We start from the raw sequence: 576,716 nt of genomic DNA, 5'->3' as shown, positions 1-576,716 counted from the left end.
ACCACTCATCAAGCCATGCTGTGGTGGTGACCCACATACAAAATAGAGGAAGACTGGCACGAATGTTAGCTCAGTGCTAATCTTCATCAAGCAAAAAAAGAGTAAGATTGGCAACAGATATTAGCTCAGAGTGAATCTTCCTCACCAAAAAAAAAAAAAAGAAAGAAAAGAAAGCAACTTTCCTATAACAACAACAACAAAAAGTCAGCTCTCTGAACTGACAAGAACACAGACTCTTCCGCAGATACAAATAATAAAGTGAAAGAAATGATGTTGACATCAAATCTTTATCACAGAGCACGTGCAGGAGCACACAAGATAGATATTGCAAAGGACATCAGAGACGTCTCAGATGTAGTCCTGCGTTGTTCTGGAGGGAAGACAAATCTCATGCAATTGGCCCAACACCCTTCTGTGGAAATCACCAATAAACATCATGCGCATGCTCCCACCTCCAGGAGGGAGGGACATCAGGCTCAGGTTACTGAATTATTTATTGGAGTTCTAATTTAAAAGAATGAAACCAGTTTAAAAAAATTAAAAGAGCAGTGTAGGAGAGTAGGCAAGGACTGGCTGAAAGAAAAGAACAGGCTGTTATTTACAAAGGACACACACACAGCACACACACAGGTGTGGACCTGTAATGTGATCAGAGAGGCAGCGTATCAGCAAATTAAGCAATAGTCTTTAGCAAAGATCAAAACCAGGAGTACTTGCTGACGGCAGGCCCAGGTACTACACCGCTGAGCCAGCTGTGCCGGCTTCTGTTGACACAGAACTGACCCATGGAAAGATCTTTGAAATGCTGGGTCAGACAAGTCTGTCCTCTCAAACTGAGACTCATACCTTGAATTGCCCAGGTTTGAGAACCCTTCACTGAATTAAAACCCTCCAAGGAGTCGCTTTACATAAGAGGGAAATGTCCTGGAGTTGGAATTAGGGATACGTCGTGAACACAGGAGATTGAGCACTTGGTATCTGGAAAATAAAGCAGGGTTCCTTGGCCCCGTATGAGAGAAACAGATCAAGTTAACAGCTTAGCAATTCGGCTACCCGCGGAGAGAACCCAAGAAGCTACTCGACACCTGTAAGTGCCCTGCTCGGTGTGGATTTCAGGGATCTCAGGACCTTTGATTCTCGTGTGGTCATTCTTTTCAATAAGGTAGGGGAGTACAAGCTCTGAGGTGGCTGAAATAGCGTAGACAGAAAGTTCAGAGGACCTTGCGCTTGGAGCTGGGAGTTGGATAATGGCAGGATGCACAGAACAAACATATCTTCCTTCCCCCTCCCTCCTGTTTCCTTTAACTCCAAAAAGTGGCCTCAGCCACAGTGCTGGGGCATTGCTGTGACACTATCTGAGACACATGCAGGGCAGGATTATAAGTGACAAGGAGGTGTAGACAAAACCCCAGTGAAGGGGAGAAACCTTTTGTGGATGTGAAAGGTGGAGGCCGTACTGCCCACCCGGACCTGTGAGATGTTATTGCAGCTCTTGCCTTGAGATCCCAGTGACATAACCGGGGACATAAACACACATTAGGAAGCCAGTGCATGGAAGGAAATCCTCGGGGAGATGAGAAGAAGGGAGGGAAATACATTTGACAGCTTGTCGCTGCCACAGCTTCTCTAGCAAGGATCAGATCAGAATTGGATTTAAAAAGAGAGAAATCCTAGTATCCACCCAACATGTTTGCTCTTATTGTATTTAATCTGTTGGCAGGAGCAAGGAAGAAGTTATTTGTGGGTAAACACTGCTTAAAGTAGTAGCCAGTCCTTGCAGAGCAAGTCTGTAAACTGGATACTGAAAATGAACCAAGAAAAATGAGCACATCCTTGGCAGTACGCCCTTTGCAGGGGCTTCAGCTGTGTTTCTTAGAAACACAGACCATCTCTGTCAACAGAGCTTTAACACCCACTCAGAGAGGGTGGTCAGAGAGCAGAAGGTGTAACTGGTCGTCACACTCCAATTCCTTAGAAAAGCGACAGGCAGATCCTTCCCGGAGAGCCGCTCAGTCAGTTTTGCTAAACAGAATTGCAAACTTGATGGTTTAAAATGTAGAATAAATAGTCTTAAGTTAAAGTGGTTTACAGAAAAAAATTTGTGATTGCTCCTAAAAGCTAGCTGGCTGCTCAATGGAATCACTCACGGAGTCTGGGACCCACTCTGGACTAGTGAAATCTGAATCTCTACAAAGTGGGCAGGTCATTGGCCTTGTTTAAAAAGCCTTCCAGGTGGTTTCAATAGGGACACAGGGTAAGAAATAGTGGTGCAGTGCTTTTCAAACTTTAATGGGCATACGAATAACCTGGGGATGTCCTTAAACTTCAGAGTTGAATTCAGGCAGGTCTGGGGAGAGCCTGCATTTCTAAGGAGCTTCAGGGCAGGCTGATGCTGTGATCCAGGGGCTACACTTAGGATAACGAGGGTCTCTAGGGCAAGCTCTTTAATTATGGGGGTTGGAACCAAGGATTCTCACCAGTCAAGTACAATTCAAAGCCGGTGATAAACCTTTTCATCACTTTGGTCAAAAAAATCTTTCTTATCATGAGTTCATCTTATCATCTTATTCAACCATTGAATTGTACACTTTAAATGGGTAAATAAAGATGTTAAAAAAAACTCCTGGAATGAGCCAGCCCTGAGGGCCTAGTGGTTCAAGTTCAGTGCTCTCCCCGCTTCAGCAGTCCAGGTTTGTTTTCTGGGTATGGAACCACACCACCTGTCTGTCAGTTGCCATGTTGTGGCAGTGGCTCACATAGAAGAACTAGAAGGACTTATACCTAGGATATACAACCATGCACTGGGGCTTTGGGGAGGAAAAAAAAAAAGGAAGATTGGCAACAGATGAAACAAAACAAAACTAACCCCTGGAAGAAGAGCTTTGCAGAGCATATAAGCCACCAAACATATAAAGAATATATAATATTCTTTATGTATTATATATACAATATACATTATATTCTTTATATACTATCTTTATATATTCTATATATATTATGTATAGAATGTATAATATAAAATATAAAGATTATATAAAGACTTGTTGGAACAAGTCCATTTAAAAAAAAAAAAGGCAAATAACCCAGCAGGAAAACAGACAGCAGAGACACACAGACAATTCACAAAAGAGGAAACCGGGGAGGGCCAATGTGCACATGGAAAGAGGCTCGACCTCTTTGGAAATCATGGAAATAAACATTAAATATCAACCAGATACCATTTCAGACCCATCAGATTGGCAAAAAAACTACAAAAAATAATATGACAACACTAAGTGATGCCAAAGATGGAGAAATGAGAATTCTCATATTTTGCTAGTGGGAGAGTAGATTGGTCCAAAGTCTTTGGAAAGCAATTTAGGAATAGTTCAGTTAATTTGGCGTGTGTATACCCCATGACTTGCTAGTATAGACATGTGAGAAAGTCTCATCTATGTATACAGGAGGCATGCACCGAAATATTTTTCCATTATTTTCTGTATTAGTACAAAACTGCAAACAACCTATATGCCATCAATAGGGAAATGGATAACTATATTGGGGCTTATTCATATAATGGAAAATTAGACAACAGTTAAAAATAAATGAATTTGAGCTACTTACAAGTAATAAAAATATTTACAATATGATTCACATTATCCCCTAGAAATGAGACTAAAGAGAGCAAAGGTACAGGAGACAGTCAAGTTGACAAATATACTGCTTGGACCTGGCACACCATCACTTCTGGCACATTGCATGGCAAAGCAAGTCACAAAGCTGAGTCCTGATTCAAGGGGCTGGGACATAGGGTGTCTGTAAAGTCTCATGGCAAAGGACACGCATTCAGGGAGGGGTGAATATTGGGGCCATGGTGGAAATCTACCACATCGCCATGTCCTTGTGCCATCTCATCATTATTGCTAGACAGGAACCAACTGCAAGGGTGCACCTCCTAGATGTCAGCTCTGGGCCAGATACTGGGGACACTCTGAGGTATCAGCAGAGAGAACATAAGCACAAAAAGGTCAATAACATTCAACTTGAAGAGAGAACGGACCCATGCACTGAAGGAAAGGTAGGGCTTAGTGGCCAGAGGAGAAAAGGACGTTCTGGGAAGGAGAGGAGGCTTGAACAAAGATTGGTAGTCACCGTGTCTCTGTGCCTTTGTAAAATGGGACTAATGCCACTTCTCATGAAATGATATGTTATAGGAAAGTGTCTGGCAGATAATAGCCTCTGAATAAATGTTAACAGTCTAGAAACTTAGCTCTAAACCTCATTTCCCTTCACATCCCACTCACTCCTTCAATTGCTACCACACTGTGTTCCCTACTCACTAGGGCCTCTGCCATTGCAGAGCCTTAGCACATGCTGTTCCCTTTACTTGGAACACTTCTCCCCTTCCCTGTTTAATTCTACTGCATCCTGATATATGGTTCAAGAGTCACTTCCTCAGGAAAGCCCTCCCTGACTTCCCAGCCTAGGCCAATGCCCTAGTTGCAAGCTCCCTTAGCACACTATACGCCCTCACTCTCTGTTGAATCAGTGTTGTTGGCTGAATAACCCTTGTGCTGTGCTGCCCTCAAGTGATTACTCTGGGCATTGCAACAAGTGATTGTAAACTGACTCCCTACGGCTTTCACGCTTTTGTGACGGCAAGATCAGCGAGAACAGGGACCAACAGGAACATGAAACGGTGCCCAACCCCACCAGGCATCAAGGAAATGCAAACACAAACCACAGTGAGATATCACCCCACACTTACTGGGATGGCTATTATCAAAAAGAAAAGAGAGAAGTGTTGACGGGGATGTGGAGAAAAGGGAACCCCCGTGCATCGTTGGCGGGAATGTAAATTGGTGCAGCCAATTTTTTGAGGAAAACATTAAAAATAGAACTCAAAAAATTAAAAACAGAGCTATCATATGATCCAGCAATTCCACTTCTGGGTATACATCCATAGGAAATGAAATCAGTATCTCAAAGAGATATCTGTACTCCATGTTCATTGCAGCATTATCCACAAGAGCAAAGATATGGAAACAACCTGAGTGTCTGCTGATGGATGAATGGATAAGAAGATGTGGTATATATACTAATCATAAAAAAAAAAAAGGAAATCTTGCAATTTGAGACAACATGGATGAACCTAGAGGACATTATGCTAAATGAAATAAGCCAGACAGAGAAAGACAAATACCACATGATCTCATTTATATTTGGTATCCGAAAGAGTCAAACTCACAGAAGCAGAGTGGAACAGTGGTTGCCAGGGGCTGTGGGTGCAGGAAATGGCAAGATGTTGGTCAAAGGGTATGAACTTTCAGTTATAAGATGAATAAGTCATAGGGATGTAATGTACTGCATAGTGACTATAGTTAATAATACTGTATTGTATACTTGAAAGTTGCTAAGAGAGTAGATCTTAAGTGTTCTCACCACGACCACCACAACAAAAAGGTAAATATGTGAGTTATGAATATGTTAATTAGCTTAATTGTGGTAATCATTTCACAGTGTATACATATATCAAATCATCATGTATACCTTAAAATGCACAATTTTTGTCAATTATATCTCAATAAAGCTGGAAAGAAAATGAGAACAGGGCCCTGAATGAATAATCCTGAGGAATGGGGTGTGAGATTTATAAATTCCCCAAAGAAACAAAATGTGAACTTCTGTGCAGGTGTTACCCTGGACACTTCAGTCTTATCTTACTTACTGTTCCTGGCACTGGACTCCCCCTTCTCCTTCCCATGCCTCACAGAGACCTCCTGCACACTACTCTGAGTTCATAACCGCCTCATCCAAACACCCTCTCTGCTCCTCATTCCCTTTTGATCTGTAGTCCAGAATGTTCTCTTGCCTTCTAGACATCTCCCTATGGAAGGCCCCAAGCAACTCAAACCAAATATAGATTTGTCTTTTTCTCCCAGGTTCTTTCCATCTTGAAGTTCCCTAATGTGTTTAGGGAACCGTGAAAAGCAAATTACATACTTTCTGACTTCTCAAGAAACATGACACTATTTATAGACAAGAAAACTGAAGCCTAGAGAGGTTAAGTAACTTGTCCAAAGTCACACAGGTCCAAAATTTGAATCTCCACCTGATGACAAAGTCCTGAAGCTATAGGTGTGGACTTGTTTTAAGGGGCTAGAAGCTTTTACAACTTGAGGGTTGGGAGCATGGGGAGTGGGGGGAGGACACTCTTCAAGAAAAAGAATACAAATTCAACAAAGTTAGGTACAGAACCTTAGAAGAGACTTGTACAAAAAAGGGTCTTGAAGTTTAAATTTCATTAGCTTCATGATAAAATGGCCTCTAAATGAAAATCACACCATCTCCAAAGACAACAGACAGGCAAACCAGAGGGAAGATTAGGATGTGGAGAGGTTTTTGCTTTCAATGATGACCATCCTCCCTGCTGAAACTTCTTTAAAACATGGACAGTCCAACCCTTAGAAGTATTTCCTGGAGTCTTTCCTGAGAGCAAAAAGCAGGAAGCAGGTGTTTTTGCTTTTGTCAGAACAAGAGAGAGAAGACAGAAATGTAACCAAGACAGGCCTAAGCAGGTGTCCAACATCAAGGAAGGGAAAGAGATCCAGAAGCAACAAAATCCAGTCAGATGTCTAAGTGGACACAGGCCAGAGTGAAAGTAAACTGCTGTACATCAAAATTTGTGGTCAGTTTTGAGTTAAAAGTCAAAAGGAAACCTAAACACTGAACGACTGCCTGGCACAAACTCAGCTTAGCTCATAAGAAATGTGTGGCCTCCTAAAAACGTGAAGAGAATGTCACATGAACAATGATGCTATTTTTTGCAGGCTGCCAACCACCTAGGGAGAAGCCATTCCCAAAGAGTGACCTCTAGTGGACAGGGGGGGGTCATAGTTCACTGGAACCTGGAATTTCCTCAAACATCTTATCCCATTTCAGCTTGTTTTTTATAAAAGCCTAATGGGATTTTGCCTAAACAGTGAATTTGTGGTTGGTATTATTATTATTATCACTATTATTATTATTAATGTTTCTTGTGTCAACATTCCTTGTAAATAGCTCACTTACACGATCCATTCTGTGCCTATATAAACTTGCAGCACCACCAACTATTACAACTATCAGTGAGGCGGATGTTTTAACAAAATTGTAGTGGCGAATAAGAAAATTTTACTTTTTTTTTTTTTATAATGTATATTCTTTTTTTAAAAAAAGATTTATTTATTTTTTTCCCCCAAAGCCCCAGTAGATAGTTGTATGTCATAGCTGCACATTCTTCTAGTTGCTGTATGTGGGACGTGGCCTCAGCATGGCCAGAGAAGGGGTGTGTCGGTGCGCGCCTGGGATCCGAACCCGGGCCGCCAGCAGCAGAGCACACACACTTAACTGCTAAGCCACGGGGCCGGCCCCAAAATTTTACTTTTTACAGTGTAACTGGTAGGAGAGACTTCTAACTTCTTGATAAAGACAAAATTTCACACATCTTGGATTTATTGGTTCAATTTAGGTCTCTATTATAAAGGAATCCCTAACAGAGGTTAAGGAAGTAATTAGGAAAAGAAAGTGAGCTCAAAAGCGTAAATTGCAGCCAGCCTTTTGCAGGTTAATTTGGAGATATCTGTTAACATATAAAACACACATACCTTTGAGCCAGCAATTCCACTTCTAGGATTTTATCCTCTAGATTTACTCATATAGGCAAGCAGAGATGCATGTGCAAATGTGTTCAGTGCAGCAATTATTGTAATAAGAGAAATACAGAAAACAACCTGACTATTCACCTGTAATAAATTATGGAATAGTTATATAATGCAGTATGATGCAGATATTTAAAAGGATATGGGAGATCCATGTGTTGATGTGAAAGCTCGTCACTATTTAGACTATATAACAAAGTTTTAGAACAGTATGATGTTTTAAAATATAATACATGCATGAAATAGTACATGTATGCAAGTTTGCAGAAAGAACTGTTAAGAGTAATTGCATCTTCTCCCATTCCAATCATTGATTTTGTTTAACTATGAACAGCCATTACTCAAAGGAAGTAATGTAGCCTAAAAGTTAAGAACACAGACTCTTGGGCCAAATTTCCCTGAGTTCAAATCCTGGCTTTATCAGTTACTATCTCTGTGATTTGGGCAAGTTCTTTAACCTCTTTGTGCCTTAGTTTCCCATCTGTATATGGGGATGATAAATTTTGAGGATAAAATAAATTCATATATGCAAAGCACTAAGGTAGTACTAAAAGTGCTTTATTACTAGCTGTTGATATATTCAGGGAAATTGGGTGAAGGGGACACAAAATCTCTCTGTACTACCTTTGCAGCCTCCTGTGAATCTATAATTATTTCAAAATAAGTTTAAAAAAAACACAATTGTTAAAAACAAGCAACCAATATGAAAGACGAAAACAATGTTAAGTGAAAAAAAAGCAAGATGCAGAACAATGCGTATAGTAAGCTCTACTGTGTGCAGAGAAATGAGGAAGGGAATAAGAATATGTATTTGCTTATGTAAAATAAAATTCTAGACGAGCACGTTAGAAACTAATAACTGGCTACTTGGGAAATGGGCTTTATCTTCGAACCAAGTGACTGTTAACCATTCAAAAATTATTTAGAAATAAATAAGAACAATAACAAAAAAGAACCACAAATAACACTTCTATCACAGCATAAGAGCATTTCCATTTGCAACAAGTCAAATAACACCAACTTGACAAATTACAGGGTGCAGTAAGTTCAGTGATAAGGTACTTTTCCAATGGTTCTATTTCACTCACAATGTGTAAAATTCAGAGATGTTTCATCCCTTAGTTTTGGGTGGACAGCTAAAGAACCACTCCTTTGGGCTTCAGCCAGACATGGTTTTCAGAGATGACAGCTGGCATGAGGATTTATCTAAAATCGAATGACATTTCTAATTAAAAGCTTTTGAAACGAGGAAGACATCTTAATGATGTTCTAGGGTTAAAGAAGCACATGTTATAAATCTTGGACCTTACTGACATTAATTCTGGAGAAGGAGGGACAATTATATACACAAAATCTGGACTTAGCCAGAGTTAGTCCCGGAGAGGAGAGAAACAGACAGACATGCCAGCAGGTACACCCACCCACATTCCAACACAGCCTCCTGTGTCCAAATGAGGAACGCCAAAATAGACACTACAAGGCTGTGGTGACCAGTGGATAAATTTCCCCAAATCTCTTGACACCTCTGCAAGTTCCATCTCTTGTCTTAACTCCTCACACATCTTAGGGTAAGTTATGCTAGCTGCTGTAACAAATAACCCTTAATTCTCAGTGGCATAATACAGTAATGATTTTTTTTCGTACCTATCACAGTAATGTGACTGAGGGTGGGGGAACTTTCTCCATGTAGTCATATAGGAATCCAGGCTGAAAGAGGCTCTACCAACTTCAACATACGGGCTTCCAGATCATTCTGGGAATTCATATCCAATCAGCACACACAAGAGAGAATGAAGTATCCAACAGAACACAGACCCTGGAAGTGACATTTTTTCTTCCCTATGTCATTGGTGAGAACTCAATCACCTAACTGCTGGGGAGGATGAGAAATGAAGTTTAACTGCGTATCTCAGAAAATAATCTAAATAATTTAGCGAACCCGACGCACCGCTTCTCTGGCCATGCTGGGGCCGCGTCCCACATGCAGCAACTGGAAGGATGTGCAGCTATGACATACAACTATCTACTGGGGCTTTGGGGGAGAAAAATAAAGAAATAAAAATTAAAAAAAATAAAATAATTTAGCGAACATAGCATTGTCTCCGCCACAAGCAGCTATTAATATGAGGATTTTTCTCCTTTAATATGTTAAGATTTCCTGCTTTTTCACTGACCTTTATAGTAATCCTATGAGCTAGACTGCATAGATATTATTCCCACTTATCATGAGGAAAAGGAACTTCAAGGAGGAGTTAACTGACAACTAAACGTTGAAGCAGGAGCTGGAAGCCAAGTGTGCCCTCAGTACTACACCTCCCACCCAAACCAAAGGTAACATGGCTTGCTTGCTTCAGTAACGTGAATCAATCTTAACTTCAGTAAATTAGTAGAATATTATGCTTATAAATTCCTCATACAACTTGTTTCCTCAAAAAAAAATTCGCCACTGACCTAGTTTATATGCAGTCATAAAAAGTTACAAAGATTATGTGGTAAAATTTTAATGGAAATATATTATGGAAAATAATATAGAATTGATTGCATAGAATTAATTCTGGACAGATGTCAGCCTTTAAAAAAAAAAAACTGCCTCTCTTCTCTCTTCTGGAACCCCTATCAGGTATATGTTGAATCTTCTTATCCTATCCTCTACTTACCTCTTAAGTTCTCAGATATTTTCTTTGCTACTTTCTGTTAATGTCTTCACATCTATTTTGCAGTTTGCTAATTCCATCTCCAATTCTGTCAAACCTACTCTTTAATCTGTCCAATGACATAATTTAAATTATATTCATTTCTAGATATTCTAATAGGTTTTCAAGTCTGCTTGGCTGGAGTTTTCTTTTTTTTTTTCCATAGTAATTTGTCCTTAATACTTGAATCTTCCTTTTATGGCTTTATTTTTTAAAATATCTTTCAAAGCCTCTATCATATTGCTCAATTATCTGAAACACTGGGCATCTCATTCTTCTGTTTACAAAGAAAAAAATCTGTTAACTTTCACTTATAATGAATTATTTTGTAATTTTTTTAAGTGCATATTCAGCAGGGCCTTTCATATGGGAAGCCTGTGTAGCCTAGATCCAAAGTGGATTTCTGCAGTGTTTTTGTGTTTGCTTCTCCAGCTGTCTACTGGTATTACTGGCCCAAGTTCCAATATTTATGCTAACTTTTTGCTTGTGGTTTCCTGGATATAAAAATTCAAACCCAAAATGTGTTTGTGGTGCTGGACTCATGATCACAAATTTTCAGAAGAGACATTTTTCTCCACCTGGAGCCTGGCTTCCTTGTTTGTTCCTCTACATGGTTTTTTTTACCCTATTTTTTCTCCAACAGTGTAGCCCTTGGAGGGCTCTAGCACCCAAACCCTTAGATAGTAGAGAGCATCCCTACTCTCTGGCGGCCACAGAGCACCTCCTGGCCTTACCACTCTGGCTGTCAGCCCCCTATTTGTTTCAGGCTCCTGGGAATTTCCCTCACATTTTTGTGACATCAGCCCTGCATACAAAAGGACACTGGTTATATTTTCCTAGCTTTCCTTCGAGGTGGGGGAGGGAAGGTTTCAAGTTCATTAGTCCACTGGCTGGCTGGAACTGGAAGGCCTCCATCCTACAATTATGATTATATTAAAAAAATCAGCAAGCAATGGAAAGGAACACAGGCAAATGGAAACAGATGTGTTGAGGACTGGGATCAGAGATGAAGCCCTTCTTTTAAAAATTACCTTTTTATTACTGTTAATGCAACACAAGTCAGCAGAAAAAAAAAAAAAGAGCTGACCTAAACAAATAAAACTATTAACTAAGCTGATTAAAAAAAAGATAGGATCAGTAGCACAGGTTTGGGGGGGGGTTACATGTTTATTAAACCAAGCTTTTAAATTATATTCACCTACAATCTGTAAACAAATATAGTACACATGTAAATAAAAGGCTCTTAGAGTAGAACTAGTGGAAAAACGAAAGATCCCTTTGTGCACTGGCACCTCACCACTCCTCGGGCCGATGCCACGGGGCCACGTTATAGTTAGGAGTTAAATGAAAAACCAGAAGGAGTTTAGCTCAACTCCACCTGCTAGGATGGATTTCAAGACAGATATTTGTTCCACATTATAGTAGTCTGGGCTATAGCAAGGCAACAGTGTAGTTTTTACATTCACAGATTGGCTGAAATCACACAAATTAAGCTTCTCTTAGACATCTCTCACCCTATTATCATAATAGTAAGAAATGTGAATTAAAATAAATGATGGCCCACAGGTGTTACAAAAATAGATAACTCATAGAGCAATAAATATCTACAATTAGCAGAGCATAAACTTATAAAATTTGCCTTTTTCTGTAATGTGCAGAATATTATAAGTATGTTCAAGAGGTACAGTCGGCAGACTTCAGAGTGCTAAGAGAGGATTTGTAAAGAAAAAACACTCAAGTACAAAACCCAGAGTAGGAAGCTGGAGGCAGATGAGAATATACAGAAGACAAAATCCTAATTCCTCACATCTAATTATCCTACGTAATAGACACCACAGTTAGCTTACAGCCCTTTATGTATCTTAAAAAGTAACACTTTGTTAACTATGTACAAACTTTAAAAAAGATAAATCATGAGACAAGCAAAAACTAATCAGCTTAACAGTGGCACTAAAATCAATGAAACTCATAGCCATTTCGTGTGCTTTCAATATACTTCTATGTATGGGGATTTAAAATGCCCCCAAAATGTTTTGGATAGAGTTTTTAAAATTCCCACAAAAATCTATTCTACAATCATTTCAGGTATAGAAGGAAACAAGTCCCGAACTGGAAAATAAAAAAGATCAGAATCTTACAAAGTGACTGAAAATCCATGAATATATAAGTGACATTCATATGTTCCCTTAACAGTTATCAAGTGCTATGAAAGGTAACCGTAATGCTATTCAGAAACCCATCTTAGTTAAGAAGATACAGTAATTCCCATTCTAATTCTGGAATTAAAAGCACTTATTCCACATAATGTGCGTTTCAGCGAGGTTGACATCTACTTGGTTATACCTGACAGTGTCACCTTAAAGCTTCATCAAAGATTCAAGGCAGACCTGAACTGTAAGAGCTCAGAACAACAATACCACAGGTAGTTATTCACCCTAATTTCTTGCCAGAAGTGAAGAATATATTTGAGCCGCCCCAAGGTCATCTCAGCCTAGAACAGTGTTCCCTGGAAACTTTAGCAAGTTACCTTGCCAAAAAAATCTCCATAATTTAATGTGTTTGGGACTTGCTAGGTTACATAAACAGGTTCCCCTGACACACTGACATACATTCTACACCTTCAGGAGGGGTGTACAGACACAGCCTTTCCCAAATTCACTTGCCCTTGCCAGGGAACACCCAGAACAACCACTAGATCTCAGGATACTTGTTTCCTATGGAACACGGTTGGAGAAATGCCTATCTAAAGAAAATTTTCTTAAGTAGTGGTTCTCAAACCGTAGTGAGCATCAGAAACACATGGAAGGCATGTTAAAGCATAGATACCACACCCCACTTCAGAGAGCTGGGGCGGGACGTGGGAACCTGCATTTCTAAGAGACTCCAAGTGAAGCTGATGGAGTGAGGACCACACTCGGAGTGGCATCTGTCTAGACAACAACCCACACAAATCTCAGCTGCAGGGAGCCCCCCTATGGCCTCAGGAAAGGCTGCATATGGCATTTGCCACAACCAATTAGCAGAAGGTCAAATCAGCCCAGTGACGTCTTAGAAGGTTCCGGCACCTTGGTGGGGTAGAGGCGCACTGGACTTGACTCTTGCCTCTGCCCCTACTCGCCAGGTCACCAGGCACAGTGACTGCATCTTAAAAGAGAAATAATAGCAGCCCCCTCGCAGGGGATCTGTGAGGCTTAAAGGAAATGAAGTACTACCTAACAAAAAGCATCATACGAGTGTCGTTAATCAGAACAAAGTGTCAATCACAGCAGGAAAATCCCAGTTGAGTTTTCTGTCTTCCGCCACTGCTGGGCCTTTGTGAAAGCACATTCTGGCAGCTAATGAAGAGAAAAGAGGCTAAAAATGCAGAAAACTGCAGTGAGAGGAAGATACATCAGCAGATCACCTAATTAAAAATATCTAATTGTTAAAAAAAAAAAATCAATCCACAATTGAAGTAGTACATTATGCTGGCTTTGAAATCTTGTTTAAAAGTTACAGTATGTTGATCTTTGAACACACTCATTCCTCCACTCTACCATGTTACTGCTGGTTACATTTTAACATCAATAGAATGAGAAAAAAATTCCTTCACTCAAATACATATGAATTAGATCTAAAAAGTTTAGTTGAGATACTTCCAATCTTATAAGCTACTACAGTGGGAAAATTTCAAAAGTAATTTTTAAAATGGACCTTTAATTTTGGTTCATAGAAACATCCACAGAATGAGAAATGAACACGCACTCACACGTTCACAGGTGTGTCTAGGTGTTGACCAGTACATTTTAGCCAGTGAACTGCTTCTCACAATTCAAAAACAAACCTGTAAAAATTCGTACATATCCATGATGGGATTACAGTCAAGCAAACATCTTGTTGCCAAGTCCTGGTTTCCATTTGAACCCAAAAGACTGATGGGAAAAGCAGAACCTTCCCTGACATGTTGCGTGATTCTCTTTATCTATGCTCTGGATGGCTCTGGAGACACGACAACATCTCTTGAATGGGTTTGCCTTCATAGCAGATCTGGTACACTGCAGTAAACAATGGAAACCTAGTTGGGGGGAAATGTGAAAAGACAAGTTAGGCCATCTGGTTTACCTCATAGAACAAATTAGTTTTTCTGTCCTACCTGACAGATTGCAGATCAGTATGCTACTTTTGGAAAACAAGGTGACCTTCTACATTCCTTTATTATTTGGTCTGCAGAGAGCCTCTGCACCGCGGCTGTAAGATCTTGGTACAACCTAAACCATCCTCTGTGTGACTGTTTGGAGTGCACTGTCTACAAACAAGTCACACAGCAACCCTTACAGGGTAACCTGTGGTCATTTACATGAAGAGTGTGGCTCAGGCTCTTGGTCAAACCTGGAATGAGTCTAAGTTTCTGTCACTATTTTAAAAGATCGGAGAATAAATTTTACATTGCAGGGAGGTATTGTTCTCCCTTCTCCAAAAAGGACCACCCAAGGATGAAGATGAGGCAGCCCACAGATCACCATAAATAATGCAGGCCTAGAACATGCCTGCAAGAACGAACGTGGGGATCCACAATTAGCCAAGCACTGATTTCATGTTGGAAGCTGGATTTATTTTGCCTTTTCTTCCAAGATGTGAACACAGGTATAAATGAAAGTTTGAAATGGATGAGGGTACAAAGGAGCGGGCTAACAGTTCACTGTAAGAAAAGATAACATTATCGCAAGGTGCAGCTCGCTCAGCAAGTATTTTCTCATGGTAGGAATCACTAAGGAAATAACTAAGTTACTTTCAATCAGGCATTTACACACACGTGCAGACACACACACACAGCCCAAATTGAGCTTGACAGAATCAATAGAGTCTTAAAGGCCATTCTGAAAATTATCTAGTTAGAATCCTATAATGACAACTTAATTTAAGAATAGCAAATAGTACTGATAGGTCACATGTCTTCATGATATTCTATCATTGTGGGTTTTTTAAGGTCCAGAATGTTCTGTTATTTTTTGGAGTCAGGTAGACTTAATCAAATCTGACTCCACAGCCTATTAACTCTGGGCAAATTCACAACCCCTCTGACCCTGTTTGCTCATCTGTGAAATGGAGCTGGTCACTAAGGACTGTTATATTAATTGACTTACACGTAAAGTGGACAGTACAACACTTGGCATATGGGGGGTGTGCAATAAATGACAGCTAAAAAACACAGCCACAAGATGGCCACTGGGTCCTGGACTGTAAGCTCCGGAGGACAAGACCTAAGTCTGTTTTGTTCACCTCTGCATCCCTGGGGCCTGGCACAGGGTGCAGCAAGCAGCAAGTGGCTCAGTGAGTATTTGCTGAATGAATTCTTGTGAATGGGATTTAGAGCCTGGAGATTTCAGCCCTTTCCCTTGCCCTTCCATAGCTTAGTTCTCCTGTTCCTAAGATAAGAACAACTTTGTGCGTGTCCCTAAAGGAGGGTGGCAGGTGATGAGTGGGCACCCATAGCCACTCCCAACCCCCTTCTCTCCTTATCAAGATTGGAACTAGCCTAATGCTCACTTTCCCAGCCTTCTTTCACCTAGAATTAGCCAAGTAAGCAAGTCCTAGCCAGCAAGACACAATATATCAGCTGAGGATTTCTGGGAAAGATATCTCTCTCCTTGAAAGGCACTGGAGAAAAAATCTGCTCCCCTAGACTGCTCTTGCTCCCTGCCACTAAGTGCAATTGTGTGAGTTTGTGATGTCTGGAGCTGCTGCAGCCATGTTGAGGCTTTGAGGGAGGGTAACAGGACCACTGAGATTCTAACCCAGAGGCAAGGAGCCAACACCAATAATGGCTACCTCCAGGCTCCTTGTTATATGAGAAAAATAACCCTGTTGTTCAAGGCATTTTTAACTGGGCATTGTTGTCACAGACAAAAGTCGCCCCAACTTTCACGACCATTTCCAAAATGTATTCTGTAGATGGGATGTTAACAAGAGATACAGAGTGTAGGGGGAAGGAGGGATTTCTTTTTTTTTTAATAATTTTACTTATTTATTTTTTCCCCCAAAGCCCCAGCAGATAGTTGCAGGTCATAGCTGCACATCCTTCTAGTTGCTGTATGTGGGACACGGCCTCAGCATGGCCGGAGAAGCAGTGCGTCGGTGCACGCCTGGGATCGAACCCGGGCCACCAGCAGCGGAGTGCGCGCACTTAACCGCTAAGCCACGGGGCCGGCCCAGGAGGGATTTCTATGGACAAGTAACTTGTTTAACCCTCATAACCACCCTATGGGGTAGATAATAATATTATCCCTATTCTATAGATGAGGAAACTGAGGCACAGTTTCTGACTCTGGAGCCAACACCCAACCACTAGGCCATACTGCCCATCTACATACTATTTTCTATAACATAAAATGCCACAAGGCCAATTAGATCACTTTGGGGAACTATCTAAATAAGGCTAGAGGTGACAGGAGGACAAAAGACATATTTCATAGACAAATATTGACACAAACCAGTCATCACCCATCCCACAATGGACACTGAGGACTTAAGATGTGTCAGGCTTCAACCAGGTGCAGGGACGTGCAGTGTCATAAATAAGGCCCCAGCCCTTGAGGAGCTTACAACACTGTTATGGGCTGAACTGTGTCCCACCCACCCAAATCCTAACCCCCAGGACCTCAGCATGTGACTGCATTTGGAGATAGGGCCCTGAAGGAGGTAATTAAGTTAAAATGAGGTCATTAGGATGGGCCCTAAACCAATAGGACTGGCGTCCTTATGAAAAAAGGAGATTAGGACTCAGACATGTACAGAAGGAAGACCATGTGAAGACACAGGGAGAAGACGGCCATCTACAAGCCAAAGAAAGAGGCCTCAGAAGTCAGCCCTGCTGACACCTTGATCTTAAGACTTCCAGCCTCCAGAACTGTGAGAAATAAGTTTCTGTTGTGTAAGCCACTCAGTCTTTGGTGTTTGTATCACGGCAGCTTTAGCAAACTAATATAAACACTTTATACTCAAACATGTCCATAAAGACACAAGTACAAGGAAATTTAATAAAGCAAATTTTCTAAGAGCAGAAAAACCGAGACAACTTTAATATCTATCAAGAGGAGACTGGTTAAATAAACTGTGGTTCTCCCAGACAGAGGAATGTTCTGCAGGAATGAGATCTCTTCACTTATATGTGGAATCTAAAAAAACAAACAAAAAAAAACAACCCTACAACAACAAACCTGAACTCATAAATACAGAGAACAGATAGCTGGTTGCCAGAGGCTGGGGTTGGGGGTGAGGGGTGGGCAAAATGGGTGAAGGGGGTCAAAAGGTACAAACTTCCAGCTACAAAATAAATAAGTCATGGGGATGTAATACACAGCATGATGACTATAGTTAATAATACTGTATTGCATATTTGAACGTTGCTAAGAGAGTAGATCTTAAAAGTTCTCATCGTAAGAGAAAAAAACTGTAACTATGTACGGTGATGGACGTTAACTAGACTTACTGTGGTGATCATTTCACAACATATACAACTACCGAATCATTATGTTGTGCACCAAAACTAATACAATGTTATACGTCAATTACACCTCTACTGAAAAAAAAAGGATGAGATCTCTAGGCGCAGATGTGGAATGATCTTCAAAAACATCCTAAGGTGAAGAAAAGCCAGGGCAGAGCGGAACGTGGGGTCCAGGACCCATTACACGAACGACAAGGCTCAGTGGAAAGGGTCACTAAACACTGGGAGAGCTGCCTACGTCTGGGGGGATCAAGACTCACTTTTCACTGTGTGACTTTCTGTATAATTTGAATTTTTTTTTACCAAAAGCACATGCTCCCCCTCCAAATATGGAGATTAAAGTAAAATTGTATATTTATGTAATAAGTCCATAGCACATGAGCCGTAATATTGTCTAGGGGTCAGAAAACCCCAGGCTAAGAAGCAGATAAGGCCTGTGACCTGTTTCTGTACTGCCTGCAAGCTAAGAATGAGTTTTACATCTTTAAAGGGCTCTAAAAGGAGAAAAAGAAGACAACTATACGACAGAGACCTGTATGTGGCCTACAAAGACTAATATGTAGTTCCTTACAGAAAAAGTTTGCTGACCACTGTTCTGAACAATAAGTTCCAAGCAGGGAAAGTTTTTTGTGGCTGGAGGACATGAAAGAAGGCTTCTCTGAGGACAGATCCAGCTCCCTTTATGGTGATGAGAGTTGAGATGCACATCAAGAGGGCGTCCAGGCAAACAGCAGGAGGACAGAGGCATACGTGAGTCTGAGAAGGAGGTGTTCCACTGAAGAAGGTGTTGTAGGGGTAACAGGACATGAGGTTAGAAAGTTAAGTTGGTCCTGGACTGAGAGGGCTGCCTGAATGCCAACCTAAGGACTGTGGACCTCATTGTGCAGGAGCAGGAGGCCCCTGAGTTACAACACTCAATGTGGAAGGGACCATGGCAATCATCTGGTCTACCAGTTTCATTTTGTGGATAAAGAGACTGGGGCACAGAATAGCTACAAGTATGACCTGCTCGAGACCTCATGGCTAGTAAGCCAAAGGTGGCCTTAAATGCTGCCCTCCTGCTTGTGCTCTTTCTATAGCAATGGAGAAGGGACAAGAAGGGAGAAGCAAACAGAGGAAGACCAGAGCAGTGATGGAGGGAATGAAAGAGTAAAAAATCAAGGTACGAGGTGGTGGGAAGGGAGAATGGAGAACTCGGCTCTGCCTGTGCAGCTCTGGGAGCAGGCGAGGGGAAGGGAGAGTCCCACAGGACTCTGCGCCCTGGCCTGGGAGAAGGGTGGAGCCCCCTCCCTCTGGCAGCACCCTCGTTAAGCACAGGCACAGCCTGTTCAATTTCTAATCAGAAGAAAGAAAATGGGACATGGCCGAGGAGAGGCGTCAGCTCAGAGCCGAGTTTCACTTGCTTGATCACACCTGCTTTTGAAAACAGGCAAGTGTGAGCCCAGAATGCCAGTTCCAGTCCATATCCTCTGGGAGTGCAACGACGAATACAGACTAACACCCGGCCAACTGGTCAATTCACAGAATTCTATCAAAGGCATGCCTTGGGAGCACATGGATGCCACATTAAAACTGTGATCAGGAGATACTCACCATCACCAAACACCCAGGTATTTTTTAAGACTTTTAAAAATTCCTGATAATGACTTGCTGTCATTAAAGTACCCCAACCACACACAAACACATCACTGTCTGCTGTTAAGTACGTAAGGACAACCATGCATGTCAGACGTGTTTTCCTTTTAGTCACAATTTAAAGGTAATTCTCCTCCTCTGGAGGCTTGTTTATGACTTCCATCTCTGCCTGGCCAGTTTCAAAAGCCATTTCGGAAAAATAAAATGCAAATTAAAGAAGGAAGACAAATGCCCTGTCCTCCCTCATTTTCAACTTCCAATAGGGAACTCTACGGCTGATCAATCTGTACTGGGGAAAAGGAGAAGAGTTGGGCGCAGGGTGAGGTAAGATGTGTGGCCGGGACCAGCAGACATCTGGACTGACCTGCAGAGAATGAAGGGGACACAAGCAGAGAGCCCAGCAGATGCCGTCCACACCCCACCTCCTAGCTCAGAGGGAAGTGCGTGCTCTGGATCAGCCACACTGGCAGCATCAATTCAGATGCCCAGCTCCCTACTCTCCCAGGCAACCAAACTTTCCTTCTCCTGAAGAGCGTTACCAGAGAGTGAAGGACACACAGAATATGCTGCATAAACATTTATGAGGCGGTGTACTTTCCATCATGATTATGGGAAAAGGCTCAGCAAATTGACAAGATAAAGGGCTGAGGGGCAGGTAGGGCCCGGGAGCAGCCTCAGAGAGGTTGAGCAGCTTTTGTGGTGCCATAGGGCTTACTCCTCAATCAGGTGACAAACCAAGTTGACCAAGCCCACCTGTAACATGGGACTGGCCTGGAAAGGCAGTGGAGGCTGGATGCACCCATCCATCCACACGATGGAGGGACTGCAAGGCTGCTCACCAAATCTCAACACAGGTCACTTCTGGGGTAGAATTCTGGGGTGATTTGTCCTTCCTTCTTTTCTGAGTTGTTTGACATTAACAAGACTGTATCTTTCTTTTTCAGGGCCAGCCCCGTGGCTTAGCGGTTAAGTGAGCACGCTCCGCTACTGGCGGCCTGAGTTCGGATTCCAGGTGCACACCGACACACCACTTCTCCAGCCATGCTGAGGTGGCGTCCCACATACAGCAACTAGAACGATGTGCAACTATGACATACAACTATCTACTGGGGCTTTGGGGAGAAAAAGGGAAAAAAAATGAGGAGGATTGGCAATAGATGTTAGCTCAGGGCCGGTCTTCCTCAGCAAAAAGAGGAGGATTGGCATGGATGTTAGCTCAGGGCTGATCTTCCTCACACACACAAAAAAAGACTGTATCTTTTTATAAAAATAACAAAGTAATCTTTTTTTTTTTTTTATTTTAAAACTTATGACATGTTTTACCAAACACCCTGCAGGACAAACCAGAATCTCAAACTTCATATTCTATAACATGCTTTATAGGACTGAGCTCCTCCACTGTGATAGAGGCTGGTTTTGTGTTCTGCGTAAACACTCCTGGTTCAGGGTAAACAGATGTTTCCTGCCACAGAGGTTCACATCACACAAAGGACAAAACTAATCCAGTAAAGTCCTGCCCACACTTGTCAAAAGCTGTGCTTATGTGCACTGGGCTGGTGTCATGAAGGGGATGAAGAGTGGGATAGTGACTGTTTTTCTGGTCTCATGGACAATGGGGAGACTTACTTGTCCACCAGCCCCTTCTGTTTGAGGATGCGGTACACTTCAGCAGAAGTCTGTGGTCCTTGGAGCTTCTGCCCATTCAGCATCTCCTTCTCCAATTCTTCAATGGTCTTAAAAACAAAGGATGAAAAAAATCTACTGTAAAGACTAGAGAACCACTTATTTTGAGAGGAGAGTGGGAGAGGGGAGCCGCAATCCTCTGCTGCAAGCCAAGGAAAGACAAAGTCATACAAGATACAGAACGTAAGACAAGTACTTTTTTTTTTTATTTTTTTATAATTTTACTTATTTTTTCCCCCAAAGCCCCAGTAGATAGTTGTATGTCATAGCTGCACTTCCTTCTAGTTGCTGTACGTGGGACGCGGCCCCAGCATGGCCGGAGAAGCAATGCATCGGTGCACGCCCGGGATCCGAACCCGGGCTGCCAGCAGCGGAGCGCACGCACTTAACCGCTAAGCCACGGGGCCGGCCCAAGACTTAAGTACTTTTAAGTGAAAGCAGACAGGCAAACACAACAACCCCGGCAAACAACGAATGCCGGCCTCCATCTCTGCTGGGCAGCCGCCCACCCCAGCCCAGGAGTCTCCAGTGAGGAAGGAGGCGGGTGTGGAGGGCAGGCCAGGGACTACCTTTCCAGTATTGGCAAACGCCTCAGCCACCCTGCGGTTCCGGCCTCCGTAGCAGGTGGTGATGAGGTCGGCCACGCCACAGCTCTCCAGGAAGGTGGCTGTGGACACCTGGCCCTTGCAGAAGATCTTGGCGAAGGCGATCATTTCCATGAGCCCCAGGCGGATGACGGCAGCTTTGGTGTTGTCTCCACAGCGAAGTCCGTCGCAGAACCCAGCTCCCACACCTACAATGTTCTGTGGAGGAGACAAGGAAGCCAGGGACGGGTCACACACATGGCGGGTAAGGATGCGGGGAATGTGCGGGGACCACTGGCTCTACCCTCAAAGTGCTCCCCTGGTTCCCGCACAAGCCTGGGTCCCACTCTTGCACCGTGAGTGGGAGAGATGAAAGAAGGGCCCAGGCTTCCAGATGCCCATTTACAGGGCAAAGAGCCCAGATCTGAGCTCAGGAGGAGACAGCAGTTGGGGAGCATCAGCCAGAGAATTAGAATGGTGGGTGGTCTCTGGTTAAAATTGTTTGGACAAACTGCTTTTTTTTTAATCAAATGCTTTACTCAACTATAACATTCATACAGAAAAGTACACAAATCATGAGTATACAGCTTGATGACCTGTCACAAACCGAACACACCCACATAACCAGCACCCTGATCAGGAAACAGAACATAACCAGTGCCCCAGAAAGCCCCCCTGGGACCCCCTTCCAGACACCCCCCACCAAAGGTAACCACTCTCCAGACTTCTAACAGCACAGATTTGCTTTACCTGTCTTTACACTTTACATGAACAGAATCCCACAGTATGTCATCTTTTGTGTCTGTCTTCTTTGTCTCAATTCAACATCATGTTTGTGAGAGTCAACCATATTTTTACAAGTAGCATATTTATTTTTATTGCTGCATTGTATTCCATTATGTGAACAGAGTGCAATTTATTTATCCCTTCTCTGTTGGCTGGCATGGGGACAGATTCCACTTTGGGGCCATTACAAATGGTGCTGCTGTGGACACCCTGGTGCATATCCTTGGGGACCACGTGCAGGCATTTGTTGGGTGCGCACCTAGGACGGGAACCGCTGGGTCACTACGTCTGCATGTGTGTAGCTCAGTTTCAGCCTTTTGTTTCATTTAATCCACAAACAAGCATTTATGGAGCACTCGCTGTTTGGATGGCACTCTGCTAGACACAAGGCAGACTGGACACAGACCTGTCTCTTCAGAAGCTGATGGTCTGGTTCAGGAGACGGCAAACTAAGGGCCAACTGCCTGTTTTTGTGAATCACCTTGTATTGGAACCCAGGCACCCCCGCTCATCTACCTATTGCCCAGGGTTGCCTTTGTGCTGCAAGAGCAGATCTGAAGAGTGGCGACAGAGACCATAAGGTCCACAAGACCCACGACATTTTCTATCTGAACCTTATGGAAAAAGTTTTCCGACCCATGATCTAATAGGAAAATAAAACAAACGTGTGCAAATAATTGTATGCTCAGCAGAAAGCGATATTCTGTAAGAGGGACTGAAAATCTGATTTCCTTTCAACCCATGGGTACTGAGCAGGCACTGTGTGGGACGCCCTACACTGGGCCCTGGAGGGACAGGGCGGGGCTGGGGGGAGGTGGGGGCTGAGGGTGCCCCCACGGAGGAGCTGCAAAGATAGAACTAGACACAGAGCTTGTCCTCAAGGGGTTGACAATCGAGTTGGGAAAAGAGACACAACAAGGCACATCAGGAGACACAAGGAAGAGAGTGTGCTGAGAAGTGATGGAAGCCACAAACTTCATTTCCAAGCATGGAAGGCTGCACAGAGGAGGTGGCATATGAGCTGGGCCTCAATCTCATGTAAAATCAGATCCACTATGACAAGTAACGCCTGCATGGCAGCACGGATGGCAGTCATTTGGGATGTCAGTCGAGCCCCCAGGTTCCTGGCCCTTTCTGCTTTACCAGCTCCTTCACCAAGAACACCTGACACCAGGAAACATGCGAGTATTTTGACTCTGTCTAACCACACTAGCATTTTTCCATAATACCTGGATTACGGATTTGTGCCTTGAGAGATCTTAAAACATGAAGCTAGTTGGTGACAAATGGGAACTCAGTTAAAATAAGATGAGGTTTTCTCTCGGAAAAAAAAAAAAGATTTATTAATGAAAGACAGAACATGTCATAAAACATCAGGCCTATAAAATCTGAAGGACGAGGTGAAAAACGGAATGAACTGGGAAAGAAAAATGTCTTCTCTGGTTGATACGCAGTTTTTGATAAAACGCATCAAACACAGCATCCATGCGGCCGGGCTCACCCTGAGAAACAGATCTGGCCATTTAGACACGGCTATCGGGAGACGGAGGCCACAAAGCCCCTTCAGATGAAAAAAAAATCCAATGAGCCTCCTGAGGCTTTTGTCTATTTCCAACAGATGACAGAACAGGACCGTCCCCTCCCCACGTCCTGGGTGACGGCAGAATGACGAGGACTGGGGAACAAGGGAACAGAACGGAAAGGCCCCTAAGTGCATCCTCTTCTCTTCCTCAGGAAGAACACTGGGCTTACTCTGGCTGCTGACTATTCCTCTCGCCGCTATCAATACAACATGATACAAAATGATCGGAAAGCTGACATCAACATGTGCAGGTTTTAGACAAATTCACACCACTTCTGTGCTCTAGATGGTCTCCCCGTGAGGTTATGAGCTCTACCAGACCGATGAAATAAACAGCTTCCAAGTCCATCACTCTCCACTACAAAGGCCGGACTCTGTTTAGACCCTGTTCCTACAGCTACAGGTACGCTGATGATGACTCAGCTCTTCAGAATTAACAGGCTGACCAGGGAGCTTAAGTTTTCATAAGGTACTATCGTCTGCCTGTACCTTCCCAACCCCTTCCCGCCACACAGGCAATGCAGACTGCAGGTTCCATCAGCCCCCTGACAGCAATCATCCACCCCCAGCCACCTGCTGCGTGTGCACAGTGATGGAGGATGTGGGCAGTTCCTGGCTCGGTGCACTTAGTGTCTGGCGGCATCGTGTGAAGAGGAGGGGAGAGGCAGTATGGAAGGAGCCTGGAGAGATGCTGAGGGGTGAGGTGGATCCTGTTTCTGCAGCTCTGCTCCAGAGGGGACGAGCTGCCGAGTCGGGATAGAACACCCAGACCTTTTAGATAGGGCCCTGTACAGAGACTAGGAACCAGGGACCATAAGAACACCCAGGGCTGGGTCCAACCAGGCCCAGACAACCCTCCTGGCATGGAAGCCACAGGGAGACACAAGAGGCACAAGCACTGACATCCAGAGGGCCTCTGGTTCTAACTCTGGCTGTGTGACCTCGGGACAATTACTCTACCTCTCTGGGCCTTCTTTGCCTCAGGCATAAAATTCATGGCTTGGACGAGATTTTTCAAGGCCCTCTGGTGGTGACATTCCTCTAGGGAAGTTGGTGCAGTTGTGGGCTGCCCTGGGGCTGTGGACAGCGGGACAGTATTGGGGCAACAGAGTGACACCTGGGGACATGCAGGGGGACTCACCACAGAGACCATGAGGCCAACTGCTGGGTGAGCTCGCCAAATGGTTTTATTGAAGTTACCATGGCAATGTGCGGAGGCCTAGGATCCAAAAGGTGAGACTGCTGAAACTGCTCTCTGATGCCTCTGGACTGTGTCCTTCATCACGATGTGACCTATTCTGGAGGTTACTTGACAAACCAACCCCAGTAACTGTCTACAGACTAAATGGGAGATAATAGGGACTTCCGGTCAACAAGGGGCTCCTTTACACGGAGGAGGGGAGAGAGATTGTTCATTAAGTGCCTACAGGGAGCCACAGCAGGCCCATTGCACCCAGCGTCTCATTGGAATTCTCATGACAACCCTGGCAAGTGTGCATCTCTCCTCAGAGAGGTGCAGTGGCCTGTCGAGAACACCTTGCTGGTGAGGGACGCACTCAGGACAGGCTCCTGGTGCCTGGCTCCAAGCCCCACTCTGTCCCCTGTTCCTTGCTGTTCCCAGAGAGTGGCAAATTTGGCCTGGCCACCCCCCCAACTCCCTGGGTCAGAGACCTTCCTGAACCCTCTGCAGTGAGATGTCAAAGAGGAGTACCTCCCGGACTACATGGAAAATAGATTCATAGGGGAAAATAATAAAAATAACAACAGCAGTTAACTTTATCGAACTGTTCTAAGTGCCTCATATCTTATTAACTCGTTTAATCTTCCCCACATTCCTACAAGGCAGGTCCTATTATTATGCACAGTGAGAGGCGAGGAAACTCAGACAACTGGGTAAGTAGCTTGCCCAAGGTCGCACAGTCAGGAGCTGCAGAGCCGGGTTTCAAACCCAGGCAGCCTGGCTCCCGAGTCCTCTCCAGGGAGGTCACACCATGCTGCTCTAGGGCCAGGAGTGAAAGGCAGAGAGGGGCCATGTCACAGTGAAGATAAGCACTTTCTAACAGGAGGAGCTGACCCCACCCAACTGAAAAAACTTAGAGGCAAAGGAGTGAGCTCTCCGTCACTGGAAGCATCCAAGCAGGAGCTGTATGGCTGAGCCCTGAGCCCCACAGCAGTGCTTCTGACCTTCGTGTCACTGCAGTCAGAGAAAAGGGAGATGAGGATACCCATGGCCTTGGGGCTCCAGCGCCCTCTCAGCTCCTTCACCACAGGGCACACAGGGCGGGACCACCTCACAGTTTCCACTAGATGTCTGACCTCCCCTCTGGAGGAGCAGGGGGCCACTGCAGGGTAAACGTCTCCCTTCTAGGGGACCCTGGGCCCCAATCCAGTTTAATCTCCTTATGATGGATCTTGAAGTCCCCACTCTCTCCCTCCACCACTTATCACTATCAAAAGAAAAATGAACACACAGAGCCAGTCAGCCCGTGTTTGAACAGCATCCGTGCAGATGTTCTCCGAGATGGCTCAGCTGTGAAAGTTATCATTATCCGCTGTGCATTTAAATCTGTTGTAAACTATTCTGGAGCTAAAAATATCATGGTTTTCAGAGGACGTGCTTAAGCCCTTCCCCATTTCCTGGGTTCATCCACCCAAAGTGCCATCTTCGCAATTCTGTATCGGGGCGGGTTGGACGGAACTCAGTTCCTTCCACTCCCACAAAAACAATAAAAAACGGGAGAAGCAGTCCATGCTACCTGCAGGTTATGCAAACTCTCACCACCTGGCTCGAATGGCTCCACTGAAACCAAGTCAGTATTCACTATCTTCTGCAAGTCCAACCATCCATCTGACTCCTCCTGAGGCCAGCTGCTAGTGCATTTGACCTAAGAGGAAGCTGCCTTCAGAGTGTGGGTTTACTATAGGTAAAGGACCACGTACAGTTTGTAGGTTGGCCCTGCAGAAGGCAGCCTGGTGGAGATGACAAGGAGGGCTGAGGTCAAGCCTCGACCCGGCCCACCAGGCCGGGCACCCTGATAAGAAGCTGCCTTACCTGGAGCAGCACTGTCTAGGAGAAGTTTCTGCAATGATGTAAATGTTTTATATCTGCTCATCCAACAGAGGAGCCACCACCCACTGAGACTCACTAAAGACTTACGTGGCTACTGAGCCTCTGAAATGGGGCTATTATCATTCACAAACTGAATTTTTAACTTTTTAAAAGTTGTAATTAATTTGAACGCAATGCTAATAGCCACATCTGGCAGTGGCCCTGGCTAGAGACTAGGCACAAGGCTGTGCATCACGGCATGGTTTATCACAGCAAAGCCCTGGAGGACACCTACATGCCCAGCAGTTGGGAGGGTTCACCTCACTACAGAACAGCCCTACAAAGGAACGTCATGCATCTGTGGCACAGCTCATGGGTTTATCCCCCAATCTACTCTCCTCTTCTTCCAGAGTCATGGAGTCCCTGATTTTCATGCAAGTATATGGTTACCCAGGGGAAAAAAAACTATTTCCCTACCTCCCTTGCAGCAAGGTATAGTCACACAATTAAGTACTGCCCACTGAGATGAAGCCAAAGTGTCACATTGTGACTTCCCAGAACCTGCCTTAAAAGACAGCTGCCACATGCCCTTTATCCTTTTTTTTTTTTTTACCCTGCTGCCTGGAATAGATGTGATGGTTGCAGCTCTGGTCACCATTTTAGAACATGAGGACAAGGACCATATTCTCATGAGCCAGAAGCAGCCTGGGTTCCTGAGAATTCTATGGAATGCAGTTTATGGATTTAGGATTTTTACACAGAAAGACATAAACTTCTATCTTTTTCAGTCACTATTATTTTGGGCCTCTGTTAATGAAACAAACTTGATAAAGCATATATTAAAAATGATAATGTAAGTTGAGCTGTACACTTACATGGTTTTCTTTGAGTTATTCTGCTGAGGAAGATTCACCCTGAGCTAACATCTGTTGCTAATCTTGCTCTTTCTGTATGTGAGCTGCCACCACAGCATGGCCACTGCCAGACGAGTGGTGTAGGTCCACGCCCGGGAACCGAACCCAGGTGGCCAAAGTGGAGTGCACTGAACATAACCACTAGGCCACCGGGGCTGGTCCACTCTTATGTTTTTTGTACTTTTCTGTATGAAGTGCCTCTTAAAATTTACAGTAAAACACACAAAAATACACCCCCAGTGAAAGAAGTCAGATAGAGAAGAGTACATACTGTACAACTCCATTATAAAAATTCTAGAAAATGCAGACTATGGTATACAAAAGCAGATCAGTGGCTGCCTGGCTGCAGCAGGCTACAAAGGGACATATGGAATTGTTTGGGGATGATGGAAATGTTCTGTATTATGGTGGTGGTTTTCAGGGTGTATGTACACAACTGTTAAAACCCATTGTATATATACTTTAAATGGATGTGGTGTAATGTACATGAATTATGCTTAAATCAAGCTGATACTTAAAAAAGAGTATTCCATTACTCATTAAGAGATTAACATAGCTAAGAGGTGCAAGACATTCTGAAGGCAGTAAGATGCACTAGTACAAAATGATTTTGCATAAGTTTTTTGAATTTTATTTTTATTTTTACCCTTGTAATGATCTGTTTTCTTTCTTTCTTTTGAATTTTATTTTTATTTTTACCCTTGTAATGATCTGTTTTCTTTCTTTCTTTTGAATTTTATTTTTATTTTTACTCTTGTAATGATCTGTTTTCTTTCTTTTCCTTCCTTCCTTCCTTCCTCCCTCCCTTCCTCCCTTCCCTTCTTTCTTTTTTGGTAACTGAAATGCCCTCATGTTTTTGAGCACAAAAAAAAATAGTGCACATTTTTTTATTTGCTAGTATGGAGAAGATTACTAAAGGTTGTTAATGTGAAAGAGAAAACATGTCAAACTATATGAACAGTAAGATCTAGTTTTTGTTTTAAAAAGGAGGCATACAGGGGCTGGCCTGCTGGCGCAGCAGTTAAGTGGCGTGCTCCGCTTTGACAGCCCGGGGTTCGCAGGTTCGGATCCCAGGTGCATACCGACGCACCGCTTGTCAAGCCATGCTGTGGCAGCGTCCCATATAAAGTAGAGGAAGATGGGCATGGGGATGTTAGCTCAGGGCTGATCTTCCTCACAAAAAAAATAAAATAAAATAAAAATAAAAATGAGGCATACACAAACGTACACTCACTAAAAAGACTGGAAGGGTATACAAAAAACATTCATGGTGGTTATTTCAGGATGTGGGGATTATCAGCAATTTTCACTTTCTTTTGTACATCCTTCTGTTGTGGGAAACACAATGAATATGCACTGCTTTTATAATCAGGAAAAAACAACTACTAATTATATGATAAAAGAAACATATGTCCATTTGTCCTTAGAGGTAGGCCCTGACAGGGAGGGCTTCATTTTATTCGAGGGCCCGGACACAAACCAGAAAAGTCAGCCTGTACACAGTAATCAAAGAACACCAGACTAAGATTCATGACACCCGCATTCACGCTCTGACTGTGCCATATTTTCTAATCTGAGTCACTGACTGTCTTTGGATCTCCATCTCCTTACCTGTACAACAGAATGGTTAGACTGAATTACTGCCAAAGTGCCTGTTTCTCAGTTTTTAAAAATCCCAGCTCTGACGCAAGCCAACAGGAACAGTGGTAACTGACCCTGTTTCAAAGGACAACCAGGGGAAGGATGATGCAAGGTCCTCAACCCCCCATCTGCCTCGGCCCCCAATGAACCACCCTCTGTCATGGAAGCAGGCACAAATCCACTGGCTGCCTTCCTGCCAACGAAAATGAAAAGCCATTCTAAGTTCAGACACAAGACCAGCGTGGGGTCCCATTAGCAGCAGCTTTTCCAGAGCCCTCAATCTAGAATCTTTCTTCTCCCCCAGCACCCTCTGTTCTGGGCAGGATCTCACAGCTTCTCCACCCACCACCAAAAATATCCAGTCAAAAACAGTTTTGGAGCGACACAGAGTGGTGCTGAGCAATTAGGCATTCACGAAGCCCCTGCTGTCGAGTGGTCATTAGTTTAATGAAGGGCTATCAAAAACACATAAAAATCTCAACCATCAAAAATAAACAAAGCCGCCAAAACCAGCGTCTTAAATGTACAACACAGTCTGCACGTGAGGTAAAGAATGCCCCACACAAGCATTTAGAAATACGGAAGTGTGCTGCGTGGGTGCCCAAAACTTTCACTGGCTTTAATTCTTAAAATTCTCATTGTATAGGGACATGTGACCACACATATACACAGTACCTTAATTCTAAAAAGCAGTTTTAAATTCAGACTAGAAAAAAGATATATCATTTAGGGAAGGCGTGGGAAGGCATTCTTTGGACTTGGGTCTCCTCAGCGGTCTTTTAATCTTTGCGATTCTCACCTGACAGAGCGAGGTGAAGGCCAGATTGCCTAACTCTCCCCAGATGCTCAAATTCCTGAAAAGCAGCTTTTGCTGCAAAAGAAATGACTCAAAAGGGGAAATCATTCACACTGAAACTCTTTATTTTTCCTTTTTCTTTTTGAAATGGCAGCTAAAGCAGCTCTGATTCAAGGAGAGGACAGAAGTTGCCCCTCAGCTCCCTGCTGGCTGTGTCCCATAGTCAGGATAGAGAGAGGGACCGAGACCAAGACTTGTAAAGGCAGAGGGGAATAAGGCGGGAGCCCAAGTGCAGACACTTCCCTTCACCCTCCCAAGCCACCAGCCAGCAGAAGCTGCTGCTTTAATCTGATCTTTTCCCTGTACAGGCAAAGATAAAGCTATACTCAGAACAACCTGTCAGCAGCCAACCATTTTTTCCGTTAAAAAGAACCACCAAACAAACCATCAAACCAATCGAGAAGCATAATTCAGAGGGAACAAGTTCCACTTCCTGCTCAAGATAATATGTAGGAGAAACACATAAACATATGAATTAATAGAAGACTTTGCTCCCAGGTAAAAGCCTATGACATTCAAGGTACCCTTGAACAATATCACTACTGCCAGTTTCCCAAAGAACAAAACACCACAAGTCTCCCAGATTTACAAATAAAAGCAAACCAGGCGTGAGAGAGGAACTTGAACCACCCAGGAAAGGCTGGGGCAGAGCAGGAAATGATAAACAAGGCTCCTGATTCACTATTCTTCGCTGCAGTGAGTGCAGAGAACACAGAGCCCATTCTTCAGGATTAGACTCAATAATGCCAATAGTGGCCCTGCAGGGTTCACTCCTCTCCCGGAGCAGAAACATGAGGCTGACTTTACCTTAAGAGCACCACAAAGTTCAACCGTGTCTGCATCGTCAACCACAGTTATTCGAAAATTGGGAGTCTGAAGGAGTTCTTTGAAGAGAAGGCCATTCTCCATTACTTTGCTGCCTATGGAAAGGTTAGGAAAAAGGAAATTAATAACAGTCTCTAATCTTACTTTTCACATCTAACACAGTTTAAAATAACTTTTTTATTACAAAAGTAACATATGTTCATTACAGAAAATTTGGAAAATTCACAGGAGTACAAATAGAAGATAAAAATATTCCATAATGCCACCACAGATGATCATTAACGATTTGGCATACATCTTTAACTTACTGAAATATGAATATACATAGTTTTTCTCAAAATTGGGAACATAATGTCTATGTGGTTTCATAATCTGCTTTCCCCCATCTTATGGCATGAATAATTTCCAAATCATGTATTTTCTACATCATTTTAAATGGCTGCTTTGTATTTTACTGTGTACTTGTATTATATTTTATCTAAGTAGCTTTCTATTGTTCAGTATCTAAAATTGTTGCAACTTTTTGCTACCACAAACATTTATAAGGTCAACAATAACAGATTATTGTTTAAGACCGTTCACCCTCTCGTTTCCACAGGGAGAGTGCATCCCTTTCTACCGATGTCAGGCTTGACCACTCGACGTGTTTGGACTCACAGCAAGCGGGGCATACTTCCCCACCCTGTGACTTTGGGCTCAGTCATGTGACTTGCTTCGGTCAATGAGACATTGATAGACATGATGCAGCAGAAGCTTGAAGCCCACTGTGCAGTAGTGGAGCTGGTTCCCTGGTACCTCTGCCTTCACTGTGAGAAGGACATGCCCTGGCTAGCCTACTGGGCCCAGCAGGAAGATCGAGACCCATGGAGCAGACCACCCAGCCGAGCTGTCCCCGCCAAGATCAGCTGACCCCCAGTGGACCCACAGATGTGTCAGCTGTGCTTATTTTCTAGGCCACTGAGATTCTGTGATTGTTTGTAACACAGCATCACTACGGCAACGGAGAACTGATACAACATCAACAAACTTTCAATGACTAAATTGCGGAAGATGGAAATGCATTCAAAGAGTACTTGTTTTTGCTGCTGCTATATACCCTCCCTTGGGACAATGCCTGGAATGAGATGGATGCTCAGTAGTCTTCACACAAAGACAAAACTTTACACATGAAGCCTGATGTGAAATCTGCTCTGGTTGGTGGGGTGGGTGTGGGGCTCAGCTCTGGAAATCAGGATGATAAAACTTAACAGCCAAGTCCTAGCTCCCAAGGCAATGTCTCCAATAGAGACAGCAGAAAGCTCACTCAGGACTACAGTACCCGGGCTCTGGCCGCTCTAGGTTCCCAAGCTTGTTCCCAAGCTTCTGCACATTACAATCACCTGGGGATCTTTAAAAATACCGAAGCCCTGGCCACTTCCCAGACAATTAAATCACCGTCTCCGAGATGGAGCAGGCATCAGTAATTTTTGAAGCTCCTCAGGTAATTCCACTGGGGAAACAAGTTTGCAAACCTCTAATTTAACCTCCTCCAGCCTCAGCGTCCTCATGAGGAAAACACTATGGCACTCGCAGGACTGTGGCGAGGCTAAATAAGAACCAGATATGAAAACAGCCTATTAGTCTTAACGAGCACTCAAAGGTTCTATAGAATAATGATAGGGCTAGTCGACACTTACATGGTTGTGACTAAGCTTTTGCCCATTTACAGACAGGAGGCCCAGAGACGTTTACCAGCTCGCCCACGGTCACACAGCTAGGAGGAAGCAGAGCCCAAATTCTAAGCCAGGTGCTCTGGCTCCAGGACCCATGTTCTGACTCTCTATGCTATGCTGCCTCTTGGGGGTAGAAAAAGAGTAGATAAACCAGCAAAAACCAAACAAACATCACAATTAGAGCTATATTCTTCCAAAGCAGAAAAAAAGATGATTGTCAACAATTAAAATTACACTCAGAAGTAATATCAAGTCAAAGTAACCGAGTGGAGAGAGGGTGGGGCTACAGATGAAATAAGACTGTTCAGAAGGGAATCATTACTAAAGACAGGCGATGGGTACCTGGGGTTCAAGACACTGTTCTTCCTACTTTTGTTTAAAGAAATTTTACATAATAAAATGTTTAAAATATCTACACCCACTACTTAGAAACACATTTTCTATTCTATGGGCATTGCTATTATCTATTGTTTAGCTGAGTTCTCCTTTTTTCCAAATATTAGAACTGGGTCGGTTTGAGTAAACTGTCTTCTTCCTTTTTTAAACAGTCCACCAAACCATCTGGGTGATCCTGTGCAACAACTGTTTCATCACCTGGGTTGGGTTAACTAGCCCCCAGCCTCTACATCATGACATCATTACTGTCTTTCTCCTCTGTCCCTCACTATGGCCCACTGCTCAGTGCCTCCAACATGAAGGATGCTCATGAGCATCACAAACCCCTCACTCAGCCACTTTAGTCCAGTTGTCTGCAGCTAGAAACTTGAGTTGCTGTGAGCAATCTGACAGAAAGCCATTCTCCATTTGCCACCGATACAAGGTGGGGTCTGTCAGTTCCTCTGCGGCTGCATATTACACAGTGTGCATCAGAGAAGTGGGCTTGATTTACAGCAATCTCACTTTTTCTCAAATGTACTTTTCAAAAATTATTATTTTAAATCACAGATAAGAAAGCACTAACTGTATTATTATTACCAGTCATAAGCAGTGATGTGGCAAGCAGGGACCCAGACCATCTGGTACAGAACAGGTAACGCCCAACAGCTATGTGGAAGGGCTGCCCCAAACTCAATATGAACCAAAAGACAGGAAAATCCCCCTTCTCTGTCATGCCAAGTTTTAGAGATAATCAACCTATTTAACAAGGCTCCTTCAAAACCCTCATTTCAGTGTGTGATTCCGTATTTGTTTGTGTGCTTGGAAGCTTCACAAGGAGCATAAGTATCCTCGACATTTAGCGCCATGCCCGATACACAATAGGCTTTGAAAAATATTCGTGGGATGGCAAAGTCTCCGATTCTGTGAAGTCAGTCCCAAGAATGAAGGGAACTCTCACCACAAGGGGGCACCATAGTTCATGATGCCGTTTAGTATTTTTACCAGATACTGAAAACAATGCCAGTTTTTCTTCTTTCTCCACAAAGACTCAAGTGGGCTAAGATTCCTGAATCTACCATAATTAAAAATGAGTTGGTTGCCAATGTCATCAAGAAAGGAGATCTGGATAACCACAGTACAACTATCAAATACATGAAATTTAATGTGGTACAATACACTTATCTAACATACAACCCATATACCAACCTCACCAATTATAGCAATGTTGTCTTCCATGGCAACCTTCCCTCCCCCGACCCAGGATCCTGCACTTCATTTAGTGGTTATGTCTCTTGAGTCTTTTTTAACTGGGACACTGTCTTAGCCTTTCATGACATTGACATTTTTGAAGAGTGTGGGCCAGTTGTTTTGTAACATGTCCTTCACATTCAGTTTGTCTGATATTTCTTCATGATTAGATTCAGGTTATATAAGACAATTTAGAAAATATCACCGTGTTCTATCTTACTTTCAATGTTTTACTTAATTTAATCCAGGTCACTCTTGCCAACTATGGTCCAACCCACAGAGAACGCAGGGGAAGCATTGGGTAAACAGAAGCCAGAGGGAAAGTGATGTAATTTCTCTGCATTTGTCTGTCCTTACAAACAAAAAAAGACTAATGCACACACCCGACTGGAAACTTTCCTAAACAAACAGGGCTAGAGGCAGGTAAAAATCCTAGCCAAAATCTACAGGTAGATACAAGTTTAAATCAAGGATTAGAGATGAAATCTCAGCCTTACACAATGATTGGGGTAACTAGTCATCTCCAACCAACTGACTGGCAAAACTGATTGCCAATTGATTACTGGCAAATAGGACTGAGTTGGAACAAGCATTTAATGTTTTTTTTTAAAAAAAAATGTAATTACACAACAATTTCACAGGCTACATTAAAATCACAGATGGATAAAAGAATTAACTGTGAAACAATAAAAAAAACCTATATATAGACTTGTATACATATCTAAATGTTTCTTTTGGAAGGACACTTAGAAACTGCTAACAGTGATTCCCTTTGGGAAGAGAGAGCAGGTGGGAAATTACAATCTTAATTCTAATTGTACACCTTCTCATACTGTTTGAATTTTCTTACCTGTGTCTATATCACTTTTGTAAATATCAACCTGGGTAATGGTGTTATAGGCCATTTTGTTTTCTTCTTTATATTATTTGTGATATCTCTCCTCTCCAAAAATATTATTTCTCAAAAAAAAAGTTTTAAGTGCCCAGATATAGAGGATTGTTGGTGAACTACTATGCAGCTATGAATATGAATGTTGATAGCCTTTGAAGCTGTTATATATTAAGTAAATAAAGCAATTATAAAATAGTATATAACTTAACTACAAACATAAAGTTTGCACAAACGGAAGAAATAATGAAAATTAAATGAAATAAAAATGGTTTTCTTTTGATTATCTATTTTCCACAAAAATAAAGTAACATCTATGCAATTAAAAATAAAGGAGAAAAAAGCAAAAAAAAGTAAAAATGTCCTAACTCGCAGGCATGTATAAGAATCAGGAGCTCCCTTTTTCTGTGCATCCCATCTTACTCAAGAGAGCCTGACCACTGTCACAGCTTCCTTTTTACAAAGCTGCCAAGGAGAAAAGATTCATGTTGCTGGTGTGTTTGACAAGGGCGGAAGTAAGTTCTGGAGTGGGCAGATAAACTTATAAACTTTTGCAAAGCATCCACAAATATAACAATACAATTCTTCTATGAGTCCTTGAATATGATACACGGGCACTCGAGAATTCCAAAGCCCTTTCTAAAATAAACAAACATTTTCACAACAACAATGCTGTGTAAAAGCTTTCTATTTCAGGAAGCTGGAGACCCAAGCTGATGCCTGGGTTCTAAATTAGTTCTGACCTTGGGGCAGGTAACTTAATCTCTGAGTCTTGGCTTATTCACCTGAAAACAGAGATCCTTCCCACCAATTTTTAGATCTCATTGGAAACCAATGAGGACCCAGATACTGGCATTTGTGAGTAAAGAAAAGCTGAGTTTCTAAGGCCAGGGGAGCCCCACCAAGGATGTAACCACCTGCTTTCTGGTACAAGCAACCTTGATAATTCATTATTCGATCATGGTGGGTCAAAATGGTCTCCTCGGCTTTACTTTCCTTCTGGAGGTTGTTGAAACACTTTAGTTTCAACAGAATGGCCTCCTTACATAAAATCCCCACCCCACTGAATATCCACCTCAGGAATGTTAGTTAAGGGGGCAGGGGAGAGTCCACTACAGAAAATACCAGAAATGGAAAATGTACATGTTAAAACACCAAATGTCCAGGCTCCCGAGACCCCTTCCCTAGCCAGCCCTCACCGATGGTGGTCTCACAGAACTTCCCCGCAGCCACCTCACTGGCAATGTTGGCTCCCATCAGCACACTGATGTCAATGCCCATCTTCTCTCGGATGATGTCGGAAATGAGTTTCAGCCCCTCAGGGCCCTTGTCTATGCCCTATAAGGATATCAACAAGTTAGGGGAAAACAAACCACCAAATAAAAGAGGCATGAGATAGCTGCTTTATAAGTCATCTAGATTCGGACATCCAATGGCATAGGCAACTTGAAAAATCTCTTATGAGAGAAAACATATATACTTTGTATGTACTGTTTAAAGAACAACAATAAAATGAAAAGAAAATGAACATGTAACCACCCAGGTGAGGAAACAAAACATGACCAACACCACAGAAGGCCCATGTCTCTCCCCCAGTTCATTCTCTTGCTCACCACTGGTCCCCTGCCCCCGCCGCGGTGAACCACCATCCTGAATGTTGTATGCACTGCTCCCTGGCCTTTCTTGATCATTTTGCCATATAAAGTGTCCCTAAATAATATGCCATTACACCTATTTTTGAAAGCATATAAATGAAATTGTACTGTTCATCTGTGATGTGCTGTTTTGTGCTACATTATTATTTTAGAGATTCACCCACGTGGCTGCATGAATGTTCTGGTTCATTCTTGTTCACTACTATGTAGTATTCCAAAATGAATAGTCCACCATTCATTTATCCATTCTATTACTGACATTTGAGCTGTTCCAGTTTGCTTTCATAAATATTCATCTATGAACTCTCTGGAACAGAGTCTCTCTAGCAGGTACTTAACCTTTTTTATGATGTGGACCCCACGCCTGGCAGTCTGGTGAAGTTTACGGACTCATTCTCAGAATTTCATATGCATAAAGCAAAATATATATGATTACCCAGGAAGCCAATTATATTGAAAAATAGTTATAAAATGTTAAAAAACACAAATTTGTGACAATATATGTGCTGTTTTGTTAATGCAATTAGAAAAAGATGTCATGGCAGGTCTAATAATTACCACAATTTCAAAGTAGTGATAAGCCTAAATGATACCTTGAGATACCTGAAGCCACTGTAAGGTGATATGAAAGTACCTGTGGTTTCTATTGACAACAGGGTCACAGGTCCTGCTAACACCACTGTTACTGAAACTCTGGCCTGTGGCCTACATTCACAAATGAAGGAAAGGCTCATTTCAGTTAGAGGTTAAAATGAATAAAAATGCAATTTCTTCCCCACACTTAAGTTCACGAACCTTCTGAATTCTTTCTATGGACCTTTGGGGGTGGTTTGTGGACTTCTGGTCGAAAACTCCCTCTTCAGAGAATATACACAGGCGTGGGAACTAATGATGATTAATTTTCCAGCTAAGGCAAACCACTGGTCATTTCCAAAACAGATGCTGAGACCCAAGTACTGATTGGGAAGTTTCCTTCTGATGGCAAGGCTCATCAGGAGGAACCTATGTGACAGAAAGCATGACCACTGCTATGATAGAAAGCAGCCCCCTCCTAAATTTGAGCTAAGCTAGGCTCGTGGGATGTGTGTTTTTGATTATCTTCCAGGCATCTTGAAAAAAACCAAAAAATTGCCATAACCTCCCCTTCAGCTCCTGTCTCCCACAGATGACAGTGAGAGGAAATGAAATTTCCCAGTAACCAACATCTAGCAGGTAACCAACATCAGCTGAGTTACCTTGATGAGGGTGATTCCCAGTGCTTTCTTGGGCACTCTCCCAGTGATCTCGTCGCAGATTCTGTGAATGAACTGGTGGGGAATGACAAACACCAGCAAGTCTGCGTCCTGCACGGCTTCACTGAGGTTTGAGACGGCAACCTGTGATGGTGAGGAGGAAATGATTACTCCTGGACCAAAATAGGCCCATCCAAATGGTTTCATTGACTGACTCTTTCTCAGATGCCTACTATGTGCAGAGCACTGTGCAGACAGACAGTAAACCCCAGTGTAGTGTGTGCTCTGCCTTCCCCATTCAGGACGTGCATCTTAAGCCGGGGGGGCCCTGCCTCTGCCGCTTAGCAGCTGGGCAAGTGACTCAGCCTCTCCATGTCTCAGCTTCCTCACCCATAACGGGAGCCATGATACGACTGTGTGGCTTGTTCTCTGCTGCTCTCCCAACCCCCCAATCCATTTTCCACCCTTCTTTGCCCCACTCTGTTCCCCAGGAGGCTGCTTTACGTGGACTGTTTCGCCTGGACACCCTTGCTCTCTGCCTTCCAGGTGGCTTCGGCCAAAGGTGGACACTGTCAGGAGATCCGAGGTAGGAGAACAGACATGTCAGGGTGTTGATCAGCCTCCTGGGGCCCGTCCTGCCCAGGCTCAGCAGGAGTGCAGGCTTGGTTTCACTCCACAGTTACAGCTTGTCACAGGCAGCCCCTCTTCCGTGTCTCTAAGCTCTGGTCAGGCTGGTATGGCAATACCAACCTGTCCCCTTGCCCTTTCAGGAGTGCTCATGGCTTCCTGCTGTTGCTAATCTCTGAGCACTTCACCAAGCCCTTTCGGTTCCCCTGACTCTGCCCACACCTCTGTAGATAGTCCCACACTAAACTCTCCTTGGTTAATAAGCACTCTGAGAGTGCTGTTGTGAAGAATAAATGATATAGAACAGTGGCTGGCACCTGGTATGCACTCATACATGTCAGCTATTATGGTGATGTCTTTCCTTCAGATAAGTACAAAGATGGGTTTTAAAATTTAACATGGGCAGAGAAACACACACACACACACACACACACACACACACACACACACGGGCAGAGGCGAGGGCATCTAGTGAGGACACGGGGGCACACACTCTCTAGCAGAGACTGCTCGCTGTTGCCCAATGTCTGCTCTCCCCTCTTCCTCAGCAGGAGAATCCCCAGTTTGGGGCGAGGCTCATAAATACCAGGAAAGACAGCTACACTTCCCAGCCTCCCTTGCAGTGGGGTGCCCCATGTGATTAAGTTCTGACCAATGGGGTGTAAATGGAAATATCTTGTGTGGCTTCTGGGAAACGCCCTTGAAGGCCTTTTTGCCTCCTTTCCCAGAGAGAAGGTGAAGAGATGGCTGGAGTTCAGATAGTCGTCTTGGACTATGAGGAGGAAACCAAATGCTGAGATGGCAGAACAGAGGATAAAAAGAATTCTCGACACCATGATGCATTGTTAATATGATGAACATCTTTTACATAGAGGGGGAAAAAAAGCGCAAACATTTACTTTGCTTAGGTCAATTTTAGTTCAGGTTTTCTGTCATATATCCCTGAACCAAACTGTAACTGATACAGTTTCATTAAGCATTCCTGGTTCCCAAAATGAAGGGTCTCGGATGAGGATTCTTTTTGTTTTGTTTTGTTTTGTTGTGAGGAAGATCAGCCCTGAGCTAACATCCATGCCAATCCTCCTCTTTTTGCTGAGGAAGACTGGCCCTGGGCTACCATCCGTGCCCATCTTCCTCCACTTTACACGGGATGCCGCCTCAGCATGGCCTGACAAGCGGTGCGACGGTGCGCGCCTGGGATCTGAAGCGGGGCCGCCAGCAGCGGAGCGCGCGCACTTAACCGCTAAGCCACGGGGCCGGCCCATTAGTCTATTCTCTTAACTAATACATGTACTAAGAGTTGCTCCCTCACTCAAAGAAGTCCCCAAGGAAATCTATCTGGAACTATTTCATTCCCTTATCTCTTTGGTTGGTATGGAAGACTTCTGTAATTTACCACCCAGCCTCCATTCTCCTTTCTTCTAGCAAAAAGCGCCCCTAAATTTCATTTCAAAAGCTACTGCTTCCCATTTTAACCATGCAATTTGGGTGGAATTGGCCCCTCCCCTGCCCCATGGATGGTCCTTAACTCGTTCAAGCCAATGGGCACACAAAACAATCAGAGCCAAGATGTTTTCTGGGGCCTCTAGGGGACAGCTGCTTCCTTACTCTTCTGCAGTAGCTATTGGGTCTTTCCTTGAACAGTGTGGGATGATGGTGTGAGGTCTGGAACAGCTGTAACCATTTTACAAATGTGAAGGGAGAACATAGACCTACTAAGGGGCTCTGATGGGAATGAAGCCAACTTTGTGGAAGGCAGATCAGAGAAACAGAGGAAAACACAGGGCCTTGCTGACATCATTTAAGCTACTGGTTCTGGCTGCACCTGAAACCAGCCCTACCTGGATTTTTAATCATATGAACCAAAACATTCTCTATCTTAGCTTAAGCTGATTTGAATGGCAACATAGAGAGTCATTCCCCATACAGCAGATCATAAGCCAAAGCTCAGCACTTCTCCCTCTGTATTCACGTCTCCAAAGGCAGGGGAAAACCTGTTTTCCTCTTCAGAGGGGTTTCTCCAGATTGGTAATCTAGGCTGGGTAGCCACAGGTGGCAAGGATTCATCACCAAAATCTACCTGCTTATTAGTTCCCTGGCATCTGGAGATTCTACTTCCTCCAAAAAAGCAATTTCTTATTCTATTCCATTAGCCTCCCAATGCCAACCTACAATTGCTGTTTGTCCTTTATTTGCAAAGCTCATTATGCTCTTATATATTTGTCTGTGGTCCCATCCAATCCCCCCGTAGCCTTACCAGGAACTCTGACCCCTCGCTCCCCCTTGGGTTACCAGTTTTACTTAGGTAGGGATTCTGCTCTCTACACTCTTTTTCATATAGAGCCTGGCAGCCTGAATTTTAATTAAAACCTTTCTTCTTCTCTGGACCTATTGTTTCTCCTCTTCCCCATCCATCTCCAACACACACACACACACACACACAAACACACTCACACCCCTACCTTTTCAGGGTACTTCCCAACATGGTGAAATGGAAAAGACACCAGAACCAAAGAGAAAAGATGGAAAACATGAACACAACTGATCAGCTGTGTGACCTTGGACAAGTGACTTATCCTCACTGACCTTGGTCATCCCACACATAGAATGGGATAAAAATCACCTTTCTTACCCAGCTACTTCACAGAGCACTTTCAAATTAAGTAATATAAATAACAGTGCTTTGAAATGATATGAAACAAATGAAAGAGATTATTCATCAGAAAAATCTACATGCCTCCTATAAATTCTTAACTTTTAAGGAATCAGCCCATCCCCATGTCCCTTGTTAAAAAATATTTGCAAGGAGGCTGCCAGCTGATCCAGGTTTCTTCCTGTCTCTTACATTTCCTTCTTCAATAAATCAAATAAAATTTCCTTCTGCAATAAATCAAAGAGGATTCTCCTCGGCAGAGTGCTTAGGGTTTAACCCACAGAAACAAAATGTAATATGAGCTGCATCTGTATACTGCACATGGTCCATTCACAGAACATTATTCCTCAGTACACATTACACAGCATCAGAATGAGCTCTCCTCAACTAACATGGAAATTTTAACACCCTGTTTCAGAATAAAACCTTTAGCTAAGCCTCTATCCTATCTTTTACTCCGAACAAAATCAAGACACTGCTTAGGAAATGCTGACCTATTTCACGGGCCTCCTGCCAAAATCTTTCTGAGGGTGTCCACATTAAAGATCCCGAAATCTGTTGGGAAAGACAACTCAGAACAAAAGGGCTTGCCCGTCATTAGCAAGGAGGACAAATAATCAAATCAGAACTAAGGCACCATGGTTGGTCCACTTAATGTCCAGACTTTCAGGAATCCAGGGCTCTTGGTCCAAGTTAATAAAAAACAATAATAAATAAAATCACTTAAAACAGTGCCAATAAAGTCTGTGTGGACAAGACTGAAGGTTACTTTGGATAACTAAACCCCCTGGATTAGTTATCACTGCGCAGTGTGTGGGCATCTTGGGCTCTATGACCAGTTAGCCAACGAACTGGGCACTGTGGGCAACTCACCTACATTCTGGAAGAAATGAGTATTTAGATTAAACACAACAGCATGAGTAACACACATAGCAAAGCAGTAGCTGGCACACAGTAGAGGCTCAAAAATATTGTGGTTCCCTGATTCTCCTAACCTCAATTTCAGCCAACATTACAGGTAAAACTCACATCCTTGGCTCTACATTCAGAAAAATGATCCTCAGATACAGAGAACTTTTTCTTTTTTTTTTTTTTTTTTTAAAGATTTTATTTATTCATTTCTCCCCCAACGCCCCAGTAGATAGTTGCCCGTCACAGCTGCACATCCCTCCAGCCGCTGCATGCGGGACACGGCCTCAGCGTGGCCGGAGAAGCGGTGCGTCGGTGCGATCCCGGGATCCGAACCCGGGCCGCCAGCAGCGGAGCGCGCGCACTCAACCGCCAAGCCACGGGGCCGGCCCCAGAGAACTTTTTCTGATGATTCTTACATTAATATGCCACTGTTGGTAAGTGAGGTTGCTTCTGGAAAAAAACACCTGTTAACTGCCTGGATACTGCCTGGATTCCCCAATACTGCACCAGAAATATAAATTTATTATGTAGATCAGTGGTGCCCAAAGTGTGTGGTTCCTGAGCCAACAGCATCACCATCACCTGGGAACTTGTTAGAAATGCAAATGCACGGGCCTCACCTGAGACCTAATGAATCAGAAACCCTCAGGGCGGATCCAGTGATCCCTGGTAAGCTCTCCAAGTGATTCTGAGACTTAAATTTGAGACGCTCTGGTGAAGATTACTCCTCTAAAGAAAATCAAAAAGCTAAACGCAGGGAGGAAAGAGTTAACACTGAGGCTTCCCACTGAACTGATATTCTAATTTTCAGAAGACATTCAGCCAAAATTAACAGATTACCGCAACCCTATTACCTAAAACTAAATGTCATTTTTTTTTTTTAATTGTCTTGGCCTAACCTTATATCCCATAGGACACCACCAAAGCACTGAAACAAAACTCTTGACCCTGGTTTGTTCCTCCTCCCCACTTCCACTATCCTGGCATTCATTCAGACCACAAGTGACGCCAGTCACCATTCTAGGTGCTGAGGAATCATCAGTGAGAGCAGCCCATGCAAGAAACCAAATGAAAAGAGTCAGTAAGAAAGAAAAATATATAAATTGGATATCAAAATTAAAAACTTTTATACTTCAAAGGATACCATGGAGAAAGTGAAAACCCACAGCACGGGAGAAAATACTTCTGAATTGTGTATCTGAAAACAGACTTGTATCTAGTAGATATAAAGAACTCTTACAACTCAATAATAAAAAGACAAATAACCCAATTTTTTAAATGGGCAATGGATCTGAATACACATTTCTCCAAGGTAGATATACAAATGTCCAATAAGCACATGACAAGATGCTCAACATTGTTAGCCATCAGGCAAATGAAAATCAAAACCACAATGAAATACCACTTCAAACCACTAGGATGGCTAGGATCAAAAAGTTAGATAATAACAAGTGTTGGTAAGGATGTGGAGAAATTGGAACCCTCATACACTGCTGGTGGAAATGTTTAATGGTGCAGCCACTTTGGAAAATGGTCTGGCAGTTCTTCAAAAAGTTAGACAGTTACTATATACCTAGCAATTGCACTCCTAGGTATACACTCCAAAGAACTGAAAATGTGTTCACACGGAACATCACACACAAACGTTCACAGCAGTATTATTCACAATAGCCAAAAAGTGAAAATGACTCAAATGTCCACCAACTGATGAGTGGATCAACAAAATATGATAGGTACATCCATAAAATAGAATATCATTCAACCGTAAAAAGGAATGAAGTACTGATAACACGACACAACATGCATGAACGTTATGCTAAGTCAAAGAAGCCAGTCACGAAGACTACATGTTACATGGTGCCATTTACATGAAATGTCCAGAATAGGCAAATCTATAGAGACAGAAAGTAGATTAGTGGTTGCTTAGGGCTGGGATGGGGGGGAATTGGAGGTGACTGCTAAAGGGTAGGAGATTTCTCTTTAAGGTGATGAAATGATCTAAAATTGATTGCAGCGATGGTTGCACAACTTTGTGAATATGCTAAAAATCACTGAGTTGTATACTTTAATGGGTGAATTGTACAGTCTGTAAATTATATCTCAGTAAAGCTGTTTTAAAAAAAGAGGTGACGGGGCCGGCCCTGTGGCTTGGTGGTTAAGTGCGCGCGCTGCAATGCTGGCGGCCCGGGTTCGGATCCCGGGTGCGCATCGAGGCACCACTTCTCCGTCCATCCTGAGGCCGAGTCCCACATGCCGCAACTAGAAGGATGTGCAGCTATGACATACAACTATCTGCTGGAGCTTTGGGGGGAATAAATAAAAAATCTTAAAAAAAAAAAAAAAAAAAAAAAAAGAGGTGGCAAGGCTTAGAAGACAAGGATGAGAGGCAGTGACAACTGTATTTCATAGAAGATGCTGCAGTCGTAAATTCTGGCGTCACACTGAGGTTGGTTAAAACTGGAGCGAGAAGGCAGAAGAGCTCTCTGCCTGGATGAGCTCTAAACACAGGCCCTGGACAGACAGCTATAAAACAGGATCAGCAATTTTTATCTTGCGGTGGCAGGAAATCAGAAGTGTTCTTTCCACTCAGGTCTAAGAGGAAACCACAACCCCAGACTGTCCCAGCTTTTTAGTGAGCATGTGATGACACAGTGACATTATTGTTACAAAAGGATGCCATTTGGAGGGAGTCATGTGATGAGCAGGGACCTGGAGAAGGGTCCGGGGCAGCGTGGGGGCCCCAAGCAAGAAAGACTCACAGTCTCAAGTCAGCACACCAACTGACATCATAAATGACAATCCCATGTTGAAGGAAATGTAATAAGTCTCTCCTGCTTGAATTTCCAAGACAAAAATGATTACAGCTAGCTTTTTAGCTCCAGATCCACATTTGCTCTAGGTGAGTCAATTACTTCTATGTCTGATTTTTTATCTTAAAAAATGGTAACAATATCGATCTTGTCTAACACTAGTTAACTTTTTAAATGATCAAATGAGATATCTGAAAAACTCTGAAATAAATATATAAAACTAAAAAAACCAACAACAAAAATAAAACCCTATCTTTTAACAAACGCTTAACACTAAACAATTTATGTGGATCATCTCATTTACTCCTCACAAAACCCCTACGGGTAAGGCACTAATAACGGCCCATCCTGGGGGGAGGGGGCTGCCCAGGCTCACTCAGTGAGCTTTCACATCTGGGTCCCCTGACTCTAAGCGTGTGTCCTTCATCACTGCACTTCACCATCACTCAACTTTTTAAATTATACATTATGTGACATTTCACATGTGACATTTCAATTCAGAATACAGAAAGTATAAAGAAAAATAAAAACCCAGGCCGGCCCCGTGGCTTAGCGGTTAAGTGCATGCGCTCCGCTGCTGGCGGTGAGGGTTCGATCCCGGGCGCGCACCAACGCACCGCTTCTCCGGCCACGCTGAGGCCGCGTCCCACATACAGCAACTAGAAGGATGTGCAGCTATGACGTACAACTATCTACTGGGGCTTTGGGGGAAAAAATAAATAAATAAAATTTAAAAAATAATAAAAAATAAAAATAAAAAAAAAATAAAAACCCGCGTACCTTCCACCAGCTTAATAAATAAAACTTTCCAATATCCTCTGTATCCTCCTGGGAAGGATGTGCATTTTCAAACACAGTGGTGTAATCTGGTAAAATTACAGATGTGCACTCCCTGTGACCCTACGATTCCACCCCTAGGACATGTACAAGGCCATTTCTAGGAGCACTGTCCATAACAGTGAACAACCGGGAGTCATGCAAATGTCCATTCCAGAGAACGTATCCCTTCAGTTTCATGAACCTACAAGGCTTTAGACACCAACAGAGTCCTGGGAGTGGACAGTTCCTCCCTTCTCTCCCTCTCTGTCCATACCCGGGGACCTGGGGCGGGTGGTGGAGTCAATCACTGTGGGGGCTGGGCTCTGAGTGACGATGGTTCTCTGACTCTTGTCAATTCCTTCCTTCCTCCTTCCCTCCGGCTGCCCTATTCATAGCACAGGCTTTAGCTTCATAGAACCACTCGGCAGATTCACCTCCCCCAACATCCCTGGAGCACTGCGCTAGGAAGTGTGGGAGATCAAAAAACCAGAAAGTCAGGTTCACACACTTCAGGTGGGGGTGGGGGTGTAAACAGATAGGTACATAAAGGACTCGCACAAAGCAGAGTGGAAGGAACATACTAATGAAGCATGTGGTTTACAGAAGGGAATGAGAGATGTGAAGCTCAGAGCAATTTTCTACTCCAAGCATGGATTAGAGATGACCCCAGAGGACTTTCACTGTGATGGGAATAGCTGCTCCCTTATTCTTTCCATCGGATATTTGGACAACTTAACTTCCAAGCTCAGAACCCTAGGGATCCTTTCTCTCCCCACCAACAGCACCAAGATTAACGGTGGGGAAATGCAGCCTGGCCCTATCTCAGTGACACAGAGGAGGAAGTCATCATTTTTTAGAAGGCAATGGATTTAGCAGGTTCAGGAATGAGTCCACCAGGAATCAAATTCCAATCCTAGCCTCTAGCTATGTGACCCTGGGCAAGTTCATTAACCTCTCTGAGCCTTGGTTTCTTCCCCTGTAAAAATCAGAATCACCATTATACTAGGAAAACAAATATTATCAATGAGACAATATTCGTAAACTACTTAGCACACTTCTTGATACTGATGAACACTGTAACCAAAAGCCAAACAAAAACCTTTAGTCAGCAAGGTCTTTGCATCTCCAAACCTCCTGGCATTTATCAGTTTACAAATCTGTCTCCCCTGCTGGACTCCTGGAGGAAAGCAACGAACTCTTATTCCCCTTTCTGTCTCAAGCACCCAACACTCTGCTTTGCATGCACAGTGCGTGCTCATAAAGGCTTGGTGAGTGAATATATGTAGTGATGGGTATTTCATTAACAAAGGAGATGAGTTTCTCCGGTTAACCATAGGAATCAGGCAGCCACAACGGTCTGGTTTTCAAACAGACTATTACAGAAAGCCTGGTGGTAAGGCTGAATCTGGCAACAGAAGTTCATCAGTTCCACTCACACAAGGTATATCTTTTTCGTCCCTCATGCTCATTTCTTCCTTTCCTCAGAAAGTCACTGGATTGAGGCCAGGCAATAACCTGTATTTTTTTTCTCCCAGATCCAATAAGCTTGATTTTAAACTGTCAGTCTTATAATTTTCTATTTTCTCTGATCTCCTTCTGTAATTTAGGCCTTGACCCTGATCTTAATTACAGACCAGTGCAGTAGCTGTTCTAGTGAGAGATCAGAGTCCACGCTTAGAAAGGGTAGATTTCCCTTTCTCTTAGAGGGTAACTCCTTAGAAAGGAGTTACCGGGGGACACGAGCTGCTGAAGGCAAGGTCGTTAGTCCCAGCTTTGATGTGACTAGCACTTTGAATGCCAAGAAATTAGCCTGTTATGGGCTGAACTGTGTCCCCTCAAAATGCCCAGGTTGAAGTCCTAACCCTAGTATCCCAGAATGTGACTGTATTTGGAAACAGGGTCTTTATAGAGGTAATTAAGTTAAAATAAGGTCCTAATATATATAAATGTTTTTTTATATATATATATACAAAATATAATATATAAAATGAGGGCCCTAATATAACATGACTGGTGTCCTTATAAGAAGAGATTAGGACACAGACACACAGAAGGAAGACCATGTGAAGACACAGGAAGAAGATAACCATCTACAAGTTAAGGAGAGAGCCTCAGAAGAAACCAACCAACACCTTAATCTTGGACTGGAAGCCTCTGGAATCGAGAGAAAATAAATTTCTGTTGTTTAAGCCACTTGGTCTATTATACTTTGTTATGGCAGCCCTAGCAAACTAATACAAAGCCCCTTTTCAGAGTCAGGAAAACCAAAACTGACCAAGCAAAGAACTTGGTCATAGAAATGAACAGGGGAAGAGGGAAGCAGCTTTCCCATTTCCTCAAGTCCCAAGTGCTAACTCAGCTGAGCGTAACTTTCAGAATTAATCAAATGTACTTCTCATCCCAAAGTCTTACCACATTTTCTGGCAGCTTGTGTCCAGGAAGATATTTTACATTTTCGTGGTCATTATTTATGATGTCTGTCAGTTTTCTCCCATTAACCGTTTCTTCAAAGACCCACATCTTGACCGTGGAGGCAAACTTTTGAAGTTTCTTGACATTATTACCAATTATTTTTGCAACAGCTGAACCCCTACAAAAGAAACAGCAGAAAAGAAAAAAATTAAACTCACTTGGGCAGAAGAGAAAAAGCATTAGATTATAATTCAGAAGACTCGCGTCCGGCACTGAGCCTATAACTCAAGATGTGATGTTGTATCAGCCACATGTCATTTAAAACTTAGCGTTGTTTTTTTTTTTTTTGCTGAGGAAGATTTACTCTGAGCTAACATCTGTTGCCAATCTTCCTCTTTTGACTTGAAGAAGATGCGCCCTGAGCTAACATCTGTGCCAATCTTCCTCTATTTTGTATGTGGGTCACCACCACAGCATGGTCGTCAACCAGTGGTGTAGGTCTGTGCCTGGGAACCGAACCCGGGCCACTGAAGCAGAGTGTGCTGAACTTAACCACTAGGCCACCGGGCCAGCCCCCAAACTTAGTTGTTTTTACCTGGAAATACCACCCTCTGTGATCAACAAACCCCCAGAATTTGGTACAAGGTCGAAAAGCACCATCTCTTGAAACTAGTAAGCATCAACCTAACTTGGAAAAGCCTATCACAGACAGAAGAGAAATCCACCTAAAATATCACATAAAAATAACACTTAGAGGGTTCCCTAGGCCTCCGAGGCAAGAGGCTGTATTTCAAATCTATTAAGGAGGTTAAAGTGTAGCTACACTTTACAGAATACACTGTGTTCTGGTGAACTGCGACAGGCCCAAGATGCAGTCATAAAGGAAAGACAAGAGCCTGAGTGGATTCCAGAAAAGGAGCAGAGCAAGGACACAGGGCCCGGCTGCCTGAGTGGTCCCCCCTGCAGACATCCAGCCAGCCTCTAGCCCACTAAGCTCCCTTCTTTCTGCATCTCTAGTCCCCAAACATATTGTGGTAATGAATGTCTTCCATAGGCTTTCCGACAGGGGAAAAGAAGGCTCTCCAACTAGTTGACGCCAGTCCTCTGGACAAGGGCTGTGGGTCTGCAGCTGGTTGCCACAGCAGAGGTGTTCGTGGTCAGCCAGGCACCTGTGCCCACCTCATAGTCATGCTGAGCGTACAGTGGGCCACAGGCCACAGAGAGGGCAGTGATTGGGCCGGGGCGGGTACCTGATCTCGGCTGAGCCAATCAGCTTCTCCTGCAGGACTTTAAATGGAGAAATTGTTTGTTTCTTGGCCAACTTTCCTGATGCGCGGGACAAATGAAAGGTAAAGAGCACCTTGCAAATTCACGCATTAGGGCATTCATTATTTTTTCTAACAATTATTGCCAAAACAATTTGGTGAGATGGAATAAGGGGTGATAAAAGAAAGGGGGCAGGACCAAGCTGATGCAGAGGAACATACTGGAGACGTTTATCCTTACTCTCCAATACAGTTGTTATTCTAACGCAACTCTAATGCATCCCAGCATATAAACCTTTGTGCTTTAACAACCAGGAAAATCCAAATAATTATAACCTATATTAGAATTATTTTTCCTTTCCTAAGATAGTGGTTCTCAACTTTGGCTGCACATTAGAATTGGGAGATTTGGGGCCGGCCCCATGGCTTAGCAGCTAAGTGCACGCGTTCTGCTACTGGCGGCCCGGGTTCGGATCCCGGGTGTGCACTGACGCACCACTTGTCCGGCCATGCTGAGGCCGCGTCCCACATACAGCAACTAGAAGGATGTGCAACTACAACATACAACTATCTACTGGGGCTTTGGGGAGAAAAAGGGAAAAAAAGGAGGAGGACTGGAAATAGACATTAGCTTAGGGCCGGTCTTCCTCAGCAAAAAGAGGAGTGGCACGGATGTTAGCTCAGGGCTGATCTTCCTCACAAAAAAAAAAAAAAAAAAGAATTGGGAGATTTAAAAATCCAGCGTCCCAGGCCACACCTCAAACCACTGAAATTGGTACCTCTGGAGTGAGATCAGGCATCAAGAGTTTTTCAAGCTCCCCAGGGACTGATGTGCAGCAGGGTTGAGAACAGCTGCAAAGATCAAAGCTCTGTGGCTTTACCCATGAAATTCTTATTCTACGCCAGCAGGACAGTTTACTAGCTAAATACCCATTAATCCAATTCTCCTCCTGACATGTTGTAGAAAAGAGGCCAAGAATCTCCCCACCATCACTATCATCTTTACTCTAGTCTTGGAAACAGCTGCTCAGGTACTCACAGGGAGACAACAGCCCAGGCTCACAGTGTTCCCTGGCATCAAGTAACTCACACAAGGTCAAAGAGAGAAGTGTGATTCTGGGGAACTGAGCAAACCGCAGGGGGTTCTACAAGACACTAGGAATCCAAGTCTAGTAAACCAAGTGGGAAAACAAAGCAGAACCACAAGACCCCTCCCCATGATCCTACTAGAATACACTTGCCTCTCCCTTTCCAGCCGTTTCTTGGGGAAGCCAAGCATTTGCAACCAGAGGCAAATCTGTGGTGTTTGCTAAAATGAATTAGTTAAGGAAATTTAAACAAAAATTGAAATTGTTAAGAACTAAGACCACCAGACCATGTCTGTACATCCTTTGGGATTCAATGGGGCTTCAAATGACAGGACAGAAATAAGGGAAACTCCAGTAATATTATTTACTTATGTGACATCATCAGGACCTCATTCTGCCTCCTCCCTGGTTTCATCAATCATTTCATTCAATCATTCATTCACTCATTTACCTGTCATCAAATTTTTTGTGTGTGTGTGAGGAAGATTAGCCCTAAGCTAACATCTGTTGCCAATCCTCCTCTTTTTGCTGAGGAAGATTGGCCCTGGGCTAACATCTGTGCCCATCTTCCTCTACTTTATATGTGGGACGCCTGCCACAGCATGGCTTGATAAGCAGTGCATAAGGATCCGAACATGCGAACCCTGGGCCGCCAAAGCGGAGCATGGGAACTTAACCACTACACCACCGGGCTGGCCCCTGTTATCAAATATTTACTGAGCACCTACTATATTGGGCTAGAAGCTGGTGATAGAACAGAGAGAAAGCAATGCATTCTTTGCTGTCAAAAGCTTACCACCCACTCAGAGAGATGAACAAGGTGAAAGAAATTCACAATTCTATGTGCGACAAAAGGTGAAGAAAAATGGAGGGACGTGTGATCAGAAGGGTAAACTGCGACTACACAAAGGACTCAACCGTAATCCATGAGAAGTCTCCCATGCTCGACCTTCTGTGGAAGAACCACATACAGGGTGCAGCTGGGGTACAGAGAGAAGACACGGGAATGGTGCTGAGGAAGACCATACCTCTGCTGAGAAGCAAAAAAGGCTTCATAAGTTAGGGATAGGAAGAGCAGGCAAAGCAGAGCTTCCACCCAATACTCAGATAACAGCAGACACATGAGTGAGCCCCGTCAAGCCGAGAACTACCCAGCTGATCCACAGACTCATAAGTAACAATAAATGCTTGTCATTTTAAGCAGCTGAGTTGGGAGAGGGTTGGCTTTTGCAGCAATAGCTAAGGGATGCACCAAATACAGCAACTTGAACGCAACTAGAGGTAACTCCAGGTAATTGTGGGCCAAGCTGCCGGATCTGCCACTCAGGGACTGGGTGGGGGAGCACGGTGGGGAGGGCGATCAGGGTTGAGGGAAGAAGTGTGGAATTTAATTTAAGGACAAATCAAGCAAGGAGAGGAACAAAAAGATTCTAGTGCCTATAAGGCCTAGTCTTATTCTTTCTAAATAACTTATACAACAATCTTTTTTCTGGAGATCAGGACTTAAAACACTATGTTTTGTTTTGTTTTCTTTTAATGTCTTTTACAATCTAGTACAATCTCCATGTGGAAGCAAATATTTTCTTTGCTGTCCAGCTTTTTCTGTCATTTATAAAACCCCAAAACGTATAATCCACCTCAACATAATAAAGCCCATATGTGACAAACCCACAGCTAACATCATACTGAGAGTTCTTACCACCAAAAATGGGGGGACAGGGGCAGGAGGAAGCTTGGAGGTGATGGATGTTTATTACCTTGATTGCTGTGATGGTTTTACAAGTATATTCATATCTCCAAACCCATCAAATTGTATACATTAAATATGTCCAACATTTTTTTGTATATCAATTATACCTCAACAAAGCTGTTTTTTAAAAAAGTATAATCCACACCCAAAACCCCTTTGTGGCTCTGAAATGGTACCAGATGTGTGCATTACATATGTGTTACTGCTCCTGACCAATGTGAAGGAAAAGGATCAAATAGAGCAAAGGGAGTGTTTTGGAGGAATCTGAGTGTTTTGAAGGGACCAGAGTCTACTTATAAGTGACATACCCTGTTCTAAAAAAAAAAAAGTGACTGACTTACACAGGGCCAGTACAACAACATGCACAGATATATTAGAACTGAGCTTAAAATAAAAGTACTGACTACAGTCCACGAAGGCAGTTTGTGTGTGGCATGGGCATGGTTGTGTTCGTGGTCGTGGCTGGGGTCTCATGACCACGTTGGTGGAGTTCTCCACGTTTCAGGGGTTGCTCTGCCACTGCACAGCACAGACAGACATGGATCTCACACTGCTGGTCAAGGGCACGAGCAGCCATTTCTACACTTGGCCTGTCACCATCTACTAAATGACAGGTGGGGCCAATGACCTTTAAGATCCCTTCTAGGTCTATGATCAAGCCCAGCGTTTTCCAAGTGAGGAATGAGTAGCAGGGGTCCCGTGGCCCCCATGGCTGAGTGCTACCCACACACAGCACCAAATGACACTGACTCACCTGTGCCCTTTTCAACTCCTATGGTCTTTCCGAGAGAGCAGAGAATGTCTCATTTGAGTGCTATTATTGTTACCATCTCTCCAGCATGTGCTAATTTCCCTCCTTCACAAAGTATGAGGAGGCCTCAGACCCTGAGCCTTGGCAGGGAGTAGTATCTGGCAAGATTCTGTAACACTGTTGTTTTCATTCTACTGGTGGTGGTTGTTACCTTCTACTTAGGATATTTACAGTAGCAATATAAAGTTTTCTTTTAAAAGTTAACTTTTAAAGGAAGTATAACAAGCAAATAATAGTAGAGGCATGACATAGACAGAGCCAAAGCCATATGGGCGGAGGCTGCACGATGGAGGTTTAATCCGATCCAAACTCTCCACCTTGCAGATTAAGACACATGAGGCTCAGAGTCACTCTGACCTTGTGTCACGCAACCAGGTAGTGGCAGACCTGGGAGAGGGACTCAGGTCTGCTGATGACCAGTCCTGGGTCTTTACATAGATGTATAAAATCGCATTTCCCAGGAAATCATGAATTATCTTAAGTCTCGGGCCTCAAAATGTAGACTAATTCACAAGCCCTACAATGCTGTGCAAATGAAATTTAGAAGGGACTTGGGTGGAAAATAATGTTCCAGTGCCAGCTACGTACTGGGTACTTGATATAAGATCTCATTTAATCTTTACAGCAGCCACAAGAGAGCGTCACATTATCCCCACTTTACAGATGAAGAAGTTGAGGCTCAGAGAGTAAATAAGTTACCCAAAGTCACACTGTCCATCTGGAGCCAAGAGTTCTAACTCGGATCTGTTTCCAAAGCCCACACTTTCTGCTATTTTATACTTGCCCTGGCATAGGGCAGAACCATTCGTTGAGAAGACAGGTTGAGCACCTGTGAACTGCAGACACTGTGCTGGGCATAGGAAATACAGGGAATAAAGCAGACAAGTCCTTGTCGTCATGGAGCTTGGAGACTGGTAAACAGAGACTGATGCTGCTTCAGGAAGCACACAAAGAAATGTAACTATACCACAGTGTCCAAAGTGGCTAAGCAAGTGACCCAGTGACACTCGGTGGACATCAGGGAGGTCAAGGAGAGCTGGGAGGAAGTGCAGCTAGGGCTGAACTCCCAACTCTGAAGACTGAGGCCCCTCCCTGGGGGAGGGCGTGGGGAGCGGTCCAGGCAGATGGAAGGGCCCCTGGAGCAAAGGTGCAGGAACAGGAGGGACATGGAGATTATCTCTCGCTTTTACCTAAAGCCAACACTGGTAGGGAGAGAGAGAGGAAAGGGAAGGAAGAGGGGATGGGAGAAGGGGGAAGGCGAGGTTAAGGGAAGGAGAGGGAGAGAGAGGGAGGAGACAGTCAAGGAGGAGAAGGGGGGTTCAGAGGAAGTAAGGAAAGCAAGAGAAAGGGGAAGGAGAGGATGGCACCGCATGGGGAGATACAAGAAGGTGAAAGGGGCAAGGATGGGACAAGAGGTGAGAAAAGAGCAGGGATGGGCAGAAACAATTAGCATTGATTTGCTGCCTACCAGGCATCAGGCACTGTTTGTTGTTGTTGTTGTTGTTACTGAAATATAACATTGTGTAAGTTTAAGGTGTACCACTGTGGATTTGATACATTTATATCCTGCATTATGATTACCATCTTAGCACTGTTTTAAATATCTGACCCCATTTATCTGCTTTAAGCTTCAGCAACCCTCTGAGGCAAGTACTATATTGTTCCCATTTTTTACATGAAGAAACTGAGGCCCAGAGATCACATAGGTGGTTAATGGCAGAACAGAGATTTGCACCCCAGGCCGTGTCTTCAACACTCTGCTCTCCCTCTCTGGTCCTGGCTGGATGGACACCCACCTACTGGAGGTCCTAACCTCCAGCTTGGCAACCACCCGCCCCCACGGCATTCACTCTGTCCATGGCCCTCTAGCCCCTTCCTCTCTAAAAAGGTGTAATATTTTAATCAGGCTGGGGATACACTGCATCAGCCAATGAATGGCCGCCTATCAAGTCAGGCCCGAATCTGACAGAATTCTGGTGGCCCATGTTCCTTCACAGGGTACAGGATATGTTTGGGCCAGAAAGGACCCTACAGTCCATCCCTTTTTTTACTAAGGAAGAAACTGAAGCCCAGGGAGGATAATTAGCAAGAGATCAGCCAGATTCTGCACATTCCATGCCCCAGTCTCTCCCAGAGCCGATCCTGACTGTGGATCCAAGGGAAGAGGGTGGTCAATTTGGTTTAAATAACATCTACTTTTTTACTCATTAAAGCAATACATGAAAGAAGAAAAAACAATTATGAATAATCTCACCACCCAAGGAGAACCAGTGTTAACATTTTGTGTAATTCTTTGCAGTTAAAGGACTTTTAATAAAAGTATTAGATGCAAATGTGAAAAATGAAGTATTTTTTTAATAGATTCAACTTGGTGAACGTTTATTTGATCTCTGGATAGAAAGCTTTCTAAGCTTAAAATCAAAGAAAGAAACCACAGAGGAAAAAAGATCAATGTGAACAACTTCACATAAAGGAGGGGTAGAAGGAGATGAAAAAAGCCTTTCTATCTATCAAAATTCAAACTGCTGAGGAAAACGCTTAAGATAGAATGTGACATTTAACAAGGAACAGGATGCAGAATTGTACATGCCATATGATCACATGCAATTAACAAAATACATGCCATCTCACACCCGTTAGGATGGCTACTATCTCACACACACACACACACAAAACAGAAAATAAGACGTGTTAGCGAGGATTGCAGAAATTGGAATCCTTGTGCATTGCTGATGGGAATGTAAAATGGTGTAACTGCTATGGAAAACAATACAGTGGTTCCTCAAAAAACTAAAAATAGAATTACCATATGATCCTACAATTCCACTTGGGGATATGGATCCAAAAGAAATGAAAGCAGGGACTTGAACAGATATCCGTACACCTGTGTTCATAGGAGCATTGTTCACAATAGCCAAAAGGTGGAAGCAACCCAAGTGTCCATTGACAGATCAATGGATAAATAACGTGCTATATATATATATACACAATGGAATAATATTCAGCCTTAAAAAGGAAGGAAACTCTGACGCATGCTACAACACAGATGAATCTTGAGGACGTTATACTAAGTGAAATAAGCCAGTAACAAAAAGACAAATACTGTATGATTCCACTTATGAGCTACTTATATGAGCTCTCTCTTGCTGTTGTTGGAATCCAGCCACCATATGGAGAAGCCCAAGCTAGCCTGCTGAAGAATGAGAGACACGTAGCCCAGTCACTCCTGTCAACCTGACCGAAGCCTGCTCACTGCCAGACACGTGAAGGAGGTCATCTAGGACCAAGAGTCCCAGCCAACCCACTACTTGACCACAGCTTTACAAGTGAGCCCAGGCTAGACCAGCAAAAGACCCTCCCAGTTTAGTCAGCCTAACTGTTGACCCCCAGAATCATGAGCTAATAAATGATTACTGTCTGAAGTCATTACGTTTTAGGGGAGATGGTTAGGTAGCAACAGATAATTGACTCAGTTCCCAACTGTGGAAGTAACTGACTCCCAAAGAAGGATGATGGCAAAGTGCCACTAGTATAACCTTAAGGGAGCCCAGAAGACTTCTGGATTGCTGAGCTTAGTTCTTGACATCACCAAGCATGAGGGCAAGGGATGAAAGGAAGAAGAAAGGGAGAGAAGGGTGACCTGGATGGTGAGGACCCAGAAACCACTTCCCACCAGCAACCACTGGGAGACTTGGGCTGCCACAGAGAAGATTCAGTGGACATTTGACTTTTCTATCCAAAGAGACACGTCTTAGAAGAGTGGGCTCACCCAGGCATTACTCGGAGAATAAGGGGTATAAGTTGGACGTGAAAGGCTTTTCACTCAACATTTTTCTAACAATTAATCTGCTAGATTAATTTTAAGATCAGTTGCCTTAAAAATAGTAAACTATGGGGGCTGGCCCAGTGGCATAGTGGTTAAGTTCATGCACTCTGCTTCGGCAGCCCAGGGTTCACAGGTTCAGATCCTGGGCACGGACCTACACACCGCTCATCAAGCCATGCTGTGGCAGCATCCCACATACAAAAATAGAGGAAGATTGGCACGGATGTCAGGGACAATCTTCCTCAAGCAAAAAGAGGAAGATTGGCAACAGATGTTAACTCAGGGCCAGTCTTTTTCACCAAAAAAAAAACAGTAAACTATGATCATCTGTCATGTCTACAAGAGAGGGGACGCCTGCTTTGGAGGGAAACTGAACATGATAATTTTTAAGGCCTCATTTCAATTTGATTTTTCTTAAGTGGAATATTATTATACTAGACTCTTGTTGGGAGGGTAAGATACTCAATAGTTTTACAACAATGAGGTTTGTCCTCAGGTAATAGCATGCTTCTCACTGAAAATGATAAGAATTTACAGAAACATGGACATTGGACTTAGAAGGATCTGGGTTTCAACTCCACCTTATTAACCACTGACCTTGAATAGTTTTCTCTAAACTTCAGTTTTGTCATCTAAAATAGGGATAATAACAAGCGTAGGCTTGTTATGAGATCTAAATGCAATAGTGTATGTACCTGACACAGAAAATGGCAGTAAGTGGTAACATTATTGTCACCCACTAGGGGCCTAGAGAAACTCAAAGGTGGGTTTGGAAGCAATTAATTGTTTTTCCAAGTTGTTTCTTTTCCTTTTGTAAGTTAAGGAGATGTAACCAGCAGCCATCCTGAAACTGACCAAGCAAGGCACTCAAGGGAGAGGTAACCACCAGCCATCCTGAAACTGACCAAGCTTCACCAGAAGAGCTATGCCCATTACCTTTGCCTTATCTTTAAACCAAAGATCTCTCCAGGAGGAGCTTAGGCTTCATTATGTGGAAGCATGTTCTCCAACTGAGCCTGTGCAAGCAAATACCCTTCTCTCCCTTTTGAATATTCATTCCCCAACCAAATAAAAGTTCCTGCCTTCCTCTGTTCAGGGGCGCCATGACTTTGGAAATGATTCCTCACGGCCTCCTATTTGCTGCAAATACACTTTACTTTGTGAGACAACTTCCACTGGTGTAGAGTCTTATTTAACTCACCAGAAGGCGAGCCCACTTGGTTCGGTATCATTATGATTCTCTCTCTTAAGGGAGCAGAGGAAGCGGAAAAGAAGAATGATAAAAGAGGTGAGAGAGTGTTAAGAGGTGAAAGGTTAAGGTATGAAAATCAGGAGGTCCTGACTCATCCCTAGAATAGAAGTAGTGATTTTTATACTGAACAGGCAGGGGAGTGAGGGAAATAGGTGATTAAGTATCAGGGTTTTATTTGTTTTGTTTTTTTTTTAGTAGTACAAACTTTCTCATCCAGGCTCACAAGGAACACTGGATCTTTTCCCAGTTCAGCTAGAATTCATCCTATTATTAAACTCTCCCTCCAGCTTCCAAAGCAGGGTTGTGTCAGTGCTGCCTGTCGACGGGGAAGGGACTATTTCTGACTGCAGAAGAGCTAATTTACAGATGCTCAAACTGTTTACAGGGCTCTCCCTGGCGGAGTGGAGGGAGAATCATGACAGAAACTGAGGAGTACAGAGGGGGACAAAGAGCTGCAGCGCTGCGTTCTAGATGATTCCAGCAGACAAAAAAAAACAGAGTCACACACGTCCGGCTTCGGTCACCAGTGCAAAAAGTAGGCCCAAGCTCTCCATGACCTTCAGTCTCAGGGGTCACGCTGTGGAGCGATGGTGAAAACAGGAGCAAGAGATAAACAACAACTCCAGCTGCACATCAGTTATGCTCTTTGCTTTTATGTTCTCTCCTTTCTCTGTCTCTACTCTTTGGCCAAACTCCAAGTGGGTCCATTTTGTGACTTAATGATGCTGCTCGTCAAGGATGATGAAACTAATAATGATAATGGTAGCTGACATTACTGAGTGCTCGTGACCTTGCCCTCTCCCCGGATCATCTCATTTAATCCTAATCATAATCCTAGACAGCAGGTACCAATATTATAAGCAATGATTGTTGGAGGGAAGCAGTTTGCTCAAGGCCTCAGAGCTGCCAAGAGAGAAACCTGGGGAGCTGGAATCTGGAGCCCTCCTTCCACCACTGCGCTACCCTGCCTCCAAAGGAGGTTTGGGACATATGCTCCCTAGCACAGAGGTTTGGCTGTAAATACAGCCCTGAAGTTTTAGTTCCAGAACTGGATCTTGCACTATGTCTGGGTGATCTTCCCAAAGTTCTAGGGAAGAAACTTTGTTTCATCTTTGGAGGAATTTAAGAAGCTTCTGGTTTTTTGTCTGTTTTCTTTTTGTTGTTTTTCTGAGTCACCTCTCTGCAGCCCCAGGAGTGTGCAGCACAGCAGGGCTTGGCTGGATGCATGAGGGCCCCCTCTGGCCTCCCCTCTCTGACCTGTCTAGAGGAAAGGACGTGGCACAGGACAGGACAAGGGCACATTATATAACCCATTTACTTTCCCTCGAAAGTCATTTCTGGTTGCAGCTCCCTGGCAAGTCAGCTAGATTCAGTCTTCTGGTCTCTCTACTGCAATTGATGACCATTACATGGGGGAAGCACTCAGTGTGAGGATTATAGCCACTTTTTAGCTATGAGCTTAGATGTGACAACACCTTTATTTACATAAGCATTTTGAGCTACTTCAAAGTCCCAAGTGTAAACATTGCTTAAGCAACTTCCCATTCCTCAGAATGGGATGGGTAGATCCATCTCTTGGTAATCTGTTTCAAAATTAGTGAAAGGCTAAAGGTCTCTTAGGGAAAAAAATCTGTCCCACCTTCAGAGAATATGATTCTGCAAGTCTAGCTTCAGCGTTGTAATTCTGATGCAAGTAGTCTCTGGACCACATTTTTAGAAACACTATTTAAAATGTAACATCTAAACTTGTGACAGATATTTCACTCCACTTTGTTTCTTTTGAACTTATCTTCCAAGTCCTTATCTATCTCCAAGCTGATGGTAAATTCTTTCAAGGCAGGGATTGTGTCCAGTTGTGTCTGTATCCCTGGAAAGGCCACTATATCTACACGGGGCCAACACTCCAATGTCTACCGGCCAGAGCTGAATGCCCAACCGGCCCCTATGGAGCCTCTTCATGTTGTTTTCAGTTCTTAAGTTCCTGAATGTCTGGGGAGGTCATGCTCCTCTCTCTATGACTGTAGTGCTCTCCACCCAGGGCAGTTGCAGGGAAGCCAACAACTGTTCCCTTCTGATCCCATAATTAATGGAGCCAGGCAGCCAGCCCAAACCATCGGCACGGCACATTTCTCAATTGCTCTGCTCCAGCGTCACTAGCCAAGTTCTACTCCATTTCCAAGGGCTGGAGTGGGCCAAGAAAAGTCAAGTACATCAGAGTGAAGCAGTGGGAAGGCAGCCAAACCCCAGTAGAGGGGACAAGAAGTTCACTTCACTACTCTAGCTCCAGGCCTCGATCCATCGTGGCAAAGCTGTGCTATCTCTACCGCACCTTGCAAATCAGGAAAAGGCGCTGTCGTCTGTGGTTCTGTGTCCTCTTACAGAAGAGGAAAACTAACGTTAAAAGAACACGTGCTAAGTGGGTGCTGTTCCAGTCCCATGGCCAACAGGGCAGCTGACATCTCCCTCAAGTGACCTTGGGATCAAAGCTGGCCAACACAAGCTGAAAGTCCAAATGAAGCTCTGCAGTGGATAGGTACCAGCTCCATTAAATGTTGAGAAGAACAGTTCATTTTTGGTCAAAAAAAAAAGTTTACAGAAAAGTGCATATCATCCTAGTATTTGTAGGGCAGAGAGGGAAAGAAATATGTGTAAACATTCTCTTGTATCTGATGGAATTTCTCCAGAAAGGACAGAAGAAACTGATAACACTGGCTTTCCTCCAGGAGGCACCTTGGGGGACAAGCGTGGGTGGAGATATTCCACTGTTTTTTGTGATTTTTTGGTACCTTTTAGTTTTTAAACAATAGAATATATTACCTGATCAAATATAATTACATTTTAAAAAGTTAGTTTTCAGACACTCATTTAGTATATACTTAGCCTATGACAGGCACTATGGTAGAGGCTGTTCTCAAGAGCTGGGTGGGGAGGAGCAGAAACAGATAATCAAGTAAATCATTACCTTGCAGTGACAGACGTCAGCAACAGGGACACAGGGAGAGGCCACTGGCCTAGGTGGGATGGAAAACCAGATAAAGTTTCCTCCAAGAAGTATTTTCTGGGCCAAGTTTTAAAGAGTAAGACCAAGTAGCTAGTACCAACGGCTGCAGCGTTCCTAGAAGCCTGAACTGTGAGGAGTGTCAAGCCACACAAAACCAGAAGCACTGAAAGGGCATCACGGTGAACTATTCTGTACCAGCCCCTGGGATGTGGGGAAAACAGCGCACAGCAACGGAAAAAAGATTGGAAGTATCATATGCTATACTGTATTCTGCCTCCTACACTTTCCTCTATATTCACCCAAACACCAGAGAATCTTACACAGTGGGAACTGACCAGTTGGTAAAAGGAACTAAAAGAGCTGACATTTATAAAGGGCTCAGAAGAGCACCGTGCACAAAGTTTAATAAATGTTCAAGTTAAATAGAGCCTAGTGGAGACCTGAAGCTTCACAAACATCTCCCCAGAGGAGAATTTCCAACGCCCCTGGACTACTCTGGGAGCAAGGCCTGGTGCAACTTGGAATTTCTTCCCGATAGAACGTTACAAAGATGCTGGACTATCCGAAGCGGGACGAGACGCACACTTGGATGTGTGCGCGGACCCCGCCCACATCCTGGGTAGCAAGCGCCCCTTAGCCCTCTCTGCGTCGGTTTCCTCAATACCAAAACCACATAAGAATACTCGAGCCCCCTTCAATCCCTCGATCCGGGCGATCTGCCCAGGGGAATGGAGACCGCCCTTAGGATGTTGCGCAAAACACCCAGGCGTGGCGAGCAGGTGGCCTCCGTGCGTCCGCCGCGCGGTGACGAGAGCGCAGACAGGTGCCCGCGGGCGCGCAGGACGCTCTCTCCGCGCCGCCCCCGGGCCTCGGCGCGGCCTCCCCGGGCGCGCGGTGCCCAGCCCGGCCCCCAGGCCGCCCGCCCCGCCTCCCTGCGCGCGGTGCCGGGTGCTCACGCCGCGACGGGGACCCCAGCCCTAGCCCGCCCGGGAGAGGAGCTTCCTGGAGGCGGAGCCCGCGCCGCTGGCCCGCAGCCGCTCACCAGTTCCCCGAGCCCACGATGCACACTTTGAGGGGCGCCGCTGCCATGGCCAGGCCGGAACGCAACAGCCCGGACCGTGCCTCCCCGGCCGGCCGCCTGCCTCCGCCTGCTCAGCTTCGGCTGCAGCGGCTCGCGGCGGCCCCGCCTCTCCCGCCTCTCCGCCAATGGCAGCGACCACCCCCGCCCGGGCGCCCCAGGCCACAGATGACAGCCACGGAGGACCCGCCTCGCCACTCCCAAGAACCACTGCGCACGCCTGGGCCTGGCTGCCCTCCTGGCCGGGCTTCGGCGCCGCCCCGCCCCTCCCCGAGGCATGCCGGGACTTGTAGTCCGCACCCCTGCCGCCGAGCGCTCCTGGACAGCTGCTAGCGCAGCGCCACGTGCAGCCCGGGGTAGTTCTGCAGAGGCTCGCGCTTCCAGCGCTGGAGGCTGCGCCACGCTCCCCGCAGGGCAGGTCTAGGGCGGCTCGCCATGGTGCCTCCTCACTCAAGCCCTTATCTTCACGCGCCAAGAGCTGCCACACTGCAGTTTGCAGGCGTGAGAAGATCCCAGTTGGACTCTAAAGTCGACCAGACGTGGGTCAGAGCTCAAAGTGTCCACACCTGCCTTTTCAGCCTCTGCCTCCCTAGTAGAAGCAAGACACAGTCTGGCGCTCCTGAACTTCTTAGTGACCTATCTTCTGAGGCCTTCGGGACTTGGCTGGACAGTACCTGCGCTTCCATGTGGACATTCCTTCTAGTGCGAGTCAAGAGAGAGACGTGGACGCGGGCTGCATCGCCATCACCCACTTGCTTGGCAGGACTTGCCTCTTTGCCCCAGCGCACTAGGAGGGTTGTGGTTCTGAGACTACGCTTCTCTCCTTGAAAAACAGAACACTATTTATTCATGCTGAGCGTCACTTTCCAGCAGGCACCGTGCTGGACACGGTGGGAGGAGGATAAAGTGGCTTAAAGCAGTGGTTCTCACACTCACAGAATATTAGAGTCTTTGGAGCTTTTAAAAATCCCTGTGCCCAGGCACCACTCCAGACCAATCGCATCAGAATCACCGAGAATGAGATACAAACGTCAGAATTTTTTAAAATTCGAGGGGTGATTACAACAGCCAGTCAAGATTGAGAACCAGAGGACTGAAATATTAATGGAGACTGGCTGAAGAAACAAATACTCTAGTACTTGGAAAAATACTAGGCCTATTAGTTTCATGCCCAGAGGATTAACTCTTATTTTTGTTTTCATCTCTACATTGTAAGAAAGATTTACCTATATTGCTTATGATATTTACTCAAGGAAATACTTAAAGAGAGCAGGTGAGACAGAACCTTCTCTCCACTCTCTCATTGATGGTTTGTTCTCGATTATTTGAAAAAATGGAAAGATACCTAAGCAGGGATGATGCGAAAGATGGACTATTTAAACTTTATTCATTTTTTTCTTGCATTTGTGTTACAAAATGGATTTGTCAGATTAAGTAATGAACTCATATACTTGAGGTGTATACATGCATTGCAAAGAATGACACCAAGAGATTGGTTCATTTTTAGCTTTTGCCTAAAGGATTTATACCTCATATGGAAACTCCTCTTCCCCGGTGTTGCCACTACACTTGCATAAAAATGAGCTGCCTAGCTATTCTGTGGACATATCCTGCACAGCATCGTCATATGGTGTTTATCCACCACCTGATATGCACAACACATCATGCCAGAATAGGCATAGTAAGTAGTCATTTGTTTTATAGACTGGTTACTAAGATTAAGACAAAGACCAAATAGGTGAAGCCCATGAACATAATGTTGAAAGAATAAAGCAAGTCGCAAGAGAATGCATACAGTACGATTCCATTTCTGTTAGTTCAGAAACAAGCAAAATTAAACATGTCACTAGGGATACTTACATACCTAGTAAAACTGTAAAGGAAAACGAGGGAATGATAAAACACGAAATGCAGGATTGTAGTTGTGGTGGAGAGGAGGGTTGGTTATTCTTTACACCTTTGCATATATTTTAAATATGTTTGTATATCTATGTAATGAAAATCATGGGGGAGGGGAGAAGCTACAGTACAGCAGAGCAAGGGGAGCCAATTGTGAGATAGCCAGTCTTCTGCCAGTCCCACTCCTGGTCACCTAAGATGGCAGTGCTGACAGTGTTGGCCTTCTGTGTGCCACCTTCCCCAAGAGGGTTGAGCAACCTGGAAGACAGAGTTAGCCAGTCTTATTGTGACAATGCGAACTCTTTGGGGACCTGGAGAAACCATAGGGGGTATACAATTCGGTGCATGGAGACAGTGTCACTGACAACATGACTGTGTATGCATGTATCATGGTAAAAATTCACTGGGCAGCTGGAAGAGGCCAGGCAGCACTTAGAAACTCAGCCCAGAAATCTCCTTAGCTAGGTGGCTGAGTTCATGAAGTATATTTTTAATTTTCCACATTACAGAAGGCAATGGCAGGAGTATCGTCAAACTTTCCTGCATAACTAGAGCCTCCTTTCCTCTAGCTCCAGATAACATTTTCTTTAGCTCTCTTGAGCCCTCACCACCAACCTCCTACCCTGTCACTAACACCCTCTTGATATAATAAGGAGTTCATGAGAGAAGAATGATGAGCTCAGTTCTGGACTTGTGAAGTTTGAGGAGTCCATTTGGTATCCAAGTTCAGATTTCAGGGCGGCGGTTGGATATGTGGGTCTGAGATAGATATGTTTGCAGTTCGTCAGCAGGTGCTTGGAAATTCCAAGTGGTCAGTGCTGAGAACAATGCCTGGCACAGAGTGGGCACTCAAGAAATGTTCGTTGAATGAAAGTGATTGAGATTACTCAGAGAGAGGAGTCAGGTAACAAAGGAAGATAAACCAGGACACTGACATGGACTTAGTACTTAAGAGAAGTGCCAAAGAAGAGGAGCCTGAGAGGATGAGAAAGGAGCAGCAAGAATGTCGACTATGTTATTGTAGCTGCCAAAGAAGACAGCCTTTCAAGGAGGGATGGTCACAGGGGAGCTTGAGGGTGGTCAAGTAAGATGAGACTAGAATGTGTCTTTCAAGCTAGTGGAAAAAAGGCTGCTGACAGAGCCCTCAAGTGTGGTTGTGCAGGTAGTACACTGCACAATGCTGGTGGGCACTAGGCACATTGTGGACATTGCAGATTGATATGTTTAAGATGACCATTTTCTAACAGGTGGAAGCAAGTGTCTCGAAGGAGGGGCACCTTCTTCCGGTCCACACAAAGGTATTGTATGGGCTAACCACGGCCCTGGTTGTTGTTGACCTTGGTGAGAACAGTTCAGTTTCAGTTTGGGGGCAGAGCATAAACTCAGCTTGCAGTCAGTGGAGGTGTAAATGGAAGGCAAAGACGTGGAGCTTGAGAAAGTGTAGACAATGCTCTCTATAAGTTGGGCTGGCAGCAGAAGATGAGGGACTAGGGACATGCAAGGAGGGAAAGGCAAAACTAAAGAAGGAAGGGAAGAATTCTTAGGTTTTGGGGTTTTTTTTAAATCATGTGGAAGAGGTTAGAAAATGTTTAAATACTCCTAGGAAGGAGCCAGTAGAGAGGGAGAGGTTGAAAACACAGGAGAGGGAATGAGAGGGAGAGTAAGAGAGTGAAAGAGGGATTAGCCTTAAATTAGATGAGATGGTGAGAGAAGGACTCAGGAGGGGACACCTGAAGAAATCAAAGGAGCCAGCCCTGGGAAGATGGGGAGAAGAGCACTCCAGGGAGAGGAAACAGCCAGTGCAAAGGCCCCGGGGCAGTGAAGAGCCTGTGTGTTTTAAGAACAGAAAGCTATAATAGAGTGAACAAGTGTGAGTGAGGAGAGAGTATCAGTCAGAGATGCAGCAGGCCATATTAAATGGTAGGGCCTTATGGTTCATGGTTTAAAAAGAAAAAGAATTTCCCACTAGCCACATCTGAGTCAACATAAGCATCAAAATAAGTAATAATAGTAATTCATTTAAACTCTTTGAGTAAAACAAAATAAAAATTCCTGAGTCTATGATGAGTTAAAGAAATAAGTAAACAAATAAATGAAGCAGAAGGGAAAGCTCTTCCTTACGATAGAATGCTAACTAATAAGTGGAGAAGAAATGATGGCACTACAAAATTTTATCAATGGGTGCTAAAAATAGTGGGGAAAGTTTGATGAGGGATGGGATATTTACCTGGCCTCAAAGGCTCCGCATAAATTACTTACAAAGATTAAAAGAGTAACTTTACAGTAGAAAAAACTGGCTGACGCCACCTTAACCAAGTGGTTGAAGTCAACGTTACCAGTGATGGGGCAAACCAACACGTGACTTCCTTAGCTGGAATGAGATGCGTTTAGATAATATTGGCTTGTTAAAAAAATATTTTGGAATAGTTCCCAGACCTTAGGATTTTATAGATTAAACATATTTTCACTTGTTTTGAAGCCTGACATAGAATTGCCAATTTTTTTTAATTTTTCCAAATAAGGACATAAACTATTACCATATTCTATTCCCATTTCATCTTATTTTATTTTAATTAATCTTATTCATTTTAATTTAATTAATTTATTTTTGAATCATTGATGCATTTACACGATTCAAAATTCAAAGGGATCAAAAGAGTATGTAGTGAAATCCTCTCTCCCTCCCTTTTCCTGCAGCCTCCCAGTTCCCTCCTTTGAGAAAACCCTTGTTACCAGTTTCTTGTGTACACGTATTGTCCTGTTACTTGCTTCCCCACCTAACGTTATTGCATAATAGAAGGGTCAGTCAACACCAAAAAATTGAATGCACAATAATGAAAACTTAAAATGAAAAATGAAAAGAATAAATTTAGCTTTTTAGAAAACTCTCTCCACAAGGTCTTTATTTTTCTCATCTCTCTTTGGCACTGAAAACTTTTCCACAGGCTGGTATTGGTTGAATTCATTCCTCTAATTGCAAGTAAGACACATACTTGGGCTGCCGTAGAGAAACATTTTATCTACTCTATCCTCCAGTACATATGTCACCGCTTTGCTTCCTCGTTACACATTGTACAATCCCTGGTGGTGACATTTGTTCTTGGTACAACTGGCTTCAAAAAAATTGCCCATCTTCAATATTGCTATTGACAGTCTAATGAGAAATTACAGATTTTTGGCTGAAGAAAACAATGCCTCATTCTGGAAATTTATATGGGCTTTTACCTCACTTCCTTGGAGAATAGAGACATAATAGATGAAAGGCAGATCTGGCTGCTTGCAAGAACCAAACAGAGCCCCAGACACTTAGTGGTAGCAGGTGTCAGTTGTAATCTCTTGATATGAAAGTTTATTAAATTATCAAAGGGATCTGTGCACTAGGTTTTATTAACCAACTGCACCTTTTCACCAGTCCCTTAGATTGGGACGGTGAGGGGATCTGTTGTTTCTTGTAAAGATTACACTACTGTGACCCACCTTTAGTTTAGGAGCCAGCTCTTAGCCAAGCACTGGGTATTATTACTGATTGCCTCTACCAGCCAGCTTGGATCACTTGGAGAACTTGGGAGTTTTAAATATGAAATTACCAGACTCAGCATTGTGCCTTCCCAGAGAAAAGCAGAGATATTTATTCAGTTTCTACTTGATTAAAAATCAAATATCGGGACCTGCCCTGTGGCGGAGCGGTTAAGTGCACGCGCTCTGCTGCAGCGGCCCAGGGTTTGCGGGTTCAGATCCCGGGCGTGCACCAATGCACCGCTTGTCAGGCCATGCTGTGGTGGCGTCCCATATAAAGTGGAGGAAGATGGGCACGGATGTTAGCCCAGGGCCAGTCTTCCTCAGCAAAAAGAGGAGGATTGGCATGGATGTTAGCTCAGGGCTGATCTTCCTCACACACACACACACACAAAAATCAAATATCAGCCTAGATTTGATTCTAGATTTGAATTCGTTCATTCGCTTATTCAACAGATATTCACTGAACTCCTATCCGGTGCCAGGAGCTGAGGATACAATGTTAAAGAAAAGAGACAAAGTTGACAGTCTGGAAAGGAGGTCAGATAAAGAAAGAAACAAGTATCTTCCATAGAGTCCAGCCTCATGTTGCTCTGATAAGAGACAGGGAACTCTGGGAACAGATGGGCACTCCCATCCATACCCACCTGGACCTGGGGTGCCAAGTAAGACATTCTGGAAGAAGGATGTCTGAACTGAAGGATAAGTAGGAATTAAATGGGAGAAGAGTGTTTGAGGCAGAGAGAACAGCACGTATGAATGCTTGGAGGCAAAAGAAAAATAGTCATTGGTTCCTGTGAGAACTGAAAGTTCAGGAAGCTGGCAGAGAGAGCAAGAACTAAAGACAGGTGACACAAACAGGTGGACAGGGGCCAGATAACAGAGGGTTGTTGTAGAGGTTGGGATTTTATTTGGAAGGGAGTGGGGGAACAGTGAAGTGTTTAGGCTGATAAGTGACGTGGCCATATTTGTCTAGTAAAAAATCACTCTGGTTGCAGCAAAGAGGATGTTCTGGAAGGGGCAAAACTGGAAGCAACAAGAACAGTGAGCTAAGAAGCTGTTGCAGTGATCCATGCAGCAGAGATGGAGAGAGGTGGACCAGTTAAAAGTAGAACCCATAGGATCTGGCATGTGAAGGAACGTGGGGTAAGAGAAAAGCAGAGTTCAGGATGACTTCCAGATTTCTGACTTGGACAGTTGGGTAGGTGGTGGTGGTGGACAGGGAGTGTTTTGAAGCAGAAGTTGCTTTTCTTGGCAAAAGCAAAAGTATCTGTTGCTTTTCTAGTTTTCCTCTTTTCTAGACTATGAAATCAGATACCAATCCCTTGTTACATTTCATGCCAAACAGTATTCAAGATTGGTTGCAGTTTTCCATCAAGTGTAAGAGATGTGATTCAATTCGTAAAAGATTGGCACTTTGGAGGAATTCAAAAATTTCCATTCTTTGTTACTGCCCAATGCAAGAGAGAGTTGGATAAAGCTTAGCCCTCATAATATCACATCACAAGACACTATCTTGGTCACTCACCATGGTTTTTTTCTTTTTTTTTTTTTTAAGATTTTATTTATTTTACTTTTTCCCCCCAAAGCCCCAGTAGATAGTTGTATGTCATAGCTGCACATCCTTCTAGTTGCTGTATGCGGGACTCGGCCTCAGGATGGACGGAGAAGTGGTGCCTCGATGCGCACCCGGGATCTGAACCCGGGCCACCAGCATTGCAGCGCGCGCACTTAACCACCAAGCCACAGGGCCGGCCCACCATGGTTTTTTTCTAAGTTTTAAAAATCAAAGTAATACATACACATAGTTTTAAAATGGTATTGTACTAAATGCAAAGTGATAATCATCTCCCTAGATTCCACTCCCTAAGAATAACCACTTGCAACTACTTTTATTTGATCTGATATTTACTTCCATATTTCTAAACAATGTTCTTAGGCTATTATTTCTTTTTCAATGAAAGTTTTTGAATAAGTCATACGTTCATATGGTTCTAAAATAAGACATGTGGAAAGATATGCAGTAAAGAGTATCTCTCGTGGGCCGGCCCCGTGGCTTGGCGGTTAGGAGCACGCGCTCCACTACTGGCGGCCCGGGTTCGGATCCTGGGCACGCGCCAACGCACCGCTTCTCCGGCCATGCCGAGGCCGCATCCCACATACAGCAACTAGAAGGATGTGCAGCTATGACATACAACTATCTACTGGGGCTTTGGGGGGGAAATAAATAAATAAATAAAATCTTTGTAAGAGTATCTCTCCTGCTCCTGTCTCCCACCATCTAGTTCCTACCCCACCCACTTTCCTCAGGAACCACTGTTAGTTTTCTGTGTATACTTATATACAAGAAAATAACATTATATATTTACTTTGTCTGCCTTTTTTTTTTTTTTTTACCCAAAAGTATCCTGAATCAACCATGATAAGGTAGGATATGTTGCATTAACAAACACTCCAAACATCTTAGTGTCTTCTTTCTCACCCACGCACCACGTCCGTCCTGGGTTGTTTTCCGTTTTTCTCATGCGGGGTTGCAAACCAGCAGAATCTCTACCATCTGGAGTGTCATGCTTGCAATGGCAAGGGACAGGGACTATGGCAAATTGCTCCCTGGCCCCTAAAGGCTTCCTCCCAGAGGTGACACATGGCATTTCTGCTTCCATTCATTGACCAAAGCCTGTCATGTGGACCTGACAGTTTAAAAGGGGCAGAGAAGTGCAAACTTATCACGTGCCCAGGAGTCAGAGAACCAGACATGCTGGTGAACTGCACTGATGATTACCTCATATATGCACCGTTCTGCACCTTGCTTTTTTCAGCTAAGAAAAAGTTAATCATGCCGTTTCAGTAAATAGAGCATCCTTACTCTTTTTTTAAAGCAGATGGACATTTGCATTATTTCTAATATTTGCTTTACAAAAAATGCTGCTGTGAATATTCAGATGTTATTTTGCACATGTGAATAAATGTCTAAGATAAATTCTCATAAGTGGCATTGCTAGTCCAAAGGGTACATACACTTGTAATTTTGATAGGTATGGCTAAATTGTCCTCTACAGAAGTTTGGCCAGTTTATACTCTTCCCAGCAGTATATGACAGTGCCTGCTTCCCCAGAGCCTTCCCAAGGGAGTGTATTACCGAACTTTTGGGATTTCACCAGTCTGATAGACAAAAATATTCTCATTTTATTTTTACATTGCATTTCTCTTATTATGAATAAAGTTTTCTGCCACTTCTTCATTTTTATAACATAGACGTCCTATAATAGTAAATGAGGATTTACTTCATTAACACTACTCCCACCCACACACATGCACATACTTTCTCCCCAACATCCTCTCTGTTCCATAGTTGAGTCACAGTTTTGTGTCAACTCAGTAATCAGTTTGCCTTATTATGACATGTAAACATATTTAACCATTGCTCCAAGAAGAGTATTATAATAAGATTTCCTCTCATGTACTCTTTCTTCCCCCCCCCGGACTTAATAATTGCTTTGGTTTTTTTAATGTTCTTTTTTTTTTTTTTAGATTTTTTTTTTTTTTTTTAAGATTTTATTTATTTTATTTTTCCCAAAGCCCCAGTGGATAGTTGTATGTCATAGCTGCACATCCTTCTAGTTGTTGTATGTGGGACTCGGCCTCAGGATGAACGGAGAAGTGGTGCCTCGATGCGCACCCGGGATCCGAACCCGGGCCACCAGCATCGCAGCGCGCGCACTTAACCACCAAGCCACAGGGCCGGCCCATTTTTTTTAGATTTTATTTATTCATTTTTTTCCCCCCAAAGCCCCAGTAGACAGTTGCATGTCATAGGTTCACATCCCTCTAGTTGCTGTACGTGGGACTCGCCTCGCGTTGGACGGAGAAGTGGTGCCTCGGGGCGCGCCCGGGAGCCGAACCTGGGCCGCCAGCATCAGAGTGCGCGCACTCAACCGCTAAGCCACGGAGCCGGCCCAAGCTTTGGTTTTTTTACTCACTTATTTTCCTTCTACAAATCCTTATAGTTTTCTCATTTGCTCCATTGGATCGAGTATGTTCTTTATTTTTTTATTTTTTGTTATTTTTGTGAGGAAGATTAGTCCTGAGCTAACATCTGTTGCCAATCTTCCTCTTTTTGCTGAGGAAGATTGGCCCCAGGCTAACATCCATGCCCATCTTCCTCCACTTTATATGGGACGCCGCCACAGCATGGCTTGACAAGCGGTGCTTAGGTCCGCGCCCAGGATCCAAACTTGTGAACCCAGAGCCACCAAAGTGGAGCACGGGAACTTAACCACTATGCCACCAGGCTGGCCCCTGATCAAGTATATTCTTATCAGTAGTTTTTCCCAAATGATCAAATGTATTAGATAATTTATTGATTCCATTTTTTCCTGGAGATTTTTTTCCCAGAGCCATCTGTCTTTTACACCATCCTGCACTACTTGCTCTCCAAGCCTGCTTCTTGGATCCCTTGTCGTTCTTTTTCTTGGATTGCACCTTAAAACTTCCATAAAATTCTGTTTTTAGGTATTTTAATGCCTTTATTCTAACCTCACCTTTAATATTGGACTAGTGTGAGATCCTAGGCTAAGGATCATTTTCTCTCCAAATTATGGAGACATTATTCTGTTGGTTACTGGAATCCAGTGATGTTCTGAAGAAATACGATTCAATTCTGATTCTGTTTGGGGTACAGGCTTCTATTTGTCCTCCAGTTTCCATTCTTCCTTTTTCCTTTCCAAAATAATGTCTACCTTTTGCCTAGCTGGAGATTACATTTCCTAGCCTTCCTTGCTGTGCCTTCTGGACAGTTGACTAAGTTCTGGCCAGTAGAGTGTGAGTTGAAATTGTGTTTTCCTCTTCAGGTTGTAACCTGGAAGGACTCGGCATCCAGACACCTTTCACCTTTCCCTCTTGCCGGTGGTGGGATGTAGACGTGATGGGGGCACCTAGGCTGCCCCCTTGAACTCTGAATTAGAAGCTGGATGAGGAGGATTCCTGAGCTGCCCTTGCAGCCCTGCCCTCTACCTCTGAGCTATGATGTGAGTTAGGAATTCATTCCTATTTTGATTATGCCACTCCATTTTTTATATCTCTGTGTTAAAGCAACTTAGATTCTTCCTAATACACTGTTCCTCTCTGTCTGGCCTGTTTTTCTTCCCCTGTCTCTCTCTGAAAGTTTTAGGATCCTCTTTTTATCCCTGGTGTCCTGAAATTTCATGATTATAGCCCTGTCATGGGCCTTTCTAAATTCAGTGGTGCACTTTCAATCAGAATTATTGTGTTTTTCAATTCTGTGAAATCTTCTCCTGTCTTTTCTTCAAGAATTAGCTCCTTTCCATTTTCTCTGTAGTTTCTGTCTGAAACTTTTATCATTTAGCATTTGTCTTCTTCTGTGAAGTCATTTCTTCTTCATTTCTGTTTGCTTACCCCTGCCCCCACTTTCTGGATTTTATCTTTCAACTCTTTTGGTGCATTTTTCTTTTAAAGGCTGTGTTGTTTTCAGTTTCCAAGAGTTCTTTCTCATTATTCTTTTTATCTGTTTGAAGATATTAAGTATAGGATTTTTCCTTCGATTTTTTGTTGTTGTTTTGCTTTACCTTGCTTGTGCTGTCTCTCATGTTAGAGGCTTTCTCAAATGTTGGTGATGTGTGGTTGTGTGTTTGTATTTAAAAGTGAGGCAGCTGTGAGGGAATTGGCAGAGCTGGTCGACAGAGGATGACCGGGGGGCAAACAAGTCTTTTTTGTGAGGCGCTCCCAAATGTCAGTATCCGCACAACTTTTCTCCAGGGCAGATTAACTTCTTAAGAGGAGAGTTCTACAGTTTCCTGGAAGTGGGGGACATATGCCTCACCTTCAGAGTTGGGGGCAGGAGGGATACCACACAAAGACTCCAAACTAGCTTTCATTTGTAAAGATATTATTGATTCACTTCAGCGAGTCAAGGACTATAACATATGTGTGCTATAACACATGAATGTTTATTCATTTAACAAATATTTATGAGTCCCTCAGCGTGTGCGTGTGTGTGTGTGTGTGTGTGAGAGAGAGATACTGAGAAGACAAAATTGAGGAAAACCACGTCTCTGCTTTGGCTTGTGGCAGACGTGGTCAGAATGTATGTCCAGGTAGTGACCGCTGTAACGGGCGTAGCGTAGAGGCACCGGCAATGCCAGGCAGGGAGTTCATCTGCATTTTTCAGAACAGAGGGGAGGGAGAAGGGAAGAGGGACTCTATTCTTTTCCACTCATTTCAGAGATACAGTTTCCCTTCCTGCTTGTCTCCTAGCTCCCAAAACAGATCTACCAGTTATATATTTGTAGACCAATATGCTAAGAGGAAACCTTGGACATCCCAATATTCCCGAGAAAATGAAAGCCTGCCAGTCATTCATACCTTGGTATTAATTACATTTACCAGGTAAATGTAAACTTAATGAAGCCATGGGATATTAAATGGTAAGAAGAAAAGATAATTAAATGTCAGTCTATGAGAAGGCTGAATGTATTTTCTGGCCTGAAAAGGAAGAGCTAAATCATTCAGGTCAGAGTTCAGTGCGTCTCAGAGCAGAAATCAAAGGGGCTAAATATGGAGCAAAAAAGGAGCAAGCCACAAGGAAGGTGGTCTGCTGAGCTCAGTTCTCGGGGGTGCACCAGGAGGGCTGTGACCTATTCTCTGTGAATGGTCACTTTCCTTTCAACTGTCACGTCACTGATTCTGGGAATCTTGGATTCAAACAAGTCCAGGAGGGGTTCTATAAGATTCTGGTGGGCCCAGAACAGGATTCAGCAGACAGGAGTGTCTGAAGATGGTTGAAACTTAGCAGGATTTTGTTGTTTTGTTTTTTTAAACAGGGACCAAGTGTTACCATTACAGAAGTGAGGAATGGACGAGGTAATCTTACAGGCCGCTTGGAGATCTTTCAGGTGAGACATTCCTGAGTTAGGTAGCACATTAAGGAGGTCTGAAATAAAGAAGGAGGCCTCTGACCGTGTTAGAGGGATGTAGACAGGGGAAGTATGTCTGTTTGGAAGAGGAACTTAACATACTTTGCTGCTCTATCTCGGTTCTTAGAGACACCCCCTCCCCCATTTCTGATGATCATCTCTGATTGGTCTTGGTACCCCTCCATGCAATAATGAGTAAGTTGGAAAGTTGATCAACATTTAGATGAATCAAAATCAAATCTAAATGAATAGGCCTATCCATTTAGACACCCTCTTGCTCTCCATATGGTCTCTTTTTGTTGCCCTTCTCTGCCTTGGGTCTTTGTTCTCTTCATCCTTTCCCACATTTCTCTCCCTACTTATTCGGGTTTTTTTTTTTTTTTTGTGAGGAAGATCAGCCCTGAGCTAACATACATGCTAACCCTCCTCTTTTTGCTGAGGAAGACCGGCTCTGAGCTAACATCTATTGCCAATCCTCCTCCTTTTTTTCTTCCCCAAAGCCCCAGTAGATAGTTGTACATCATAGTTGCACATCCTTCTAGTTGCCGTATGTGGGACACAGCCTCAGCATGGCCGGAGAAGCGGTGCATCGGTGTGCACCTGGGATCCAAACCCGGGCTGCCAGTAGCAGAACGCATGCACTTAACCGCTAAGCCACGGGGCCGGCCCCTCTCCCTACTTATTCTTAAGTTTCAATTCCCCCATGCTGCCCAAGATCCACCTCTGTGGACATTTCCTGAGCTGTACCTTTCCTTTATTACCACAGAGTCCAAATCTTTCACCTCCATTGTCTGTTAAACTTCAGTAAATTTTATAAAATGTGGAACAGGGACTGGCCCAGTGGTGTAGTGGTTGGGTTCACGTGCTCCGTTTCGGTGGCCTGGGGTTTGCGGGTTCGAATCCTGGGCGTGGACCAACACACCACTCATCAAGCCATGCTGTGGTGGTGTCCCACATGCAAAGTGGAGGAAGATGGGCATGGATGTTAGCTCAGGGCTGGTCTTCCTCAGCAAAGGGAAGAGGATTGGCAACAGATGTTAGGTTAGCATCAATCTTCCTCACCAAAAAGAAAAAATGTGGAACAGAACAATGATGAATATCCTAATATATAAAGAGCCCTGATAACTTATTAGAGAGAAAACTGAATATCCTAGTAGAAAAATGAGCTCAGGAGTGATGTCAGCATCATGGCCGAGTGAGTTGTTCACTTAGTCTCTCCCCTTTAAGTTACAACTGAATGGACATTCATCAACCAGCAGAGAATTCCCTGCACAGCACAACAGAACTTTGAGAGATCCATGCAGCTATACATCTGAAGGTGGGTGGACTGGATCCCTGAGAGGCAGTGGAACTAGGTGAGCACACCCTTCCCCCTCCCCGGAGGCAGTGAGCCAGGTCACAGATCCTCACACAGCAGCTGGTGCAACTGTAAGAGGAGGCAGGGACAGCCTGGCCTGTACAAACGCTTTTGGAGTGGGAAAGCTCTACACCGAGTGGCAGTGGCTCAGCCCCTGCAAAGGTGCCTGCCCACTGAGCACAGCATAGGCGAGAAGGTGCCCCATCCACTCAGAAGATGCCCCCACCCACAGAGCACAGCAACTCGTGAGACCTACCAAGTGGCAGATTAGTCCCCATGTGGGTGCCCCTAGTGTGCGGTAGCTCAGCCCATCCCCTGCTGAGCAGAGAGACACTGCCTACGATGCCAACCCACCTGCCCAGTGTAGAGGCCCTACCCGTGTGAGCACCACCTGCAGAACGGCTGTGGCCAGCCTGGGCAAACTCAGAGTAGCCTTACCCAGAAAACTTCCAGCAGATGGGATGGGATCAGAAAAGACAGCTCCTGCTCCCCCCTACCCAGTAGTGGCAGGTAGAATCTGCAACCTGATACTACCACTAATGCACTGGCAAAGGATCACATCATCACACACCATGAGGAACTACATTAACACTTCAGAGCAGAAGGAAAATTACAAGTCTCTAGAAACCAATCCTGAACTCACAGAAATTTACAATCTAAATGACAGAGAATTCAAAGTAGTTATCATAAAGAAATTCAATGAGTTACAGGAAAACTCAGAAAGACAGTTCAATGAGCTCATGAATAAAATTAATGAGCAGAAGGAATACTTCACCAAAGAGATTGAAACTCTAAAAAAAAAAAAAAACAAATTCTGATATGAAGAACACAATTAATGAGATAAAAAATAATCTAGAAACCATAAAATATAGAGCTGACCTTATGGAGGACAGAATTGGTGATTCGGAGGATAGAAATACAGAAATGCTGCAGGTGGAGGAGGAGAGACAACTAAGATTTTGAAAAAATGATGAAATTCTTTGAGAAATATCCAGTTTAATTAGGAAAAGCAACATAAGGATTATAGGTATTCCAGAGGGAGAAGAGAGGGAGAAAGGAGCAGAGAGCTTGTTCAGAGAAATAATAGCTGAGAACTTCCCAAACCTGGGGAAGGAACTAGACTTACAAGTACCTGAAGCCAATAGCACTCCTAATTACATCAGTGCAAAAAGATCTCCAAGGCATATAGAATTAAAACTAGCAAAAGTTAATGACAGGGCTGGCCCCATGGCTCAGCGGTTAAGTGCATGCGCTCCACTGCTGGCGGCCCGGGTTTGGACCCTGGGTGCATACCAATGCACCGCTTCTCTGGCCATGCTGAGGCTGCTTCCCATATACAGCAACTAGAAGGATGTGCAGCTATGACATACAACTATCTACTGGGGCTTTGGGGGGAAAAAATAAATAAATAAATAAATAATTAATTTAAAAAAAAAGTTAATGACAAAAAAAAATATTAAGGGCACCAACGCAGAAGAAAATAACCTACAAAGGGACCCTATCAGGCTTTCAGCAGATTTCTGGGCAGAAACCTTACAGGCTAGGAGAGAGTGGAATGATATATTCAAAACAAAAAGTTTCAGCCAAGAATACTCTATAGTGAAACTATCCTTCAGATATGATGGAGAAATAAAAGCTTTCCCAGATAAACAAAAGCTGAAGGAGTTCATCACCACTAGACCTGCCTTATGAGAAATGTTGAAAGGAGCCCTCCCATCTGAAACTAAAAAGCAAAGGTTTACAAAAGCTTGCGCAAGGAGATAAATAGACAGATAGAATCAGAAAACTGCAGCTCTATATAAGAATAGGTCAGTAAACACTTAATTATAACATAAAAGACAAAGGGAAGGAAAGCATCAACAATAACTATAAACACTTCAATTTAGTCACAAACTCACAACAGGAAAGAACAATTTGTGACAAGAATAACTCAGCAGGGGAAGAGGAGGGGATGGAACCTACTTAGGCTAATGGAGATAAGAGGCTACCAGAAAATGCACTATCTCATCTATGAGATCTTTTATACAAACCTCATGGTAACCACTAAACAAAAAGTCAGAGCAGAGCCACAAATCCTAAATAAAGAGGAAACTGAGAAAATCATCACAGAAAACCATCAAACTGAAATGGCAGTCAGAAATAAAAAGGAAGAGAAACAGTGAAAATATAGAACAACTGGAAAACAAGAGACAAAATGGCAGTATTAAGCCCTCATATGTCAATAACCACTCCAAATGGAAATGGATTGAATTCTCTAATCAAAAGACACAGAGTGGCTTGATGGATTAAAAAACAAGACTGAACAATAATATGCTGCCTCCAGGAAACACATCTCAGGTCTAAAGATAAACAGAGGCTCAGGGTGAAGGGATGGAAGATGATACTCCAAGCAAATGGCAAGCAAAAGAAAACAGGTGTTACCATACTTATGTCAGACAAAGCAGATTTGAAGATAAAAAAGACCATGAGAGACAAGGAGGGGCAGTATATAATGATAAAAGGGACATTCCACCAAGAGGACATAACAGTTATGAATATATATGCACCTAACACAGGAGCATCAAAGTATATAAAGAAAATACTAACAGACCTAAAGGGAGAAATCGATAACAACACAATAATGGTAGAGGGTCTCAGCACCCCACTTACATCAATGGATAGATCATCCAGACAGAAAGTCAACAAGGAAACAGTGGCCTTAAATGAAATACTAGACCAGAGGGACCTAATAGATATATATACAACGTCCCATCCACAACTAGCAGAATACACGTTCTTAAGTACACATGGAACATTCTCAAAGATAGACCATATATTGGGAAACAAGGTAAGCCTCAATAAATTTAAGAAGATTGAAACCACTTCGAGCATCTTTTCTGACCACAATGCTATTAAACTAGAAATCAACTACAAGAAAAAGGCTGGGAAAGTCACAAATATGTGGAGGCTAAACAACATGCTACTGAACAACCATTGGAGCAATTAAGAAATCAAAGGGGGGGAATTGGCCTGGTGGCGTAGCGGTTAAGTTCGCGTGTTCTGCTTCGGCGGCCCAGGGTTTACTGGTTCAGATCCTGGGTGCAGACCTACTCACCACTCATCAAGCCATGCTGAGGCAGTGTCCCACATAGAAGAACTAGAAGAACCTACAGCTAGGATAGACAACTATCTACGGGGGCTTTGGGGAGAAAAAAGAAAAAGAGGAAGGTTGGCAACAGATGTTAGCCGTCTTCCTCAAAAAAATAAATAAATAAATAAAAGAAATGAAAGGAGAAATAAAAAAATACCTGGAGACAAATGAAAATGAAAACACAACATACCAACACTTGTAGGATGCAGCAAAAGTAGTGCTGAGAGGGAAATTTATAGCAATGCAGGCCTACCTCAACAAAGAAGAAAAATCTCAAATAAGTAATCTTAAACTACACCTAACAGAACTAGAAGAAGAATAACAAACAAAGCCCAAAGTCAGCAGAAAGAGGTAAATAATAAAACATTAGAGCAGAAATAAATGAAATATAAACTAAAAAAAAAAATAGAGAGGATCAATGAAACTAAGAGCTGATTTTTTGAGAAAATAAATAAAATTGACAAACCCTTAGCCAGCCTCACTAAGAAAAAAGAGAGAAGGCTCAAATAAATAAAATTAAAAATTAAAAAGGAGAAATAACAACAGATACCACAGAAATACAAAGGATTGTAAGAGAATACTATGAAAAACGATATGCCAGCAAATTGGACTACCTAGAAGAAATGGATAAATTCTTAGACTCGTACAACCATACTCATAAAACTGAATCAACAACTCATACTCATAAAACTGAATCAAGAAGAAATAGAGAATCTGAATAGACCAAACACAAGTTAAGAGATTGAAACAGTAATCAGAAACCTCCCAAAAAACAGAAGTCCAGGACCAGATGGCTTCTCTGGAGAATTCTACCAAACATTCAAAGAAGATTTAATACCTATCCTTTTCAAACTATTCCAAAAAATTGAAGAAGATGGAATGCTTACTAACTTATTCTATGGGGCCAACATTACCCTGATACCAAAATCAGACGAAAACAACACAAAGAAGGAAAATTACGGGCCAATATCACTGATTAACCTAGATGCAAAAATCCTCAACAAAATATTGACAAATCAAATGCAGCAATACATTAAAAGGATCATATACCATGATCAAGTGGGATTTATACCAGGGATGCAGGGGTGGTTCAACATACACAAATCAACCAATGTGATACGCCACATTAACAAAACGAAAAATAAAAATCACATGATCAGGGGCTGGCCTAGTGGCGTAGTGGTTAAGTTTGCACACTCTGCTTTGGCAGTCTGGGGTTTGCAGGTTTGGATCCTGGGCATGGACTGACATACCACTTATCAAGCCACACTGCGGCAGGTGTCCCACATATAAAGTAGAGGAAGATGGGCACGGATGTTAGCCCAGGGCCAATCCTCCTCAGCAAAAAAGAGGAGGATTGGCAACATATGTTAGCTCAGGGCTAATCTTCTTCACCAAAAATAAATAAATAAGTAAAAATCACATGATCATCTCAATAGATGCATAGAAAGCATTTGACAAGATCTAACACCCATTTATGATAAAAATCCTCAATAACATGGGTATAGAAGGAAAGTACCTCAACATAATAAAGGCCATATATGGCAGACCCACAGCCAACATCTTACTTAATGGTGAAAAACTGAAAGCCATCCCTCTGAGAACAGGAACAAGACAAGGGTGCCCATTCTCGCCACTCCTATTCAACATAGTACTGGAGATTTTGGCCTCCGGTACAAGAAAAAGAAATAAAAGATATCCAAATTGGAAAGGGAGTGAAACTCTTGTTTGTGGACAAAATGAATCCTATATATGGAAAACCCTGAAGAATCCACCAGAAAGCTATTAGAAATAATCAACAACTACAGCAAAGTTGCAGGGTACAAAATCAACTTACAAAAATCAGTTGCATTTCTATGCTCTAATAACGAACTAACAGAAAGAGAACTCAAGAATACAATCCCATTTACAATTGCAACAAAAAGAATAAAATATCTAAGAATAAATTTAACCAAGAAAGTGAAAGAACTGTACTGAAGTATAGTTCTTCAATATGTCTTTTGAAGACATAAAGAAATGGAAAGATATTCCATGCTCATGGAATGGAAGAATAAACATAGTTAAAATGTCCATATTACCTAAAGCAATCTATAGATTCAATGCAATCTCAATCAGAATCCCAATGACATTCTTCACAGAAATAGAACAAAGAATTATAAAATTGGGCCGGCCCCGTGGCTTAGCGGTTAAATGCACGTGCTCCACTGCTGGCGGCCCGGGTTCGGATCCCGGGCGCGCACCGACGCATCGCTTGTCTGGCCATGCTGAGGCCGTGTCCCACATACAGCAACTAGAAGGATGTGCAGCTATGACATACAACTATCTACTGGGGCTTTGGAGGAAAAATAAATAAATAAAATTAAAAAAAAAAAAAAGAATTGTAAAATTTATATGGAATAACAAAAGACCCTGAATAGCCAAAGCAATCCTGGGAAAAAAGAACAAAGCTGGAGGCATCATAATCCCTGACTTCAAAATATATTACAAAGCTACAGTAATCAAAACAGCATTGTGCTGGCACAAAAACAGACACACAGATCAATGGAACAGAATTGAAAGTCCAGAAATAAAACCATACATCTATGGACAGCTAATCTTTGACAAAGGAGCCAAGAACATACAATGGAGAAAGGAAAGTCTCTTCAATAAATGGTGTTGGGAAAACTGGATAGCCACATGCAAAAGAATGAAAGTAGACCATTATCTTATACCATACACAAAAATTAAGTCAAAATGGATTAAAAACTTGAATGTAAGACCTGAAACCATAAAAATCATAGAAGAAAATACAGGCAGTACACTGTTTGTCATCAGTCTTAGCAGCCTCTTTTCAAATACCATGTCTATTGAAGCAAGGGAAACAAAAGAAAAAATAAACAAATGAGACTACATCAGACTGAAAAGCCTCTGCAAGGCAAAGGAAACCATGAACAAAACGAACAAACAACCCACCAACTGGGAGAAACTATTAGCAAATCATATATCCAATGAGGGGTTAATTTCCAAAATATATAAAGAACCAATACAACTTAACAACAAAAAAACAAACAACGTAATCAAAAAATGGGCAGAGGATCTGAACAGACATTTTTCCAAAGAAGATATACAGATGGCCAACAGGCATATGAAAAGATGTTCAACATCACTAATTATTAGGGAAATGCAAATCAAAACTACAATGAGGTATCACCTTACACCTGTCAGAATGGCTATAATTACCAAGGCCAAAAAAATAACAAATGTTGGAGAGGATGTGGAGAAAAGGGAACCCTCATACATTGCAAATGGGAATGCAAACTGGTGCAACCACTATGGAAAACAGTATGGAGATTCCTCAAAAAATTAAAAATAGAAATACCATACAATCCAGCTATCTCACTACTAAGTACTTATCCAAGAACATGAAATCAACAATTCAAAGAGATTTATGAACCCCTATGTTCATTGCAGCATTATTCACAATAGCCCAGACATGGAAGCAATCCAAGGGCCCATCAACTGATGAATGGATAAAAAAGATGTGGTATACGTGTACAGTGGAGTACTACTCAGCTATAAAAAAAAAAGACAAAATCATCCCATTTGCAACAACATGGATGGACCTTGAGGGTATTATGTTAAGCAAAATAAGCTAGAGAAAGACAAACACTATGATTTCACTTGTATCTGGAAGATAAACAGATAGATAAGGAGAACAGATTAGTGGTTACCAGAGGGGAAGAGAGTGGAGGGTTGGACCAAAAGGTAAAAGGGCACATATGTATGGTGATGGATAAAAATTAGACTATTGATGGTGAGCACGATGCAGTCTATACAGAAACTGATATATAATAAAGCACACCTGAAATTATGCAATGTTATAAACCAATATGACTTCCAAAAAATAATTGAAATAAAATGAGCACAGAGTGTGAAAAGACAATTTGTACCAGCAGAAACACAAATGACCAATAAACACATAAAAATGTTCAGGATCAGAGGTAATTCAAACACTGCAAGAGGAAACAACACTGAGGTTCAATTTCTTGTCTAATAGTTGGCATAAAGGTTAAAAGTATATGCTAATACCCAATATTTATGAAGATAGGGGAAAGGGGCCCTGGTGTACTCTGCAGATGGGCACATAAAAGTCGCATAATTTTCTAAGACCATAAATTGGCTTTATTCCACTTGTGTTGAAGCATCTTAAAGGTGGACAAAGAGAGATAATAGTATATTATACATATATTTAATTATGTACATAAATAAAAAATTAATATCAATATATAATATTTAAAAATTAGGAACAACCTAAGTGTCCAACAATAGGTAAATTATGTAGTTTTATACTATACAACCATTAAAATGATGTTATGGAGAATAATTAATGATATTAAAATAATCAAGATATATTAAATTTAAAAAGTTTACAAAATGATGTGTTATATATATATATGTAGGTGTATTGTCAAATGACAAAACTAAAACAACTTAGTAACCAGTTTGATGTCCTTTATTCAAGGAAAGCAATGCATGGATTGGGGAGCACAGTGCCTCAGGAGCAGAGAGCTCTCTTCCCCAGGGATTTTTGGACAGGAGCGAGTTTTTTTTTTTATAATTTTATTTATTTATTTTTTCCCCCAAAGCCCCAGAGGATAGTTGTATGTCATAGCTGCACGTCCTTCTAGTCGCTGTATGTGGGACGCGGCCTCAGCATGGCCAGAGAAGCAGTGCCTCGGTGCGCGCCCAGGATCCGAACCCAGGCCGCCGACATCGCAGTGCGCACACGTAACCGCTAAGCCATGGGGCCGGCCCCAGGAGCGAGTTTTATAGAGCATTAGCAGAGGCAGCGTGGAAACAGGCCATGGTTGGTTCAGAGATCCAGGATTTCCTCACAAGGCCAGCAGGTCCATTTTCTAGGGTAAGGTAAACTAGGTAAAGCTGAGTTGGAGGATTGTGATTGGTGTATTTTAGTTCTCTTTCACAGGTGTTTCCGGTAAGTGCAGGCTGACTTGGGTTTAGATTTGTGACGTGCGCCAGGCCACTGGGGCGGCCTCCATTTTGTGGGTCCCCGTAATAGGAATTAACTTTATTAGTATACACACGCACATTCTTGCATGTTAATGGAATAACAATCGAAAAATTGAGTATCAAAGTATTCAAAATATTAAGTGGCTATATTTAGGTGATGGAGAACAGACGACTTTTTAAAATTTCTCTCTTCTAAATTTTCTGTAACGAATATGTGCTATTTCTATAACAAATGAACAATAAAATATTTTGAAACCAACTGGAATTCAAGTCTTGCTTGGTTCATCTTGGCAATTGTCTGTAAAGAGTGGAACAAGCTTTATACATTCTTGTTCAAAAATCATTTGCATTTGAAGAGGGGTCCCCAGACCTTAACACAAAAGAGGGAACAAATATATTATCTTTTTTTTGGTTTCATTAGATACAGAATCTCTATTCCCAAAGGGCAGAAAATACAGAATCTCTGTTCCCAAAAGGTGGCGGGAATTCTCGATTCCATTCTATTTGAAGGAGATAAAGAGATTACCGAGCAGGCACCTGTCTCTGACATTTTAAATTATGCTTTGTGGGCAGCTGCCTTCAGATAGAGCTGATAAGGACACAGGGCTGATGATTTCCTTGTCAGGTGATCTCTGGAAGAGAAACCAGTCTTTGGGTGAATTTCCAGAGGCAGGACTACAATTTGTGTGGAGAAGGCACAGGGAGAGAGCACAGCAGACATAGAATGGCCCCATAGGAAGGGGGGGCAGTCTTAGCACAGGAGGTCTCACAGCAGAGCCTAGATCACTATTTGTCAGGGGACCTGCTAGAGGATCCTAGCCCTTGGTGGACCAGACGCCTTATGGATGTTTTTGTAATACTTAGATTCTATGATTCTATTTGTCTGCACACCCCGCTGAATAGCACCAACATGACCAATTGAAAAGGCAAAGCTGAGTTTATCCCTCACTGCGGTAGAGCGAACACCACCTACACAGAGCTTTGGCAGCACCGGGAGGAGGAAGGCAAGGTTGAAATTGATTTAGAATTGGGAATTTGGCTTATGGTGGGTCTTTCACTGTGGGAGTCGTGATTGGCATTGGGTAAGGATCAGGATACAGCCATCCAGGATTGGTGAGGATTTTGAGGCGAGGGATTCAAAGAATCTTAGGGTGCAAACTGCCTGTTGATGGTTTCCATTGAAGGGGTGATGGATATTTCAGCAGGTTCCTGTCATGAACAACCTAGCCATTTGTCTGGGCAGAGTCTTCTGGAATAGTAAAGTCATGCTAATGAGGGCAGTGGAATACTGAAGTTGAGCTAAGATGTAAAGTATGTGAGGGGCAGTCCTCAGTGCCCAAGCTGTGTGTGTAGGGAGATGGTTTCCATTCTCATATTTAACTTTGAGTCGAAGAGAAGAGTGCTCACTTTTATACATTTTCACTCACCTTGCTTTCCCAGGTTGGCTGCTTTACTGGGAAGAGAATACATCGACTGCCAACCGGTTCACCTGCCATTTAGATCTTCTACCTTAGGTGAACTCTCGTACAAATCAGCCCTGTGTTGTTATTAATATTTACCATTTATTGGGTGCTATGTGTTCGGCCAGTCCCAAGCTCTTTATGTAAACCATTCAATCAACAAATTTTCATTAAGTATTTACCATGAGTCAGGCTCTGTGCTAAGCATTTTACATTCATGATTCGGTTATTTATTCATTCAACAATTTTTCAATGAACACCTGTTTAGTATCAAGCAGAGTGCTAGGTGCCAAATATACAATTGTAAACAGGACGCAGCTCCTGTTCTCAGGTAGATCTAATCTGCATAATCCCAGGGGATGGGGCCGGCCCAGTGGTGTAGTGATTAAGTTAGTGTGCTCTGCTTCAGGCAGCCTGGGGTTTGCCGGTTTGGATCCTGGGCGTGGACCTACGCACCACTCATCAAAACATGCTGTGGCAGGTGTCCTGCTTATAAAATAGAGGAAGAAGGGCCCAGTTGTTAGCTCAGGGCCAATCTTCCTCAGCAAAAAAAAAAAAAAAAAACCAAGGGATACATTGTGTTAATGTTCTTTATGGAGGAGGGGGCAGGGGTGCAGAGTGCTCAAATGACTTGTCCTTGTCTTCTGAGTAGCATGTGGTAATTTTGTAGGAACCCTGGTTAATCTGACTCTGAAGACTCTGCTCTTAACCTCTAGTGTTGATCTATTTATCCTGGGCCTGGTCATTCTGTTATGTTAAGGCCCAAAGCTCCTGAGCTGTGGAGCTGAGAGCCTGAACCTTTACTTAGTGGTCTTCCTAGTCTTCAGCATGTGGCTCTGTAACTGCGGGCCCCCCAGGACCAGTTCACCTGACCCCATCTCTTGTCAACAGAGTAATTAATAATCATCTTTCAGAAAATGTGCAAAGTCACATAGCCAGAGTAGGCGCAGAAGAAAAAATCTTGACCTGAAATGACTGCAGAACCAAAGATCCTCCTCCCCACAGAACCCAAGTACCAGGACCTGACCAGAACCTGAAAGTTGGACTCTTATCAGAAGCGAGGGGTCCATCATTCAGGAAGATCTGGTGTTAAAATTCCTTCCCCACCTCATCATAAATGTTTAGAACACTGTCATAAATTTTTAAAACCTTATCATAAATGCTTGAAGCCCACCAATCAAAACCTGTCCCACCAGCATTTCTGCATGCCAGCCTGTTCTCCCTAAGCTCTTAAATTTCACTCCAAATCCTGAATTGGAGAGGCAGATCTGAGGCCACATGCCTCCTGTCTCCCTGCAGATCGATCTCACAGAATAAAGCTGATTTCTCCCCCAAAAGCTGATGCTGTAATTGATTGGTTTTTTTATGTGCATCGGGCAGGAGAACCCCAATTTTGTGCAGTAACAGCTCCAAACCCCCTGCTCCCTCATTATCCTCCCGTCCCACTGCATAATTAAATGGGGAACTGGTCACTTTCCTGGTGCTAAAAATAGTTAGCAGCCACCTCTTCCCTAGAGAAGTAGTTTAGTATCACGTCTAGCTTCCTCCGGAGGGAAAATGCAATGTTCTGTTATTCTGCTCTTGAAATATGCCTAAGTTGATTCAGTGACCAAGAGACAGGGTTGAAACTAGAATGATTCAGGGCTACAATTCAAATTTTATTACATTCCACTGCAAGGTTTTTGAAAGATCACTATTGTGCTCATCAAGACCAGGAAATACATAAATATTTTTAGTACATAAACTACTGTGAATTGAGGTTATCCAAGATACATGACTAATATCAGGATTTGTGCTCTGGCCGTATATTCAAGGTAAAAAGTACTGGAAAAAGGAAGACTTTTTATTTGAAAAGATTGATTATCTTGCATGCTTCTGAAACAGCTCGTAAAAATAGACCGGACAGCCTTTATTTTAAAATTTTAAATATTTGCAAAACATGTTTGGGAATAAAAACAGGAGATTAATGATTTGAGAATTGACAAATGTTGCTGTCATGTTTGTCTGGAAGTCCATAATACATCCACAAGCTTTTGCTAGAAGTAAAGTATGTAAGTAAGTGGTAATGCCAGGCTGTCGGCCACAGGAACACTAAGTCCAGGTCTGTGCAGGAAGCCCACACCCCACCCTTGCTCTCTCCTTTTGAGCTCTGTGTCCTTGGGCAAGCTTCCATATCTGCATTCAGAGTTTTTGTCTGGACCAGCATGAAAGAACTTTCTAAATCCTAAAAACAATTTACATTATACAAATGTCAGCTATTGTGATTGAAAACACAACTGAAATCCCATAGGGAAATTAGCACCAGCTAAAAACATACTTTAGATTAGAGAGCCTTATAAGAAAGGAACTATTTACCTAACGTGAGGATTGTTAAATGCTTAGTAGAGATCATTAACATTAAAGGGTTTAATTCATCCAAGTGGTCTTTCATTTTGTCTTTTGAGAAAAGTGTTGTCATTGACCAGTAGCATTTACAAAAGTTCTGAACTATTAGTAAATGTGATCGATGTTAAACCCCTCATTTCACAAATGGAGAAATTGAGACCCAGTGACACTAAGTGGTTTGACTAAGGCTCCACAGCAAGTTAGTTTCAGGGCTAGGTCAAGAATCCAGGCCTCCCCACTAGGCCAGTGTTCTTCATGTAGCTCCTTTGGTCTTTGTTTGCATTGCCTCCCTCCGTGTTTCTTATTTGGGGCATCAGGAGCACCTCAGATTTCTGCCTTGTTTCCCTTAGATTATAAATTTCCTCCAGGGTCACTCCTGCTCACTTCCCTTTCTCTTCTCCCAACACTATTCGTGTTCTTCCCTTTGCCATTCCAAGTTGGCAACCAGCCAGGCATGTGTTTGGCACACGGAATTGATTCTCCTTCCTTCTCTTCCTCTACTTTCTCTTGTCTCTTCTGATCAGAAACCATTAAACTTTTTTCTCAAAAATACCCCCAAACTAGCTGCCTACCCTCTCTCTAAGCAGGCTAAGTTGCTCTCTCAGTTGCTAAATCCAGCAGCTTGTACAAGACCTGCACCCTCCCTTGGTATGGAGGGGCAAAATTTGACAATTGAAGGGGGAATGCATTCATTAAAAGGGTTTTAGAGCAAACCTCAAGGTTTGCTCCCAAGGACTTCATCTTGGATAGTGCCCGCTATGCAACAGGTTATGATAAATAAGTAATTTTAATTTTACTCTGGATAATTTTAAAAGCATTTATTCATCCCATCACTCATTAATGATTTCACTTATGTAACAAATATTTATTGTGCTCCTACTGTGTGCCAGGCTTGGGGCTGAGTACTGGAAATATAGTGGTTCAAGAGCAGAGACCATCCTTGTGCTCACAGTACTTATAATTTATCCGGAAAACAGACACTAAGCAATTACAATAAGGTCTGGTGACTGTTCTGAGAGGAGATATATGGGTGCCCAGGGGACAGAGCAGGAGGACCTACCTTGGTATGGGCCTCCACAAAGGCCTTCTTGAGGAAGTGTCTGAGGATGAACAGGAATTGTTCATATGGAGAGGAGAGAAGAGGGATGTGGGAGGTTTGGGATGGAAGACTGAGTGAGGCTCATGCGAGGAACTGAGAAGGGTCTGTGTGTCTGAAGGACAGAGCGGAGCAGGAGAATGCTCCGAGGTGAGGGGAAGAGGTAAGCAGGATCAGCTCAAGGGCGCCCAAGATTCCCATGGAGATGGGAATCTTGCCAAAAAGTTTGGGCTTTGTCCCAAGGGCAAGGGGAAGCCACTGAAGCGTTTTTTAAGCTGGGAAGAGATGTGGTCAAATTTGCCTTTTTGAACGTTAATTCTGGCTGCAATTGAAGAGAATGATTGGAGACCAATGGAGACAAGAAGTGAGGCTGTCATTACTCCAGGAGAATAATGCCCTTGGCTAAGGTAGAAGTGGAAATCACTGGTAGATTTGGGATATGTATAAATGGTAAAACCAATATTCTTTGATAGAGGATAGATTTGTGCAGGGTAAGAAACGGGGAGGAATTGAGAATGATGGTGTCCGGCCTGGCATGTGATGGATAGAGAAACAGAGAGAGATGATGAGCTCTTTGGAAGCGCATTAAATTAACCTATAGAATATGTGTGGGACGTGGGAGCAGTGAAGTGCAAATTCGAGCAGAGGAGGCCAGATCTCGCCTGCAGAGGTATTCGGCCAGCATTTATTTAGTTAGTTAGTTAGTTAGTTAGTTATTTTAGGACATACATATTTTGTGTAACATCCCCTGTCAGTACATATAAATTTATAGCTCTCTCATTATCTTTTTGTAAGTTTTATTGGTGTAGAAGGCATATACAGAAAAGTATATATAATGTAAATATATATATAGCTCTTTGAATTTTCACAAAGATAATTTTACACGTGTGTAACCACCACCCAGATCACAGAACGCTACCAGAACTCCCAAAATCCCCCTCACACACCTTCTAGTCACTACCCCCACTATTGTGGCTTTTAGAACCCTAGACTAATTTTGCCTGTTTTAAAAATTTATATTGGGGCCCGGCCCCATGGCTTAGCGGTTAAGTGCGGGCACTCCACTGCTGGTGGCCCGGGTTCAGATCCCAGGCACGCACTGATGCACTGCTTCTCCGGCCATGCTGAGGCCACATCCCACATACAGCAACTAGAAGGATGTGCAACTATGACATACAACTATCTACTAGGGCTTTGGGGGAAAAATAAATTAATTAAAAAAAAATTTATATGAATGGAATAATACAGTGTGTAATCTTTTGTATTGCCTCATCCTTTTAAATGACTATGTGTTATTCATCATGTGGATGTATTATAATTTATTGAATTATAGGGAGGAATAAATTTTCCTCTACCCTTCTAGGTTCTTCTGGCTGGTCTAAGAATTAAATTGACACGAGACAGAATAACAGGAGAAAATCAAACAAGTTTAATAACATGGGAGAAACCCAGGAAAACTGAGTAACTCGCCAAAATGGCCAAAACTACCACCTTGAATACCATTTTCAGCTAAAGACAAAAAAGGATGTTGAGGGGAGTGGTTTGGGACTTCAAAGGGGAGGAAAGCGATTCCCATGGAGATGGAAAAGCAAATGTTTGATAACAAATGTTTGCCAGGCCTTGTAGAGAGAATGGGACATGGAGAGGACTTTGATCAAATGGGCCTTGCTAGATTCCTGCCTGTCTACCACACCTAGTTTATATTATATTATAGTTATCTATGGTGATAGCTCTTTCCTGGGACAGGCCTTCTAAAAGTCTTTTAGGCAATTAGGGAGAATGTCAAAGTTTCTTCCTGAGTCTTTTGTTCTTTAAAATAATCAAGCTGAAGAGATATGTTTTAGAGTAGCAAATTTTGCTCACTTATAGAACAAATCCCCTCCGGGTGGTATTTAGGTTGTCTTCCATCATTTGCTATCACAAACAATGCTGCAATATATTCTTCATAAATAACCTTAAAATAGTACCGGTATATCAGCGATGTTTTTCAGCTGCATCTAACTAAAAGCTGCCTAAACAGTAAGGACATTTGTTATCTCACTTAGAAGTCTGGAAGTAAGCAGTTCAGCACTGATTAAGGTAGTGGCCCAATGCCTTTATCAAGGGCGTTTGCTCCCCTCTGTCTCCTCTGCTGTCCACAGGATGCCGCCTTTATCCTCTGGGCTGGCTACCCTCATGGTCTCAAGCTAGCTGCCGTTTGTATTCCTTGTCCTGTGAATTTTCTGTTCATATATTTTGTCCACTTTTCTATTGAGTTGTTAGCTTTTAAAGAAAATTTTTAACTTCTTAAACTGTTTCGTTATTGACTTCTTTCTTTCCAGCATCCATGGGCTGTTCCAAGTCATTTTCTTATCATCTGGTCACATCTGTTCCACATTAAACTCAGTGGCTATTTTATTCAGACCAGTGTTCTTTTTAATATGTTTCACACTACTTTATAATGTCCTTGATTTACTCTTACTCTCAGTGTCACCTTATTTCAGAAATGTCTTTCTTTCCTCTTTGCCTTTAACGTCTCTGAGCTATGTGCTTGTTCATTTTTTTAAGGTGCCAGACTGAGCAGGTATCATGTGACCTGAAGTGGGAACTATGTGACTAGGGTATAATGTTATAATCAAATGGCCCAATGAGTTCATTTCATGTATGCTTGTTGATTCAGATCAGTTAAAATATATACAAGTAGTCAAGACTCCAAAAAGACCATATTTTCTATAGTCACAATACATTTTTAGTGTTTTTTCTTCTCAATTTGATAGTTATCTATAATCATATTTGTGTCAATGTTTTTGTCTCAACATTTCATTATGAATATTTTCAAACATAAAGAGTTGAAGAATTTATACAGAGAATACCCATATACCCACAGACTAAATTCTATAATTGACAACATTTTGCTGAAGTTGCTTTATCACATATCTATCCATTTAGTCATCACCACTTTCTTATTTTCTTACACATTTCAAAGTGGCAGACATTGGGACATCTCATCTCTAAACATGTCCACATGCATGTCATTAACTAGAGTTCAAAGTTTGTTTACAGACTTTGATTTGAGGTAAAATATATATGCAGTGAAATGCACAGATCTTAACAGCACAATTAGATGAGTTTTGAATGTTAATGGTTGTTATTTCCTGATAACATCATGAATTATCAATTCTTTGAATTTTTCGTATCATCATACCCGTACAAGTCTATGCAGTAAAAGATCAATGTCCTTCTTGCTACAGACTAGTTCCTTTACACAGGTTACCCTTCCTCAGGCTCCAGATCTAGCTATATGTGTCTCAGCTGTGTAATGCTACCTCCTGGTCCTCTCCTGGGCTCATCCCCCTACCTGGGGCTCCATGTTTCCCTTCACCTCCATGGTGGGTCTAGAAGGTCTGAGATGGTAAACACCGTGGAGCAGATATTACCTATCCCAGGGGCAACAGCATGATTGGTTGGCAGTGGGATGGGGGTTTAGGAGGTGTGGAGAAAAGAGCCCGGCTGGTGTCCAGGAGAGAAAACAGTGTGTGGAAATGGGTTCTGGATCTTTGAAGTCTTGGATATTTGGAGCAGAGAGATGGGAGGGGGAGTTATCAGGATTGAGGAGAAGGGAAAGGAAAGTAAGGAAAATTGATAGGAACTGCCCAGTGCAGTGGTTAGAGAAGCAGATGTAGGGTCAGACTGCCTAGGTCCATGTCCCTGTTCTGCCACTTATTACCTGTACATTTGTTTTAACTGAGCTCTCTGTGCCTCAATTTACCCATCTGTAAAATGGAGACAATAGTACCCACTCCATGAGATTCTTGTGAGGAACACATGAAATCATGTAAATGAGAGTGAATATTCTTTTTCCTGGTTGGTAGATGGCAAATATTTGCTGAATGGATGGATGGGTAGTTGGTTGTCTTAGTTTTGGGGCCAGTCTTAGACATTTACAATTTAGAACAAAGAAGGCCCCTTGCTTCTCTCACTCAGCTCCTGCCATCCTCATCACTTTCCCATTTGCCTGCTGCGGCAGAAACATTATTTTAATAGGAAATAGAACCACTCATTTTGCAAAAAGAGTCTTTAAATTGCAGATGCCTGGGAGAGTCATTATATTAGTGTAAGTGAATTTCATTTAAAGTGCAGATGGTGATCTCCGATCTTTTTTTTGTTTTGATAAGGAAAAGTAGAGAGAATTAGAAGTCTAAAAGTGGGAGAACTGAAGTCACTGGGGGTGGGAGATAAGCAAAAGGAATAGATAAGTACACCTAAAACAGATTTTGCTGATTGTCAATTTTTTTAAAGCAAGCAGTGCTTTTATACGTGGAGGACCCCATTTTTGCAATGCAAAAATATTCTGTACTATGACTAAGAAATAAGAAACCACAGGAAAGTGGGTTCAAGATAAACAGTAGAGCTGAGATTCTGGTTTTTTTAAAAGTTGAATAATCACATATATTTATTCTTAGACTTTATTTGCTCACACCTGCTACACACCTATATAAATTTCTTCCTGCATTTTTCTTTTTTGCTGCTGAGTCAGCCCCATGGGATGAGAGAGAAGGGGAGGAAGCTTAGCTTCACTTTGTTACCCAACCCCCACAAGTTTCACTTCTAGGAAGATTTTGTGGGAAATCTGAGAGCTTGACATTGTTTTCAAGTTGCAGGGCCGGTACTGCCTTTAAAAATGCTTGTCAATTCAGATTCAAGGTTAAATGCTGTCAGTTTGGAACTCCCTCAGGTAGAAAGCCATGCTGATAGCCATTCCATTATTGATCTTGTCTTTATTTCCTGATGTCTTTCACTGTGTACACAAAGCTTCACCTTTTATTCCCTCTCTCAGGCTCTTTCCCAACAGTCTTTGCGGTCTTTTTGCAGATTGATCTGTTAGCATAAACTCAATTATCAGTTTACTCTCATCATAATCACCAAAACAGCTGCTATAAAATTTACTTTTGCAATAGACATTAGGGTAATCTGGCTCCTAGCGGCTCACAAGTGTTTTCTTGCATCTGTGAGAAGCCCAGTCAAAGCTACATTCAAAGGAAGTTGGAATGTTCTCTGGCAGAACGCCTGCACCATATGAGAACCATACTCTGAACTGCCTTTAAAAAACCACTCTGTGCTCCATCCAGACTGTTTCTCATTCACAATAGCTCACGGCCCCACCCGCTATGTTATCTTAAAGGCAAGTCTTCTTTTATTTTGAAAACTTGCGCATACAAAATGCGGGTTAAGCAAAATTAAATACTATAGGTTATCTCACACTGCAGATTAGTTTTAATAGGAAGACACAACTGAGTTATTCTGGAGCCTTTCAAAGCAGGGCATACATTTGGAAGTAGGCCTAGTTTGCCCTCTAAAATCGTGTTCCCTTCCCTGCGAATTTCAAGTAGAGGCTGCACTGAATTACTCTTTCCAATAAATTTGGGGAATAAGATTCTTTCAGCAAGTAATTTTTGAGTTCCTACTGTGTGCAGGGCTCCCCACTAACTGCAGTGCACACCACGTGCTGGCTTTGGAGAAGAGAGAGCAAAGCAGTGTGCAACTAAGTGCAGCAGTCTGACTGGGGGATCGATCCTGACCCTGGAGCGGAGGGAGGGGCTTCAGAGAGGGGCCGATGCTTTTACCTTTAAAGTTGAATAAGACTTTGACCCCTCAAAACGGAGAAGGGCATGTTCCAGTTACTACTACTGCATAATAAACTGCCCTTAACCTTCGTAGCCCAAAACAACCAGTTTATTATGCTCACAGATTCTGTGGGTCAGGAGTTCAGCATGGGTGCAATGAGGCAGCATGTCTCTGCTCCACAACATCTGGGCCCCTCAGCTAGGAAGACTTCAGGGCCAGGGGTGACCTCACAGCTGGCTGAAATTATCTGGAAGCATCTTCACTCATGTGTCTGGTGCTTGATACTGGCTATTAGATAGCACCTCAGCTGGGTCTGTCAGCAGAAATACCTAACCGAGGCCCTTCCGTGTGGCCTGGGCTTCCTCACAGCATGGTGGCTGCCAGATGGTCAGATTTCTAACTTGGCAGCTCAGGGCTCCAAAAGTGACTATTCTCAGAGAACCAGGCATAAGCTGCGTGGAATTTTCTGACCTCGCTTCAGAGGTTACATGGTATCACTTCCACCACATTCTATTGGTTAAAAAGAAGCACCAAGGTTAGCTCAGATTCAATAGGAAAGGACTTAGACCTCCACCTCTTAAGGAGAGGCATATGGCTAGTTGAAAAATTGTCACAGGTATGCTGAGGAAGCATGAGAGCTGGATACGTGGGCTGTATCCAGCTGTTGGGGAGTCTGGGGCTGCTGGAATTTCGGGTGTGGGGTAGAAAGTGGCAGAAGATGGGACCATAAATGTAAACTGGGGCTACAGTGTGAAAAATCTTGACCACCTGTGTGGCGGCACTGTATCTCAAGCCACACATCATGGGAGAAATAAAGCTTTGTTTTCCTATGAGTCAATCTACTTTTTCTTTTGAGAAATTCCATCAGAGCGTGAGAACTTAATCTCACTCGGTTCTGGGTAATGTCTGCCATCCTGGGTGGCCTGAGTTCAACCCTCTCTCCTCCTTTTGCTGGGGTGTATGCAGTGGGGAGGGAGGCCATTGTGTGCTAATTTCTGTCTAAGCTGGCATCTGCCCAGATGTGCCTGCACCCATTTTGCCCTGGGGGGTTGGTGATTCCAGCAGGTCACCACTGTGTTGTCCCTCATGGCAAGACTTCTTTTTTTTTTTTTTTTTTTTTTAATATTTAAAAAGTATAAACAATTATAATATGCCATTTTATTTATAAGCGGGATAGTAAGTGAAAGAGAGTATTACAGGGATTTTTACACAGAGAAATAGTTACCACAGCCCTTAAGGTGATATGAGGAGTCACCACAGGGAAGGAAATTGGAAAAAAATCTTATTCCTACAGCTCTGAGAATGCTTGGGTGGGACCTGCGGAGGCAGGAGGTGGCTGTGGAGACTGGAAGACAGACTGTGGAGGTGCACCGTGCCCTGTTGCTGCCATCTTGTTTTGGTCTTGTTAGGATCCAGGCTCATTTTCCTTTATGAGGCATGCACACATTGTTAACAACTCCAAGATATATTTCTTGGAGTCTCTTGGTTTACTGGTTTCTTTTAAAAGCTAAAGGTCAGTCTTTTTCTTCCTTTTTTTAAATTAAATCTGTCAGTTCACTGAAGAAGAGTTGGTTACCATCAACAGCCAGATGGAAGCGATGCATGAGGCAAGCTATGGGAAAGGGCACGGAGCTTCCATGCTCTCTCCTAGTGAGCCACTCTCCCAAATCTCCATGTGTTCACCAACCTAGAAGCTCCTGCTGGGCTTCTTGAGGCCTGGCTCTATTTCAGCTAAAACTGTCCCCTTCACTGGGACACACAGAAAATTTGGCTGCTCTCCTGCACCTCTCTGGGGCTGCAGGGAACTCCATGAGGTTCTTTGGGTTCTTCTCTGTCCACCTACTGGTTTCACTCCTGTGCCAGGCCATCTGCACAGAGACATTTGTAAGGCTCCAGACCTCCCATGGCTCAACACAGGTGGTGACCATCAGGCCCCTTCCCCTCTAGAACCTCCAAATCTACCTGGCATCTCTCTTTCACCATCTAAAATCAGGTTCCCTTCCCTGAAAGTTACAAGTAGAGGCTGCTCAAAATTCCTATTTCAAATAAGAGGAGAAGATTCTCTCAGCAAATAATTTTACCGCTCTCCTTCGCTCCCTCTTCCCCTCCAGGCATAGGACTCCTTAAGATCAAACCCAACCATTAACCCCTAGTGCTGGGAGAGTGACTCTGACCACACCCTTCCAAAATCTTTTGTGTTAAAGCCAAGAGGACCTCCCCTTTTGAAACTTAAAGACAAAAGTGTGGACTTTCCTGAATCATCCCTTCCCTGATGCCGTGCAGATGGAAGGACACAACTCCTTGGGTTGGAGAAGGTCCATGGGGTAAGAGTGAACAGGGAGAGGGATGATCACCTCATATATTGAAAAAAATATCATCACAAGGTAAAGCAGACAGAGGTGCACCACTCAGATGCCCCTTCAAGGAAGGGCTGGCTGCCCAGCTCTGAGAAGTACAGTTGTCTGACAGCTTCTAGCCTTAGGTTCTTCAGAATCTGCCTCAGCGTTTTTGTTCTTCTGGTAAAATAAACGTAACATAAAATTTACTATTGGTGACATTTAGTACATTCACAATATTGTGCAACCATCACAACTATCTAGTTCTGGAAAATTTCATCACCACAAAAGGAAACCCCATATCTATTAAGCAGTCGATCCCCTTTTGCCTCCTCCCCACAGTGTCCCTGGCAACCTCCAATCTGCTTTCCATCTCTATGGATTTGCCTACTCTGGATATTTCATATAAATGGAATATATGGCCTTTTGTATCTGGCTTCTTTCACTTAGCGTGTTTTCAGGGTTCATCCATTGACTATTGTGAACGGTTTGCTATGAACATTTTGTAAAAGTTTTTGCTTGAACACCTGTTTTCATTCTTTTGGGTATATTAACTTAGGAATGGAATTGCAGGGTCATATGGTAATTTTATATTTAACTTATTGAGGAACCACCAAACTGTTTTCTACACTGGCTGCACCATTTTACGTTTCCACAAGCAATGTATAAGGGTCCCAATTTTTCTGCATCCTCACCAGCGCTTATTATCTGACATTTTGATTATAGCCATCCTAGTGGGTGTGAAGTGGTATCTTATTGTGGTTTTGATTTGCGTTTCCCTAATAACTAATGACATTGAACATTTTTTCATTTGCATTGGCCATTTGTGTATCTTTGGAGAAATATCTATGCAAGTCCATTGCTCATTTTTGAATTGGATTATTTTCTTGTTGTTGAGTTGTAAGAGTTCTTTATATCTTCTGAAGACCTGCCTCAGCTTTTAAGTTGAGATTTCCTCTTCTGGGGCATCCCCTGGCCTATGACCAGATAAGACAGCAGTAGAAGGTCCCGGCCATTTCTGTCCTATGAAGGACTCCTCTACAGGCAGAAACTTTGTCAGGCCTGCATCACAGTCAGTCTGAGATCACTCCCTGCCCAATTCTGTTTCCGCCCCTTCTTTATTTTGCTATTTTCACTCCCCAGTAAATCTTTTGCATGCCTAACTTCATCTCAGCATCTGCTTCCCCAAGAACACAACCTGCGACAACCTGGCTGAAAAGTTGGCTTTTATTCTGAACACAAAGATGATGCTTAAAGGGTTTGTAGTGGAGAAGGACATGATGTGCTTTTTTTTTTTTTTTATAATTTTTTAATTTTATTTATTTATTTTCCCCCCCAAAGCCCCAGTAGATAGTTGTATGTCATAGCTGCACATCCTTCTAGTTGCTGTATGTGGGACGCGGCCTCAGCGTGGCCGGAGAAGCGGTGCATCGGTGCGCGCCCGGGATCCGAACCTGGGCCGCCAGTAGTGGAGCGCGCACACTTAACCGCTAAGCCATGGGGCCGGCCCGACATGACGTGCTTTTAAAAGGTTACCATCAGCAGAGTGTAGTCAGGAATGTAGAAGAGAGCCTGATTAGTCAGGGGTTGCAAAAACTGCGGTGAGATATGATAATGAGCAACTGAATTAGGGAGATGGAAAATGGTGGGAGCGGGGTCACTTTGTCCCCGGCCCTTAAAACACAAAGCTAGTCCCGGTCTTTCTTGGTCAAGATCCATCATTCTTTTACTGTACCCTTGAATTTGATCTGCTAGGGTTTTATTGAGGATTTTCACTTTGATATCCATAAGTGAGACAGGTCTGTGTGTCTTTTGTGTGCAGTCTTTCCAGGCTTTGGTAAAAGAATTATGTCATCTTCATACATTGAGTAGTTTCCCACTTTCTTCTATACTCTAAACACTATATTTTATGGAAATAGTCTCTTTCTCCAAAGTTAAAAAATACTTAATACTAATATAAGAGCATTTTGAGTTATAACTTGAAATATTTTTCAATTATCCTTTTTTGTTATTTCTTCTTAAAACAATCTGGATAGTTTATATTTTCTAGAATATCATCCATTTCATTGAAATGTTCAAATTAATTACCTTATAAATACACATAAATATAATAATATTTTATAATCAAAATTGTGTTGCTATAGGAAATTTGGAAAAGTCAAGAGAAAATAAAAGCACTTATAATCAGTTTTCTCCTGAAAATGTATGCCTTGGTTTATCTTTTAACATCTCCTTTAGAATTTCTACTTTCTTTTCCTCCTTTTTTTTTTTAATTATTATTTTTATTTTTTTATTATTATTTTTTTTTGTGAGGAGATCAGCCCTGTGCTAACATCTGCTCATCCTCCTCTTTTTTTGCTGAGAAAGACTGGCCCTGGGCTAACATCTGTGCCCATCTTCCTCCACTTTATATGGGACGCCGCCATAGCATGGCTTGCCAAGCAGTGCGTCAGTGTGCGCCGGGGATCCGAACCAGCGAACCCCGGACCGCCGCAGCGGAGCACGCACACTTAACCGCTTGCGCCACCGGGCCGGCCCCCTCTTTTCCTCCTTTTTTAAACTGTGTTTTCAGAAGTTTGTCTTTTTATAAATTCTTTAATAGCTCCTAAATTTTTTATATTAATCTGACTATTTTTCCAGTTTGTCAATGATAATTTTTTATCTTGTCTTTGTAGTTTACTTGGGGTAGTCTTTTAGTCTATCTGCACTTGTAGATAAAAGCGTTTTGTCATTTATTTTATTTATCTTGTCTAGGATTTGTTTTTTTGAATAGCTTTACTGAGTTATAATTTAGCTGCTATAAAATTCATTCATGGTTAAGTGTACAATTAAATGATTTTTAGTAAATGTACGTAGTTGTGCAAACATCACTGTTAGCACACAAAAATGAAGTTTTCCTACCTGATGTGCATAAACAAGCCAATTAATTACAGCATCAGCTTTTGGGAAGAGAAATCAGCTTTAGCCTGCAACATTGAGCTACATGGAGATGGGGGTGTGTGCCCTCAGATCTGGGCACATGTTTCCCCATTTCAGGATTTGGGGTGAAATTTAAGAGGTTAGGGACAACAGGCTGGCACGTGGAAATGCTGGTGGGACAGGTTTTGATTGGTGGGCTTCAAGCATTTATGGTAAGGTTCTAAACATTTATGGTAAGGCTTCAAGCGTTTATGGTAAGGTTCTAAACATTTATGGTAAGGCTCTAAACATTTATGGTAAGACTCTAAACATTTATGATGAGGTTCTAAACATTTATGGTAAGGTGGGGAGGGAATTTTAACATCGAATCTTCCTGAATGACGGACCCCTCGCTTCTGATAACAGTCTGACGTTTAAGTTCCAGTCGTGTCCCAGTCCTTTGGTTCCGTGGGGAGGAGAATCTTCGGTTCTGCGGTCATTTCAGGTCAAGATTTCTTCCTCTGTGCATGTCCTACCTCCATGACTTTGCAAATTTTCTGAAAAACAATTCTTAATCACTCTGTTGATAAGAGATGGGATCTGTTTGAACTGGATCTAAATGAGCCCATGGTTACATCACCACAATCCAGTTTTAGTACATTTCTATCAGGTAAAAAGATCAGTCATGCCTCTCTGTTGTCAATCATCATTCCCACCTCCAGCCCCAGGCAACTACTGGTCTGCTTTCTGTGTTCGTGGGTTTGCTTTTTCTGGATATTTCATGTAATGGAATCATATAATATGTGGTCTTTTGTGCCTGGCTTCTTTCCCTGAGCATAATGTTTTTTAAGGCCCATCTATCTTTCAACATTTCTGTTTTTTTAGATATGTTCATCTACTCCTTTCTGGTGGTTTTCCCCTCAATTCAGGTAACTTTCTCTTGTGCACACAGAAATCAGCACTTTGCCAAAGACTCGAGAGGACTCTGCAGATCTCTGGAACTCTCTCTCAGTGCAACTCTGTTATCTCTGGTACATTACTCCATAAATTTTAGATATTTTATAAACAATTTTTTCGCTCTTACGTGAAAACATTTTCCCAGCAATGTTTTTTCTGAGTCCTCAGGACAATGCTCCCTTTCCTTTAAAAGCTGCAGAACCTTTTCCTAGGATACACAAATTCTCTTCTCTGTGAATGGGGAGACATCTGTTAAGGCCTGGAGATTGTCACTGGGTGGATGACCACACTGTTCTTATCCTTTTTCATTGAAGTGGAGGTGTGAGAGTTCTCCTCCCAGGATGACAGAGAACTGGACTGCACTGTCTTCCAAGAACAATTTCCGGTGCCTGTCAGGCTTTCTTCTGACAGAAGCAAAACTTTTTTTTCTGCTCACATTCTAGGATTTTCTGATTGCAGAATGAGTCCAAGAAGCTGTCTAGCAGAGTGACAGCCTCAGCAGTGGGTAGTGGAGTAACAGGACTGTTTGCCTCCTGCTTGTTCAGCCCAGCTGTCCTAGGGAGCCAGAAGTTTGCATTCTGTCTGTCAAATGGGTACATGGGAGACCCTTTCTTCCCGCATTTCCTGTTCCAGGGGGACTCCTGAGAGGACCCTCATCTCCCAAGATGCAGTGGGTGATGCAGTAGGTATGTCAAGTAATGGCACTTGCTGTCTTGAATTGTTACAGAAGGAGAGGAGCTGATGCTGGCAGGTGGGGGTGCAGGGTAGTGAGGCACAACTCTGGTTTAGATCAGTTTAGATTAAGCTATCTTGCTATACTAGTAGGACTTCTGCCTAGTTGTTTAGTCAGAACAAGGATAGGTCACCTTCTTTGTGGCTGCCCATGGTTCAGAGCCTAGTGGGTATCGTTAGGAATGTGTTTTACAATTAGTGTCCAAACACATTGCATTTAGCGGGAATATCTATTTGACTTTGGTGTGTGGTCTTTATCTTTCACGGTCTATGTTTGTCATTCTGTGGAGCAGCATCTCAATGAGTTGGGAGGGCGCTGGTGGTTTACCCCGTGTTAGCCTTGAGGCAGTCTGAAGATTTTGGGTTTGGTTCTGTAAGAATTAGAAAACCCTTGACGATTTCAGAGTGGAAGTGGAGAGTTGAGGGAGTCACAGGTCAGAGTTGTGACGCAGGGAGGGAGACCAGCTGTGAGGTTGCTGCCGTCATCTACGTAAGATAAAATGGTGGCCTGGCCAGGGCAGTGCAGTTGGAATGGAAAGGATTGAATAGTTTCTTATTTTCTCCTTAAAAAGATTTTTTATTGTGGTAAAATATTTATAACATAATGGTGTACCTAGAGTAGTCAAATTCATAGAGACAGAAAGTAGAATGGTGGTTACCGGAGGCTGGGGGGAGGGGAGAATGGGGAGTTACCGTTGAATGGGTACAGAGTTTCAATTTTGGAAGATGAAAAAAGTTCTGGAGATGGATGGTAGTGATGGTTGCACGACAGTGTAAATGTATGCAATGTCACGGGACCATCCACTTAAAAATGGTTAAAATGGTAAATTATATAACAAACTTTTAACCTCTATTCTACTTTGTGTTTCTGTGAGTTTTATTTTTTGCTTTTTAAATCTGTGAAGATAGTTTAAGTTCTTTTCTTGCCAGACGATTGGGGGATAGAATGAATGGATATTCTCTTAAGGTCTCTTCCAAACATTATTTTCTTCAAGATTTTATTTAAAAAGAACATTAGGGGCTGGCCCCGTGGCTTAGCGGTTAAGTGCAAGCGCTCCGCTGCGGCGGCCCGGGGTTCGCCGGTTCGGATCCTGGGAGCGCACCGACGCACCGCTTCTCCGGCCATGCTGAGGCCTCGTCCCACATACAGCAACTAGAAGGATGTGCAACTATGACATACAACTATCTACTGGGGCTTTGGGGAAAAAAAGGAGAAGGATTGGCGATAGACGTTAGCTCAGAGCCGGTCTTCCTCAGCAAAAAGAGGATTAGCATGGATGTTAGCTCAGGGCTGATCTTCCTCACCAAAAAAAAAAAAAAAGAGCATTAGTATCTGATTCTTACAAATGACACTTCTGATTCCTTTAGAGTTGTTTTTATTTTAACATATTTTTTGTATAAAATATGTTTATGCTATTTCCTGCCTCCCCACTTTCCTATCTCCAAATTCTCTCTGGTATGGCTAACTGTCTTTCTGATGAGAATGTCTGCATGTAGACGTTGTTGCTTCTGCAAAACAACTTCAGTAACAGTTAGGAGAAAACCTGATGATCATGTATTAAAATTCTTCACAGTTACCAGCTTTATCACTCTGTGAATGTAATATATGATGACTTCTTTTCTTAGACTCTGGAATAGCTGTATACCCTATATTTATTTTGATGTATTTTATAGTTTTAAATTGACTTACCATACACTGGTGAAGTCTGATTCTCATAGCAACTCTCTGACATCATATGGATAAATATAAATTTAACAACATTGAATTCACTAACTGATCCTGAAATTGTTACCTACTGGCAAATATATAACTTGACCAAGATTAACTGAATGATTGTAGTATACTGGGTACTATGTTGGAGACAGATTTGAGTCTCCCACTGTGTGGACCCAGAGCAGTAAAGTTATTTGTTTTCTCAGACAGCACTATAATGAGCATCATCCTCTTCAGTTTGGGGAAATTTTGGTGTTAATTCTTCTTCAGTTCCAGAGCTTGTGATTGATTGGACTATTTAATTATTGATTACTTTTCTTCCAGGAAGCCTCAGAACTTTTGGAGAGGAGGGCATTATGATTGATAGAAATTCTTAATTTCTCACCTTTTCTCTCCTCTCTCTTTGCGCCAAAGACAGGGTGGAAAATCCAGTAATAACAATGGCTCTTATTGCCTTACTGTCTTGAGGGCAACTAATCTTCTCACTCTGGGCTAAATGTCCTATAAAACCTCTCGTAAACAGTGTGAATAGCTTTAATGGAATCTTGTCCTTTTGTTTTACAGTATGTGTGGAAGTTGATGTCACTTGTAGCTACAATGAAATGCAAATCTGAATATTCTTAGGTATTTTCTAAGACAGCATTCATTGGCTGCAATTCAGAATTATATCACCCTTTTATTAGCAAGAAGGTACCCCTCTGCCCCATTCACTCCTTCAACAAATATTCTTTGAGTGCCTTTTAGGTGCCAAATACTTTATAATTAAATTCCTAACTTTAAGACTGGTGTCCATGGTTTGCCAGATTTTAAATTCTACTGGATCATGTAAGTTCAAGTTAATTAATTCTAGGTACTAAAAAATAAGACTTCCTGTTAAGATGAAAGTTAATCTTACAAGATTAATATAGATATTTGAAAGCCTCCTTGTAATTGAAACAGCTCTTAAGATCTTCAAATTTTGACAAGTTGGACCAAAATGATTCTACAAAAAAAACTCCCATTGAGCTTCAATATACATTTCAAATTGTTTTATGGTATTGGAAATTACAGGGGAAGTGTTCAGTAACACACCAATTTGTAAAATCTAAGTACATTTTTAAGGAAATTCATCAAATTGTGGTTTGACAAGCCCCTAAATATGACTACTGACCACAGGCATTAATAATTCAGATGACTGTTTTTTATGTCATTAGTAATAGTTACATGAGATATTTTTGAGTAAAACATGAATTTTCTTTCAGAGGAACTCCGCCAGCAACAAATCTTTTTTTATAAAATTCTGTGTTGATGAAGAGTTCATTTGGGAGTGTGCCAGAGATAATTTTTCCTATTGGTTTCCTGTTCTGTTAACAAGAATCTGAAACATACCTCTATCGAATTGAAGGCTAACATGCAATTCTCTACTAAGACATTAAAGAGATGGAGATTGATAGTGTTATCAACTTGAGTCAGCTGTTCAATAAAATTAAAAATCGGAGACAGTAAATCTTGTATTCTTGTTTCTTTTCATATTCACAAGAGAAATAGTGTCCTGTTTAGATGGCATTTAAATTTAAAGAAACTAAAATTTAATCATTCTCCTTCTCCTGCTTTTCCTTGTTTTGCAGCGAGGGAGGAATATCGTGCAAGAAGGAACTTCTCCTTCAATGAAAACAAAATATATGGATTGCCTTAATACGAGCAATTCTCAAAATGATTCATCATTCCCTTATATCTGCATTGGATTCTGAAATATTCTAAGATTTCTGACTGATTTTTCTGTTGTATTTGTATTTCCTATTTCTCACTGTTTGCTTTTATTTATGGAGAAATGCATTTACTATGTCAGTTTTTTCTCTTGAGTCTATCTCCAAATATTCCTTTACAAGTTACTAACATCAGAATTTTATGGATTTTTTCAGTATATTTAAAGTCTTTCAGATTAAATAATTGAAGACAATCTAAACATTTTTTTTGCAAGAAGTGGGCTTCTGGCCCAAATCACATCTTTTAAAAAAACTATGTCAATATATGAAAATAAAAAAGTTCAAACTACCAGCGACTTTGGCTTCATCTATGAGCTTAAGACAAACCCAGTTGCTCTCCCTGAAATTATAAAATTGTGAAGTATTTTACTTTTTTTTTTGGTAGGTGAAGTTCACTTAAGTTCTCCTTGATTATTTTCAATCTTTCTGTTTCCCTGGTTAAAATATTTCATGTTATCACTCCCTTGAGATGAGACTTACCGTTAGACAGAATGTGATTCCAACCGGAGAATATTTTATATAACTTAAGGGTTGTGCTTAGTAAAATTTTATTACTTGCTTCCTTAAGAAAATTTAGATACTATAAATTTAGCCTCTAACCTTCTTCGACATAATCCTCATTCTCATTTTATGACACAGCCTCTTCTGTTTTATTTAATGGTTTAATAGAGTCGTGTTTGAAACTGGCTAGAAAGCAATTTCAAGAAATGGTTTATAGGCTACTTTTAATGGGCAGTGTTAGAGTATTTATTGCTCTCAGCTATAACATTATTATTATTATTAAAAATTATTTGTTGATTGCTGGTAGTTGCACTTGGAGCTATGTGAGACATAAAGAAGCCGTGATCACTGCCCTATGCCCCATTATCTGACAAATGAAAACAATATGTCTCTATATGGTTTCTCTGGCTCTACCTCAGATATTTTCTCCTTTAGGAAATGGACACTGCTTAGAGTGAGATGATGCATTTTCACCTGATTTTTATTGGCTCTCTTCCCACAAGTATTAGATTCCTTGGCAGTCAAGTTGAACTCCCGAAGAGGAAGCACTAGAGTAGTAAGGTATACCGATGACCTTTGCAGGCACATAACATTGATTCATGATTCCAGGGCCTGCAGCAGGTTGGCATTGCTTATATCTGTAAGTAAGTGTTGGAAATAACCTTAGAGGTTAGAGTTATTCAAAGCACTGGAAGAGAAATTTCCCCACAGGAATGAGATAAAGGGATTTCTACTCTGACATTGGCAAGGACACTTGACAAACTCTGCTTGTGCCCCAGTTGATAAACATTGCCTTTCTTTCGCTTGCTCAGGCCCACTGTACACTTTTATTCTCTGGAGCTAGTTTACTGGACCATCGAAAGGCAGGTGCCGTGGCGGGTGCTCTCTATACAAAATGCCCTGCCTCTTTTGTACCCAATTCCAGCTGAAAGCAGTTTCTAATATTCCTGTTCTCTCTCTCCTTTTTTTTTTTTTTTTTTTTTGCTGAGGAAGATTCACCGGGGGCTAACATCCACTGCCAATCTTTTGTACATGAGCTGCTACCACAGCATGGCCACTGACAGATGAGTGGTGTAGGTCCATGCCTGGCAACTGAACCCAGGCTGCTGAATTGGAGCACGCCAAACTTAACCATTAGGCCACCAGGGCTGGCCCCTGTTCTCTAAGGAAGAAAGGAAGGAAGAATGGAGGGAAGGAAGAAAGGAGAGATGGAAGGAAGGAGGGAAAAAAGAAGAGAGTTGAAATTAGGCAGTCACTCAGAAGACTTTTTCTAAGGGACTGTGCTAGGTTATTTGGTGGTGGAAGGAGGTGGGAGGGGGGAGAACATCGAGGTAAAATATAGAAGGAACCTTCCTCAACCAGGGTACAGATAATTAGGGAGGGTAAATCATGTGTTCCAATAACTGAAACACAAGGTCAAAAGTCCTAAGTGCCATAGGGGGTCTAGATGGAGTGCTGTGGAAATCCAGAGGGGAGAGCAGACAGCCAGTTGGTTCTCACACCTATCAATAAGGAAACAACAAACCGAAAATGTACCATACCTTCCATGTTCTCCCTTTCCTCCTACCTATCATCAATTATTCCTCACAAAAGGAGAGATTTCTTAGCAGTAGAAAAGGAAAGCCAACAGAATGTGGAGGATACCAAAGATTTAGAAATAGAAAAGAACAAAGAAAGAATCTACGAGCTCCAGATGTTGCCAGGCTCCTTCAAGAGGATAAAATATAAAAACCACCTCTTGGCGCCAGCCCAGTGGTGTAGTAGTTAAGTTCATGCACTCCGCTTCAGCGTCCCACGGTTCCCATGCCCGGGTCCCAGGCACAGACCTACGAACCACTTATCAAGCCATGCTGTGGCGGCCTCCCACATCTAAAGTAGAGGAAGATGGGCACAGATGTTAGCCCAGGGCCAATCTTCCTCAACAAAAAGAGGAGGATTGGCAACAGATGTTAGCTCATGGCTAATCTTCCTCACCAATAAATAAATAAATAAATACCACCTCTTTGTAACTTTCTCCCTCTTCAGGGAAAGAGAAGAAATACATTTTATGTTGCAATTCAGTGTGCATATTATGTGTGTGGGTGTGGGTGTGTGTATGTGTCCAAAACACAAATTTTACCAACCAAACTTATGATGCAAGTATTATTTGTTATCTATTCTATAACTAATGGCTGGGATGTAGAGGGTGAGGGAAGAGAACCAAGACGACTTCTGGTCTTTAGTTTAAGCAATTGGGTTGGATGGTGGTATCATTTACTGAGATGGGGAAAATGGGGGAGGGAAATTTTTAGAAGTTTAAAAAGAAGAAAGTGATGAAATAAAGATTTGTGATTTGACCATGTTATATTTGAATTGCTTAGTATACTGTGGCTCTCAGACATTTTGACCGTGACCCACAGCTAGAAATACATTTGACATCAAGACCGAGTTGACCCTCCCCACATTTACATACATGAGTGTGTGTGTGTGAGACAGAGTGTGTCTATATGTCCTCCTCCCTGGGCACAAGCCCCGTAAGCTCTGGGCTGAGAAATGGGTTGAAAGATACCACCTAAAGAGAGGACCCAATGAAGTGGTAGGGCCGTCATGAATAGAGACGCTTCTCAGTGTTTTCTTTATTCCCAGGCTGTGCCCACTTCCAGAACCCAGTGGCTAGTTATTTTCAAATGACCAAGGTGGCTAATGGATCAAAGACAGCTATTCCATTCTCTCCATTGCTCCATCAGGAAAAGAACAGGAAGGAAGAAGCTCAAGGTCTTATCTTGCTGTGAGAAAAAGCTAAATTGTGAAATCTGAAGGGGCATCTCCATTTCTTGCAGAAATGTCTCTTGCTTAGAATCTGAACACATCGATTTTTGATTAGTTTAATTTTTTTTGAGCTAAACATACTTAAAAATATATAGAAAAATTGAGCAAATACTCCCATTTCCAACATCAAGAATTAATAACTGTTAACATCTGCCTTATTTGCTTCTAGTCTTTTCATTAACGAATATAAAACATTACAGATGAAGCCAATGTCCCCTTTAATCACCACTCCAATCCCATTTCTCTCCCTCTCTGTGCCTTCACTTCAGTTAGCACTGAAGAGTTTGAGCTGTATCTTTTAATTCATATTTTGTAATTTTCATATATATTTATAGCTAATATATAGTATTAAATCACATATATTTGTATGAATAAATGACTCCTCAGCTGGCCATGGCTATTATCTATGGCTAATGTCCTAGTACTCCAAAGTTGTGTTCTCTCTGACGTGCCAACAGCCTTTCTGAGAGGCTGGTGTGAATCTGTGTGGATGCTAGTACAGGCATCTCTGGCCCAGAATCGAAGGGTGTTCTGAGGAAGTGAAGCGGGCTCTGTGGAGAATTTTGGTCCTGTGCCTGTTTCCTCAGCTTAGAGCAGTCTTGTCTAAAAATAGCGGAAGCTGTTCACCATCTGCAAAATGTAGCCGTGTGGGCCCCATATTTTGAAATGAAGGGAACGTTAGTATGGCTAGTCATTTCCCAAGAACTATCTTTTTTCACTAGATAAAAGGTAATGCACATATTAATTGGTAGAAGGGTTTTCTGTGTCTTTCTCTCATGACCATCGGTGTGTGTGGTAGGAAGCACTCTGGCGTAATACTCACATAGAGTTCTTTTAGAACCACCTAGTTCCTTTGGCTGTCCCTTTAGGCATCCCCATAATCACATCATTCTGGGTTCTAAGTTGAAATTAACAGACCTCCAGCTGTATTAAGCAGAGAAGGAATACCTTAAAGAATATTAAGGCTCTTACAGAATTTCCTTGAGGGCCAAGGGATTGGGCTTGGAGGCCATGTAGCTAGGAACAATGCCCAAATGGTGCCCTGCTACCGCATACATGTCACAGCCATGTCTGCTGACCACAGACCCCACCGCTCCCACCAATGACGCTGGGGGGTGGATGCCTGAAGCTTCACATTGTCCCTCCAGATCGGACGTTTCTACCAGTGCTGTCACAATGGATTCTGTGCAGCTGCCTCCCTTGTGAGGTGAAGTTTTCCACGAGTGTGTCTGATTGACGAAGCCCAGGTCACAGGGTTGACTAGGAAAGTGACTATCTGACCTCTCTACGCTGAGGATGCAGGACTTACAGGAAATGACACTAACATAGGAAGACTGTCCAAAAAGTACTCAGTAAAAATGAAAACCACAATACAATAATACTACTACCTGTCTACCAGGATGAATGAAATGGGAAAGACTGACCATATCAAGCAATGGAACTCTCATCTATTGCTGGTGAGAGGATAAGTTGGTACAACCACTTTGGAAAATTGTTTACCAGCATCTACTACATCTGAAAATACACACATCATATGACCCAGCAACTCCGCTCTTAAGATGTATACCTAACAGAAATGTATACATTTGTTCACCAAAAGTCGTATACCAGAATATTCATGGCAGCGCTGTTTGTAGTTCCCAAACTGGAAACCGCCCAGGTGCACATCACAGTAGAATGGAGATTATTAGCACTGAGTATTCACGCAGTGAAAACTACATAACCATCAGGATGAATGTACTACTGCCTGGAATAGAATGAATGACTCTAACAGTGTTCAGTGAAAGAAGCTCAGAAACACTACATTCCGTATAATTACATTCATAATTATTAGATTTCCGTATAATTACATTCATAATTATTAGATTTGCAAATCTAATCTATGGTACTAGAAATAAGGATAGTACTTTCTCTTGGGGCGGTAGTGGTTGAAGGGGCAAGAAGGTGGCATCTGAAGTCCTGCTTGCATTCTCTTTCCCAATCTAGATGTGGTTACTTGGGAGTGTTCAGTTTGTGTGTTAGGTACTTTTCTGTATATTTTGTTTTGGGGCAGCAAATTAATGCTTCGAGACTGAGATTGTATTTGCCAATAATTTATTTAACATAGGTACACTGTGGGAATTATAATAATTTCACAAGCTAGAAGCATGCAGGATAATGTCTCCTAATAGGCCAATAAAGAAATAACCTACTCCAGACCAATGGTAGATTAATCACACCATTGTTCCAGGCAAAAGGGAGATGAAAGAAATAAAGCCCAAATTTAGTTGAGGTGCACTTTTTCTGTGAGTTGGTTCTCAGGAGAGAGAGCTTGACTACTGAGAGCTGACATCCAGCCGACAGCGCAGAAGTGAGAAGTCCTCTGTGGCTAGAGCACGTTGCTAGGGAGCGATGGAGCCGGTGTCAGCGGGCAAGAGGATCTTTGTGGGGCAGCTGCATGGCTTCCGCCACTGCTGGTAAAAGAGTCGCCTTTACCACAGCAGGAGCTAATGCTCCAAGGTCTTCCTCGGAGAGATTTTAGATCAGCAAGAGTCGCCTTGCCCAGACCAAACACTCTGGAATAGTCCTCACAAACTCGCGGTGTTTATAGTCTAAATGTCCCCTCGCCGTGCTGCTTCTTCATATGTTCTTATCGATAAGCCCCCAGCAGAGCCCCTCAGCACCTGAGCTACTGAGTGCTTGTCAACAACTACAGATGTCGATGATGTCATCCTGACACAACAACCTCACTCTTATATCAAAGAAATTTTACTTATAAAAACAACTTTTGATTCTTAGGTCAAAACAACGTCACTCATAAGAACTACTTTATTCTTGTCATAAACAAATGGGTTTGAAATTATATCAAACCAATATACAACATTGTAGGTATAGTATACCTTAATTAAAAAGGAATACAACACAACACAATACAATGTAATACAATACAACACAGCAATATAATGCAGTACAGAGGCTTGGGTAGCTGCAAATGTTCCCAAAGGCAAGTGTTTTGTTGGAAGGAAAGAATTTGTAGCAAGTCAGATATCACCAGAGGGAGAGGGAAGCTGGCCACCTGGAAGGTCAAAGGGGACAGGTTAACCTGGGTGAGGTCACCATGGCCTGGGCTCTGGTCCTCAGTCTTGCACACCTAGTCACCTGAGGAGATGGCACCTCCTCTCAGGAGCAGACTTCCAGTAACAAAAGTCATAATATTGTATAAAACACTGGCCATCCATTCATTCATTTGAAAGTAAACAATATATAACTAAAAGGGATCTGATGACACATTCTTTCTCCATAGACAGATCTCCAAGGCAAATCAAACTGTAATCATAAGTGTTTGTTGAGCAACAATCAGAGGTGGTGGGTCAAGTTAACTTCTCTCCAGACAAAGCTTATTTCTGTGATTCTCATCTTGCTTTCGTGCCTATGCTTCCTTATAGCAAATATTTTTATATAAAATAAAAGTGTGGGGCCGGCCCCGTGGCTTGGTGGTTAAGTGTGTGCCCTCTGCTACTGGCGGCCGGGGTTCAGATCCCGGGCGTGCACTGATGCACCGCTTCTCCTGCCATGCTGAGGCCGCGTCCCACATACAGCAACTAGAAGGATGTGCAACTATGACATACTATCTACTGGGGCTTTGGGGAAAAAAAAGGAGGAGGATTGGCAATAGATGTTAGCTCAAAGCTGGTCTTCCTCAGCAAAAAGAGGAGGATTAGCATGGATGTTAGCTCAGGGCTGATCTTCCTCACACACAAAAAAATAGTAAGAAAATAAAATAAAATAAAATAAAAGTATGTGTGTGTGGGCAGGTAATACCTGCACATGGTACAAAATTTGAAATGTATAAAAGGGTAAACAGGAAAAAGAAGTCTCCTTCCAGTGGCTCACTTCTCTTTCACAGAGGCAACCTTATGTTCAATTCCTTGTGTGTTCTTCCAGAGAAATACTATGCATATGTATATATGTTTATAGTTTATTTTTTTCTTTATACAAATGATAGCACATCATATACCATAAAATCTGTAACATGTTTTTACCACTTAACACCAACATCTTGGAGATTATAAATATAGAGCTGCATCATTCTTTTCAGCAACTATATCAGTCAGGCTAAGGTACGTTAGGCTACAGTAACAAAGAGCCCCCACATATGAGGGCAGCAGTACTCTGATACCAAAGCCAGACAAAGACATCACAAGAAAAGAAAATTACAGATCAATATTTGTCATTGGGGCGTAGTGGTTAAGTTCAGGCACTCTGCTTTGGCAGCCTAGGGTTTGCAGGTTCGGATCCCAGGTGTGGACCTACGCACTGCTTGTCAGGCCATGCTATGGCAGGCATCCCACATATAAAGTAGAGGAGGATAGGCACAGATGTTAGCCCAGGGCCAATCTTCCTCAGCAAAAAAGAGGAGGATTGGCAACGGATGTTAGCTCAGGGCTAATGTTTCTCACACACACACACACACACACACACACACACACAAAATTCCTCATGAACATAGGCACAAAAATCCTTAATAAAACACTATCAAATCAAATTCATCAACTTAGAAAAAAGGATTATACACCCTGACTGAGTATATCTGGTGTCCTAGGAATGAAAGATTGAATTAACATCCAAACATCAATTAATTTAATACACCATATTAATAAAGTTAAAGCAAAAAACTACATGATCATCTTGTACATACATGATGCAGAAAAATCTAGTACCAATTCATGATAAAAACCCTCAACAAACCAGATAGAAGGGCACTTCTCAACCTGATAAAGAGCATCTGCAAACAACCCACAGCTAACATCAGACTTAATGGTGTAGGACTAAATGCTTTCCTTCTAAAATTGTGAACAAAGCAAGACTATCTGCTCTCATCACTTCTTTTCTTTTCTTTTTTTTTTGTGAAGAAGATTAGCCCTGAGCTAACATCCATTGCCAATCCTCCTCTTTTTGCTGAGAAAGATTGGTCCATGCCCATCTTCCTCTACTTTATATGGGACATCGCCACAGCATGGCTTGACAAGCGGTGTGTCCGTCCGCACCCAGGATCCAAACCTGCAAACCCCAGGCCCCAGAAGCAGAGCACGCGAACTTAACTGCTGTGCCACTGGGCCGGCCCCATGCTCTCATCAATTCTATTCAGCACTATACTGAAGGTCCTAGCCAGTATAGGAAGGACAAAGGTAAATAAATAAATAAATAAATAAAGGCATTCACATTGGAAAAGAAGAAGTAAACTCTTTTTATTCACAGATGACATAATCCTTTATGTAGAAAACCCTAAGGAATCCACAAAGAAAAGTCTAGAACTAATAAATTTGTTTAGTAATGTCACAGGACACAAGAGCAATATACAAAGTCAATTGTATTTTCATATTCTTACAACAAACTATCCAAAGATTAAATTAAGGAAGCAATTCAATTTATAATAGAATCAAAAAGAACAAAATACTTAGGAATAAATTTATCAAAAGTAGTGCCAGGGGCTGGCCCAGTGGCGCAAGCAGTTAAGTGCGCGTGCTCCTCTGCAGTGGCCCGGGGTTCACCGGTTTGGATCCTGGGCACGCACCGACGCACTGCTTGGCAAGCCATGCTGTGGCAGTGTCCCATATAAAGTGGAGGAAGATGGGGACGGATGTTAGCCCAGGGCCAGTCTTCCTCAGCAAAAAAAAAAAATTAGGAGGATTGGCAGATGTTAGCACAGGGCTGATCTCCTCACACACACACACAAAAAAAGTAGTGCCAGATGTTTATGCTGAAAACAACAAAATATTGTTGAGAGAAATTAAAGACAATATAAATAAATAGACATTATATGTTCATGGATTGGAAGACTCAATATTGGTAAGAAGGCAATTTCCCCCAAATTGACTTAATTCAACACAATTCTCATCAAAATCCCAGCAGACTATTTTTTGTAGAAATTGATAAGCTGATCATAAAATGGAAATACATACAAGTCATATATGGAAATACATACAAATAACCTCGCAGAGCCAAAACAGCTTTGAAAAGGAAGAACAAAGTTGGAGGACTTACATTGTTCAATTTCAAAATTTACTATTGGAGCTACAATAATCAAGACAGTGTGGCATAAGGTATTATTATGCCAATTACGGCATACCTAATGGGGAAGGATAGTCTTTTTAGGAAGTGGTGCTAGGACAACTGGATATCCATATGCAAAAACAAACCTAAATCCTTATCTCATAGCACACACAAAAATTAACTCGAAATTAGTCATAGACTTAAATTTAAGAGCCAAAACTATAGGATTTCTTGAAGAAAATCTGAGAAAACCTTTGTGACCTTGAGTTAGGCAGAGTTCTTAGATAGGACACCAAAAGCACAGTAATAAAAGGAAAAATGGATAGGAACCGGCCCTGTGGCTTAGCGGTTAAGTGCGCGCCCTCCGCTACTGGCGGCCTGGGGTTCAGATCGCGGGCGCTCACCGACGCACCGCTTATCTGGCCATGCTGAGGCTGCGTCCCACATACAGCAACTAGCAGGATGTGCAACTATAACATACAACTGTCTACTGGGGCTTTGGGGAGAAAAGGGGGGGGGGAAAAGGAGGAGGAAAAAATGGATAAATTGAAGTTCATTAAAATTAAAAACTTCTGCCCTTCAAAAGATACCATTAACAAAATGAAAGGACAAGTTACAAGACCGGGTTAAAATATTTGCAAATCATATATGTGGTAAAGGATTTATATAGAGAATATGAAAAGAACTCCTACGACTCAATAATGCAAAGACTCAATTAAAACCCAATTTAAAAATGGGCAATAGACTTGAAGAGACATTTCACCAAATATGTACAAATGGCTAATAAGTACATGTAAAGGTGCTTAATATCATTAATCATTAGGGAAATACAAATTAAGACCACAGTGAGATACAACTCCACGTCCACTGTAATGGCCATAATCAAAAAGAAAGACAGAGGCCTGCCTTGTGGCATAGTGGTTAAGTTCAGTGTGCTCCACTTGGCAGCCCGGGTTCATGGGTTCGGATCCAGGTGTGGACCTGTACCACTCATCAGCCATGCTGTGGCAGCATCCCATATACAAAGTAGAGGAAGACTGTCACAGATGTTAGCTCAGAGCTAATCTTCCTCAAGCAAAAAAAGAGGAAGATTGGCAACAGATGTTAGCTCAGGGCAAATCTTCCTCGGCAAAAAAAAAAAAGAAAAAGAAAGACATTACTGAGTGTTGGTAAGGATGTGGAGAAACTGGAACTCTCTTATCTCATTATTAGGAATGTAAAACAGTGCAGCTGTTTTGGGAGGAAAATAGTTTCTTAAAATGTTAAACATAACTTAGCAAATGCTGCTCCCAGGAATCCACCCAGGAGAAATGAATACATATGTCCTCACTAATAATTGAGCTTTATCTGAGTCCCGTGCTCCTGGAAAGCAGCAGCCTTGAGAAATCCCTCCATCTTTTTGTATTCTGAGAAAGGCTAATAGCAAAGGACCATGCTGCCCCTCGCATATTGCCTTCCATCCTTCCTTAAGACTCGCATAAGACCCACTGATGACTCCCTTGTTTATCTGCCTCTATAAAATCCCAGACCCCCTTCCTTTCCTTGGAGACGTTTCTCATTAATGAATGTTCTCCCTATTTTGCAACAACCTGACTAAAATCATCCCCTTAATTGTCCAGTGCATTCTGTCTTTCACATGACAGACTTGTACACAAGTAGTTTTGGCTGCATTATTAAAACACTGGAAACAATCCAAATGTCCATCAGCTAGTGAATTGATAAACAAAATGTAGTATCTTCATACAAATGAATTCTATTCAGCAATAAGAAAGAATGATATACTGATATCTGCTGCAACATGGATGAATCTTGAAAACATTATGCTAAGTGAAAAAAACCAAACGTGAAAAACTACATACGGTATGATTCTGTTTATATAAAGTCCTCAGAAAAGGCAAATTTAGAGAGACAGAAAGTAGATCAATGGTAGTCTGGGGCTGGATATGGGAAGTGGGATTGTCTGCAAATTGGCTCAAGGGAATTGGGGGAAGGAGTGTTCTAAAATTCAAACGTGATGATAGTACAACTTTGAAAGTTTACTAAAAATCATTGAACTGTATACTTACAATGGGTGAATTTTATGATCTATAAATTATACCTTAATAAAGCTGTAAAAAATAAAAAGAACAAAAGATAAAATTCAAATGCTGCAAAGAACTGTGAAAATTCACTATCAGAGCCAATTCCATCCTAAAAGTGGACTAGGTGTCCAGATTTCTTGTGTTCAGTGTGATGGGCTCATTAACTCTGCTTCTGCAGAGCACTGTGGGTAGAATTTGGAGAGAAAGGCTTCCAAAACTTTGGAGTCCATGTTTTATCCAAATCTCCAGAACCAACTGTCAGAACCAGAGTCTCTTTCTGCCATAGCCAAAGATCTATAATTGTGATTTATATTTTCTATTAAATAGCAATAAAGGCTAAGAAAGGAAACTAACTTGATGAGGAACCAGACTACAGTTCAAGCTTTTGATCATGGAGCCAAACAGAAACAACATGATGAAAGATCGCAAACAATTTTATCTCACCTGTTGAAAAGAAACACTTGTTAATAATTTATAATTGCATTTTAATTTTTTTTAATTTTTTTTTTCCCCAAAGCCCCAGTAGGTAGTTGTATGTCATAGTTGCACAGCCTTCTAGTTGCTGTATGTGGGACACAGCCTCAGCACGGCCGGAGAAGCGGTGCATCGGTAGGCGCCTGGGATCCGAACCCGGCCACCAGCAGCGGAGCGCGCGCACTTAACCGCTAAGCCATGGGGCGGGCCCTATAATTGCATTTTAAAACATTGTGTTGAATCTTGTTTTTGGAACTCCTGTTCAGTTATTTACGTATGGGACCAATCCCCATTAAGTGGTCTGTGGATGGTGAATGTATGTCGTAGAGTTAAGAAAATGCTCTCTATTCCAACTATAGTAGAAGCTTAGTTGATCTTTCTCACCAATCTTTGTTTCCAAATGTATTCCTTTCTTTAGAACCTTTCTCCTACCACACATCTCTGCTTATTACGAATTCCCACCCAGCCTTAAAGACTTAGCTCAAATGCAACTCCATTGCTCATATCTTCTTGAGTTATAATTATTTGTGTCAATATATTATCAAGTATACTTGAGTATAGAGTGCCTTAATCATGGGGTAGCCTCTAGGGCGCCCTGTACTTGGTAACCTCTAAATGCCTGTGAAATTGAATGGAATGTACCACCCCCTGGTGGCTGAATAGGAAAACAACTTGAGACTTTGCTAAATGATGTCCCCCAGTTCCTCAAACTACTGTGGATTTTGAAAGGCCTCAATTTGTGGAATTCAATTCAAGGGAATTTTGACAGTGATGTTCTAAAATTGAAATGTGATGATGTTTGGACAACCCCCAAAATCAAGAGTGGCTCGGGCTCTATCTCGGTGGAAATTCCCTTTTTCTCTCTTTTTTCCATTTCTCTCCCATTCCTCTTCCTTCTCTCACTTTCCCCTTTTCTTCCTTGTGACACTTTTGTTCTCATATCCACCAATTTTGACTTTTTTCTTCCTTCACTTCTTGTTCTCAACTTTTCACTACTCGGTTCCTTGAAATTGTGGTTCCTTTTGATTTCTGCTTGTTTATATTCAGCTATTTCCTATGTGATCATACAGGAAGCATTATTTTCTTTTTTGTTGTGTTGAATGGACACAGTTGACCAAACTCCAAATTCAGCCACTGATGCCCAGTTCCAGGGATGAAAAAGACTTCTTCAAAAATGTTTCCCATATATTCTCTCTTTTTTTAATACTTGAAGGAGTCTTCTTAAGGGCAACATACAGGTATTAGAATGATGTCCACTTAACCAAAAAGTAAACTGAGGCAGAGTGAGAAGGAATCCTTGTCTAAGATCACAGATATTCAATCTGACCTTTGTTCCCACTGCCCATCTACTGGTGCACCAATCCATGTGCCAAGCTGGTTTCTGAAGCATTGGGATCAAACTTCTTCACCATAATAGTTTAACTACTGTGGTTTTCTTTTAGGAGTCTGTAATCTCTTATTTCTTTAAGTCTAGTGATACAGTGAATGCAATCGCTCAAAATTCACCTGGCATGATAGAATGGTAAAGCCCAGAGAATTAGAGGTGATCTAAATTATTTATTTAACAAATGACAAAATGGAGGCTCAGAGGTGAAATGACTTACCTGATGTTACACAGCTTGTTTGTAATACAGTCAAGATTAAAACCCAGGTCTCTCTTTCTCTCTCTCTCTTTTTTTTTTTTGATGAGGAAGGTTGGCCCTGAGCTAACGTCTATTGCCAATGTTGGTTTTTTTTTTTTCCGCTTGGGGAAGAGTGGCCCAGAGCTAACATCTGTGCCAGTCTTCCTCTAGTTTTTGTATATGGGATGCTGCCGCAACATGGCTTGATAAGCGGTGCATAGGTCCGCGCCTGGGATCTGAACTTGCGAACCCTGGGCCGCTGAAGCTGAGTGCACAAACTTAACCACTATGCCACCAGGCCAGCCCCAAAACCCAGGTCTCTTGAATTCCAGTTTCACACACTTTCCAGTGCTCTGTGCAGTCACAGCACAGCATGGAGGAGGAAGGCCGGGCACTAAGAGGCTCAAACAGACCTGGGTTTGAATCTCAGCTTTACCACCTGTTAAATCCCATTAGGTAAGTTATTTAAGCATCAATTTCCTCATCTGTAAAACAGTGATAAAATCTCGTACCAACCTTGTCATGAAGATTAAAAATATAAAATGTGTAGTTCTATAAAAGGTAATCATATTTTGAGACCAGGATATCATAGTAGCTAAGAAAGTGATCTTTAAAGTCAAACAGCTGGTGTTTCTAGTTGTAGGACCTTTGGAAAGCTATTTAACTTCTCTGAGTGTTAGTTTTCTCATCTGTAAAATGGGAATAACAACAATACTTGCCTCTTAGGGTATCTAGAAGCTGAAATGAAAAAATGCATGAAAAATTCATATGTGCTTGGCACACAAGTCAGAGCTCAATAAATGAACGTTATTATCAGCATCCTTTCCAGCTGCCAATGGAAGTTCAGACCTCTTAATGAGCAAAACACTGAACTAAAGAATTTAGTCTAGGGAATATTTTATTAGATAATATTATTTTCTTTCCAAAGTAATGAGGTTTTCAAGGAAAGCAGCAGTAATGACTTTTCATTGTCAAATGAGTATAATAGCATGTGCCATGTGGTTGCTAGGTCTTTGTAGTCTCTCATTTAATTTAACTCCCTCGATAATCCAATGAGTTAGGTATCAGAATACTCAGATGCACACAGATTAAATAACTGGTCCAGGGTCATCCTGCTAGTAAGCAGTTTCATCCTGGTCCAGGTCCCTCCAAACTCAGTACTGTTCCACTGTGCTATTTTAATTCTGCCTCCCAAACTGAACTGTTGGGAGAATTAAAATCTGAGACCATCAAAAATTGCACTAGATTTTGACAACCTATTCTAATTGCCAAAACCAATAAGAGATAACATCTACATATGGCTTTTATGATGCCAGGAAAATCCCTTTTAATGTTAACTATTCCATGAAATCTCTTGAACATTCCCAAATGAAGCTCCTTCCACAAGTGGCTTTTTAACCCTGTATTAGTCTGGTTAGGCTGCCATAACAAAATACCACAGACTGGGTGAGCTTAAACAACAGAAATTTATTTCCTCACAGTTCTGGAGGCTGGAAGCCAAGATCAAGGTGTTGGCAGGTTTGGTTCCTCCTAAGGCCTCTCTCCTTGGCTTGCAGATGGCTGCCTTATCGCTATATCCTCACGTGGCCTTCCTTCCGTGCACCTACATCCCTGGTATCTCTTCCTCTTCATGTTTTGTTTGTTTGTTTGTTTTTGTGGTAAGAACACTTAACGTGAGATCTACTGTCTTAAATTTTTAAGTGCAAAACATAAGTATTGTTAATTATAGGCAGCACACTGTTGTACACAGATCTCTAGAACTTATTCATCTTGGCATAACTGAAATTTACACCCATTGAAAAACAACTCCACATTTCCTTCTCCCTCCAGGCCTTGGAAACCACCATTCTACTTTCTGCTTCTATGAGTTTGACTATTTTAGATACCTCATATGAGTGGAATAATGTAGTAGTTGTCCTTTTGTGACTGGCTTATTTCACTTAATGTCCTCCAGGTTCCTCCATGTTGTTGCATATGGCAGGATTTCCTTCTTTTTCATGGCTGAATAATATTCCATTCTATGTATATACCACATTTTCTTTTATTCATGTGTCAATAGACATTTAGGTTGTTTCCTTATGTTGGCTATTGTGAATAATTATGCAATGAATGTGGGAGTGCAGATATCTCTTTGAGATTCTGATTTCAGTTCTTTTGGATATATACCCAGACATAGGATTCCTGGATCATGTGGTAGTTCTATTTTTAATTTTTTGAGGGATTTCTGAAAGCTGATTCATCAGTTTCTTTCTCCATTCCCATTATAACTTATCACTGCAGGTTCAACAACAGGTGACAAAAGGGGACAACTACAGACCCTCACAGGGCATTGGAAAATGATTCCTTCCTTTTGCTTCTCTTGTGAAAAAGGATTGCTGGGGAAAGCAAAGAGTCCCTGCATGGCAGGCCAGGGCACTTTAGGCATATGAGCTAAAGAATGTTTTATAACAAAAACACTTCACAGTGAGTGTAAAAATAACCTGTCCATTATTATTTTTTTTAATCTAAACAATATAGAAAAGTATAAAGAAAGAGTAAGTTCTCTCATCTTCCTGATCCATCCCCAATAGCATTCTCCAGAGGTAATTATTGCTACTTTAGTGTATGTATTCAGAAATATACTTTAAGCACATGTAAGCGCATGTATTATATATGTAAATTATAGTATAGGATAATGCTATACTTATTGTTCTGCAATGCACTTTTTAATTTCTTAACAGTATGTCTTTGACATGCTTTCATATTAATACACATAGTTCCATTTCATTTTTCTTAGTGATGGCAAACTATTTCATTGTAGGGATATACCATGATTTATTTAATTATTCCTATAGTGGACTGAATAATGGCCCCCCAAAATGTCCACAGCCTAATCCCTGGAATCTGTATATTATTTGAAAAAACGTATTTGCAGACATGACTAAGTTAAGGATCTTGAGGTGGGGAGATGCTCCTGGATGATCCGGGTGAGCCCTAAATGAATCAGAAGTGTCCTTAGAAGAGAAAGGCAAACAGAGATTTGACACTCACAGAGGAGAAGGTGATGTGGAGACAGAGGCAGAGATTGGAGTGTTGCAGCCACAAACCAAGCACTGTCAGCAGCCATCAGAAGCTGGAAGACGCAAGGGGCATATTCCCTTCCAGCGCCTCCAGGGGAAGTGAGGCCCTGCTAACACCTTGGTTTCGGACCAGTGATATTGATTTCGGACTTCCGGCTTACAGAACTGTGAAAGAAGAAACTTTTGTTATTTTAAGCCACCAAGTAGTAATTTGTTGTTAGTTTGTTTGTTGTAGTAATTTGTTATAGCAGCCACAGGAAATGCATACAATTCCCTTATTGATGGACATTTAGGATGTTTCCACCATTGTGAATAAGAGCTATAATAAATAGCTTGTACATGTAGTTTTACCCACTTGTACAATTGTATTTGTAGGAAAAATTCCAAGAAATGAAATATCAGAGGAAAAGAATTTAAACATATGAAACAAAGATATCATCAAGTCTAAAGAGAATATTTTATGCTTTCTAAATGGATTCCAGGTACTATGTGTCAAAATGTGTGCCTTTGAATTTATGGCTTTAAATATGTTGATCATAAAACAACACGGACTGAAAGCAAATGACCTGACTACTCCACTCAAGAATCGCCTTAAAGAACAGAGTAAACATGAAAAAAATAAAACAAAAGGAAGTAATAAATAAAAAGACAAAAATCAATAAAATAATGATTAATAATAACAAAACCAAAAAAAGAATATTTTAAGATAACCAATGTTTTGTCAATATAATTAATTAGATAGACAAACCTCTCGAAAAACTAAGAGAAAAAAAGATAAAACATGCAAATAAACCAACTACAAAGTGAAAAGCAGGAAATCAGATATAATAGCGATTTAAACACAGTAAGAGAATATAAAAATATAAAAAGCAAAAATTGACTTGAGAAAAAATAGGAAACTTGAACAGACTTACTAGTAACTTGAGGAAAAGCATCTCAAAGATCTCCTCCACATTAAAATCGCAGGCCCAGATGGTTTTATTAATGTATTCTTTCAATCTCTCAAGGACAATGTAATCCTTCCTTTATACAAGTTGTTCCAGAGAATAGAAAAAGATGAAAAGCTACTTGGGTCATCTTCTGGGTCTAGTATAACCTCGGCTCCAAATCTGTATAAGGAGAGTAGAAGAGAAGACATTTCTAGGTCTGGGCAGTTAGACAGCTGTGGTAGTTATAAGTGATATCCACCCAATACTTCCAGGTGTCCCCAGCTTTCTGGGCACGTAGTAGGATTGCATTTATTAGCCCACTGGAGGTTAGGTGGAGCCTCTTAAGTTCTGACCAATGATTTATGAGCTTAAATGGCATGTTACTTCTAGGCTGGTACATTTAAGGGCTGGTCTGAGACCCTCTAGTGTCTCTTTCCCTTTGGCCTCACCACCAGCAATGCATGAGGTGGCACTTGCTCTATCAGCCTGGCTCTCTGAGTGACTACAGTGAGCAGAGTCACAGCTCTGCTGACCTGTGATAGACAGGTGGCAGATGTGAGAACTAAACCTTTGCTGTTTTAAGCCACTGTGATCTGGGGGTTGTTTGTTATACGCATAATTTAGCCCATCCTGGTAAATAGAGTGGTCAATTGATACTCACTATCCATTCCAACATTCTTCCAGTGTGCCCGCCCATACTGCAAAACCTGGAAAACGAAATACAACGCTTTTCAGCCTCCTTTGCAGCTAGAGTTCTTCATGTGATTAAGTTCCACCAATTAGATGCACTTGGATGAAGCTCAGAAGTGCGAAGTGTGGAGCAGGCCATCTTCCTCACGCTCTTGCTGTTGCTTTGCTTAGCGTGGTCATGGAGACATGACTGGTGCAGCATCGTGGAGTCCAGTCACTAGCTTTGAGTGTTGAGAGGCAGTTTTGGATGCATCAGGGTCTGGCGGTCGCATTCTAGTGTCCAGTCACTAGCCTTATGGTGTCAAGAAGCTGTTGTGATGGTGGCAGCAGCTTCCTGCTCTGTGGATCACAGCTCCAGGTGAGGTCTGGCAGCCAGCTCTTTCAGTCGCAGCTCTCACTTCTCCCCTCTCCAACTATGGCGGTGGTAGCAGCTCCCCAAGTCTGTTCTGAGAGTCATTCTTGGAGACCCAGCCTAGAGCTTGCTTCTCCATCCCTTGAATGATTTTTTAAGCACCCAATTCCCTATATTTAAATCCTTCCTGCTTATATGATTTCTTACATGCAATTAAACCCAGACTAATTTAAGGCTTACCTTACTTGGTAAATATAGATGCAAAAATTCTAAGTTAAATATTAGTTAACTAAATCTAACAGTATGTATGTATATATGTGTATATTACACACACATACACACATATAGACATATGTACATACATACATAATGCAAGGATGTTTCAACATGAGAAAATCTCTGTATGCAACTGACCCTATTAATGGACTAAAGGAGAAAAATCACAAGATTATCATAATACAGAAAAAGCATTTAATCAAATTAAGCAACTCATGATAAAAACAGAAAACTAGGAATAGATGGTAATTTTATTTTGTTGATAAAGGCTATTATATTAGTTAGGGTACAGTGAACTGCTATAACAGAAAGACCTAAAACAGTGGCTTAAAAGCCAGTTTATTTCTTTGTCACTTATCTGTCTCTGGTTAACCATGTCAGGATTCTGTGAGCAGTCCTGGTCAGGGGGATGGATGGCTCTGCTCCATGTCATCATTCAGAGTTCGAGGTATCTTCCAAGTTATAGTTCTACCATTCAATAGAGTTATCATTGTCTTTGGTGGAAGCTAGGTGGCTGCCATGACCAGGTTCCAGCTGTTAAGAGAAAAGACATCACGAAGGAGGCGTGCCAGTGTGTTCAGTTCCAGACCCAGAATGGCTCATATCATTTCACATTCCAATGATGATAGTTTAGACACATGGCCTCATCAAACTGCAAGCAAGTCTAGGAAAGGTGCCAAGCTCTAACTCTGTCACCATGTGTACACAACCATTATGAACCATTCCAGACCTGCTTGGCTATGCCTACCTTAGTCATTTTCAAGGGTGCTCTTGGTGACAGCTCATGCCATTGTGGGGGCTTTAAAGACCTAGAAGTGAGGGGAGAAGACCTGAGTGAGCCACGGCGAGTCATCATCTGGTGTTTCTTTTTTTTTTGCGAGGAAGATCAGCCCTGAGCTAACATCCATGCCAATCCTGCTCTTTTTGCTGAGGAAGACCGGCTCTGAGCTAACATCTATTTCCGATCCTCCTCTTTTTTTTCCCTTTTTCTCCCCAAAGCCCCAGTAGATAGTTGTATGTCATAGTTGCACATCCTTCTAGTTGCTGTATGTGGGACGCAGCCTCAGCATGGCCTAACAAGCAGTGCATCAGTGCGCGCCCGGGATCCTAACCCGGGCTGCCAGTAGTGGAGCAGGCACACTTAACTGCTAAGCCACGGGGCAGGCCCCTCATCTGGCGTTTCTTGAATGCATGCTTGGCAGCAGTGCTGCTCCCACGGTCCAAGGAGTCCCCACATGTGCACTGGCCAGATTGGACCTGCAGAGGCTCTAAGTTTCCTTGAAGCTATTGGGGGAGCTGAGTGATGAATCCAAACATGAAGGAGGTGAAGGCGTCCTGGGGCTGACCTCCACCACGGGAGACAGGACATGGCAGGATACAAGCAGAAACAGTGCTTCCTTTCCAACCCTATCAGACTGTCCTGTGACTCGGTCATTTCATATAGCCTCTCTGGAGATGTGCTGCAAAGTCTGAGCAGCCGCTGTTATGAAGCTGTGGCCAGCCTGGGAATACATTCCTGGTTTGTGTTCCCCCTTTTCCTGCCTCATTTCCTTGACTTTTGTTTCCCTGGGTTTGCTCCTCTCCGCAACAGAGTGTTAGCATGTAAAGTTTTACCTTAGGTTCCCATTTCTAGGAAAACTGGGCTGAGACACCATGGAAGAAGGGAGGGATGGATTATGGTGAAGCACTAGGAGTCTCTATATCCAACATGGATATCCACAGAAAGCATCTTACTCACAGGAAGAACTTTAGATGCAGTCCCTATAAGATCAGAAATACGTCCGATATCACCACTATTGTTAAACAATACTGCTGGCTCTAGCCAATGCAAATAGATATAAGAAAGAACTAAAACGTAAAAAGATAATAAGGAAAGAGATAAGATTGTCATTATTTGCAAATGATATGCTCAACTGTATAGAAAACCCAATAGAATCAATAAACAAACTATTAAAATTTACGAGTTAAGCAAAGTCTCTAGAAAAAAGATCACCTTATGAGACTCAATAGCATTCATTCCTTATACCAGCAATAAAAAACTACAAGATATAATACAAAACTTATCATTCACAAGTACAAAAATTATAAAGTATCAAGGAAGTAAGGTATCACAGAGGTACTCAAAACCTCTTTGGAGAAAATTTGAAAACTTAAAAAAAATAGAAAATGATCTGAATAAATGGAGACAGTCCACAATATTGGACTGGATGATTTAATATTATAAAGATGCTAATTTCCTTCCAATTAGTCTATATTTTCAATGCAATCCAAGAAATATTCCAGTTGGATTTTTTTTTTTTTAGAAACTCTACATCTTCCTCTAAGATGTCTAAGGAAGGATACGTGTCCATAAATAGCTAGGTTCATTTTGAAAAAGAAAAGCCAAGAAGGAAGACTCATCTTCCTAGATATTAACAGATACTACAAAGCCATAGAAACAAAAGCAGTATGGTAATTGTGGATGAACAGACTAGACCAATGGGACAGAACAGAGAGCTTAGAAACAAGCCTTTGTGTACAGGAGCACTTGATAGATAAGAAAGTTGGCACCACAAATCAGTGGAGAAAGGAAGTAGTGCCTCAGCATTGGAGAAAAATAAAGTTGGGTCCTTACCTCTAAGTCCCATGGAAAGATAAACTATAAAGTTAAAAGAAGAAAATGTACGAGAGTATCTTTGTGATGGGAGTGGGAATGAAGGATTTCTTAAGCAAGACCCAGAAAACAAACCACAAAGTAAAAAAGTTAATGGATTATATTACATCAAAATTAAGAATTATTTTAAATATGATATAAGCAACAAAGCCAACAATTGGCTCACAGGGAGATTTTTACATCCTTAAAAAGTGACACAGAAAAAATGTCCAGATTATCAAGTAAATCCAATAGAAAAATGCACAAATGGTATTCATAGGGAATATCTAAATGGCTAACATCGCTCAACTTCACTAGCTAACAGAGAAATGCAAAATACAAAGAGATACCACTTCATACCCACTAGGTTGGCAAATATTAGAGCAGAGAGTCAGACGATACCAAGTGTGGGTCTCTGGGGAACAGTATGCCAGTATTTAGGGACATTACATTTACCCTATTATGCATCCAGCCCGCTGCAGGGTAAACACTCCAGAGAAACTTGCTCACAGCCCATGCATGGGCAGGTTCACGGGTGTTCATCTCAGCACTCATGTGGTAGTGGGGCCGTTGGAGGCTACCAGGCTTTTACCAATAGGGGATTGAATAAGTACAACGGAATAGACACAGCCTATGGAATCCTTTTCAGCAGTTAGGTGCTGTGACCTAGATATGCATGTGCATCATGGATAGATCTTAAAATCAAAGTGTTGACTAAAAGAAGCAGATTAAATTTAAGGCATGAGGGCCGGCCCTGTGGCTTGGTGGTTAAGTGCGCGCGCTGCGATGCTGGCGGCCCGGGTTCGGATCCCGGGTGCGCATTGAGGCACCACTTCTCTGTCCATCCTGAGGCCGAGTCCCACATACAGCAACTAGAAGGGTGTGCAGCTGTGACATACAACTATCTACTGGGGCTTTGGGGGCAAAAAATAAATAAAATCTTTAAAAAAAAAAATTTAAGGCATGATATGTCTTCTGTATATTTTTACAAGGATACTAACACATGCAAGAGTACTTTCAAGTCCATTAAAGTGGGTGCGTGCCAGGAGGGGAGAGGGTAGGGGTGGGAATTGAATGGGAGAAAGTAAAATAAAACAGGAGACTGATGATGGTGGATGCTGTGAACTGAGGAGTATAATTAACTCAATTTTCCGTAGCTCTTTTCCAAAAAAAAAATTTTTAAAAATTCTAGCTATCTCAGCCATAAAAAAAGACAAAATCGTCCCATTGCAACAACACAGACGGACCTTGAGGGTATTACGGTAAGCGAAATAAGCCAGACAGAGAAAGACAAGCACTGCATGTTTTCACTCATATGTGGAAAAACAACAAACACAGGGACAAAGAGAACAGATTAGTGGTTACCAGGGGGGAAGGGGTTTAGGGGTGGGCATAAGGGGTAAAGGGGCACATATACATGGTGACCGACAAATAATGTACATCTGAAATTTCACAATGTTATAAACTATTATGACCGCAATAAAAAAAAAATTCTAGCTATCATTTTTTTTTTTCATCTAAAATATGCCCTGCATTGTTCTAGGGGCTCAACAGACACTTTCGATTAATTCTTCGTGTCTATTGTTCTGCCAGGCTATGAGGACTAAGAGCATCACCCATGTTTTCTTCTCCATTGTTCTCTTGGTATTTGGCACAGAGCAGGTGATAAATAGTTTTGTTGAATGAAAACTCAGAACATTTTGGAAACCAATTTATACCTTCCTCAAAGCTTAGAAACACAGAAGAACAGAAGAATGTGGTGCCTGGAAACAAGATTTTCTAATTCTCCTACTGCATATTTGCAAGGCTTAAGATTGAAAAGCCAGTACTGTTTTTTGTCCTTGTTTTCTGTCTTCCCTTACTGGCTCCTTGCCTCTCCTCTTGGTCCCCAGTGCTTTCCAGTTGTTTTCTCTGTTTGGGCAGGAAAGTCAGCGGACGAAGGAATGAATGTGCAATCCTTCCCGGTTGTATAAGTGAGAGGGCAGGAGTGTGCCTATCTCGACAATGACCCACCAAAAGCAGGCCAGTGAAATGTGCCGCCCCTCCATGAGGCACTCCTGCAGGTCCACGCTGCCCTCGGGATAAAGTCTCTACTCGACATGCAACCTCTTCCAGATCTGCTCAGCAATCCTCCTTGGCTCTTGCCGCTTTAAGTGCTGTGACCTGCTTCTTTAACTAGGGGTACGACTACAGTTACTCCTTTGAGTTTTTTAAATTCAATAATAAATGATTTTAAATAAAATAGTTAAAATTAAAACTCAGTAAGGAAGTAATTTAAAATGCTTTCCTGTGCTGGGCAGTTCGTTGCAGATGCCAGGTCCACCGTCCTCGGGTCTGATCCTCCCTGCTCCGCTATAAGTAACAACTCCTTTTATCTCACTTTCCCAAACTCAGCTGTTTTGCAGAGAACAACCATCACGCCAGGGTCAACAGGCCAGAAAGTGCTCTCAGCATTAACTCCTGGGCTAGGAGTTTCCATTGTGTCCCTCCAGATCTACTCGTCTCCCTTCTCTACCCTGCTCTGTGCTCTGGGAGGCTGACCTCTACAGACAGCATCAACAGGCTTCCTCGCCCTCTGCTTCTGATTGGGTTCGGCCAGTGAAGACACAAGCCGGAGGATTCGCCTGTTTCAATGTGCAGTCTGTTCCCTTCCAGGACCCGGAATGATACAACCCCTTGTGCTAGATCCAGCTCTCTCCTTGGAGGCACACCGTTTCTTTGTGGCAATTTTATCTCTGGAGTCTCGTCCTTTCCTGCAACTCAGCATTGGTTGAAGGCCACCCTGGTTCCCCCGAATGCTCTCAGGAAATAAGATAGGATGATTCAGGGTAAAGTCTACAAAATGGCTCCACTTCCTCCACAAGGATCGGCTTTGCTAGATAACCAGGTGCCTTAGGACATGGCGCCTGAGTGGAATTCCCCTTGGCACTCCCTCTACGGGGCTACTTGCTTTTCATTTGTGTGTATATAGGAAGACCACGCACAGGACTCTTCCCTGACAAAGAACACACACTCCAAGGTGACCCAGGCTTTCTACCCTTAGACGTAGGAGAGTCTGGTGTAAATTTTAATTAAGTGTGCTATGCGGTTCTCCCCAAGGATTCTAGACATTCTGTTGATTCACCTTCACCAATTCTTACAATTCCTCCAATTTGTCACTCTTTCCCTCATCTTATACCTTTGCCCAAATCCTTGCTCTGCTGTAACCCTCTTCCCCACCTTCATTTGGCCAACTTCGGCTCTTCCTGACTGGGAGGTCTGCCTACTGTAGGCAGTCTTCCTTAACCTAAGTTAAGTTTAATTAAATCCCCCATTACAGCACTTTCTTGCGCTGTGATGTAATAACCTGATTGTCTGTCACCCCCGTTGAGACATGAGAAAGTAAAAACTAGCTTGGACTTTTACAATCTGCCTGGCCATTCATCAGGCTGGAATAAAATACAAACAAAATCAGCTCCAAAGTTATCGATAAATAATATTTCTCCCAAAGACACTGTGGCTGTCAAATGTCACAAAATCTCCCTTCTTGGAGTGACTACTGCTTTCTTATTCATTGAGAAACTTTTTTCTCTAAAATCATAGACTATCAGAAACTTTGCTGTTTGAAAGTATGTTAGTAAAAATGAAACATCCACCACAAAAAAGAAATGATAATTATGCGATGTGATAGAGATGTTAGCTAAAGCTACGGTGGTAATCATATTACAAAATATAAACGTATCAAATCAACGCATTGTATACCTTAAACTTACACAACGCTATATGTCAATTATAATTTAAAAATTTAATAAAAAGGAAACATCCCACTAGAGAAGCAGCCTTCATTTACAACCTAGGTGCAGAGTTTCGGAAAGAGGTTTCTAGAAACAAATTCACAGATCTGGTAACTTTATTGTTTCAGAGGAAACGGGTCCCTGCATCCACCTCATAGTCCAGGACTTATGATGATACTTTTACATACAGTCCTGCTTTGCTTTGAGTCTATCAAAACGTTGCTTTGTTTACATTTTACCTAAATTCCACCCTTCTCCCCAATTCTGTAACTCTCTCTTTTCCTTCGTTTGGTGAGATACCCTATGGTTCCTCTGGTGTGCAGTCCCTCTGCGATAGGTCAATGAACCTGACTTTGTTCCTGGTGGTCTCAAGCTGATTAAGTTGGGACGGCAATTCCTCAGAGCACCTAGAACACAGGATTAAAGCAGTGTCTATTAAATGGGTGAATGAATGGATGAGTGATGCATTCCCCTAGATAGACTAGAACGAGCCAGGAAGTGTACCCAGGCCCTAGCCAACCTGGATGGTTTAGATCAGGATTATGGAGTCAGAGCTGTCTGAATCTCAACCTGACGTTTACTAATTATATGAGCAAAATAAGTTTCCTACTTCTATGAGCCTCAGTTTCTTCATCTCTAAAATGAAGATGATATTTTATTGACTATAATCATCTCTCTCACAGAGTTTTGTAATTGTCAGAAAAGATTGTCCAAGAGTTGGAAATGGACAAAAGAGATTACTGAGTGTCCTTTTGGGGAAGTGCTGGCCATTGTCTAGGAGAACTTTTGAGATGTCTGATTCCATAGGGATGTGCACATTTGATTCACTTGCTGTTGGCTAGGCTTTTTTTTTTTAACATCTCTCTAAGGGTAGAATTAAGTTGAGAAAACCAGTGGTAATATTTCCTGTTCATAGTAATGCAAACAATTCCTGTTCATAGCAATGCCAATTAGTTTTGTCTGGTAGAGAATATAAAACTCTGTAATTCCAATTTTTATTTCAATCAGTTTCAATATCTTACTGGTTACCTATTAACTGATGAGTTGAATAAAACCTGTAACATGTGTTCATTTCACATTTGCATCAGAGTCATGATTTTACCTTTTGGAATTATAATTTAGCATAATGAAGAGCAATAATAAGTGTAAAATGCTTACTCTGTCAGAGACCCTTGAGAAATAGCTATGATGATTATTTCATCGGTAGACTGAGACAGTCGACAGAATGTACCAACAGATCAGCAAGGGCATAGGGGTCAACACAGATCCCAGCTTCATAGATGAGGCCAGGGAAGGGTTGAAGAAGGGGTAATTCTCTTGGGACACATCCTGGCTGAATGGATAAGCCTGCCCCCTCATCTTAGATGTCTCTTGGTTTCAAGCATAGAACCCCAGCTGGAACAATGCGGGGAGCTCATACCAGAAAGCAGGAGGTTTAGGAAGAGCAGACACGTACCCGGACCTGAGGATATCTTTATTCAAGGACTCCAATGCCACCAGGTTGCCTTCTTTCCCTCTCTCAACACTGCCTGTTTGTTGGCTTGATTCTCTATTCCTGCACACCGACCTTGTCCACACAGCCAGGAACAAGGCTGCCAAAGCTGCCAAGCCTCCCTCCCCAAGGCTGCTCCCAGGTGAGAAGGACACTCTCTTCTCGATTCCAGTTCCAAAGATTTCCAGGAATGACTCTGAGTGGCCTGGTGTGGGAAGCTGTCCGTCTCAGAGTGTTCAGTTGTGGCCATGTAAGAAAAGTACTCACCAGGTGAACCACGTGGCTGGAGTCAGGGAGGGACCAGTTCCCGGAAGAAAAGGGAGAGTGCAGAGAAGGCAGACTGTTCCTTCCACCTCTCAGGATTGATTTGAAACTGAAGTGTAACCTACCTAGAACCAGTCAGATCGTGTTGCAGGTGGGCAGCTAACAGCGGTGAAAGGAGGAACAGTCAGGGTCGGGGCTGTCACACCGTGCTGAGAACAGCACCATGGTTCTGCACAGAAGATGTTGTGTAAATACCTGTGGAGTGAGTTAGATAAGCAAGGTGCTCATGTAGATGTATTCGTTATCTCTTATATGTGAGCCAGTGTGCCGGCCTCCTTCCAAATCTCAATTAGCCCTCAAAGAAGCCCAGTGGCAAGGTATGCTGATCTTCACTTGCCACTCAGTTTCAGATAAGGAAACTGAGGCCCAGAGAAGTCTTATAGCTATGAAATAATAGCAGAACCAATTGGAGGCAGTTTGATCATAAATACTACAGTCATGGGCCGCTTAATGACAGGGATACGTTCTGAGAAATGCCTCATTAGGCGATTTCGTTGTTGTGCGCACATCATAGAATGTACCTACACAAACCTAGATGGTATAGCCTACTACACACCTAGGCTGCATGGTACTAATCTTATGGGATCACCATCATATATGTGGTCCATCATTGACTGAAACGTTGTTATGTGGTGCTCTATTTGGCCTGTATGTGGAATAGATTTTTCGTTTTGTAAGCACGTGTTATAATATAAGCTTGGATGTGTCTTTGATCTTAATTTTCTTCCTTTATCTCGAGTGCTAACTCAGGGCAGAATGACCATGCCACAACAAAAGTATATGGGAAGAGAGTGGGGCTGATACTTGTATAAGACACAAGAAAACGAACACTCATTTACTGGGTACAGGAAGAAAGCCGCAAAAAGAATAAACCGATATGATTAAGGAAACGGAAATGAAGGCTGAAGTTTCTGACAGGAAGATAATCTCTCCCACAAGGGTAATCATTAGACTGTGAGACTCAGACCTTGAGCAGAGGTGGAGGCCAGAGCACTAGATATTTAAAATGAAAGAGAATTGGTTTTAGAAGAGGCCTCTCATGAACACTTCAGCACTGACCTAAGGTGAGGGAATCGAATGACCCCGGTAATGCCCTGTCTTCAGGCCTGGATCCGTGACAGCAGTAAAATTACCTTGAGTCAGAGTTTGGAGAGTTCCATTATAAACAGAGTGCTCTCTGGGTCTCATTGCTCCAGGCAGCGGGCATGCCCTGGAAAAGGTGAAGCTGGCAGGGTGGTGATCCTGTTCCCAACACCTGGGCGTAGCTGAGACAGCCGTATTTTCTGAACCCCAAAGCAAGACATATGAATGGCAAAAGATTTTTTTTAATGATTTTTTTATGTCTTTTTTTTTTTTTTTTGTGAGGAAGATCAGCCCTGAGCTAACATCCATGTGAATCCTCCTCTTTTTTGCTGAGGAAGACTGGCTCTGGGCTAACATCCGTGCGCATCTTCCTCCACTTTATATGGGACGCCGCCACAGCATGGCTTGGCAAGCGGTGCATCGGTGCATGCCCGGGATCTGAACACAGGCCGCCAGCAGCAGAGCGCGTGCACTTAACCGCTACACCACGGGGCCGGCCCCATGTCTTTTGTTTTTGAAAAAAATCTCATAGAGCATAAATAGATCATCACATTTATGGAAAAGAAAGAAAAAAGTCTGGGCCATGTCATCACCATTGACATATGGGAACCTAGTCGGGGGAGGTGCTGGTAAGACAGAAAAGACTGATACTTTTGCCAGATGCCACATCCCAGGTGGTCACTGCAGCCTGGGTACAGCCTATCCCTGGAGTTAAAATAATACCATCCAGAGAACAGAGGGGAGGGCTGATCAAGACTATAAGTCCCAGAGCAGTGCTGACAGCAGAGCAGAACCAAGTAGAAGCTAAAGATTAGGCCCTCTCCAGGCAATTATCATCCACAGCTGGCTGATTTGAATTTGCAAATTATGTCCCTCCTTTTTTCTCTTTTATGCATCTTCCTCAACCTTGCATTTTCTTATGAATGCAAATTAGCCACATAGATGTTAAAGATCCATTTATACTAAAGTGTGAATGACTGACTACTCAAAGCTGATGGGTACACTCATTTAGAAAAATAAATTTTATTTATCCAAGATAGTTGAAAAAGAACTGAGATAGTTGGAAACTCCCCATTAATGGTGCATGTCTACCATGACCAAAGGGGAAAAAACTCAAATAAGGATAAAAAAACCAATAGACATGGGCCAATAAGGAACAATTGGGAACAGAAGACTAGTGCCAGATAGGGAAAGGGTGGAGTTTCCAATGTTAAAAAACAAAAATCGAGCAAGTAAATTTGAAGATCTATTGGCTTTATTCAATCATTCATGAATTGGGCAGCATCCCATCTAGCAAGTAGAGAGATCCTCCAAGGAGCTGAACAAAATGGAAGGTTTTTATAGGCAGGAGGAGGGTGGGACAAGACGATATTAGTAAAAGAAAAGAAAGGCTTGTTTCAGGCCAGGACATTTTCTTTTGGAGCGAAGGGCACCACAGTGGTTTTATCCTGCACATTACCTCCCTAGAGCTGGTCAGGAAATTCCAGACTGGTGGATTAAGATCAGATTCCTGCGGCAAGTTGAAACTGCAGTGAGCTCAGGTATTAAATCTAGGTTTGGTATTGTGGCCTTTAGCACAAGTGACGCCATTTCAGGCCTGTGGTTTTTTCTCTTTAACACCAATATGGACTGAACTGACGGATAGCCAGTTGGAAAGAACAGCTATAAAACAAGAAATTCAAATTATTAAAGGACCATATATGGCATTTACGAATCAAAATTCTTGAAAAATATCCAATGACAGAGACAGATCAGGGGATTGGAATTTGCTTATGAGTTCTGCTGGTGACAGAATGAAGTATCTCAATCCACACAATCCCACATTAACATAGTCAGGAAGTTCCCTTTCCAAGTTGTAAATAAACCCAATGCTGTGGGATAACCATCTGCTGGAATTCTGACTGTTAAGGATTCTCCCTTGCTAGCAAGAAATCAACTGACTCAGCGCTCAGGTGCAATATTTTGTGAGTAGTTTTCATTTGACAGAGGGAACCACCAGTGGTGAGATATGCTGATGGGGAGTATGACTTGATGGTGAGGACATGCTTCACATTTTCCTTTTCTTTGGGGAGCAAAAAAATGCTGAAAGGAAAACAAAAACCCACATACTCCCTCCCATTTTTTTTTAGTACTTTACTGTTTACAAAGAACAACCCAAAATATCTTATTTGAGCCTTACAATAGCATCTACATTTTTCAGATGAAAATACTGGGGCTCCAAGAGAGAGCTGCCCCCATGACCAGGAAGAGGCAAAGTCAAATGCCCACTCAAGTCCACTGGACCCCAAATGCCACTATGCCACAGCTCTTTCATCACCAGTGCATCCCAAAATGTTTGTTTGATGAAATTTGTTGTAAGCAGACTGTTTGATATGGAGAGTAAAATAAAAAATTCTTCTGTCTGACATCTGCCAATTCACTAACTCTTCTCTGTCTCTTTAGAAATGAATGATGTTCATAAATGCTCATAAGGAGACTATTAGAACTTAAACACTGTCTATTGACATTGTAATAGTCATACTTACGGGGCTCTGCTATGCACATAAATCGGGCATGCTTTTATAGCCAGAAATAATTTACTGCATAATATCTGCTGGTAAATTCGAGCATATGATGATCTTAAATGTGTCTTGTCAGGAAGTAACCCATTCAGCTATAAGAAGGGCACGGTATCTCTAAATAAAGGCACCCACCTTTGCATCAAGATGAATCTCCATGCTCATTGCCTTTCTTCTGGCTTCTACCCCATCGTGAGTGGGAAGCCTTGTGGAGAGAAGGGTAGAAGCCCTTTTACTCTACTTTGCTTCAGTTCTTCAAGATTCTCAAGCTCCTCGCTGTTTGGAATGGAGTTCTCACAACAATGAACTTTCTATCTGTCCAGAGATACTTGTCACGTTTTTGTTTGTTTCTATTTGTTTTTTAATTCTGCACTCTCTGGAGTGGAGAGTGGGAATCTCTTTATTTACTGCCTTTTGGTCTTTTGCTTCAGGCAATTTTACTTTCTTTCTTCAGTAGTTTCAACCTACAGAAATTGACTTGAATGTTAGGTTTACTCCAAAAAGAAACATCAACACGTGGCAGCAGCTTCTTTCTGGAATTCCCCTTTCCTTAGACTGGGGAGTACGGAGATGCATTATAGATTTCCTGTAGAATGGAATTTTCTCTTTCTAAACTCTGGGAAAACCAATTCTTAGATCTGTGGGTAAAAGCCTTAAGGTCCACTAACCCCCTTCCTTCCTTGTGACAAGAGATTTTCACATATTGAGGTACATGGGGTACCTATTCTGGTTCAAAACTGTTTGGGCTTAAACTAAAGAAGTTTATGACTCATGGCCTATCAAATATACATTGTACATCTGCTTTAGTTTTTTTTTTGTTTGTTTTTTTTTGTTTTTTTTTTTTTAAAGATTTTATTTATTCAGTTTTTTCCCCCCAAAGCCCCAGTAGATAGTTGTACGTCATAGGTTCACATCCTTCTAGTTGCTGTACGTGGGACTCGGCCTCGCGTTGGACGGAGAAGTGGTGCCTCGGGGCGCTCCCGGGATCCGAACCCGGGCCGCCAGCATCAGAGCGCGCGCACTTAACCGCTAAGCCACGGGGCCGGCCCTGTACATCTGCTTTAACCATTAAAGTAAAGAATGCATTAGACATTATCTCAAAGTTAAAGAATGCACTCTTTTAAGATAAGAATGCATACTTCTCCTCCTACGCCCACTAGTATCAGTAATGCCCGTAGTAGTACTGAAGATAAATTCCCTTTCCCAGACATCAGGGTCATGTAGACCTGCTAAATTGCAAGCGAATACCTCTTTGAAACTTTCATGACTATGTACCCTGGGCATGTTTAGTGTATTTTCTTTGGTCTAAAAAGGTATAAAACTGTACTGAAAACCATGCTTCTCTGTTATGCTTTCTTCCTTTGTGGAAACTGCCTTCCTGGGTTAAAATCCTCAGCTTGGCTCAAGCAAAACTCACCTTATCTCTCTTATCTATAGAATGGTTATGGGTTATTTTGCATCAACACTTGGAAATTTATATTTAAAAAAAATTCTTCAGATCATAGCATAGGTTGGCTCATGTTTAGAGACAGAGAATGGCTCATATTTAGAAGTTGAGAAATACTCCAAGTAAAATAACCCACAATCACGTTGTTGTTCTCTTGCATGGGAGAGTAGAGGGAAATCAAGTCCTCCCCAGCAGATTGGAGCAAAAAGAGTTACAATTCTCAGTTAATTTAAAAGGTTTCTTTGGACAGAGGTTTTTCTTTATAGGAACATTACATTGTATTTCCCCCTGTTATGGCTCTGGAATCTTTTGCCTGTTTTAGTAATCTGCCAGTCTGGTTATTTGGGCTTAGCTGCTGGGAAGTTGGAAGAATTATTTCGCATGCCGCTTAAAACTGCAGTTGAAATGGAATCCAGTGAAGAACCTTCTACCATGAGACTGGGGTCCAACTCTTCTGCCAACTCACAATGTGACCCCAGGGAAGTCTCCTCCTCTTTCAGGGTTTCATTTTGCTTTTCAGGAAAATGCTGAGATTGGGTTCATCTTCTGTTTCCAACCCTCTGTAGAGCATTTTGTCAGGTGACAAGTTGAGAAGGGGACATGTCATGGATGGCCATTAGTGGCTTTGTTATGCTTGTTCATTCATTGCATTACCTGCATATCACTTTGTCTTTGGATAAGGGCTTTCCTTATCCAAAGGAATAAAAAAATCCATCCAAATGGATTTTTTTAACCTATGATATTTGTTTTGTGGCCTTTCAGGAGCCTCAACATTGTTGCAAAACAAATGAATATCTAGAATTTTTTTTCTTCTTTTAGCAGTAATATAGCTCACATTTGTAGTACACTTTCAATTTATAAAGAATTTTCACATTGGTGTCTCATTTAATCCTCAGATATTCATTGCACTCCTACCCAAAAGGTATGAGTAATATCACCTGGGGGACCTAAAAGTCTGAGCAAATGATGATAAGTATGCAGATAGGCAGGCGGGCAGACATTGATCCAACTTTTTGTTCCCTGACACACCTGGAACCCATTCCTTGACATGAAGGTACACAGTACATTTGACCTCATATATCTTTTCCTTCTTTTTAAAAATGTGTTTAAAAATTTTACATTTAATAAAATTCCCTCCTTTTGGTGGACAGACTATGAGTTTTGACAAGTGCATGGAGTCCTTGTAACCACTGCCACAACTAAGACACACAACAGTTCCATCTCCCTAGCCTCCTCCAAAACACGCTCCCCAGGTACTTCTTTGGAGTTAGACCTTTGCTCCACCCTTCACTCTTGGCAACTGCTTATCTGTTCTCTGTCCCTACAGGTTTGCCTTTTCCAGAATGTCACATAAATGGAATCACGTTTGAGTCTGGCTTCTCTCACTCAGCATAACGCATTTGAGGTTCACCCGTGCTGTTGCACGGATCAATAGTTTGCTCTCTCTTATTGCTGAGTTGTTGTCCATTGTATGAATGCATCACAGTCTTGTTTTGTTTTTAGTTCACTCCCCAGTTGAGGAATATTTCCATGGCTTCCAGGTTTTTGTGATTATGAATAAATAAGCAATAAACATTCACCTATAGGTTTTTTGGGTGAACATAGATTTTCAAAACATTTGGATAAATATCTAGAAGTGGGATAATTAAGTCATATGGTAAGTGTATGTTTAACTCTCAAAGAAACTGCCAAAGAGTTTTCCAAAGGAGCTATCCTATTTTGCTTTCTCACCAACAATGTATAACAGTTTCAGTTACTCCAAGTCTTCACTAGCACTTGGTATCATCAGTTGTGTGTGTGTGTGTGTGTGTCTGTGTGTTTAGTCATGCTAATAGGTATGTAGTATTTCTTTTTTTTTTTTTTTTTAAAGATTTTATTTATTCAGTTTTTTCCCCCCAAAGCCCCAGTAGAGAGTTGTATGTCATAGGTTCACATCCTTCTAGTTGCTGTACGTGGGACTCGGCCTCGCGTTGGACGGAGAAGTGGTGCCTCGGGGCGCTCCCGGGATCCGAACCCGGGCCGCCAGCATCAGAGCGCGCGCACTTAACCGCTAAGCCACGGAGCCGGCCCGGTATGTAGTATTTCTTTATGGTTTTAATTTGTATTTCCCTCATGATTAATGATGTTGAGTATCTCTTCATGTGCTTATTTGACATCTGTACATCTTATTTGGTGAAATGATTATTTAAATCTTTTACCATTTAAAAAACAAGGCTATTGTCATATTTCTACATTTGAGAGTTTTTTACAGTACCTTTACAGAGCAAAAGCTTCTAATTTTTTTTTAATGATTCAGTTTTATTTATTTATTTATTTATTTATTTTTTGTGAGGAAGATCAGCCCTGAGCTAACATCCATGCTAATCCTCCTCTTTTTGCTGAGGAAGACTGGCTCTGAGCTAACATCTATTGCCAATCCTCCTCCTTTTTTTTTTTTCCCCCCAAAGCCCCAGTAGATAGTTGTATGTCATAGTTGAACATCCTTCTAGTTGGTGTATGTGGGACACAGCCTCAGCATGGCCAGAGAAGCGGTGCGTCGGTGCACGCCGGGGATCCGAACCCGGGCCGCCAGTAGCGGAGCGCGCGCACTTAACCGCTAAGCCACGGGGCCGGCCCTCTAATTTTGATAAAATCTAATTTTTCAATTTTTGACAATCGATTTTGCTTTTGATGTGGTGTCTGAGAACTATTTTCCTAATCCAAGTTCACAAAGATTTCTCCTATGTTTTCTTCTGAAAGTTTGAGTTTTACCTTCCACTCTTTGGTTTATGATCCATTTTGAGTTAATTTTTATATAAGGTATGAGGTATAGGTAAGGTCCTTTTTTTTTTTTTTTGCATATGAATGTCCTGTTGTTCCAGCATCATTTGTTGAAAAGATCATCCAGACGAGCCCAATGTAATCCCAAGGATGCTTATAAGAGTGACACAGGAGAGTCAGAGGCAGAGAAGGAAATGAAATGATAGAAGCAGAGGTTGGAGTGATGCCATTGCTGGAAGGGACTATGAGCCAAGGAATGCAAGTGGCTTCTAGAAGCTGGAAAAGGAAAGGAACTGATTCTCTCCTAGAACTTTCTGAAAAAATACAGCCCTGCTGATACCTTGGTTTTAGCCTGGAAGACCCATTTTTGGACTTCTGACTGCCAGAACTGTCAGATAATAAATTTGTGTTGTTTTAAGCCATTAAGTTTGTGGTAATATTTTACAGCAGAAATAGGAAACTAATACAGAAAGCTCTATTGAATTGTCTTTGCACTTCTGTCAAAAATCAATTGGCTATATTTACGTGGAACTCTTGCTAGATTCTCTATTCTCTTCCATTTTTCTAAGTGTCTATACTTTTGCCAATACCGCACTGATATATCTTTTTTAACCAGCTCTGAATTCTCTTATTTTCCCTGCTTCATATCTTCAGGATATGAAAAGTTGGTCAATGGTAGTGGGAAGGAACCAGAGATACAAATCACAAAATGACAAGTTTCAAGGTAGCCATCTGTCTTAGTTATCTATTGCTGAGTAACAATTATCCCAAATTTAGTGGTTTAAAACAAAAACATTTATTATTTCACAGTTTCTGGGGGCCAGGAATCCAGAAGCAGGTTAGCCAGGTCCTTCTGACTCTCATGAGGCTGCAGTCAAGCTGTCCGTCAGGGCTGCAGTCATCTCAAGGCTTGATTGGGTGATGATCTGCTTCCAAGGTCACTCATGTGGTGGTTAGCTGGCCCCCCAAAATCTGCTTTCAAGGTGATTCACATAGTGGCTGGCATGCCTTAATTCTTCTCCATAGGCTGCCTGAGTGTCCTTATGACATGGCACCTGGCTTCCCTAGCATGAGTGATGAGAGAGAGAGAGAGAGAACTCACCCAAACAGAAACCATTGTCTTTTTAAACCTGATCTTGGACGCGACATCCCATCACTCCCGCCATATTCTATTCATTAGAAGTGGGTCACCAAGTCCATCCACACTCACAGGGAGAGGAATTAAGCTCCACCTCTTGAGGGGAGGCGTATCACAGAATTTGTAGACAAATCTTTGAAACCACTACAGTCCACCCTGGTGACAAATTATTTATATTTCCCCCACATGCAAAACACACTCATCCACTCCTCAAGGGCCCCCAAGAGTCTTATCCCATTATTGCACCAGCTTGAAGTCCAGAATCTTGTCATCTAAGTCCAGTCCAGGAGAGGAGAGGCTCCTCAGGTGTGGATCCTTAAGATCAGCTCCTTGAGTTTAGCTCTTGTGACCTGTGAAACTGAAGAAACAGGTTACTGCCCCCTCCTCCCTCAACATACAATGATGAACAGGTCTAGGATAACTGCTCTAGATACTCCTGTTCAGAAAGGGGGAAAACAGGAGGCCTGAAGGAATCAGTGGTCCACGGCAATTCTAAAATCCAGTCAGGCAAACTGCAGTTCAGTTACAAGTTCCTTGATGAGGTCTCAGCTTTGGAATAATTCTCTGTGGTTCTTTTTTTTTTTTAAGACTTTATTTATTTATCCCCCCCCCCCAAAGCCCCAGTAGATAGTTGTATGTCATAGCTGCACATCCTTCTAGTTGCTGTATGTGGGACGCGGCCTCAGCATGGCCGGAGAAGCGGTGCGTTGGTGCATGCCCGGGATCCGAACCTGGGCCGCCAGTAGCGAAGCGCGCGCACTTAACCGCTAAGCCACGGGGCCGGCCCTTCTCTGTGGTTCTTGACTCCCCTCTCTGAACCCTTGGTTCTGCCCTCTTCATCAACTTTCCCTTTTCACAAAAGGTATTGTGTGTTTGCTCTATTTTCCTATCCCAAAATCATAAAGATTTCTCCTATGTTTTCTTCTAAAGTCTAATAGTTTTATGTTTCACCTTTTAGTTTTTGATCCATTTCGAGGTAACTTTTGTCTAAAGTGTGAGGTATAAGTCTTTTGATTTATTGCATATAAATGTTTGATTTTTCCAGCACTGGAGGATGAGAGACCTTGGGAGGAGAAAGAGCCCAGTTGTCCCAGCCAAGGCCAACCTAGACCATCCAGCCAACGCTCCAACATGTGAGAAGACCCAGTCAGGAGCAGCATAGTAAAAACCGATTCAGACTTTCTGGGAGTAATTTTGCAATACATGAGCCATATTGATAATATGCAGTTTGACCTAGTCATTGCAATTCCAGTATCTTATTCTAAGGAAATAACTAATGTACAAGATTATTTAAAGAACATGTTTTATAATAGCAAAAGTTGGAAACACCATAGTGTGCATCAGCAGTGGAATGATTAAATTGGGGTGTACCTATACCCTGAAACTGTTACAAATGATGGTATAGCTCTAAAGGAAACTGTCCATACTATATGCTTCAGTCAACAAAGCATATTAGAAATCATTATATATTTTATAGTATGAACCTGTTTTGGAATAAGATAATATATACCTACATTTCTGTATAGAAAAGTATCTGGAAGGATATATATATTATTAATAGTGCTTTCCTCTGGGGACGTGTTACTGATGATTTTTCACTTTCTACATTGTACATTTGTGTATGTGAATCTTTAAAAATGAGCACCTATTTTAATAAAATTAACCATCAAAACAATGACATAATTTCCGTTTTGGAAAAATGTTGATGTGTTTACAGCTGTACTGCGGAGCTGCATACAACCCTTGTCGTTATTTGATTTTCCTGGATGTAACCTCAGGGTAATCTTAATGGAGCTGCTGGTTCACAGGATGGCAGACTGTCCACACTCTAACTGTGGTGTTTTCATCTTCCCCCTGGATGGTGAAGTGGCGGGTACACATCACAACGGAAGTTCAGGAAGTGGGCTCTATCTGCAACAACATTGGACTTGGAGTCAGAAGACCTCGGTTCAGGTTTAGTATTGGCTCCTCCTTTCTGAGTTTCTGTTTCTTCCCTCAGTAAAATTGGGCTGCATTTACCAAACAATCAACACTTATTGAGGATTGCTGCATGCAGGCCCTGTGGCTGGGTGCTCTGGGCCCAAGCTCCCGCCCTGCTTCCCTCAGAATGGTGATGGGAGGATCAGTTCCTACATGAACAAAAATACAACAGGAAATGGAATTCCAGGCACCAAGGTGTACTTTCAATGGTTTCATTAAGTAGAAGAAATGAGACTGGATGCATTACGAAGCAAGTGGTGTAATGTCGTGGTTAAGAACTCAGGCTCTGTAACCAAATTGCCTGAGTTCAAATCCTAGCTCCACCACAATTTGGGGGATATTGATTGACATTTCGATTCAGTTTTTCTCCATCTATCAAGTAGGAATAGGAATCGTACATACCTCACGTGGTTGTTGTAAAGAGGAAATGAGCTACTATGTGTAAAACACTTGGAACAGTGCCTGGCACATAGGAAGTGCTCAATAAATATTAGCTATTATTGTCATTCTTTGGGATGGAGAACATATCAGACCAGGTGTTTCTAACACGAAATGTGACTAAGTTGATGTCAGAGGGTGATCTGGTTGTAACAATTTTCTCTCTACCTGTGGCTTCGTTCACGTCATCAGGCCAACTAGGTCAGTGTCCACCTGCTCTCTTGCTGGTCCTTGATCATCCTCCCAAGGCTTTGTGTGCCATTGGCAAGAATGATATGCCCAGCTAGAGGAAGGCACTCAGAAGCACCTACTGGAAACTTCAAACCAGCTCTCCAGGCCCACGTGCAGGAGAAGATGGAATAGTCATCTTCCTACTGGGGGCTACTGATTCCGTTACTTTAAGTGTGTGGTGTGTTTATCTTATCGCTCCAATCACGTATGGCTTCCTTTCCCAAATTCTTCACATGGTCCAAGACAGTTGTTAGATTTCTAGTCATTTCTAGTCTATCTACATTTGTATTTTTCTTAATGATTTATACAATCTGGGTAAGTTAAGGAAATAAGCCCTTATATCGGGCATGTATATTTTGCAAATATTTTTTATCATACGTATTCCAAATATTTTTGCCAATTTATGAGGTCTTTTGTTCTCAAATTGTTTTTCTAACATGAAGACGTTTTCCTCTCCGAAGAGAATTCTGCAGGTATCTTTTCCCTACTTGCTGTACCAGGGTGGGCCAAGGAAAGCTTTCTGGAAGAAGTGACTTTTAATTCAAAACTCCATGGGTGAGAAGCACAGACCAGGTGAAGAGAGCAGGGAAGAGCGCTGCCAGCAGGGGAACAGCATGCACTTCATCCCTCTTTCATGGTATTGCCTCTTCTTTCCGCACATCTGCTCCACCCACCTCTTGCTACTGACTTACCTCCTTGGTCGTTTCTGATCCCACTTGGGATCTAGCTTGCTCTTGGTCCATCCTGGCTGCCCTGGTCCAAATGTTTGTGTCCCCTCAAAACTTATATGTTGAAATCCTAATGCCCAATGTGATGGTATTGGTAGGTGGGGCCTTTGGGAGGTGCTTAGTTCATGAGGGTGAAGCCCTCATGGATGGGATTAGTGCTCTTACAAGAGAGACCCCACAGAGCTCCCTAGCGCCTTCTACTTCGTGAGGCTATAATGAAAAGTCTGGGACCTGGAAGAGAGCTCTCACCAGAACCTGACTATGCTGACACCCTGATCCCAGACTTCCAGCCTCCAGAACTGCGAGAAATAAATTTCTGTCGTTTGTAAGCCACCCAGTCTGTGGTATTTTGTTATAGCAGCCCAAACAGACTAAGACACTGGCCTTGATTGTTCCTTTGAGGTCAGCCCCTCCCCACTTCAACTGGACTGTCTCAAGGGTCTCAACTTTTTAGTCCAAAGTGAGAATTTGCTGCGCTAGGTCATCCAGTCACAGGATGGTTGGGTAGGATGGTTATGTTATTAGAGGATAGATAATATGAAATAAATGATGGCACTTCTCCCCTTTTAGCAGGAGCTTAGGGTGGTAGTTTCCCACAGAAAGGGGTGTTATTTGGGCACATAATGACTCACATTTACAGTTCAGTATGCGCCCACCTTCTCAGTCTCTATGTCAATGAAGGACTTCTTGAACACTCACATACTGATCAGTATATCAATTGGCTTAGGCAAAGTTATGCTGTGGTACAAAATGATTCCTAAAATCTCAGTGGCTTACCACAGACATTTTGCACACATGGCGTGGCCAAGGCTAACTGGCTTCAGCTCTGCTGTGTTCCACATGTCTTCTCACTCTAGCACCCAAATTGAAGGAGCCTTTATCTGGGACATGCTGCTAAGCTGGTAGAAGGAAGAGAGAAAGATGGTGGAACCACATAATGGCTCTTAAACTTACATTTGGAAGTGGTATATATTATATCTGTTCACATTCCACTGGCCAAAGCAATTGCATGGCCAAGCCTGAGGTTAATGTGGAGTGAGTATACTCCTCCCACAGGAAGAGGCGGTAAATATTTTGAGCAAACAAACATCCTCACATAGTTCATCGAAGCCAGTAGTATCATTAGTCCCATTTTGCAGGTGAGAAAACTAAGTCTCAAAGAAGTAACTTGATCAAGGTCATAGATTCAAACTGAGCTCTGTCTAGCGTCCAAGTTGGTCCTCTCTTTGGGAGAGACCACGCAATCTCTTTGGGAGAACTTTTCTTTTTTTACACTGTGTAGGCACCTGGAATTGTAATTTATTCAGGGGCACAACCACTTCTCATCAGACCCAGAAGCTTCTCTGTGAAAATTTCTAGAGCTAAACCACCTCTGAAAGCTTCCTGGAAGGATACGAAGCTAGAAAGGCATCAGGCTTGGGGATTTGTCCCCATGAGAACTGTCTCTATTCCATTTAGTAGGTTTTTTAACTATTGAATTATTTATCTGCTTTATGGGTTTGTAGATCTTTCGGACAGGGATCACCTATCAATCTAGCACCCTTTGTTTTTGTTTTCTTTTGCGCGTGAGTCCAAGCTCCTCAAAGCTATTTTTTAGGTATTTTTAGAAACTTTCAGATTGCATTGGATATTTATATCCACAAAAATTATCAGTGAGGTGGAGAGAGTACAACCCACCCACTTTTGCCAAAGAGGAACAATTTTAGCTTTAGAAAACTAGTTGCAGCTCACTGTACCTTGAGGTGGGGGTGGGGGCAGAAGTACAGCCAACTCAGAATACTTCAGTATGTTTGTAAATGTCTGTTGATTTCCCTTGCCTTCAGTGCAGCCTTAACTGTTCAGAGCTTCTGGTTCCCAGGTGCTCGGTGCTGTAATGATAACACCAGATAAGTTTTGACTTCCCAGGTTGATGCGTGTCCATCAGGGTGGGGATTAGGTGAGCCAAGTACGGCGCTGAGGGCACTCAATTTAAGAAGGCACTTGCAGGAGTCTGCGAGTTCTCTTGCCTCACTCCAGTCCCGGCCCTGGTTTCCAGTACGCATTTATTATAACTCCTCTGCGTGAAAATGCCCAGGCCGAGCTTACCTGTGACAATCACCTGCCCTCCCCTCCCCTCGCGGACACACCGGAAAACCTGGAGGACCTCCCTGCCCGGTTACTCTGCTCTGCCAGTTAGGTTAATTTCCAGGTTACCGGTGTACGTGTGTTTGGGCCAGGCTTGGTGCGGAAGCCAGAGACGGAGTGTGCGTGTGTGCCAGCGTTAGGCCGGGCGGGTCCATATCCGGGTGGACTGGGTGGGTGGGGCCGCCCCTCCCTCCAGGTCCCGAGGTGAGTTGGGGGTGGGGAGTGACGCGCAGAGATTCCCTTTGCCCCTTCCGATCCGAGAGGGGGCGGCAGAAGGAACGCTAGGGGTAACAGGGTGTGGATTTAGGGCGTGCCCACCCTGCGGATCGGCGCCCGTGAGCGCCCCCAGCCAGTCCCTGAGTTAGGACACGAGAGAAGAGGAGGAGGAACCTAAGGAGGGCTCGCCGAACCCGCCACCCGCTCTGAACTTGCCAGGGAAACTAGTGCGGAGGGAGGGGCCGGGGCCGGGGCCGCGGCGGGAGGAGGGGCGGCCGCAGCTGCATCCAGCTCCGTTGGCTTCCTTCCCAGCTCTCCTTCGCCTCCTCCTCCTCTTCCTCCTGTATGAGTCAGGCATTTCCCGTGGATTTGGAGCAGCCACGCGCGGCCCGGGCGCCCGGAGCTGTAGCAGCCGCCGCCGCCGCCGCCGCCGCGCGAGGAGCCCCAGCGCCGGGGCCGCCACCGCGGCGGGCACCCGCGTCCCGGGCGCGCACGGACCATGGAGAGGGCGGCCCAGGGCGCAGACGGCGGCGGGGGCAGCAATAGCAGCAGCCGCAGCAGCAGCCGCGCCACCTCGGCGGGTTCCTCGCCCTCCTGCTCCCTGGCGGGCCGGGGGGTCTCCGGCCGGTCGGCAGCAGCCGGGCTCGGCGGCGGGGGCAGCCGCAGCAGCCCCGGCTCGGTGGCCGCTAGCCCGTCCGGGGGAGGCGGCCGCAGGAGGGAGCCGGCGCTCGAGGGCGTGCTCAGCAAATACACCAACCTCCTCCAGGGCTGGCAGAACAGGTAACGCGCCCGCCGCCCGCGCCACCGCGCGCCCCTCCCTGCGCGCCGCTCGGTGTGTGTATGAATGTGTGCGCGCGCGATTGTGCCACCGGGTACTGCCCTTCCTGCTCCTCTCCAGGTGGGGTGCCTAGGAGGGGGCGCGCAGTGACCCCACCCCAGGAGCGCACCACAGTGGAGGGGAGGGAGGGGAGAGCCTTGGTTTTCTTCTTTACCGGCGCCTGCAGGGACTGGAGTGGCAGGAGGAGCGCACTGGTCCCCGGGCCCTGCCCGCTAGTGGCTTCCCGCACCCCTGAAGAATGACTGAGAAAGGGAGGCAGAGGGGGCGTGCTTTATGCCTGGATGAAAGAGCGTTGATACCTCTGCTCTCGTCACAGCAATTCTCTCCGTAACAGTTCATTTAAAACTTCGGCGTTTAGAAACGCTACCGCCACCAACAAAAATCTGCCACTTATCCTCGGCACCTTCGGGCGCGCGTGTTACCCCCTGCCCAGTTGGTGGCTTAGAACCTCCAATCTCTGCAATGGGAGTTTAGTTTTTTTAAGAAAAACACCCTTTCCCCTATCGAAATAGGCGGTTTGCTATGTAAATTATCATCATCATTATTATTGTTCCCCGTTAGGTGCCTTTCGAAGTTCCCTGCTCGCTCTGCCCTCACAGTTGGGAAGCCTAGTTATGGACACGTGGAAGGATGGGGATGTCAAGGGAAGGGGCTCCCAGCAACACTTGAGAAGGCGTTGTGTGTGGACCAGATAGTGAGAAGAGTGAGGAGGACTTGAAAGAGCAGATGTGGCACTGCTGTTTACATTTGTCTACTTTGTTTTTCAGAAACAAGCCAGAGGGAAATACAAATGCCCATGCAAGGAGAATAGGGCTCTTTGGAGAGGTTGTTGATGAGATCTTATGTCCAGCCTTTAATAGCCCTTGGATCTTAGGATTTAGGGTTCTTCATAATGCTTGTGAGATTTGAGTCACACCCTGGGAGCTCTTGCTTATCTCTGCTGGTTAGACGGATTACTTGGTCATCTCTGTCTGCAGAGCCTTTGGAAAGGCTCGGATTGCTTCCGTCTGAAACCTATCAGGCGGTTATTTACATGAAACTCAACTAGGAGGAAGGTGACTTCTGAAGTATGGAAACTGAGTTGTTTCTATATTGATATTAGAGACAGAGGACTCACCGAGTCACCTGGGTTTCCTTGGAGATCTGCTGCTGTGTGAGTGGAAGTTGCACTTAAACTTTTGGATCCTTTTATTTCTCAAAATAGCCCCAGTGTCTGCTCTTCCCTCTCCCTTTTCCCCTTCAGTTCTTTTTTTTTTTTTCAAAGATTTTATTTATTTTTTTTTCCCCCCAAAGCCCCAGCAGATAGCTGCATGTCATAGGTGCACATCCCTCCAGCTGCTGCACGTGGGATGCGGCCCCAGCATGGCCGGAGAAGCGGCGCGTCGGTGAGAGCCCGGGATCCGAACCCGGGTCGCCAGCAGCGGAGCGTGCGCACCCAACCTCCAAGCCACGGGGCGGCCCTCCCCTTCAGTTCTTGAAAGCTGAAAAGGAAGAGGTGGAGTGCATAGGAGGAGGAAGAGATGAGATGACTAAATCTGATTTCACTTCTAGGGAAAGGTGCCTTGGTGACAGCATTTGGTTTGTGTGTTGGGCAATCACTTTTAATGCTTTTTTTTTTTTTCAAGTAGCTTATGAGGCCAACAGAGCTTTTACTCTGGATTACAGTCATTTTCCTTGGGATAGTATTTGTACCTGCAATGCATATTAAAGGATTTGTTGTTTGGAGTGGATTTGGGAGGAATTGGAGTAACTCGTGCTTTTGTATAATTTTAAGTCCACTGGGGTATTTAGGTTGGAGGCCAGATTGAGGAGGCAAAATTAATAATAATACCTACATGCTTGCAGGCTATGCAGGTGAAATATACTGTGTACACTGCGAGCTCTCATCTTTATTGAGTTTGTTCACCGTGGGTTAGAGCCGCCTGCCAGTGTTTGTTCTGACCACAGTAGACTCACGGTTTTCTAAGTCTACCACTGACTCCAAAAGCACTGTCTCTTTCTAATGGTTAACATGTCAGTGTCGGATTTATGTCTCCCACATCCGTGTTCTCTGAACTGTGGCCGAGGGTCCATTAGTGAGAAGATTTATGATGGCTCTGATTGCCCAGCTCTCCCTTCTCAAGGGATCTTAAAAAGGGAGATCTGGATCAGTGCAAAGGAAGAGGATAAAGATAGAACCCTTGAAAATATATTCATTTGTTCATTAATTTATTTATTCAGAGACTATTCGATTGAGGACCTACTATGTGCCAGGCACTATTCTAGGAGCTGGAGCTACTCCAGTGAACAAAACAAGTGAGCATCTTCTCATGAAATAGTGGAGGAGATGCAGAATTAACGAGTAGAAGTTGCCCACACCTCCCGAGTCCCGGGGAATGCCTGGGTGCAAATAGGTGGGCTAACTAACTCAAGTTACCTTCATTTTGGGGCCTCATGACATGTTCCTTTGGCGTTTCTTTTCAGATTGCCCACAGTTAATGACAGATTTCTGGCCACAATGTTCTCAGTGATTGTTGCAAGGCTGCCATGCTGTTGACAATACCCTTTGCCAGTTCCCAGGACTTAACACCAATCACCCACTAACAGTTTTTACTCTGGCATCCTCTTGCATGTCCTCAAGTTGCAGTAAAGCTTATATTTTAATATTCAATATCATATTCTGCTTTAATTTATTTGTAGCACTCTCAGTCCCATCACCATGCCCTTAGGAAGGCAGTTTGGGCCAGAACACAAAATAAATGACAGAGAGAGGTCACAGGAGAGAAAACTACATGTTGTGGGACATACTCATCTTAGGAGAATATGTCTGGGACACTTCGCTCACACTCATTGGCTGAAGGGTGAAATAATCAGAGCATGGGGAAAATATGCATTACGGAGTTTCTATAATTCTTTATTATAGATAAAGAAAATATTTCAGATATAATAGCATGGTATATGGATTTATAGGATGACTTTAACGAGTAAATACATCTAAACGAATGAACAAAAAAATTTCAGGAAGTGGCAGGTGCTATGAAGATTAAAAAAATATTTAAAAAATGATGAAATAAAGGCAGGTATTTGTGTAAATAATTTTGTGTGGATCTGGTGTCTTTACTGCTGTTCACATTTTAATCTAGAGCACTAGCTTTTCACCCATCTTTGGCTTTTCATATGGAGTGAACCAGGGGGAGAGTGAACCCCAAGAGCGTGGGGGCGGCAGGCCAGTACCAGCTCACACGGCGCCGTGTAAGAATTTAAGGGGAAGAATTTAAGACTGTGTTCTGGTTGCCCGGAAGGATTTTAGGCAGGGAGGTGACACGATCTGATTTGTGCTTTAAAGAGTTCACTCTGGCTACAGTGTGGAGATGGGATTTTCAAGGGGCCAGATAGGGAAGCAGAGAGACCAGTTAGGAGCCAGCCCATCCTTGTGGTTCAGGCAAGAGATGGTGGGGGCTTGGACTTGGGGGACAAGGGAGATGGAGAAAAGGGCCAGATTTGGAGTGGGGAGGATAGAAATTGCTGATGGCATTGAATGTGGAGGTGTGAGAAAGAGAGGGGTCGAGGATAGCTCTTGAGTTTGTAGGCCTGAGAGGGTGGGAGGTTCAGGTGTCCTTTATGGAGATTAGGGTCAGAGGGGAGGAACATGTTTGTGGGCAGGATGGGGACAACCAAGAGTTCCATTTGGGCTGCGTTCAGTTTGAGATGTCTACACCTGGTAAGAAATTGGCTGTATGAACTCTCATTTGCCCTAAGGCTAATTTTAGTCTCAAGCCAAAATGGAATTACTTTGGGGTTGCTCATAACATCACGCATTTGGGGAAATAATTTCTTCTTTTTTTTTTCTTCTTCTTCTTCTTCTTCTTTTTTTTTTTTTATGTCAGGAAGATCAGCCCTGAGCTAACATCCATGCCAGTCCTCCTCTTTTTGCTGAGGAAGACTGGCCCTGAGCTAACATCCGTACCTGTCTTCCATCCATCCACCTTATGTGGGACCCCGCCACAGCATGGCCTGACAAGCAGTGCATCGGTGCGCATCCGGGACCTGACCCCGGGCTGGGGGTAGCGGAGCGTGCGCACTTAACCGCCACGCCACAGAGCCGACCCTGGGCAAATAATTTCTAATTGGATCTATAAAGTGGTATTCAAGTATCTGAGGGTCTGCATTGCCATTCAGTTTTTGTTATTTGGAGAAAAGAAGGCACTGCAAATACGGAACCAGCTTCCAATTCTCTTTTTGGTGTTTGGTGGGGTTGGAAGAAGTCAGTAAAACACTGAAAGGCAAATCCTGAATAGGATAAAGAAGACAAGTGTTGACAAAACTAAACCTGAGGCCACCAGTGGACATTTATTTGGACAGTAAGAGTAGTGTGGACTCTAGGCCAAATCCCAACGTCAACATTTAGCACATGTGTCACCGTAGGCCAGTTCCTTAATTGCTCTGGGCTTCTGTTTTCTGATGTGTTAAATGGTGAACATGAGGTTATCCTTCTCATGAGTTCAATGCAAGGCTTAACTCAGGGTACTGGTGTGTAAGGGACTGCAAATAGTACATAACAGGATCAGGAGAAGTAACAGCTATTATTGGATCTTCAATTTGTCTCATCTTCAGTGGACCCTTTCTGGTCCATAAAATTCTTGGTTTACTTTCTGAATGCTTTTGTTAGCCTGGGACTCCATTAACATAATTATTGCGGAGTTCTTTGGGGAGGAGATGATGACTTCATTTTGAAGGGATCCTTTTAACACTTGGAACCAAACGTTTACATCTCTATGGAAAGTGACTTACTTCCCTCCTCCAGCCTCTAATCCCTGCTCCCTTCCCTGCTTTCTGTTTCTCCGTAACGCTCACACCATCTAACATGCTCTGTGTTTTACTCCTGTCTCTCTGCACTAGATGTAAGCTCCCTGAGGACAGAGAATACTTTTGTCTGTCTTGTTCACTGCTCTATCCCTATGTCTAGAATAGGGTCTGGCATATAATAAGGGTTCAGTAAATATTATTGAATGAATTAGAAAATGAATGAATAACAGAGAAGAAAGCAAACCAGGGTTTAGTTCTGTTTTGGCCAGTGTTAGCTACTCTTGTGCTAATTCTTGGTTCTCTACCTGCTCACAGCCTTGTCCTTGAGTTAATATGTGTATCATTTGCCCTGCTGTCTGCAACCCTCAGTCCATGTCTTCTGGTTCAGGAAGTCGGACTTTCTTGCAACATGCCCACCCTGACCTGGGGTCCATCACAGCCCACCCAGTGTGGATCTTTTGTGACCAAATGTCCAAATTAAATGACTTGATTTGCGTTAACAACATGCTTTGAGAATGCAGTTTAAGCCTCTAGCCGTGATTTCTCAGGGTTTTGGGGCCACTTGACCCATTTAGAAAAGTCAGTGGGGGCATATGTTAACTTTTTTTTTTTTGTGAGGAGGACCAGCCCTGAGCTAACATCCAATGCCAGTCCTCCTTTGTTTTGCTGAGGAAGACTGGCCCTGGGCTAACATCCGTGCCCATTTTCCTCTACTTTATATGGGACGCCGCCACAGCATGGTCTAACAAGCGGTGCATCGATGTGCGCCTGGGGTCTGAACCAGCGAACCCCAGGCTGCCACAGCGGAGCGTGCGCACCTAACTGCTTGCGCCACCAGGCCGCATATGTTAACTTTTAAAACCACACTGAATTAAAATTAATGCTCCTTTGAGTTTTCCAATAATTTGAGAGGAATTGGTGATACCAGGGTTGAGAATCACTTCTCTGGGTTTTATGTTTTTTTTTTTTTTTTTTAAAGATTTTATTTATTCATTTTTTCCCCCCCAAAGCCCCAGTAGATAGTTGTATGTCATAGGTTCACATCCTTCTAGTTGCTGTACGTGGGTCTCGGCCTCGCGTTGGACGGAGAAGTGGTGCCTTGGGGCGTGCCCGGGATCCGAACCCCGGGCCGCCAGCATCAGAGTGCACGCACTTTAACCGCTAAGCCACGGAGCCGGCCCTGGGTTTTATGTTCTTGCCTACGTGTACTTTGAAGTATTCATACGTCTTGCTGTCTAGGTTGCCAGATTGTTCTTAGTCTGCACACTCAAATCCTTTAGGTACGCTAGATTGCTTCACTGACAATAGTAGTAAAGGAGTGGTTGCCTAGGTTACAAAACAGTATATAATATGATTTATTCATTTATGGTTCAAAATATTTATTGAGCACCTGCCTTGTGTTAACTGCTCCCTGAGGGATCCGGCCCCCCCCCCGCCCCTTTTAAAATATATGTATATTTGAGGAGATTGATGCCAAATGGTTACCATGGTTTTCCTTGGTTGGTGGATTATGGGTGATTTTTCTTTTCTTCTCTTGTCTTTTTTCCATTATTTTTTTTTTTCCTAAGGTGCACTTGCATCCATTTTGCAGTTTGAAAAAGTTATTGAGAAAAAGGAGAGCTGCTCATGCCTTTTCACATAATCTCTGAATAACTGAGATTTTTAGGGTAAATCTGAAGTCTACATACATTCAGAAAATTACACGTGTACATAATTCAGTGAATTTTCATAAACAGAACATACTCAGATCAAGAAGCAGCAGCTATGCCCTCACCCCATCCCTTATAGTCATTCCCCCATAGGGTGTCCAGTTAACTGTCATGATGGTAAGGGGGCTTGTTAGCAAGGGCTAAAAGTGGACTCATTCATCTCTGTCAACTAGGCAGACCCCTGGGGCAAATGTAAAGTAGGTAATATTGTGAGGGAAATTGTTTCTAATGCCAGTGTGTAAACCTAATTTCCTTTAATGGGCAAGTCGGAGTTTCTTTGGGGTTTCTTTAAATATGATTGAGCAATCAGTTTTGAAGTATACAGGCAATCACCTGTGTTTGCCATTGTTTCATCAGAATGACTCATGGCCTGAGGACTTTTGTTTAAAGGTATAATTAACATGCAGTAAAATGCACCGGTCTTAGGCATTTTGTTTGATGAGTTTTGACAATTGTTCACACCATGTAACCACTGCTGCAAAAGGTACAGAACGTTTTAGCCCCCTGGGAAGTTTCCTTGTGCTTCTTTCCAGTCAATTCCCCTTCCCCTGCAATCCCTTTCTGATTTTTATCACCATGAATTAGTTTTGTCTGTTCTTGGGTTTCATATAGATGGAACCATATAGGATATCCTTTTGGAATCTGGTTTCTTTAGCTCAGCATAGTGTTCTGAGATGTGTGCTTGTTGCTGCACGTGTCGGTAGTTTATAATTTGTTTCTTTTTGTTGTTGAGTAGTAGTAGTACATTCTGTGGATATACCCCAGTTTGTTTATCCATTTACCTGTAGATGGACATTTGGGTTGTTTCCGGTTTGGGGTTGTTACAAAGAAAGCTGCTCTTTGTGTACAAGTCTTTGTGTGGACATATGTTTTCATGTGTCTTGGGTGAACACCTAGGATTAGAATTGCAGGGGTATAAGATGGGTGCATGTAGAAACTCCCAAAGTGCTTTCCATCTGGCACTCTCACAGCTAACTTGTGTGTTGCTACCTGGAGTGCTTTGGGAAAGCAAGGACTGCCTCTTTCTCACGTGAGTCGCGTTGCTTCTGAGAGGGGCAGTCTGTAGGAGCACAGGCTGGTGAAGTAGGTTAGACCTCCTTGCCATCTGGCTTTGCCTCCTTTTTGCTGCATGACCTCGGGCAAGTCATTTAACTCTCTGCCCCGGTTTCCTCATCTGTAAAATGATACTAACCTTGTAGTGATGTTGTGAGGCTACTATAGGCACCACGCCCAGCACAGTGCTTGGTGCACAGTAGGTCCTCAGTAGAAGTTTGTCTACTGATCACCTTATAATATATTCTAGACAGACAGGCGAGCAACGTTGTGAAACTTAGGGGGTGAGTCAGGGTCGTTTTAGAAGCAGCCTTAGCAAATACGCAGGTATTTCTTAGCCTTTCCTCCCTCTGCATGGGGAGCCAGGTGACGACTTATTTGATTTGCATAGTGGATGACTGTCTGCCTTTGCTGCTTAGTTGGTGGTTCCTCAGAGTCTGCTCAAGTGGACAGTTGTTTGAGAACTCTGGGAAGAAAGAGGAGAAGTGGACCTTTGTGTCCTGAAAGGAGAATGGAAATAATCGTGCCGGAAACGTGGGAGGCTTTTTCAGCTCTGCCTGGATCCTGATGCCAGGGGCTTTGGGGCCAGGCCAAGACAGAATTAAAAAGAAAACCGTCCAGAATTTGACTTTTCATAACCCAGACTGGATCACATATGGACACAGCACAGAGAGAAAGTGGTTTATTTGTGTCTCATGCAATGATATCAATAATAACGATAAAATTAGGAAACATTATATGCAGTCTTGTTGCAAGCCTATTTTTTGAAGGTCAGAGAAGGCATTTGAGCCATGAATAACTTTTTCATGTTGTGCTGTAGTTTTTAGAGGACTGTTTATGTTTTTATGTGGTTTGTTCCCTTTCTATAAATATTTTGATGGAAATATAACAAGTTGAAGGGCGACCAGCATCAGCTTTTAATAACTTTTCCAGGATGTGTTAAGTGTTTATCTGCAATGCCGGTCACGTGACCGGGGAACTGAGTGGAGGCCAGTGTGTGAGACTGGGAGCCCGCCAAGGAGGTGGTGGAATCAGGTTCTCCCTCTGTGTGGGGTGGAACTGGGGGCTGTGCCTGAGCCCCTTGTTCAGGGGAGTTGGGTGGAGTGGGTGACAGATACAAATGACCCTCCACTCGTCTCTGCAGTGGTCACAGATAATAATAAAATTGATATTGAGAGAGCCATGGTGGGCTGCTAACGATACAGAGACAACCCCCACGACAGTTTTCCTGGGCCTTTGGCTTGTTAAATAGAGTCTGGACAGACTTGGGAAATGTTCCAGGTCCCGAGTGAGCTGGCAGCATCAGCACCCAGACACACACACTCCTCTTTGCGTGTCATCAGGCCTGGTGAAGTGTTCATACCCCACATATGTGTCGGGCACCTTTTGTCGAGCATCTTTGCCAAATGCGGTGTGAGATGTGGGAGACACAGAAGAGGAAAGCACAGGCCCAGCCTGAAGGAGCTGACAGTCTGCAACAGGAGCGGGCCAGCTTTTTCTGTCAAGGGCCAGATAATTGATATTTTAGGCTTTGTGGGCTATACGGTCTCCATGGCGACTACCTAACTCTGCCATTGTAAACAAGTGGGTGTGTCTGTGTTCCAACAAAACTTCATTTACAAAAACAGATGGTGGGTTGGATTTAGCCTATGGGATGTGATTTGACCATCCTTGGTCTAAAATGATGCTCAGACCACTTCATCAGGCAGTCAAGGCAGCCTCGTGTGGTGGCTGAGAGTACAGATGCTGTGGTCCAGCGGCCTGTGCTTGAGTCCTGGCTCTGCTGTTTACTGCCTGTGTGACCTTGGGCAGGCTGCTTAACCTCTCTGTACCTCAGTTTCTTTCTCTGTAAAATGGGGGTAATATAGCGTGTGTGTCATAGAGTTGTTGGGATCATTGGGGAAGCTGGGTGGAAAGGGTTTAGGACGGTGACTGGCGCATAGAAAGCCCTCATTAGGCGCAAGCTGCTGTTAGGACTCAGGGAAGTGAAGGAAGCACCAGGGAATGAGAGTACCTCCGGGGCTCTGGGGGGTGAGGGGAGAAGTGGCAGGCCGGGAAGAGCTAGAATGTTGAAGAGAAGTTCATCATGCGGACGAGAGCTTGGAGAAGGCTTCCCGGGGAGAAGGCTCTGTGAGGACAGTGGTTTGGGGGGGGAAGGAGCAGAGAGGTTTGGAGTGGCTGGAGTGCAGGCTGTGTGTGGAGTGTGGCCAGAGATGAGACTGCCACAGGGGACCAGGTGGTAAAAGCTGCTGAGACCGCAGATCATAAGACGCCAGTGTTGCCAGAAGGGGAAGGAAGACCCTCGCAGGCCCAGGGAGCAGCAGACACTTAGCATATATTATCCAATTTAATCCTTAAAATGAGATGGGGGGTGCTGCAGATCTATCCACTCTGCCCTTCCTCTGTAGTCGTAGGACCCTAGTTTTTAGCTGGATACGGAGTTGTTCTAGATAAAACTATATTTGCACCTCTCCTCCTCCTTGTAGCTAGGGATGGCCATGCAATTATATTCTCGATTTAAGCAGAGTTGTCACATGGTAGTTTCCTGGAACCTTCTTTGTATCCTTTCTTCTTTTTCCTTTCCTCTCGGAATACAGACATATGACCAAAACTGGAATACAGACGTGATGGCTGGAATTGCAGCAGCTGTCTTGAGCCCTGAGGTGACTGAGATGAAGGCCATCAAGACAGAAGAAGCCTGGCCTCTGAGGACTTTGTTGATCCGAGCTGCCTCACAAATCCTAGGCTACCAACCTCTGGAATTTTCCATGATGGGGGGAATAAGCCTCTTTTTAAAGCCAATGTTCACAGCCAAATCTAAAACCCTAACTGACGCAGGTAGAATCTCGATTTTACAGATGAAGAAACTGAGGCATACAGTGATGTAAGTTGCACAGTTAGTAAGTTGTGGAGCTAGGATTTGTCTGACTCCAAAACATGTTTTCTTCCCACTACTTTAGAAAGAACTTGGAGATCTACCCCCTCATTTTATAGATGAGATCACGGAGGCCTTTGCCTCAGGGTAAGCCAGGACCAGCTCATTCCACTGCAAGATAATCATTTTTCTGTTTTATCCCTCACTCTCTCTCTGTCTAGCTGTAGGCTTCCCAAAGAAAGGACCTCCCCCCGCCCCGCCATGTTTTAATTAGTGATTTTGTAACCCTCCTATGGGCAGAACCTCTTTCTGTGACTGCTGGGCGTCTGGTGGTTTTTTCCTGGTCAGAAACTGTGACTCTTGTAGGGCCGTATGTTAGAGCTTTCACAGCCTTGCCTCTTCCTGCCTGTGGGCTGGTCCTTAGTAATGACTTCCCTCCCTCTACCGTGCTTTCCTCACACGGGCTTTTAGGGCTGGGTGAGGGGGCTCTTTGGCCCTGTGACTCTTTCTAAGCACTGACAGATGAATCTTGATTTACATGGAGGCCTCCCAATTCAGTAAGCTCAGAGTGTGGACTTTGGCTGAAATGGGGTCATGTATTTTGAATGCATTTTGCTTTGCGGATCCTTGTGTATCTGAGTTCCTCCCTATTACTAATACCTTAAAAATGGGCCTCCCGACCCCCTTGGCTGACTGCACAGCACTGCAGTTTTCTGTGTGCATGTTCCAGCTGACTCATTTAGTGGATTGGTCCCTAAGAAGTTGAACAGGACAGAAGCCAGTTTGTGCTGGTAAGTGCTGTTGAGAGAGCATTGTGGCACATTTATTATATAGCATTTCATATGTATGTCACTCTTCATACTAGCAAAATTCTTTGTGGTAATTTTCATTAGCCTGGTGAATGTGCAACTTTTTCTTTTTATGAGAAGTCTGCAATTGCTACATTGGCCCAAACTGCATTGTAACACTCTTATGGTCACTTGGTTAATTTGGCATTTCCTGTAACTGACATTTTTCTGTCAAACATCAGTTTTCATGATTTCTTTGAGTCAGCTAACTCAGAAAAATAGTATTAAAAGCCGAAACTTCACAGTTTTTTCTCATGTTGAATAACAAGATAGGTCATTTATATGGGGTAGACATAAAGATTCTTCAGAAAATCTTTGTCTCAAAGGAAGAGGACTACACTTGTGTCTGTGAAATCAAGTTTAAGTTTGGAGAAGTAGTTTCTTTTTTGAACAAAAGCAAAGCATGACCTAACTTGGAAGAGACTAAATTGTAGTTATTGGTGTCTTGGGATTGTCTGAATTTCTGTTTATCTAAAGGTTTGCTTCCTTTTCCTTTCCAGCATTGTAACCGTTATTGGTATTTTTAGTGTTTTTTGTTTTGTTTGTTTCTTTATTTTTGCATTGTTTATAAGTTTGAAACTGTAAATTCCTTTGGAACATTACATACAAAATCTATATTTTGTAACAACTAAATATAACTCGTGATCTGATATTTTCTTTTTCTTTTTTTTTTTTTAAATCATTGCCTCTGTGTTTTATTTATTTATTTATTTATTTATTTTGTGAGGAGATCAGCCCTGAGCTAACATCTGCCAATCCTCCTCTTTTTCTGCTGAGGAAGACTGGTCCTGGGCTGACATCCGTGCCCATCTGCCTCCACTTTACATGGGACACCGCCACAGCATGGCTTGCCAAGCAGTGCATCGGTGTGCGCCTGGGATCCGAACTGGCGAACCCCGGGCCGCCGCAGCGGAGCGCGCGCACCCAACCGCTTGTGCCACCGGGCCAGCCCCTGATATTTTCTTTTCCTATAAATGACATTATTATGACACTTGGAAAATTTGTATAAGGTCTGTAGATAATAGTACTGTATCCATGCTAATTATTTGATTTTAATATTTGTACACTGAAGTATTTAGGGGTAAAGGGGCTTTATGGTGGCAACTTACTCTCAAATGGTTTAGAAAAAGTGTATGTATATATTGAGAGAAAGAGAGAAAACGATAAAGCAACTGTGATAGAATGTTGAGTTCTTTAGTAATAAATAGTTCTTTGTATTAGTCTTATAACGTCTCTGTAGTAAATTGGAAATTATATTAAAAAGTTAACAAAAATTCCTTGGGCCTGTTTTAAAAAAAGGCTATGGGGCATGCAGTCGATACTTCCTGGCTGAATGTAGCATCTGTCTGATAAAAATTACCTGGTTTGCCTTAACTCTAGGCTTCCAAAGTGGCCACTGAGACATCCATCTGTAGGCGCGTCACCCAGATTGGTTTGGAAGGTGCCCCAGGTGTGATAAAAATGATTCTGAGACAATTCCAGATATTAACTACGATGACGTTGATTGGATGTGTTAGTGCCTGTGAGCAACTGTCCATTAAACTAGGTAAAACGGGCATATTTGTACCTTATGAAAAGACCACTGAGCCAAAAACCTGAGAGATTTGTTTTTATCCCTTCCATATTTAGTTGTTTCATTTTATATAAATGTCAAAGGTTTTTGTTTTTTTCATTTGTAAGTGGGATAAAGTGGGAAGCATATTGCTTGTTCCCCATTACTCCAACATAGGAACGTTAGGATGAATGATCATTTATAAGCACTTTTGAACCTACAACTCTGTTGTGTAATTCTGTTATCTGGAATTATGGTGACAGTTGTTTTAAAATTGCTTGTAAAACATCTGTTAAATAAAGAGGGCAGAGAGAATGTGTCTTGGGAATGTTTGTGTGATGATGGGCCAGTTTCTCAGAGCAGCCTCTGTGTACGTTTGGTGACCTTGCCCTGACAGGACTATAGGTGAAGACTTTGGGACTGGAGGTCGGTTCAGGTATTTGCCTCAGTGTCAAGCTGGCAGGTGTCTGTAGTTGACCCATAATTTAGTTGCCTCTTGGAGTCTGAGGTTCGTGGGTCTGTCTCTGTGCTGTCAGCGTTTTCACTATGAGGTGTTTTGCTCTTTTCTTTTTACAAAACCACGGTCCCATTTGTCACTTCTTTGTGCTCTGATCCATCAGACATGTGCTCTTCATGGAGGCCAGGCAGTGTGACCTTTCACACTGACCAGGCGGGGTAGTGGTCGGCACATAGGATTTCCTTCCTGGCAGTGACTACAGGTGGGCTGCTCAGAAAGGACCAGATGTTCCTTTCTTGTTACACAGCCACAAGGGGTAGCGAGGACTCATGAACCTGGCCCTGATAACCTTTTCTTCGTGGCCTCTCTGAATTGCGGTAAGAGAAAGCAAAGAGCAAAACACGGAAGACTCCGGCTTTCAGAGGGTTGGGAAGGCCATCCACGGCGGCCAGGTTGATGGGGTTTCACTCCCCCTTCGTTCGTGGTTGGGCTCGCACGGCCATCTCCATCTACAATCACTGCCTGCTAGGACGGTGGGCTGAGGGCAGCAAAGGAGTCTTGCCCTCCTCAGTGAGCAGAGATGGAAGGCTTCCACACTGGGCTCCACCACTTCTTGGACACATTAGTTACCCTCTCTGTGTCTTAGTTTCCTCGTTTGTAAAATGGGGCTAATGAGAATGGCTACCTTGTACTCTTGCTGTGAGGATGAAGTTAAATGAGTCAGTATTTGTAAAGTGCAAGGGCTAGTGTGTGGCACATAGGAAGCACTATGCGAATATTAAGAAATAAAATAAAAATGGAGCAGCGTGAGCTCTCTGCATTCCTACCCAGAGCTGGAGGATTTTTCTTGTCTTGGGTTTTGCTGTGCGAGGATAATTTGGTTTGTCTTACATCATCTCACAGAGCATGTTATTTATGCTACAGAAGTATGGCTTAACTCAGTGTGATGTGTGTAGTGAAATGTGTTTTTACCACTTATTAAAAACAATAGATATTTTCTCCCATTTCTTAGGTTGCCTTTCCACTCTGTTGATTGTGTCCTTTGATAAGCTAAAGTTTTAAAATTTAATGTAGGGGCTGGCTCCGTGGCTTAGTGGTTGAGTGCACGTGTTCTGCTACTGGCGGCCCGGGTTCGGATCCCGGGCGTGCACCGACGCACCGCTTCTCCGGCCATGCTGAGGCCGCGTCCCACATACAGCAACTAGAAGGATGTGCAGCTATGACACACAACTATCTACTGGGGCTTTGGGGGAAAAAAAAGGGAGGAGGATTGGCAATAGAGGTTAGCTCAGGGCTGGTCTTCCTCAGCAGAAAGAGGAGGATTAGCACGGATGTTAGTTCAGGGCTGATCTTCCTCACAAAACAGTAAATAAATAAAATAAAATAAAATTTAATGTAGTCCATTTGTCTTTTTTGCTTTTGTTGCCTGTGCTTTTGGTGCCGCATCCGAGAAATCATTGCCAAGTCCAATGTCATGAAGCTTTTCTCTTGTTTTCTTCTAGGAGTTTTATAGTTTTAGGTCTTAACATTTAGATATTTAATCCATTTTGGGTTAATTTTTGTATATGGTGTCAGATAAGGGCCCAACTTTATTCTTTTGCATGTGGACATCCAGTTTTCCCAGCACCGTGTGTTAAAGAGACTGTCCTTTTCCCATTGAGTGTCTTTGACACCCTTGTCAAGGATTATTTGACCGTATACGTGACCTTATACCATATGTGTTCTCTATTCTATTTCATTGATCTCTGTGTCTATTTTTATGCCAATGCTATTCTGTTTTGATTACTATAGATTTGTAATGTGTCTTGAAATCAGGAAGTGTGAGTTCTTTTTTTTTTTTTTTTTTTTTGAGGAAGATCAGCCATGAGCTAACATCCGTGCCAATCCTCTTTTTTTTTGCTGAGGAAGACTGGCCCTGAGCTAACATCAATTGCCAATCCTTCTCCTTTTTTTTTTTCCCCTTTATCTCCCCAAAGCCCCATTAGGTAGTTGTACATCATAGTTGCATAGCCTTCTAGTTGCTGTATGTGGAATGCTGCCTCAGCATGGCTGGACAAGCGGTGTGTCGGTGCGTGCCCGGGATCTGAACTGGCGAATCCCGGGCCGCCGCAGCGGAGTACGTGCACTTAACCATTTGCGCCATTGGGCTGGCCCCGAGATTTCTTTTTTGGAAGGGTTTTTAACTACAAAGTCAATTACTTTAATAGTTATAAAGCTATTCAGATTATTTGTTTCATCTTGAGTGTATTTTGATGGTTCATGCTTTTTGAAGAATTGGTCCATTTCTTATAAATTGTAAAATTTATAGGGTGTGTAGAGTTGCTTATAGTATTCTCTTATTATCCTTTTAATATCTTTGAGGCCTGTAGTGATATTCTCTCTTTCCTTTTCCTTATATTGGTAATTTGTGTCTTCTCCCTTTTTGTCTTTGTCAATCTTGCTAGAGGTTTATCAATTTATTGATCTTACTAAGAACCAGCTTTTTGTTTCATTGATGGTTTTTATTTAGTTTGTCTATTTTTAATTTAATTGATTTTTGCTCTAATCTTTTTTATTTTTTCCTCCATTTTTTGTTTTTCTTTCTGAGGACGATTTACCCTGAGCTGACATCCGTGCCAGTCTTCCTCTATTTTTTAGTATGTGGGCCACCAGCACAGCAGGGCAGCTAACACAGCAGTGTAGGTGCATACCTGCGAACCGAACCTGGGCCGCTGAAGTGGAGCGCGCTGAACTTAACCACTAGGCCACCAGGGTGGGCCCTCTTTCCTTCTGCTTTTTATGTTTAGTTTCTTCTTCTCCTGGTTTCTTAAGGTGGAAGCTTAAATTTTTATTTATTTCTTCTTTTCTAATGTAAACATTTAATGCTATAAATTTCCCTCTAAGCACTGCTTTAGCTGCCCTCACAAATTTTGATATGCTCTGTTTCCATTTTAGTTCAGTCCAAAGTATTTTTTAATTTCTCTTGAGTCTTTCTCCTTGACTCATGAATTATTTAGACGTGTATTAATTTCCAGATATTGGAAGATTTTCCTATCAACTTTCTGTTACTCATTTCCAGTTTAATTCCATTATGATCAGAGAACATATTTTTTATTATTTAAGTTCTTTTAATTTTGTTATGGGTTTTTTTGTGTGTGTGTGAGGAAGATTGGCCCTGAGCTAACATCTGCCAATCCTCCTCTTTTTGCTTAGGAAGACTGGCCCTGGGCTAACATCCATGCCCATCTTCCTCCACTTTATATAGGATGCCGCCACAGCATGGCTTGCCAAGCAGTGCATTGGTGCGCGCCCGGGATCTGAACCGGCGAACCCCGGACCGCCACAGTGGAGTGCACACACTTAACTGCCTGCGGCGCCCGGCTGGCCCCCCTGTTATGGGTTGTTGTATGACCTTGGAGATGTTCTGTCTTTCTGAAAGTTACATGTATACCTGAAAAGAATGTATATTCTGTTGTCATTGGGAGAATTGTTCTGTGTATGTCATCTAGATCCAGTTTGTTGATGATGTTGTTTCATTCTTCTGTATCCTGATTGATTTTTTAAAATTTTATTTTATGATTTTGGAGCTGTGGTCTAGAAAGAAAGCACAACCCCTGCTCATAAGTCATATGTGTTCAAATTTTCCCCTGAATTTGTATTCTTTCACAGACTGCCTTATTTTTATATTTAATTTTCCTGAATGTCACCTTCATGAAGTCACAACAACTTGATATTTGTTCTTTTTTTTTTTGTGAGGAAGATCAGCCCTGAGCTAACATCCGTGCTAATCCTCCCTGTTTTTTTTTGCTGAGGAAAACCGGCTCTGAGCTAACATTTATTGCCAATCCTCCTCCTTCCCCCCCCCCAAAGCCCCAGTAGATAGTTGTATGTCATAGTTGCACATCCTTCTAGTTGCTGTATGTGGTACATGGCCTCAGCATGGCCGGAGAAGTGGTGCGTCGGTGCGTGCCAGGGATCTGAACCCGGGCCGCCAGTAGCGGAGCACGCGCACTCAACTGCTAAGCCATGGGGCCGGCCCCTTGTTCATTTTTTTTGAAAGCACACAAATATTATAGGACAGGGTGCTATTAGTTTCATTTTATGAGGTACTCTCCGTGACTACCTCGCACCTGCCATTATTTTAGGTAAGTACCTGAAAATCAGCTTTACAGCCACCTGGAGATGCTTTTTCAGACAACTTAGCTGACTCTAATTCAGACTTATTGTAAATATGTTGCTTACCTCATCAAGTGAAGAGTGATATAAAGAAATATGTGTTGGTTCTAATGAGTGGATGAAGGGCCATCGAAAAGGTTCTGAGACCACTGCTCACCCATTAAGAGTGCTGAGTAGACTGAGTCATTGGAGAGACATCTGTGGAAGGACATCAGACAGTCTAGGTTCATCCACCCCCTTTTTAAGAGAGAGATTTACCTGTATCCCTTAAGATCTCCACTCTAGGTTTGAATCTACAAAATCTTTCATAATATTTTGAGCCTATTGTGGGGGCAGGGTGGACCCTAGACCCCTCGGTAAAAGAAGGACTAGTTAGAAGCTTTGGGTCTTCAGTTAGACCTCACCCAGCTGAGGATCGTGGGTTGAACTGGGATCTGGTCTCCTTCGCATGCAGGTAACACCTTGCTCTCTCTCTCCTTTTTCTTCCCACCCTAGGTTGTGAATGACCTTAGACATGCATTTTAAAATGGCAATAGGGGGCCGGCCCCATGGCGTAGCGGTTAAGTGGGCACGCTCCGCTACTGGCGGCCCGGGTTTGGATCCCGGGCGCGCACCGACGCACTGCTTGTCCGGCCGTGCTGAGGTGGTGTCCCACATACAGCAACTAGAAGGATGTGCAGCTATGACATACAACTATCTACTGGGGCTTTGGGGAGAAAAAGGGAAAAAAAGGAGGAGGATTGGCAATAGACGTTAGCTCAGGGCTGGTCTTCCTCAGCAAAAAGAGGAAGATTGGCATGGATGTTAGCTCAGGGCTGATCTTCCTCACAAAAAATAAAATAAAATAAAATGGCAATAAAAAATTGATTCCTGGAGTAGTGGTGGTGAAAATATCTTACTCTTTTTATATATAAAGCACAGATATAGGTACAGTACATTGATAGATATACAGTCTGTCTCTTGTATTAATTTCATTGAGGGGGTTACTTAGGGAAAAAATCATCTAAAAAGGCTCCTTAGGGGACTGATAATGATAAAAAGGTTGAGAAATATTACTTTAAATTGAAGATACTGGGAGAGGTTTGAGCAGCAAGGCTACTGGGATTTGAGCAATTTCTTTTTTAATAAGTTTGTAATTTTATTTTATTTTTTTCCCCCAAAGCCCCAGTAGATAGTTGTATGTCATAGCTGCAGGTGCTTCTAGTTGCTGTATGTGGGATGCGGCCTCAGCATGGCCGGAGAAGCGGTGCGTTGGTGCGCGCCCGGGATCCGGGCCCAGGCCGCCAGCAGTGGAGCGCGCGCACTTAACCGCTAAGCCACGGGGCCGGCCCTGAGTGATTTCTAATTGAGAGGGGATGGAAGGTGATGCTCCTGAATTTTATTACAAGAAAATATTTTTATCCAGAGATTTTCAGTGACTGGAACAATAGGAGGTAGAACTAAGTCATATCTTGGAGAAGTCAGGTTAAATGTGAGGCAGTTGTTCCTGTCAGAGAGCTTCATTAAATAATATAGGAAAGAATTTTAAAATAATGAGACTTTCCTTCTGCCTGGAGTCTTTTGTGAAAGGAGCTGTGGGAAGCAAGGAGTAAGCCAGGTCTCCTCAGATACTGTCAGTCCATTTGCTGGTTGAAGAGGGAGCCTTCAACTCAGTATATAAAACCCGGGCACCACCCCTTCTCCCATCATTTGGACAATTGGCAACACTTGGACTATATGTTAGGTAATACTATTGAATCAGTGTTAAACTGCCTGAAACTGACAATTGTACTCTGGTTATATAAGAGAATGTCCTTATTCTTTGAAAATACATAATGAAATATTTAGGGATAAAAGGAGAGGTCTACGACTCACTCACAAATGATTCCAGGAAACTTTATATAAGGGGAGAGAGAGAGGGAGTGGGAATGGGAGGAGGCGGGAGCTGGCTGGATGTGGATGGAGGGGAGAAAAGAAAGGAAAGAAGAGGAGGAGAAGGGAGGGAGAGAGAGCCAGAGCTGATAAAGCAGATGTGTCAAAACATCAATAATTGTTGAATCTGGGTGAAGGGATACACAGGAGTTCTTTGTAATATCCTTTTTTTTTTTTTGGTGAGGATGATTAGCCCTGAGCTAACGTCTGTTGCCATTCCTCCTCTTTTTTGCTGAGGAAGATTGGCCCTGAGCTAACATCTGTGCCCATCTTCGTCTATTTTATATGGGGGATGCCTGCCACAGCATGGCTTGCTAAGCCGTGTGTAGGTCTGTGCCCGGGATCGGAAACTGCAAACTCTTGGCCGCTGAAACGGAGTGTGTGAACTTAACCACTAGGCCACCGTGCCGGCCCTCTTTGTAATACTCTCGCAACTCTTCTGTAAGTTTGAATCATTTCAAAGTACAAAGAAAAAAAATTAAAAAGCAAACAAGAAAACACATGGCTCCTTTGAGAAACGCAAGTCGCCGTGTCCTGTAATGTTGTTTGAAATTACCAAAGAAATGAAGTAGCGTGGCCAAAGGCAGGTCATTATATGGCAAGATCCAGGAGAGCAGGTGTTAGAGACCTAAGTTCTGGCACAGTGCCTGGCACATAGTGGGCACTCAGTGAATATTATTTGAATGAATGAAATCAGAGCAGCAGTAATTTGAAGTCGACTTCTCCCATTGCACAAGTGCCTTGCACCCGGCGGATTTGGAGGGACTCCCCAGACATGCCTTTGTGGACTTTCTGACCATCACCGAATGGAAATCTTGTCTCAGGGACCTTGCATTACAGTTAGTATAATGGAAGAGATTGAAACCCTAATTTTAGACTTCTTGCTGATAAAGGCACCCTGAAGGATCAGGCAGAGCATTTCTCCTGTATTGGTTCCCATTTAAAAAATATGAAATCTCCCCCAAAAAGTGTTTAGGTAGAAGCTAGAGCGACTTTTACTGTGGTACAAATATACATAACATAAAATTTACCATTTTGACCATTTTAAGTGTACAGTTCAGTGGCATTGAGTACATTCACATTTGTTGTGAAATCATCACCACTATCTGCCTCTAGAACTTTTTCATCATCCCAAACTGAAACTCTGTACACATTAAACAATTACTTTTCTTTTTTTTCTCCCCAAAGCCCCCAGTACATAGTTGTATATCCTAGTTGTAAGTCCTTCTGGTTCTCCTGTGTGGGACACTGCCTCAGCATGGCGTGATGACCGGTGAGTAGGTCCTCCGCCCCAGGATCCAAACTGGCGGACCCGCGGCAGCCGAAGTGGAAGGGGCTGTGCCACCGGGCTGGCCCCTAAACAATCACTTTTATTGCTGTTATTTGCTTAGCAAACCATTTGTTCTACAGAATTATAATTGTTGCCTTTAGTAATAGCGGGCTACAGGACTCCAAATCTAAAATCAGTGGCACCAAAATTAGAGAACTAACTTAAATTTAATCAGTTATCTTGAAAGGGAACACTTAGAAATTTAACAGGAACATTTACTGCTAGTTTACACAAATTAACTGTCCCTAAAGATTATAACTTACATACTATAATATATATTATTTAAAATGAAATATAAGAGCTCTAAGGCTTTTTTAAAACTTCTTAAAAATTAACTTTATGGAGGCATAATTAACAGACAGATGTACCTGTTTTTTGTGTATAGCTTGATGACTTTTGTGTCTTTTTTTTTTCTTTTTTTGTGAGAAGGACCAGCCCTGAGCTAACATCTAATGCCAATCCTCTTTTTTGCTTAGAAAGACTGGCTCTGGGCTAACATTCGTGCCCATCTTCCTCTACTTTATATGGGACGCTGCCACAGCATGGCTTAACAAGTGGTGCGTCAGTGTGCGCCTGGGATCCGAACCAGTGAACCCCGGGCTGCCACAGTGGAGTGCGCGCACTTAACTGCTTGCGCCACCGTGCTGGCACCATGTGTCTTTTTCTTTTAATACAAATACCATTGCCCCTACCCCGCACCCCTTTTGGTTATTCTGTTTTAATGACTTATTTTTTCTAGTTATAAAGGTATTATTTCATGTTCCTTATAGAGGACTTGGAAAATTCAGAAGAGGCTAAAGAGAAAACAAAAGACATCGGTTAATTGCTCAGTACCCCCATCCCAAATTATTAGTGTTGTCTCTCTCTCTCTTCTTTTTGAAAACAGACTGTTTTTTAGAGCAGTTTTAGGATTACAGCAAAATTGAGCAGAACCACAGAGTTCCCATATACCCCCCGTTTCTCCCCTCTAGCCTCTTTTGTTATATTTTAAATTATGAAAAGAGCGTCTGCCTGCTAATATAAAATTCAGAGCCTTCCCAGCTCTCAGAGGTCACTTTTCTCCTGAAGCCTTGCCTGGCTTCCTGGCCAGTGCAGATCCTGGGAACTTAGGTTCTCCCACACTGTCTCTTTGGTGGCTCATGACACTGTCGTGCCGCAGCCACGGGGTTTGTGGGTACTCAGTAGGTGCTCGGTATTTGATGGCTGAGCCAGTGAGTAGATTTGCACAGTGTCAGAACTTGGTTTATTCTAGACTTGCTTAGAAGTATTCTTTTTGGGGTGAATTCCACATGAAGACTATAAAACGGCTCTGGCAAATAAAAAAATAAAGCGCTGGCTCTTGATTAAACATTAACAGAGGGAGGTGCCTCTGGGCGTTTATGCACCACGATGGGGGTTTATACCAATTTGCGGGCAGCTTTCACGTCCAAGCAGGTTGTCTTCTAACTCTTTGTGGGTGAGTTTTTTTGACCTTGGAATGTGTTCTCCTTTTGAAATGAGGAATAAGGATTAAAGAGGATGGTTCCTGGGAAGGGAAGAGAGCAGAGAATTCTCTCCCAGGTGGTGAGAAACACAGGGAGAGGTGGGGGGCGGGGCATAGATGACACATGGCCTTTGAGGGAAAAGTCTTTTGTGGCCGTTTCCACAAGTCGTGAAGGTTCAGAGATGCTCATTTGGTTTCTGAGCTGGGGAAAGGGGAGGCAGTAAGGGGTGCAAGAGTAACTCCCGTTCTTATTTGGAAATGGATAGTTTTACGCTGGGGAGGGCCTGCGTTCTGTAAGCTAGCGTGCAACCTTATGGTGTCTATTTTAGCCTTGCTTTCTCGTTTAGGTCAGTTGGATCTGAGTAAGGAATTTGGCCAGACAACAAAATATTTAAACTCATTTCCCCTATTGCATCTCATTTCCATAGTCTGTTTATAATCCTAATTGATGCAAATGCTCTTGTTATCTTGAATGTGAATTGAATGCAGGGTTCTGATTTGTTTAATTTTATATCCTGTTATTGAACATGGTGAGTGTAGCTGAGGGTTTGAATGACAGGCTGAGTATGGCTGGTGATGAGCCTTATTTTATGTGGTACCTCTGACACCCTGGGCTACAGGGAGGTGCTTTTAGTTAAGAGGCTGATAAAACCTAGAAACAAGTTCAGGAAGGGACCTCTGAGGCTCCCTATTTGCAGGATGCCTGGATCTTGAGCTATTTACTCTCATGGAAGCTTTTTTGTTTGTAATTTCTTAAACATTCAGTGCAGTGCTAAGATGGTCCTCTCTGTCCCAGGGAGATTGAAAGAACGGTTTTACAGTGGAATACATCAGACCTCAGGAGGGAGAGTTGATTTTTAAGTGATAGGCAGCTTTCATTCTCTGCATTTAAGAGAACTTGATTTTAAGTAGCCTTGTGACCGCATGTCACAGCTTGGGAATAATCCTGACATTTTACTTATATCCTTTTTCTGGAAGCATTTTCCAAAATAAATAAAAATTGCTTAACAGTAAAAGGCCAGGGGAGGCTAACATTTGCCTTCACAGGGCATTATTCTGGGGCCCTGAAGGTCCTCAGATGAAGTTGTTCAACCCTTGTTTCACAGGTGAGGAAACATCCCCAAAGAGATGACATTTAATCAAAGTTACACTGTGAGGGGCCGGCCCAGTGGCTTAGCGGTTAAGTGCGCGCGCTCCGCTGCTGGCGGCCCGGGTTCGGATCCTGGGGGCGCACCGACGCACCGCTTCTCCGGCCATGCTGAGGCCGCGTCCCACATACAGCAACTAGAAGGATGTGCAGCTATGACGTACAACTATCTACTGGGGCTTTGGGGGAAAAAAAAAAAGGAGGAGGATTAGCAATAGATGTTAGCTCGGAGCTGGTCTTCCTCAGCAAAAAGAGGAGGATTAGCACGGATGTTAGCTTAGGGCTGATCTTCCTCAAAAAAAAAAAAAAAAAAGTTACACTCTGAGTTTGTGGCAGAGTTAGAACAAGAAACTGGTCTCTGCTCCTCAGACAATTTTGGAAAAACTCCAGAAAAGTGATGCTAAATACAGTCTCTCTGCCCTGTGGTTTTGTTTTATAGCAAAGAATACCCACTGGCTTCTCATTATCTGGCTGGTGCCCTGAGACGCATTTGATGTTCTGGTTTATTTATTAGCTGTTTTCAATGATGGAGAAAAATTTCGAAATGTGCAGAGAGCTTCTGTCCAACCCTGTGTTCCTGGGGTATTAAAAGATGGTGTTTAGGATATCTTATCTCTGAGTCTGATGCTAATTTCCTATAATATATAGCAAAGCAAACTCGGTTTAATAGTAGCTTTCAGTAGCCAAAGTTGCTTTTATTTTATTTTCCAGATTATGAATAAAGAACCAGCCTTTAGGACTGCTTCTAATCTGTCAGTAGATAGCACGCTGTTTATGGTGCTGCTAAAATAGAAGACACACTTCTAAATTCAGCAAGTTACCTAGCTAAATTTGATTAGACTGCATTAAAAATGTGAGACTTTTCTCTGTGGGCTGATATTTCCTAGCGGTTCTTTAGGACAGAGTGTTCTTCAGTTGCTTGGGAGCAGTTTTAGGCTTGTGGGCCTTGGCTTGTGGGCCAGTGTAGCTTGTTTGTTTCCGTTGCACACTCCTCTACTCTGGATGAACTGCTGTTTTGGACTGCACTTACTGAAAGTGTCTTTTAGGACCCTTGCTCTCAAGAGATGGTATTTGACCTTTGGGGGACACTTCCCATCATGTGTTAATGAGCTTTCCATGTGCTATAGTGGGTCTTACTCTTTGGTTTAGTACTGGTTTAGACTAAAGAGTCAACAAACTTTTTCTGTAGAGGGCCAGATAGTAAATAATTTCAACTCTGCTCTTGTAGCAGGAAAGCAGCCATAGACAGTATGTAAATAAATAGGCATGTGTTCCAATAAAACTTTATTTACAAAAACAAGTGGTGGCTTGGCTTCTGTGGATGATGGAGAAAGGAATCTAGTATTCGGGACATAAATATCTCAGTTGAGATTTAGCATCTGTGGTGGGGAAGATGCTTTTGTATTATTTTTCAATAACTTTTCAGTTGATGTAACAAAAATAAAGGCTTCTTTTGGGAAAAAACGCCCCTAATCCCACCACTCTTATTACAACTGTGTTTTCATTTTTGTACATTTCTTTTGAGTTCTTTCCTCTTGTATATCTACTTTCACAAAGTCCCGATGTGTGTACATACCAGCTGGTATTCTTAAAGAGCGTAATGCACCCACATGTCTGACAGTTGTTAGTACATTGGGATCTAGTGAAGCCTAAAAGATATAAACTAGATTCAGCAGGGAAGATATTTTTAAGGACTGATTTATGAGGAGCACTGTCATTTTCTGTGTTTTCAACTTCTTCAATAAAAGTTATAATTCACTCTTTATGTAAGCCCTGAAAAACAGCAATATCCAGAGGACTACCTATTGGAAGAAATCAGGCCAGGGCTAAAGTAAAGGAGGTAATTGGCTATCCAATGGCAAAGTCACACTTTAGCTGTAGCTCTCAGTTAACTTTGTGGTCCCCAGGGTTTCATGGTGGCATGAGAGTTTCAGCATCCCTGACAATGGCCACAAAGGCTGGACTGTAGCAGATTTTTAATTTTTATTTCCTTCTTCGTTGGTGCACATACAATAAACCAAGAAACAAATGACCACACTTCAGTCTCGCTCTATATGATGGATTTTATTTTACTTATTATTATTTTTTTAATTTTTGTTTATTGCAGTAACATTAGTTTATGACATTGTAAAAATTTCAGGTGTACATCATTGTACTTCTATTTCTGCATAGATTACATCATGTTCACCACCAAAATACTAATTACAGCCCATCACCACACACATGTACCGAATTATCCCTTTCACCCTCCTCGCTCCCCCCTTCCCCTCTGGTAACCACCAATCCAATCTCTGTCCCTATGTGTTTATTTATTGTTGTTATTATCTACTATTTAATGAAGGAAATCATACGGTATTTGACCTTCTCCCTCTGACTTATTTCACTTTGCATTATACCCTCAATGTCCATATATGATGGATTTTAAAGATGTATTTTTCTAAAAAGGAATTTCTAAATATGTATATCTAAGAATGGCAAGATTCTTTTTTACAACAGTGCTACCATTAATGAAATTGTTTTGAAGCTCCTTTTTCAGAATTGCCCTCAGAATAAGTTACAAGCCATAGCAGAAAAGAAGTCTGCCTGTACTCTTACTTCATTTTTGACTAAAAATGGTATTAGCCAGGGCAGCTCCCTCACCTTGGCCGCCACCCGTGGCTCTGAGTTGCTTTCAGCTGTTTTCAGATCTCATAACCATGCTCAGAGTACTTGGATTGAGCTAAAGATTGTGGGTAATGACAGTAAGCCAGGAGCTTCTGAGGGTATTTCTTTGGAGGGAACAAAAATATTTATTTCTCTGTGTAAGTTGTGATAGTTAAAAAAAAAAAAAAAAAAAAGTCATGCCTTTGTACGCCATTAGGCTGTCCCCAGACCGCCATGCCAACGTGGCTTTTGAATGAGATCATTCTGACATGAAGTGGCCTCCCAGATTGAACTGCTTTATTCTAAACTCCACTCAAAAGGCCCTCATTTTTATGTGCTCTCTTGCCCCTGTTATCTGGGAAATTTAAAAGGATGTTCTAGGTTTGCTTCTTTGGGAGACAGTGTATATATTGATAGAAGCTGACAGACTGCAGTACATTCCCTCTACTCCTCTTGTCTTTGCCTGCCCTCCCTCCAGCATGGAAAGTGGGAAGCTTATGTCCTGAACTAGGGAGTTTTATTGTCTGGCAGGCAGTTGTATAGGCTTATAACTTAGGAGGCAGGCTCAGAGCTGTTTAGCAGGCATGCTGGTTAGGATCTTAGTTGCAGATAGTAGATTCCTTCTAAGCCTTCTAAGTAGCAGGGAATTTATTAGAGAATTTTACAGTATTTCTGGGAGAACAAAGCTTCAGTGCTGTGTGTTTGACAACAACACAGCTTGTCTCCAACCAATTCCAACTATATCATGGTTCTAACTTACTTCTGCCCCATTACCTGTGACCCTAGAGGCAGAACACTAAAACCTCTGCCACAGCTGCTCCAAGGAATCAGACACACCTACGACTGTCTTGCTGAAAGTTCTGACCTTCCAGCATGTGGCTACTGCCTCCTGTTGTTCCCCTCTGCCTTTCAAATCTTGCATGGGTGTGTCTGCTTGGAAGAATCTAGCTGCAAGGGAGTCAGTGAAGAGAGTGTTTATTTAGCTTTCTATCCTCTGTAGACTGAGAAGGGTGGATGGGCTTGAAAACTGTTGGATGGTGCAGAATGAGACACTTTGCAATATTTGTGACCAAGGGTGTGTGCATAGAGGTGACAGCTAAATCTCTGGTGGATAGATTCTTGCAGTGAAAAGAGCGGAGGGAAGACTGAGTGTAGGAGACTCATGAGGGCTCTTGGGAAAATTAAGTGACCAAGATTCAATGCAGCTGTCAGTGCTGTCACCAGGAGGGTGGCTGCCCACTATGACAGGTGGCATTGCTGGGTGGGAGTGGCTGCTGTGCCATACCTGTGCCCTTGGCCTTAGTAAGAGGGAAGAAGTGCTGGGCTCATGGTGTTTTTTCCTATGTAGCATTGGAGTTTTGAGGCTGGCAGAATCAGTTTCAGATTGCAGCCTGTGTGACCCTAGTTAAGTTATTACACCATTCTGATATTTGCTAATCTATAAAATGGTGATATGTGTACCTTGCAGGGAGGTTGTGATGGTAAATCAGATAACATGTGACTGTCTAACATACACTATGATGTATAGTAGTCGCCCAATAAATTACTACTATTATGCCCTGCTTTGGCGTCTTTCTTTTTTCCTTTTGTCTGAGCAACTCACAGTTGCCTTAAACCACAGTGCATACAGTAGCTTCTATGCTTTTTCTAGCAGTTAGCTTACCTTTCTCACCTGCTGTATGCCTAACTTTCCCCCACTGCTCTCTGAACATTTTATAATGAAAAATTTCAAACATACAGGAAAGTGGAAAGAATTGTACAGTGAACACACATATATCTATCATCCAGACTCTCTAATTAACATTTTATTATACCTGCTTTATAATTTTATTTATTTATTTATTTTTCCCCCAAAGCCCCAGTAGATAGTTGTATGTCATAGCTGCACATCCTCCTAGTTGCTGTATGTGGAACGCGGCCTCAGCCTGGCTGGAGAAGCGGTGCGTCGGTGCGCGCCCGGGATCCGAACCTGGGGCTGCCAGCAGCGGAGCGCACGCACTTAACCGCTGAGCCACGGGGCCGGCCCTCTACCTGCTTTATCACATATCTTTCCATCTATCCATCCATCAACCCCTGTTATATCTTTATACATTTCAAAGTAAATTGCCAACACCAGTACACTTCCTTGTAAATATTTTAGCGTGCGTGTTATTAACAAATATCACTAGTGATATTTGTTTGCAGTTTTTTCTTTTGATGTAAAATTTCATAATGAAATGCATAAATCTTAAGTGTGCATTTGCTCAGTTTTGACAACTGCGTACACCTGTTAGCCCAACCCCTATCAAGGTATAAAACATTACCACCTCCCCAGAAAGTTCCCTAGTGTCCCTGCCCCTCCCATTGCAGGCAGCCACCGTCCTGATTTTTTCACCACTGTAGGTTAGTTTTGCCTATTCTACCTTTTCATATGAATGGAATCACACAGTGTGTTCTCCTTAGTGTCTGGCTTCCTCTAGTCAGCATAACATTTTGAGATTCATCTATGTAGTCATGTCTTATCTGTGTAGCTTTTATTGCTGAGGCAGCAAGCTTTAAAATTATGCCTGATTGCTGCAAAGAAGGAAGAACATAAGCCTTCCTCATGGAACTTGGAGGTGGTTTCTTCTCCTTTCCAGCCTAATGTTATCAACACACAAAGGGTCTTTGCAGACGATTAGAGTTAAAGGGGCTTAGAGGCCATTTAATTCAGTCCCTCTCCCGGTCTTTGGCATCTTGGCCAGGGCAGCCATCTTTCTGATCTGTTTCTCCTCCCTCTCGCAACTAGTGTTAGTGGGAATTTATGTGCAGGAGGAGTGGGAGGGCTAGTGTATGGGCACCTTAGACATTTAATTGTTTTAGGGTTGAAAAAAGGATGAATCCAGCCTTCTAACGATTTTTGTTGTTGGGGATTTTATGCTGAGTACATGCTAGAAATATAGAACCAGTCGGCTGTTAACAGCTGGAGTTGGAAACAGATTCCTATTTAACTTTTCTGTTAATGAGTTAGCCGGGACTCTGAAGCTGCTAAATTCTCTGATGGAAAAAGGAGTCATTCTCCTGCCTCCTGTCCCCGATTCTTCCCTCCCTCCCTCCTTTCTTCCTCCTCCTCCATCTCTCTGTCTCTCACACACACACACACACACACACACACAATCCCCCTTTTGCACATATTTACATATAGTGACTTGTCTGAAAGTTGAGATAGATCTTTTTTGAAGGTAAATGAGATGTTTGAAGGGGAGAAGGAAAAGGGTTGGAAAAGAATGGCCACTGCTTGATCATAGGGAGGCAGTACCCACTCTACGGGGGTAGGTTATTAAATAGTGTGATGTGTGGCACCTGAGTGTTGGATACAGCAAGGCTCCATAGGTGCTAGTTCCTTCCTTGTTTCTGTCCTGTGCAGAGGTTCTGGAACCTGCCTGCATTTTACGAGTATTGGGGAAGATTTTACAAAAACATCCCCACCAGGTCCCACCCTGGCCCAGTTGAACCGGAAAGTGGGCCCCTCCCCCAGCCCGTTCGAATGTGCAGCCTCAGTTTATAGTTTTATTTATTTATTTTTTTCCCCCCAAAGCCCCAGTGGATAGTTGTATGTCATAGTTGCACATCCTTCTAGTTGCTGTACGTGGGACGCGGTCTCAGCATGGCTGGAGAAGCAGTGCGTCGGTGCGAGCCCGGGATCGGAACTCGGGCCGCCAGTAGCAGAGCGCACGCACTTAACCGCTAAGCCATGGGGCCAGCCCTAACCCTAAATCATTGATTTTAAACTGAGGCTGTAGGGCCGGCCCCATGGCTTAGTGGTTCTTTTGAAAACAGAAATTTTTATTTGTTTTCATATTATCTTTGTTACGCTTTCCACTCCTGACATCTGCTCCGTTCACTGACAGAAACAGCTATCACTTGTGGCAGGCCCATCTCAGATGCCTGGGAAGCCAACACAAGCAAACATAAATAGGATTTCTCACAGATACCTACTTTTAAAAAATTGCTAACTCTCAGATTGCTACTTCAACCCACAGCACAACTGACAAATCAGATTTTTCACTGAGAGAGAGCAGCTCCCAGCTCTGATCCAAAACAAGTCAGTCACAGATAGCACCTGAGGTCAAGAAGTTCTTAATTTTAATGTGGTAGGATTTCAGTATTTTCTTTTATGGTTAGCTAGAAAGACATTCTGTATTTTCTGCTGACAGTTTCCGAAGTTTACCTTTCTCAATTAAGTCTTTAATCCATCTGGATTTTTGTGTCTGTGGTGTGAGGTAGGGATCCAATACGCTTTAATATTTCCTGTGCTGCACAGTGTTTTCATGAGAATGGAGAGGAATGTAAGCATCCAGCCCTTACACAGTTCTGGACACATGCAAGGTAACTCTGTAAAGGTTGGTTGTTGCTATTTTAACCTTCAGTCATCTGTTTTTTCAGTTGATTGGTGCGTTTCATCATGAAATCATTAGTGTGTACATTTTAGGAAAGGCAGTTGAGGCAGGTTTGCATTGGTTAAGAAAACCAACCTGGGAACCCCACCCCCTAATTCTGCCCTAGTATTGTCAGAGGCTTGATCTGTGAGTTTAATCAAAGAGTAAATCATAATTAATGAGTTAATTGACTTGAGCATTTATTTCCTTTTGGATCTGGCTGGTGATTCAGAATTTCTTTGGCATCTTACCAAAATACCTTCTTCTTCTGCCCTGAATAATCAGATAGTCTTTTATTACAAGGTTAATCTCGTTTCTTTGGAATTTGCTTATTCAGCTCTATGTTCCCATAGATGTACCCTCTAAATACATCAGGATAGGTGGTGGGGGCTTCAGCTGTGATGCTGGAAGTTCTCCTTAAGTTAATTCCTGCTTGAATGTCTTGGAGCAGATTGTATATGCTGCATAGAAAACTTGCTTTGGGGGCCTTTTCCAATTTCTTAGCCATGCTTTAGTGGAAAGAAGAGGCAGAGAAATACTTCTTGGAAAATTAAAACTGTTTAGCCACACTCCTGGGGCACGTTGAATGCACACAATGAAATCTGGAAAGTAACACATGAAACTTTATAAAGTGAGCATAAAAAGCACCATAAAAATTGGAGGAATGTTGTCAGTTATATGGCTGAGGATGACTGCCCATTTATTGCTCAAGTGTGGTCACGGAGATTCACTTTAAGGCCAGAGGGCTCCTGGGCAGAAGCTAGGTGGGACTGCAGGCTGCTGTTTGTAATAGGGAACACTAAACCCAGTACCTGGGAGGTAGGTAAGCCTTCTGCCTGAGTTGTAAATTTACAGTCCATGCTTGAGACTTTTCAGAGATGCTCAACCACGTTGTGGAGGTGAGTTTGTTAACCTCCTGGACGGTTTCCAGGGAGGTGAAAGGATGGAAAGACTCATAATGAAGGATGACCCCTCTCTCTTTCCCTGCCTATATGTTCTTCTCATGGACTTCTGGAATGGATTCTGTAGCAGATATTGTTGGTGTGCTGCTCGGATCCCCCTTTACTGGGCCAGTGCACCCAACCCTCGGCTACTGCAGGGTTAGTTACTAACACCTCACGCTTGTATCCTTCACTGTAAGATTCTGCCTTGCCAGATAGGAGACCCATAGCCTAGAGATGACTGGGAGGCAGTACCTCGTCCTCTGCCCTGGGGTGGCCTGTACCCAATGACTGACATCACTGACTGATGTCAATGATTGGGGGTATAAAACCCCAATCTTTGCCTCTAGGCAGCAAAAAAGTTTATAGTGCAGTTCAATCCAGAGTTCTCTGTGGGATCAGACTGAGGCTGGCTTGTCTCAACCCCCATCTTTTCCTTTCCCATGCAGCTTCCCTTACTTTCTTACCAGGTTCTCCCAAGAGTGCTTTCTCAAGCACACATTTGCACAAGAATCCTCACATCAGGCTCTTCTTCTAGAGAACATGACCTAAGACAGACTCTGTTTCTCTTTTCTGGTCTATCACAGTTTGCTCAGTATGTGGAGTGTTTACATAGGAGTCCTCCCTGCCCCATTAGGTTCCATTTTTTATTTTTTGGTGAGGCAGATTATCCCTGATCTAACATCTCTTGCCAATCTTCCTCTTTCTTTTTGCTTGAGGAAGATTGTCCCTGAGCTAACATCTGTGCCAATCTTCCTCTATTTTGTATGTGGGATGCCTGCCACAGCATAGCCTGGTGAGCGGTGCATAGATCTTTCCCCGGGATCTGAACCCGTGAAGCCCATGCCGCCAAAGCGCAGTGTGCAAACTTAATCACTATGCCACAGGGCCGGTCCTCTGTTAGATTCTTTGTGTGTGTGTGTGTGTGTGTGTGTGTGTGTGTGTGTGTGTGTGTGAGGAAGATCAGCCCTGAGCTAACATCCATGCTAATCCTTCTCTTTTTGCTGAAGAAGACCGGCTCTGAGCTAACATCTATTGCCAGTCCTCCTCCTTTTTTTTCCTCAAAGCCCCAGTAGATAGTTGTATGTCATAGTTGCACATCCTTCTAATTGCTGTATGTGGGACGTGGCCTCAGCATGGCCGGAGAAGCGGTGCGTCGGTGCGCGCCCGGGATCTGAACCCGGGCCACCAGTAGTGGAGTGTGCACACTTAACCGCTAAGCCACGGGGCCAGCACGTTAGATCCTTTTGAGGGCTGGTTTCAAGTGTTGTTCATCTTTAGACTTCCACCAAACCTCCTAACATTATGCCCTGTGTGGTGCTTGTCAAAAGAATAACTGAGTGAGGGAAGGTGGTATATGCAGAGGCTGAGGGGGGCTCAGAGGTGACTTCTCATGTTGGTGTAGGATCTGGCATTGGTCATTTGGACAGTTACCCACAAGCAGGGAGTGGACAAAACATGGTTCTGCCTTTGTGAGGAAGTCAGCATTCGGATTTCCCACTGTTGGTGATGCTGTTGAAGCTGCTGTTGGCTGGTGAGCTGGGTGAAGGAAGGTGCCACTAACAACAACAAATCTCAGTTTTTGCTCTTCACCTTTACCCCACAAATACGCCTGCTGTAAATGTGTTGTTTGGAAGATTTGGGATACCCGACTCAGATATTGATAATGGAGCAGGGGGTTAATGAGGCATCTAGGAGGATTTAAAAGAATTCATAAAGGGAAATGTGTCACTTTTCATATTGGGCCATACACTGAGTTCTTGACTGGGAGAAGGAAGAAGGAGAAGCCTTCCTTGGTGATAACCAGCAGCGAATAGTAGTTCTGGAATATTCAGAAGTATTCTGGCAGATCAGTACTTGAAGAAATTCAGCCAGCACTTTTTTGCTGTGGGAATTCATTTGGCAGCAAGAAGTGTTAAAGGAAGAGCTTTACTTATATTCTCTGCTTCCTGATATTTAAGGAATTCATTTCACTTGCAGTGTAACACTGGTCCATTTTCGTTCCTTTACAAAGGACGGACGGTGCCCCTGTGAGATGTGCAAGATGGTGGCTGAAACTGCTTCTCTTAAAGTTAACTTCTTAGCAACCCATCTAAAATGATTACGGAAGGTACGAAATTGGGGTCAGCAGGGATCTTGGCAATAGGCAAGCAGCCAGATCCCTCTCAGGGAAGTTTGAGGTATCTAGACTTGACGCTTTTGAACTCTTGGTACACTTCCAGATCCTTGTTTGGCTCCTAGCTACTTCTGTTGGAATTTACACAGTTCAGAGAGGTTTGTTAGACTTACTCTCAGCTTCCCTTAAATCAACTGAAAAAGTGACCACTTTTATATTCATCAAAGAGTCTTCTCTTTGCTCAGTATGCCTTCCCTGAGATTGATTTATTTACCCAAGATGACTTCCATTTTCCTTTTTATCTTAGCTTTTGGAGTAAGAGTTAGTCGAGTCTGTTTGTCTTATTTTTCCTTTTGGTTTGCAGCAGATCTTGATACAATACAGTCTCCTGTGTATATGTAGTTACTGAAGTATTTTTTTTTTTTTTTTTTTTTTTTTTTTAAAGATTTTATTTATTCAGTTTTTTCCCCCCAAAGCCCCAGTAGATAGTTGTATGTCATAGGTTCACATCCTTCTAGTTGCTGTACGTGGGACTCGGCCTCGCGTTGGACGGAGAAGTGGTGCCTCGGGGCGCTCCCGGGATCCGAACCCGGGCCGCCAGCATCAGAGCGCGCGCACCCAACCGCCAAGCCACGGAGCCGGCCCGTTACTGAAGTATTAAATATAAAATATTTACCTTTTTTTCTTTTGAAGTTATTTTTCCTTAAGTATCGATATTGCAAGTTTCCATCCCTCTGTCTTTAACTGAAGGAGAAAACATTTTTTGAGTATTTCATTCACCCATTGAACAAACGTTTAATTGACTACTTGCCATCTCCTACTCCTGGTGCAGCCAGCAGCAAATAGCTCATAGGCCCTGTCCTCAGAGAGTTTACGTTCTGGTGAGGCAGATGGACAAGTAAATTTCAGAGTAAAAGGGGTGGTGGTATTAATAAGCATGGGGAGCTGTAGGAGCCCAAGGGAGATTCCTAATCCAGTGGGGGGGGGGGTTGAGAAGACTTCCTGGAGGAAGTGACATCCACATTGAGTCTTGAAAGACTGTAGGAGTCGATCATGTCAAGAGTCTGGGGCTGTCTAAGCAGAAGGGGCCAGAGGTGAAAAAGGACATCATCTGTTTGGGAAAATTTAAGAACTTCAGTGTGAGAGCAGCATAGTCCATGAAGGAAGGTGAAGGAAGAAGGGGTAAGTGTGGACACTGGAGAGGTAAGTAGGTATGACATTCCAAAGGCCTTTGTTGTCAGGTCACGGGCTCTCAGAAAAATATTTAAGCAGGGAAATAACTTGATCAGATTTTAATTCTAGCGAGCTTACTGTAGTTGGCTTTAAATCAGTCAATCAACCAATCAGTCACTCCCTTTGAGGTGTAATTTATATACACTAAAATGGCTAGATCCTAGTCAATGGCCAGTTTGGTTGATGTTTTGATAATTTTATACAGTCACGTTACAAACCAGATATAGAACATCTCCATTACTCCAGAAAATTCAGTCACCCAACCCCCACCTCCCTATAGCCACTTACTGACTTTTATCTCCAGTTATGTCTTTCTTGGATTTTTATGTAAATAATACTCTGTTGTGTCTGACTTTTCTCTATCAACGTAATTTAAAACTCGTCCACATTGTTGCATTTACCAGTAGTAGCTTCTTTTTATTGCTGAGTAGTATTCCATTGTATGGACGAACCACAGTTTGTTTGTCTATTCTTCTGTTGATGGACATTCAGGTTGTTTTTAGTTTTTGGCTTTGATAAATAAAGTTGCTATAAACATTCTTATATAAGTCCTTTTTTGTGCATGTATATTTTCATTTCTCTTAGGTAAATAATAATGAGATTGCTGGATCTGGCTGTTTTTTAAAGAATATATTGGAGTGGAAGGGCTGAGGACAGGGAGGCCATGGGGTACAATCCAACAGAGATGGAAGTATTCAGAAATAAGGTAATTTAATACTGGCGGTGGATAATAGTGAAAAAATCACTATAATGAGGAAGTTGAGGGACTAAGTGATGGACAAGATGGAGATAAGAGAATAAAAAAGATCGCTGGATGTGAGAATGGAGGGCAGTGTTTTCCCCTGAGCCAGGGAATGCAGGAGGTGCAGGGTTGGGCTGATGGTAACAGGTTTAGTTTGGGGCAGTTGAGTTTGAGATATTTGCAGGCAGGAGAGAGGGCCAGGAGGCAACTGGCTCCATGAATCTGGAGGCCAGAAGAGAGATCTGGCCTGCAGGTATGGGGCAGGCAATGGGCACTATGGAGAAGGTCACGGAGGCCATGGGAGTGGAGGAGATCACCAAGACGGGGAGAAAGATCCACAGACTGGGAGAAGATATTTATGACACATCATCCTTGATGCAGCGTTTGGTTTCAGAGTATATTAAAGAACTACTAAATATCAGTAAGACAGGATAAACAATCTAATAGAAAATGGGCAGGTGATAAAATGAGGCTCCTCAGATGAGAATAAACAAGAATAGCCATTAAACTCGTCAAGCTCTATCCATTTTACTAGTCGTCAGAGAAATGCAATTAAAACCATAACAACACACTATTCCACATCCTTTAGATTGGCAAAAACAAAAAATTCTCAGCGACAAGTGAAGGCAAGGATGGGAAGCAATGGGGACTGTGATAGGCGTGCAAATGAGTACAACCTCTATAGAAAACAGTTTGTTTTATGCAGTAATAAGAATGAGCATACTCTATAGGAGGGCAGTAATTTTACTCCTGAGCATATATTCAAGTAGATCTCTCTCACAGTTGTAGCAGAATATATGCACACAAAGGTTTATAGCAGCTGTTTATATGCATACAAATATGGAGACAGAAGAATGAATAAATAAATAAAGTATAGTTATTCAGCAGAATACTGTACAGCAGCGAAAATGAATGCACTTGAATAGCAGGTAGCAACATGGATGAATCTCACAAACATAATGTTAGGAAAAAAAAGCAAGTTGCAGAAGAGTATGTATAACATGATGCTCTTTTAAGACATTTTACACCGAGGAAAATAGTATTAATATTGTTTAAAGGCCCACATCCAAACATAATAAAAATGGGGGAAAATGCCAAATTAGAATTGTGGTTTCCTCTAGGAGTATGGGAGGGGTGGCTAGCAGGGGTCTCTCATCTGGTTGATGGTGCTTTGCTTTCTTCAGCAGGTGCTGAGTACATGAGTGTTCACTGTCGTCTCTTCATACCTTTTTGCATTGTTGAATGATTTAAAAAGAGAGGGAGCTGAGGACAGAGTCTTGGCAACACCAACATGTAAGGCAATGGAACTTAAAATGTTTTGACTCTGACCCACAGAAAGAAATGTTTTATATTCCTCATGTACACATGTATACAAATACAAACAAGACAGAGACAAAAGTTTCATGAAAGATCTTTATCTTAGGAGATATTCTCTGGTAGTTTCTATTTTATTCCATTTCATTTAAAAAATATATTGGTTGTGACCTTCTAAGTCAGTGGTTCACAACCAGGAGTGATACCAGTCTGACAGTGTCTGGAGTCGTTTTTGATTATCATGACTGCATCTCGTGAGTAGACGCCAGGGATGCTGCTAAACAGCTTATAAAGCACAGGACAGTGCCAGTGCCCCCCCTCCCCCCAGCCAAAGAATTATGCAGCCCAAGACGTCAGTAATGCCAAGGTTGAGAAACCCTGCTCTAAGTTGATTTCCTGACGTAGGTTGAAGGCTTACAGTGTGAAAAGCAGTGATGTAAGGCAGGGGGAAAAGATTGGTTAGCCAGATACAAGGAAAACCAGGAGTGTGTGTGGTAAGAGGAGGCTGAGGGAGGATGTTCCAGAGGAGGAAGTGAAACGTGGTCTGAAATGTATTCATGGACTTTGGCAGCTAAGACTGTGCTGATGTGCTGGTGACGGCGGCTAGGGGGGTTTCCCTGGAGGTGTGGGGAAGGAAACCATAGTTAATGGAGTGGGGAAAGAAGAGGGGAGAGATGTCTCAAGAAGCTTGGCTGTGAGGAAGAGGAGGAGAATCATAGAGCAGGCCGTAGGTTTGAAGCAGAATTTTTTTTTTTTCAAGATGGTAGAGTCTTGGCACATTAAAATGATGATGGAAGGGAGCTGGTAGAGAGGAAAGTTTGAGGGCAGAAGAGAAGGTTAACTGAGTGGAGCCAGTGCCTGGGAAGTCAGGAGTGGACAGAGTCCTGAGCAGGGCTGCATGCTGGGTTGAGGAAGGAGGAAAGAGGAAGGATACAGATGAAGGTGAGTTTGCGGGTAAGCAAGAAGTCGAAGGCTTTCTTGCTTTGTTCTCTGTGAAGTAGGAGGTAAGGTCATTTTCTGAGAGTGGAGTGGGAGGAGAGGGAGGTCATAGTCTCTGAGGCTTAAGTCAAGTGGAGGAGTTTTTTTTTTTTTTTTTTTTTTTTAAATATTTTATTTATTTATTTTTCCCCCAAAGCCCCAGTACATAGCTGTCTGTCATAGCTGCACATCCTTCGCTAGTTGCTGTATGTGGGACACGGCCTCAGCATGGCTGGAGGAGTGGTGCCTCGGTGCGCACCCGGGATCCGAACCCGGGCCGCCGGCAGCGGAGAGCACGCACTCAACCGCTAAGCCACGGGGCCGGCCCAAGTGGAGGAGTTTTGAAATAGCCTTTAAGGGGACTGAGAGAAGAGCTGAGCAGGTTTGCTGGGCAGCGCTGAGGGCCTCTTGAGAGTGGAGACGATGAATCTGTTAAGACCTCAGCGTTAGTGTATGTGTGGTTTTTTCCTTGGTGTTGAGTGTCCTGGAGAGAGAAACAGAGGAGGTGTTAGGAGGAAGGATCTGGGGTTGGAATTTGGTTGGATGGGTGTATATGAGGTGCAGGGGAGTTGAGATCATTGTCCCGTGAGTCGTTCATGTAGGATGGAGGAGAAAATAGGTGAAGACAGAGGACTGTGAGAGAAGTAGAAAATAGAGCGATTGGCAAATTGGAGTGTAGTGAGAGAAGCTGTGAGAGACATCTGAAGGGGAAGGAGTTTATAGAGGATAAAAGGAAGTGGAGTGAGATGTTTAGAGGTACTGTCAAAGGTGGAGTAGTTCTGAGTGGTTACGGGAATGTCCAGGATAGATCTTTGCGACAAAGGCAGTAATACAGAGAAGGAACTGACTGCACAACGTGCTTGGTGAATTCTGAGGTCATTTAGAATGACAGCTGGACTTGGGGTCTCAAGGAAGACTGAGCCAGGTGACAAGGTCTTCAATGAATGGGAAAGAATGACTGGTAGGGGTAGATGGAAATTCACTCAAGGGTGGAGGACTCTTACTTTGGCTTTGGAGAATAAGAGGCTGCAATGTGTTTCCATCATAAGTTCCAGTTTTAGCCAAGACAGGAAGAGAAATTGAGGTGAGAGGTGGTTTCCAGCGGTACAGTAGAAAGGTGATGTAGGAGGGTGGGAATGTGAGTGTAAGATTATGGGAAAGGATGGATGGGGCCAGGAAGGAACTTAAACTTGGGATAGGGCGGAGAGGCATGATGGGGGTGAGTAGCTGTATGGTTCTCTTGGCTCCCCTGTGGTTGGGAGGATCCAGTCTTCTCTCTGGAAGCAATTTGGGAAGTGGTCTGCTGAACCTAAAGTGATGCTGTCCAAATTTCTGACTTGGAGTGAGTTGGCTATGCCTTCTCTTTTGTGAGTGATGACAGCCTCTCAAGAGAATGGAGAATCCATATAGCTAGGAGTTGCCACTAAAAGGCCTTTCATGGCATCTGAATGTTTCATAGTCCTTTGACTTTCTAGAGGCCTGTCTACTGGAGAAGTGAATATTCTCAACTGCTTTTTTTCTAGAAAACAGGAGGATAAAAAGACCCCGTGGGGCTCAGTTCCATTCAGTGCCCTCATAAAATGGTGTGATAAGCCATGCCTGGTTTTTTAAAGTCAGCAGTGAATAAACCTTTCCTGTTATAGAGCATGGGATTCCACTGGGGAATTTAAACACATTTTCCTTTGATCACTTAAATGAAGTGTTGCCTTTTTTCATGAAAGTTTTATATATTTGACCTATTTAATTTTTTTCTTCAGGAAATAAAAGATGGCATTTTCTTACTTCCCTTCCAAAAAAGAGAGGCATTGGATTTTTTGGCAAGGAAATACCTGCGTGCGCTGTGGAAATGGACAGTGTTTAGAAATGTGAAAAATGTAGTCTACCCCCCCTCCCTTTTTAACTATCAAAGTGAATTAAAAGAAGTGAATATTTTAATGGAACTGGATATGATTAATGGCTTTTTGGGAAAGCTTTAGTATCAAAATGAAAAATTATGTTTTGATTATTTTTCTTATTTTTTTTAAAAAATGTGAACATTTGTTCTTGGAAGCAATCCTGGCACCTGTAACAGCATTTAATTAACAGCAGCCTCCATGAGATATCAAAGAGTGATGGTTGAAAAGATTGAGTAAAAACATACAGGAAGGGCTGACTCAATAAATAAATGCTAAGCCCCAAATTGTTTTGATACTGTGATAAGAAAATGGGAGAAGAAAGAAAAGTAATTAAAGCATGAGTAGCTGAACCAAAGGATGTGTGAAACTTGGGAGAAGCTCTGGAATGGACGTTGAAAGGCCAGATCGAAATGTGAGAACGGAGGAAAGTTACATAAAGAAATGACAGTTCTGGAGTTGAGAAGGGATGATGAAGAGGGAATGAGGCGCGCCAACCTGTAAAGGCATAAAGGGAAAAGAGAAATGATTTTTCTCACTGAAATTGTGGCTTTACGTAAAAGTGAAAACACATCAGATCCTGATTGTAGAATTCTGTTATTGCTTCAGTAATTTTATTTCCAGAACCTTTTGTTTGTTTTTATTTTTATTTTTTTTTTGAGGAAGATTAGCCCTGAGCTAACATCTGTTGCCAATCCTCTTCTTTTTGCTGAGGAAGATTGGCCCTGGGCTAACATCCGTGCCCGTCTTCCTCTACTTCATATGGGATGCTGCCACTGCATGGCTTGACAAGTGGTGTGTCAGTCTGCACCCGAGGTCCGAACCCACGAACCCCAGGCCGCTGAAGCAGAGCACGCGAACTTAACCGCTATGCCACTGGGCTGGCCCCAGAACTCTTTGTTTAAATGCAACATATTCCCTTTACTTTGCCAAGTATGAAAACAGACTCTTGCATAAGAACAGATTTTTTCTTCTTTTAGTTTTCAAAGCAGTATTTCCAAGATGTGTTGCACGGAATGGTGTTTCAACATGCTGTTCAAAGGAAATAAGGAATTTTGTGTTCAAAGAAGTTTGAAAAGTACTGTGTTAAAAAAAGGTAAACAAGTTTATTTACTGCACAGTTTCTCAGGGCCTTTAATATCAAATATACATTTTGAATTTCTGAGATAAATGGGATGGACCTTTTAAATTGCTAAACAAACATTCAGGCTCTCATTTCTTTTTGGAAATCTGATTTTGCTCTAGGTGGCAATGTACTGAGTTAAAAATTCTCACCTCCCCAGACTCCTTTACCACTAGCAGTGACCCGGTACTGGCCAGTGAGATATAAGTCAAAGTCTGCAGGGTGGGGGCTTCCAGGAAAGCTAGTGCTTTCTTGATAAACAGGATCGAAAGAGGCTGGCACACACCTTTGCCATTGCCCTTTCTACCTTTCTCCTGCCTGAAGGAGCTGTAACCAACTTGCACCAGGAAAACAAAAGCCACATGCTAAGAGTTACAAATCAGAAAAATGGAAGGAGTTCTTGATGGCTTCATGAAGCTACTCTACCAGCCTTGGACACTCCATGTTTGGACTGATTGTTTTAGTAGAAAAATAAAGCCCTTGGGTGGTGAACATGAGAACATGATGTGATCTATGCAGAAATAGAAGTATAATGATGTACACCTGAAATTTATACAATGTTATAAACCAATGTTACTGCAATAAAAAAAGAGAAAGAAAAAAAAGATAAAATATATTAAAAAATTTTTTAAAAAAGAACTAAGCTACAGGTAATGTGAAAAAAAAAAAAGAAAAAGAAAGCCCTATTTGGTTAAACCATTGTAGTTGAGTTTCTATTACATGCAGCTGAATGCAATCCTAATTTACACGAGGGTGATGTAGTAAGCGGTAATTGAACTTACTTTAACCATGGGAACTTGTTTTGTTTTTGAAACTGTGTAGAAGACTCTTTGGAAAATGCTGCCTTAAAGAATATGAATAGAAAGGTAGTCATATATATTTAGCCCTTTTTCTACAAGTATAATTTTCTGATGTTCTTTGAATGTAGAATTAAGGTTTTCAATTTTGGTCTTTTTCTTCTATTCTTATCTCTTCCTCTCATGAGACATTTTTGCTTATTTTTTAAAAAACTTTAAAATTTTTTTATGCCTCTTACCAAAGCACTTTATTTTTTCAATTTATTTATTTTATATATATATATATATATATATATATATATATATATATATTGTGTGTGTGTGTGTGTGTGTGTGTGTGTGTGAGGAAGATCAGCCCTGAGCTAACATCCATGCCAATCCTCTTCTTTTTGCTGAGGAAGACTGGCCCTGGGCTAACATCTGTGCCCATCTTCCTCTACTTTATATGGGACGCCACCACAGCATGGCCTGACAAGGGGTGCGTCGGTGTGCGCCCGGGATCCAAACCCCAGGCCGCCAGAAGTGGAGCGCGCGCACTTAACCGCTCCGCCGTGGGGCCGGCCCCCCAAAGCACTTTATACATGCCAGGTGTTTCGAAAACCGAGATGGTTTTTTTAGCCTATTCATGCCTTCTTTACACAATAGAATTGTTCTCAAAATTTGTAGGTGAATTGACTCAGAAGTACATTTATTTCTATCATAATATCAGAGATGTTTAGTTTCTTTTGAGTGATTTTATTCTTGACTATGCCACTTAACACTGTTTCTTCTTCTTCCTCACAAAATTAATGTTGTGTAAACCAACACCTAAATGTCCTAGGGAAGCTCTTCATGTGAACGATTTTTGTAAAGTTGGAAGCCTTCTGTAATTTAATTGAATACCCCATGATTGCTCTCCTTCTGTAAGTAGAATTTTCCTACTCTTTTTGTTTTATAGTGTTAGTCTCAATTCTCTGATAAAGGAATTTTCAGATCTTTTTTTTTTAAGGGCATTTAAGTTATATTTCAGATCTCTAGTAGGATATAAAATCAGAATGTTAAACTTGAAGGGGACCTCAGTAAAGGAGTCTAACGTCCTCATTCTATAGCTGAACCGGAACTGGGAGCTTACCTAAGGCCTCAACATTGAGCCAGATGATGGCCTAACTGGGGCTCCATCCCATGAGCCCAGCTCACCCTGGTGATGGCCTAACGGTTACAATGTAGGAAGTTACGCAATTCGTTTCACTGATCTGGCCTCAGTTGTTAAAACTGTAGTAACTTCTCATTTCCCCGATTCACAGTAAAATCTTTAAACTGTTTTGAGTTAGGTGCTTGGAATTGAATACTCTTTCTAGTGTGCCATATTTGTTGGAAAAGGAAGGATGTTTGGCATCAGAAAAGTTTATATTTTTAAAATTCAGGTTTATTGCAGTCCATAAAGTTCAGTTTTTTCATGTGTGTGTTTCAGTGAGTTTTGACAAATGTATATGGTTTGTGAAACCCACCACAAATAAGATAAAATATTTCCACCATTCTAAAAAATCAGAGAAGTTTATTTTCTCTGATTAGTATGAAATAGTAATACTTTTGGTGGTACAATTCCAATTACTAGCATGACTATTACTCAGCAATATTTTTTAAGTACAAGATAGGTTTTCCTTTTCTAGCTCCTTCTTTCATTGCCAGTCTGTGTTTATTCAGGAAAGGTCAGCTAATTTTTTTTTTCTTGTTGAAGTGTAATTGACATAATATTATATTAGTTTCAGGTGTACACCATAATGATTCAATATTTGTATGTATTGTGAAATGAGCAATATAATAAGTCTGGTTAACATCCGTCACCATACATAGTTATGAAAATTTTCTTGTGATGAAGACTTTTAAGATCTATTCTTTTAGCAACTTTCAAATATGCAATACAGTGTTATTAATATAGCCCCATCTGTACATTATATCCCCATAACTTATTTATTTTATAACTGGAAGTTTGTACCTTTTGACCTCCTTCACATGTTTCTCCCAGTCCTCACCTCCTGCCTCTGGCAACCACCAATCTGTTCTCTGTATCTTTGAGTTTGGTTTGTTGTTGTTTTAAATTCTACATGTAAGTGAGATCATATGGTATTTGTCTTTCTCTGTCTGACTCATTTCACTTAACCTAATGCCCTCAAGGTCCATTCATGTTGTCACAAATGGCAAGATTTCATTCTTTTTTTTTGGCTAAATAGTATTCCATCGTATATATCTATATCTATCTCTATATATCTATACACACACACACACACACACACACACACACACACACACCATGTCTTCTTTATCCATTCATTCATTGAAGGATACTTGGGTTGTTTCCATATCTTGGCTATTGAAAACAATGCTATAATGAACATGGGGGTGCATATATCTTTTGAAATTAGTGTTTTTGTTTTCTTTGGATAAGTACCCGGAAATGGAATTGCTGGATCATATGGTAATTCTGTTTTTAATTTTTTGAGGAATCTCCGTTCTGTCTTCCATAGTGGCTGCACTAGTTTACGTTCCCACCAGCACTGTATGAGGGTTCCCTTTTCTCCATATCCTCTCCATCACTTGTTATTTCTTGTCTTTTTTATAATAGCCATTCTAACATGTATGAAGTGATGTCTCATTGTGGTTTTGATTTGCATTTCCCTGATGAGTAGTGATGTTGAGCATCTTTTCATGTACCTGTTGGCCATCTGTATGCCTTCTTTGGAAAAATTTCTGTTCAGATCTTCTGCCCTTTTTTTTTTGTGAGGAAGATTAGCCCTGAGCTAACATCTGTTGTCAGTCCTCCTCTTTTTGCTGAGGAAGATTGGATTGGCCCTGGGCTAACATTGATGCCCATCTTGCTCTACTTTATATGGGACGCCACCACAGCATGGCTTGACAAGCGGTGTGTCGGTCTGTGCCCGAGATCCGAACCTGCGAACCCTGGGCCCCTGAAGCAGAGTGCGCAAACTTAACTGCTATGCCACCGGGCCAGCCCCTGCCCATTTTTTAATTGGATTCTTTGTTTTTTTGCTGTTGAGTTGTATGAGTTCTTTGTATATTTTGGATATTAGCCCCTTATTAGATATATGATATGCAGATATTTTCTCCCATTCATTATTTTGCTGATGATTTTTTTTGCTGTGCAGAAGCTTTTTAGTTTGATGTAGTCCCATTTATTTTTGCTTTTGTTGCCTTTGCTTTTGGAGTCAAATCCAGAAACGCCATTGCCAAGACCAATGTCAAGGAGCTTACCCTCTACGTTTTCTTCTAGGAGTATTATGGTGTCCGGTTTTTAATCCATTTTGAGTTAATTTTTGTGTATGGTGTAAGATAGTGGTCCAGTTTCATTCTTTTGCATGTGTCTGTCCTCTTTTCCCAGCACCATTTATTGAAGACACTGTCCTTTCCCTGTTGTTACTCTTGACTCCTTTCTTGCAAATTAGTTGACCATATACGCATGGGTTCATTTCTGGGCTCTCTATTCTGTTCCATTGATCTGTGTGTCTGTTTTTATGCCAATACTATACTGTTTTTTTTTTTTTGTAGGGGAAGATTTGTGCTAAGCTAACATCTGTTGCCAACCTCCCCCACCCCCCACCACCCAAAGCCCCAGTATATAGTTGTGTATAACTGTAGGTTCTTCTGGTTCTTGTATGTGAGCCCCTGCCACAGCATGGCTACTGACACAGATGAGTGGTGTGGTTCCATGCCCAGAAACCAAACCCTGGCTGCTGAAGCAGAGCATGCTGAACTTTAACCTCTAGGCCATCAGAGCTGGACTATACTGTTTTGATTACTACAGCTCTGTAGTATAGTTTGGAATCAGGGAGCATGATGCCTTCAGCTTTGTTGTTCATTCTCAAGATTTCTTTGGCTGTTTGGGGTCTTTTATGGTTCCATACAAATTTTAGGATGGTTTGTTCTATTTCTATGAAAAACACTGTTGAAATTTGCATAAGGATTGCATTGAATCTGTAGATTGCTTTGGGTAGTATGGACATTTAAAAAATGTTTATTCTTCTAATTTATGAGCATGGAATATCTTTCCATTTATTTGTGTGTTCTTTACTTTGTTCATCAATGTCTTTAGTTTTCAGTGTACAGGTCTTTAACCTCCTTGGTATTTATTCCTTGGTGTTTTATTCTTTTTGGTGCACTTGTAAATAGGATTGTTTTCTAAGTTTCTCTTTCTGATAGTTCATTATTAGTTTATAGGAATGCAACAGATTTTTGTAAAGTGATTTTGTATCCTGCAGCTTTACTGAATTCATTTATTAGTTCTAACAGTTTCATGATGGAGTCTTTAGGGTTTTCTATATATAATATTATGTCATCTGCAAATAGTGACAGTTGTACTTCTTCCTTTCCAATTTGGATGCCTTTTATTTCTTTTTCTTGCCTAATTGCTCTGGCTAGGACTTCCAATACTATATTGAACAATAGTGGCAAGAGTGGACAACCTTGTCTTGTTCCTGATCTTAGAGGAAAACCTTTTAGTTTTTTACTGTTGCGTATGATGTTAGCTGTAGGCTTGTCTTATATGACCTTTATTATGTTGAGGCAGGTTCCCTCTGTACCTACTTTGTTGAGAGTTTTTATCATAAATGGATTTTGAATTTTGTCAAATGCTTTTTTTTATCTGACGTTCAACTCCTTCACAAATAATAACAATAATCATTACTTATTGAGCACTCCTTATGAGCCAGACATGCTGAGTGATTTACATACAATATCTAATTTAATCTTCCCCTAAATGCTATCAATTAATTGTTATGGATCTCGCAATTGCAAATAAGGATACTGATGGTTAGAGAGGTTAAAAGAAATCATTTCAGTCACTTCCTAAATTGATTGTTCAGTTTAAATGATGGAATGGGGTAGACTGGTCAGTTTTGGCCTTTTCTTTTCTTGTTAACCATATCTGATTTTATGATATAAAACTTTACAAAAAAGAACTTTAAAAAACTTTACAACAATATTATTCCAACATCTTGTAATTAGGAACCATGTTTTAATTTGCCTGCATGGTCCTTAATAATCCTATTCAGATATCAAAGGCCTGATGTTGTCACTTATGGCACAGCTTCTGCAGTAATTCTGGGAAGAATCTGGGGAAAAAAATAATAACTCTCTTGTTTCCTGTAATAAGAATATTTTTTGTTTATCTGGATTTTAAAAAATCTTAATATTTTGTGGCTATCTAAAAAATTCACATATTTTTTTCATGAAAGGTGTTAAACTTTTGATTTGATACTTTTTGCTGACACCAAAAAAATTTTTTTTTTTTTTTTTGGTGAGGAAGACCAGCCCTGAGCTAACATCTGCCATTCCCCCCCCTTTTTTTTTTTTTGCTGAAGAAGACTGGCCCTGGGCTAACGTCCATGCACATCTTCCTCCACTTTATATGGGACGCCGCCACAGCATGGCTTGACAAGTGGTGCATCGGCGGGGGGGGCACCCGGGATCCGAACCGGCGAACCCTGGGCCGCCACAGCGGGGCGCGCACACTTAACCGCTTGCTCCACTGAGCCGGCCCCCCGAAAAATTTTTTTAAAGAAGAAAAAGACTACAACATCTTTAAAATGATATTAAATAGCTTCTTTATGTTATTGGGACCATGTAGTGTTCTTTAATAGTATTCAGGTAGAAGAAAAAGTGATAGGTTAGACTGGACTTATTTTTATTGTATGCAATTTAAAATACTTGACAGATTTTCCTGTGGGTTTGGAAAAATGAAGTGTTTGCTAAGTTTAAGTCATGAGGAAGCTGAAGTCCAGATCAGTGAAGTACATTGTATAACTTCTTACATTGTTATTGTTAAGGCAATTATCAGAGCAAGCAGCATCAGATACTTAAGCTATTTGTTTCCCATTTGAAAGGAACGAAGTCAGGTTACTTAGGATATTGATTTTGAGGCAATGTCATCTTGAAGGTGAGGAAAGTACCTAAGCTAATAGGCAGGGAGACTGGGAGATGAGGATGTAAGTGGGAATGAGAGCATGTTTGGAGTTGAAAACTGGAGTAAAGTGGACTATTTTAGAATTCACTTTTGTCATCAGTAAATAACAGTATTTGGTTTTCTTAAACTTCTTTTTCCTCAGGCTTACTGAATGTGAGACCATGCTTTTCATTCCAGTTTTTGGTATAATATAATCAGATAATTTAAATTCTGCTAATCATATCTAATATTTATTGTTGTGTGTTCATTTATTCAAAGAACATTTCTTGAATACCTTCTATGTGCAAGATGCCATATTAAGAGTTTTTGAAAATAGAAAGATGGATTAGACAATAATTGACCTTTAAGAAACTTCTAGTATAATTGGAAAGTTAAAAAATAAGCATGAAACACCCTTGGGAAATAAACTAGAGAAGTAGATGGGATCTGAATGCCAAGTTGAGGAAATCCGTAGGGAGTCAGCGTCCACTGATGTGCAGAGAAGGGACTTGGTCAGATCTAGGTGAAGTTGATTTCCTTAAAGAGAGAGGACTCTGGTGGCCCAGCTAGGCGTAGTCTTAATGGAGAGAGGGGGAATGAAGAGACCAGCTAGGAGGCTCCTCACAGTTACCCAAGGAGTTGAAGTTGGATTATGGCCACAGAGTTGGGGAGGAGATGGGTAAATAAGAGATGTCTTGGAGAGGGAATCATCAGAACTTAGTAAGTGGTTGGGGGTTGGGATGGGGGGGGTGTTTTGAGTGTTACTAAGGTTTTAAAACATTTTAATTTGAATTAATTTTTTATTAGGTATTATTCATATGGGTCATAATCCTAAAAGGTGTGGTATGAACTATTTCCCTCTTACCTCTGTCCCATAGTCTCACTCCCCAAAGGTAGTCACCAGTGTTGTCAATTTCTTGTGTATGCTTCCAGTGATATTTAATGCTTGTATAGATAGATATGTGAGCGTGGGTACTCTTTTCCCATCTTTTTATTCTACCTAATAGCATTGTTTTTTTTCATTTAACAGTATTTTTAAGGATCATTCCAGAGCAGTAGATAAAAGGCCCCCTCATCCTTTTGTCACAGCTATGTGGTAGTACATTGTATGGCTATACTGTAATTTGTTCATCATTCCCTACTGATGCTCATTTAGATTGGTTCCAGTCTTTTACTATTACAAAGAATATACATTGCAATACCTGTATGTACATCATTTCTCACATGTGTAACTATTTCCATGGAGTAAATGTTGACACTGGAAATAGCTGAGTCAGAGGGTATGAGCGTTTTTTATTCTGATGTATGTTAACTAATTGCTCCTCAGAAAGATTGTATACTTCTATCAGCAAAATTGCGAGTGTATATCAACAGGATGTGTTGTCAAGCTTTTGGATTCTTGACCATTTGAGATTTGAAGATAATTTCTCAGTTCAGTTTTAATCTGCATTTATCTTATTATGAATGAAGTTGAACCTGTTTCATATATTAAAGAACCGTTTATATGAATGATAATGTGAACTATGTTTTTATCATTTGACCATTTTTCTGTTAGGTTGTTGGTCTTAGTAGGAGCTTTATATATTAGGAAAATTAGTCCTGTGTCTGTGATAGGAGTTGCAAATATTTTTCACATTTTGTGCTTTGTGCTTTGTTTTTGTTTTTGTTTTTAATCATGCAGAAATCTTAATTAAATTAAATTTTAATTTTAATTTGATTGCCCTGGCTAGGACTTCCAATATTATGTTAAATAAGAGTGGGGAAAGTGGGCATCTTTGTCAGGTTCCTGTTCTTCGAGGGATAGCTTTCAGTTTTTCTCCATTGAGTATGATACTAGCTGTGGGTTTGTCATATATGGCCTTTATTATGTTGAGGTGCTTTCTTTGTACATCCATTTTATTCAGAGTTTTTATCATAAATGGATGCTGTTGTCTTGTCAAATGCTTTCTCTGCATCTATTGAGATGCTCATGTAATTTTTATTCTTCATTTTGTTAATGTGGTGTATCACGTTGATTGATTTGTGGATGTTGAACCATCCCTGCATCCCTGGAATAAATCCCACTTGATCATGGTGTATGATCTTTTTAATGTATTCTTATATTCGATTTGCTAGTATTTTGTTGAGGATTTTTGCATTGATGTTCATCAGTGATATTGGCCCCTAATTTTCTTTTTTGTGTTGTCCTTGTCTGGTTTGGTATCAGGGTAATATTGGCCTTGTAGAATGAGTTAGGAACTTCCCCTCCTCTTCAGTTTTTTGGAAGACTTTGAGAAGGATAGGTATTATGTCCTCTTTGAATGTTTGGTAGAATTCACCAGGGAAGCCGTCTCATCCTAGACTTTTATTTTTTGGGAGGTTTTTGATGACTGTTTTGATCTCCTTACTGGGAATTGGTCTATTCAAATTCTCTATTTCTTCTTGATTCAGTTTTGGAAGGTTGTATGATTCTAAGAATTTAAAGCTACTTATTTTCTATGTTAATTTTGTATTAGTAAACTTTTTTCTTATCTAATTACAAGACTGAAATCTCCACATCTATGATAAAAAATACTGATAGATTTCATTCTTATTTTGTACCTGATTAGAATTTTTCTGTTAAGCATGATGCCTCCTGACATGTTGAGATATATTTTATGATGTTAGAAAAGTATTCATCTCCATCGTTATCTTTTTTTTCAAGAATGGCTGTTGAGTATTATCAGGTGCCTTTTCAGTGCCTATGTTGATGATGTATGAACTATCATCTAAAAGATTTTTTTTTTCCCCTTGTTGAGGAAGGTTGGCCCTGAGCTAACATCTGTTGCCAATTTTCCTCTTTTTGCTTGAGGAAATTGTCCCTGAAATTGTCCCTAATATCTATGCCGATCTTCCTCCATTTTGCATGTGGGATGCTGGCCCAGCATGGCTTGATGAGCGGTGCGTAGGTCTGCGCCCAGGATCCGAACCCATGAACCCTGGGCCGCCTAAGCGGAGTGCACCAACTTAACCACTGTGCTACTGGGCTGGCCCCTAAAAGATTTCTTTTTAATCCTAGCTGGATGTGAAGGAGGTGAAGGAGAATTCAGGGTTGGATGTCTCTGTGATGCTATTGTACAACTCATATATCAATGCTACCAATATATATTAAACACAGAGCTGATAATAGATTGACTTTGGATAGTGATTTTTATATTTCTACCTTCTTCTGTCAACACCTTTTGGTAGCTTCAAGTTATACTTGTAGTCTAGATGAAGTTAAATGGGCGTAAATGTGCATTCTGTGCATTCTTAGTTGTGCAAGTCTGAGGTGGATGCTAGAGCCTGTGTCATCAGAATCAAGAGTAGAATATGTGGGGTGGGGAGGGATGGCTCACACAATAATTATTGTCTGGGAGCATGCAGATAAACTTTTAAAAGTCACCTTGATGTATGAGTCATTCCTGAAACTCTCCATTAGTGGGTTTTTTTTCCAGGCAGGTTAAGATAGATGCCAAATGGACAGGATACTTTGGTTATGTGTTGCCTATTTTAAAAAATCAATACCTCTGAATTAAAGTTTTGTAACGACCTAAGTGCTCGTTTTCTGTAGAATTTTAAATAACATCTGCAAGTCTCGGTTATTTTTCTTAAAAGTATTTGTGCTTTAGGAGTAGAAGGTGATTGTTGTAAATGTAACTAAGCTGACCTCAACCCTTGGGAGTTTAATGACCTTATTATTACTGATTGTGGCTCATGGTTAATTTATTCTCCCTTTTTGTTCCTCACTTTGTCCATGCAATCTATCCTTTTTGGGCTTTTTTTACTTCTTACTCCTTATGTATGTGTCTTCCTCCCTGTTCTTGACTGTGTACAAGGGTTAGGGGTTGGGGTGGATAACAGGACCTCCAAGGCATGAACATACATGTTCAATTCAGATGCAAGAATTTGCAGGCTACGGAGCTCTTTGCCTGGTATTAGTGGAAGAACTCTTCAGTCATTCATTCACAGCCACTTTAGTTTAGATAAGGTGTTTCTTTTTTTTTTTTTTTAATAATTTTATTTATTTATTTATTTTTTTCCCCCAAAGCCCCAGTAGATAGTTGTATATCATAGCTGCACATCCTTCTAGTTGCTGTATGTGGGACGCGGCCTCAGCACGGCCGGAGAAGCGGTGCATCGGTGCGCGCCCGGGATCCGAACCCAGGCCGCCAGCAGCGGAGCACGTGCACTTAACCACTAAGCCACGGGGCTGGCCAAGAAAAGATGTTTCTGGTTAATTGCTTCATACCAGATTTCCAGAAGAGCTAAATTAGAAGAGGCTGGAGATGAAGGCCAGAGGCAGGTACACCAGTTGCAACAGGAATGATATTTGCAACTTAATGAGTGACCTTGAAATTATAACAGGAAAAAGGTCATGTGGGGCCATTTTAGTGAAGGGGCAAGCCTTGTGTGTGTTTTCAACAGGCTGTGAGGGTTATATTAGTATAGTACAAGATTAAAAGTAGTTAAGGTGACCCTGGGTATGCAGGAAAAGCTATTTGACGTAGTTTGTTCTGTTTATGAAGGCAGAGAGGTGTGTGGTACATTTTAGACAGTTATTGGTAAAATTTACCAGGCAAAGATTGAAGAGTGTCGATTTATGATAATAAGGAAGCCTGAAAGATTTGTTCTAATGGAAGCAGTTAAATAGTTGGTGGCCAAGTTTTTCTTTAGAAATTAATTTTATAAGCTTATGTGGTTGAAAATATCCTTTAAATATTCTAGGGTTTCTGTTATCTATAGTAGTGGCATTTGGTTCTGATGATAGTTGAGAAGGTTTCAGATTCAACTTTTGTAATGAGTACAATTTTAATCTACTTTAGATCCCAAATGTCAATGACTTGGGAAGGGTCCAGAGTTTGCAGCTTTTATTTCATCTTTGATTTTGTATATGGTTGAGGAGGTTCCACTTGATTATTACTTCTCCTGCTGTATATATTCTGTATTATTCATATGTTGCATTTAATAACCTCTGCATGAGAATAACATTCAAGCACTTTGAGAAACGTTGTGTATCCATGCTGCTTTTCAGACCAATTCATGAATCTCTACAGTAAGTCTGTGCCGTTTTTAGGTGTCTATATTACACTAAATCCTTGAGTGTGTTGGCTATCTGAATATATTTGTAGCGTATGTGCTGGAAATTTTCATGACTTTCTATTTCCATAATCCAGAATTTGTAGTCACTTCATGAGGAAGTGAGCTGAAGTTTTAAGTTTATTCCAGGATTTCTCAACCTTAGTCCTATTGGCATTTGGGGCTGGATAATTCTCTGTTATGGGGGGCTGCCCTCTGTGTTGTAGAATGCTTAGCAGCATCCCTAACTTCTACGCACTAGATGCCAATAGTATCTCTCCTAGTTATGACAACCAAAAATCTTTCCAGACAATGCAAATACCCCCTGGGAGGCAAAATTACCACCGGTTGAGAACCACTGGTTTATGCTATACGAAGAATGGCTCTGAGGGTAAAGACGTAGTTTATGTTGTTATAAGAAAATGAACAAACATTTGTTGAGCACTAACAGTAATAAAATTCCAGTGCAAAGCCAAGTGCACAGAGGAAGCATTCCTGCCCTCAAAGCAAACATACATGTGAACGAGTAAATATAACACTATGTGATAAAGGCTATGATAGATATCAAGATGAGGGAGTGGTTACCTCTGCCAGAAAGAGGTCAGCAAAAGCACAGGAAAGGGGGAGGGCAGATGTTTGACCTGGGCCTTGAAGGATGAGTAGGAGTTCACCCGAATGAGTTTGCACCGACTTTCACAACAGAGAAGTCATTATGATTAAGGCTAAATGACTATATATTATGGTCTGCCTTGGGCTATGCTTCTTGTCCCAGCATAGTTATTAATAGCACTCCTTTACTCTCAGAAATGCCCCAGTTTGAATAATAAAATTACATGGTCACTCTAGTAAGGACTTAGAGACTTGAAAGCACGTGGGCAAATGATGTACTTGAGGTGTAGTGATTCTCTTATTTTGTCAGAGTGTAGTTTGGTGGTGGAAAGGGATGTGGAGGATGGCTGGAGATGATGTTGGGACCAGTTGTGCAGGGTCTTGGAGGGTCTTGTATGCCATATTATGAAGTTTGGACTTGTTCTGGACATTCTAGGAACCATCTCAAAGCTTCCAGATAAAGGAGTGTGTTAGGAAGACAGCCACAGGGAAGATAAGCTTTCTGGACCCTTGGAAACTTTCTATTTGATCCATATGGTGTGTGCTTCTCCCAAACACTTACTCTTAGGGAAAATAGTTCCCCGAGAAGTTATTTTTGGCCAAGTTTTATTTGGTTACATCCAGATACTGTTCACAGTTGTGTGACTTTCAACTGAGTTTCTTTAAGAAGTGTATAAAGGAGACCTTTAGGGGATTCATGTTGGTTTTCTTCCTGATTTATGAATGAAAGCATTTGTGCTCTGTTACTGAGATTTGAATGGATGACGACTATTTTAGTTATATATAGAGGGAGATGGAATTATCTAATTCAGCAGTTGGCAGAATGCATCCCGTGGGTGAAATCTAGCCTGCTGCTTATTTTTGTAAATAAAGTTTTATTGGAACACAGCCACAGTCATTCATTTACTGTTGTCAGCGGCTGCTTTGGTGCTATAAAGGCAGAGTGGAATAGTTCCTGCAATGTCTGAAATGACTATCTGGCCCTTTAGAGAAAAAGTTTGATCCAATTGAATTTGATAACTTTTCTCATTAAATCACTAAATCACTCAAGTATTTTTCACACCTTCACTCTGGTTTAGATAGTTTTATGAATGGACTAAATTATGCTGTTTTTAGTACATGTATTTGTTCCAAGTGGGGCTTGTGTTTACAGTCTTACAGTAGAAATTGTGTTTTCCAGGATTTTACCTGCGACAGGCATAAAGCTCTAGAACTTGGCTTTCATCCTCTAGGAAATCTTGAATCTGCTCCCTGGATCTGTTACTGAACTCCATGGGAGATGCTGCCCTGGCTGGCAGGCTGCGCAGTGGCCTCACTCCCCCCTGGGAGCCTGCGACAGACACCGCTGCCCTGTCGGCTGTGGAGCGTCTGGCAGCTTTTCTCTTTCAACTCCCGAGTCAGAGCCGTAGAGGACAGTTATATTTCACAATTTCAAGTTTCTTTTTTTGTGTGTGTGTTGTTTTACATGAATTTATGTGTTTGAGAATATTTTTAGCTTTTAAAAATACAAGAGAAAGAGGTAGTTTTCTGGTTGGCCTAGTGCATTTCTTCCTTATAATTCTCTGGTCTCTCCTCATCTTCATGGCCATGTTTATTTGTTTACTGCCTTTCAAAGTGACACTGGCACTCTGATTAGCAGTAGGCTGCACACTGGGGTTGGGTAGAAACTGGACCTTTGGAGAGACAGCCAAGGACAGCAAGGTGTTAGCCAGGGACAATGTTAATTAACCAGAATTGGCGGCCTCGCGCCCCTCCTGCACCAGTCTGCACAGCTTAGCTTTTTGTGGGATTTGGCTGCTTGCTTTCGGGGATTCTTCAATACAAGGAGAGTGGTTACCCTAGGAAACCAGTTAGGATAAATGAAGAATGCTTTTTAGTCCTTTATGGCCCTGGACCTTGCTCCTTGTTCTGTTTGTGAAGTGTTCCACATGAGGGTTTCCTTCATCTTTCATTTGCTCCTTTAAAGCCCCAAGTGATTTTTACACCCTGTGAAACTCTCACATTAACTGCTTGAAATTTTTCTGGAAGTTCCTGGTATCGCTTAAAATAGCCTCTGTTTTGTGCTCTAGAAGGTTCCCGTTGTTGATTGCTGGTAGCTGCATCTTAGCGTTAAGGCGGTTTTGCCCAGATTTGTGTGCTGTGCTGAGAGGAAGAGTTCTGTCCCAGCTAGACGGAGCCACACGTGAAGCCACCCTGGGGACCAAGCACTGTCACACTCTCTGAAAACTGACACCCCAAATCCTTGGTCTGCCTTTCTTTTCTTTCTTCCCACTTTTTAAAAATTAATAAACTTTATTTTTTTAGAACGGTTTTAGATTTACAGAAAAATGAAGCAGATAGTACAGAGAGTTCCTGTATACTCCCCCACACCACCCTACAGTTTCTCTATTATTAACATCTTACATTAATGTGGTACATTTGTTACAATTAACCCATAAGGACGCCTTATTATTAACTAAAGTACATAGTTTATTCCGATTTCTTTAGTTTTTACCTAATGTCCTTTTTCTGTTCCAGAATCCCATCCTGCATATCACATTACATTTATTAGTCATGTCTCCTTAGGTTCTTTTTGACTGTGACAGTTTCTCGGAATTTCCTTGTTTTTGATGACTTTGGCAGTTTTCAGGAGTGCTGGCTGGGTATGTTGCAGGATGCTCCTTACTGGAATTTGTTTGATGTTTTTCTCATGATGAGACTGGGGTTATGGGTTTTGAGAGGAAGAGCACAGAGATAAAGTGCCATTTTCATTACATCACATCAAGAGAACATGTATCTACATGATTTATGACTGTTGCTGTTAACTGGAATTACCTGGCTGGAAGGTTTCTCCACTGTAAAGCTATTCTCTCCCCACCCTTTGCATGCTGTGCTCTTTAGAAGGAAGTCACTCTGTGCAGCCCACACTTAAGAAATGGGGAATTATGCTCCGCTCCCTTGAGAGAAGAGTATTTACGTAATTTATTTGGAATTCTTTGTCTATTCTAATTATTTATTCATATGAGTGTGGAATCATGGGTATTTACTTTTTACTTTGGGTTATGGTCCAGTACTACCGTATTTATTTTGTTGCTAAAATTGTTCCAGCTTTGGTTATTGGAAGCTCATTCAGTTGGCTTCTGTGTTACTTTAACATGCCCCCATCATTGTGACCTTTTGTTTGTTTGTTTTTGAGCACTTCCTTACTTTCTGGCACTACCAGACCCTCCAGGCTCATATGTGTATTTCCTGCCGTAGTCCTAGAATCAGCCGTTTCTCCAGGGAGCCCTGGTTCCTTTAATTGGAGAATGGTGTTAGAAGCCAAGATCTGGGTGCTAGGTGTGCTTGTTGCTGTTGGGGTGTTATTTCTTTTAGGTCCTCTCAGCTGACAGGAAAAAAAAATAGGTGCATGCTCACCTGTATATATATATGTATATACAGGCACATATTTATAAATATTTCTATGTGTAACCATCTGTATCTATGCGTGAGTTTAACTCATGTTTAACATACTGATATCTTCAACTCTAATCCGTTACCACATGGACTATTCTAGACTCCTCTTTATCTATAAACTCCCACTTCAACATTGAGAAACTTGGCTTATACCCTTTGACATACTTTTACTTAGTTGTTCAATTCCAGTATGCATGTATAGCAGTATCAAAATTGTTAACCTCTACCCCCAGGGGAAACAACTTTATCAACTAGAGTATAGTGCTTAAGTGTAGTTTCTTTTGCCTTTAGTCTTAGAAACTCCACTCATTTCCAAAGTTACGTAGGTCAGCACCTTTCCCCCATGGCCTTCAGTGAGGTTGTTGCACACATTTGTAATACAGTTAGATTGCCTTGTCAGTTAGAATCCCTAGTCTGGATTCTTTCCTGGGATCCCCTGATCTCCTAAATGATTTTCTGTCTTAATTTGCAAACATCGACGTTCACTGTTTGTATTGTACAATTCTGTGGGTTTTGACAAATGCATGTATATATCCACTATTATAGTATCATGCAGAATAGTTTCACCACCCTAAAATACCCTATGTTCCACCTATTTATGACCTCCCCTTTTCCTCCCAAACTGTTGGCAACCACTGATCTGTTTACTTTCTCTGTAGTTTTACCTTTTCCACCTCCCCCTTTTTAAATTCTTTACATTTGAATCTCTTAAGCAAGTATCCACTGAAGATGGCCAGCCATTCAGAGCTCACGGTCATTATTCTGCTCCTCTGGAAGGTAGGGGAAGCTGGACTTCTCTTTGGAATAAAGTAGAAGATGATTATGATACTAAAATGCATCACCTTGACAACACCTCCGTATGTTGCAATCTGTGCTGTTGGTGCTATTGTCCTCCAATAAAAAGTGCATTTGTTCAGGCTTCCTGCACAGCCTGGTTTGATGGGTAGGCCTGCTGTGCCTGTGTTGTACTTCCTTGTTTTCCTCAGCCCAGGAAAGTGATTCCCATTTACTCAGCAAGCAGTTTTGCAGACATATTCTGGAAGCCATTCCTCCTCCTTTGTAAACTGCCTCCCATAGACTCTTGATATTTATTCCCTTCTCTTGGAAACTTTGAATTGGAGAGACAGACAATCAAGGTGGGCAAATTCCTGAACTCTACAAGTTGCCAATCAGGAGCTGGAACAGTTATGTTCATCTCTGGAGAAACAGAGATTAGAATCAAAGACAGAGTATACTTCCTCTCTGTTGGCTGGATTTCCAGTCTTTGCTTCCAGGGCCTTCATAAAGCAGGCCATCTCCCTTGGCTTCTGTGAGATGCTTTAAACCCCTTCAGTAACTCACTCCTATATTTGCTCAAGCAAGATCAAATTGGTTTCTATTATTTGCAGTGAAGGAGTTCTACTGAAGTGATCCATGTTTTAGTTTGGTCTTTTCCTCTGCCAAGTGCTGTTTTAAGTGTATTTGGTGTGTCAGACTTATGTACATCGATACTAAGGTGTTATAAAAGCCCTAATGGAAGTCTGTGTAAGAGGCAAAGGAGGGAGTTGTTGAATCTACCTGGGGGCAATAGGACAGATCTTTCACCTCATGAAAGAGGTGATCTTGTCAAATGGGCAGCACAGGGCATTCTGGGTAGAAGGTGCATATGAGCAAAGGCCCCAAGTTTGGGATTGGAATCACCTTCAGGAACCTAGGGTGTGTTTGGGCTGGGGTTGGTAGGCAGGTGGGATCCAGTCTACGAGAGTCTCATGCTGTGGAGTTTGACTTTATCCTGTAGATCAGAAGCCACAGGCGGGCCTCGGATGGGCCATTTGTGGCCCACTTAGGTGTTTTGTTTCACTTGTGCAAATGTTTTCAATCATTAGTTGCCATGATTTAAAAATTAAATGCTTTCACTTAAAAATCTGGATATATATAAATATCACTGTTCAGAATTTTCTGGAAGAATTAGTGGAATGCAGTGGGCCTGCATTCCAGAGGGCAGTATGAAACCAGGTATGTGTGCCCCTGTTGCTGTGGTCATGCTGGGTCTGCTGTACCCACTGACTTTGCCTCCCTGTCCTTACAGATTTGGCCACCTGGCTGGAGGCAGTGGGACCAGAGACTTGCTTACTTCCATTTGGTTCCTGTTTAGTTAGCAGGGGAGCCAATGATGCCCACCTTACCATCTCACTGACCCTTGTCCTTTGTGGGGTGATTTTCCATTCTAAATGCTTTAGATGAAGAACAGTTCCTGCATATGTCTTCTAAGAGGGCTTGGTTAATTTTCCAGGGGACTTGTTTTGCTGTCTTTTATCTTTGTCATGATTACTATTTTTAAAAAACCCAAAAAGGTTTAAAATAATAGCATAGTGGCTAAGTGAATTGTCAGTGTGTTTTTTTTTTTTCCTAAATTTTATTTATTTATTTTTTTCCCCCAAAGCCCCAGTAGATAGTTGTATGTCATAGATGCACATCCTTCTAGTTGCTGTATGTGGGACGCCGCCTCAGCATGGCCGGAGAAGCGGCGCGTCGGTGCACGCCCAGGATCCGAACCCGGGCCACCAGTGGTGGAGCGCGTGCACTTAACCGCTAAGCCATGGGGCCGGCCCTGTCAGTGTGTTTTTAATAGCTGAAGATAGCTTTTATGCTTGGAAAGGAACATTCACAGTTGTTCTTTTTCAATTATTATTCAGTTTATTAAAATTGTAAATATTAACTCCTAGTATTTCTTGAACCTTAAGCTCAACTTATAGATATTATTTATAAACTAGTAATTTTTATGTTAAAAATGGTTTCACTTATTTATTGATTAACATTCACTTATAAATTTAACAAATTAAAGTTCTTAAGGCTTTGAGCACCATTTACAAATTTAATCAGAATCCTTTAAGATTTTAAACTATAATCACAAATTTAAAGAACCTGTTTCTCTCAAACACCTTAACTAAGGCTAATAAGAAAAGCAAGGAACAAAGTCATCCTCACTATTTCAGAAACTCTTGAGAATTAAGAAATCAGACATCCATTTAGCAGAACAGATTTTCTTAAATGTTTCAGACATCTTGAAGTGTTCATGAAGTAACTCAGAACTTACCTCTTCTCAAAGCTAGCACAGATATTTAGGATATGGGCTTTAGCTTTATTATTTTTAGACTTATTTTTATATCTTCTAGAGAATGCAGCAATCCTACTGGATATCAAGAGGGAAAGAGCTTCCCTTAGTCCACCAAGGTCACATGTTTTGACATATGAATTGCTTGATTCTTATCAGCATACTGGGTCTGTTTGTTCCTTCCAAGTTGCTTCTCCCCTCCGCACCTGGTTGTCCGATTACCAACAAAGCTGACTAGTGGGTAGGAGGTTTAGGTTTCCATCCTTCATTGGCAGTTATCCAGTTGTACTTGTCTGCAGCCAGGTGTCCTAAACCACCCATCACATAAATTAACAGGGGCTCTTGGATTTATGTTTTTCTCTACAATCAAGAAGGAAGGATTGGGCCGGCCCTGTGGCTTAGCGGTTAAGTGCACGCGCTCTGCTACTGGCGGCCCGGGTTCGGATCCCGGGCACGCACCGATGCACTGCTTCTCCGACCATGCTGAGGCCGAGTCCCAAACGCAGCAACTAGAAGGATGTGCAGCTGTGACGTACAACTATCTACTGGGGCTTTGGGGGAAAAATAAACAAATTAAAAAAAAAAGAAGCAAGGATTTATTCTTTTTGTTTTTCACAAAATAGCAAAAACCACCTCATTAATAACTTTTCACTGTCAAGACTGACTATTTTCGTCATCTGGTTAGGACTCCAGGGGGACTTGGACTCTTGAATTTTAATTCCTTTTCCGAGGCCTTTCTCCCCACTCACATGGCTGCTGTATGTAGCCCTATCGTGTAACCTCGGGTGCCGGTGGGATGCTGAACCCCGGCTGCAGTGCTGGCTGCTTTGTCTTCTCTTACTCTCTGGTGTCCTGTTGACCTCCTTCCTGGAGTCACATTATTGACGTGCACAAATTGGGTAAAGTGATGCAGGGAGACAAAGGCTCGCATTATTTAGAATTAATGCTTTTGGAGAAGCTTGAAATAGATTTCTCGAAATCTAAATATTACAGCCAAAGAGATATATTTAACGACATATATTTAGTCTGTTATTTCTTATTAGGAGTTGAGGCTCACAATGAAAACATATATTAAACAGAACAGTTAAAATAAAGATGGCCAAGGAGAGATAAGTGGCCATTTTCAGGCAAGGGCCAGGCAGATGAATCAACACAATTGGGTTCTTTGGCAAGAACATGAAAACCCACTGATTTTGGTTTTGTTAATTGGAAAGAGCAAGGGAGATTAACAGGTGCCTGAGAAGTAATTAATCACGGATTTATAGAGCTTTTATGTTAGGGGGGAAAAGGTGATTGTGAAAGTGTCCATTTAAATCTTTAAGAGTATTGAGTGGAACAGATATTTACATTTCTATTGCACTGATTTACATACTCAGTGATGAGCTGTGGACTGTGGAAAATGCTCATTTTTGGGGGTGGTGGTAAAAGACGGTGAGTCAATTTAAGGGGAGGGTTGGTGTGTGAAGAAGGTGTAAGATATCTCGCTTCTGCTCTGCTCATGAGAACAAAGGCATCATAGAATGCTCCTAACAGACCTCTTGTTGCACGTTATACTTGACCTCTCTGTTTTTAGAGGCGGGGGGCTGGCTGCTCACTCCAAAACCTGCCAAATCCACCCAACCAGGAACTGAGAAGGAACATTTTATGGTTACTTTAGAATTGAGGAAATATGTGGGCAGGAAGCTGTATAAAATATGCACATTGGTTTTTCCATGTTGACTAATTTTGAAATGTTCTAGAATGTAGGCCCTCTGAGTTGAACCCAGTATCAGTGGACCCATGGTTGTGTGTTGTAGCCTTTTTGATAGAATTTGAACAGTGTCGATGAGAGTAGATAAATACTTACTATGCATTAATAATTGACTTACTGGAGATAGTGCTGGATCCATGCTGAGATTTTTTTCCCAGCTGTATTGAGATATAATTGACATATAATATTGTATAAGTTTAAGGTGGTGATGATTTGATATACATAGATATTGCAAAATGATTACCACAATAAGGTTAGTTAACACATCTATCACTTCACATAATTACTGGGGTTTTTTTTGTGTGTGCTGATAACAGTTAAGATCTACTCTCTTACCAACTTTCAAGTATATAGTACTGTGTTGTTAACTATAGTCACCATACTGTACATTAGATCCCCAGAACTTATTCATCTTATAACTCAATTTTGTACCCTTTGACCGATGTCCCCCCATTTTTCCCACCCCCCAGCGCCTGGCAACCACCAGACTACAATCTGTTTCTATGAGTTCGGCTCTTTTAGATCCCACAGATAAGTGAGATCATACAGTGTTTGTGTTTCTCTGAGTTATTTCACTTAGTATAATGCCCTCAAGGTCCATCCATGCTGAGGGGATGTTGCATGGTTGGTCACCAGAGAATTTGAGGACAGGAGTTAGGAGGGGAGAGAGAGGGGTTAGAATACCTGCAGAGCAGGGCAGGTCTTATTCATGATAACTTTTTTTTTCTGTTACCATTCAACAACTATTTATTCCAAAAATGCAGTGTTCAAAGCCTTGTGCTGGATGCAGCTGTGGATACAGTAGAAAACACAACAGACACATCCCTGAACACAGGGAGCTTATATTTTAGTGCAGAGCTGTCCATTAGAACCTTCTGCAGTGATGGAAATGATCCATAGGTATGCTGTCCACTACAGTAGCCAGTAGCCACGTGGCTATTGAGCACTTGAAATGTGGTTGGCATGACTGAGGAACTGAATTTTAATTTTATTTAATTTTAATCAATTTGTGTTTAAATAGCCACATGAGGCTAGTGACTACTCAGCATAGTTGTAGTGGGTCCACTGGATCCTAATAATCTTCCTATTTAGACTGCCTTATTCTAGAAAACTAGAAGAATTTGATACTAAAGGCTAGAGTCCCAGGCCCAAATAATCTTGCCTATTGGGAAGTGAGAGTCCCCCTCTTGGATGTATTTTTGTTGTGACATTTCCCAAAGTGAGTTCCATGGAACACTAGTCCCATGAGATATACTGGCAAAAATACTTACTATGGTTAGTAAGTTTGGAAAACACTGCCTGCTGCCATATCCCTGTGGAACTACACAATGAATACCAACATATTTATAGACTCTGATAAGTCACACAGTGGAGAAACCAATGCTTGGTCCTGTTTCAGTTTGGCTGGGTTTCTCAAACTTAGCTGATGATTTGTTATTAGTGCTGTGAAGTCGATTCTGACTCAGTGACCCCGTGTACAGCAGAGTGGAACCCTGTCTGGTCTTTTTGTGCCATCCTCTTACCTTCTGGTGCTGCATCAGACAGTGCTCCGCTACTATTCATAGGGTTTTTTTGGCCAGTTTTTTCGGAAGTGGGTGGCCAGGTTCTTCTTCCTAGTCTGTCTTAGTCTGGAAGCTCCACTGAAACTTGTCCACTATGGGTGACCCTGCTGGTATTTGAAATACCAGTGGCATAGCTTTCAGCATCACAGCCACATGCGGCCACCACGGTATGACAGCCGAAAGATGGGTGGTGTGGTTCCCTGACTGGGAAACGAATCCAGGCGGTGGCAGTGACAGCACCAAATCTTAACTACTAGACCACCAGAGCTGGCTTAGATGATGATAGTATCCTTTTATTCACTGACACCTATCAACACACAGAACTCTTTGGGAAATGCTAGTCCAGGGAGATGGTTTAGCTTGCTTTAGGACTGGCTTAAAAGCAAAAGAAAGAAACGGTTATAGTTTTGCCAGAGACTGAATATTTGTGGTCCCCTTACCCCCAATTCCTATGTTGAAACCTAAACCCCAATGTGATAATATTAGGAGTTGGGGCCTTTGGTAGACGATTAGGTCATGAGGGTGGAGCCCTCATGAATGGAGTTCGTGCCCTTATAAAAGAGACCTCCGAGAGTCCCTCGCCCCTTTTCACCATGTGAGGACCCAGCAAAAAGACAGCTGTGAACCAGGACAGGGGCTCTCAGCAGACACTGAATCTGCTGGCGCCTTGATCTTGGATTTCCTAGCCTCCAGAATTGTGAGAAATAAATTTCTGTTGTTTAGGGGGCCGGCCTGGTGGCGTAGTGGTTAAATGCGTGCGCTCCGCTTCGGTGGCCCAGGGTTTGCAGGTTCGGATCCGGGGCGCGCACTGACGTGCTGCTTGTCAAGCCGTGCTGTGGCGGCGTCCCATAGAAAGTAGAGGAAGATGTGCACAGATGTTAGTCCAGGGCCAATCTTCCTCGGCAAAAAGAGGAAGATTGGCATTGGATGTCAGCTCAGAGCTGATCTGCCTCACAAAAAAATATATATATATTTCTGTTGTTTATAAGCCACCCAGTCTGTGGTATCCTGTTATCGCAGCCTGAACAGACTAAGTCTCTGCTTAGCTTAGTTTTTGATTTTCCAAGAATATGAGAATCCTTCCGTTCTCCTAGATTTTGGTCGGTAGAAATGTGACAGGATCAGGGGCATGAAACTGTGTATTACACATTTGGGTACTGAATAATTGCTCCTTGTCAGTAACAACTTAAATCTTCAGCGAGTTTTATGTACAGTGTTTACACTGTGTTATGTTCACTTTGTCTAGTCACTTTTCCAAGTTTTTCTAAGCTAGCCTGTGGTCTGATAGCCTGAACTGATACATACAGAGAGGTTGAACTGTTTGATTTTGCTTTTCTCTTTTATTTGTTTGGATTTATAAAAATAATACACATGTGGCCATTTCCACCTTCTGACCTGGTTTACAAAGGCCTCCATGGGCTCCAGGGCGGTTAAAGTCCCCGCCTCTACTTGGTATAAATTAAAAGGACATATCAACCCCATGTGGTATTTTAAAAATTCTAGTTAGATTCGATTATACCTCAGTTCTCACTCATGCTATTATATATGTGGGTGTTCGGGGGTGTGTATGTATATACACACATGAATAAGGTCTCTGAGTTTGCTAATGCCTTACTTACAAAACTAGACAGATTCAAGGTTATTCATATAATAATGCCACTCTTCCTCACCTTCTGAAATACCATCCTAAGCAGCAGAGGAGGAAATGGAGTGAGCAAACCATGAGAGTGGATCTCGTGTCATCCATCATGCTCGTGAACACCATCCGTCATGCCTGATGTGGCGGGAAAAGGTTGAGAACTGCTGGTAGTGTATCTTCCAAGGTCTCTTTCAGCACTGAGATTTGGTCATTCCATGACAGCTTTATTCAAAGTTTTCATTGTAGTAAAACAGTGTATTGTGGGCTAACAAATTCTAGCTTCAAAGGGGAGATATGCTCAATATATGTAAAGGCTTTAATAAAGAAAGTGTATATGAAGAACTTGATTTTTGGCCTTGTAAGAGGGCCAGAGCTTCATGGGTCCCTTAAGTTTCCATTAATTCTAACAGTTTAGAAGACATTGCGTGTTTCTGCCATTTGGAACTCCTCAATAACCAATTCTTCCTCCAATTTACCATGGTTTTTCCTGTGGCTATCAATATTTTGCCTTAAAAAATTTTTTTTCAGATGTTTTGTTGTGGTAAAATATACATAAGTTATTTTAACTATTTTTGAGCATAAAGTTCTGTGGCGTTAAGTACATTCACATTGTCTTGCAACCAATCAGTGCTTGTTCGCATGGAGGATGTGGGGAAATTCCCAGTGGGGCGTGACCTTCCAGCATGTGCTCTGTATTAATAAATTGTTGTTAATAAATTAATTGTTTATAAGCAAGGCCTGCCAACCAAAGTCAACTGTTTCCATAATATAGCTATAGTTACAGAAGAAGAATGACTAACATTTGCATTTTCCCGGAATGGTGGAAGTATTACCCCAAGCCTAGTGGTGGTTCCCCATTCCCACAAGGGTTTATGGAGATTTCACCATAAGGCCTGCAGTCACTGCCCTGGGAAAGGTGATAAAAGGCTCAGAATACCTTGTCTGCCAACTGCATCAGTAGTTTTGAGATTATCGGCCAAATCCAGCTACCACCCTTTTTTGTCAATAAAGTTTTATTGAGATACAGGCACATGCATTTGTTTACTATCGTTTGTGGGCACCTTTCTGCTACATCAGCAGAGTTGAGTAGTTGTGGAAGAGACTGTATGGCCCACTGAGCCTAAAATACTTACTCTCTGGTCCTTTCCAGAAAAATGTTTGCAATTCCTGTTCTAGGGCCTCCTCCGTAGGCCCTGAGTGTCTCTAGCTGTGTCTGTCCTTACAGCTTCACCTCAGACGGAGGGCTGAAGCAGTATGGGCCATGTCTGAGTTCCCTCTGGGTATTGCATTTAATACGAACCCTGCTGTGGTGTCCTGAAAGGCTGTGCTATTGTGATGAAAAGAATCCAAGTAACAGCCCAGGTGTGGCAGACCTTGAATAATGTTCTCTGATTAAGGAGAACATTTTATTCCGGACCGTGCTTGAGATAAGAGCCTGCTGGGTTACATAATGATTGGAATAAAGAGAGTAGGGGCCTTTTAATTTATGAAGTAGTTTATTAGGAAGGTAATTTAAACATCCTATAAATATTTGTAAGGCTTGGGTGACTTATGGATTCAGCTGAAGGAAGTGACGGCTGTTCATTACATTTTGCAATGAAAGACTGAGCAGTATTTCAATACTACCTTTGATTCACCATACATTCTATTTGTCAAGAAGTACAGCAGAGGGGAGAAAATCTCTGGATTCCTGGCCTCCAAATTCTGCAAATGCCTTGTCCATTCCTGAAGCCTGTGTTCCTGTATTTTAAATCCCAGAGGGCGAGGATGCCCAGTGGTTGTCTTCCACATCTCCAGGCAGCCAGCCTCTGGGTGCTCTTGGACTTTGCCTTTCAGTGTCTTCAACCTTCTCAGATTTTTTTTTTTTTTTAAGTGTGTTAGGTGGTTGGTTTCAAAGCTGCTACTCAGAGTGGGAGCAATTCAAGTGGATTGGTGTGAGGTTGGCAGACAGCAAAGTAGCATTTGTTTCACCTGGGATGTGAATAGCCCTGGAAAGAAAAGCTAAGTGGACACTGAGGGTCTATGGAAGTCATAGCGCGCTCGTTTGATCTGAAATTGCTAGGGTGCCAAAGTGGCTCTGCTGAGTTGGTGAGTCACTGTAGAAATGTTAATTTGCATTTTTTTGCTAATGAAATAATTTGCTGAGAGGAGGCAGTTTAGTGAGAATTTCCCCCTCCCTGCTCCTTTTTTTTTTTTAACCTTGAGCTGCATTGGGATATCTTTCATCAGCCACAAGAGTCATGGAGTTAATGGAATCTTTTATTTTCTATTATGCTAGTTCGCTTTCCCAGGACTGATCTCCAGGTGCTTTAAAAAACAGCCTCACAAAATACAATGCAGAAGACCAGAAACCGAATCAAGTTGGTATTCTGGCTGAATGCCAGTATATTTCGTTTGGTAGAGAGCACTGTTTAGAAACTATAGGTTTTGGTGATAAAATGATTTATCGCTTCAGTAGTTCCAATACAAAGGAGAGTGGTTTTAGGAATGTAGCTTTGAGAGGCTACCAGAGGGCCGAGGCCTGCAATCTGAAAAGGTGATGTATGCTCTCAAGTTACTTTATTCATTAACCTCTAGGTAGGTTTCCCAGAGCTCAGTCTTTAGAAAGGAAAAGGAATTAACACAGCCATTAAGAATCCTGATGAATGCTAGCTATGTTCTAACGTTTTATTCTTTTAAGATACCTCTTTCTAAGCTAAATAATACTCTTCTCCTGTGACCTAAGTCAGTGTCTTTGGAGGGCCCTTGACCAGGCTCTGCTTTCTGATGGATGCTGTTATAGAAGTGATGTCAAGGTTTCCTGTTGGTTACTAATCACCAGTTAAGTGAAAGCCAAATCAAACCATGCTCCTTTGCAGTGCCCGAGGAGAGCTGCTTTTTTCCTCTTTCCATCTCTTTGCCCAAAAGTGCTGCCATCATCTGTAGGAGATCAATATCTTCCAGGTACTTAAAAAATATCCTGGCCTATGGAAATGGAGTTTTCTATCAGGGAATTGATCGCCATAATACAGAGAATCACAGAATGTTTAGAGGCAAGCAAACATTCTCTGTAATGGGAAACCAAAGTCAATGCTGGTTTTTCTTGTCCAATCCTTGCCTTCACCTCGTCCTCACCAGTGAACCACAGCCGATACAAGTAGACTGTTTACACACCTGGTGCCTTCGTCCCAGGCTGGCCACGTTGGATCCGCTGATGGAGGAACAAGTTATCAGGCTGCAGGCGAAAGAGCAGGGAGTGGCTTTTTGAGTTGTGCTGGAGAAATAAGAAAGCAAAGCCTTCTGTGTGACCTAGCTGTATGTTATTATATTATGTCTGTCGGCATAAATCTCTGCCTGGACTGTTACGTTAAGCTCTTAACGGACTTCCCCACTTCCCCAGCCCATCTGCTTGATCATCGTTCTAGAGTGATTCTTTAGTATCAGAGCCCTCCAGGAGCCTCCCCCTATATCTGGAATAAAATCTGTGGTCCTTACCACAGTCTGCAAGGCCCTGCGTGACATGACTTCTGACTGCCTCCTAAGGTCAGCTCGCATCACTTGCTCCCTCGGCTCCTGCCATGCTGACCTTGCTTCCGCTCTTTTCCAGTGTGCTGAGCCTACTCTCACCTCCAATTTTGTATTTATCGCTTGGAACACAGTTATTTCCTTCAGCTGGGACACCTCACCCTCTTCTTTCTAGTCTCTGCTCAAATCCCCGTTACAGACAGGCCTTCCCTGAGCAGGTGAAGGTAGAATGCTCCAAATGGCAGCCTTTTGTCACTTTCTAACACTGGACTGTTTTGTTTTTTTCTAAAGCACTTATTGACACGTCCTGTATTTCTTTATGTGTCTGTAATTTCTCTCCCCCCTCTAAAATGTAAGCTCCATGAGGGAAGAATTTTTATCTGTTTTGTTCAAACTGCTCCATCTAGAAGAATGCCTGGCAGTGAATGTAAACAAAGTATAGGGAAGCTCATAATTTAATGAAATAAACTATAGACCAAAAGTTCAAATATCTGGTCCTAGTCTCAGTCCCTCTACAACTAGCTGTGAGATGACGGGAAAGTCACTTAAATTGACCAGCCTTATGTTTCATATAGGTAAATGGAGTAAAGAACACCTGCCTTATTTATGAGATGATGAGATGAGATAATCAGATGAGTGTGTTGGAAGCTCTGAGTGCTGGTCAGGTTCAGAGGGGCGTGGGGCCCTTGCACACAGCAGATGCTCGTGAATGGTTGGCTCAATATTGCTTTTATCCCTGGTCACAGACCCTTGGGTGGATGCATGGCATTGCGTCTGGGGTGTGGCCTATGACCTAATGGAGACCTTTCAATAAATTATGACATCAGTAATGCAGACTGTGTGATTTCAGTGCTTCTCCAGAGGGTTGGAAATATGTTCTGCTTCCCAGAGCCATAAAAGTTCTCTTGACGTAAAATCTTCTACAGAAGTAGGTTTGGCAGGCAAGCTGCCTTCAATGACTTCAGTGATGGTTTTTCAAAATCAAGTTTTACTTCAGTGAGTTCTCCATTAGCCATGGATGATCTAAAAACATCATTGTCACCATCAGGTGCAGCCTCTTTTATCTCTGAAACTTGCATCAAATCTGCTAGTGGTCAACCATGCGTGGCAGATTTGGTTCTCACCTTTTCTTCCTGCTCAGAGAAGAGGAGTGATCCTGGAGAAGGAGGACTTGTGTGTCAGGGTGGTCCCTAGATAGATGAATTAGGTCCTGAATGATTGGGAATCAGTTATTTTGCTGACTGTCTGGTCTTTGATCAGGGATAAGTACACTGGGTAAGATGCAGAATCAATGATTTTAAACTTTCCTATCCTGGTACCGGAGCCTCATAAATATTCATAAAGTCCAAAAATGTCCTTGGTTCTGGAGAATAGTTTGGGCTTTATTTATTTATTTTTTTTGTGAGGAAGATCAGCCCTGAGCTAACATCCATGCCAATCCTCCTCTTTTTGCTGAGGAAGACTGGTCCTGAGCTAACATCCGTGCTGATTTTCCTCCACTTTACGTGGGAGACTGCCACAGTATGACCTGACCAGTCTGTGCGCGCCTGGGATCCAAACCCCGGCCGCCAGCAGCGGAGCGCATGCACTTAACTGCTATGCCATGGGGCCGGCCCCTAGTTTGAGCTTTTTTTTTTTTCTTCTTTTGTGAGGAAGATCAGCCCTGAGCCAACATCTGTGCTAATCCTCCTCTTTTTGCTGAGGAAGACCGGCCCTGAGCTAACATCTACTGCCAATCCTCCTCCTTTTTTTTTTTCCCCCAAAGCCCCAGTAGATAGTTGTATGTCATAGTTGCACATCCTTCTAGTTGCTGTATGTGGGACGCGGCCTCAGCACGGCTGGAGAAGTGGTGCGTCGGTGCTCGCCCGGGATCCGAACCCGGGCCGCCACTTAACCGCTAAGCCGCAGGGCCGGCCCATAGCTTGAGCTTTAAAGAGCTTTGTATTCTGGTTGTGATGGTGGTGATAACAGATAAATGAGGACAGTGATAATGAAGGGACAAGTCTTTGTCTACTGATCTTTTACCCTGGGCCTATCAGGGTACATGTATTAGCCTCCTCTGTATGCACGATCCTGTGCCAAGTCCAGACCAATGCTTAGTTGAGTGACATGGCCCCAGAGGAGTTTCCAGGTTAGTTGGCAGAGATGGTCACATAACTGATAATAATAATAGGAGGCCAAATGACCTCCCACTTTTTCAGCTCCATCAGTTTGCTGGTGGGAGTGTTGATGAAGGATTAATCTTGGCTGAGGGTGGTAGGAGTGAGTGGGTCATATATCTTTTATGAAAAACTAAGAAGTTGTTGTGGGGAGGGTGTGAGAAATGTGAACCAAGTGAAAAGAGATTAGCTTTTTGGTTCCCTTCTTGTGAAGTGGATTGTTTTGTTTGTTCTTGTTTGGCAAATTGAAGTGGCAAATAATCTACGGAGCAAACTAAAGGGATGAAGCGCCCATCCTAGATATTAACATTTTTGAGAATGCTGTCTTTAATGTCGCTTGTGAAATTTGAAACAGTATGGGGTGGACTCCCCAAACTCATGTTGCTTCCGTAAGAGAGTGGATTAATAAGGTTGAACAGTGGCGACTCGTGCTCAAAATTCAGGCTGGACCATTCCCAACAGTGGAGAACACAAATCTCTTCCTTCTTCTTCTCCTGTTTTTCCCTTCCTTGAGGTGATAGGAAGAGCCAGCATAGTTAATCAAGTGACAGTTTCTTGTCAGGGAATAGTTGACTGTCTTGCTAAGAAGTGTTAGATATTTTTTTTAGAGATGATGTCGTGGAGATTTCAAACTAGATTTGGAAAATATCATAGTTGATGTTTGCAATTCAGTTGATACTTATTAATCTCCATTCTCCTATCTCATTAGACCTTATCTTATTATTGAGATGAGTAATCATTAGATTCTTTGACGTGGCGCTCTTTGTGGAATGCCACAGGGTCTTTGACACGTTGATAAGTTTGCTGTCATCATGTGACTTGAGGACTAGGAAGTTACAACTTGTGTGTATCTAGTACGCTATCACAAACACATGCCCCTGAAAAAATAAGTTACGTAGGCAAGACTAGGATTTTTTTAAAGGATGATGGATATTTCCTTAATTTATGTTATTTGACAAATAATTATATATATATATATACATAGTGCTTGCTATGTTGCCAGACACTGTTCTAAGCATTTTACAAATAATAATGTATTTAATCCTCATAAAAATACTGAGAGGTAGGGGGCCAGCCCTGTGACGTGGCGGTTAAGTGCGTGCGCTCCACTGCTGGCAGCCCAGGTTTGGACCCGGGGCGCGCACCGAGGCACCGCTTGTCAGGCCATGCTGTGGGGGCGTCCCATATAAAGTGGAGGAAGATGGGCACAGATGTTAGCTCAGGGCCAGTCTTCCTCAGCAAAAAGAGGAGGATTGGCATGGATGTTAGCTCAGGGCTGATCTTCCTCACACAAAAAAAGAAAAATACTGAGAGGTAGACACTTTCATTACCTCATTCTTTTGTTTCTTATATACTTGTTTTATGTTTAGGTGGCAGCTATAGACACGGGTTTGTAGCTCCTTCTAGTTTAAGAAAAATTCTTTGGAGAAAACCTCAAAACTGAGAATTCTGTCCATTAGCTGATGTCTCCTCCTCCTCCCCAGAAAATTGGGGAAGTTCCACCCTTATTTGAGCTCAGTGGCAAAACACCAGCTGTTTCCATAGGTGCAGATCTGACAAAGTCAGACCAGATTGGAAATGATTTTGATTCAGGATCCCTGAGAGTCTGTGGAGAGCGAGAATGTGTGGAAATTTCAGCCCACTCTGTCCTCCATTTGGGATTATGTGTTCTCCAGAGAGCAGATGTGCGCCCAGTCACCCAGGAGGACCTGGGGGACCTCAGGGCGGTTTTGCTTTTGGACTCGGTGTTGTGGTCACGGTGGATCATGTTGCATGGAGGCTTCGGAGCATGTGTTGTAGGAACAGTTGAGATTTTAATCTCGTTTTGTGTGGCATTTTTGGTACGTTTGACCCTTTCATGTTAGTTTAATTAAATGCCAGGTAGAGCTAGCCAGCAAGTAGATTTCACTTTGGAAATGTGTCTGTTTTTCTCGGGCCCTTTGTGGCAGGCTGATCTGATCTGATTGCCCATTTATCATTTTGGCTTTATTCTTGCATTTGGGCCTGGGACTAATTGCCCGGCCTGCTCTGTCTGTTCTCCCCAGCCCTGAGATATGCTGACTGGGTGGCTGTTATGCTCCTACTGAGTTTTTGGTTTCCTGCCAGTCTGGGAGCCTTTGGCTCCCGTGCTGAGGGAGGGTAATCAAGCAGTAAAGCCAAAGCTGGGTGTGAGAAGGCGGATTAAAGCGGGTGCAGAGGAACCAGGGAGAGTGAGCCCTCCAGCTGCCCACAGTGCCTGGCAGAGGCAGGATACGCGATCTCTCCTGGGAGACGCCCAACAGCCCTGCAAGAATTCTTTGGACAGTGGTGTTTGGGTGTTTCTCTTTCATCTCCTCTCCTTCCCTTCTCATAGGTGTTAGCTGCCTACAGAATCCTTTGAGGAGAAATTTCTCCTGGGCAGTCTTAGTGCACTGGTTTTAGCAGACATCTCACATTTGACTTCCAGGCTGAATATTTGACATTTCCTGACCAGTGTTCCCTCCCACCCCACGCTCCTGCTTTCAGAAAAATCTTTGAAGTTGAAACCTCTTGTTCTGAAGTGGAAGATTTAGTATGCTGCTATGTTTCTGAGAGAGGTAGGATAGTGTAGTGGTTAGGGGCCAGATTGCCTAGGTTCACGTCATCTCTGCCAGAGACAATACAAGAATGATAGAGGTTGCCTGCTCACTTAGTTATTTCAGAACACTCTCGTGCCATGCAATAAAGCAAGAAAAGAAAATGAGAAGCAATTAGAGAAAGAGCAATCATTCTCAATACCTGTGCCTTGGTTTCCTCATCTTTAGGAAGGGGTGATAATACCTACATCAGAGGATTAGGCAAATCTTAGCAATTATTATCTTCTCTACCTTGCCCGCTCTCCTCCATAGAGGGATCATGAGGTGAAAGCAACAGAGATTTTTGTCTTTTTCCCCCAGTGCTGTATTCTTGGCATCTAGAACAGTGCCTGGAACTTAGTAGGTGCTCAGCGTATCTGTGGAATGAGTAATGTAGGAAAAGACTGTGTGAATGCTCTTTGCTATGGCCTTTTGTATTCCATGTATCTTTGGAATAGAGAGGGGATCAAGGAGGAAGGGCATGGAACTGGAAATGTTGGAAAAATGCAAAAACTAATAAATCCTCCATCTTTCTACATGCTCTTAGCTTTCTGATTATTGAGCTGGCTATTCTTCCTCACTGCCCCCTGTGGAATCTGAGACTTCATAGAAGGGTGCCCATGGGCCGGCCTGATGGCGCAAGCAGTTAAGTGCGTGTGCTCTGCTGCGGCAGCCCGAGGTTCGCTGCTTTGGATCCCGGGCGCACACTGCCGCACTGCTTGGCAAGCCATGCTGTGGCGGCGTCCCATATAAAGTGGAGGAAGATGGGCACGGATGTTAGCCCAGGGCCAGTCTTCCTCAGCGGAAAAAGAGAAGGATTGGCAGATGTTAGCACAGGGCTGATCTCCTCACAAAAATAAATAAATAAATAAATAAAAAATAGAAGGGTGCCCAGGGCTGGTGACTGACTTGGGGGTGGGAGGGTGCTGCATTAGGGCTGGCAAGGATCAATCTTTTAGATAGGGCTCTTCATGTGCCAGGCACATCTTTAAAGTGCTTTATGTATATTAGCTCATGTAAGCCTTAGCACAGCACTGTGAGATGGGTTCTTTTTAGCCCCATTTTACAGATAGGAAACGGAGGCACTGAGAGCTTAAGTGACTTGTCCAACATGATGCAGTATTATAAATATTTATTCAATGCCTTTTTTTGGTGCCAAGCATTTGTGCTAGGCACCGAGGAGGCCAGCAGTGAAGAAACCTGATGTGGTTCCTGCCCTCAAGGAGTGTACAGTCTAGTGAGTGTATGGTTTAACAAATAATCCCACAAATAATTACAAAGATTCATGACTTGTGAGAAATACTGGGGAGACAATATGCTGTGCGGTGGAGTGACGGGACCTGGTGTAGATTGGTGGGGAAGGGAAGGCTTCGCTGAAGCCGAGATCTGAAAGGACAGGTAAGAACTAGCCAGACCAAGAGTAGGGACCAGGTTTCCAGGCAGTGGGAACAGCATGAGTGAAAGCTCTGAGGCAAGAAAGACGTGGAAACAGGAGGATGGCCAGTGTAGCAGGAGCAGAGGGAATGAGGAGGAGGTTGGCTGAGGAGACGGGAGAGGTGAGCTGAGCTGCATCATGCAAGATCTTTAGGCCCATTAAGGATTTGGGATTTTATATTGAATGCAGTGGGAAGGCATTTAAGGATTTAATCAGGAGTGTATGGTGATCTCATTTACAATTAAAAAAAATCATTATGTTGAGTAGAGGGAAAATGGATTAGAAGTGAGTGAGAATGGATGTGGGGAGATAAGCAAGAAAACTTCATGCTTTAACTACAGGGTTTAAAAGTGTATCAAACATCCATATAATAACTTCAATAGATGCTGAAAGACATTTCACAAAACTTAATATGTATTTTTATTAAGCTTTTGATTTTTGTAGTTTTCTGTTGAATTTTTTTCTGTTCTTTATATAGACATTCATATTCTTTCCAATTCTTAGAGTTTTTATTTTTCTTTTATTGCTATACTAGTCCTATACTGTACTGGGACTTTAGTACTGTTACTGAATGGAAGTAATGATTGTGAGCATTTTTGTTTTGATGATTTTAATGGGAAAGCTTTTTATCATTTTCAGCTTTTACTTTTAGGGTTGCTGTGTGTGTCTGTATGTGTATGTGAGTGTGTGTATGTGTTTTAGATACCATTTATCAGTTAAGGCAGTTTTCTGCTATTTCTGACTTGCCAAGAGTTTTTTTTTTCACTTCTGTAATTGGATATTAAACATTCACATATCATTTTTCTGTATTTATTGAAATGATCATATCATTTTTCTTCCTTAATTTCTTGAAAAAGATTTTTTTTTGTTTTTGTCTTACAATTTATTTTTTCTAATAATGGTTACCATAGGCCTCGTATATCTGTTTCTGTCCTCTTACTTTTATGTCCTTGTGCCTTAGGGATGTGTTTGGATTTTTAAAAAAAGTCTGTTTAATTCACATATCTGTTGTTTAACTGCTAAGTTTAGTTCATTTATATTTTTGTGATTATTGATACATTTGGAGGTGTTTGTGCCATTGTAATCACTGGTTTCTGTTTGTCCCATTTTTTTCTTTTTTTTTCCCCTTGTCTTACCTTTTTGGGATAGATTGAATTTTTTATTCCTTTGTTTATATACCATTTTTTCTTTCTGCTGTTTTGGAATTTACACACTATTATTTTACTGGTTTTCCTTGAAATTGTACCGTGCATATTGAGCTTTAAAAAGTTTAAAGTTAACTATTTCAGTCCGCTTCCCAAACCCAGTTAAAAATTTCAGTGATCCCCTCCTGTCTTACATGCTGTAGTTGATTATTATAGTTCTGTCCTTTAAAAAATCCAAGTTAGGGGGCCAGCCCCATGGCTTAGCGGTTAAGTGCACACGCTCTGCTATTGGCGGCCCGGGTTCAGATCCCGGGCGCGCACCGACGCACCACTTGTCTGGCCATGCTGAGGCAGCGTCCCACATACAGCAACTAGAAGGATGTGCAACTGTGACATACAACTATCTACTGGGGCTTTGGGGAGAAAAAGGGGAAAAAAAGGAGGAGGATTGGCTCAGGGCCTGTCTTCCTCAGCAAAATGAGGAGGATTGGCATGGATGTTAGCTCAGGGCTGATCTTCCTCACACACATACACACAAAAGCCAAGTTAGACATCTTTATTATTTTATGCAGACAATATTGTTTTGGTTTATCTCTATGTGTATCATTTTATTTATTCATCATTTTTTTTTTTTGCATATCAAATATCTTTCTAGGATTGCTTTTCTTTTCCTGAAGAACTTTAAAAGCTCCTTAAATGCAGGTGTCTTGGTGGTAAATTATGTTTTTGTACACGTGTAAAGGTATTTCATTCTTATTCTTAAAGAACTTTTCTGGGCACACAACTTAAAATTGACAGCTGTTATTCTCTTCATGTTTTGAAGGTGTATTGTCCTCTGGCCACCACTGTTTCTGTGGAGAAATATGCTGTCATTCTGATTATCATTCCTTTGTAGAGGATCTGAACTTTCTCTTTGCTTTCAAGATCTTCCTTTTGGTGTTTGCATTTTCACTATGATGTGAGTAGTTGTGAATTTCTTTTTATTTATCATGCTTGAGATACAGTGGAATCCATTTTGGAAAATTCACAGCCATTATTTCCTGAATTACTGCTTTTCCTTCATTCTGTCTGTTCTGTTTGGTGCTCTGATTAGATCAGTGTTTGACCTGCTGACCTCCCAACATCTCTCTCATAGTTTCTATCTATCTTTTCTGTCATAGCCACATTTTTGGTGATTTCTTTGAATATGTCTTTCAGTGTACATATTCTCTTTTTTAGCAGTTTCTAATCTGCTGCTTTACCCATCAAGAGAGTCTTTTAATTAAAAAATTATAGTTGTAATTTCTAGAGGATGCATTTTGTTTTCAAATCTGCCTGTTCCTTCCTGGCAGTGTCTTGTTAACTGCACATCTTTGTGTTTGCATCCTATATTTCATGAACTATTTCAAAACCAGTTCTACATTCTGTATCTGACACTTTCAATATCTGCTGTTCTTGGAGATCTGAATGCATTGTCTGTTGTTTCTGCTAAGCCCCACTCATAGTGGCTTGCCTGCTTTTGTGCTTGGTCACCTTTGATTATGCACTTGTTGCTTGAAGTTATTCTGTGGGAGGCCTGAGGATATACATTAGGGGTGCTTCTTCCAGAGAGAATTTACTTTGGCTTCTTACAGTTGCCAGGTGGCACCACTGATCTGAGACCATTTCAGACCCCCTTGAGGGTCTTGGCTTAGAGGGGATCCCAGGTGTGGCTTATCCTAAGCCTGGGAAAAACCTGGCCCAAGGCTCAGGATACCAGTAGCATGCTGCTATCAACATCTGCTCTCAAGACAGCCAACCCTGCCTCTCCCAGCTGCCCACTGCCCTGGCACCATATGGGCACATGTGTGTGGAGTGTTCCTTGGAAACCTCTGTGGTTTCTTGTGAGATTTCTTGTGTATTATCTAGAGTTTAATTGCTGCAGCAGGAAAACTCCCCAAAACTCCCATTGTCCATGATACCAGAAGTGAAAGGACTGGAGAATATCTTTTTTCACCTTCACATTTAATGATAATTCAGCTGAATACCAAACTAAGGATTCCAAGAGCTTTTCCTTTATATTTTGAAAATATTATTCTTTTGTCTTCTTATATCCAGTGTTGCTATTGAAAATTCTGATGTCAATCTGATATTTTTTTTTAATGGGTTTTCTACTTTTTCTCTCTGGAAGCTTTTAGCTTTTTTCTTTTTCTTTAAAATTTTACTGTAATCGATCTAGGTGTGGCTTTTTCTTATCCAACCTTTTTGGCGCTCTGTAAGGTCCTTCAATCTGAAGTATTAGATCTTTAATTGCGGCCAATTCCTGGTCCTTGTTTCTTTAAATATTTTCTCTTTTCCTTTTATTCTTTTTTTTGCTTTCTGGAACTTCTGTGAGATGGATGTTGACATGTCTGTTTTATCGCGTTTTTTCCATTTTTCAAATCCGTTCCTGTTGCCTTCAGCGGGAGGGCCTTGATCAGTCTTCAGCTCACCAATTTATCGTTGCACCTCAGTCTGCTCTTCTACCAATCCTTTAAGTGCCCTTTTTCAAAACTTATTTTTCCAACCCAGTATTTTCAGTTGGTGGTTCCAACTGCTGCTTTCTACTCCACTCCCATCGTTCACCGAGGCTGTTTCAAATATTTAAGTTTTTGTTCTTTTTTTCCATTCGGTCTGCTTCTTCCAGTGTAAATTGTTTGACTCCTTTTTCTCCCTTTCACAGCACGCACGCTTCTCTGATATCTCGTTCTTTTTGTCGTTGGCCTGTACCTTTTATTACTTTGTAATGTTAGCTGCCTTCCTGTTTTCAACCTGGGAGAGGAGAGACAGCTCAGGCACTTGCCTGTCCTCCCCAGGTGAGATAACCTGTGGGGGAAGTTTCCCTCAGGACTGAAGTACAGTCTGGGTGCCTTCACTCTCTGTCTTTCCTCCCCATCCTCCCAAGGACGTGTCCTAAATCTTTAACTCTGCCTGGCTGTGGCCTGTGGAGAGGGTTGAGGTGGGAAGGAGGAGTGGTGAGGAGCTGGCTGGCCCATTGTACTCGTTCCTGTTGGTGACCCAAGCCAGACACTGCCTTGATAACACGGCAGCCCTTCAAGCTGGTGCTCCTGCTTATCTGGCAGTAATAGTGACATGGGCGGCCCACTTACAGGACTCTCCTTGAACCTGCCCCTCCTCTGTGGCTGAATCTGCCCCTAATCCTCTTTGGCCCCAGCCTGTCCCTGCAGTTGGGAACTCAGTCACCTCTCCTCTCCACTCCAGTCTCTCAGCTCTCTTTCTTTTCTGTGTCATCTCCAGGATTGGATTCCAAGGAGGGAGCCAGAAGATGTGCTGGTTTTCCACCTTGTCCAGAACTGGAAGCAGAGATCCAAAATTCATAGACTTGTAAAGAAATAATACCATCCTTTGCAGAAAATATAAGTAGTTTCTATTTAATTAGTCCTCTGGAGTGTGGGGTCTTTATGCTTAGAACCTGGAGCATTTGATCCCTAAATGGATATAATCTTAAACAGTCTTTGGGGGAGTAATGATTGTTTTCATGTGGAGTCTGAAAAATGATGCGATAACTCTTTATCCTCTACAGAGTGTGAGGGCAAGTGATCATGTGAGAATCTAAAGGGAGTCCGTGTTTTGAAAGCTTTATGAGCAATGGTGACCACTTCATTTATACATCTGTCATACAGTTCTTGGAGTTTGAGTTTCTTGAAATGAATGCAGCACTTTTCCTGATTATCATAAATATGGAGTGTAGAATATACTAAGCATAATTTCTAATGCCGTGTGTGTATATAATGAGGATATAGCAGTAGTGTGGAGTTATTCTCAGCAATTAATTACTGAGTGCATTCTGAAACACTATTTAGATTTGTAATAGGTTAACTTTCATAATATCACTGTATTAATTCACCACGTCACCATATGATTTCTCCTCATCCATGTTACTTTTTCTGGGTTCTGCATAAGGAGTACCCCAAATAATTGTAGTGGTTATATAGTTTGCTTTTGCTCATGGAACACATTTGTGTATCTTTTCAGATAACTTAACTGTAAGCTTCTCGAGGGTGGGAACTGTGACCTATTTACCAGTGTATCCTCAACATCTGGCATATAGTAGGGTTGTTGAATATCTGTGGAAATAGTAAGCATTATAATGCCCTGTTTTAAAGATGTTCATACTGGCACAGGAAGATGAGTCAAATGGGTTGATGTATCAATTAGGACTTGTGTTCAGCTGTTATTAATAGATCTACATAAAGGTGGAGTCAGCCATTGGTTCTCAAATTCAGCTGCAATTGCAATCACCTGGGGAGCTTGGAAAAACTATTAATGCCTGTGTCTCACCCCCAGAGATTTCCGATTTAATTGGTCTAAATGCATGCTGGGGATTGGGAGTTGTAAGAAGTCTCCAGGTATGTTAGTCTGCTTAGGCTGCTATAACAAGATACTGCAAACCAGGTGGCTTAAACAATAGAACTTTATTTCTCAAAATTCTGGAGGCTGGGAAGTCCAAGATGAAGGTGCGGGCAAGGTAAGTTTCATTCTGAGGCCTCTTGTCTTGGCTTGTAGATGACCACCATCTTGCTGTGGGAGAGAGAGTGAGCTCTCAGGTCTCTCTGGTGTCTTAGTGTGTCTTCTAAGGACGCTAATCCTATCATATCAGCCCCAGCCCCACCCCCACCCCCTTTGACCTCGTTTAACCTTAATTTCTTCCTTCTAGGCCCTATCTCCAAATACAGTGACATTGAGGGTTAGGGCTTCAACATAGAAATTTGGGGGGGAAGGGGGACACAAAATTCAGTCCATAACACCAGGTGATTCTAATGTGCAGCCTTTATTTTTGTGTCACATAAAAGTTTGGAGGTAAGCTTTTCAGGGTTGGTTTGGGGGTTCCACAGATTTCAGAGACCCATGCTTCTTCAAACTTTCTGCTTCCCCATCTCTAGAGTATGGCATGTCCTCAAAGTCCAAGAGAAATGTTGGAATTCCAGCCACCACATCCATCTTCCCAAAAAGCAGGTAGAGGAGAAGAAGGAGTCTATTACATGACTGTTCCTCATTAGCGAGAACTCAGTCAGATGACTGTACCTAGCTGAAAGGAAGATTGGAAAATGTATTCTGGCATAGTGAATTGGGCCCAGCTAAAAATTGATTTGCTCTCTTGATTTGAGAAAATGGATATTTGGTGGGTAGTCGGCTGTCTCTGCTCTACCTGGTTTCAGACCATGAGTTAATCAGTGCCAGAGCTGAGGTTGCCGACCCTGGTTTCAACCCCGTAATGGTTCCACTGTTCCCAGTAAAAATGGAACATGGATATTGGGAAATAGCTGGTGGACTTAGGCAATACGTGTTTGGAAGATAAGAGTAATTCTTTTCCTGTCTCTCTTGGGTTTGCAACACCAACAGAACCTATTTGCTTCACAATAAAGTAGGGTCATGGGAATCCATGAATCTTGAAATATATAGATAAATCAGTGTATGGTCACAATTAGGACATATTTCAATTTTTATCTTACTGAAATTTTGTCAGCGTTTGACACAGTGGATCATTCCCTCCTATCTTAAACATTTTCTTTCTGGGATTCTGGTTTTCCTCCTACCTCTCTATCTTGTTTTCTCTGGCTCTTTTGCTGTTTAATGTTAGAGTTCCTCAAGTCTTGGTCCCAGGCCCACTCCTGTCTGCCTCCCTTTCTCCTCCTTGTAACCCTTTCTATGCAATCTTATCTGTGCCTGTAGCCTCAATGGCTACTTGTTTACAGGTGATTTCAACCTTCTATTTCCAGCTCAGACCTCCTTTGGGCTCCAGATACATTCATCCAATTGCTAATCGACATCTCTTGGAAGTTTTAAAGGTGTCTCCAGTGCAGCATTCCTAAAACTGAGTTCCCAGTCCATCATCAAGTCTTGTCACTTGTCCCCCTGCAGTAATTCTGCCACCTCCACCCAGGTTAGACTATTGTCAGGAGCACTGAAGTGTTTTTTAAACACCTTTATTAAGGTATTATTTACATACCATAAAATTTACTCATTGTAAGTGTGCAATTCAGTAATTTTTAGTTAATTTCAATTGTACAACTATCCCCACAATTCAGCTTGAGAATATTTCTATCACCAAAATAATTCCCTTTAGCCAGTTGGTAGTTAATCTGCTCCCATCCTCAGCCCAGACAGCTACTGATCTTTTTGTCCTTATAAATTTTCCTTTACTGGACATTTCACATAAATGAAATCATATAATATGTCATCCTTCGCATCTGACTTCTTTCACCTAGCGTAATATTTTTGAGGTTCACCTGTGTTGTAGCATGTATCAGTATTTTGTTCTTTTTTTTCTTTTTGGCGAGGAAGATTGGCCCTGAGCTGGCATCTGTGCCCATTTTCTTCTATTTTATGTATGGGAGGCTGCCACAGCATGGTTCGATAAGCAGTTTGTAGGTCCGTGCCTGGGATCTGAACCTGCGAACCCCAGGCTACCGAAGTCGAGCGAGTGAACTTAACCACTACACCACTCGGCTGGCCCCAGTATTTTGTTCTTTTTGTTGCTAAATAGTATTCCATTGTATGGCTGTATCACATTTTGTTTATCTATTTACCAGTTTAGGGACATTTTGTCTTTGGGAACTCCCTAGCTAGGTCACATTCAATTCAAAATTCAATCAATTTTGCATTTATTTTAGTGAATATCTTATTGTCTGTTGATGCAGTTCCTCTCTCCGCCCCCCCCCCCCCATCAGAGCAGGGACACTCGCCACCCCCGTATATTCATAGCGTTTAGCACACAGTGCCTAGCACATTGTAGGTTCTCAGTTAAATTTTTTTTTAAAGAAGTGAGTGAATTCTTGGGAATAAAACTTAGTTTTGGAACCAAAGCTGACTTCTTCAATAAGTGGGACTTGTATAGATTCTTATTTCTTTAACCCTAAAATGAGAAGGTATCCACAGTGCTCTGTCCATGTCACAGAACCTTGTACAGCTGACCACATTGAGAACCAGGTGAGTCCTTGGCAAATAATATTTCCATGGCATCTCCCAAAAAGAGCAAATACAGGCTCTTGTTCTAAGTTTGTCTTGTTGACATTGTAGTCAGTTAGCTAAACTGCTGATACATTGCAATATGAGCATCAACATCAGATCCGATTGACCATCTGCATTTAGAAATGTCATGTGTACCTTTGGAAGTTCTTGTTTTGTAACCAGACAGACCTTTAGGCACAGTGATGGTGGATGGTCTGCAGAAGAGAATTTGCCAGCTTTCTGCTTTTGCAGATGTGGTTGGGCATCAAGACTCAGAGTGGATAAGTACCTTGGCCAAAAGTCACAAAAGTGAGAACCAGAAGCGTTCAAGGTGTGATCCTACCGGCAGCATCAGCATCACCTGGGAACTTGTTAGAAATTCAAATTCTCATGCTCCGCCCCAGACCCCCTGAATCGGAAACTCTGAGAGAGGGGCCCAGGAAGCTGTGTTTTAACAAGATTCCAGGTGATTCTGATGCAGCTAAAGTTTGAAAACCACGGGTCTAGGCCATAGTCAGGCCTCTTACTACCAAATCACACCTCTTTCCTCTGTGCTGTGTAACCCCTAGGGAAAAACAAGGGACACTTTGATCCAGGGACAGTGGTGTTCAGGGCCTGACTTAGTTGGATATTTGGGGGCAGAACTGAGCCTAGGGCCCTGCTTATGATCCGAATTGCTTCTCCTGGTCTCCACGGGCCAGCTTCCCATCTCTCTTCCTCATGGTGGGTACCAGGCTAGGGATGCCCACCCATCTTTACCCCAGGGCTTTTGCCAGTATCAGAATCTTTTTCAGTGTGACTTGATGTGTATGTTCAAGCTTATGGTACAAAGCAGAGACTTGAATCAAGACTCAGCCTATCTCAAGGATCCCCAGGTGAGTTCTGTGCGTTGTCGATGGCAAGAATGAAAATGTGAATTGTGAGCATTAATACACGTTAATATTTTACAGTTTACTTAAAATAGTGTGACGTTCTCACCTAAAGACACTGGAGACTCAAGAGTTAATAGGAGTTCAGAAGGTGACAAGGCAATATTCTGAGAGCCTATATTAATCCTCGTTAGACAGGTCTCAGTTCTTGCTTTTGGTATTAAATCACCTACTCTTTAAAAGCAGATCGAATCTCATCGTAGATCAAATCCAAGTGCAGTGCATCAAATCTTATGTTCAAAGTTCACTTCGACTTATGCTGGTGCTTTATCAAGTGGTCCTCGAGGTGGCAGCCACTGGGCTGGCAGCTCTTAATCTTCAGGTGCCTCGTTCAGCCTGGCCCCCGGGCCTCTCTGCGCAAGTGAGCGCCTGCATGATGCTAGTTGACAATCCGATTATGCAGGAGCTCGAGGCCAGACGATTTTGTAACTTTTCTTTAAATCTTTCTAAAAAATACTTCTAAAGTGACAGAGCCAAGAAATCCACTGCCTGGGCTGTTGTGATTTAGGAGCTGGGCTTCAGCTCTTTCAGACCAAGACAAAAATGAGGTCGGCTCACACTTCAGTAATATATTCCGCTTGGTTGTATGAGCACGTGGGTTCTCAGATGTTTACTGAATGAATGATTGGGGGGAAAAGCTTAAAAGACCGGAAGAAAAACAGGGTGGTGAATAACATTGTACTGTTTTATCCCAACTCTGATTTTGCGCTGGTTCTTGTACTTGAGGGCGATTTAGGGAAACTTTGAAATTCCCATTCCTGATTTCCTGACCTCATCCATAGAGATACTGATTCTCTAGGTATGGGTTGGGAGTCAGGAATCCACATATATATATACTTTTTATTTTGAGGAAGATTGGCCCTGAGCTAATACCTGTTGCCAATCTTCCTCCTTTTTTTTTCCTTTTTGTCCCCAAAGCCCCAGTAGGTAGTTGTATGTCATAGTTGTACATCCTTCTAGTTGCTCTGTGTGGGACGCCGCCACAGCATGGCTTGATGAGCAGTGTGTAGGTCGGTGCCCAGGATCCAAACCGGCGAACCCTGGGCCGCCGAAGTGGAGCATGCGAACTTAACCACTAGGCCAACTGGGCCAGCCCCAAGGAGTCAGGAATCCATATTGTTTTCTTTTTGTGAGGAAGATCAGCCCTGAGCTCACATCTGTTGCCAGTCTTCCTCTTTTTGCTTGAGGAAGATTAGCCCTGAGCTAACATCTATGCCAGTCTTCCTCTACTTTATATGGGATGCCACCACAGCATGGCTTGATGAGTGGTGTGTATGTCTGTGCCTGGGATCCAAACCTGCGAACCCCAGGCCACTGAAGCAGCGCGTGTGAACTTAACCACTATGCCACCAGGGCGGCCCCAGGAATCCATATTTTTAACAAGCTCTCCATCTGATTCAGAAGCAGGAAGTAACTGACCCAAAGTGTAAGAAACGTTCTTTTTAGAAGACAAAACATTAACATTCTTTTTTTAAAACTATACTTTATCAGGCCGGCCCCATGGCTTAGCGGTTAAGTGCGCACACTCCGCTACTGGTGGCCCGGGTTCGGATCCCGGGCGCGCACCGATGCAGTGCTTCTCCGGCCATGCTGAGGCCGCGTCCCACATACAGCAACTAGAAGGATGTGCAGCTATGACATACAACTATCTACTGGGGCTTTGGGGAAAAAAAGGGAGGAGGATTGGCAATAGATGTTAGCTCAGAGCCGGTCTTCCTCAGCAAAAAGAGGAGGATTAGCATGGATGTTAGCTCAGGGCTGATCTTGCTCACAAAAAAAAAACCACAAAAAACTGTACTTTATCGGTTGTTTTTAAATTTAATTTATGGATTATTTTTTACTTTAAAGATGTTTTTATTTTTTATTTAGAAATGTGTGTCATACTTAATGGTTTTGCCTCTCCTGTCATGATGCCTTTCCCACCTAACAGTTTAAAAATATTCACCCATATTTTCTCATAATACTAGTAATAGAAAAAATTTATAATGTTATATAGTAATGATAATTATATATAAAGTGTGTTATTTATAATTATATACAATATCATATTATATGTTATTAAAACTAATATATCTATTATTTATTTATTTTTCCCTGTGAAGAAGATCAGCCCTGTGCTAACATCTGCCAATTCTCCTCTTTTTTGCTGAGGAAGACTGGCCCTGGGCTAACATCCGTGCCCATCTTTCTCCACTTTATATGGGACGCCATCACAGCATGGCTTACCAAGCGGTGCGTCGGTGCACCCCCGGGATCCAAACTGGAGAAACCTGGGGCGCCGCAGCAGAGCACGTGCACCTAACCGCTTGCGCCACCGGGCCAGCCCGCTATCTGTTTTTTAAAAATTTAAGTCTTTAACGTACCAGACGTTTATTTTGCTATAAGATGTAGTTTAAGAATGTGACCTATAAAATTTCTGTTTTTGAATGTTTGATTGTTTTTTTTAGCTATTTTGGAAAATGTTCCATGCACATTTAAAAAGGAGTAATATTTTTCATTGGGACATATAACTAGTTGTAAAACTTAAGACTTGTGATTATATTGTTTTGAATCTATATATTCTTATTTGTCGTTTGCATATCAGTCAAATTCTGGATGATAGAAGGATTCTAAAATCTCCCAACCTGATTCTGTTTTATTTTCTTGTATGTCTATCAGTTTGTTTTATGTATTTTTGACCCTGTGTTTTTGCATCTTTGCAGTAAAAACTTTTAATCGACACGCAATATCTTAATGGTTTAGAGGCATGGGCTGTGCAGCTGAATTGCCTGGGTTAAAATCTCGGCCCACCCATCATTTTCTCTCTGTAAGATCTTGAGCACATTGTTAACCTTTCTGTGCCTGAAGTTTTTCATCTGTAGAAAGAGGTTATGATCACATCTGCTTCCTGGGATTGCTAAGAGGTGTAAAAGAGTTAATATATGCAGCGCACAATGTGTGACACATAGAAAGTGCCCTGTAAACATTAGCAATGATTTTTATTAATGGGTTAGTTTGTGTATCTTTAAGATGGCTGAAGACTAGCGTAATGGTTCTGCTATAGGAAGGCCACATTATATTAAGTTTTTGTGTTATAGTGAGATCGAACTTATTGTAGTACCTGCCTGAATATGTTTAATAATGGATGGAGGTCTTATGTCATAGAGTGTATTTGCTCCCTGGTTGGTGATGAGCCTTAGGGCCCTCTGACAATGTAGTACCTTCTCGAGTGTGTTGGAATCTCTTTCTCTTGGTGGTTTGGGGGGCGGTGGTGGCAGTGGTGGAAGTCTCTGGTCACAGATTGAGTAGTAGGGAGCTGAGAGAAGGCCACTGCATTTCTTCAGCCATGGCCACAAATTCCATGAGTTGAGAGGATTCCAGACTTTAAAGCTTGGCTGGGGTCGATGTTGCCTGCAGATGCTGTGCCTTGGAACCTGTTGTGAGGTTTTGGTGCTAGAATCCAGCATCTTCCTCTCCAGGAAGTTTGGTTATCGTAAGAGAAATTCTGGAAGATTTATCCTTCTCTTCTAAGTCAGAAATCTAAGGGTTTTGAGTGTGAACTCGTCTGAGGTGAGGAGACCACAGTGATCAAGGTGTTACAGGCCCACCCGGGGATGCGTAGACACCCTGTCTTATGTGAGACTGGCAGCTCCAGTGAGGAAGCTTTTTGGAGAACTTTAACATGTTGATCTCTGAAGATGAGAGGGCGCGATAAATGATCAACAGATGATACTAATTTTGAAGACTTAAGGTAAATTTAGGAAAATACATCCACGGTTTGATATCCTCCCTGCCTTCACATACTGAATATGCTTAGCTTTGCTGGTTTTTCCCTGAGTTTTTATTTTCTGTAAGCCATAGATGGGAAGTTTTAGAAACGTAGAAATTCTAGATCTCAGAAGTGGTGCTAATTCGAGTGATTGTAGGCAGAAGGGAATTTGGAAGGCAGCTGAAACCTCAAGAATCAGTATGCACAGTGCTGGAAAGAACCATTCCTTCAGCTCTGTGCCTGCGTCAGTTAAGTGGCAAGGGACTCCAGTGGCGTGGAACTGTGGAGGAGGAGAGAAGTCCAAGCCTCTGCAAGAGGGTCTCTGTCTCTGCCATTTTGGTGTGTTGGTGGAGTGTGGACTGGGACTCTGGAAGAGGCAGGCAGTAAATAATCCAACCCAGAGAACGGTGTTAAGCTGAAGAACAAGGTCACTGTTGTCACTGGTCAGGACAGGGTAGAGTGTGGAAGTCTGAGCACAGGCCGTGTCCGGTGGGTTCCAGCAGTCTGGAACAGGTGCTTCTCAGAAGACGGCGTACTTGGGGAAGGTGAGGCAGATCCCAGCAGGAAGGACCACCTGCCCAAGAGGCTGCGGTCAGCTGGGAACTTGGTCCTCGTTCCTCTTTCACGTGGGGGATGGTGGGCCTGGTAGGCAGGGGGCCTCGGTGGCTCTGACCCTAGTGTCGGATGTGGAGATGAGGCTGAGCCTCACGGGGAACAGGGAGAGTCCTGACACTCTTTTGGAAAGAACAACAACATGAGTCTGGAAGATGTTCTGCTCAGTCTTCAAGGAGAGGGTGAGAACCTCACTTTCTGAGGCCCTTTATTCTTGTCATTCTAATTTTCACTTTTAAGTTTAGATGAAATGATTTAGCTTTTTGTCGGGAGCAGCCTGTCTAGCAAAGTTCCTCTTCAAAAGATTTTTTTCACTGCATTTTTTTCTCTTTGTAATTCTGTTGTAGTTTGGTTGTAACTTCTGTCTGTCAGCATTAATGAGCTTTTCTGATGCCGGCTCCCCACCCCCTCAATCCTTTCCCTATTTGTGTCTGCTCCTAGCTGGAGTTTGGCGGATGGCTGTTGGTGTGTTCCTAGGTCCTGTTTCTCTCCTCTCCCAAGGTAAAAAGTATATTTTTCAACTTTTAGATCCTAAAATTGAACCTTAATGAAACTATATCAGGCAGATGGGGATGGGAGTTAAAAGGCTACAGATGTAGACCACCCTCAGAGAGGCAAGACTTGGAAAGCGGTGATAGGTGAGGATGGCTGCTTTATGTGTGTGTGGGAGTGAGTAAGAGCATGTGCAAGGGAGTGTGAATGTGTGTACACATGTATGTCAGTGTACAGTGTGGAATGCATGAGTTACTTCAGGAGTGTGGATGTGAGTGTATGAGTGTGAGCCTGAATGTATCTGAGTGAATGTGTACAGATGTGAATGTATGAGCACACACGTGTGAGTACATGTGTGAGTGTTTGGGTATCAGTGCATGTGTGTGAGTACGTGTGTACAGATGTAAGTGTCTGAGTGTGTGTGTGCACTTGTGTGTTCTTTCTAGAGCAGTGGGGTTTGTCTGAAGGATAGTAGCAGGCAGGGGCTTGTCCTCAGCCCTTCCAAGGAAGGGGCCTGCCGTGTGCCCTGGCTCCTAGCTTTGGGGTTGGGCAAGGATGACAAGAAGAAGCTGGCCTGATAAGAATTGACATGGCTCTCTTCTGGGTTTGTTTGATTTCTCCCCTCATTCTCTCTTTTCTCTCCCCAGCACATTCTTTGGTTTGTTAACATAGGAAATAAAATATGCTCTCTCTGTATACAATTAAGTTCACCTACACATCAGTCAAGTTGTGTACTAAAGCTCAAAGACGCTAATTTAACAAGAACAAACTAGGAATCAGGTTTGTCTGATTCATTTCTCTAGAAAGGAAGACCTTTAAGAATGTTTCAGGATTTTATCTAGGAGTTTCACTTGGTTTAATGAAGCCTAATCCAGAAATACGGTTAACTTGCCTATTTAGAAGGAAAGCTATGACTTTCAGATATAGCTGCAAGCTCCGAACAGCAGTGCCTGACAGCAAGGGCCCTGCAGGAAACCAAATGTAATTTCTTTCCCCTCCGGGGGATGTGACCAAGAGAGATTGCCCTTCCTAATGCTGTATGGACAGCTCTTACCTGTATCTTAACTTTCAAAGGCCATCCTGAAAGACACTTTATATTAGTCTGTTGCAATTTTCACTCAGATATTCTCCCCTCTTCCCCCATCCAAAGATGATAGAATTTTTAGCTGTCTTTAGAAAAGGAGCAAATTATTGATGACCTTCCTTATGCACGTGATTCAAACCTGTGCTTTTGCATTTAAACTATTCTAGGAAGTAGTGGAAATGTTTTTTTCCATCTGAGGTAGGTTAGAATTAAGATGTCAGCTTGAAATAGGTTATGTGAAAAGTCATTAATGTGTCCCCATATCTTGCATAATGTGACATCAATTGGTTATTCTGTCATCCTTGTTGGGAAAAACAGCATGCAATTCATTTCTTTCTACCAGCGTCTGAATAATGTCCTTTGCAAATATACGGGTAGTTGTTTGAACAGGATGCATTTGGGAAGCTGCCTCTAGGAGAGAGGAAGGCTGACAGGTTCCCAGGAGGTAAGTTGGTAGAAGCAGTAAGGAGAAAGATGTTAAGCCCTTTCTCCATTCCAACAACAGCATATGCCTTTTTCTTGGAGCCTGTTCAGATTATCCTTCCTTTTCTGCTTCCCCCTATGTAAAGGTGGCATGTATATCAATGGAGGACGTCACAGCTCTGCCTGGGATGGGGAGGACACAGAGTGCTGTAGTTGGAGCCAAGTTTTCTTCCCTACACTTGGAAGAATTCTTGCTGTTAATGCTCCGACTTGCCAGGAGCAGTGTCTGCATAGCTACAGTCACAGTGACATTAAATGTAGGTCAGGTTGAAAACATTTACTCCTGAAGAGAAGGCATGGTCAGCACTTAGATAATTTGACCATTTGGCAGCTCAGAAATTACCCTAGTTCCTCTCTCATTGAGGGAGTTTGGTTTTTGTCCCACATAAAGGAGTAGGAGCAAATTTCAGGTAGAAGGACATGAAAATAAAAATCAAAAAAAAATTTTTTTGTGCATTTGTAAGGCTAGCTGCTGTAACAGATCTTGATCTTAGGTGCTTAATGGAACAGAAGTTTCTCATTCACGTAGCAGAGTGATGTGGGTGTTCCTTAGCAGGTGACTCTCAGGGAGTGACTTGGGAACCCAGGTTCCTTCCCTCTTGTGTCTTTGCCATACGCATTGTGGGGTTTCCAACTTGCCCTGCAGGTTGTCTCCATTCCAACGTGTGTGTGTGTGTGTGTGTGAGTGAGAGAGAGAGAGAGAGAGAGAGAATGTGTATGAGTGTGCGTGTATGTCTGTCTGTGTGTTATGGGCCAGGCCTGCATTACTTCTGCTCACATTCTGTTGACTAAAGCTCTGTCAAATGGCCACATCCTACCTGCAAGGAAAGCTGGGAATATATTCTGGCTGTCTCTCCTGAAGAGGAGGACAGGGATTTGGTGATGAGCTATTAGTTGAGGCCAGGGCTTCTCAAACTTCAGCTGCATGAGAATCACCTGGAACCTTGTTAAAATACAGCTTCCTGGGCCCCTCCCCCAGAGTTTCCAATTCAGCAGGTCTTGGGTGGGACCCAAGAATTTAGCTTTGGAACAAGCTCCCAGGTGATGTTGATACTGCTGGGCTGGGGACCACACTTGGAATAGCCCTGGTCTAGGACACATTTTGTCCGCATTTTGACTTATCCATGTTAATCATGAAAACCAGAAGTATACCTTTATTATAGTGACTGAAGAGACATGAGAGAAGGAGAGGGGTGAAGTCGTCTTGGCTAGGCCATTTGGAATATTAAAAATAATTAAAAGTGGAGGATTTCTTAGAGGAATTGGAGTTTTGGAGGATGGGCAGTCAGGTGCTAAGGAGGTGGCTGCAGCTTGCTCCGTGGGAGGGGGCATGAGTAGGGACCTCTGTTGCCAGGAAAGGAGCTTTCAGCTCCATTAACTCTGTAGGAGCAGTTAGGTTTGGAGAATAAAGTACCTAAGTAGGTACAGGAGAGGTGACATGGGGAAAGTGACGAGGGAGGACTTGTGAGAGAATCGAGAGTGTCTGGTGACTGCTGGAGGGGACCAAGCCTGGACCCTTGGACACAGACAAGCAGGACTTGGATTTTAAGTTTCGGGATATCTGTAAAACGAGGATAATATTGTCTATCTGTTAGGTTGCTGTGAGAATGAGTTAAGTTGGAGGTTTGTAAACTTTCGTTTGTGGTCCTTATAGGTTAAAAAAAAATCCTACAGTTTCATTTATTAAGTGGTTAGCTCTAAATACCTCATACAGATTTATGTCCTCACAACTCAGTAGCCATGTGAAAAAATAATAAACATAAATGGAAAGAAATATTTTATTTCTTTGTTCAGTACCGACAATTACTTATTGATGGGATGTGTGGACCTGCGGGCACTGGGCAGCTTCTCGAGCCTTGGAATCATATGGGGCGTCGCTCCCATCTTTTCCGGTCCCACATTGGTAATGGCTTTTTATCCCAGCACCTGCTGAAAACCCAGCTTTGCAAAGATAGGATGTCACTGCCAGGCATGTGGTGCAATCTAATATCGAATCTGTGACAACTCCCTGAGTTAGTATGCATGGTATCTGACCTATGTTGAGTATTGCCATGTATCCCACAAAAATGTAAAATATTTTGCAGTGCCTCAGTTCACAGTAGTGACCCAGGTGCTTTGGTGTGCAGATTGAGAACTGTGGACTTCGTTAGTTTTCCTGCCGTCATTCATTGAATGAATGTTACCAGAGTAGCAACGAAGTATCAGGCACTGTGCTGGGCACTGGGGGGAGTACAGTTCTGCCTCCAAGGAGCACAGGGTCTAGTGTGGAAACTAGACGTTGAATCAGATAATCCTCCGAATGTAGACTCCCTTGGGGGCCGGTGCCCTGAGAGCTTGTGAGAAGAGTATATGACCTGGTCAGGGGAAGCTCTTTCAAGTTGGTGTTCTTGAATTGTTCCTGAAGGCTGAGGAGTTAACATGGCAGGAAGGGGAGGGAACGGAATTCTAGGTGGAGGGAATAGCCTTCTGGGCGAGTATTTCTCAAACTGTGGTGAAGGACTTGCCTTTTTTTTCCCCCTCAATTGCATTATGGTTGATTCATGACTAGTGTGTAGCTTGTGTGTGCTATGTGTGTTGGACAACATCTGGACTGTTTGATGAGACAAACCCATTGATCTTGCGGTTGAATGTTGAAGTAAAGCCAAATTCCAGAAAAATTTCAAAAAGCTGTCCTGGACTGGTATAATTTGTGGACCATCAAAATTTGTGGACTACACTTTGAGTAACCGCTCCAGACAGGGGGAACAGCATGAGCAAAGGTCCTCTGGTGGGAGACAACTTGGTGAGGTGAGGGAGGGGAGGAAAGGCCACTGTGGGTGCAACAGAAAGTGACAAGTTGGAAAAGTTGGCAGGGGCTGTGCTGAGCCTTTAGGCCACAGGAAGCATTTAAGACTCAGATGAAGACTTTTCCATCCTGGTAGAGAGGGGGAAGTTGTCTTACCTATTCCCTAGGTGATAGATCCAGAGTATAACAGGCCAGATATTTGGCTATCAGCGTTTGTTAGAGCGATTTGGGCAACTAGCAGTCCCCTTTTTTCACCCCAAGTGCAGAGTCCAGTGGCATTGTAGCTTCCCAGAGCAGAGGGAATTCTTGTCTCTTTGTGTGAAAAAAGTTATATAGAGCGTGCCCCGGTGGTTGTGTAAGCACCTTCAGTTCCCTGACAGACGCCGCCGGGAGCTGGGGCTGCTCATGGGACCTGTGCTGCCAGCAGGAAGTCCGAGGCCCAGCTTGTTGCTACCTGGGTGTAAAACGGCCTCCCTTAGAGGCTCAGTGAGTTCCAGCTGTTCCTGTGAAGTCTTACGGAGCATGTTGTCACAGTCTGTGGCAATGCAGCTGCTATTTTTTGCCATTCTGAGGTTTACTGTGGTGTCCGCGGGCCCTAGGCGAAGTGGTGGGCATCGCACCCAATCCTGAATGGACCTGGCCCTTGCCCCACGTCCCCGTTACGAGCCCCGTCCTGACTTCTGAATCAAGTGCTCTCTCCCTGCTCAGGGCTGACACCTGTGGGGCGCCGGGGAGGGACTGTTGGTTTCCAGCTTCCTGGATTTGGAGCCTTGATGTCAACTTAAGGATTACCTTCCTTTTCCTCTTTGCTGTGAGTGAGGAATGGGCTGGGGAGAAAAATGATGCACTGTGGTTTCTCTGCGCAGGTACTTTGTGCTGGATTTTGAGGCTGGCATCCTGCAGTATTTTGTGAATGAGCAAAGCAAGCACCAGAAGCCTCGAGGAGCCCTGTCTTTATCTGGAGCCATAGTGTCCCTGAGCGATGAAGCTCCCCACATGCTGGTCGTGTACTCCGCTAATGGGGAGATGTATAAACTGAGAGGTACGTTCTGCTCACTTTCCAGACAGGTCTTGTGGGCTACGTTCATAGTTACCATGGTGATGGCTTTCTTGTTTTTTGATCTTTTGTTTATGTCACCTTTAACAATTTGCTATGTTTGAGGACTCTGTAGTGACAGATGGATGCTGCCTCTCTCACTCCTGGGATGGGGAGAGGGCCTAACGTGACGAATTGCTTGTCCTAATTAACTGAGGAATTAAGGACAAGGGAGAGGTGAGTGACTGCAAAGCCAGCTGAGCCCTAGGACTTCTGCAGATTTTTCATGTTAGCTCAGTATATATTTTCTTTGACTTTATAGTATGAATCTTCACTATCGTGCCCCTTGGGCACTTTGTGCTAAAAGGACAAAACATGCCTTTTAAGGGTCATCATGCCCTCCCTCCAAAGTTTCTCTAGAACCATCTCTTAGTAAAGGGCCCCTTCACTTGTATTAATCTCATTGTAGTGAGCCTGGTGAAGCCAACTGGTGTTGAGTTAATTTCCTCTTGTATGCTTTCTCTTCTTTGCTTCTTGAAAACTGGTGTCTGCTCAGCATCCTCATCAGTGAGGATGACTTGCGAGGGAGTCCAGCACTTGGCCATAACTGTAGGTCCTGCCACCCCCAAGGTGCATCCTTTCAGGAATGCTGGATTTGACTGTAGCAGTATAATTTGATTGCTGGATCATTCTTCCTGCATTCTGTTACAGTTGCATTGCCAGAAAAATCGTGAATTTTTTAAAATAACAAACAACAAAATCAAAAATCCAAATGCACGTTTGCATGCGTGTGTATACACCCGCACACGGAGTCAATGTTATTAAGCTCTGAGGACAGGTAGCAGGTATTAAGTATTGGGAGGTGGTTGATAATTCTGCCTTCTTACATGACATTTTTCTTTGCCCAAGTAAAGGCTAAGTACAAAGGAAAGGCCCTTTATTATTTCTCCTTGACCCTGGAGAACTGACCACGATAGGTCATCTCTGCAAAGCCAGAGCGAGGGCCTCGATTCCTCACCCCTCAGTTCAGTCTTCACTCTTCTGTCTCCAAGCTTTACTACCAAGAGGTGGAATAAGCTAAGGTTTCTTTACTATCTATATACAAATCATATTTCAGAATCTATGAAACAATCCAAAAACCTATGAAATAAAAATGCCTATAGTTGAAGAAGAAAGTTTTCCAGTTTTTAAGTAACATAGGATTCATGTTCTCTTTTGAGATTCATGCAGTGCGTGTTCCAGCTGGCTAGATTTATATGGTCCTTGGCTTCCTGTGCTGTTTATTGCTTAATAAATTGTTAGAGCAGAAATAATAGTAGGCGAAAGACTTAATGGCACTTTCCCCCCAGCTTGTGGTTTATAAAATGACACAAACCCATACAAAAGAAAAATCTAACTCATTTGACAACTGAGCCATCTCATTTTGCCTTTGAGTTGTTATTATATTCTGGATGATTAATATCCCTAGGTTTTTTGTTTTTTTTTAAGGGTAGTTTTAATAGCAAATATGCAAGTTTTATTATTTACATGAAATAATCACAAGAGCTAAATTTAGTTTTAACTTATCAACTACAGAAAAGGCAGGATAAATTTCTGCATATTTATGGCTGGTCCTTGGCCCATTCCACGACGTCTGGGGTCGGTTTTCTCATTTCACATCACACCTATGTGTAGAGTTGAATCTTAACATCATTAGGTGCACAGCTTTGGGGAATGGTTTTGGGCCTAAGCGTCTGGATAGTACTGCCACAAACTGGCAATTCTTCGTGTTTCATAAGGAAAAGGGCTCGAGTTTCTGCAAAATCCTTTGTCTCTGGAAGTTAAGTTCATGTGGTCTTACACTGACTGGTCTACAACTCGAGGTTTCTTCACCTGAAAGTTCAAGCTGAAGTTGGTTTTTATTGACAAATGACGCTTAGGCCCTTTTTTTTTTAAACAATTATAATTTCTAGGGGAATCATTCTCTGTTCTGCAGAGCCAGTGTTTATGCAGTTAATATTATATTAAAATATTTTTGCAGTTAATTATGCAGTTAAATTGTTAGATTTTATTGGAACCTGTTACATATCTGTTTTTTTTTTTTTTTTTTTTTTAAGAAAATACTTTTAAGGGCCGGCCCTGTGGCGTAGTGGTTAAGTTTGGCGTGCTCCACTTTGATGGCCTGGGTTCGCAGGTTTGGATCCTGAGTGTGGACCTACGCTGCTCATCAGCCATGCTGTGGCGGCCACCCACATACAAAATAGAGGAAGATTGGCACAGATGTTAGCTCAGGGCTGATCTTCCTCAAAGCAAAGCAAAAAAAAAGAGGACGATTGGCAACAGGTGTTAGTTCAGCGCGAATCTTCCTCAGCAAAGGAAAAAAAAACCAACCTTACGAATCTGAGAGATGGCAGTATAGATGCAAGAGTATGACTATGCAGTTGACTTGTACTTTAATGCCTCTTTGGGGGAAATTTGAGGATCTCTAAGGCAGCATTTGGTATCGTGTTCTGTCTGATCATAATATGATTTCTTAAGAATACATATACCTGACTGCTTACTTTGTAAATGCTAATAACTCCACAGTACAGCTCCAGTAGATAACAAAAGGCCCTGAAAAACTATACTTTGATCCTCATATTAGCCACACATGGTAGAGGCATTTAAAAATAATCATGTTTACCCTTCCCTGCTGCCTTTTTAAAGAAATAGAAATGACTTTTTTGGAGGAAGTTAAGAAAGAAAGAAAATGGCAACATTGTTCTTATAATAGATGTTTCAGAATACTAGTTAATGTGGTTTCCGAGGGAATTTTCTGTTGAGATTTAGTGTAATTTGTTTTGTGGTGTGAGTACAGGCTGCTTGAGAACATTGCCATCTGCATTTGCTTTTCCCTTCTTTTTCTCCCCCTGGCTCCCTGGGCCCCCCAGTCCCTTAGGTGGGTGTAGAAATAGATTGGATGTGTTTTGGAACAATTTCTGCAAGCATTTCTTTCTTTATTTTAGCTGCTGATGCAAAAGAGAAACAGTTTTGGGTGACTCAGCTTCGAGCTTGTGCCAAATACCACATGGAAACGAGTTCTAAGGTAAGTAACCACATGAAGAAAGGAGGCATGCCGATTACCTGGATGGCTACCCTTCAGCCCAATTATCTGTTTCTTTGGGGAAGCTGTTTTTCATGTTATGTTTTAAGTTATCCACCATAATGGAATTCATACTTGTCCTGCTGCATTAAATTTAAAGCCAAGAGAAAAGTAGTAGGATTCGCTTGTCGATAGAATGAAGAGACATGCAGACACTTTATTGGAACTGATTTTGGAAACACACTTCTATTGCTTTCCGTGTTGTCAATTTAGGCAGCTGTTAATTGGTCTGTTGAGAAGCTTGAGTAGATGATTTCATCGTGGAGGCAGAGTAGTCAGATTTACTGTTCACAAAGACTAGTTGTTGTCACTGATCCTTAAATAAAACCTAGACCCCAAATTGATTAAGTACTCTGCAAGGAGCTTCTGCATTCTAAGTGTGTAAAAATGTTCTCGGGTAATTTGGCAGCCAAGTGTGAATTATTTCCTCCTCGGGAGCGGTATGAGATCTTGGGTCAGATGTGTGAGAGATAGCAAGTAGGCGTTTTCATGGACTATTTGGAGGATTTCCTGTCATTAAAATGTAGGAAATAACTGCAAAATGAATTTATTGAGGGCAATAAATATTTATTAAAATTAATGTTCAAAGGGCTATCCCTTTTATATCATTAGTTCAGACTTAATTACTATATCCAGTTGTGACCACTTTTCGTATTCCCTGCATCTGATAGAAAGACCCATACTTGAAACTTCTGATGATTTCGTTTACTGTAACCTGCCTGCTATCTTGCTCAGGGCCGTGGGAAATGGCTTGCTTAGTTTTACTTCCCTGTTCTGCCTCCAAATACAATCTGAAATGATTTCTTCATGATGATTTTGTTCAATTTTTTTCTTTCTAGAGACAGCCTCTTTTCTTGACTTGCTTACCACAGTTTCACTCACTGTAATGCCCTTCTTGACTTGCTCAGGGAAGAATCTGGGTAACCGTAGGTAGGGCCCTACTTCTAAAGCTTTGTTCCCCTCTGGTCTCTTTTATTTTCCAGAAATTTTTAGTGGAAGTTCTGAACATTTCATCAATATTTTATAAACACCTAGGCAGGGCAGTTGAAATTTTTTTTCTTTTTATATGTGTCATTTTACTCTTTATCAAACATAACAGAAGGGGGATAAAGTAAAAAGGATATAACGTATCTCCACTATTGCCATATATGATTATTAGAGAAATTGCTCTTAACTGTTCTTGTATGTCATTCTAACAAATTTAGACATGTGTTTGTGTATATATCTGTATCTACGTTTATTTTTACACACGTGGGATTAGATCATGTATACTGTTTTCCCTTTGTTTTTCACTTATTAATATATTTTGGAGATCCTTCCCTATTAGATGTCTGGATCTACTACACTCATTTTAGGATGGTTGGATGGTGATCTAAGGAATGGATGTCAGTGCTTTATTTAAGTCCTCTACTGATGAACGTTTAGGTTGTTTTTGCTGTTGTTGTTAAATGTAACACTATCATAAACATCTTTGTACATAAATCTTTTTGTACCTGTAGGTATATATATGCATTTATACTAGTGGAATTGCTGGGTCGTAGAATGTATCTTCTGAATTTTCGTAGATATTGCTAAATTGTCTTCTAAAAAAGTGGCTCTGATTTGCACTCCCACCAGTTTTGTGTGTAAGGGTGTTTTCCCCCCTCACTAATCGTGGCTTTTATTAACATTCAGCATTTGATAGTCTCACAGATAAAAAATTGTTTAAATTATATATATATAAATTATTTAAATTATATATATATAAATTATTTAAATTATATATATAAATTATTTAAATTATATATATATATATAAATTATCTCCTATTATTTTCACTTCCACTTCAAAAACATGACTGGGGCTGTGTTTTCAAATGTCTGTTGGCCACTATTTCTCTTATGTAAACTGCCAATTTTTATTTTTCACCCACTTTTCTATAGAGTTTGTCTTTTTCTTCTTGATTTGCAGTAGCTTTTTGTATATTAAGTTTATTTGTCCTTTGCCTGCCATTTGTACTGTAGATATTTTCTCCTAGTAGGTCATTTGTATTTTGACTTCGAATACATTTTTTGCTATGTAAAATATTTAATTTTTCTGGTCAAATTTATGAATATTTTCATTTTTGGCTTTTGGTTTTGCATCATGTTTAGAAAAGGGCTTTTCTGCTCAAAGTTATGAAAACATTCTTCAGTATTTTCTTCCAGTGAATTTGTAGTTTATCTTGTTTACATCATTGATTCATCTGGAATTGATTTTGGGTATAAGAATTCAGGTAGGGAAACCAACTTTAAGTACATTGGTGTTTTTGATGAATTACTAGAGACAAAGAAAAGTAAAGACATGCTAATGGTAGTAAGAAATAGGAGAATTTGAGGATTCTCTGAAGGAGAATTTGAAATCTGATACATTCTCTGGGTAGTTTCAAGAATATGGATTAATCTATTGATATTAGAGCCAAAATAAATAATAATTTAGATGTTAGGGCCTATAGGATTCCTTATTTGAGGACTGGAGGTGAGATTGCTACCACCACTCATTTATAGAAGAGTGATCATGATCAATTAGGGAATAATTTTTAAAATGTAAACAGGCTTAGTTATTCAGCAGGAGCGTTATGAAGTCCAAGGCTGCTTGGGCAGAAGTTAGTAGTGAAATGAAGTTAGGCTTAAAGTGAATGTAAACTTGACGTCCAGTCAGCTATAGGATGGCTGCTTCATTGACATCATGGTTATTAGGAATATATGCTTCACTAGATTCTTCCTCATTCTCTCTCAGCAGGACAGATCCCTCCCCAGGAGATTGTAGACAATATTCTCCCTACAGCTGCTTGGAATTTTACCTTTTAAAAACTTTTTTTTTAAATCAAGTATTCCCTGGAACAAATATTAGGTAGATGGAATAGTGCTATCATTCAAACTCACCTTAGTGAGAATTGCAGGATAACCCAACTTACAGAACTCTGGAGCTGCAAAGGGCTTTAAAGATGACCAGTCCAGTGGTTCTGAAACCCAGACCTGTCTCAGTCAATTCATGATGAGGTTTTCCCAGTCTTGAAGTGAAATGGGAAAAACAAGGAGGGAATTGCTCCCGAAGACACCGTTCTTCAATATAAAAAGAACTGCTCTTTATTCAGATGTTACATTGCTTTGCTTTTGGAGGGTCAAAACATTCTTTCTGTTGTAGAAAAATGGTAGAATTCTTATTGATCGATTGTCTTTTTAAAAAATTTAGGTTTATTGAGGTATAACTTACATAAGGTAAAATTCACCCCTTTTAAGTGTAAAGTTTGAGTTTTGACAAATGTACACAGTCATGTAACGACCACCACAATCACAATTCTGCCATCCCCAAAGGTTCTCTTGTTACCCCGTTGTGGCCAGTCCCCTCCCCCCTCCTCAGCTCTTGGCAACTGCTGATCCATTTTCTGTTTATAGTTTTGCTTTTTCTAGACTGTTCTATAAACAGAATTATACAGGCTTTCACATCAGACTTCTTTCACTTAGCATAATGCTTCTGAATTTCATCCATGCTGTTGTATCAGTAGCTGATTCTGTCTTTTTAGCAAGTGTGTCTTACTTTTTCTTCTTAATATTCTTACTTTCAAAAATCAAAAGTGATTCCCAGTTAATACCTAAATTAATTCCCAGATTAAAGAAATGATTGGCCTTTGAAATCTGAAGGCCATCTGGTCCAGCCTCCTTTGGTTTACATGCGAGGAAGGTCCAACCAGGAGGGCTGAGGAGCCAAGACTTGAACTCAGATCTCCTGGTTTCCTGCTCACACCTCCAAGGTGTCAGGGCTGCCATGTTCTTCCCTTTGTGGGCGATGGGGTCCCTCTGTGGCAGTTTCTCCTTCTAGATGGACAGAAACTGCCAAACAACAGAGAATCCCCCCGCTTTTTTCAACATCACATAGGTTCATCCTGTGGCCTTGAGTGTTGTTTGAGGCTTGGTTGCGAGGGTGCAAGGTCGATCTGCTGGGAAGAATAGAGCATCAACTTTCTCTGAAAACACAAACAACGAAACAAAACATCCTATTTTTAATGCAGTATAAAAACTTAAAGCAGTGTAGAGAATTGCATTGATTGGCAAAGTGTTAAGAGAGAGCTGTGAGGAACCATCCTCTTGAGAGTTATGTGTGTATGACTTTGAAAGTATCAAAAATGCAGGAGTAGGTGTCTTATTTTTTTCAAGTAGATGGTGTTAGGAAACTCCTAGGATAGGGAGTAGTGGTGTTATGGGAACTGCAATAAGCATTGAGTATGGGAGAGGACTGGCCTGTTGACGGAAGTAATGACAATCAATACCTTGTACGTGACTGACCCTCATTCATGATTGCATTACTCCTCACAGCGGTCCTGTGCGGTAGGTAGTATTATCTCCATTTTTACAAATTAGAAAACTGAGACTAATTGAACTTAAATAACGGGTTCAAAGTCACACAGCCAATAAGTGACTGGACTGGGACAAGAGCCCATGTTGCTAAAACATGCCTCCTCCCCCTCTTCTCCCATCCTAGTTTCTTGGCAGGAGCTGATTGGAAGGTTCATGATGGTTCTCTCTCCCATGAATTCCATATTTTATAATGTGGAGGGGACAGCTCTGTAATAGGACATCTGTAATTTTTATGTAATCAAGGGAACCCTTCTTCAATCTCTTAAACAGGTTCTAATTCCAAAATTTTCTTGAGTGAGTTTACTTGAAAGTAACATTGGCCTTTTGCAATTACTTTCTTTGTGACATAAACTTATATAAGTTGAGCCTTTTGGGCAGGTCCCCATGAACTTTGAATTAAAAGCATCTTCTGATTGTGTATATCCATGTTTCAATTCATGGCATTTTGGTTTAGAAGAAATACTGTGGGGTGCAGCGTGAGAAGACGCATATTTAAATCCCTGCTCTGCCAATTATGTGTTGAGCATACCTGCTCAGCTCACTTTTATTCTTTCTCTTATCTTTGAAAGGGTGACAACATGTGTCTCATAAGGTTGTCGTATGGCTCAAGCAAGCTAATGCAGGCAAAAACCAGTTGCTGACATAAAGCACTCCGTGGAGTTAGGAGCTCAGTAGCATGTGCTGATTTTTTAGCAAGACTGCTGCTTGGAAGTCCAGCACCTCGCCAGCCGCTGCGGCTGTTCATCCATTTGTGGTTATGTATCTGTTTTCAGGTGGCCCCATTATTTTCAAATAGCCACATCAGAGAACTCAAGGTCATTCAAAATCAACCTAAGTCAATATTTGAGGGTGGAGTGAGGAGTCAGAGATACTTTTGAATAATGCTGTTGTCAAGTTACTTTTGACCTGTGGGGAAAGTGGGATAATGAGGGGGATGATCAGGTGATTAGAAAGCATTTAAAGCATATTCAGATTTTGAAGATTGTAGTTTCATTGGCTTTCATTCTGACCAATTGAGAGAATTTTTAAAGGCTAAACATGATAGAAACTTACTGTATTTTCAGTATTTGATTTTTCTCATCCAGACATGGAAGGTGGATTCACTTGGGGGGTGACTTATATGCTAAGTGGGGAGATTACTAGTCTGCTCTGATGCTAATAAGGCATTAGTACCTTCTCCCCAGACTTTCAGCCCTAAAGGATAGATGTGTGATGTATGGTAATGATTATCACTTCCTCTGAAAGTAGAGAGTTTCAACCAGCTACACGATGGTGAGATGGGTTGTGGGGATTCAAATTGTTGAAGGAGCTCAGGACTTCCCTTTTTGGCTCAGCTGGCTTCTTTCTGACTGGCACCCCGATCCCCACCACAAACATACTCTTATTATGAATTCACTGCTGACAGCTTGTGAAGAAATTTTTATTTTTCATAGTGGAAGTAGCATTATTTTTTTAAATTGTGAATACTACCCATACACAGTATAAAACATTCAGAAGTATAAAGAATGGAAAAAAATCACCCCGAACCCAGCCCCATACCTAATCTCTGATGATGCCTTTTGTGTGTACATCTGTGGATAAATAGAAAGAGATCACCTGACTCTATTTGGAGGTCCATCCTTCCAGTCTTTTTCTGTGCATGCGCATGCCCAGAAATCACACACACTGATTCATGAGCATCTTGCTTCTCCCTGAGGATGGACTATAAGACCAGGCTTTGGCCACAGACCTATTCTCTGTGTTTGGGTTGTTTTATCTTTAAAATGACTGTGTGAGTGTATGATTGGTGGCTTGTTTCTTAGAATATTTCTGGGATTTCCATCGTGTTTTATCTTCCAGTCAGGTACTTACCCTTCCCTCTCGGTCATTTTTCGTTCCTTATTCCTTGTCCCGCTCTTGTTTAGTTCCAGATGGGAAGTTGCAGAAATAGAGGGACATCTTTAGTGGGCATTTACCGATCTAATGACGTGGAAAATGTAGCTTTTTTTTTTAAAATCTATGAATTAAGTAAGGAAATGTAGATATTTGGGGAATTTAAAATAGTTTACACTATTCATTGTGTTTGAAATCCTTTCTCTGGGCTTTCAGGGCCCCAGGCCTGACTCCATCTTTGCTTTTATTATTTTGGGCTCCAATGATTCGGTTGGTTTCCTGTCTGCCTCCCACACTTGATTGTGTGCTCCCTGAGAGCAAACGCTGACTACCGTGTTCACTTAGGAAGATAGTAGGTCCCAGGGAATCTTTGTCTATGTAAAGAGTTTGAAGGGGCCGGCTTGGTGGTGTAGTGGTTAAGTTCCTGTGCTCTGCTTTGGTGGCCTGGGTTCATGGGTTCAGATCCACTCGTCGGCCATGCTGTAGAGGCATCCCACATAAAAAATAGGGGAAGATTGGCGCAGATATTAGCTCAGGGCTGGTCTTCCTCAAGCGAAAAAAGAGGAAGACTGGCAACAGATGTAGGCTGAGGGTGAATCTTCCTCACCAAAAAAAGAAAAAAAAAGTTTGAAGACATTGTGGTTAGATCAGATTGGGGTGTGGTTAGGGCTCCTTGTCCTTGCCAGGTAGTTCTAAATTACAATGCAAACTTAAGGATACAGTCTTATGGCGATTTGGTCATGGAGGAATGTGATTGTCTAATACAGGATTTAAAATTCATTATGAATCTTAGGAGGTTTTGAATGAGTAGTGAAACCTGCTGAGTTTCAGGGAGTGTGTATATAACTACTCATGCCGGAAGATGCCCAAGTCACAGGTTTTTTGTTTTTTTTCCATCCCCTGGAATGGCAGTTAGCATACTAATTCATGTGAATTGGTGGTATTAGAACACTGTCTCCTCTGTGGTGGCTGGGGTCTGGATGGCTCCAACAGTAGGTGGGGCAGCTCTTCCTCTCCCTTGTAGTCTTGAGAAGGCTAATGCCCAGTAAGGACCTGCCCATGTTTATATAACCTCCCTGTGACAGCTGACACTGGTGATATAGTCCCTAACACATCCCCTGCTTTTGCGGTGACAACTGGTACCCCATAGTGATGTACGGGTTTGATCAGGGCCGTTGGACAGTGAGAAAGGAGGCTGAAGAGTAATGGGCTGGCCTGGCAAACTGGCTCGCACTGGTCAGCTCCATGTCCCCTCTGGCCCGAGAGCTGTGTGCTTGGTTGAGTGCACAGGAGTAGAGGGGTCAAGAGGCCGAGCTGGTGATGCTGTGTCTGGTAGCCGGGTTGCCAGGTGCAGACACCCCTGTTAGAGGATATTCGGAGACTATCTGGGGAGGCATGGGAGATGTGTGGACTCCTTCTGGGGCTTTAGAAGGCTTGTCTGTTAGAGGGAGGTGTGGGTGGGGAATTCTGTTTGACTGGGTGTTAAATCCACAGCCAAGTGTGAAGAGTGAGGAGATTTGAAGCTGCTGTTTGTTTTTCCCAGGAATCTAGGTTTCTGATGATGAAAGACAACAACTTTCCCAACTTTCCACCACCCTGGGGTGGGAGCCAGAGGGCTTTGGAGAGGTGCTTTGATATCTTTGTTGAAATGCATCACAACAGGAAGCACCTGCTTGCTGGGACTAACCCAGTGACATCTGTAGAATCTGAAACCATGCGGTTACAAAGGACTTCAGATGCCGTCCAGTCCAATGTCCTGGCCCCAACTCATCCCACTATTTGCATAAAAATGCATACCAAGATATTTATGCTAATAATGAAGAAATACGAGTTATTCTCTTCAAAACAAAACCCAATTTTATTCATCTAGAGAGAGTACTGCTGGTAACTCATTGACTGAATGCTAAGAATTTTGGTGATCATCTGACAAATGACATTGAATACCTCTACTTTTATGACTAAACAAATTTGAGGCCTCTCAGAAGAATTTTGAATAACTCATAAGTAATGGAATGATTGAAAAATAGGAAGAGATTCCAAACTCCCTTTGTTCCACTGGTCTAAAAACAGTAGATGTAAGGAATAAGCACAAAAAGTAGGTTCTAAATCTGTGCAGTCCAATATAGAGGCTTCTAGCCACAGGAGGCTCTGTAAATTTCAATTAATTGAAATTAAATTAAATTTAAAATTCAGTTCCTCAGTTGCATTTAGCCACATTTCATGTACTCAGTAGCCACATTTGGCTGATGGCTGCAGTATTAGCATAGATACAGAACATTTCCATCACAGAACGTTCTGTTGGACGGTGCAAAAGGTTACTGCTTGATTGTTTCTAAGGAGGAACTTGCCAGTGTCTAGTTTAATCTCCTCTTGTGCTATGGATAGTTTTTTGTTGTTGTTGTTGTTGTTTTTTTTAATCTAAAAAGGTTGGATGGTACTTTCCCAACCCCTCTGTCCTTCCCTTCCGTCCTTTCTCTCAGGAGTTCTGGTCTTCTCTATGGCCTTGGCATTAAACATCTTGATCACTCTCTCTTCCCCAGTTGCCTCCTCTGTGCAACAGAGACATCCACCTGACTTGTCTGAAGGCAGGAACTCTGGTTCTCTTGTGGTCGGATTCTGCTGCGTGCTTACCCCACTGCAGCTGTTTGTCAAGCAAACATCTAGTATGAGCTTTTTAAGCAGAGGAGTGAGGGAAGGTTGCTGATGGTGCTACTCCCTGGTTCCAACAACCTTGATAGCACCCACTTCCTAAGACAAAAGTCCAAAACTTTACCTTGGCATTGGATGCCCATCACGTTTTGGGTCCAGTGCTTTCTCTCCACCCTCATGCGCTCAGTATTCTAGACAAGCAGTTCGCTAAGCACGCTGTGTACTTTCATGCTTCCTTGCCTTTGTCCGTGCTGTTTCCTCTGCTGGGAATGCCTTTCGCTCTCCATTCTTCATGTGGCAAACGCTCGTGTGGTTCCCGAGGCTCATATACTTCTGTGATGCCTTCCTGCCCTGCCCAGTTAGAGTGGATCTTCTCTCGTCTGTGCTCCCATTTATACCAGTACTCAGCTGTAGTACAGCACTTCTTAGGGGGTGTGTGTGTGTGTTTGTGTGTTTGTGAGCTCTCACGGTTGACTGTGTCCTTAATGCCCAGGACTGTGGGGAAATCATAGTTGCATCCTCCATACCTGCCAGTGTCGTCACAAGTGAGGGTGGATATAAAGCACTTAGCACATTTTAAGCACTCAATACATGTCACCCCTGCTTCCTCCTTCCTCACTCCTCCCTATTATTAGTGTTAGTAACAGTAGTAGTATTAGGAGTAGTGGTGTTGGATTTGAGTTCCTTAAAAGACTATATCCAAGTCATCTTTATTTTCCCAAAATATTGTTGTGTTTTGTATTAGAACAATTACTTGAGGATTCTTTTTATTTATAGAGAGCTGTTAGCTTCCAGGAGCTGAAAATCAATCAGGAGTAACACTCAAAGCAAAATGTTTCTGTTATTTTCTACTCTCTCTCACTCTAAGAAAAGAAAAATAGAAAGGAACACATTTTGGGAAAAAGGAAATAATAATAAATGCCATCTATCAGCACATTTCTGTGTGTCAGGCACTATGAGAAGAACTTTACTTGGATTATCTTACAGATTTCTCACAACAACCCTATGAGGCAGGTACTACTGTTACTGAACACAAACACAGGTTCGTTTACCCGCCACACAGGAGGGCTGGTAACTGGAACTCCAGGCTTGTGGCAAGGAAAGAGGTTTATTTTTGAAAGACAGCCAGACTAGGAGATGGGAGTTAAAGTGCAGATCCACCTCCTAGAAGGGAAGAAGGTAGGGATTTTTATCTGAAGTTTTAGGTAGGGGAGGAGGAGCAGGTGGCCTTGAGGGCTGAAGTTTTAAGAGTCCTTTGCGCAGCTGTGACTGTCTTTCATATTTCTTCATGGATTGCATGTGCAAATTTGGGGGGTTCTATGTGTTGCATGCAGTACATTTTTAGTTTGTGACGTGTAAAGTTTACTGTCAGTCATTTTAGCCTCTCAGTGCTCTGTGCCATGCTTAGTTGGGGGGGGTGGGGGTGGCTGTCAGCAAGCTACTCTCTTATCAGTGGTCCTCCTGCTGTTCTGCAAAGCGAGATCAGAAACTTTGGTTACTTTGTTTCTCATGGTAACCTTGTGGGTACAGGCACGGTTTTACCCTAATGCAGGGAAATTTTAACTCCTCCGTTCTCGGTTTCACTGCTGTTACCCCATTTTATAGGTGAGGGCACTAAGGCACAGAGAGGATAAGTAATATGCACGCCCAAGTGGCTGCCATCAAAAATTTGAGATATAATTCATATACCATAAAATTTACCCTTTTAAGTGTACAATTCAGTGGCTTTTAGTATATTCAGAGTTGTGCAACCATCACAACTATCTCTTTCCAGAATATTTTATCACCCCGGAAAGAAAGCCCCTTTGCCCATTAGCAGTCACTCCTCATTGCCCACTAACCGCCTCTCCCCAGCCCCTGGCAACCACTAGCCACTGTCTCCATGGATTTGCCTATTCTAGACATTCCATGTGAATAGAATCATATAATATGTGGCCTTTTGTGAATGGCTTCTTTCACTTAGCATACTGTTTTCAAGATGCTTCCATGTTGTAGCATCAATCAATACTTCATTCCTTTTTATGGCTGAACAATATTCCATTGTGTAGACATGCTACATTTTTTATCCATTCATCAGTTGGTAGATATCTGGATTGCTTTCACTTTTTGGCTATTATGAATAATGCTGCTATAACGTTTATGTATAAGTTTGTGTGTGAATATTTTCAATGCTTTTGAGTATATACCTAAAAATGGAATTGCTGGGTCATATAGCAACTTTATGTTTAGCTTTCTGAGGAACAGCCAGATTGTTTTCAACAGAAGTTGTACCATTTTACATTCCCGCTGTCAATGTATGAGGGTTCCAATTTCACTACACTTAATTGTCTGTCTTTATTATTATAGCCATCCTAGTGGGTATGAAATGGTATCTCATTGTGGTTTTGATTTGCATTTTCCTGATGACTCTTGAGGATCTCTTCATGTGTCCATTGACCATTCATATATCTTCTTAGGAGAAATGTCTGTTTAAATCTTTTGTCACTTATTTTTTATTGTTGAGTTGTGAAAATTCTTTATATGTTCTGGATACTAGACCCTTATCAGATACATAATTTGCAGATATTTTCTCCCATTCTATAGCTTGTCTTTTCACTTTTCTCATCCCTTTTGACATAAGCAAAATTTTTGAGAACAAACAAAGCATCTGGTATTATGGATGGAGTAGGGAATTGGAGTCAGAGGACTGGGTTTCTGGCCGTGCCTGGGTCACTCACAACCTACTAACTAGCTGCGTAATCTTGAGTAATTTAATCCCTTTTAGCGTCAGTTTCCACTTCTGTAAATTGAGCAACATAATAGCATCAATCATACAGGATGGTTTTTAGGATTAAACGACATTAAGCACTTCACAAGTGTCGGTTCAAGTATCGGTTCTTTTTATAACGTAAACTCACCCAGCTCTGCTAGAACAGCTGTGTTGATAAGTAACTCAGTTGTGAGCTAGATTCCACCTGAAGATGGACTACTTAGGAGCAAGAGCTAAGCACCTCCCCTAAAGCCTGATTGTAATGACTCTCCTCCAAAAAGCTCCTGTAGACTGCCCAAGTGATAATATTCCTTGTGTATCAGAAAGCTCTGGTATAATCTGGACTTAACCGTTTTGGCATTGTTCATACTGTGTGGTCTTGTGTTGAGTGGCTCCAATCTCACTTTCTGTGAGGCTGTGGGGTGGACAGTACTGTGTTCAAAACCAGCCCTACTGTGCCACTCAGGGCAAGTTACTCATAGTGCCTCATCTATGAGATGGGGGCAATTGTAGATGTTGAAGATTGATTGTGGGTTGTGGCAAGGATTAGGATTAAATGAGATTGCATCTGTGGTGCTCTTACCATAGAGCCAGACACTGACATGGCTGTCATCCGTAAGGGGTGTTGGGCTAACAGGGGGACCCAGAGAAAGCCCAACTTGGCAGGGAAAATGGTCAGTACTGGACTACCCAAGATTGGAAATGCACAGCTTGTGAAATGGGGTATTTCTGATAAATAACTGAGTCTCTAAAGTCAGAAGAGAATTTTTAAACTATTTAAACAACCAAACTTACTAAAACTGAAAAGTTAAAAAAAAGAAGTGGGGGAAGGTGTACCATGTGGAACCAATCAACCAGTCAAAAGAAACAAAAAACAGACACACACACACACACACACACACACACACACACACACACACGATCTTTGGAAGGACACACACAAGGGGCTAGTAACAGTGGCTGCTCCTGGGCAGGAGGGGGGAACTAGGGACTTAGGGTAGAAAGAAAGTAGGGATTTAGGTGTACCCTTTGGAAATTTTCATGTGTAAAATGTAGTTGCTCAAATGGTTAAAATTGAAATTTGTAAAAACAGAAACACAAGTGGAGCTGAAGCTGTTTTGCCAAGTGCTGTGCTCCTAGGCCACCGTCAGGTTGGCCCTTTTATGTGCAGGGAGAAGCTCTTCACCAGGTAGTCGCTGATTCACCTGCTTCTCATTACAGTCTTCATTTGAAAGTCTTAAAACCAAATGTCCTTGAAGATATTCGATAATTCCAGATTCCTGCCAATTCAGATTAGGCTTCTATTTTTGTGACTCAGAATTGATTTTACTTGATATGGTTGGAAGTATTTAAAGTTTAATGCTCTTTGGGGGAAGTGCTGCGTTCCTCCCCTTTGTCTGAATTAAACAGTGATTAATGATGAATGTGGAGTGGCCTCTTCAGCTGAAGCCTTCGGTGCTGGGGCAGGTGGTGGATTAGCAGAGTTAGCTCCGGTCCTGAGTCCTGAGTCCTGAGTCCTGAGTCCTGAGTCCTGAGTCCTGAGTCCTGAGTCCTGAGTCCTGGGTCCTGGGTCCTGGGTCCTGGGTCCTGGGTCCTGGGTCCTGGGTGCAGAGCTTCTCTGAATGCAGACCGCAGTGCGAGTGAATGCCACTGGAGCTTGAAGGGGATTAATGCTGCCCACCTGAAAACATTTTTAGAAATCCCATGTGTCTCAAAAAATTCAACTCATACATCTTACTATATAGTATACTAGCCTGATTTAATATTTTAAAAATGTTTTGTTTTCCCAAGTTTTTGGGTAAAAAGCAAGATGAAACACATCTCCCATTGAGACCCTGAGGTATAAATTGCCCCAAGTTGAAAAGCAGGACATGATGGGGGTACTCTCTGTTTTCCTAAGTAGCAAGTCTTTAGGGGGAATAGAATACGATGGGTTTGAGCTTGATAAACTCCCGGTGAGTAAAGTTGAGCAAGCTCATCTCAGGATTTACTCTTCCGTTGGCTCTATCTTCCTGTTTTCTGCTGTTGGGCAATTTTACTTTTGTGTTACATTAAACTCAGTGATTTTTCTTCTAGAATTTTTCCTAGATAATTACCCTTTGGGTACTTAAAACAAACTGTAAAACATCACCCCCCTGAACACACCATCAAATTAACTAAGTAAAACACAATTTAAGAACAGCTTTTATTAAAACAATAAAGTTGGGGATTTTTTATTATCTTAATAAAGTGCAACAATTTTGCATACCTTCTCAAGCATAATTTTAACATTAGGCTGCCTGCCTTCCCCCAAAGGAAAGTATTGGTGCTACCCAGGATGGAGATCTTAGGTCAAGGGGACCTTCAGATTTAAAATTTTTTGGGAAAGAATTAGGTTGCAGTTTTGATTCAGTTGAACTAATTTATCCCACCATTTATCTGTACTTAAATAGGGCCTTGTTCCAGAATAAATAGTTTAGTTGCTGTTCTCTGTCTAGAATATTAGTGGATGATTTTATATAGATAGGCCTCTGTGAGGAGTTTTGAATGAGACAAGATAGACAACTCTTAGTGTGAGATCATTTCCCACACTGAACCTCATTGTAGATGAGTATGAACGAACACACTAAGGACAAGAGAATCTAGGCATAACGTTGGGGTCAGCTGTTCAGAGTGGGATTGCCTGGTCCCTGTATTGCTGACATTGGGAGAGAGGCTTAGAAGGAGGTCAGCTTGGGAGGAGTATTCAACAGGTACTGAAGGCTTGTGTGCCATCATGGCCCGGCGCTGGGGATATGGCGGTGGACCATGGAGAGTGGCCACATGGAACTTACACTTCTGTGGGGGAGACAGTCAAACAGATATGTACTAGGTCAAGTAGTGATAGGTTCTGTGAAGAAAAATAAAGCAAGGTCAAACACTAGAAAACAGTGAGTATTTTCATGTATGCCTTCTCAAAAACAGATCCCATGTACACTGTATTCTTTAAAAATGTCAACATCATGAAAGATCAAGAAGGCTGTGGAAAAGTTCCAGATTAAATGAGGCTGGAGACATGACAACTAAATGCAGTATCTGATCCTAAACTGGATCTGATTTTGTACTGACAAAATTGGAATATGGACAATAGATTAGATAAAGGTAGTTGATAACTGTATTGTGATTATTGTAAGAAAATACCCTTATTTTTGGGAAAGACACTGAAGTAGTTAATACTTAATGGTAAATGGCCATGATGTATATAACTTACCCTCAAATGGTTTATATGTATTATAATTATATGTGTGTGTATATATGGAGGGGGGAGGGAGAGAAGAGAGGGAACAAATGATAACAATGGGGTAAAATATTAATTGGTGAAACTGAGTAAAGGGTATATAGGTGTTCTTCTTTGAGACTTTCTGTACGTTTGAAATTACACATAAAAAGTTTTAGGGGCCAGCCCCATGGTGTAGCAGTTAAGTGTGCTCACTCTGCTGCTGGCGGCCCAGGTTCAGATCCCGGGTGTGCACTGAGGCACCGCTTGTCAAGCCATGCTGTGGCGGCATCCCATATAAAGTGGAGGAAGATGGGCACAGATGTTAGCCCAGGGCCAGTCTTCCTCAGCAAAAAGAGGAGGATTGGTATGGATGTTAGCTCAGGGCTGATCTTCCTCACCAAAAAAAAAAAAAAAAAAGAAAGAAAAGTTTTAAAAAATCATATATAGTCTAACACTTTTAAGAAAAAGATCTTGTTTTTTATTTATTTATTTATTTATTTTAAGAGGAGGATCAGCCCTGAGCTAACATCCATGCTAATCTTCCTCTTTTTTTGCTGAGGAAGACCGGCTCTGAGCTGACATCTATTGCCAATCCTCTTCCTTTTTTTTCTCCCAAAGTCCCAGTAGATAGTTGTACGTCATAGCTGCACATCCTTCTAGTTGCTGTATGTGGGATGCGGCCTCAGCATGGCCGGAGAAGCGGTGTGTCGGCGCGTGCCCGGGATCCGAACCCCGGCCACCAGTAGTGGAGCACACGCACTTAACCGCTAAGCCATGGAGCCGGCCCAAGATCTTGTTTTTTAAAAATGCATATATTCCTTGGGAGAAATTTCCTATCATTTACATATTGGTCATGCACATATATAGAAATGTACATAATAGTCATTTACATATGAGTGTGAATTTTAAGGAAAGTAATTATTCACTTAGTGTTACCTAGCTGAGACTAACTGTTAAGGAACTCAGTGGTTTTCTGAGAGGTGAAGAGAATTTGGAGAAAGGAGGCGTTAATAGGGTCATTGCAGTCCGGCTGATATGGAGAACTGGTTAGAATAATGGGCCTTGGAGAGAAGGGAGAATAATATGTTATAGAAAATAGAGATTTAGAAAGGAAGGTTGGGGCAAGCCAGCAATGAACTCCCACTGGGTTGAAGGTTGGCCTCTGTGGTTGGGCAACCTTTCTAGCCCATTCTGTGTGCTATCTTTGGCTTTTGTCTTTTTTTTTTTTTAAACTTTGTTGAGATAACTTACATATCATGGAGGTTGTGGATGATCAATAACAATATTTTATATAAATTTAATATATAAAGATTATTAAGCCAGTAGCTGTCAAAATTGATCAAAAAGCCAGGCACAATGGTAAGTACTTTCATAGACATTATTGCGTTTAATCCTTGCAAGGTAGGTTTGAATTTCCTAATAGAGAATGAAGATGATAAAACCCTGAGAGGTTATAAATAACTACTTTAGGTCACACACCTGGTAAGGGACTGCATCTTGAACCCAGATGTCTGATACTCCATGATGCTCTGAAGCCAGTGGCCTGGGCCACCTCCCCAGGTCTGTGGTCTGATGCAGGAATCGTGCAGGCCGGGTGAGAAGACTCTTGATTTGTCTCTAGTACCTTAGAACAGAACATGGGGCACTTCTTGAGTGTGGAAAAAGTATATTGCTACTCTTCAGCCCAAGAAGGGAAGAAAGATTTTGTAAGAAATCTTTAATATGTTACATAGTAGGAAAATGAAGGTATCTGGGAAGTTAATTGAGTGTTTTGGGGTTAGTTATCAGTGGAATCAGTTCTGGGCTGGATAAACTGTTCCATCCACCGACCCATCCATCCACCTACCCATCCACACAATCTGAGTTCTGTTCTCAAGGTGGCTGACTAACCCTGATTTGCAGTTTTTTGGTTCTGCCGGGTACCAACATCCCCACCCTCTCTTGCCTGTGCTACAGGTTTGACAATCCTATTTCTCTACCACAAACTTTACCCCCATCATCTTCTACTCTTAGCTGCTTTTAGAGTGCTCCGCAGGCTTCTTGACATCCACCCTTGACAACCTGGAGAGGTTATCAAGAAGCCCATTTCAGGTTAGGTTATAGGAACATTTTCGATGGAACCCTGAGTCTCGTTAGTAGGTTGGCATCCATCTTCAGGATCTTTCTTCCTCCTGAATCCTCTTTGGCTGGGTCAGCAGCTGGAAAAGATTGCTGATGCCTGATACCTCTATTTAGGATATTTATTTTTTATTCATCTACTTGGCAGCTTATCTTAATGGCATCTTCTTTTTATCTTCCTTAAGTCCTGCTTCTTGGAGGATCTGCCTATGTCTTTGGATTAAAAAGTCTTCTCTTGTGTACTGGACAGTAGGCATTTATAAAACTGCCCACTGTGTGCAGTACACTGTCATTGGTGGTCTCTCCTTTACAGCTTGTAGCGTAGAAGTTTGAACTTCCCAGATTCTCATTATGTATTGATGTTTAAAACAAAACAGGAAAATACTTTTGTCTCCTAGAAGTAGGTTGTTCAAATCCCACAAAAACGTGTTCCTCTCTCATGGTAATGATAAGTGGGGCACTGTAGTTCATAAGTTTCTTCCACATATATCACCTGATACCAGGGTTTCTCAACCTTGGCATTATCGACATTTTTGGCCTGATAATTCTTTGTTGTGAGAGGCTATCCTGAAGGTTATAGGATGTTTAGCCGTATCTCTGGCTCGTATCCACTAGATGCTAATAGCAATACTGCCCACCACACACCAGTTGTGACAACCAAAACAGTCTCCAGACTTTGCCAGATGCTTCCTGTTGAGGGCAAAATCACCCCTAGTTGAGAACGGTTGCCTCAAAGTTCTCCCAACAATCCTATTAGGTAGATATTATCTCCTTTTGGCAGATGAGAAAACTGAGGCTCAGAAAGATTGAAGGGCCACATGGCTGAGACATGACAGAAGTGAGACTTGAAGCCATCCCATATGTTTGACCCTTCATCTGAGGCCTTCTGTGCCCCAGAGCTGCTGGGAAATTGTGCCTCAGTGGACAGGGAAAAGCAAGGCCAGGGGGGCTGTTTGCAGCTGAGCTTTTGCTCTTGGGAAAGGCCCTGCTCTCTTGCCAGGTGTGAGGCGGCCCATCCATCATGTCTCTGAGACTGCTGGGCAGCTCCCCCAATGAGGGATGCAGATAGGAATTGAGAGGGATTTTAGCAGCGAAGCAATAATACTCTCGCAGTCCCGCTCCATCAGGCCAGCCTGGGAGATCCCTAGGCCCAGCCACGGAATGAAGGGGACCCCAAACTTTGCAGCCTTAGACCCCCTTTGCCATGATTCTGTACCAATCTGAGAAGAGCTGGGTGGCATCTCTGGCACGCGTTACTGCTGAAGAGGTGAATCACATATTTCTGAAGTTTTATTTTGCCTCATGCTCTGTGCTGCGCTGACCGACTGGAGAAGAGATTGGAGAGAATGGTCGCTTGAGACTGAAGCTTGACAGCCCGTGTGAGCTGCGCTGGGGCCAGGCAGGGCGTTGGTGGGGGGGCCTTCTGGTCCTCCTTATGGGCTGCAACCTCTCGGCCACGGTAAAGACCCACAGCAGTGCCGCCTCCTGCCTCATCCCGCTGTGGGCAGATGCGGAGAGAGGTTCTTGCCAGCTCCCTCACCCCTGGTCATCTAAGGTAAATGGGGTCTGGGAAACTGGGGAGTGGGATTGAGGGGGCACATTTTCTCTTCAGGTCTCCTCCTGTCTCTTTGGCTGAGGAAGAAGCATTTCTCCCTTGAGACAGTATAGACACAGGCTCCCAGGGCATCTAGGATTTCTGCATGTTGTGAAGCCATAAATATTCTTTCCCCCAGTGGGATACATAGTACAGAGTGGCTCAACTTGAGGAAGTGTCTCTTCTGTATTTTAAAAATCAGAATCTAAAGAATATTACTAGAGAGATGGTTGACTTCTGAAACACAGCAACAAAACCTTGTCTTTTCTCTTGTGAAGCCTTTCTGCAACTTTAGGTAGTGACCTCGGATAACTGCTTCGATTTGCTGGCTGTTGAAGCCAGCTCGAGGCGTCATGTTGTTAGTGCTTTCTTCATTATCTCAGACATCAGATAATACACAGACGCACCGTGAGCGGGTACGGTCCAGGACTGAGAGTCAGGGGACTTGAGTATGTGGGCGGTTCTGCCATTCGCCTTGACCTTGAGCTCTTTGCTTTTTTGGTACCTCAGTTTCTTATTCTGTAAAGTTGGCGGAGCATTTCCCCTCTTGTGTTTCACAGAGATATTGCAAGATGAGTAAAGTAATACTTTTAGAGAGGCTGAATCAAAGGCAGGCTCTGGAGCTATTAATATCATAATTATGATGATGGTGAATAGTGTAATTGCCAGCTTTCTCTGCTGAAGGTGCTGTGAGAGGGATCTGGGAGTGCTCTGCTGCTGGCCGCTGTGTGCTTCTGTGGGAAGAGAAGGAAGAACATTTCTCTCATGCTCGTTTTAATTTGGTAGTGTACATAGCGTAGAATTTTGATTTGCTTTTTTACGTGTTGGAAGCTGTTTGCTGCCCCCTAGCTCTCTGCCCCTCCATTCCATTCCCATCCCCCAGAGTAACCGTTCTAGGCATATGCGTGTATGCGTTGTTTTCAACAAGAGAGGGAAATGGGGCCAAAACAATTTAGAAATTGTTTTGTGATTTATTGTTGTTTTCATATTTTGTTTTGTTTGTGTTTTTCACATAATAGTTTTGGAAGTCTTTCTATGCCAGTGTATATTTATATGTGTGTGATTCTGTCATTTAAAAAGAAAAAAAATCAGCTACCTGGTATTTAATGGAATGCGTGTGTCATAATTCTCTTAGTCTCTTGGTAGGCGTGTTTTGGGTACATAATAGACCCTTATTAAAGGTGAAGGCCTTGTTATGGTGTGAAGTGGTAAGACCAATGAGACCTAGAATGAGGGAATCTTCTAGTCTTGGCTCTGTGTATTTTGGAGTTAATTGCTCAGCCTCTCTGGGCCTCGGTTTCTTATTAAAAAGAGGGATTTGGACTAGAAGATATTCTCAGATCCTATCCAGCTTTAAATGTTGTAAATTCATCCTCAGATCTCGTGTACTAGTTATCTGTTGCTTTATAAAAAATATCCGAGGGGCTGGCCTTGTGGCCTAGCGGTTAAGTGCTCGCGCTCCGCTGCTGGCGGCCCGGTGTTCGATCCTGGGTGTGCACTGATGCACCGCTTGTCAAGCCATGCTGTGGTGGCGTCCCGTATAAAGTGGAGGAAGATAGGCACAGATGTTAGCCCAGGGCCAGTCTTCCTCAGCAAAAAGCGGAGGATTGGCACGGATGTTAGCTCAGGGCTGATCTTCCTCACACACACACAAAAAAATCCAAAAATGTAATGTCTTTTTTTTTTTTTGAGGAAGATTGGCCCTGTGCTAACATCTGTGCCAACCCTCCTCTTCTTTTTTCTCCTCAGTGCCCCAGTACATAGTTGTGTGTCCTAGTTGTAGAGTTGTAGCTCTCCCATGTGGGATGCCGCCTCGCGTGGCTTGATGAGCAGTGAATAGGTCCGTGCCCAGGATCTGAACTGGTGAGCCCCGGGCTGCCAAAGCAGAACATGTGAACCTAACCGCTACACCACTGGGCCGGCCCCCCAAAACTTAATATCTTAAAACCACAACCACTTATTTAGCTTATAGTTATGCCGGGCATTTCTTCTTGTCTGAGCTGGGCTCAGCGGATCTTGTTTGGGCTTGCTTGCATGTCTGCAGTCCATTCGCAGGTGAATTCGGGCCGGGTATTCCTAGATGGCCTCCCTCATCGGGTGGTTGGCTGGCTGTTGGCTGGGCAATTAGAGGGGTGGGGATGTCAATGAACTACGTGTTCCTCATCCTCTAGCAGGCTACTCTGGGTCTGTTCACATGTGGCTGAGCAGGGTTCCAAAAGTAGCAAGAACAGAAGCTGAAAGGTCTCTTGAAGCCTAGGTTAGGAACTGACACAATGTCACTTCCATCGCATTCTGACGGTCAGAGCAAATCACAAGGCCAAGCAGATTCAGGAAGTAGAGAGATAGACCCCACCTTTTGGTGGGAAGAACTGAAAGAATTGTGGCCATTTGTATAGTCCAGCGTATCCTACATACTGAGCTTTTGAAGAGCAATTAAAGACTATAGAAAAAGGAAGAAACAGAAGCTGAACATGGAGATTGCAAAAACTTCTTCCGGTCAGTGGTAAGTGTCCTTGATGCAAAAAAAAAAAAAGAAGCAAACAAAAAACCCTTCCTTGGACCAATGCTACATATATGCTAGATGCTTTGCCCAGTACCAGGGCTATGAAGACAAATTCCCAATGGCTGCTGTTCTGAGACTGTTGAGTGTGGATTTGATAGCTAAACCAATAAACTGTAATCCAGAACAAGTGTTAATAGTTTAAACCCAGTGCTGTGCAATCCCAAAGGAGGGGCCCACCACTCCTATCTGGAGAGTCAGGGAAGATTTTGGTGAGCGGGTTCTAGTAGGATAAGTGAGCATTTATTGCGGGAGGAAGGGCTGGAGTGGGTGTGGGAAGAGGTTTGCAGCTAAAGGAAGCAGGAGGAATGAAGGTTCTGTGTCCTAGAAAGACCAAAAGATCATGCTCAGGGGAGTTATGGGATCAGTAAGGCCTGAGTTCAGGGAGTAGATATGGCAGGGGTCACAGCTGTGACTAGAAGTCATGACTGGGCCATGCAAAAAAGTGCTTATTGGTGAACATCAACCAGAAGTTCACCATTTCCGGGGCCGGCCCCGTGGCTTAGCGGTTGAGTGCGCGCGCTCTGCTGCTGGTGGCCCGGGTTCGGATCCCGGACGTGCACCGACGCACTGCTTCTCCGGCCATGCTGAGGCCGTGTCCCACATACAGCAACTAGAAGGATGTGCAGCTATGACATACAGCTATCTACTGGGGCTTTGGGGGGAAAAAAAAAAATAAATAAAATTATAGGAAAAAAAAAAAGTTCACCATTTCCTCTGAATTTGTCTTTGTGTGTTCTGGAAGACAAGAAGGTAATGTATTTGTTTTTCCATTCCTTCATTTCTGAGGCCTTTGTTGAGTCTAATACCTGTATGTCATATGCCAAACGTATTATAATGAGGGAATAATATTTATTTCTTATTCAACACTGGCTGCGTCCAAGATGAATGTGAGGCAGCTGAGAAGGGCTGTGGAAGCCTAATGAAGAGTAATATCATGTGTGCTCTTTCTCTCAAGAGCCTAGAAACGTGGTTCTGGCGAGACTCCTGTGACAGAAGCTGTTGGGTGCCAGCAGCCATTCCTCCTTTGTTCTTGCACTAGAACCCTGATTTGCTCCATAGGCAGTGGTCTCAGGCCCAGGGATGAGTTGTGCTTGATCTGTGCTCCTCATGCCTAGTCAGTTCCCCCTTGGACAGGTACTCACTCACCAGCCCCTGTTGTAGCTAGGGATGGTCTTGAGACTCCTTCTGACCAGTGGGACGTGAGGAGGCTGCTGGGGGCAGAAGGGGAATATTTTGATTCTGGTAAAAGGAGAAAGCTACAGAAGGAGAATGTCCCTTTGTCTCATCTCCCTTCCTTCCTACTCTGGATACTCGTGTGATAACAAGGGACCTGGAGCAGTGGCAGCCAGCTTGTTACCATGAGGAATTGTGCCTTTGGGCCAAAGTCACTACACAGATAGTAGCTGAGCAGAAGGGTGGAAGGAGCCACCCAATTGACTCTAGGACCACCAGACTCTGCACTTCTTGCTAAATGTAATAAAAAGGGTCCTAAAGTTTAGGCCTCTGTCAGTCGGTTTTCTGTTACTTGCAATCCAGAGTGTTCCAAACTGATATATGATCTATATTGTGATCAGGGATGTGATTAAATAAAGAGAAACAAGGTGTACCTTTTATCCGATTCCATTTTAATGTCTGGGACACTATTATAGACCGTTTTGCCACGCTTTTAGATAGCCTCGTGTTCTTGGCTTTTGGCTAGAAGTGCTTTCAGCTGTTCCTGTGTTAATCCTAAAACCTGGGCAGAGAGATGACAGCACGGTGCAGCGGGCATGTGGGAGGCGGGCATTGCTCCCATGTATTCTGGGGCAAAAGCGCAATTAAGAGGATTGGCTTTGGCGTGAGAACTAGTTGTTCCTTGAAATACAGGCTTCTTTTTGTTTTCAACGCAGTGGGAGATTTGAGAATGGTAGAGCATGAGTTTTAAAAAGAACTGAAGAAAAATGTCACTGAGTGGAATTGAAACCAGACTGATGGAGCTCATGTTCTTCATGTCTGAAATGAGAATCCTGAAATGTTTTTAACCATGACCTTGCACCTGCCATATGTCTATATTTGAATGAGGTGGTGGTGGGAGGAGTTGGGGGAATGGGAAATTCTTGCAGGAGGAGCAAATAGCAATAGCAGAAGAGAAAATGAAACGTGTCCCTGAGAAAGGGTGTGCAGCTCAGCAAGAGGTAAGACTGAGGGTAACAGACCTGGAGAAGAAAATAACACGGAGAATTCTGCCAGAGTACAGAGAACTATCCCATGCATGCTCAGGACCAAAGGAGCAAACGCTAAACCTTTATGGCAGGTGTCCTGTGACGTAAACCCTGATTCTGAATAATCTTGTATAGAGCGTATTTGCAACGCCTGTTCGGTCATGCCATGAGGAATGGCCTTTATGGGATCCCTTGCTTTCCATTTCCAGGTAGGTTCGGCCAATGGGAGGCACGGGTGGAAGCCTTGTGGGCAGGAGGAGGGAGAAGCTGGCGTGTTCCTCCTTTTTCCGCTCTGTCTTGGGTGAGTGGTGGCTGCGTCTCCACCGTGGCCTGTCTGCCTCTGGCCAGCCCCACCCTCCACAGTCCCTCTGTGTGTCTAGCTCCTGCAGATCGGCTGCAGCTTCTGGGTTCTGCTTCCGTCCCCTCTTCCCACGATCCCTCCAGCCCTAGAGGTTGTAATAGCTTCCTGATGTTGCAGATCTCCAGGTTGCCCCACCTTTCCCTGATGGTTCTTTCTGCTCTTCCGTTCTCTGTGTAACTCATTTTCCATATTCTCTCTGAGAGATTTCTGCTTTCCTGACTGGACACAATTTTGTAACCTCAGCATGTCCTCTCATTCCTCATAGTTGAATGTGGAGGGGGTCCATATTTTCAAGACTCATCTGGACAACTTATTTGGTAGTTAACGCAGATGTGAATTGGGATGGTGGCAGTGAGTAGAACAAGGAATGGACAGTTATGAGGAGGGAAAACTGGATAGAGATGGTGACAAGAGTGTGAGAAAAAAAGAATGGGGAGAATTCAGGATGACTTGTGAGAGGAGGCTCAGGTAGGAGAAACCAGCCTGTGGACAGATGATATAATAAGAAAGGGGGAAGTGAGGCATTGAGGGGATCCTGTCAGTGAAAGCATTTTGTAGATAATTGGACATCTGGAGTTATTTTGAGGGCTGACAGTGGGCATTTGTAATCCCTCTGAGAAAAGGTGACAGTTGAAGACATGAGTGAGAAAAAGCTCTTTGTAGAGAAAAGTGCATACAAAGGACTGATGACTGGACCTCAGGGTTCGCCCACAGTTGTATGATGGAGGATAAATAGAAGACATTGACAAGAAAAAAGGATGTGCGCTCAGATGCAGGAGAATTGGGGTGGTTTATTATCCCAGAAGCTTTGAAAGGTGAGAGTGCTCGTTAGCATCAAAAGCTGCAGAGAAATAGAGCGATTGGGAAAAAGCCTTCAGACTTGCCCCAAGGAAGGTCAAGAGAGTAGCATGTTTATATTTAGCCACCAGCATTAGATTAATTGTTTCAAGTAGGATTTTAAAAATAGCCGTTTCTTTCTTGTGTCATTGTTCAGTCGCTTCAGGTTGGCCCTCTACTCTACAAGGCACACACCTCGTCTTCTCAGTGCCTTGACCTTGACCTCAGTTGTGCAGAATCCTTCTTGAGGTCACATAAGTGATGCGCAGATGAGCCATGGAAACTTTAAACAGTGGCAGTATCGGGCCCCAAAAGAGGCTGCCTGCAGTACATAACAGGTTTGGGGATCTCTGAAAAGAATGCCCATACCTCCCTCTTTCTGGGGCGTGTAGAATGGTAGAGAATTTCAAATCTGGACTTCATGGGGTGATTGCTTTTGCTCTTTTTTTTTTTCTTTTAATGTGTGCTGCCTGGAACGCGTGCCTTGCAGCTCCTCTTGGTCAAGTCTGAGAGAGAACTACTGCCTACTGAGTTCTGTGTATAATACGGTCAGTGTTATAAGGGAATTCCAGAATAATATTAATTTATTAGTTTAACTTTTTAAATTATAAAAGTAACATAATTGCATATAAGAAAATTTAGAAAATAGAGGAAAGAACGTGATCTGCCCACTCTAAAACTTCCACTGTTAACAATTTGTGATAGTTTGTGCAAATATTTTTTACTCTTGTGTTTGACTTCCTATTTTACTAAGAAAATTGAGGCCGTTGTTTAGAATGCCTCCCAGTTTTTTATCTAGTAGCCATGGGTAGATAGTTCTGCCTGCATTAAGGGGAAATAAGACCAGCCTTATAATAAAATATTCCGTTGTGTTCCGTATACATGGAAAAAAGAAAAGCCCTTCCAGGATGAGTAGGAGGACAGGAGGAGAGGCAGACAAAGACCATGTTAGAGTTGTCCGTGGAGGGTTGTCTGATTCTTAAGGCATTGATCTTTTTTTTTTTTCATTTTAAAAAAAGCGAGGGGCAGGGGCCGGCCCGGTGGCGCAAGTGGTTAAGTGCGTGCGCTCCGCTGCAGTGGCCCGAGGTTTGCCGGTTCGGATCCCGGGTGCGCACTGACGCACCGCTTGGCAAGCCATGCTGTGGCGGCGTCCCATATAAACTGGAGGAGGATGGGCACGGATGTTAGCACAGGGCTGATCGCCTCACAAAAAAAAAAAAAAAAAGGCGAGGTGCAATTCCCATAACAAAATAACCATTTTAAAGTAGACAACTCAGTGACGTTTAGTACATTCACAGTGTTGTGAAACCACCACTTTTGCCTAGTTCCAAAACTTTTTCACCACCCCAAAATAAAACCCTGTACCCATTAAGCAGTTACTCCCCATTTCTTCCTTCCCTGAGCCTCTGGAAACCACCAATCTGCTTTCTGTTTCTATGGTTTTACCTATTTAGGATATTTTATATAAGTGGAATCATACAATATGTGACTTTTTTGTGTCTGACTTCTTTCATCTAGGATAGTATTTTTGAGGTTCAACCATGTTGTAGCATGTATGAGTACTTCATTCCTTTTTATGGCTGAATAATATTCCATTGTATGCATATACTACAATTTGTTTATCCGTTCATCCGTTGACAGACATTTGAGTTGTTTCTGTCTTTTGGCTATTGTGAATAGTGCTGCTATGAATATTTGCGTACGTGTACATGTATTTGTTTGAGTGTGTGTTTTCAATTCTGTTGGATAAGGCATTAACTTTATTCCTCACTCCCTAGGTTGTAAAATACATAGGTTGAGGCAGTCCACTTAGATCACGGCAGCTCACTGTTGGAATCCACACATTTTGTTTCCTGCAGAGCACTTCTCTGCTTCATATTGATTTTGGTCGCAATCTCAAAGATAATACATGGGGCCTCTTTTGCCCAATAGAGGGTGATTGGTGCTTTGTTACAGGAATCATGGTTCAGCATCTTGCACGTACAGTGTAAAATATAAGACAGAATCTCATCAGTCTTGTCACAACTGCTCATGGAGTAGAACAATCTTTTACTGCTCTGCCTGTCAACAGGTCTTAGTTCCATGGTTCCAGATCCCAGAGTCCCTGTCATTGACTCATCTGCCCTCTGTCTGCTCAGATAGAGCATCTGCACTCGTGACTGCCTTCTTTGTTTGGTTCAGAACTGACAGTCCGGGGCTACCAGCGACTGTGGAGCTGTTAGACGTGCCACTCCCATGAGCACTGGGCGTGTGTCCTGCAGATACCCCATTGTGAACTTTTTAATCAGTTATGTTCTATTTACAGTTTCTAGATTGGGCCCTTGTCTGGAAATTTCTCTCTATATTCCTCAATATAGTTCTTGAAAGATTTGAGGCGGAAATGAAATTTGATGTCATACCAACTGGAACTCAGTCTATAGAGGGTAAGTCTGGGTGGGAAAGAAAAGAAGGACCAACAAACATCAGAGATGACAGATTAAAGCAAGCACATCATTTTGGCCACTGTCCAGCATCCTGTGAAACTATGTGTACCTGTTGTTTTAGGTACGTTCCCTTGAAAGCAGAGCCTGAGAGACGAAGGCTTGGGTGCAGGAATGCGATCCTAGGCAGGTGGGCTAGGGAGACCAGGAAGAGTGCAATACAGAATTTGGCAAAGGCAACCAAAAGGTGCGCTCTGTGCTGGTTACTGCTGTGAGCAATTAAAGCAGAGTTCCCACTGTCACCCTTGTAGGAACTGCAGAGAATGTGCTTCAGAATTCTCCACCCCATGTACGGAAGGTGGGATTATTTATCCACTGGCTCCCCTCTCCCTTTGATCAAGGGTTGCCCCATGAGGATGTTAACGCTCTCATACTTCTAGGTTTGCTCTTATACCTGCTCTTGAATGTTGGTTCCCATTGACTTTCGAAATTAACTCCCATAGAACAGCCCCAGGTCAGAAAGCAGGAGCTAGAGAGTGCCACTGAGGCCTGGTACTAATATCTGTGCACCGCTGGTTGCCTCATCCACTGCCGGAGTTAAAAGGTGGGCTGAGAGGATGTAAGGCAGAACACATATGTATCTAGCACATGTAATTTCCACATTCCTCCATCTCTCTTTTGGTAGTCACTTCTTCATCTGTCAAAGCGTCCAGAATATCCAGAATTGATAGTACCCAATCATGGAGAGTTTTCTCAGCCTGGTTCAGAGTAAAGGTCGTATATTTGTCCGGAGTCCCCTTAACCTCTTTTTCTCTCTTTCATTATTCCTTTTGATGGAATTAGGCCAGTTGATCTGTTAGAGTTAAAGCCACTAAGTTTGTTACAGCTGTAGGAATCCAGTAAATCCATTAGATTTTAATACAAGACAAAACCCTCTTTTAAAAAAATGAATAATTTGGACTCTTCAACAGGTAGTAGTCTCTGGAGACAGAGAAATGAGAAAAATCTCCTGTACTATCATGCAGAGAGTGATCAGAGTTTAATTTTCTCCTTCATGTGCTCTGAAGTCTATTATGACAGTGACGTACTGGCTCAGCAGCATTTTGAGTCCCAGCAGGAGCTGTTGTGTTTCTGTAACACCCAACAACTCTGCATCTACATTTCCTTGGAGGATCAGGCCATCTTCCTCCCTGTCCCCAGAGTATTAACATAGAGCTGACCTCCCAGGTACAGACGCCTGTTAGCCATTACCGTGTCTCCTGTGATGAGCCCAGGAGCTCTTTGCTGAGCCAGTATTTGCAGTAGTGAATTTATGGAAACTGCTATCTTGCAGCTCACACAATGGAGAACAGGCCACTCCAGGGTTCTGTAATCCTAGGACTGAGACTCCAGGACAAGTCCACTTAGCTGATGATTTGGTGACATTGTCCCTTCATCAAAAACAGTTGGCTAAAGCAAGGAATCATAACTGTGATGTATACAAACCTTAAACATGTATGCCATCTTAATTTAAAATCCTCACCCACCAATCTTTAGATGTAGTTCCTAGGCCCTTTCATCAAGTGTGGATTTATGGTAGATTTTCTGTATCTTCTCTCTTGTAGAAAAAACATCTGTAATGTATCACCTATAATCTCCTGTTTTGATTTCTTTGCAGAACAGGACAAACTGATTACAGAATCCTTCTAGATTTTTATAAATGATTTCTGGTCTTGCACAGTTATCATGACCCATCTATATCAATAGCAGTTTTTAGCAACTCACGTTCATTGACATTTTTCAAGTTATGCAGCTTAGTTTCATAAAGACAATTATTTGTCAGTTTATTTTATCAGTTTATTTAAATTATGCAGTTAAAATAATATGTACACCAGCATAAACAGAGTCAGGACTATATACAGTTGGCTATTTGTAGACACCCAGCTCAGCTGGTGGGGGCAGAAGTGCGCAGGCATAACTAGAAAGAGGCTACGAGCCGTGAGCAATCAGCACCCTGTTTGCGTCAGTCAGTAGAGTTGAGGGAAGGAATGGAAAGTGGTGGGAAATCCAGTTAGTTACTTAAATTGAGAACGTTGAGAGCATCTGACTGTGCAACCTGATACCCTGAGATTGGGCAGTGCAGAAATCCTCACATATAAAATGTTCTAAACCTCTTCTGGGTTGCTTCTAATGACTCCATCCACGCACTTTCTGCATGGAAATTATCGGCACCCACTGGGAGTCCTATGGGCTTTCCAGCTTTGCAAGATAATCATGTGATGGGCCAGGTTCTGCAAATTTCAGTGATTGGAATGACAGGGTCCTTAAACCACTTCTAATGATTCTGTGACTTAAATTCTTTGGTAAAAATTGTGAGATCTGAGAGGTTCTTTCCTTTGTGATCCAGAAATTAGCTGTAAGTAAAAAAAAAAAAAAAAAAAGTCTTATTGGCTCTGTATACTTGTCAAGTCTTGTGTCTGGATTCTTAAAAATCTAAATTCCTGGGCCGGCTCTGTGGCTTAGCGGTTAAGTGCGCGCGCTCTGATGCTGGCGGCCCGGGTTCGGATCCCGGGCACGCCCCAAGGCACCACTTCTCCGTCCAACCCGAGGCCGAGTCCCACGTACAGCAACTAGAAGGATGCGAACCTATGACATACAACTATCTACTGGGGCTTTGGGGGGAAAAAAATGAATAAATAAAATCTTTAAAAAAAAAAAATCTAAATTCCTTTATGTATTAAAAAAAAAGCTTAGCTTAGTGTTAGCATCAGCAAGTAATGCCTTAGGGAGAATTAGGGAGGGGTTACGTAGGTGTATGGTATATCTGTGTCTGTGTTATATACATATAAAAAAATGCTGCAGAAAAGAGAAAGGCAAATGTCAATAGTTTCTAAGGTTCTGGTCAAATATAGCATTTTCAGGAAAATTTCTGAATTGACACGTAGCCACAGGAAGCTGCAGAAACCTTATAAGACTATCACCCCCTACGTGGGTTAGTAAGGTGCTGCTTACCCAGATTGCCTGAGTTATTAGCAAATCTTACATTTCTGTCTTAACCTCATCAGTAATACCAAGCTTGGAATCAGTAATTAATGGGATTTATTCCGCAGATCCTGGAGGATTCTGCATGCAGCTGAGGCATGTTGACAATGGTGTGATTTAATTTTTTTAGTGTGAAGCGTTTTGAAACACAAGTTGGAGTGCCCGTTTGAGCCTCGTGTTTCTGTGCCTGAGCATTTGGGAAGGAGACAATGATCTGCTCTAAGTAGATGGGAGCACTCCTGTCAGAGATTAGTTATTGATTGCACAAAAATCAAATTTGCTTCTTGAAATGCTCTTAGAATTGCATTAGACTTTTCATCCCCATGGCTGGTTTGACCAACTGGTAGGTGACAGAAGTTTAAACATAAAATAAGAGCCCTTTTCCCACATGTTATGGAGTAATCATTTATAGAATTCCTTGGCATGCAGTCTCCTTTTATTCTGTGATTCATTTCTGACATAAAATATCTTCTGGGTCGATTATATTGAGATGTGAGAAGAAATAGAGAATGGAATAATCATGAAATGCCCATCTTCAGGGCAGTAGTAATACAATTTTACCATGAAAATTATCCAATAGAGATGATACATGCTATGTAGACATGTAAATTATATGCAAGTAAAAATTTAATACTTGAATACGGCCCTGAGGGAAAAAAGCTTATTGGAACCCATTGCTCTAATTGGCTCATCATTCCGAGTGTCTTAATCAGTCACAGGTGATACCAGGTACTCTGGCTTTCTATAGTTGTCTGTAATTTCTAATGCAGGAGCTCATCTTTCCCCTCTGTTTACCTCTCTGACCTCAGCTCCTACTGCTCTATCCCTTGCTCACTTCCACCCCAGCCACGCTGCCTTCCTTGCTCAAACACGCCAAGTGGACTCCCACCCCCGGGCCTTTGCATCTGCTGAATTTCTACCTAGAATGGTGTTCCCCAGGTATCAGCATGGCTCACTTCCTTGCTTCATTCAAGTCTTTAAATCAAATGTCACCTTCTTATGACCTTCCTTGGCCACCTATCTAAAATTGGAAAGCCCTCCCACCATACTCTATTCCTGCGTTATATTATTTACATATAATATTCCTGCTTTATATTATATATATTATCTAAAACACTTTATATTTTGCTGATTTGCTTATTTATTTTGGTCTCTTTGCCTCACCAGAATGCCACTTCCTTGGGGACAGGAATATTTGTCTTTGTTTGTTGTTATGTCTCTGTTGTCTAGAGTGGTGCCTGGAACATAGCAGATGCTCGATAAATACTTGTTGAATCTCTGAATAGTGTGTGTTGGTTGCTATTGTACCAGGTTGCTTTTTGGATATTTAATGTTTATATGTAATTAAGTGTGGGTGGTGTGTCTTTTCCAGACTTCTGCCTCTTGGAGAAGGAGAGGAGATACCGATGAGTCATTGTTGGTATTTTAAAAATTAGGCTTTCAGGGAAGGAGCAGTGGTTTAATCAGTGGTTAAAACTGAATTTGGGGGATTCATTGCTCTCTAAGTATTTATCGCGTTCATAGCATTTGCAAGGCGAGGCCCCATATCAGGTTCCGAAGGGTACACAGTGGCTGCTTAGACGCAGTCCCTGGCCTGGGGGAGGTCACAGTCTCGGCAGACATAAGGCATAGACAGGCGACTCGGGGATAAAACACATTAAGTGCTGCAAGTGATGTGAACTGCATTTTCTCTGACATCTGTAGACATACTGTCCATCAAACATTGCCCCTATTATTGTGGGTAATTGATTAAAAAGCTTTTAAATCACGTATTTTAGCCCATGTGTTTTAGTCTTAATGAGCTTATTGTTTAAGTATTTGAGAATTGGTATGCTGTATGGGCCTTTGATTTTTTTTTTTTTTTAATTTTATTTATTTATTTATTTTTCCCCCAAAGCCCCAGTAGATAGTTGTATGTCATAGCTGCACATCCTTCTAATTGCTGTATGTGGGACGGGGCCTCAGCATGGCCGGAGCAGCAGTGCGTCGGTGCGCGACCGGGATCCGAACCCTGGCCACCAGCAGCGGAGCGCGCACACACTTAACCGCGGAGCAAGCGTGCACTTAACCGTTAAGCTAAGCTACGGGGCCGGCCCCAGGCCTTTGATATTTAAAGTAACTTTTTCCCCAAATGCTAACTAAGCTGTCAGCTGTGGTGTTCTGTAAAGAGCTGTGGTGACTTTTTGGACCAATTTGAAGAGCGTGGGTGAACCCCTCTAGCAAGGCCGTGCAGTGTAATGGCTGAGAGCGTGCACTAGGGAGCCAGCTTGCATGGATTTGAATCCCAGCTCCGTTATTTACCAGCTGTGTGACCAGAGGAAAGATAGTGAATCTCTCTGTGCCTCATTTTCCTCATCTGTGAAATGGAAATTACAGTACCTACCTCATGGGGTTATAAAGAGGATTAAATGGTTTAAGGTGTATACATAATACTTACAGCAGTTCATGGCACATAGTACGTATCATGTCAGTGTTTATTATAAATTTAATTAAAGTTATTACCATCATTATTGGATTGTGGCAAACTCATCAGTCTAAACAACGCCTTCTCTTAATTTTCCTTAAACTCAATTTATTATTGTTTTCCTTTTTTCTCTGCTCTCATTTCCCTTGTCCCTGTTAGCATCAATTCCTTGGATTTGTGTGGGTCTTTGTTTGCCTATATACGTGTTTAAATTTACATAAGTGGTATTTTCTTGCAGATCTTATTGTTTTCAAACTTTCCTAACTCAGCAGTACGTTTTAAGTTTTATCAGTGTTGTTGTACGTACCTCTAAGTCATTATGTCTAACTGATGTAGGTATGTTATTTTATTGCATGTATAGTCTACGTTTTATTTATACAAGCTCTTACTGATGTACACCTCCATTGCCTCAAACTCCCCACCCTCATAAACAGTGAACCTCTTTGTGTATATCCTTGGATATACATGTGACTGTGATCATATTTGGTGGGTACCTGCCCAGTAGAAAAGAAAGCTTGAGGATCGTAGGGAACGTGCATATATATATGCACTAAATTCTGCTATCTTGCTACCAAAATGGCTGCACCAGTCTACTCTCCTACTAGCAGTGCAGGAGGTTCCAGATTCTTTGTATCCTTGTCTTTACTTACTGGTGTTTTGCTCTTTAATTTTGGCAAATCTGGTGGGTGTAGAATCTCCTAGTTATTTTAATTTATATATCTCTGATTACCTTGATAGACTTGTTGGCCATTCATGTTTCTCCTTCTGTGTATTGCCTATTCTTATCCTTTGCCCATTTTTTTGGAGTATTTTTCTGACTTCTGTTTGTGGGAGCTCTTTTTGTATTCTAGATAGTATTCTGTCTTCTCCCAGTGTCCACACATTTGTTAATTTTGTCTAAATTGTCTTTGTTGAATAGAAACCCTTATTTACAATGAAGTGAAATCCATCAAATGTTCAACTTGTGATTTGTGCTTTTGGTCTTGTTTAAGAAATGCTTTCCTGCATGCAGAGCTACATAGAGGGGCCAGCCCTGTGCCTTAGCGGTTAATTGCGCGCGCTCCGCTACTGGCGGCCCGGGTTCAGATCCCGGGTGCGCACCGATGCACCGCTTCTCCGGCCATGCTGAGGCCGCGTCCCACATACAGCAACTAGCAGGATGTGCAACTATAGTGTACAACTATGTACTGGGGGGCTTTTGGGGAAAAAAAGGAAGAGGATTAGAAAATGGATGTTAGCTCAGAGCCGGTCTTCCTCAGCAAAAAGAGGAGGATTAGCACGGATGTTAGCTGAGGGCTGATCTTCCTCACAAAAAAAAAAAAAAAGAAGACTCTTAAAAAAAAAAAAGAGCTACATAGATATTCTCCTACATTTTCTTTTGTTAGCTTCATAGTTTTACTTTTTACATTTAGATTTTTTACCTTTGTATATGCTGTGAGGTACAGAGCCAGCTATATTTCTGCTTTTCCCAATATCCTTTATTCTCTTCACTGGTTTATGGTGCTGCCTCTGTAATATATCAAGTTCTCATATATACATAAATATGTTTTTACACCCTCTTTTCTAGTTTTTACTCTAGTTACTTGTTCCTGCCTGAGTACCATATAATCATTGTGGTTTTGTTTTTGTTAATATTTGTATCTGGTGGTAGGGTGAGTCCTTCTCCTTTTTTAAAATTGGCCCTTCACAAACCTTTATTCTTCTATTTATGTATTAGAATACATTTTATTAAATGTTTTTGTTGCTCAAAAAATCTTGCTGGAATTTTTATTAGAATAGTTATATAATAATTTGGGAGAACTGACATCTTTACAATATTAAGTTGTCCCATTCATTAACCTGAAATGTGTTTCTCCATTTTCTCAATTCTTCATTGATTTCCTTTCATAGCTTTAAAAAATCTTCTCCACAGAGGTCTGTGTATTCCTTTTTGGATTAATACCTATACATTATAGTTTTTATTGCTGTTGTGAATATCTTATTTTCTATGTTTCCTAGTTGCTTATTGTTGATACAGAAGAATGCTATTGACTTTACTAAATTCATCGTATATCTGGGAACTTTGCTGGACTCATTACTTTTCTTTCTATTTTTTGTAAAATGATCACATCTACAGTCAATGACATTTTTGTTCCTTCCTTTCCCATCCTTCTACCTCTTCTTTCGTTTTTCTTGTTCTATTTTGTTGGCCAGTGCCTCCAGTACTATGTTAAACGGTGATAATATTGGAATCCTTATCTTGTTTCTAAAACTAAAAGCAATGGAGCTAAAATTTCTATATTAAGTGTAGTGGTTGCTTTAGGTTTTTGCTGTGTAACTAATTAAGTTAAGGAAACGTCATTCTAGTCCTTGTTTTCAGAATTTTTTTTCTATTAAAATGACACTTCAGCATTGAAGTGTCTTTGTTTCATGTTATTTACAAGCAACATATATAAAATTAATTTTCTTCAAAGATCTGTAATTCTAAGAATATAGCACACAATTATCCTGCTTTCAAAGGAGTGTTGCATGTATATTTTTATGATAGGTGAATGGGTTGAAGTTTTAGGCAAGAGGAGAAAAGGTAAAAATGTACAACAGATATCAACTTTTGTCCTTCCTATCAAATATTTTGACATCAACCTTGTGTTAGACACTAAATAACTAGGTCTTCATTTAATTGAGAAGGGCCGACTGGAGGGGCTGAGTCTCTAATCAGGCTTTTTTTAGTTGAATCTTGAATGAAACTTTAATTTGGGCCCGACTTTGGTATGTTTCATTTCCCCTTTTTGAGGCTATAGTTTTTTTTTTTGTGAGGAGATTAGCCCTGAGCTAACATCTGCCAATCCTCCTCTTTTTTCTGAGGAATCCTGGCCCTGGGCTAACATCCATGCCCATCTTCCTCCACTTTATATGGGACGCCGCCACAGCATGGCTTGACAAGCGGTGCGTCGGTGCGCCAAACAGGCCAACCCTGGGCCACCGCAGTGGAGTGCACGCACTTAATCGCTTGTGCCACCGGGCCGGCCCCCAGAGGCTATAGTTTTTAGATCTATAAAAGGAGAGGACTGGGCTTGAGGTTCCTTGTAGCTCTAAAATTCATGGTTTCACAGCGTGAGAAATTGAGAGAATTGGGCTTGGTCAGTAGAAAGAGAGAATCTTCATGCTTTCAGAATAAAACATCGAAAAGGAGTCTAGGTACTTGGAATTGCATGGTCCCAAACAAAGGATGTGTGTGGAAGGTGCAAAAGCTGAGAGGGTGGATGTGGGGATGGCTTTGAAATCTCACATAATGACTCCTAGGTGGGTCTGTAAGACAGTGAAAGCTGGGGGAAGGCCAGGGGTGGGGTGGGGTGGGGGAGTGGGGAGGGGGAAGAGCGTGGTGTATGATAAGGGAGCTGAGTGCATGGGACCAATGCTTTAAGCCCATTTGGGACCTTCAAGCTTGACCCAGACAGAGGCCAGACCAGAGTATGGGGTAGAGATTTTGGAGCAGTTGGATTAGCTGTTAGGGAAGAGTCAGCAGAATTTACTTGGGGGCTGAAAATGTCAGGAGAAAAGGCAAGCTAAAAATGTCAAGTTTTCTTTCCCTCTGTTTGCAGGATATGGAAGTATATGCATTTGCTTGCACTGAGTTTTCAGAGATCTGGCGTTTGCATGTATAATCACGCGTTTGGGGTGGTACACTTAGAAGCAAGCTAGAGACTGCCTCTCTGGAGGAAACCACTATTTTTCCTTGCACATGTTTGCATGCATTTGTGTGTGTTTATTTTAAGAGGATTTTGGTATAAAGTTAGTGGAAAATGTTTATGGTAAATTAAAGATTTGCAGATCACAATGAAAGAAATTCCTGAGGCCTGGTAACTTAAAGTTGAAACTCCTATTTCTGCAAGAAGACAGAAATTTCGAAAAGTAGAGAGAGCTAAGTATAATTTTGAAAAGTTAGTCATGGGAATGAACTTGGAAAATGTCCCAGTTTAAAAAGTCTTATTTCTACTTTAGGTCTGTTTTAAGCTTGAGATAACAGAATATTAAAAAAAAATAAACAAGAGTAGGGCAAAGGAAAAGGTCCATATGAAGCTATTAAGCAAAATACTGGAATGGATTCATTTAAAAAACACTCCACATTTTATTCAGATGTTGACTACCAGGAAAACAAAATCCTGAATAATTTTAAGGCCCTGAATGTACTATTTAAAAAAACTGTAATGCTTTCCCTGTTTTGTTGATTTTGAGGTATGTTTACTTTGGGAAGAAAAAGAATAAATCATAATTTTTATGCTTAGCTTTCACATATTTACAAATGGCACATTAATTTTTTTTAGAGGAAGAAAGAAGAAATGTAATGAAATGGTTTTAAATTTGTTTTTCAAAATACATAACCAGACTGGTATGATTTTTCTGCCTCCCTTAGGCTTTTTTATTCTGAAATATAGTGTCTTTTTTCCCCCTTCACTGGGAAAGAATTCAAGGAAGTGAGGAAAATTTGCTCCAAATGAAATGTCATTTGAATGCTATTACAATTAATTGACTCTCAGTAATTTTTCCCATCAGAAACGTTTTCTACAGAAGTGGTTGCCACAAATATATGTTTTAGGTATGTCTCCTTACTCCTTTTCAGTTTTTTAATTTCAGCTTCAGCAAGCCTAATTATAAACTTTTGAAACATGTTTTAAGAGATTTTTAGGACCAACTGATGATCTTTTCAATTTGGCGTTTTGTATTTTATTCCAGACTATTAATGGAAAATTGCTCATTACTTATTTAAACTAATTCTTTATTTTGGGTACTCACGTAGCATTAGAGTAATAATCCACAGGCACTTTGCGTTCTACAACAGATGGGTGTTTGAAGATGTGAAATCATATTTTAAGTGTACTTTTTCTCTGAAGCAAACTGTTCTTTTACTAATTAGGATGATTACTCTTAATTTACCTTTTTTTTTTTTTTTTGAGTTAAGGAAGTGATAAGGCTCTGTCTGCTTAAGGTGCTCCCGACAAAAACAGCCTTTCAGCCCATGCCAGTATTTGCCTTTGAGACCCCTTAACCCTGCACCTACATTGGTGCCTGAAGACCACATTTTTCTTAATTTATGAACGATAACGATGACATTTACTGCATGCTTACTGTGTGGCGCATGCTTTACCTACCTCTTCTTATTTCATTCTCCACCAACCCAACGAGGTGGGTCATCTTAACATTTTGGAAATGGGAACGCCACTAGGCTTACTTTACTAGGCCCACAGCTTATGAGTGGTAGAGTCTAGATTGGAACTCAGGCCATTGACTTTAGAGACTGTGCTCCTAACCACTCCCCCACAGTGTCTTGTAGGACTAAATCCTCTTGCTACTCTTCTAGACGATGGAATGGTCTGGAAGCCTCTAGATAGTCCAGTAATTCTGCTCTAAGACTCCCAGACTAGACTCTCTCTCTCCGGCTCATTGCTTACTTTCCCAGGCTAGACCTATTCTTTTTTTTTTTTTTTTTTGTGGGGAAGATCAGCTCTGAGCTAACATCCGTGCTAATCCTCCTCTTTTTGCTGAGGAAGACTGGCTCTGAGCTAACATCTATTGCCAATCCTCCTCCTTTATTTTTTCCCCAAAGCCCCAGTAGATAGTTGTATGTCATCGTTGCACATCCTTCTAGTTGCTGTATGTGGGATGCGGCCTCAGCATGGCCAGAGAAGCAGTGCATCGGTGTGTGCACCCGGGATCCGAACCCAGGCCGCCAGTAGCGGAGCGCGCGCGCTTAAACGCTAAGCCATGGGGCTGGCCCGAGACCTCTTCTTTCTAGTGCCTCCTCTCACTTTCCAATCACACCTTTCCTTCATACCAGTTTTGGCCAGTACATTCAAAGAGTGTGTGTGTAGGTCCCTTCCTCGCAACCTTTGGGAAATTTAGAAATCCAATGAAGAGTGTAGAGAAAAACCAAGAGGTTGGTAAATACCGTAAAACCTGATAGCATGTCAAATTGCTGGACGGGATCTGAGCATCAGCACTCTGTCTTACCTGCTACCACATTCTCTTCTTTGGCATCACCCCATTTATCAGGCAGGTGCTTGCTGAGTGAGGGGACGCAAGGAGTGATTCTCCTGGGTAAAGGGTGAATCTTATTCCCTGCTAGAAACGTTACCCTTGACTCAGAATCTTCCACAGATGGCACACTTGGCATTTCTAGTTGCCCCTATTGAAGTAAATATTTGGAGCAAAAACCTGGCATGTTGATCCTCAAACTCTGATAATATTTTATTTTAAATTAGTAGCAAGGATGAGTGTGTATGACATCTAACCACAATTTTAAAACAAAATCTGTAAATTTTAGACAGGCAGCGTTTTGGGAAGAGCCTGCTTGTTTACGGTGGTTGCAGTCTGCTGCCTTTTCTCCCTTTTTCTGCTGGGCTTATGACCTATGGGATTTACAGAAAGTGAGACTTTTTTTGTTTATATTTCTCCTGAGGGAAGGCACGAATGTGAATTAAATCATGAGAATCCCACAGTTAATGGAAAATTAAAGGTTTTTTGACTCAGATTTACTGCTTGTGAATTCAAATGACAGCCATTAAGTAATGATCGTGGGGTTAGACATCCACAGTGGAATAATTTGGCTTCCAGGAGAATTTCTTGACTTATTGCCATTTCCAGTGGTACTGCTCCAGGCAAGGGCGCCTGTTGCCAGAGCTGTCTTCCTCTCTGTTTTGTGATGGGTTCTCCTTCTACTCAGAATTTAGAAGTATTTTCCCCCCTATAGTCTTACAGTTTAATTGCTGACGTATAGGTTCTCCGGTAAGTATTTAACTATGTTTTGGGCTTCATTACCACTTTGTTCCTATAAAAAATAAGGAGAAGGTCAGTGACTGCTTACGATTTTGTGCTAAGTGACTTCTTAACATTTTAAAAATCAATAAGGCCTTCATCGATCAAGTTTTAAGTGATGTAAGGAAAGAAGCAAACTTTGGCCACGCAGCTTCGACATATCGGGCATTGGGCTAAGCGTTTTAGGTGCATGATCTAATTTGATCTTCACGATGGCTTTTAAGGGTCAATATTATTATTCCTTTTTTAAAGATTAGGAAATTGATGCTTAATAAGGACGCTTAAATAACTCACCTGAGGTCACACAGCTGGAACCTGGTGAAGCTGGAGAAATGAAACTTGTCTGTCTGGCTTCAAAGCCTAGTGAAAAATCTGCCTTTTCTAGGGTGGGGATAAGCCTTCCAAACAGTATGTATTTCAGTAGACTTTTAGTGCTTAGGCAAATTTACTGCCATTAAAGGATTAAATAGCTTCTTTCCCCCTCCACACTCCAAGTGAAAAAAATTGAAGCTGAAAGTAGATGATTGTCGTATTACATTGTGATCAAGGTATATGTAATTCTTAGACCACAGATTTCTCCAATTACCTATATATTAGGCTATTTAAAAGCAATACACTGCTTCCCAACTTTGTCTGTATCCCTATTAATTATGTCCACGTTCACATCCAGAGAACCTTTTTTTTCTTTTGGTGAGGAAGATTAGCCCTCAGCTAACATCTGTGCCCATCTTCCTCTATTTTGTATTTGGTATGCCGCCACACATGGCTTGATAAGTGGTGTGTAGGTCCGTGCCCGGGACTCAAACCTGTGAACCCCGGCCACGGAGGCAGAGGACACAAACTTAACTACAACGCCACCGGGCAGGCCCAGAGAACCTTTACAAGCTACTGTGGTATTGCAGAGTAACATGAAGTTCTGATTCTACCCTGGTTCCCACTCCACTCCCAACCCCGTGGTGATTTGTACAACTACCAAACGTTAACATTCAACAGTTTTTAGAGCTGTGACTGTTAGCCGAGGCTAGTCCCGACGGTCTGAGTTGCTTTGTACACTGTTGCCAGGTCTCTTTATCTTCGCGGATCCTACTCAGGCTTCAAGTCCTTCATGCTCAGAACAGCCTTCTGTGATGAGATCAGCTCTCGTTCTCTCTCCTCCTCATTTCCTTGGCATTTTCTGGCTGTATTGCCAAATTAGCACCTTGTTATACACTTCCTTACTCTTCTAGTGTGTGTGTGTGTGTGTGTGTGTGTGTGTGTGTGTGTGTGTCTTTCTGTCTCTGTGTCTGTGCATCTTCTATCCTCAGCAATACTGTGGTGAAAGACTGACTCTTACATCTCATCTTTCTCTTGACACCACACAGTAGGTATCCTCCTTGGCACATGGTAGGTAGTCAGTAAATACTTGATAATTGAAATACAGAAACTGGCATGAATTCAACATATCATCTAACTGCCTTTTCTCAAGCTGAAGTGAAGTATAGGAACATTTAGAATGTAAATTTTATGTAGAATTTTAAAAATTTTGGATAAGTAATACATTCGCATGGTTCAGAATGAAAGAATATAAAAATCTATATAGTGAAAAATCTCCCTCTGTCTGTTTCTACCCTCCTATTCCCTGCTTCTCCACCAATAAGTAGCCACTTTTTTAGTTTTGTGTGTATTCTTCTAGAGTATTTTTGTGTTTTAAATAATTTTAAACAAATAACAAAAATACTTATTTTCCACATTTTGACACAGAACTTTGCATATTACATAAGAGTTCTGCACTTTGAAAAAAGTATCTAGAAGGATACACACAAAACTTTAAAAAGTGGCTACTGAGTTAGAGATTTTTTCCCCAGGCCAACTGAGAGACCTCTCTCATTATTCTCTTGCATCTTGGTGATATTTCATTATGCAGGTGCACCATCATTTATTTAACCTGTCCCATACTGGTGGACATTTGGGTTGTTTCCTGTCCTTTGCCATTAAACATACCAACTGCTGCGGTGACTAATGGGTACTTACACCATTCCACCTGGGTGCAGGTGTATTGGAGGATGTGTTCCTGAACAGAGCCTTGCTAGGTCACAGGGAAGTGCATATGTACCTGTGACAAGTGCTGCCAGATTGCCCTCCCTAGGGGTTTTGCCACCTTATACTCCCACAAACCCATTTCTCTATGGTCCTGTCAACAGATTGTGTACTCCAACTTTTGGATTTTTGCCAGTCTGATGGGTGAAAGATGGTATCTGAATGTGATTTGAATTTACATTTCTCTTGAGTACAGTTGAACATGTTTTTGTATCGGTTTAAGGGCCATTTCTATTTCTTTTTTGTGAACTGTCTGTTCGTATCTTGCCCTATTTTAATAATGGATTGCTATTCTTCTTATCAGTTCCTAGGAAATATATTCCTACTTATAAATTAGAATAATGAGCTTTTTGTCCATGAAACAAGTTGAAATTATTTTTCCTGGTTTATCGTTTGGCTTTGGTGGTGGTGGTGGTGCGTTTTTAAAATTTGTTAGTTTCCCATGCAGAAGTGTTCAATTTTTAGGTAATCAAATTTATCAAGCTTTTCTTTTATGACTTTTGGATTTCAAGGTGTTAGGCCTTCCCTACCCTAAAGGTACATATTTTCTTCTAGTGCTTTTTTTTGCCTGAAGTCTGATCCGTTTGGGGTCTATGATCTGAGAAATGAATCCAGCTTTGTTTTTCAGATGGCTGCCCAGTTGTCCCAAAACCAATTATTGAAAAATTCATCTCCTCTAAGTTGAGATGCCGTCTTTATCATATACAGACTTGTTACTTGGATTATATGCTACTAGAGGACGAAATATAAGCACTGCACTATCAAGTGAGGATCATGGTGGATAACTTAGTAATTTCATTCATGCAGCAGACATTTGTTAAGTACTTAGGTAGCTGGACAGTGACTATAGTCTTGATACAGTGGAGTAAGAGCAGCAGAGAGGCTGAGACAGACAGGGAGATGCTTCACACAGCAGAGAACACTGTGCTGAGTCTTGAAGGTTCAGCTGATGTTTGCGAGCCAGGAGGGGAAGGACATTCTAGGAAGAGGAGCTAATAAGTGCAGAGACACAGATCCGTGAGTCCGGTGTTTGGTGGGACACTGAGTAGCTCTTCATGGCCGTAGTATAGGGCAGGAGACCCAATTGGAGATGAGACCAGGAGGATAGTTAATGGAGATTGTCTCTCTTAAGTGAGTGAGTGTGGGATTTGCGGAGGTAGTGTTGCTATACCTCCCCCATGCTTTCATCTGTGTAAACAGATGAAGGGGAAAGGTTAAGATGTCCAGAATAAATAGAAGCCAACACTTAGTTTTGTTCTGCAGGTCGGTTGTTGAGTTTTGACACCTGTTGCTTATTCTAGACTACTCCAAGTTCCCGAAGCCGAAGTCTCACTTTGCTCCCCCATGGAACGCCCAATTCTGCGTCTCCCTGTAGCCAGAGACACCTCGGTGCTGGGGCCCCCGGTGTTGTCACAATCACGCATCACAAGTCGCCTGCAGCCGCCCGAAGAGTCAAGAGTCAGTATTCCGGCCAGCTTCACGAAGTCAGAGAGGTAGGCTCTGCTCTCTTACTAGGTTAAGTGGTCCATGGGGGTTGAGGGCTGTGAGTTTTGCTCTGCCAACGTCTCTTCCTTTGTACCATCCTAATTACAAAGAGAGAGGATCAGCAGCAAACCTCCCAGCCACACAGCCATCATAATCGCTCCAGGTTTAAAAAAAACTATCATCTCTGTTTGTTAGAGTAAGTGAGTTGTTAGGAGACCTCTGTTAGAGCTCAGAAAACAGAGAAAACAAGACCATAGAAACATGGTTGTAAACGAAGTACAATCAGTTAAAGTCTCCATGCTCACAGCAAAGCATAGACAGTACAAAATCATGGGTCACCAGGAAATAATTGAGGGTGTTTTGAAACTCGGGAGGGTTAGATGTAAAGGTGATTTCCCCTCTTTTCTGCCTCGCTTCACTTTATGACGTACTTACCTCCTCCTCACCATCACAGACACATTCCAAGGGAGTGTCGGGTAGTGAAAATAACACTCTCCTTGGAGTCAGAAGACTCTGTTGTTTGAGAGCAAGTCTTGTAAAGCTTTGAACCTGAGCTTCTGCATTTGTACACTGGAAATAACACAGGCCCTGCCCACCTCTCGAGGGAGACTGGAGGATCACTTGTGATAATGCACGTGAAAGCCCTTCAACTATGAGTGCCTTCTGAACACATGTGGGCTTATGTGTTTTTTTTTTTTTTTTTTGTGAGGAAGATCAGCCCTGAGCTAACATCCATGCCAATCCTCCACTTTTTGCTAAGGAAGACTGGCTCTGAGCTAACATCTATTGCCAGTCCTCCTCCTTTATTTCCACAAAGCCCCAGTAGATAGTTGTACGTCATAGTTGCACATCCTTCTAGTTGCTGTATGTGGGACGCGGCCTCAGCATGGCCGGAGAAGCGGTGCGTCGGTGCGCGCCCGGGATCCGAACCCCGGGCTGCCAGTAGCAGAGCGCGCGCACTTAACTGCTAAGCCACGGGGCCGGCCCTGGGCTTATGTTTTGTTTTTACTTTTGATACACTGGGAAGTCATCAGTTTGGGGATCACAAATCCTTAGTATTCGTATCACCCTTTGCAACTATTATCGAGAACAGACTGTATAAAATAAATGACGTTGGTCTTGGTTGCCTAACTTCTGTTGAGTGCTGAGGCTTTTTGCCCGGCAGCTGACTTGTGTCCAGACCAGCTTGTCCTCTTAGAGAAGGAGCAGAGCCCTTCCTCTGTGTCAAGCAGGAGAATGGGACTCCTAGAATAGAGTCTTGCTGCTGCTTGAGTCAGCATGCATCTCGTTTTATTTTGTAAATGTCACCAGCCAAGTAGTGCTGTGTCAGCTGACTGTCTTGATTAATTCTGGCCCAGGACACAAAATATGAAATCTGAATCAAATCTGTAGATGCATATGAAAGACATTTTTTTCTTGGTAGATTTACACATGCACATAGTCTGTATTGCCTAGTAAAAGATACAGTCAGATACTCCCTTTGACATAGTCACTCTGATGTAAAAATAAAAGAGTGTTTGGCTCTGAGCTACATTGGATGGTATGAGGAGTGGTTGTGCACATATATATATATTGCTTTTCATTTTTCATAGCACTTTTTCAAAAAACTGTATTATGGAAGAACTTTCAATGTACACAAAATAGAATAGAATTACTCAATTGGTAATAGAATTACCCAATTAAGTTGGGTGCTCATCACCCAACTTAATTCCAACTTTCTTTTATTCTTGATTCATCTGTTTTCCCCCACCGCTTTTTTTTGCTAGAGTATTTTAACGAAATCTTAAATATTTTATCATTGCCAGTAAATGCTTCAATATTTATCTAACAGATAAGGACTTAAAAAAAAAAACTTTACCACAACACCATCATGTCACTTCTTTGTAAACCTCAATGCAGCTATTTTTTGCATGTACTTTAGAGACTATAACCTTAAAGAAAAAAAGGCAAGTTGAAAGTTCATGGTATTTTGAGAATTCTTTTAATTCTATCATAATGAATCTCTGATAGACTTACTGTTATAAGTGATGATAGGAGGCCTGGTACATATGGAAAAAAAAAAAGGGAGGTGCTTGTGTGAACAGTGGCCTAAATAAAAGTTGAGGTACTTTAGCTTGATTTTTAGTAGCATTTAATTCAGTATAATGCCCAAATCTTTTCTACCTCCATTTTTAAAAAGTAAAGTTTTTTAAAAAAAAGTATGTTCTTTGGATATGTGTGTATAAAAATGTTTAATTGTATAAAGTATACAATGCAAGTATATATTGCAAAAGAAGTCTAAAGAAGAAAATCAGAATTACCCATAATTCTCTCTTCCTTCGGATAACCACTGTTGACCTTTCAATGAAATTTATTTCTGGGTTGCTTTTTTCCTATGTAAGTTACAAATATAGATATGTAAAAATTATATAGTATGATCTAAACTTTGTAAGTGATTACATATATGCTGCTTTTTTCTTAATCGTAGGGTTTTCTCTCCGTTTTCCATCCATGGGGGGAAATGATTGAAATTTCCCATGGTGTTGCATTATATGAAAAATAATTAGGTAAAATGTCTCCATAGCTATTTTGGTTTTTGCACTCCTGGGCAATAGTATTCTCTTCAGGTGATTGCTTTTGTCTATCGATGACCTTTCTTGCTGAAAGTTAGTTTTAAGTGAGCTTGTTGAGATATATGGACAAACATTGGCGGTCGGGAGAATTGTAGGATGCTGGCCACTTCTGAAGGAAGAGTCCAAAGTTGTGATTCTCACATATCACGTCCAGCTTCACTCCTGGTGGGAGAAAGGTAGCTGTTTTGTGACATTTGTCATTTTATGATGTGGACAGTTCCACCTTGGAAACTATCTCAGCAAATTTCATTCATACCAGAAAGTTCTGCAGTTTTAAAAGTATAGTAATCTCAGAGTATAAAGGCCTTTACTTTTAGATTCCACTGTACTTATCTATAAAATTACTAGAAGAAAACGGAATAGCATTTTTAAGCCAGCTGTACAAGGAAGATAAACTTAGGACCACTGAAACCCTGGAGAAAATCATCATACACAAGACAGATGAGCCTGAATATCTGAAGAAGAAAAGAGAAATGGCCCGGCCAAAGGCAATAGAATAAATATTAAATGGAATGCCATAGCATAGTGAAAATAATGGGACAGTTTAAAAGATTAAACTGTCTTATCATCCAAAATATAAAGAATTGAGACCGCAAAGGTCAGTACAGAAAGTCCTCCCTGGAAGTGGTTAGGAGAGGTGAAGATAAGGAATTTGAGACACAATATCGCTGTGAGAAGCAGGCATATCCTCACTAGCAATTCAAGAAGCAAAAATTAAGACTACTTTGTCCATCAAATTATCAGAAATAATTATAGTCCGTTATTGGCTGGGGTGTTAATAAATGTTGGCAGGGTTGCACATTGTCTTTTTGCTACAGTCTGGTGATAAATACTAAGAACTAAACACAGAACAAAGCTGGGCATCACTGTTGACTCATAAATTCCTCATTGGGAACTGTATCCTAAGGAAATAATCCATGGAATTGGGGATAGGAGGAAGAAAGTTCATTTGGGTAAAGCTATTCATCCTAATAAATAGAGAGCCAACACAAAATTTCAAGAGAATGACTAAATAAACGATAATACAGTTAACGTACTGAATTAATACCATCAGTATTATTACTACATGGACATGTGTATGTGAAATAATAAAATCAGGATACAGAATAATATGCACCCATTGGACCCTATGTCCATCTTAATAAAGTCCAGAAATTGTTTAAAACAGTGGTTCCAGAATTTTGGATTTTACTTGCAAACTAAAATTTAGAATCTTGGGAGCAAAAATATAAAGTATTGCAAATTTTTAATTTTGTCCACTAAGGACATTTTTAGAGCACAGTGACAATCTATGGTTATCACCATCTCATAAAAGCACATTTTAATGCCCCCCCCCCAAGCAATATAATCTCAGAATAAAGGGCCTTTCATTGCATTGAATAAACTTAGTTTTATGAAAAACTTACTCTAGTTTCCTTGTTTTTAATATTTTATCTTGGATTGGAAGAGGGTTTGTCATGGATTGATCCTGGCCTATGAACCTGTGTTTTTACACCACTGATTACCACTGATCTTTAACTTCAGAAATGACATTCAATCCAACCCATCTTCTCCATTGCCAGTCTTGCTTCTTTCTGGTTCATGCCTGACTCTATCTCTAGGAAGCCACCTTCCTAAATGAAAGCGTTTTATCCTTTCACCCTTACTCCCATTGTCCGTAGAATAAAGGCTGAATCTCCAGCATGGCAAACGAGGCCTTCCATAGTCTGTCTGTCTGTACCTCCTTCTCCTTGCTTCCCTCCTCCTTCTTGTCCCCCCCATACACTTATTGCCTCCCTCTGTTGGGAGGTACGTTGCCTAGTAGAACTTGCTACCGTGATGGAAATGTTCTATAACTTTGCTCTCCGCTAAGGTAGCCACTACTTACATGAAGCTAATGAGCTCTTGAAATGAGCTAGTCTGAATTGAGATGTATTATAAATGTAAAATGCACACTAGATTTCAAAGACTTAGTATGAAAAAAGATAAAGTGTTTCATTATCAATGTTTTTTAATACTCATTGCAAGGGAAAATATTTTCTAAATGTTGGGTTAAATTATTAAAATTAACGTCACTTTTTTTTTTTTTTACCTTTTTAAATGTGCTTGCTAAAAAATTTAAAATTATGCCTGTGCCTACCATTTGTGGCTTGCATTATATTTCTCTTGTGAGCTTGCTTACTTAGTCACTCCTCCATCCATTCTACAGGTATTGAGCACCTACTATGTGCTAGACACTGGATTTTTATGCTGAAAGTTATGTCTCATTCATCTTTGCATCTTCCAGCCCTAGCACTATTGCTGGACATGTTAGTTGAACATGTTTATTTAAGGACCCATTTTCTAGCAGTTAGAGCACTTTAGAAATGGAATGTGGAGGCATTCAGGGCTTGCTTAGATGACTATATGGGGTGGATGTGAGTGAGGGGAAACCTGGCAATTGGTGGAGGGTTGAGTCAGGTACTCATGGTCTCCTCTGATTCTGATAGCATTGGGTGGGTGGACACCAAAATGACTGTGTGAGTGGGGGACAGGGAAGCAATGATAGCGTGAGTGCCACTGAAGTTGTTTTATAAGTAGAATCTAATATATTTTAAAAAATCAACTTTTGAAGCATGTGCAGATTGAAACGTATGGTATTCACTTGTAGTTTAACTTTATACTCTTAGTTACATTATAGCAGGTTTTAATGTGGCTCACATTCATTTAAATGGACACAAGTTCAATTGGTACAAGTGCAGTATGATTTTTATAAAATTCTTGTTTCCTACATGCTTTCTGAAAAAATACAACCCTTAATACATGTTCGTATTAATGTATGTGTGTGTGTACACACCTGCATACACACATGAGCTGAAGAATATAAAGTAGGAAAGTCAAGATGTTTCTTCTTTTTCTAATTCCTCATTATTGTTTCTCCTGAGACTCCTGAGATGTTCTATGTATCTGCAAGCATGAGATCACGTGTATGTTTGTTATGTGCACGAATTTGTGCACATGTGTGGGACTATTTGTAGTCTACAACTGGTTTTATTTTAACTATTTTCTTCCTTGGATTAGAGTTAAGAAAATTCTCTAAAGAGAGTACCTACTAAAAGTTTTCTCTAAATCCAAAAATGATGATAGGCATGGGCATAACAAATATTTGAGAAACAGAATCAGCTTTGGCGAGCCCAGATTGTTGTGGCTTTGACTGAATAATTTTTTAAATTGTGACATTTGAGACTTAAAAAAAATACGCTTAATTCAGTAGAGAGACTTTCTCTGGACTCTGTAGCTTGATGAGGGGAAAGTCATGCTGTTGAATTGTAATGGGTGTGTGTGTGGCATAAATTTAGATTTAATTAAGCTTTCCATTATAATTTATTGACAAATAGGAATTATCCTTCTCTTAAACTTTGTTAAACAGTTTGCTTCCAGGCACATACCCTTTTGAAGAGAGAGCTGTTTGCTGCAATGGTTCATACTGGGTAGATAAACTGTATCAAGACTGTATAATTTAATATGGTTTTAAATAAACCTGTCACAGTATAATTTGTGGAGGAGATGTATGTTTATGTGGTCTGTGTGAATTTATATGTTTCTTCATATAAACTGCTATGTCATATTTACTTAATACACATACAAGAAAAGACCCTTTAATGGAGTTGCCATCTTTGTAGATGATACTGACTCAGTATTCTTTCTCTTCAGGATGATTTGGTTTGATCCTGGTGAACATGGATGTAACGAATGCCTGGTTAGAAACCTTGATTCACATACAGCCTTTGCTATGGAAGCAGTAACCCTAAATATCACCCTAATGAATTCTATTAGCCGATCAGTTTTAAGGTAGCGGTCAGTACTGGCAGTGTTGAATGCAAGCTGTCCCGTCACCAGGGAAACCGCATTTATCCTCTGTGTGAACAGGATGAATATTTTTAAAAATGTCCTCAATTAATTCCCCTGTGCACTTTTTGGATAAACGATGACAAGTAACCCTGGCATATATTTTTGGTAGCCATTTGCTATCTTGCAAAATAAGTCAGCTCCAGATTTGGAGTTTTCAAAAATCGCAATGTAAAGTTAGTTAATAGGAGTGATTTGCAAATGTTTTTAAAGCAGTAAAGTGTCGTTTTTGAATAAAAATTTTACAGATCCTTACTATATAAAATCAGGTTAAAAGTGGTGTTTTATTAGTGCAGATTTACTTTAGAGGGTAAAATGGGCATTTATTGATTATGAAGCATGTTGACTTGGAGTAGTGAGGATTTGACCACTTGTTGCAATCCCTTATCAGCTCTGTATCTGTGCAAGTTGAAACAAACTTTCGTGTGGTCTGTGGAGCACCATGGAGATCCTTTGAGAACACAGTTTGAGAGTCAGTCATTGGATTTTGGCCTTAATAACATTTCAGGTGAACAACAACAAAAGCAAAAGAGTGAGAGAATGTTCACCGTCAACCCTCAACTCATCCTCTCCCCAACTGCTGCCCCCGGAGAGGGATGCTCTGGTGTCTCAACCTGCTTAGGGCCTGGCTAGGTGGGATGTGGAAGGTGGGGGAGGCTGAGGGCAGAGTGACCCACAAAAGAAGTAACTGCCTGGTGTCCCAGAAAACTAGCAGTGTTCATAATTTTCTGTTCCTTACCATGGATATTTTTCACTTTGTTTAAAGGTAGGTTCCAGCCTAGCTGGTTGTAATGCAAATTCCCTCTTTTCTCACAACTTCTCAGCGTTCCTTCCTTACCCTCAGTTGATTCTCTTGCCAGGCTCTTTCATTATCTTGTTACATGTGTTTATTTGCTTGTTTCGTGTCTGACCTCTCTTGTCCCTCCATCAGGAGCACCTAGAGGTGTTTTTTTTTTTTTTTTTAATTCTTTATTCCTCAGCCCTTAGCACAGCACCTAGCACATAGTAGGTGCTCTATAAAAATTTGAGTAAATGAATGATTTTCCATGAAGGGGATCATAGCCATTGGGAAACATGCCTCTGCAGGTTTGGTTAAAAGCTTTTGCTGAGAAAGTAGTTTCTTGCCCTGTAGCATATTTTTGGGAGAGTTATGGTCCCAAAGAGAAGCAATGGGGAGCTTGGTCCCAACCGTATTGTGTCTGTCCAGTGCCTCCCTTCCACTGTGCCCCAGACATGCTTAGGTAGTTCTTCCCTTATTTCCTGGTGTACTTTAATATCAACCTACACTTTTAGCAAAAATGTCTTTGTTATAATTTTTTTAAATCTCCCCACTAGTGTATAAACTCCCTCCCCAAAGGCATAGATTCATTAATAATAATAGTGACTGTTATATGAACAGTAGTAGTTCATGCTTGTTGGGATCTTACCATGTCCAGGTACTGTGCTCAGCTTTCCTTGTGTTATCCTCAAGTCTACCCTATGAGGTTAGACTATTGTTGTCTCTATTTTACAGACGGAAAACTGAGGCATAAAAAGGTTAAGGCAAAGAGAAGTATACCAGTCAGGGTTCAACCAAAGAAACAGAACCAGTAAGAGATGTATATTAAGAGACTTATTGCAAGAAAGTGGCTCATGTGCAGTTCCTTGGGGCTTGTCAAGGCAGGTCTGAAGTCCATAGGGCAGGCAGGAACTCTCGGGCACAGGCTGACATGACCATCTACACAGGCAAAATTTCTTCTTCAGAGAAACTTCAACTCTGCTCTTAAAGCCTTTCAGTTGAATCAGGCCCACCCAGATTATTTAGGTAATCTCTCTTACTTCAAGTCACAGGGGTTACACAGGTATTAAATGGTTGATTCTGGCCCAGGTGTCAGTTCCTATGGTCGTTACTGGGCAAAATACTGGAGTCCTGATGAATCAGTCAGTCTGTATAGGACATGCTAGGATTCATGCCTGAGGGTGCCTGCCCGGTAATGCCGGCAGTGTCTATGTGGTCTCCAAGCACCTCCCATCCTAGTCACCAGTGATTGGAAGAAAAAAAAAAAAGAGTTTAAGTGGTTAATGATGACCCGCTTATTGAGTTTTGTACCAGGTGACTCCACCGTCCTGACCAAAGCTGATCAGACAAGTTGTTGCTGCCTTGTCCTCTAGCCTGGCCATTGGACTTTGAGGTAGTCTTAAGTGGAAACTCAAGAACAAGAGTAACTGCCCCTTTAGAGTGTGAATAGGAAGCCCACAGAGGCGAAGAGGTGGAGAAGTAGTTAGTGGAGAAACTAATTGCTGCCAACAGAATATGAGTCACAAACTAGTGGACTCCTAGAGGTTACCATGAAAGTTGCTATGGCATTTTATTAGTAAAGATTCCCCATAGAATCAGAACCATTAGGGGGGTATGTGTGTGTGTGTATATATATAGAGAGAGAGAGGGAAGAAGGTTGGTTGGTTGGTTTATTTTAAGGAATTGGGTTATGTGATGATGGAGGCTGACAAGTCCAAAGTCTACGGGATTGGCTGGCAGGCTGGAGACCAAGGAAAGAGCCAGTGTTGCAGTTCAAGTCTGAAGGCCATCTACTAGCAGAATTTCCTCTTGTTCAGGGGAGGTCAGTCTTTTGTTCTTTTCAGGCTATTAGCTGATTGGATGAGGCCCACCCACATTTTGGAGGGCAATTTGCTTGGCTCAAAACCCACCAATTTAAATGTTAATGTCATCCAAAGACACCCTCACAGAAACATCCAGAGTAATGTTTGTCCAAATATCTGGGCACCATGGCCCAGCCAAGTTGTCACATAAAATTAACCATCACGAGCATCCTAGACTGTCTTATTACCCTTTATAGTCTTACTATACGTGTCTGTTCACTGCGCCTGTTTCCGGAAAGCTAACAGAGCTTGCCTATTTCCAGTCAAGCCATGCTTGGTTACTGCATTCACTGTGGGTCCAGCGCTCTCTCTCATGTGAGGGGATGGAATGATATGCAGCCCCGTCTCTTGTCCAGGGACTTGATTGTCTAGGAGTTTGGTTAAACTAACATGAAAATTATTCGGTGCTACAATAGTTAATGGCAATAGGGATTCACTGGAAGGTGACGCTAGTGGGGGCTGGCTGTCCCTCCGTGGAGATTTGCTCCCTCTAGGCTCCGTAAGTCACCAGGACCCCAGGAAAAGTCACTTCTGGATTTAGCATCCAGGGTAGACTGAATTTATGCCTTATAAATTTTTCTTCCTTCTGACTAGAATATTGCTGAGCAAAATTATATATATTTTGGGGGAACCTCTGTCTGTCTCTGGCTCACAGAAAATTCGTGGTTCAGACACCCTTGAAGCTTTGCACTCAGAAGGAAGCTAAGTGGCAGATTATTTTATGTCATAGTTAGTTCTGTGACATAAAAGACTTCTGCTGGTTTTTACCTCATGTGGCAGTTTAATACAAGGAGCCTTCCTGTAAGAGCTCTAAGGCTTTGAGATAATAACATATTTTGGATATTGAATGAGTAGACAAGGAGAGAAGTCGGCCAAGTTCATCCTTTGGCACTCAAGCCACCCTTGGAACTTGTGTTTTATGATTTAAACTTGGTGATTTCTGCAGAGGACATTGTTTTTTTCCTCGTGGCTTGTAGTAGTATTTCATGGTAAGGTAGAGATTCTTCCTCATTTTAAACCCAGTCATCTTGTTCTGTTTTCAGCAGAAGCGAGGCACTGTGGTTATTTTCTCCTCTCCTATCCCTATTGGGTGCTTGGCTATTATAAAGTTACAGGTTAATTTTTAACTAGCCACCTTCCTTAGCCACCTCTTTGCCAAGACCATAATCATTTTTTTGTTGCTTTGATCTGAATATTTCTAGTTCATTTTGGAGGGTGAGGGAGTGATGAAATGTTCTATATCTTGATTGTGATGGTAATTACACAGCTATATAAATTTGTCAAAATTCACTGAAATGTACTTCAAGTGGGTTTTTTTTTATTGTAGATAAATTATACCTCAATAAAGTTGATTTAAAAATTAGTTTCATGTTAACAAATCTAAAACATATTACTGAAATCAGATTTACTTCAACCTTTGACATCATGGTTCACTGTCTTCTCCTAGATAGCCTAGGTTCCCTACACTTGTTTTCCAGAATATAGAGTTGACCTATTTTGCAACCTCACAATTGAACTTTTTGTATGTTATCTTCTTCAAACTTGTTAATGCAATTCCACCAGCCGTTGAGGGGCCTAGGACTCTGTGTGCTGTTATTTGAACCTCTGCTGTTACTTTTTCAATTGAAGTATAGTGGACATACAACATTATATTAGTTTCAAATGTATGACATAATTTAACATTTGTATATATTGTGAGATGATCACCACATAAATTTAGTTAACATCCATCACCATACATAGTTGCAGATTTTTTTTCTTGTGATGAGAACTTTTCAGATCTATTCTCTTAGCAACTTTTAAATATGTGATACAGTATTATTAACTATAGTCACCATGCTGTACAGTATATCCCCATGACTTATTTTGTCACGGATGTTTGTACCTTTTGACTCCTGTCACCCATTTCACCTACTCCCCCACCCTTGCCTCTTCTGGCAACCATCTGTTCTCTGTATCTATGAGCTGGTTTTTTTTTTTTTAGATTCCACATTTAAGTGAGATCATATGGTATTCGTCTTTCTCTAACTTATTTCACTTAGCATAATGCCCTCAAGGTCCATCCATGTTGTCATAAATAGCAAGATTTCATTCTTGTTTATAGCTGAATAATATTCCAGTGTGTGTGTATATATTTATATATATTTATTCATATATATATATACTGCATTTTTTCCCCAGCTTTATTGAGATGTAGTTGACATATAACACTGCGTAAGTTTAAGATGTACAGCGTGATGGTTTGATACACGTGTATTGGAAAATAGTTACCACCTTAGCATTAGCTAACACCTCCATCATGTTGCATAATTATCATTTCTTTTTCATGATGAGAACATTTGGGATTACTCTTGTAGCAACTCTCAAGTATATAATATAGTATTGTTAATTATATTCACAAGGCTGTATATTAGATCCCCGGAACTTACTCATCTTCTAACTGGAAGTTTGTATCCTTTGACTGACATCTCCCCATTTCCCCTACCCCTCAACCCCTGGTTACTACCATTCTTCTCTCTGTTTCTATGAGTTCAACTATTTTAGATTCCACATTTAAGTGATATCTTACAGTATTTGTCTTTCTCTGTCTGAACTTTTTCACTTAGCATAATGCCCTCAAGCTCTATCCATGTTGTTGCAAATGGTAGGATTTCCTTCTTTCTCATGGCTAAATAGTAATTCCATTGTATATACCACATCTTCTTTATCCATTCTTCCGTTGATGGACACTTAGGTTGTTTCCATATCTTGGCTATTGTGAATAATGCATAGGAGTGCAGATATCTTTTCGATATCCTGTTTTCATTTCCTTTGGATGTATGCTCAGAAGTGGAATTGCTGGATCATATGGTAGTTCTATTTTTATTTTTTGAAGAACCTCTATACTGTTTTCCATAGTGGCTGCACCAATTTACATTCCCACCAACAGTGCACAAGGGTTCCCTTTTCCCCACGTCCTCACCAACACTTGTTATTTCTTGTCTTTTTGATAATAGCAATTCTAATAGATGTGAGGTGATATCTCATTGTGGTTTTGATTTGCATTTCTCTGATGATTAGTGATGTTGAACACCTTTTAACGTACCTGTTGGCCATCTGTATATCTTCTTTTGAAAAATTTCTATTCAGGTCCTCTGCCCATTTTTTATCCGGATTGTTTTTTTGCTATGGAGTTATGAGTTCTTTATTTTTGGGGTATTAATCCTTTATCAGATAATTCTTTGCTAATATTTTCTCCTGAAGCTAATATTTTCTCCTATTCAGTAGATTGTCTTTTCATTTTGTTGGTTTCCTTTGCTGTGCAGAAGCTTTTTAGTTTGTTGTAGTCCCACTTAGTAATTTTTGCTTTTGTTGCCTTTGCTTTTGGAGTCAAATCCAAAAAATCATCACCGAGACCAATGTCAAGGAGCTTATCCCCTGTGTTTTCTTATAGGAGTTTTATGGTTTCAGGTCTTACATTCAAGTCTTTAATCTATTTTAAGTTAATTTTTGTGTATGGTGTAAGATGGTCCAGTTTCATTCTTTTGCATGTGGCTGTCCAGTTTTCCCAGCACCATTTATTGAAGAGACTGTCTTTTCCCAATGTGTATTCTTAGTTCCTTTGTTGTAAATTAATGACCATATACATATATGTTTATTTCTGGGTTCTCTGTTCTGTTGATCTATGTGTCTGGTTTTATGCCAATACCATATTGTTTTGATTACTATAGCTTTGTAATATAGTTTAAAATCAGGGAGCATGATGCCTCCAGCTTTCTTTTTTTCTCAAGAGTTCTTTGGCTGTTCGGGGTCTTTTGTGGTTCTATACAAATTTTAAGATTGTTTGTTCTTTTTCTGTGAAAAATACGCTTGGAATTTTGATAGAGATTGCATTGAATCTGTAGATTGCTTTGGGTAGTATGGACATTTTAACAGTATTAATTCTTCCAATCTATGAACATGGAGTATCTTTCCATTTATTTATGTCTTCAATTTCTTTCATTAATGTCTTATGCTTTTCTTCCTTTTAAACATGGCCCCAAGGACATCTCATCTATTTCGAAAAATTTGTATGTCATCTGCACGGAGCATTCATATGTTATCCACAGAACATCTTAGCTATGGGACATCCCACTAAACATCTCATCTGTCCTCTGAGAACCTCCTTCATCTTCAGCTTACTGCATCACAGCATATAATGCCACCAAATAAATATCTCAAAGTGGTTATCAAATCCAGCTTTTACAAAAGAAAGCTTAGAGTTATTTATTTATTTATTTATTTATTTATTTTTAAAAAAAGATTTTATTTATTTATTTATTTTTTCCCCCAAAGCCCCAGTAGATAGTTGTATGTCACAGCTGCACATCCTTCTAGTTGCTGTATGTGGGACGCGGCCTCAGCATAGCCGGAGAAGTGGTGTGTCGGTGCGCGCCTGGGATCCGAACCCGGGCCGCCAGCAGCGGAGCGCGAGCACTTAACCGCTAAGCCACGGGGCCGGCCCTGCTTAGAGTTATTTATATCACTGTTGTGCACTTCTCACAGCCACTTTGTTTCCAAAATCTCTCACTCTTCCCACTGGAGGATCTCCTCCTACGTTGTAAAATCTTTGGGGAAGGGATCATTTATTATTCTGCATTTAATCCCTCACAGTACCTACAGCAGTGCCTTGAACTTCACAATTTCTTAACTGTTTGTCACATTAGTGACCTTAGTCACTAGAATTAGTACATCAAACCATCAACCAATCTGCTATAATCACTGCCTCTTCAATAATTTCTATATGAGACACTTCAATTTGAGCAAATAACTCTCTTGCATGGATAGTCACATTCTTATAGAAGGTCATAGGAGACTCAGAAAAGTGAATTGGTGGAATTTCGGGTCTTAGTAGAGGAGAGGGAATGCCTTCAGAATCCCTCAGACAACTGCCTCTGAGTATCTTTTCCTCTACTTCTAAGGGTTTGCTCTCCCAATACAGAATCCTATTAATAGAAGGTAGCTCCATGGTGGTATAAAGAGCAATGACAGAGGCTATACACTAAGAGTGCCTCAGTTTCTTCCTCTGTGATTAATGGGCCGGGTTAAATGTTAATATATGTGGAAGCCTCTTGTAAATGCAAGACCAACAAATATAAAGGATTATTTCTTGACCTGTGCGAGGTAGGGAGGCATGGCTTTGCTCAGGGATGGCAAATAGGCCCTATCTTGCATAATAATTTGCTTGGAGCACTACATCAGGAAAAGCTGAGAGAAGGCTTTGCTCTGCACCCAGGAGGAGGCTTGAAGACTAACTAGCCCAGGTGATCTCTAAATTCCATTTGACTTGCAGGATATGTGATTTTTGCCTTATCAAAACCAGGCATCGTACACGCGCCATTATTCAGGTCTTCTCAAGCCTTTAATTTTTATTTTTTTAAAAAATTTTATTGGAAAAACTTTTTTATTGAGGTATAATTGGCATAACACATTAGTTTCAGGTATATACAATAATGATTCAATATTTGTATATACTGCAAAATGATCACCAAAATAAATTTAGTTAACATCTGTCACCACACAGTTACAAATTTTTTTTCTTGCAATGAGAACTTTCAAGATTCACTCTCTCAGCTACTTTCAATTTTAAATTTAAAAAAAAAATTTTTTTTTTTAACTTTATTTACTTATTTTTTTCCCCCGAAGCCCCAGTAGATAGTTGTATGTCATAGCTGCACATCCTTCTAGTTGCTGTATGTGGGACGTGGCCTCAGCATGGCCGGAGAAGCGGTGCGTCGGTGCGCTCCCGGGATCCGAACCCCGGCCGCCAGCAGCGGAGCACGCGCACTTAACCGCTAAGCCACAGAGCTGGCCCTCAGCTACTTTCAAACATGCAATATAGTATTGTTAACTATAGTCACCATGCTGACTTACTCATTTTATAACTGGAAATTTGTACCCCTAAATTTTCTCTAGTTCATTTTTAAGGTGTAACATCTTTTGCTTCTACTCTTATATTAAGAGATTGAGCATCGTAAATATCCCTGGTTATCTATTGCTATAAAACAAAACACCCCCAAACTTGACAGCTTAAAACTACAACCATCATTTATTTTGTTCTAGAGTGCAATTTGGGCAGAGCACGACAGGACGACTTTTCTCTGAGGATCTGAGGCCTCTTGTGGGATTCTTCAGGGACAGGAATGCCCAGGGGAGGCTGGGCATCTCCGTATCTTCGTGTAGTCTCAGGGCCTCTCCACATGGGTTCTCCACAAGCATGGTGGCTTCAGACTTCTTCCGTGGCATCTCAGGACTGTAAGATCAAGTCTTCTGAAGACAGGAAGTAGAAGTTGCTAGTTTTTTAGAAGCTGGGCCTGGAAATTGGCGCTTTGTCACTCCTACCATATTTTTGGCTCACAGAACAGTCGCTGAACCTGTCCAGATTTAGGGGGAGGCAACAGAGACCCTACCCCTTAGTGGGAGGAGGAGCAAGAAATTGCGGCCATCTTTAATCTACCAAATAAGGGATTTGTATCTTAGGTCCATTAAGGTAGCTGAAATAACCCCATATCCCTCTCTTGATCCTTTGCTTCCAGGATTTGGATCCTGTATTAGTTTTCTAGGGCTGCCACAAAAAGTAGTACAAACTGGATGACTTAAACAACTTCAATTTATTCTCTCAAGTCTGGAGGCTGAAAGTCTGAAATCAAGGTGTTGGCAAAGTTGATTCCTTCTGGAAGCTTTGAGGGAGGATGTGTTCTGTGCCTCTCTCTTAGCTTCTGGTGATAGCTGGCGATCCTTGGCATTCCTTTGCTTGTAGATGCCTCACTCCAATTTCTGGCTCCTTCATCACATGGCCTCCTCCCAGTGTGTCTGTGCCTCTGTCTCTCCTCTTATAAGGCCACTAGTTATTGGATTTAGGGCCCACCCTAGTCCAGTATGACCTCATCTTAACTAATTACATCTGCAAAGACCCTATCTCCAAATAAGGTCACATTCTGAGGTTCTGGTGGACTTGAATTTTGAGGAACACTATTCAGCTGAGTACAGACCCCTATGAAGTTAAGGTCTTTTATGTCACAGCACTTGAAGAAGATTGTTCTTCCATTTTCTACTTCCTGATTGTGATTTAGTACAAAGAGCCATCCATGTGTGCTCTAAGCTCTTGGGTTTGTTTTTCAACATGGAAGGCCTGCTGTGGAACCACAGCTAGTGTGACCTCACTGTTGGGCTGCCTGGAGTAGGTCTAGTCCTGTTGGAGTTTGTCAGGCATGGGGGAAAGTCACCTTGCCCCCTGGGCTTCTCTCCTGCCCGCTCTAACCTTTGCCTGAAGGTGAGGGGAGGTTTGAGGGCAGATTGACAAACAGGACCAGGCTCTCACACAGAGATTCTGGCTCTGGCTTATTGAAGCTTGGACAGTGATAAGGCCCAGCCTGTGCCTCAGTGGGTTCTTGCTTTGTCGTAATTCTCCACTTGATCAGTGGAGTTCAGTATGTACATGCATACCTAAAGGAGCTCACACTTAGTGAATGCTAACATGTGTCTTCCTGAATCCTTACACTGTGAAGTCAGTTTCATTCCCCCTGTACAGATGAGGACACTGAGGCCTGGAGGGGCCAAGGCACGTGCTCAAACAAATAACAAGCAGTGGTGCCAGAATTTAAGCCCATGGAAGTCTCACCCTGGAGCCCTCTTTCCCAACCCGGAGCACACAAAGCTACCCGTACATGCTCCTTGTCGTCTCCCACACCCTAGAAATTTTGCCTCCATTTCTACATGGTGACAGTGCAGGAATAGTGCTCATAGCATTGGCCACAGATACCTGATTTTACTTGTAATTCCCAGATTATAGTTGATGTTAAAAGCAACAACGAGAAGTTTTAATTTTTGTAGCTTTGATTTCTATTAATGCTTTGTCCTGTGTGTCATTTTATAGAGAAAAGCCTCTGTGTAGATAATAAATGAGTAACTCATATAGGTACAGGGCTGGGTGGACACCACGTGAGGGATTCGGTCTGGATTCTGGGCCCGTGAGCTGCTGTGTGACCCTCGGGCAAATTTTTTGACTTTTGCCCCCAACCTGCGAAATGAGGGTACCAGGCCGGATCACCAGCTCAAAGATGCTTTGGTCATCTTTAAATCAGAACTTGATGTTGTTGGGGGAAGAGGAGGAATCCCTCTCTGCCCTTTTCCTTAAGGTTCTTATGGCTGGCCAAATAATTAACAAGACAGGTTAGCAGGAGAAAATAATACCAAGTTTAATAGCATGTATACATGGGAGAAAGCAGGGACACTGAGTTTCTCAACACAATAGCAGAAACTCTTGTCTTAAATACCATGTTCAGCCAATGACCAAGGAGGATGTTGGGGGTGGGGGGAGTCAGTTACAGGAGATTACCACTAAAGCACAGTAAACAAGAGTAAGGTTATTATGCAGATTTAAGGCCTCACCTTCCACATTGATAAGTTTCTAGAAATGAGGTCATCCCCCCTCTTCCCAATACAGAGAGGGCGATACCTTTACAAATGGAGATTTCCCTTATAAATGTAAATGTTTGTCTGGCAACTCCTTGCAGGGCCATCCAGAGAATGTGGCCAGAGAGACATAAGATGGGCTTGTTGATGCCTTTTCTATTGTAACATCTATTTTACATTATATTACAGCCATCAGATAGAAGATCTGTTCCAGGAAGGAGTTACTATGTCAATTTCTTTAGGCAGTTAGTGGGGGAGGTCAAATGTGCTCAGAGAAAACAACCAAGGTAAAGAGATAGATTTCAGGGTGGCCAAATCTTGATCTCCCACAATGTAATGGTGAAAAGGACGTGATAGGATTTCCTCTGAAGGTTATTCTTCCCTCCATTTACTTTCATTCTTTGATTACTTTCCCCAGTGCAAGAATATGGTCTTAAAATAGGTCTGTAAAGAAGTGTTTGTGTATTTTTATTTTCAGAGACATTCCTTGTATAATATATTCCTTGTTCCTTATATGGAGAGACTCCAATGTAAAACATCTGTGATTTACATTCCTCGTCCAGTAGGGATGAAATAAGAATCGTAAAAGTAAACAAAAACTTTTGCCCTGTATTTTGGGAGAAAAAATAAACCTTACATCGTTTTAGTACAAATTTTTTATCTCCAGCATAAAAATAATTGTCCTTTTGACGTGATATTGGAAAAATCATTTTTGTGTGTGTATGTGTGTGTGACCTGTTGTATAACTGTTCCAGCGACCTCCAGAATAAACATCTATCAGCTTAACCCTCAGGAGATAAGAAGGTGAGGTGAGGATTTCTCACTGACAGAGAAATGATCGCAGGAAGGCATGTTATTTAGAATTTACTAACATTTGGGCACATAAATGACAGCAGTAATGCTTCATAATTACACAGTGCCTTTTGTTTGAGATTCTAAAGAGAATTTATAGACCAACTTGTGAGATGTGACAGTTGTATTTAACTCTGTGCTTGGAATATATTGATAGAGGTAACAATAATCAGAATTTGAATGTGGAGAAAGTGCCTTCCAGGTCTGCCCGGGGAGGGTAGCTGGGTACTGAATTGTGTTGGTTATAATAACCTGGCTACTTGAGATCTGCAGCTATTTACTTTTGTTCAGAGATATCTTCCGTGTTAACTCTATTTCTTTAAACAAAGTAGAGTTTTGAATTGTTAATAAGTACACATGAGATCAGATTTAGAAGGTACATGTGCATCCTCTCTCCCAGCTTCCTACTTGGACCAAAGGCAACCACTGTTATAGCTTCTTGAGTGTTCTATACATGTGTCAGCCACGTATGTTTATATGTACCTGTATGTATATTCTTACTTAGAAAAAAGTCTTGTTTTAAAAAACAACTGTAGTGTATTATACTCATTGATATGTATTTGTTATATCCTGTTACGAACTTTGCTTCTTTCATTTGGAAATGGCTTCTTATCAGTACATACAAGAACTGTCTTTTTCTTTTTGATGTCGACAGAGTGCTCTGGATAAACCACGGCACACTTCAAGACTGTCTTTGAGGAGTCTGCTCCAGGCCAAATCCTAAGTGTTATCTTTCAGGCCTGAGCACAGGCAATTACAAAGGCTTTACCGGGCAAACCCCCTAGGGGGAAAGCTGCCCTCCCCACACCAGACTGGATGCACAGTCTGGAGTTACAGTCAAGGACTCAAGGAGCCAGTCATGCTCTTCCGCGTATCTGCATGCCTAGCCCAGGCACCTCCCTTCCCAGGCCTCCTCATCAACGGGCCTTCCCAGATACCTCTGCTGAGATCTTGTGAGAGGAGGGGGCTTGAAGACACGTTTCTCCACTCTGACTCAGTCCTCAGTCCTTTTCCATTCTTGCTTCTCTCCCCTGGCAGTGAGAGACTTGCCTCCCCTGCCATCTACACTGGTAGGTCTGACCCTCACCTTGTGCTGTTCCACAGTGGAAAAAGGCACCTTATTCTTGTTTTGCCTCTTGCTTATACTATCATAGTAAGTAAATAAAGGCTTAATTGTTACTTTGTTTGGCTTATTGTCCTAGTTGACCTGGTCACCTGGCAGCTCAGCTCTTGACACTCTTGATGAACAATTAGGGTATCTCTAATTTTTTGCTCTTAGAAACAATGCTTTAGGGAATATCTGTGATCATGTGCTGTTTAACAAAAGTAAAGATGGTGGATGGAGAATTGCTTGATGCAACCATTTACACCACGTGCAGTGATGTTTGGGAGTGGAAGTTTCTTTACACCTTTGTGGACACACTATGTTTAACGAATTGTTGTATTTGCCAGTTGGCTAGGGGAAAAATGGTATCTCATAATTTTAATTTCTCTTCTTTTAAGCGAGGTTGAGCATCTTTTCATACTTATAAGAGCAGTTGCGTTTCCTTTTCTGAAAACTGTTTGTCTTAGCCCATTTTTGTTTAGTTAGTATGTGTTCCTTTTCTTACTGATTTCTAGGAGTTGTTTGTATATTAAGAAAATTCATCTTTCCTAATTTTTCAGTGGGCCTTTGAGTTATTTAGGGTGTTTTATTCTGTGTTGAAATTTTTGACTTTCATGTAGTCAAATTATCAATCTTTTCTTTGGAGATTTAAAGCTCTGTATCATATGTAATTAGAAAAGTTCTTTTCCACTCCAGAATTACTAAAAAAAGAAAACCCATGTTTTCAAATAATGTTATAGTTTCATTTTTTAAACAGCTTTATTGAGATATATTACATAACATAAAATTCACTCATTTTAAGTTTACCGTTTAATGAGGTTTAATAAATTTATAGAGTTGTGCAGTGTGGCCACAATCCAGTTTTAGAACACTTTCATCACTGTTTTATTTTTGTCTCATATTTTGAAAAATTATGTTTTGGGGCCTGGCCCCGTGGCGTAGCAGTTAAGTGTGCATGCTCCGCTGCTGGCAGCCCGGGTTTGGATCTCGGGCTCGCATTGACGCATTGCTTGTCAGACCATGCTGTGGTGGCGTCCCACATAAAGTGGAGGAAGATGGCCATGGATGTTAGCTCAGGGCCAGTCTTCCTCAGCAAAAAGAGGAGGATTGGCATGCACGTTAGCTCAGGGCTGATCTTCCTCACACACACACAAAAAATTGTTTATATTTGCATTTTTGTTTGATCTGGGATTTATTTGGTGTAAAGAGTGAAAGCAGCATCCAACTGCGTTTTTTTTACTTATGCCTATTCATTTTTCCAACACCATTTGTTGAATAGTCCATCTTTTCCTTGCTGATATGGCAATGCCACCTAAGTTGCATACTAAATTAAGTGTTTGCGTCTATCTCTGGTCTTTCTCTTCTTTCTCACTGATTTGTCAGCCTGTTAATGTGGCAGAACTGTAGTATTTTATGTATTGTCGCTTTAGAATGTGCTTTAGCATCTGGTTAGACCAGCGCACCCTGATTGACCTTTGCCATGCTTCATTTCAGCCACTCCTGAGGGTTGTTTTCCGTGAGAACTTTAGAGTCAGCTTCTTAAAAATACCACACTTCTTAATCTCAAGATTAAGATTCTGATACCTAACTTCTTAATCTCAAGTTCATGTGCCCATGCGCAGTAAGCAAAACACTGAGACATCGGTGCTTGGAGATGGAGAAAGATTTATTTGAATTGCCAAAATGAGTAAGTGGGAGCCTGGGTTCACTCAAATCCACCTCCCCAAGAACAGAAAGCAGGAGGGTTTTATAGAGCTAAGGGGCTTGGCAGGAGGGGCTTCAGAGAACAAAGTGGTCACTCCTGATAAGCCTCTGGGCAATCTCCAATGGCTGCTGGGGACCAGCCATCCAGCCATCTGGTGATCGCCACCTCCACGAAGGCATTCTCTTTCTTCTGCAAAACAAGCTCACAAATCCTCTAGAAAAGAAGCTCATAGATCCTCAAGAACCCTGAGTCACCTCTCAAGTTAAACAGGGAAAACAGCAAATTGGTTTAATATGTACAGTACCCCTCAGGTACCCGGCTTCACTACCACCCTATCAGCTTTTTTACTAGGATTGCATTAAATTTATACATTACTTAAGAATTGACATCTGAATGATATCCTTTTCAAGAATAGGGGCATAGTTATAATTCTGTCAACTCACTTTAGTGGTCTTTTGTGTCCTTCAGGAGCATTTTAAAGCATAGGGATCTTACATGTTCCTTTTAATTGCTATATATTTTATCCCTTTTGTTGCTGTTGCAAATGGGATTTTTTTCGGTTATATTTTCTACCTGATTGGGCGACTTGATTGGGTAACTTGTAAATAGGGAGGCTATTGTTGTCTGTGTGTTGAATTTATTCCCAGAAATGTAAATACATTTTATTATTATATATTGTAGTTTCTCTGTTGATTTTCTTGGGTTTTGCAGGTATAGAATCTTATCTGTTGCAAATAGTGATCATTTACCTCCTCCTTTTTGATTTTTATCAAATTAATCTTTTTTTTTGGTGAGGAGGATTAGCCCTGAGCTAACATCTGTGCCAATCCTTCTTTTTTTGCTGAGGAAGATTGGCCCTGGGCTAATATCCGTCCCCAACTTCCTCCACTTTATATTTGGGACGCCTGCCACAGCATGGCTTGATAAGTGGTGCATAGGTCCACACCCAGGATCCGAACCTGTGAACCCCGGGTTGCTGAAGTGGAGTGTGCAAACTGAACCACTATGCCACTGGGCCGGCCCCTCAAATTAATCTTTTAATAATTGTGTTGGCTAGTGTGTCTAAAATAATTTTAAATAGTAGTGGTGATTGTGATCATTTTTGTCTTAGTCCTAATTTTGCTGAAAATGCTTGTTTCCCCATTAAGCTTGGAATGCATATATACGTATTATGTATAATGTATATATTATATAAGATATATAAAATATATATATTACTTTATTAAGAGTTTTTAGAAATCTAGAAGAGATATTAACTTGTTCATTTGATAAATCTTATTGTAGGCCTGCGATGTTCCAGGCGGGATTCTAGTTCTGGGGATACAGTGGGAAATAAAACAGAGACAAAGATTTTGCTGTCAAGAAGCTCAAAGTCGAGTGGAACAGACAGGAACAGAAATCAAATAATTAATAAGTGTCAGGTTCCATGAAGTAAAGCGAGGAGAAGGATGGAGAATAATGTGGTGAATTTAGTTAGGATGGTCAGAAAGGGATTTAGAATTTTTTCAAGTGCCTTTTTATTAGCTCTATCTTTTTTCTTTTTATTTAACTTGAATTTTGGGTACGCTAGCTCTGTTCTGAGCCCTGCGCCCTTTCCCCAGCCCTAGTCTCCAGCATTTTCCCGGGGCTGTGGGGACTTCGGAGCAAACTCAGTGAGTGATTTGCCCTCTGAGTCCACTGGTTGGTATTTGCTTGTTCTCATATTATTTCCAGGACACTGATTGTTTAAGAAATGAACTGAATTTGTTAGAGAGCAGGGTGATTTATCATGTTGGGTAGAGATACTGTTGCTAAGGCAACTGGCTGCGTTCTGGGACCACGATCTGCAAATGTGACACCTGACAAGATCTTGGAGTCCCTGGGAGCTTCCCTGGCCACCAGCTCTCCTTGTGTTGTTCCAGGCCGGGACAGCTTTTCTGTTCCTTTCTCTCTCTCTTCTGGCTGCTGAAATGTCTGCCTTTGCCTCTTCCCCTGGCTCCAATCTCCTGTCAAAACTGCTGGAATGACAGGAGTGAAACGGGAATGACTTTAGTCTTTACAGGCTGAGTGTGGAATCTTGACTCTTTTCTTTCCAGGGTGCCACCTGGTTGCAGCTGACTGGTCCTGAGTGAGACTCAGGGTCGTTGTAGCGAACTGCTCAGTTGACAAAATCAGGCTGGGAATGTGGACTGTGGCACCTTCTTTATGCTATGTAACTCCTCCACCCTTGCAGTGTTCTTTATACAAAAAGATGAGGTTATTAAGGTATCGTTATATCACGGCCCAGCATCTGTATTCTAATTCTGAAATATTTTCCAATTCTTAAATAATTTCTTCTTTAGTCCTCAGTGCCTCTTTCTTTCCTAGAGGAGTTTGGTTCTAAATTTGGCCAAACTGTGTCTCACCATCTCCACTGTTATTGCTCTGTTCCAAACCACTGTCATCTTGCCTTTAACTCTCCCTGCTCCTGCTGTTGGCTCCCACCCTGTATTTCCCACACAGCAGCCTGAGTGAAGCTTTTAATAGCCGTGTCAGATCGCTAACCATTAAAACGCTCCAAAGGATTTCCACTCTACCTACAATAAAGCCCCAAATCTTATCCGTGGCCCGCAGACTCTCTATGACCAGGTCCCTGACCATGTCTCTGATCTCCTTTCTCAGACCATTTCTACCCGCTCCCCATTTCCTGGGTTCCAGCTGCCTGGCCTCCTGCTGTTCCCTGCATGTGCCAAGACACTCCCATCTCCGGGCCTTTGAACTCATTGCTCCTTCCCCACAGCCACCCGCATGCCTGCCTCCTTCCTTCCTCCAGGCCTCTGCCCAAATGCTTCCTTCCCAGAGAGCCCTTTCCTGCCCATTGCTTGTAAGGTGGCACCTCTCTTGCCCCCATCACTCTCTGACCCCTTGCCTTGCTTTATTTTTTTAATAGTACTTATTACTTTATTGTCTAATGTAAAGCTTCACATAGAGCAAGGATGTTCTCTGGTTTTGTCACTGCTGTCACATAGCAGATGCTCAATAAATGTTTATTGAAAGAATGAATGACCTTTGCAATTTCTTGACTTGCAGCTAAAAGAAGTAAGTGGGGGGCCAGCCCGGTGACTTAGTGGTTAAGTGCGCGCGCTCCGCTACTGGCGGCCCGGGTTCGGACCCCGGGTGCGCACCAACGCACTGCTTCTCCGGCCATGCTGAGGCCGCGTCCCACATACAGCACTAGAAGGGTGTGCAGCTATGACATACAACTATCTACTGGGGCTTTGGGGGAAATAAAAAAAGGAGGAGGATTGGCAATAGATCTTAGCTCAGAGCTGGTCTTCCTCAGCAAAGAGAGGAAGATTAGCATGGATGTTAGCTCAGGGCTGATCTTCCTCACACACACAAAAAGAAATAAGTGGGGAAATACAAATGAAGAATGGTCATCCAGAATGTCTTTCAGTCATGTGTTTGACTTCAGCCTTTCAGGAAGAGGTTATTTTGGGGGGCCGGGGAGGAGGAGGAGGAGCAAAAACTTTCTGTGAACATTTCTGGTCAAGTGGGAAAATGGTGAATTGGACACAGGTCTCTGACTCGACTCCTGGCAGAGCCTGGTGGAGGTGTAGGAATCTGAGGGACCAAAGGCAGAGGGCGCTCCTGTCCTCCAACTCAGAGTCCAAGACACTTTCTCATCGTTCGTGGAGGAGGTGGTGAGGGGTGCAATGGCAGTGTGTATAGTGGCTGAGCGTTGAGGGTCTACCGCCAGACTGCCGGGCTTTCGCTCTGTATGTGCCATTTTAACACATTTTGGTATTTAACGTAGATTGTTGCTCTTTATGTCTAAACCATAAGAGTAAGAAGGCCCAGTTTGTTAGTGGGGCATGCATGGGAGAGAAAACCCATTCATTAGTCATTTCAAATTATCTACCTAAAGGCCTGTATAACTGAACACTTGGTGGCCGTGGGAGAATGAGGAACATGAGGCAATTTACAGTCGCGTTGACTAGTTTTCTTTCAGCTCATAATGATAGTCACCTTCTGTATTTTAGCACTGTGAGCTTCTGGAAGGGCCAGATGGAGTGAGGGGACTGGAGAGCACTGTAGGGAGATGTGACTAGGTTTTGTCAGTCCTTCTCTAGCGCTGACCGACTTGCCCACGAGCCCGGCAGTTCAGGTCCCTGTGTGAGCAGAGAGTGTTCCCATTTCCCAGAAAGGGTTAACGTATGTAATGTCTTGTCAGATTGTGAATTTTGTTTTAGAGATTCCACCGAAAGGAGGAGTCTCAAATACCTTGCACGAAATCACTTGCATAGTTCGTTTTTAAAGAAAATAGAAATCCATGCTGATTCATTTACAGTGTGAGTGAAAGGTACGTCTTAAAGCTGAGAATGATACAGCAGACCCCGAACACCTTTCCGATTAAATAATAATTATTATGAATTTCGTCAGTGATGTAGAAAACCAGAAGGAAAGTTGGGTGTAATAGGGAGAACGTAAAAGTCATTAGGCAGTGAGATGCTCTCTTGGGGGGTAGTATTGGTTGTCTGAATTAAAATCTGAAGCATTCCCAGCGAGCAGACACGCAAAGTGAGAACCTTGATCATTTAAATGGCCCAAGTAAATTGCAGACCAAAGCAGGTTTAGTAGTTGGGAAAGTGAAGTCTTATTAAAGTTGAATAACCTCTGAAGCAGCTTAATTTTTTAAGCTTCATTTAGATCACTAATGTTGCTGTTTATTGCTGTTGACAGTCAGCACTTGGTGCGTTGGTAGAATTGCCCTGAGTCTTCCTGAAGTGCCTTTGGTGGGCACTGTTGCGTTATGTCTGCTGTGGGGGTGGGGGTGCTTGGCTGGGAAGATGGCAAGTAATTTTGGAGTAAATAATTCTGCCTGTTAAGATGAAGAGCTACAGATATTTTTGTCTCCTCTTCTATCCTAGTATGTACCTACTAGTTGGTGGTTCACATTCTGGTTTTTTTGCTAATTGAGATGACATGACTTTGTTTGCCCTAGAGGCTGGGCCGTTTGCTAATTAAGAACTTGAACTTAGTCAGTGAGACTGGCTTTGCATCTCTGCTCCTACCTTGCTGAGTAACCTTAGGCAGGGCTTTTAACCTCTTCCTGCCTCATTTTCCTAATCTGTAAAATGAGGATAATATCAGGATTATTATCAGGATTAAAAATCTATTACGTTGATAGAATTAGGTTATAACCCTAGAATAAAATAAATATCCATGAGTCATGCTGATATAAATAAATCAATGAATAAACAAATAAATGGGGGAGAAGGAACAGCTCTTCCTTACAGTAGAATTCCAATTAATAAATATAGAGGAAAGAGAGAAATAGATCACCACTGAGCAAACACCATAGAATAATTGTTGCAGGCATGAACTATCAATGGATACTAAAATTAGTGAAAGTATGATGAGAAACAGGATATTTCTGTAATCTCAAAGTATCTCCCCACAAGATACTTAGTAATTACAAAGAGAAAATAGTATTTTACAGTGGAGAAACCTAGCAGACACCAACCACTGTGACCAAATGATCAAGGTTAACATCACCAGCAGTAATAATACCTAACAACATCGTGTACTTCCAGATGAGCTTGGAGAAGGCACAGCATCACATCTGTGGTATTGTATTCTTGCCAGATGTGTATAACCTCAGTCTAATCATCAGACAACGAGGGATATTTTGAAAGTAACTGGCCTGGACTTTTCAAAAGTATTACAGATTAGAAGTGATGAAGACGACATGATAGCTAAATGCAATATGGGATCCTGGATAAGAAAAAAAGACATCAGTGGGAAGACTGGTGAAATGCAAAAAAGATGTGTAGGTTTAGGTATTAGTATTCTATCAGGGTGAATTTCCTGAGTTTTGGTAATTGTACTACTTTTATGTAAGGTGTTAACCATAGCAGAAGCTCAGTGAAGGGTCTATAGAAACTCGCTGTACAATTTTTGCAACTTTTCTGTAAGTCGAGAATTATTTCTAAATAAAATGTTTTTAAAAATCCATGATGCGTGTGAAGTGCTTGACAGAGTGCCTGGAACATACCGTGTGCTCAGTAAACATCACCAACAATTGCTGCTGCTGCTATTTCCTTTGGTTTGGAGGAAGGTGGGTACAGACGCTGCTGGTTCTGCCAGGGACTTAGCTGGCTCTGTCACACGTGAGAAGGTGCTCTTCTGTTTTGTCCTAGGGTTACAGGCTTGGCGGTTGTGTCCTTTGACAGCTGGGTATCACTGACCCTCCCCAGAAAAGCTTAGGCTCTCGGGCTGACCTCAGGCCAACACCCCTCTGGGAGAAGAGGGACTAGACCTGGTCATTGGCCCCGTCTGTGGAGCTTTGCTTGGGAGCTGGGAGCAGGACCATCAGAACTTGCTTTCTCATTGCCTTCTTCCTATGGAAATGTCATATCCAGGTGGCAGCTGATGTTTCCAGAGTACTCTCGTTGATTCAGAAAAAATTATTTGTGGGGATTCCCACTGAGTTGTATGTGATTTTAGGAAATCCATTTTGTAGATTGGAAGAGTATATTAGTCAAGCTCAGACTTCAAAGCTGTAACAAAGAGACACGAAATACCATAGTCTAAGTCAGGTTCAAGTTTGTTCTTCTCTCTTAGAGGGTCCAGGGGTTATCAGCTGGAGCTGGCCGACGGCTCTCTGATCATCAGCTCCTGCTTCCATCCTGGGTCAGACCTGGCTGTCCAGTTGTTACCTTTTCCCAACTTGTGGGAAGAATCGAAGAAAGAGGAGTGTGCTCCTAATTGTTTTTTATGGTGAGATGGAGAATTTAAACATTTTGCTTTTGCTCTGGAACCATTTGCAAGAGCTTGGCCACGTGGTCCCGCCTTTACGTGCAAGTGAGGCTGGGCAGTGCAGTCTCCAGCTGGGCACCAAAGGCCCTGCTGAAACCTGGGAGGAGGGTGGTATAAAAAGGAAGAAAGGGAATGGATACTAGAGGAGAGCTAGCAGTCTGTCCAAAAATACCTCCTGTGTCGTCGTGTACTTCAGAGAAGTCTTTATAGAGCAGCTTAAGAAATGTTCCCAGCCGGCCCGGTGGCGCAGCAGTTAAGCGTGTGTGCTCCGTTTCAGCGTCCCATATAAAGTGGAGGAAGATGGACACGAATGTTAGCCCAGGGCCAATCTTCCTCAGCAAAAAAGAGGAGAATTGGCAATGGATGTTAGCTCAGGGCTAGTCTTCCTCGCAAAAAAAAGAAAAAAGAAAAAAGAAATGTTCCCTATGCCTACAACCATGCCCCTTGTTACCTGTTGGTAGGTAAGGTCTAAGCTCTTACAAGTAGATGGTGTGATAGTCTGATCATAACCCCATGGCATAGAAGTTGATGTGCATCTCCTAGCATAATATACTATGGAGGACATTCATGGCTCTTAAGGTGTCTAAGCTGGTCCTTTTCTTTCCTTGGAAATGGAATTGTGCTTGCTCCTGGTAGAAGAGCTTTCAGGAAACAGACCTGTCTTTTGCCTGCAGTGGGAATGGGGCTACACATTTGATCCCCACAGGGATAGACCTCATGGGCCTCCTGCTGTGGGAGGCTTCTGCTCAGAAATTGACCTCTGATTGACCCACCCTCACAGGAAACACTCAGAAACGATCCGGAGGCACTTTGGAGGCAGTTTAGCACCTGGTAAGCAGGCAGATGAGAAGCCAGAATCTCCAGAGCCGTGGGGACAGGGGTTACAGGAGGTTGTAATCCACTCTCTGATTGGGCAAGGTAAACTTTTCACATCTATTCAATCTTTCTTCTGCGCACGTGGTGTTTGTCTTTAGGAAACTTCGGGGACCGCGATAGTGACATCACCATGTTGTGGAGACATCCATGCAGCCCTCTGTGGGCCAATTCAGTTCCACCTAAAGAGAGAGAGTCCTCATCCCATGCCCCTAGAAAGTTGCCAGTTCTCGTGCCCGACATTCAACACCCAGGGACCCGTAAGCAAGTTGGCGTGGCTGAGTCCTAAGCCCTCTGTCCCCCACCACCTTGGAGGTAGCCTAGCTGTGAAAATGTCAGTAGCCCTCTCTTTATCTATAGAGGAAAGAACATTTAAGAGGTTAAATCCTTTTTTTTTTGGTTTTGGGTGAGGGAGATGCTAAAGGATTATTTTGTGGCTGAATTAAAGTCTAAGAAAGTTAACGAAGCCAGAAACACAATCACTATTTTAGGCTTACGTCAGGAAAACCTCATAGAGAAGGCCAAAGGACGTTACAAACTGAGTAATTCTGATAACATTTTTCATATTAGAGACTCATAATTTTGGTGTCTCCTTAACTGTTACCAGTATGGTTTTCTTTTTAAAATTTTAAACGTGCACCATAAGTTTTTAAGCATATTGAATTTCATGGTGTGGCTATGAATTTTATTTTATTTTTTTTATTTTTTTATTTTTTTTAAAGATTTTATTTATTTATTTTTTCCCCCGCAAAGCCCCAGTAGATAGTTGTATGTCATAGCTGCACATCCTTCTAGTTGCTGTATGTGGGACTCGGCCTCAGGATGGACGGAGAAGTGGTGCCTCGGTGCGCGCCCGGGATCCGAACCCGGGTCACCAGCATCGGAGTGCGCGCACTTAACCACCAAGCCACGGGGCCGGCCCCTATGGCTATGAATTTTAACTTGCCCCCAAAATATGGCTCATTAAACGCCTTCCTTGCTGTAGCCTTGGATGGTTTTATAATGATTATTTATTCCTGTAAGCAGTGGTGTTTTGCCTACTCATTTGCTTTCAGTGAGAGAAGGTGCTTGGAAGGGTGGAAAAGGAAACACTTCTTAGGTTGAGGGTTTAGCCTTAGTTGGCAATCTGGACTGAAGTTCTTTTTATTAGCCTGCCCAGGAGGGGTTGGAGCACACACCATGTTTGATGGCCCCATCAGCCCGGGGGCAGGCTGGTGTACACTGGGCTTCTTGAAGTGAAATGTTGCTGCTTCTTTGTGGTGGACTAGCATGCCTATTTATTGGCCTGAAATATTATTGAGGATAATAAGTACAGCAGAGAATGTGGGAGGATGTTCCATTGTAGAAACATCTGTGGTTTCTACACGAGAGTACATGGCACCTGGAGCCGTGTCATCAACATGATTCAAGTTAATGTGAGGAGTTGGACAATCCCAGGATCATTTTCTGCTCAAAACGTCTTACTCTTTAACCCTTTGATTGACCAAATTGAACCCAGGCAGAGAGTATTGAAAAATGCACCTTTTGCTTATAGTTTCTGGTGCTGCTGCTTAGGATCTGTGTGATTTGGAGCAAGCAGCCTAAGTTCCTTGAACCTTCATTTTCTTATCTGTGAAAGGAGTTTGATAAGTGTTTTTAGCTCCCCATTTCTGGAGTGCTCACCATGTCCCAGGCACTGTGCTGAGTGCTTATTCATTGTCGCCAACAGCCCCCGTGAGCTATGCTCCATTATGATCATCATTTCACAAATGAGGTACTGGAGGCACAGAGAGGGTAAATAGCTTGTCCAAGGTCAAGTAGATAATAAATGGGGAGCTGGGATTCAAACTGACTGATTGACTTCTAAGCCCGCACTCTTTATCGAGGCTGCGCTTTAGCCCTCTGCTCTTTCTCGGCATATCTGAAAATCAGACCCAGCGGGTGAAAATGCCTGGCAGACGTACCCCACGCAAAGACTCAGATGAGATCAAGTTCTGGGCCTTGTGTGTAAAAGACCTACTGATATCGGCCTTAGAGTGACAGTTTTCTGCAATCCAGACTCAAACCGTATAGAGGACTTGAAGAAACCTGTTTTCCACCTTTAAATAAAGGTTTTACTTTAAAGGTTTATTTAGTTGGAAGTGAGTATGGTATTCAGGGGGGTTAGATTAGCATGGTGCAATAGAAATATAATGCAAGCCACATATGTAATTAAAAATTTTTACTAGTCATGTTAAAAGTAATGAGAACCAGGTAAAATTAATTTTAATAATATAGTGTATTTAACTCAATATATCCAAAATATTATAATTTCAACATAGGCTCAATATTGAAAAATCATAATGAGGTGTCTTACATTCTTTTATCATATCAAGTCTCTGAAATTCAATGTGCGTTTTGCACATACTACACACATCTCAATTGGGACTAGCTGCATTCCACGTGCTCAGAAGCTGCATGTAGCTAGAGGCTGCTATACTGGATAGCCTTTATTGGTAGATAAGTGTATTAAGACAGCCTTGCAGGCAGCTTCTTGGGCCTGGACCCAGAGTCTGGAACAATTTGTATAAAGGTGGTCATTATTGTTCCAGTTTACACCGCAGGCCGTAGATGCATGTGGAGTCCAGGTTGAGAGCTCTGGAAAGAACCGTAGCTATCATTTTGTCTGACATATGCCCCCCCCCCCCCTTTTTTCCAGATGAAGGTGTAAGGGAGGGAAAACTTCCCTCTACCTGTCTGAGTTCTTGGCAGAGACCCCTGTGATAAAAGACAGATTAATAGGAGAAAAACAAACAAGTGTATTAACATGTATACCTCATGTATACATGGGAGAGGCCCAGAAAAAACAACTCAAAGAGGTGGCTTCGACTTCTGGTTTATATCACCTCTTCAACAAAGAACGATAAATCTGTGGAGAAATGACAGAATGAAGGAAAGCAGTTTTAGGGTTCCAAGGTCGGAAATAAACCCTAGCCAGTAAAGTTTGTTGTGTAGATGCCTCTGGTGCACAGGTCTAAAGTTGTCTCAGGATTAACCTTTGTCCTTCCTGATAGGGAGGAGAGTAGGGACACCTTTGTAAATTGATATCGTTTTTGGCAAATAGGGGGAGGACAGAGAGCTTTTCGTGTATCTGCTTCTCATTTGCTTTCAGCTCAGAATAATCCTTATGCCAAACTGGCATATTTTGGGATGGCATAACCTGCTACCTGTCAAAGGCATGGATGCTCAGGAAGGTATCTGGGGTCACTCAGAGTTAGTGGCATTGCCAGGACTCAAACCTAGTTGACCTTCCTGATACATTGTATTGTGGAAATGGCAAAAAGTGACTGTGACTCATGTTAATATTCATATAGAAGAACTGCATGTGTGTGTGTGACAATGTACCTCCTTTTATGTGGAAAAACAGCTGTGACCTTTTGTACGGTTCACGGAAATTGTAGATTGGAGAAATGGAATATTCCCTGAGATCAACTGGTTCAACTTCATTTTCTCTCCTGGGCCCCCGGGATCAGGGAAGTTGAATGGTTTGCATGAGCTCACAGAGTTGAGCCTTGACTTGTAGCCGTTGTTTTGTGATCATACTCGGAAGATGATCATGGGACTCAGTGGCTTCAAAACAACACAGAGCACAGGGAGGAAGTTTCATTGAAGTGCTAAGGGTTGGTTTAGTATCTTAACTTTCTGTTGAACACTCAACCTGAGCTTCTGTCTAGCCCTGAAATTGCTTGTAAGATTCATCAGTCTCTCTGGAAGGAACCTGTATGAGAATGGGAGAAAACGCTTGGCGAATGAGGTGGGTGGAGAAAAGAGGTCAGTTACTGCTTGAAAAGATCGTGAATGAAGTTGCTACTTCCTGTGTCATGACACCTAAGGTAAAAGCCCTCACTGGGCTGGGTTCCTAGGCCAGGAAAGTGGTCAGCTGTAAGAAGTCATTGATAGCAGTGGTTGTCCACTCTGGGGATTTAACAACGTCTGGAGACATTTGCTAACTGGCATGTAGTGGGTAGAGGCCAGGGATGCTGCTGAACATCTACAAGACACAGGCCAGCTCTCCACAACGATCTGGCCTAAAATGTCAATAGTGTCGAGGTTGAGAAACCCTGACTTATAGGAGAGAGGCCAAATACGTACATAGATATCTGAATTCTCTGTATTTGAAAAAGACAATTTTCTTTAATCCGTGTTCTTAACACTTTTTTCTCACGAGTCTGAATTTAATTAAAGTTGCTTTTTGCTCGGAAAGCTTAGAAAGTCTTCATAATTCTGTGTTAATTTTATAAACCAGGGGTGCTTTTTAAGAAGACCATAGGAGAAATCATCATATTTGTGAGATCATCTGGTTTCAAGAAGGTGAACATATATTTGGTGCTTGTTTTTGGGTGTCTTAGCATAATTCCCATATGTGACCCCCTTCCTGAAACCCACATAGTATTGAAGACTCACAGCCTGATAACTAAGCAGTTAACAGCTATATTATCAGACATTTGTCGCTAATTAGATTACGTCTAAGTTTGGAAATTAAAAAACTCTCCATGTTTTAATTTTCTGCATAAATTATTTATGCTGCAGGGGTCATACAAATGGGTGCTTGATTGGGGTTCTACAGACTTCAGCAAAGCCGAGGGAAGCTGCCGTGTCTGGGTGCTGCTTTTGTTGTAACTATTTTAGGCAAAGAGGAGGGGACAGGAGCTTTCCCAGTGTGGCTGGGAGTTCACAGGAGGTATAGATGCCTAGGAAGGAGGCAGGACTGGAAAGAGACAAGGGATTAGGAAGGTGTTTCTGCCCCCTTTTGTTGGTTTGTGAATACTGAGGGCTGGTGGGAATAGTGGAGCTGGTGAAATTGGCTAAGTTGATAGATATTTTCTCCGTTCCCTTAGAGGCTACAACAAAGGGAGTCGAAAACTTGTTTCACGCTTAGCTTCTACGAAATCCAAATTGTGTGAGTTCTTGAGGACAAAGCCAGTCCCGGTTACCTTCTGGAACATCCAGTGTGTCTGGTTAGCTGAGAGTTTACAGCACACAGACAAATATACATGGACACACACACATATACACCAAAAACAAAACAAAAACGCTGCTGTGGTTTGCCTCTCATTTTTAGGTAATTATAAGCCTTTCAGTTATCTCATATGCTGGGTGTGGGGGAGGAGAACCATTTTGCAACATGCTTAAGATGGGATGTTTGCAAGCTGCCCTTGGCTTGAAAACTTGGAAAAGCTTCAGTGAAATGATCAATTTTACAACTTGATGATGATTTTCCCTTCCTGAATGTGTAGTGAAAGTGACACAAATTGTGTGATTGCTTGAAAGCTCATAGAATGTTCTTTGAGTTTCCAGATGATAATAGATCTTGCACATTTTTTAATCCCTCACAGCACCTATATCCACTGCTTTACACATTGTATGGCTCAGTAAATGTTGGACTGAATTGGAGTATTCTGTGTTCTCTTTTTGCCTTCTTATAAATATAGCCTTTGAAATCCAATTTTTCATTTTAAGCACTGTGTGCTTTTAAGATCATAATTAATGAATTACGTAACGATCTGTTTTTCTCAGTTGGTGGTAACTAGCTCTGTCAGGCATAAAGATAAGGTTTTAATGGATTTTAAGTTACTTTGGCCATATACAGCTCAATTCGGTAAAGCTTTGTAAAGTAAAACTAACTAGTGTGCTCTCTTCCATGAGCCAATAAGAACTCAACTTTTTAATGGGCTAAGGCTGTAAGATAAATGCACATTAGAAAATAAGTATGGGGAACTACTTCTAGAGTGTAAGACAGAATTTATCCTGCTGTGAATGCTTATAAAAACAATGTGAGGCCATCAGAAAATGTCAGAACCTCAGAGTAAGTGCATCTGTATTTTCATTTGGTGTTAATCCTTCCTTTATAACTCTATCCTGGAGACGTACTAAATACTGTGGCTGACTGGCTTTTACTAAATGTGAATTTTTAGCCCAAGAATGTGCCCTCCACATTAATTCGTTCTCTAAAAGCCACCATGCACATACTTCCAGTCTCTGAGGTTTGGAAAGATCCATTATGGTTTTTAAACGACAGGATTTTTCACCTAGCTTAAGAGCCAAGTCTTGAGAAGGACAAGCTGTTCCAGTGTTAAAAATGACACCTCTATTTTAAATCAAAAATGTTTTGTTTTGCAAAAAGGTCATGAGGGTATTTTTTTTCCATGACATTTATTGTCATGATCCCAGTGGACCAGAATCATGGCCTCTCCATCCTTCTCCCCTTCTGCATTTGGTAACTTGTTTATGAGTTTCAAATGCCCAGTTCCTTCTGCAGCCAGCCAGGGAACCCTCCACGTTATGGCTTAGGTTTGGGGGATAACATTGAAATAAGTTGCAACGAGAATGTCTGTGTTTTCTGCACCATCTGGCCTTCAGACACGTATGTAGTAGATCTTTCCTGCCTGGGCTGGGTAATCTGATTTGAGTGAGGTAAGCCTATTACTGGGGAAGACTGTTGTGTGGGTCACATCTAGTGGGTGAGTGTAGAGTGTTTATTGCAAGGGTCACCAGGGGGCAGTGGGTTCTTGGGGCTCTCACATCTTCAAATTCATGCTTTGGGGTTAGACCCCGTGGACTGGTCCCGGTTCTGAGGAACCGCTCAGCTCGGCAAGCATCTCAGTGGCCTCTCTGCCTCAGGTGGTGAGAGGAATGCCACAAGGTCCATCACGTGGCCCCTTCATCTTTGTCCTCCATCAGTATTTAGTAATTGGCAGATGGTGGATCCTAACATCTCTGTGATTCAGAGACTAAGGATTTGATATATGCGATATGTAAATCCGCTCCTAACTATTCAGGAGTGATTCAGGACACGTTTCTTGTTGAGCACATACTCGGGTTCACCAGTGCCGCCACATGCAAATGGTCTTTTAAAGGCTTTGGGAACATATTGCCAAATGGCCCTGGGAAAAGTCATCCTGATTTACACCCTTGGCCAGCCGTCGGTTTGACTGCTCACTTCCCCGAACCCTCACCAACACCGAGTATTATCATATTTAAAAAATTTTTGCCAACTTGCTCAGCAGACAAAAAGGAGTCTAATTGTTCTCATTTGCATTTCTTTAATTACTTGTGAGATTGAAAAAGTCACATTTCTTGTTCATTTTTTTAATTTTGGTAATTGTGTTGCTTACAGTTTTATCTCACTAATTTCTACTTAAATGAAGTAAGGAACATTCATATGTGGGATACCAGATAGCCCTCAAGATCATGTTTAAACAAATATATTTAATATTATAGTGAAGTATTCATAATATATTAAGTGAAAGAAAATCATACTAAAAATGTCTATCATGATTTCAATTTAATAAAACATCAGTGAAGAATATAAATGCGGCATGTATATTTAAGAATCACAAATTTATACGCCCTACAACTCAGATTACAAGGAAAGAGTACTCTCTCTATTTTTGGTGAGTGGTCCAGTCATCTTCTTGAGCCTCTACTCTGGGAGGGCAGAGAGAACTTTCCAGAGAGTCTCTTCTAGCCTGTTTTCTTGGTTCAGCCAGGGCCTGATGGTCCTTCTACGACAGACGTGGCCTGACCTCTGTTTACTACGATGCTGCACAACCCCTGACCCTCAGCCACATCCTGATCCATCCCCCCCTGACCCATCCCCCCTGACTGGGCTCTTTCCCTCATACGATCCTTCCAGGAGCAGTGTCCCTCCCATGGCAGTGCTCCTGGCTCTCAACTTGGCTCTCACCTCCTCCCATAGGCAGGTACTAAGTTCTCGGTCCTTTCCTTGCCATGTAGGGCTTATCATACCCTCAAGTCCTCCCTGCCCTGTAGCCTATAGGAAGATTCTAGAGTTCCGACTTCCAAGCTGTGTTCTGGTGTTAGGGAATTTCAGAATCCGATTCTCTTCCAGCAAAGCCTGACTAGACTACTGTTTCATGGTAGACTCAAAGAAGACCTGAAGAGTAACCCTTTGGTGGTGTTCACCACCCCTCACTGCCCCCTGTGTACCTTCCATTGAATCCATGGATGGAAGCTTTCAGGCTGCACAATTTATAGGATATGAAAGTATATCTGACAATATTTCCTTTAAAAAATATGTAAAAAAATACTGAAAGGAAAGACCAACATGATGATTTTTCTCTAGATTTATGGAGTTATAGGTGAGTTTCATTTTCTTCATGCTTTTCTGTATTTTCCAAATTTCCTACAATGTCTATATGATGTTTTTTATAATTCTATAAGTCATTTTTAAGTGGAATTTCTTTTGACATCCTTTAATGTTAGAAAAAAGGCTCAAAATTAGTGATTACATAGAGTATGCTCTCTAGATTATCTATAATTTTTAGTCTTTTAGGTTCCTCTTTCTTCCAGCTTCCTTTTCCACCCCACCCCAAATTTGCAAAAACAAGTTGCATACCTGTCACCAGCAGACGGAACTAGGCAAGGGACTAAGTTAAGAATTGAGGAAAATCATTCCTCTGTAATTTCTTTGATACTTGTTTTGACGTTTATTCCACGTTGATAAAAATTATCTTCTATTAAATAACATTGTGGCAAGTAATCCTTGTATAGGATAAAACTTGGGACAGTAACTTCTTTCAGTGTTTTTGTGCATATTGATAATATAGAAAAATAATTTATGTAACCCTGCCAGGGTTAAATTGCTGACATACCTGAAACGTGATCAGGCTGATCCCTAGATAACTTTAAAATTTATTCCAGAATCATCTTTTTTGGGGAGAAAAAAATATAATAAATAATGTGAAAAAATTAAAAGAAAAAAACCCCTATTTTAATGTTTTATAACATTTTCTCATCTTTGTCAATTTGCATAAATATTGTTCATATATTTATTACGCTTGTGGTGGGCAGAAAATTTAGTCTTTTTCACTTAATGTATTTTTCCATTTATATTCTATTTGTGTATTTTATTATTATTTTTTTTAAAGATTTTATTTATTTTATTTTTTCCCCCCAAAGCCCCAGTGGATAGTTGTATGTCGTAGCTGCACATCCTTCTAGTTGCTGCATGTGGGACTCGGCCTCAGGATGAACGGAGAAGCGGTGCCTCGATGCGCACCCGGGATCCGAACCCGGGCCACCAGCATCGCAGCGCGCGCACTTAACCACCAAGCCACAGGGCCGGCCCTATTTGTGTATTTTAAAATAGATTCTATTTATATATTTACTTGAAAATATCAAAATTCTTTATAATTTATTTAAACAGTACTCATTCTGTTGTTGGGTATTTAGACTATTTGCCATTTAAAATCTGCATTTTGGAAATTATTCTAACACTGTGCATGGATGTAGATCTCAAATTTCATAGCAGTGCACTATGCGGGGTATGTAGTATGTGAATGAATTTGGGAGTGAGTGGTCTGTCTTTGATCTGTCATCTTGTTGATCAACAGGATTGGAGTGGCTGAACTGGCTGGCTTCTCAAAGGACATACAGTATTAATATATTATTATCTTTCAAATCCATTGTATGTGGTTAAAGGGACCAGATTTAATGTGGTTAAATCAATCCACAAATAGCCCTGAAGCCTATAGCCTTGATCAAATCCGTTTTTTTAGGACTTTAAAATAGAGAAAAGTGATAAGTTGGGTCTCCGTGGTTTTAGTATATCCTTCGATAAGCAGTAAATTACTCAAAAAGGCAAACAGAGTAGGGGAAATGAAGAGCTAAGGAGGAAGCAACCCACTGTACCTTGACCACGTATTCTGTGGTGGGCATTGTGCAGGATGCTTTTTTCATCGCTGTCTCATTTAATCCCAGAAACACCTGGTAAATAGGTAGCATTATCTGCACTTGATGGGGGAGGAAACTGAGGACTGGACAGGTTTAAGTCATTTGCCTCAAGTCTCAGCTAATTAGGAGATGAGCTGGTTCCGATCTGTGTCTTTTCTATCTCAAAAGCTTCTGCTGTTGGTCTGGCCCACGCTACTCCCCTCTGGAATACTCCGGTTTTCATAACCTGAGAGGTGTGCCATAATGCATTTTAAATGGAGCAAAGACCTGGGTGTAAAAAAGGAAACTTTAAAAGTACTTAAAGAAATCACACAAGAATTCCCTCTGACCTTGAATGGGGAAGGCCTTTGAAAACATGACTTAAAAAATCTTAAGCCAAAAACAAAAAAAACAGATTCATAATTTGATTTCATAAAAATTAAAAAACATCTTCATGGCCAAAAATATATCATAAGCAAAGTAAACCTGGAGAAATAATTACAACTCAGAGCATAGATAAAGAGCCAATTCCTCTCTTGTATAAGGAGCACCTAGAAATTGGTGAAGAAAAGCCCAATAACTCAATGGAAGAATGAGGAAAGAATGAGAATACAATTCATTGAAAAGGAAAGAAAGACCACATCCCCGAGTCTTTGCCTCCATCCTTATCTGGTTCTGACCAGGCGTCTGGCACACATGAGAATTATGGGAGTGATTCAGAAACCAGGTTTCGGCCCTCCAACTTTTTAGGAAGTTGCCTCTATCTATAATGATGAAGAATTTGGGTGGTCTAGGAATGGTAATTTATGGCTGTGTTATGTCTAGAAGCTTCCATTACCAGCATTCCAAAGCCTTGGGAGAGTGCAGTTCTCTGAAGTTCAGAAAACAATTTATTAAGGGAAGGACAGGACTCTAGCTTGGGATTATTGTCTGTCAATGAAGAGGGATTATCCAGCATCTTCCAGTGCTTAAGGACAAGCCTTGCAAAAGAAATCCCAGAATGAGTAACTTTTAGAACTGAGAGACATGTTGGAGTCAATCTACCTCAACCTCCTCATTTTATAGATGAACAAAGCACAGCTCAGAGAGGTTGGTGATGTGTTCAAAGTCACACACCATGTTAATAGTCGAGTTGAATCTCTTGACTGCCAATTCAAAGCTCCTCCCTTTGCTTTGTGCTACAAGTGGGACTTGGGACCTAATGAAAGAGCTTTAAGACAAATGGAGTCAAGTCTGGGAATCCTTCTTCGTTGAAACTGTTCCTTTAACAATTGCCTGGCCAGACCTGAGTTTTATCTTGATTCCTTTCCTGTCTCTCTCTCCCTCCCACAAATACCGGTCAGATGCCTACCATGTGCCATGTTCTAGAGAAAAAGACTTCAGCGCCTCCTATGTTGTCTACTGATTTGAATCAAATACACTTTAGTGACCACCAGGCTTAGTGGGACCATACCAGGTCACTCACTCACCTCAAGAAGAGTGGAACATTCCTTTAGATGAAAAACATTTCTCTGTAGATGGGCTATTAACATAACTAATTTAAATTAGCTACTATGTTTTAGTAACTAATTGGAAAATAAATGCCGAGCTCTGTCACCACTCTTTGTTCCCTGTGATCCAGAGGCCATGAAAAGATGAGCCACAAATGTGAATGTGATGTGCTGTTCAGAGCTGGGAGAGTCCCTTCACAATTTGGTTTGTAGTTGAAAGTTTTCAGAAGGCTTTGGATGTTGAGAAAACCTAGTTCCAAAGTCCAGTGGCGTCTTGCTCCTAAGTCTTGGTGTTCTCTGTTATTCATTGACTTTCACACTAAATAGTATTTTTTTAACATTTATTTTTAGTGCAGGATTAGGGGTAGTCTGATCTTGAGATCAGTAAATCATTGCTTAAGTTTCTCTTTAAAAAAACCTTTTATTGGCTGGCCCCTTAGCGATTAGGTGCGTGCGCTCCGCTGCTGGCGGCCCGGGTTCGGATCCCGGGCGCGCACTGACGCATTGCTCTTCCAGCCATGCTGAGGCCACGTTCCACATACAGCAACTAGAAGGACGTGCAGCTATGACATACAACTATCTACTGGGGCTTTGGGGAAAAATAAATAAATAAAATTATAAAAAAAATAAAAAAACCTTTTATTGATGTTAAATTATCTTAATATTAAATTAACCATTTTAAAGTGAACACTTCAGTGACGTTTAGTGTATTAACAATGTTGTGCAACCACCACCTCTATTTAGTTTCAAAACATTTTCATCATCCCAAGAACAGACCCCGTACCTGTTAAGCCGTCAGTCTCCATTACCCATTCCTTCTAGCCTCTGGCAACCACCAACCTTGGTTCTGTGGACTTACCTATTCTGAATATTTCATATAAATGGAATCATACAATATGTGACCTTTTGTGTCTGGTTTCTTTCACTTAGTGTAATGTTTCCAAGGTTCATCTATGTTGTAGCATGCATCAGTACTTCATTACTTTTTATGGCTGAATAATACTCCATTGTACGGATATACCATAATTTGTTCATTTCATCTGTTGCTGGACATTTGAGTTGTTTCCGTCTTTTGGCTAATGTGAATAGTGCTGCTGTGAATGTGCACATACATGTATTTGTTTGAGTAGCAGTTTTCCATTACTTGGGGTATATACCTAGGAGTGGAATTTCTGGGTCATATGATAATTCTATGTTAAACTTTTTGAGGAATTGCCAAACTGTTTTCTACTATGAATGCCCCATTGTATTTTCTCACCAGCAGTGTACGAGGGTTCTAATTTCTCCACATCCTCACCAACACTTATTTTCCACTTTTTTGATTATAGCTATCCCAGTGTGTGTGAAGTGGTATCTCATTCTGGTTTTGATTTGCACTTCCCTCATGACTAGTGATATTGAGTATCTTTTGGTGTGCTTGTTGGGTAATTGCTTAACTGTTGGATATAATTAATCTCAACTTTAAGTCCTAACACTTGGTTTCCCACTACTATCTGCTTGAGACCATTGAGTCTAATCCCATCATGCCCATGAACCCAGCAGGTGGCAGCCTTCGCAAGAGACCCAGGACTCCAGATCATCCCAGCCTCCTGACTTGAATCCCCATGTGTCTCTGTGTATCTCCTTTTCTGACCCTGTTCCCCAACTCCTGAAAACCTTCTTTTGTGCTTCTTAGGATTCCTGTTCCATCATCAAGCATAATCCCCTGCATCCTCAACCTATTCTCTAAACGATTCCTTCACCTTCTCCTCTGTCTCCCCTGGAAGCTGCTTCTCCCCTGCAGCCCTCCGACATGGTAGGTGGTAGTTCTCTTCCACTCCTCCTAGGACATGGAGATGGAGAAGTGACCTCTTTGTTTCTCTTTGCCACTTCCAGATCATTCTCCCTCCCTCTTTCCTTTTCATGTCATCATCATACCATACTCCTGTCATCTCTCCTTCATCCCTGATGGTTTAAGCTTGTGAGTTACCATCACTCCCTCTGGCATTTTACTCCTTAATCGGCTTAGATTCTATGGCCTATCAGTGTGAGCAGTACTTTGCATACCCCTCAAGTCTCTTTATCCTTCTCAGTTGGCTGTACTCACTGGGCAAAGCCCCAACCTTGGTTAAATCCTCAAACCTTTGGTACTTCCTTCCCCATCTTTGCTTTTAAGTGATGACCTTATTTCTGTTTCACTGAGAAAATAAAAGCAAGCAAAAGAGCCTCCTCCCTCCACCTCTGCCCACCCACCTGCCTCTGTTACCAGATACTCTACCTTCGCCTATTTTAGGCCAATTCTTGCACTCATGCACTCAATCCCATCCCCTCTCATCTGCTCTAGGACATTATTCTAGAAATTCTCCCTTCTCTCACCTATAATGTCAATCTCTTGGATTATTCCAGTAAAAGAGGAAAAACTTAACCTTTTTTTCCACCCTCCTAAATTCTCTGGCAGGGGCCCTGTAAATTAGACTGACAAGAGACAGATTAACAAAAGAAAAACAAACAAAAGTTTAGGTTAGGGCCTGCAGCTCGAATACATACAGGAGTACTCATGACTAGTAGCTCAAAGAAGTGGTTAGCACTGGGGCTTGTATAGCATCTTAACAAAAGAAAAATAAATTTTGTAGTAAAGTGGCAAGACAAAGGAAAAGGACTTTGAGCCTCTAAGGGCTTGCAAATTGTGGGAGGTAAATATATGGGGGAAACTAATGGATGATAAGGGATAGTTAGTAGGATTTATTATGTAAATTCCTCTAGTGCCATCTTGGGATGATGAGTCTAGAGTCTCTGGTGATTAAAAATTGTCTTGCCCTTTCTGGTAGAAAGGAGGAAGGCGGAGAGTTTTTCTTGTCTGCTTCTTCACAACTGCCTTCAGTTTAAGATAATCTTTATGTCAAAGTGACATTTCGTGGTGCCATTTTGCGACTCTTCATTCCCGTTAGCGTACAAATAAGCTATAACTTCTCCCATCTTAGAAATCCCTCTCTTGACCCCACGCTCTCTCTCCCACTGTGAGTCATTTTTCCGCTCCCCTTTAAGCAGACTCCTCAGAAGAATTGTCTGTGTTCATTGTTTCCAGTCTTTCTTAAGCCTATCCTATTAAGGCCTTTTCCCTCACAATTTCCACTGAAACTGTTCTCATCAAGATCACCAGTGATCTCCGGGCTGGTAAATTCAGTGGGTGGTTCCCAGTCCTCATTGCACTGGCCCGTCAGCGGTATTGGATCTAGCAGGGCCACTGCACTGTCCTGATTTTCCTCCCACCTCACGGGTCATTCCCTCTTCTTAGTCTCTGTTGCTGGTTCCTTCTTATATCTCCAGTCTCTAAAATATTGGAATTTCTCTACCTTTAGTCATTGCCTTGGAGAACTTTTCCAGAGTTGTGGCTATAAATACAATCTCTGTGCCGACCACCTCACACTCATGTATCCAGCTGCCTCCTTACGTCTCCACTTGGATGCTTCAGAGTGTCTCAAAATAACTACATTCATGGATCCAAAACTGAATTTTTTGAACTTCTTCCACATCCCTGCCCCTTATCCCTCAATCTTCCCATGTTAATAAAGGGGAACGCCATCCTTCCAGTTGCTCAGACTCCAAACCTGAGGTCATTCTTTGTCATTTATTCCATTTTTTTCGTATATTCCACATCAGAATTTTAAGAATATACCATTGTCTTTTCCATTGAAATATAACCAGAATCAGACCTCTGTGACTGTTTCTACTGTGAACCAGCTTCTCACATGGATACCTGTAAGAGCCTTATTACTGGTCTCCTTGCTGCCAACCTTGCTCATAACACTATTCTCAATCCAGCAGCTGGAGTGATCCTTTTAAGAAGTCAGATACTATCCTTTGTTCAAAACCTGCCAACACTAAAGTGGTTGATTCAGACTGGAAAAGGGAAAGTACAAAATAGGCCTGGGACAGTGTATAGTACCTGAAAAGGAAGGCTCAAAGCCTTGTGGGTGTGTGTCAAAAAGATAGTAGTGTAATAGTTTATAACATTGTGAATAAAAAAGATAATCCAGTCTGTAGTGAGAGCAAAAACAAAAGTGGCAGGTGGTGGGGAGGGAGAATGTCAATTAAGAAGTGTAGAAAGAACAAGAGAATTAGAAAATCACCATTTCACAATCCCCAAAGAGATAACTTCTTTAGGCAAAGACCATTAAGGAATGCCAAAATTGTCAGGTGAGGGTGATACCAAACCTCTTAATCTCAGATTCGTGTGCCTGATGTGCAGTAAACCAAACACTGAGACATCGGTGCTTGGAGATGGAGAAAGGTTTATTCGAATTGGCCAAGATGAGAAGGCGGGAGCATGAGTTCTCTCAAATCTGCCTTAACAAGAGAAGAAAGCAGGGGGTTTATAGAGCTAAGGGGTGTGGCAGGAGGAGTTTCGGAGAAACAAAGGGGTAATCTGTGTTTCTTTCACTCCTGATAAGCCCCTGGGCAGTCTGATTTCTGGGCGTCAGCAGCAGCTGAGGGCTGGTTATCTGGTGAGCCTTGAAGGCATTCTCTTTCTTCTGTAAAAGAAGCTCATAAATCCTGTGACCCTTGAGTTACCTCTCGGGTTAAAGAGGAAAACAGCAAATTGACAAGAGTAACTTCTCTTCATGACAAGGTCGAAAGGTAATCTTATTGAATATTTACAGTAACTCTCAGGTACCTGGCTTCAAGGGTGGTTGGGGAATGGGATATTTGTAAGGTATATTTCTGGGTTTTTTGTGTGTATTTGTAAGATGCCAAAGAGTACTTGCTCATTTCAGAAGTGAAACTAGAACTTTCAAGGAAGGTGGCTGGCAGTTCCCACCTTACTCGAGTGTTCACACTTCACATCACTACAGTGGAACAACTTGACATGATGTGCCTGCTGACAGGATGCAGCATGACGTACTCAGCCACACGTAGGAGGTACTCCCTAGTCCACACTAATCAAACCTTTAGACCCACCCTCTGGTTTACGCAGAATACACGAGATGGAGAAGCAGGTTAAACACCACCATGAAGGAACAATCAAACAAATCCAGAATGTGCGGCCTCCTGTAAGACCACAGGCCTTGTCCCTTTAAATAGAATAAATGGATGGAGACCTTGTAGTTTTAAAGAGACTCTAGCAACATAGCAACTAAATTCTATATATGGACCTTAATGTTTTGTACAGCTGAAGACATCTGAATATGGACTATATATTAGGTAATTTGATGGAATTAATTTTATGAAGTGAGATGGTAGTATAGGGGAAGAAGACAATTCCTCTACCCTCTAGGTCCTTCTGGCTGGTGTAAGAATTAAATTGACATGAGACAGAATGATAGGAGAAAATCAAACAAAGTTTAATAACTTGTATACATGCGAGAAACCCAGGAAAACTGAGTGCCTCCCCAGAATGGCCGAGGTTGTCACCTTAAGTACCATCTTCAGCTAAAGATAAAGGAGGATGTTGGGGAGTCAGTTATGGGAGATTACCAGAAAAAGCATAGTAAAGAAGAGTAAGGTTATTATGCAGATTTAAGTCCTTGCCTTCCGCATTAATAAGAGTTTCTAGAGGTAAGGTCATCCCCCCTTTCCTGGTATCCAGAGGGAGACACCTTTACAAATGGAGATTTCCCTTACAAATGTGAATGTCTCTTACAAAGGGGAACCGTCTGCTTTTAAGAGCTTCTCCCCTGTCTGCAGTTTTTAAAAAAAGAACCAACCCAAAACAATCCTGATGCTGAAGAGACACATCTTGAGGTGGCAAATTCTGGTCCCCTACAGTAGAACTGTGGACAAGTAGAACAATGTCCTGGCTTTTAGGAGATGCATGCTGAAATTTTCAGGGGTGCAGTGTCAACATACCTGTAACTTAATTTCACATGTTTAAGGAAAAAACATGTGTGTGAGAGAGACACACACAAACACATGCATACCTGTAGATAGAGCAAATATGGCAAAATGTTAACGGTTGCTCAATCTTGGTGGTGGATATGTGGATTTCTATTCTTTAAACTTTTCTGAATACTGAAATTTTAAAAGACAAACCCCACCTAAAACAAATAAGCCCTCTAATATGCCCCTTTTCACACAAAGTGAAATCTAGACCTTACAGACAGTCTGAAAGGCCCTACATGCAGCCCCCTCCTAGCCTCTCTGACACCTTCTCCATCTCTTCTCCTTCTGATTCGAGTCCCACTGGCCTGCTCCACCTCAGGGCCTTTGAACTTTCTGTCACCCATTCCTAGAACATCTTTCTTTGGCCTCTGTGCATGGCTTCCTCTTATTTCCTTGAGGTGTTTACTCAAAGGTTGTCTTCGTGAGGCCTTCCTGGATTACTCACTGATTAAAAATTACATACCCCTTGCTCCCATCTCTTACTCTTTTCCCTGCCTAATTTTTCTCCTTAATACTCATCATGTCCGACCTGCTGCATGTTTGCTTGTTCCCTTACAGTCCATCTTCCTCCGTTAGAACATCAGCACGTGTGGGCTTTTCATTGGTTCACATTGCTGTGCCGCCTTGCCTGGAAGAGTGCCCACTTTAAACCTGCCAAGGCTGAAGATGTGCTCCCAGGTTTTCTTCCCAGGAACTTTAAATAGCCTTAAAAAACGTTGCCTCTGTGAACTGGGAAGTAAACGAGACCACTTAAAGGCAGTAGAATGGAATCCATAGGTGAACATCATTTAGCAACTGAAATGACGGTTTGAACTGTGAAATCCAGTAAAATCCATTGTGTAAAGGCTGCCCAGAGAATGATTTACCTGAAAAAAAAGGTATTTGAGAAGCTTTATTCTACATCAAAATCAATACCTGTAAAGCTTTTAGGGGCATGTCTTTGAGTATGTTTTTCTAAACTTGAATAACTACAATGGTGAAGATTGGTCTGATTTACTATTCATCACAGAATTTTAAAATAATTGAGTCAAGTTAATCTGCCTGTTTTGAGGTAGAGATAGTGGTGAATGAGAAGTGTCTCTTTTCTCAGTAATCAGGGGCCTATATTGCATCAAGAGAGACTAGGACGGAATGGTTTCAAGTCACCATACACGTGCATGCATGCACACACATACATTATATATTTCCCTTTTGAGATTTGAATTTATTTGTATTAGTTTGATAGCTCTAGGCTTTAAAAATATTTTAATGATTTAAAAATATATAGTTCATCCTTATTTTTCATGGATTCTGTACCTGGAAATTTGCCTACTTGCTCTAATTTATCTCTAACCCTAGAATCAATACTGCAGTGTTTTCCTGGCCATTCACGGAGACTTGTAGACCTGCAAAAAATTTTGAGTCGCTTGATGGACGTGTTCCCAGCTGAGGTCAAACAAGGTGACACTCGGGCTTCTTGTTTCAGCTCTCATATTGTAGATAAATGTCCTTTTCATGATCTATTTAGTGCCACACTTTTGCATGTTGGTGCTTTTTGTTGGTGATTTCGCTGTTTTAAATGGCCCCCACGTATAGTGCTGCAGTGCTGCCAAACGTTTCTAAGCATGAGAAGGCTGTGATGTGCCTGATGGAGAAAATGTGTGTGTTAGATGAGCTTTTGTTCAGAAGTGAGTTATAGTGCTGTTGGCCGAGAGTTCAATGTTATGAATCAAAAATAGGATAGATCCAGAAAAGGATATATCACATACCGGTCTGTATGTGAGACCGCTCTGGAAAATGCTCAAGTAACATCTGTAGTGCCTGATGAATCTATGGAAAAGATGGAAAAGCAGCTAAATTTGTGATTCATGAGGTGACAACTGATTTAAAAAAATATAGTGGCCAGCATTGTTGGTGGGGCTGAAAGCCGCAGAACTCGCGATCACGGGACCGAGAATCAGGAAAATGTTAAACTCCTCACAGCTAGTGCTGGCTGGCTCACATATTTCAAAAGGTGATACAGCATGAAAAATGCTAAATTTGCAGGTGAGGCAGGTTCTGAAGATCAGGATACTGAGGAAGAATTTTAAAAATATAGTCTAGGGGCTGGCCCGGTGGCGCAAGCAGTTAAGTGCGCGCGCTCCGCTGCGGCGGCCCCGGGGTTTGCCTGTTCGGATCCCGGGCGTGCACCGATGCACCGCTTGTCAAGCCATGCTGTGGCGGTGTCCCATATAAAGTGGAGGAAGATGGGCATGGATGTTAGCCCAGGGCCAGTCTTCCTCAGCAAAAAGAGGAGGATTGGCAGATGTTAGCTCAGGGCTGATCTTCCTCACACACACACAAAAAAATATATATATATATAGTCTATCCTCATTATTCATGGATTCTATATTTGCAAATCCTACTATTTGCTAAAATGTATTTATAACTCCAAAATTGATACTGATGGCACTTTTCTGGTCGTTTGGAGACGTTCGCAGAACATCAAAAAATTTGTTGTCCAGTACACACGTTCCCAGCTGAGGTCGAACAAGGTGACGTTCTGCCTTCTTGTTCCCGCTGTCATACAGAGATGACCAGAGGATGGGCGCGGGAGGGGGCATTCAGTGTAGTGCAAGAAGTTCCGCGTCTGGGGCCAGTTGGACGGGGTTTGAATCCCAATTCTGGCACCTGTTAGTGGGGTGGCCCCAGGCAAGTGACTTAACACTTCTGAACCTCATTTTATCTTTTGTAATATAAAATAAAATCTACCAGATTGAGTTGTTTTTTGCATTTTAGGTTATAATCTATGTGAGATATGTATGCATGCACATACACACACACATACACACATTTGTCCTAAGAATAATGGTTCAGTATTTGCTGCTTCACTGCTCGTGGTAACTTTATAGAACATCATGACTGTGAATAATGAGAATTGACTATACCTGCTAAGTGTTATAACAGGAAAAGGATTATGTGGAAAAGCTGGTTTTCAGTGCTAATAAAACTAGCTTGTTTGACAAGGATGTTGGCAAACAAACCTATATAAAGCAAGTGGCATTTCAGTGGACGGATATCTCACTCCAGGCTCATGGGAACCTTACCCTGTATTTCCCTTAGGAGCGGAAGCTCACTATTCGCTAACTCAATGTTCTTGGTGACTTTATGGAATATAACTACTGTGAATAACGAGAATAACTGCGATTGATTTGCTGAAGTTATTTTTAAAAATAGAGAAGCCAACTACAATAGAGAAGGAAATGATTCTGCAAGAGAAGTGTAACGTGCTTTTTGTTGAATATCTTGCTGCTGCTTTCTTTTTTGGTGAGGAAGATCAGCCCTGAGCTGACATCCATGCCAATCCTCCTCTTTTTGCTGAGGAAGACTGGCTCTGAGCTAACATCTGTGCCCATCTTCCTCCACTTTACATGGGACGCGGCCCCAGCACGGCCTGACAAGCGGTGCATCGGTGCGCGCCCGGGATCCGAACCCCAGGCCGCCAGCAGCGGAGCACGTGCACACTTAACCACTAGGCCACAGGGCCGGCCCCTATTGCTTCTTATAATTTTTTATTTATTTATTTATTTTTCCCCCCAAAGCCCCAGTAGATAGTTGTATGTCATAGTTGCACATTCTTCTAGTTGCTGTATGAGGGACACTGCCTCAGCATGGCCAGAGAAGCGATGCGTCGGTGCACGCCTGGGATCCGAACCCGGGCTGCCAGCAGCAGAGCGCGCACACTTAACCGCTAAGCCATGGGGCCGGCCCCCCTATTGCTTCTTAAATAAACAGGTTTCATCATGTCTGGCTGAAATAACAGGATAGAAATTCCATATCTATGTTTACTTTTCCACTGGCGTTCACCATCACCATTGTTGTTGATAATGTTTATTGAGCGTTTCCTACGTGCCTATCACTGTTTTAAGCACTTTACATGTAATCTCCTTTCATCTTCAGAATAATAATTGTGGTAGTGGGAACAGCAGCAGCCACAAACACCTGCATAACACTTGCTGTGTATTAGGAACATTTCTAAGTGGTTCACAATCATTGACAAATTCATTCCTCACAGCGTGCCTATGCAATAGAACTATTATGAACCCCGTTTTACAGGTAAGGACACTGAGGTCCAGAAAGATTAAACAACATGCCCAAAGTTACACTTAGTAACTGATTCTGAGCCTGCACATTCGGACCCTAAACTCTGCTGCTTCCCAGGGTGGGGGCACGGGGAAGCCACTCTCTCTACCAATAAGTAGATTCACTAGTTAAGAACTCGTACACGCTTTCCACTTTTTTGTGTGTGTGTGTGTGGGGGGGGTGAGGAAGATTGGCCCTGAGCCAACATCTGTGCCCATCCTCTTCTATTTTTTGTATGCAGGACACCTGCCACAGCATGGCTTGGTGAGTGGTGCATTGGTCTGCTCCCGGGATTCGAACCTGCGAACCCTGGGCTGCCAAAGCAGAATGCACGAACCTAACGTGCCACTGGGCCAGCCCACACGCTCTCCACTTTTTATTTATATACTGTTAATTTTCCATGAGTCCAAGCTCAGATTAGTGCCTACAGGTCCTTTAGCTCATCAGTTTCTATAGATTGTAACATAACATGTGTCAGATGAAAAACTCCTGTTTCTCCAGCTGGCTTTGTAAATAGACACTGGTCTGTTTGCCGAGGAGAACTGACCACACAGGATAAATGGTTAAGAATTATGGTCTGTTGTAGTTGCCTCTTTTTTTAAAAAAAAAAAATCTTTAAAATTGTTGATGGGAAGTGATAATGGGTTCTAAAGTATGGTGCAGTTAGTATGGAAAAAAAGAGTAGGTATTTTTTTTGGGTGTGAGGAAGATCAGCCCTGAGCTAACATCCGTGCTAATCCTCCTCTTTTTGCTGAGGAAGACCGGCTCTGAGCTAACATCTATTGCCAATCCTCCTCCTTTTTTTTCCCCCAAGCCCCACTAGATAGTTGTATATCATAGTTGCACATCCTTCTAGTTGCTGTATGTGGGACGTGGCCTCAGCATGGCTGGACAAGCGGTGTGTTGGTGTGCGCCCGGGATCCGAACCCGGGCCGCTAGTAGCGGAGCGCGCGCACTTAACTGCTAAGCCACGGGGCCGGCCCCAAGAGTAGGTATTTTTAAATTTAAACTTGAATGGGAGCCTCTCAGGATAGGAATGGGAGAGCATGGCATCTTCCCTGGAAGTGCTCTCTGCACTCTTTCTCCTCATCTCTACCAGGAGTTCCTAGCCTAACATCCCTGGGCCTACAGATTTTAATTTTGTTTGTTTGTTGATTAATTTACTGTTGGCCACCAGTTCCTTTGAGAATCTAAAGAAAGCTAAGGACTCTTTTCTCAGGAGGAAAATGCTCTCAGGCACGTAACCCTGTAATTGAATACATTTTGTGGGTATTCCAGACCTCCTGAGAAGCCCATTGAGAAAGCGTGTTAGGGTTCATGGATTCCAGAACCTTCTCTCTTAGGAGGTCGGTGAGTTTTTGTTCATCATTTAAAAATACCTAACTGACGTCAAGCAATTATCTGTGTTTCTGTGCTCTTGCCTGGAATTGGATGATGTTCGCTGGGTACTCTGATTTTCTTACGTGGACAAATTATTGAAAGCAAGAAGTCCATGCTGAGCAAGGTGGGTTCCTTAGTGGGGAAAAGATTGAGAACCACTGGCCTATATCAGGCCTCTGTCTTCACTGGCGTCGCCCTTCCCAGAATCCTTTAGCCTGGATAGCCCTTACTCTGTAATTTAACAGTATAATTTTATACTCTTTTCTGATGATTTCATATGTACATATTTTGTCTCTTCTATTCATTCTTAAAACCCTTAAGGAACCGTGTCTGTTGCCCTTTCTTACTCTCCATGGAGCATGGCACTCAGTAGGCCATTGGGCTTCTTTTGTCTACAGCTGCCATTTTCTCAGGAGAGGGCTGGGTCTGGAGAAGGTGCCCATCCTTTTGTCAGCAGGGGGCAGCAGTGGAGTGGGTAAAAATGGTCGTTCTTCTTCAGATTAACCAGGCTTTTCAGAGCTATGGAGCCCTTAAAAGAATACCTCCTCAGTGTGAAAGCTGAGGAAATTGTTCCTAAAATAAACGCAGCTCTATTAAAATCTAGCATATATTTCAGTTTGAAGTAATATTTTAAACTTTTTTTTTTTTTTACTAGAGGAATTGCATTTTTTAGATATATAATTTTTTTGTTTCTTGATGCTTTAGGGTAAGGTAGAGGGTAACATACACAATAAGAAGCCTGGGAAGGAAGCCAGTGAGCATTTCCTCATGCTGAGTGTTACCTTTTATTGCTACTAAATTTACATGAAAATAAAGCCAATTTATGGCTAGAGTGAAATATGTATTTACATTGTAGTTGTGGAAAGAATTACAGCATGTGTTTATTGTGCAGTTGGGAAACATGAGAAAATATTTGGAAGAATAGCTAATAGACATTTTCTAAAATGTTAGTTTAAAGATGGTGAATTAACAGTACACAAATAAGTCTAAAGGGAGAGAGTTGTTTCTAAGTATTTTCTGAACTGAAGGGGAAATGTCTTTTCCCTCTATAAATACCCAGATTAGTGAAAATTAGGCTACTGACACAAATATAACTGAAGTGTAGAGCATTTTCACCAGGAAAGAACAAACCTGAAGACTAAAGCAATGACCCAAAGCCTGAAGCATGCATTTAGTGGTTCACTAAAAACTTAATTAGCGTCGCCCTGCACTAGCCAGGGTCTAAGGGAACGTGGGTGTGGGCCTGCTCCCCAGACCTCAAGACCTTGAAGGAAGATTGAGTGCTCGTGGGAGGGCTTGGAGAGACTAGGGGCGTGGTGACTGGTAACTTCTGACTGGGGAAATGAGGAAAGCTTCGTGGAGAAGCACTGCCTTGAGGTGGGTCTTGGAAACCTAGTAGGACTTTGACTATGAAGGATGAAGAGGAAAGGATTTCTAGGCAAGATGTAACCTGAGGGAAAATCAAGAGTGCAAAGTTGCCCAAGTAGGTAGTACCCTCATGAGAAGGCAGGGACAATATATACAAGCCACCTTTTGTGAGAATTACACATAATTCTGTTTTCAGATCCTGTACTTTCCAAGAAGAATTTATTCTCATGAAAAAGGGAATTATTGTAATCACAGCTGCATAGGGAAAATTCCAGAGGGCTCTTGAGTAAGAGTTGGCTAAGGTGTAGTAAAATCCAGAGCTCCTTGGTGGTAATTTTAATTTCCACAAAGTTAATGAAAGTATTAGACCTATGTATCTAATATGAGGAATTAGGTAACACAGCTAATTGAGTTGTTTTTTAGATTTTGAAAATCATCAGGAAAGGTATAAGCTGAGAGAGTACTGTGGATTGAGCCCTTGTCTCTTCTTAAACTCCTTCTAACCTGCTGGGCTCTATTGACTTTGCATTATGAGATGGTACTACAAATGAAAGAAAAAAGAGGTGGGATGGTCTGGGCTCAGTTGGAGTTGAGTGTTTATCAACTCATTTATAAGAAGTTAGTATACTTCTAGAACCTTCTGACGGGAAGTTGTGTAACCCTGTCATTCATGTTATACCAGCATTAAGGTTAGGGAAATGCCTCATTATTTGACTAATTGGTTTGGATAAAAGTGTTGACTGATGTTCTAGTTGACACATAATCTTGTGAAGTGAATTTGTAAAGTATTTATAAATAGTGTGCATCCTTATATCGCCTGAATGTCAGAATCCTATGTCGGGTTAAATATCACAGTCAAAGAGGAGTGGATAGAGGGGAGACAATGTTCTGAAGGGGTTGGTCTGTGTATACACGGCTATTGTGTCACGTGACCACCATTCTCCACCTCCCTAGTGTCCGCTGACTGGACCATGGCCGGGTAATTGTATTCAGGTATTCACTTTCTCTCAAATCTGAATTAGAAGAGAAAGAAAAGCCAGACCTATGAAATTGGGTAGATTTGGCTCCAGTGGCTCTGCTGGGATTTATACAAGTGGAGGAAGTTTTCAGTTCAGCAAAAGGAGGGAGAGAGAAGATGTGAAAACCAGAGACCACAGAGACTGTGAGGAATAGAGATAAGAGACCGTGATATCTTTGAAGGACAGAGTGTAGCCCTTTCTAGTAGATTCTGGGCACCTCTTTCCTGTATCCATGCCACAGATCCCCTTTTCCTTGAACTAGTACGGGTGGATTTCTGTTCTTTGCTAGTAAATACTCTCTATGACCATGGTCCAGTAGATCCTAGGAGGCATATGAGAAAAGTGTGAAGACCTGTCCTCTGACTACTGAAGTTCTGTCTTGATATGGCAAGAAAATAGTTAACCTACTCCTGTTCATCCCCAAAACTGGTATTGTACCTCCTTCACTTGTCAATTTTAAAGACTCACTGGCTGTCATTTAGATGTTATTTGGGTACTTTCGTTCATATGGACGTATCTTAGTGGCATTCAGATCTCCCTGTCTTCTTTCATGCCTGGAAGGGAGGAGAACATACCAGTTCCCATCTCTGAAGGAGATGCCTGGGTGCTCTTCGTCATATATTGATTCACTCATTCTAATAGTTTTTGCCTACAGTTTGCCAGGCCTCATCCTAGGTGCTGGGGAAACAACAGTGAATAAGGGACAATGTCCTTGTCCTCCTGGAGCTCAGAGCCTGATAAGGGTAAGAGAGATGAACCAACTCATAACATAACATGTGACTTAGTTACAACCACGATGCGTTCTATGGGTGATGGGGATCATGACCTTTTTGGGAGATGGTGGAAGGCTACCTGGTGAAAGCAACCTATAAGTTGACATCTGAAGAAAGAGTGAGAATTGACCAGGAGAAGGGCATTCCATGGACTGCATGGGAAGTTGAGCCTGGGACCCATTCAGGTGGGGCCTTGTTTTTCCCAAGACCATATAGATTAATTTAGAGGCTATAAGAAACTTGAGACTGTCGTGTGCCCTGAGATGTCTAACGTGCGGTTAAAATATCCTCTCCGTCGGGGAGATTGGTATTGGAGAGGATTAATGGTTAAGGCTGAAGTTTCAAGGTCCCAAGCTAAAGGGGAAAAAATATCCTTTATTCTTTGAGTGGAAGTAGTAACGCCAGACAAAGGGCAATGGAAGGGAGGGAGTTCTTGGATTTGTTTGAGAACCATGCCAGCTTGTTACAACTTCCTGAAACCTTGGCGCTCTATCCTTCTTTCCCCTCTTCCTCTGCTCTTCCCTTCCTCCTCTCTCCTTCCACCTTTCTTTCCCACTGTTTTCCTCTCTTCATTCCCCCTTCCTTTCACTTGCCCTCTCTTCCCTTCTCCCTCCTCCATTCTCCCTCTTTTCTGCATCCATCCACCCAGCAGATAGATGTCAGGCATCTCCTGTGAATAGCGTCCTTTGATGAGTAAGGTTCCATAGGCCCTTCCCATAAAGAATTCACTGTATGGCCGTGGATTAATTGAATTATTTTCATCAGTAGGCTGGGCCCTGGAGATAGACATGTATGGAACTGATTGTAATTTCCTTTTGCATGTTTATTTATATGATTCGTGGTCACAGACTATCCGGTCTACCACTTACTTTCTTAAAAAGATATGCCAGAGTCGTGAGAGAGTGTGGAGGAGGAGTGGGAATGGACCCAGGCCAGTTCATTTCCATAGCTGGAAAGCATTTTCAAATGCGGGCATCTGCGAAGGGTGGTTAGCTCTTTTGTAAAGCACGGTGTATTATATATCGTTATTCCATCTCATATTCGAGCACCTTGAGGATTACATTGTAAGCAGTTTGCATGCAGGAATTGTGTTCTCTCTTCTGTAAAATGGTGGCTACAGTGTCATTTACCCAGTGGGGATACAATAAATATTAATTACTGATGGCTTATCCCTTAACATCATTTTCCCTTTCAGATTAATGAAGCAGATTCCTGATAATTGTGTTTGTCTCTCCAGAGTTTCATTCGCCAAGGCTCAAATGCTATAAAGGATTTGCCTGGAGGCGTGAAGTTCTTCTCCAATTTTTTTCCCCTCTTTCGAGTGCCCTTTGGAGATGCATTTCTTTCCTGAAAATAATTGGCACTAGTGAAATTAATGTTAGCCAGAAAAGAGAACTATGTTGTTATATTCTTGTCTGCTATGTTGGGTAGATATTTGAACTAAAAACAATACATTTTAAAAGAGAATGGAGGGGACCTTTTAGGAGAGAACTATGGCTTCTTCAAGAGCTTTCTGGATCTACCTGGTCCTCAAATAGTCCTTCCCCTCCATTTCTTCAGGACTTCAGCTCTCCCTTCCATTTCTGGGGACCGTCTTGCCCCATGCCTTGCAATAGTGCCCACCCCTGGTCATCCACATTGCTGCTTCCACCCTGATGAAGGAAACACGCTCTCTGGACTCCCTTTAGTCTTATTTGCTTATGTTTTCTTTACCAGATATGGAAACTTCTTTTTGTTGAAAATATTTGACATATAACAATATAAATTTAAGATGTACAACCTGTTAATTTGATACATTTATATATTGTAATTGCCTGTAGCATAGTTAGCACCTCTATTATATTACATAATTATCTTTTCTTTTTAGTGGTTGCAATAGTTAAGTTCTAGTCTCTTAGCAAGTTTGATTATAGTATGATATTGTTGTCTATATTCATTATACCGTGCATTAGATCTCTAGGGCTTATTGACTACTTGTTGCTGGATATGGAAACTTCTTAATCTTTCTTTACCCCACATTATACAGGGACATGTGCAATGAGTTAAAACAATGAAATATTGGTTTTTGGTTTTTGGATTTTTTTGCCTATGAAATTGGTTAAGAAAAAAAGATGATTTTAGAGTGTTAAGAAGAGGTCAGCTCGCACACTGCTGAAGAAATGCAAATTGATACGATTTTTCCGGCAGCGAGCTGGCAGTATTTATCAGAAGCCTTAAAATTAATGTTAAATACCCTTAAATCCAGCAGTTCCTCTTCTAGGAGCTTATTTTAAGGAAATCATTACAAATTTATGCTAAAATTTAGCTACAGAGAAGTTTGTTGAATGTAATTTGTCACAGAGAAGGAAGTTAGACCTCATCATAATGTCCAGCAGTAGAGAATTGAGCAATAAATTGTGGCACATTTATGTGATGGAACGATCTGCAGTATTTTAAATAGTATTGTCAAAATTTACTGACATGGTGTGTGGAATAAAAAAGGTTACAAGCAGTATTATGATGTGCAGTCATTTTCATAAAAAGTAAAAGTACATATATGTTCATAAAAATTATGTAAGTACATATACCAAGATTTCACCATTGTTTTCTCTGTTTTGGATGTTATGGGTATTTTTTCTTCTATTTGGTTATTTGTTTTTTCTGTGATAGATATTACTTTCGTACAAAAAAAAAATGGGTATGGTGATGGAGGGCAATTAGACTTTGGGTGGTGAACACGATGTAGTCCTCAGAAGTCAAAATACAATGAAGTACACCTGAAATTTATATAATGTTATAAAGCAATGTTACTTCAAAAACTATTAAAATACTAAAAAAAAAGAAAAAAGGGGGAAGAAAGATATTTCTAATGAAAACACTGCAGAGAGTGGCCCTGGTCACCGATGTTGTGCCTGGGTGGCCGCCCTCGTGTCCAGAGAGAGTGAGTGCTCCTACGTCCGTATTCAAGACCCCGGGCAGGTCCGTGTCTGTGTGTGGGAGGCAGAGGGTGTAGATGAATGGGTAGTGAATAAAGTGATTCTTTACTGATCCGTTACCTTCTGCTCAGAATCCTTCTGTTGGCCTGTGGTGTTTTGAGAACAAGATAAGAGATTATTTCTTTTGTATCTTGCACCCCTCATGACCAACATGTTAACATTTGCTACTGACACGTGGAATGAAAAAATAATTTTTAACCTTTGTGTAGGCATCTTTTGTTACATAATTCTGAAAATGCATTCTCCACCTCAGTTTTTCCTTCAGCGAAAATTACTTGAGAAGACGTGATGGTGAGATTGCCTCGAAGGAGGTTTTGCTCTAAAGCCAGGGTCGACTTTGTTGGAGTTAAAAGCTCTTCGACAGTGCAGCCACCAAAATGAGATCTACGTTTATTGATGTGGAATGATGTCTATGATATGTGTGTTAGTTTTCTAGGGCTGCAGTAACAAAGTGCCACAAACTGGGTGGCTTAACAATAGACATTTATCATCTCATGGTGCTGGAGGCCAGAAATTCAAAAGCAAGACTTTGGCAGGATTGGTTCCTTCTGAGGACTGTGAGGGGAGGATCTGTTCCAGCTCTATCTCCTTGGCTTATAGATGGTCATCTTCTCCTCGTGGTTTCTCTCATTCTCCCTCTATGCATGTCTGGGTCCAAATTACCCCTTATTATAAAGACACCACTCATATTGGATTAAGGCCCTCTAATGACCTCATTTTAACTTGATTACCTCTGTAAAGATCCTGTCTCCAAATAAGGTCACATTTGAGGTACTGGTGGGTAGGATGTCAACATGAATTGGGAAGTGGGGGGCACAGTTCAATCCATAACAATGTACTTTCTATTTTAGAAAACCTTGTTATTATGAAAAATTTCAAACATAAAGACATTAGAGAAGATCATATCAAACCTCCATGTTGTCATCAATAGCTTCAACACCCCCCCAAAGCCAATATCATTTCATCCTTTCTCTCCCACCCCAACTGGATTTTTTTTTTTAGGTGAGGAAGTTTGGCACTTAGCTAACATCTGTTGCCAATCTTCCTCTTTTTGCTGAGGAAGATTGGCCCTGAGCTAACATCTGTGCCCGTCTTCCTCTATTTTTGTATGTGGGACTCTGCCAGAACATGGCTTAATGAGTGGTGTGTGGGTCCACACCTGGGATTCGAACCTGCAAATCCTGGGCCACTGAAGTGGAGTGTGTGAGCTTAAAACCACTACGCCACCGGGCCGCCCCCCGCCCTCCCAACTGGAGTATTTTGAAGTAAATCCCAGGCATCAGAGATAATGCTTTCAAAGTGATAAAAGGTTACAAAATTATATATAAGGGATGATCCTTTCTAAATAAAATAATATAATGTGCGTGTGTGTCTATGTGTATAAATTAGAATCAGAATAATACCAGAATGTTAACAGTGCTTACTTATTTCTAGGCAGTGGGATCACAGGTAATTGTTACTTCCTTCCCTATAACTTTTTTTACTGTCTGATTTCGTTGGGTTGGTGGTTGATGGAGTGAGCCAGCGTTTGTAGGCAGAAAAACAAAAACAAGTTGTTTTCAGGTGGTGAGAAAGGCTGGGGTGAGGGACAGTGGGAGAAACTTTTCCATAGTGGTTTTCTGCAGCAGGAGACAGTATTTTGCTACCAGAAAATGAGAAAGACAGAGGAGGAAGAACAGAGGATCGTGTCTCACAGTGTAGAGGGCACTGAAGTGGAGTGTGAGGACTGCCACTACAGGAGAAGCTCTGTGACCTCAGCAAGGACCCCTGGCCTCTCTGAACTGAGATTTCCTGCCTGCAAAATGAAAGAGATGGACTTGACAGAGCCGTGAGATTCATTTGGCTGTGAAGGCTATTATCTCATATTTCTTGAACGTCTCAGTATGGGTTTGCTTTTTAGGAGTTTGTAAAAATAAAATTTGCATTCCGTGTTTGTGTAGTGTGGAGTTGTTATTGGGAGTGGTGAGGAAATGACTGTAGAAAAGCCAAAGATGAAGATGTGACAGAAAGGAATCTGTTTTTAAGAAATGGAGTAGACTCATCCCCACATCTTCAGAAAGTGTTTTTTGAGTGTGTATGTGAGCCCACAAAATTCAGAATTTTGCCTTTGCTTTTTGCCCTTGACAGCATGACTTATTTATAACCGGCACTGAAATGTCTTGATAACCCTCAAATACTTATATTTGGAGGGACCAGAATAGACTTTGGACGCCCAATCTCTGGATTAGCCTTTCAACCACTCTCTTCTTTTTTTTGTATCCCCCTTATATCATATGATAAAGGTTAAGTGTCAAAATGTTGAACTTAAAAACGCCGTTAGCCTACACTGCCTCCCAGGGGTGGGGATGGACAGAGAAATCTGGAGTCATGACTTAATCATGACTTAAGTCATTTAAATGGTCAGCCTCAGTGATGACAGCATGAAGTCCAAAGCAAAGTGGGTATGAATCCATACAGTAGGTAAAAAACCTACAAATGATGAATGCTTCTCTCCTGTCAGTTTTCTAAAAGATAAAGTAGATTCTGTTACCAAAAAGATTTATGGATGGTGCTCAGCAACCATCTATCTGGCCAGTTAGATCTGCTTATGAAGCAGTTCTCAACTTGGAAGTGGAAATAGGTCTGTCTGCACTTATATACCTTTGAGAAGAAAGCAGATTCGTATGCCTTAAGGCATAAAAATGACTTCAGGCCTGAGACTCCCCTCTGTGACCCAGAACTGGGGGCAAGGGGGTTCCTGCCAAAACAAGTGCCTGCCCGGAAGGCTGGAGACCCCCTTCTCCCACCTGGAGGCAGCAGTCACTCTGGTCTGGGGAAGCTCCTTCTGTCCTTTCAGTCAGCACCAGCAGGGACTGGTGGGGGGGCCCAAGGCAGGAGATAAAACCATGCAGATCAAAATAGCACCGTAGGGCCGGCCCCGTGGCTTAGCGGTTAAGTGCGCTTGCTCCGCTGCTGGCGGCCTGGGTTTGGATCCCGGGCGTGCACCAACGCACCGCTTCTCTGGCCATGCTGAGGCTGCGTCCCACATACAGCAACTAGAAGGATGTGCAGCTATGACATACAACTATCTACTGGGGCTTTGGGGGAAAAATAAAATAAAAGTTAAAAAAAAAAAGCACCATAAAGCCTCTGAAGTTAGATTGTCATTGAAACGGGCCATGAAAGTAGGCTAGGGCTTGTGTGCTCAACCTAAACATGTGTTTGCCTGCTAAAAAAAAAATTCAAATCGGACCTAGAATCTCCTAACGTGTTAGCTAAAATGTTAAAATGTCCAGGATACAATGGAAAATCACCAGTCATACCAAGAACCAGGAAAATCACAACTCGAGTGAGAAAAAATAGGTATCTGATGCCAAAACCAAGATGAATCAAATGTTTGTTTTATTGGAACAGCCAGCCACACTCATTTGTTTACTTGGTCTGACTGCTTTCAGGCCACAGTGGTGGAGTTGAGTAGTTGCCACAGAGACCCAGTGATCTGAAAAACCTTAAATAGTTACTATCTGGCCTTTTACAGAAGTTTCCTGATCTCTGCAGTAAGGTTGTCGAAGACATAATGGTCAATTTTTTGGAGATCTTTCCTTCTTTTTCCCTTTGGTTTATATTATAGAGTATTATGTTCCTTACATTGGTCTCTCTGTCTCTTCCTGTGTTTTCACTTTATTCTTGTTTGTAACCTCATCTGTGTAGCCATCAGCCTCCCCCAATTGGAGATGGACCCCATTTTCTCCTGCTCATCTTTGTCCCTGGTTGCCACTGTCAACTCTCTTAACCCTACTGAGAGGTGTGGATTTAAAGATGTGTCCACTAGATGGGGTTTTCTTTCTCCACTCACCTAATCAGCCTTGAGAGAGACTTGGGAGTCCATAAGATGTTTAGGACTGGCCTCTACAGGATTGTTTGGTAGTATAGGCTGCAGTGTCCCAAGGAGACCCAGGACCCTGCCTAAAGGAAACTCTTCATAGATTATCATTTCAGGTAGATGTTGTGCCAAGAGGTGGGACATAGCACAGCAAGTAGAGGAGGAAGGTTGAATGTTAGGAAAGTCAGCCAGAAGAGGAAATTGTTCAGGTATGAGGACAGGACTTACTGTGTCCCAGCAGCAGAAATTTGGAGAAAGGCTTTGGAGATTGGAATGTCAGCTCTCCAAATATCAACAATACCATCTGTTGATAAGACAAAAGTGACTATCGTTCACCACTCTAAGGGAGAATACCACCTCCACAGGGCATTCCCAGTGTCTCAGAGAGGGGAGGGCCAGGTCAGACCCTATTGAGAACTAGAAGTTTGATTTACAATAAAAGGACTTAATTAGGACCTGTAAAGATCAAGATACAACAGTTCAGGAGTGGTGGAAACAAGGCAAGGATTTTGAGGCAAAGCATTCAAAGAATTTTAAGGTGCAAACTGTCTTTTGATGGTTTTCATTAAAGAGTTGATGGATATTTCAGGAAGTTTCTGTAATGAGCTATCAGATCATTTCTGGGGTGGGAGTTTCCTGGAATATTAAAGTAGTGCTAATAAGAGTAGTGGAATAGTACATCTATGTTAATGGAGACAGCAAGTTGTGTGTGTGTGTGTGTGTGTGTGAGAATTTTGGTTCTGATGATTCTTGAAGCATGGCTTTTAAGCCTAGGTGAGAAATTTGGCCAAGTGAAAAAAAAGCCTGAGTTAGCCCAGGACTGATCCCTGACAGGGGGGCGACTTAAAAGGGGCTCCGGAATTCCTCCAGCCTAAGGAGAAATGCCAAACCAAGGCCACCTTGAAGTTGACATCAAATTCTTTAGTCTACTTCCAAGCAATATGGATTGAGTTACTGAAGGTACTGGGGAATCTATGAGCCCAGGAGGCTCTGCCAACCAAGGCAAGCAGCCCTGGTTACTTTAGGACAAGAAATCTGTGTTTAGGAGGTGCTTGATGCTGATTCTTTGGTTATTAATGGATGAGTGACTGAGCTGGTCTTCATTGATATCTGGCCTTTCAGGACTGGACCTTTCAGGCACCTCTCAAAACCTGCACCAAAGTTTGCGTCTCAGGACAGTCTGAAGCACTGAAGGCAAATAAAGCTCTTGTGCCCTGGCTGCCCACTTCAGTTCTCTTTTTGGCCAGATCTAATCTTGTTGAGCTGGATGTCTTTGGGTTTTGATCTTTGCATCTTGGTTTCAGCTTCACTGAAATAAAATAATAAAATAAAATCTGCAGCCACTGAATTTATTACCATTAACTCCTACAATTTGATTTTATAATGCATATTCCATTGTTTGTGCTGTGAGAAATAGGCAGTAGAATTTTTTCCCTCCCTGGGAAGTTTGCTTAACTGTGAAGTTCAACTTGACCTACATTTAGTCAATTTCACAACCTCAGAGTTGACATTTTCAGGGGGTGGATCTCTGAAATTTCATTTGGGGCCCCATTTTGCACCTGTGTCACAAGATGGTGATGCCCCTGGTTGTGGAAGCCAAATGCCTGAAAGAAATGAAACTTGTGCATTTTTTTGTTTGTTTTTAAACACCACAAATGATTAATGTTGACGTGCTTCAGGAGAAGTGTTCAGAGCTCTGATTTGAAACTTAAGTAATTAAAGTAAGTGATTCAACGTTTTCAAAGGCTGGTAGTGGTAGGCAAGTCTGCTGGTCGATGGTTGTGCTTTGCTGTTCTGTTCATAAGCCTGCAGGAACCTTGAAGGGAAAAGTGAGCTGCTTGAAGCATTTGCTGTTGGTATTCTTATTGCATACAGCTCTTCAGTGCCACATTCATCTTCTCATATGTTGCCCTTAATTAAAATAAGATATGGAAATAGCTAAAACTTGTTCTTCCAAAGTCTGATGAAGACTCTTCTTCATGAGTGCCTCCCAGTCTTAGAAATGTTAGCGCACTAATAACTGTGATATACAGCTCTGAGGCTGGGAATCCTGCATTTCTTTTAGGGCTCATTCAATTTCTTTTGGAGCCTGATGAAGCTAATATAAAGTGAAGATTGGCATCGATTGTGTCATTAAAGACGACAGTTCTGTTTCACATCACATGGAAAAAGGGGAGAAAATGAATCTTTAGGAGGTGTTTAGTGTGTGTCAAGCACTGTGCCAGGCTCATTTTGTTTTTAGTGCTCAGTTTACCAAGAAAGATGTTGAAATCCATCAAGTGCCTGGTTATCGACGTGTCTCTAGCTCAGGTTCCTCAAGGAGGTGCTATTGGCATTTTGAGCAGGAAAGTTCTTGTTTTATGGAACTGTGCCCTGACTTAGGGGTCATTTAGCACCCCAGGCCCCCTCCCTCTCAGTGCCAGTAGTTCTTCAGTCATTTTAAATGTCAAACCCACCCCTCTGCCAGTTCAGATGCCCCCTCTCGCAGGCCATCCTGCCTCTGGGACTGGCGGTAGGCTTTCAAATACTGTTGAATACTTTTCAGAGAGCAGATATGTGGATTCTATCTCTGGGCACGTGCCTCTGTTTTAATAGAGTAGAAGATTCTGTAAGTCAATTTTGTGTTTTTATTACCCGAGATTTACATAATATTTTACGCTTGTGAAATAACAATTATTTTTCCTATACTATGTAATTAGAATACAGTTCTTTTCATTGATTAAAAACGAGTGTATTCCATATAGTTAATGGCTTGATTCTACTTACCTTTTCTCTTAAGTGTTATAGTGTCATCCATAATAGCCAAGAACATAATGTATTATATTCTCATCATTATATTTTCTTCTTCCCTTTCAACACATAGTTTTTTTAAGACAAGATTTTATAATAGGAATTTACAGACATGCTGACTACAACAAATAGCTCGAAATCCACTTCTCCCTAACTGTTAGCTCTTCTACATCTAGTTGACTGTCAAAGAATACATAAACATTTTATCTTGTTCAAAGTGAAATTTAACCAGTTGGCAGTATTTCTTGACAAACCTAAACTGATAATGGAGGTGTTATCCTTTACTAAATGTTCAGCCATATTACGCTAATCGAGTATAATGATTTCTGTAGACTGTGTCATAAATGGATTCTCTTGCACCTCAGTGAGAGATGAGTGAGACTGGGGATTCATTCATTCATTTGACAGATATTTACTGTGTTTGGGATACATCAGTGAACAGCGTGGAATTAATGATTCCTACTTTCACACTAGCTCAAGTGAACATAATAAATAAGTAAATTACAAGTTAGGTTGGAAAGTGGTAAATGCTATGGAGAAAATTAAGTTGGTAAGGAGCATAGGAGTGCCAGGGGTTGCACTGGAGATGCAGTTTTCAATTATGTGGTTCAAGAAGCTTTCCTGAGAAGGTGACTTTTAAGGAAAGACCTGAAGGAGAAATGAATACTTATTGAGGTACTGTTGTAGGAGTTAGAATGGCTAGATATAACCTCTGTAATCTGCAAAATGTAATTTGCGTGGCCAAAGGATGGGTGTGCCCATGAAGGTGAGAATGCTCTCAACTGTGTCAGTGCGATCTGTTTAGCATTGATTTTTTAAAAAATCTTTTTGGAGTAATAACACCTATTTTGGTAAATAGGATTGCAATGGATGAGCTTTTTTTTAAGCAGGCAACTGCACAGAATGATAGAAAATAGCAGGTATTTGTTTTCAAAAGGAAATAGGAAAATGAGGCTGAGCGTGGAATGAGTTCTGTGTCCAAGTCCAGTGGTCCTTATAGAATTAATGCTTCTCCCCAGCTGGTGACATCATGATGGTAACAAGGATCCTCTGGGGATGACGGTGACAACGCAGGAGATACTGCTTCAAATTAAGGACGGCTTTTTAGGGGGGGGCAGCTTAAAGAACAGTGGACGGGAGTCTCGAGACCAGGAGTGGGTTCCCGCCTCTGACGCTGACCAGCCCTGGGACTTGGGGCGGGTTGCTTCAGCTCCTCCGCTTTTCAGAACGACTGTTTCTTTGCTAGACTTGCACTTTATGTGCATCATCTTGTATAGTGAGATAAGTTGTAAAACGAGAGGGAGATGAATGTCACAAGATAACCAGTTAAGTCCTTTTCTAGTTCTTGAGATCCTTTCTCCTTGATTTGTCAGTCCAAAGATAAAATGAGGGGGCCGGCCCGGTGGTATAGAGGTTAAGTTTGCACGCTCTGCTGCGGTGGCCTGGGGTTCGCAGGTTCGGATCCCGGGCGCGGACTGACGCACTGCTTGTCAAGTTGTGCTGTGGCGGCGTCCCATATAAAGTAGAGGAAGGTGGGCACGGATGTTAGCCCAGGGCTGGACTTCCTCAGCAGAAAGAGGAAGATTGGCAACGGATGTTAGCTCAGGGCTAATCTTCCTCACACACACACACACACACAAAAGATACAGTTAGACTGCTGCTTATCTGTGGCTTATGAATTGAAGCCAGGCCACGAAATATGGTTGTTTTGGGTTGTCGTAGCTTCAGCCGTAGAGTAGGGCTGGCTCTAGAATTCCTGGGTTTTCTCTTCCTCCTGGCATCTTACATGGTGTTGAGAAAGTCACATCCTGTGTAGCATTTTTGAGGGTGGAATGGTTCAGTGCTGGCTTCACTATGATCTCACTGATATAAATGCCAGCCCTGGATTTCACTTCCGTTTCTTGAACTTCAGAAAGACTGCTAAGAAGTTAGGAATTGGAGCTGGAGGAAAACAAGGAATTAACCTGACTCTGAGGCAAAGCCACGGTTCGTCCACTGTCTCCGATAACCTTCCATAGTAAAAGAACCTTAAAGATGGTCACAAGGACTTCTACCTTGAATGTATTTATTATCGATTTACCTTCAGAGGATCTGTAAAATGATATACCCAGATGGTCCTAATGGTCCCTTTCATCTCCAGAGTTCTAAAATTCTCTTGTGTTGGGCCGGCCCGGTGGCGTAAGTGGTTAAGTGCGTGCGCTGCGCTGCGGTGGCCTGGGGTTCGCTGGTTCGGATCTTGGGCGTGCACTGACGCACCGCTTGGCAAGCCATGCTGTGGCGGCATCGCAGATAAAGTAGAGGAAGATGGGCACGGATGTTAGCCCAGGGCCAGTCTTCATCAGCAAAAAGAGGAGGATTGACATTGGTTGTTAGCTCAGGGCTGGTCTTCCTCACAAAAAAATAAATAAATAAAATAAAATAAAATTCTGTTGTGCTCAGAGCGGCAGATGTGTACCTTTGGATAGATTTACCAGGATGGATTTCACCCAGGCCTGCTTGGTCAAAGGACTAATGTGCACCGAACACCCTCTGAGCTGACTCCATATCACTTGTAGTCTGGGTGGTGATGGTGTCTCTCACCACTTTCCTCTAACTTTGATTCAGTCCCATGGTTTAAGTGCTGGCTCCCCAGCCTGTTGAAGGGAGGACTTCTGACTCTCGCCTCCTTGCTGTCTTCCCCCTTCTGTAGATGATGAACCAGGTGGAAGGACAGCAGAAAGACCTTGTGCACGCCATCGAGTCTCTGCCGGGTTCTGGCCCCCTTACCGCCTTGGACCAGGATCTGCTGCTCCTGAAAGCTACCTCTGCTGCTACCCTCAGCTGCCTCGGCGAGTGCCTCCACTTGTTACAGCAGACAGTGCACCACGTGAGCCAGCCCAGCCACAAGCCAGGGGCCTCAGGTGAGACCTCCCCGTGGGCTCCTCTGTGTTTGCAAATGAGTGCTGTCCAGAGTGTGTGTGTCTCTCTCCATTGCCTTCCATCTTTAAATCCATCCATTTATCCCCCGTCCATCCATTTGTCCTTTTATCTAAGTTTTTGCTCCATTTATACCTCCGTCCTTCCCTTCCCTTCCCAGTCTGGGATATATTTTTCTTTTACCAATTAGAATTATGACATCCCATGAAACATTTAACATTCATGTTTACGTGAATACTATGGAATTCCTTTTAGACTTGCTGGCATCATGTTCTATCTCATTCCCTTTGTGGCTTTGCACTCAGTGTTGTATTTTTAAGATCCATTGCTACGCAGCTTCTGATCCATTACTTCTAACTGTGCCTATAGTGCGCGTCTGTCATGTCTTACCCAACACTGATGATGGACACGCACATGGCCTCCTGCTCCCTGCCCTGCTTGCCTTGGTGCAGTCAGCATCCTCCCGCATTTCCCCTCAAGGACCTATGGGAGAATTTCTCTGAAGTACATACCAGAAGCATTTCTAGTTCTTTATCAAGAAGCTAGAGATAATAATACACCCCCTTAAGATCCTTCAGTCCTTCTGGAGGAGAGTTTAATCAATAAGCAGATATAAAGATATTAGTGAAGATTAACTGCAATGATAAAGGTGAAAATAGCTTGAGATTGGTCATATCGTATATAATTATAAAGTATTAGAATATTTCAGTATTAGAATTAAGACTAGCAGAAGCCTCATTGAGCTTTGTGGCTCGGAGTTCACTTAATTAATGAGGAAACGAGGCAACTTAGGTGATGAAAAGTCAAGCTAGGTTTGAGTGATCATCTATATTTCATTCTTTCTTCAGGTCCCCTTGGCCTTCCATGTCACTACAGTTAAAAGGGATGGTGGCTTTCCAGAGTAGACTGTGTAAGGGTGATGTGGGTTTCCTTCTGTAATACCCATCATCATTTACTGAGCTCTGATTCTACCAGTGGTTGGCCTTTGCTATACATTTTCTGAAATCTTCACAAAGTGGGTATTACCATGCCCCTCATTTGGATGAGATGCTGAGGCTCAGAGAGGTTAAATGACTTGCCCAAGGCCGCCTAGCTAAGTGGCAGAGCCCAGGCGAGAGACAGGCTCTTCCCACTGTGGCGGATGCCTTCCTTTGCCTGGGGTTCTTTGTTCAGTCCAGAACAGACCACCCAGCAGGCTCTGGCTCCCCCAAACTGGGACCAGTCTTGCTCACATCATAATTGTCTCAGGGCAGGTATTTATTTATTTTGTTTTCTTTCTTTCTTTCTTTCTTTATTTTTTTAAATAATTTCAGACTTCCAGAAAAGTTGCAAGAATAGTATGAAACACTCTCATATATCCATCTCCAAATTCCCCAAATGGTAACATTTTATGACATATCTTTACTCTTATATTCTTCAGTGTGTATTTCCTTAAAAAAAGGACACTCGCCTATATAATGACAGCACCGTGGTCAAAATCAGTAAATTAACATGAGTACAATCCTATTCCCTAATCTACAGACCTTGCTAAATTTTGCCAATTGCCCCATTGATGTCCTTTATAACAAAAGAAAAAATAAATTTCTGGTGCAGGATCCAGTCTAGGAGCAGATGTGTGTATTTGGGCAGAGAGTGAAGGCACCCAAAGCTCCCTTTCCTCTCCTTTCTCAACTTGGAAAATGGAACTCAAATGCTGAAGCCCCCATGAGACTCCTTGTCATTTCCTGATCTGCACTGAGTCTCAGTGACCCTGAGGGGCTTGGGCACAAATTCAGTTAGACTGGAGGCTTTTCAAGGTTTCTGTGATCTCTTTTATACTGTAGCATAACTTCTAGTTTCTGCAACCTGATGGGCTCATTCTAAGACTCTTTCACTGGTGAATATAAGCTTGAACCATTTTCTTATTCCTAAAATCAATCTCTTAAATCTTTCTTCAGGGCTGGTTTCTAGCAAATTTCAAATTTCTTCCCTAATCTTCCTGCATCCAAAACATCATAGTTTCCTGCAGTTAAAGCAGAATTCTAGAATCTCCAGCTAGTGGAATAAGAGGATAGGGTGACCCCAGTAGTGTCACCACAAAATACGTTTGTTTAGAATCTCAGGGCTCTGGAGTTTGATAGTAGCTATAGCAGCCTGACTCCCACTGATAAAAACATAATGGTTATAACTAAGGAGCACCGGGCTGGGCTGATGGAAATCAAAATCTCATTGAAGCGAAATTCTGTCAGGCTTCCTTTAAATGTTCGCCGGGCAGGGAGGCACAGATTACCCACAGCATACCAAACATCCCTACACAGTGTTCTTACCTCAGGTCTCTTGGTTTCTGACCCTCGCACTGTTTTTTTCTTCTCCTTTTCTGAATCAAAAATTAATTTGTGGTCTTGTAGTGTTTCATCTTCTGTAGCATTTCATTGTATTTTCCAGGGAATACATTGACTCCGGAGCCTTTGTCTGCAAATGTTGCTCCCTAATGCTCATTTCACTTCAAACATGCTGAGCAACTGGACTGATTTCTGAAAGTATTTGAGTATTTATCTGCCTCCCACCTACGCATTTCAGCTCCGAGACCCATCTCTGATGTTATCGCTCCGAGACCCATCTCTGATGTTATCTCTGAGAAATAGTGTGCTGAAATGCTTCATTTAACTTCTGTTTATGGAGAGGTTTGTAATTACAATTAATAAAGTAACTTGGCATTTTGGTCAAGGCTTATGCTATGCACGTCTCTTCTGTTCCTGGTGACTTACTAAATCTGCTTCAACAGCTTGATGGAGGCAAGTCATTGATGGGGGTGGGGGTAGGTGGGCATCTGTTTTCCCCAGTCTAGATGTGTGCCTCCGATTCTGTGCCGAAAAGGCAGGCAGAACCACCCTCAGAACTGGAAAAGGCTGGGCTTTAGGTGGGTTACCAGTATGGAGGAGACACTGGACCTGTAAAGTGGTTTGGGGGTACAGAGTACTCTGTTGTCTGTTCTTCTGGTTAGTTCCTTGCTTGCAGGCCTTGATCCAGGGAACATGGTTTGAAGTCAGTGCAGACACCTGTAACCAGACAAGCACATTCTAGTGCCAGGTAAGAGCTGGGTACTAACAGAATGATCAGTGCAAGGCGTGCTGGGAAAGAACGCTGGAGTCAGAGCTGCCAGAGCAAGCGACAGTAGAGCCTTGGGGGATTGCAGTGGATGACACATGTGCCCTTGGACATAAATCAGGACAAGAGATCGAGAGACATGTAATTGAAGAGAGGAGAACCGGGGCAAAATTTAATGTGCTTTCCTTAACTTGTCCTTCCAAAAGCTTTTTCATTTTCTTATAAGAGTTGTGGAGATTGTCAGTTAATGAGCCAGTTACGTTGGTCCTCCCATTTTGGGCGTTAGCAAAAAGAGTCACATAGGTGAGACTATTATAGGGACTTCTTGGCTTTTTCAGCCAGTTGACTTCTTCCTTCTGCTGTGCTTCACATTTTTCCAGAGACATCTTCAGACTCCCAATATTCATCTCTTTTCCACCACTCGGAGACTCCCTTCACTTTGTCTCTTAGACCTTCTTTCCTGACACCTACTACTTCTGGTGAAGATGTGTCCTACATAAGCCACCTTCCTTTATTTTGTGATTGAAAGCCAAGATAGAAATGTGATGATTCCTTCAGTAAATAGCGTATTGGGAAAAAAGAAAAACTAGCATTGCAGAATATTTCAGATGGTGGACTTTTTTTTTTTTTTTTAACAACTGTCTAAACAGAGTTTTTCAGTGGCACCTTCTCCCTAAAGAAAGCAGTTAGATTCTGACATCTCAGCTTTCTATCGTAAATATGCCTTATGTTTTTCTCAAGTTTGTAAATGTCCATCTTACTCTATTTTGGAAAACCCTTTTAGGTTTAGTGAACCTGGGAGGCATAAATTTCTGTGTTATGGGAGGAGGGAGGGCCCCTCCTGGTGTTATCACCTGTCACAGAGGCCTCACAGCCCCGGCATGGGGACTGAGCCAAGGATGGATGAAGACAGTTCCACAGTCAAACCTTTAAGCTCACAGTTAAATCTTCTGTAGCTTTCTTTCTACTTCTGGTTGGTTTGGGGAACCGAAACAGTGATGGTTGATTTCCTTCTTCTTCTCTTTTTACATCTAGTAAGGCGTGGTGTGGGAGGAGCTACAAGTGTGTGTAAAGGCCTATTTTAAGGACTGGATTTGCCATTTGGTGGACCCCGAGACCCTTTGCCTTCCTGCTCTCTTCTGTTGTGTCATCTTTGATGATCCTTCCATTCATGAGCATTAGGGTGGACCAGAGAGTGAAAGGTGCTTAATGTCCAGCCAGTTGATTTCGCTGTCAGTCAGCAGCCACCTGGTAATATTTTGATCTGAGTCTTCTTTTCATTTGTATTTCCCTGGTATGTTTTTGACCCTCTTTCTACTTCAGACCTCACTTTCTATTGGTGAGGCCTATTTTCTCAACTATCAGACACCATCAATAGTAAAACCCACCATTATCTTTTGTGCCACTAAGAAAGAAAAAGCTTCCAGTTAAAGTATGACATGCCATTGACTGTAAGACCAACTCCAATTTCAGAGATGTGAAAATAGGTGTGTCTTAGAATTAATGAAATATGGTTTAGACTTGCTTTTTGTTTTATGACACAATCTTGAGAGTCTGTCTTTTGATAGAGGGATGTAGTCCATTTGGTTTTTTTCTTTAAACTGGTGTTTATTTTTCTGTTAGTCTCCTGTGTGCTTTTGTTATTATGTTTCCATGCTGCTTTTCTGATTTTCTCTCTGTTTTGCTACACAGGTTGTATTCCCTTTACTCTTATCTTCTCTGATGTTTTGGGAAAAAATATATTTATGACTTTTAGTAGTAGTTCCATTACATTTTTCCTAAGCATTCTTTAACCTATATTTTTCTAATCATCAAAGTCAAGAATGACACACTACTTTTTGACCCTCGCCTTTAGTGATGAAGACTCAGCATACTTTCATTTCCTTGATTTTTCTGATATACTTCCCAATTTTTGGTAATATAATATGGGGGCTATTGTTATTAATATTTTAATGTTAATTTAATACTTAATACTTAATGTGTGATGATGATTAAATCTCATTTATCTTGACTACTGAATGTCTTGGTGCCTCTTTAAATTTTACCCCCGAGGCTAGTGTCCATTTTACCTCACCTAGTCCCAGGCCTGCTCAGCAATTTAACTGCGTTCATTGCTCACCACCAGTCCTTTTATACATGATTTCTCCAGTCTTGAATTCTTAATTCTGCTTCTTTTCTTCATTTATTGGTATATGTCCTCAAGTAGTTTTTTTCCCTCACAAGGTAGAATATTTTCTGAGTCTCCGCAGTGCTGCTGAGAAGGCATAGAGGGTAGAGTTTAAGAGTTTGGGCTCTGGAGCCAGGCTGCCTGGGTTTTAATCCCGATTCTACCACTTACTGGCTCTTTGTGCCTCTATTTTTTTTTATCTGTCAAGTGGGCATAATAGTTGGACCTACCTCATGGTCATCATTAAAGTTAGATGAGTTAACACACATAAATTACACACAATAGTCCTTGGTCCCTAACAAGTGCTCAATAAATGTTGACTCTCTTTAGCAGAGGCAAGATAATTTGCCTGAGGATGAGCATTATTCACCAGTCTTTTACCCCAGCCCAAATGTGTAGACTTTTATTTGCATTCTTCTTTTCATCTGTTCACCTGCTGGCATTTAGTGTTGTAGCAATATTCAAGTCTAGCTTGATTTTTTTTTTTTCCCCTTTCAGGCAAGTCCCATTTTTCTGCCTAAATGACTTGAAAATTTTGCTCTTGATTTTTGTTATTCAAAAATGTTGCCAAACTTTGAGCTAGGCATTCATTATACTATTCTGTCTGTCTACTTTTTTATGTGTTTGAAATTTCAGTAATAAAAAGCCTAAGAAAATATTGCCAAGCTATCTCGATGTGAGTCTTTTCCCATTGTTTTTGCTGGAATCTGGTGGACTGTTTCAGTGGCGCCTACAGCTCTCTCTTCAGCTCAGGCTGTGTTTCTTCACTTCTGTCATTGTTTGCTGTTTCTGTTCCGTTGATCTGGTCTCTATCCTTCCAGATCTCTTAGATCTCTGTTGTGCATCTTCTCTCTCATCGTTGTTGTCTTTGCAACACACTCTGGTAGAACTTCCTTATCTTGACAAACTACTTATTTGACTTGCTACAGTGTTGATTCTACTTTTTCTTGGTTTCAGTGTTAACTTTAATTCTACTAATGCTGATTTAGTTTCCTCATAATACTTCCTTAGTGCATCCATCTCCTTTTTTACCTCAGCCTGTTTTCTTCTTTTGACTTTCTGTTTTTGTTTCATAGAGGCGGCTTTATCTTGTGATTTGCTGGGGATACACCTTTCCTGATGTTTACTCTGATACCTTAGGTTAGAAATTTCTGAGATATTCTTCCTCCAAGCCTTCTGAGGATACTGTTTCTTTTTCCAAACTCTATACAATCCTTTTCATTCACTCTGTGTTAGAATGTTCCTCCTTCATCCTCAAAGGAGACAGGTCTATTCAGACTCCAAAACCAGTGATCATTTATTAGAGCAGCTGGACTGGTCTGAGATGGGCTTTTCTCCTGTCCTCACTCACTGGATCTTTGATACTCTGAATACAGAAGACTCCATTCCCCAGCATGCCTTGCTACCTTCACTCTTCCTGTCCTGGTCTTTGTCCATCCCAGGATGCAGTGCATCACTGCCTGGCCATACTCTACTTTCTGCCCCGTTGCCTCCTGGGTTATCATCTCTGAATGATGGTGGTATGGAGGGGAGGGAGGGACAGAGCTGAGGTGTGGGAGTAATGGAGGGAACACTGTCCTGATTGCCTAGGCAAGCAGATCTCATTTTTTCCCCTAGTGCTTTCTAAGCTTTCCTATTTACTCTAGAGGACATTTACTACTTGTATAATAAAATAAAATTTTAAAAAAGTAGTACCCCTGTATTTATGAGACAGCTACCCAGTATTTAAGATCTGAGTCTAGAATTTAGAATCTGAGCAGGAGTTGTCAGTGGGACAGGTAAGAAGGGTCTGTCTACCTTTCTTATGGAAGATTCTGGTGTCTTGAACCCTGTGTTTATTCTTAGTCCAGCTCCATCTGCCTTATTATTTGTGTTATAGAGATTCCTCCCAAGTCTGGTCTTAGCTCATCCTTCAGCCTTTGATTTTAGTGTTGTGAGTTTTCACCGTTTTTTAATGACATCGAGGACTGATACATGGATGCCTTTTTGCCATTAAATAAAATTGTGGTAAAATACACATATCAAAAATTTTATCATCCTAACATTTTTAAGTATATGGCTCAGTAGTGTTAGATATATTCACATTGTTGTGTAACCAGTCTTTAGAACTCTTTTCGTCTTGCAGAACTGAAACTCTACACCTGTTAAATGATAACTCCCCATTCCTTCCGTCCCCAGCCCCTCGCAGCCACCGTTCTACTCTCTCTCTCTCTCTTTGCCATTTCTTATTTTTTAACTTTTAGGAGGTTGTGAAATGCACATTCTTATTGAAATTTACTCTCTGAAAATCTTAATGGTCATTCATTCATTCGGCACATATTTATTGAGTGCACACTCTTTGCCAGACCATGTTCTAGGTTTTAGGGACATAGCCATGAGCAAGGACAATATTGCCCCTGCCTTCAAGGAGCTGACATTCTTAGGAGGAGAGAAAGACAGTAGACAAACAAATGAGCAGGGTGAGTTGAGATAGTGCTAAGTGCTGTGAAGACAGTAAACTGACTGAGGTGATAGGGAGCTAGTTGCCTTTGGGGTGCTGCTTTGACCACAGAGGTCTGAGGGGGCTTCTCTAAGCAAGTGATGTTTGAGCTGGCCCCTGGATTTATGCAGGAGAACATCCCCCCCCGTATAGAAAAACTGGAGGGATGGCACTCTGTGCAGAAGAAACAGCACACACAAAGGCTCTTGACTGTAAAGAACTTGGCTTACTTAAGGAATGGAAAAAATACCAGCATGGCTTGAGCATAGTGAACAGTGGGGAGAGGATGAAGTGAGCCTGGGCAGTCTTGTAAGCCAGGTAGTTCGATTTTGTTCCAATTGCAATGAGAAGCTGCTGGAGGCTTTTAAGCAGCAGAATTATGTGCTCTAACACACTTGACATTGAAAAAAAAAAGTTTCTGCATAAAAATAGGTAGATAATCCTGCACCCGCTAACACACATGCATAAGCACATCAACAACCCTTTCATCTGCCTCTGTTATTTTGTTTCCATCAACCAGGTTCCCTCAGGGTGTTAAAAGTTTGGGAAACTTGCAGATTTTTCTTTGAGTAACTCTAATGAAAAGGCTGATAGATATGATTACTTTATGGATGGGACATCTGAGATGCTGAGAGGTTGAGTTGTAGTTCACGTGAGGCAGTCTCAGCTTCAGCCCACCTTTTCATTACTTACCCCTGCTCTTAGACTGAGAACAGACTCTCCAGAAGGTAGGTCAGTTGAGTTTGAGACCTATGCTTATTCCAATGGAAGAATTGCTATGGGGTAAAGAAATCTGTCTCTGATTACTCCATCCTGATTGGTAAGCATTTACAAATATTCTGTAATATTACATGACTCAAAAAACTTTTTTCAAGAGTTGAGGGAGGATTAGAAAAATGCTTTATAAACACTGATCTGGTAAACCAAAAAGTGTTTTTTGCTTGAATGGAATAACCACATCTGTCTTTTTTTGTGTGTGCGTGTGAGGAGATCAGCCCTATGCTAACATCTGCTAATCCTCCTCTTTTTTTTTTTTTTTTTTTTTGCTGAGGAAGACTGGCCCTGGGCTAGCATCCGTGCCCATCTTCCTCCACTTTATGTGGGACGCTGCCACAGAATGGCTTGCCAAGCGGTGCGTCGGTGTGCACCCGGGATCCAAACTGGGGAACCCCGGGCCGCTACAGCGGAACACGCGCACTTAACCGCTTGTGCCACTGGGCCAGCCCTAACCACATCTGTCTTTAGTGATGGAACTTCCTGACTCCTACCACACTGGCCACATCTAATGGCAGAGGTGGCATCGTGTGATCACACTGCAGGCGTGTTTTCTAAGCTGTGGTCATCATGTCGGTTGGCATTCAAACCACATTTTGAGCAGCCCATTTTTGATAAAATTTGACTTTTGTCTTTGTGTGTGTGTGTGAGGAAGATTAGCCCTGATGTAATATCCGTTGCCAATCCTCTTTTTTGCTGACGAAGACCAGCCCTGGGCTAACATCCATGCCCCTCTTCCTCCACCCTATACGGGATGCCGCCACAGCATGGTTTGACAAGCGGTGCATAGGTCCACATCCAGGATCCGAACCTGTGAACCCCGGGCCACCGAAGCGGAGCGTGCAAACTTAACCGCTACGCAACTGGGCCGGCCCCTAAAAATATTCTTAAAAAGTTAAAAAATAAGGAAAACACCTTTAAGAAAATCTGGCTTTTGTAAAATAGGAATTGTTTTTGTCCAAGGATGGGGAGAAAAACAGCCTATGGTGATTCTGATACTGCCGTTATACAGAAACTACGCTTGGTACCTCTTTCATAACAAGTCCCGTTTAAGTCCATCATGGTCCACTTAAGATTGGGCTCATTTCGAGTCAGTATCCTTGAACAGTGAGGTAACAGACATTTCTTGAGCTATAAATGTTTAATTTGGAAAATACTTGGCATCATTCTAGGTCTTTATTTCAGAAAGCATCCTGGGATGGCATGGGCCCAAGTCACATTCCACAGAGCAGCTGAAAAATGGGACACTGGGCTCTTTGCCGTCAGCCAGTGCCAACATAACCTGGGCAATTTTACCAAACTCCGCTGAAGATGAACAGACCTTACAGCCAGAGCCAGAGGTAAGCTAGCCATCTTCTCTCAGCACTTTCATGGCTTGTGTTCTTGCTTGTTCAGAAATATAGTAATTATATTTGTAACTTGCTCATCTCTTTGTTTTAAGAGGAGACAAATTATAAAATGGAAGCATTGCCGGGAGAGACAAAATCAGCTCTGTGCACGCCTGGCACTTCTGTTCTTGTGTCTGGCAGCTGCCGTGGGTGAATTGTGATCCTACCAATGAGGAATCTCCTATTTTCATTGAAATGGGAGTCATTTTAACTTCAAGTGGGAGAAATTCTAACACACCATTAAAATGATGCCTGTTGACATGATGGGAGCAGTTACAATATATTATGTCGCTCCCCCGAATAATGGCTTCTTCATGTGGTTCGTGCTGACATAAGCTCCTGCCTCCCACGCTCGACTCCTGCATGCTATAGAACCAGGCCAGGGCCCGGGGGGCAGTGGCCAAGACTCCTTCTAGGCGTTGCACTGCAGCCCAGGTCCAGGCTGCAGGGGACACCTGCCCTGCCTGGTCAGGGAAGAGTGGCCCCTGCAGATCTTAACGACCAGCTGGGCTCTGACAGGCTTCGTGGACTTTGTCATCTGCCTGCACAACTCTTCTAACTGTGCTTCCAAGTGGCAGCTGGAAGGAAGCCAAACGCAGCGTTTCCTTTTGTCAATTTTACTTTGAGTCACGAGTTAATTTTTGGTTTTTCTTTTGATGCACATGATCTCATGAACTGGGCTGAGACCTACTTTAACTGTGTATTAGAGGTTGTTCTTAATTTTAATTGCAATCACTTTAGCCTGAAAATTGTAGAACACTCACGAAATCTGTTTTGTAAGGTTGAGAGCCCCAAGGCAGCTTCTTGGATCAAATGGTCTTGATTATCAGTTGAAATTTTTCTCCAAGTTCCATGTGGTTATATTCTCTCACAGTACCTTGGTAGCTTAGCTCTTATGGAGACAGGATCAGCCAGCCTACAGATATTTCTTTAGCATCTGTCAAGTGCCTCCGCAGGGTATGAAACAAATAGGGGGTGTGAGATTTTGAAAGGCATCTGCCTCTACCTGGACAGTGAGTTGCAGGTTGAAATCACTTGCAGCTCATGTGCAGGTGAATTGGAAGGTAAGTTGGCAGCTGAGTAAATGGAAGGAGCCCGCTGTCATATTGTTCTTTTGGGAGACTCGGGTGGGGTGGGATTGGAGGATGGGGTGCTTAGCAGCTAAGGGGTTGAAAAATACAATATCGTTCATTCCCTTGGAAAAGAACCTTTGGGGGTTCACACCATAATGAATGTATTTAAAGTCTTGCTCTAGAGAGAAATGAACAGAGTAGAGAAGTAAGTTATTAGATCTTTTATAATAATTGTTCAGATCCTCACTCCCAGCAGGATTCTCAGCAAAACCTAACAGGGGCTATTATCTAATAAGCGTACTTATTAGGGCTGATGATCGTCCTTATTCTGTGACTCCGCCTTAGTGTTTCTTCTTCTTTTCCCTGATAGGGGCTTCCTCTAGCTCCTGAAGTTTGAGAGGCCAGGTCTGTTCTTTTTGCATAAAATTGTTACCCACTTTGCTTTACCAGTCAGCAGCACTGGCAGAAGATAGTACATAATTGTCCAAAAGAAATAACTAGCTCCCAAGTTCAAGTTTTTAAAAACACCCTGAAGGAGAAGAGCTAGGGAGAGCTTTTCCTGTAAGTTGGGAACACTCATTAATTTCTAGTGGTCATTTTTGTCCTTACTCCTTTTGTCAGAGCAATATAAGATATTGTTTGATAATCCCTAATAGCAGTGAGAGACTTATGGGGTGTGATGGAGTGTGATAGGGTTTTGGTTTTCTGAGAAGGGAGAATTAGACTTCTTTTACAGAGAGACTTCTGTCGTTTTTTCCAGTGACAACTCTGGGAGATGATTCGCGCAACTCGAACAGCCAGTGTTTATTGGACCCTATTTTTATTTTAGGCTATTATGCTTTGCCACATTTTTTTTGGTCTTAAGAGATGAAGCAACTCGCAATATCCACACAATAGTGTTCCTGTCAAAAAAGGAAAATGTTTCCGTTGCCTTTGGTACAATATGGAGAAATAACCCAAGAAGGAATGGAGTGAAATTCCTTAAGGCTAAAAATTTCTTACGAGAAGGTTCCTTAACCCCTTTGATATAGAGAATATAGTTACTATGTGAGTGATCATTGGGAAACTAAGTTTAAGAATGTAGTTATTGTGCTGCTTTAGCTAAATAAATTATTTTCTTGTGGTTTATTGTTTTGATCATGTTGAGTCTTTAGGAGCAATAATTAGGGTAATAAAAAAGGTACCTCCTCCCAACGTGTGTGTTTTTTTTTTAACACCGCCAAGCAGTTAACTCAGTCTAGTTCTCATAGAGTGCTGACCGGATGCCTGACAATTCAACTCAAATCTGACACGGTCTACCTGGAGATAGATCAGATCCCACAGGTTGCGGGCTCAATCCCACAAGACTGACCTCCCCCCGACTTCAGATGCCAATCACAAGTCCAGGTTGTCACCTGTGCATCTGACCAACCAGCTATAGATCAGAGGTTCCCACGCCCCCCTCCTCAGGTTTGGTTAATTTGCTGGAGTGGCTCATAGAACTCAGAGGGACATTTACCAGGTTATTATAAAAGGATATAATTCAAGAACAGATGCGTAGAGTGAGGTATGGGGAAAGTGCCCTCTAAAGGCACACTGCTCTCCCAGAATCGCCATGTGTTCGTCAGCCCAGAAGCTCTCCAAACCCTATCTTTTTGGGGTTTTATGGAGGCTTCATTGCATATGCATGATTGATTGAATCATTGGCCCTTGGTTATTGGGTTCAATCTGCAGCCTCTCTTCCCTCCCAGGAGGTCGGGGATGCGACTGAAATTTCCAACCCTCCAATCACATGTATGGCTCCACTGGCACTCAGCCCGCATCCTTAGGTTACCTAAGAGCTTTCCAGAAGTCGCCCCATTAACATAACAAAAGACACCTTTATCCTTCTCATCTCTTAGGAAATTCCAAGGGTTTTAGGAGCTCTGTGCCAGGAATGAGGACAAAAACCAAATATATATTTCTTATTATAAATCACAATGTCACACTTCCCTCCCCTGGTTCTGGCTTACCATAAGATAGCTTACAGATATCTGGAAAATTAATGCATTTTCAAGCTTAGTTTGTTTCATTCCCAGCAGAATAAAACTCAAAGACCAGTGTATATTTAATACATGAGTTAGAAGAGAACTGTGGTTGGCTCTGTTATCAAATGCAGTGATCTTAAAATTTTATTCTGCTGGGGCTAGAACTAACTGTGAAAATGAAATATTCTTCCATAATGAAATGAGTTAGGATCTTGGTTTTACCCATTAATAGAATAATTTTTCAACTCTCTTTTTTTTTTTTTTTTTAAAGATTTTATTTATTTTATTTTTTCCCCCCAAAGCCCCAGCAGATAGCCGTATGTCATAGCTGCACATCCTTCCAGTTGCGGCATGTGGGACTCGGCCCCAGGATGGACGGAGAAGTGGTGCCTCAATGCGCACCCGGGATCCGAACCCGGGCCGCCAGCATCGCAGCGCGCGCACTTAACCACCAAGCCACAGGGCCGGCCCTCAACTCTCTTAACACTGTTTGAAATTTAAGTTTAGACAGAAAAGGTTTTTGTTGTGCTTTCTTTGTGGAAGAATGCCTTGTTTTAGGACAGGAAGAATGGTGATTGGAGAGATACTGGGGAATGGCTCTCTGACCTTCATTCCACCCTCCTGATTGGAAACCTAACAGCTCACATCCCAGATTTTCTTACAGCTAGGTTTCTAAATATGCCAGCCCTGGTGGTCTAGTGGTTAAGACTCAGCGTTCTCACTGCTGTGGCCTGGGTTCATTTCCCAGTCAGGGAACCACACCCTCTGTCTGTCAGTTGTGATGCTGTGGCAGCTGGATGTTGCTGTGATGCTGAAAGCTATGCCACCAGTATTTCAAATACCAGCAGGGTCACCCGTGGTGGACGGGTTTCAGCAGAGCTGACAAACTAAGACAGACTGGAAAGAAGTGTTACTGTACAAAATTGGGGTTCTCTTGCCCGATGTAACCAGTCGATTACAGCATCAGCTTTTGGGGGAGAAATCAGCTTTATTGTGCAAGATTGATCTTCAGGGAGACAGGGAGCATGTGCCCTCAGATCTGGTCTCCAATTCAGGGTTTGGGGTGAAATTTAAGAGGTTAGGGAGAACAGGCTGGCACATGGAAATGCTGGTGGGACAGGTTTTGATTGATGGGCTTCTAAACATTTATAAGGTGGGGAAGGAATTTTAACACTGGATTTTCCTGAATGAGGGAGCCCTTGCTTCTGTTAAGAGTCCAACTTTTAAGTTCTGGTCATGTCCCGGTCTTTTGGTTCCGCAGGGAGGAGAATCTTTGGTTCTGTGGTCATTTCAGGTCAAGATTTCTTCTTCTGTGCATGCTCTGGTTACATGACACTGGAAATTTTCTGAAATGCAATTCTTAATCACTCTGTTGATAAGAGATGAGGTCAGTTGAACTGGTCCTGGAGGGCCTGCAGTTACAGCAGTACCTGGACACCCACTTCCAAAAACATTGGCCATGAAAACCCTATGAATAGCAGCAGAGCATTGTTTGATACAGTGCTGGAAGATGAGAGCATGGCTCACAAAGACTGGGCAGGGTTCTGCTCTGCTGCACACAGGGTTGCTAGGAGTCAGAATCAACTCCACAGCACTAACACCAGCAACAAAGGTTTCTAAATGCATAATAGGTTTCGTAAATGCAGTGTGAGCTTTGGAAGCCTGAGATTGAGACTGAGTTCCTTCTGCCTGTGCTGCTGCTGGCAGGCACGGTCATGGAGATGTGTGTTTAGAGGTGGTTGCACAGACTCATTCCTCTAGGGCCCTAGTCCCACCTGCACTGGCTGTGATAAGCTATTTTGATGGCAGCAGCTGCTTCCTGACATTTGGATCATGGCTACCCATGATGGTGTGTCCTTGAATCTGTTAAAAAAAGAAAAAAATTCAAGGGCTCGCCCCATGGCCTAGTGGTTAAGTTTGGTGCACTCTGCTTCAGCAAGTCCGGGTTCAGATCCCAAGTGCAGACCTACATCATTCCTTGGCGGCCACTCTGTGGCAGCGACCCACATACAAAATAGAGGAAGATTTGCATAGATGTTATTTCAGGGCCAATCTTCCTCAGCAAAAAAAAAAAAAAAAATTCAGCTGAGTAAACTTGAAAATTAATTGGCTTTATTTAACGATTCTTGAATTGGGCAGCATCCCATCTGAATAGAAGGGCATTCTGAGGAGTTATACAAAATGGAAGGTTTCTATAGGCAGAAGGAGGGTGGGGAAAGGAAGTTATTAGCAAAAGAAAAGAAAGGCTTGTTTTAGGCCAGGACATCTCCTTTTGGAGGGAAGGGAAGGCGGGGGGTTTTATCATGCAGATTACCTCCCTAGAGCTGGTCAGGTAATTCCAGATTGACTGTTAAAACAGTTACATTCCTGGGATAGGTTAAATCTTGGTTTGCTGTTACCTAAGCAAATGACTCCATTTTGGGCCTGTTATTTCTTTTTTAACAAATTAAAATGTCTAAGGCAGTGGTGGGTGGGGCGGTGGGTGGACTTTTGCTCCTCCAGATCTTTTAGTGATTCTCTAAGCCCCTAATTCCCATATCAAATCTCTTTCTTTTTTTTTGGGGGGGGGGAGGAGGATCAGCCCTGAGCTAACATCCGATGCCAGTCTTCCTCTTCTTTCTGAGGAAGATTGGCCCTGGGCTAACATCCGTGCCTGTCTTCCTCTACTTTACATGGGACGCCGCGACAGCATGGCTTGACACGCGGTGTGTCGGTGCACGCCTGTGATCCGAACCTGCGAACCCCGGGCCGCCAAAGTGGAGTGTGCGCACTTAACCACTGCGCCACTGAGCCGGCCCCTCAAATCTCTTTCTGATTGAAATACCTGGAGTGGTTTCTGTTCCCTGTGCTGGATCTGACTGGTCGGGCTGTTGGAATAGGACAGCAGAGGGCAGTATGGAAATGATCCTGAATGAGACCAACATGTGACCATGTACACCTATCTTTCTGGAGGATGTGTCTGAGGGTCAAAACGTTAGTATTTCTTAAAAGTCAGGTTTATTGAGGTATAATTCATAAATAATAAAATTCACCCTTTTAAAATGCAATTTTATCAGTATTAACAAGTCAAAGTAGAGGACGGTTCTATCACTTCCCAAAATTCCTCTGTGTTCCTTTATGAAGTTAACGGCCATCCCACCCCAGCCCTGCCCTTGGCAGCTGCTGATCTCTTTTCTGTCCATATAGCTTCGCCTTTTCCAGAATGTCGTATAAATGAAACCATACAGGATGTAGGCTTTTGAGTCTGGCTTCTTTTGTTTAGCATAATGTGTTTGAGATTCATCCACGTTGTTATACTCATCAGTAGTTCACGCCTTCTTACTGTTGAGTAGTATCCATATTGGATCCAGAGTTTGTTTATCCATTCAGCAATTGAAGAACATTTGGTAAACTTTAAAAACTTCCTCACATCCCCTGTGGCTAAAATAGAAAAAGGGGAGCATTTAGAAATAATGTTGTGTTAATCATTTGAGGCAGATATTTGGTGCCCAGATGCTTACTCCTGGCCTGGAGGGATAAGATGGAGAATCAGCACTATTAATTCCTCCACTGGAGACCCTAAGCAGGGAGTTTTTAAGCCTGTGCCTCAACAGCATGCCGTCAGCTCTCATCAACCCCTGGGTTGATTGTTTGTTAGAAGCTTTGCCTGGTTAATTGTTTGAGTTGCAGTGGCAACAAACAATGTTATCAAGAGACCACACATCCTGCACCCCCCAAATCTAGCATGTTTAGAAAGACTTCTCATAATGTCCCTAAGTACTGAGTGCTAGATCAGCATATAAATTAGTCAAATAGGGTTTGGTTAGAAAATTGCAGGTTCGTATCCCAGCAGGGCCTCTTTAGTTCCTGTTTGGGGCTGGCCCAGTGGCATAGCGGTTAAGTTCGTGTGCTCTGCTTCCGGCGGCCTGGGGTTTGCAGGTTCAGATCCTGGGCGTGGGCTGATGCACCGCTTGTCAAGCTGTGCTGTGGTGGTGTCCCATATAAAGTAGAGGAAGATGGGCACAGATGTTAGCCCAGAGCCAATCTTCCTCAGCAAAAAAAAAAAAGAGAGAGAGAGAGAATAGGCAATGGATGTTAGCTGAGGGCTAATCTTCCTCAAAAAAAAAAAAATTGCAGAATTGAATTTAAGTAAGCATGTCATAGTTCTCCCCTTCTCCAAGGGAGGAAAATTGTTTTATGAATAAAGGAAGGAGACAGATACAAAAGATTGGCCTGAATTTTGCCTCAAGAAGAATTTTTATGCCCTTGGTTGAACTGTCATTTTAGCACTGAACTTTTGACCCACTTAACCACATATAAAGCTATCAATTTGAAATCCTCTGACATTCAAGTTGAAACCTGGCCAGGATAATCTCCTCAACCCATTTTTTATCATTTCTTTATTCTTCTTCTCCAGGATACATAAATGTATAGGTAGATATGGACTGAGGGTGTCAGGCAGGGGATGGTGATAGATTTTTGAAGATACCGTGCTGTTTTGATCCTTTGGATAATTCTTTTAACACAAATTTTCAATCTTACAGTTTTGTTCAAAATATTTATTTTGCCATATTTATTTGTCATCATCCTTTTGACCAAGGAGTGAGACAGCAAACACTGACTTAAAATGATTTAAAATCACTTTACTGAATTCTGTGATAACCCCTCTAAATTTAATTACAAATGGTTGTGAAGGGGAGGAAGACTATCCTCTACCCACTCTGGGTCCTTTCTGGCTGAACTATGAATTAAATTGACATGAGACTGAATAGCAGGAGAAAATGAAACAAAGTTTTATAATGTGTATACATGGGAGACACCCAGGAAAACTGAGTTTCTCGACAAATGGTGGAGGTTTTCCCCCTAAATAGCATATTCAGGTAGACAAAGGAGGGTGTTGGGGGTGGGGGCTGTCAGCTATGGGAGATTACCAGAAAGCACAGTAAACAACAGTATGCAGATTTAAGTCCTTGCCTTCCACACTGATAAAGAGTTTTTAGAGATAAGGTCTTCCCCCCTTCCTGGTACAGAGAGGGAGATACCTTTACAAATGGAGAGTTTCCTTATAAATGTAAATGTCTCTTACAAAGGATAACTTCTACTTTTACTTGGAATGGGCTTAGCAAGGACCCTCCCAGTCTATCCATACCCAGAGTTAAATTCTTTTAGGCAGTTAGTGGTGGGGGGGAGGTCAAAGTTTCTTTCAGAGAAAATAATCAAGGTAAAAAAGACATATTTTGAGGTGGCCAATTCTGATCCCCCACAGTTGCAATGTAGGAAATGTTGATCACATTTAGAATTTGTTACAAGTAAGTCCCACACCCCGTCCTGTCATCAAACAGTTTAATTGCATCTCTTTTCCAGATCCTGTAAAACAGACTTTTTTTCTCTTTGAATCATGGCCTTTGAGTCAGTAAATCTTAAAATCAGAATAGTCTTCAAGGGTCAAATGGCCACTCCCCACACTGGAGTTGTTGACTAACTTGCCGCGAGTCACAGAACTGGTGAGTGGTAGAGGCAAGGTTAATATCTGGATTCCTTTCTCCCAAGCCAGTGCCCTTTCTTGTATACCATGCCATCTCCTGTATCTGATAGGATTTTTTCAGCTGCAAATGACAGAGAACCCAACCATTGCTCAAGCAATAAATAAATTTAATTTTCTCCCACAATAAGAATTCTGCCAATAAGTGGTTCCAGGTTTGGTGTAGCAACTCATGATGGCCTCAAAGATACAGGCTTCTGGAAAACTCTATGGAGGTTCCTCAAAAAAATTAGAAATAGAACTACCATGTGATCTAGCAATCCCACTTTTTGTTACTGGATCAAGTGGGCTTGCCTCCTGGTGAGTTAAATAAGACTTGACGGAAGTTGTCTCACAAAGTAAAGTATATTTGCAGCAAATAGGAGGCCATGAGGTATCATTTCCAAAGTCATGGCATCCTCGAACAAAGGGAAGCAGGGACTTTTATTTTAGATGGGGACTGAATATTCAAAAGGGAGAGGCGGGTATTCGCTTGCACAGGCTCAGTTGGAAAACATGCTTCCACATACCCTGCAGGTTATAGTAATGAGGCCTAAGCTCCTCCTGGAGAGATCTTAGCATTAAAGGTAAGGCAAAGGTCATGGGAATAGCACTTGTGGTGAGGCTTGGTCAGTTTCAGGATGGTTGGTGGTTACATCTCCTTAACATAACAAAAGGAAAAAAACAATTTGGAGAAACAGTTAATTGCTTCCAAACCCAGGCGCCTTAAGTTTCTCGAGGTGGCTAGTTGGTGACATTTGGGTATTTATCCAAAAGAATTGAAATCGGGATCTCAAACAGATATTTGCACTCTTGTGTTCATTGCATCATTATTCATAATAGCCAAGAGCTAGAAACAACCTGAATGGCTGTCAGTGGATGGAATGAATAAAGAAAATGTGGTTTACACATATAATGGATTATTATTCAGTCTTTAAAAAGAAGGATCCCAGGCGCAGACCTGCACACCACTCATGGAGCCATGCCTTGGCAGCGTTCCATATACAAAATAGAGGAAGATTGGCACAGATGTTAGCTCAGGGACAATCTTCCTCAAGCAAAAAGGAAGATTGGCAAGAGACGTTAGCTCAGGGCCAATCTTCCTCACCAAAAAATAAAAACAAAAACAAAATTCAACTGAGTAAACTTGAAAATTAATTGTCTTTATTCAACGATTCATGAATCTGGCAGCATACCATCTAAATAGAAAGGCAGGAGTTGTACCAAATGGAAGGTTTCTATAGGCAGAAGGAGGGTAGGGTCAGCAAAAGAAAAGAAAGGCGTGTTTCAGGCCAGGACGTCTTTTAGAGGGAAGGGAAGGCAGGGGTTTTATCATGCAGATTACCTCACTAGTGCTGGTCAGGAAATTCATATGCTGCAACATGGATGAACCTTGAGAACATTATGCCAAGTGAAAGAAGCCGGTTACAGAAGGACATGATTCCACTTATATGATGTATCTAAAGTAGTTAAACTCATAGAAACAAAGTAGAATGATGGCTGCCAGGGCGGGCTCTGGAAGAGGGAATTGGAGAGTTGCCGTTCAATGAGTATAAAGTTTCAGTCATGCAAGAAGAAAATCATGCAAGATGAAAATGTTCTAGAGATCTGCTGTACAACAATATGCATATAGTTAGCAATGCTGTACACTTACAAATTTGTTAAGAGGGTAGATCTCATATGTGTTTTTCAAGCAAAAATTTGATTACTTCTCTCAATCTCAAAAAAAATAAAAAATAGGCTTCTTCCATTCTTCTTGCCATTAGCTTTTTATCCTTATGTTTGTTACTTCGTGGTGGCAACATGACAACGACATGCCCAAGCATTACATTCTACGACAGTATCCTTTAGAATGAAGGAAGAGATGGGGGCTCTTCTCATGACTCTTTGTGTGGAAAGGGAAGCCCCCAGTATACTTTTCCTGTTATCTCATAGCCAGAATTGGATCCTGCACCCACCCCAAGACCTATAACTGGTCATTGGTAACTGGATTTCCATGACTGCTGTAGAGTAATCATTAGTCACCCTCCATGGCTGTGGAATAGTGTGCCTTACCTGAATCAAAGGGATCTCAAGTCCTAGGGAGCCCAAAATTGTGTTTCCCTTAGCCAAGGAGAAGAGAGGAATGGCCTTTGGGCAGTAACAGATGGTGTCTGCTGTACCCCTAAATCTGCCTCGAGCAGATTATCTTCATGCATGGCTCATCTTCAGCTTCCCTAAGATGTTTCTTTCTTTCTTCCTTCCTTCCTCCCTCCCTTCCTTCATTCCTTCCTTTTTTTCCCCTAAAGCCCCAGTAGAGAGTTGTATGTCATAGTTGCACATCCTTCTAGTTGCTGTATGTGGGACACGGCCTCAGCATGGCCAGAGAAGCGGTGCGTCGGTGCGCACCCAGGATCTGAACCCGGGCCGCCAGCAGCGGAGCGCGCGCACTTAACCGCTAAGCCACGGGGCTGGCCCCCGTAAGATGTTTCTAACCTGACCCTTTCATTTTATAGGCCAAGTTCTTTGATGGTAGACTCCATCTTTGACTACTCTTTGTTTTTTTTGTTTTTTGTTTTTTTAATTTTTTTAATAATTTTATTTATTTATTTATTCCCCCCCCCAAAGCCCCAGTAGATAGTTGTATGTCATAGTTGCACATCCTTCTAGTTGCTGTATGTGGGACGTGGCCTCAGCATGGCCGGAGAAGTGGTGCGTTGGTGCGCACCCGGGATCCGAACCCGGGCCTCCAGCAGTGGAGTGCGCACACCCAACCGCTAAGCCACGGGGCCGGCCCTGACTACTCTTTGAATACTCCAAAATATTTGAGAGTATTGCATGCGTGGGAGATAGCCTGTGAACATTTGATAAAGGAATGAATGTGAATAAGGTCCGTCTGTACTATTCATGACTGAAGGGCATACTTCTCCCTTGTTCTCATCTCTATCCCTTGGTCTTCCCTAGAGGTCTTAGTAGCTCCAACAGAAGGAAGTTGAGCCTGTTGAGGTGCATATGAATTACATAAGCTGCTGTGATCAAAGATTCATTAATGGCCAGTGTCTTGGAGCTCTCTAGGCAGAAGACTTGCCTACTAATTGGTTCCTTTTTAGCCATTGGCCTTGACCAGCTATCCAACAGGTACTGGATGGTGGTGGTTATATGTGGAGCTCTTATTATAACCTTTCAGAAGATCCGCTGAGGGCATTCTATTTAGGTACTGCCAGTATAGGAATGAGCAATGGCTTGATCATCTGGATTTTTTCTTCTCTTCTAGCTGTTGGTCTGGGGGGAAGGTAGTTCTTCCATCAGGCAAATGCAGATGATATGCCTCCTAGCTATCAGACCCTCAGGACTTATTAAAAATTAGAAGGATCCAGATTGTTGTTTGTGCTTAAAAATATACTGCTCCCTTGTAAGTTTGCTCTGTGTCCTAGTATAGTAAGACGGTAATTATTCATCTACTCAATTATTTGTTTATTCATTTATCAAACATTAATTGAGCTGCTTTGTGCTGGGCATTGAATGGAAGACTCCTTATTTTATCAGATTTTCAAAACCTAGTACTGCGAATTGAATTTTGTCCCTCCTAAAATTCATATGTTGAAGCCCTCACCACCAATTTGACTGTATCTGGGAGGTAGTCTTTAGGAGGTAATTAAGGTTAAATGAAGTCATAAGGATGGGGCCCTAATCTGATAGGACAGTAGCATTATAAGAAGAAGAAGAGAGATCTTTCTCACTCTCTCTCCACCCTGTGAGGACACAGCGAGAAGGTAGCCATCTGCAAACCAGGAAGAGAGCCCTCACCAGAACTTGACCATGCTGGCTGATCTCAGACTTTCAGCTTCTAGAACTATGAGAAAATAAACTCCTGTTGTTTAAACCACCCAGTCTGTGGTATTTTATGATGGCCATAGATTCATGTGTATTTCATAATAGTTATAATTTTTTTTTTTTTGCTGAGGAAGATTCACCCTCAGCTAACATCTGTTGCCAATCTTCCTCTTTTTGCTTGAGAAAGATTATCCCTGAGCTAACATCTGTGCCAGTCTTCCTCTATTTTGTATGTGGGTCGCTGCCACAGCATGGCTGACGAGTGGTGTAGGTCTGGGCCTGAGATCCGAACCTGTGAACCTGGGCCACTGAGGCGGAGCATGCAGAACTTAACCACTATGCCACGGGGCCAGCCCCTATTTTTTGTATCTTGAGATTAAAAGCAGGAAAAATTGTTCTTAGCCAAGTGAAGCTTCTAGGTTAGTATGCCAAGGCTGTGTAGGTCCTGGTGGTATGTTGCTGCAGGTATGCCTGTGGCCCGCAGCAGTTAAGATGACTGTCCGTGAGATGACATGGCATTTGAAGACATGCTGCTGTGGTCCTCTAATAGCTTTAATTGTTGTGCCTTCCATGGCTAAGACCTCCTTTCTGTCTTGCAAAAAAACATTTTTCTGCCCTCCTTTCATCTCTTCTTAACAAATCAACAGCAAACATAACCATCACACACCAGCCTAAGCCTTGCGTGCATTTTTCAAGAGCTTCTAGAACTTGGTTTCTGGCAACATTAGTGAGCTCTCCAACTATAAGGTGTGACAGTGTAATTTCCTGTGCAGCTTTGGGGGATTAATTTCAGTTTATGCTACTTTTTCAAGGTCTTGTTCCTCCCTCCATGTCTTTTTCCCTCCTCTGCCTCTCTGTGGATAATAGTAAGGTTTTGTTTTCTTGGCTGGGTGTTGCTTTTATAGGAGAAAGGTGGAATACTGAAAAGACCCAAATCATACCTTCTCAGGGCCGGTAGAGTGTGTCTCAGGGCTTTTAATGGGTTTCAGCACTGGAATAAGCAAGTCTTTGTGGGTAGCCTTCCAGGTGGTCACCATGTTGCCTCCCTTTTCTCCCCTCCCCCCAGGCCAGTGTGGCTTTGTGACATAAACACCCCACCAGAGTGTTGGGAGGCAGCCACCTTGGATCTGCCAATTGTGAGCTGGAGCCATATGGAAAAAAACCACCACCAAGTGGTATAATCTCTTCTATCCTGCAGCAGGACCGAAGGATTAAGCGCTTTGAAACTGGTGAATGAAAAGGGCTTAAAACACTGCAATGTTGAGTGTGGGTTTTCTCTCCTCCTCCTCCTTTTCCCTTTCCCTTCCTGTCATTCCTGTTGCCAGGAAGGGAGGAAGTCGGATCTGAACCAGAGGTGAAGAGTTGAAGAGATTTTAGCGACGTGGTATGATAATTTTTAGTATTCTGTTGATTTGGGTATTTATTCTCATCCTATAAATGTGACCCCAAATTTCACAAGTCCCTCTGCTTTCCCTCTTGCCTGCTTTGTCCCTTGAAATTATACCAGTGGCAGTGAGCTTTTCACCATCTGCCTGGCTTACATTTTTTCTTTGCCCATGATGAGTGACTATTCCGAAGGTGATTTATATGCTGCCTCAGATGACGATCACTTTCCTAAGATGGAAAGTCAGTGCTCAGAGATTGATGATCTTGGGGAAAGAATGTTATGGAAAAAAAGAGTAAAATATTTTTTCGCATATACTTGGGGCTTTGCCCGAGTTAATCAGTGAAGTCTTGTATCCCTTCTGCAATTTCAATTGAGTTTTGTAGGTGGATTAGAGTGCTGTGCAGTACGAGGGCTCACTGTGTGCTAAATCATAATTGTAAATTTTAAATTTGGCGGTAACGATAGATGTGAGCAACAGGCAGAGCGTAGAGTGTGTGTATATGTGAATGCAACAGAGCGAGAGAACTATAGAGAGCAGTGGAATTGTCTAAGTTCCGGTAGTGGTTTTCAGATCCTGTGGATATAGGACTCAAACAACCACTTCTCTAGCACTTGAACATACTTCCCCAGCGGCTCTTTGGCTGTCCATCCTGTCCTCAGTCACCCCAGGACCATAGTTCTCCTTGCCCCTGCAGATATTAGAGCAGCAAGGACCCAGTGGGTGGGCTCTGTGAGGTGACAAGTGCAGTGTCATGTGACGCCCTGTCACCACCATCTTCTTTCTCCTCTGACAACAGTGCACTCCCATCCCTCCGCTAAAGCCCCGGCCCCTTCTCTCTGTCATTCACTGTCCGCATCCAGCTAAGTGGATGCTGGGCTGTCCTTATGCCACACGAGGCTCTCGTTATTGGCTGTGGTAATCCCAGCAAATAACCCCATCATGAATAAGTTTAAGAAGAGTGGTGGAAATACAGCTATGTGGAGGAAAAGGAAACCATAACATTTTTGAAAATGAAATTAAACCTAATTGAGAACAGTTTCTCAATCCTTAAAACGATGGAAGTGTTCTTCAAATTGCCCGAATTGCTCCTCGCATTTTCCTCGTTTTCAACAGAATTGCTTTCCTTTAAAAAGAATAAGAAATGTGTATAACTTGTTTTTTTATAGTTATTTTTAAAGTAATATTTCAAGAGTGTCAAATCTCAACTTGTTATAGTGAATGTATAGTATTTAACCCACATCATGAGTTTAAAAGAGCTTTGTGGGTTATTCTGGCAATGGACCTGCACCAGGAATGACATTATTTTTTGGGAAATGTGTTTCAGATTCCAAATATCTGCTTTTCAGTGGCTTGTGTACTAAAATGCAGGGCCAGCTTGTAGTTGTGGCTTAAAAAAGAAATATATTATGTAATTCAGGGAGAAAATGAATCCTTTGGGGGAAGTTTTTTCATAGTAGATTGATACTAGTGTCATGTAGAGAATTGAGAAAAGAAATGGGAGCCAGAGGAAGGGACTACTTTTGTGTTTACCTGCCTTTATTTATTTATTTATTTATTTTTGTGAGGAAGATCAGCCCTGAGCTAACATCTGCCAGTCCTCCTCTTTTTGCTGAGGAAGACTGGCCCTGGGCTAACATCCGTGCCCACCTTCCTCTACTTCCTATGGGACGCCGCCACAGCATGGTTTGACCAGTGGTGTGTCGGTGTGCGCCCAGGATCCGCATCTGCGAACCCCCAGCAGCTGCAGCAGAGCGCGCGCGCTTAACCGCTGCGCCACGGGTCCAGCCCCTTACCTGCCTTTTTTAAAATTCCATTATGATGAATTTTTAAAGTTAAAAACTTTATTTAGAATGGCATCTTATAGAGAGATTCCCATAATGGGAAAAGACCCACTCGTTTTAGATACTGCTCTATGAGATCAGTGGTTCTTAACCAGGTGAGTGGAGACCCCTTGTGCCCTGCAGAAGTGATGGATAGATGTGGTAATGGTTACTTCCCGAACCTTAACAGAAAGCCTTTTAAAAACAAGAGTGCCCACTTCACAAAGGCAAGCTTTCTGTTTTATATCCTTTCAGAACACAGATTCCTTGAGGGAGCAATTGGTAGAATATAAGATAAAAATAGTAATAAAAACGAGAGATCCTGTTTTAGATAATCTGGCTGTTGAGATGGGTTTAAAATTTTTCAAGGTCCCAGGGGTATTTTGGAGAGGTGCGGTTAAATGGTTGTGTTTCTGAGATCATAACAATGATGCTGGTGTTCTCTTTCTTCTCTTGAGCATTTTGGTAAAGAGTAGATGTCAGCTTGAGCTGTCCCTTGATGGGGGGATTAGCGTGACGTCTCTTTAGGGTCCCCGCTGTGGAGGCTGACAGAGCACTTTGAACCCCAGCTCCTTCACTTACTGCCTGTGAGAAATATCAATGATAGTGAGCATGGTAATTTCCTGGTGGAAGTATTGTAGAATTATACGAGATCTTATGTGTTCAGTGTTCAGCTCAGTGCCTGGCACATAGGAGGCACACTCAATAGTAAGTCCTTATTAAAATTGTTCCTTAGCCTACCTATCCTATCTTTGTTTGTAGATATCACGTATGTTGAGAAACCCCTAAGCACATGTTGTTATGCTGTTTTGGGTTCCTTAAGTGGGGTTCATGTCTCTTTTTTGTTGGTCTTCCAAAAGAGTAGTCTGGGTGTAAATGATGACAAATACATTTATTTGTATGGTGAGGCATGATTTACAGAGGGCTTTCATTAATAACTTATTCAAATATGGCTCCTCTAGATGTGGCTAATTTAATAATCATCAAGGCAGTTTTGCTGCTGGTGTCTTGCCTGGGTTTTCTCTGAAGACGTCCTAAAATCATCAGCCACTTGGCAGTGTGGGCCCAGGCCACTGGGCATCTGTAAGGTGGGATGCCCAGGTGGGCTGATTTTCAGACCATACCCCAGGTTTGCCCACCAGAGAATGTCTGAGATGTAGAGAAATACAGGAAATATAAGTAGGTAGCATTAGTTTCCTATTGCTGCCATAACAAATTTAACAGCTTAAAACAATGCACATTTATTATCTTAAGTTCTGTGGGTTAGAAGTCTGACACAGGTCTCAGTGGGCTAAAATCAAGGTGTCTGCAGGACTGCATTCCTTCCTGGAGGCTCTAAGGGAGAATCTGTTTCCTTGGCTGTTTCCTTGGCTTTTCCAGCTTCCAGTGGCTGCCCACATTCCTTGGCTTGTGGCCCCCTTCCTCCATCACTAGGGCCAGGAATGTTGCATCTCTTTGACCCTGCTTCCATAGTCAGTATCTACCTCTGACTTCCCCTTCCACTTTTAAGGATCCTTGTGGTTACATTGAGCCCACTCAGATAATCTAGGATAATCTCCTTACTTGAAGATCATCTGATTGGGGCCAGCCTAGTGGTGTAGTGGTTAAGTTTGTGTACTCCACTTCAGTGGCCCGGGGTTCACAGGTTCAGATCCCAGGCATGGACCTACGCACCACTTATCAAGCCATGCCCTGGTGGCGTCCCATGTAAAGTAGAGGAAGATGGGCACGGTTATTAGCCCAGGGCCAGTCTTCCTCAGCAAAAAGAGAGGATTGGCAACAGATGTTAGCTCAGGGCTAATCTTCTTCATACACATGCACATGCACACACACACACACACACAAACACACACACAAAGATCCTCTGATTAGCAACCTTAATTCCCTGTTGCCATGTAACCTAACATAGTCACAGTCCTGAGGATTAGGACTTGGGCATCTTTAGGCCATTATTCAGCTTACCACAGCAGATGAGTTGGTTGGTATTCACCAAATACATGAGATGTACCATGAAAGTAAAACTGGAATCAACCTCTGGCTTGAAATAGAGCAAGTCATTAAATTGCTGCCTTTGAGGGCCGGCCCTGTGGTGTATTGGTTAAGTGAGCGTGCTCCGCTGCTGGTGGCCCGGGGTTGGATCCCGGGCGCGCACCGACACACCGTTTGTCAGGCCATGCTGTGGCGGCGTCCCATATAAAGTGGAGGAAGATGGGCACAGATGTTAGCCCAGGGCCCGTCTTCCTCAGCAAAAAGAGGAGGATTGACATGGATGTTAGCTCAGGGCTGATCTTCCTCACAAAAAAAAAAAAAATTGCTCCCTTTGAGGAAAGCAGTCAGTTCAGCTGGATGCATTACTGGAAAAAAGTAACTGGCTTTGCTTTTTACACAGTAAAACTTTTTCGAACTTGCTTTTTCCCAATTGGCCACTGCTCATCACCGTGTCACCTTCCCCCACTGCCTCCCAAGAGCCTCGGAACTAAACCAGACATGAAACCATGAAATCGTCTTTGACGGTTCATACAGTTCATAGCTTGGCAGTGGGACGAGGAAGACTTTAAAGATTATTATAAAACAACATAATTGTTGCGTTAAAATACAGCATAGACCTTGTAGGAAGTCAGAAGTGAAAGTCCACTATTTTAACTCTTCTTTCCAATGCCACTCCCTATAAGGGGCTACTGTGTCTCTTCTCAGGACACAAGCAGCAAACATATATACATTTATTCTTTATTTTTTACACCAGTGGAATCACACTATAGATAATGTATATAGATAATGTGGCTTTTTAATTTTTTTTTTGCTGAGAAAGATTTGCCCTGAGCTAACATCTGTGCCAATCTTCCTCTATTTTGTACGTGGGTTGCCACCGCAGCATGGCTGCTGATGAGTGGTGTAGGTCCACGCCTGGGAACTTAGATATCTTACTATTTCAGTATATAGAGATTGTTTGCATTCCTTTTAATAGCTACAAAGCATTCAACTCTATGAATGTATCATAATTCGTGGACTTATCTACCATAGTTTATTTAACCAGTAATTTATTTAACCTGACCCTATAAGAGACATTTAGGTTGTCCAGTTTTTTTTTGACAAATAGTGCTCTACACATACTTTTGCACACTTATGCAAATATATGTCATATAGTGAAACTGTCTAGCCGTGGAATTTAAATGGAATTAAGTCAACAAATCTAGGAATTTAGAATTTTGCTATGTATTACCAAACTGACCTCCAAGATTGAGCCAAATTGATACTCCCAACAGTGATGGGGGAGACCTGCTATTTTTCTGTACTTTTGCCATTAGGAATGAATGTCAAGTTGCTGTTTTCTTACCAGTTTTTTTGTTTTGTTTTGTTTAGAAGAGAAATAGTATCTTATTTTAATGTCTTTTTTTTTTTTTTTTTGTGAGGAAGATCAGCCCTGAGCTAACATCCGTGCTAATCCTCCTCTTTTTGCTGAGGAAGACCGGCTCTGAGCTAACATCTATTGCCAATCCTCCTCCTTTTTTTTTTTCCCCAAAGCCCCAGTAGATAGTTGTACGTCATAGTTGCACATCCCTCTGGTTGCTGTATGTGGGACGCGGCCTCAGCATGGCCGGAGAAGCAGTGCGTCGGTGCGTGCCCGGGATCTGAACCCGGCCCGCCAGCAACGGAGCGCGCACACTTAACCGCTAAGCCACGGGGCCGGCCCTTAATTTCTTTTTATTTATTTATTTATTTATTTGTTGTAACCTTGGTTTATAACGTTATATAAATTTCACATGTACATCATTATACTTTGATTTCTGCATAGATTATATCATGTTCACCACCCAAAGACTAATTACATTCCATCACCACACACATGTGCCTAATCATCCCTTTCACCCTCCTCCCTCCCCTCTTCCCCTCTGGTAACCACCAATCCAATCTCTATGTGTTTGTTGTTTTTATCTTCTACTTATGAGTGAGATTATATGATATTTGACCTTCTCCCTCTGACTTATTTCACTTAGTATGATACCCTCAATGTCCATCCATGTTGTCACAAATGGCTGGATTTCATTGTTTCTTATGGCTGAGTAGTATTCCATTGTGTATATATACCACATCTTCTTTATCCATTCGTCCCTTGATGGGCACTTAGGTTGCTTCCAAGTCTTGGCTACTGTGAATAATGCTGCAATGAACACGGCTTGCATGTATCTTTATGCATTGGTGTTTTCATTTTCTTTGGATAAGCACCCAGCAGTGGAATAGCTGGATTGTATGGTAGTTCTATTCTTAATTTTTTGAGGAATCTCCATACTGTTTTCCATAGTGGCTGCACCAGTCTGCACTCCCACCAGCAGTGTATGAGAGTTCCCTTCTCTCCACATCCTCTCCAACAACTGTTGTTTCCTGTCTCGTTAATTATAGACATTCTGACGGGAGTGAGGTGGTATCTCATTGTAGTTTTGATTTGCGTTTCCCTGATAGTAAATGATATTGAGCATCTTTTCATGTGTCTGTTGGCCATCTGGATATCTTCTTTAGAGAAATGTCTGTTCAGGTCTTTTGCCCATTTTTTAATTGGGTTGTTAATTTTTTTGTTGTTGAGATGTATGAGTTCTTTTTATATTTTGGATATTAACCTCTTATCAGATATATGATTTGCAAATATCTCCTCCCAATTGTTAGGTTGTCTTTTCGTTTTGTTGATGGTTTCCTTTGCTGTGCAGAAGCTTTTTAGTTTGATGTAATACTGTTTGTTTATTTTTTTCTGTTGTTTCCCTTGCCCGGTCAGACATGGTACTTGAAAATATGTTGCTAAGACCAATGTCAAAGAGCGTACTGCCTATGTTTTCTTCTAGAAGTTTCATGGTTTCAGGTCTTACATTCGAGTCTTTAATCCATTTTGAGTTAATTTTTGTGTGTGGTGTAAGATAATAGTCTACTTTCATTTTTTTGAACGTGGCTGTCCAGTTTTCCCAACACCATTTATCGAAGAGACTTTCCTTTCTCCATGGTATGTTGTTGGCTCCCTTATTGAAAATTAGCTGTCCACAGATGTGTGGGTTCTTGTTTTAATTTCTATTTTTATGATTATGAATGAATTTAGGGATATTTTCACATATTTATTAGCCATTTGTATTTCTCTTGTCTTTAATGTCTTGTTCATAGCCTTTGCACAATTTTTCAGTTGAGTTGTTAGACTTTCTAATTAATGTTTTGTAAGAATTCTTTTTATAGTAAGCCAGTTAGTTCTTCATAATGTGGGGTATTTTGTCCGCTTCTTGGGTACACTTTTGGAGGTAAGAAGTGATGACAGCAATTATGGTTATAGTCACTCTGTAAAATCTTTTCGTATAAAGGATCCCTTAGCTTGAATCAGTTTGAGAGGCGGACTCTCCTTACATCCTTTCGTAAGTTAGCGTTAGTTTCACATGAGGCTCCAGAATTTTGTGTGTCGCTGTCAGGAACACCCACTGGGATGAGCCACCATGTGGCTGTGTATTTGTGTTGGCTGTTTTATAGGGAGATGACGGCAACTATGGGATTATACAATGAACCAATATATACATTTATTCTTCCTGGAAATGTCATCTGGCAAGCATCAGGGCCTCTCATTAAGAGCATTGGCTACATAGGGCGCTTGTTTCCCTACCCTCTCCTTCTTCCTGATCCTGCTTCTTTCTCTGAAGCAGATGCCAAAATGTGTAGAGACTCATTCTATGGTGGTTCTCGTTTGGACTCTCTGTCTCCATCCAGGGTCTGCTGTTGCTGGTTTTTAAGGCAATGCAGGATACATATCAAGTTGAAAAAGAAAAGTAATATTTCTCAAAAATGAAGCATTTAATGTCAGAAGTTAAACTTTTTTTTAATTCTAAAAACATTGGATTATGGATGGTTTGATAAAGTATCCAGTTAAATGTCAATTTCAAATGAAGTACCACATACCATGAGTTATTTTTAAACTCACACGAGGGGTGTGTTTCATGATTGTGCTTTATGAATGGGATGAAAACTTATTGTTCAGGAGTAGAATGTTTGTCAAAATATCTACCCAAGTGACAGAAAACCTAGCTTTGAGAGTCAGCCTGAGGCTATGTTATGCTGGAGAAATGGAAATTCTGTGCCTCAGAGTGATCTGAAAAAACAAACAAACAAAAAACAAGAACTTAGTATTTAGAAGAGTGTAGGTCCTACTTGAGTACCTTTACACCTTAAAGTACTGTCTTCTTATTGTGCTAAATATAATAATCCCACAGTTCTAATCATTAATGTTGCTCACTGCAGAGTGTTCACACTACCCTAGGATGGTTACAGCTGTCTCACAAATTTCCCCTTAAACTTCTCATTGGATGAAGCACTTGAGAGTGGGTCAAAGCAGGTATGATAACGTGACAGTTTTTAAAGTAGAAGACATAGTAAGCTTCATTTGGATTTTGTGGCTGTGTAATAATGTGAAAAAAATATGAATTTCTGCAATTACCCTCTTAGATCCTGAGTATCAATTCACATTTGAATAGAAGTACAGAGAAACCTTCTTTTAATATCCTCTGTCACAGTGGCTAGAAAAATGGACATACAGAGTGCAGATGAACAGGCAGAGAAAATGCCTGCAAGTTGAGACAAAAGATACTGAGTGGGGTTTAGAGATTGTAGGTTTAGTGGAGCCTTATTGGTGCTTCCTCATCGTAGAAGTAGGAGCTGTGGTGGTTTTGTTTCTGGTTTGTTTCTTTTTTTCTATAAAACACTAGAGCCTGTTTTTTCCCAGATGCTTTTCCCTCGGTTTGTTAATATTTACAGAATTCAGGACATAATAAAAATATACCAGAACCCTTTTTAAGAAAAGTGAAAAGTCTAAAATTGCCCAAGCTTTGGTTTATTTTCTAAAATTCCTAGCTCTTTATTTGTTTTTTGTGAGGAAGATCAGCCCTGAGCTAACATCCATGCCAATCCTCCTCTTTTTGCTGAGGAAGACCGGCCCTGAGCTAACATCTATTGCCAATCTTCCTCCTTTTTTTCTGCAAAGCCCCAGTAGATAGTTGTATGTCATAGTTGCATAAAATTCCTAGCTCTTGATCTGCTTGTGGTACCAAATCTTTGGATCTTTTGAGAGTCAGGAGATAATAATCCAGAAACTTGACCTCTTGAAGTGAAATGGCAGAGATTTGCCTGATTTGGTTCTCGAAGGCTGGTATGCAACTGTGTATGCATTGATGTGTGCCTGGCACACAGAAAGTCCTCAGTGAATGTGTGTTCTGTGTGGCCTGGAGAGAACGTTATCTGTAGAAGAGTTCTTAATGCACTTTGCTTTGTCCATTATTCATGATGCAACCCCTTTTTGCCTGCAAAACAGTAAATGCCTCTTGCTTTTAGTAACTTGTAAATCAAAACTCATCTGTGGTTTGCAATGCTACTGGTTATTTCTTTCTTGTTATCATATCCTCCCAAAATTTCCATTGGAGAGAATCAGTTGGGGATTTCCAAGTGAGAGGCATAAATGATTAAGATGGACAGGTAAAATTCAGAGCCAGTGTTAAATGACTGCCTGGTGTGGCCACTGATGAAAATGCAATCGCCCTCTTCTGATCAAAGTTTATAGATTTCCTATTCTGTTTTAGGGCCTTCAAGTGAAATTTTCAGAACCTGGTCTAATGTTGAGAACTACAATTTCCTTCTTCAAGTTGTACCGACACAGGTTTTTGAGAAAAGTTGTCCATTTGTCCATGTTTGGATCTCCCTGGCATCTAAGGCAGTGCCATGTCCACGCGGGCACTCAGGATGGGGTTTGGAGAATGAGAAGGGGCCAGTAACACACCTCCTGCTACAGTCTTTCCTGGGTGTCTGGCTTTTGCCACATCTGCTGCTTTTCTCTGCTGTTCCTCACAGCCCCTATGGCCTGTGATCATTAGAGCAGTGCTTCTCAAATGCTATTGTGCATCAGAATCACATGGAGGCCTTGGTAAAGCAGGTTCTGCAGGGAGTAGGGAGAGGAAATAGGAGTTGTTCAGTGGGTATAGGGTTTCAGTATTGCAAGATGAAAAAGTTCTAGAAGTCCGTTGTACAACAGTGTGAACTACGCACTTAAAAATAGTTAAGATGTGGGGCCGGCCCCGTGGCTTAGCGGTTAAGTGCGCGCCCTTCGCTACTGGCGGCCAGGGTTCGGATCCGGGGCGCACACTGACGCACTGCTTCTCCGGCCGTGCTGAGGCCGCGTCCCACATACAGCAACTAGAAGGATGTGAAACTACGGCATACAACTGTCTACTCGGGCTTTGGGGAGAAAAAGGGAAAAAAAGGAGGAAGATTGGCGATAGATGTTAGCTCAGGGCCAGTCTTCCTCAGCAAAAAGAGGAGGATTAGCATGGATGTTAGCTCAGGGCTGATCTTCACACACACACACACACACACACACACAATAGTTAAGATGGTAAAAAAATTTTAATTGGATATAAAGTGATACATTTGTCCTTACTCATGGAACTATACACTAAGGTCTATACATTGCACCGTACATAAATTATACTTCAATTAAGAAGTAAAAGCCAAAACACAAGCATATGTGGGTCTGGGCCACCTGTCCCCAGAGTTTCTGACTCCATTAGTCATGGATGGGGCCCTGGACTTTGCATTTCTATCCAGTTCCCAGTGATGCTGAGGCTGCATGATTGGGGACCATATGTTGAGTAGGCTTGACTCAGAGCTTCTTCCTGCTGCCGCTCTGCAGACCCTCATTGCTTTGCATCTTTTTTCCTGTCCCTATCTTAGAGTTCAAGCCCATGACTGTGCATGATTTGTGGAAAAAACAAGGCAGTCTGGCAATTAGTCGCATCAAGTGTAGAGTCTAAAAGAATCACTAACACGGGGCCATCAACTTTCATCTCATTGTGTTTACTTTCTGAATAAAGGCATTTACCATCTGTGGAATCAGAAGAAATCCATCACCCAGCACAAAGCATAAATCAATAATAATTTAAACCATGAATATAGAAAGCCAGAATTCTGTTCTTGGTGTGCATTGGTTAATGACAGAAGCAAATCATAGGTAGTAGAATTCCTTTAAGTTCTTAGCCACAGAATTGTTTTATTACTATTGGTTACCCCCAATACATCATCCCTTCATCATTTTGTTTCTGAGGTGAAGGTGTTTGTAAAAGTGTTCTTTTGAGCTTCATTAGGAATTTTAGATTTTCAGAGTGATCTGTTTGCATGGATCATTTATATCACAGAGCTTCATATTACCGAGAAGTGAAGTTAGGCATGGCAGTAAGCTGTGGGCGGCCCGCGAAGCTTACCCACGAGGTTTTAGAGCAGGGAGGGATTGCTCCTGCCCCGGGGTCGTTAGAGCCCGCATCATGGCGCGGGTGCTGTTTTTGCAGAGAAATAACAAATGGTGAAGGCTTAGCAATGAATTGGAAAGACATTAAAAGTGTAGAGTGGTGCTATCCAATGAGACTTGATGAAAACTGCCATGATGAAAATGTTTCCTTTAACCATTGTAGACCAGTGTGGTAGCCACTAGCCCCATGTGGCTGCTGAGTACTTAAAATGTAGCTAGTGCCACTGAGGAACTGAATTTTAAATTGTATTTAGTTTTAATTCATTTAAATAGCTCCATGTGGCTAGTGGCTGCCGCCTTGGGCAGGGCGAGTGCGCAGAGTGGCGTGAGTGTGCTGTGGTCAGTCTAGGCTGGAGAGGGGTTAGGTGAGGAGCAGGAGGGAAGTGAGAACATGGTCAGGTTGAGGAAGGCCTTAAATGTCAGGCTGAGAGGATAATTTTCTCTGGGCTATGGGACAGTATTAAAGGCTTTTGAACAGAGAGGAGGGTGTTTTGGGAAGAACATTCTTAGTGGTTCAATACAAGAGAAAGCGTAGGGGGAGGAGTCTGGAGCAGATGGACAGTCTGGGAAGTGTTAGGATGACACAGTCATGTGCTTCAGGCCTCGAGTGTGATGGCAGAGACGAGGAAGGCAAGGGCTGTGTAGCCAGGTGGATGTCTGGATGTTAGGGTGCTGGGAGCTTGCAGTGAACTTGCAAGCTTGGAGCCTAGGGGGATGGTGGGGCCCTTTTTAGGTGTTCGTGGGTCTGAGAGGAGGGGAGGTAAGACTATAATAACTTTTCTCCTGGTTGAATACTACCTGCCTGGACGAATCTTCTTAGCTGGTTTATATTGCCCTTGGTTCACTGAAATAATTCCATCTACAGACATTTTTTCCACTCGGTTTTGCTTCTGGCTCCGCCTGCTGCCTTCAGCTCTTGCTTGCTTTCTTATCCACCTGCCACCGTCTTTCTGCTTCCCCTGTGGGTCCTGGGCCCCTGTGATACCTTGCTGTTTGATCCCACAAATGGGAGTCCAAAACCAAACCACTGTCTGCCTGGCAAGGCCGCGGTTTCCAGAAGGACCGAGGCCGTGTCCTGCGCCGTGTGTATTCCACTACTGTGCTTGGCACAGGGTCTGATGTGTCTATTTACTGAATAAAAGAAAAGGAGGCACATTTCACTACCACCTCCCCAGTGCATGTGAGTCTCCCTCACACGGGACCATTGCTGCAGGAGTCTTCCAGAATGGTTCTCAGTGCCCCATCCCCCCGCCTACAGTCACACCATTGCTTAATTAACCGTTCATCCCCTTGGGGCCTGGGTTATATTCTTCAGCCTCTTAGAAACCTTCAGTGGTTCCTCACTTCCATCGGGGAAAGCCAAGTGTTTACTTCATTTAATCATCCAACTAATACGTCAGTGTCAGGTACTATTTTTATTGATAGAGACAAGCAGTGAACAAAACACAGCCTTGGTTCTTGTGAGCCAACATTCTACAGGGGAGATATGATAAATTGGTATATAATATGATAGAGAGTGATCAGTGCTGAGTGGAGAAGTAGAGCTAGGGAGGAGCGAACAGTGATGGAGAGAGGTGGGGAGTGGTGCCAGTTTAGATGATGGTAGGAGACTGCTCTGGTCAGGTGACAGTTGAGTGGAGATCTAGGTGAAGGGAGGGAGTGAGCCATGCACAGATCTAGAAGACGAGTGATAACAGCAGATGCAAAGGCCCTGAGGTAGGCATGTACTTCTTATGTTCGAGGAATAGAAGGTGGCTGGTGGGGGATGAGGAGGGTGAACAAGGGAGGGAGTGTGGTGGGAAGGAAGATAGGAGACGTAATGGGGCAAGATCATATAGGGCTTCATAGGCCACAGTAAGGACTCTGAAATTTATTCTGAGTGAAGTGGGGAGGGTTGTGAACATAGGAGTTATGTGATCTGATTTATGATTTAAGATGCCTTCTGGCTGCTGTGAGGAGACATAGACCCTAGAGGAGGGGGGCAAGGGAGACTGATTGGGGAGCTGTTGCAGTAATTAGTGAGAAGTGACGGTGGCTTGGACCAGGATGGTGAAGGTTGTGAGAAGCGATCTGCTTCGGGATGTAATTTGCAGGATTTGCCGATGGTTGTGATGTAGGTAGAGCATGAGCAAGAGAGTGGAGTTGGGTGGTGCCAAGGCTTTGGCTGAGTGACTGGAAGAATGAAGTTGTCATTTATTGAGATGAGGGGGATCATAGTTCAGAGGTGTGAATCGAAAGGTCTGCTTTGGACGTATTAAGTTTGGTATGACCACTAGATAGTGTGTTAGTTTTCTATTGCTGCTGTAACAAATTATCACAAACTTATTGGTTTGTAACAATGCAAATTTATTATCTTATAGTTCTGTAGGTCAGAAGTCCGACACAAGTCTCACTGGGCTAAAGTCAAGGTGTGGACAGGGCTGTGTTCCTTTCTGGAGGCTCTAGAGGAGAATCTGTTTCCTTGCCTTTTCCAGCTTCTAGAGGCTGCCGAGTTTCTTTGGCTTATGGTCCCCTTGGTCCGTCTTCAAAGCCAGCTATGTTGCATCTCTGATCATGTTTACATAGGCACATCTCCTTCTGACCACAGCCTGGAAAGTGTCTCTAATTTTAGGGATTCATGTGACTGACTATATTGGATCCATTTGGGTAATCCAGAATACTGAGGCCGGCCCCATGACCTGGTGGTTAAGTTCGGCATGCTCTGCTTTGGCGGCCTGGGTTCAGTTCCTGGGTGCAGACCTGTGCCACTCGTTGGTAGCCATGCTGTGGTGGTGACCCACATACAAGATAGAGGAAGATAGGCACAAGATGTTAGCTCAGGGTGAATCTTCCTCCACAAAAGCAAAAAATCCAGAATACTCTCCCCCTCTCAAGGCCCTTTGCCACATCTGTAAACCCTCTTTTGTCATGTGGGGTAACATTCACAGGTCCCAGGGGTTAGGACTTGGACATCCGTGGGAGTCTGTTGTCCTGCCCACCAGACAGCTCAGGGGGTGATGGTGAATAGGCACTTGGACACACAAAGCTGGAGTTCAGGGGAGAAGGCTGAACTTGAGATAAAATTTAGCAGTCATCAGTGTATAAATAGTTTAAAGCCATGGCATCAGATGGGGTCACCAAGGGAGTGAGTATAGTCTTACGATCAAACTCACATTCCATCTGGCCTCAGCCAGGCTTCCCTGACCAGTGAGTCGCTCCTTCTGTTGGGATGTCCCCTCCTTCCTCTGGCTGCCCTAAGCAGTGCTCTGTGGTGAGACTTAGCCCAGAGTCTGTCTCTGCTCAAGTCTCTGGTCACCTGGGCCATGACCTTCCTTCTGACCTTGTTGTTTGACTTTGCATCATGTGTGCCTTTACTTTTTATTTTATTTTTTAATAAAAGCTTTACTGAAATGTTCACATGCTGTACAGATTTCACCCATTTAAAGTGTACTATTCCATGGATTTTGGCATATTCACAAATATGTGCCACCATTATCACAGTCAATGTTAGAACATTTTCATCACCTCAAAAAGAAACCCCGTACTCTTTAGCTATCACCCCCATCCCACCCGTCCCCACAGTGCCTGCCAACCACTAATCTATTTTCTGTCTCTATAGATTTGCCTGTTCTGGATGTCTCATATAAGTGGCATCATATAATATGTGGTCTTATGTGACTGGCTGTCCTTTTAATTTAAAATCTGGATTTTGTTCTTGAAAGCTCAAGTTTTCACCATTTTTCTTTAGTTGTGTTTTTGTTGTTGTTGTTGAGGAAGATTTGCCCTGACCTAACATCTGTGCCAATTCTCCTCTTTTTTTTTTTCCCACTTGAGGAAGATTAGCCTCAAGCTAACATCTGTGCCAGTCTTCCTCTATTTTGTATGTGGGTCGCCACCACAGGATGGCTGATGAGTGGTGTAGGTCCGTGCCCAGGATTTGAACCCGCGAACCTGGGCCACCGAAGCGGAGCGCACTGAACTTAACCCCTACTCCATGGGGCCGGTCCTAATTTTTCTTTATGTTTATTCATTTATTCCTTAAAAAAAAATTTATTGAGCACTCATTATAAAGCCATCCTTTGTGTTGGGATTCTAGAAATGAAAACCTGATTAGACAGGATTCCTGTCATCAAGGAGTTCCAATTAGGGTAAGCTGACAACCACATGGCCACCGCTCTCCACTCCTGAGCTCCTGGCTGGTCTTGCTAATTGACCACAGTATTCTTTCTCCCAGATCCTGGAGGTGGCTTCTAAGTCCTTATCAACCCAGGGCCCTAAGTAGCCAGCCCAAATAATGTGTTCCTTTACCAGAAGAGATGTCACATTCCTGCTCCCTCAGGAAGGCAGATGTGCAATTGCATAAGTACAATTTGACAAGTGCCAAATTGGGCGCGTAAAGTGCTTAGGGGTTCCTTGTTAGGATGGAGGCCGTGCCTCAGCCCCTGTGAAATGTGGTTGAACGAAGTTTCGAGTGGTGAGTTGGAACTTAGCGGTTCTACCCAGGACTAAGAGAAAGAAAGATTCCAGCACTCCTGCTCAAGCAAGTTACCAGCTTGTTGAGTGCAGAGACCGTGTCTCCAGCATCCTTATATCTTCAATATCTAATGTAGTGCTTTGCTAACGTGGGCACTCGAGGCGGCTGGGGTGTTGGTAACTCTTTCAGGCCCGGGTGCCTGCTTATCATTCGACCCACCCTAAAGAGCGTCTTTTATGCCCTAAACCATTGCTTTTCCTCTTACCAGAGGCCAGGAGGGCTGAATGGGTCTTCAAGGAGTTTCTTTCCTCCCTTTCCTGGGCCTTCTAGAGAACTGCAGGGATGGCAGGGCCACTGCACTGTCACTCCAGACCACAGCTGGTCTTCTGGGGCCAGTTGATGGCACGTGCTCTCTGATTGACTACCCTTTCTGCTTTGTTTTTGTCTCATGTGGTTCCTGGATCTGCATGTGACCCTTGGCTGAGATGTGTTTTGAAATTTCTATGAATCCCTTCCTGGTGCAGCCCCAGCTTCGGGAAGTGATGCTACCTTGTGGTCAAGACCATGGACTGTTTCGAGGGCCTAGACCTTGGCAGCCGCAGAGCCCTCAGTGTCCTCATTGCTGGGGAGCACCTAGGAGAGGAGCTCGGTGGCATCATACAGCTTCCAGAGGGATGCTGCCAGAGAGGAGGGGTATGGCTCCAGGAGGAGGATGTGGGTGCTTTAGATCAACATGCCCACGGATACTGCCATGTACCCCTTATGAAAGCCACAGGCCTCACGAGAGCAGTGTCCGTTGACTCAGCGTTTCCTCTGTGCCTGGCACAGGGCTCAGTGCTTCATGTACTTTGTCTTCCTTAGGCCTCTCGGCGGTCCTCTGAGGTGTGGGTGGTCCCATCTCCATTTCACAGATGAGGAGACTGAGCCTGACAGGTGGAAGGTAGTGGATTCAGGATTTATATCCAGGAGTCTCTCTCTGCAGCCAAAGCTGACCAGAGCTCTCCCTTTATGCTTCGCTGCCTCCCAGAGCTGTGGTGACTGCCTTCTCTATTCTTGTGACCTCTTTCTGTTCCTTCTCATGACCTGTGTCCCCATGCTTCCGAGCTTCCTGTGAGTTTGGAAATGTGACCTGTGCTGTTTGTGCAACACCAGAACCAGGGCCGTGGTGCCCCTCAACCCCACGCAGCTTCCCTTTCAGGACGTCTCGCTGAGCCCTTGGCAAGGCTATTAAGTCGCTGCTGGATTTGGTTTGAAAGTGCTAGACTTGCTCCTTGAGATAATGGCGTAAAAGCACCTGCACAGCGCTTGGCACTTGGGCCCTCTCCGTCCTGTGTGCGCCCGTCCCTTCATCCCAAGGCTGATACTAAAGGAGCTTAAGTGTGAGTCATGGCCTCTCCTTCCTGCATGCTGTAGCCAGTATTCTCCTTGGGATGCTGCAGAAGTCACCACTGCAAAATCATTGCCTCCCCCTTCATTTGCTGCTGCTTCTTCCTTTTTCTTTTTTGTACTTTCTTTAGGTTTTCTTTGCTCCGTCTCAATTCCTTTCTTTTTTGCTTTCATTTAAAAACGGTTTCCAAGCAGATATGTGGAAATTAGAAAATGACCGTTGCCGCTCTTTCCTGTGAATGCTTCCCTCAAGTGTTTTTAAAGGATCACCTACTGAATCTTCCTGGCATAATTGTTCCTGATGATCTTGGCTGATGATGAATGCCCCCCATTCTCTCCCCTCCCCAGAAGTGACTGCCTTCTACCTTTCAGGGTGTGTTTTATTTAAAATTAACCTTTCTGCAGGTCGGCCCCTTTGCTCAGGAAGAGCATCTGTCCTTCCAGTCTGTGAGAGCCAAGTGTGGTAAATGTGTGTGTATGTGTGGTTAGAGCAAGAAACCCCGCGCATCCACTGGGAGGCGGCAGAAGGATTGTGATGTCGCTGGCAACCAACTCAGCATCTCCAAGATGGCAGCTGGGACCAGCCTGCTGTGTGGACATGCTTGTGCTTGAACCCGTCCAGGATAAGAGCCAGCTTCTCCATCGGGTTCTCCCCCACAGTGGTCTCGTTGTACCTACCTCCACATGGCAAGATAAGGTCCCCTAAATACGGTGGTGGCCTTCAAGGCACAGGTAGTCGCCTCGCTTTGGACGTGGCTCCACATAGAGGATAGTACTCATGAGGAGCCTTCAACAGCCGCCCTGCATCAGGGCCGAGGAGCGTCAGCTGTGAAGACACCACCCAAAGACATGTGTCAGACCTCAAGCTCTTTGGCATGACTTCCGACCAGAGGGGAGCATCCATTCATTCAACTGAGAGACCCTCCACCCAGCAAAGATGGCGTACTTTTGGAGAATTAGAGACAGGCACAAAAGAGACTCTTCCGGAGGAGAAATCCCACCTGTGCTAAGTGTGGGAAGGACAGTAGGTCATTAGGAGCAGCCACTTTAGACTCATATGACAAAACTCTGTGTGTGTGTCCTCAGGGGAAATAATTTTTCCAAGCATGTGATAGTGAGTGCCTCGCACTTGGTAGTCATGAGCTGTAAGTTTCTTATTGGGGAATGAGGGACAAAAATGCCAAGAGAAATTTGCTGGACTGCTGGCCATCTTTGTACACCTGAGGCTATGGTGATGCTACTGACTTGTGTACAGAGTTGGATCTTCAAATGCGGCTATGCTAGTTTTCAGACCTTGGGCTGTTAGATGGGGCTTCTTAGGAGATAAAATATTGCTAATGTGAAGATATACTATGAGGATCAAGTAATGATCGGGATAAGTTTGGTTAAATATGCTGTAAATATTGAAATGAAAAAAGCGACCAGAAATGAAAGGGACTAAATCCTTGGTTTTATGGATTCCATAAATGTCGTCAAAAACAGTAACACCATTATCATTAGAACCAAAAAGAATTGATTCAGTTGTTGGTCCCTGGGCACTTGTACTTCTTAGATGGTCCGAGTCCTGCGTCTGTCTTCCAGTATCCACTGCCTTTCGTCATTCGTCCCCTTCATCTTCCATTTACCTAATTTTTCAGTCTCTGACCCCCTAACCTCTATCCATGTCTCGACTTCACACTCCTGTTTTTTCTAGAACCTCTCATTTTCTGGCAAACCAACTTGTATTGACTGTTATCCTCTAGTGAACAAAAGTGTATTTGCCCTGGTGGCCTTTATTGCACGTTATTGCATGCTCTGTGTAGTTGTGGGATTGAGGAGTTACTTACATAGGAGGAGATATTCTCTGGTTGCTCCTTTGCCCTGCTGCTGTGTATCATGACGTTTCTCTCCTTTGGGGGAATCGGAGGCTGGTGCTTTGGGTCTTCTCCCCACTACCCACCTTTCTGTGACCCTCAGAGTACTAGATATTCTTTTGGACGTGGCTGGGTTTCCTCATTTTCCCGTAAAGACATTATGTGGACAATGTTTGTTCTGTTCATTCAATACCCAGACTCTTTGGTGTGGCTCAGTTCACCCCGGGCCTCTGTGCCAGGGTAACAGTGTGTGGGGAGAGTTGCCAGGCTTTAAAAACGATTGAGCTGCAATATGCTCGCTGCTGGAAGAGGATTTGATGTTCGTTCTTCAGCTGCCTTTACTTTCTGTCCTTGGTCATGTAGGTTTTTCAGATAGTTGCAGATCACGCGAACTCAGTGGGTTATATTTTTCTTTTAAAGATACTGTCTACTTAAGGATACGTATTCTAGGATGCTTATTTACTTGGGCAAAAGATGCCTGTAGGAGCCCACTTAATTTTTGCTAGAGTAGAGCCCTGACACCTGCATGTCTGTGATGTGTGGGCTCCAGCTTGGAGGAGCTCCCTGTCCAACAGTAAAGGGGCTTCTTTAAAGGTTGGTAATGCAGCCTCATAGGCCTCTCTCATAATGCCTCAAATCTCAGGATTCGGCCCTCTAAGGTAAGGCACTGTGTTATTAGGCATTTACAAATGAAGGGGAAGTCAGATCAAACTGCTTATATTGGCTCCAGCTCTATGAGAGCCAGGGCTTAGTTAAGAAGGAAGGGGAGATCACTGTGGAGAAAGAAGGGTGGGTTGGATGGACACTGTCTGAGGAAGGGAAAATAGGGGTGAGGTGCTGGGAAGGGGGTGGATTTGGGGGTGTGGGGTAGAATGAGGCCTGCACCAGGGAAATGAATGGACTCTGAAGATAAATATCTGTTTCATCATTTTTCCTGGAACTGACCCAAACTGTAGTTAAATTCCATATGTGTATTGAATAAAATAGATTGGAATTTCAGCTTTGCTTGGAATTTGCATTTGTATTGAAGAGTTAAGATTTTTGTTAAAAAAAAAAAAGAAAGCAAAGTTCAGTGTTTCCCCTACATTGGATCTGCCTTGAAGACTGTTGAACCCACATAAACCTAACACAAGGCTCCGTTTGGCTCTGGCTTTGACCCTTGGCCGCGGTCTTGTGGGCGTGCTGCTCCCCACTAGAGAAGAAGCAGAGGTGTGTGGTGAAGGCAGGGCGCTTCTGCGGATGCTGTGGCTGTCTGATTAGACCACTTCCCGCCCTGAGCCCATCTCTCTTATGTGACCTCGGACCCTTCGGTCCTTGAGAGGCCTCAGGTCAGGCCAGGGGATACCCTTCTAAGAATCCAAGGAAAGCATGAACTCTCTCTCTCCAGAAAAATGCCTAGACAGAGAATTTTTATATAAAGTGTCCAGGGTAGTGGTAGATATCTTAAGGAGTGTCCATGGGGCCCAGATTCAGAACCCTTGCTCTGGGGCACAGGTCACTGCTGAGCCACCAAGGAGTGTCCCTTAGCCCCAGCCTGCCATGTAGCTTTTTCCTGTCCGTCAAATTCACTTGTCCTTCCCCCCATTCCCTAATAGGCATGAGTCACTTGATTTTCATAGCGCCATATGCCCTGAGGTGCTCATGTGGTAGAATTATTGTCATAATTATCGTTTGTATTAAAAACCTCACTTTTCCAAAGGCTGCTTCTCTTTAAAACATATTCTAATTCCATTTTATCTTCAAGTTTGCTTACATGTTTATGGCTGGGCTGGCTCATTTGTAAAGATCTCTGGGGGATGGGAGGATTTAAAGATTCTTCATGCTTAAGTCCTATGAACTTTCTCAGAATGTGGATGGGTACATGGGCCTGATTATGGGAAATAGACTTAGATCCAGCAACAGTGATCGATGTTTTGGATTTCACATCAGAGTAGCAGAATCAACAAACCCTTGACCCTAAAATGGAAGAAGGTTTTCTGCCTTTAAAACTCCATCAAATCCTCATTCTTTAAATCCTCCATTTCTTGCAGTGCCTGCTAGCAGTGGGTGCTTTGTGGATGCTGGCAGATTTGTATTTACGTTGCCAACTGACCTGTTTCAGATTGAGTTGACCTGTTGCATACTCCCACCTCTCTATCCATGTGCCCCCATTTTGGACCTACAATGGGTCCAAAGAGGGTGGTCTCCCCTTTCTGCAAATGGACTGAGTTCAGTGTAGGTGGAATGGGGGTGTCTTCTAAGATGTTCACTAACAATGTGATAAATGAAACCACATTCTTTTTTTCAACCTGATTATTACTTGAGGTTGAGTAGGAAAATTTTTTGCAAATTATACTGTAAGAAAAAGGGCAAATTCTCAGAAGCTGTGGGAGACAGAAATATTGCTGGATCCCTTTTTAAGCTTAGGGCATAGTTTGCTAAGGATCTGTGCCAATGAGGGGGATGTGTTGGGCTCCCCGTGGCCTTTCTTCCCTTGGCAGGACTTCAGAACCCCGAGGAGCCCTGGCCACCAGTCGCCCTGGATGAGTCAGCTTCTGGGGCTGTCCAACAGCCTTAATTCTTCCTGCTGGAGCCACTGTCTGCTCCAGAAGCATCGTCAGACACACAGGAAATGTGGATGTTGATAGAAGTGGGAAGAGCTGGAGAGGTTTGTGTGCACATTAATGTGTGTTCTTAGTATCATGTGGCAGGATCTTGCGGAAGGCTTCCTGGCTACTGGAAGTCCGGGACAAGCTGGTTTTAATTTTCGAGTAAGGCAGACAGCAGGAGGAGGTGTAGTCCCCGGTGGTCTGTAAACACGTTGCATTGAGTGTGGCAGTGAGTGGGGAGGATGGAGATTTCCCCATGCCCTGGCTTGTGGGCAAATGGGAAATCACATTTCGGAAGAAAGAATCATTCTTTGCTTCATAAAGCTTATGGCAGCCTCACTTGAGCTGTTGATTTGTTTGGTTTGCAATCAGTGCTTTGTGAGAACAACTAATTTCAAGGAGGAATAATTGCTCTCAAGATGTAGCTCCCTTTCCTGTTGAGATGTTTAAGGACTTGGCATGCCACGCCTGCCCCCTTGGGTGGCTTGCTTTGCTTTTACTTGTCCTTCTTCCTCCCGAAGCCCTCTCCTGCCCCAGCTGCCCCTGGGTCGAGGGGAAGTCTGCTAATACAATGACCACCCACCGGGTCACTGCAGAGAGGTAGCAACGGCAACACTTGTGCCCTGGGAAGGGATTGTGTCTGAGCTCTCTGGCTTGAGTGGCGTCTGATGGAAATGCACGCTCCGAGTGAAATGAGACGGCCATCCACTTTACAGTTCGCCTGGAATCCGAAGGAGTGGAAGGAAAGAGGGGAGAGCCAGGAGGGCGGGCTGGTAGGAGGGTGGCCCTGCTGTTCCTAGCTTTAGTGCTTCAGACTCCTAACTGCGGTGGCCTTGGCAGCGGCAGGCGCTGTAGCACGGCAGATGGGGTGTCAGGAGGTGAAGCCGTAGGAGAGGCGGAGTGGCCTCCAGGGCACTGACTGTAAGTGCTGGGGTCCTGTCCCTTCCTTCCCTGACTACCCAGCCTAGAAACAGGGCAGTCTAGAGCCCCCAGACTTCCATCTGTTAGTCTTCTCTGGAACAGGGTGGAGTTAGGGTCCTCAGTTATTTCAATATATTCTAGCACAGCCACTTGCTGATGCTGTCAGGTAACACACGTTATAATGAGACTAGAGAACCAGGCACACACTGGAGGGAAACTCAGCTCTTGTCTGGGGGACAGCGCCATGGGCTTCCCTGAGGCCTCCCCACCTGCCGCTCCAGAATCGGGGTTATTCAGAGGTGATTGAGAATCATTTGAGAATTATGTCTATGGAAAATGTCTCAAATGCCTACCCCTGGGGGGAGTGCTGTATTTCCTCTCCGGAGTGTTGGTGAGGAATGGCCAGCACACGTATCTTAGGCCAGACAATTACAACCACCTTGATCCCTAAAATAACCTTGGTGTGTTGGAAGTGCCTTTAGATAACATGAGGCGATTCTGTCTAATGAGGTTTATAAATCATTAGTTTTTGCATGGACATTTGGGCAAGTCTGTATCCTTTTATATTTAATACCTTTGAGCTCCTGCATTTCTGTATATGAAGTTCATTATGTCTGACCTGTCATCGATAATTAGAAACAATTGCATAATGTTTTGTGCAGAGTGCTTTTGCTTACATATAAATAAGCATCGTAAGAACATAGGTAAGTGTGGGATGGTGGAATGCGGTTATTTCTTTCAATAGAATTCTGTTTTTTTGTGTGTGTGTGTGAGGAAGATCAGCTCTGAGCTAACATCCATGCCAATCCTCCTCTTTTTTGCTGAGGAGGACTGGCCCTGGGCTAACATCCATGCCCATCTTCCTCTACTTTATATGGGATGCTGCCACAGCATGGCCTGACAAGCGGTGCGTCGGTTCGTGCCTGGGATCCGAACCCCGGGCCGCCAGCAGCAGAGCGCACGCACTTAACCACTACACCACGGGGCCGGCCCTTTCAATAGAATTCTGATGACATCTTTACATTGTAGCCAGAGTTCTTGATTCTTGGGTATTGGAAAATTTTGTGCTCAGTGATCACCCTTGCACATTTTGTTTATTAACTTGCCTGTTTCCTATGTAATTTGAAAAATTGGAATCAAGCAATTGAATTAATAAACTTGGATCGAGGGAAGCAGGCTCTCTTAGCCAGCATGAATCTCACCAGTGTTATAAAATTTCAGAGTTTTTCCTTAATTTTCATTTTTGTCTTCCTCCCTAAATTAATGCCAACTCTGAGTCTTTTTTTTTCACACTTGCTGTAGTTCTATTAGTTGATGTGAGCAGAAATAGTCTCAGAGTAAATTTTCCCCCAAATAATTTCAGTCAGTCCCAAGAGTATCTGACTTCTGCTTATAAACAGAAAATTTTACATTAGATATAAAGTGTCCTGGGTTGTGCAAGTTAGTAGGGGAATATTGTTTAGGAATAGTCAAGATTGAGGAGGCTCACATACTAGAGTTAGTTTCTTAAAGGGCAAGAAACTTTCTTGTTAGGGAGAGTCCCTAGGCCAGAAGGTTCACTAATAGATGATGGGAAGATGAGAGGGTATGTGCAGTGGCTAAAGATGGCCTGTACCCCCAAAAGGGTCATCTTCCACCCTGTGGCCAATAGAACTGGTGTATAGAGAAACTCTTCTGGGGCAGGATTGGGCTCCTTCTGTCATAGCTACAAATATGGGTTCACATGCTTTGCTTCTAACTTCTGCTGGACCAGCTGGTGATTTTTATTGATGATCTTGTTTTAGCCAAACTTAGGCCCTGAATTGGTTTTGTCCGAAGATGAAAAAAGTGACACTGAAGATAAGGAAGAGACAGAATTGGGCGTCATGGAGGATCAGCGGAGTATAATTCTTCATCTCATTTCACAACTCAAACTTGGAATGGATTTGACCAAGGTAGGTTGGCGTGTCCCGCTGGGTTTGTGGCCAATTGTTTGGGTACTGTCTCTACCTTCAAGCCTTCCCTGCTCACATTCTTTTCACTGTGGTGAGACTGGGAAAGTAGAGGGGGGAAAAGGTCAGAATTGCAGTCAAGTATGGATATTCCAGGCATAAGTTGAAAGGATATTTTTGTTTTTATTGATGTCATAATAGTTTATAACATTGTGAACTTTTAGTTGTACATTATTGTTTGTCAGTCACCATATAAATGCATCCCTTCATCCCTTGTGCCCACCCCCCAACCCCCTTCCCCCTGGTAACCACCAAACTGTTCTCTCTGTCCATGTGTTAATTTATCTTCCACATGTAAGTGAAATCATCTGATGTTTGTCTTTCTCTGTCTGGCTTATTTCACTTAACATAATACCCTCCAGGTCCATCCATGTTGTTGCAAGTGGGATGATTTAGTCTTTTTTTTGAAAGGATGTTTTTGCATAAATGCTTCATTCTCAGAGGGTGAGCCTTGCATTTGATTCTCTGGAGGCACTGGGACTCCGTAAGGGCAGGGAGAGCATCAGAAAAAACATATAAGATGATGAGGAAAATTCATGATAGGATTTCTTGCTGTGTCCTAGAAAAGATTCAAGGTGACCTAGAGAGGTGGATATGGCACATTGGCCACAGAGAGAAAACAGAAGGAAGGAGAGTGGTGGAGCCAGGAGTGAGGCCACCACGTGCACCTAGCCACAGTCAGCTGCTGGCTGTCATTAGCTTTAACAGCTTGTCCCCAAAGGGTAAGCTTGTTGGTGATCCAAATTTCGTTTTCCATGTATAAAAAAACAAAGCCCATGGTTGGTAGATGTGCAAATAACTTCCTGGTGCTGCGCTCCGCCAGGATTCTTCCTGAGGACCCTCATCAGGAGAACCCAGCATCCTAACCACTGATGGCTAGTCAGTGGGCCCATGTGGATCCTCACTCACCTTCAGTCAGTGGCTTCATTCTGGAGGCAAGCAGGAAAAACAATTTTGTGTGTAGCTGCGAGGTGGTATGGTGTCACCAGGGCTGTTGTGGGGTGGAGGAAAGTGCCTGAACTTTGCTGTCTGGCCCACCTGGGTTCCATTTCTAGTCCTGATGCCTTTGTGGGAGGATGGTGTGAGAATTGGAGATTGTGCGTAGACACCTAGCCCAGTGCTGAACTCGTAGTAAGTGTGTCATCATTCTTACCCTTACAAAGTGCTATGTTGTGTGGTGGACCAGGTGGTATGGTAGAGGAGCAGCTATTGGTGGGGGGAGAGACGTGACCCATGGGGAGGGTATGCTGGGAATGGAGGTTCTAGATTCTGAAGGCCAGCCAGAAGAATGTGGACGAACTTGAAATGGTCAGAGCCACTGAAGGCACAGCCTGTGGAAACCGTCTTGAGGGTGGTTTGCTTGTTTGGCTGCAGTGAAGGGTCTGGATTCTAGAAGTTCACCTCAGACTGGGCTGGAGGCCAGAGAAGAGAGAAGAAAGCAGGTGCGAGTGTGAGAGATTTCTGAAGAGGAAGATGACAACATGGTGACTGACCATTTATAGCAGACAGGAGTCGGGAACCTCAACGATGACAGAAAAACCATTTCTTTGGAATGTCTTTATGTGTTTGAATATGTGTCTGATTATTCTGGGAGACTGCACCACTTTAGACTTTTTTTTTTCCCTCCCCAGTACATAGTTGTATATCATGGTTGTAGAGTTGTAGCTCTTCTATGTGAGACGCCGCCTCAGCATGGCTTGGTGAGTGGTGAGTAGTTCTGTGCCCAGGATCCGAACCGGTGAGCCCTGGGCCACCGAAGAGGAATGTGCGAACTTAACCGCTATGTCACCGGGCCGACCCCAGAGACTGCACCACGTTAAACAAAACAGTGGGCCCTCATTGAGGAGGCTTGAGCGGGAAAATTCCCTAACTTTGCCATTCTCTGCCCTCTGATTGGATCTTCCCAGCTCTGCCTGCCAAGCTGTGAAGACCTGCTCTACATCATGCTGCCGTCCCTTAATTACAGTCTTTTAGCAGTATCATTCTCATATCTTTTTTTGCTAGAGGAATCATTTAAATGCATGCCTTTTGAAAAGCCACTTCTTTTTTATTCTTGTGCATTGTATAGACAATTCAGATGGAGCCTGAGTTAAGATCTGGTGGATGGAATGTGGGTAATAATGTGCTCTGGTGTGATCTAAAATCCTGTTTCCAGACTGTGGGTCATGACCCATTTAGTAAGTTGTAAAACCAATTTAGTGGGTCAGATTGTAATTTCTAAAAATGAAATAAAATACAATAGAAAGTATCAGAGTGTACTGCACACGGAACTTTGATTTTAGTTCTATTGATACATGTGTACTGGGTCACAATGTAAAACCTATTCTCACTGTGGATCATATGAAAAAAATTTGTAAAACATTGATGTCGAATCATGAATGACATAGGAGAGAGACTGTCAGAGTGACTGAGCTTGTCCAAGTCGGATGTGGAGAAACACAATAAAATACTGAGGGGACTATATTGTGTCAGGGTGAGTGCCTCATAGAGATGACATTATGAGTCTCTTGTTTTAAAATAAAGAAGTCATAAGAACTGTGCATCCCTGTTTATTATTATTTTATTAGGATGTGATTGCTTTGCGTTTCTGGAGCCACAGTCTATTCCTGAAAGAGCAAGTGTTGCGTTTATCTGATACTCAGTTGGCTGTCTGAGAGGAAAACTTTTCTGGTCTATAGTTTATTAATTTATTTACTGGGAAGAAGCTGTTAGTCAAAAACCAAGGGGAAATTTGACAAGCCGAAATACTTGTGAGAGGAAGAAGTAAACCTTTGACTGTCCCATGAGGTTTCTGGCCTTTTGTTGCTCTGCATCATAAAAAGGTTGATGAAATTTTCTCTTCTTGTTGCCTTTTCCCTTCTTGGCTCTTGCCCATGTCTTTAAGTTAAGCTTGTGAAAAATTGGCAATGGGAGAACTTAGCCTGAATGGAGTGTCTGATGAGCAGGCACCCTGGAGATAGAACATTCTTTGACTCAAGGATGAAGCTCTGCTGTCTCTCTGTAAAACAAGTGCACTGCCCCATCTTTGAGGAGGTGGCCAGTGTTAGACGCATTCACAAGCCACCAGCTCATCTGGGTATCTGGTGCTGCATTTGCCTTAGTTAATTAACTGTGGTCACCAGACAGGGCCTTCACTGGCATGTGACCAATGGGGTCACACAGCACCCCGTGCTCAGGTGGGCCCCACACTTGGTTTAATGTTCTGCTGTTGCAGTCTTGAAATTCTTAATAATCTTGAACAAAGGGACATGTATTTTTGTTTTTCACTGGACCCCACGAAGTATGTAGCTGGTTCTGCCTCCAGAAGCACACTTATCTGCCCTCTTTCCTCAGCTGTGGTTCCATGACCCCAAGTTGCTGGTGAGTACCTGCACGGGATACCCTGCAGCTTTTCCACAAATTGTGGGTAGCCTAGATAGGAAGAGAAGAGAGAAAGGAGGAACCACAGAAAGATGGAGGGCCACAAAAGGGCTCTTTGAGAAAGAGACATTTCGGTTGAGTCTGAAGGATGGGTGGGCCTTTGTGGGAGGAATGGGAGGAAGGGCATTCCTGGCAGAGGGAACAGCATGGGCAAAGTCGGAGAGGGGAAGGCAGCATGGCTGGAGTGGAGCGTGTGCTGGTGAGTGGCATGGTTGAACCTGGAGTGGGCAGTGGGGTTAGATCCTGCAGGGCCTTGTGGGCGGTGTGAAGGAGGGTGAACTTGATCCTGAGGATGGTGGGAAGCCTTGGGAGGGTTTGAAGCAAGTGAGGAACATGATGTGGTCAGGAGATGCTGGAGTAGCTGCTGTGCTACGTCCTGGGCTCCAGGGAGAGGGGCCCACAGAATGCAATGTGGAGCTTGGAGGTTTATGACCATTTTCACCTAGTTTTCAGGGGTATGAAAGGCAACAGTTAGTAATGCATATGTTCACTCATCTCACACATATTTATTGAGCACTACACCTGCCAGATAGATACTGGGAGTGCAGCAGTGAACTAAACATTGAGGATCTGCACTCTCATGGAGCTTGTCTGATAATGGAAGGAAACAGACAATAAACAAGAGAGAGAAAAGAAAAGATATGGAGATGAGAGAAGTACAACGAAGAGAAATAGAGCCTGGCAGGGAGGGTAAAAGATGATGGAGTGGGGGTGGGATGTGTCCTCATAGATCAATTGGTCAGTGTGGGATTCTCCCAGGTGACGGAGTAGAGACCAGATTAAAATGAAGGAGTCAGCCAGGTGAATATCTAGTGGAAGAATGTTCTGGCCAAAGGGGACAGTGAAAAAGGCCCAAGATAGACCTTGTTTGGCATTTTGAGGATGAGGGGAGGCCAGTGTGGCTGGATCAGAGTGGACTGGGTGAGTTGGCAGGAAATTAAATTGGCGAGACAGCAGGGGCTGGATCATGGGGTCTGTGTAGGACATTATGAGGACTTGGGATGTTGTTTTGAGTGCCACTGGAGAGTTTTGAGCAAAGGAATGCATGGCCTTACTTGTATTTTTAAAGGACTATTTTGACTCTTGTGTGGAAAGTAGCCTGGGGCAGGGGCGAGCGGGGTGCAGGGGTTAAGGGTAGAAGCGGGGAGGAGGGTGAGAGATGATGGTAGAGTGGCAGTGGCAGATTCTGGATATACTTAGAAGACAGAGCCAACAGGATAGGAATATCTTGTTTGCATATGAATTGGTTGTGGAGTTGGGAGAAAGAGGAATAAAGAATGACTCTTAAGGGCCGGCCGGTGGCGCAAGCAGTTAAGTTCACGTGCTCCGCTTCGGCAGCCCGGGGTTCGCAGGTTCAGATCCCAGGCGCGCACCGACGCACCGCTTGTCAAGCCATGCTGTGGCGGCGTCCCATATGAAGTAGAGGAAGATGGGCACGGATGTTAGCCCAGGGCCAATCTTCCTCAGCAAAAAGAGGAGGATTGGCATCAGATGTTAGCTCAGGGCTGATCTTCCTCACAAAAAAAAAAAAAAAAAAGAATGACTCAGGATTTTGACCTGAGCAGCTAGAAGAACAAAAATTAGAGCTGCTATTTGTTTCAATTATCTATTGCTAAGGAATTAACTACCCCAAAGACAGTGGCTTAAAATAACCATTTATTTGTTGGCTGGAACAGCTGGACCGTTCTCTCTCTGTGTACCCTTCCCACATGGTCTCTCCAGCTGGGTAGCCAAACATTACATGGTGGCTCAAAGCTCCCAAGAGGGCAAAAGTGGAAGCTGATAAGCCTCCTTAAGGCACCCAAACTGGCACGTCCCCTCTATTGATTAAACCAAATCACAAGTCCAGCCCAGGTTGAAGAGAAGGGGACTGTGCAAGGATGTGAATTCCAGGAGCAACGGTTCATTGGGGGCCACCAGTGCCACTCCCTTTTACCGAGAAGGAGAAGACTATGGGAAGAGCAGGTTGGAGATGTTGAGGGATATCACAAATTCAATCCTGGATCTGTTAGGTCTGAGATATCCAGTCACTAGGCATCCAAGTGGACAGCACATGTGGGCAGTTGGGTATGGAAGTCGGGGGTTTATGGGTGAGGTTCAGGTACAAGTTTGAGAGTAAACAATGTATAAAGGGTGTTCAAAGCCGGGAGATGGGACTGAGTTCCTCTAGAGAGTAGTAGAGACATAGGGGAAAAAAGTCCAAGGACTGGGATACTGAGTCCTGGGATGCTCCAATATGTAGAGGTCAGGGAGATGAGAAGGAGCCAGGAACGGAGATGGAGAAGGGTCAGCTAGTGAGGCGGGACAGAAACCAGCGGAGTGTGATGTCATGGAAGCCACATGAAGAGAGTGTTTCGAGGAGAAAAGAGATAGCAACTGTGTCAAGAAAGATTGAGCCTACAAATGTACCATTGCATTTGATTTGGTCAGGGTCTGGTTGGAGTGGGTGTAAGGGAGAATGGGAAGAAAAGTGGTGACGGGAAGTGAAGACAACTCATTCAAGGAGCTTTGATATAAAAGGGGAGCAGAAAATCGAGTGGAAGCTGGAAGGGGATCTGGAATGAAGAGAGGTTTGATTTCTTAAGATGTTTGGATGCTGACGGTAGTGCTTAGGAGAGGGGAGGAGATGACTGCAGGAGCTTGAGTAGTGAGAGGGCATGGGATCCAGTACATGGGCGGAGAGGTCGCCCTTAGATAGGACAGTCTGTCCATTGTAGCAGGAGGACAGGTAGAGCGGAGGGGTGCAGACAGCGGGAGATTGAAGGAGAGCAAGTTAAGCACGTGGCTCTGAGCCCGACTGCCTGGTGGCATCCTAGCTGAGTTACCTAGCCTCTGAGTACCTCTTCCTCATCTGTAAAATAGGGATAATTGTCCCTTCCCCATGGGGTTGCTCTGTATGTATGTACAGCAATGTATGTGAAGGATTCATAGCGGTGCCTGGCACAGTGTAAGCGCTATCTAAGTGTTTGCTATTGTGATTCTCATGTGCACATTCCCTGTGGACTGCTTTGATTTTCCCAGTGAAAAAAGAAGCAAAGTGATCAGCTGAGAGTGATAAAGAGAGAAGGGTTGTTAGAGATTTGAGGAGGGAGAAGCCAACAGGCAATGACTGGTTGTCTCAGGGAGAGGAAGAAGAGGTAGGAGGATTGCCAGGCGCCACCAGGGGGCCACTTAAGGTTTCTAGGTCATGAATTTAAAGTGAGACCAGTCAGCATATTATCTCTTTTTCTCCAGGAAAGTTGAGCTGCCAGGTTAAGGCATGGAGAACGTGAGGAGCTGGATTAACCCAAAGTTGAGGTTTCCTCGGTTAGTACCCCAGAGATAGAGAGAGGCAGAGTTGCTGGGGGCAGATCAAAGAGAGTAAGTGTAAGGTGGGACCATGGACTCTATGCTGGGTGTGGAGGGAAATGAGGCCACAAGGGGGAGTGGACAGAACAAGGTCAACAGGCTGTAGGTCTCTCACTGGGGCTGGGGGTGAGATGGAGTGAGCTGGATATATGGGGGTGATGGGTGGAGAGTGGGATGCTTGAAATGGAGATTAATGGAGGATGGTAGTTACGGGTTGCAACAAGGTCCAGGGTATGTCTATTTGTAACCTGTATGGATTCCTCAGGGGCTTTAGCCTAAACTCCAGTTTTACGGATTCCAGTGGGAGGGAGATCTTCTAGAACAGTGGGTTTGTGAGCCCTTCCAGAAGGCACAGCTGATTCCATAGAGTAGGTGGGAGTTTTGGGGATGCAGATGGTGATTAAAACTAGTTCAAGACAAAGAGTGGATTGGGCTCTCCTTGGGCGATGAGGTCCCTGACCCTGAAGATACCAATGCATGCCCCATCAGTCAAGGATATGTTAGACAAGATTCATACTTTGAAAGAGAAGCTTGCTGAGATCATTGGTAAGTTTCTATGATTCTTAAAGAATTGTTTAAGTTGTTCCAATAGAACTGTTCGTAAAACCACGTGGAGATTTGGTCTGTGGTTGTAGTTTGTTGACCGGTTGTAGAGAGAACCACACTACAACAAACATCCGTGGACTCACCACCAGTTTAAGGAAGAGAACGTTCTCATGACCTGTGTCCACTTTAACAGATGTATGACAGTCCACCACATGTTGCATCGTCATGTTACTTCCTCAACCAATAGTAGTGTAACTAGTGATGTTGTCTCTCTTTGGTTTCTTGATATTGTAATGATATAGTGGACATCTTGAGCATATATACAGCTTCTTTCTTTTGATCGAGTGATTTTATTAGGCTGCATTTCCAGGGTCAGTCACAGTATGCAAAGATGAACATTGCTGTGCTAAGTAAGCTCCTTGTTATAAGGGGGAACTTTTTATGAAAAGGGTCAGAAGGCCCAAGGTTTACCCCCCAGGCAGAGCTGTGGCTATTCAGGGTCTCCCATCCCACAGGGATGCTTCTACTTCCCTTTCCTGATGCCTTCAGCTCCTCTCCAAATTTTAATATGCTGTCCAGCAAAGCCTGCTACCTCTCCTGAAATGTTTGCCCTTTAATAGAGGACACAGTAGTAACCTGGCTTCCTAAGCTGGTCTTGATAAATCTATGTCCTGAGGGGGCAACGTGTGTCAGCTCCATGCTCCCTTCCTGTGCTATTAACAGGAGTTCATCAATCCTGCTCTTCCAGAAGGAGTTCCCGTGAGTGATGGTGAGTCTTCAGGCCCTCTGGGGGCAATGAGGGACCCAGCATAGGCCTTGACCAAGCAGAATTGGTTCACAGTCCAGCTCTCTACTTAATTAGCCATGTATACATTGCAAAACCCTTCTGGGCTTTAGTTTTCTCATCTGTAAAATGGAATAGTCATACCTGCTTACAGATTATTGAGAAGATTGAACCAGATAATGAGAAACCCAAAGCACTGTGCCTGGCTTGACTTCTGTAAATGCTTTACGTGTGAAACATGTCATACATTCTTACCACACTTTTCTTGTTTTATACATTTTTTTTTCTCCTTCTTCTCAAATAATTGATTATTTACAGAAGCATCAGAGGTGGTCCCAGGGGCTTCTGTGGTCATTAGGAGACTTGCTTTTAGTCTTCAGCTTTGTCACTGAAATATTGTGTGACGTTTGTGTCTGATCTCCGTTGTCCTTGTCTTTGCCTGGTCTCCAGATGAGGATGCTGATCCCTGATAGAAGCACCACCAGCAGAGTGAGCCTTTACCATGTGCCAGGTAGGCACTGGGCTAATTTTACACTCTCATTTAATATTCACCGAAAAACCTAGGAGATTGATATTCTTATTTTCCACATTTTACAGTGGAGGAAGTGAGTCTTTTTTTTTTTTTTTTTTGTGAGGAAGATCAGCCCTGAGCTAACATCCATGCTAATCCTCCTCTTTTTGCTGAGGAAGACCGGCTCTGAGCTAACATCTATTGCCAATCCTCTTCCTTTTTTTTTTTCCCCCAAAGCCCCAGTAGATAGTTGTATGTCATAGTTGCACATCCTTCTAGTTGCTGTATGTGGGACGCGGCCTCAGCATGGCCGGACAAGTGGTGCGTCGGTGCGTGCTCGGGATCCGAACCCGGGCCGCCGGTAGCGGAGCGCGCACGCTTAACCACTAAGCCACGGGGCCAGCCCTGAGTCTTGGAGAGATGAACTTGCCCCAGTACGCGTGGTTAGCTGCCAAGAGATGAACCTTGGCTCACAGCTTCTGACTCCCTTCTGCAGGCCGAGGTCTGGGACTCTTGAGGGAACACAGGGGTTGATTTCAACAGATGTCTCTCTCTAGATATAGTAAATATCTTCTTGGAAAAAGTAAAATTTTATTTCAAACTCTTTCCATCCAACAGAAATTTTAATGAATGCCTTTTGTGATGTTCTGAGCACGGTGAGATGGGTATGAAGGGAGCTGGCACTTTAAGGAAACCCAAGGGAACATCCTGTTGGCTAAGGAAGGAAAGCTTTGGCAGTGTGAATTATCTACCCTTTATTTTGTAAGGTTGGGTTTTTGTGTCCTTCCCCTGGTTTCTTTAAAGGATTACATAGATCAGTCTCGGTGGTTGGTCTTGGCCTCTCCTCACTTGTCTGCACTGGGTGGGTTTGCCAGTCTTAGCACAGAGTATTACATAGGTGGAAGATTCTCAAGGTTATTAAGTTAACTGATGTTTCTTTGCAGAAAATTGCACCTGTCTCAACCTTCCTTTGTAGAAGCTTGCTGTGTTCCCTGTTGGGGGGAACTTTGACTTTCTCACTCTTTCTGGGGGCCTTTTGACTTTCTCGATGGGCGATCAATTATTTCCAAGTTCCAAGAGCCCAATCTGAAGATTAGTTATTTACTTCTAGATTGATGTAACTTTAAATGTAATTAAATAGTTCTCTGAGTCCTGAGTGCAGATCTTCTCTTTTTTTTTCCTTTCCCCAGAGGAGTTCATTGTCTTAATTATGTTAGTGGGAGAAAAGGCAGCCCTGATTGATGGCTGGATGCGTCTCCAGTAGCGATTTCGGCCATTTGGCTGCCATCAGTCCGAACAGCTGGGCCATCGCTCTCCTCTCTGTTGGAGGCTGACATCCCATTAGTACTCACCACTTCTTGGCTGCGTGTCTCCAGTGTCCACTGCCCAAGGAACGGATGATTAAGTGACTTACTTGCAAAGGCACCAAAAAAAAAATAAGCAGGGAGATTGTACGAGAGATAGAAGTCTGCTTTAATGAAAAGTGTGCTGTCTGGCCAGAGCATTTAAGGTGCTGGTCTTCAAAGCCGTTGATCTGATATCTGCACAAACACCAAAAGAGATTTTAGTCATTCCAGTCCCAACCCCTTCTCTGCCATCCCTCCAGGCATTCTATTTCTCCAGCTCTGACAAAGCCAAAGTCAAGTGCAGAGTATCTACCTAGTGGGCTTGACTTGCTGTTGGCTGTGAGACCACGTTCCCTGAGTCTGCAATTTTGGGAGGGTTGTCTTTATAAGTTCTCAGGTATTGCATCCCTAGTAGAGCCTTTTTCCTTTTTCCTCCAACTTTTTTTTTTTCCCCCTGAGGAAGATTTGCCCTGAACTAACATCTGTTGCCAATCTTCCTCTTTTTACTTGAGGCAGATTCGCCCTGAGCTGTCATCTGTGCCAATCTTCCTCTATTTTGTATGTGGTTCGCTGCCACCGCGGGGCCGCCAACAAGTGGTGTAGGTCCATACCCGGGAACTGAACCTGGGCTGCCGACAGAGTACGCCAAACTTAACTACTAGGCCACAGGGCCGGCCCTTCCCCCAACTGTTTACTTTGTACATTTTCCAGTCTACAGCGGAGTTGCAAGAATGGTACAGTGAACTCCCATATATTTCCCGCTTCTGTTGGCTGATTGTTAACATTTGCCACTCTGCATTTCTTCTCCTTTCTCTCGTCTCTCCCACTCCTTCCTCCTCCACTGCCTCTCTCTGTCTCCCTCTCCTTCTCTCCATCTGCATCCCCACATATACACGTGCATCTATATGTGTATGTTTGTTTTTTGTGAACCATTTCAGAGGACATTGCAGACGTGACAGTTCCCCCTACGTCCATCAGTGAATATCTCCTAACAGCAAGGACATTCTCCTACTGAAGACATTTGTCACACTTGGGAAATTTAACACTGATACAATACTATTTCATATACAGGCTGTAGTAAAATTTCCCCAAATTGTCCCAATAATGCTCTTTATAGCATTAATAAGAGCAAACAGAACATTGAGGATGCTCTGATGGAGATATGTGTGGGGTGCAGTGAGGCTGTGAAGCAGGGGCTTGTTGGTTTAGTCTTCGCAGCGGGAGCTGTCAGAAGAAGCTTCATAGAGGAGATAACTTTGAGCTGAAAGCTGTTTGTCATTTAGACGAGGCAGGAAAAGGAAACAGGAGTGAATGTGTGTGTGTGGGGGTGCTTGTCAGGGGAGGGCTAGGGGCAGAAAGTGAGGGATAATGTGAGGGAAGGGGGACACAGGTTGGACTTTATCTCTTATAGAGACTTTAGTAAGATGACTCTGGCTGTGGTGTGGAAAAGAAATAAATGTGGACATGACAGAAGGCTGGATGGCGAGTTAGGAGCTACAGCTGTACTTTTCCAGAGGGGGCGCTGTGCACGTCCTTTCTTAGTTGCCGATAATCTCCCATCTGTAACATTAATGATAGTTAATGGTGGATTGCCTTGTCATCCTGGGAAGAGTAGAATGGACTAGAAGGTGGAGCTCATGTCCTACCCTTTTCCCTGGGCCACCACCTCCTGCTGCCACTTACTAATCAGGACAGTGGATGGGGTGGCCCAGCTGTCCCAGTTCTCATGTCCAGTGAACTCTTATCTCCCTCGGCCGCTGAGGGAAGGAAAATGTTCTCATTAGCCAGAAGCAGATAAGTGTGATGTGTCAGGGGCGATGGAAAGAACTCTGGGGTGGCAGTTGGGAGCCTGAGGTTCCCTGCCTGCCCCTAGGCCGAGGCGTGGGGCCTTCCCTCCTCTCCTCCCCAGCTCTGACCCCTCACCTGTGAGACTGGGGTATTGACCTCCATCAGCTTGAAGGGCGTTTTTGGTTCTGATGTTCAGTGATTTGGGGTTCCAAGTGGATGCTTTTTCTTATTTATTTTGTTTTAATCCTTCGGCTTCTGAGTTCAGAAATGCTGACTAAATTAGGGGAAATAACCTTAAATTCTTGCCCTTTTGAAAAGTACATAATGAGAGAGTAAATATTGTAGCTGGTTCTTTCCTTGTAATTTCAGTCTCGGGTACAAACATGAGAATTCTTGTTGTCCAGAGGTGGAACTGTTGCCAGAGAAGCCCCGTTGCCCCAGGGCGGGGAGAAGGGTGCAAGTCAAGGTCGTGGCGTCTTCTTCACTTGGAGTTCTATCTGTAAGGGCTGTCCACCCTCAGTGTACTTCTGCCCGCTCCCTGCCCTGGCTTGCCTCCTCATCCGAGGACCCCCTGGCTGGGCACTGGGAATGGAGAGAGCAGGAACTGGTTTGGGGATGGTCTGGAGATGCGGACATTGTGGCATCTTTCCCTTTTTAATTGATTTGGCCTCACTGGGGGGGGTTCCCCAGGCTGCTTAAAGCCACAGTCCCCAACCTGCACAGCCTGTCCGGGGCGTTCCTAGGGGAGACCTGGAGCGGCTGTGGGGAGAGAGAGGGAGGGGTGGGGAGTGTTTGGGGGTCTTTGCCTCTGTTCTTTACTCTGTCATCAGACACCTTGTGGTGGGAGGTCCCAGGGAGAACAGCAGCCTGGCCCGTGAGCCTCAGTGGAAGGGCAGACCCCAGAGAGCATAGTGATGGCTGTTGAATGTGACCTGTCCCCACAAAAAGACGTAGAAAGTAATAACAGTGGCATCTGAAGGCCATTCTGAGCCAGGATATACTTTTTCTGGCCATCTCAGATCCTTGGGCAGCTAGATTCTCAATTGTCAAGTAGTGGCTAAAAGAAAATTAGGACATCTCCATTAATTTGCAGGGTTGTGTTTTAAATAATTTTCTAGTATATTATAAAAGCAAAGCAGAAAGATACTCAGAAAAAAATGTAAAAATCACTCAATTCTATCACCAAGAGAGACATGTTAACATTTGGGGTCTTTTTATGATACTTGGATTGTGTTACATGTTCAATTTCACATCTGGCTGCTCTTTCACTCAACACGGTTACATTTTCCTCTGACATAGTTTTAAATGAAAGATAGAAAAATGGTAAAAACGATACCAGCGTCGCCTCTCCAGTGGGCTGGGCTTTCTCTAGTTTCCTCTGAAATCTCTGTGCTTTGCTACTCTCACGTCTGCCTGTCAGTCTGTTCTTCCCCGCAGGATGTCTCTCTTCCGTTGAATGTCTCTCTTCCGTTGACTCTACATCCTTTGCAAGGAAGGGTCTTAGCAAACTGAAGTGGAGGCAGGGTTACAGATCTGTAAGCCATGTGATATTCGGTCAGCCATGAACCCCCTTGCAAATGTCTTCATGGGAGTTAAGGACCATGTGAAGGAAGGACAGACTTGGTCATGTGAGGAGGGAGGGTAAACCAGCTGCGTGACCTTGGTCAACTAGCTTGCCCTGGTGTGGCTCCTCTCCCTCACTCTGAGGGTGTCAGGGAGCAGCCAGCAGGTCAAGGCCAGACTTCCAGCTTCAAAATCCTGTGACTCCATATGAGGAGGAGCTGTGTGAGATGCTCCAGGTCAAAGCAAGCTGGGTCTTGCAGCTGAGTAGGTGGAATAATAATACCCAATAACAGTCATTTTACCATCACTCTAGAGCAGTGGGAAACAGGCTTGCTCTCCTTCATATCTCAGTAATAGTAATAAGTTACCTGCTTTCTAGCCCAGTTCCGGAATGTCCTTCATTTGCATAAATGACCTAATCATTGGATTGCAGGCATTTGGGGTTGTAGTGCACCTGAGTGACCACCTGGATCCACTTTCCATCAACAAGGAGTCTCTTTGTCCCATCTCTGACAGAGCCATCCAGATTTCTACTTATCTTCAGTAATGGGGCCAATAACAAACCTAGGGGTAGTCCTAATGCCAGTCCATTTACCAGAAGATTCTGTATTAAGTGCCAGCCCACTTCTTTGTAACTTCTGCTCATTTCTTCTGGCCCAGCCTTGTGGAGCAACCTCCACAAATGGCCCCTCTTCTCCGTGACAGCTCTGTGGACATTTGCCTGCTAATTGGCCTTGCCTTCCGGATACCTGGGCCAGGGGCCCTTTCCATACTGCTCCCCTGCCTTGATCTTGTTGGGGATATTTATGCTAAGAGATCTCCAAATCGACACTTGGTGGTGGTGTGGCACCAACTTTGATGCGGCACCAACAAAACCCCGAATCCCCCCCCCCCCGTTTGTGGGGTACACTGAGCATCCCCGTTGGTTGTGCCTGATGTCAGGAAGAATACGAAAAGCCTTCCAAGCTGTTTTCTTCACATCTCTGAATACTGGGGAGTAGAAGAGGGCTGTGTGTTAGAAGAGTGATGGCAGTGGAGAGAGAGACAATGCTGTGGTTTTAGCTCAGATTAGCAGAGAAGAAAGTCGCTCAGAACAGTCTTGTCCATGAAGCAGGGTTGGCTTTGATGCCACCACGGCAGCCACTTCCAGTTTCTTCGATATTGTTTCCCCTGATTTGTCATTTGTGCACAAATCAAAAGAAACTGCTCCCTAGCTTGAACCATTTTGAATTTGCTTGACGGTGGTTGCAGACTTCCTTTTCTCCTTTTCAGCTTTTTTGTATCATCACAGGGCTTCCTGTCTGCCTTTGTCTCCTTCCGAATGCAGGTGGTGCTTCCCACGTTTATTCTGGAGAAGCGATCCTTGCTGGAGATGTATGCAGACTTTATGGCGCACCCAGACCTGCTGCTGGCCGTAACTGCTGGAGCCACGCCCGAGGAGAGAGTCATTTGCTTCGTGGAGTATTATCTCACGGCCTTCCACGAGGGCCGCAAGGGGGCCTTGGCCAAGAAGCCCTACAACCCCATCATCGGCGAGACGTTTCACTGCTCCTGGGAAGTTCCCAAGGACAAGGTCAAGCCGAAAAGGACTGCTCCCCACTCTCCTGCCGGCCACGAACACCCAGTGGCTGACGACCCTTCCAAAAGCTACAAGCTAAGGTTTGTGGCTGAGCAAGTATCCCATCACCCACCTATCTCCTGTTTCTACTGTGAGTGCAAGGAGAAGAGACTGTGCGTCAACACTCATGTATGGACCAAAAGCAAGTTCATGGGCATGTCCGTGGGGGTCTCTATGATAGGGGAAGGTAAGCCACGTCGTGTGTATGATGGAGTTTGGCTCTGACACAGTGACGTTTGTATACTTGATAGATGATCGATGGTTTTGTATGTAGAGTTCTTTGCTTTTATTTTGTTTGGGAATTGGGAGTGAGTGGGTGGGTGGGAAAGAGGGGCGGGTTTTGTTAACTGGGGACCAGGTCCTGGTAATTTCCCAGTGGGGCCAAGGTGCTGGACTAGATGAGATGCTGCTCTTTGCCTGGCCGGCTGCCCGCCTGGCTCTTTACGTGCTCTGCGTATGTGAGCTGCCTTCCATGTACTTGTTTTTTCAGCCTTGCATGAGTATTAGAGTTGGCTCCAAATCTGTGAAAACACATTTTTCTTTATTCTCACCGGTGTTCTGGCTCACAGGCAATGAGGATAATAGTGCTGCCTATTCAAAATCTGCTCATAAAAATTCCCAAGGCTAATCTCTGGACTCTGTGCTAGAGATTCTGAAGCAAGAACACAGTGCAATCACACCGCTCGTGGAGCACACGGTCCTGTTTTAGCAAATAGCTGCGAATGCAGTTTATTCATTGTTTGAAGAAACCTAGAATAATCCTTGTTAAATTCAAGCGTCTGCATTAGCGGTTCTTCAGCTTCTTTTGAGTGTCAGATTCCTTTGAGACGCTAAGGCTGTAGATCTCTTCTCAGAAAAAAAAAATCCACCACCAAGTTTGACTTTCAGTTTCAGGGAGTACATGGCTCCTTGGAAGCCCTTCCGAAATCCCATGAGATAAGAACCCCATTCATTCACTGAGCACATTTTTATTGAGCCCTACTGGATGCCAGACACTGTCTTAGGAGCTATGGATACTTGTATGAACAAAACAGACCAAAAAATGTGTCCTCATGAAGCTTCTAGTCTATTGGGGAAATAAAATTATGTTGCCTCTGTTGGAAGGTGTTAAGTGCTATGGAGAAAAATAAAGCAGGGAAGGGACCTGGGAGTGGTGGGGAGAGGGCAGTGGGGCTGTAGGATGGGTTGGGATGGCAGCCAGGAAGGCCTCACTGAGAAGGTGCCATTTGACCAAAGACCCGAAGAGGGTGGTGCACGACAGGCCTTGTCAATGATCAGGGGAATAGTGTGTATGGCAGAAAGAACAAGGCAGAGGCCCAGAGGCAGGGTGGTCCCTGGTGTGTTGGTGGAAGACAGGAAGCCCACGTGGCTGGAGCCAGGTGAAGGAGGCGGGGAGTGGAACAGATGAGCTCAGAGAGATGACTGTGGCCAGATCATGTAGGGCCTCTGGCGCCATTGCGAGAGGTGTTGGCTTTTACCCTGAGTGAGTGGCAAAGCCATTGAGGGTTATGAGCAGAAGAGTACCATGATCTGATTTATAGTTTAGAATCATTGTTCCAGCTGTTTGTTGAAAATAGACCACAAGAGGGGCAAAGGTGGAAGCAAGGAGACCCGTTGGGAGATTATGATAATAATCCAGGCAAGAGATGATGGTGGCTTGGACGAGGGGGTCATGATGGAGGAGATAAAACATGGTAAGGGTCTGGATGTATTCTGAAGTAGAGAGAGCCAAGAGGATTTGCCTCTGGATTGGATGTGAGGTATGAGAGAAAGGTGATGCCACGGCTTTTGATCCGAGCCACTGGAAGGATGGAATAGCATTAACTGAGATGCGGAAGACTGAGGGCTAGGGATGGGAAAACTAGTTTGGATAGAGAGTATAGGAGCTCAGTGAGGTTGTGTTATGGTTTAGACATTCGTGGGAAGTGCTTGAGTAGACAATTGTATAAACAGGCTGGAGTTCTGGGGGGAGGTAAAAACTTGTCATTTAAGGCCTGGAGACTAACGGGGTTGCTGAGTGAGCGCTGATCCCTGCAGCCCTCCAGCGTTAAGATGTCTAAAAGGTGAGGAGTAAACAGTGAAGGAGACTGAGGAGGAGTGGCCAGAGAAGTAGATGGAATGGGAGAATGTGTTTCCTGCAAGCCAAGTGAAGAAAGGGTTTCAAGGAGGGGAAAGAGCGATCAGCTGTGTCAAATGATGCTGATTAATCCAGGAAGATGAGAAGTGAGAATTGAGCATTGGAGTTTGGACTGTGAAGGTTATTGGTGACCTTGACAAGGGCTGTCAGTGGAGTGGCGCTAGTGAAAATCTGATTGAAATAGATTCAAGAGAGAATGGGAGGACAGGACTTGGAGACACTAAGTATCGACAATTCTTCCTTATTTAATGTTTGAGTGCCATTGTACTGTTGAGGAAGAAAACCACTCTTGGGTTCCACTTCCCTGTTCTGTCTCTGGGCTGTAGGTTTACCCTCTGAAATGCTCATCCTCCATGCATAGATAAGACAGCAAATCCAGAACACCAGAGACGAGCCCAGCGTCAATGTCGGGCCTTCATGGGGGTCTTCCATGCACACAGGCTCAGTATTCAGCCAACTGACTCTGTACTAATTGCACCTTCCTCTCAGGGATCAGTCAGGATTCAGAAATTCACCAAAGGGAAATTCATCAACTTGAGAGGGAGACCAGGGACTCACCTGTCATCAGGTTGATCTTGGTTTTAGTCTTTCTGCATGATTCAGATGGGGATGGGTTGTATATGTTGAGGGAAGGATGAACACATTCCTCTTTAAATAAACCACACCAACAATGAATATTATTTCTCCCTTACGTGCTCTGCTGTGGGAGTGCAACGTCGCAACCATTTCCAATCAGGAAAATTCCACTCCAAGATTAGTAGTCAGAAGTGGCCTTTCTTCTTAAGGAAGAGCTGTTTCCAGTGATGACAGGACCATGGAATCTTGTAGCTGAAAGAGAACTTATCCATCTCTCAAGCCCCAGGGTTTCCAGCTGTGCCGTAGAGAATCCCAGGGCTCCACAGAGGGCTCATGCCATGAGATGGGTGAAGGGAGTGAGTGGTGGGGCTCACTCCCAACCCAACTCCAACCTGAGCGTCTCCACTTTTACCTGTTTACCTGTTTGACTTCTCTAGGAGTTCATTTCCAGAATGGTTCAGTTGCTTCAAAATGCTTAGCAAACGTCTGATGAGTCCAGCTGCCCCTCGCTTTCCAGAAGAGGAGCCTGAGGGGAGCAATTTGCCCAAGGGCACGTTAACACCTGATACCATCCTTCCCTTGCCACAACCCAGTGAGGAGGGCTGCAGGAAGGTACTGGCCTCTCCTTGAGGCAGGGACCATCTGTCATCAACTCATCTCTGGTCTGTGGATGAGAAATCAGAATAGGAGAAGATCTAGGAATCACAGGAGGCCACAAGCCTAGGAATATAGAGGGGGTGGAGTGAGCAGCAGGTGGAGGACCAGGTGAGAGGTGGTGGCTGCCCGGAGGGCTTTAGGGTCCCTCTAGGGGCATAACCAGGGCTGTTGAGGCCTGTCTCCCTGAAGCTGAGAAGACAGAGTTGATTCAGGTGTGCTTCCGGAGGGGGAGGGGAAGAGGTATGAGATGGGGTATTTCCTCGCAGGCTTCTCTTCTGATCCCAGTGACCATTTGTTTCTCTCAACTCATCCTTCTCTTCAGAACCCGCGACAGGGAGCTGCCCCTGTGCATCACTGTTGGGTAAAAGCCACATGGCAGGTCCCAACAAGGCTGCTGACTCCTGCAGTGCCAAGAGCTTGGGTTCGAACACCTCGGGTAGCTCTTACTGTTGAAGGCAGGGAAGATAATGCAAGGAAGAGGCTTGCTAAGGAGCCCGTGTGGGAGGTTTATGTTTGCACTGATCAGTATACTTGGGTTTGTAATGAGAAATGGGAGCGGCATTCACCTTGATTTTGACGTATCTGGGGCTCTGTGTTTCTGTAGATTGCCAAAGGCCCACCTAATGCCCTGAGGTTTGTACTTACTGGTCAAGTCTTCTCCTTTATTTGAAAACAAAAATTGGTATTCAGGAGACTCCTCTCATTCTGTTTAGTTTTATTATTCTAAATTCCCCACATAATAAATTATTTGGAGGTGAAGTATATTTGTTTGCTAGAGAAGGCAGGGCGTTGAGCAGTTCACACCTTCAGTTTATCTTCTCCGCCCATGTGAGTCGATTACCTGCACATTCTATTGAGATACTGTTTTCAGTGTGTTTACTTCCTTATCTAACAGGGGGCGGCTCAGATCAGTCCATGGGTTTGTTGATTCATTTACCCGTGCATCCATTCATTTGTGACATGAACAGCACTGTTCTTGGTGTCAGGCACACAGCAGTGACTGGGACAGACAGAAGTCCCTGCCCTTGGGGAGGTGACATTCTAATGGACAAGTCAGAGAGAAAATGAGATAATCTGCAGTGTGATAGATGGTGACTGGTGCTAACGAGACAAAGTAGGAAAGGATGATAGAGAGTGGGGTGCTGGCAGGGGCTGTTGTAATTTTTAACAGGTCGGACCTCAACAAGAATGGAGTATCTGAGTAAAGGCTGTGGATGGCTTAAGGAAGGGTGTTCCAAGCAAAAAGAACAGCGAGTTCCAATGCCCTGAGGCAGGAGCATGTGGCTGGGGTGTTCTAGGAACGTCACAGGGCCTGTGTGACTGCAGCAGAGTGAGTGAGGGGTGGGTGGGGGAGATAAGGTCAGAGAGAAGGGGCCAGAGCATGGGGGGGCTGGTTTGGGGGGTACCTGGAAGGTCTTGGGCTTTTACTCTGAGTGAGATGGGAGTCCGTGGAGGGTGGACATGATTTTAGGAGCATCCTAACGGCTGCTGTGTGGAGAATAGACTGAAGGTGGAACGGGGAGGGCCCAGTGACAAAGCTAGAAGTAGGCAGACAAGTTGTATCTTTTTTCTTCCTCCCTCCTATACACACACACACACACGCACGCACACACACACACTTACTTTAAATCTGTGATTAGCCAGAATAAGTGCTGGGTGAATGTAATATCTTCTGTTAAAACCAAATGTACTTTCTGGTACCCAGAAAATGTTTATTCAAGTTCCTTTCTGGGGATTCCCTGGAACTGGGCAGAAATGCTCCCCGCCACTTGTCAAGGCGTGGGAAAACCACAGATCCTTAAATGAGAGTATAAGGTGGGTATTTCCCAGTCTCTGGGCCCCTAAGCAGGGATTCTTGACATTAGACAAATATCTGGAAAGTTTTGATAAAGGTAAAGATTTGCAAATCCCTTTCTAGTGATTTAGGGAATTCTTCAATCAGAGATGCTCAGTCTCTGCCCAGCTGGGGTGATGCTTCCTTCTCTAACCATATTTGGTAGCTGCACCCGCCCCCAGCCACCCACCACCAGGAGTGGGCTCAGGTGAGGGCACGGGTGTGTGACGATGCTGCCTGTGCAACCACGTTTTTATGGTGGCTCTTCCCTCCTGGCACACTTGGCTCATCTCTCCCCTCTTCTCTCCATTCTCTGTACCCTCGTCCATCCTGTCAACTCTCTTGTGTCTCCAGCCCTTCCACTTAAGCCACACCTTCCACAGGCTCCTTCCTTAGCCCAGCAGAATACACGGCCAGTCATCTCCTCTGCAACTCTACTTGAGAGTGGTGGGCTCCTTTCACCCCTGCTGTCCCCACTGTGTCCCCAAGGTTAGTTGATGTCTTCACTTTCTCTTGTTGTTGAGTGTCTGTGTCTCCAGAGGGTAGGCCTGTGCTGTCTCAGGGTCTCCGCTCCCCTGTTCCTGACAGGCAGCGGAGGGGCATGCTCAGATGCGGGCAGAGCTCTTCATGCGGTGGGTGGGAGGCCGTATACACCCTCTCCCGAGGCCCTCCACTGTAGCTGTCCCTGAATAGAGTTAGAATTTACTGCTCTCACTTTTTCTACCTGCTTGAAAATCCTACTTAGAACTTCTCAGAGTGCTGAGATCAGAAAGAAAATTCTGGAAACGACTCTGGAACACCCCTCCCTGGACATAGCCCTTCCTGGCCACCCACCCAGTTTATTCCTGCTGAGCGTGGACCTGGGGACAGTCAGAGGACCGTTGGCTCATTCTTGTGAGGCCTAAGTCCTTTCAGTAGCTATATCTGCTTTTCTTTGTGTTAATTACATGTGTACTCTGCAACACACTTGATCTTATTTTTCACACAAAATACTTGTAAGAATCCCCAAACTTTAAAGCAGACAGTTCTGGTTCCTGCATTCAAAGCTCCTTTGGGGGGTGGGGCATGGGGAGGCTGAATGTTTTTCTTTTCCTCACTTACTCCCTGCACTCATCTAGCACATTCCATGAATTTGTTGATTGGGTTTGAAGTAAAATTTTTTCCAATCCTTCATTTTAAAAATTAGTTCTTAGATGGGTCTGCTTGAAATTTTGTACGTAAATACTTGAGCTTATCTTTTAAATTATTGCCTTTAGGCTATGGCATATTTAGCTACAAGAAAATGCCATTATGAAGTGCTTTGTTATGCCTTGAAGTCACTTAGGTTGCAGTTCAGAGACTGCCCCCCACCCTCCGAGGTTCCTCAGCTCTGACTCGGAAGCCCCTGATTGTGAAACTGTCAGTCAACCCTGCAGCCTCGTCTGTGGGGAGGCAAGGGCCTCTCTACTCATCGCCCTGCTGGAGGCCCAGGTGCGTTCGGCTGCTCTTGCAAACCTGCTTCCCCCTGAAACTCCAGAACCGGTGCCCAGTAAATGGCACAGCCTCTTAATTGAGGCTGGGGGGAAAGGCAATTAGTTCTAGTAAGAGACGTGACCCCTGTGCTCGGTGCTTATGAACAGCGACGCTGCCGGTGCCTGCAGACGGGTTCCCGAGTCACCGTCTGTGATTCTGTGCTTTCCGGAGTAAATATCCCATGGAAATATTTTGGTTCCTCAGATTCAGATCGTATGCAAACTTGTTTTAAACTTACCACTTTGAAAATTTTAATGCTTTGCCTTACGTTTATTGGTAAATCAGTTTGTGGGATTCACAACGAAAATCTCCCAGCTTGAGGCCTAACCACGGTGTGGAAGGATGGACTATTTGGCATCTTCCAGCTTCTGCCAGATCTTAGGCTAATTTAAAAGGAGCTGTCATTTGTGATCCCATCTGTAAGTCTAGTTTTAGTATAGTCTTTTATTCATACTAGGGACAGATTTTTTTATGCAACCCTGAAAAAAAGAGAGTACTGAGAAGGCATAATTCCAGGTGATTTAATGAGTAAGCACACATTTATGGATTTTCAGAAAAGAGCCAAAGGAGTGTGGTCTCGCCAGTGCCTTCAGACCAGCTCAGCTTTGGGGCTCACTTGACTTCTGTGGACTTGAGGGAAATGTCACTTTGGTTTGAAAGAGATTTTTCTGGGAATGAGTGGGAGGAGGACACCTCCCCGTCTCTTCGTCCCCCATGTGCATAACCCACTGCCAGACTCTGTGATTTCCTGTTTATTCCCGAATGGAAATACCACTGTTAAGAATTCGCCCAGGGGCCGGCCCCGTGGCGTAGCGGTTACATGCGTGCGCTCCGCTGCTGGCGGCCCGGGTTCGGATCCCGGGCGCGCACCGATGCACTGCTTGTCAGGCCATGCTGTGGCGGCGTCCCATATAAAGTGGAGGAAGGTGGGCACGGATGTTAGCCCAGGGCCGGTCTTCCTCAGCAAAAAGAGGAGGATTGGCAGATGTTAGCTCAGGGCTGAACTCCTCACAAAAAAAAAAAAAAAAAGAATATAAAACCTTCAGATTCTGGCGGCATATCAGGCTGTGTGCTTTTAGATGAGTTTTAGAATTGTCTTCTCATCCTTACCACCGCGCTGCGAGGTATGGATACCATTATCCCTGTGTCACAGATGAGGAAACTGAGGCACAGAGAAGGGAAGGTCACCAGGCTGGTGAGTGACAGAGGACTTGGAAGGATCCTCTAAGATCTCATCCAGGTCTCTCAAAATCTGTGACATATTCTCCATGTATGTATATTCAAAAATAAATAAATAAATAACAGTTGTATGATCCTACCTTGCAAAGTTGGTTTTGTGAATGAGACCAGGAAGACTCAGCATGGGGAGCTCATGGCTGTGTCTGGGCCTGTCCTGAAGAGAGAGGCTGCTGGCAAGGCGTGCAGATGGGCGAGTCCCCCAGGTACTCCCAGTTAGTGACTGGAAGGGCTGACCACAAAATAGGGACACCATAGACATGAGGGTGAGGTGGTGTTGTCGGGAGACATATTGGCCATCTGGAAGGATTTTACTACCAAGTAGTCCATTAGCATGGAGGGCAGGGTTGGGGGGATAGGAAACCTTCTCTGGGCCCTTGAAGGCAGAGTGACTGTGGGGCTGGCAGCCTCCTCTACAGGGTCCCGGGGGCGTCTCCCAGCTGCCACAGGCTCCGAGACTGTGAGAACGTGGCTGGCACTCCAGGAACCGGAGGCTTGTGACTAGAACTGGGGCAGAGAGAGAAATCTGAGGTGACCTCTCTCTTGAACTTTCACTTCCGGTTCTTCTTGACTTGATGCCGTATCTGTGTTTGCCGTTAGCTGCAATTTTCCACCTGCTTTGGGCTGTCTTCTCAAGCAACCTAATTTGAGGCAGTCAGACACAAAGTTAGCTTTGAAACAAAAAATACATCAGACCTGGCCATTCTCCTCCAAGGGTCCTGATCAGAAACTACAGGGATTGAGATACCAAAGTCTAATTCTCCTCATAGACATGCTGGTCCTCCTTATGTGCATTTGTAGGATGGGGCCTCAAGGGTTATCTGGGGCAGTTCTCTGAGGCGTAGGAGGAGGGACGAGGGACGAGTGTCGAGTGTCGGAGTGGGAGCATTAGGTGGCCTGAGGCTTTCCTTGTAGGAAGATGAGTTAATGCAATGATGAGAGCTGTGGCAGGTCGGGGAGGTGGGGAGAAGTCGGTCTGTTCTGACGTTCCGTGTATCTGGTGTAGTGGAGTTGTGCTGTTGTGCATTTATGTTACACATATTCAGTTATGTGCCTGGCCAGGGGGGCGGGGAGAGAGAGAGAGAGATTTAAATGCTGCTGTGATATCCGCCCTCCAGTGCTGCCCACATGATCGTGAGTGACCCACAGATCTGTTTTTCCTTGGTGGCCTCAGCTTTTGTGTGTGCCCACGTGTGTGAGCATCCCTCCCCTGGGAGTGATCCGGACCCCTAAACACATGCGGAGGCATGTCACCTTGGGTTTACAGACTAGTCGTCTGTTTCTGTGGGCTGGCAGAACTGCCTTTCCTGGACTTACCTGAGAGCAAGTTGGCTGGTTCCAGACAAGCCCAAGTATGTTCTCCATGGACTGCAGCACATGGTGATTAAAGGAATTTTCAAGGGTAGATTGAGTTACAGTTGCACGCATCTTCTTACTGACTTGAGAAACTCAGCATTCCTGACTCCTCTGTGCCATTTAGTGCCGTCTCGCCTCAGATCCCCCGCAAGCTCACCAGTACCAAAAGACACACACACACACTCATCTCGCTCCCCCGGGCAGATCCTAGCTCTGACTGACTTAGATGCTTATCTAGCCTGAGAGAGAAGTACTGACCTGGCTCATCCTTATTGAAAAACAATAACAATTACTGCCGCAGAGAGCAGTGGTGATGCTTAAGGGAGGTAATGCCTGTGAAGCCCCGGGAACGCCGGGCTGCCAGAAAGTGCCACACATGGGCGCCCTTGGCCCCACTCCTCACTCTTCCCAGTAGAGGAACCAGGAGAGGGGACACCGCTGACCCCCTCTGGCCTCGTATGTCTGGCCAGAGGACAGAACTTTCCTTCCTGAGGCTCCTGGGGCCCTTGATCACTGCCAGGCCGGAAGGAGCTGGAGCAGAGCTGTGGGGGCATCTGTTCAGGGAGCTAAGCCCCAGTACTGGAATGGGATGCTGAGAAGATGCCATATACGGAACAAATCTTAGCCCGTAGCCTGGTTCTCAGGGCTTCTGCCAGCTGTATGGGCCTCTGTGTGAAGCAAAGTCTGCCCCTCGACACAGAGGCAGCCCTGTGAGTGCCCAGCCAGACTAGCCGAAGCAACGGCTGGATTTCAGCCCTCGGTGGGCACCTGTGTGCAGTCAGCAAACTATACAGCAGCCTGGGAGTTTGTGCGTTTTGGGGGATGGTCCTGTCAGCCTTTGAGAACTTGATGAAAACTGTGGCTCTTTTCCCTAGAAAAATAGACCCTCATAATTTTGCCTGGTTTTGAGAGAATTAAGACCTCCCCAAGCCTAAAGTTTAGATCCTAGGATGGAGAACCCCTGTTCTAGAGGTGCATGTCAAGCTCCTGCTCATGGCGTGTGTCTGCCCCAGGCTGCTGATAGCAGCTGTGCAGTCTGATTTCTCTAACTTCACGAGAACCATTGAGGTTGTCTTTGTTGCGCGCTCAGAATAAAGGCAAGACTCCTTCACATGCTTTTTCAAAGTTTAAAAGACAAGGTCTGGCCCTTGCTGACCTGGCCAGCCTCCACACCAACACACACTACCTCCCTTTCTGCATGTGTGCCCTTTTCTCAGCCCCTTCCTGCTCACCAGGCTCCTTCTCACCACAGGGCCTTTGCACATGGTCTTCCTTCTGCCTAGAAGACTTTTCCCTTCCCTCTTCACCTGCTCAACTCTTATCCAGCTCAAGTGTCCCTTCCATAGGGAAATTTCTCTTTCCAGGTCAGCTCCTGTTGGAGGCCTCCATGGCACTGGGCACCTCTCCCTCCCACCTTCATCACAGTTACAATTTTGTGTTTTCTTGATGATTAACTAATGTCTTCCTTTCTCTTCTGCTCCTTGGGGGCAGAAAGCGGGTCTGTCTTGTTCACCATTATATTCTTAGCGCCTTGCGCAGTGCCTGGCACACAGCAGAGGATGCAATAAATAAATACACGGCGAATGAGCGGCTGACCTTTGCAGAGGTGGGAGACATGACATCCATTGCAGGAGGCTGTTTGGTTTCTCATCTTTGTGCCTTTTGGTCACCAGCTGTCCTTTTCCTCTGTCTGTGTGCCTAACCCTTCCCTCCTCTCTCCCTGGAGGTGTGCTGAGGCTCCTGGAACATGGGGAGGAGTACGTGTTCACCCTGCCTAGTGCCTACGCCCGGTCCATTCTCACCATCCCGTGGGTGGAGCTTGGAGGAAAAGTCAGCATCAGCTGTGCCAAGACTGGGTACTCAGCAACAGTGACCTTCCACACGAAGCCTTTTTACGGAGGGAAAGTCCACAGGTAGGCGGCAGCCAGGGAGGCTGGCTTTGTCTTATCATGATGCCCTGAGTTTCTTTTCTCCATCAGAAGATTGGGTTCCAGCCATGGGATAAGTTGAAAATCAAGATAAAGTTACAGATCTTTTTCCAAAGAGGCGCCTTTTTTCCCCCTCACTTGGCAGTTTTGTTTAGCCCTCTCCAGTCTAAACTTACAGTGAATCCTGTGGCGACGTATTCACAGAACACACACCAGAGAATAAAAGTCGCTTTCATTTGTTGTGAGAAACTTTCCCTTCTGAGGCCGCAGCCTGTTTCTCTGCTCGGAAGCAGTTTGATCTGTGAGCTCAGACGCTGCCTGAGAGCTCCCCATTTCATGTTGAGTTGGTTCCATTAAATCTCCTGAATCCCATATCTTCTGTGAGAGCAGGACCAGTTCTTTCCTTTTAAAAGCTGGAGAATCCTGATTCTAAGAAATTGAAGGAGTGATCCGCTGTTTAAGGGAAGCATAAAGTGGTTTTGTTTTTTTTGTGTGTGTGAGGAAGATCAGCCCTGAGCTAACATCCAATGCCATTACACCTCTTTTTGCTGAGGAAGACTGGCCCTGGGCTAACATCCGTGCCCGTCTTCCTCTACTTTATATGGGACGCCGCCACAGCATGGCTTGACAAGCGGTGCATCGGTCCATGCCCAGGATCCGAACCTATGAACCCTGGACCACCGCTGAAGCAGAGTGCATGAACTTAACTGCTACGCCACTGGGCTGGCCACCATTAAGTTGTTTTTATTTCTCCCGTTATAGAAATTACTTCTTTGGAGCAGATCTCCGTATAAGCCAACTCCCATCTTTGCCCTTTTTCTTGGAAAGTGTTTTTTTTTTACGGTGTTCCCGTGAAGATGTCAGAGTGTCACTCAGGGAAGTGGACGCCCTCATGGCCATTTTGGAGCCACACACACTGGCCCACAGAGCTGATTGTGTGCATTTCTCCCCAGCCCCACGGTCCCTCGTACTATATCGGTAGCTTGCAATCAGCGGTGGTTGGACACTGCAGAAATTGGCAAATGCTACAAATCAGGTGTTTTCCCTCCTGGAAAGCCAGCTGTTAAACCTTTACCAGCACACCACGAACACCCTTCCACTGTGTGCAGCCCATAAGAGTCCTGATGCCACCCGTGAGCCTTTGCCTCGCCACCTAGGAACCGTGGCTGTGTTCAGGCTCAGGGAGCAAGCTTCCAGGCCTCTGTTTGAAAGCTAAATTCAAGCTGAGCTGGGCTGTTAGAACGAGAGGAGCTTAGTTCCTACACTTGGCTGCTTTGGGGCAGGCTCCCCTGTTTCTGCTGCGTTTACTCTGTGCAGCAAGTTTCAAGGTGGGGAGAGTGCCTTCACCCAGCACTGGAGACCTGGAGCTCCCTCAGGCTAGGCGGGGTGAAGTGAGAGGTCACAATCTCCACAAAGGCCCTTGTAAAGGGAGGTTGCAGGTGGTCCTTCAGGGCTGCTGCAGTGAGTAGGAAGGTATTACTGCAAGGCCTTGATTGAGGGGAATGTGCGGGCCTGGGGTGAACATTCCCTCCTTTTTCAGTGTGATCTCTGGGGGGATTGTGAGCAGCCGGGTTTGACCCACAGGCTGAACTGACCTCGTTTAAGCATTGAAAAATTCTCCCTACAACTCTCACACTCCTTCAGCAGTTAAAATGTAGCACTATTAGATGCTATTTTGGGGAGGAGAAGGGTATATTTTGTTTCTACTGAATTGCTTCATTTCCACCCCGATAATAACACCTTATATAACCTTTGCATGTTTATCACAACTAAGAAATTAACATTGCTGCGTTACTGTTAACTAACCTACCTACTTGATTCAGATGTCACCAGTTTTTCTACCAATGCTTTATTTTCTGTTCAAGGATATTAGATCACATTTTAAGAGCTAGGCTTTCAGCAAAACGGCAAAAAAACAACTCTTCTTCCCTTCCACCCCATAAAAAAAAAACCTCTAAATGTGAGTACAGCTTTTGAGGTCAGTCTCTGTTTTGATAATCTCACAAAGTGTGTTCATTTGACTCATTCATTAATTCAGGGTCACAGCAGAGGTCAAGCACAACCCAACCAACACCATTGTTTGTAAAGCCCACGGGGAATGGAACGGTACCTTAGAGTTCACCTACAGCAACGGAGAAACCAAAGTCATCGACACCACCACGTTGCCAGTGTACCCGAAGAAGATCAGACCCCTGGAGAAGCAGGGGCCCATGGAGTCCAGGTGGGAATCAGGCCGCATGCTTCTCTCCAGCTTAGCTGTCCTCAGCACTGGGCCCACGGGACAGAGAGGAAGCCTCTGAAAGCTCAGATAATGGAAATGGGCCAGGAAGCACGTTCTGACTTCTTTAGATATTTGAATTTTCCACTGCCTGTCACCTAAGAGTAGATCCTTTGGAGCTTTCAGCTTAGTTATTCTGCAGTTATGGGGTGGAGTCTGAAGATGGTCTACAGCAGACTTTTAATGCCTGTCCTGAAAGAGGTTGTCAATTCAACTGGTCTGTTGCTTAATTGCAAAGTTAAATACGGAGAGTTGCTGGTAATCAAAGAACTGTGCAGTGAAGCAATGAGATGCGTTTTTTTCTTACCAGATTAACAACATAATTACAAAAAATTTCAGTGCTGGTAAGCGTTGAATAAAATTGACACTCTGTACCCTGTGCTTATTAACAGTAGGACTGGGTGCAGTTTAGCTGCATGCATCAGTAGGGTTAAATTCATGAATTCACTTTAATCTTGTATTCTACTTCTGGGAATCTATTCTAAGGGAAAATTCTTAAATTCAGAAAAAAATTTAAATATAAGATTGAGTACTTTTTAAAAAAGAAAACTAAATAGCAAACAAAAGAAAAAGAAACCACCTAACTGTCCAACGATAGGAAAATGGTTCAGTAAATTATGGAGTATCCACTCAGTTAGTATGTCCACTCTAGGGTGTGAATCTACTGCAGCCACTTAAAGTGATGTTTATGTAGCAGGTACACAAGCAGAATCTTCTTGGAATATGGCGTTTTTATTTTTTAATCCAAGAGGTCAGCAGACTATGGCCCATGGGCCTAATCCAGCCCATGGTTGATTTTTGTGGTTTTATGGGGACACAGCCGTGACCATTCATTTACATAGTGTTCATAGCTGCCTTCCTGCTACAATAGCAGTTAAGTAGTTGCAACCGAGACCATATGGCCTGCAAAGCCTAAAATGTTTATTGTCCGGCCCTTTACAGAAAATGTTTGCTGACTGCTGCCCTTATCTAAAAGCATGCTGCTCTTTAGAAATATGGTGTAGAATTAAAATGAAACTACAGGTGATTCTGTGAAAGGGTTTGCCATTACAAAAAGAGTATGTAACCAAATGGAGAAAGGGCTTATTATGTGGAAACAAAGCAAGGATACAACAGTGTGTATAAATAATACATTATAACTGAGTTTAATAAAAACAGGGCTTCAGTATCCCTGGAGACTTTGCTTTGTTGTAGGATTAGTACACTCCTCCTTGTTAATCTGTTTATTTGGGGACAGTGAGTGTGACCTTCTCTGTGTCCAAATGGAGGGCATGAACTTTCACCCGCTGGCTTTTTCAGCCCAGGTGATCGGGTGATGATAGCAGGACAACAGACAGGCTGTGGTAGAAAGGAAACCCACCCCCTTGCCCATACTGCCTCTCATGACACCTTCCCACAGTCAGGAACCCTGTGGTTCATATCATGGCATGACTTGTTTCTGGTTTGGCTGTTGAGAACAAAACTATGATTACCTCATGCTGTTCTTCCAAGGGTATCAGAGTAGATGAGCTTGAGCTTCTCTTCATTAAGACTCTCTGCTGCCTCAGTGAGCCCATGGGGCCTCAGAATTCAGCCTGGAGCAAGGATGGAGTCTGGTACCAGAATAAGAGAGAGGGATGTTACTTCTTTTGTCTTCGTATGTGGACTTGATGGAAACATGGAGCTGGACTATGGGGAAACCGAGCCCAGCCCACCCTGTTCTCCATAGGGGAGCCAGCCCTGAGAGGTGGAGTGGCTGGTCCAGGGGCTCCCTTGCTGCTCAGAGCACCTGAGCCCACTTACCCCACCGGGTCACCAGGCCTTACCTGCAGAGGCAAAGGAGAGACCATCTGTGTGGCGAGATGGGCTAGTGTTAGACCAGTTGTCTCAGATCTCACAATGGCCCTGGACTGGTGAGGCCTCCAGGCGCCAACTAGCCCCCTTGGAAGGGAACCACTGCCCCGTTGGGAGAGGAGTGAAGTTATTTCATTGACTGCCCACACCTGTAACTTTGCTCCTGATGCCCAGAGCTTGGTGTGAGCGGGCGTTTTGCTGTGACCAGAGCCCTGGAGCCCCGGTGGGTAAAGGCAGAGCCAGTGGCCAGTAATGCCAGCCATGCCCCGCCTCAGCCACTCACCGGCCCTTTGCCATGCTGACCTCCCCTTCTCAGAGGGGCTCCCCTTGGCTTCCTTTTTCCCTGACTTGCTCCCACCCCCCCATCCTGAAGGCTCCTGACCTTTGTGCTTTTTCTTTTAGCTTGAAGTTCAGAGCCCTCTCTAGATGAGCCCCCAGCCCCTTGCCAGCACCCCGCACCCTCAGATGGCTCTCTTGGTTGGGTCCCTGTGCGTGTCTGGGCAGAGCCCTTCATCTGGGATGAGTTCTTGTCCCATTACCGCTCTCCAGTCCTTGGGGCTCTCTACCCTCTAAACTTGGGGCTACTAGGTTATGATGAGACTTTGATCATGGGAGGTCCTGCCCTTGAGAGTGCCCCCCACCCAGGATGTCCTTGTGCCCAGCACCGTGCCCCCCAGGCACGAGATGTGTGTTGAGAGTGTAGGTGATGAAAAAGACTGATTTGACCCAGCCCCCAGCCCCTCACCGTTTCCTTCCCTTCCCTCATTTCAGTGTACTATTTGGCAAGTCTTGTTTCCCTCTTAAATCAGGTATCAGGGCACAGTAGAAAGAGCAAGGGCTGTGGGGACAGTCAGACCTGGCTTTATATTCCAGTTCCAGAAGGTTCTCCTGCTGTAAAATGGGAGCCAGAGCATCGCTGTCCTGGGGCTCTGTACGGTGGGACTCAGGGCAGGTCCAGTGGGTGGGCTGAGCTTGCACAGGAGCTTGACCCTTGTCAGTTCCTTGACTCTGATCCCCCCCAGAAGGGGCTGCTCGTTGTCCCCACTTTGCTGGCAGCCCCCCTGCCCTTCCTCAGCCTGATCACACCAACACTCAAGGTGTCCTGCTACGCGAGGCCCTCCCCTGGAAAGGGTCAAGGGCGCTCCGATGGGGGCCTGCTCCGGGCCCAGGAGCTAATTATGGAGCGCTCGCATACCCCGCCGCAGAGGCAGCCTTCCCTCAAAGCCGGGGAGGGAAAGCTCGCTACTGTGAGTTCTCATGGCTCCTTCTGTGTGAAATCCCGACTTGTCCTGATGCGTTAGGTGAGCAAGCACGTTACCTCGGTTCCTTTCCTCACCCTCTGGAACAGAGTGTGTGACTCGGCTAGGGTCCAGAGGAGGAAAGCCGCACAGATTCCTGTCAGACAGGAGCCGGTCTAGGCTGCCTTCTCCAGGGAAACAATGAGGCAGAGGAGCAACTTTCCGTGCTGACGTGGGGGTGGTGACAGATCCTGCAGCACAGACACACACCCACTCGCCCCAGTCTAGAGCTCCTGATACCAGCCTCCCTTGTGGGAAAGCAGCCATCGTTCACGTTTACACCTCAGTGACCTTGGGCAAGTCACTTCACCTTATACGGATGTTACATTTTTTCCTCTTTAAAGTGGAGGGGATATAGCATCTATATCATTGGGTTGTTATGCTGATTAAATGAGTTAATATATATATGTAAAATGCTTAGAAATATGGTAAATGCCACGTAAGTGTCTATTATTATTATTGCTGTTTCTGGTAGAAGCATTACGCCTGCTTACTGCTACTGTTAGTACTAGAGTCAATCCCTAGACCCTCAGAGCCCTGAGAGAGGCATGCTCCTGGGACGAGGGGAGAGTGGAGACAGCACAGACTGGGAGCCTGGCAGCCTTGGGGTCCTGTCCTGGCTCTAGGAGTCTTTGAGGCACCGGGGAGGAGCTGCCCGTATTGATGGCCTGGCCAGATGCCCCCGTCCCTGCTCTGGCCCCTCCTTCCCGAGGACTGGCATCCCCGGGCCAGCTGTCCCTGCCTGACCGTTTCCTCTCCTCCGTGCATCCCCAGGAACCTCTGGCGGGAGGTGACCCGATACCTGCGGCTAGGGGACATCGACGCTGCCACTGAGCAGAAGCGGCGCCTGGAGGAGAAGCAGCGGGTGGAGGAACGGAAGCGGGAGAACCTCCGCACACCGTGGCAGCCCAAGTATTTTATCCAGGAGGTAACTCCGCCACCGGTCGTTAGGCACTGTCCTGAGCGAGGGGAGATGGATTTGTCTCACTAACGCAGCAGTTTGGATGAATGAGAATGGGCAAAGGAGATCCTGGGCAGGTTTGGTATAGCTTGGCTCCAGCTCCAGCTCTGGGCCTGGCTGTCCTGTGGGCAGAACTGAGCACCTGACACTTCCCCTATGGCATTCTCCATCAGAAAAGCCCGTCAGGGGCCGGCCCGGTGGGGCTAGTGGTTAAGTGTGCGTGCTCTGCTTCAGCAGCCCGGGGTTCGCTGGTTCAGATCCCTGGCGTGCACCGACACACTGCTTGTCAAACCATGCTGTGGCGGCGTCCCATATAAAGTAGAGGAAGATGGGCACGGATGTTAGCTCAGGGCGAATCTTCCTCAGCAAAAAAAAAAAGAGGAGGATTGGCATCGGATTTTAGCTCAGGGCTGATCTTCCTCACACAAAAAGAGAAAAGCCCATCAGCCTGCCAGGGAGGGCAAGGAATGGTGTTGCAGACCTGGATGCTGTCCTATTTTTTTTTTTTTTTAATTTTATTTATTTATTTATTTTCCCCCCAAAGCCCCAGTAGATAGTTGTATGTCATAGCTGCACATCCTTCTAGTTGCTGTATGTGGGACTCGGCCTCGGCCTCAGCATGGCGGGAGAAGCGGTGCGTCGGTGCGCGCCCGGGATCTGAACCCGGGCCGCCAGCAGCGGAGCGCGTGCACTCAACCGCTAAGCCACGGGGCCGGCCCTGTTCTATTTAAAAAAAAAAAAAAAAAAAAAGCAACATTCACAATCCCTGCTACTTTATCATTACTAACCAATTAGTTGTGAAGCCCCTCACAGCCATCTCCACACCTCGGTGGGCTGGAACCTTTATGATTGAAAACCACCCTTTCAGAGCTTTGCCTCCTGTGGGCCAAATGGGATGGAGAGCTAGGAAAGGCCAACGTGCGTCCCGTGCCTAAAATGCTGCTGCTGTCACCCAGGAAAGTGACATTGGAAGGCAGAAATATCCACATGACGGCCCACCCACTGGGCAAGTGGGCAAGGCACCATGTAGCCCGATCGAGGCCCTTCCCTTATGCTCTTGAAGTTGTTTGGGAATTGGGAAACGTTCTGAGAACAGCATTGGAAGTAATGTAAGTGTAGGAGCCATAATTTTTAAGGCAGGCCCTCAGGAGCCTGGCAGCATCAGTGGGGGAAACAAGTGGACAAGGACGGGGCCATTTATCTCCAGGTAATTATGGATGGACTGTCCAGTTCTTCACAAGAAGCCAGAAATCTGAATTTTTTATGAGAAATCTGATATTTGCTTGGTGTCAAGGAATTTTTAAAAATGTGAACACTGAAAGCTAATTGAAATATGTCTGGGCTTGCTTTGGCCCAGGTGCTGCTACTTCTGCTACCAGGGAGGGTTACTCTGTTTGGCTAGAAGGCTGCGGGGTGAGTTAGTCACCTTGAGGAGGACTTAGGGGAGCAGCCCCTGTTCTCCCCAGAGGCAGGAACTAGGGCTGTGGACTGAACAGAGACGTCAAGGTTGGATTCTGGTTCAGACAGGAAGCCTGCTTGGGGAGACACTGTCGTTATGAGACTCTGAGGGCGAACCCTGTCTGGAAGCTTTGCCCAGGTGAGGTGAATTTGTATTAGTCAGAGTTCTCCAGAGAAACACAACCGATAGGACCTGTTTTAGAGATGTATTATGAGGAGTTGGCTCATGAGATTATGGAGGCTGAAAAGCCCCAGGATCTGCCATTTGCAAGCTTGAGACCTCGGAAAGCCAGTGATGTAATTCAGTCCAAGTCTGAGGGCCTGAGAACCTGGGGAGCCGATGGTGTAAATCCAGTCCAAAGGCAGGAGAAGGTGAGCTGAGATGTCCCAACTCAAGCAGTGAGGCAGGAAAAAAAGGGCAAATTCCTCCTTCCTTCACCTTTTTTTCTTTTCAGGCCCTCAGTGGATTGGGCGATGCCCATCCACATTGGGGTGGGGGGAACCTACTGAGGCCACCGATTCAAATACCAATCTCCTCTGGAAACACCCTCACAGACACACGCAGAAATAATGTGTGATCTGGGTGCCCCGTGGCTGGTCAAGTTGAGACATAAAATTATCATCACAACATCCTTCAAGGATCCTGCTGTGAGGTGGCTCTGGTCTTTCTGAGACAACTAGTTTGCCTGACTTCTGTGGAAAGTTGCACGTTAAAAGCAAAATGACAACAATAGAAAAACACATGTAGTTCTTTCCCCTGGGTTTAATAAGAGCCAGTATGTTCATAACAGAAGGCTTGAGGTTGTGTAAAGAATGAAAATCATCCCATCCCAGAATTGTTACCATCCAGTATATTCCCTTCTAGTCTAGCACCAGGTTGTGTAGACCATTTTGATTCTTGCCTTTTCCTCTCTGATACTTGATTAGTGTCATTTCTCCCACGTGCGCTGATTTATTTGTGACCGCCGCCTGCTGAAGAGAGCCTTCGTTGGGCGTTCTCCTCCAGGCTGGTGGGCTGTAAATCGCTGGTTTGGGCAAATTCCTCATCATCAGGCCCTTGCCTTTTCTCTCCCCTGACCTTTCATCCAGCTACCCTCTCTTTTCCCCTGTCCTGCTGTTTCAAAGAGCTTCTTTGTGCCAAGTAGTCTTCCTTGATGTAAACCAACGAAGCCCCCTGTCTTTTTTCATTTTGGTCATCTCATGGGGTTTCCTCCTGAAATACCAAGATGTGAAGATTATATGGGCTCTAAAAAGCAGCCAGGCTGAGGAGGGGTGGTGAGACCACTAGCATGGCGTGGCTGTGAGATATCAGGAACAAGGCAGGGACATATTGGTGGTGGTCCTGAACAGCTGCTAACGGAGCACTGCTGTGCGTGGCACTCAGCCTGCAGCCTAGCCGAGGCTGGGGACTGTCTTTGCTTCTCCCCTTTCCCCAGAGAGGTCTCCATGTAATGGCTTCTTCCTTCTCTTACAGGGTGACGGCTGGGTATACTTCAATCCCCTTTGGAAGGCACACTGATGGGTGGACGTGCAGAGCTTTCAGAAATAGCCCTGTTTTTGTAGGAATTAAAGTGGTACAGTATCAAGGTTCTGCTGATATTCACTGAGACCTCTTGATATTATTCAAGAAATGGCACCTGAGAGAGAAATTACATACTGTGAAAAATGCACCCCCAAACTCTACTGTAGGATTGAATTTATTCAAGAGCCATTTGGGGCATGTGTGTGTACACAGGTTTGTGTGTGAGCTCTCAGCACACTGTGTTCACACTCGTGCACTGTATACACGTCTGCTGAGTATTATTACACATGTAAACACTGCACTTACCAAGATTTCAGTGGGTAATTATGAGCTCCTTTTTATCAATGAGGTTTGAAGTTTTCTATTTTTCACTTTGCCAGAAATGTTTTGCACTCACAAAAGTATTCTCACGTAGTCAGTTCCTGGCAAAACAAAGGTATTATTGGCATGGCCCAATTGATGTCCATATGCTAGAAAGTGGCTCATTCCTGGTAGAAGTGTGGGTGGCTGTCATTTCAAAATTATTGTGATTCCCACCTCCCTCCCTACTTCAACATTTTGTTTGTCCATACTCAAGAAAGATAAACTGTTATTTCCTACTGGATGGGGAGCGGGCAGGAAGCTGTTAAAGGTTTATGCTGGAGTTTTCTAGGAGGGAGCACCTCTGGGAGAACCTAGAGCCAGGCCCACGGGAATTTTTCTCCCATCTACTTGCCCCAGAACCTTTCTGACAATTTCTCATGCTCAAAGCACTAGTCATACATGTTTCAGAAGCTGCTGCTTTTACAGTAGAAAACAAGTCGTATGGAGACTTCACTACTTTTATGATGAAAAAAGGGCTTTGGAAATTAAATACATGCATGCATGTACAAACAGGCACAACTACAGCCTCAATCTTGTGTTTAGTTTGGGGAAAGAGAAAAGAATTTCTGGTGGATTTTTTTAAAGTGCACCTCTCATGTGACCCAAACTCTGCCAGAAAACCACTGTGATTAGCCATACATAAAGCCTGCATAAATGTCCCATGGTTTCAGTTGAATTTCAGTCCCTAGCCTTTACAAATGAGGTCAAGACATGACTAGAATTTAAATCAAGGGAAAAAATGAAGTATTTGATTTTTGCTCAACGCTTAATGTATTTTTTACTGTGCCACTCTAATGAGAATATTTATAAAATCCAGTAGCATGAATACTTCTCTGTAGTAATACTGATTTTGTGCCTTTTGTCTGCTTTCTTAAGACCAATTGTTCACACTTTGTAGATATTAGACAAATATATTTCGATTAAATACTGTACCTATGTGTGTGTCTTTGTTTTATTTTTCGGGATTCAAAAGTTCTGTTGGAATTGGTGGCTCTGGATGAGCTCAAATTTTATTGGTTAGACAGTGTTGATTTGTGAACAACAGTCATATTTACATCAAAACAATGTTTTAAACTCATTAAAAAATTTGCCAGGTAAACATTATTTATGGATATTTTCTGACAAGTTCATAAGAACGTTTAACTCATATCTAGTGAATGTTTTGTTTTGTGAGAAGTTACTACCAGGCAAAGTCATAATGTAGGCCTGTTCAGGTCCATAGTCTTAAAACATCTGGGAGAATAAAGTGTTTGGAACCATTTTATTTCTGAGAGGGAAAGCAGAATAGATGCTATTTTCAGGAAAAAAGAAATCCTCAATGAGAAGACTGAAAAGTAATCAGTGTGGCGTTTTTAGATTTTCCAGTCTTACTCCGAAGTATAAACTATCTGGGAAGTAAAACATGAAGTTTTACTTTTCTTGTGGTGGTGGTAGAGGAGGGTTCATTTTGCCTTTTTAAAAAATTATGAAATATCATATACAGAAGGTTTATATGAAATATATTACAGTTCCAAGGATAATTATAAACACCCATGTACTCACTGCTTAAGAAATCAGTACCTTAAAAGCCACCTTTGTCCCCCTACAAAATTGTACCCCCTCCTTGACCCCAGAGGTAACACTACCACTGTCCTGACTCCTGAAGTAATCATTCTCTTGTATTTTGTTTTGTTTATTTTTTACCATACATACTATGTGTGAATTTCTAAAGAACATGCTTGGTTTTGCCTATTTTTGGATTTTGTACAAATGGAGTCATAGTTTGCTTATTTGAGCTAACATTGTGTTTATAGGTCAGTCCATGTTGTTATGAGTTGCTGTATTTATTTTCTTATTGTTTTTTTTTGTGAGGGAGATCAGCCCTGAGCTAACAACTGATGCCGATCCTCCTTTTTTTTTTGCCGAGGAAGATTGGCGCTGAGCTAACATCCGTGCCCATCCTCCTCTGCTTGATATGGGATGCACCACACCATGGTGTGATAAGCGGTGCATCAGTGTGCACCCGGGGTCCGAACCTGTGAACCCTGGGATGCCAAAGCGGAGTGTGTGTGCTTAACCACTTGCGCCACTGGGCTGGCCCCTTGTTTTCTTATGCTTTTTTGCTGAGTTCATGTTTTGTTTTATTAAACAATTCTTTTATTGTGGTAAAATATATATGTAACAAAGTAAACCATTTTATCCATTTAAAAGTGTACAGTTCAATGGCATTAAATAGATTCATATTATTTTGTGACCATTACAACTATCCATCTCCATAAAGATTCCATCTTCCCAAACTGAAACTCTATACTCATTAAACAATAACTCCCTATTTCCCCTGCCCTCTACAACTCGTAGTAACTACCATTCTATTTTGTGTTTTTATGAATTTGACTACTCTAAGTGCCTCATATAAGTGGAATCATACTATACTGTCCTTTTGTGTCTGGCGTATTTCACTTAGCATGTGTTCAAGTGTCATCAGAATTTCCCTTTTAAGGCTGAATAATATTTCATTGTATATATACACCACATTTTGTTTATCTGTTTATCTCTTATGAACATTTGGGTTGTTTCCATCTTTTGGCTATTGTGAATAATACTGCTATGAATATGGGAGTGCAAATATCTGAGTACATGCATTCAATTCATTCAAGGATATATATACCCAGAAGTGGAAGTGCTGTATCATATGAAAATTCCATGTTTAAATTTTTTGAGGACCTGCCATACTATTTTCCACAATGACTACACCATTTTGCAATCCCACTAGTAATGGATAAGGGGTGAATTTCTCCACATCCTCCCCAACACTTATTTTCTGTTTTTTTGTTTGTTTTTAATAATCATCCTAATGGGTGTGAAGTGCTATCTCATTGTGGTTTTGATTTGCATTTCCCTAATGATTAGTGTTGTTGAACATCTTCTCATGTTTATTGGCCATTTGTATATCTTTTTTGGAGAAATGTCTATTCAAATCCTTTGCCCATTTTCTAATTGGGTTGTTTATGTGTTGAGTTGTAGGAGTTCTTTATATATTCTGGATATTAGTGTTTTATCAGATCTATGACTTACAAATATTTTCTTCCATTCTGTGGGTTGCCTTTTCACTGTTGATAGTGTCCTTTGATGTACAAAAGTATTTAATTTTGATGAAGTACAATGTCTTTTTTCTTTCATAGCTTGAGCTTTTGCTGTCATCCAAGAAATCAATGCCAAATCTAATTTCATGGAGCTTTTCTCCTATGTTTTCTTCTCAGAGTTTTATAGTTTTAGCTCTTGTGTTTAGGTTCTTGATCCATTTTAAGCTAATTTTTGTATATGGTGTTAGATAAGGGTCCAACTTCATTATTTTGCATATGGATATTCTGTTTTCCTAGGAGAGTTTTTTGAAAAGACTCTTCTTCCCCCAGTGAATGGTGTTGGTACCCTTATCAAATATCATTTGACTATCTATGCAAAGATTTATTCCTGGGCTCTCTATTCCATTGGTCTGTGTCTGTCTTTATGCCAGTACCATGCTGTTTTGATTACTGTAGCTTTGTAGTAAGTTTTGAAATCAGGAAGTGTGAGACTTTCAACTTTTTTCTTTTTCAAGATTGTTTTGGCTATTAAGGGTCACGAGATTCCATATGAATTTTAGGATAGAATTTTCTATTTTTGCTAAAACTATCATTGGAATTTTGATAAGCATTGCATTGACTCTGTAGATTACCTCACGTAGTATTGTCATCTTAACAATATTGTCTTCCAATCCATGAACACAGGATATTTTTCCATTTATGTCGTCTTCCATTTCTTTCAGGAATATTTTGTAGTTTTCAGTGTAAAAGTCTTTCATCTCCTTAGTTTAGTTTATTCCTGAGTATTTTACTCTTTCTGATGCTATTGCAAATGGAATTGCTTTCTCAATTTCCTTTTTGGATTATTGTTAGTATACAGAAACATGATTTTTATGTGTTGATTTTGTGTCCTGGAACTTTGCTGGATTTATTAGTTCTAAGAGTTTTGTGTGGAATCTTTAGGGTTTTCCAGATATAAGATCATATCATCTGTGAACAGAAATAATTTTACTTCTTCTTTTCTAATTTGGATGGCTTTTATTTCTTTTTCTTGCCCAACTGCTCTGCTAGAACTTCCAATACCTAACTGGAAGTGGCAAAGCTGGTATCCTTGTCTTGTTCCTGATCTTAGAGGAAAAATTTGCAATCTTTTGTCATTCAGTGGGTTAGCTGTGGCTTTTTCATATATGGCCCTTCTTACATTGAGGTAGTTTCCTTCTATTCCTAGTTGTTGAGTGTTTTTATCATGAAAGGGTGTTTAATTTTGTCAAATGCTTTTCCTGAATTTATTGAGATGGTCATTTGTTTTTTTCCCCTTTGTTCTGTTAATGTGTGGTGTATTACATTGATTTCATATGTTGAATCATCCTTGCATTCCAAGAATAAATCCCACTTGGTCATGGTTTATAATCCTTTTAATAAGCGGTTGAATTTGCTTTGCTATTTATTGAGGATTTTTACATCAATATTCATAAGGGATATTGTTCTGTAATTTTCTTGTTGCATCTTTTTCTGGCTTTGGTATCAGGGTAGTGCTGGCCTCATAGAATGAGTTAGGAAGTGTTCCCTCTTCACTTTTTTGGAAGAGTTTGAGAAGGATTGGTGCTTTTCTTTATTGGGAGGTTTTTAATTACTGATCCAATTTCCTTCTAGTTATAGGTCTTGTTCATATTTTCTGTTTCTTCATGATTCAGTCTTGGTAGGCTGTGTTTCTAGGAATTTGTCCATTTCATCTAGGTTATCCAATTTGTGATGTACAGTTGTTCAAAGTACTCTTATATTCCTTTCATTCCTATAGAATTGGTAGTAATGTCACCACTTTCATTTCTGATTTTTCTTATTTTCTTAATCTAGCTAACGGTTTGTCAATTTTGTTGATCTTTTTGAAGAACCAACTCTTGGTTTCATTTTCTGTTCTCTATTTATCTCTGCTCTAATCTTTCATTATTTCCTTCCTTCTGTTAGCTATGAGTTTAGTTCTTTCTTTTAGTTCTTTAAGGTTCAAAGTTAGGTTGTTGATTTGAGATCTTCATAAAGGTAAGCATTTACAGCTGTATATTTCCTCTTAGCACTGCTTTTGCAGTAGCCCATACATTTTGGTATGTTGTGTTTTTATTTTCATTTGTCTCAAGATATGTTCTAATTTCTCTTATGATTTCTTCTTTGACCCATTGGTTCTTTAAGAGTGTGTTGTTTAATTTCCACATATTTGTGAACTTCCCAGTTTTCCTTCTGCTGTTGATTTCGTTTCATTGCATTGTGATTGATAAAGATACTTTGTATGATTTCATTCTTAAAATTTATTGACTTGTTTTGTGGCCTAACATACAGTCTGTCCTGGAGAATGCTCCATGCACACTTGAGAAAAATGTGTATTCTGCTCTTGTTGGGTGGAGTGATCTGTGTATGTATGTTAAGTTCAATTGGCCTATAGTGTTGTTTAAGTCGTCTGTTTCCTTATTGATCCTGTCTAGTGGTTGTATCCAATTTTGATAGTGGGGTATTGAAGTCTCCTGTTATTGTAGAGCTATTTCTCCCTTCAATTCTATAAATGTTTGCTTCATATATTTTGCACTTCTGATGTTTGGTGCATGTATGCTTAGAATAGTTATATCTTCTGATGAGTTGATTCTTTTATCAATATATAATGTCCTTGTGTGTTGACTTAGTTTATTTTGTCTGATATCAGAGTATAGCCACCCTTGCTCTCTTTCGTTACTATTTGCATGAAATATATTTCCCATCCTTTCACTCTGAACGCATGTGTCCTTAGATCTAAAGTGAGTCTCTTGTAGACAGCATATAGATGATCTTGTTTTTAAATCCAGTCTGCCAATTTATTTCTTTTGATTGGGGAATTTTACCCATATACATTTAAAGTAATTACTGATAAGGACTTCTGCCATTTTGTTTTCTGTATGTCTTTTAGCTTCATTGTCCTTCATTTCCTCCATTATTGTCTTTTGTATTTAGTTGATTTTTGTAGTGATACATTTTGATTCCTTTCTCATTTTCTTTTGTCTATATTCTAGTTATTTTCGTTGTGGTTACCATAGGGATTACATATAACATCCTAACATAATAACAATCTATTTTAATTTGTAATTTTTAATTATTTATTTTTCCCCCAAAGCCCCAGTAGATAGTTGTATGTCATAGCTGCACATCCTTCTAGTTGCTGTATGTGGGATGCGGCCTCAGCATGGCCGGAGAAGCAGTGCGTCGGTGCATGCCCGGGATCTGAACCCGGGCCGCCAGTAGCGGAGCACGTGCACTTAACCGCTAAGCCACGGGGCCGGCCCTCTATTTTAAATTAATACCAACTTCAATCACATACAGAAACTCCTTTACAGCTCCACCCCTCTGCTATTGATGTCACAAAGTACATCTTCTATAATTATTATTGTGCATTTGTCTTTTAAATTCTGTAGAAAAGTGGAGTTATGAACCAAAGGTATAATACTGGTTTTCATATTTGTCTATGTATTTACCTTCCTATTTTTATTGTCTAAAGCCTTTCATTTCAACTTGAAGGACTTCATAATTTCTTGTACGGCAGGTGTAGTAGTAGTAGACTCCCTCAGCTTTATTTATCTGGAAAACTCTTAATTTCTTCCTTTTTGAAGGACAGTGTTGACAGGGTTAGGATTCTTGGTTTAGTTTTTTTTTCTTTCTTTCTTTTAAAATACATCTTCCGGGCCGGCCCCATGGCTTAGCAGTTGATTGCATGTGCTCTGCTGCTGGCGGCCTGGGTTCGGATCCTGGGTGCACACTGACGCACCGCTTCTCCGGCCATGCTGAGGCTGCGTCCCACATACAGCAACTAAAAGGATGTGCAGCTATGACATACAACTATCTACTGGGGCTTTGGGGGGAAAAATAAATAAAATTATTAAAAAAAAAAAGCAACAAGAATTTAAAAAATAATGATAATAAAATAAAATACATCTTCCTACTGCCTCCTGGCCTCCCAAGTTTCTACTGAGAAATCCACTGATAATCTTATTGAGGATTGCTTTTATATGACAAGTCACTTTTCTCTTGCTGCTATCAAGATTCTCTTTGCTTTCGGCTTTCAACAGTTGATGTGTTTCAGTGTGGTCTGTTGGTTCCTTTGGGTTTAACCTACTTGGAGTTTGTTGAGCTTCTTGAATTTGTAGATTCATGTCTTTTGTCAAATTTGGAAAGTTTTCTGCTGTTATTTCTTCCATCTTGTTGCCCCTTTCCCTCTTTTTACCTCTGGGACTTCCATAGTGTTATATTGGTCCATTTAATGATGTCCCATAGGGTTTTTTCACATTTCTACAATTTTTTTGTCTCCTGAAACCTAATAATTTCAATTCATCTGTCTTCATGATTCTTTCTTCTTCCTGTTTGAGTGGTGTTAAACCCCGCTAGTCAACTTTTCAATTATTTTTTCAGCTCCAGAATTTGATTTTTTCTAAAAAGATAATTTCTATTTTAGTTGATGTTCTAATTTTGTTCGTTTTCCTGATTTATTCTTCGTTTTATCTCTTTCAGCATATTTGACAGTTTCAAGTCTTTGTCTAGTAAGCCTGATACCCGTTTCTTAAGGATAATTTCTGCTACATTTTCTTCCTTTGAATGGGCTACGTCTTTTTTGTTTGTTTGACAATTGGGCATTTGAAAAAATAACCATCTCTTTCTGTCTTTTCATACTAGCTCTGTGCCAGGGAAGATTTTCACTAATTTCTAGTGTATCTGAGCCTTGGGATCAGCCCAGGTTGAGGCTTAAGGTCCTCTCATGTTTTTTCTGGGTATGTGTCTTGCCTGGGGCTGTGTGCTGTTTCATTCCCCCCTTATACATCGCTGTTTTTACGTGTCTTAATTTTCCATGGTTTTCCCCCAGCTTCTTCTAAGGACCTTAGATGTTCTTGTTCCTCTACCCATAATTTCTTGCCCAGGCATTTACAGGTCTGTAGTCTCCCTCCAGCTTTTATGAGTGGTGCCTCCCTCTTTCCGCAGCTCTTCCCTATCTATCTTAGGCAAGTTAGGTGAAAAGGACCAGTTCTTCAGGCAGCCCTAGACACATTAGAATGTTGCAAATAAATAAAGTCTTTCTGTCTGCTTTGCCCCCTCCTATTTGAGAGGGGCCATTGAGAGTTGGGCTGCTGCTTTCTCCCAACCATGCCACACTGGGTGGTGGTGGGGGGGGGGGGCAGGTGTAGCAAGACGCCATGAAATTTCCTACTATTTATTTTGAGTGTGACTTTTTCTTGATTGGGCATTCATTCAGTTGCTATAGGCCATTGACTGACTTTTCTGGAGCCCCTGTAAAGTTATTTTAGTTTGTAATTGGTGTTTTTTATTAATGTTTCCATAAAGGAATGAGGGCCTGCTGCTTCCTAGTCTGCAACCTTGCTCTCATTTTATGTGTGCAATATAACACAAGCATAGTGTAAAAATCAAATGTACAGTATAATGAATTATTTTAAAGCACGTGACCACAACCCAACTCAAGAAATAGAACGTTCCCATGACTGCAGAACCTCCCTACTTACCCACTTCTAACCAAATCTCCCATTATTCTCCCCCCACAAAGCTGACCATTATTCCAACTTTGTGTGTAATCACAGCCTGCTTTGTTTTATAGCCTTAACACTGTGTATACATTCCTAAATACATTAGTTTTGCCTCTTTTTGAACTGTATATAAGTGGAGTCATGTTATACATCCTTTGGTCTGGCTTTTTACCTCAAATTGCTTCTTTTTTTTAGTTTTTTTATTTTGTGAGGAAGATCAGCCCTGAGCTAACATCCATGCCAATCCTCCTCTTTTTGCTGAGGAAGACTGGCCCTGGGCTAGGATCTGTGCCCAGCTTCCTTCACTTCTTTATATGGGACACCACCACAGCATGGCCTGACAAGTGGTGCATCAGTGCGTGCCCAGGATCTGAACCCGGGCCGCCAGCAGCGGAGCATGTGCATGTAACTGCTACGCCATAGGGCTGGCCCCTCAAATTGTTTTAAATCATCAATGTTATTCCTTTAAAATGTAGTTCATTCTTTTTCCTTCTGTAGCATTCTATTAAATTAACATACTACTATCAATTTGGCATAGCTATTTTTGACAGACTTAGGAGTATAATTGCTGGACCACAGGGATGTGTATCTTCAATTGCATCAGCTAATGCTGAAAAGTTTACCAGAGTGGTTTTAACAGTTTAAGTTCCCACTGGCAATGTATGAGAGTTTGTTTTTGCACATCCTCTCTAACAAACACTTATTTATACATTTTAGCTAACTTGGTGGGTTCCTTTTCATATATTTATTTGCCATTTGCTATTTTGTTTGTTAAGGACTAATCAAACTCTTTTATGATGTTTTTTTCCTAAGAAGAGTTCTTTATATATTCTGAGTATTAACCCTGTGTCAGTTGCAGATTGGGTGACAATACATCCTCATTTGCCCAAGATAACCAGTGTGTGCCTGTGGTCCCAGGGTAAATATTAAAAGGCCATTGTACAAAGTTGTAGAACTCACATTACCTGATTTCAAGATTTACTGAAAAGCTACAGTTAATCAAGACAGTGTGGTATTGGTGTGAGGACACACTTAGATCAATGGACCAGAACAGAGAATTCAGAAATAGATCAACACATTTTTGGTCAGTTTGTTTTCTACAAAGATGCCAATGAAATGGGGAGAAATAATAGTGTTTTAAACAAATGGTGTTGGCTCCACTGGATAAAAGAATAAAACTCATATTTCAGGCCATATACAAAAATTAACTCAATAGATTACAGACCTAAAAGTTAATTCTATATAGGCCAAAGATACAAAATGTGAGGTCTGCCTACTGACAGACGTTTTTGTTTTTTATATTTCTTGGGGAAAGAGAGAGAAAAGCTTGACTAGTGCTCATGTTCTGCATTGCTGGTGTAGTCTTTTCATCACTAGCTAGGACCACAGAAACATTTTAAATGTATATTTCCTTCAGCAGGATACAGGCCTGAGTTCTGATCCATGTTAATCTAATTTTGGCAAAGAACAGATGATGTTTTATCTATCCAGCTTGTTTGAATAATTAAGATCGTGTACTGAGGTCACGAGAATGCACTGTTGTCACAGTCACTCTGGCTGCCATTTGATCCTGAGTTTTCATTCAATCTCATTAGCTCCAGCTTTCACTGAAGCCAGTTTCACAAAAGCAAACACTTGATATTCTAATCAAAATGCTTCTAGGCTCTGTTTGTTTAAAATTTAAAAATAAGACTACTCTCTAAGAAAATTCCGTATTTTCTAAGTAAATAAAATATTAAGAGATTGACAATCCAAATTTTGTGCCTCCCAGAGACCGTCATAATGTCTAGCTATGAGACAGCAAGATAGAGGTGAAGAAGTTGTAAGAAACATATTAAATGCTATATTATGTTTTAGAATCCAGAGGACCATAGATAATTTTGTTTCTAATACTTTACTTCTGATAATAATGGACTAGGGAGTTTGGACCAGCTCCCTGGCTAAGGACAACTAGAAAAGCTGGACAAGCAATAACATCTGCTCTAAGACGTCATAGAACTAAGGATCACCAGGCCAGAATCTAGGAGGTGGAAATCCAGAGAGAGAAGCTTAGCATCTGGGGCCCTTTTCTTCTAGAAATTGGCAGAGACTGTCAGAAAATTTGTAGACCTAGGAGGACAAATTTTGGTATTGAAATTTGTGAGGATGAGGTCCTTGAAGAGTTTCAGCCTGGGAATAATGAACTAGCCCTTATAAGGATGGTGGACTAGCTTTGTACAGCATATATCATCCCTTAAACAGGATTAAGGATTAAACAGGCCTGCCAGATTCCCTAGGTACTTAGCAGAAACAAAATCCTTTATAAAGGAAACTATCTTCCTAGGCCTAAACTTACAGTTTCTTAAACATGTCTAGAATACAAAAAACCCCCTGCATATTAGGCGATAAGATCATACGAACAACCAGCAGGAGAAACATACACACACACAATACAAACACCCACAAGAGCTCTAGATAGTGGCTTTATCAGAAAGTTTAAAATAACTATGCTCACTATGTTAAATAAAAGAAGACTGAACATGTCAGTAGGTCAGCTGTAAGCCATAAAAAGAAATATAGATTGGGAAGGGGAGAGAAATTCTAGAATTGAAAAATAGAATAAGCAAAATGAACTCAATGGAGAGTAGCCATAACTGATGACAGAAATGAGTCAGGAGAAAAGACACAGAATGGAGAGGCAAAAGTAGAGACAGCCAATAAAGAAGGTCTAATAATGTTTAATCGGAGTCTCAGAAGGATAGCAGAGAAAATGGGGCAGAAGCAATATTTAAAGAGATAACTGAGGGTTTTAAAAAAAACTGATGAAAACCGACAAGCTACAAAATTAAAAGCTCAACAAATCCAAAGTAGGATTCATAAGAAGGATGAAAAAGATACATCAGGCAAATATCTTAAGAAAGCAGATATAACACTATTATTAATCAGACAAAATAGGCTTTAACAAAAAGCATTACTGAAAATAGTGTGATATTTCCAAAAATCAAAAGATCAATTTAGCAATGAAAAGTTCCAAATGTATACAGACCTAAAAATATGGGTTCAAAACATATAAAGAGTCATAGAGGCGGAGTCAAGATGGCGGCGTAGGCAGACTCTGAACTCACCTCCTCCCGCGGACACAGCCAATTTACAACTACTCGTGGAAAAATTACCCCTGAGACAGAACTGAAAACTGGATGAGAGGAACTCCTGCAACAACGGACAATCCTAACTGGGGTGGAAGAGGCAGAGACTCCCTTCCGGAGAGGAAAAACGCCGCCTTCACAAGCAGCCAGCGTCACGGCCGGCCGCCGGGAGCAGCTCACAGGTACGCAGCCTCCCTGGAGGCGCGGGGCCCTGAGCTGGGGAGCGCCCCCGCTGTGGGCATTTTGTGGACCCAGCACAATCGACACCAGTGGCATAATATCTGACCTTGCCTGCTACTAAAGCATTGGGGAGCACCCCCAGAAAACCCGGTTCACAAAGAAACTAAAACTGGCTCTTAAAGGGCCCGCGCACAAACTCACCCGTTCCAGAAAGCATCCTAAAATCACCAGAAAGGTGCACACTGCTTTGGTGACAAGAGACTCACCTAATAGGCCCTGAGTGCATCTCGGTGAGGGGTGAGACCTCTCCAGGGACTGGGACATTGGCGGCGGCCATTGTTGTGGCCTGGTGTGAGCGTGCTGACACAGACGCCATTGGAGTTTTCCCTGAGACCTGCTAGCCCAGGGTCTGCTCCACCCGCTAGAGCACCGATTTAATCCAGCTCAGCCAGGGCAGGCAGCCCACCCTAGAGACTGGCCCCACCCAACAACAAGCCCTCAGGCAACTTGTGGGCCTGCATAGATTGGTGACTGGATTTTCTGCAGCCTGGCAACTGAGCTGACTTGAGCGGGGCAGGGTGTGCACAAGGAGCGGGTGGAGAGTGTGGGGTGGTGGCGGAGTGTGTGGGGCTCCCGCCGTGGAGAGACTGGGTCCGCTTGGGGAGGTCGGGGCGCTCACACGGGGCAGGACTGTGTTGACTATGTGTGTGGACCTCTGGGCGGCAGGGCTTGTCAGCTGCAGAAGACTTGTGCTTCTCAAAGACCCACATAGGAGGTTTGCCCCACCTTCCAAAGCCTGAAACAATTGGGTGCTCCTGTGCCTGAGGCCAGCCCCACCCAGCTGCAATCCTCAGAGAGCTGACAAGAGACCTAATAGGCTAGAGGTTTACAGCAATTCTAAGGCCCTGAGCCTAACAACCTGCCACACTGGGGGCCTACTCACTTAAAAGAAATACTGCAACACAAATGTGGTATTAGAACTTACAGCCAACTGTGCTGGGGCTCCCCACACCTGATAAAGAGACTGAAGGGCCCACAACAACTACAAGCAGCTGAGCATTACAACAACTGGCCAGGAGCATAACTCAGCCTCCCTGGGCGCCTATAGGGAGAGCTAACAGGCCACAATAGAAGGACACACGTAGCCCACATAGGGGCCACCCCTGGAACATTGAGAACTGAGGGAAGCACACTGGAAGCCTCCTAAGGCATCACTGACATAAGGTCACCGATCCAAGAGCAAGAGACGGAACGGACCTACCGAATACGTAGACACAAGCACAGGGAAAGAGGCAAAATGAGGAGGCAAAAGAATACATTCCAAGTAAGGGAACAGGACAAAACCCCAGAAAAGGAACTAAGTGAAACAGAAATGAGCAACCTACCTGACAGAGAGTTCAAACTAAGAGTGTTAAGGATGCTCACTGATCTGGGGAGAAGAATAGATGAACTCAGTGAGAATGTCAACAAAGAAATGGAAGATATAAAAAGAACCAATCAGAAATGAAGAATACAATACTGGAAATGAAAAACTCATTAGAGGGACTCAAAAGCAGAGTAGAGGATACAGAAGAACGGATCAGTGAGCTGGAAGAAAGACTAGAAGAAATTACCCAAGGTGAACAGGTAAAAGAGAAAAGAATTAAAAAGAGTGAGGACAGTCTAAGGGACCTCTGGGACAACATCAAGCGCACTAACATCCGTGTTATAGGTGTCCCGGAAGGAGAAGAGCGAGACAAGGGGGCAGAGAATCTATTTCAAGAAATAATAGATGAAAACTTCCCTAACCTAAGGAAGGAAACAGACATCCAGGTACAGGAGGCACAGAGAGCCCCAAACAAGATAAACCCAAAGAGGCCCACACCAAGACACATCATAATCAAAATGTCCAGAATTAAAGATAAAGAGAGAATCCTAAAAGCCGCAAGAGAATGTCAAGTTACATACAAAGGAAACCCCATAAGGCTATCAGCTGACTTCTCAGCAGAAACCTTACAGGCTAGAAGAGAATGTCACGATATATTTAAAGTGCTAAAAGGAAAAAACTTACAGCCAAGAATACTCTACCCGGCAAGGTTATCGTTCAAAATGGAAGGAGAGATCAAAATTTTCCCAGATAAGCAAAAATTAAAGGAGTTTGTCACCAAGAAACCAGTGTTACAAGAAATGTTAAAGGGACTGATTTAAGGGGAAAAGAGAAGACCACAAATAGGAAAAATTATTTCCACGATTAGAACGTAATGGATACAAATGCACAAAAAAGAGGTTAGATATGATATCAAAAACATAAAAGGAGGGAGGAGGGTAGTTAAAGAGTACAGCTTTCAGACAGAGGTCAAACTAAAGTGACCATCAATTCTGTATAGAAGAAGTAAGGAACAGAGAAGGACTACTAAAACACTGAGGAAAAAAAAATAAAAAGTTAAAAATGGCAGTAAGTACATACTTATCAATAGCTACTTTAAACGTCAATGGACTAAATGCCCCAATTAAAAGGCATAGGGTGGCTGACTGGATAAAAACAAGACCCATATATATGCTGCATACAAGAGACACACTTCAGACCTAAAGACACTCACAAACTGAAAGTGAAGGGAGGCAAAAAGATACTCCACGCAAAGGGCAATGAAAAGAAAGCGGGGCGTGCAGTACTCATATCAGACAAAATAGACTTTAAAACAAAAACTGTAAAAAGAGACAAAGAAGGGCATTACATAATGATCAAGGGAACAATCCAACAAGAGGATATAACACTTGTAAATATCTACGCACCCAATGTAGGTGCACCTAAATATATAAAGCAATTATTAACAGACATAAAAACAGAAATAGACAGTAACACAATAATAGTAGGGGACTTTAACACTCCACTTACACCAACAGATAGATCATCCAAACAGAAGATCAATAAGGAAACATTGGCCTTAAACGACACCTTAGAACAGATGGACCTAGTAGATATATACAGAGCATTCCATCCAAAAACCGAAGAATACACGTTCTTTTCAAATGCACATGGAACATTCTCCAAGATTGATCACATATTAGGCCACAAAACAAGTCTCCATAAATTTAAGAAGATTGAAATAATACCAAGCATCTTTTCTGACCACAACGGTATGAAACTAGAAATCAACTATAGGAAGAAAATCAGAAAAGCCACAAATACATGGAGATTAAACAAAATGCTACTGAACAACGACTGGGTTAACGAAGAAATCAAAGAAGAAATCAAAAATACCTGGAGACAAATGAAAATGAAAATACGACATGCCAGAATTTATGGGATACAGCAAAAGCAGTTCTAAGAGGGAAGTTTATAGCGATACAGGCCTATCTCAACAAACAAGAAAAATCTCAAATAAACAATCTAAAAATGCACCTAAAGGAACTGGAAAAAGAAGAACAAACAAAGCCCAAAATCAGTAGAAGAAGGGAAATAATAAAAATCAGAGCAGAAATAAATGAAATAGAGACCAAAAAAACAATAGAAAAAATTAATAAAACCAAGAGCTGGTTCTTTGAAAAGATCAACAAAATAGACAAACCTTTAGCTAGACTCACCAAGAAAAAAAGAGAGAAGGCACAAAAAAGAAAAATCAGAAATGAAAGAGGAGAGGGTACAACAGACACCTCAGAAATACAAAAGATTATAAGAGAATACTATGAAAAACTATATGCCAACCAATTCGACAATCTGGAAGAAATGGATAAATTCTTAGAATCATACAACCTTCCAAAACTGGATCAAGAAGAAGTGGAGAATTTGAATAGACCAATCACCAGTAAGGAGATCGAAACAGTAATCAAAAACCTCCCCAAAAATAAAAGTCCAGGACCAGACGGCTTCCCTGGTGAATTCTACCAAACATTCAAAGAAGACTTAATACCTATCCTTCTCAAACTCTTCCAAAAATTGAGGAGGGGGAAGCTCCTAACTCATTCTACGAAGCTGACATTACCCTGATACCAAAACCAGACAAGGACAACACAAAAAGAAAATTACAGGCCAATATCACTGATGAACATCGATGCGAAAATCCTCAACAAAATACTAGCAAATCGCATACAACAATACGTTAAAAGATTATACACCATGATCAAGTGGGATTTATTCCAGGGATGCAGGGATGGTTTAACATTCGCAAATCAATCAACGTAATACACCACATTAATAAAATGAAGAACAAAAATCACATGATCATCTCAATAGATGCAGAGAAAGCATTTGACAAGATACAGCATCCATTTATGATAAAAACTCTGAATAAAATGGGTATAGAAGGAAAGTACCTCAACATAATAAAGACCATATATGAGAAACCCACAGCTAATATCATCCTCAATGGTGAAAAACTGAAAGCTATCCCTCTAAGAACAGGAACCAGACAAGGATGCCCACTGTCACCACTCCTATTTAACACAGTATTGGAAGTCCTAGCCAGAGCAATCAGGCAAGAGAAAGAAATAAAAGGGATCCACATTGGAAAGGAAGAAGTGAAACTGTCACTATTTGCAGATGACATGATTTTATATATAGAAAACCCTAAAGAATCCACCAGAAAACTTTTAGAAGTAATAAACGAATATGGTAAAGTTGCAGGATACAAAATCAACATACAAAAATCAGTTGCATTTCTGTACACTAACAACGAAGTAGCAGAAAGAGAAATTAAGAATACCATCCCATTTACAATTGCAACAAAAGAATAAAATACCTAGGAATAAATTTAACCAAAGAGGTGAAAGATCTGTACACGAAAACTATAAAACATTTCTGAAAGAAATTGAAGAAGACACAAAGAAATGGAAAGATATTCCGTGCTCTTGGATTGGAAGAATTAACATAGTTAAGATGTCCATACTTCCTAAAGCCATCTATAGATTCAATGCAATCCCTATCAAAGTTCCAACAACATTTTTCACAGAAATAGAACAAAGAATCCTAAAATTCATATGGAACAACAAAAGACCCGAATAGCTAAAGGAATCCTGAGAAAAAGAACAAAGCTGGAGGTATCACACTCCCTGATATCAAAATATACTACAAAGCTATAGTAACCAAAACAGCATGGTACTGGCACAAAAACAGACACACAGATCAATGGAATAGAATCGAAAGCCCAGAAATAAACCCACACATCTATGGACAGCTAATCTTTGACAAAGGAGCCAAGAACATACAATGGGGAAAAGAAAGTCTCTTCAAGAAATGGTGTTGGGAAAACTGCATAGCCATATGCAAAAAAATGAAAGTAGATCCTTACCTTACACCATACACAAAAATTAACTCCAAATGGATTAAAGACTTGAATGTAAGACCTGAAACTGTGAAAGTTCTAGAAGAAAACATAGGCAGTACGCTCTTCGACATTGGTCTTAGCAACATCTTTTCAAACACCACATCTGACTGGGCAAGAGAAACAATAGAAAAAATAAACAAATGGGACTACATCAAACTAAAAAGCTTCTGCACAGCAAAGGAAACCATCAACAAAACGAAAAGACAACCTAACAATTGGGAGAAGATATTTGCAAACCATACATCTGATAAGGGCTTAATCTCCAAAATATATAAAGAACTCATGCATCTCAACAACAAAAAAACTACCAACCCAATTAAAAAATGGGCAAAAGACCTGAACAGACATTTCTCCAAAGAAGATATACAGATGGCCAACAGACACATGAAAAGATGTTCAAAATCACTAACTATCAGGGAAATGCAAATCAAAACTACAATGAGATATCACCTCACGCCTGTCAGAATGGCTATAATTAACAAGACAGGAAACAACATGTGTTGGAGAGGATGTGGAGAGAAGGGAACTCTCATACACTGCTGGTGGGAGTGCAAACTGGTGCAGCCACTATGGAAAACAGTATGGAGATTCCTCAAAAATCAACGATAGAACTACCATATGATCCAGCTATTCCACTGTTGGGTATTTATCCAAAGAACTTGAAAACACCAATTTGCAAAGGTACATGCACCCCTGTGTTCATTGCAGCCTTATTCACAATAGCCAAGACTTGGAAGCAACCTAAGTGCCCATCAAGGGACGAATGGATAAAGAAGCTGTGGTATATATACACAATGGAATACTACTCAGCCATAAGAAACGACGAAATCCAGCCATTTGTGACAACATGGATGGACATTGAGGGTATAATGCAAAGTGAAATAAGTCAGAGGGAGAAGGCCAAATACCGTATGATTTCCTTCATTAAGTAGTAGATAATAACAACAATAAACAAACACATAGGGACAGAGATTGGATTGGTGGTTACCAGAGGGGAAGGGGGGAGGGTGGAGGGTGAAAGGGATAATTCGGTACATGTGTGTGGTGATGGGTTGTAATTAGTATTTTGGTGGTGAACATGATGTAGTCCATGCAGAAAGAGAAGTACAATGATGTACACCTGAAATTTTTGCAATGTTATAAACCAATGTTACTGCAATAAAAAAAAAAAAAAAACATATAAAGAGGAAATTGATAGTTCAAACAGGAATAGGCAAATCTATGCTAGTATACGATTTCAATACATCCTTCTTGGCAAATAACACAACAAGCTTCAGGAAGATATGCTATATATATGTTGGACCATAGAGCAAATTTCAACCATTTTCCAAGAATTAAAATCATAGAGTATCCAACTATAATGCAATTAAGGTAGAAATGGATAAGAGGATAACTAGAAAACCACTATATTTGAAAATCAAGAAATACACATCTAAATAACCTACAGTTCAAAGAAGAAAATACAATGGAAATTAAACTATGCATTAAACTGAATGACAGTTCACTTCAAAACTTCTAAGAATGGAACTTAAACTATGCTTGGAGTAAATTTATAAGTTTAAATTCATATATTAGGAAAAGAAGAAATCAACACACTGTTAAAAAGAACACCTCCCCTCCAAGGAAACAGAAGGAGATTAACACAAATTAGTGAAATAAAAAAATATTGTGGAAAATATCAACCAAGCCATAAACTGGTCTTTGAAAGAAAAAAGGCTAACAAAATTTATAAAAACTGCAAAGGAAAATGAGGAGCGCAAGGTAATGAGGGAGAGAGAAGAAACAAAGAGACAGAGATGCGGACGCAAGAGAAAACAGAAAACCAATCTCAGGAATGAAGAGGACATCACTATATAATCTGCAGACATTAAAATAATCATTAAGTGACATTAGCAACAATTTTACATAATCTATTTGAAAATTTAGATGAAATTGACAAATTCCTTGAAAAACACAACTTACCAAACTGACATAAGGAATAAAAAACCCAAATGATCCTGTGTCTGTAAAATAATTGAATCTGTAATTAAAAGCCTGTGCACAAAGAAAAATCTAGGCCCAAATGGTTTCTCCAAATTCTATCAAACATTGATCATTATTCCAGGAATGCAAATTTAGTTTAATACTGTGAACAAAAAGTCTCCGTAATTCACTATATTAGCAGAATAAAGGAGAAAAAGCAGAATGATCTCAATAAAGGAAGAAAAAAACCACTTGATAAAACAAAACTCATTCATCATAAAAACTCATAGCAAACTGGGAAAAACACATTCTCAATCTGATCAAAGATATCTAGAGAAAATCTACAGTAAATATAAAGGAGAAATATCAGAAACTTCCCATGTGAGATAGGGAACAAGACAAGGATGTTACCTTTTCTATACAGTACTATAATGAATGTTCTAACCAGTGCAACAAAAGCAAGAAAATTAAATAACCGTTGGAAAGGGAAAAATAAAACTGTCATTAGTCTCCAATTATGATGGCATAGGTTTATAATAAAAAACAATCTCAATAAATTGTTAGAATGAGTTTAACAGTTGAGTACAACTTCAACATACAAAACCAAACTTTACTATATACTATCAGAAAATAAAATTTTATAAGACAGTATTTATCAAAAAATAACACATACCTTGTAATAAAACTTACATGTAGATCTATTTAAAAACTATAAAACAGAAATTAAAGATGATTTAGACCTATATAAATTGAAGGATATGCCATGTTCATAGATAAAAAGACTTAATATTTAAAGGTTAATTTTCCCTATATTAGTCTATAGTTTAAATGCCCAATCAAAAGCCTGACAAGGTTTTTCTTTTTTTTGGTGTTACTTAGCAACCTGGTTCTAAAATTTATATAAAAAAGCAAAGGGCCATAAACAGCCAAGACAAATTTAAAGAACAAGGTGAGAACGGGAGAGGGACGTGCTTTACCATATCTTAGAATATTATCTTAAAGTTATATTTAGTCAACATATAAAGGTAAGAACTCTCTGGAATATAACAGAATCTGGAAATACACTCATATGGACACTTGATTTACTGCAAAAGGAGTACTGCAGAGCTGTAGGAAAAAGATGGTCTTTCAAATAAATGGTGCGCAAACAATTAGGTATACATATGCAAAAAAACAAAACGAACCTGAAACAAAAAACGATTCACAACATACTCAACAAATGAATTCCAGGCAGACTGCAAAGCTAAGTATAAAAGACAACAAATTTTCTGAGAAAGAATATGACACTATTGTCACACCTCAGGTTAGGAAAAGATTTTTTTTTTTTTTTGGTGAGGAAGATTAGCCCTGAGCTAACATCCATGCCAACCCTCCTCTTTTTGCTGAGGAAGACTGGCCCTGAGCTAACATCCATGCCCACCTTCCTCCACTTTATGTGGGATGCCGCCACAGCATGGCCTGACAAGCAGTGCGTTGGTGCACGCCTGGGATCCGAACCTGGGCTGCCAGCAGCAGAGCGTGCGCACTCAACCACCACACCACGGGGCCGGCCCCCAGGAAAAGATTTTTTAAACAGAGCATAGAAAGCTATAGGCACACAGAAGATTGAAAAGACCGCATTAAAATAATGAATTCTTAGGCAGTCTGTAACACAAATGATGAGGGGCTTATATACAGGATATATAAAGAACTCCTACTAACATAATAAAAAAAGAAAAACAGACTGGAACCAAAACCTTATTAAAAAGGGGATTACCAAATGATTAACCTCATTAACAATCTGGAAAAGGCAAAGAAAACACAAGGAGAAATCATTACTCACCCACCAGAAAGGCACAATTAAAGAGTGACAAGGGCTGATTAGGATGTGGGATTAACAAGAACCTTCATATCCCACCCAGCAATTCTACTTTACTAGGTAAATACTCACAAAAATGTATGCATATAAGCTCCAAGAGATGTAAAAGAATATTCTTATAGCATTATTTGTAATATCCTCAAACTGGAAACAAGGCAAATATCCATCAACAATAGAATGGGAATTGGAGTGTGTGTGTGTGTGTGTGTAAGAAACACACACACATATAAGGGAGTACTATGTGTAATACAAAAATAAACTTACAGCTGCATGCAACATTCTGGATGAATTTCAGAGAAACTGAGCAAAAGAAGCTAGATACAAAAAAATACATATTTTGATTCCATTTATATTGTTCAAAGAATAGGTGCAATTAAACATTATGTTTAGAGAGAAATACTTAAGTGTTAAAACCAGAAATCAAGGTAATTACCATAAAAGCTAGGAGAGTGATTCCCTTCTGAAGGGGGAAGTGGGACAGGCCAGTGACTGGGAGGGGGCATGAGGAAGCTTCTGGAGTACTGGCAGTGTTCTGTTCTCTTGACCTGGGCTGTGGTTACAAAGTTGCTTGTTTTCTTGTGGTAATTCACCAAGCATACATTTTTGTGTTCTTGTGTTACATTTCACAATAAAAAAAGGTTTACTTAATAGAAAATTTAGACATCATGACATTTCTTTACTGGTTGCTGTCTCAGTTTCCTACCATCTCAGCTGCAGACTGCTGCTGAGCTCTACATTTATCCATTACTCCACCTACCTCAATTGAGGATTATGGGTAGCAAGACAGATGTCTGACAAAACCCACATCGAGCAGCAGCAGTTCCAGCAAGATGAAAAGAATTCTGGAGACTGGTTGCACAATAATGTGAATCTATTCAACACAACTAAACTGTACATTTAAAAATGGTTAAGATGGTAAATATATATTTTACAAAAAAGGTGCAGTAGCTCCAGATTTCATAATCTTATAGCTGATTAGCTATGGAAACACTAATACTCTATAGGATGCTTTTATACTATCTAGATGTCTGGCCTCTTGTTCATGGCTTAGGGACTCAAATGAAGTTAAAATGCTACAAATACAGGGCCGGCCCCGTGGCTCAGCGGTTAAGTGCGCGTGCTCCGCTGCTGGCGGCCTGGGTTCGGATCCCAGGCGCACACGGACGCACCGCTTCTCCGGCCATGCTGAGGCCGCGTCCCACATACAGCAACTAGAAGGATGTGCAGCTATGACATACAACAATCTGCTGGGGCTTTGGGGGGGAAAATAAATAAATAAATAAAATCTTTAAAAAAAAAAAAATGCTACAAATACAAACTCAAGTAGCTAACGATTTAAGTCTGAAAACTGAATTTTATCTTTGACTTGCTGCCTCATTGCCTTATTTATATACTACAAAGCACTCAGCTTTGTTCAATTCTAAGATGTGGAAGAAAAAACAAAAGCTGTTTTATAGTCTAAAACCTCAAGGTCATGATCTTTAATACCTCCTTCCGTGATGTACAGTGTTAGTGATCACAGATGAGATGAATTTAAAGATCTAAAGATTATTCTGAGCCAATTAGCCTATATTCCAATGTATTTAAACTACTATAATTTCACTTTTTTTTTGCTACAATAAAATCACAAATGTGGTTACAATATGGTGTTTTACTAAGGCAATCCACTGAACCAAACTGTTATTCCCTAAAACTGAGAAAGGTGAGGGATCATCTCTGCTCTTAATGAGAAAATTCTACAATGAAGACTTGACTGATTAAATACCAGAACTTTATGGAGCAGGGCTTTTGTTACAGTACTATCCTCATTTAAATGGAGATAAAATTCCTATTTGGCTAGGTGTCTCCCCCCTCACTCACCCACAAAAAGTAAAAATGAGATTTCACTCTGGGGTAGAGACAAGGCAAAATAAAATAGTAGGTCTAAGCTGAACTAATCTAGCACTTTTTTTTTTTAATTTTTATTTATTTATTTTTGTAAGGAAGATCAGCCGTGAGCTAACATCCAATGCAAATCCTCCTCCTTTTTGCTGAGGAAGACTGGCCCTGGGCTAACATCTGTGCCCATCCGCCTCTACTTTATACGGGACGCTGCCACATCATGGCTTGACAAGCGGTGCGTCGGTGCACGCCCAGGATCCGAACCAGCGAGCTCTGGGCCGCCGAAGCGGAGCACGCGCACGTAACCGCTGCGCCACCGGGACGGCCCCTAGCACTTCTTTTTTACACATACTCTAAAACCTTTGTAAAAGTGAACAGAGAAGGAAATATGTGTTCAGTACTCTGTAACTCCTTTCAAAAATAAAATATTTGTTAAAGACAACACTTAACACAAAATTTGAATTAACTTTATTTCCCCCTACAGTCAACAACTTCTCTGCATTGAATTTTAAAGCAACAAAGTAAAATAAAATCCCCCAAATGATAAGGTATCAGAAATCCAGATTTAGTTACACTTTATTTGTGAAAATGTTCAGCCATTTTATTGGTCTGTAAAAGAACCATCATCTGGGTCAAAAATGAATTTTATAAATCAAAGAATATTTTACACTTTGGAAAAGAAAATCAGCAGTAACATTCTCATTGAATATTGTAAATTACACTTTTCTTCATAAAAGGTACATACTATTCTGCACATTTCCACCAAAAGCAGTGGTCTAAGTTATGCTTGTTTATATAAAAAAAAGTTATATCCTGTGGCAGGAAAACCCCTTTTCTCTTTCACTTTTACTAAACAACTGGAGAAAATTTTCAAGTCTATATAAAGTTGCCTATAAGCTGGAAAGTGAACATGTTCAATCTCCATTTATACTTTAGTGCATCTTTTGACAACTGTCACATTTTTAATAAAAGTAAGAAAATGCATATAGCATTAAAGAGTGTTTCATCAAATGCTTAAAGGATTAATAAAATATGGAGCAGAGGACAAAAATCATTGTGATGGATGAAACTGTTAAAATGAGAGAAATCCAGGCGAAGTTTACAAATCCTTTGTCATTTTGAAGAGTCACAGAAAATGAATTTTGGATACCTGTCCACTGTAAGGGTTTTTTCCTTAATCTTTTGCATGTAAACATAGTGCTAACCTCAGTACTAAGATACCAAACTTCATTCTGGTAAGCAACATTCTGTGCAGTTGCCACCATTTCCAAAGGATATAAATTTAGCCCTTGAATGAACAACGAATGAGATCTGCTCTGTAAGTACCTGGTGAAAACAACTGCTGACAGCAGCAATAATGTGTCAACATAACTACTCAGAGGTCTGAGTTACTCAGTTAGTCACTCAGAGGTCTATCACTGAAACAGCAGCTTCTTCTTAGAGCAAACAGTAAGCAATAGAAAATGGACATTTGATGAAACATTCTTTGCATTGGAGAAACATGAAAATAAATACAGTTCAAGGAATTATAATTACTTTTCTAATACCTCTTTCTCAGACCTGTACTAGTTTACTGGTTCAAGAAGCTCGCATCACATTTGTCATTTGTATTTTACATATTGCTATTTGGGTAGCTCAAATAAAATGCAGGTCTTGTAAAAGAATAAAAACATTGACAAGTATGCATGTGCCAGGGACCAAATTAGAGGGTTCTTTGGTGCAATTAGTCCAAATTCTCAGATTTGAAGGATATTATGTACCAATAAAAAAAATCTGCTGTTAGACATTTACAGCAGTGCTCTGTCCTGCTTCACATTACAAATTGAAAACAGCTGTTCTCAATAAGCCAATTTTATTTTTTAAATCAGGCATTGCCAGAAAATTTTGTACATTAACCTGGACCAGTGATGGTTCTGTACCCTCTGTTGCTGTGAAACATGACATGAGCTAAAGGCAAAGACCGGTTCTCACAAGGACAACTGCTTCAAGTTAGGAACCAGAACAGTGTATTTAAACAGTCTTCTTAGATATTTTCTTGCCTTTCTTAAAAACTAGCTTATTTTTAATGTAGCCACGCTTCCTTTTCGTAGTCTAAAAAGAAAACAGAACACATGGTGTTAGTGGTTTCCTACAGATTAAAAAAATATATACACTCATAGTTTACTGCATTGTGATAAAGCCCGTCTTAATAAGCCCTTAGCTCTTCCTATGGCTGGACTCTTTGAACAGTCAATGAGCACCATTAACTCTTCCATGCCAAGTACGCTGAGAGATCCAAGATAAACTAGCTTTAAGACAAAAGAACTGCCAAAGCATTCCTCAAATGCATATCATATATTCCTCACCATTAGGTGAATGAACCCACCTCCCCTCTCAACCACTAAATGCTTAGCTGTAATAATTACTCACGTGTCCAGGCATGACAGACTATAACACTGGACTAAGAAATCAGAAAATATTAATGATGCTCCTGGTTTAGCCTCCCAGAATTAGCTATATGTCAGAAATAACAAATTAACTTAGTAACTTGTGGAGCCCCAGTTTTCTTATCTGTAAAATGAGGATGATCGTACCTATCTACACATATGAAAGAGAAATAAAATTACTTGGCACATTCTCCAATTTAGGTATGAAAATAAGCACCTCTAAAAAATGAAAAACAAAACAAAAACCGAACATCAAGAAAAATACCCAACATTCCTTGAGTTTCATAGATCTTTTAAAAATAACACATTTTTCTTAACACTTTAGGATCCCACTAAAATACTTTCAACAGACGTTTTTCTGGTATAAGAAACAGATTACTACAATGCAGTGGTAGAAATTACTGCAAAAATGTTTGCTACGTTAGAATCCTACAACATAAATCCTATAGGCACAATGTGTCTGCCAATCTGACAGACACATTTTGTATGACAATCCGACATATGCATAGATACTGAAGAAAGCAAATATTTTTTGGAAACAAGTAATTTAATGCACCATCAAAGCACTGGGTTAGCAGAGGCTGAAGCCTCAAAAGATTGACCACTGAAGTCAATTTTCACATTTAAATACAACTCTTGGAGGAGGTTTCAGAATCTTAGGATAAATGCCATATAGTGTACATTTATTTATGATGATCAGTTTAAAGCAATTTATAATTTTTTCTAACAGGGACAAGGATACAAGGCAAAATGCAATCCTTCGTAAGGTTACAAAAATTAGCTACTGCTAACTTGTCCATCATATATATGGTACCTTATTGTTAACTTATTTTATTATGGCAAAAAGTAAAATATTTCAGAGGACACAATTTTTAAAAATTCAAACCAGATCAAGGAGTTAGTATCTTTATCATCATTATCAATAGATTTTTAACATGAAAGCTTTTCTACGATATCTTGTACAATGCCCCAGGTTTATGCAAGTATGTAACTAGTCCTAAGGGTGTTTTTCCCTATGGGCAGTGAGCCATGCCAAAAAGTCATTTCTGCAGCTCTGGACTACAATTCCTAGGGCCTCAGCCATGTCTGCTTTGCACTGGCAGGGAAAACTCCCAGAATGACTGCTGTACTCATACCATCCCCCCTCACCTCCTAAAGTAAAAACCAGGGTGGGGAGAGGAAAGCAAACAAAAAACATTCCTCTAGTGCTAGTACAGAACAGAGATCATAAAGCCATGGAAACCAGAAACTCAAAATCCATATTGTTGGCTACTAGAATATATGTTTTGGGCATTCAAAATAGACTAATTTTATTTATCCATTCACTTATTTATTTTAGGGAAATGATGGGAAGGCAAAAGAGGTCAGTAAGAAAATTCACTATCATCAGTTACTAAGTTCAATGGCCTTGTTTTTCAGAAAAGGTAGACCTTAACTGGGCTTAGATGTCTTAGGAGTAACTGCCTTGAGACTGGCAGTGTTTGCTTTGACTTCTGCACTGATGTGACTCACCAGTTTCTCCCACTATATGCCTTGAGAAATTTGATTTGTCATTTTTTAATTAATTAATTAATTAATTAATTTTTTTGTGAGGAAAATCAGCCCTGAGCTGACATCCATGCTAATCCTCCTCTTTTTACTGAGGAAGACAGGCTCTGAGCTAACATCTATTGCCAATCCTCCTCCATTTTTTTCCCCAAAGCCCCAGTAGATAGTTGTATGTCATAGTTGCACATCCTTCTAGTTGCTGTATGTGGGACGTGGCCTCAGCATGGCCAGAGAAGCGGTGCATCAGTGAGCGCCCGGGATCCGAACCTAGGCCACCAGTAGTGGAGCGCGAGCACTTAACCACTAAGCCACGGGCTGGCCCCTGATTTCCATTTGATGTAAAGACTGGGAAGTGAATTTGATATGACTAACACAGTGAGTGTCAGCTCTATGTGACATATTTCAATACATTAGTCTAGATGTGGCAATTTTATATCTGGCACATAAAGTATTCATTTAAAAATTTTCTATTTACATTTTATACAGCTAATATTCAGCACTTTTATACAAATTGAAATAATCTGTATTCTGAATATATCTGAAGCATATTTGAAGTAATGCAAATAGATAAGACAATTGCTTCAATGATTTAAAATAACTGATCTGAGCAATGTAAACAAGCATCTTTCAAGCCTTAAGACTGAAATCGGTCTAATAATAATTAGTATTTTAAGGGTAGTACCTTATAATACAACCTTAATATTTCATCTGACTGCTCATTATTTCTCATCTCCCACAGAGGGCAACCTATATAAATATTCATTTTTAGTAGTCTTTTATAGCAAAGATTAGATCTATTTGGCTTAAGTGAGCAATAACGACTTCCAATAAAATACTTCATATCTTATTAAATATTTATTTCAAAATGACTGCAATAGTCTCATCATCATAATTCCTGCCTACAGGCTCTGTTATGGTAATTATATTTAAAAACACTTAAGATAAATGATTTTTTTTTGATTCAGGACTCAACCAACTCAAGCTTATTCTTCATTCAATGAATAATATAGTAACATCATACTAAGAATGGAACATGAAAATGCAGTATAAATTTGCTTTGACCAAAAGATGAGGAATCAATCACATGGCATTACTTGAGTATTTGGCATTTTTACTTTTCACAAAGGTTCAGAAAGTGATGGCCACAGTCACATCTTACTTTACAAATAAGTCTTACTAATAGGAATGGCACAAACTAAAGCCAGAATGCCCCTGGAAAATCTCAACTTGGTTCACTAATAACCACTATGCTATCCAGAAAAAGCTGCTGCTTGGGAGAGCTGAGTGCTCAGTTTGAAAGGAATGCCCCTAGCAGGACAGCTTGATATTTACTTTGTATAAAAGCCATTGTCTTTATAGATCTGGTAAATGGAAATTTATTAGCAAATTTCAGTAATTATTTTTCAGACAAACCAACCAAACTTGAGTTACCCTTTTATAGACATAATTTCACTTGGCACCCACCTTTTTTGACAAATACTTCTGTTTTGGGAAAATGTTGGTGACTCGAGGTTTGTGGTCTAGTATCTCTCTATTATCAGGTGCTTTCACTTTATATATCCTTACAAGCCAGTGTTCTGATGTGAAGGCCTCCTCCAAATGCTTGAATTTAATATCCTTGTTTCCAATCTCAGCATTACGCGTTCGATCAAAACCTGGGGGTGTACGAAAATCCAGCTGCAAAAGCGACATTAGTATTAGATGTTAGCTGTATTGGAAAACATTCAGTATCAGAAGGTAGTAAACGTTATCATCAAAGTAAAACTCTCTCTTTAAACTAGGAAAACAGAATCAGAGTAATATATCATAACAGTTCTCATATACTGTTAACTAGATAGGAAGAAATCAGGAAGAGAGAAACTAAATACATCAGAATTAGAATTTCAGTGAACCCTTAGAATGGATGAGCAGCCTGCAGGCATAAAAAAACCAAAACAGCAAATTGAAATCCATCAAAGCCCTTTTTATAAGTATATAGAGAGAACACACAGAAGGACTTCTTTTTTGCCTCAGGGCCTTGCACTGTCTATTCTCTCAGCCTGAAAGTTCTTCATTCAGCTCTTTTGCACTGGTGGCTCCTTTCTGTCCTTTGGTCTCAGCCCAAATACCATCTCCTCAGGCAAACAGTTTCTTGAGATTGGTGGTTGAGAAGTCTCCTCCATTGTTTCCTTATCTTTTACTCTATAGCATTCATTCCTAAAGTTTTTATTCATTTTTAAAATTACAGGTTTCCCCTGCTATCCAAAAGTTCCCTTTATGCCACTTCGCTTTTACCAAAGACCTACATTAGTACCTGTTTTCACTAACCCAAAGAAATCTGAAGAGGAGTTTCACTTTTATGAAAAAGCAAAAAGTGAAAATGGGGTTCAGCATTTTTTTTTTGCAGTGAGCTGTTATAAGGCTCAGTAGTCAAGCATACTGTCATATTTCAAACCTTCCACATCAATCACAGAGATGACTAACCTGGACCTTTGACATAAGGCAGGCAGACAGAGCAGAAGGTGTGATGTGAGCATCAAGGCAGTTAGTGACCTGCCTGGATTCAGGTAAGGATGAGGTGTTGACAGATGACCCTCTTCCTCTGTCTCCTACACCCTAGTCTCCTGTACCTCCCACCACCCCATCCTCTGACGGCTCAGCATAATGCACCATCACCACCACTACCTCTCAGCCTTCCAGCGTGCTCGCTGTCTTCCCAATTCTAGTGAGTGAACCTACACTGTACATACATTATTTCTACTTTATACAGGCTGTGAATGATCAAAAAATTTTGCCACATAAATTAATGGTAATTGCGTCTTTGCTTTACCCCATTTTGGCTTACAAAAGGTTTCACAGAAACATTCTACTTTTGGATAGTGGTGGGATCCTGTTCCTGTATCCTCCACCAAGATAAAAGGAAAAAATGAGGGGAGAGGAGAAGAGCTTAAGAAATTCTCAGACTGTTTATGTTAACACACAAACAGAACATAAGAAGTGAATTCAACTTCAAAACAAAAATAAAAACCAAATCTACTCCAATGAGGGAATAACTTGTTCTTACATATCTGTACAATAGAAAAGTTATACTTCATGTCTTAAACATATATTATTCTTGAGTAGGGAAGGCATCAAAATAAATGCATGCTAGAAGCATGGCTTAAAACTCCTATAAAAGACAGGAAAAAAACATCCTTCCATGTTATCATTAGTGAACAGAGAAACTAACCCTTGACCCATTTTCTGAGGTAGCTAATTATTATGGTTTAAGTGCTTCTTAGCATGAGTTTAGAGACCAGGCAGTGGACTTCAAAAAAAATCAAAACACAAACAAAAACCTAAATCTAGTAGTAAAAAATTATTGTGTATTTTTTTAAAGCCATCTGCAGAGTAATTCCAAACGAGTAATGATGAAACATTATCTTGATCCCTGGTATTCGTATAAAATTAAACAAGCAATTTTTCCTTTGCCTTCTAGTATCAACTTAACCAGAAAGCAATATGGAACCAGGCAGTTTTCACTGAAATCTTAGTATGAAGGCATAACTTGGTATTACGGTCATACAATCTAAGAGCTATAAAGAACCTTAGAAATCAAGTCATCAGTCCAACCCCCACTATATACAGACGAAATAAAACAAGACTAGGGAGGATGTGACTTGTCCAAGGGTTACATGACTTGACAGAGCAGATCTAAAACCCAAGTACTATGATAGTAAGTCTACTGTCTGTACTTTTTGCCAGAATGCCTCTTTGCACATTCAATCATCTTGTGGACACTGAAGCTTCTGTACCACATCATTCTAATTTTGTAGGAAACTCTGGCCACATAGTCCTAGCTATCTGTAGTAATGGAGAACAGGGATACAGTGAATATGTGAAGTGACTACATAATTCAACTCTTTAATTTCAGGCTTTTCCCCACCAAGCAGCAAAGTAACCTACTTAAGATCACACTGTTCCCTAGCTGGGAAAACCTCTCCCCTGGAGAATAATGTCTTCCAAAAGCATGAGGTCAAAGGTGGGATGGTAAGCAAAGGCTGGATCTGAGCCTAGTGTTAATTAATATTTTGGAAAGAAATCTTTCACCTAAAAATTTTTTCCTAATTTTTCACATATAAGTTTCAGAAATCTAAATTTAATGGGGGGAGGGGGAGAGGGGGAATCTTTATATAAGCACATTTTTCTTTACAGTGCAACCAGAATATCACTATCCTGTTTTCTAGAGGCAAACAAAACTACTTTTAAAATATTCTTTTGAATAGATTATAGAAAAACTGATGTAACTAACCTGCATTTCTCCAAATCTGTAGTATGACATTTTATACATAAGGCAATTCAACAAAGTGGGGGATCCTGCTTTGTCTACACGGAATTCTCCTTGTGGGGTGAAATAGTCACTTTCCTACAAGAAAGAAACCAGAAGTTTCTATGTCAGTTCAATTTAACACATTCAAAGCTACAGGTTCCCCTTTTCATCGCCCCATAAGAACTAGCTTTCAGTTATCTTCATAAAGCCCTATTTAGTTACATCTCAAAAAAATATGGTATCAGAAGATTAATTTATAAATTTAACATGATCTCTAAAAAAACCCACAAAACTATCATGGGCGTTTTTAAAAGTTGAATCTGAAATCATTTATAAAAAATAAACAAGGGTATCTAAGATAGAAAAAGAACAACAGTCTTTTGTTGGAGTGAGGGAGGACAATTAATCCTACCTGATTTTAAACCATGTTATAAAACCTCAATTATTTAAAAAGAATAGTACCAACACCATCATTTAATACCAGGTAGGCTGGCTCTCTCCAACTGCTGCATCCTTACCCCCATTACTCCTTTTCAGAGTTTTCCTACAAGTTGTTCTTTATTTTTCCATATGAACTCTAAAATCAATTCTTTAGTCTGAGAGGGGAATATTTAGAAAACTTTTGCAGTAATTTTTATTGAGATCTCATCAAATTTGTAAACTAACCTCTAAAAGGGCCAATTTGGCACTATAGATAGAAATTCCTTGTCTAGGAATTTATCCTACAGAGATACTTGTACATGGGCAAAATAATAAGTGTAGAAAGTTATTTATTGCACTGAGACTAAAACTGGAAACAACCTAAATGTCCATCAATAGGGACAGGTTAAATAAATCATTTTTCACACACACTGGAACACACTGTGCAGCTGTAAAAAAAGGAATGAAGAAGGCTTCCATATTCTAATATGGAAAGATCTCCAAAATACACTGTCAAGTGAAAAGTGCAAGAAAAGGATGTATATTTTGCTACTAGTTATCTGCTTGAATAAGAATCTTAAGAAAATAATGATTTCCATGGACTTTCTTCTTTTTCTTTTCTTAGGAGGACGGGGTAAACTTTTACTGTATATTTCTTTATATTTTATTTCCTGAACCATGTGAATGTATTACCTATTCACCAAGTTTAAAAACACTGATTTGAAGAAGCACAGACATTTAGGATTTCTATACATATAAATGTTCAAAGCACCTATCTGGATCTATTACATGTTACAATTTTAACACTGCTAAAGCAAATCCACAAATGAAAATCACATACTGGGAAAATTAAATTAAGATTAATTTAATACAAGGAATATAATGTTTACTAATCACAGTTAAGGGAAAATGTCACAGCATTTACATTTGAACAGAAAATCTGGGCCTTACTCTACTTCATCCCTATCACGCAACACATATGCATACATTTTCCCAAAAGGTTCTTTTATTTTGGATCAGCAGTGAATCTTTCATCTTTTGTGCCATCATCATGTAAGCCACAATGCTGGGTGCCCATCCTCGATGAGCTCACAACTGAGTGGGAGATAGACCACAGAATCTACCTACAAAACAGGTCGTATATGATTTGATGACAAGTACAGACATCGATGCACCAGAGAAGGGCTTCTGGAGAAGGGACATATCTGTGGTAAGGAAGGTGTTCCAAGAAAGATTAGAGTATAAACACATGTGTCAGATTAATCAAGGAAAGAACCCACAAGGCAAGTTTCACGGGCTAGAGTAGATTGACAGAGTGATAAAAGGTTGTAAATAAGAGAGACAAGAGGCCAGCAAAGGAAAGCACAGTATTAAGGGGTTTGTGTTTCAAGCTAAGAAGTTTGGATTTTATACCAACGCTTCGTTACAGAGGTTATTTCGTTCCAGCCACTAGGCAGAGGCTTCATCTACATTACTACAAATTCTCAGAACAGCACTACAAATAAATTATTCCTGGCATCCCCATTAGTGATAATCTGAGGCTGCCTTAATCACCATTATAACACCAGAACCTAGAACAAGCCCTAGTGCTCAAAGCATATCATTCTTACCGGCCAAAAATGACTTGCCCATAGCACCAAACTGACAGTGGCAGGGTTTTAGTTCTAACTCATGTCTGCCTGGTTTCAAGGCCCTTTTCCCTAATCTACTGAAGTTCTTTAAGCTGTAAAGTGCCATCAATGTCATGTTAGACTGGGAGAGGCAACAAGACTAAGGCAAAGAGCAATTTCAAGTTTACTGTCCTATTTCAGGTTTACGATCATAAGGGTCAGTACCAGGGTGGAAGCAATGGAAATGGAAAGAAAGGGCTGAAGTGAGAGGCTACGAAGGAGTAAAAGCAAGAGTCTTGACAAGGGATTGCTTCGTAGGGGAGAACATAAGTATCAGGTAAGAGTTTTAAAACTGAGAAAATGCTTATAGTATCTTTAATAAATAGTAAAGTCAGAGTGAGGGACTAATTTGGGAGATAGCATGATGAAAACAAATATGATGCAATTAGCAAGATAAGAGAATTACTTAGACACTGAGCTGTCTTGCACACACCTGGAATGATCTAGTTTCTTACCCGAATGTCTTTTGGATGTTCCCCTTCAGCTATCCTAACCATCCAGAGAAACTTGTTGATGTCATCACCAGAATAGCCAATAACTCCTCCAAAAATAACCAAAACATAATCTACATCCAGACTCCTCATGATTTTATAGGCTGCTGTTTCATTTGAAGACATAGCTTTTCCCACCTACAAAATAAAAAGACAAGAATATGTGTATTTAGTCCCACAAGATGCTAAAAACAAAAGTGAATGTACATTTTTATCTTAAGATGGAATGCATCTCAAGAGTTTGATTTAACATGAAGTTCTTTTCATAGAAATGATTTGCTATGAATTCAATAAATTTACACACATCCCATTTACTACAACCAATTATAGCAGAAAAGTCAAAATCAGAATACATCTAATATTTTGCTAATAATTGAGTTTCATGAAATTAACATCTTAATTCAGCAGCAGGCTTAAAAGAAGCAGAATTTCTCAAACCTCAGGCCAGGGATAACCAGCGATCTAGCTAGCACAAATATATTCTCCTCAGTCTACCAGACATATTACCTACAACACTCATACAAACAGAATTCATTTGGTTAACACTCATTATCTATTTATTTATTATTATTTTTTAAATTTTATTTATTTTTTCCCCCAAAGCCCCAGTAGATAGTTGTATGTCATAGCTGCACATCCTTCTAGTTGCTGTATGTGGGACACAGCCTCAGCATGGCCGGAGAAGCGGTGCGTCGGTGCGTGCCCGGGATCCGAACCCGGGCCGCCAGCAGCGGAGCGTGCACACTTAACCGCTAAGCCACAGGGCTGGCCCTCGTTATCTATTTAAATCTTTAAAGAACAGAAAGGTGATTACCTTAATTCATGTAAACAAGTTATTTAATAGTTAAGGTGAACATAATCTGCATGCCCATAAAATACACTGTATTTGCTTTACATATTTGTGAATAATTCTCATAATTTATAAAATGGAAAATACAAGTCAAACACAGTATTTTAAAAGTTTCAGATTTTGCCTAATTCTCCAGTGAGCTAAATAAAAACCATGAGATCTGCCAGAAATCAGCCTACAATTCTGAATGATAAATAAATAAATATCATTCTTAAAAACAGAATAAATAAGCATAGCTTGAACTCACTTCATTGAATAAATATGTAAAGAGGTATTCTGAGAATTCAGCAAGCAAAGAGTACTTTCATCCACATTTTTCCTATCAATCACAAGTGAAACCTGATTCCTAAGTAGTAAAAGACTTGTAATTTTTGATCTTCTGTTTATCAAATTCTTACCAGTGCTATGTGGCTGTTATTCCAGGTGTTGTTATCCACCAAAGTAGTTCTATTAGCCATTCCAGCTATCTGATAGCCATAATCCCACCAAGACATCACTCGGGCATGTTCATCTGTATTTTGCCTTAGCCAAAAGTAAGCTTCTCTAAAATCATCTAAGATATTCCTGGTGCTGAAAAGAATCACAATATTCTTTTAAATGAGAGCTTATAAATGTGAAGAGGGTAACAAAATCTTGAGGTGCTAAACCATTGAATAATTTCACATTTTAAGGATAGTAGTTCAAAGCCTCAACGATGGGGTGGGGGATCAATGAAAAGCTAGACTAGCACTTCTTAAACTTTAATATGCACACAAATCACCTGGATATCTTATGAAAAAGCAGATTCTGGTTTAGTAGTTCTGGGGTGGGGCTTGATATTTTGTAAGTCTAACCAGCACCCAAATAAAGCAGAAGCTGGGATGGGAGGGTGGGGAGGCAATATATAAATCAGCTGTTCTTAAATTTTAGCTCCATCAGAATCACCTGCAGGGCTTATTAAAGCACAGATTGCTGGCCCCACCCCCAGGTTTCTGATTCAGTTGGTCTAAGTGGAGTGTCAAGAATTTGCATTTCCAACAAGTTTCCTGGTAACGATGATGTCCTGTGTCCAAGGACCACACTTTGAGAAAAACTAATGTATATGTTATGATGCAAAGATATTCTGGAAAAGAGCATGAAAGACAATGATTATTACCCACCTCAACCAAAGGGGCTCGGCTGGGGAAAGGTCGTAAGAAAAACATGGTAGATTCATATGCAGAGCTTCACAAACACCTATCTTTGAATTCTATCTTTTGAGACAGAAAAAAAAGAGTAGGTATAAAATCCTCTTGTAGCCAAGTTACTTTCTTACCCATCATGATTGTAAGAGGCCAAGACCACACTTGGACTGGAGTAGGCATTGCTTGTGACCCAGGTACAGTGGACTGCAAACATCATCAATAGCATCAGCATCAACATGGTGACAATGCTTTTTATATTAGGACCTAATCCCTCTTCGGTTTTTTCCTGTTCAGTCACATGTTTCCTCACTTTACCTGCCTGAAGATATAAAAAACTAGTTAGACAAAGTCATCATCTGACTTGCTTCATTGAGACACTCAAGGGGAAAAAGTTGGGAGAATGTTAATCTATCAATTTGATTCTTTGTGTATTCTTGTGTTGCTGATACAATGTTTTCTAAAAATTATTAAGGTAGATTCTAAAGTCAAATGTGAATGAGAAGGCTTCCTGGGACTATATCCAATCCAGGAGCTAGTCACAGAGCAAAATATCTCCAGTAAGAAGCTGCTTTCAAACCCAGCTGTCCTTATGTTTTATGTAAATATAAAGGAGATAACCAAATGGCCTTGTTCTGGCAACCTTTTCTTATAAAATCTGAATTCCTCATCCTGAAAATGGCAATGTCCAGCTATAATTCAGACCATGTAGGACTTAAGCATAGGAAAAAACCACATTAACAGAATCAGTCTTCCACTTTCCAAACTCCCAAACCAATAGATCTGTTAAAATTAATTACATTTTTGAAAACAACAACGAAAAACCGTACCAAAAACTGGAAGAGAGAACAGAGTTCTAAATTGCAAGGCTAGTTAAGAAACCACAAAATAAAACATAACAACCACAAACACAAAAGCAGATATGTGCTTTATTAACGCAAATCTGTATGAATTATATTGGACCCATAGTAAGGAAAGAATTTTAAAGTCAATACTTATACTAGGAAGTTTCATTGCTTATTGGTATTTAAAAACCCAGTTAAATGTAGTTTAATACATCATTCAAGACAAGTGCTCTAATTCTTAAAAGTCTTTTCCATGCTTGCACCAAATATAATCCTGCTGTTGCCTGGGAGGTTAGAAGTGAATTACATTATATCAGCCAGCCCCCTTGTGCTAACAAACTGGAGGCTTTATTTTTATTTAAAAATTTTTTTTTTGCTGAGGAAGATTGGCCCTGGGCTAACATCCGTGCCCATCTTCCTCTACTTTATACATGGGACGCCTGCCACAGCAGGGCTTGATAAGCAGTGCGCAGGTCTGCACCTGGGATGGGAGGCTTTATTTTTAAAGGCACTTTATTCCCTTTATTTTACAACTCAATCAACCAAATACTGAAAAAGTTTACACTGAATATGGACCTCAAGGATAAGCACTTGTGCACATGGTTTCAGAATGGCTTATAGTGCTAAATTTTATGTAATTTAGTAGAGCACCTGGTTTTTTCTCTCAAAAATGGAGGGGGAGTTGTACATAAAACCTGACCTAAAAGAACTGAGAATTCCTTCTCTGATTACATTCTATTTTCTTACTCTGAGCTAAAATATCAAACAGGATTCAAATTTGAGGCAAATAGTAGAGACCAACTAGAAATGTCACGGTTTGTCTAAATCCTTGTTTCAACACATTTCTTAATATGTATAGTTCTTACTGTGGTGGAAAAATAAAGCACATAAAATTTTTAAAGGCCTTACTTTAGATTTCCCACCTTATCATACAAATTTCCCGGGTTTCTTTTGTCATCCTCATCACTGCTGTCCTCCACAGGTGGGTTTTCCCTTTTCATGTCATCCCCCAAATAGTGCTCAAAAACATTTGAGAAGGCAATTGCAGACAGCATACAGACGACTGGAGTCAAAGTCAACATCAGCCGCACCATCACTCCAGCAAAGTAGACAGCGCTGATTGCATACAGAGCAACTGCAAAGACAAGTTCTCTTATAACACTTCAGAAAAGAAAATGTTCACAGGAAACTGAACTAAATGTTTAATACCATATTATAAATCAAATCTAAAAATAGACAAAAGTCTCAATAAAGAGCTAAACGTTTTAAATTGATAATACTGACCGATTTAATAGTCATATTTAGAAATTATAACTAGTGTTGACTAAATAAACACTATATGTCAACAGTTTAGAGAAATGTATCATGATTGAAATTTAATTACAGTTATTATGAGGAATGAGAATTCATTATTTGTTAATAGTATCACATATTAGAAAATCCACAGCTGATGGATGAAAACATATTTGGTGAATTATATTATTAGGCACAGTAAATTTATAAAATCAAAGTCTATGAAAAGCCAATGCCAATATCTGCCATAAAATCTGCTTTAAAGTAAGAATGAGATGAGAAGAATATTAATTTATTAACCAAAGGAGGAAACTGTGACGTTACTGCCAAGAGACTTTTTAAAAAAAAATTGAAAGTAATTTCCAACAGCCAAAGCCTTCCAGATAATATGCTAACCACAGGCAGAGGCTCTACCTTTCCTGGGTGAAGGCTATATGATTTTACAAAGTCAGTGAGTCATCTGAGCTCCTATCTCATTTGAAGCTAATGAAAATTTTTTTTCCTGACCACAAAACACATTATATTCTTAAGTGTATAGCTCAATGAATTTTTATATATGCACACATCTATGTATTTACTACCCATATCAAAATACAGAACATTTTTATACCTCCTCTTCCCAGTCAATAACTGCTCCCCCCCTATAAAAAAGCTAATCACTACTTGGACTTCTAAAGCATTAACTTAGTTTTCTTTTTTCTTGAACTTTATACAAATGAAATTATACAAAATATTCTCTTTTGTACTGGCTTCTTTTATTTACCCATGCTATTCTTTTATTAATTGCCATGTTGTATTCCATTGTACAAATAGATCAACATTTATTTATCTATTCTACTGCTGATAACCTTTGGAATGTTTCTAATTCGGAGCTATTATGGATGAAGTTGCCATGTGCATTCTTAAATACATCCTTTGTTGGACATGGACATAGGCACTCACTTCTCTTGGGTATATACCTAGAATTAGGATTGCTGAGTCATGAGGTGGACTGTATGTTTAAGCTAAATCTTTCTGAACGATGCAATATTAACATGGCCTTATCCACAGTCCACTGATCTATATAAACTAGAGACGAATGAGTCCTTTGGTTTGAACCCATGCAGGTGCTATTTTTTCTCTCCTGACTTTATTCTGGAATAGTACCTTGAGTGTCCCTCATAGTCCAGGTCCCATATTTGTACAAGTTCAAGTCCTGGTACTACAAATTATTTCCTTGTGTGACCCTGTGCATGTTACAAAACTTTTTGCAGTTTCAGGTTTTATCACATGTAAAAGAGCCACAGCAGGGGCTGGCTCCATGGCTTAGCGGTTAAGTGCGTGCGCTCCGCTGCTGGCGGCCCGGGGTTCGGATCCTGGGCGCGCACCGACGCACCGCTTCTCCGGCCATGCTGAGGCTGTGTCCCACATACAGCAACTAGAAGGATGTGCAGCTATGACATACAACTATCTACTGGGGCTTTGCGGGAAAAAAAAATAAATCAATAAAATTAAAAAAAAAAAAAAAAGAGCCACAGCATACTTCTTGTGATAATTGAATCATGTATAAGTCATTGGTATCTGCTTATTTTGTCCATTTATATTTTGAATGTCAGATCCTAAACACTTGGCTTTAAAATAGGTTGTATTTCTAAGTCTTGTTAGTTGGAAATATACACAAATCTACCAGTGAAAAGGGTGTTTACTTAAAGGTAATTCCTATTACAAAATATGCTTTGCACTGAAATTTGGATGATGGACGCTCATGCAAACTTCTTCCTATTTAATCAGATCTAACTTAAAAAATGAAGTCAAGACTATACTGCGAACAAGGTTATAATTTCCAATTCTCAGCCACAGACTAAGAACATTAACTTCTCAAAAACCATTATAAATTGAATGAAAAATTTCTATACAAGTTCTAAATTAAAACTGTTAATAGGGTATTTACAAAACAAATTCATTGAGTTTTTCTTGATTAAGCATTTATGAAAAATAAGAGGAAACATCTTGAATATGCATAGAGTCAAGCAAAGAAAAACAAAACTTTAAAGTGATAATGTCAATAATGAAAATAAATTGTTCCAAATCAAAGTTTCATTAAAAATTACTTACCAAATACTCTTTCATCGTTGATGTTTTTAATGCAGAACCATAGGCCTGCTGGGAAGGTACACACAAGAATATGTAGATCAAAGAAGAAAGACACCCAAGTTGTAGGTTGATGCTCAGACACTGATGCAATAATCGGAATGTGTATTTTTGCATACCTAGTATTAAAAAAGTTAATATTATTTAAAATTAAATGAGAAAACAGGAGTTTCTTTTAGAAGAAGAAATTTTGATTGTAGATATGGTTCCTATTTCCCACCCCTTCTCACTTAAAAGTATATTCCAATGTAACCTGCTATACTGGAAATAAACCTGCTCCACATTGGTAAAACTAAAACCAATATGCTCTCCCTAAAATTGGGAGAATTATTTAAGGCCAGTTATAAAAGCATTAGCTCTGACCTTTAATACAAAAATCTTTGCTCAAATAGGAATTTGTTCTGCAGTTTAACTTAGCATCTCCTACATGTGCATCAATGAGTTTCACTACCTTTTGTACTTATTACCAACAGAAATACCTTATCTAAGAAGATATCATATTGCCACAATGCCTTTCTTAAAAATAGATGGCATAGAGGCAAGTGAGGAGAATGGAAAGGACAGGACAAATTATTCTTGAAATGCCCTGAGATTCCAAAGTAGTCAATTAAAGTTTACAAAGCAAGAGTAAGTATGATAGACAAAAACTTAACCTAGTAATTTAACCTAATCAGAATAACTGTCTACAACTGGAGTTTTTCCCTCCAACTCTCTGGTGATCCACAGTATGTGTCTAAATGTTAGTTTCAGTCTTTCATACATAATTTGCTTATGCCCTTGAATTAGACCTGAACACGAACCCTTTCCGTATCACATCAAAAGGCAGGCCCATTCAATAAACTGTGATAGGTTTTTTTATTGGGCCACATAGGGAGTAACAAAGAAGACAAAACAGCAGGAACAGGGAGAGAGGCAAATTATTATCAACAGATATTTTCTCATCCTTAGGAAAACATTTTAGAGACAAAAAGTTTTATTGAACTAGCTGTCTAATTTAAAACCACTTTTAAAAATTAATTCATTTTATAATAGCACTCTTAAAAAAACAAAATAAATATTCTCTAGTATATCTGACAGATTAAAAACATCAAAGAGGGGCTGGCCCGGTGGCGTAGTGGTTAAGGTTGCGCACTCTGCTTCGGCGGCCCAGGGTTCGCAGGGTCAGATCCCGGGCACGGACCTACGCACTGCTTATCAAGCCATGCTGTGGCAGGCGTCCCACATAGAGTAGAGGAAGATGTGCACGGATGTTAGCCCAGGGTCAATCTTCCTCAGCAAAAAGAGGAGGATTGGCATCGGATGTTAGCTCAGGGTTAATCTTCCTCACCGAAAAAAAAAAAAAAAATCAAAGAACTTAGATAATGTGGTGTTAGAAAAAAAGTTAAATTTTTTCTTCACATCTATCGCATATGGTTTTATAATATAACACCTATCTTTAACGATTAGGAATTAAATATTACTAAAAGATGAAAACTTTGAATACACTGGTAAAAACAAAAATCAAGCATTAAAATTACACCAATACTACCCAAAATGTTTTGACAAACAAAACTAAAATAAGGAGCTGCCCATGCAGAACAAAAATATGACTTACATATCATACTAAAGGTGCATTCCAAACAGGTATTGTAACAAAGAAAAACTACAAGAGATTCAACATTTACTAAATTAGTATACACTAGGTACTTCAGAAAGGTTGCCCAAGTACTGATGGAGATACTGACAATATAAGAACAGAAAAAAGAGTATTTTAATATCATACGAGGGCAAATAACTTATCTGCACTTACCCAGTGTCCCACAATGAGTAAAACCTGCCACTCCATGGTGCAATGTAACCTTGGAAGGAAAAATGTAGCGGAAATTAATCTGCCTTTTTATTGTTTTTGTTTGTTTTATGTTTACTGATTATTATGGATTAATTTAAATTAATATTCAAAGAATTTCAGTTTTCTTTTGTAGGTGACAACATATTTCACACAGCTGGCTAACAGATTAAATAAGGTCAGTGATCAAAAAACACAAATATCCAGAGATTACATTTCCAGAGAAACACAACAGGTTGATAGATAAAATGGTAGAAAGTTTTCCAATTCTCTCTTAAACTTCTAGTTGACTACTAAAATAAAGCAAAGATATTAAGATAGCATTGGATAATTTAAAAAGGGGAGAGGTGTCTAAATTATCAAATTCAGTATGCCAAATTTGGATAAATTACAAAGATTATTTTAAACATTCATGCCCTTTTACTCCTGTCAATTAGTTCTTCATGATTTTATGGGCTAGGCTGGTAACATTAATTTGACAGATGGAATACTTTTAGAAAGAATTTCACTTGTTTCTAGGGACTAGTGAAGTCAGGATTAGAGTAATTTAGAATCCAGAAGCAGACTGAAACTGATTTGGTTAATGGTTTAAAAGTAGGAGAGAGATCGAGTGTATGCATACAAGAGAGGGCAAGCATGCAATAAGTTAACACTGGAAGCTTTGAATTTTATACAGTTTGGGCCTATTCATCTATCAAGAGGGTGCTTGAAAGTGGATTTATCAAAGCCTGAAGCAGCAAAATTAAGATACTGTTAAAAATAAAAAGCAATCACAATTTGTAGTGCTATTCAGATTTTAGAACCTTTGGCTATTATTTTCATACTGTTTGTACAGAATACAACCACGGTATTTGACCTACTAGGATAAATGGAACATGTACAAAATTTGCAAAAGAATTACCATTTTGAATAATCTAGAGACAAGACACACATCCTACAGGTGATGACACCTACCTGTATAAGTCAAATAGATGACACTAAGGAACACAGCACCTGCAGCTAGTGATACACCCAAAAAGAAAAGGGTCTGGAACTCTTGCTTTGTTAATCGGTCTCTCAGATACTGCAAGAAAGCATAAGCTTGCAGCAATGCAAAGACACCTAATTAGAGAAAAGGGTCATATAAATAATCAACAAAGCACTTTTCCAAGGGCATTTAAAAATGTTAAGTTGGAAGAGCTTCTTAGAATACCCATACCATTCATATCCATGACTAGTCATTTCATCTAACCAACATTTCCTTTGGCAAATGACAGTTAACCAATCAATACATCCAAAAATTCTGTTATACATTTTTCTGAAATGATCACACTTCCCATACATGGACCAGGCAAGAAAAATCTCATCTCAATAACTGGAGCCTATTTAGCACATTAAATTCCTCCCTTTGTCCCATATTTTAGTGACATTTTTGGGGGGTGAGGAGGGAGATACAAATATCATTAAAAAACAATCCTGAGATTTACTGAAGGATATAAATGACTTGGATCAGGAGAATCTTGATATGTAGTTACTGTTGATAGTTGAGCAATGGGATGTGACCTTAATTACACTCTTATTATATAAGATTCTAACTTAGTAAATATAAGGGTGAGTGCTAAGATAAACAAAATTCAAGTAGTAATAGTGAAAAGTATTTAATTGTCAAAGTGTACAGAACACAATACAAAAGCACTAGGTGTAAAACTAAACAAAGACATGAAAATCCTATCCCAACTGGAATATTTAGGGTTATTTTTAAAAGTTCATTTTAGAATGGTTAAATAAGTGTCATCGAAGATTTAGATTTTAGGGGCTGGCCTGGTGAGACAAGCAGTTAGGTGCGTGTGTTCTGCTGCAGCGGCCCGGGGTTCGCCGGTTCGGATCCTGGGCGCACACCGATGTACCGCGTTGGGCCATGCTGTGGCGGCGTCCCATATAAAGTAGAGGAAGATGGGCATGGATGTTAGCCCAGGGCCAGTCTTCCTCGGCAAAAAGAGGAGGATTGGCAGATGTTAGCTCAGGGCTGATCTTCCTCACACACACACAAAAAAAACAATTTAGATTTTAGGAAATGTAATAACACATATGCATAAAGCGTCAGGCGATTGTGTGTCTACATAGACATTGCTATACATGACTGTATACTCAAAACGGAATATACATTTCTCTCTCTCTCAAATTACTACTTGGTTATTTTATAACATCAAATTATATATATATATTTTCGCTGAGAAAGATTTGCCATGAGCTAACATGTGTGTGCAATCTTCCTCTTTTTGCTTGAGGAAGATTCGCCCTGAGCTAACATCTGTGCCAATCTTCCTCTATTTTGTATGTGGGTCGCCACCACAGCATGGCCGCTGCCGAGTGGTATAGGTCCGGCCTGGGAACTGAACCCGGGCTGCCGAAGTGGAGCGCACCGAACTTAACCACTAGGCCACGGGGCCAGGCCCCTAACATCAAATTATAAATATAAGTAAAAGTATTTCACAGATTCTAAAGTGCTGTGTAACAGTAAGGTGTGGGTTCTTAACTTTGTTTTGGAGGGGGGGTTCAAGATTCTGAGAATCTGATGATAAAAGCTACAAAACATCATCTCAGAAAGTTAAATATACTGATATTTATAAAACGTTACAAATAAAATAACTACCAATGGACTGCCTATGGGTCACGGACCTTGTGTTGAGACTCTCTAAGATCTCCCATTATCTTGTTAATTATGACCCAGATTAATAATGGCCAAGTACTCTGCTTATATGGAGGGAAATGATATGACTTTATAATCAATACAAAATCCATTAATTCCAGTTAGCAGATATAGATAAAATATTTTAGTGAGATGTAAAGGACATAAAAATGACATATGCCATCTAAATTTGCTGAAATGGAAACTCAGTGGTACATAACTCAGTGTACAGATACACCACTGTTTAATATTCATTTATACAAAGCAAACGTTATTTAGTGGTTGCAAATAACATGGATTGTGCAAAAAGCGATTTTTTGCCTTTTCAAAACAGCAGTGGCTAGGAAGATAGACATTTTTGGGAACACGATATCAGAAAGTCTAAACAAAACTCGATGATATTCTTATTTTATAGTGATGATGTTTTAGAACCAGTATGATGAAAATTAAAACAAAAAAAAACTTCATTCCTTTGAAGACTGGCCAGTCACACATTCATATTTTCTTTAGAAGAAGGAAAATAAACATTTTTTCATACCTGCAGCTGCCATGTGTTCACTTGTTCTGATTGGCTGGAATCCCACAAAGGGTATCTGCATGGATAATATCAAACCCACAATGTAGAAAGTGCTATACGCTATAAAAACAAAATAGGAAACAAGGATAATTTACTACTACCATTAAGTACTTTAAACATAAATGTATACATAACATATATTTTTAAGTAAAGTTTTAACTGAACTTATTTTAAGAACAGAATCTTGAAGTGGCTGTTCTATTTGATACATATTGATGGTTAATCATACATTATAAATCACCAAAATTCTGCCAATTTTTTTAAATTAATATTTTTATTGAGGTAACATTGGTATTCTTTCTGCCAATTTAAAAAAAAATATTAAGTACTTTATTTTGCAAAATATTATTTAGAACAGTTTAACAGATGGGTGCTGCTTTCCTTTCCCCAAAATGGAATCAAGTTTTTTTCACGTTTTTTGCTGTTAAAAGAAACCCATCTACAGAAGATAAATTACGGGCTGATGGCTCAAATGTTAAGTTGCCTCTCAAGTTGTCTGATAAGAGATGATGAGTAAAGTGTTAGGAAAAGGATAAGAAGCTCAAGTACATTTGATAGGAAGGACCAATGTATGTGAATAATGTTTCTAATGACCTCAAGCTGATGGAGAACTGGTTGTCTAAAGGAGACTGCAGAAGTAATCCACCCAGTAATGTACTTTCCAGACATACTAATGTTGGAATGGAATTACCCTCAGTGAGGTACTTAAACACAAATGCAATAAAAGTTAAGTAAAGAAGAATTTCTGTCACATGATTTGAACCGTCAACCAATTTGGTTGATGAGTTTTCTAACAGCAACATGTTTCTTTTACAAATCAGTCTTTTGTAGACATCCTGACAGAATAACTACTCACCAACAAAAGTTTCAGTTTCCTCACAGCAGAATGAGGGGTTCGGACAAGAAGATTTGTAGATCCCCCTAACAATAATAACCTAAGATTCTACGATCAACAGGCCTTTTAAACACCCAGAGCTGAGAAATCAAACCTTAGACAAATATTGAACACACAAAGGCACAACTAGTTCAGGCCTGAGAAAACCTTATGTCATTCATGTGTTTTAATTATAGCTAAGTCCACTTACATCCACACACTTCAATCACCTCTGAGGCTGGACTTCTCTTTCTTATAAACACAAATGAATACTGAAAGTTACACCTGTTACAGAATTTGGACTAAAAACAATAAATGGCACAAGCTACACAACAGTAAAGCCTTTTTAAAAATTGAGGTGAAATTCACATAAAATCATTTTAAAGTGAACTTGAGTATTTAGTACATTCACAACATTGTGCATCCACCACCTCTCTCTAGTCTCAAAACATTTTCATCACCCCAAAAGAAAACCCCACACTCATTCAGCAGTTGGTCTCTATTCCCTGCATTCCAGCCGAAGGCAAACATAAATCTGCATCTGTCTCTGTGAATTACTGGTTTGTTCTTAATTGCAAAGGTAATATGTTTTTTGTTTAAAAAAATTATATATACTATATTATATATATTATACATATATAGTAAAAAGCGAAAGTCTCCAGCCCATTTACTTCCCTCTAAGTCACATTTTCCAGAAATAATCACTGGAAGGTAGGTGGGCACACATATACACATTCATATTCATATTCTCTCTCTTCAAAAGGGACTATACTGTGCTTGGCAATGTAAAAATTTCAGCAATCAGCTGCTTGAGAACTGTTGATGAAGTTTCCTTTCAGGGAGTTGCTCAAGTTTATTTCCAGGCATATTCAAAAAGAGAAGAAGAAATCTGACAATAGTCTCAATTCAGTGGATTTATGCAACTTTGCAGAGACATTTATTGTCATTAGTAAAAAAGAAAACACTTTATACAGCAGATGCACTAGAGTTCAAGTTAACAATAACAGTGATGGAGATGAGTTCAAGAAAAGGAAACTCAATCTCAGGAAATATCAATGGCCAGGTGGGATTTTAATTTGTATTACTTCGTAAACATAGGTTAATGTCAAATAAAGCTGAATAGAAATAGACAAGTTCTCAACAATATTTTACAATATTTTACCTTTCAAATATTCCTCTATCCAAATTAGCCTCATTTATACCTCCTTATATACACCAATGACACAAAGCTGATAAATGTATATAGGCAATAATACAAAAATAACCATTTTAAGAGAATTGGATTTAAGTCTCCCCTATTTTCATATTTTTTGGAACACTGATCCTGAGATGGTTACATAGGAAGATATATGTTCTATCTCATGGCACTCTTTAATACACAAATAAGTATTTCCATTAAATAAAATTCAGGATTGTTGGCCAGATAATATAAAATATCACAGACTCATCTCGCTTAATACTGCCCTTCTCCTTGAATCTGTAAAATTAGATATACATCTCTATACCTCAATTTAAATCCCATTTACAAACTCATGTTTTAAAACATAGAAGATAGGAATTACATATATTTGAGTAGAAAGAAATAGTGAAGTAACTCTCAATTCTTAAAAATAAATACAATCTCCACTGCAAAAAGAAAACATGTTTTCTCCAGGCTTTGTACTATAGCATCTAACAGTGTGTTTAAAAATTACCTCTTTAATTAATTCATTCAAATATTAACTTTATGTCTATTATGGTCAAGACATTCTAAAAATACAGAATCCTATTAAGATCAATCCTATCCTCTAAAAGTTAGATATCTAATTGCGAAAATCAGAGATTTACACAAATAACCACACTACAATGAAGCAAGTACATGTGACACTGGTGGAAAAAAAACCCTGGCTCTATAAAAACTTAAAGGAGGGAGAGGTCTCCTTTTCTTGACATGAGCATTGAAGAGGCAGTTGACAACACCTGTACCATTCTCTAATTTTCTCAGAAGACCTCAACAACACAAACTCACAGCCATCATTCCCCACCAATTCTTCCTATGAACTCAATTCTTCCTATGAACTCTCTAGGAAACTTGACCAAACTACTATCCACATCTATTACAACTTTCTAACCATCCATGGAAACCTGCTTTTCTTGCCCCTTTAAATCAGAAGAATAAAGCTTTCCATCAAAGTAGTGAGCTCTAAAAAAATGCACAAGACGAATAATGTTGTAAATCATTTACTACATCATGAAAATGTTACCACACTGCCATCCTGTGGAAGCACAGTTACCGGCATTCACTACTACAGATCACACTTCCAATGTGTTAGAAAAATTATCATTAGAAAGATATATACCAAATCTATTATTCTGTTTATTTTTAACCAAAGAAAATCTCTTTGATTTGCAACAAAAAGTAATCTTCTAAACAGAGCTTAAACAGTTTTTCACTCTTAAAGTACTTTATCTTTTTTTTTATCCAAGGGTATGGTGTGGGACCAGATTGACACACAAGAAATAAACCACTGCCCTTGATTTAAGGTGAACAAATGAGCTGTTCTATAAAAAAAAAGCACTGAAAAGTCCAATTCAAGTTCCATTGAAATGTTAAGTCTTGAAGAAGTTCCTGCTGTTCCCCAAACTAACCTTTAAGTACCTTCACCCTGACAAAGCATTACAACTTACGTTGACAGTACTGTATAAACTACTGTTGTACTTCATTTTACTTAGTTAGAAAAGGTTTTGTGAATATTATATTCCCATTAACTTTGATCTACCATTAAGTCATCTTAGCATTTCTGACTTGCTTTATCTCTCGGCTGATATTTAATGGAAAGGGTTATTAACAAAATATTCCTTTGCCACCTCCCTTCTCTCTCAACCAAAATAGTATTAACCGAAAGAACCATAGTAGTGAAATACTTTAAAATCCAACCAATTTTGCATTATTATTAACAAATATGATTAAAGGCTTGTAAGACTGTTGAAGCCTTTGATTAATAAAGACACTTTACTAGTTGATTACTGTGAACCCTAGTAAATAAGCAGGGTGAAGAATGGTAAGAAACTCACATGAATTAAAGCTTAAAAACAAAAACAAAAAACATGGATTCTTCTTGACCAGCAGGAAGAAATATAATGATTAAGTTAACAGATATCCATGATGAGAAAAATAATTTTTCTTTTCCAAGGACACTGCTCATTGTAAAATATGTAGAGAATGAATCATTGAAACCAATATGTTACAAGCTCGATTTATAAAAGCAGCAAGAAATGCCTTGTTCAAAACACTTGAGTAGAGAGACACTTAATCACAACTGTTAAAAACAGCAAATATATTTAGTACTGATACCTAAAATGAAGTCAGGGATAGTATAAATGAAGTCAGGGATAGTACAGCAGAAAAAAAAACAACAAAGAAATGCATTTGGGTTTGAGTTTTAGTTCCATCATGTGAAAGCAACTCATTTAAATTCTGGCAAAAATTAATGAGATAACATCAAAGTACATTGAAACATATACATATATGGTGTGCATCTGTGTGTGTTTAAAGACTGTATGAAGAACTCATGAAATATATACAATTTCTACATAACTTAAAAGTATTAGATAATGCTCCTTGGTAACTTTTGGAGCTAAATAGTTACTAAACCTAATATGCCAAGAAGCAGTAACAGACAAGTATCAGCAACCTTAATTCATTCATAAACTAAGAGAGTAAAACAAGCACAAAATAAAAAGAACTTAACCACACGGGATCACGAATTATGTTATCACCAAAAAATTAATGATTTGTTTAGGTCCTTCTTAATATTTCTTTTCCTTAATGTCAATTACTACTGTTAAGTAGGCTTCTAAATTCACTTAACTAATATCACTAAGAATCTGTTAACTTCTATTAAACAGAAGCAAATATTCTGGACTATGAAACAGATACAGTGCTCAATGAAAATAGACCCTTAAAGGAAATCTCACTCAGGTTTATTCTTCTAGATAAGAGTACCAAATGATTCATTGTTTCTGTTTAGTTTGTAGAACATGAAGATTGTTTCTATTCACTGAAAAAGCCTTTTTGATCAAGCTAATGATTACTGCTAAATCATAGGTAAGACCCTTGTTCTAAATATCCTGGGTCTTAATGCAAGAAGACAGTACAAGACTAATGCTTTGCAAACCAAATAATGAGTCATATTAACAATGTAGGTGGCAGAAGCAACAGCATCTTCAAGTGTGCACTTGAGGTAAAAATTTTTCCCCCAAAATAACCTCTAAAATATGCACTGACAAAGTTGTAAAAGGAATCCCTAAGTATTATAAACCAGTCTAAGGAAAATTCCCCATCCCTTTCCGCCAATAACTAGCTTCACTGCCTACTACAGGGTACTCACCTAGAAAACTCACTTTACATAACTAATAGTGCAACTTCTAACTTTAAAAAAACTTGGTACAAAAATGTGGGGGTAGGGGAGAAAATTAGAGTAGTCCCTGTTTGCCTGTCTGCTCTTGGTTCATGTACCCTGAAGGTACAATAAAGCAAAAAGGCAAAACAATTAACTCGAGACAGTGCATCACTGAAAAACTGAACAGTCTAAGTAGCTTAGGAAAATCATGTTTTAGTGTTATATGGACATATTCGATCCTTATAAAAATCTATTTCGTCTACAGGCTATAAGAGTAATCTCTTATTTTAGCAAAACTTTATCTGCCACAAATATAAAATTGTATAGCCCTTTACTGCTTTCAATATCCTAGATCTAAACTATCAAATGATTTTAATTTAATTACATACTGAATCCCTTCTAAGAGTTGTTTTATAATAAACAAAAAGTTACTAATTAATAGGTTTTAAAGATGTTCTATTACCTACAACTGCATATCACCACAGAAGGCAAAGACATTACTTTGATATTTAGCATTTCTATCCCATAAAATGTTACTAGCAATTTAAAAAAAAATACATTTCTATAGTAAGAAACAACTCTTACGTTGCTTTTTGAATTCTTAGCTGATTTACAGATCTCAGTTGAGAAAAAACTAATTCTAGTCTATATTTAGGTATAATATTTTTCACACTTGAGTTCTCATTTTTTTTATTATAAAACGCAGTTAACTCTAATTTCTTGGGTAAAGAACCTCTATAAAGCATTACAAGTTATGTGTAAGACCAAAATTGTTGCTTCTCTTCTATTTCATCAATTAACTCCTGTCTCTATCTCAGTATGCTGTTGCCAGTCTTTGTTATTTCACAATACTCCTAACTCCTCTTTCCAGCATAGACTTTCCCAAGACGTTGAATGGACCATGTTAACAGAGATAAGTATTACTATAGATAATAAAGAGTCAATGACATAAATAATATATAGCTTCACTTGTTAAACTTCATGTGAACAAATGAGAGCCATTATCTTAAGCCGACAAAATTAAAGCCCTTTCTAATGTTTTTCAAGGGACACTACCAAAACAAAAGAATATAACACTCTATATTAAAAAAAATTTTTTTTTGTGAGGAAGATTGGCCCTGAGCTAACATCTGTTGCCAATCCTCCTCTTTCTGCTAAGGAAGAGTGGCCCTGAACTAACATCTGTGCCCATCTTCCTCAATTTTGTATGTAGGATGCAGCCACAGCAGGGCTTGATGAGCAGTACCTCGGTCCACGCCCAGGATTTGAACCTGTGAACCTTGGACCACCAAAGCGGAGTGTGTGAACTTAACCACCACGCCACTTAACCAGGCTGGCCCCTATAATACTATATATTTTTTAAAATAAGATTTGGCAGTAGTCTTTCCTATTTAGAGAGATATCAGATTTTATTTTTAAAAAGAATGCATTTAGGTGCAGAGGTAGGAAAGTGTGTTTGTGAGGGTAAGCAGAAATTGATGGATGGCAGCTAAATATTATAAGGGTAGGGATAATAGAAGATCAATAGATGGCATCTAAAATTGGGGGGAAAAAATCAAGAAATAGCAGTCTAAAGTTGTGACGTTATGATTTATAATAAGAAATATATATTTGGTTTTCATCCACTCTTCCTGGCACAGAGCTCCTAGAATCCTTGGAATTTCCTAAGTGATCAGAATAATAAGGAGTCTTTTGTTATGTTATTGAGGTGCCGTTTGGACCTCACCTCAGGATGGGGGCTGGTTGCCAGGACAACCAACAACATGATTACAGAGGGTTAGAACTTTCAGCCCCATTCTCTGACCTCTAGAGAGGGAAGAGGGGCTGGAGATTGAATTCAATCACCAATGGCCAATGATTTAATCAATCATGACTATGTAATTAATAAAGCCTCCATAAAACCCCAAAAGGAGTTCGGAGAGCTTCCAGATTGAATATGTGGAGATTCAGGGAGAGTGGTGAGCCTGGTGAGGGCACAGAAGCTCCATGTCCTTTCCCCATATCTTGCCCAATGCATCTCTTCCATCCGGCTGTTCCTGAATTACATCCTTTTATAATAAACCAGTAATATAGTAAGTAAAATGTTTCTCTGAGTTCTGTAAGCCATTCTAGCAAATTAATCGAACCCAAGGAGGGGGTAGTGGGAACCTTTGATTTATAGCCATTTGGTCAGGAGCACAGGTGACAAACTGGGCTTGTGATTGTCATCTGAAGCGGAGGGTAGTCTTGTGGGACTGAGCCCTTAACCTGTGGCATCTGATGGCAGATGGTGTCAGAACTGAGTTGAATGGTAGGACACCTAGCTTGTGTCGGACAATTGTTTGGTGGTGTGGGAAAATCCCCCACAACTTGGAACTGGTGACCAGAACACTTTAAAAGCACATTAGTGGTAAAAACCAGAAGAAATAATTGAAGGAACTGAAAGTGGTTGTCTCTGGAGATGAGAATTTAGGGAGAGAGCCAGTTAAGGAAAAGGTGGAGAAAGGAGCTGCTGATTTTGCTTACAAACCTTGTAGGAATACTTGATTTTTCCAATTATATACATTTATTACCTTAAATTTTAAAATTATAAATAAAAGCATACCCCTCTATTAGAAGTTGTGTTTTAGTTGCTATTTTGTACTTTATATAACACATCAGTATTATTTCTCCACTATATTTCTCATAATCAAAAATAGTTGTAGTACAAGTTTATTCTCAGTTAAAAAAAAAAAAAAGAACAGTCATTAGCCTCACTTTGGGGTTTTACCCCCTCAGTCTTTATAGTCACCTCTCAGCCTTTGGAACTCTTCTTGTCTGGCTATTCCTTCATGATTTTAACATCAACCTCAGAGGCAAACACTTAAACAGCACTTTGTGTTAGTCCTGTTAGCCCCATATATTAATTCATTTATCCTTCAAACTCTGCGAGGCAGGAATTACAATTATCTCCATTTGACCCATGAAGATATTAAAGCAAAAAGAAGTTAAGTAATTTGCCCAAAGTTACACCACTAGTAAGGGAGTAGCACAGAAACTGAATCTTGGTAATTTGGCTTTGCAGCATGTATTCTTACCCCCTATGTTATGGCACCTCTCATTTATGGTTGTATCACCACAAATTCTCTGTAAGTCTGTTTCTATACTATTTTCTCCTCTCAGGATCAAGATTTATCTCCAAAACTTTCAGAAGGACGTGGTTAGTTGGAAAGCCTAAGAAGACCTCCCTAAAACTCAAAGTCAAAACTGATTTTCACAAACTTCTTCCCATTTCCATTTTGTTTACATGCTATAACTACATTGTACAATATAAGCTCCTTAGAGGAAGGTCATCTTTTAATCATCTGTGTATCCTAATGGGTAGTACAAAACTTAGTATGTATTAAACACTTAATTCTCTAGTGAACTGATTTCCTTGAATTTCCTCAAAAATAATATGGTAGAATTAGACAAAATAAATTCTAGTGCTTCCAGCTTTTGTATCCTAGAATTTTTACATACAATTTTTCTTTTAAGTTTGTTGTTGTGTAAGTTAATCTAGCATTAGATATGTTCTGTTTAAAGCTGCCAAGTATAAATATGACTCCTAAAGTTTATGGCTTTACTTTTAATTCACTCATTGGTAGGATTATCTTTTTTCACATTCTATACAATCCTACAATAATCTGTACAAAACTAAAGTATGTGGTATGTCTGTAACACTTGACTCTTTCAATGATGGTTCCCAGTAAACATTACCATAAAAGTACATTTTAGATACAATTTGAAAAGTTATTCTGTTACTCTCCTTATTCAAATTAACTCACTAAAAAAAAATAGACAATACCATAAACTGCTTCAATGATATTTAAAAATCATTTATCAACACTAGAAACTAATTTCTTCCTTCTTCTTAAATTATTATTCTAATTTAGTTAATGAGACCCTTATAAACCATAAGAGGTAAAAGTCATATTTTTATATACGAAAGAGCAAGTCTCATTCACTATGAGTTTAATAATGGTCATTGTAGAAAATCTGGAAAGCAGAGAAAAGTATGAAGAAAAAATGTCATTAGTAATCCTTGCTGTCCTCTTTTTATTACCATTTTCCCATACCATCAAATACTAAAAAGATTATATTTAACAGTGCCATAATATTTCATGATATGACAACACTACAATTTAAGTATAATTTATAAATTATAATTTCCCTATTGGACATTTACACTATTTTCACAATTACAAGTTACACCACAGTGACATCCCTAAACATGTCTTCATATCTTTATTTTTTATTTTTTGTGAGGAAGATCGGCCCTGAGCTAACATCTGCCAGTCTTCCTCCTTTTTTTTCACTGAGGAAGACTGGCCCTGGGCTAACATCCATGCCCATCTTCCTCCACTTCATGTGGGACGCCTCCACAGCATGGCTCGATAAGCGGTGCATCGGTGCTCACCCGGGATCTGAACCGGCGAACCCCGGGCCGCCACAGCGGAGCGTGCGCACTTAACCCTCTGCGCCACCGGGCCAGCCCCTTTTCATATCTTTAATAATTTCCTTATGACATAAAGATAAGGTGTGATAAACTTTTATCAAATTAGAAAGTTTAAGTCATTTTACATCCCATCATTGTTACGTGATACCTGTAAACCAGTCTGTCTATAATTACAAAATAAGATTTAGGCGTTCTTTCTTCTTCTTAAAACATCAGAATCCTATTTGTAACATAATTTTAAGCAATTCACTTCCCAACAGTGAAATTCAACAAGTCCAAAATATATCTTCACAAAATAACTTAACTTTTATACAATTCTTCTCACCCAAATTTCATCAAAGGGCTTTTCTTACCCCTTACATCTCAGCTTATACCCTGCCCCCACCTATTCCCCCATGCCACTCCTGACCTATACATCCACATTACCTTCCCTCCCTTCTTTTCCACATGTGAACAACGTTGGACAGTTTTCTCTGGCTTAACAACTGATTCGAAGGACATGTGCAAAAAATTTCCTCAAAGGGAAAACAATTTTTTCATAATTATTTCAAATGATTCATTTTTACTTAATTTAATTTGACACTTAGAACCCAAACTTTTGGTTTACATAATTATGTTTGCCATTTATCAAACTTTATTTCTTTAAGTATTTCTGCCCACAAGGGAGAACTATAGACAAAGGATATTATGTGCTAAAATAAGAGGACAAACTATATATACAAACACTTTATAACGCTTTCATATTTCTCAGGACAATTAAGTTAGGTTAAATCTAACTTAAATACTGATACATTTGGGATGAAGGAAGAGAAACACCTGTTCTACACCACCACTTTCCACCAATTTAAAAGTAAACTCTATGAGAGAGCATAAAAATCACCTAAAATACTCTTAGGATAGTTACATGAGTGGAGAAACAACGAAGGTGGGGTAGAGAATTTGAACACTATGAAATTATCTGAGACATTTACTAATCTAACTTCATACACTTATATAAAATCTCTAAATCATTTTATTTTTCTTCCCTCTGAAAAGAAGAAATAGTCTCAAGAGCCAATCAAAGCAGTATTAACTGCATGCTTTTCTAAAGTGACCAGAGAAATGCTATTCACAATCTTTTTCTTTTCTCAATTCTCATCCTACCAGATCTTAGTGTTAAACACTCAAGGGGAGTTGGACACTGCTCGTGTTTTAAACTTTTATGTAGAAAATACTTCTTTTTCACCTCTTTAACAACACATTTATCTGGCTACTTCTGACTTGTTTGGCTCTCTTCTTCCTCTTCCTGATTCATGGGCATTTCACAAAAGTCTATCTCTCAATCTTCTCCCTACTCTATTCCCCTGATCATTAAATTTTCAGGACCCCAAATTTTTTAAATTAAACAAACTCTTAGTTCCTCCCCAATAACCATTTAACAAAATTTTTCCTTATATATTTCCAAAACAAAAAGGGGAGAATTATAGTTTAATCTATCATTCCCTTTCTGGATCCCAATGACTGTCTACAATGTTTTCAGGGTAGGGAGATATCATAGGTTGATGTATTTCAACAGTAAAGTATTTATTTATATGGTAGGCACACAGTTATAGTGATTTTTAGCATCAAGGGCTGTAGGGCAAAAACATCCAAGTTCAGGCTTCAGCTCCATTACAAGCTATGTGATCTTGAACAAGTTATTATGTCTTCTCTTGTTTCTTCATCTGTAAAATAAGGATAGTAACAGTACCTATACTCACAGCATGGTGATGAAGACTAGATGAGTTAAATACATGTAAAAAACTTAGGACAGTTTGTGGTGTATAAAAACTTGATATATATTAATTATTTCAATGGTCATTGTTATAATGTATGCTGAAATGGCTATAAACGTAATTAACATACTATGAATTTACTGTTTTGTTTTTAATTGATATACTTCATACTCTATAAAAGTCACCCTTTTAAAATGTACCATTGAGTGATTTTTATTATATTCACCAAATTGTTTAACTATCACCACTAATCCAAGTATCTAATTCCAGAACATTTCCTCATCCCCAAAAGAAATCCCATACCCATTAGCAGTCACTCCTCCATTCCCCAAGCTCCTGGCAAGCACTAAATTTACTTGCTGTCTCTATGGATTTGCCTATTCTGGACATTTCATACAAAAAGAATCTTACAACATATGGCCTTTTGTGTTTGGCTTATTTTATTTATTTTTTATTTTTATTTTTATTTATTTTTTTTTTTAAAGATTTTATTTTATTTATTTTTCCCCCCAAAGCCCCAGTAGATAGTTGTGTGTCATAGCTGCACATCCTTCTAGTTGCTGTATGTGGGACGCGGCCTCAGCATGGCCGGAGAAGCAGCGCGTCGGTGCGAGCCCGGGATCCGAACCCGGGTCGCCAGCAGTGGAGCGCGCTCACTTAACCACCAAGCCACGGGGCTGGCCCTGGCTTATTTTACTTAGCATAATGTTTTCAAGGCTCATGATGCAGCATTACTAGTACTTCATTCCTTCTTATGACTGAATAATATTCCATTTTTTTGATATACCACATTTTATTTATCCATTCATCAGTTGATGGACATTTGGGTTGTCTTTAACTTTTTGGCTATTATGAATAATGAATGCTGCTATGAACATCAGTGTACAAGTTCTTTTGTGAATATATAATTTCAGTTCTCTTGGGTATATACTTAGGAGTGGAATTGCTGGGTCATATGGTAACTCTATAACTTAAGTTTTTGAGGAAGTGCCGAACTACTATGTTTTTTAATCAGGTAAATAAGCTTTATCTTTGTGTTACTGTTTTCCAACAAATTATTATAATGGAATTGTATTATTTTACTAAGACATTGGTTTCAGATCACAACTTTCTCTCTGATTAATTTAACCCCTAAAAGTTCTGTCTCTATCATAGAAAATGAGCTCTAAGATTTGAGACACCATCTTTCACTAAGCATCTTATTCAAAAGATGTGTTTTAAAACCTGTAGAGAAAATAAAGATTTTGTAGAGAAAAGATGTAGTCTATGCTATGGTCTGAATGTTTGTGTCCTCCCCAAATTTGTTATGTTGAAAACCTAATGCCCAAGGTGATGGTATTAGGAGGTGGTTTTTGGGAGGTAAACAGGTCATAAAGACCCAGAGATTGGTACCCTTTTAAAAGAGGTCCCAGAGAGCTAGCTCCTCCCTTCCACAATGTGAAGACAAAGCAAGAAGGTGCCAGCTATGAACCAGGAAAAAGGCGCTCACAAGCACATGACTATTCTGGTGCCTTGATCTTGGACTTTCCAGCCTCCAGAACTGAAAGAAATAAATTTCTGTTACTTATAAGCTACCTAGTCTGTGTTACTTTGTCATAGCAGCCTGAATGGACTAAGACAGTCTGTTGTATATTATACAGAAAGGGTTTTCAAAAGTTTATTAAACTGTTTACTTTGAGAATGCTTAATCTCTTACAGTGAGTAAGCTAACTTGAATAATATGTATATGTGAATGATTTTTATGATAGAAATGCTCATTCTCCCAAATTTAAAAAAATGGCCAACAAATATTAAATGTAGACCAATTTCTACAAAAACAAAAAAACTCATCAAGGAAAAGTTGGTAACAATGCACTTAGGTAAAAATGCCTGACCCTCCTTGTTAATACAAAAAGCAAAATAAATATAAAATTGTTTTTACCTTCTCATGGGTAATATTGGCCAAAAAGAAAAAGAATGTATATGAAACACCTCTTAGAAGTAGACAGATTTCAAAAGTCAAATCACTTACCTATGTAGACTCTCTTGCTGTATCTCTGCATCAGTAACAACACAAATACATGCAGTGGAATAAGGTTGATAATAAACACATAACCACCCCAAGCAGAAACCTATGGGTAAAGAAATGCTAAGTTAAATAATTTATATGTTTGATTCTTAAAATAGTTAAGCTTTATTTGTCATGACAATCTAAACACATAACAAGCAAATATAAACACTAGGATTTTTACCAATTTTAAGAGATGCTTAAAAATGGATTTACATAACCTAGAAATAACCTATTTCTCCTTATATTGATTGATAATTAAAATAACACAATCCCATAAATCCAATATGCTTTTCTACATTCACTGGAGAAATAGTCAAATTAAATTAAACTTAATAAGAATGTTTGAGAACATTATAATTTGTGAATTAGCAGTAAAAAGACTGTCATGGAGATAAGGATTTTTAGGATATAGATCATAAATTTCTAAAAGAAAAAACAGCTTTTACTCCCCTATTTTTGATGATCAAAGAAAAGAAACTTTACTGAAAATAAGAACAGCGAATGTTAACATCAGTCAACAACCCAACTAAAAGGAATACTCAAATGATCTGGATATACTTTGAGATCCTCAAAATAAAAGGCGCTACCTTGGGTATAAGTTATTTCCTACTAATGGATTACAAATAAAGATTCCATTTTAACGTTTAGCTTGTATCACAAAGTTAGAATATTTCTATTTAATCAGAATAATGAGTATGGTCTGGTCTAAATGAATAAATATTCTAAAGATAATATTTATTCTCAACCAATAGAATGTATTAATTTTTTAAGTACATTCAATAATAGAAAATACGGTCTTGTCAAGATCAAAGTTATGGATATGCTCTAATAATTAAAAGCTTGAAAGAATCATTTGTACCAATAGTCACTTCAGGAGACTATATATTAACATATATATTCTAACAATGCTGCCCTTGTCTAAAATATTTCAGAACCACTTGTAAGGAACCGCCTTCAGTTTACAATACATACAAAAACATCAGTTTACTGCTTCAGTCACATGCTATTTTTCACCAAAAAAAATGTCACTCTGATTGAGCACCAGTCCTAACTGAAGGACTTCTGGTTATTTCCAAAATTTAAGTCTAAACTTGAAAGAGAATGGGTTTGCCATTAGGAGTACAACTGCACAGAATGTGCCCCAGGATTTACTCACTTTAAAGGGGGCATAAATAATTTGGATGCACAAATTCCATGACATTTGTCTAAAAACAAAAAAAAGTGGGCCAGCCCCGATGGGCTAGTGGTTCAAGTTTGGTGACCTGGATTCAGTTCCTGGGCATGGAACCACATCACTTGCCTGGCAGTGGCCATGCTGTGGTGGCGGCTCATACGAAAAAAAACAGAGGAAGACTGGCAACAGACGTTAGCTCATGGTGAATCTTCCTCAGCCATAGCTAACTAACTAACTAACTAACTAAAAACAAAAAAAGTTACTTAAGATTATCGTTAATTTTCAGCCCAAGACTACTACATATGCCATGGTGTATAAAAGACAAGACAGGAGAATGAAGAGGTAATACTGAACCCCAATGTTAAGTAGTCTGTTGAAAAAATTATGTAGGTAGTTTACAAGTTAACCTAGAGGATGTGACCATTATTTAGGTAAAGTTGTACATCTGAAAAGAAAAATTTTTGTTTTACTTGCTGCAAATATTATATTTGAGGGATTGAGTATTAGCCCTCCCCACTAAAGCAAAAGTCCATACAGGCCCTGGGGATGGGGGTAAGAGGATGGTAGTAATGAAAGAGTATATACATTAAACAAAATTAAGATCCTGGAGATTTCAGCAGAAAGGAAGTGGAGGACTAGCCCTAGATGAGAAGAGAATGATGAAGAAGAGGACTTGGTCTGTCGAAGACTTGTCAGACCTCATGTCGTTTCAAATATGAAATCTTACCATATAGAAATACGATAAGCAGCAGCACATCGTCCAAAAAACTGAGCCAGTTTTTACAGATTTTACCTAAAGAAAAAAAAAACAAAAATAAGCAACTGATATAATAAAAATGTTTATAAATGCTCCTGCTGAATTAAAAAAAGTTAGTTTAGTAAACTTGTATCACAAAAAGCCAAGTTTATTAAAAAAAAATACTGAGGTTATTTAGATATTCAGATCCACTTAATATACATATTTATAACACCTGGCAGTTGTCAGACATTGTAGGAACAGCTTTGATTGTTTTTAGTTATGTAGTTTTCAGTAAAAAGAATCATCTTAGAATGAATAAATTATATTTTTGCATTTGTTATATTTTCTATCTTAAAATGATTAATATCAACAAATTGAGATTTTAACTAAAGAATAAATTTGTTCAGCAAATCTACATTTTCATATGGTTGGTTTGCTTAGACATAACATTACCTTAATCTGTAATTTTCGTCATTTGAATATGTGATCATCTATATTTCACAAACAATTCTAATTATAAACATCCATTTTTGAAAACTTTTCATCATCTATAAATTTTAAGATACCATAGTCAATATGTTCAAGAAATTTATATTCCTAAAATAATTTCTAGATGGCCTAACTATATGTCAGTAAAATTTCAGAGTAATTTTCATTTACTCTGAAAGATAATTACTCTGGAAAGACAACTTGCAATAAATAAGGGTTCAAAAGTTGACAAATCTCTACTGTTTTAAAAGAAATTAATCAAAGAAATAACTCCCAGATAGGAGTTTATGTGTTCATCTGAAAAAGCAAAATATATTAGCAATTTCAGAAAACTGAATTTTTTTTTTTTTTGTAAGGAAGATCAGCCCTGAACTAATATCCATGCCAATCCTCCTCTTTTTGCCAAGGAAGACTGCCCTTGAGCTAACATCCAGGCCCATCCTCCCCTACTTTATATGGGACGCCGCCACAGCATGGCTTGATAAGTGGTGCGTCGGTGCGCGCCGGGGATCCAAACCTGCAAACCCTCGAGCCGCCAAAGCGGAGCACGCACACTTAACCACAACGCCACCGGGCCAGCCCCCAGAAAACTGAATTTTAAATTTCAGAAACACAAGCTGTAAATACTTGCACCAAGAGCAAAGGGTCATCTTTAAGACGAAATCAAGTGAGTGTCCTAAAGAAATGATACACTTAAGTCCCATTACAGGCAATTCTGTATTAAAAGAGTTATCTCCATGTCCTGATAGGAAGTTCAAATTTAACAGTATTCTATATAAGCTGATTTCAAGGAATTCTGTACTTTTAAAATGGGCCTCTACTAGTACATTAAAACAAGCTACAGGTGACATCCAATCTTTGGGGAAATTGTAAAAACAAAACAAAACAAACAGTGGAAGGAAGGGAGAGAAAGAGGAAGGAAAGAGAAACATTCCTAGTTTATAGCACTTAAAGATGTATCAGGCTGACTTTTATTAGACTAGTGAAAGACTGCTTTGAGTTCAACACCATAGTACGTATGTGTGACAAAACTGACTCCCCTCTTCCCCAAAAAACCACCTTGAGTTTGAAAAGGAGGGCTAAGCTTTACCTTTGACAGGGTAAAATAACAAGGTGGGTCCTATGCTAAAATGTGAGTAAGGAAGGGAGTATATTAAAACACTGAAAATTTTAAAAGTGAGAAAAATCTCCAGTGCAGATTAGAGATTATTCCTTTAATATCCAATCTCTAGAGAGGTTGGAGAAGTGAGTTGGAACCAACTGGTGCTGCTAAAATCATACAGAGATCAAAAGACAGAGAGACTAAAAGATAATTTTTAGAAAGGGGAGTAGGTACCAAGGAAATGGAAAAGAAGAAAAGAATGTCAGAAAGGCAATCTAATTCTAAGTGGGGAGACTAGAAGAGACAGTGTTCTCAGAGGATGAGATGGGCTAGAAACAAAAAGGAATCCCAAGGACAGGGGCACAGAAGGCCATAGTAGGTGGATGAATAGAGCAAATAAGAAATAGTTCAACCTAGAGATCGAGAGTACAAAGGATAGGCTGTCTGGTAAACTGGAGGTAGAGAAGAAAAATGGTGGCAGGGAAAGCTTACAAATGACCATTCAGTTCTTTATATTTGTGTGCCAGTTATTATTTTACTGACTCTTACCTCCAAATGCACACTTCAGTATATGTTCTACAATAAACAACAGAATTCCGTTAAGTATTTCTCTTTTAAAGTGAGTATGATGTTAAGTTTTCTCAGTAGAGGGTGCTGGAGGAACACTGCAGGAGAAGAGGCTCCCCAGTCATTTCAGGTGTAGGCTGGGATTGATGGTATGGGTGTGAGGACATCTGGTGGGGCTAACCCCAGCCATGGGCCCAGAACACAGTCCTGTAACTTTGCAGCCTTGATCTAGTAATAACCTTTCTTCAGTCCTCTTGACATGGTAACCAGAAGCCCTGTACACACTCTGAAAGCCTCCTGTCCCCTCCTGGTACCCAGACTCCCACTGCATACCATGCTACAGGCCACCAGCTCCCCACCCCCCACACGCCTACACTCTAGAGGGTAGTCTATTGCTTGTCTGGCAGCTCCAAACCAGCTCCAGCCTGGCCAAACCATCAAACTTCTCCGCTCTTGGTGGGCTAAACCACACCCTCTCCAATGAGATCTGAATCCTTCCCAAGTTTGTCCTTCCTTGGGTACTCTTTCTCAGCCCTAGGGTACCATATAGAGTTTCCTTCTATCTTAGTTTTCCTTCTATCATAGTAAAATTTCCCTTAGTTAACTTACTGTGATTGATTGGACCCAGACTGCTACAATCTATTACAAAATAATCAAGATATATTTATAACTAAATATAGTTCATACCCTGAAATTTCCTCACACTCTAAAGCCAATTGTGTGGTCTGAGAATGACAAAAGAATATATACTGTGAATCAAACATACTCCTCAGTATTTTTGTATTAATATACAAAAAATCTTGGTAGGCTAGGTTGGACACACAAATTATAATTCAGTCCTGTCCCAAGTGGGGAGACAGGACACAAAAGCCAGAACTATAGTCAAAGCACAATATAACAGAGACCATATGGTGAGTATAGACAATGAGGGCCAAAAGGTCCTTATAGATCTTGAATGCCCTTGGTAACAGAAATACAAGGTAAGAGGCTGCTAAGACTAAGTGAGTGTTGAGGTCCAAATTTATAGCAGGAATGTAGATAGAAAGGAGAGGCTACGTTCATGGGCCAAATCAGTATTTTTTGGTGAGCTACTAGAATTAGAAAGAAATGGAGAAAAAGAAGTTGAGGAGAACTTCTAGTTTCCTAGCTAGTGGTGCTAGCCATCAAGCAGGAAGAAGGCAGGCCAACAAATGGTGAATGTGGATGGGTGGTTTTTGAACTCAAGTCCTTGACATGTTGACACTGAAATGCCTGAATTAGAATTCTTCAACAACAAAAGAATTAGATTCAAAAAGAGAAGAACGCTGGGGAATTCCCAAATATTTGGAAATTAAACTACACACTTCCAAAGACTCGTGGGTCAAAGAAGAAATCATGAATTAGAAACAATCCTTACATGACAATGAAAATACAACATATCAAAATATATAAAACATAGCTAAAGCAATGATTACAGTACAGCTTTAAAGCTCATTAGAAAAGTAGAAATTGCTAAAATAACTTAAGCTTCAACCTCAAAAAGCTGGAAAAGAGCAAACCAAATACAAAGTAGAAGAAAATAATAAAGATCAAGAAATCAATGAAATAGAAAACAAATATAGAGAAAAATCAATGAAACAAAAGTTGGATAAACTTTAGTTAGAACCACGAAGAAAAGAAAGAAGATACAAATGACCAATACTAGGAATAAGAGAGGTGACATCACTACAGATGTACAGAAATTAAAAGAATTATAAAGGAGTATTATAAACAATTTGCACCTACAAACTAGATCATTTAGATGAAATGAAAAAATTTCAAAAAAGATGTACTTTACCAAACTACTCATAAAGAAACAGAAAATCAGAGCAGAACTATGTCAATAAAAAGTGAATTAGTAATTAAAAATCTTCCCAGGTTCAGATGGCTTTACTGGTGAAAAGTACCCAACAGTTAAGGAAGAAACAATACCAAACCCTTTCAGAAAATAAAGGAGGAGGAAACACTTTCCTAATGTATTTTAGGAGCCTGGTATACCCCTGATACCAAACGTAGACAAAGACATCACAACAAAAGAAAACTATAGGTCAATATCCCTCGTGGATATAGATGCAAAAATTCTTAACACAATATAAGCAATACAAACCCAGCAATGTATAAAAAGAGATTATACATCAAGAACAAATAGAATTTATTCCATGAATTCAAAGTTGTTTTAACATCGGAAAATAAATTAACACAGTAGTTCCCAACTGACGGTGATTTTGCACCCCCAGGGGACACTTGGTGATGTCTGGAGACATTTTCAGTTGTCACAACTGGGGAATAGGGAAAGCATGTTCCTAGCACCTAGTGTATAGAAGCAAGGGATGCTGCTAAACATCCTACAATACACAAATCATCACCCACAACAAAGTATTGCCTGGCCCAAAATGTCAATAGTGCCTAGGTAGAGAAACTCTGAATTAATATAATAAAGGACAAAACCATATGATCATCAATAGACAGAAAAAAAGCATTTGACAAAATCTAACATGCATTCAAGATAAAAGACTCTCAAACTGAAAACAGAAGAAAACTTAAGCTACGATAAAGGGCATCTACAAAAACCATACAACTAACATGCTTTCTCCTTAAGATCAGGAAGGAAAGGATGCCCATTCTCACTGCTTCTACTGAATACTGTTAGAGGTTCTAGCCAGTACAATCAGGCAAGAAGAGAAATTAAAGGTATACAGATCGCAAAGGAAGAAGCAAACCTCTTTCTTTGCAGATAACATGATCCTATAAAATGCCAAGGAATCTTAAAAAAAAAAGTTAACATGCAAGTTTAGCAAGGTCACAGGATACATGACCAATATATAAAAATCTAGAGTACTTCCCAATTTTAAAATGTACAATGATACTACGTTAATCAAGACAGTATGTCAATGGTGTAAGAACAGACATATAGATCAATGGAACAGAATCGAGTCTAGAAACAAACCCTTAATTTATGGTCAATTAATTGTCAACAAAGATACCAATTCAGGGGGAAAGGACTGTCTTTTCTACAAATAATGCCTGAAGAACTGAATATCCATGTGCCCAAAAAAGGTGAGTGGGAGGCTTATACCCTTACCTCATACCATATTTAAAAATTCACTCTAGGGGCCGGCCCAGTGGTGTAGCGGTTAAGTGCACGCGCTCTGCTGCGGAGGCTTGGGGTTCACAGGTTCGGACGCCGGGCGCGCACTGACGCACCGCTTGCTAAGCCATGCTGTGACAGCCTCCCATATAAACTAGAGGAGGATGGGCACGGATGTTAGCCCACGGCCAGTCTTCCTCAAGAAAAACGGGGAGGATTGGCATCGGATGTTAGCTCAGGACTAGTCCTCCTCACAAAAAAAAATAAATAAAAAATAAAAATAAAAATTCACGCGAAATGGATCATAGACACAAATGTAATAACTAAACTATAAAACTTCATGAATAAAACGTATAGGAGAACAGGGGCCAGCCCGGTGGTGCAAGCAGTTAAGTGTGTGCACTCTGCTGTGGCAGCCCGGGGTTCGCCGGTTCGGATCCCGGCGAGCACTAACGCACTGTTTGTTAAACCATGCTGTGGCAGTGTCCCATATAAAGTAGGGGAAGATGGGCATGGATGTTAGCCCAGGGCCAGTCTTCCTCAGCAAAAATGAGGAGGATTGGCATCGGATGTTAGCTCAGGGCTGATCTTCCTCACACACACAAAAAAACATATAGGAGAACATATCTGTGGCCTTGAGTTAGGTAACATTTTCTTAGATATGACTCCAAAAGTACAATCCACAAAAGAAAAAAAATTAATAAATCAGATTTCATCAAAATTTTAAACTTTTGTTCTTCAAAGGACCATCAAGAAAACGAAAAGCGAAGCCAGATGGAGAAAACATACGCAAAACACATATCCAACAAAGGACCTATATCCAGAATAAATAAAGGAAATCTTATAACTCCATTACAAGACAGACCACTTTCTCTCCTAAAAATGAGTAAAAGAGGGGCCGGCCCGGTGGCACAAGCGGTTGAGTGCGCGTGCTCCGCTGCGGCGGCCCGGGGTTCGCCGGTTCGGATCCCGGGCGCGCACCGACGCACTGCTTGGCAAGCCATGCTGTGGTGGCGTCGCATATAAAGTGGAGGAGGATGGGCATGGATGTTGGCCCAGGGCCAGTCTTCCTCAGCAAAAAAAGAGGAGGATTAGGATTGGCAGATGTTAGCACAGGGCTGATCTCCTCACAAAAAAAAAAAAAAAAAAAAAAAAAGAGTAAAAGATTTCAATAAATACTTCACCCAAGAAGAGAACATGAATTGCCAATAAGCACATGAAAAAAGATGTTCAACGCCATTAGTCATTAGGGAAATGAAAATTAAAATCACAATGAGATATTACTAGACCACCCTCCTAGAATGGCTATAATTAGAAACTGATGAAACCAGTGCTTTCAAGAGCGTGGAAAAACTGGAACCCTCATATAATGCTAGTTAGAATGAAAAATCTTACATCTTTTGGAAAACAGTTTGGTAGTTTTTAAGGAGTTATACCAAATACACAACCCAGCAATTCCATTCCTAGGAATTTGTTACCTAGAAAAAATGAAAACATAAGTTCATGCAAATACTTGTACCTAATATTCACAGCAGTATTATTCATAATAACCAAAATCTGGAAACCCAAATGTCCATCAACTAATAAACAGATAAACAAAATGTGGTATATATCCATACAGTGGAATCTTACTCAACAATAAAAAGAAGTGAATGACTGATACATGCCACAACATGAATAAACCACTAAAACATGGAAAGCAAAAGAATATAAACACAAAATAATATATATTGTATGATGCCACTTATATGAAATTTCTAGAAATAGTGTATATGTGGTTGCCTGGGCCTGGAGATGGGTAGACAAGAAGTGAGGCTTGACTGCAAACAGAAGTGAGGGAACTTTTGGAAGCAATGGAAATGTTCTAAAATTGAACTGCCAGGATGGTCATAGAAATTTACAAATTTACCAAAACTCATCAAACTTAAAATAGGTTAATTCTATTGTACATAAATTATACCTAAATAAAGCTGTTGTAAAAAGAAAAAAAGAGGGAAACCAAAAACATAAAAAAGATTAACTCTGTCAGGAAGACAACTCCTTTCTAAGAGGTCCTACAAAATGGGATGGCTTACTAGAAAAGGGAAAGGTGGAGACAGGCATCTTTAGAACTGATCAGCTGCCCAGCAGGGTAAAGAGACCTCTTGCCTTCTTCTCTACTCAAGCAAAGATATATTAAATAAAACAGGCAGGATACAGAATTGTGCTTACCAAACAATTATCAACTATTCATAGGAGGAAAAAGCAATGTGCATGGGAAAATGAATACAGATAGAAAATACATCAAAATGGCTAAGTTAAGGGTGGAAAACTACAAGTAATTTTTTCTCATTTACTCAATTTTCTGTAATTTAATAATACTTTTTAAACAAAAATTAGTAAGCATAATTAAAGACCCAATAAAAGTTTTAGAGCAAAAAAATTCTATAGGCTGGAAATTAGAAAACACTAGTTTAGATTTTACATAGTAAAATCTAATTTCATTGCCTAGTGGGCAAGGAAAAAAACCTTAAAAAGTCAGCCTTAATTTCACTTTCATTATAAACTTTCTTCAAGCAATAATCATCTGGCACCTATCCACAAAAAACCCTGGACAGATGAAACTTGGTATGGCCATCAGTCATACCTGTATATCTCATAAGCCTTTTTGCTCCAGCTTTGTAATCGTCCTTAATTTGGTTAAATTTGTTTAGTAGTTTACTAATGCTTAATGAGTAAAAGCATAGAAGGATTACTACTACCTAATTAGCAGGACAAAGGAAAAGTTTAGTTTAGCTCAGATGCTCCTAATCAGAGGGAATATGGTCAAGGCCTGAGTAGGAAATATGTCACTTGTTCTGACAGAATTAAAATAATTTATTTTTCCTTTGCTAAGTTTGTTCCTGAACTAAATAAGTCCTGTAAACAGTTAATGTGTATTTACTCTATAATATTCCAAAAAGAGTACCCTACAGGTAGAATTAGTTACAATGGAGTTATATGATGTTTGAACAATGGGTCAAACCATACACAAAAAAAGTATAGCAAATTAGAATTGAAAGTTTAAACCTTAAAATAGATAATCTGAATAGGCCATTTTTATCAAAGAAATTGAATCAATAATTAATAACTTCCAAAACAGAAAGCACCAGGCCCACATGGTTTCTCTGGTGAATTCTGCCAAACATTCAAGGAAGAGATGAAAAATACTTTCTAAAATCTCTTCCAGAAAATACAAAAGCAGAGGGAATACTTCCTAACTCATTCCATAAGGCCAGCACTATCCAAATACCAAATCCTAACAAAGACATTATAAGAAAGGAAAACTACAAACCAATATCTTTCATGAACATAGATGTGAAAATCCTCAACAAAATATTAGCAAATTGAATCCAATAATAAATACAAAGACTTACACAGCACGACCAAGTGGGATATAATCCAGGCATTCAAGGGTGGTTCAACATTTGAAAAACAATTAATGTAATTCATCACATCAACAAGTTAAAGGAAAAAGATCATGTAACTATATCAATAGATGCAGAAAAAGCATTTGACTAAATCCAATACCCATTCAAGACAAAATCTCTAAGCAAACTAGCAACAGAGGGGAAGTACCTCAACTTGATAAAGAATATCTACTAAAAATCTAAGAGCATACTTCATAGTGAGAAACTTGAAGCTTTCCCCCTAAGATCAGGAACAAGGCAAGGATGTCCGCTCTCACCACTCCTTTCCAACATCCCAGTGGAAGTACTAGCTGATGTGATAATACAAGAAAAAGAAACAGTATACAGATGGGGGGAAAAAAGCTGTTTTTGTTTGCAGATGACATGATCGTCTATGTAGAAAATCCCAAAGAATCAAACAAAAAACTACTGGAATTAATAGGTGATAATAAGCAATGTTGTAGGATACAAAATTAAATTGAGTTCCTATATACTAGCAAGGAACAATTGGAATTTAAAATAAAATACACAATACCATTTAGTACACAATACATATTACCACAGCAATACATACATACATACTTAGGAATAAATCTAACAGTGTATGTATAGAATTCATATGTGGAAAACCACCAAACTCTGATAAAAGAAGTCAAAGAAGAGCTGAATAAATGGAGGAATATTCCATGTTTATGATAGGAAGACTTAATATTGTTAAGATGTCAGTATTTCCCAACTTGAAAAGAAAAAAAAAATCTATAGGAGGCAATATCATAAGCACTGTTCCAAGTACTATTTTACCTGCATTTGCTTTGTTTTTGGTGAATAGTAACAACAGAAGTAACAACAAACACGTTCTCATCACTTGCTGTGTTCCCACAGTGTTCTATACCTTTATAAGCATTAACTTATTTAAACCATATGAGGTAGGTACTATTATTACTTCCATTATACAGTTGATGAAATAGACATAGGACTGGTTTAAACAATCCACAATGACAGAGCTGGAATTCAAAAAAAGACAAAGCCAAACCACGGCAGTTTGGCTCCAAAGACTGTACTCTTAACCACTCGTTCCTGATGAAAAAGGATAGAAGCTCTATAGAAATGAATCGAAAAGTATATCCAAAAACGTCCATCAACAGTGCTTTGAAAATAATGCTATGACACAGAGAATTTTATCTTTTAAATTTTAAAAACATATACTTTGTAAAAGAGGTTAAACAGCTGGTTTAAAGACCTTGTAAAAGAGGTTAAGCAATTGGCTTAAAAATAAACACCAGATGAGGAATCAGTAGACAACTTACATTTACATTTTAGAAATTACATACAATAAAATGTTTTCAACTTCATAATATCTTTTGGCTAACAACTGTTCAGAATAATTAGAGTTGTTATTATTTTTACTTCCAATTGGTAATGATCAAATTTTAAATAAACGTTATCTATTACAACTCTGCAGCCAAAACATTTTTTATATTTTCTTTATAAGAAAACTGAATGAATTTAAGAAGTGTCAAACACCTTGCCATGAGTCAGAAAACAACTTTGTATGCCAGAACTCAAACCCAAGTATTCTGATTTCAAATCCTAGAGCTGCTTCCACTTTAAACCTAATTTATGTTAAATATCTTGCTTTAAAAAACAGAACGAAAAACTCACTACATAATCTCTCAGTCTTTAGTGAGGATGCTTTATCATTCTGTCACTCTACAATCCTTAAAAGCATTATGATATCCATAATATCTCCTTCTAGGTCATCAACTTCATTTAACCCTGTATAATCAACATATAAAACAGCACCTGGTCCATATTGTGTTCTACAAAAATATCTGTTGAATAAAAAAATATTATGTCACATAGAAAAATAAGGTTGTAATGGAAAAGCTGATCCCGGAATTCATATGGAAATGCAAAAGATCCCAAGTAGCCAAACATAAAATTATAATAATAATTAGTCTAAAAGCTAGCATTATTTTAACTTTGGTTTGTAACTCCAAATTGTGTCTTCTACGTAATTTAAAAGGCTAATACATTTAAAAGAATTATTAGTTTATGTTTTTGCACAGAATGTACAAAGATGTAATTCTGTAACATCAACAACCAAAGGGGCAGGGATAGAGCTGTAAAAAGCAGATTTTTTGCATATTACTGAAGATGAGCTAGTATAAATTCAAATAAAAGTATTATAACTTTAGGATGTTAAAATGTAACCTCCACAGAAACCGCAAAGAAAACAGCTACAGAATATACACAAAGGGAAATGAGAAAGGAATTTATAACATTTCACTACAAAAAAATCAACTAAAAGATGTCTGTAATGAAGGAAATGAGGAGATAGAAAAGCTACAAGGCATACAGAAAACAAATAGCAAAATGACAGAAATAAGATCCTCCTTATTAGTAATCACTTTAAATGTAAATGTACTAAACTCTCTAATCAAAAGACAGAGATTGACAGAATGGATAAAAACACATGGTCCAACTATATGCCATCTACAAGACACTCAGTTTAGATCTAAAGACACAAATATATTAAAAGTTAAAGGACGGAAAAAGATATTCCATGAAAATAGTCACCAATAGAGAACAAGGGTAACTACACTATAATCAGACAAAACAAACTTTAAATCAAAAAAGGTTATGAGACAAAAAAGGACAATATATATTAATAATGTTTCAACACAGCAAGTATAACAATTAGAACATTTACACACTTAATGACAGACCATAAAAATATATGAAGCAAAAACTGACAGAAACGAAGGGAGAAACAGACAGTTCTACAATAATAATTGGAGACTTCAATGTCCCACTCTCAATAACTGATAGAACCAGACAGAAGATAAATAAAGAAATAGAGGACCTAACACAATAGACCAACTAGATCCAACAGACATATACAGAACGCTCTACCCAACAAAAGCAGCATACACATTCTTTTCAAGTGCACATTGGACATTTTCCAGGATAGACCATATGTTTGGCTACAAATGAAGTCTCTATTAATAGATTTAAAGGGATACTATAGAAAGTATCTTCTCTGACCACAATGGGATGATGTTAGAAATCAAAAACAGAAGTGAAATTAGAAAATTCACAAATTTGTGGAAATTAACACATTCTTAAACAACCAATGTATCAAAGAAGAAATCACACGGAAATGAGAAAACACTTAGAGATGAACGCAAATGAAAACATAACATACCAAAACTTAAGGGGGAGTGCTAAGAGGGAAATTTACAACTATACACACATACATTAAAAAACATCTCAAATTAACAACCTAACTTTACAACTTAAGAAACTGGAAAAAGAACAAACCAAATCTCAAATAGTAGAAGGAAGGACAGAATAAAGAGATAAACGAAGTAGAGAATAGAAAAATGATAAATAAAAATCAATAAAACAAAACAAAAAAATCAATGAAACAAACAAAGAAGTTGGCTTTTCCTTTTTTGGATCAGCAAAATCAACAAACCTTTAGCTAGACGGCCTAAGAAAAAGAGAGAGAAGACTCAAGGTACTAAATCAGAAATGAAACTGGGGACATTACTACTAATTCAGCAAAAATTAAAAGGATTATAAGGGAGTACCATCAATAACTGTATGCCAACAAATTGGATAACCTACATGAAATGGACAAATTCCTATAGATACAAAACCTATCAATACTAAATCACACAGAAGTAGAAAATCTGAATAGACCTAGAACTAGTAAGGAGAAGGGATCAGTAATCAAAAATCTCCCAACAAGGAAAAGTCCTGGACATGATGGCTTCACTGGTAAATTCTACAAAACATTAAAAGAACTAATAGTAATCCTTCTCAAACTATTCTAAAAAATTGAAGAGGATCTAAGACTTCCTAACTCATTCTATGAAGCCAGTATTAACCTGATACCAAAGCCAGACAAAATTGCTTCAAAAAAACCTACTGACAAATATCACCTATGAACATTGATGCAAAAATTCTCAACAAAATACTAGCAAATCACATTCAGCAGCATATTAAAAGGAGAGGAATGAAAACAGCCAAGAGAAAGAAAGAGAAAGGGTCATAAAGAAAGTGATATAGAAGTTAGGAAGAAGATCCAAGGAAAACAAAATGGTGAAACAAACTAATATTTAAAACTACAATCAAAGACAACTTTCCAGAAATAAAAAATATCTATCTACATGTTGAAAGGGGTCATCATTACCAGAAGGGTCAACTTTGGGACGTATTCTAATTTATTAGACTTTAATGCTATAGAAAAAAAGTTCTCTACTATTCCAGTAAAAAAAGACCACATTTCTTATGAAACACATAAAATTAGGTCCTTGCAGGACATTTGGTCCTGGTCCAAAACATCCATAAAACATCTGGTCCATAAGACATTTGGCTCATGCCAAAAGGTTCTTGGTATCTGGTCATATTCAGTCCTGTCCAAAACGTCCATGGAGACAGGGGGTCCATACCAAAAGATCCTTGATATTTGGTCCTGCTGAAAACCATCTGGCATGGACCAAATATGCTCATGGATGTTTTGGATGTCCAAATGTCTTATGGACATTTTGGACAGGACCAAAAGTCAAGAACCTTATGGCACAGACCAAATGTTTTATGGATGTTTTGGACAGACCCAAATATCTGCTGATCAATTAGGTTTTTGACAGTAACAAGCAGAATAAAACGATGGTGGTACAACAATTTCAAGAAATTTGAGCAAAGGACATATGATCTAGAACTTTCTATCCAGCCAAACTCTCAAGCATGAGGCTTTAAAAAAACGGGTTTAAACACGCAAGAACTTGAGGAATATTGCACTCATGAGCCTTTCCTGTGAACTACAGGAATACCTTCATCCAATCAAGAAATATCATGTATAGGAAATAAATAAATAAAATTAATATGCAAAATATTATGTACTAATATTTAAAATATATTACATATTTAATAACATACATGTCAATATATAATAAAAGTCACAAATGAAAAACTCACAGCACACACACTCAATGGTGAAAACTTTTCCTCTAAGATCACGAACAAAATAAGGGTGCCCACTTTCCCCACTTCTATTCAACATAGTATTTGAAGTTCTATCTAGAGAAATTAGGCAAGGAAAAAAAAAAAAGGCATCCAAATGGGAAAAAAAGAAGTAAAATTATCCCTGTTTACAAATAATACGATGTAATATGTAGAAAACCCTAGATTGGACACACACATAATATTAGAGCTAATAAATGAATTCAGGTAAGTAACAGGATACAAAGTCAACACACAAAAATCAGTTGCATTTCTATATGCTAAAATGAACAATCTGAAAAGGAAATTACCAAAAAAATCCCAATTAACAATAGCATCAAAAAAAAAATTTACAGATTAACTAATGAAGTAAAAAACTTGTACAATGAAACTATAAAACACTGCTGAAAGAAATTAAAGACAGGGCCGGCCCTGTGGCTTGGTGGTTAAGTGCACGCACTGCAATGCTGGTGGCCCGGGTTCGGATCCCGGGTGCACATTGAGGCACCACTTCTCCGTCCATCCTGAGGCCGAGTCCCACATACAGCAACTAGAAGGATGTGCAGCTATGACATACAACTATCTACTGGGGCTTTGGGGGGAAAAAATAAAATAAATAAAATCTTAAAAAAAAAAAAAAAAAAGAAATTAAAGACATAAATAAATAGAAACACATCCAATGTTCATTCATGAATTAGAAGACAATATTGTTAAGATGACAGTACTACCCAAAGTGATCTACAAAGTCAAAGCAATCTGTATCAAAATCCCAATGTTTTTTGCAGAAGTAAAAAAACCCATCCTAAAATTCAAATGGAATCTCAAAGGAGCCCTAATAGCCAAAACAATCTTGAAAAAGAACAACAAAGCTGGAGGACACATACTTCCTGATTTTAAACTTACTACAAAGCTACAGTAATCAAAGAAATGTGGTACTGGCATAAAGACATACATATAGGCCAAGGGTACAAAAGAGAGACCCCAGAAATAAATTTTCGAACATATGGTCAAGTGATTTTCAACAAGGGTGCCAAGACCATTCAATGGGGAAAGGACAGTCTTTTCAAAAAACGGTGCTGGGAAAACCAGATATCCACATGCAAAATAATCAAGTTGGACCCTTCCCTAACACCTTATACAAAGACCTAAATGTAAGACCTAAAACTATAAAACTCTTAGAAGAAAACATAGAGTAAAAGCTTCATGACATTAGATTTGGCAATGATTGCTTGACTATGACACCAAACGCACAGCAACAAAAGAAAAAATAAACAAACTGGACTTCATGAAAAATTAAAAATTTTGTGCATCAAAAGACAATATCAAGGGCCGGCCCGGTGGTGCAAGCGGTTAAGTGCATGCGCTCCGCTGCGGCGGCCCAGGGTTCGCCAGTTCAGATCCCAGGTGCGCACTGACGCACCGCTTGGCAAGCCATGCTGTGGCGGCATCCTATATAAAGTGGAGGAAGATGGGCATGGATATTAGCCCAGGGCCAGTCTTCTTCAGCAAAAAGAGGAGGACTGGCAGATGTTAGCTCAGGCCCGATCTCCCTCACAAAAAGAAAAAAAAAAGAAAAAAGACAATATCAGCAGTAAAAAAAAGTAACCCACAGAATGGGAAAAAAATGTGCAAATCATGTATCTTTAAAGGATTATAGAGTGGATTATTATATATTATAGAAGATTATATAAAGGATTATTATATACTACATAGAGAACTCCTAAAACTCATCAACAAAAAAACAACCAGATTCAAAAATGGGCAAAAGACTTACATAAACATTTCTCCAAAGATACACAAATGGCCATTAACCACATGAAAAGATGCTCAACATTATTGATCATTAGGGAAATACAAATTAAAACTACAACAGATACCACTTCACACCCGTTAAGATGGCTACTATCCAAAAAAAATAAAAAATAAGTATTGGTGAGAATGTAGAGAAACTGGAACCCTTTTGTACTGCTGATGGGAATGTAAAACGGTACAGCTGCTATGGAAAAGAGTATGGTAGTTCCTCAAAAAATTGAAAGTAGAATTACCACATGATCTGGCAATTTCACTTTTGGGTATATACACAAAAAAATTGAAAGCAGTGCCTCGAAGAGATATTTGTACACCTATGATCACAGCAACATTATTCACAATAGCTAAAATATGGAAGCAACCCAGTGTCCATGAAACAGATGAATGGATAAACAAAATGTGGTATATAAATACAATGGATTCAGCCTTAAAAAGGAAGGAAATTCTGACATATGCTACAATATGGATGAACCTTGAGAACATTATACCAAGTGAATAAGCCAGTCACAAAAAGGCAAAAACTGTATAAATTCTACTTATATGAGATACTTGGAGTAGTTAAGATTATAGAGACAGAAAGTAGAATGGTAATTGGCAGGGGCTAGGGGAGGGAAGAATGGGGAGTTATTGTTTAATGGGCAGAATTTCAAGTTTTACAAGATGAAAAGCTATGGAGATGGATAGTGCTGGTGGTCACATAACATTATGAATGTATTTAACACCACTGAACTCTATGCTTATAAATGATTAAAGATGGTTAATTCTATGTTATGTGTATTTTATAACAATTAAAAAAAAAAACCTCATATGAGATACCACTTCACACCAATAGGCAACAAAAAAGTAACAACAAAAACAGAAAAAAATAAGTATTGGTGAGGATTTAGAGAAATTAAAATCCTCATACATTGCTGGTGGAAATGTAAAATGGTACAAACACTATGAGAAAGTCCGGCAGTTTGTCAAAAAGTTAATCACAAAGTTTCCATGTGAACCAATAATTCCACTCTTTGGTATACAATAAAGAGAAATGAAAACACATGTAAACACAAAAACTTGTACACAAATGATGTTAGCAGCATTATTCATAATAATTAATACATGAAAATAACTCAAATGTCCATCAACTGATGATGGATTAAAAATGTGATATATACTTACAATGGATTATTCAGCCATAAAAAGGAATGAAGTATTGATACATGTCAACAACATGAATGATTATGCAAAGTGAAAGAAACCATACATAAAAGGTCATATATTTTATGTGGGTTTTATTTATATTCAATGTCCAGAATAGGTAAGTCTATAGAGACAGAAATTAAACTGATGGAGGGAGGAGGGGAATTGGGAGGTACAGGGTCTCTTTAGGGGGTGATGTCTGTAAATAATATAAGATACTAAAAATGATTAAATCCCACACTTTAAAATGGTTAAAGTGGTGAATATTACGTTATATGAATTTCAACTCAATTTTTAAATATTAAATTTTAAAAAATGTTAAAAGGTAATTAAGATGCCAGCTAACGCACTCATGCAATAGTTCAGACTCATATGTTAAAAGAAAATAAAGACAAACTATAGACAATACTACTTTTGTGTTCCTTAAAAAGCATAAAGATACATATAGATTAAAAATAAATAGATGAGGGGCTGGCCCCGTGGCCTAGGGTTAAGTTTGGCGTGCTCCAATTTGGCAAACCGGGTTTGGTTCCGGGGTGTGGACGCACACCACTTGTCGGCGGCCATGCTGTGGCAGCAACTCACAAACAAAAAAACAGAAGATTGGCATAAATGTTAGCTCAGGGAGAATCTTCCTCAGAAAAAAAATAAAAATTAAATAGTAAAAAAAAATACATGACAAAAAATATACCATTCTAACACTAATCAAAAGAAAGCAGTGGTAGTTATATTAAAGACAGAGCAGACTTCAAAGCAATGAAAGTTATCAGGCATAAAGAAAGGCACTGCATAATGATAAAGAGATTAATTCTCCAAGAAGACATAACCATCCTTAAAATGTATGTGCCTAATAACAGAGTGTCAAACTACGTAAGAAAAAAACTGATAGAACTGCAAGGAGAAATGGATGAATCCACTATCATAATTGCAAACTTCAAAACCCCTCTCAGAAATGGACAGACCCAGCAGATAGAAAATCAGTAAGAACACAGTTGAACTCAACAACATCATCAATCAACTGGATATAATGGACATCTATAGACTACTTCATCTACGAACAGCAGAATATGCATTCGTCTCCAGCTCACAGGGAACATTCACCAAGGTAAAGCATATTCTGGGCCATAAAACACATCTTAACAAATGTAAAAGAATAGAAATCACATTGTGTGCTTGCAGCCCACAATGTGAATTAAACTAAAAATCAATAACAGAAAGATAACTTGGAAAATCTCAAAATACATGGAGATTAGACAACATACTTCTGAATAACATGAGTCAAAGAAGAAAGCTGAAGAGAAAATTCAAAAATACTGTTAACTAAATGAAAATGAAAACACAACTTATCAAAATTTGTAGGATACAGAGAAAGCGGTGGTTATAGGGAAATTTATAGTACTGAATGCATATATTAGAAAAGAAAGATAGATCTAAAAAAAGAAGTGCAATTGAAATCCAAAGGAAGTAGGGAAAAAGAAATATAAACCAGAGCAGAAATCAGTGAAATTGAAACAGGAAATCAGGGGCCGGCCCCGTGGCTTGGCGGTTAAGTGCACACGCTCTGCTACTGGTGGCCCGGGTTCGGATCCCAGGCAAGCACGGACGTACCGCTTGTCTGGACATGCTGAGGCGGTGTCCCACATACAGCAACTAGAAGGATGTGCAACTATGACATACAACCATCTACTGGGGCTTTGCGGAGAAAAAGGGGAAAAAAAAAAGGAGGAGTATTGGCAATAGATGTTTGCTCAGGGCCAGTCTTCCTCAGCAAAAAGATACAAAGAAACAGGAAATCAATAGAGAAAATCAATGAAACCAAAAATTGGTTCTTTGAAAGATCAACAAAATCGATAAGCCTCTAGACAGGCTAAGAAAAAGAGGACACAAATCAGAAATATCAGAAATGAAAGAAGGGACATGACTACAGATCCCATGGACATTAATTAAAAGTGTAATAAAGAAATACTACAAACAATCCTATGCCCACAAATTTGATAAGCTAAATGAAATGGACCAATTCCTTGAAAGACAAAATCTGCTAAAACTCACACGTGAAGAAACAGACAATCTGAATAGGCCTATATCTATTAAAGAAATTGAATCAGTAATTAATAACTTCCAAAACAGAAAGCACCAGTCCAAGGTAGATTCACTGGTGAATTATACCAAACATTTAAGGAAGAAATTATACCAATTCTCCACAATCTCTTTAAGAAAATAGAAACAGAGGGAATACTTCCTAACTCATTCTACAGGGTCAGCATTATCCTAATACCAAAACCAGACAAAGACATTATGAGAAAACTATAGATCAATAATCTCTTATAAACACAGATACAAAAATCCTCAAAAAAATATTAGCAAATCAAATCCAACAATGTGTTATAAGAATTATACATCACAACCAAGTAAGATTTTTCTCAGGTATGCAAGACTGGTTCAACATTTGAAAATTAATTAATGTAATTCATTACATCAAAAGGTCAAAGGAAAAAAATCACATAACTGTATCAACAGATGCAGAAAAAGCATTTGACAAAATTCAACATCCATTCATGATAAAATCTCTTAGCGAACTAGCAATAGAATGGAACTTCCTCAACTTGATAAATAATATCTACAAAAAATCTACAGCTAACATCATATTCAATGGTGAAAAACTCAAAGTTTTCCCACCAAGATCAAGAAGAAAGCAAGGATGTCCCCTCTCAACACTGTAGAGGAAGTACTAGCTAATGCAATAAGACAAGAAAAGGAAAAAAAAAAAAGCTATATAGATTGGGGAGGAAGAAATAATTTGGCAGGGGCAAAATAATGGTAGTTTCACAAACAGAATTCAAAATCCCAAGCCACTGAACCACATTTCAACTTTCCAAAGTATTTCTGAACCCTTTCCTCCACCAAAAAAACAGAAACAAAAAAAAATCAATACCTTCTTTTTTGATAGCCTGTTTTTTGGAGCTATGACTTATAAAGTAAGGATATTATCATTGTCTGCAAAATAGGTGTAATAAAATTGTGTCAAAATTATATCTATATGTATGTACGTACCTATAGATATATATATATAGAGAGAGAACAGTACCTGACATATTTTTAAACGTTATTCTTATTAAATTTATTATGAATGGTAACAGAGCTCTCCGAATGCAACTATATTTGATAAAAGACAAATGTGTACAACCAACAGCATTTCAGCAGAAAGTTTATTCACATTAATGGTAGCAAAACATTAAGTGTTACTTACCCACAGGTAGTATGTGAACTGAAGTGCAAAAATAGCAATGCCTTCGTTATCAAAGGATCCAGCTACTGACCGAGAAATGTAACCTGGTACAATAGCAATAAAACAAGCAGCTAAAAGTCCTGCTCCTTGGTTCCAAAGTTCTCTGGTAAGCAGAAAAGTAGATATAGATGTAAGGCCGCTAAAGGTTGGTGCAAGGAACACACATACATCTCTTATGTGAACTGTTATGTTCAATGTATTTAAAATCCAATGGATAAGGCCAGCTGTTATCATCAACCCTGGGTAAACCTAGGAAGAAAATAATTGGAAATTTTAATTACATATACAATGAGCTGAAAACATAAACATAAGTTCTTTTCTTTATTATTACATGTTGTTTACAGTAAGTTTAAGAATAAGATCGCAAAACAATTTGCCTTCTTCACATACTACAAAATTAAATGTTCTTTTAGATTGGATACCAAGAAAAAGCTCATATATGGAGAGAGACATATTTAAATAAAAGAAGATCAGACAGAATGAATGATAAAAATTGAAAACGTTTAACAATGGAAAACTGTAGGTAACTTTCTTATTGATCCCACTATTTTTTGACCAAAAAACAGAGTCCTAGTCTAACTTACCCTGAAGTTTGGTGTTTTAACATGCTCCAATTTTGCCCATAACTTGTGTGTGTATAAGAGAATGAGAAAGGAGAGAAGACGAACAAAAGTTATATGCAATACTATTTAAGTGGTATTTATAAATGATTTTTCCCCTTCAAAGCAAAGATTGGGAAAGTAAACAACTCTAGCCAGGAAAAGAAGGACTAGTCAGTTGGTGAATTCAAAGATAATACTTTGGAACTTCTGGAAGGTTGAATGTTTTTACACCACTTGAAATATTTAAGGATGGCAGGAAAATAATCTAGAAGAGGCCAATTAACAGTGGTAGTCCTCACCCTCACTCTAAAAAAGGAACATGAAACATTAAGAGGATTCAAAGAACAGTAAATAGGACATTATTTTTGAGCTGTCAGTGATTAAAACATGTTCAGTAGTCCCCCCTTATCTGCAGGGGATACGTTCCAAGACCACCAGTGGATGCCTGAAACCTAGGATAGAACCGAACTCCATATACGCTATGTGTTTTCCTATACATACATACCTGATCAAGTTTAATTTATAAATTAGGCACAGTAGAAGATTAACAACAATAACTAATAATAAAATAGAACAATTCTAACAATATACTGTAATAAAAGTTACTATACATCTTAGCAACCTCAGCATATGATTTTTTTGCTTTCCTCATTAAGTCAAGAACTTGCACCTTTTCACTTAAACAGAAGCTACTTTATGGCTTCTCTTTTGGCATATCCAAATTGCCAGCATCACTACTCTTGCACTTTGGGGCCATTTATTAAGTAAAATAAGGGTTACTTAAACACAGGCATTGCGATATGGCGACAGTTGATCTGATAACTAAATAGGCTACTAAGTGACTAATGGGTGGGTAGCATATACAGCATGGATATGCTGGACAAAGGGATGATTCACATCCAAGGCAGATTGGAACGGGACAGCGCGAGATTTCATCACGCTACTCAGACCGGCATGCAATTTAAAAATTATGAATTGTTTACTTCCGGAATCTTCCATTTAATATATTCAGACTGCAGTTGACCATGGCTAACTGAAACCGTGAAAAGTGAAACTGCAGTTAAAGGGGTCCTACCGTATTTACATTTCCCTTAGCTAAATCCTAAAAGATTCTTTTCTTTCTCCATCACTGAAACTAAAAAGAATGTTATAAATTTCTTTCCTAGTTGTACTATTTATTTATTTTTTTAAATTTTTTATTTATTTATTTTTCCCCTAAAGCCCCAAGTGATAGTTGTAAGTCATAGTTGCACATTCCTCTAGCTGCAGTATGTGGGACGCGGTCCCAGCATGGCCGGAGAAGCAGCGCGTCTGTGCGCGTCCGGGATCCGAACCCGGGCAGCCTGCATCGGAGCGCACGCACTTAACCACTAAGCCACGGGGCCGGCCCGTAGCTGTACTATTTAAAATTGCAAACTCCTCATGGTCTTTAACCTACTCCCTTTCTTTTTCTCCATAGCACTTATCACCATTTCACATACTATTTATTTTACTTCTTTTATTAGTCTATAAACTAAACACCCTCACAAGAATATAAGCTCCAAAATAGCAGGAAAAATTTCACCAGCATGCAGGACAATGATTGGCACAAAATGGATGCTCAATACCTATCGAATAAATGGAAGGAGAATGGGATATAGCAAGGTGAAAAAAACTGTGGCAATTATCACTATTCTTAAAAATTAAAATTTTGTTCTATTTCACATACAATAACACCAGGTCCCAGTGTTGGATTTTGTCAGCCCTATTCAAAACAAAAGGAAATGAATTTGAAAATAGCTCTAAAGGTAAGTCAATATATCCATGATAACATGGCAGACTGAGCTGGCTTACAAAATACAGCCAAAATACACAGAAGTACTGGATGAAGAGACCAAAAAAGCCTAACCAAACAAAGAAAAACCATCCAACAACAAAAAAGGCAGACTTAAGCTCAAAAGAAAGGGATCCCTTCAGATGCCAAAAATAAAGGGGAAATTCAAAGTAGGAACTGATGCTGCGGAAGCCGAAAAGGAGGGAAAAAACCACACCAGGCTTGATAACACCCCTATCTCCAGTCCCTAAGGTGTATATCACTCAACACAGGGATCAGAGAAAAGGCCTAAGTTCCAGCACAAAACCAGGGCCTGTTTATGAAACTTTATTGTTAGTGCCATCCAGTCAATTGGACTCCTAGCCGACCCTGTGTATAGGAGAGTAGAACTCTGCCCACTCTTCTTACACCATCCTCTCATCTTCCGGCACTGTATCAGACAATGCTCTGCTGCTATTCATAGGGTTTCCATGGCCAGTTTTTGTAAGTGGGTCCTTCTTCCTAGTCTGTCTTAGTCTGGAAGCTCTGATGAAACCTGTCCACCATGGGTGACCCTGCTGGTATTTCAAATACCAGTAGCATAGCTTTCAGCATCATGGCAACATGCAGCCACCACAGTATGACAACCAACAGACGGGTGGTGTGGTTTCCCTAAGATGTAACAGGCTGTATCTTACCCACTAGACCACCAGGGCTGGCTGTTGATGAAACTAGACTAGACAAATTCTACCCATCCATCAAGGGAAGCAGTAAGGAACTTTTGTCTTATTTCCAAAGCTTTGAATAGAAACAAAGTCTAAAACGAGAAATAAGTAAATTCAATCATCACGTGTGAATAAGTAACTCAGTCATCACATGGGTTTCACATTTATAACAACCTTATGTATAAGAAACCTCGAACTGAGAAATAACCTCGAAAAATTGTCCTAAAACCAGTGAAACCCCTAAGGGCTCAGCAAATGAAAATGAGAAAGATCATCATAGGGAGGGTCCCAAATACTAGGACACCAGGAGTCTCAGAAAACAAGCCTCCACTGAGGATGAATTCAAGATAAAAAGATATAAACACACTAGGAAACAAACAATAGTCATCAAATATTAATACAATAAGGTATATGACAGTATTAGCACTACAACAAGTGCAGATAATACCCATCACTCACATTTCTTACCATTAATATCTTTCTTATTTGCCGTGGAGAGTATGACTATTCTCCTTCTATCTTTATCTGTATTTGCATCAAGGATAAGAAGATGCCCACATTTGAAACAGAACATCTTACTATCACAGAGAACATATTGTTTCCAAACACAGAAGGAACATTTATAAAATTTGTCTATATCCTAGGCCACAAAATCAAGTCTCAAATTTCAAAGGATTAACATTATAGAATTTGTTCTCTAACCACAACATATTTAAAGTATATAGTAAAAAAAAATAACCAGGAAATCCTCTTATGTTTAAAAGTTAAATACAATTCTAAATAACCCATGAATCAGGGGAAATTATAATGGAAATTAAAATACATTTTGACTTGAATAGCAATGAAAATACTACACATCAAAACTGATGCAGGGGCCGGCCCTGTGGCCTATCGGTTAAGTTCAGTGCGCTCCACTTTGGTGGCCCAGGTTCGGTTCCAAGGTGTGGACCTACACTACTCGTTGGCGGCCATGCTGTGGCAGTGACCCACATATAAAATAGAGGAAGAGTGGTGCATATGTTAGCTCAGGGTGAATCTTCCTCAGCAGAAATAAATAAATAACTTATGCAATGTAGGTAAAACAGTGATTAGTGGGAAATTTATAGCTTTAAAATAAATACATTAACAATGAAGAAAGGTTGAAAATTATTGGGCAAACTGTTATCAGGAAGTCAGAAAAAAACATCCAAATGAACTCAAGAAAGTGGAAGGAAGGAAATAAATTGAAATTAATACAACAGAAGACAAACATTTATTTAAGAGAGATAATCAACAAAGTCAAAGTTTCTTTGGGTTAAGAAATCTAATAAAATTGATAAACCTCTGACAAAACTGATAAAAAAAAAATAATACTAAACATATATGTTTCCTCAATAGGTGTCTGTCTTTCACTTTCTCTTCAACATTCCTCTTACATCCCAAGTCCTAAAATTTTCCCTTATGTCATCTTCTGGATATTATAATTCCCCATAAACTATGATCAGTACTCAATTACCTGGAGTAATTTACGATAGATTTGGGACTTGGAAAATTAGAATTATCGATTCTTCTAAATTCCTATTTCTTTCCAAAAAATGTTTTTCCAATAAAGTCGCTACAGAACAAAACAAAAACACACAACCTGGGGGCCGGCCCAGTGGCACAAGTGGTTAAGTGCGCGCGCTCCACTGCAGCGGCCTGGGGTTCGCCGGTTCGGATCCCGGGTGCGCACTGATGCACTGCTTGGCAAGCCATGCTGTGGTGGTGTCCCATATAAAGTGGAGGAAGATGGGCACAGATGTTAGCCCAGGGCCAGTCTTCCTCAGCAAAAAAAAGAGGAGGATTGGCAGATGTTAGCACAGGGCTGATCTTCCTCACCAAAAAAAAAAAAAAAAAAAAAAAAACCCACAACCCGAACTTAAGATATACTGTGACAACAGATCCCCCTCCCAGGCTGCACCTCTTGTCAGAAATAGTGACTACTGTGAGATAACTCAAAAACAGGTTGAGGGTGGAGGTGTCAAGAAAAGAGACTTAGTAAATTAAATAGTGGATAATTAGCCACAGAAAAATGTATTGGTTAACTATACAAAGCTTTCAAGAATCCCCATTACCTCAGCAATTAATAATTTACTCAAATAACTATAAAATTTTACGACTAATATAAATAACTCCAAATATACTTACAGTACCACCTACTATTCTTCCTAGTGGATACCATGCTCTTTCATCAAACCAATTTAAAAATTCATAGAACCCATGAGATGCAAGATGATGTGTTGATCTATAGTTAAACCTAGGGAAAACAGGAAAGAAAGAAATGTTATAAAACTTTGCTTACTAGAAAGAAATACCTTCATCTTTCTAATATTTTATTTTAAAAATAAATGTCTTTATATTTAACTCTATGGCTAAATATATCTTTTATAGCGATTTTCCTCAAACTTGAATAAGAGATTATTTTCTAAGGAACAGTCTTATACCTCTAACATAACTGAAAACAAAACCTCTTCCCTCCCAAAAAACCATGCCCACAAAACTAATAATTCTCAAATTAACTTTTGGCCATTGCTTGGGGCACAGGTGGTCGACTGCTATACATTTCAATATAAAAAAAAGATGAGGGTACATAGAATTCACCAAATGACCAAAGCAGTCAATGGCTCTCAAATGATTAAGAACCACTGACAGAAGACAGTATCAAAATGAAAGGACCATATTCGACATAACCACTTCCAATCCTACAACCCTAAAAATTACAGGAATAAAGAATAGAGGTATCATACTCTCTGACTTCAAAATATACTACAAAGGTATAGTAATCAAAACAGCATGGTGCTGGCACAAAAACAGACACATAGATCAACAGAACAGAATTGAGAGCCTAGAAACAAAGCCACATATCTATGAACAGCTAATCTTTGACAAAGGAGCCAAGAACATACAATAGAGAAAGGAAGGTCTCTTCAATAAATGGTGTTGTAAAACTGGACAGCCAAGTGCAAAAGAATGAAAGTAGACCATTATCTTACATCTTACACAAAAATTAACTCAAAATGGATTAAAGATTTGAATGTAAGACCTGAAACCATGAAACTAGAAGAAAATATAGGCAGTACGCTCTTTGACATAGGTCTTGGTGGTATATTTTCGAGTATCAAGTCTACTCAGGCAAGGAAAACAAAAGAAAAAATAAACAAATGGGACTACATCAGACTAAAAAGCTTCTGCATGGCAAAGGAAACCATCAACAAATGAAAACCTACCAGCTAGAAGAAAATATTTGCAAATCATATATCTGAGAAGAGGTTAATTTCCAAAATATATAAAGAACTCATATAACTCAACAACAAAAAAACAAACCAATCAAAAAATGGGCAGAGGATATGAACAGACATTTTTCCAAAGAAGATATACAGATGGCCAACAGGCACATGAAAAGAAGCTCAACATCACTAATTATTAGGGAAATGCAAATCAAAACTACAATGAGCTATCACTCACACCCATCAGAATGGCTGTAATTAACAAGACAAGAAAAAAGTGTTGGAGAGGATGTGGAGAAAAGGGAACTCTCATACACTGCCTGTGGGAATGCAAACTGGTGCAGACACTATGGAAAACAGTATGGAGATTTCTCAAAAAATTAAAAATAGAAATACAATATGATTCAGCTATTCAACTACTGGGTATTTATCAAAAGAACATGAAAACACTAATTCAGAAAGATTTAGGCACCCCTATGTTCATCGCAGCATTATTCACAATAGTCAAGACGTGGAAGCAACCCAAGTGCCCATCAATGGATGAATGGATAAAGAAGATGTAGAGACATACAAGGGAATACTACTCAGCCATAAAAAAGACAAAACTGTGCCATTCGCAACAACATGGATGGACCTTGAGGGTATTATGCTAAGCACAATAAGTCACAGAAAGACAAATACCATATGATTTCACTCTTATGTGGAAGATAAACAGATAAGGAGAATAGATTAGTGGTTATCAGAGGGGAAGGGGGTGGGGGGAGGGGTAAAGGGGCATATATGTATGGCGACAGATAAAAATTAGACTATTGGTGGTGAACATGATACAGTCTATACAGAAACTGAAATATAATAATGTACATCTGAAATTTAAACAATGCTATAAGCCAATATGACTTCAATAAAATAACTCCCCAAAAAAGAATAAATTATAATAGCACTAAAACCATGAGAGAATAAACTATAACAACACTGTAAAACAAGAATATGACCTTAAGGAATGAGAATTTCAATCAACGAAAGACAAAAGACAAATGAGAAGAAATAAAATTGAAGAAACCACAGCCCAAATGGCAACCAGAAGTAAACTGCAAACTACTGGAGCAGGTGGGGGAGGGAAAGGAGGTAATTTCAGGGATATTCCATGTTTAGTATAAAGCAGCTATGGTGGACAGGAGAGAATCTTGCAGCAATCCTCAGGGTAATGGCATTAGGAAGAGCCAGGCAGGTGGATTCCCTTCCCCTACCATGGCCAAGAAAGGCAGTGAGCATCAGAGGTATCTGCGCTACGTGTAGACAAGTGAGTCAAAAAGCACAACAATCCTGGACAGAAAGAAGATGAATAGGATATCCTCATATCCAACATCTGTTTGATATATCCTTCCCAGCAGCAAGTCATCACTCTCCCTCCCACAACCACTAGATACAAGCACCATAGCATTTTTAGACAGACGTGATCAATACAAAAATAAGCACACATCCAAAAATCAAACATTTGAGAAAAGTAAGTAACATGAAAGCTAAGCATCAAAATAAACAAATGGAGGAACTAATACCATAGGAAACAGAAATAAGAATATCTTCAGAGGGCTAAGACAAGCCACAGCAGCCTGAAAGAAAGTTTAACCTAGAGGTTAAGTGTACATATGTTAGAATCATACTGCCAGGGTTTGAATATCTTAGCTCCACACTTACTAGCTATGTGACCTTGACCGGGCAAATGACTTATGTTCTCTCTGTGCTCTAGTTCCTTCATCTGTAAAAGAGGGATAGCAACAGTATCTACGTCATAAGGTAGCTATGATGAGTAAACAGTACAATGTCTCTAAAGCACTCAGAGACTACTGCTACTATTATTACGAAATAAAGACCTATGAGAAAAGAACTATTTAAGTTTTTCAAGTCAAAAATGATTGTCAAGATAAATGAAATAAAAGATAGGCTAAATAGTAAAAAGGTCAAAAATGAACAGCAAATTAGAAGAAGACAGAAAGCATTTTGAGGAGTGACGTCAGCAAGATGGCATAGCAGGAGATACCAGTCCCTCCCAAGGAAAAACAAGAAATAGACAGCCACCCATGAAGGAAAATATCCCTGGGAGAGCTCAAGGGTACAGTTAAGATCCTACAGCAGCACAATGGAGCAAAAAATGGAGAATAACCACACAGAAAGGGTAACAGCGAGACAGGCTCAGCTGAGACATATGAAGACAGCTAGGAACAAAGAAGGGTGGAGGCTATCAGTATCAGCCATGTGTTGGATGCCATCACAGTCCCCAGTGGCCTGCTCTGTGGAGGACCTAGGTAGCCTTTGCCACTGAGGACCTCAACAGCCCCCACGACAGCCGCAGATTCCCTGCAGCTTTCACAAAGGAGGACCTTGTAGTGTTTATCAGTACAGACCCCAGTGGCCTGCTCCAGAGGACAACAGCAGCTTTCGCCACTGAGGTAACCAAAAGCCACTGCTACCACAGACCCCCTGCAGAGGGAGACGCTGCTGCACCCCCAAAAAGAAGGAGTTGTTGTTGCACTGCCCCAGGACCAGGGCTGCCATGCTCCTCCTAATCCCACAAATACTCTGGACCCCAGAGCCACTGTTGCTTTGTGAGTACTTTTACTTCAGATTCTGGCTCTGCAGCCACCCTATGTGTGCCTGAATGCGGGACCCTGGCTTCACAGCTGCTTCACGAGTACCTATGCTCCAGTCCCAGCTCCGTGGCTAATCCATGTGTACCTACCAATACCACCACCACTAAGAGGGTGCCCGTGAGCCAAACCCAGTGCCAAGAGAGATCCCCTTGGCCATGACAATTCCCTGTAGGAGAAAAGGAGATCAAGAGGTCCCCAACAGCCCTTGCCAGCCCTACAGCTGCTTGCCGCTCTGGCCATTGAGGACCCCTGCAATCTTCACCAAACTAACTTCAGTGGTTGAAGCTGTATAGTGACTACACCCCTGGGTCTTCCCTGGGGCAAGAACTGCCAGAGCCTATCCAGCCAGCACCGTTACACCTACCTACAGGTGAAGGTCTTTCCCCACTAAAACCAGTCCATCAAATGGGCAGACATCAATGCAAGGCCACCAGAAACATGAAAAATCAAGGAAACATGACACCACCAAAGGAACAAAATTATTTCCAGTAACTGACCACAAAGATATAGATCTGTGAACTGCTCGACAAAGATTTCAAAATAATTGTTTTAAGGAACGTCAGCAAGCTACACGAGAACCCAGGTAGACAACTCAACAAAATGAAGAAAACAATACATGACAAAATGAGAAGTTCAACAGAGACAGAAATCCAAAAAAAAGAACCAAAGGGAAATATTGGAGCTGATGAATACAATAATGAAATGAAATGTAGAGTAGAGAATATCAACAGCAGACTTGAACAAGCAGAAGAGAGAATCTGTGAAATAGAAAAGAGGTCATTTGAAGTTATCAGAGGAGAAAAAAGAGTGAAAAATAGTCTATATTAATTATGGGACATCATCAAGGGAAACAATATTTGCATTATGAGAGTCATAGAAGGATAAGAAAGAGAGAAAGGGGTAGAAAGTCATTTAAAGAAAAAATGGCTAAAAACTTCCCAAATTTGGGGAGAGATACGGATGGACATTCAGGTACTTGTAGCTCATAGGTCCCAATACATATTCAACCCCATATAGGATTTCACTGAGAGACTTGATAATAAAACTGTCAACAATCAAAGACAGACAGAGAATTCGGAAAGCAGCAAGAGAAAAGAAATTTATCTCATACATGGAAACCTGCATAAGGCTACCATCAGATTTCTCAGAAACCTTGCAGATCAGAATAGAGTAGTATGATATATTCAAAGTGCTAAAAGCAAAAACCTGCCAACCAAGAATACTTTATTCAGCAAAGCTATCCTTCAGAAAAGACTTTCCCAGACAAAAAAAAAAAAATCTGAATTCAGTGAGTTCATCACTACGGGACCTGCCTTACAAGGAATGCTAAAAGGAGTTCTTCAAAGATGACATGAAAGGACAATGATTAGTAACATAAAAACATATGAAAAAATAAAACTCATGGGTAAGATGAGTACATAATCAAATTCAGAATATTCTAGTACTGTAATAGTGTGTAAATCACTTAACTCTAGTATAAAGGCTGAAACAAAAAATACTGAGAACATCTATAGTTACAATAACTTGTTAAAATACATAATATGGAAAGACATAAATTGTGACATCTATAATACAAAATGAGGGAGAGAGTAAAAGGGTAGAGATTTTACATGTGATTGAAGTTAAATTATCAGCTTAAAGTTGATTGTTGTAACTACAAAATGTTTTATGTAAACCTCAGGGTAGCCACAAAGCAAAAAACCTATAGTAGATACACAAAAGATAAAGAGAAAAGAACCTAAGAATACCACTAAGGAAAATCATGAAATCACGAAGGAAGAGAGCAAGAGAAGAAAGGAACAAAGGAACTAAAGAACAGCTAGAAAACAATTAACAAGACGTCAATAAGTCTTTAGTACCTATCAATGATTACCTTTAATGTAAATGAATTAAATTCTCCAATCAAAAGACATAGGGTGGGGAAAATATTAAAAATACAAGACTCAAATATATGCTGCCTAAAAAAGACTCACTTCAGCTTTAAGAACATAGATAGGCTGAAAGTGAAGGGATGGAGGAAGATATTATATGCAAATGGAAAACAAAAGAGAGCAGGAGTGGCTATACTTACATCAGACAAAATAAACTATAAGTCAAAAACCATAACAGACAAAAGGTCATTCATTATATAATGATCAAGGGATCAATTCATCAAGAGGATATAACAATTATAAATTAATACATACACTCCAAACCAGAGGAAAATAAAAAAATATCTTGAGACAAACACAAATGGAAACACAACATACCAAAAGTTACAGAATGCAGCAAAAGCAGTTCTAAAAAGGATGTTTATAGCAACAAATGTCTATATTAATAAAAAACAGATCTCAAATAAACAACGTAACTCAACACCTCAAGGAATTAGAAAAAGAATAAACTGTTCCCAAAGTTAGCAGAAGGAAGGAAATACCAAAGATCAGAGCAGAAATAAATGAAACAGACTAGAAAAACAATAGAAAAGATCAACAAAACTCAGAACTTTTTTAAAAAGATAAACAAAATCAACAAATCTTAAACTAGACTAAGAAAAAAGAGAGAAAACTCAGATAAATAAAAATCAGAAATGAAAGAGGAAACATTACAACTGATACCACAGAAATACAAAGGATCATAAGAGACTACTACAAACAATTATACACAACAAACTGCATAATCTTATAAGAAATGGACAAATTTTTAGAAACATACCACCTATAACAAGACTGAACCAGGAAGAAATAGAAAATGTGAGGAGACCAATGATGAGTACGGAGACTGAATCTGAAATCAAAAACCTCTCAACAAAGAAAAGCCCAGGACCACATGGCTTCACTGGTGAATTCTACTAAACATTTAAAAAAGAATTAATGCCAATCCTTCCCAAACTCTTCCAAAAAACTGAAGAAGAGGGAACACTTCCAAACTCATTTTATAAGGCCAGCATTACCCTGATACTAAAGCCAGACAAGGACACTACAAGAAAAGAAAATTACAGACCAATGTCCCTGATGAAAACAGACGCAAAAATCCTCAGGAAAACACTAGCAAACCAAATTCAACAGCATATTAAAAGGATCATACACACCATGATCAACAGGGATGTATCCCTGGGAGTCAAGGATGGTTCAATATACAAAAATCAATAAATGTAATACACCACATAAACACAATGAAGGATAAAAATCATATGACCATCTCAATAGATGCAGAAAAGGCATTTAACAAAATTCAACATCCTTTCATGACAAACACTCAAAAATTAGGTATAGAGGCATGTACCTCAACATAATAAAGGCCATTTATGACAAACACACAGCTAACATGACAAACACACTAAAGATGAAAGCTTTTCTTCTAAGATCAGGAACAAGACAAGGGTGCCCACTCTGACCACTTCTATTCAACATAGTACTGGAAGTTCTAGCCAGAGGAATTAAGTAAGAAAAAGAAATAAAAGGCATCTAAACTGAGAAGAAGAAGTAAAATTGTCTCTGCAGATGACATGATCTTGTATACAGAAAACCCTAAAGACCCTACCAAATAACTGTTAGAACTAATAAACAGATTCAGTAAAGTTGCAGGACACAAAATCAATATTCAAAAATCAGTTGCATTTCTATAAGTTATGAACTATCTGAAACAGAAATAAAGAAAGCAATCTTGGGGCTGGCCTGGTAGTGTAGTGGTTAAGTTCAGTGTGCTCTGCTTCAGTGGCTCGGGTTCGCATGTTCGGATCCCGAACGCAGACCTACACCACTCATCAAGCCATGCTCTGGTGGCATCCCACATACAAAATAGAGGAAGAGGGGCACAGATGTTAGCTCAGGGCCACTCCTCCTCAAGCAAAAAGAGGAAGATTGGTGATAGGTGTTAGCTCAGGGCTAATCTTCCTCACCAAAAAAAAAAAACAATCTTATTTACAACAGTATCAAAATCAATAAAATAGGAATAAATTTAACCAAGGAGGTGAAAGACATGTACAGTGAAAGCTATAGGACACTGATGAAAGACACAAACTAATGGAAAGATATCCTGCATTCTTTGATTTAAGCATTAATATTGTTAAAATGTCCATACTATCCAAAACAATCTACAGATTCAATGCAATCCCTATCAAAATTCCAATGGCATTTTTCACAGAAATAGAAAAAATAATACAAAAATTTCATACAGAACCACAAAAGACCCTGAATAGCCAAAGCAATCTTGAAAAATAATAATAAAGCTGGAAGCATCACACTTCCTGATAAACTATATTACAAAGCTATAGTAATCAAAACAGTATGGGACCAGCATTAAAAAAAGGACATAGACCAACAGAACAGAATAGAGAGCCCAGAAATAAACTCACATATATACGGTCAACTAATTTTTGACAAGGGCGCCCAAAACAAACAATGGGAAAAGGATAGTCTCTTCAATAAATGGTGTTGGGAAAACTGGATATTACATGCACAGGAATAAAACCAGATCCTTATCTTACATCATACACAAAAATTAACTTGAAATGGATTATAAACTTAAATATAAGACGTGAAACCAATAAAACTCCTAGAAGAAAACAGAGAAAAAAGCTCCTTGACATTGACCTTGGCAATGATTTTTTTTTAGATATGACACCGAAAAAGGCAAAAAAAAAAAAAAAAAAAAAAAAAACCACCCCAAGTGGGACTATATCAAACTAAAAACCTTATGCACAGCAAAGGAAACAATAAACAATTGGAAAAGGCAACCTATGGAATGAGATAAAATATTTACAAACCATATATCTAATAAGGGGTTAATATCTAAAATATATATAGAACCATCCTACTCAATAGCAAAAAAACCAAATAATCCGATTAAAAAATGGTCAAAGGACCTGAACACACATTTTCCCAAAGATATACAAATGGCCAAAAGGTATATGAAAATATCACTCATCATCACTAATCATCAGGGAAATGCAAATCAAAACCACAAATGAGATCCACCTCACATCTATTAGGATGGCTATTATCAAAAAGACAAGACATAACAAATGTTGTCAAGGATGTGGAGAAAAGGGAACCCTTGTATACTGCTGGTGGGAATGTAAATTGGTATAGCCATTATAGAAAACAGTATGAGGCTTTCTCAAAAAATTAAAACAGAACTACCATATGATCCAGCATATGGACCTATTTTTGGGTATATATCCGAAGGAAACAAAATCAGTATCTGGAAGAGTACCTGCACTCCCATGTTCATTGCAGCATTTTTCATAATAGCCAAGATATGGAAACAACCTAAGTGTGTTCATGGATGAATAGACAAAGAAAATGTAATATACATATTACATTACAAAGAAAATGTAACATATATATATATATAAACTGGAATATTATTCAGCCACAAAACAGAAGGGAAATATTGCCATTTGTGATAACATGGATGAAACTGGTGGGCATTATGCTAAGTGAACTAAGCCAGAAAGACAAAGAAAAATACTGTATGGTAACACTTATATGTGGAATCTTAAAAAAAAAAAAAAAAAAAAAAGTTTAACTCAGAAACAGTAGAATGGTGGTTGCCAGCAGGGGATGAACAATGGGACAAATGGGGAGATGCTGGTCAAAGGGTACAAACTTTCAGTTATAACATGAACAAATTCTAAGTATCTAATATACAGCATGGTGATTATAGTTAATACTGTATTATATACTTGAAGTTGCTGAGAGTGTAGATTTTAAGAGTTCTCACCAAAAAATAGCTATGTGAGGCCATGGATGTGTTAATTAAATTGACTGTGGTAATCATTTCACAATGTACATATATATCAAATCATCACGCAGTATACTTTAAATATATATAATTTTGTCAATTATACCTCAATAAAGCTGGAAAAAAAGTTTTATGAAAAAGTTTAAAAATCTAAAAGATAAATCCAGAAATTTTCCCATTTATCTTAAAAAAAAATCACTAGGTGCCATAGAAGATTGGGAAAAAACACAAAAAACTTCACACACATCTCAGAAAATTTCAAAATGCTAAGGATAAAGTATAACTTAAAATCATCCATAGAAAGTAAACAGACATTCTTCAAAGGAATATCAATCAAGTGGAACCACTGAATGCTATAAGGCAAAGGAATAATATGCCCAAATTTCTGCCTGAGGGAAAAAGATTTTAAAATCAGAATTTAAAGTTAAAAAAACAACTTTGTCAGCAACATGGAAAACTAAGCTAATGTTAGAAATGCTATCCACCCTCCAAAAAAAAGTATCTGAGCTTAATTTTAAAAGGGAAATCCCCAAATGCTAGATACAAAGTATTTATCATCCTTAAAGGTGGGACCACAGAAACGCTGTCTCCTCAGTAAAGGAGACAGAAAACAATGTAGTCACGTGACACATAACGACGTTTTGGTCAATAAGGGACCACATATGTGACGGTGGTCCTGAAAGATCTTCCAGTGGCACAAGATGTGGAGGTGGAAGACAGTGATATTGATGATCTTGACCTAGACTAGTGCATGTTCATGTCTTAGTTTTTAACAAAAAAGTTTAAAAAGTAAAAAAATTTAAAAATAGAAAAAAGCTCATAGAATAAGCATACAAAGAAAATATTTTTGTATGGCTGTACAATGTGTTTGTGTTTTAAGCTAAGTGTTACTACAAAAGAGTCAAAAAGTTAAAAAAATTAAAGTTTATAAAGTGAAATTACAGTAAGCTAAGGTTAATTTATTACTGAATAAAAAAATATTTTTTATAAATTTAGTGTAGCCTAAGTGTATGGTGTTTATAAAGTCTACAGTGGTGTACAGTAATGTCCTAGGCCTTCACATTCACTCACCACTCACTCACTCACTGACTCATCCAGAGCAACTTCCAGTCCTGCAAGCTCCATTCACGGTAAGTGCCCTATACAGGTGTACCATTTTTTATCTTTTATACTGTGTTTTTACTGTATCTTTTCTATGTTTAGATACACAAATACTTACCATTGTGTTACAAATGCCTACAGTATTCAGTACAGTAACATACTGTACAGGTGTGTAGCCTAGGAGCAATAGGCTATATCATATAGCCTGGGTGTATAGTAGGCTATACCATCTAGGTTTGCATAAGTACACTCTATGATGTTCACACAACGAAATTGCCTAACGACACATTTATCAGATGTGTTAAACAATGCATGACTGTATTCACCAGCATGAAAGTGACAAAGTTTTTCTCTCCCCAAGAGAAAAAAGACTCCCATAAAAAAGCTAAATTCTTAATCTTTGCACCATGCCTGAGAGTACAGTCTAAATTTAAAAGGAATCTCCAAGTCAAGAAGTTAAATGGAAAAAAAGGTCCAAACACTGAGATTAATAGTAAAAGCAAAAACCAAAAACAACTCAAGAGACAAATGAGCTCATAAACAACAATTACAAACTATAGTAGGTAGAGAACCACCATAAGAAAGTAAGTACACAATAGAAAAAGTAACATCCCCAAAACTTGTAAAAATAGTTTAATGGAAGAGGCATAGTATTTTAGCAAGAATCAAAGTTTTAAATTTCAAATATAATTTTTCACTTAAGAAAACTGACTCGAAGGGATTATTAAATTTTTTTTTTTTTGCTGGGGAAGATTCACCTTGAGCTAACATCTGCTGCCAATCTTCCTCTTTTTGTGATTGAGGAAGATCAGCCCTGAGCTAACATCTGTGCCAATCTTCCTCTATTTTGTCTGTGGGTCGCTGCCACAGCATGGCTGACAAGTGGTGTAGGTCCATGTCGGGGATCCAAACATGCAAACCTGGGCTGCCAAAACGGAGTGCGTGGAACTTTACCCACTAGGCCACAGGGCTGGCCCCTTAATATGTCTTGAAAACTAAGAAACATGGGATTCCAACTTCACCATCAAAGTTTTTCTGAGTGATATTTTTAACTCTTCATCTTACATAATTCTTGACCTCTCTCTCTGTTGAATCGTTCTCTTCCTTTGGCTTTTAAAACTACAACAGTCTTCTGATTTTTAACCCCCATCTCCATTCATCTTCTCTGCTTTCTGTACAGGCAGCCTTCTCTACCCAAGACACTCTTATCGCATTAACTCACTCTAACTCTCCCCAAGAGATGTCAGTCATACCCAGGTCCTTCAATTATTACCAGTATGTCCACAATTTGCCAATGTTATCTCCCTGCCTACACGGTTTTTTTCCCTTGAATGTCACAAAGGCATTTCAAACTCAATATCCAACTAACCTCATGATTGGACACCTCCTACCCACCCCCAAAACGAATACACACACTATGTCTACTTTTAGCATTCCCTACCTACCACCTAAGCTGAGAAGCCAAAAATCTAGGTGTCATCCTTGAGAGTTCCTTCTCTGTCACATCTTAAACACAAATCACAACTAGGTTGTCATTTTACTTCTTAAATGTTTCTGAAATTTGTCCACTCTTTTCCTACTCTGATACTAGCATTCTAATCCAAGCCACCATCTTTTAAGTAGACTAGTGCAGTAGCCTCTAACTCATCTCTCTACATCCATTCTGCCCACCTCCCAATCCCCCAATCTGTATACCATGTCTCAACAAAGAACATCTTTTCAAAACGCAAATGTCACCATATTGCAACCCTCGGCTGAACTATACAAAGGCTTCATCTCTTAAAATTAAAGGGAAGGAACCTCCACTTCTTAACATAATCAAAGCCATATATACTCCAGCTCTTACGTAACTCCACAGTCTCATCTCACACTTTACTATCTCCCTACTTTCCACACACCCATCTTTCAGTCCTCCAGACTCACCTTGTTCCCTCCTATCTCAGGATCTTCAGACTGCTAATTCCCTCTCCCGGGATCATTGAAATCTTCCCTCTAAGCCGAAATAACTCTTCCTTCAAACTTCAGCACATTTCAAAGGGATGCTGTCCTGACAGAAATAGTTCAGTGTACTTTTCTTCCTAGCACTTGACACAAACGCAACTTCACGTTAGTATTTACCTCACTAGATAAATATTCCCATGAGGACATCACTGTGTCTCCAACACCTAGTACAGCACCTGGCACAAAGCAGCCCTCAAATATTTGTTGAATGAATAACTGATTTCATAAACATCTTTTTAAATGGAGATGAGATACAATCAAGATAGCTTCCCAGATAGCTATCTAATGCCAATTTTAAATGGTATTCCCAAAGTTAAAGACTAAGAACAACTTAACTATACTTCCCGAGATCCAAGCCTGAAGGCAGATTAAAGAGTTAAAATAAACAAGCAAGTTCATTAAGATTCTATTGAAAACCCAGCTAAAGTATCTAAAAACTAAACATAATTGGAAGCAGAATATGTTTAGTTCTATTTCATCCCCAGAATTAAGTCACTCCTGGTATGCAAGGCTCCCACAACTTCCTTATTGATTCTTATATACCCATTCTCTTTGAGTTTCAGTTAACTTCCACCTGCCTGAATTGCCATTCATTTTTCTATCCTATTTTCTGGCCCAGTTTACACCCTACCACTATGAATGTTCTTATCTCCTGGAACTGAAATAACAGGACTGTAAAGGGCAGCATACTCTTGTCTCACTGGGCACTTTCAATGTAACAGCAGTCACTATTTTCTTTTCACTCCCTTAATACAGTACCCCCTATTCACTCCTCTCCTCATGTGACACTACACTCAACTAATCAGCCCTGTGTAATAGCTAAATTAACTGACTATAGACATAAATAAATAAATAAAAAGTGGACAATCTATCCAAGAGTACTTGTTGCTTAGTAACATTACCAACACTTAGGATTATTGAACTTAATTTTTGCCAACAAACGTGACTGTGTATTGACATTTCCTTATAGTCTTAATTTGCATTTCTGTGATTCCTCCTGAGGTTGAATACTTTCCTGTATTTATTGGCCATTAAAACTTTCCCTTGGGTAATGTGTATGTTGAAGTACTTTGCATATTTTTTTCTTGTTGATTTGAATAAGTTCTTTATATATCTTGGATACGATTCTTTTGTCAGTTATATAAGTTGTAGGCTTCTCTCATTTCGTGGCTTCTTTTCTCACTTGTTATGGTATTTTTTAAAGAATAAAAATTCTTGGGGCCGGCCCGGTGGCGCAAGCAGTTAAGTGTGCACGCTCCGCTGCGGCAGCCGAGGGTTTGCCCGTTCGGATCCCGGGCGCGCACCAACGCATCGCTTGTCAAGCCATGCTGTGGCGGCGTCCCATATAAAGTGGAGGAAGATGGGCATGGATGTTAGCCCAGGGCCAGTCTTCCTCAGCAAAAAGAGGAGGATTGGCAGATGTTAGCTCAAGGCCGATCTTCCTCACACACACAAAAAAAATTCTTGACACAAATCCAATTTACCAATTTTTTGCTATAGGGTTAGTGCTTTTTTCCTGGTTGAAAAAGTCCTTTGCTGCCTGCAAGGTCATAAGGATGACATGACAATTTACAGTTTGAACTTACTTATTAAGGTCTCTAATACACCTGCAATTGATTATTTTTTATGGTGAGAAATAGAGGTTCAATTTTATTTTTATTTCTTCCTTATAAATAATTGTTCCCCCATTATTCATTGAAACAATTATCTTTTCTTCATTGCTCTACAGTTCCACCTATATCATACATTAAGAGTTCACTAATGTGCAGATCTGTTTCTGGATTCTATTCTGTTCAAGGGGTCTTTATATCTATGTCTATCCTTGCATCAATAATATGCAACCTTTATTACTAGAGTTTCAAATTAAATCTTGATATCTGGTAGAACATTTTTTTTTTGATGTTTTATTAGTTTTTAACATTGTGAAATTTTGGGTTGTACACTTTTGTTTGTCCATCACCATATATATGTCTCCCTTCACCCCTTGTGCCCACCCCCCACCCCCCTTGCCCCTGGTAACCACAATACAGTTTTCTCTGTCCATGTGTTGGTTTATATTCCACATATGAGTGAGATCATACAGTGTTTGTCTTTCTCTTTCTGGCTTATTTCACTTAACGTAATACCCTCCAGGCCCATCCATGTTGTTGCAAATGGGATGATTTTGTCTTCTTTTATGGCTGAGTAGTATTCCATTGTGTGTGTGTATATATATATACACACCACATTTTCCTGATCAAATCGTCAGTTGAGGGACACTTAGGTTGCTTCCACTTCTTGGCTATGGTGAATAATGCCGCAATGAACATAGGGGTGCATAAGCCTCTTTGAATTGTTGATTTCAGGTTCGTTGGATAGATTCCCAGTAGTGGGATAGCTGGATTATAAGGTATTTCTATTTTTAATTTTTTGAGGCATCTCCATACCATTTTCCATAGAGGCTGCACCAGTGTACATTCCCACCAGCTGTGTATGAGGGTTCCTGTTTCTCCACATCCTCTCCAACATTTGTTGTTTTTTGTCTTGGTGATTATAGTCATTCTAACGGGCGTGAGGTGATATCTTAGTGTTGTTTTGATTTGCATTTCCCTGTTGATTAATGATGTTGAACATCTTTTCATGTGCCTATTGGCCATCTGTATATCTTCTTTGGAGAAGTGTCTGTTCATTTCCTCTGCCCATTTTTTTGATTGGGTTGTCTGTTTTTTTGTTGTTCAGTTGTGTGAGTTCTTTATATACTATGGAGATCAACCCCTTGTCAGATGTATGTTTTGCAAATATTCTCTCCCAGCTGGTGGGTTGTCTGTTCATCTTGATTCTGGTTTCGTTTGTCTTGTAGAAGCTCTTTAATCTGATAAAGTCCCATTTGTTTATTTTTTCTTTAGTTTCCCTGGTCTGGGGTAGGCATGTCATCCGAAAAGATTCCTTTATGACCAATGTCAAATAGTGTGTTGCCTATATTTTCTTCTGAGTTTTATAGTTTCAGGTCTCATCTTCAGGTCTTTGATCCATTTTGAGTTAATTTTTGTGAATGGCAATAGCAGATGGTCTACTTTCATTCTTTTGCATGTGGCTGTCCCGTTTTACCAACGTCGTTTATTGAAGAGACTTTCCTTTCTCCATTGTATGTTCTTAGCTCCTCTGTCGAACATTAGCTGTCCGTATATGTGTGGTTTTATTTCTGGGCTTTCAATTCTGTTCCATTGATCTGTGTGTCTGTTTTTGTACCAGTACCATGCTGTTTTGATTACTATTGCTTTGTAGTGTGTTTTGAAGTGAGGGATTGTGATGCCTCCTGCTTTGTTCTTTTTTCTTAGGATTGTTTTAGCTATTCGGGGTCTTTTGTTGCCCCATATGAATTTTAGTATTCTTTTTTCTATTTCCATGAAGAATGTCATTGGGATTCTGATTGGGATTGCATTAAATCTGTAGATTGCTTTAGGTAATATAGACATTTTAACTATGTTTATTCTTCCAATCCACATGCATGGGATATCTTTCCCTTTCTTTATGTCATCATCGATTTCTTTCAATAATGTCTTGTAGTTCTCATTGTATAGGTCTTTCACTTCCTTGGTAAGATTTATTCCTAGGTATTTTATTCTTTTTGATGCAATTGTAAATGGTATTATCTTTTTGAGCTCTCTTTCTGTTAGTTCATTATTAGCATACAGAAATGCAACTGATCTTTGTAGATTGATTTTGTACCCTGCGACTTTGCTGTAGTTGTTGATCATTTCTAATAGTTTTCCAACGGATTCTTTAGCGTTTTCTATATATAAAATCATGTCATCTGCAAATAGTGAGAGTTTCACTTCTTCGTTACTTATTTGGATTCCCTTTATTCCTTTTTCTTGCCTAATTGCTCTGGCCAAAACCTCCAGTACTATGTTGAACAGGAGTGGTGAGAGTGGGCAGCCCTGCCTCATTCCTGTTCTCAGAGGAATGGCTTTCAGTCTTTCCCCGTTGAGTATGATGTTGGCTGTGGGTTTGTCATAAATAGCCTTTATTATGTTGAGGTATTTTCCTTCTATTCCCATTTTGTTGAGAGTTTTTATCATAAATGGATGTTGTATCTTGTCAAATGCCTTCTCTGCGTCTACTGAGATGACCATGTGGTTTTTATGCTTGTTTTGTTGATGTGATGTATCACGTTGATTGATTTGTGGATGTTGAACCATCCCTGCGTCCCTGGTATAAATCCCACTTGATCATGGTGTATGATCTTTTTAATGTATTGCTGTATTCAGTTTGCCAATATTTTGTTGAGGATTTTTGCATCTATGTTCATCAGCGATATTGGCCTGTAATTTTCCTTCTTTGTATTGTCTTTGTCTGGCTTTGGTATCAGGGTGATGTTGGCCTCGTAGAATGATTTAGGAAGTGTTCCATCTTCCTCTATTTTCTGGAATAGTTTGAGAAGGATGGGTATTAAATCTTCTTTGAATGTTTGTTAAAATTCACTGGAGAAGCCATCTGGTCCTGGACTTTTATTTTTGGGGAGGTTTTTGATTACTATTTCAATCTCTTTACTTGTGATTGGTCTATTCAGATTCTCCATTTCTTCTTGGTTCAGTTTTGGGAGGTTGCATGAGTCTAAGAATTTATCCATTTCTTCTAGATTGTCCAATTTGTTGGCATAGAATTTCTCATAATATTCTCTTATAATCCTCTGTATTTCCGTGGTATCCACTGTAATTTCTCCTCTTTCATTTCTTTTTTTTTAAAGATTTTATTTATTTATTTTTTCCCCCCAAAGCCCCAGTAGATAGTTGTATGTCATAGCTGCACATCGTTCTAGTTGCTGTATGTGGGACGTGGCCTCAGCATGGCCAGAGAAGCGGTGCGTTGGTGCGCGCCCGGGATCCGAACCCGGGCCGCCAGCAGCAGAGCGTGCGCACTTAACCACTAAGCCACGGGGCCGGCCCACCTCTTTCATTTCTAATTTTATTTACTTGAGTCTTTTCTTTTTGGGTAGAACATTTTTTAACTGTGCTTTTTATTTTGTTCCTTGTATTTCCATGTAAATTTTTAAAAAAGCTAGTCAATTCCACCAAAAAAAACTGGAGTTTTGATTGAAAGTCCATTAACTCCACATATCAATTTGGGAAAAATTAACATCTTTACAATACTGACTTATCCAATCCATAAATACAGTTTATCTCTTTCATTTAGGTCTTCTTTAATGTCTCTCCAGAAAATGTATAATTTCTCTTTAGAGGTCTTGCATATCTTTGTTTATTAGATTTACTCCCATCGTTAATGGCATTTTCATTTATTTTTTAAAAATTCTGTTTGACATGATGACAGGAATCTCTTGAAATTTTTACATTGATTTTGTAACCAGAAACCTTGCAAATGTTTAATAATTCTAATAATTTATCACTAGATTCCTTCAGAGTTTAAATTTGAAAATCAATAAACATGTCTGTGACTATGTTAAAAAGAGAGATGTTGCAAAGACTACTTGACAAACTTCAGGGTTGTAAAGCTCTGTTATAAGAGGTAGTATTTTGTTCCCATCTCATTCTATCCTATTATCATCTCTTATTAACTGCCAATCTTTTCAATTAGTAGAAAACACAGAGAAATATTACTTTAATTCAAAGTAAAGAAACTTAATTGAAATATGTAGTTAAGATACACAATACAAAATTCAAAATGGAATAAGCTACTGAATTTCCAATTTTAAAGGCATGGAACCTTTATTCAAATAAAATCTTCATGAAACATAAAAGACAAAGTACTTTTTTAAACAGAAATTAAAGTACAAATCTATAACATTTACTTATAAAGTTAATCAGTAAAAACAATTAGATTCCTTCAGTGAACACAGTATCTTAAACCCGAGGTTACATATCATAGTTGCAATGATGTGAACCATGTCATCTAATTTATTTCGGTATCTCGTTTTCGTTCATAAATTGTAAAAATTCTAACTCATAGACATAAGTATCAAATAGTAATCATTTTTCATAAAGTTTTCCTAGCTATTAAAGACATCGTTTAACTATATAATGCAGAAATTTGTTTGGAGTCTAAAAGACAATTTTGATTCAAGATTAACTACATATAATAATTGCTTGTATTTCTCATTACACAAATTATTAAATCTGTATATTATATACACAAATAATATAAATTATTATATACATACGAAAATTAAACCAGAAGCATCCAAATCTAAATTTATAATATATCATGACACTGTGTTACAGATTCAGTTGTTACTACCACATATACAGTCTGATTATTTTCTTTTATGTGAATTCCCAGGATATCTCAGTTTGAGTATTAAAAACCCAATCCAAACTGAACTGACATTTTTCCAAAGAAGACATACACATGGCAACAGGCACATGAAAAGGTGCTCAACATCACCAATAGTCAGGAAAATGCAAATCAAAACCACGATGAGATATCACCTCATACCTGTTAAAATCGCTATTATAAAAAAAAAAGAAATAATAAGTGTTGGCAAGGATGTGGAGAAAAGGAAACCCTTGTGCACTGTTGGTAGGAATGTAAATTGGAGCAGCCACTATGGAAAACAGTATGCAGGTTCCTCAAAAAATTAAAAATAGAAATACCATATGATTCCAGCAATTCCACTTCTGGGTATTTATCATAACAAAGGAAATCACTATCTCGAAAAGATATCTGCACTCCATGTTCAGTGTAGCATAGCCAAGACATAGAAACAACCTAAGTGTCTACCGACGAATGAATAGTAAAAAAAAATATGGTACACACACTCACACACACACGAATATTATTTAGCTACAAAAAAGAAGACAATCCTGTCATCTGTGACAACAAGATTGGACTTTGAGGGCATTATGTAAGTGAAATAAGCCAGACAGAAAAAGACAAATACTGTATGATCTCACTTATATGTGGGATCTAAAAAAACCAAACTCAGTTACAGAAAACAGATCAGCGGTTGCCAGAGATGGGGAGTACGGGGGTGGGCAAAAGGGGTGAAGGTGGTCATAAGGTACAAACTTCCAGTTATAATATAAATAAGCCCTGGGGACGTAACATACAGCATTATAATACTGTACTGTATATTTGAAAGTTGCTAAGAGTAGATCTTAAAAGTCCTCATCACAAGAAATAAAAATGTGTAACTAGGTGTGGTGATGGAAGTTAACTAAACATGTGGTAATCATTTCACAATATATACATATATCAAATAATTATGTTGTACACCTAAAACTAATACATTATTATATGTTAATTATATCTCAATTTTAAAAAAAAGAGAAAAGTTAATAACTAGGAAAAAAATTGAATCCAAAACAAATATAAAAGGCATTTGGATTGACTACACAACTACTCTTCTCCATTACAGTAAATAACTGAGAAATAAATATATCTTTCAATCTTTAGTTTCACCCTTTTATTGAGCAATTTTAGCATGGTCTTTCTCAACTCTTTGTTCCATCTACATAGAAACCCACCACAGCCATGCATTTTATTCTCCCTTCTTCATGCAATCCTTTCAAACCTGAAATTCATTCTTGAAGAAGCCTTCTCTAATATTCCATCCTCCTCTTCCCAGTCCACTTTAATTCGCTTTGAAAATATCATACGTTGGAACCTCTACTCTAGTTCACCTCAAAATGGAATTTCTTTTCTTAGTCATTTGTGCATCCTTGGAGCTATCATATAGTTCCTGGCATTTCACTCATGTAGCTCAATTAATGTTTTAGTTAAGTCTCCTTTTTGGTGCACCAGTAATGAGTAGTAACACTGACTTAAATTTTTGTCTTCTACTCCCTTCTTCATTAAAGTCAAGCAATTGTGTATAAAAGCAGTTTTCAATTTTAGCGTGTCCAACATATTTAAAAAGAAAACATTTAAATAGCTGGGGGAGGGTGTTATAGATGAAAGAAGATGGACCATAAATTGATAACTGTTGAAGCTAGGTGATGTATACACGGAGGTTCCTTATAGTGTTACCTCTACTTTTGTATGCTTGAATTTTCCATGATACTGTATGTGTATGTGTGTGTGTGTATAGTTTACATATATACACACACACGTACATATGTAATTGTAATAAAATTTGTATACATATACAACTGACATAATTATACATAAATAACATAATACATATATATGTAAACTTAAATTTGGAAAATTTCACACACATACTCATGCTCATACATACAAATTACAGTTTTCCCCAAGTAAACCTAGGTGAACTGAGAAATGACGTATCAAAGGTAAAGAGACACTGAAACATATTGAAATAAAAGAGAAACACAAGTAGTAAAATAACATCTATCTTAAAATAGTCTGAGGACACTATTGGATTTTATACATGTCCCTTCTTTTATTAATACTGTCAGAGCAACTTTCAGTATTTTAACTTCAATAAAGTAATTTGTTTTGAAAGAAGTGTAACAAAAAATAATAATCATTAAATATAGATGGTAGATATATGAGGTTCATTATGGCCTTCTCTACTTTTGGTTTGACATTTTCATAAAAGTTTTTTTAAAAAAAGTGAATGCCTCTCCCAAATTCTCTCAACCCAATCTTTAGCGCCACCCTGCAATTCCAATAAGATGTGGGAGAATGACTTTTTAAGATAGACAAAATTATTCTCACATGAACATTTTTCATTTCTGAAAGGGACATATAAATAATTTTACTACTTCCCAGTAACAAGCAAACTGACTGTTTAAAGATGTAAGGAGAAACTGGGGAAGAAAGAGTAAAATGTGAATTTTAAATTTGATAAAGGAAATGTAATAGCCATATTACAAATTAAAAGAGGCCTTAGAGACCCATCTTTACAAAGAAGCTAAGATATATAAAAAAATTTTGTTTTCTTCTGCAATGTATATTACATTAGTAAGACCTAAAGTGTCCTTTGGCTATTTAAAAACATCACATTTTATAACTGCCTTTCCCTATATCTATAGGAAACAAGTGAAAAGTAAGAAGACAGGAATAAAGAACTTGCTTCTGGAAGCACCACACCTGTCGTTGTTGTTTTTTTTAATCCTTATAAATCCCATAGTTTATTTCTTCTTCATCCCAACAAACCCTTCAAAAGCTAAGTCTGGGGCTTGACTTAGGGAGAAGAGACTACTTCCTAAAGTAGCAAGATGAGATTAAATGACGGAATCTCATTTACAGAAAAATGGTTATACTTCTCGGGTTCTAGTAGCGATATTAGTACAGACCTTATTCAAAACATTACAGCTTAAATAGAACTTTACAAGCTGGTTTAAGGTTTATCCAACATATAACATACTGTTTCTTTAGGAAAACAAACACTAAGTACCAACCCATTAATAAAGTAAGGCTCCCTTGATGAACAAAGAGGGAAAGCCACTAACAGCTGCCTCTGCGTTTTCTTTCTACAGATCTTGTTGAACACCTAACCGCTTGATATATGTGGTTTCAGATTTGTTATTTCATCTTATATTATACTGAAATATCTAAATGTACACTCAAAACAACAACAATGAAATCTCATGATTACATACTGAAGCAAAATACCACAATCTACCCTTAATTGTAAAGGTTAAAAAAAAATTATGCCTCAGCCCTAAAATTAACCTAAAGCTTTTCTTTCTTCAAGAAACCTTTGAGGTGAAAAAGGGTTTTGTATGTCTAATTAACATTTCCAGTTCTCTACAAAAATACGGCACTGTATTAGGAAAAATATTAATATAATTGGAAAATGTCTAAGAATAAATTAAGTGGAAGAACAGTAGATTGTTAGCCTTAATGCTATAACCAACCTGAAGGAACCTAAGACCCCTGTGACTAGCATCTGAAACTTAATATATGATATATGTGGAATTTGAACTAGAAAAGCTGAGAAATAAAAGTTTCACTTCATTTAAACCTACAGAAGTAAAAGAGAAAGTTCTAGACCAAAGACATGGACTAATGGCAACGCTGAAAGAAAAACACAAGTTTCCCAAAGGCCAGTTCTGCCCTTCTTTTCTCTAAACTATGTTACTTCTCTAAAACTATCTACCAAATGCATACACATATAGCTAAACCTTTAACTAAGGTTTGCTATTTGACGTTTTCCCTGGGGGGAGGGGCATATGTTGCATTTTCATAACACTGGCATTAAAATGACTGTCTCAAAATAGGTGCTTGCTATAATAACGCCTACACTTTTCACTTCTACATTACATTCTTATCAGATTCAAGATTAACACACTTTTAGATCAACACAGTAAAAACCTCAGAAATTGAGAGCCAGGCTTTATAGAATAGATTCAAACTAGGAATTAACCAGGAAACAACAGAAAAAGAAAACTTTTGGCAGTGAAAGAACAGGCTAAATACTGAGGGGATGGGAGACAAACATATCCCACAAATGTTCAATTCACAAATCTTAATTTTCATAAGACAACATGGAGTCTAGCCTTTGCAAATAAAATCTAAGAAACAAGAATCAATCAGAAACAGAAAGGAGGAAACAAAGGAGAGGCAAGCAGCATTGTTCAATGATGGTGACAAACAGCAAATACAAGTAGCAAAGGAGAGTAAAAGAGGAGAGGTAGGACAAAAGGTAAGAGAAGTGGTGGAACATTGCACCAAGTATACCACATCTGAACACAGTCCCTTAAGGCAGAAGCCTTGGATCAACCCAGTGTTTTATTTTCTTTGAGTTGAGATACCAGGTTAACTTAAGTTTCTACCAAAAATATGGATACATGAACTCCAAGTGAGGGCTTAGGGTTGTTTCCTATGGATAAACATGTCAATTGGATAGTATGTCTTTCAAAGACTCCCCAAAACTCTTGCATATCAAGACAATACAATAGTAAGGGTGGCTTTTCTACATTGGGCATTAGTATGGTTTTCATTTTTAAAAGCTAATAATCATTTATTTAAAAAAAATTCTTGAGCAACTACTATGTTTCAGGTTTCTGTTAGGCACTAGGAATAGTACAGTGAAAAAGACAGGCAAAGTCGCTGCTTTCCTGGAGTTTAAGTACAATAAACACAAACCAGATAATTACAGATTGAAACAAGAGCTCTGGAAGATTAAAGGGATGAAATAAAGAGTGAAGTGGGAAGAAAGGAAGGCAAAAGAGGGAAAGACTGCTTTAAGCAAAGTATAAATAAAATCTTATAAGATTTGTGAGACCTTTAAGGATGGGGGTAGCCCGCCATTCAAAGAGGAGGAAAAGAGCTCTCCCTAGGTATAGAAACTAGTAAGTGCAAAGACCTTGAGATGGGAGAGTTTAGTGTGTTTAAGGAAAAGGTGTCCAAGAGGCAGAGAGGTAAGGAGATGCATTTTGAGCACTATTTATTTACAATTATTATTTTTAAAAAATTGTTAACAATTGTTAGGTACTGTGATAAGTTTTTATTTAATCATCACACACACACATAAAAACCTTTGAGGAAGGATACTACTACGCCCAATCTATAGATGATCAGACCAAGGCACAAAGATGTTAAATAACTTATTCAAAGTCATAAAGCCATTAAATGGTCAAGATGGGAGTTGAACTAGGCAGCTTTGACTCTGTGCCCACATTCTTGAACATGATCCCAAGACGAATCCAAACAGCAATAGAGCAATAAATTCCAGTAATCATTTGCATCACCTTCTGGGCATTGTAAACCTTAAAATATAATGTATAATGTGATCTTATTTATGCCCAAAACTTAAAGGTTATGTGTGCATGTGTGATGTATATTTACATAACATTTCCAAGACTGCGTATCCTTGGAAGAAATCCTAGCAGGCTACACAACAAGCTGTTAATAGATTGTGCCTCATTCTTTTTTTTTTTTTTTTTTAATAACAAAGAGCAATTGTTAAAAAAAAAAATTAAAAAGACAAAATCAAAAAGCCTACGTAAAGAAAAAAACATCATGGCCAGAAAACTTTATTAACTTTATTATGTACTGCTTGACCAGTAACAACCATCATTGCTACCTTATAAGCATTACACACAATCTCTAAAATGCTTTTTTAGCAAATCCTCCAAGTATTACTCACACAAAGGAGATACACAACAAGTGGTCCCCATCTCGACCTCAAATTTCTCCCCTTCTTGGCACCTTTCTTATACTTCACATATTAACCAATTCAACCACTATCAGTCTCCAGATAACCAAACACCTCTCATAAGCTATAATTTCTAATCTTTACTCCCTCAAAGTTTCTCAACTTATGTGTAAGCAGGAGTACACTTTATTTTCCCAAAGACTTGCAATCCCTCCTCCCTCTTCCACCCAATACAGGCTTGTTTTACGTCAACTCCTCCTCCCACCACAGACAAACTTGCCACATAAATGTTAAAGAACTACTCTGGGAGAATGTCTAAGGATAACATGAAAATAATGTCTGCTATCATTTGCATATTCAATGTATCAAAAAGAAAGGAGAAAGGATAGGAAAGTACGTTTTTTCTCACAAAGAATTTTTCCTTCATGTTTTTAAAACTCTGTTTACAAGGTATAAAACAGGGAACTACGAATTCCTATTAACAAGGCCAGTTCACTTTAATAACATACATGTTATACGTGTATCAAAAACTTATCCGGTAGAAAGCAAAGTCTCAGTTCTCATGAAAAGAAAGAATGCAAGACATACAGACAGACGTGTTAAAGGGTTAATTCTATTGTTTCTATTATCCATTATTGCAACATCTTCTAAGAGATACACTACTTTCATTACTAATTAACAGCATAATCATCTATTAGTATTCTGATTTGAATAAATTACTTACGAGATTTAAAGTTTAACAATTCGTTCTGAATCTCTTCCTCTTACCCCTGTCATCAACTATTTTTTAATTCCACAATTCCTTAGTTTCAAGTATGGTTGTTTTTCTTCCTTTATTAATTTAAAAATCACATTTTATTCTTTATCCCATTTCTCCTTAAATCTTTAAACAGTCTTGTTACTGAAGTGAGAAAATTATTCATATACCCATTTCAGAAATGAAAAGAAGTCTGTACAAGACTTATTTTGTCTGTCTTGAGAAGTCATCCTCCCTCTCTTTCTGAGGAAAAAACGCCAAGAATTTGTAAGGGTGGGTAATTTGTAGCTCCTTTTGGCTGGCTTTCACTCTTAGATTATTCAAGTAATACATTACACTATCTAAAAGTAGAGTCTCCACCCTAAGCGAAGCAATGGAAGCTCACCTTCTCCATTACATACTTCTAATACTTAACTATTTCAATTAGTCTCTTTTCTCTCTAGCATTATTCTAGGTCTTCTGTAAGAGAAAAAGACTTCTATTTTTTCAAATATAGTAGCAAAAACTTTAGTATGAAAACACAAGAAGAAAAAGCACTGTCTTTTAAAAAAGATATTGGCTTTACAGAAAAGATCTATTTTTCTAATTTCAGTGTTCTACATTGCTCACTAAAGAACCCTGTTTAACCAGGATCAGCTTCATCAGAATAAGAAAATCTATGCTAAGTTATGTAAAAGCTTGGTTGTGTCCTAACAGAGACCATCTGAGTACCAAAATTCCAAATGAGACACCTCACCAAAGCCAAGCATCTCAAGGTTTGTACTGTAATTTCTGTCCCTGAAACTGACCTCTGTTCATTTTTCTCTCTTCTCATTTAATATTGACTTTTCTGCTCTTCTGTATGCTTTAGAATTAGTAGGATAGTCTTAACATAATTTTTTGGACTTACTCTCACAAATATCTCAGGACATATATTAGTCAGTACTTTCAAGATAAATTTACTATGTTTGATCTCCATAGATTATGATCCAGCAAATAAATTTCTGAAAAGTCAAATTTTCAGAAAGAATCATGGAGTTCTCTCAATACCATATCTTACTTGCTCTCTTTGAGAGAAAGTACAGTATCTTCACACCAGCATTGTAAACTGTACCTTCATTTGGAACCTAGAGGTTTTCATACCTGAGGGCAACATATAGGGACAGGTGAGTCGTATGCCTTCCTTTTGTAAAATGGGAGATGGATGACTGTGTAATGAGAGATAGGAAAAGAGAATCAGTATGACGCTTGGACCTCCGTTTTAAGAAAAAGTACACAAAGAAGCTGAGAATCTGAAAATTGATTCTCTCTCAAGTGACCATGCCCCTAAATCTCTTGGATGAAAAAAAATCTTTGAGTGACTTAGTCACTATGCTCCAAATATTGATGTTTGGTCTTCATTGTTCTCTTTCTACTCTCCTCTCTTCCCTCGTCTATTCTCTGAACTTTTGACTACCATGTATGATTCCCAAGAACACAATTCCTTTTTCTAAATTCAAAATCCATATATTGAACAGCCTACTTGAATATCTACTTAGATGTCTCCACAGGCACATTATACTCAACATACCTAAAACTGAACTCAATAGTTACTGTGCCCTCCACTATTAAAGCTGCTCTCTTAGTTAAAATGTTACCATTAACACTGGTATCTGGGAATCATCTTAGACTCCTTATTCCCTAAACCCAGCTCTTAAATTCCCCTAATTAAAGCCCTCTTCATATTTTATCTAGACTATTTCACTTGCCTCCTTATTGACTTCCTAGCTTCCAGTATTCCCTTCTTACTTCCTAATCCATCCTCCACACAATAAACAATTTTCTCTCTAAAATGAACTATTAACTATACTAATCCTGCAACTGTTTCCCAAAATCTACAGGATAAAGTCGTAATATTTTTAAGACTGTCTTCCCCATCCCCAGCCTTAAATGGCTCCTCCCTACTTCTGTGTCACCTTAAATTCCTAAACTTCTGGGTCTTCCCTAAACATGTACTGTTTAGGCTTTTTCATACTTCTATACCTTTGCACAAGCTGTTCTTGCTGCCTGAAGAGCAAATCCTCCTTCCATATCCTCCCACACCTACCTTTCAAGACCTAACTCAAAAGACACCTCCTCCTAAGCTTTAACTATCCTATCCTTTTCAGTAAGAGTCGACATCTCTCCTTTATACCTCTACTGGATCATGCATTTTGCACTTTGCCTGTTTCAAACCAACATAATAAAGAGCATTAATTTACCTATTAGACTCCATTGTAAGTGAATAATAACAAAAACAAATAGTGAACATTTAATGAGGCTTATTATGAATTATATACTGTTCTAAGTACTTGTATTTGTATTAGTTCACTTAATCTTAAAGACAACTTATTGAGATAGGTATTATTGTCATTTTCAATTTACAGATGAGAAGACAAATGCAGAGGTTAAGTAACTTGCTCAAGGTCACTCAATTAATGAATAGCAAAGCCATCATTTGGTCTCTAGGCAAAGATGAATGAATCGATTTTCCTACCCCTAGCACCAAGCACAGAGCCTGGCATATAGTAAGTTCAATAAATGTTAAAGCACCTCTGAACATTTTATATCTGATCCAATTTAAACATTTTTCCATGAATGTCCCCTAAGTAAAGTGATTTGGTGGTAGCATGAGATTATGAGTTGTGTAAAATGTTTTAACTCCCACTCTAAACTGTTCTTTCTATAGAAATATACTACTCAGGTAGAAGGTAATAAAAATAGTGTAATTGGTTTAACTAACTTTTCATAGTGTGAACACACATATACTTTAGTCAATGCTATTGGGGTCCCTCTTTACATTCTGGCCTCTAAAGTCTTTCATCAATCTTCTTTATTACTCACAAAACCACTCAGTATTGTATATAGAAATGAAAAAGATCTGCTGCAGCCAAACGAAGTTCTGTTCCATTTATTCTTTCTTTTTTAAATTAGTCTGAATAAGGGTTTACCTCCCACAATTACCAACCTCACCACCAGATCTGGCCCTATCTTAACACTATCCATACCACCTTTCTCACCATTATCTTGGCAATAGGGGCCTTAATTTTGGCCCTCCAACATGCCAAGCTTGTTTCTGCTTGGAGGAATCTTCTTAATTCAGATCTTCACAAGGCTAGGGCCAGTTAACTCCTTGTCATTCTGGTCTTAGCTCAAATATCACCCCGAAAAAGGCCTCTTTCACTTTCTTATCTATAGTGGTAGCCCCATAGCCACATCCCAGATCCTAGCTACCACACCACGTTATTTTTTTCATAGGCTTTATTCACTAAAATTATCTTTATCTTTTTGTTTATTTACATGTTTGCCTGCCAGAAAATAAGATCCATTATAACAGAGACCCTGTATATATTCCAAACACTTGGTACTGTGCCTGGCATATAGTTATCACAATAAATATCTGTTAAATGACTTGAGTGTTGAAGGTACCATTAGCACTAAAAGCATTTGCTCTACCATAGTTCATATATGCAAAGCCTATTTAAAAAAAAAATCAATGTTTTTAAAAATTCTAAGATCTATAAGATGTCTTAATTTATCACCTTCTTATTCCACAAAAATACATAATAAAGATAGCATAGAAGGATAAAGGACAAGAGAAGTATAGATACAAAAATTCAAGACTAGATAAAAACATACAAAAAGTAGGTCATAAGGGCCTATGAGTTTAAACTTTAAATCTGACTTCATTTCTCAGCAATCAAAACCAAATAAGAGAGACATGAGTAACATAACTCTCAACTGAGAGGACAGAAAATATCATTTCTGGAAATTAAATTTTGAGTGAAAGTATATCAATATGACAGTATTTTTTTATGTTCTATTTTTTTATTGATATCATAATAATTTATAACATTGTGAGATCCCAGTTGTACATTATTATTTGTATGACAGTGTTTTTAAACTAAAATAGAATACAAATATAAAAACACAGTGACTCTAACACGAATTTTCTTAAAATATGAAGTTTATCCTAATAACTGATTTTTTGCAAGAATCATGCTATTTTATCTTTTTCTGGGTTTTTATAGCTAGGTATCACCTCAATGATAAGAGCAACAAGATTAGAAATAAGAGAATGAGGGCAGAATAAGTTAACAGGTGACAGGATATGCATGAAGCCACACAATTTCAGATTTTGATATTCCTAAACATCCTGCTAAGAAGTATTTATTTTCCCCCACAAAATTGGTATTATAATTGAGAACAAGCATTTCTCACCAGCAATTCCATAACAAAAGTCAGGTTTACCACAGAGGTATTTTTTTCTTCATCATTCTTACACCTGTGTTTGGGACGGTTTGGAACACAGAAGCAAAGAGGTCAGTCAGTGGAACCCAGTAATTATGATTCAGTTCTAGAACCAAAAAGGTCAGAAAAATAACAAAAACAACAATGAAGAAATGAAGGGAATGAGACACATCAAATACACTTTCACAGTGTTCAGAACAGGTAAACACTCAATATGAAGTAATTTCTTGCCGACCTTAGAGTTGGTTATGTTTCTGAAAAGTTGACAAACCCATCAGCTGGCAATGAAAAAAATCTCATAAAAAATAGAGGGAGAGACAGGGTTTTTAATCTTTTGGGGTGAGAATCTCTGAGAATCTGGTGAAAATATGGATTTTCTCATCAGAAGAATGTGCATAAAAATTTGCAGAAGTTATCTTTAGAAGACCCCCAACATATAAGTCACAATAGGAAAGGCATTTCTTTCTAGCACTGAAAAATCCGCTGAGTTACCTTCCTCAACAGTTCAGAAAAAACTACATCTGTGATCTACAGAAACAGTTTTGGGAAATCGAGACTATACTTATTTTTCAAGTTTCTGACCCAATCGTTAAATCATTTAAAATTTAATATTATTTTCATCAAGGAAAAAAATACCATCATCACTACAAGGGATAGCACTAGTTAAGCAAAGTGTTATGTAACCACCTGGTTCTTTTTCAAATTACTGTAGCGCTTAAGGCTTTTTGTATCAAAAAAGCAAAAAAATATGGTCTCCTTTCTTTGCCCTATCTCAAAAAATTAAGGAGAGATGGCAGGAAGAGATTCAGGAGAAAACAGCATTAATACTTAGTTTTCATTTGTTTAAGAGGAATAAAATAAACTTCATATTTATAAAAAAGATCTGATTTTTAAATTTTGGTATACAAATATAGCACTGTGCTATCTCAAACTGTGGTTGGCAAAGCTGTAGTTGGAGTGAGATGACTCTACCAACACTTAAACAGATGTCTTTTGTGCATCTAGAACACAAAAAGCTAGAAGCTACATAAAGAAAAACATTGAATACAAGATTTTGTAATAATGCAAATATTTTTCTTGAAAATGCAACCATAAAATATGGATACCAACTTATGAATAAATTATAGCTCACAAATAACTTTTTTACCCAGATCCAATAAGCCTGGGCATTATGCATACAAGTACACAATTCTAACTAAGAACCAAAGACAAACTTGGTCTCTGACCTTGTGAAGCTGACAATCTTTGACAATCTTGCAGGAGGGACCAGCAAAAAGCAAATATAATGAAGCAGGGAAGGGAACACATGGGATACTAAAAGACACCTTTTTTTTCATTTTCAAAATCTGAAGTATAATTTAGATGCATTAACATACACTGATCTTACACGTTTGATTCGATGAGTTTTGACAATTGTATACATACCATCAACCATAACCATCACCCAAAACCATCATCCCAGAAAGTTCCCACATGTACCTTTCCAGTCACTTCTCCCTCCCAAACACTTTCTGAGTTTTCACAATAAATTCTACTTTCTATAGGTGCCTGGCTTCTTTCACTCAACATAATGTCTGAGATTTATTCATGCAGCAGCAGTCTGTTCCTTTTTTACCACAGAATAGTATTCCATTTTATGCACTACAATTCATTCTCCTATTGAAGCACATATGGGTTGTTTCCAATTGAAGCAATAATTAATAAGGCTATACATTCTTATTCTTATAAAATATAAATGAGCATTCTTGTAGAAGTCTTTTTTGAGGACTTGTGTTTTCATTTCTTTGGGTAAATACTTAGCAGTTCCACTCCCAGGTTATAGAGTACATGCCTATTTAAAAATATTAAACTTCTCCAAAGTAGTTGTACCATTTACACTCCCACCAGCAATGTATAAGAGTTCTACTTCCTCCATATCAAGGTTTTTTTTGTTTTTCTTTTTTTGTAAAGGCCTACCAGCATTGTGCTGGGTGCTGGATACACTAGTAAACAGGATAGACCTGTCCTCACAAGCTTTCATGGAAGGCTTCTACAACTGACATCTAACTTAAACCTATATGAATCATTGAGCAAAAAGGCAGGAAAAAATAGAAGTGTTCTAGAAAGAAGAAAGAGCATGTGCAAGGGCTAAAAAATGCACATGGATCGTTTTCATAATACTAATAGAAAATAAAGCTAGATTAAGGTTTGTGATGGCAAGAATATGCTTAAAAAAAAAAAAGAGAAAGCAACCTAGGAAGAGTAAATTTTAAAAAGTTGAATAAGTCCTAAAGTGCTATTTGTGTTTAATTAAGTCTATTAGCTGCTCTCATGGTATCATATACCTTCACAGTTTTTGTCATTCTTAATTGTTTCAAGTCTATCTCCCCCACTAGACTAGAATCATGTCTATATGGGCTCACTTCACTGTACCCACAGCACCTGGCAAACAGATAATATTCAGAGATGGGAAAGGTTTATCAAGGGTATTTGTATTAGTTCTCTACTGCTGCCTAACAAATGACAACAAACTCAATGGCTTAAGACAACATTCATTAACTCATGGTTTCATGGGTCAGGAGTCCAGGCACAACTTAACTGGATCCCCTGCTTAGGGTCTCACAAGGCTGCAATCAAGGTGTTACCAGGGTTGGGTTCTCATTTGAAGACTCAATTAGGGAAAGAATTCACTTCCAAGCTGACTTTGGTTGCTGGCAGAATTCATTTCCTGGAGGCTACAGGACTGAGGGCCCCGGTTTCTTGCTGACTGTTGGTTGGAGCCTCATAAGAGGCCGCTTACTTCATTAACTCCAGCAAGGAAAGTCTCTGGTGTGAGTCTGCTAGTAAGACAAAAAGTCTTATATAACTTAACATAATCATGGAAGCTACGTCCCACCACCCTAGACTCTGTCCACCACTCTATTCTTTGAAGGCTATCGACAGACAGGTTCAAGTTCTTTCGAAAATAATTCATTCCGTGAAAAGATTTCCATAGTCAATTATAACTGTAAGAGTTTGTTTGCAAAGTGTAGTGTAAGATTTTATAAAATTTGCCAGGTTAACATGTATTCACCTAGTAAATGAGAAGGCAACTAGTGCCACCAACAGAAATGACCAGTTATATAACAACAATAAAGAAACACATAGAGACAGAGATTGGATTGGTGGTTACCAGAGGGGCAGGGGGGAGGGAGGAGGGCGAAAGGGATAATTTGGCACATGCGTGTGGTGATGGGTTGTAATTAGTATTTGGGTGGTGAACATGATGTAATCTATGCAGAAATAGAAGTATAATGATGTACACCTGAAATTTATACAATGTTATAAACCAATGTTACCGCAATAAAAAAAATTAAAATAAATAAATAAAATAAAATCAAAAGAGGAAAATTTAAAAAAAAAAAAAAAAAAAGAAATGACCAGATATAGATGCCAATGTAAGCGCGAGAGAATCAAGAAATAAAGGAAAGGAACAGAATTCCACAAAGAGAAAATAAAAATAGAAATGAAAAGCAAAGTGTTAGAATGCCAATGATTACACCAAGATTACAGGTTTTCTGTTCCTTCTCTTCTCCTTTACCCTGTCACCAGGCACTCACTCTCAGTGTACACAAGGTACTGGATCTACATAAGTCCCACTAGTTGGGAGACTTCACATATACCCAAAATTCAGCACTAATGGGAATAGAGAACAACCAAAGCAAAGGAAAAGTACAAAGCAGATAAGGCCACCAGCTAAAATTGGTATTTCAATCTACCTTTTATTATTCCTGCCATCTAGTGGCAGGATCAAAAACAAAAAGCATGCTGGACTGACATGCAACATAAGTACACACGGGAGGAAAAAAACAGTTGGACTACTAAAACTAACAATCTAAATCCAATCCTACCATGTGATACATATGAACACTGTCTAGATAATCATATTAAACACATAGCCAATTTTATAACTATGGAAACTCATATATGAGGATATGTTCAAGCCTAGTATGATTACAGATAATTACAGATTTTTATCAGTGTTTAGTAACAACAGCAAAATAATAAAATTTCAAAGGATTACAAATGATACAGAATAAAGAAGTGATTTTTCACTATTTTACTTTTACTAGGTCAATTCTGAAGTTTGAAAAGACCCACAAATACACAAGATTTGACCACTACCACACCACCCAATTACCACTACTCATTATGTACAAGCAGTTGCAACTAGGTCTTAAGACAACTCTCACTAACTTCCCTGCTCTTATAACTGATGGGTGGGTCATTTTTATTCAAGATCTTCCATAAGTAGAGAGCATGCTGTATGTATCATATGGACAAACTACCTGTTTCTCTATTTCTGAGAGACACATGGAAAAAAACCAAGGGTTGTTCAAAAGCTGAAAATGTCCTGCAGACTTCTTGCAGCTTCTCTATACGTTTCCACTTAAGGTGAGATGCATTACAAATCAAAAAGATATTAGAACTCATAAGAACATACAGAGCAAAACTTCTTCCAAACACATATTAATTGAAAACAAGATACATATTGTAGTCCTCTCTCTTAACTTCTGCATTAACCAGCAGTGACAGCCATCAATTTTCATAAGTATCCATTTGGAAAAGGAGGGTTTGTTCTGCTTTATAAAGGACACTTAATGAATTAATTGGAAAAAATGAAAGAACAATGTGAAGCTGGCACCAAAAAATTACATCAAAATAAGAGGTTGATATAAGTGTTTTAATGCCATTCAAAAAAAATTTGAAAAATATTCTAGGATCACATATAAAATAGAGTGTATTTGATAAATTAAAATTATCCAATGATACTTTTTGCTCAGTTAAATCCAATACACACTGAAATCCGAAAAACCTAAGCAAAAGGGACAGGTGCACATGCTTCCATGTATTCTCTCTCTCTCTACATAGCATACACACATACGTGTGTGTAATATATATTTAAGTCAGGCACACATTCATATATTATAGAAACAAGATCTCCAATGAATATTCTATATATAAACATGTTATATTTATATTTATTATTATTAGACATTATCTAACTTACTGACATTATATAATTATTATAATATACAATACAAGTAAAATTTCCAACTAACAAGCATCAGATATATAAATATGTATTATAATATCTATATTTCAGTCAGGACACATATTCATATACTATAGAAATAAGATTTTCAACTAATAAGCATTACCCACAGTAATAATATCCCATGACCCACACTTTGCTATGATTAAAGAACCAAAGTGGTTTGACCAACTAATAAGCTCAAAAACAAAATAAATAACATTCGGGGGGAAAGCAACATCAGGGGATTAACTAAAATAAAATAATCCCTAAAAATAACCAACATATGTAGGCCTTCTCTGGACATCTTAAGTGTTAAAACTTAAGAGAAGACATATTCATAAGCTATAGCACAATGTTAAAATGTGACAAATTACTAAGTACTGAAGAGCTAGGTGTCAAAATACTCAACTTAGTCACCAAAACAAATCAAGGGGATAGTATAAATGAGCAGATACTCATTTGTTTAGTTTTGAAAAAATATATATGCTCCCATTATAATGTGGATATATATTGGTGTTCACAATGCAGTGATTCAAACCAAAGAATAAAGATTTCAAACCTGCAAGGCTGTCAGTCCTAGTGTAAGCTCTAACTTGGAGAAAGTCATTTGGTATCATTAGGCCTCAGGCTCCTCATTTATCAGATAAAGCAACTAGATCAGTCTTTCTCAAACTGCATTGCATGAAACTAATCAAAAAAGAAAATCCTACAGTGATTCCTAAATTAAATATGGTAAATGATAGATTAAATAAAATCAACACTGTATTCAAGAACTTCTCAGCCTTTACATGCTAATGTGTATTATTAAGTGGATATGGTATGCAGTTTTTTCCAAATTTAAATTATCAGAGGTTATTTTGTTTTGAACTACAATTCCTGGGATATGTGTTCTGCAGAACACACTTTGGCAAGCACTCTAACAAATAATTTCTACATTCTCTTCTAGGTATGAAGTTCATTCTAAATTCCAGAGAAACCAAAAGTGATCCAGTTTTACCTATTTTAATCACTCCATTTTCAAACAGAAAGTATCAGGAAACACACTCAAGAAGGAGTTAAGAAAGAAAATAAACCCTTGAAAAGGTCTGAAGGAGAGGTGATAGGAAATACTGAACTATATGGAAGCTTTAGTATCCTTCATATATCTAAAGTAATTTTGTTAATTTCTATAAAATAACGTGTATTAAACTCCTCGGATATTAGCATGTTTTTGGTATACTCTAAAACACATGTTTATTTTGAGAACTACAAATGTTACAAATGCATTTATTGAATTTTAAATAGCCTTAATGTTTTCCCCCTCTTTTTTACAAATGGTGTTATACTATGCTCAACCTGGTGGACTTGAGCACTACTCTTTTTGCCAAATTACTTGACACCTATACTTTATCGTGGTAACACTGTATCAACATTATAGCAAATATGTTACATTTAGTTTACTTCTTGAAGGGAACTAATTTTTATATAAGACACTCAAAGTGGAAGAATCTGGGGCAGGAAAGAATAAAAAGGAATGAGAGGCTCAGCCATGCAATGGCTGGTATCACTGGTGGAAAACATTCCCGAGTCCAAGTCTAAAGATGCTTTGATTTCCACTACATGTTAAAGAATCCCTCCCATAAGCAGAAGTACTATTATCACTTTCATTTCTGCCTTTGAATGTTAGATACAAGCAATCTTAAGTCATATGAAAATAAGTCATGATGCCTAAAGCATTGCTTTTACACTGGAGAGCTGTACTGAGGTGTCTGTTTTCAACATATAGAATTATAATGATCAGAAACTATACTTTTACACAGAACAATCTTCCTAATTCGAGGGTTGGGAAGAAGTGTCTACAAGTTTATTTCTGTATATTTTGTGTTTGTTCAGGCATGAGACAAAGTTGTTTCTTTTTATTCAAAGTCTTGCATTGTGGAATTCAGAATTGCTCTGTGGCATTTTCAGTTTTAAAGCAACACAGCTGCACTTGCATGCCTACAGTGGTCTTTTTAAAGTACATAAGGCAAATATTTGAATATTAATTGTGACTCTCTGGCTTCTATTATAATTTTGACCACAACACTTACGAATCTTAATTTCCATGATAAAAGTCTGGAGATAGGGTCCCTCAAGAAACTCTCGCAGTTCCTTTGTACTGTCTTCTGAGAACTCCAGTAAACCCTCAAAGTGGGAGAACTTAGAGCTAGTTGGGCTATCAAAAACACAAATGTTTGAAATGCACTGGCAGATCCTGACTGACTGATCCAACTGAATAATTTAGAGGAAAAAAAAAATTGAGGAATGGAGAAGGCAGGCAAAGCTAGAAAGAACTTGGAGCTGAATATACTGGTTCTAGCTCCATGACTCCGGGCAAGTCACTTAGCATCACCTGACCTCAGTGTCCTCATAAGAAAAGTTTTATTTTATCTAAAACATTATAATTGACCACAAATGAATTAAAAACACTTGTAAATTTTTCCAAGCCTCAATCTTTTGGAGGGAGACGGGTGTTAACAAGTAGATTGATGGAAGCATCATGCCATTTCATAACTGTACACGTTTGCACACGCTATTCTTTATACGAAAAGTATCACCTGAAGCTGTCAGACTTTAATGCCTATTCTCTTATACTAAGCAGTACTTCTTCTCATCTGTAAAATGGGGGTAATAAAATATCTGTCTCATAGGATTGCTTAAGGACCAATAAGCCACAAACTGCAATACAATTTGCAACAAATTTAACCCAGACTTAGTATCTCCACCCTCAAAAAATACAAAACCACCCAATAAAAAAACTGACCAAAGACATAAACAGGTATTTCACAGAAAAGGAGATAAAAATGATAAATACACTGTGGTAGCCAGTCTCCAAAGATGCCCCTAAACAATTCCGTCCCTACCTGTATATACATCTTCTCCTCTGACTCTCAGATAAGCCTGTGTCTATTTTGAACAATAAAATATAGTGGAAGTGACATTGGTCATTCCAAGCCTAGCCCTTAACCAGCCTGGCAGCTTCCTCTCTCTTGGAATGCTCTTTCTCAGAACCCAGCCACCATGCTGTGAGGTAGTGCAAGCAGCCACATGAAGGAGCCAAAAGCCCCAGCAGAGAACCCAATCAAGACTCAGATGACCTTAGAGTCCAGCATCCAAGCCACTCTAGCCCCAGGTGACTGCAGCTTGTTAAGCCTCCAGATGACTGTAATCAACCCCTGTGGCTGGCTCACATCATGAAGCGGAAGAACCTCCCACTCAACCCACAGAATTGTGAAATAATGAAATGCTGTTTTATCACTAAATTTTGGGGTGGTGTATTTTTATAAATAACTGAGACATTACGACAAAATTCTCAGGTATATATCCTAGCAAACGTACAAATATGCATCAGAAAATATAGTATTTAATGTTCATAGTAGCATTATTCATAAAAGCAAAGAGTTGGCAACCCAAATGTCTGTCAACTAGCAAAGGTATAAATGCAAGTCAAAGAAGATTTTATACAGGATAATGTTATTTTTTTTAAAACTCCAAACAAAGTAAAACTTAGCAACATATTGTCTAGAGATACATACATAAAGAGTTTTTTTTTTTTTTTAATATGGCAAAGGGAATGTTGAACAAAACTCAGGAAAATGGTTTCCTAGTGCTAAAAGGAAAAACTAAGATAGACTAGAGAAGGAATGTGGATAGATGTGAAATTGGTAATGTTCTAGTTCCATAGTTGGGTAGGGGTTTCATGGGTGTTTATCATTATGTTGATAATTACATATATGGGTATATACATTCTTTTATATGCAAGTTGCACTTTATAGTTTGATGTATAAAAATTTTTAATAATTATGTTGCAATTCAAATCCAGTTATAACATCAAATACTACACAAACTCTTTTCAAAAGTCTAGAATGATTTTTATTTCAAAAGGAAAACCTTTTGCTTTGTTTTAAATGCTGTATCTATTAGACACTTTATTTAAATGTGGTAAATTATCTTAACCAAAATAAAGTATCTTAAACAGTAGGAAAGATTTCCCTTTCTAATCAACTGACTCATTTTAACAACCTTCAAAATATATCTTTATTGAAAAGATTTTAGTTGTTCCTCAAGCTCATTTTTCTACTTTGAACAAATGACTGGTCTTTATACAATTTTAAGATCAGATTTATTTCATCTACTGCACATTGTTTCATTATCCTGTTCCTTTAAATGCCCGAAAGCTGCTTAGCATACTAAAATAAAAGTTTTCTTTAACTATAGTCTAAAGTAAAAATGATTTTAGGATTGAAATTAAACTTATACAGAGAAAGGTTATTAAATTTTTAAAATTAAGAACATAACGCAACGTTTTAATTGTCAATATATTCAACAAACCCTGCTGACTATAACAGATTTTTTTAAAGGCACACTGATGCATAAAGATTTGTTTAAAAAAAACACATTTTTAAGCAAAATCATCTTGTGAGATCATTACTGCATATCAGTTTTAGGACTCAGAGGAATATTGCTATTATTACATAAAATAATAGTATAATTAAAGAACTGACTAGTCACTTTGTTCTAGTTCAATCCATAGTAAATAAAAGAAGATAAAGACTTCATGTCTTGGCTTATTTAACTCTCAAGATAGTCAATGATCCTCTCCGTAATTAGACACAGACAAAGCTATTTCCACTGCAGAGACACTTTAATGGAGACAAGCAACTTATTTCATCCCTAGCGAGTATTTTTATTTAATATCCTTTAACCTCTTATGGTAAAGTTTAAACGAGATCAGCGAGGGCTGTGATGGCTTCCTAAAGTGTTGCTTAATTTCCATATTAATTACCTATAATCATAAAGTTGAGCCAAGAAACCAAATGGATCATTAATCTAACCCCACCCAAACTCATCATTTGCATGAATTTAGTATATTCTAACTAATGCCTATGTGTACAATGATCATTTCTATTCTTACTATTCCTCTACATCAAGATATATTTCTCAAGTTCAAACAAAATGTCAGCTTGTAAATTTTACTTCTATTGCTGACATCTGTCTTTTTCCACTTACCATCTCAAAAGTTAACAGCACTGAAACTTTTATCATTCATATGGCCTTTGGATATTAACTAGTCTGTCTTCTTATTCAATGTTCCTTAACAAGTGAGTTAAAACTTGAGACAGAACTCTCTAAGAGTTATGCATACTTGGAAAAAATAACTCACGGAACTAAAATCTCCCTCAAAGTTTTTCCTAAGGTATCCATTCAGCCAGCCATCTCCCAATTGCTAACGGCAATCACATAAATTACTTCTGTAAGCATCATCCTTTCTTCATCATCAACTCTTTCCTTCTTCTATAAGATTAAAATGACACCATGATTGAGAGCAAGATTAATGATGTTCACTACTAAGAGGTTCACCAACAATTCCATTGTGAGGCGGTGATAGCTCTCCACACCACCAAGCAATTCTCCGACACCAGGTAGGTGTCTTACAACGCAACTCAATTCTGACACTATCTACCTGGAGATGGCGTCAGGTCCCACCGGTTAAGGGCTCTGTCTTACAAGACTGACCCCCTGCTCCACTTCAGATGCCAATTTCAAGTCCAGGTTGTCACCTATGCTTCTAACCTACCGGATACAGATAAGAGGGGCAAATGCCCCCCTCCTTAGGTTTGATTAATTTGCTAGAGCGACTCACAGAACTCAGAAACATTTTACTTACTAGATCATTGGTTTATTATAAAAGAATAGAACTCAGGAACAGCCAGATGGGAGAGATGCATAGGGCAAGATATGTGGGAAGGGGCTCAGAGCTTCCATGCCCTATCTGAGGGCACAACGCTTCCTGAATTTACCAACCTAGAAGCTCTCCGAACTCCGTCCTTTTGGGTTTTTATGGCGGCTCCATTGCATAGGCATCATTGATTAAATTACTGTCCACTGGTGATTCAACTTCCAGCCCCTCTTCCTTCCCCAGAGGTCAGGTGGTAGGGCTGAAAGTTCCAACCATCTAATCACAAGGTTGTGTCCACTGGCAACCAACCCCTATCCTTAGGTTACCTAGGGGCTTTCCAAAAGTCATCTCATTAACATAACCAAAGACACCTTTATCACTCCCATCACTTAGGAAATTACAAGGGCTTCAGTTCTGTGCCAGAAACAGAGACGAAGACCAAATATATATTTATTATAAATCACATTATCACAACTACACATATGATTTTACTGACATCACAGTCAAATCCAAGGTTTATCAAGGTATTACACAATAGAGACTTCCTGTACTATTACTATCATCACCAAAACCTAAAATGTGGTTATCATTAAGGATAAAAGATCCATGTTAACATAAATTAAACACTATCTTCCCAATACAGTGTAGGACATTCTAGGAAGATTGGAAAAGATGTTCCTACCATAAAGGATTTTCTGTTTGTCTCTCTATAATAACAGTAACAATAAGTTATTATTAATATTATTATTCATTAATGGGACAAATGAGCACCATATCACCATAACATATTTTACCAATTTAGGCAAAGAACAAATAACTTAAGCCTCCTTGAGTGTCTTTTACAACAGGTGTTAAAATCTTCTTCAAAACTGCTCTGGCCTATTTAGTTAAATGAACAATCCTAAACAAAATTTAACTGAAGTTTGCTTCAGTTAATAAAACATGTACCTATACCTCTCACATAAGGCAGATAAGCTACGTTAGATTGTTATTTCTGAAAGAAGTATGCCTGGCATGTTTCCTAACAGTTAATACATTTCAGAAAAGTATCTCTACTTCCCTAGGGAATTCATACAAGCAGACTAGAGAGAGGTGTTAAAATAGCTTAAATCATTAAGCTGGATCATATCCAAATAGAGCCTAATTCTAAGTCCTTTATATTTCTCTCTGGCATGTATTACATGGGATTTGGGGAGAAGGGATAAGAAGTATGTATACCTTCCTTATGATACTTGGTTTAAATTTTAAGTTTGAATTCTGTAGAAATACTGGGTGACTAAATTGGGAGTTTGAAGAAAGGCAGTCCTCGATTTAAATTCTTCAACTAACAATGAATTAACTATAACAGTCCTTTATTTGTTTACAAAAGAAATCAATTTATCCATTCAAGTAACATGGGTTCTATACTAATGCACAGCAGAAAAATAGCATGAAATTAGATCAAAATCATTCTGACCAATAAATAGAAATGCACTAGAGAGCATTCATGTTTACTGTTCCACTTAAGCACTGCTTTCTAATTAAAAGAAAAGTTTATAAGCAGGAATCACGTTTTCAATATTCTCAATCATTCGCTAACAACACCAAATTCTCACATCCCAGTAGATTTCAAGTTCCTACATAGAGATCCATGACCATTTCTCTACCATTTGTTGAATAAAACTTTTTATCCCCTGAAGACAATTTCTGAAAGGATCCTACTACTATCATACCTTTCCCACTCTTCCTGAAGAACAAGATAGCTACTAAATCAATAAAGAAAATAAAGACATGGGAAAGAATAAAAGTGGTAGCCATGGAAGACTGGAAGAAGAAAGCAACACGGAAAACAACATATATAAAAGAAATGCAAGCTATTCAAGATCCTATGATATCTACACAAACAAAATCACACAAAACCCAGGGTCAACAATCCTCTACAAAAATACCAATACATTAAACAGTCCATTCTTAGGGTTTTCCTAAATTCCTTCAGTTCAGATCCCCTTCCAACATTCTTTTTCCTTCTTTCTGTCAAGAACTAACTACAACCACTCCCTTCCTTATGTAAATTTTAATATATATACTTTAAAAAGAACAGTTGGGAAAAGCCATAGTTTAAAAACCAGTAATTTTGCATTTATCTGATTATTTGATTATCATTTGTCTCTTGAAAGACAGAGATGTCTCCTCCCCATCCCCTCTTCCTTGTAGTTTCAGTATCTGTTGAAAGATTGAATCTCTTTTGCCACTAAGTATCTTTAAGGTTATCTGTAGACAAGGTTGATTCCAGATCAAGAGTTCAATCTTGAGATAATTTCTGATCTCAAGTGAAGAGAAGGACGCCTTCCCTTTCCTACAGGTACTTCCTACTGCAAAACAGCAGGCAACCTCCTCCGGTGGGTAAGAAGCCTGGCTAATCAAATTTACCCACATATCTCAACAACCCTTTGATCAGTTAAAGATGAATCTTAAAAACAATGCTGAGCAAAAAAAAAGCAAGACACAATAGCCACAAGTGCATTTACATAAAGTTTTAAAAGAGGCAAAACTAAATTATATTATTCAGGAACGCACAGAATTATACCACCTAAGAGGAAAAGCAAGGATGTAATTACTATAAAAGTGGGGGGAGGGGGTACCGAGAAAGCACACATCAAGGCTTCTGAGGTGGCAGCAAAGTTCTATTTCTTGATCTGGGTGATGGTCACATGGGTGTTTATTTTATAATTAGTCATCACACTGTACATTAGGTTTACATACTTTTATGGTAAAATACAACATATTGTGAAAAGAAAATTTTTTAGAGAGTGAAAGTGAACACCTTCTCACCGATAATAAAAGCCTTTGCAGAACACATCTCTTTTTCTCTTGCTATATAAACATTTAAGACATTTTCAAAGACTATCTCAAAAACTACAAGAGAGCTGCCTTCCAATAATTCTGTATGCCATTATTTTCCCTGTGGATTACACAAGTAAGACGGTATAATAATTTTCTTTAATAATAAAACCTTCTTAAATATAGTATATTCTACTTTACAGGATTTACTGGTGTTTTAAGACTAGGCATGAACTGTTAAGAGAGTAAATCTTAAAAGTTCTGATCACAAAAAAAAATTTTTTTTTGTAACTACGTAAGGTGATAGATGTTAACTAGACTTATTGGGGTGACCACTTTGCAATGTATAAAAATATCGAACCATTATACTGTACACCTGAAACTAATATGTCAATTATACCTAAATTAAAAAAACAGAATACGCATGAAGTAAACATAGTGGTCACGAGTGAGTTTGCAGTCATGATTCTTTTCACCAACTCCATTCTACTCATTTGGCCAGCAACAAACAATAATTTAAGCTGTCCATATACTGGAACTTTAGAAATTAATTATGAATTACTATATTTTAATTTTTAAAATAGTATAGAAAATAGTATATGTTGCAATATTATCTATCCATCTATTTATGAAGGAGGGGGTCCAATAATTTAAGTTTAAAAACCAAATTCATTTGAGGTCATTTGTAGGTTGGAGAGATTGCTAGATATCACTAAAGAAAAGAACACCATACTGTGAAGAAAATCTTTAACTAAATGAGAATAGCTAATAAACTTGTAAGGCATGAAAAAGAAATTAAAAGGAAACCCCAAAAGAAACATTATCAACTTGGTTATCAACTAATCATTAATACTCTACTAATATAAATATAAAATTCCTTTATGCCTTTATGCAGTAATATTTCCCTTTGGATAAGAAGCATGAAAAAAGTAAAAAAATAAAGTTTGAAAACAAACTATGGAAACTATTAACTTATGAAAATTACAGATAACTGATGCACACAATTTTTTAAATCACTAATTCTAAAGAGGTCAACCTTCACACAAAAGCTCTTTCCATAGCTAAACTTGAATTGTCAACATTTCCAATATTGTCAATTTATTTATTTATTTTGTTGTTGTTTTTTGTTTTGTTTTGTTTTTGTGAGGAAGATCAGCCCTCAGCTAACATCCATGCTAATCCTCCTCTTTTTGCTGAGGAAGACCGGCTCTGAGCTAACATCTATTGCCAATCCTCCTCCTTTTTTTTCCCCCAAAGCCCCAGTAGATAGTTGTACGTCATAGTTGCACATCCTTCTAGTTGCTGTATGTGGGACACGGCCTCAGCATGGCCGGAGAAGCGGTGCGTTGGTGCGCACCCAGGATCTGAACCCGGGGCCGCCAGTAGCAGAGCGTGCGCACTTAACCGTAAGCCACGAGGCCAGCCCCCAATATTGTCAATTTAAAGAGAGTGGTAGAAACTAACTTCCGCTCAGCTTCTGAAGCAACAATTCTCAAACAACTCAAAAAACTCCCTCTAATACAATCATAGGTACAAAGAAAATAGACAAGAATCTAGCCAAGCTACAACTAGACCACCATAGAAAAAGTACTTCACCCCTCTGGTGGTCAGCTTCTTTGCCCAGAAAAGAAGCCAAGCCAACGTATACTCTAAAAAGCCCTTTAGGCTAGAGAACTCTGGGCCTACTCTGAAAGTTTAGCTCCCACCTCACAATTTCCTTAACTGGAATGGCTTAATACTTCCAACCTCATTACTATGAACTTTTTACAGACAAATCTAAATGAAAACAACATTCACTTGGATTCAATCATCTTTTCCTCTCATTCAGCTATTCCCTTAAAAGCCCCGTCTCTGAAAATTCCCTAGTCATTCAGGTTTAAAAACTTCAAGCCATCATCAACTCTTCTCTCTTCCCTACATCAAAACAAACAAAATAATTAGCCACCATCCAAATAGCGAGTTTAGTTAGCTAGAACACAGATTGTACCCAGGCATTTTGAGAGGCCAATATGTTAAGACTTAAATCAGAGCAGCTGATTAAAAAACATAAATTAAATGGAGGACACTTTCATTTAAGCCTGCCTTGGAGGCAGAGGATGCAGTAAAAAGGACATAGATTTTGGAGACAGACAGACTTGTATTATTCAAACCTTGTGGGAAATACTGAATTGAAATATACTTTATCTACAGAAATAAAAGATATTACCTTATCTCCTCAATTCTAACATCTAAAATCAAGTTATAAAACACTGTTAAAACTAAGCATCTACTACCATTTATAACATATATTAAAGTTACCCTGCAACACTAAGTTCCACAGAAAGAAAAGAAAATGGTCACAGATGATATGGTCAATTTAATTCGTGTACCAGTCACAATTCTTCAGAAATTTCTTTATTTAAAAATAGTACAAACTTGACCAATGCAAAGGCATTCACCAACTTATGTAGAGGTTTTATTCCAAAATACGTTTATATGTCTTCCATTTGAAACTATAAAAGAATTTTTCCAAAGAAATAAAATTCCAAATAGTGGTTAGGTTTCCTGGCAAGTCTACAAATGCCAGCTAACCTACATTTACCTAAAAAATGAGAGCCTCTGCCAGTTGCTTGCATCTCTTCCAACCCTTAACCCTCACCTAACACACATTTTTTTTTTTTTAAATCCTATGGTATTGCCACTTTCTACCAACTTCTAAATCCCTGGAAATTATTCATGGTCAGAAGTAGGTGAAGAGAGGACACAGAAACCTTCTCAGAAAAGATAAGTAGTTTAAAAACAAAAAATATCCACCAGAATCAGGTAAAACAAATAAAGGAGTGAAGAGGAGTATCGAGTTAACTATTTACATTTTTTCCCCTTTCAATAGTATTAATTTGGCCCATACATTATATCTGTGGGTCCTATATTATTTGAAAATGTTTTCCTTTCTTCCTATTTATTGTAGGGATTGACAGAAGCCACTTTTGCAGTCATACATAAAATTAAATAAAACATTACATCTGGATAAAACATGGCAAAGAAAGAGCATGAACTAAGACTCAGAGTAAGCAACAGGCTGACCAATAACAGGCTTCTAATAATTCAAAAGAATTTAGCAGTTCCACATAAATTAAGACTAAAAAAACCAACATCAACACCCTTCTAACAACTTCAGAGTTTCTCCCAAGACATCAGATTCAGCAAAGTCATTTAACAGACATGGGCTAACGCACTGACTTATGATGTATTCAGGTAAGTTTCTAACCAAAACCTAGAATGATTGAATCTTATTCTAACCTGCAGTCCAATTGAGGATGATACAGAAACAGTATTTATACTCATTATGTTCAAGCAGTATAGAAACAAATGCCATCCAGACATAAGAGATCCCCTTTTTCATGGAGTTGGGGAACAAAGATAACAGTCTTCATATTATAGTGAACAATGCCCTATCAGTGTCTACAAGCAGCACTTAATAGTAATGGAAAAATAGAAAGATATGATAAAGCAAATAAAGTAAAATACTAACTGTAGAACCTAGGTGCTGAGTGTGAGTGTTCACTATAAAATTCTTTCAACTTTTCTGTATGTTTGAAATTTTTCATAATATAACAATTTAGCAATATATAGATCTGTTGAATCGTGGAGTGCTTTATAATTCAGGTTAACTGCAGTTTTGTCTTTAAGTTTTCAAAGTAAACAAACTGAGAAAAAAATTTGATTCAGTCACTTGAGAATATTAATCTTTCCATTATTTCTGAGAGCATATATGCACTGATGAATACTAAGACATTACAATGAAGAGAACTTTTAACATTTTCTCATATCCCAAAGCACTCAAAACTTACCGAGAGCATAAATATCAGAGCTAGATTAAGTATAAACAGTCTAGTAAGTTTCCCCATACTAATAACAACTAGGTCGGAGCCTATACTGTAAATCCTTATTCTGAGTTTCTAATGCTTGGTCTACAACCAATGTTGTTTTTATGCAATCTACTCAAAGCAGTAAGGAGTGTGCAGTCTTACCCAAGTTAGCCCTCAAAACATGAAAACCCTAAAGAGAAAAAAAATTTCCCAAGTCTTTGCTGACAGATCCTAACTTCTCCAGGACCTATGACATGTTTCATGAAACCCATGATTACGACCTATAGGAGCCATCGCACTTACCCCAAATGGGAGCAGATCCAATCCCATCATCCAATCCAGCAGCTCAAGGCACTCTCTGCACCTCCTCCCTAAGTGTTCTCATAATTTAGAATGACCTCAAAAGCTTAAGGCTAGAAAAATTTTAAATTACAATGAAATCAGTGACAGTATACCTGTTCTGAGGTGCAGCTGGACTGCTGTTGCTAACGATTCCACAATGTGACTTTTTAAGATTTGGGGATGTTTGTGTTCTAAAACTGGTTTTGTTACCCATTTTGTCTTCTTCAGAACTGAGGTCAATAGCCTCTTTTTGTCATCTGCAAAGTGAAGAAAAACATGGAGACCTCAAAGTACAGGAAATAGTCCCCAACTTACAAACAGCTTATGTTCCAAAGGTTTATCAGTCCTTTGAAAACATGTTTGTACTAATTAACCTACTTATATCACAGTTTCTATGAAAAACTGCATTTCAAGTTTCAACTCTAAACTGCAGCTTTCTAACCTGCAAAAAGACATCTGCTGCCCTTTTACAACTAACTGCAGCCAAAACTCAAGGCTCAGAGAATCCCCTCTCTAGGGCTCTAGGCAGAACCCACTACAACCTGTGCAGACAGGGAAAAGGGCAGCTCTCCTTATATAGAGAGCTTTTACACTGCCTCGTGGGAAAAGCTACAATTTAACAAGATAACATTATGGAAAAGGTACTTGGTTAAAATAATGTAAAAGTATCAATAGTTACAACAAAAATGAATAGAAACTACATTTTGCTCCAGATAAAAAGACAAAATTAGGTGCTGTTAAACTAGTTGATCAACCAAATGTTTGGCAAGTACAGACAACATGTTCTCAAACTGCTTCCTCATGTCTGATCAACTGAACTGATAACGGAGGAAATTACTAAAGTGAAGTGGTGAGAAGATCATTACCAAAAATGTTGCTAAATTCTAAAAAAGTGCAGTGTACTTTAAAATTCAATAAATATATTCAACATCATATACCACCCCTTATAACAACTGGTAAGTTTCATAAAATAACTTGAGTGACAAATTTAAAAAACAAGTATAAGTTTGTGACAATGAGTCACCTTTGGCAGCTAACTAGAATCTTACACAACTTAAGAACTAATGTTAAATTTATAGAAATAACTCACATCAAAGAAAGAAAGTAAACTTTTCACTAAAAAGATTTCAGAAACGAAGCTAATAAGAGACATGAAAAAAGAGATCAGGGAAGGCCAGAATAAATTGGTTTGTGGATACAGAACCTGAGAGGAACATTTAACTATTATTAAAGGTTCATGTCATTACTACATGTTAAAATAGTAATCTGAGAGACTCCCAAACTAGTATAACACTAGAGTGTTATATTGTAGATCAGTCAGTGTTGGTACTATTAGTAGCTTTGAAGGAAAACTGCTTTAAAAATCCAAATAACGACAGGCAATCTAAACCTAATCCCCTTTTTAAAATTTTTCAACAAGAATGGATTATAAGAATGAAATACCTAACTACTTGAGATCTTCAATAGATACAAAAAGAAATCAAAAGTGAGCAAATAAAGGATTTTTTTGGTCTGAAACCTAATTTATTAAGTCACCTGAATTATACTTAGACATTAGATTTATATTGGCAAATCTCCATTCACAATAAGAGACAGGGACAAGTCCTCTGATAAAAGGCTGTTTAGTACTAATCAGAATTATCTAACATTAAAAACAGAAACATTTAATCAGGAATATATTAAAATGTAAATATTAAAGCTATCGGTAAGCACAACACCTAAATTAAGCAGGTATTTAAGAATGAAGAGGTGTATATACCTTTAGATTAGCATATATGATTTAAAATTCAAATGTTACTCATTTGGCTAAAGGATAATGTTTCTGAAATGTGTTTTTATAATGTGGATAAAAAGGTTTATGCTTTCCAAGCATATTCTTGAAACTAGAGAAAGAAATCAACTTTTCATTCTCTGGCATACTTAGAAAAAAAAAGGAATATTATTTGTGGAGCAACCCGATAAGACTTTTCATGATTATGATACTCAATTTTAGTAGTAATCTTTGGCTGACTTGAGGCAGATTTCTAATCTTCCTTCAAAAGAAGGAAAAATGACAAAACTGTCTCATCATTCAGTTGTGAATTTTTCTGCAATCCTTAATTTCAGCCTCAACTTACTACTAAACAGTATTTGGCCTTCCGTTTGTAAAAATGATACTCTCTGGGAATATTATGCACAATTTTTGTTACCCATAATGTTTGGTCAGCCACGCACTTCTGTTGTAATCTGAAAAGACAGAACTTTCTCTTTTCACGTTGTTCAGTAAAATATTAGCAGTTTTCATTTTCTGGTTCCAATTTCATTTTTATCTAATTTGCATAAGAGTTTCAAAGCTAAGAAAAAGAATACTGTAACTAGTTAATAAGGTTTCACAGTAATTTTCTTTTGTGATTCCAAATAACATACAAGCTATTTTTTTTTAAGTGTTAGAAAAAAATCAAAACCTCTAAAACGGAATTAAAACGTTTCATGGAAGAATGCCACAGTAATTAACTGTTTACCTAAACTGAATTCTCCATGAGTGGGCCCCTCTGGTGTTCAATGAGATGATGCACCACCAATTTTTCTATCCACAACAGAACTTTAATCAGGTATTTTAATACAGGGGTAACTCACTCCCCAAAGTATTTATTATCCATATATTAAGTAACTCTTAAGAAGATTCTTTCTGTATTTCAAATAATAAAACAAATATCCTGAAGTTTAGTTAGATCTAATTATAAGGAAGTAAGATTAACTCAAGGCTGATAGGTCAGCAAGATGAATTAAGTTAGTTTAAAAGGCATACACTCAGGTAAAAAAAAAAAAAGAAAGAAAAAAACTCAGTTTTGGCAAGTTGGAAAAAAAAATTAAAGCTATTTTCCTCTCTAGATAATTCACAGACCAGTATAGCGCCTAAGTAGCTAGTGCTCTTAATGGAGTAATTTCCTAAAGCATCCAGGTCAGTCCCTGATACCATGTGCAACTTGGGTAGTATAACCTAGGGCTTGGCTCCTCATCACTGTAGGACTGTTTGCTCTCCTATCCTTCCTGCAGAGACCAATAAAGGAACTAATGCAATGCTTTCGGATCTCGTGCATAACACACTGAGGGTGACAGCTTGGCTAACAGAGGAACGATCTTGCTCTAGAAAGCAACCCAACCAAGATAACTGTGGAACAGTGAGGCGCTGAGTGCATTTATGGGCCTTGAAAAAAGCCACTCTCGAAAATATCTAATGTTAAATAAATAAGAGTCCCTAGCCTTCAGATCACTTTCAGGGATATTATTTCCCTTCCTACAACACCTCACTCGCTCTTTTTCCCTTCTTGTATAATGAGAGCAAAAAGATAAACGGTAAAAGCGTAAAACTGCGAGGCTGAGCAGGCAGGGCTCCTGCACATCTGGACCCCCCTCCGACGGCAACAGGGCACCCCCGGGCCGATCCCATCCACACCAGCAGAAACGCGCCAGCAAAAAGCAAGAACGCGAAAGCGGCGGGTGGGCGGGAGTCCGCCACGAGTCGGCGGAGGAGCGACCTGCCGGCTCCCGGCGTGGCCGGTCCGGACCCTGCGACTCGAGCCCACGGCGAGGGGCTCCGCTCACCCTGCTGGGAGTCGTCACCCTCCCCCGGCCGGGGGTCAAGGTCCCACTCGGGGATCCCGACGCCCCGCCTTAGGGTGCTCGGGGGAAACTTCGCCCCCGGGCAGGGGGCGCGCCCGGAGCCCGGGACCCGCGCGCGCTGAGCCGGGGCGCGAGCGGGGCTCGGGGCCAAGTCCGGGAGAGCAGCGGCGGGCAGAGGCGCCGGTCCCAGTCCCCGCGGGCGGGGGAGGGGCGGCGGGCACTCACCAAGGGTCGAACTCGTGAATGATGCTTTCGAAGCGAATGACGGCGAAGAGGCGCGAGCTGAAGCCGGCCAGCCAGGCCAGGAAGAGGATGGTGAAGGAGAGCAGCGACTGCCAGCCGGCCGGCTGCGACAAGCCCCCGGACAGCCCCGCGGGGGCCGGCTTTGGCGGCGCCACGCCGCCCGCCGCCTTGTGCGCGCACTGGGCCCCGGGCCCGTGGTGGCCGTGCCGGCTGTTCCCCAGGGCCATGAGGCCGCTCCACGGGGACGAGTTGAGGGACGACTTGTGCTTGCTCTCCGGGGCCGAGGGCTCCGCCATGTTGTGCCCCGGCGGCGGGTCTCGCTCCTCGCCGCCGCCGCCGCCGCCGCCGCCTGGTGCGAGGGGTGCTGGGCGGGGACCCGGAGGAGAGGAGGAGGAGGAGGAAGAAAAAGGAGGAGGAGGGAAGAGCGCCGCGCGCTCCCGCCCTCAGCGCCGCGAGGCCGGGGGACAGGGGGTGGAGGCGGCGGCGGGGAGTCTCCGCCTCAGCAGCGGCCGCGACCGCCGCTCTCTCAACTCGGATGGCCCTTGCGCCCCACTAGCCATCCGTATCCCCAGTGCAGCTGCGGCAGCGGCGAAAGCCGACGGGACGAGGGCGCCAGAGAAGGAGAAGCAGCAGACGGAGGCGGCACCAGGGCGCCGAACAGCAATGACATTCCCTCTCACACCCGCCGCCCGCCCCGCCGTGAGGAGCGGGAGGAGGAGCCCCCTGGGGTCTGGGCGGAGCTCAGGCTACCTCTGGCTCCGCCCCCGACCCAACAGGAACTGGCCCTTCCACCTGTCACAATGCGACAGGTCCGTTAGGGGGCGGGCCTAGAACCGCGGTGCCCGCCAATAGGGGGGCGAGCTGGGGCGGGGCTTGGCCCAACCGTTCGCCCCCTCCCCCTCCCGGCCTCGCGCCCATTGGCCCGGAGGAGCCGTGTTGCGAGGCTACGGCTTCATTGTCAGTTGAAAGACGCGGTTTCGCGCGCCTGTGTTGTCGGCGGAGAAGGGTGTTAGGCGGCTCCGCTCTCTGCATGGGGCTGAGCCCGGCCGGGGGGTCGGGAAGTGGTCGAGAAAAGCGGAGCGGCCTCCGTCACAACCGGTGTAAGGGAAGCAGAAAGCGCCG

The 576,716-nt window shown here is 41.2% G+C and overlaps 3 protein-coding genes and 1 long non-coding RNA gene across 7 annotated transcripts; 1 reads left to right on the top strand and 3 right to left on the bottom strand.

Moving 5' to 3' along the window:
- Window positions 1-14,048: 14,048 nt before the first annotated feature.
- GPD1L (glycerol-3-phosphate dehydrogenase 1 like) lies at window positions 14,049-62,930 on the bottom strand. Its single transcript, XM_004419457.3, has 8 exons — window positions 62,796-62,930; window positions 48,761-48,938; window positions 38,531-38,671; window positions 36,840-36,978; window positions 31,396-31,508; window positions 21,746-21,979; window positions 21,120-21,226; window positions 14,049-14,426 (listed from the first exon to the last, which is right to left on the bottom strand). Exons 1-8 carry the CDS (start codon window positions 62,840-62,842, stop codon window positions 14,330-14,332), a joined length of 1,056 nt encoding a protein of 351 aa, XP_004419514.1. The 5' UTR covers window positions 62,843-62,930; the 3' UTR covers window positions 14,049-14,329.
- Window positions 62,931-124,626: 61,696 nt separating this feature from the next.
- On the bottom strand, window positions 124,627-136,851 carry LOC147917001 (uncharacterized). Its single transcript, XR_015552355.1, has 3 exons — window positions 136,425-136,851; window positions 125,176-125,236; window positions 124,627-124,961 (listed from the first exon to the last, which is right to left on the bottom strand). It is a non-coding gene; the product is annotated as an uncharacterized LOC147917001 (long non-coding RNA).
- Window positions 136,852-147,612: 10,761 nt separating this feature from the next.
- Window positions 147,613-439,574, top strand: OSBPL10 (oxysterol binding protein like 10). Of its 3 annotated transcripts, none has more exons than XM_004419456.3 (12): window positions 147,614-148,131; window positions 241,576-241,751; window positions 244,730-244,809; window positions 287,499-287,690; window positions 354,549-354,759; window positions 364,468-364,622; window positions 402,563-402,712; window positions 417,403-417,880; window positions 428,728-428,914; window positions 430,968-431,150; window positions 435,113-435,266; window positions 438,232-439,574. In XM_004419456.3, exons 1-12 carry the CDS (start codon window positions 147,851-147,853, stop codon window positions 438,274-438,276), a joined length of 2,292 nt encoding a protein of 763 aa, XP_004419513.3. In that variant the 5' UTR covers window positions 147,614-147,850; the 3' UTR covers window positions 438,277-439,574. The 3 variants fall into 3 exon arrangements, with proteins under 3 accessions (XP_087286791.1, XP_004419513.3, XP_087286792.1); XM_087430666.1 differs by lacking the exon at window positions 147,614-148,131 and adding an exon at window positions 187,853-188,846; XM_087430665.1 differs by lacking the exon at window positions 287,499-287,690 and having other exon boundaries at window positions 147,613-148,131.
- Window positions 439,575-461,980: 22,406 nt separating this feature from the next.
- Window positions 461,981-576,273, bottom strand: STT3B (STT3 oligosaccharyltransferase complex catalytic subunit B). Of its 2 annotated transcripts, XM_004419454.3 has the most exons (16): window positions 575,577-576,271; window positions 524,420-524,528; window positions 519,096-519,383; window positions 499,144-499,209; window positions 497,204-497,303; window positions 483,688-483,786; window positions 481,436-481,582; window positions 480,446-480,494; window positions 478,621-478,775; window positions 476,157-476,368; window positions 474,523-474,710; window positions 473,627-473,798; window positions 472,343-472,516; window positions 469,780-469,893; window positions 466,974-467,186; window positions 461,981-463,626 (listed from the first exon to the last, which is right to left on the bottom strand). In XM_004419454.3, exons 1-16 carry the CDS (start codon window positions 575,888-575,890, stop codon window positions 463,546-463,548), a joined length of 2,481 nt encoding a protein of 826 aa, XP_004419511.1. In that variant the 5' UTR covers window positions 575,891-576,271; the 3' UTR covers window positions 461,981-463,545. The 2 variants fall into 2 exon arrangements, with proteins under 2 accessions (XP_004419511.1, XP_087286790.1); XM_087430664.1 differs by lacking the exon at window positions 469,780-469,893 and having other exon boundaries at window positions 575,577-576,273.
- Between the last annotated feature and the right edge of the window lie 443 nt (window positions 576,274-576,716).

This window comes from Ceratotherium simum, chromosome 5 (genome assembly GCF_057802395.1).
Source record: "Ceratotherium simum simum isolate JZ-2026a chromosome 5, ASM5780239v1, whole genome shotgun sequence".
NCBI classification, from domain to species: Eukaryota; Metazoa; Chordata; class Mammalia; order Perissodactyla; family Rhinocerotidae; genus Ceratotherium; species Ceratotherium simum.
This window is presented reverse-complemented; position numbering and strand designations above follow the sequence as displayed.

Bases quoted from the DNA above. Each gene is read 5' to 3' on its own strand.
- OSBPL10 (XM_004419456.3), top strand. From the start codon at position 147,851: ATGGAGAGGGCGGCCCAGGGCGCAGACGGCGGCGGGGGCAGCAATAGC. The intron at 241,752-244,729 runs GTACGTTCTGCT...TCTTTATTTTAG, and splicing joins GGAGATGTATAAACTGAGAG to CTGCTGATGCAAAAGAGAAA. The intron at 354,760-364,467 runs GTGAGACCTCCC...TCTTTATTTCAG, and splicing joins CCACAAGCCAGGGGCCTCAG to AAAGCATCCTGGGATGGCAT.
- STT3B (XM_004419454.3), bottom strand. From the start codon at position 575,890: ATGGCGGAGCCCTCGGCCCCGGAGAGCAAGCACAAGTCGTCCCTCAAC. The intron at 480,495-481,435 runs GTAGGTGTCATC...TTTCCTTCCAAG, and splicing joins CATCTATTTGACTTATACAG to GTTACATTGCACCATGGAGT. The intron at 473,799-474,522 runs GTAAGAAAGTAA...GATTCTTTTCAG, and splicing joins GCCTCTTACAATCATGATGG to CACCAGGAATATCTTAGATG.
- GPD1L (XM_004419457.3), bottom strand. From the start codon at position 62,842: ATGGCAGCGGCGCCCCTCAAAGTGTGCATCGTGGGCTCGGGGAACTG. The intron at 38,672-48,760 runs GTAAGACTTTGG...TCACCATCACAG, and splicing joins ACAAGCTGCCAGAAAATGTG to GTTGCCGTCTCAAACCTCAG. The intron at 21,227-21,745 runs GTAGTCCCTGGC...TTTGTTTTTAAG, and splicing joins CGTTTGCCAATACTGGAAAG to ACCATTGAAGAATTGGAGAA.